Genomic DNA, 559,662 nt, shown 5'->3' on the forward strand with positions numbered 1-559,662 from the left:
CGACTCTTCTAGAATCCAGAATACAGAAAACTTTAAAATCTTCGGTAACGAATACTGGTGATAGCTTCTTTCTTTGATAAATCCCATAGAGACAGGACCATTATGTATCTAGGAACAATCTCCTATAGATGGACAATCTCTGAAATATTTCGTTATTAAAATGCACTAAAATTTTTTATTTGATATTTTAAAATTGTTTTTTATCTCTAAGGATTTCACTTTGGTTCCTTTGCGGCAATTGCCTGTAAAAAACAAATTGCTTGAAAAACATAAACAAATTACAACAAATTAATAAAGCTGTACGTCGGAGATTTAATGGGCCAGAGGCCAGGACCCGGAAAGGGGAATCATCAATATGTAAGGGATCAGAGTGGTGGCATGTAAACGATCATGTATTAGGGAGGGAAAATGCCATTTTCATTTGCCTCCGTGGGCCATGCGCTTTCCCCTTTTCCCTTTTGGCAGCCACTCGTCAAAATGGGTGTGAAGACATTCGGCGAGATTAGACAATTCGGCATGGTTCGTTAGGAGGTTTGTGCTTGCTTGGCCAAAACGAGGAAAAAAAAAATCAAAACAAAACATAATTTGGACGGGAGGGCAGAACGACCAGGGGGAGGGTTGGACGGGCGGAGAGATGGGGTGAGGATAAGGGCAGCAGCAGCAGTTCCTTTGTACCGTTACCGGTTCTTGAAGACGCAAAGACGGTGGTAAACTAGTTTACTGTATTCCATGGCCTTCCCTCTCGCTTCCCTTGCCAAAGCCAAACAATAGGAATTAGAAATCCAAAGAAAAAGAAAGGAGCAAAAGCAGAGGCCGAGGAATTTGAAGAACAAGAGGAGTGTGCAAGGCTAAAGGATCACAGCGATCACCGCACAAAGGTACAGCTGCGCCCTGAGCTTTTGAAATTAACCTCAATTTATGGTACTTATTCTTGAGATACTAGTCATAAAGTAAATCTATCTTTGAAATACATATAAATTCTTAAAAATATTTTCTCTAGTGTTAGAACTGTAAACAAAAGGGTTAAGCGGATAAGGGGTGGGGTAATCAATTGGCAATCGGCAGATGTTGTCCTGTGGCGCATCCTTTGTAATTAACAAAGGAGCACCAAGAAGGGAGACTGAGAGGGGTCGGGAGAGATTGAGACTGAAAAACCCTGGGGCACGGACTAAGCCCATTAAAAGTCTCCAACAACTTAGGCCTGTTTGTACAGTTGCTTTTTGGGATCGGATCGGACGGATACTCACTGAGTCTCTCACTCCTTCGGTTAGTCGGCGTTGTCAGTACGTCAGTCCGTCAGTCCGCCAGTTAGTCAACCTGTCTGCATCACCTGCCTGCTGTCTGTTAATGTGTTTAATGATGCCCTCTGCCATTGCCGCTTTAAGTGCCAAATTGTAGCCCCAACTCTGAGACAGTACTGCGCAAAAGGTATGAAAATGTGACGCTTGTACTTGATATAATATTTAGAAAGTTTCGAAAAAGAAGCCTTTTAATATAAATATCTGATAGATACATAAGATAATTCTTAAATGTCTGCTTTTTTAATTATTCTATACAGTATTTAGGTTTTTAAGAAGCTCTGAAACTGGGCTTTTAAGCCAGACCTTGAAATATTTAGCCAAACTAGCAGCACTGTTCAAGTCCCAGCTACTAGGACACTGAATATTCCAGATGCGGCTGCAGATGCCTCGTGCCTTATCGATGTCCGATATGCGGGTCGCGTCCCACCCCGGGTATTCTGGTTTTTCGAACTCTAGCCACGCGCCGCAACTTTCCTCGCGACTCTCGATCGAGGGCTTGCTGCTTCTGAAGCACCTGCTCTCCTACCGAATGTGGGCCGCCCTAATGGAGTTGTCCCCGGGCCCAAGGTTTGCAACTTTTACCGGGGCAGCCGCTCGGGGCGATCATTAGCTGACCCCACTCACTCCCTGGACATCGTTTTTTTCCAGCTTAATGTTTTATTTGAATTTTTATTTTTTGGAAATTCGGCGTGACTTTTACTTGTTTTATCGTCCTTGTTTTAGGGTAAAGTTTTAGCTTTAGGATACTTTGGCATTAAAGGTGTCTTCTTTAAAAGTTTTTAATTATACCCCTGGGTTAACACGAAGATCTTAACCCAATGGCTCTGGCAATAGCAAGCATTAATATTTTTAAACTAAATATATTTTACCCCGTTTGTATTTACAAATTGAAATATACCAAATGGCGAATTCAAAATTATGGTCATTAATTTTATCAATTTTACAGGAACGCCCATACCTTCCCTTAGTTTGTGACAATGCGAACATCCCTCAGTTTGTTCTATTAGATTCCGGAACATTCATTATTAGAAAAAAATTCCAGATACATGTTAGGATGTTTCCAGGCAGAGCATTATAAACTTCGGTGCTTGTACAGGCTGAGAGGGAAAACATATCTTCAGAATAGAATCTGTCCTAACCCAAGATTGAGCTACCTTTTTATCGACTAAGATAGTATATCTCATAAATAGTATATCTGAAGTTTTAAACAGTATATCTCAATCATAAAAATATATTTTTTGTATACTTATAGTACTAAACATTTTAAATCTTAAATGTTAGATCTTAAATCTTTTAAATCTTTTTCTTTATTTTTCTTTCTTTCAACGAGGCTCGATTCGAACTCCAGTGCTGAGAAATTTCGAAATTTCCATTTTTTGACGTTTTCAAACTTTTTGCTGCAAAAATTAAATCGCGAGCGACTTTTCTGCAGCAAATAGTTAAAAAACGTCAAAAAATTTAAAAAAAAAAGAAGTTCTTCGCGAAATTTCTCAACACTGCCGCTCGTCAAACAAAAATTTCGCACTCGAACCAAGTTTGAGTTCGTCTCGAACTCGCACCCTTATAAATTCGTATAAGTCCGGTTTTATGCGTATAATATAAGTTGGAATTTTCGGCTCGGAACTTTCATCCTGGTTTTCATCCCATCAGGAATCAATTGCGCGCAATCCATCGACGACGGCGGTCGTGGTGCTCTAAGCCCAGTTTATAGACAGTATAGTGGCCAAGTTTCTGTTCTGGGCCGATCGAGGAAGTTAAAGCCTTGAGCCCGGCACGACGATCTTTGAGCGATGATCGTGGTGTGTTAAAACATTTCAGTGTGTGCTCTGTTCTCTTTGTTTGCCTGTCGGTGAGTGCGCGCTATTTTTATTTGTTAACTGCAGAACCGTTAAACATCCACGCAATGTACAACAAAAACAACCTAAAAAGTATCTGTGTAAAAGTGCAAAGAGACAAGCGAAGAATGTGCCAAAAACAACATTTTGCTTTTGCTGGGTGCGGTGATCTTGAACCCGCGCTCAGCTTCGCGTAACGGTGCATCCATCGGCAAGTGCAGGAAGATGCACAAAGAACAGCAACCGAGCCAGACCCACTCCCAGACCAAGAGCCCAGAGATGAGGACGAGGACGAAGACGTGCAAGTCGGTGCATTTATTTTGATTGCTTGTGTATCATCGTCGGGGATCTTTCTGCGCCCACTCTTTAAGCGGGCATTTTCGTCGCCCAAATGGTTTTCCGCTCATTTTCGGGGCAGCCTCCCAAAAGGTAATCTTCAGCTTTAGCTTTCGTTATAAAACTGCCGTTAGTTTTTTATGTTTAGCCGTTTTAAGTTTTGGGTGCAGCAGCTCGGGTCCAGCGCAGTGGACTCTCCAACGCGGAGCTAGATGGAGATAATTACAGAAAATGTTCAAAGTGCGAGTGAAGAGAATTTATGTTGACCATCAAATGGTTCTTCTAAAAGCCTTTTTGCGCCAAATGACGCAATGAATCGGTTGGAAAAGCTCGGATGGAGAAGAGAAACGGGAAAATGGCGATAATATGCTGCTGCAACATTTACTTGTCGCCTTTTGATTTATTTACATGTGCTTTTGGGGGCCAGGCCAGCACAAAGAGACACATAAGAAGCGTTTCTTTGTGCAGCAAACAAACACTCTGACTCACAGCAGACGCGTCTTCTCCAGCAAGTCTTCAACCCCGGAGAGACGAACTTAACCCTTAACATGACAATATCGTAATATGCATATTCATCTCTTCTGGAATGTTTCAGATCTTTTAAAAATAGATTTGGATAATAAAACTAAAGAGTGGTAATTTCCCTTTTCAGTAGAATATTTTAATGACTCCAAAATTGTCTCTCCTTGGAGAACTGTGTAAGATTAAGAGGTTAAGATTACATGTTTTATTAATTATAATCAAGAAATGGTGGTGCAGGGTTAAAGTAACGGACAAGGAGCAACAGCATCGTCATCGCCATCATCACGTGTCGCCAGTTCTGTTTTCGCTCATGCTCTTTGCTCTGGCCATCACCCATCAGCCATCAGCCATGTCAGCGCCTTCATTATAATAATTTTTATTGCTTTTGCATAAATCAAAAATCACCCAGAGACTCGTAAAACTAAAAAATAACATAAAAGAGAAGAAACCAAAAGGTGCGCTTTTTTTTTGGCTGTCTGCACTAATTTCGCATAATGTTGCTGCTGAGCTGATCCTTCTTCTTCTTCTTTTTATTTTAAAGCTCGCATTTCCGTTACTGTTTCTTTTGTTTTTGTGCCAAATCATCGAAGACCGGGCTGCCTCTGCGGTTCGCATACAAATTCATTAGTGACGGCTCCTGCCCCAACTCCCCACCGCTCTCCCGTTCGGGCCTCCCAAACGCTCCTTCTTCTCCACCTTTGCCTCCCACACGCTCTCGTTTCTGGGAATCGGCGTTGTTGTTGTTGTTGTTGTTGCAACGGCAGTAGAGCGCACCTCTCTTGCAGCAGATTCTGCAGGAACTCACACGGCGCTGACCCCTCTACCACCCTCCGGTTTCTTCATTTTCCTTGGAATTATGGTGCAAAGCTTGGGGCGACTTTCTTTTTGTGTGTTTTTGGTTGCCAGTTGATAGGCAAAGGCAGATTGTTGCCACAAGTCCTAAACTGATATACATGCAGAGCTAGTAGAAATAGGAAAAGTCAACTCTAAAGATGCATTAGTCTTCAGAAGAACAGAGAATCCATGTACTTAACCTCAAAAACCTGTCCTGAAGGGCGCCTCCTGGTTCCATCAATTCCGTCTCGTTTCAAAACACTTTCCCCTGCTACAAAATTCTTCTTTTTTAATACTGGTCTGATTACTGTAACCAAAAATGTGAACCTCGTCCCCCAACCAACCTCAATACCCCATTTTCACGACAATTTGGTCACTAATTTTAGGGCCCTTACTCCTCTGGATTCTGGATTTTGGGCCGGAATACAGTTGTCGGTAAAATTTTATTGATCTTTTTTTTTTTTGCACAAAAATATAAAATTGTTGTCGAAATCGAAAACTCTTGGACGAGCAAACGGCAATCGGCAAATCGAATTCAAAACGCGTGTGTGTGAGTCCAAGTTGGAGGAGAGATCCCACTGGAAGATCTCTGAAGAGGGCCCAGACGCGCCACGACGATAACAACAAAGCAACCATCAGCAAATACTTGGTTTAGGTGGTTTTCTACACCTGAAAAAATTTATATTAAAATTTTAATGGTAGGGGAAACTAGGGTCCTTTAACATCTCATCAAAATAACCTTGATTAATAATATTCACTAGTAAAGACCGATCAATTTCTTTCAGTGCAGCCACTGTCCAAGATCAAAACAGAAAAGGGCCGGCCGAAAAATATTTTTATCTTGATATTTCTGTTTTTTCGCCGCTGTTTGTTGTTGCTGTTCTAAATACGCCAAAAGTTGCTTTCGGGGCATAAATATATGTCTTTAGTGTGGCATGTCTGGTTGCGTTTTTGGAACTTTGGTAAATGGGGCAAAGGCAGACGACGGACCGAAGCCACTCTTCGGAGTCGGGCTCTGGGTCTGGGCAGAATTCACGGAATTAGTTAACGATTAATGATTGGATATTGATTTCGCTTTGTTGCTCGGGCCGGCTCGGCTCGTCTCGGCTGGGCTCTCCTTGGAGGAGGGAGGCTTCCCTGGGCCCGTTTCGCTTTTACTACTCATTAATTTCTTTTAACTATCGGTAGGCATTAAAAACGCCGCTGAGGGAAATTAAGTTCCTGCCGCAACATCTTATTCGCTGGCATCTTTCTCCATTCAAGCCATTTTACATAGTTTATTTGCGTTGTTGCCAACTTTCTTTTTGAGAGATTCTCTTCCTTATAGCGCTGCTAACTGCTTTACGATCTGGCCAGACATAAAACTCCAAGCCGAGGAAGATAGCTGTGCCGTGCCTGCCACAAGACGATTGGATGGTCTTGTGGATGGGGACTCTTCTCAGTTCAGGTAGTATTCCTCAGATCTTTTTCTTCTTCTCGTTTTGTTAGCCGCTTCTGGGAAACTTAATTTGTGCTCCTGGCCGCCATATCAAATTGGCGCTATCGAATACCTAACACGGGCCATCCAAATACACAAAAGTATTCTTTATCTACACATATCCATACACATGGACAGACAGACAGTGCCCCATATAACTATGAAGCTTAAAATTTGCTTAGCTCTTTGGATTGAGGTCTGTTTCGGTTTCTTCTCTACGAAATCCGAGGCTAAATTCCTCTTAGAGAGATTCCATTTAAAGCCATCCAAACCCTTACACATTTGCGTAGAAACTCCCCAAAAAAAAAAACAATCTTCGGACCAGAAATTTTAATTTGTGTGAGAACTTTGTTTTATTGGGTTCGTTCGTTCGTTTTAAAGATACTGCTTGAGATGTCGAGGAGATGGGGGGATTAAAATGGCGAATATTTGCCGCCGATCATTAGCTATTAACTCGACTCCTTGGCAACAGCCTCGCGAAGTTTGCCAACCACTGAACCTGAGCAGTAATTGAGTTGGATCTTCTTGGAGCTTGGATCTCAGGGTCTAGTCTACAATCTGCCTGCCATGGGTAACGAGATACGCCAAACTATTTGGCAATTAGCAGATAATAACATTTGCTTACACATTTACGAAATAATGAGTGAAACGGGACAGAAGAACGTGCAAAAATGGAACTACATACATATATTATAAAAGTTTAATAGATTGGGTTTCGAAAATATATCCTCTTAAATGAACTCTAGCTTTCTGATTCAAAATTAACAATAATCTAGGCTTGTCCAGAGGAGACTCCTTTGGCACAAGAGCTGGATCAGATGAGGGCAATCAATCGGAGAGCCCCAATGATGCGCTGATGGCCAACCATTTGGACTGATGACTGGACCACGTCCAGGCAGACTGGCCTATATTATGTCATAACGATATAGACCACTAAAAAAAATTCAAGCCACTAAAGTGACTTTAAAAGAAACATAGAAGACAGGAAGGTTAGTCTTGAAAAGTCACTATTCTTCCATTAATTAACTTTAAAAACTTTTTAGCAATTTTTTACGGTGCAAAGATCTCCAGTAAAGGGGGTTGGCGGATCACCGGAGACATGCCCACTTGTGGTGCAATCGGTGTGGTGCTCTTTGTGCGCCAACTCATATTAAACCACCGTTATGCATATCAGGCGCACAATTCACAGAAAAATGGGGAGGGGAACGGAGAGAGATCGCCACATATCGAATGGAGATTGGCGTGGCCATGGCGTAACCCTTTAATTATGCCACATATATACAGGCCAGAATCTACAATCCGCCAAGATCGTTCTAAGCCCGGCTCACCTCTCGACGTCAACGCCTTTCGAATGGCACTCTCTGGGTCTGAATCTGAGTCTGGGTTTGGTCTTGGTGTTCTGGACCTGCACTCCTCTGCTACTTTCTAAAAATCTGTCCGGGAATATAAATTGCAGCCACGTTCGCTCCTCGGTGAGTGCGAGTCAAAAATGTTGCAGCACTCGGCCGCATCTTAATTGCATTTCGATTACGTTGCAGCTAAAAAACAAACTAACCAAAAAAAAAAGAAAGAATTTACAAACATAGAAGAAATGGAAGCAAATCAAATCTACGAGTATGCTTTTCTTGCAACAAATGTTGCGGGCAACATGTTGCAGCCGCGAACAGGCCCGCAGCAATATCAACAGGAACTTGGGAGCCTGCCAAATAGACAACAGATGAGACAGCCCGGCACGGCCCAATCCACAGCTCTGGAACGCCTTTCAGGCTCTCAAGCTATTTGCTAGGCCTCCAGTCTGGCCATGACTCTGGCGGGGACCCGCTTCAGAAAACAGGTTACTCCGAGCATGGCCAAAACACAGGCTATGGCTGGAGTCCAGAGCCTAGAAATTGTAACAGCCAGCAGAGAGTGTTGCCTCGGTTCGGCTTGGTTCTCAGGCGTCAGGGGCAGACCTTTTCTTTCTGCCAACTTGCCCCGTCCTGGGCCATTTAATACAGTTAGCTTTATTCGAGGCCCTCACACTCTGTCACAGTGGGCATGATTAGTTTTTCTTCCTAAATAAGTTAGTTAACGTTTTTATAAAGAGGTATTTTCTTTTCTTGTTTTAAGGCTTTTTGAAGATTTGTTATACTTTTTGAAGAATAATACATCCCACATATGGTTCCACTGTGCTTCAGTCTCTCGAAGGAGCAACATTACAAGTCCAGTGGATGTAGTAACGGCAGCAGCAGCAACAATAGGAGATGCAAACTGTTTTTGGCTGGAAGTCATGGCCATCCATGACCATTCCCGTTCACTTATCCCTCGCTGCCATCGTGCCACCCCCTCCATTTCCTTCGTCGACGTCGTCGATACTTTCTTTGGCGATGCTGCTGCTGTGGCAGCCTCTCTCGAGTCATTAAAAATGATTCTTCTCAAACTAGAACGGACCATTGGCCGACGAAAAAGAAGCCAGGAACGGAGCAAGCCGAGGGGAAATGGCCATCATAAATGTACAAAAGAAAGGCCTATAACCGAACACCAAATGCCCTTAATGAGCAAGTCTTTTGTAATTGATTCTAGGGAACTAGAACTTTACTATTAATATGCCACTAGGCCATTAGTAAACATTATTATTTACAACCCACTAAGGATTTTCAAACAATCGTTTTGCATTTTCCATTTATTTGAATTCCATATTTTATTCCAAGAGTGCCTTATCCTTTATCAGAACCTTTCAATTTCCACTCCCCGAGGCTTCACAGTCCACAGCCGACCGAGTGTGCTATTCGCGCGCTCCCAATTCCTGTGGGGGGATGGCCGATCGAGACGCCGATATCGGGAGTGTGTTATTGCTGACTTGTCAGCTGTTGGCTTATACAAATATTATTACATGATACTGTACACCGCCCAGCTCTCCACCCCACAACAAACCACTCCACATACCACTTGGAGTCGCCCCTGCCCTGCCACTTTTTTCAATGAATTATTAGTTATTTCAAATTTATGTGCCGTGCTGTTTTATATATATTTTTTTTGTGTTTCCTCGATGTTGCTGCTGTGCTGTACTCTCGTGTTCTTTTTTTTATCGTGCGTCTATTTGCGTTTCCGCTTTCCGTTCTCGAAGACTGGGACTTGGGGTCTTCTCAGGGCCTCCTTTCATTTGCTCAATGAAGAGTTAGCGACGGGCCCCAGAGCCCGAGGAGAGTCTTCGTGCCGTTGGGGGCGTATTTGCCTAACAAAAATAAATAAATACGAATTTATTGCAGCGTTTGTTCGCTCCTATATGGTATATATTTTTTTTATTGGGTTATGTTTGTGTCGCTGGCAACATTAATACCTAATGCCGTCTCGGGCCATGGAGAGCCCCCATCAAAGATCGAATAAACAAATAAGAGAAAAAGCTTTACTTAGCGTTCCCCCTTAGGACATTATTATTTTTCCGCCCGGTTTTCTTTTCGGAAGATAAGCAAAATACACTGCTGAGGCTGAAGCCCAGGAAGCGGCAGAATCTACTATATGCTTCGCTTTTCTCGACTGAGAATTACAGAAACAGTGGGTGGGAGGAGGACCTGGCACGCGGGGCTTGGCCATTTGATTCTGCTGCCCTGGCAATTCTTCTGCTTGGACGATCTTCTCGGTGCTCTCCCGGAGAGGTTCTGGTTTCTACGAATTTGTCACGCTTTGGATTTCAAATTTTGTTGATGTTAGCCAACTGTTAATGGCATCGGCAGCATACTTCCCTATATACATGAATTATGTATATGCAAACGATTGGGTCTGTGTGCTACCTCCTATGGAATTATGTGAGGCGTAAGTAAATGGAGTTTAACGCTTGATTTTGTCCAGAGTTTAGTCTTACCTGCTCTCGAGCCTGTTGATCCTATCCGCTCCGATACTCCCACTCCTGTTTCGGGGGTTCTTTCAACGACTATTGTTCCCTCCCCCCTTTGCTAAATCCTCCCGCACAAAGGACATTCAAGTAGGGCCGGAAATTTAATATGAACTCCTGCAGTTTTTTTTTTTGCTTGTCTGTTATTGAAATATGAGATTTTTGAGCTCTTGATCGGTGCTCCCATTGTTTGTCTACCTGTCTACCTGTTTAAGCAAAGAATTTTTTGGGAGGATTTTTAAATTTGATCAAGATGCTCCATGTACTTGTTGAAACTCTATATTCCCGATTTAAACTCGAACCATTTTCCAGCGAATATAATACGAATTTCCCGTAGGACGGGAAGGTGTCAAGGTTTTGAATTAAAATAAACATTGCACTTGTCCCGGCCTATGGGCGGTCTGTAACAAACAACGTTAAAATCTCTTTTTTTAGTCTTAAAATTTGGATTATTTTTATTCCACAACTAACAAGTTTTATTTCTCTTCCAGATCTCATTTATAAACACCTTTTATTGTCGGCTCTATCATTGGTAGGTACATTTAATAATGAATCTTGATAAAATGAATCTCGAACAAAGAGCAAATATTAAGTTCTGTGTCAAACTTGGTAAAACCTTTTCTGAAACTTGGCAAATGTTGAGACAAGCTTATGGTGACAGTTGCACATCCCGTAGTAATGTCCACCAGTGGTATAAACGATTTCAAGAAGGACGAGAAGACCTCCGTAATGACGCCAAATCGGGCCGTCCAAAATCAGTGATAACCGAAAGTAACATTGAAAAAGTGCGCGAATTTATCAAAAACGAGCCAAATTCTTCTTTGCGGCAAATGGAAATAAAATTAGGCATTCCCAAAGATTCCATTCATCGAATTTTAACTGAAAAATTAAGTATGCGGAAGGTTAATTCACAGTATGTGTTTAAAAAAAAACGGGCCAATCGAAAAAATGTATAATGGGTATGTCGCCATTTTTATTTAAAATTAAATAGCTATTACAAGATAAATAGATTGGTTAAATGTAAATAGAGATATAAATTGATAGAAATTGGTTTTTTGAATAATTTATTGTGACCCAAACCACAAGAAGTATAGCATTTCGCGCGCTAATTTCCGTTTTGAAAATGTCTGCCGGTAAATGGAGCTGCCACTTTTGCAGAGTTTGGGTAGGGCTGCCACCTAGTCGGAAGCCGTTAGCGATGTGCCTTGTGATTTGTATGTGTACTCTGAAAAATCTGTGATAAAAGGTGGTTTAAAACGCAACGGAAATAAAAAACTGGGCACAAAGAGCGCTTCAAGTATAAATAAAAACTTGATTTTTAAAAATTCACCCTGGGAGATGAAATTTAGGGAACCTTCGCTCTCACGACGCTCAGACGCTCACATCTCTACTACATGGGAAAGAGAGAGAGGGTGGGAATGCTGAGAGAGTCGGCTGGTTTCTTTACCGCTTTGCCTCGCACCCACGTTCGTAATTCTTAAAATATAAAAATAAAATATAAATTTTTTCATTTTAAAAAATATTCTCGCTGCGACTAGTTGTGCTCTGTGCGGCCGGAGTGGAGAGTGGAGAGAATCGGACAGAGGCTTTATTTTTTGTTTGCTACCCGCCGTTGTGTTGCGCAGGCAATCTTAATTAATTTATTTACGTCTATATTGATTTTTAAAGTAACAACTAGCTAGCTAGCAGCCAGCAGCAACCAGCGGGAGCCAAGAGCGCGCGCTTAATAGATATAAAAATACATATTTTTCGAGGTGAGTAAATCTATAAAAATAAATTAAGAAAATTATAATTAAAGCATGTGCCAAAAATAATATGCCGTTAGAAGATTTAGTTTTCTGTTATATTATGTTACTTTTTCTTATCCGCCCGCCATCATAAATAACTAGTTTTTGTTGCCGACGCTCCTGTTCAATTGTTTATTTTAAGTTTATAAACGGATTTAATTTATCTGTTCGCTTCCGAACTGGCGGGCTGTGCTAAAAATTAATATCTCCAGGGTCGAACGTTTCTGTACTTTTTTTTTTTATGTTTTATATAGCTTGGTACATTAATTTAATGTCTCCAGCGTCGAACGTTTCTGTACTTTTTTTTATGTTTTATGTTGCTTGATATAAGAGAGAAGACGCAGATAGGACACGCACACCTACGCAGGCGTGTATAGATGTAGTCGTGTTGCACATTAGGGATGGCCGTGAATATCGATGAATCGATAACATTAAGTAAACATTTGCGGATATTGGTACAAGGACTTTGTTATTTCAGGCAAAGTAATTTTTGTGGTTCAAGGATTAACGTATACAATTCTAAAGAAGATTAAACAGGTGTCAAAAGTCAGGATATTTGAATAAATCTTACTTTAAATATTTAATTCGAAAAAGTATGGTTTTGAAAACGGTTAGCCAGACTAATTTTTTGTTTTTTTGTTGCAATTGTTTTTTCTTTTGTACACACTCTTTTTACCGATATTATCGTATGAGGCATGTTTTTAAATTTTAAAACTTAATGAACAAACAATCCTGATCTACTTCAGTTTAATAAATCAAAATAATTTATTAAAGTTGAAAAAAAATCTAAAAATAAAATTTTGTTTTCAAAAACAACAAACAGATTTAAAAGGATTCACGAGGTAAAATGGAGCATCTATCGCACCTATACCCCCCGCAGTTGCCGAAAGTGCGTGGCCGACCACGGGCCACCTACGCCCAGACTGGGGAATTCGATTTGGGCCTGATCAGAGAATACCGATCCCGCCCAGTGCTCTACGATCGCTCCAACAAGCGTTTTAAAGACAAACTGTATGTGGCCCAACAGTGGGAACAAATGTCCCACAAGCTAGGCTACGACGGTGAGATTGTTGAATTTTAGAGTTATAGAATTTGGAGACCTAATGTTTATTTTCACATTAGCAACCAGTTTAAGGGACCGCATGATCACATTAAGGAATCGCTACAACATTGAGAAGCGACGCGTTGAGAACGGACTCCCCAGCCAAGGGTCTCAGTGGCCGCTGTTTGAGAGCCTTCAGTTTCTTGGAGACCACATACGCCCTCGGCGCAGCTTTAAGAACATGTCCCGAAATGATGATGACGACGAACACTATGGCATGGATGACCAGAGCGATAGCAACGGTCAAAATATGAGTGTTAAGGATGAAATGGAGGATGAAAGCGAGATTTTCGATTGCGAACAAACACTTCCCGTTACCACAGTATTGGGGTGAGTCCTGGCTCGAGTCGGCCGTCAATCCCAGCTAATGTCTGGCTTTATCTTCTTATAGTATTCCCCCGACTTCTGACGATGCAAACAAGAGCCAGCGGCAGAGCAACGGCAGCGACATGGCCAATGGCAAGGGCTACAATCACTTTGCAGAGAGTTACCAAAATCGTCATCAGCCGGAATATATCATCAGTAGTCCCATAGTTCCGAAGAGCATTAACAAGCGTTCAGCGGCGCTCGACGAGCCAGCTATCAAGCGCAGAGCTGTGCAAAATGTTGGAATGCCTTCCTTCTATAACACACCCGCTCTCCCACCTTTACCAGCGTCTTACGCAAAGTTCCACGGCTTTGGCGAATTCATGGTCCACTCCCTGTGCGATATGCCCATGACCACAGCTCTGCGTTTGGTTCAGAAATTCACCCGCGAGCTCGTCCAAACTTCCCTCAAACATGACGACAGTGGGAGCTCCACGAAGGCTGACCAGGCCGATGCCACCGACCCGGTCGATCCCGAAAACAGCAGCGAGTCTCAGGGGGAGGATTTCGAGTAGAGATTAAGTTGCAATTTTAAAATACGGGTAGGGATATTGAAACGCAAGTCCACAATTATAAATATAGCCGCACTATGACAGATACGATATTGATTACACAATAAGTTAATACTCTTCTTTTAAGTCGTCTGACCTCGAAAAACTGGAGGCAAAGATAATCGCATTTCATTTAATAACATAATGGAAAAATATACTCATAATTTGCTTTGTTTTAAAGGCATGGGGTGGTTTGATAGTTTAAAAGTTTTTAGGCCCTGCAATGTCTTCGATTTTATAATTCTGTAATGGTATTGAATCCTATAAAAGTATTATATAGAACCATATAGATTTTTAACAATAATATAAATTATAATTTTAACAATTCGTCGCAAGGCGTAATGCGTGTTTGTCTAAATGGAAAATGAATGCCACAAATAAATATGTAAATCGCAGCAACCCAGATACCTTGCAAATCCCATATATAGATTTCCTGTATCTTGAAGATGCACTTTATCTGAAAAGCTGATTCTTGCAACATGTCTTAATACCGAAGAAAAAGCTTAAAAAGCTCACGACTTGGTTTCGCCCTTTAATTTCAGCCGCCGCTATTCTGGAGCTTTACACCGGCATCCTTGCGATACAAGCACCTGAGTAAGCTGCCGAATCTTCAAACCAGTTGTCCTCGAGGCTGCGAAGAATGCGACAAAATGGGCGGCAACAAAACTAAAGTGCTGATATTATGACAACAAATTCTCTCCAATGTAGATCCATTTTTTATTACCAACCTAATGCCACCAAAGTACACTTCGAGTAGGATGTTGATCGATGTTGTGGGAAGTCCAGCGCATAATCGCACCAGTGATAACCCGAGAAATGTGTGCCGGGAAAACTGGAAACCGGCTGTGGAATGGCAAACGAAGTCTGGGTAGGCACATCTCCATTTGACCAAACTGGGTGGGGCCTTCGGGCTATCTCTAGGTGCGTTACCTCTTCTTATTTTCCCCTCTTGTTTTATTAATGCATCTATATTTCTTAATTAAATTACAGTCTCTCTCGCATGGTCGTGTGTGCGTATGTAATTACAGTGTTTATGTGGCACTTGGACATTCCTGGCTTTTTTTCCCAGCTGGTTGGCTTATTGATACTGCCATGGCCCAAGGAGGGAATAAAGAGGTGAGTATAGTGGCTCCAAGATGAGTGCAGTGAAGCATTAAAACGTCACCTGATGTAGGCCGTGCCCGGTGCTTATTTGTTACTTTTGGAAATACAAATTGCACTAGTCCCGGCCTGCAGTGAGTGTCAAAGGCAGCGATTCTCACTGAAAAAATAATTACCAAAAAATATAGTGATATTAAACAATTATTATTTGAAATAACATTTAGACTATTTTCAACTATTTATAAACTTTATACGTAGGTAAATTAATTAAATAAATTTTGACTTTTAAAACAAATATTTAAAATATCTAAAAATATTACTACTTCCATTTATAAAGCTTGATGAAAGCACACGGAGTAAATTCTGTAATAGTATAAAATATTTTTGTATATATATATAGAAAAACTAAATTTGTATCTAACTATTTGTGCTAAGTATCTTTACCTTCTAAACACTGCTTTATATTATGATAGAAAAAAATATATAACCAGTTTCAAAAAAAGAGAATCTAAAGTTCGTATTTTTATTTATTTATTCACTTCTGAGTGTTTCGGCGGAGCATCTTAATGATAATTTTAATGCTAACCTCGCCACAAAACCGTAGGCTTAATGTGGTGCGGCATTTTGCGTGCTGCTGTTCGTCAAAGTCAGTACCGTCTTCTCATCTTCTCATTTCGCCTGCCTGTCTGACTGGCCTGTAATTATATAATTTAATCAAATTACTTGCATATGTTGCCAAAAAAAAAAGGAAAAAGCCAAAACACTAAAACCCAAAAAGGAAAAAAACCGCCAAAAGAAGCACTTAAGAAGAAGCAAAGAAAAACTTGAGAAATTACCAAATGCGGGCTAACATAAGTGGTAACAAAAATAAAAATAAATGCCAACGACAGCCGCTCCTGGCGGCTCCAAAATGGTTTATAGCCTCATTTTGACAGTGAAAAGTGTCTGCGTGAGTATCTGCATCCGAGTGTGCGTGGCCCCAAAGATACGTATTTGCGTATTTTAGGATTCATCATCATTACTCTTTCCCGGCCGTTGCAGTGGCACTTTGGCTTTCTTCATTTGGACAGGTAAAAACGCCTTGATTTGTAATTTTTAATATCTATTACCTGTCAGTGCGTACTAAATATATTCTAGTCTTATTAATACTAATACTAGAGGGTTGAATTGAATATTCAAATATATATTTAAATAATAAATATGTAATATTATGGGAAAACCTGCTCTATTTCCACAGACCCCCAATATAAGCTAAGGTACCACAACAACAATGTGGCGGCTCATGGGGATGAAGCCGAGTGATTTTATAATATCCCTCTTCGGCACCAATATCCCTGCAATGGTTTCAAGGATCTGAATTGGTCCGTGTTTACCGAGTACAAAGAAAATATACTCTAAGGAGATTTAATCTCCTCAAAATAGTAAGCATTTTCGAGCAAAATTGAATACTAGTTGAGTTAATAACTTATGTGTGGTGTGGAAAAGTAAGTTTCATTATTTTAATTCTTAATTATGATTTTTTAATTCATTATTTTTCTGGTATTTTCGACTGGTATTTTTTGGTCACAATTCAAATTTGCCCGCTCAAGTTCTGTTAATTTTTAACAGAAATTTCCTCTGTTAAATTTTAAAAATTACCAGACCTTGAGCGGTCAAATTTGAATTGTGACTTAATAACTCAAATTTTACGAAATACGATAAGAAAAAAAACAACTATTTGCAAATTGACATTAAAATTGAGGTCCTAGAACTTTTCAAAGATAAAATAGAAATACCAACAGGACTGGAAATTTGTTTAAATCGAAATATTTCGAAAACGGTTCTGGAATATTTTCTAATGGGTGGAAACAATATAAAAACTATAAAATATCGATTCTATTCATTATACTTAAAAATAGGAGCCATTAGTTTCTTTTAACGCGAAATGGTTAATAAATCATTGACGGTTAGCTTTTACGGGTACTTGATTCAATTGCGTCATTCTCCTGCCATGCTCCACTACGGTCTTAGCCAGCTCCATTCATAAAAGCCATGTGGTGTAAGCTTTTAGCCATTTAAAAGGTTTGTGTCAAAACCACGCGTAAAAGTAGAGTGTTGGAAAACGACGAGCTGGTTGTTTTGGCCATGCCGGCAAACACGGCGTATGAAAATTGTTTGCTAGAAAACCGCGCTGTTAGTCTTTTGGAAAACCTGCCGGCGAGCGGTTGGGTGGATCAGTTGTCGTTAAGCGTCAACGAAGGAAACTTATAACGGTTTCTTCCAAATAAAATTCGCAACTTTTCCGGTATATGCCACAGTTACTCGATTTTCCATTTATATTTTCATTGTCTGAATGGCTGATTTCTGGCTGAATGCACTTTGTGGCCGCCATTAATGTCAACACGGCTGTCAGTTGATGTCGTGGTCCTCGGTGTCGGTGTTAATGCTTTTAATTACACGCAAAACATAAAAAAGTATTTCGTTAAGTGTTGCCGTGAAGTTTGACATCAGAAATAAATGCACTCGCCACCGCAACAATTGCGGGGGCCGACTCTGTAGTTCTGGCATCCCCACAGTGATCTGTCATTCTTGCCGATCTTGAGACTTCCGCCGGCTAGTCCCGGGTAAGTTACACCATCGAGAGTGTTTCTTGTGATTGATTGAGTCTCTAAAAAAGAGAATTTGGAGGGTAAATTGGGCTGATTATGGTGCAGTGTTTATAAGTGTTTTAAGGCCAAAAGTGTTACTTTTATAGCCCACCTCTGCTATACGATTCTGGGGAGACACGCAAACCAACGACTTGCCGGCATTTGCATACGCGTCCCAGTCCCAGTGGTTATGTTTATATCTCTCACCTTCAGTGAACTGTGCTCGAGCATCATTATAAGTAATGTTTATTTTGCTGATAATATTGATTTCAAAATATAAACATTGACAAATTAATGCCACTACTAAGCACACGCATGTGCCCCGTCATCGTCATTCAATCGAGTCGAGTTGCTCCACTTGAAAAGTATATCGGGGGATTCTTAAATCCTCTCTTCTGTTTATGGAGAAGACCCTGTAACGCACTCGAAATTGTCAGGCAATGTCGCAGAATTTTCAAACTCACGCATCACGTTTTCGCATCAGGCCCACTCCAGACCGGCCCGAGCAAAAAAGCGAATAAGTTGTATAAATATGGCTATTTATTTGCTTAAGAACACATACCACCCACCCATTGACGGCTCATTAAATAAATGCAACATCTGTTGGCGCTCTTCGTGGGCCTTTTGTTTACACTTTGGATTGCCGCGCAAATTTTATACCAAACATATTTAATACGCACCTTAGCCCGGCTCACTTCTGTTTTGTTTATAAATTTTGGCAACGTCGAATCAACGTCATACGTTGTCCGCTCCCAAAAATAACATCATAAAAAATCCCTCAATAAGCCCTCCCCCGCCTTATCTACCATTGTTAACCAGACCAGCGAACTGTGGGAAAATCGGATAAGAAAGCGCGAGCGGCATAAGAAATATGAAAATTTATTGCGCATACGCCACCGAGGCTGGCATATCATTTTAAGAATTTTCTGCCTGCATCTCAAGTCGTGATGGGGCTTTGCTATTTTGGTCAGCCATTGGACAGAGGCCCAGTTCCAAATCAAATCAAATGTCTTATTTATATGAATGGTGATTTATGCGCTCGTCTTTCATGTGGCGATTTTCTTTTGGCTTTTTTTTTTTGCTCTTCTGATGGAGCAGTCTCATTTTTTATGCCTTGCGCTGGCTGCTAATTACGATTGGCTGGAAAAAGCAAGCGAAACGGAGAAAAGCGGCCGAAAAGGAAAAGTATGCGGTCAAACACGTCGAGGCTGTCCATCGAAGAGATGCCGTTTACATTAACTTGGCCTAGTCGCTGGCCTGTCCGTTTGATTTGCCAGACGCGTGTGGTGGCGCCTTTCGATTTTTGGTTTCATTTAATTTATTTTTGTTGTTTTGGTTTTGTTTTTTGGGGCACTGACAATCGCGATCGCGTTTTTGCAATCGCCGGAACGCCGCCGGAATAAGAAATGTCCCCCCAACTGAGTCACTACGACATAATAAACAGCAGCAACACCATTCTCAGCGTGAATTTCTTTTCAAAATTTAACTCAACTGTCACCCACAATGCAAATAAAAGGCGGGTCATCAGAAGGGGTTGGGCTGTCTTTTTTATTATTGTTTTTTTAGAATGCATCGTATTTGTTTAACCCAAAAAAACTATCGATGATTGTCGGATATATGGCTCTAATGTGGCTCATATTTATTTTGCAGAAATTTGTTACTTTTACTTTTTAGTGTGAGCTAATTCTTTTTTATGACCAAAATTTTCGATTGAACTTTGGCGAGTGGGTTTCTTTATGGCTGGAAAAATAAACAAAGGAGCCATGGCCAGAATGGGCACAGCGATTAGGTTTAACGATTATGAATTGTTGAAAGCCACGTGCTGCTGCCACGGCAGAGGGGCCGTACTAATGCGTGTTTAATTTACTGTCAGCCCAGTTACTCTGCAAATATCCTTTGGATTGAAGTCCTGCAGTTGGGAGAGTGGGCAAGCTACGCCTGTTAATTGTCCGGTTCCTTGTCGCCGATTCAGCCTAATTCGATTAATCTAAAACACTTGCTCCGCGTCCGCCGCCGACGTCAAATGTAATTACCAACACCCCCTACCAAAAACCAAGCAGGCTAACAATAACAAATTATTGTATAATCATTATCGACAAGGAACTCTTCCCCGACAGCTAAATATTTCTCTGGTTCACACTCTAAGAAATGTACAAAGATTTTACTCAATTGGGATTTTAAATTATGAGAATAATACTTATATATTTAAGCTTAAAGCTCAATAAATTATATATCTATAGAACTATCTATTTTTCAGATTATAAAGATGGTAATCCCAACTAAAATATGATCTTAAAAGAGTATATAGTCTTCAAGTGTATATCGCAGGCTGTTTACATTTCAGCTTCTTGACTGCTGACTAAGACTGAGGGCCGTGGCTATCACTTTCGGCTTTTGGCTCTGGGGGAATAGGCTTGCGAATGAGTCTGAGTAATTCATTAGAGGTATATTGTGCCAGAGCATTTGCATAATTATGCAATCAGTTCTGGCACACTTACACATTAGGCGCAGACGACTGATAAACAAGCAAAAAGCCAGTCAGCCAGCCAGCCATCCAGCCAGCTAGTTCTGGGCCCGATCCTGGGCCAAAAATACTGGCGCACCGGGCCATAGACAGTTTCGCAGACAGGGACTAGACCCAATTTGATTAGCACGCGCATACGGAATGAAGGCCAAGTTAGGGGGTGGCCCTGGGACCACCCACCGCCGCCCCAGCGACCCTCTGTAGGCGTACGTGGGCGCTTAATCATCGCCTGGCTAAGAAGATTGCAAGTGTGTGGGAACTTTTGTTTTCTTGCCGCCGTGGCTTAATTAGAAGTCAAATGTTTGCCGGCTGGCAAGGTCGTTTCCGTGCGCTTTCCTAGCGTTTTTTTACGCGGTGCGGCATATGTCTCGCTTTTTGTGAGTGCGCCTGAGTGTGGCTGTGTGTGTGTGTGGCAGCTGGAGGGGCTGGTGTTTATGATAGGTCTTATTGGCCATTTGTATGCCTGGGAGTCATGCCCCTTAAGATCAGCCAACAAATGGGTTATTAAGTCTGTGCGCCCGCTCCTGATAAATGATACCGGGAAAACGTTGAATGGCAAAAGTTTATTTGGAGAGAAATGATGGGGAAGTTGACACTCGACCCGCCACCCTCATCACTACGTCTATATAGTGGTCCGAGATACTAGGGCTTAACCCATTCCTGGCTCTCTTGAGAAATAGCTGCCATTTGTAAGGAACGAGGGGGCCAAATCAAGAAGTGACTTCCACTCGATGAAAACGCCTCATTTGTCATGCAAAGTGCCATATGGCGACTTGGAGAACACGCTCCCCCCGCTCCCTCATTAGGTTCTATTTATATTCATCCACGCCTAACTAAACAATTAGTACCCAGTTTCCTGCCAGAGTCCGTGTTTTGGCCGTAATGGCAACTGTTGCCACTCAATTGGCCAATTAAAAGCCATTGTTCTGGTTGCTTTCTGAATACCTGATTCGCTTGTACCCACATACGTATCTAATTTGGATACACCGTTTATTTATTGTTCTTTTATTCATGTCTATTGATTAGGATAATTAACCCGATGAAGCTACTACCACTAGGAGGCACCATCGCCCATCAAAAATCAATCGATTCTAAAAATAATGCCGGCCGAACACTTGCCTGGAAAGAAAAACATCGAACCAACCGATTCCCAGAAGAAAGAAGTGAAAATCCAAAAGCAAACATCTTTGAATAAATCGCTTGTCAATTTTTCACGCCATTCCCCCGGACACCCACATACATACGAGTATAAATAAATAAATTTATGCATGCCTATTTTCTACGATTATAACCCGTTTGGCATCAGGCTCCAAGGTCCTTGGTCGCAGTCTGCTCTAATCCCAATCCCTGACAAATGAGCCACACGCCGAGTAACAACTTTCTTCGTCATTACTCTCAAATTGTTTCTGGGCGCATCAAAATTGAAAAACTGTGAGCACCCACGCAATTGTCGTGCTGATGGGGAGTCCGACCGGTTGATTCTACTCCTGCCCCCTTAAGAAATCCCCTCTGCCGCCCCACAAAAATGTCGGCCACTTGTTCGGCACTTTGGTGCCATTTCCGGATTTTCGTTTTTCGGCTTTGAGTACGGTTCGTCTTGGATCATCTTAGAATCCTTCTGATTCCCATTTCGGCTCAGCTGCTGGTCTAGTTGTTTTGGGTTGTATTTTAACATCTTGGCTAGAGGCTTCATTTGCAATTCTAATTGTCGACTGAATTCCCTTTAATTGAAAGCCAAACAGAATCTAAATTAAACGATATATTCGGGAAATATAAATATCCTTTGTTGCGAACAATTATCTTTCCCAAAATAATATTCTAACAATAGAATTCTTGATAATATTACTCCCATTATTGCTTTTTCGGGCTTATTGATTTATTTATTAAGGCCAAATGATATTTATCGCCTCGATCAGGTTGGCTTCTATATTAACCAGCTATTTTTGGTCATTCATTGACGAGTATATGAGAAAGCCGTAATGGAATATTGATGCATTCTCTTGTATATAAACTTAGATCTATTTTAGATACTTAGAAAATGAATGTTTCATCTACCAATATCATTATGTTAAAAGAGGACTCACTTTTATTATCCTTGTACTCTACAGCAGGCCTCTGGCCTTCTAAATTTAGTACTTCATCTGGCAATTCTGCAGTGAGACGCTGCTCCAGATAGATCCCGAGCCAGATCCAGACTGGCAGAACGTTTAATTTACTGATAAATATTTTTATTCCACAATAAATACATTTTTCATTACGCACTTGGCCAACTCGTGGCCGACAAAGTCGTAAAAACATGGCCAAAAACCGAAACATGGGGCGGGGCGCGGTGGCTGGCAGTACAGCATTCATTTCCATTTGTGTCCTGCGGTCATTATAATGTTGTGTTTGCATATTAACACCGAGCCACCGGATGGTTCATCCGAGTTTTTTGGCGGGTCCAAGTCCCGGTCCCTGTCCCGAAAGGTCATTGGCCCGGGTATCGTAAAAGCATTGGTCTTGGCCGAAAGTGAAAGTCAGAAATGCTGGCATGCGGTTAACTATGCGAGCAGATCATAAAAATTGCAGCCAATAAAAGGCGACAATTGCCGCGGTGGTCTTGGCCACTCCACTTAGCCACTTGGCTACTTGGCTACTTGGCCACTTGTCTGCTGGCTTATCGCCCATCAGCCAAAGTCAGTGCAGTTTTAAATCTCCTGGAGAAGTTAGACGCCCGCCCGCCCTCATTAGACGGTGACAGGTCGTAACTAAGTCACTTGACGCCCCATCCGTCATTCTTCGGTCCTTGGTCGCCAAGCTGAATTATCCTCCAAGCTGACGTCAGCAGAGCTGGCCACGCCCCCAGAGCCTTCAAAGTGCGGCAAAAGGGCGGCACAGTGTTCCAATGACAAATTAAGTGAAACACCACCAAGCAGGAGTGCAGCAGCGGGAAACGCCCCAAGTTTGTTTAACAGCCACTCGTAATGACAGGATGTGAGTTAGGGCCAAGTTAACGATGCCGGGCCACGCACTGCTCAATAATGTCAGCGGAAATGCGGCAAGCGCCATTTTTCAATATGCGCACCGGAAATGACAGGGGACAAACGCGCAATGCCGCAATGGTTTTAAAGGACCCAAGACCTGCAGCTCATTCCCATCGAATAACGAGCGAAGTATCCCACACATGCCAGCTTATTGCATTCTTGCCCCAAGGAATGAAAATATCGAATAAAGAGCTATTCCCATTGGACTTCAGAGCTTACTCGGGAACTCGTGGGTGGCGGGTTGAAATGCGATAACTTTCAAGGTCAGTCAAATGTTAAATACGCATTAGTGGTCCATATTCAAATGCCATATGATACAGTAAACACACAGAGATACAAAGAGCATACAATGGTAACCACAAACCGAAGCAATTAAAGTGTCTTTAGCACGAGGCATGATGTCGCCGGTGGTGTAGTTTTTTTAGAGAAAAAAGGAGAATATTTGATTAGAGACTAGGTTTTATTTTATTAAATAAAAGGATATACATATGACTTCAAGAACGGGTATATAAAAATGTGTATTTCTTGATATGGTTTGTTTAAGACTGTGATTCCTATTCTTCTATCCTAATATGATCATAATACGTTATGATACTCTATCCCATACCTATTTGTTTAGTTTCCATTTCCAAAAATACCACAAAGAGTATCTTTAAGTCTAGTTAAACCTTTATAAAATTTCCACTATTTACAAAATATCTGAAATCGTAAAACAATAGCTTGCGCTATCTGTGCTATATGGCCCTTCGACGGTTGTGTTCTGTATGAATTCCCATAGCTGGCAAATAGACAAACAAACTGTAGACGCTGTGAGTATACATACATATATGTACATACTTATCCATAGAGACAGCAGCTGCAGAGTTTCCCGGCTTGCGGCGATGCCAGAGTCCGTGGGCAGTCGCATCTTTCAGAGAACCGTCCCGGGTACCGTCCCGTTCGGCGATAAAACGCCTTCCCGGGCCAATGGCTTATCGATGCCACGACGGGTTCTCCCAAAACCAAAACCAAAAAAAAACTCTTGCAGCAACAAGCTCTTCAAGGAGAAATATAAAATTACATTCATCAGGCGTTAGAGAAGGCGAAGAAGGCTGGCCAACGGGGCGTATGAGCGTTTAAAACAGCGTCCACATTCTCGCTGCCAGATAAAGAATTCCAGCTTTTGGAAAAACATTAGTTGAACGACCAGCCCATCCAACTGTGTACATACATACATACCTACAGACAGGCAACTGCTGCTGAAATGTATGTGAAAGAGTACAGATCTCTGGCCATTGTTTGAACGTTGCCTTTCTTATTACGAGCAAACAAACAAAAACAAACCCAGAGACAGACAAACAGTGGCAGTTACTGTAACAAACAGGCGGAGTGGCTCGTCGCAGTCGCATAAATAAGTGTAACGGACGTCCAGGACAAAGGAGTTAAAGCTGCTGGCAGGGCAAACATCCTTGACTTCCACCAGGGAGGATTATTGGAGCCGAACGGTGGCTAAAACTTGCCCAGGAACTGGGCCTCAATGGAATCCGAGGCATGAAACTCTAATTGCAAAATAGAATGCCAGATCATTCAGGGTTTTTAATTTAAATTCTTTTCATTTAACTTTGAATTACAGGAAGAAGAAGCAAGTACTATTTCATTACATTTCTTATCCAAATATTTTCTTATTGATGTACTTACTATTAGAGCTCTTTCGAGGGCTTACAGAAGCCAAAGCCAATACTTACTCTTCTACTTAAACCCAAAAATAGCTGCGACTTTAGCCTTAATTGCCATTCAATGGTCAATTAAAGGGACATGACCGTGGGACATGACCATCGACATGTCAATTTGGATTTCGAGGGTTTCCCCACAAAAACGAAAGCAATTTTCCACCCTCACCGCCATCAGTGCCCTCGGCCGGCCACTGGGTTGGGAAACAATTGAAAAACAAGCTTTTGGTTTTATGGCGCCTTTGTTCGGTCGACTTTTCTGGGTGTTCGGGATGTTTTTGCCGCTATTGGTTCCACACGAGCGCTGCGACGGCATGCGAACTAGTTAGATTAATTTAGCCAGAGTCGCAAATACAATTACGAAGTCATTTCAATTTATTTAGCGAGTGGCACCCTCAGGCAAAACAGAAAAAACGGCCACAGGATGCGGTTGCTTTGGGGGGAAACAAATGTGTTCTTGGTGAAAGGATCTGAAACTGATGCTTTGCAAAATTCCTCTAGAAATCAATTTATCGGCTTGGGGCTTTAATTTTTTGTAGCAGCCATCCAGGGGTTTCATTTTTTCACGCTTAGCGATTTGTCAAAGTGGCTGCTAAGACACACACTCTACACACACATGTGGGTATTCTCTGGATATTCAGCCATTTGTATATACAATGTATCCAGTGCCCTGGACTATTATTGAACGATAAATTGATTAGATATGCGTGTGTGCCTCTGGGGTGTGACAACTTGCTCTGAAATTTCCCGCCGCTATTGCTGCTGCTGATTCTTATTGCCGCCTCAAATTGCCATTTCAATGTTAATTTTATTAGGGTGTCAGCAATAAATTCCGTTCAATCTTAAATACCATAAAAAGCGTTACACTAGCTCACACACGGCAAACAAGAAAATCCACTCGGCCCCCCGCACACTCACTCCCGCACACACACATCCCATATTTTTTGGGATGCAAGGATCTCAATTTCCATTACAGCCAGCAACTTTGAACCTTATTCAAATCTCGGCCGAAAAAATTATACCAAATTGTTGTGTACTTGTACGGTCAGAAAAATAGAACAGAACGTGACTCGAAGGACCATATAAGATGTTCCTTTTTATTTTCTTTATAATCTACAAGGGATTATAGGTGGGGTTTGCTTAAAGGTTAGTGGTCAGTTTATAAGATAAGCTTATAGCGAAAACATCCTATACATTCTTAACTTAAAGTTTGGTGAATACTTTACTTGGCTATATTATTTTGACCAGCACTGTATATGGGAAAGTAATATATCCGTTTCCGAGCTCACGCCCACGCCCACACACAGACAGGCCACAAGTTATCCGTCAAATAGCCGCAAAACACTCGAGCAGTTGGGATTCCGGCCGTAACCATAAACCGTTTTCAGATTTACATGCAGGCTTCGCATGTTTGTGGCGTCAGTTGTTGGCCGTACGAGTATGTTTCGGCCATGACCACAGCTCCCGACGACTAACCAAAGTTCGAAACGATTCATTTGTCCTTCTACACGACCAACTCAAAACTTTTGAAACAATTAGGCCCGGCAGGATGGCCAATAGACCAGTTCAGCATCGTTAAAATCGCATTTTTTGAGCCAAATGTGACACAAACTGCCTTGTTATGTCATTTTGGGGACATTGAACCCACAACCCCATCGGAAAACTTTCGAGCAGGACTTCGGGACAGCAAACAAAGTGCACAGCTTGCCAGGAGGAGGAAAAAAAGGAGGACGAAACAGAAGCATCCGGACAGGAACACACTCCAGGAACTGGCCAATATGGTGTGCGCATAATGAATTTATCAAATTAATCAAAATAGCGCTATACAAAGATCCTTCGCACCCGCTCCTCATCCTAAAGGCCATTTAGACACACAAATACACATAGGAGCCGTAACCATCGGAGTGTCCTGTATGAGCATAATATAATTAAGCTGCTCGAGCGCCGCAAAAGATGGGGATTTAATAAAGCCATTTGGCTGACAAGGATGGAGATGCGCAGCAGACGCCAGGACCTCCGTTCAGCAGGACTCAGCAGTGATAATCGCCGTCTGCCGGTCGACCGTCGACAGTGCCACCCGAGATTGAGACCAAACAACCGAAGTCAGAAGCGGCGTTTTTGGGGGTAAACACAAACATTTGGAGAAAGCACCATTGTCGACCGATGATGACAATGGCTTAAGGATTGCGCTCAAACGATTTTCGGTTAATAATAATAGAGCATCAGTTGGAAAAATGGCTTGAAAAGGACAGAAATAAGTGTAGTTCTTATAAGCTTAGACAGCATGTGCCAGTCAGAAGTCAAAAGACCTCATTTTGGAATTCAAAATAACAATGTTGGGGCTTATTAATTTAAATAATTTAATATATTTTGGATATATGTAGTTGCCAACTCACTAGTATATGTGATGATTTCTTTTAAAGAAAACCCTTAAGCACCCCGCTTGCTATTAAAACCCTGCCATGCCACTGTCCTTTCTGTTCCGGAAGGGTGGCCGCCTGGTCAAGTGGCCTCTGGGGTGGGATGATGAGCTTGTTTATGGCGGATTGGAGCCCTACTGGAGGGATGGCCGGATGCTCTAATGTTATGTAAATGACAGTACCTAATGAACTTTTCATTCATTATCGTTAGTTAGCCAGCCTGGTCAATGGCCGGTTATTTCCTGATCCTGATCCCGGGGCCGGACACTTAAATGCTAATCCCTTTGCCATTTCAGGCACTTGAGGCAGTGGAAGACGCCGACGCCAACGCCGACGAGGAGGACGACAACCGCAAAGCCCCACTGATTGATTTGTTTAATGCGGCCGGATCCCAGAGGCCAGACGCAGGACAACCTAATTTCATTAGCGCGTATTTAAGTGTTGCCGACGGGCAATTACAAAGGATTGGGTCTAAACACCTCACCCCCAAAACGAACATCCATCCTGCGTAACCCACTTAATTGAACAACGGGTGGTTGGTGGCGGCTGCAAATCCCTCAAACGGATTTCGGACGTGATGTGGCCCCTGTGATTGGCCATTGCGCGATATACATTCCGATTGCCGCAGGACGACGAGACCGAAATTGCCGAGGGGCAGCCACGGCGTCGCCGCTGTGGCCAGGATTGGGCAGCTCCGGCTCCAGCTCCAGTTCCAGCTCCCACGGCTGACCGACATTGGCGTAGGCCCAGGCTCCAGGATCTGGCTGCTGCTGCTGCTCCTGGTGCTGCCCGTGCTTCTACTGCGCGCCCAAGATGCCCTCCCCGCCGGTCCATCTGCAAACACGTCGTCGGAGCACGCTGGGCTATCCCGTGGCGCTCCTAGTGGCGGCCATGGCCCACACCACCCAGCTCATAGTGTTCCAGCCCACGGGAACTTCACAGCCGCAACAGCCGCAACATCACTCGTCACAGTCTCCACAGAAGTTGTCGCCGCATCTGCAGCAACAACAGAAACATCTACAGCCCAGGACAATGCCGATGATGCTGAGCAGATGCTGCCACAAATTCCGCCGTATATCCGCACAACCGCCATGTTCTTCTGCATAGTCATAATGCTGCTGGGAGTGGTGGGTAATGTAATGGTGAGTCGAACTAATCTATTCCTAAAGTATTTCAGTTAAAAAAGGGTACACCACTGCGTATGAGTGATAAGCTCCTAGAAGTGTAGTCTACTTTTCAGTTAAAAATGGCTACTTTCACCAGAAACGTTTAAAAAGAATAATCCAAACACAAAATAGAATCAATTGAAAAGATACTGGTACTGGTCCTTTTCCTCCAATAGTTGCCATTTCAAAAGCAACACTCTTGCAGGACTATTTGCTCTTTTGACAGTCATCAATTGAAATCGAGTCCTTTCGCAGGTGCCCATCGTGATTGTGAAGACGAAGGATATGCGCAACTCCACGAACATCTTCCTCACCAATCTGAGCATTGCCGACCTGCTGGTACTTCTCGTCTGCACGCCCACCGTCCTCGTGGAGGTTAACACCCGGCCAGAGACCTGGGTACTGGGCCATGAGATGTGTAAGTGGCGGGATGGCTACCATACTTCCCTTGCCAACCATCAGCACTCCGTCCAGAGAGTGCTCGTCTGTTTATTTTCCCCGACCTAATTAACTGATTTCTGGCTTCCAGGCAAGGCCGTGCCGTTCGTGGAGCTGACGGTGGCCCACGCCAGTGTCCTGACCATTCTGGCCATCTCGTTTGAGCGCTATTACGCAATCTGCGAGCCATTAAAGGCCGGCTACGTCTGCACCAAGGGGCGGGCCATCCTCATCTGCGTCCTGGCCTGGGGCATCGCTGCTCTCTTTACGAGGTAAGCATTCCGGTTCCATCTGGAGACAGTGCACTGACCCCCCAACAGTGCTACTTCCCCTCCTCCGTTTATTCTTTGTAGCGAATTTAATTAAATATTAGCATTATTATTTCTGAAACTGTACTTAGTCAAGTGATTTCATTGCATGCTTCCTGGTGTTGGTATCGCTGTATTATCCTGGTTAGATCTAGTTTATGGCCTATTTATTCATTTTGGGGCAGCCAAGCATTCAGTTCCTTGCTCATTAATTATAAGTGTCAATCGTCATTTTAATGATTTGTGTTTTGTTTTTGGGTTTCCCGCATTTTGTTTATATAATATTCATTTTTTTGTCCTTTCTGCTTACTTTCTATTATATTGGAGATTTCTCTGGTATCTGGTATTGGTGTTTGGTCTTTTGTTTAGCAGCGGCGTGTCCATTTACATGCTAAACTGCCACTGTCCCTATCTATTTCCATTTCTCCGCTTCCTTCACTCGCCTCATTCACATCCACATCCGTGTATCCCATTGACATCCTCCTGCCGGCTTTTGTCCATTGGCCGAGCTGGCCTTTTCCAGTTCCTGCTCCGTTATCAGCGCCCTGTCATCTTTAATAAGCACCGATGTCCGCTATCATGGATTTCGTTTCATTGACACTTTATTATTGTCTGTCCATGGCCATGTCGAAGGCCGACCGGCGACCGGCGACCGGCGACCCTTTTTAATTTTGCAAATCTTGCCGCGTCCATAACAATGAAATAAACAGCACATTGTTGAGCCGGACACTGACCTCTCATTTTGGGGGGTCCCTGGGTTCGTGACGGGTCCCGGCCAGAAGTATGCCTCCCGGCCCTAGACCCATTAATTACGCCTCGCAAGAAGTATGTAGTCCGAGGCCATCGGAGGCGGGCAAACATTTTAAAACACATTCACGACGCCCAAGGGCAAGCCACGGACCAGGGGGCGGGGCAAATCGCTGACGCACGTCCAACACGCTCGGATCAAAGGCGAAAACGCAAAAAATGGCCACCGCCTGTTGCCTGTCATATCTTTTTGTCTGGTCCTTGTTGTAAGCGAAATGTTTAATCAGCGTTTCGGGTTACTCACAATAAGCCAACATTTAAACTTGTTGACATACCACATTTTTTTTTTTTTTTTTGGAAATTGATACTCTTTCAATAACATGAACGGTTATCTAATAATCCACCACCATCATTAGTTCATTTATCAATTTAAATAAAAAAAAATTGTATAGAAGAGATGGACAATATTTTTGAAATTGTTTTTGGAGGACTCCTTAAATAAATCCACCTATACTATGTGGCATCTAACTATTGATATATGTATCTTTGGCAAAAACTATCCGATTCTTGAGCGGAATACCTTAAACGATTTGTAATTCGATTCTCCGTTAATCTGCATCAAAATCTGAGCACCTAATTTTTTTAATAATTTTTGTCCATTTTTCTGGAGGACCCCCTTAAAAAATTCTCAAAAACGCCTAGAGGCAGTATATGGCCTCTTGCGAATGCTATATCTTTGGCAAAAACTATCAGATTCTTGAGAGGAGTACCTTAAACGATTTGTAATTCGATTTTCCGCTAATCTGCATCAAAATCTGAGCACCTTATATTTTTTAGAATTTTTGTCCATTTTTCTGGAGGACCCCCTTCAAAAATTCTCAAAAACGCCTAGAGGCAGTATATGGCCTCTTGCGAATGCTATATCTTTGGCAAAAACTATCCGATTCTTGAGAGGAATACCTTAAACGATTTGTAATTCTATTCTCCGTTAATCTGCATCAAAATCTGAGCACCTAATTTTTTTTAGAAGTTTTGTCCATTTTTCTGGAGGACCCCCTTCAAAAATCTTCAAAAACGCGTAAAGGCAGTAAATGGCCTCTTGCAAATGCTATATCTTTGGCAAAAACCATCCGATTCTTGAGCGGAATACCTTAAACGATTTGTAATTCGATTCTCCGTTAATCTGCATCAAAATCTGAGCACATGATTTTTTTAGAATTTTTGTCCATTTTTCTGGAGGACCCCCTTCAAAAATCCTCAAAAACGCGTTGAGGCAATAAATGGCCTCTTGCAAATGCTATATCTTTGGCAAAAACCATCCGATTCTTGAGCGGAATACCTTAAACGATTTGTAATTCAATTCTCCGTTAATCTGCATCAAAATCTGAGCACATGATTTTTTTTAGAATTTTTGTCCATTTTTCTGGAGGACCCCCTTCAAAAATCCTCAAAAACGCGGTAAATGGCCTCTTGCGAATGCTATATCTTTGGCAAAAACTATCCGATTCTTGAGAGGAATACCTTAAATGATTTGTAATTCGATTCTCCGTTAATCTGCATCAAAATCTGAGCACATGATTTTTTTTAGAATTTTTGTCCATTTTTCTGGAGGACCCCATTCAAAAATCCACAAAAACGCACAAAAACGCGTTCATCGCCATTGCTTCACCGCCATTTTCTGCGCTTTCTCCTGTACCTCTATTCTACCTTCACTTTCTCTCTTCCTGCCCCTCTGGGCGCTTTCCACCACCCTCATCCAGTAATCAGTATCCAATATCCGATATCCATTATCCACTCCCCGCTGACCCCGCCACCTGATTACGTTCTCGTTTGCTCTTTCTCCCCACTTCGACCCCCGTGCAGCCCTATTCTGTGGGTGGCCGAGTACAAGCTGGCCGAGTACATTGACGGATCCTCGGTGGCCGTCTGCCTCACCCAGGCCATCACCGACTGGACGGTCGCCTTCTTCCTGATGACCATCTCCGTATTCTTCGTCCTGCCCTTTGTGACCCTGGTGGTGCTGTACGGCATCATAGCCAAGAACCTCGTCTCCAACCGGGGCGCCATGCTGCGGGCCCGGCCAACGAAGCCGGAGCTCAGTCTGAGGGCCCGCAAGCAGGTGGTCCTGATGCTCGGCGCCGTGGTGCTGTCCTTCTTCGTCTGCCTGCTGCCATTTAGGGTACTCACCCTCTGGATCATCCTGAGCTCGGACCAGACGCTCCATGACCTCGGTTTGGTGCGCTACTACAGCCTCCTGTACTTTTGCCGGATTATGTTATACCTCAACTCGGCCATGAACCCCATCCTCTACAACCTGATGTCGACGAAGTTTAGGCGGGGATTCGGAAGGCTTTGCCAGGATGCTGGAAGATTAATCCTTGAATTGGTTACCTTTGGACGCAAGGAGGTTTCCGTCCGCGGTCGGAGTGGCACGCTATCGCTGGGATTGGGAACGAATACTAACACCAATACCAATTCTTCCAATGCCACTGCAGCTACAAGTTCTAGCATCCTTTCGAGAAGCTCCAATCGACGCTGCAGCGAGGACATCAGTCGCACCCGCCTCAAGATCGAGATGCAAATGCCTTTTGGCAGCGATCTGGAGGCCATGGCCATGTTGCAGCACTCGGCGCTGGGAAAGAAGATGGCTCGAAGACAAAGCGATACACATCTAATGGGTCTAAGGAAACCACAACCGCGACGCCAGAAGCCGCAAATCAGTTTCGATGAGGAGGCGCTAGAGGGGAAATATATAGCCGTTGATGAAGAGAAACTAAAATCCTCAGGAGAAAATCCGGCCTGACGGGGAAAGCGTGAAAAATCGCCTGTAACCCGTTTACACACTCGCTTCACTTGGCTGGAATGTGTTGATGGTTGATCCTGGCATCCTGACAAATCCCCGCATCCTAAACGCAAGCATAATCGATTTCAGTCAACCGTTGACAGCTCACCAAGTCGGAGTTAGAGCCCGGACTCCGGATCCTTGGACATTTCCGAACAAAAAACAATCAATTTTTCGGGCTATTAAACTCGAATGAATGTGCCAAAGATAAATAACAGCAACGACAGCTGAATAGCACTACAACTACAACTAGACCCATAGATTGGTCAGAGTTTCGGATAAAAATTGATAGTGGGCTTGTGGGCCTGGAAGCCATTAAACGGCGTAGGAAACGGCACGGAGGCACGGCAAATGGAAATGGCTTAATATGCGTATGCGGCCGGGAACCCCATCAAAGAGGCGGATAAACATGATTTAGGTGTATTGAAATAGTTTCCTTAAGCCGGCGCCCTGGCCTATCAAAATGGCCGCCATTATTACACGAGCGGCCATCACCGGATGGTCCGGACTCCGGATAGAAAAAACTGTTGCCTACTTTGTGGCAGGTCGAATAAAAAGCTTAGCTCAATATGCACATGTAAACACAGTTGTACATACAATCCATGCACACACACACACACAAATACAAAGAACATACGTAAATATTTATATTAATATATTTATACATACCTACATATTTATATATATACATAAACGCAATGCTTATAAATACAAAATACAAACACACATCGCACACACTTACACGAAAGAAGAACAACCAGTTTGTAAGTAAATAAATTTTTTATGACAACTCATGACGGGTCAAAGAAGTCGGCTATTTTCAAACATTCCCCCCACCAACCAGCAGTACTATAATTTATATAATTCAAAGGAAATCGAACAACTGCCAAGCCCCTGTAAATATATACTTAGTCGTACCGTACATGCGTAGCTTTTTAATTTGTTTTCGTAGCCTTAGTAGTAGCAATATGACGTAGATTTTCTTACCCAGCTCCCCTTACCAAAAACATATATATAATAATAATAAAGTAGATAGAACCTCCCACACTAATGCGACTGCGATGATGTGTATGAGCAGACGCTGCCGTTTCCGTTTCCGCTCCCTGATTAAATTGAGTGCTTCGTCCCGAAAGTTTTCAGTACTTGAGTAGCTTTTAAATATTTGTTTGTTTCCCGCTCGAAGCGTGTTTCAAAACTTTGCAGACAACAATCAGCAGCCCCGAAGGCCAGACCCTTCGCCCAATTTAATCTAATATGAATTATATAACTCTTGCAGTCCCATCATCGCCATATCCAGCTACAGTGTGGAGCCCTATGGCGACGGAACCGACGCCCCCGTCTGCACCACCGCCGCCGATAGTTTCTGGACGATCCTGTATTTTGTGGGCAGCATAACAGTGTTTTTCTTCCTTCCCTTTGGGATACTGCTGCTCCTCTATGCAGCCATTGCCTACAAGCTGCTGCGTCCGAACAATGCCTTCCATCGCCCCACATCCCCGCAGCCGCAGACGAACGCCACCGCCCAGGCACCGAGCTCCAAGGGCAACAGTCACCAGCAGAGCAATGGGATGCGCAAGCACCGCAAGCAGGTCATCTTCATGCTGGTGGCGGTGGTGTCCAGCTTCTTCGTGTGCCTGTTGCCCTTCCGGGCCTTCACGCTTTGGGTGATCCTGGCCAGTGCTGACGACGTCGAGAGCCTGGGCATCGATGGCTACTACAATCTTTTGTACTTTTCTCGGTTTATGCTCTACCTAAACTCGGCTATGAATCCCATTCTCTACAACCTGATGTCCTCGAAGTTCAGGAGTGGCTTCTGGCGGCTGTTGCTCTCATGCCTGGGCCAGAGGCCTCACCACCACCACCGACATCATCACCACCAGAGGCAAAATCCCACAGCAGGAGGCAGTGGTCGCACTGCATCCCGCAGGCAAGAACAGGATGCCGAGGAGGGAGCCACTCTGGCGGGAACTACTGGCACCCGTCATCCTCGCCGCACTCTCCGGCGCGAGGCAACCTTCCTGATCAACTCCATATCCACGTCGTCGGGCACGGATCGCACCACCTCCTCGTCGGCATGGCGCAGCAACAGCCTGTCGGTATCCGGTCTGAGCGAGCGGGAGCGAGGCATCCTGGGAGCTGCCATCATTGGGACGACAGCTGCCACAGTGACCACCGCCTGCTTGCAGGAGCGACGCGCCAGCAAGATTTGAATCCATCCCGAGCCATCACTGCCACTGCTACCGTTCAAGTATTTAGTTAAATTCCAACAGCAAATAGTCATAGATTTAGAAGAAATTATGTTGTAAAGACTGAAGTACCTCAGAAGAAGTCAATAAAAGCTAGACAAAATGTTTTTGAAACCAATAAAAGTTAAACGATAAAGCAACTTAAACTGACCAAAATATAATACAACCAAAGCTGATAATTATGATGATGTTCTATCCTATAAATATGATATGACACGAGGAATATGCGAAATACTTGTTATAAGACCTAGGTATATGTTCTATTTTTGCCAAATTACAAATATCCCTCCGTTTAGTGTGTGCCAAAAGTGTTTTTTGGGTATGTGCAGATGTGTTCCGGCCTTCACTTTTGTCTTTGGATTCGGTCCAAAAAGGTAAGGAAATAAAACAAACCGTTTGGAGGCTTCGGTACAGATTGGATTTATTTAACTTAAGCGAATGGGATGGGGGGAGAGTCAAATTCGGGCGACAGTGAAAACCGAAACTAAATTGTATACTTGTGTCCATTGTTCCCAAATCGTTCAATTGATTTACGCTCACGCAATAATTTTTATTAAACTTCATCTCGCTATGTCGTCATTATTACACTAATTATGTGCCTAAACAAATCCCTTACGTCACACGAAAATACAAACACACAATCGGATTCTAAAAATGTTCGTTCGGTTTTGGTTTCCTTCGATTTACATAAAATTTCATATGACAGAGACAAGTGGCGAGCACATTCGCTAGAGATAATATGTTTAGAAAATTGTATTTGTAATTTAAACACATACATATGTATACATAGTTGTAAGTAGTAGCTGACACAGTACAATATAATTGCTCTCGCTAGCCGTTGCCATCGACTTCGACTCCGTTCAGTTAATGCGATGCAGTTTTGTATTAATAGTACATACATATCGTATTGTTTCGCGCTGCTGTGATAAGTAACTCTTACTGTAGGTTAGATTTAATATTAATTTAATTGCTACACCGTTTGTTTGCTTGCTTTGCACTACTTATGAACAGAACTGCTGAAATCAGAAAGACGGTTAGTATCAGTATCCTGCTAGTCATGCGGCTAGTGTGTACGATTTGTTTGGTTTGTGTGAATGTGTATTCTGGAGGTTATCTGGAGTCTGAATTTTGTCGGCCACATTGTCGGCTATTACATTTTTGCTTAATGTGTTAATCGAATCGGATCACGGTTAGGATCATACAAACGCACTACTCTTCATTCATTATTGTTATTACTGAATTAGGTATTATAATTACGATTTTGTGGTCTCGCCATTTTTTGTTTTTGTTTCACTATTATTGTGGTTTCCGTTTTAATTTATTATATTTAAATTTTGTTTAATTTTATAATAAAATAATGATTCACAATCAGAGTTATTCAGCAGCAACCGGATCTGGTGTTTTCCACTGGACGTCCTTGATCGATTTTCACTTTGCTAGCGTTGTCGGTGGCGCTGGACGGTGGCCCGACGCGATTCTTGATCTCGGCCGCCATCGTCATGAAGGCCTGCTCCACGTTTGTGGCACTCTTGGCCGAAGTTTCAAGGAATGGAATGCCTAACTGAGCAGCATACTCCTACAAATCCAAAAAACGAACCAAGTTATTTCAGTATATCCATCAAGGAATTAAAAATGAGCTTTGACTTACCGCAGCTGTGGTATGATCGACGACTTTCTTGGTGGTCAAATCGCTCTTGTTGCCCACAAGCAGCTTGTTGACGTTCTCGCAAGCGTACCTCTCGATTTCCTCCAGCCACTGCTTCACATTGTTGAAGGACTCCTGGTCCGTGCAGTCGTAGACGACGATGATGCCGTGAGCACCTCGATAGTATGAAGACGTGATGGTACGGAAGCGCTCCTGGCCAGCAGTATCCCACTATAAAAAGTACAATTAGCATACATAGATCCTAGATTGGCTCATGGGCTTTGTCTTACGATTTGCAGCTTAATGGTTTTCCCGTCCAGTTCTATAGTCCTAATTTTCTGCAAGATAAAAGTTTCCGTGAGTCACAGGTGAATGGTTTTCGCAACTTGTTGGCCAACTTACGAAGTCTACTCCGATTGTGCTGATATAGCTCTCTGTATATGTGTCATCGGCAAATCGCAGCAGCAGACAGGACTTTCCAACGCCCGAATCGCCAATCAGCAACAGTTTAAAGAGATAATCGCTGTGGAGCATAGAGAGAGAACACCACACATTTAGTATGTAAATATGCATGAGGGCTATACATAAAACCGGTTACTCTGGGGGTTTATCTTATCGGACTTGTCCGCACATCAACCCCCAATTTATTCTTTTTTATTTTGGTGGCTGATGGGGCGAAGTATTTGATAAAGTTGCGTGTGATGTGATCGAAGGAAAGTCTGGAGAATCAACGAATCAATTGCCTCAAGTTCAATTAAGGAAAACTAGGTTTTGATTACGTAGCAGTCGTTAAGAAACAACAACAAAGGGAAAGTACAGGGGGTGGGCGACAACGCTCCACGCAGGTGACTCATCCGCCCAGCTACATAGCACTCGCTCTGTTCTCAGGGGGCTGGGATCTAGTTAGATTGGATGTACTGGCCGAATCCAGAGTCCGACGCCAGCTAGAGCAGCAACAATTAAAATTTCAGCTCTGTACAAAGATTTATCAGCTAAGTATGAGTGGAGTGTGTATGTATGCCATCTTAGGAACATTAATGGCTCTTGAAATGCAAAAATCGTATTTTTAATTCTAGTTTAGGGCGGTTGTGTGTTCCTTTTTGAAGTTGCCAATGCCAGCGCTAAACAAAGCCAGCAGCTAGGTGTAGGGGAGTGGCGTGGGGGCTGGTGGCCGATGAATGGAATGGAAACGTAGCAAAAATGACGTCGCAGAAAAGAAAACTGATTATCGAACGAGAGATGTGATGTATTCCAATGCGAAATCCAGAAAAGGGCAAGATCCAAATTATGCGCAATTGCTGCAGATGACGACTTACTATTCCGGATTCACAGATGACATTTTCTGGCCTTTTCACAAGAATATGTAGTTGCCACGAACAAATATTCGATTTTTGCCCCTGGTTTTCACACTGACTGCTGTTGTCACCGTTTTTGCTCGACTTGCGCTTCAATCTGTCACGCACTGCGTTTGCACTTGTTTTGTGTTGTATTTTAATAACTCGCTTTTGTATTTATTGCAGCGAATTTTAAGGGAAATGTGATTATTTTCACAAATTCGACGGCCGAGAACGAGAACAATGGCGACTGAAAAAATGACGAAGTGGCATTAGAGCGCGGCAGTGTTGGAAAATGCTACAAGCAACCAGGGCTCCATTAACCACTGACCATCGACGGTGAGTGGGCGGAACCTATAAAAAAAATACTCTCTGACCCCCAACACCCCCAATAAAGCCAAATGAAAACATATTTTGCACTTGCATACAATCTCTTATGGTACATCATTTGTTTCTAAACACGGTATTTAACATTTGAGTTTTTGCTTGCATAAAGAACACATTATAGATAATAATAATAATACGCGTAATAGTATATGAAAGAAGATTCGATAAGCGGCTAGGGGAATGCATCTGGCGATCCTTGGGGCTTTGGCCCCCCCTTATTCCAGTGAATTTAGCGTCAGGAGCTGCTTGAGCACCTTTGTCTGAGAGGTTTCTCGTATCTCGCCTGCCAGGAACATCTCGTCCACTACACTGTACACCTTGTAGAAATTGAAGACGAGGTCCAGCTCACAAACGTTATGGAAGTATTCGTTTAGCACCTCGACGAAGTTGTGGATCGCCTCCAGATAGCACAGATTATTGTCGTTTACGTCCACACAGATGCAGAAATACAGGCCCGCATACCTTCGGTATACGATCTTGAAGTTTCGGAACTGTGGGTGGGGATAATGTTTAAATCGGGGCTCTACTGATTTCTAACGCTATACAACCTCTACGAAATTGGTGTGCTTGGCGTCCCTCACAGTGACCACAGCATGCACCTCCTCAATAAGTTTCTGTTTCTCGTCGTCATCGAAGTTCATGTACCATTTCGCCAGGCGAGTTTTGCCAGCGCGGTTTTGTATCAGTATAAATCGTATCTGGGGAATCAAATCATTTTACTTGGTTTCTCACAAAAAGTTTGGTACAAACCCACCATTTTTTTACTCTTTACTTGGGCAGCTTTCGGGCTATTTACAATTTTATCGTTCTGAAACGGAAGCGAAAAACTGATTATGAGCAAATTGTGTATCACTATTGCCAGGGATACCGCTGCAGCCAATCAGCTGTTCCACGACCAGTGTTGCAAGTTCCTTGACTAAAATAGAACAAGGTTGGCAGCTCGGCACTATGAAGTTTCACTTTTGTATTTGTTTTGGCCACATACGAAACTAGTCATTTACCAAAAATGCTGGCCCTGCGCTGTAACTGGAATCTCTCCACGCTCCGGAACACTTTCGCCCTTCGCAACTGCTCCACTACAGCGGTGGACCAGCAGCAGCAGCGCCAGGTGCCTGTGGAATCCGTGCACGATCCTCTCCAGGCTCACGCCCTCAAGGAGCAATGCATCCTAGTAGATAAGGACGATAAAGCCATCGGCTCGGCCTCCAAGGCCGACTGCCATCGAGTAGACCCAAAAACTAAGGATGTTAGATTACATCGGGCCTTCAGCGTCTTTCTGTTTAATTCTAAAGGCGAGATGCTGGTGCAAAAGCGGTCTTCGCACAAGGTGAGATGAACATTTATAATTGAATGTCCTATAGGTAGTAACCTATCTGATTGCCTAGATAACTTTCCCGAATACCTACACCAATGCCTGCTGCAGTCATCCGCTCCATGAGATTGAGCAAGAACGCGATGAAAACAATGCCATGGGAATCCGCCTGGCAGCACAGCGTCGTCTCAACTATGAACTGGGCATACCCACTGAGGAGCTTCGTCCCGAGGACTTCCGTTACCTCACCCGCATTCACTACGCCGACACGGGGGACGGCGTGTGGGGCGAACACGAGATCGACTACATACTCTTTTTGCAGAAGGACGTGACTCTGAATCCCAACAGCAACGAGGTGAGCGAGGTGCGTTTCCTGCGCCGCGATAAGATTGACGAGGCGGTGGCAAAGTTCAGCGCCCCCCTGACTCCGTGGTTTTCCCTCATACTGCATCACCGCCTCAAGCTGTGGTGGGACAATTTGAATAGGCTGGAGCAGTTTGAGGACTTGAAAAACATTCAACGCTTTTAAATGTGCTAACGAACCAAAAAACAAAAACCGAAACTGAAAATGAAAGAAATACATTTATGACGACCCGTTAAAGTTAAACACATCTGGTTTTTAAATTCGCTTTATTCAAATGGAAAATAGTAAGTGTCTGTGTGCGACAATGGGCACAAAGTGGATTTCATGGATTCATGCAACCTCCGTTAGGCGATCAGTTCAGTACAAAGCTTTTGTATAAGTAAATATAACAAAATGCGTTTATACGCGCACGATACTCAATATGTTTTCATAGCCTAACTAATGTGTTTGTATATGTTGAATATCATATAAATATTTAGATTTTAAAATGATCACATTACGTTTCCCATAATCATCATCATCATAATCGTATCATCATCAGAACAACAAGAATAAATATTTACAAAAATATGACTACAGGCTAACAAGAGACACAAACTAAAATTAAAGGGTATATCTTAAATATACATATAGAAGAAACAAACAGAAGACAAGCTGCAGCACTTAACATATATGTAGGCATCGCTTCGGAAGCGACTTCGAAGCGCGCGCTTCGAGGCGTGAAGTTCCGACCGAGTGCAAATTATTTGCTCCCCGGGTCCGTTCCTCACTTGGCACCGCCTTGGCACCGTTTCTCGTGGGAAATCGAGTAAATAAAGCAATTGCTTAGGAAATTCCAACAACTTAAATCTACGGCATGCAAATTTCGATCGATAATTTGCATATTTTTTGGGAGTGGGGGAGAATATAGGATATGGGTATACGTATACGTACGTTTCGCATGCAATAAGGTTCGTAATTATGTATGTATGAGTGTGTGTTGTGTGTGTGTGTATGGGTAATATCAGGACTTGCGCTTCATCCCGAATTCGATTATTGTTTAAGGCACATAGGTATGAGTCTATCGTGAATCTCAGGCTTATTTAGTTTTATATGTGTAAAGCTGCTGGTTGGCACACTTCGTTAATTAGTTCCTTTGGGGGCACCATCTATTTAGGACAAGCCAAAAAGCTTCAAAGCGTTAAAGGCAGTGGCCAGGGCTACTTCGTCGGGCGTTTTCTTCATAAAAGCTGCAATCATCTCCACAATTGCGGGAAGACTGCAAGGCTCGTTACGTTGGAAGGTACAATATCTGGAATGAAATCGATACTCAATAACATTCAACTTGCAAACGTTCCGGGGTTTTTTCTTCCCACCTGTGTAAGTACAACAATGAGCGTTCGGTGATGCCAGTTTTCACATGCTGGGGAAGCTTGGATGCCCTTGTATTGGGATACATAAACGGAGCATCGGTTTCAACTAAAAGTCTATCCAAGGGCAAAGTGCCATCCTCCAGCAAGCGGCGAACGCCCGTGTCCGATTTATCCTTGCACAGGTAGCCGGTCAGGCTGATGTAGAACCTGCGCTCCAGATACTTTAGTGCCTCTTCGGCAGTTCCCATGAATCCTCTGATGATCACAGGCGGTAGGTTCTCGAATCTGCAAGAGTTGTCGAGTTAGGAACTATAGAAATTGGATTACTCCACTTACTTATCCATTATTTCGAGAAGATCGTGTTGAGCCGAACGCTCGTGGATCAGCAAAGGCTTGTTGAGCCGGATGGCCAGCTGCAGCTGCTTGGCAAAGATCTGCTTCTGGGCCTCCGGTTCGGAGAAGTCGCGTTGGTAGTCAAGCCCGCAAGGGCCCACCGCCACGCATTCCTGGGCCTGGGCGATGTGCTCCAGGTCGTACCATGTGGCCGGCTCCTCCACAATGGACTTTGAGTCGTGCGGGTGTATGCCAGCAGTCGAGTAGATAATGTCGGGATAGATGCGCGATAGGCGCAGCGCTTCCTTGCTCGATTTGACCGAAGTGCCGTGAACCATTAGTTTTTGAACACCTGCGGCGGAGAAGAGATGAGAAGAGAAAGTTGGTGGTGAGTGCAACTTGCAGTGTGCCACATACACAGAGATGAAAGCAAGAAAGCAAGTTATCTTCATATGAAGGCGAAGCTTATATACCCTTTAATTGTCATTACAACTTTATGAGTCTATAATCCTATCTTATCAGCCTGAATATATATATTTAGGTAAAATGAGTAGCCAGTGTTTCTTTATAGAAGATTATTATAGTGAAAATGATTATAATGCGTGTCCATTTTGGCATTTCGGGTCTTCACAAATATAAGTTTATTCCAATCCGTTGCCAAATTTTGTAGGTAATTATAATGCTCCATGCTAGGGCATAACATAACACGAGCATAACAGCTGCACACTTGTTGCTCGTCGCAGGTCGCATGACCTTCTGTCTGAGTTTTCAGCCTCGCCCCAAAACAAAGACACTTGGAAATGTATTTCTCGAAGATAATAATTGATAATGGACCTACCTGCATCTCTGGCTCTCTGGACCACCGAATCGAGATCACGGCTATACTTTTTATTGGTCAAATTCGCACCCACGTCAATAACAATGAGATTTTCGAAGCAGTGCTTCATGCTGTCCATCAAGTCCGCCTGGTCCTCCAGCAAAGATGCTGTGGTGGCGGCCGCCTCGGTCTTCTGTAGTAGATCCATGTTTTGGTTTGGTTTTCCGTACAAAAATAGCTAATGACGCAGGCGATTGATGGGTGTTGTTGTTGGGTGTGTATGCGTAGATGGATAATTCAATTATCTTTTTTTGATGGCAAGGAAACGCGACGGCAATGATAACCGTGGAAAATGGATAATTCGTTTGTGTTGCGATTTGGAAAAGTTGACCAATTCAGCAATAGAGGTTTCAAAGTTATGAAATAATAAACTAAAAAACTATCCCGACACGAATCTACGAAACTGCTGGCAGGCCCAAGCAGTTATGCCAACTTAGCTATTTTTTCGTAACATTTAGCTTGGATTTCTGTTGAACCTATTTTGTTCTGTTAACGCTATGTTAACAGTATAGTCGATAACTTTATCGGTTTTATTCAAAATTTAAACACTCTTTTACTTGTATTTTGGAAATCCTATTTTTTATTTTCTACGAATTAAAAAAATAGTTATAAGCATGTTAGTTTAAAAACTTTGCATAAATATGCATACTAAACAATATTCATTAAAGAAAATTGTATTACTTTTAACTTTACTAAGCTATACAATGGCAGGTGTGCTTGCTCATTTTTTTTATTGGCAATATATATTTACTTGTTTACGAATTCCGCAAAAAACACCTGCTTCATTAGAATCGCTCTCCCACCGGCTTGATTGTAAGCTCCTGAATCTGAACGTTCGGTGGCGTTTGGATGCAATATGAAACCGCATCTGCCACATCCTCAGAGCGCAGCATTGGCATTCCAAATTGTATTTCCACAGACCCCTTATCAAAAATTTCTGTGTTCACAACTCCGGGACTAATACTCTGAAATGGAAAATTTACTAATTACTAATTAACAAGTTTAACAAATCCATTTTTTGTTAACCCACCGTCACCTTAGTTTTGGATCCTTGGTTCATGAACTCCTGGCGCAGGATCTCAGTCAAGGCTGTGATGGCATGTTTCGAGGGAGCATACATGTTTAGGCTGAATCCCTCCACCACAGGCACCTTGTGACCCACCACACTGTTGATCAGCACGACATGACCATCGTTCACCTTCCGGCGCTGCAGCGAAAGGAACATTTGACGGGTGCACCAGCTAACTCCAAGCACATTGGTGTCTATTATGGCCCGAAGATCGGCTGAGTTTCCCTCATCGGTGATATTTATTCGTCGAACAATGCCGGCATTGTTGATCAGAACATCGGCACCACCCAAAGTCTTGTCGATCCAGGCGAAGGCATCATTAATCTGTTGCTCCACGCTGACGTCACAGGAACGGGCGTGGAAACGAGCTCCCTGGTCGGAGGGCAGGGAAGACTTAAGCTCCTGGAGACGCTGCTCCCGACGAGCTAATCCCACGACGACCATTCCTTTGGACACTAGGTCTCGACAGCAGGCAGCTCCGATCCCAGAACTGGCACCAGTAACAACGGCCACACGATTTAACCAGCGATTCATGATGGGAGATCCAAGCAGAACTATTTCTAATTGGAAAATGATAAACTTTCCTGATCCAGCTGAGCTATAATTACTTCTTCGATGTGCAATCGAATATCGGTAGATCGATACAAAATTGGCGCCAAATTTAAAAGCTCTGGTCGTAAATAATGAACTGCCAATGCGATCAAGATCATAGTTGCTGCCTTAATCGATTACATACTACACTTTATAATAAAAACGACCTTAAATATATTAAATCATTATACTTGTATACGAAATGGCAGAACTATTCAAAGTCGTATATCGATAACTAACAACCGCTAAATTTAAACACCCAAAAACTACAAATTTGGTTTATTAGTTATTTATTTATTATTTCTGCTAACATGCATGTATTCTTGGTGTTATTTGTATGCGATAAATATACATATATGTATAGATAAACACATATATATTTACATATATAGATATTGTGTTTCCGTTAATGTCATGTTTTTGTTTTTGTTTAACTGGTTAACTTCCGATTTGTTTTTTATAATGCGTTTTCGGCATCGGTAAATAACGAACTTAATGCACATGTAATTATGTGTGTATGTGGGTATGCACTACGTTTTAAAACTTTAAAACCTAAAGTTCAATTTGCTTTATTTGATAAATATTACTTGTTGTTTTGATCCTCCGACTGCTCGTTACTTTCTAGTTCGTCTTAAAGGGGAATCGAAAGCGGGAAAGGACATTTCTATTGGGCGCTTTTACATACTTGCAGCATAAAATGTGTACTCGTATTTGGTATCTTTACTAGACGTTGTTGTTCTGGTTGCTCGACTTGTTTTCTGGCATATGAGTTAGCTTAAGCCTATATAAATATATGTATGTTATGTATATTTGAAATATATTATTGATATTCCTCATTGTAGATTCTTGTCTTGCCACTAAGCACTGGAGTTCTGAACAGGCCGATTTAGATCCTGGGAATGGGCTTAAAGCTCCCCCAAGTTCTGAAAGGAGACTAAGGGTTACGGCTAAAATGAAACATGGAGCCGATTTCGAGGACATCCATGCGAGACAAAACTCTACAAATCAGCGTCTAATGTCATCGAAGTATATAAAGTTATACATATAACATATGTTCCATACTTGATATATTCTGTATACATATAAATATTTACTTGTTCGTTACTTGACATTTATAAAATTTTGGCTAACAATAAAATTGCATAGTTAATCTTTATGTTTAGTTTCATAGTTTTACCATTGATTTCTCCTCCTGATTCGCCTCCTATTCTCCTTGATCCATCATCCATACGTTTACTTCATATAGTTTAAAGTTCATTGGTGTTTAGTGTTTAACGAATTTGAGTTCGATTATTGTTTGCTTCTTTGTTAGTTTGTAGTGATACGTTTAGTGCGAAATCTTTGACTGCTTTGTGCTCACATTACTCCTCTTCCTCCACCTAATCCTAATCCTATGTCCCTATATCCCTATTCTACGCCATTCCATCGTTCCCAGCCCTCGCTTAGCATTAGCATGGTCAAAAGTGCTGCCTTGTGCGCGTTCGATGCCTACACTACCACTGGCCATCGCTATCGGGATAGCTATCGACTATCGATCGACAATCGTCCATTGTATTGCATTGACCAGGCCATTTCCGCTGCTGTGCCATTTCCGCTGCCGCTGTCGCTGCCGCAACTCGGTTGTGTAAAATTCTAATAAAATTGATTATTGTTGTTTGATAGATACGCGGCGTACGAGCAGACATACGCTTGTATTGCATATTGCTTATTCCAAAATCAATATAAATATATATGTATAAATTGTAAGAATTTCCATACAAAAATTTAGTAGGTACGTTACTTTAGACCTCGGTGTTATCTCATTTTGTTTTGTTTCGTTTCCTCAACTATATGATACTGGACTTGCCCGTTTCACTCAATTTTTGACCATCGTACAAAAAGTTTAGCAAAGCTATTTTTAAACCCACCGCCTCCCACGACTTCCCATTCCATCTTCATCTTCGATATAGCAAATTGCGAGTACAAACAATCTTAAAACTGCGTAACGGTACATATATATTTTATATATAGGTATTATATAGCCATAGCCAAGGAGTAGTTTATATCTTGTGTAGTACCTCTGAAACACGTATAAAACATCTATTAACTATTAGGTCTGTGGGGCGTGTCTATGTGGTTTTGTGTTGTGTGGTGTGGGTAGTCCTGTTTCCCGTGTCCTTCTATGGCGTGTCTCTTTCTAGCTAAGCGATCTCTGATTATATATACCCACCCCATTTGGTCCAACCCGATGTCTATCCCAACTGGCACTGTCCCAACGACGATGACATGACGGATATGTGCGGCACTGTCTGAAGTTCTTAACCCACCAGCACTGCCGACTTGTATCACAATCGTAGGCCTATCACTCTCCCTTCATTTACGATCCTTTTTCTGTCTAGCCACTATAGAAATATATAATATATATGCACTTTTTTATGGTTCGGTAAGATTTTTTGGTATCGTTGCTGTTTTGTATGTTTTGGAATGGTTTGATTTTTAGATCGATTACATTTTTAAGGGGTTATGCATTCAAGGGGTTTTAGGTCATAAGCTTTAAAATAATTCATGAAATATATATGCCAATTTATCTTCCTAGTACAAAGAAAGGATGTCTAATAATCCTTCTGGGTATGAAAGTTTCATTTTTAAAAACAGAAACATAAACATATATTTATACCCCTAAGAATGCATGCCCTATCTATTACATTATCTTTGGATAGTTTTCGAAAATCAAACCATTTCTTAGTAGATCCTTCATTCAGGAGAATATTTATCAACCCATGGTTGTCTACTCGTATAAATCCGCATTCCTGCGGGGGGAAGCCGAAGCTCCGTAGCTGAGCTGCGAGTCCGTCTTCTTCAGAATGGAGACGTGGTGGGTGGGGGCGTCACCTGTCCGGTTGGCAATTAGCGAGTCCTGTTTGTGGAGGAGTCCACGTCGCTGGTCGGCGAAGGAAATTACCGAATCCTGTTTCACCAGTTGGTGGCGTCGTGGCTCCGGTCGCTGATCAACAAACGAGATAACCGAGTCCTGCTTCACGAATTTCTGCCGCTTGTCGAGCAAGGAGCTTGGCGTAGCTCCAGGTCGCCGGGACTCAATCGAGATGCTGTCCCTGTCCGTCACTGAATCATTCAGGCTGTGGCCCGCCGCTCGTCGAGCCTCCATATAGGATACAATTGAATCCTGCTTGGAGAGGGACACCTTGGAGCCATTGCTATCCTGCTGACAAAGGGGCCGTCGGATTCCAGAAGCATCGCTGCACGAACTCTCCTGCTTAATGAGGAACTGACGGGATCCGTGAGAGTCCTGCTTGAGTAGCATCTGCTGCGACAGGTTACTGTCCTGTTTGAGCATCATGTTGTGCCGTCGCAGCGAGTTGTGTTCGTAGATGTAGGACACTGCGTTGCCCTTGCTGCCAGGACTCTTTCGAGAACTGTTCTGGTGGTAGTGCGATGACTTGCGGGTGCTGGTGGTGCTGGAGGCGATGGCCACGTTGTCGTAGTACCTAAAAAATGGTAGACATAAAAAATTAGGTTCACGTAGTAAAAACATATCACAAGAAGGATATTCTGTACTAAACAGGACTTTTAGGTTTAAAGTCATTTGAAAATAAGCTGCATTTTGCTTTAAAATTCTTGACTTTCTACTTGGATAAGGACAAAAAAAATTAATTCAATGGGACAAGTATTTTTCAATCGATTCGAGAATCCAATTAAGCTTCTATTGTCTTGTCCGAACTCTGAAAAGTCCCTCACTCACCTGAGGCGTCCGCAGCAACTGCGAGACTTAATAATGGCCGCGAATCCTCGGCGGTACTTCTTGTTCACCGAGTACAAAATAGGGTTGATGCAGCTGTTGGAGGAACCGAGCCACTGGGCCAGCGGCATCACCTTTTTAAGAATCTCAAACTCCTCCTGCGATATGTCCGAGCCGAACTTAATACGCGCAAAGATGACGTAGAGTGGCAGCCAGGAAAGGACGAAGAGGATTACCACGGCCACGAGCATTTTGATAACTTTCACCTTGCTCTTCTGCTGCATTCGGTCCATCTGGGCGTCCTTCGACTCGCCGGGAATGGATCTCGTGGAGACCTTGATCCAGATGAGCACGTAGCAGAGCGTGATCAGCGACATAGGCAGGAGATAGCAGGCCACCAGGTGGGCCAGCAGGAAGTACAGGTTGCCGTCGGTGCCGGGTGGCCAGACCTCCTGGCAGAGGTACTGCGGCTGCGAGTAGGCCGATACGAGGGCGTCCGAGAAGACCTCCTCGGCGGGCACCAGGTCGAAGAAGAGCAGCCAAGGTATGGTGGTCACCAGCGCGATTACCCATATGCCGATTATCATGATGCGAGCACGTCGCTTTGTCATCTGCTTCAGGGGCCACCAGATGGCAATGAACCTGCAATGGTGGGAATGGAACAAAGGGTGTTTACCAAATTGTCGGTTGAAGGGAGTTCAGTTTGAGGAGCTCCAGATGCCGCTGACGGCGCTGAGCCGTCAAGGATAATGGCAATCATCAAGCTGTCGTGGCGACGATGACGACACCGTTTCAGCCGGCAGGAGACAGGAGACAGGAGCTCTCGACATGCAAATAGTACGAGTAGCATCTTCGCTGATTAATTTGCACACGCAGGATGCCGCCAGTCGACAGTCCTTTAAGCCTTTTTCTGCTGAGTGTTCGCTTTCCAATCTCGTCTATTGAACTCACCAGCTCACTCCCATTCTGTTCCTATCCCCACCCAAAAAACGTAGAATACCACCGGAGGGGAGCAGGAGTACCATTTTTTATTCTGCTTGCCATAATGAATTGTAATTTGAATAAGAGCTGAGGAGCAAAGGAGCTCTCCTAGGTGGGGGCTGGATGGAGGGTGGAGCCATCAACGAGTTCAGCATTTTTCATTTGGCTTAGTGCAGCCGGCTGATTGTGGCGCCCGCTGAATGGTCATAGACAAGTCTTGCTCTGGGGCGTCTGCTCCTGTCCTGTCCTGGTCTGGCCGGGCCTGGCCTGTCCAAAAAAGCATGTAATTACGTGCATTGTGCTCGTATTTTGGTCTTTTCGAGCGACTTGGGTCGTCGCCTGTGTCTGTCCGCCACAACATTGGGCAGATAACACAGCGGTAATTCCATTAGAGGGCATCCACAACTGAATCTCGTTTCTCCCAACTAAAAATAGCCAGCAGAACAAAGTGCTGCCGAGACCCTCATCTCGCAATAATGCGGGAGATGGGGCGAAACAAAGCTGTCCGCAGAACCAATATCAAATTGTCATAACGTTTATTTATATCAGCCGAGCAATTGCATTAACATAATTTGCCCATGCGGTATTCAATGCTCATAAATCAGGCGAGAGCTTAATTGAGTTCTTTGGGATAAGCTCGGTATTCTGTGTTCTGTATTCGAAAAAATTAATTTCAAGAATTGATGACATACAATTGAATGCGAAAAGTGGATAAAGCATATTTTCTGAGTCACTAATTGAACTATGATTTACTCAAGCTATCTGTTATGTCCTTAAATGCTTTAAATTCTTAACCAATTCAAACAATTAGTATCTTAAATTATGGTCGTTATACCCTTAATTTGGCTATTAAGGGAGACGTTTGTATTCGAAAAGGAAACGTTTTCAATTGTGCTTTATTGTGGCAATTAAGGAGAATTAATGAAGCTATTGTTGTTAAATATTCGCAGCAATTATTACGTAATTGAAACTCATTTACTTTGTCGAGATTGGTAAATCATTGAAAATATGATGATTTTAATTCCAACGCAGGATGAATGACTGTTTCGGAGTGGTTCTATATTCATATACACACGTTTACAGCTTTCAAGGAGCAGAAAATTTAATAATTGGCCTGACAATGGCACCTTTTTCCCGCTGCTCCTTCTAGGTTTTATGACACTTGCCGAGTTCCTTCTGCGGTTACCCATACGCACTGTTGACATTTACGAAGCCCACGAACGAAGTCACAAAACCTCAATGCCAGCGCCATAAAGCCACAACTATGTTTTTACGCCAGTTCGCTGATATATGTATGGATTTTATGATTATACATAAGAATTCTGGCTACAAGACGACACTAATTAAATAGCTTTGGCATAAGTATAACCATAGAATAAGAATAAGCGAGTGATAAGCTTAATCACGGAGGAGACTTAGTTGCCCAGCATCCGGAATCCCGATTCACCGAAGTCCTGGCATTCAGCCCTTAAGCCCGCTTCTAAGACAACGAGTAGCGATTTAAGTTTCATGTTACAGATAATAAATCTTAAATTTCTATTCGGTTTACGAGTGCTCGTAAAAATACAAAGCAACAGCGGGTGCTGGCAAACAACTGGATAAACAGGCATTGGTGGACTCGAACTCTGTCCAGGACCTGGGCTAGGATTTAGATGGTAGATGGGCGATGTGGCAAGGGGCGATGATGAGGCAATGGACTTGACCGTGGGCGGGCTCCGTCATGGGAGTATGCGGCTGACCAAACGATCAAATGATGTACTACATTATGTGACTGCTGTTGGCGTCTCTGTGGCCGCTGGCTGAAAAATGACACTGGCAGAAATAGAAACAGTCAGTGCCAGTAGCTAAGACTCCTCCTCTGATAACGCCCAGAAATTGATATAAATGGAAGTGCTCATAAAGCGACGGACACTTGGCAACTCGCATTGTCCTTGGGGTTATGACTGGCACACGTCAAAACGTTTTAGTGGCACTTGATAAATCAGTTGCCCGCGACATTTCCAACTTTATGGCCACCAAGAGCATCCCACATTATCGGTTTCTTTATGTATTTATGCTTTATGCTGCAGGAAGCAGAAGGACTGCTAACTTCGACTTTGATTTCTGGCGGTCAACTTGACGATTTAATGGATAACAAGGCAAATTAGCAAACAACATTCTAAGGCCTATTTAAAATTCAGAAAACGCGAGAAACATGAAATTGATTGTATGCGGCGCCAAATACGTACAAGGCAAGCGAACATATGATGAACTTGATCTTGAGACAACTGCTCCACTGGCTCTCCTACCGCCTTATGCTGTCTAATGTTTTTTCTATATCGTACTGCCTGCATGGCTGCCTTATGTCTGATTCTCGATCTGACCAGTTTTCCTAGCTGCTTGCATTGAGCCGCGTTCACTTTCGGCTCACTGGCCGGCTTAAATCCCCTATAAAAGCGCCAGTCTGGGCCCAGTTTGTCATCAGTTGACAATTACCAGTCATTAGCTTAGCTTTTTAACCAGCTTCCCGCCAAAAACCACCAACAAAATGTTCAAAGTTGTGAGTAAACTAAATCTTAAAATTAGTATCAAAAATAAAAGGCTTTAAGGTTTCGTAAAGTTCAGAAATCTAACATTTTAAGTAGAATAAATCTAAAGTAATTTGTTTTTTGTGTTCCTGTCACATGCCACCTCCTGCGGTTACCATCAAATCCCGCTAATCCGCGAACTTTGATCCTCTGCAGCTGTTCGTGCTAGCCGCCTTCGCCGCCGCCCAGGCTTACGCCTATCCCGGAGTGGTAGCCGTGGCCCCCGTGGTGGCGCACCCCGCCGTGGTGCACACTCCCATCATCCATCATGGCGCCCACTCGGTGCACTCGTAAGCCATTCATTCTCAATCTGCTTATCGCACTCGATTCACCACTTAACCCCTTATTTTTCTCGTCCCCAACAGCCACGTTGTGCATCATCCGGCAGCCGTCAAGGTCGTCACCCCTATTGTCCACCGTCCCGTGGTGGCAGTGCATGCCGTCAAGCCGATTGTGCCTTTGGTTCCAGTGCATCATGCTGCCCCAGCTGTGGTTGTGCATCATTAACCGGACTAGCCGCCGCACTGCTTTTCCCAACCCCAGTCCCCATCCCGATCCCTATCCAATCCAATTCCCAGTACCAGCCAGTACCCGACATGACCCCGACCTCGACCCCCATCCCGAAACCGATCCCACAATAAAAGTTCATAGACATGTAATTGGAGCGAGTGTTTTGTTTTTAAACTCACCTGTCCAGGGAAACGGCAATTAGGCTGTAGACGGAGGCCGCCACGGAGACACCCTGTATGTAGGGCACAAACTTGCACATCAGCCATCCGAGCATCCAGGCTGGTCATTGGTTTGATGAGTTGAGGGGCAGAGTTATAGGAGAAAGCAAGAGGGAAAGAGAAATTGGTAAATATTGGCCATAAACAATGCAAAAATTATGCTGAGTAACTTTCGGTCAGAAGGTCCACGTTGTGCTAGTCGTACACTCGAAAAAAGTTAGTCATTCAATTGATTTTTTCAAGAAAATGGTGAAAAGAAGTATTCTCTTATATCTTTTGAGATTAAATGATTTTTAGAAAAGCCGTATAATGAAAAACAATGATTAAACAATTGAACTTTAAAGTTGAAATTCGGTGGCGTATACTTAATGTTTTCATTGAAAAAAAAGGAACCTATCTCCCAGTGCAGTAGTTCTTCTAGTCACGGCCAGTTGGGTTCGAGTTGTTTTTAGGACCTGGTTAACGTTCAATGCTTCTTGTCAGCAACGTCCCAGCCGCCACGTCCCTGCCGTTGTTTGCTGACTGAGATTTATGTGCTGCATATCATTCATAATTTGGTGACAAGTCTCAGATTGCGCTCCCAGCCCAGCCACTGGGCACAGGGATCTTGGTGGAAGCCTAGGGGGAACGTATTGTTTGGCCAGACCAGGACCAAGACCACGACCAAAACCAAGACCAAGGCGAAGACCAGGGCAGACCGCAGTTGCCTAAGTTAATTTGTATTCCTTTTATTCCATTTGATGGAAGATGGAAGACACGGGCCGTAATTGCGCCAGCATAGCTCCTCGCATAGTTGTGCGTTATGAATTTTATGCTGGGAGAAATAACTCACTCAGACACAAAAGGTTATAAAACACATATGGCCGGAGGGCTGGGGACGGAGACTAGCCTCCGGCTGGCGAAGGCGGCTCGAACTTCCAAGACAAGGTTGATGACAGCCGAACCATCAACGCCCGGGGCATGACATATCGAATGGCAATTAAACAAGTACAGCTCGTACGTCACATCATTAGCACCAGGGCAGGGGGCTCGCGAAGTTCAATGTGCTGCGAAGGAGGTGCCAGCGTCTTGGACTCCGACTTCGCCTCCTCCTCTCCGCCGGGCTTCTAATTTCCTGTCTCGTTCGCCTGTCTTATCTCGATTTGTTGTCGCTTTTTATTATGCATACGCAGCCCAATAAAAGCTAACTTTAATATGATTTGGCACATAAAAATATAAATATTATTTGAGCTTGGTGCAAGTGAACTCTTTGGACAGGTTCTGGCCAGGATCATGGGTGTTTGTGTGTGGTCTGTGCGTGGGCAGGACACCAGACAGACAAACAATCAACTGTGTGTACACAGGACCTTACGCGAGGAGACAGCAGCTCAGATGGGTTTTTCGATTTTATTCCTTCGGTTTGAAATGTCAGGAGGGCTGGAGCAGGCAGACCTGCAAGTGCAACAGACTGAAACCGAACCAAAAGCCATTAATGCGAGTGTATCTGGCTACTTATTTCATATTATGCTGATAAGGGTGAACTTTGATATATGACTTTGTCTAGGACTTCAAGTGGATTAAAAACGAATTTAAATTCAAATTCCGTTCCGAGATGCTTCATCACTTCCCCACAAGAGAAATACAGCTCTAATTCGGTGAACTTATTTTTTTAAGACAAATATTTGTTCGACTCTTCTTCGGCAAATAAACTATCTAATTGGGTATGCACTTCCATTCCGAGGAGCGAACGTGACTTATGCTGTTTGTCTGGGATTAAAGTTTGCACCAATGCACTCAAAGGAGCCAACTGTCTGAGCCAAGTTTATATTATGCTAAGCTCAACGGGGTAAAGTGGTTTTTCAGAAGACACAAGTCAACAATAGTTGTGGGGGCGGTTGACTCTAAGTTAAGCCAAAAAGAGGGTTTTAAAATAACTCCCCTAAGATGGAAACCCTCTGAAAACATAACTTCTCTGAGGTTACCTTAACTGTTAAGTTTAATAAAAAGTGGGTTTACGTTTTTCACCAACAAGCCAAATATGGAAAAGCTTATTGATCCAGATGTAATTCATTTTTTTCTTGAAATTTATAAAAAGGCTTGGCATTTAATATGCCACAAAAAAAGATTAAAGGTTTATTTGTTTTAACATTAAAATAACAAAGTTTCAAGGTAAAGGTGAAAGGTTCGGGGCGATGCACTCCCTTAGCTATTTTTAGAAAAACATGACTGAAACAAAAAAATAATAATTAGCTTCTTCAGAAGTACATAATCAACAAAAATCCAATAACTGACTGGTCTTCTTAGAGTCTAGAATCCATAATGTGTTGTGTAAACATAATTGCAGGTACCGAAATAGCACTAATTGACTTGCGTGTCCTGACTGCGCGACCCTGGCAAACTCTTTCTGCTTTGTGGCATTACCAATTTGTGGCCACAAGTGAAACCAAATACTCGAACGTTGTTCTGGGTTTACTTGGCAAACATTCCAGCTTCTTGGTTTCCTAGCGTCAAGGTGGGATGAGTGCCTGACTTCGGGTTCGAGTGTGTTTTGACGTGGCAACATATGGCATACAGACGCCTCAATTTATAAGCGTAAGCTTGTGCTCAATTTTGATCAACTGCAGGAGATAACACCAATCGATTTACTGGCTTATCGGTGTAGCCTTCGATTGTGGGCTGAGCCCGGCTGAGAGCCCCCCACAAAATGTCAAGTGGGCTGGTTCTCTAAGCCTTTTATTTTTGCCCCAGGCACAGGACAGGGACTGGGCGTCCTGGGCAAACTTTTGTTTGTTCGTTCGGCAGGCAAAGTGGATTGGATTATTGTCGGCATTGTAAATTCGTTTCGGTGGCGGCATTGTCATGCACAGAGTTGGGTCGTAAAGTTAATGAAATAATCAGGCGTAACAAATTCGCCAAGGGTTTGGCGTGGGCGTGGACGTGGGTTGGGGATTCGATTGGATTGGAGGAGGAGGGAGCCGGTGGAGTGGCCATGGAAAAGGCATAACACTTCAGACAAATGCGTTATTGTTATGATTATCATCCAGGCGTCACGTCCTGCGGCGACTTCTGTGCCAGCTAGGCGGCAAATTGAATACCACAGACTTGCGCGAAGAAATGTCGGACTTGGCGAAGGGCGGGAGGGTACTGTGAGGTGAGATATGGTACTGCCAGTAGGATCCTGGAGCTGGGAGGCTCCAAGTTCGCCGCCGGCACGTAGCGACTAAATTAAAATACAATCGACAAGCAGAAAGTGCTGAAAAATGACTTCATCAGAGCCAGAAGCAGAGCAGAGTGCAAAGGGAGGTTTCGTATACGCCGCGTTGGCCCGGCACAAATCACGAGGCAATTCTAATCAGAAAAGCTGGCAACGTGACTCTGGATGCCCGATTTGAGACTTTCGATCCCCGGAATAACGGAAAACGTGTTACGGACTAGCATGGGCCGTAATGATAACGATTTCGCATTGATAACATGGCACAACAATGGCCATAAAGCGCCATTTGGAGCAATTGGTGTTGGGGCTGGCAAGGATAGCAAGGATATCCTTCGTCTCAAGGCGGCATCGTTGCTAGGAAATCAATTCATTTCGCATTTTATTGGATTTCGAAGCACACACATAAATAAGGGCCAGAGCCGCATTCCGAACCCAGACCCGCAAGAGCCACAAACCCAGCAGCACCACCACCCACTCTCCGTCAAACCAAAAGGCTACAAAAAACAAGAAAAAAAGAACACAGTACAGGCCCAACCCAGCTCAGGTACAAACACAACCACACACAAAAACACACACACGTGGGGAGTGAGGGTATAACCCTGACTATTAGGTTTGCCAAGCGAAATATTTAGGTCAATTCATCCAGCCGCAAAGAGCCTTGAATGCAAACAACCTTCCATTGCAATTCTGAGGCTTGAAGGTGTGCTTAGATAATGGCGCTGCCTGTGGCGATGGCCATTGCTCGCGTCGCTGCTAGCTGCGACTGCGGCAGCGACGACGGCACCAACGGCTACGGCTGCGGCGACAACGTCGAATTTGATTTCATATAAATTCAGTTTGAGGGCACAACATGGAGACCATCCCTTTGATATAAAAACTATCAGACAGCGAAGAGCCATGTTCGATTTTCAAATATGCCAGGCATTCCAACATCCCCCACATTCTCAAATTTGCAGAGAAAACTATTTCAACAAGTTATGCAAAATGTTTTTGAACTTATAGAGGATTTTTATGTTCATAAATTATGTATATTAAGGACTATAGATATTGGCTCTAATTTGAGGCACCTAAACGTAAGGTGAAAATATATAAAAATGTATATAAATTATATAAAATATATATCATTTTTAGCATCTTTATATTTTAAAAATATTTTTCAAATTATAAAAATTTGCTGATATTAAATATTATGTTTTCCGTGTACTGATTATTCCATTCTTTCTGGCTCGCTGAACTCGCTGCCTTCGATTTAAACTTCAGCAGCTTGTCGAAAGTGAATAGGAATGGAATGTGAATGGGGAAGAGGGGCTCTGTGGAGCTTGAGGGGAGGACACGGAGCCACCCAAATCACCTCCTACCAATGCCAGCAGAAGGGCTGCAATTTGTTGTGGCTGGCGTTTTTTCTTAGGCCTCCTCAGCAGCTGAGCCAGAGTCAAGACATGCCAGCGAAAAGCGATGGCGGCGAAAAGGGTTGGGGGCGAATGGGAGCGCAAAGCCACCCACCACCCCCAGTGACCCACTAAGAGTTGTCGGCCCCTTGGCATCGCCAGCCCTGCGCCTAGCTTGAATTTGTGAAATTAGGTCAGTTTTGTGTCGATGATCCTTTAGGCCACCCCGAAAGGCAGCAACAACTGCACACACACAGGCCCACACACTGAAAACCGAGAGTACGTAGAGAGTGAGAGCCTGGGAAGGGAGAGCCAGACAGAGAGAAAGAGAGTGCGCAGTGACACAGACACGGTGTCCCTACCAACACCTACACACAGCCCCACAATGCAGGCTGAGGTAAACTCATTCACTTTTTCGCCATTCGCTTCATTCGTTTCGTGCGATTTTCACTCGGTTGCCTTCGTTTACTACAGCCCCAACAGCACCCAAAACCCTTCAGCCCACCACAGTAAACCCATCCCGCCCACTTGTTTTGGGGCGCTGCCAAGGAAGGGAGGACAGCAGTGCTTATGAGCGCAGTGCCATGTACTGGAGTTAAGGAACACTGTGAAGTTTGTTTAATCAACTTGCATCTCTAATACTTTCAGCATTATTAATACAGTATATATTTGATTTTTCCAAAAAAAAAGGTATCTAAAATATAACAAAAGAGACCTTATTTAGGTGTATCCAATGCTATATGACTCTATGGAGCATTAAACTCCTTTAAGAATATACTTCCCTGGAGATTAGAGTTTGGAAAGCGGTTCAACCATTAAATTATTTTGTAAAATAAGCTCCATATTGACTTTATTATTTGTTAGCGATATTGTTGGTCTTATTAAATATCCCATCATATTTAAATATTTTCCGCAGTGTACGAATAATGCAACAAGAGAATGAGAGTTCTCACAGAACAGTGCCACTTAATTGGCAACACTTGGCCCGACCTGTGAGCCTACAAGCTGGCTTTGGGCCACCAGGCTCGGGTTTGGGGCTCCTGTAGCCATCACATCATGGCAAATTACAATGGAGGATGGCATGCTCCACAATCGGAATTTGATTTCCCAAGGATTTCGATCATTTTTCCATGTCGACGGCGATTTGCATAGACATTCGCTCACCTTCTCGCCCGCTTCTACGACTATAAATTTGGATGACAGGACACAAAGTCTAAGGATTGGAATTGTTCAGACTTGAGAGGGAGAGAGGCCAACAGACAGAGACAGATACATAGATGGATGGTTGGATAGGCATGTCAGGCAAAATTTATTTAAATTAAAGCATACAATTATGCGTAACCTCGTTTATCGGGTCGTTTGTGGGTCGTCGCTGGGATTTGGAATTGGCCTTTAATTAAATAGACACTCGTACCTTGGGAACTTGCGAATTGTCAATGCCAAGATGGTTTGGGGCTAGAGAAAAATTAATTTAATTGAGTGGGAATCTTGGCTGCGAGTATAAGCAGTTGTCACTTGGATACCGTGTTCACCCCTTTCAATAATTAAGTGGAATTTCTGGTATCTGTCACTTTATGGATTTATGTGTTTCCTTTATTTTTTCAAGACAAGAGCTCTTAAAACTCCTGTCTTAGCTCGACATTCACCAGAAGACTATCACCAGAATTCAAAGACTAAGCATGTGCTCTGACATTTAGTGTCCATTTTATGCAAGGCACTAAAGGCACCCATTGCTGTAATTTCGATGAGACCGAGTCGGAATTGGGAGAAAACGGAAGGAGTCTGGCAGTATGCATAGAGTTTTAACTGATATATAACCCGGTATAAGAATGCGGCGGTCTTAAAGTTTTTCCTCTTAGAAAAACGAAAGCAAAAAGTAAGTACTTCAGCTTGGACATTTATACCCACATTAGACTTAATGACGCGCCCATTACACTTCTGTTCGAGCGTATGTATCTGCGAAATTACGCATACGCAGCGTAAACACGCAGAAGCAACAAATTTTGGCCAAGTCATTTGGCAAGGCTTTATCTAAGCGGCGATTAATTGCAGGACATAAATCGGACTAATATGCACAGCCACACAAAAAAGAGCCTCAAGCATCACCCAACCATAGGTCCCAGGACCTTAATGGTCCCACACTCGGCCCTCGTGGCAAATAAATCTCGACGTCTTACTGATTTAAAGAGCTCATACTTACGCACAAAGATGTTGCTAATCAGAGTGGCTGGCAGGCAGAACACAATGACTAGGATGTCCGCTATGGCCTGGTGTCATAGTTGGCAGAGAAATGGAAATTTTATTTGAAATTAATGGGGTTCATCTGTATGATTTAGGGGTCCACCCACCAGATTCACAATGAAGTAGTTTGTCACCGTTCGCATGCGGGGTGCCCGCAGGACCACGGCAATCACGAAACTGTTGCCGACCAGGCCAACCAGGAACACCAGGATGTAGGCCACACAGTACACTATGGACATGGCCAGTGAGTGCCGGTAGAGAGGATCAAAGGTGAAGTCCACGCTTCCGTCCAGCTGCTCCCACCGCAGGACACTGTCGTTGTAGGATTTGGTGGCCGCTGCCGCCGAGATCAGGCTGGTGGTGGCGGGCGACATGTTCAGCAAGTTTGCATAATAGGTGGATGTGGTGGGATCGGCAACGGCCGTCCGAGATCCTCCGGCAGCTGCCGCTGCCACTGCCGCTGTGGCCGACGTCGTGGTGGCTCCCAACTTCGCCATCAGCGAGCTGGCCGCCGGCGCCACAGTGGCCGTAGCGGTGGTCAGGACAGTGCCTAGCAGAGTGTCCTTAATGGCTCCGTTACTCAGCTTAATGGCACTCGATGCGCTCGAGGTGCTATCTAAACTACTGCCACCACTACCAGCGGTTCCATTCTGGCTGCTGCTCAGCAATTCGTTGAAATTCAAGAGGTTCTGCAAATCGACGAAATTATGCGTGAAATTATTATAGTCCCCGGCCAAGGAGACTTCCTCCATGGTCTGATCCAGTCTGCCGAGGCCCGATGTGGCTGTTGGCGTTGCCGCTGTGGTTGCCAGGCTGGCTGGTGTGGCGGTTGGGCCTGGTGTTGCTGTTGTAAGTGTTGCTGCCGCAGTGTCGCCAGTGAGATGGCTTTTATGCTTGCGCTTGCGAATCCGCCCGCTGGCTGCCATCATCAGGCCGTCTTGATTAAACGGGCTGACACTTTTAGTGGCGCCTAGAGTCGCTATCTCCAATTCGAGTCTGGTTCGCCTCCCCAGTCGTCCCCAGTCGTTGCTTACAAAAAGTCTATAAAAATGGCATCGTCGCTTGGCATTTCGTTGGCGTTAAGAAACATTCGGTTGTTTTGTATGTAGGATATGCAGGAAGTTTCGTGGCTTCAGGATTAGAGAACAACTTTTAATTAACACTCACGCCCCACAATGTAATCTTCTCGCAGGATCTCTGCGTATCACTGTTTCCCCATCTGTGGGTGTGTGTGGGTAAGTATGCCCCGAAGTTGCACAACAAATGCAATTTCCACTAGCAGCTCACTGTCCCTCAAGGCTGAAAATCACCTAGCATAATTTGTTGCCGTTTCGGATGCGGATGCGAATCCGAATCCGAATGAAGTTCTGGGCACTGGGGTCGTTCGTCAGCTGGTTTGACGTTACCTTGGCTGGCATTACGAAAAAGTCGGCGGTCCAAGGACTCGTGTGCATATTTCAGATAAGGCCAAATGCTGGGCGGTACGGGTGTGGATAGCATTGAACGCCGAGCGGAGAGCGGAATGCTCAGGGACATGGTCACAGCCACGAAGAACACATGCGCGTCGCTAATTAATTTTAATGCCATTTCTCCCATTGTTTGGCCGCCGCTGTTTGCTGCTGTTTTTGGCACAATTGAAAAGCCAGCCACCGTGCACTTTGACCTCAAAAAAAGCGAAAAAAAAATGTAAGAAACCGTCGAACAAACATCGACAAAACGAGCAATTGAGCGACTCAATAGCAACGCATAAAAATTCCATTAAGTACAACTGCAAAGCACACGAAGCACTCTTCGATTGAGTGCCAAAAAATTGCCATTGAGGCATTGAAACAATTGCCACAGAGCCAAGTCGATTCGAGAATCTTTTGTGCGGTTCCATGGGAGTGTCTACATCAGACAAACTGGCGACTAAGGACCCCATGTCACACAATTCAGACTATCCATGCACAGGACGAAATTTTTTGAATTGGTATTGATAAGCCCACTTTAAATGGCCGTAATTTGGCCAAAAGAAGGAGTCTAAAAAGTTTTGGTTCTCTACTATCGAAAGATTAAGATTTGAAAGCTATAAATATAGGTTTTCTAATTTTAGCAAAAGCAATTTAAAATATATCTAAAAGATAAACTCGTTGAAGGCTTCTAACATTTGGAAAACGGCTTGTACTCCTTTCATTAAATTCATAAAAGTTTTAAACTAATTTGTACAAACATTCGAGAACATGTTTATGGATACTATTCAAAACTTTAAACTTTAAATTAATCCCATATTTGCTGTGTAGCTACACAGCTGGTGTGCCATGGCCATTGGGGCTCCATTTCGAGCGTGAAAGTGCTTGGGAACCTAATTGAGCTTACATGCCTGCTGGCCATCTGCAGGAGATGATGGTCCTGATAGTCTCTCGGACTTGGCCCATGGGCCCAATGGGGCGTATGACCAAGTGTCAACAGCAAGACACTGACAAATCAGTCGGAGGCGGTCGGAGTGGAACTAATTAAACTGTCAGGGATAAAAACTGCACTCCAGATGCAGCCAGAAAACTCCCACACACAACCCACAGATGCACAAACACTCCCCACTCATAAGGTAAACATAAACTGGGGAAAAAATCCGCAAAACATCCAAAAGGTTAACACTACGCGTGGTCGTTTCCGTGTTGCGGTATTGTTGTTTTTGTTACTATTGTTGTTGGCCAAATGAATGGCATTAATCCGCCCCTGGGGCGTCCGCGTTGTAAACGGATTCGCGTCTGAATGAGGACTGCTGCCATTGCGGCCACGGCAGCTCGTTTTTCAGGCTATCTGGCCATCCGCACGACAGACACGACCCGTTCCCGATAAGAGCCGACGGATCGGATACGACTGAATGTAGGTCCCTGTTGCCAAACCGCGCCCGCCGCAAGTCCTTGCTTCGGCAGTGCTCTTCGGCTTGGCATGGTTGGGTTTTTGGGCTCAATGTGGGCGGGTGGGCCACTCGGGTGGGCGGCAACGGTAGCTCGCTCAATCGTCCTTGTCGCCTATGTACTGGGCGCACTCGTGAACGCTGAACCAACGGCCCCCAAATGCAATGACAGAGCTCTCCTATATGTTTATACTTTTCCCCATTCCGTCCGGCCTCTCGGCCGTTTTCCCGTTTCGTCCTGTTACGGCCAGGCTTAGCGCACAACTTTGTAGGCTTAAAACTGAAGGACCACATTTGGCAATATCCAAGGTTGAGCAGCGTCGAAATGTCATGGCAAGCATGTGGGAGGCTGTGATCCCACAGCCGCCTACAGCCTCCTTCTCTCACTCCCACTCATACATACACTTACCCGCCCCCCATTCACACTTCCCGCCTGGGGCTTGAAACCCCAGCTAGAATCATATGCTCATTTTGATGCGGGCCCCTTTCATAAATACGTTTATTATGCCATTTGACTTTTGGGCCATTGTTTGTTGCGTGCCTGCCGCAGGAAATAAAACAGAAAACCGAAACACAAACGTAAACGTAAAGCAACAAGCCCCAATTGTTTGCCAGACATACACGAGCTCACACGGCGTATACGCAATTTCCGTGTTGCTTCCATTATGCTGCTGTGCCTCCTATTGTTATTCGTGTCAATTGCTGTCATTGTCGCTTTCACTTTTCTGTTTATGTTCATGTCGGGCTTCCTTCCAATGCAACTAAGTTTTTATTGTGGCGCTTCCTCGACGGCGAATAGAGCTCCTTCCGGCCCCACAGACATTTTTGGCTACCGGTTAAGCTGGGTCGGCAATTAAACCTCGGTCGGGCGAAGCAATAATCAAAAGTTTGGTCCATCACTTTGCATACTTTTTGTTTTTGAAGTTTAATGGCAGTTTTCAAGTTTCGCAACTCAGCTCGTTAGCATTTATTTGTACTCAAATTGGAGCATTCCACACTATTTGTCCAATGCTGTTGCTCAAGGATATTCCGGAACTCACTCAAGCCCATCACTCACTTCCCCTCTTGCTCTCTCTCTGTCTCTCCCTCTCTCTATGTCCTCTGCCTCTCACTGTGTCCTCTTAACCATCGGGAGGAGTTTGACCCACCCCTTGGGTCCTTCGATTTAACTGAGCACAGGATGCGCGTGCGTTTGCAACAGCTGGCTTTCCTGCTCAGCCAGTGGCCCAAAGGTTCAAAAACCTTGTGTTTGGTTCAGCACTCGCAAACATTTGGGCATCTGCCAACATACACTGAACCGATTCGGGGTGTTTTTCGTTGTAGTTAAAATGTGTAAATAGGGGTTGACCAAAACAGGTAGGTGAAGCATTGAAACCCAGATTAGGGTAGTCCAGGAATGTTTATAATCTTGGGTTTTAAGAGGTTTGAATAAATACTATGTACAAGGACGTTTCGTTAATTATCATAACCTTAGATCTTTAAAACCATTTTACAAGCAATTTTACAGAAAAAATATTTAATAATATATTTATGTTAAAGTAAAATAAAATTTATCTAATGCTTTCAAATAAAAGTATAACAAAAAGTAAATTTCTTGCGTATTTGACACTTTTAAATATGTGGCGCTCTTTACTACATAATACAGACGTGGTTGTTTTTGGTACCAGTTTTTTACGTGCCAACTGGACGTATACTTTACAAAATAAAACTAAATTCTATAATATAATGCTGCTTTCATAAGCTTCTTTTCTCTTGTTTTTAATTCATTTATTCCTTTTAATTATGTATAAGAAAATTAGGAAAAAGAATATAAGCATTGTACATAAACAAGTAGCGACAACCCTATGAATCAGTGGGGGCCAGTTGACGCACTCTGGAATTTTCCAACAGTTGGCTTCTCTTTCTAGAATCTTGATAGCCCCAAGTTACACTATTTAACAAGATAGTGAAATGCCCTTATAATAAAACTTTGTCCCTAATAGAAATATTTTAGATTATTTCTGTTATAATATAATGAAATGTTTTATTGAGAACAGCTATAAGGTATAATTAATAACGAAAATTTTCCAAATTACAAAGTTTATATTTTATTGTAGAAAACGTCGGTATTTAAGGAAGAAATTAGTCATTCTTTGAGCTACCTATGTTTAATTACAAACTATTGTATAAAACTATATATTCATGTACATTGCTGAATGAATTTACCTACATATATTTCAGTTTATTGTGAAACCAAAAACCATCTGCTTTCATCTGTTTTCCCTATTTTCCCATGATAAGAGGGTAGGTTTTGTTGGCCAGTGAGATCTCCACCGTTTTGAGAGCATGGGAAAAACGTCACGTAGCAGCCAAAGTATTGTGCACTCGCTCACCCCCGTTGATGTCAAATGTTCCGGAGACTGGCAGATGTTTCCCGAAGCAGGCGGGTAAACTCGCTTCAGGTATATATAGAGCTCGTTTTGCCACAGCACGTCACTCTCGAAAAATAAGTGTTCAAGTGCAGACGTAGTGTAGCTGAAAATAAGTCTAAATAGTACAAAAGTACAAATTTTCCATTCTTTCTGGCCAGTAAAAAGTTTTTAGTACCAAAAAATGTATCAAAAGTGTGATAATCGTGGTGCGGAAGCTGAGAAGCGGAAGCAGATTGGCACAGTGGCGGAGGGGCCCACGTAGTACTTCTCCACATTTGGGCAACGTTTGGAAACAAAGAAACCAGTCCCCAGTGGAAAAAATCAGGCGAATTAGTCATCGATTTTGCTCGTCAGCGTCGAGGAGTTTCACAATGTGAAAAAGGCAGTTTTGCAGTCTCTCGAGGTTGGCTAGGCAGATCCAGGATGTCCGGGACCACTACAATCTTCCCCCCCTAAGTCGTATGGCGATGGCCCTAACCTACAGTGTTCGAGGATTTGAAGTGTTGGGATAGGAAGGAAGCCAGGTACACACAGCAGCGAGTTCAGCGAGTTTTTTTCACTGCATCACTTAATTCGTAAGCACCCACTAACTTAAGACGTTTTTGTAGATTGTATGCAATGACCTCGTGGCCCAAATGGGTTTCTAAAACCTCGCCCAAGGTCTGAATACTTCTGCAGCAAATGTGAAAAGTTTGCCTGCAATTTCACCACGTTGCATAATACATGGGGTACTTTGAGCAGTATTCCCATTTCACATCGTCTAGAAATTTCTCGATTATTCACCCCCCGTAACGGGGCTTAAGCAATTGCTCTAAAAATAACCTTTACATCTGTACATTGTATGTACGTTCGCGTCACATCTCTCTCGCACTTGCGGGATGTAAAATACCTTTCACCTCGTATAATCCGACCCCCTACATGTGTGTGTATGTATTGTGATTTACAGCAACTGCGCAAAAATACAGTGCGCATGAGTTGCCTCGCCTTCAGATTTATTTTACTCTCTCCCGATCCAATGGAAATCTTTCCAGCCTGACGTCGCCTAATCAAGTCTCTGTCGCTTTTATTGGCATCTCCACTTAGCCATAAGTCTAGTAGCCGTCTTAACATTTACCTAGCTGTTAATTTTACTTGTAACCATCTCTATATGCAACTCTGCAATTTACCATTTACCACTTAACCAAGCAATATGTATTTCTTTCTCTAAACTTTATAGTTGGGCGTTGAATGTTGATACGCGAACGCGTACACGCGATCGATCCGCGATTACTCGATCTCAGTACCCTGCGCAAGCATGGCATATGGCAATATGGGTGCACTACAATGCACCCAGCCGGCAATGCAGCGTTTGGCGAAAGTTGTGCTCACGACCGTGACAGCGATATATATAGTGTACAAATATATTTCGATGGTCGTGGGTCGCATATCGGCCAGGGTCCCTCGATTAAGTGGGATTGATTGTGCGGATTGTGTTATATAGGAACACTGCTGTATCGACTTCTCTGCTCCACTAAGGGTGAACCGTAATGTCATCGATCGAGTACTAATAGCGGGCAGACAATCATATCTATATGATCCAACGACAATCGGTCTCGAACTTGGCAGCCTTTTGATCCTATTCAGTCACAGCGTCTCTGGAGTAGTCGCAACCGTCATAACCAAACTATCATTGTATTAGTTGGTTTCTATAAACTTATAAACTCTATTCTAATATTCTTTTGTAAAATGAAACATGGAATTTATTTCCACACCAAAAAAGTGTTCATATCTTAAAAGCAATTTTGTTTTGTTCTTTAATATTCTAAACTGTTTACAATTTTTTTTGGTTTTTTAAAATCTTAAGAAATGTACTTGTGTAAATTTGTTTAAACAAAGCAAAAAAAAAAATAATACCAAAAGAGCTTCTGAATAGAAAAAGCCACAGAAAAGTGAATAAAAAAAATTCAAAAAATTGAAACAAATAAATTTCGAAACATCTGCTCGTCAAATTTTTTTATTTCAAGCTCAGATTCGATTTCAGTTAGATCATCAATTTTTTAACAAGAGTTACCACATTAGCTCATGGAAGAAGATCCTTTATATGACCGAGTTTATGCATACACCTCAAATACATCGACGATCTCTATAAGAAAATGAATATTTCTACCAACGTCTACTTAACGAGGAAGGGCCTTTGATCTCAATCTCTATGCCGAATTATGAAAAGTTTGTATGGGATGATCCATTAAGAATTAATTTCTGCCAAAAAGTATGTATGTTTTTTATATTTAAATAACTTTTTTGAAAGAAAGGTTTCAAACACAAATCATATATATGAAAAGAAAATCAATATAAAGAAATAATGGTACCAAATATAACTACAAAATTCGAATAACAAGACCTCAAGATAAACTACCTATAACTACAAATCTAGTCTTAAGAATGGTAAATTATTAAAACAAAATATTAATTTCTCATCAAATGCTCTGGTTTCTTGAGACCTGAGTGAAACCTAGGTAGGTAGGTCTTACCCAAAAACAGTAACTTATTCTTCCATCACCTATTATAATGCCAACTTTAAATTCTTTACATATATTTTACATGTCTTTAGGTAGGGTATAATTAATCGGTATGGGTTTGGTATTCTACAAAATAAGTTTCTGAAAGATCGGTAGGATATAAATGTTGAACTTCTGCACTTATAAATGTCCCCAACGTATTCGTGTTCTATAAAATAATTTTCAAAAAAAATGGGTAGGATAACAATGGTGAAACTGCAATTACAAATGTCCACAACGTTTTTAGGTAGGCTTGAATTTAAACCACTACTTATAAGACGACGATGGTTAAATAGTATATGTATTTTGATATACCTACATACGTATGTAATTAGGTAGGATGGGAAACAAATATACCCTTCTTTCGCTATTTTTACAAATGTTTATATCTTATAGGTAGGTGTTCTCCAACAAAAGTACAATTCTTAAACGGGTCGTTTTTCCATGTCCCTGAATGAAATATTATTATATTATGGTAATTTTTAAAGCCGAAATGGCTAAATAAAACATTTTTGATACAATCTTAGGTAGGTGTCTATTTACTAGAGGTGTATATACATTTTAGTAAATGTGTTAGGTAGGAAACGTTTTTAAATTGTACGTCACCGTTTCAGGAAGGGTTGCAATTTTTTTCGATTATAAATTGTTGGGAAGAGGTTCTCCCTAATTATTAAGTTTTTAATGTGTGTTGATTAAAAAATTGTTAGGTAGGGTGTCTCATAAATATCCAATACAGCAATATTGTGCATTTAGGTAGTGGTACTTCAACAATTGCGAATATTTCATTGCGTTAATTTAAATCTCATCATTATAGTAACGGTTTTATTGGCATTATACTAAGGTATTTTTCTACAGCTATAAAAATTGTCTAAATAATGAATTTTGTCCCATTTTTAGGTAGGGTAGAATGGTTATTCTGTTTTTCTAAAACTTGTAGGTAGGGCTTCTCTACAAGTAAAAAAGCTCCAACAAAGTCATTTTCTTCACGATGATTTAAATCATTTTTAGGCAGTGTGTTAAAAATATAAATAATATTTCTAATAATAATAATAATAATATAATATAAAACATAAATAATCGCTGTTTTACAAATTTGTGAAGTGTTTGTATATGAATCTTGGAACTTCTACAGATACCAATGATGTAAACAGCGATGTTTCTAGGTAGGGTATAACAAATATTCTCAATTATCTCTATTTGCAAATTCTAGACAGGGTTTCCCTTTAAGCTCTATCATTTATGTTTAAGGTAGGGATTCTCTCCATTCTCTCCAAAAAATGTCCCAACAAATATTTTTTCCCGCGTTGTTCTTTTGAGAATGATTATTCTGTATTTCAACAAGTAACCTACGGGCTTAAGTAGGGTCTCGTACAAGTCAGAAAAAAGCTTAAAAAATTTCTACGTTTAACAACGATGATTTGAATCATATTGTCATAGGTAGTGCATTATGTATACTCTATGTTTCTACAAGTTGTAGCTTGGTTAAGCAATTTTAGGTAGGGTTTTCTCTAAAAGTATTTAAACTTCATTAACTTAAAATATTTACTTATGCATATTAAAGGGATACCCTTTAGGTAGGATGTAATGCTTCTGCACTTCAAGGTACTTTTTCTCCAGATCAATTATATTCTATTTTGCATTTTACATGCTTGAGGTAGGTTGGTAAATTACAAATATACTTAATTTTCGTTGATTTAAAAATGCTTAGGTAGGGTTTCCCTTTTGAAGTCTCGAACCTTTAACAAGGCCTTTTATTTCTTTGGGCTAAAACGGGGTAATATGGTATAACGTGTATAATTTTTTAATGGTATTACGTGTATTCTCTTGATCCCTCTTAACTTATGTTTAAGATAGGGTATCCCCAAAAGTAAATATTCTCACGTGTAATTAGGTCAGTTTCCTTTAGGTAGGATGGAATGATAATTATGTAATTCTACAAGTTTTAGGTAGGGTACCTCAAGTGAAAAATGTGTATCTACAAAGTCTCTTGCTCATCAATGATTGTATTATACTTATGATTGTATTATGATTGTATTATGTTTTTACTTTAAACACTAATATTTCTTTGCGATGAATAATTGTATGCAAATGCGTATGTCTCTTTTTAATGTTTAGGTAGGGGTTCTCTACAAGTCTACAAAATGTCTCTAAAAAAAAATTTTCTCTGCGATGGTTTGAATCGTCTTCTTTTTAGTTCAAATATTATGGTTATGCCTCATTTTTACAAATTTAAGTCCCTTTACTTAACAATGATTTGAAATTTTTCCTTCCTACTTAGTGTATTAAGTTGAAGTATTTTCTGCTTCATTTCGACAAGCTTTAGGTAGTTTCTATACTACTCGTCTACCATGATTTGGTTTGGTTGCACCCTTTATGCACCATTTTTTATATGTTTTCTTAAGTCTCTAACGGTTTACAAGATACGGTTTACAAGGAGCAAAATAATGAAAAGGGTATATATCTCTTTATACCCTTGCAGAGGGTATTATAATTTTGGTCAAAAGTGTGCAACGCAGTGAAGGAGACATCTCCGACCCTATAAAGTATATATATTCTTGATCAGGATCACCTCCTGAGTTGATATGAGCATGTCCGTCTGTCCGTCTGTCCGTCTGTCCGTCTGTCCGTCTGTCCGTCTGTCTGTCCGTCTGTCTGTCTGTTTCTACGCGAACTAGTCTCTCAGTTTTAAAGCTATCGTCTTGAAACTTTGCACACACCCTTCTTTCCTTTGCACGCAGTATATAAGTCGGAACGGCCCGGATCGGCCGACTATATCCTATAGCTGCCATATAACTGATTGATCGGAAATGGTATAACTTTGGTGTTTTTAGAGTTAGAGAGTTCAAATTTGACAAGAGAGCTACTTTTGGCAAAACATTACGTCATGCCAAATTTCATAAGGATCGGCCGACTATATCCTATAGCTGCCATATAACTGAACGATCGGAAATGACCCAACTTTCGTGTTTTTGAAGATAGAAAGCTGGAATTTAATACAGATTCTATTTTTGGTCAGTTGATCCAACCTATAAAATTTCATTAGGATCGGCCGACTATATCCCATAGCTGCCATATAACTGAACGATCGGAAATGGTATTTGGTAGAAATATCAACTTTCGTATTTTTGAAGATAGAAGTTTGGGACTTTTTTTAGATTTTGTATTGTAATAAATTCGATTATATATTCCTATTCCCATAAGGATCGGCCAACTATATCCGATGTTTGCGATATATATCCGGTTTTAACTGCAAGGGTATATAAACTTCGGCTCCGCCCGAAGTTAGCTTTCCTTTCTTGTTTTAATAAGCAATTGGTACTAAAATCTATTTATCAAATATCTCAACTAAAAAACATAAAATAAAAATTGAAAGAAGTTCATTGCGGAAAAAAATCCTAGTACAGAAAATCTAAACTTTCTTTCCAGTTGTGGCACCATTGTAATACGTATATATAATTGTGACTTAGTTCAAGTTTCACCACTAATCAACATTGTTTATTTAACATTAAATCTTAGTAATATTAGATTTTCAATACTTAATCCCAGGTCAGGTTTTCCTTCTTAGGTAGAATTTCTGCCCGTACCTACCCTAATTTTCTACAAAAAGGTAAAACATGATTAAAATGTTAATCTTGGGACTAACTAAATGTAGTTGTTCAAAAACAAAAAAAACACCTGTACAAAAATTGTAAATGGTTTATTTATAGAATAATATTTTTGTGTCAAAGGTTAAAATCTTTATGATCGACAAAAAATATTTGTTAAAAATACCATTTCCGTTTACAAAGCTTTTTTATATTAACTGCATAATGTCAGCATCAAAGCTTGTAAATATTGTATTTTTATATTGTTGGTTCAACTTGAAATCTGTTCAATTATCTTTGTATCTAATAGTTTTCCAATCAAAAATAGTTCTCATTTATTGTCTAGCATCTAAAGCTTGATTGATAAATTATTGTTTGCTTGAGACTAAATATTTCAATTTGGTTAAATAATCTTTTTCTAATCTAACCAATTAAAATTAATATGAATACTTTCTAATTCATTTTATGTTGAAAATTAACTTTTTTGACGGTTTTTGTTTAAAATTATATCCTTAAAGCCATTTAAAGCCTTAAAGGCACGAGCCTCTGGATGTTTTGTATTAATCGTGGTAGAATTATGCCTTTTATGCGTTTTCATGTGAGGAAGGACTTGAATTTCAAATTTTTTTCTTGCATTGCGGTTATAATTTTATCAATTAGCGATTTTATTTATTATCAAATTTTAACAATATGTGTATAATTTCCCCTTTTATGTTAATTGATGACCATTGTTTATTTCTTTCACCAAAAAAAACTAAATCCAAATCAAGAGTTTAAAAGTATTCTATTGAACGCAAATCAAGATTTTTATAGGTAGGGATGAAAAGGTATTTTTTTTTTAAATAAAGACTATTGAATTATTGGAATCAATGTTATTCTAAATTTCTTTTCAAAAACTTCAAGCACAAATCATTGCTGTTCAATATTTTAACTCGTCTCTAGGTAGGGTTTATATGCCTCTATTTGAATTTAGCTATGAATGCTTCTAGTTTCTAGTTATGCATATTCTTATCATCTAGTATACATGTTAATTTGTATTTGAATTCGTTAATTCGTAAACAAATTTTATCCACGGCGTTTTTAAATTTGAATTCGTTAATTGAACGTAATTCTTAATGAACTCTTGGTGTTAAAGAACTGAGGTTTATAAAATTCGTTTTGAATATTAAAGGTGTAAATAAGCTTCTTACATAAATAAGGTAATTTACGTTCTTGGTTTTTGTCAATCGTAACTATGGTTTAAATCAATTTATATTTATAACATCGATAAATTAAATTCGACAATCGAATAATTTCTATAATTTCTCTATAACACAAAACCTACGAAAACGGCTTTCTTCTATATATATTTCCACCTTACGTCGTAACTCTTAGGATTCATGACTACGTTGTTTTTGACTTCTTAAAACTTGTATAGGTAGGGTTTACGAAGAAATAAAAAATTGAAAGGGTTCTGTATTTAATCTTCTGTATTAAATTATTATTCGACGGTCGTTAAAAATATTTAAGGTTAAGTTTTAAAAATTATATATTTCCTATATGAGTAGGTAGGGTTTATAAATAATGATATTTATACGAGTATTATAAATACTGTGTTTTCAACGGTGTTTTAAGATTAGTTTTATGAACTGTGAAAAATGTTAATGCATTTGTTCTAGAACGAAATATTGAATGTGTACCAAGGTACAATCAGATATGCTTTCATAAAAAGTTCCTAACGAAAAATACTAAAAAAAAATACTTTCGCTGCCTTATCGTGCGTTACATGGTTAAAATTAAATTTTATTTTTTGTTTAGATTTCAAAAGCAGGGTTTGGCGTTTCTTCAATAAAACCTTTGTCTAAATATTGCAACGTGCTCTTCACCTTCTAACTTATCGTATTTTAAAGTCATTGCCTTTTGTACTCAAATTTTGAGAAACCAATTAAAATTATTTCTTTTAAGAAAATGGAGGTAATTCTCGGCACAGTTTTTAATAGAGGGCGAATAGTTAGGCAGAAACTCATACTTTTTCAGCATCGATTTTGTTTACCGTATCCATTAAGTAACATATATTCGCTACTGTTAAATTGTCTTGAGCTTAAAAATATTGTTCAATCGGTGCCAATATGCTTAGGACGTTGCCGCGATAAATAATCCTTAGGAATATCACAAAATTGATATTTACATTCTTTTGATATACATATGTATATGCCAAACTACGTCTTAATTTTTTTTTGGAAACTAATACATTTTTTTATTATAACGCAGCAAAAGGATTAAGATCTAAGACAGTATACTGAGTTTTTATTATGACAAATGTATGTGATCTTTAACAATCCTTAGATAAAACTATATATTTAAATCTTCTTAAAATCATTAGGTAGGGCTTTTGACTTCACTTCTTTCTTTATATCTACATATTAATGAATCTATTTTTCTATGATCCTTAAAAAATCTGTTTCGTTTCGGCTTAAATTTGCATCAATGAATCTGGAGCCAAATGTTTACATATGGTCATAATTATAATATAACTTCCTATTCCTTGTATATCAAGATTAATGTCCTAAAACTTTATTGTCTCTAGGAGGATTTTTTCTCTAATCCTTTCAAAGGTTTTATTCGCTTCGGTTTGAACTTTAAAGCTTTATCGAAGATGAATGTGGAGCCTTATGTTTGCTCATGGTCATAACACCTAAACAAATATGTATTTCTAAGCTGTTATTCCAAGTGGAATCTTTTGAAATGATCGTGTCTCTAGGTAGGATTTTCGGGGCCAAATACGAATTTATAAAAAACTTATCGTTAACTATAAAAAACTATAGTCGATATGAAATAAAACAAAAACGTTATCCTTACCAAAAAACCAACTACAACGTTCCGCCAATATGTAACCAAGAATTATTGAATATATTCAAATATACTTAACATGGATAAGTTTCGATATAAACTTAAACGACTTTGTATGTTTAAAACCATAAACCCCAAAATATTGTTAATTTAAATTATTTTTGGAACTTTTAAAACTATGTAGATGCTTCGGATTTGAAAATATATGCTCCGAATTGAAAATGTATGCTTCTGATTATTACGGATTATTCTAAAATGCTTATTTGTTCGCCTATGGTTTAAATTTTTATGCGCAACCAACGTCTTTTCTATTTACGGAAACAATATCTTTTAATATATAAATCTATAAAGCTTTGTCTCACCGGATAGTCACCTGATCTCCTCCAATTTCAATCAAACAAATGAACATATTATCTCTTTACGGTTATAATACATGATTTATGGTTATGAAAAGGCTTTCTAAAAATGATCTGTTAAAAACAAAGATACAACATACATAGATAGATGTATATCCTCTCCATCATCAATAAAATCTGAATATAAATATTGTAAGGGGAATATACAAAAGTGCCAATAAATATTCAATAATAAAGGCGCTTAAAGTATTTAAATATAATAATTTAATTGTTATTAAGCAATAGTTAATCAAATTCAAATGGCCTACTTGGCCATTAATCCTGGTTGATATTACGGATAAACGAGTCCTAGGCTTGATATAAATATTAAATCCTCAACTTTTCTTCTAAAAATAGTGTTGTTCATAACAAACGAATAGTTATATTTATGGAAAAATTATTTTATCGTAAACATTATTTTATTATAAACATTATTTATGACAACTAAAAAAAGAGGTCATCTGAGAAGGACCAGTCAATCAATATTCAAAATATTCAAATATTAGCACAAATATTGTTGTTAAATATAAACAGCTGAAATGATTCATGATTGCTAGCTTAATATGCGTACTGATTGAAAGTCTAAAATAGATTTCAACTAATGGATACAAATATATTACTTAAAATATCATCGATTTACACAAAATTTCTCAATTACTCTGCCTAGAATAGCAAACAACAATTAGCAAAGTTGGGTTGACTTGCTTAAACTTATGGTTAACTAATGAGCTTTGGTTGTGTTGATTACCCTGAATCCTCTACTCTGATACGATATTATTTTTTAAAACCGGCTTATAAAAAAAGGTTTTTTGTAAACAATATTCAACAAAAATATTGGATTTGGATTTATATTGTATTTTTAATTTGCGGACTATTATAGGCATACATATATATACTATTTCTCTTGAATTTCTCTACGTTTTAACCCTGAAATTATATTTGTGTCCTTGACTGAAAGTGGAAAAATATGTTATAAAAAAACTATTTATCGAAGCTATGTTCTATATTTATTAAATTTTATTCTGATTCTGTAGGATGTTTTACACTTTCATTGTATTTATGTTCTCTATAGATTGTCTTTTTTAAACATATTTCTTATGGTTGGTAGGAAAATGATGATTATTACTGATAAATGCTGCGTATGTTTTTAAAAAGAAAATTTAAAAATAATCGGACTCAAAAATATTTTATTTATTTAGGTAGAATTGAAAAAATTACATCTCCCCAGTTTGAATCTTCGAAAATCATTGTATGCTTGCAGGTAGGGTTTCTTCTTGATAACATTTATCTTAAACAAAAACTAAAAAACATAAAAAACTTTTTTAAAAGTTTATGAACTTGTCCATAAGTATATTACTTTTGAATAAACCTATATTGTAGGATATTTTGTATATTTTAGGTAGGATCTTATCGACCATGTATACATTCTAAATATATGTAATATACGGTGATGATGAATATATTCCGTATTTCTCAACATGAATAATATTTAAAAACTTTCAAGAACTGAATCTTCGTTACTAGGTAGGATTGGTATCACATACTTGCAAAACCGTTTCAAATGCTTTTCTAGGTAGGAAAGTTTCAACTTGTATTTATTTGTAGGAGGTCAATGCATTTCTAACATTTTCTTACTGTGAACTATATTAAAAATTATTCCGAAAGGACGTCCAACAAATCTCCTCTGCATTACAACTATTAAAACTAGACAAAACTATGGATTTTATGAAAATTCTTATAATAAGAAGCACTTCCAAACATTAAACGTTGTGCAAGTATCGTATTCACGATTATGTCTAATCAAATTGGTACACTTCTAATGAAATTTACAAAAAACCCTTGATTTATAGCTTGAGATACCCATCCATAACATCTTGTCTTTAATTTTGTCGGAATTTTTCACCAAGCATTATCACGAATGAGCCTATGAAACTCTACGTATGGTAAACAAATTCAATATCGAATCAAATTTATTACATCAGCAGCTCAATTCAACATTAATTAAGATGATAACCCATTTGGAAATTACGTGAAATATGTTTTCAATATTTTTACCTGTATGACAATTTTACAGAAGAGTAAAACCGTTCTATACGTTATTGGACACAAACCCATTAAATTAGGAAAACAAAAGATTTCCCGCTTTGATGGAATGGCTTTTACCCCAAAACGTTTTCAAAAACTTTTTTATTCTATGGAAATGCAACTGTATTTTAAAAATTGTGCCTATCTTCTATTGCACGGCTGTTTAACTTACCGATTAAGAATACTCCTTTCGTCGAATATCCACTCATCTAATGTTGTTGTTGTATCTTAGTTGTTTTCTAAATGTGTGCTTTTGGTTTTGGGAAACATCTGTCCATATCTGTAAAATTCATCCAAAACTATACGTATTATTTTACTTTGAGGAATACAGAACAAAATAGACAATTATCACCATATAACAAATGCTAAAATGGAACCGCCAATCAATCAATTAATCGATTGCAATTGCTTCAAAGAAATATACTAATTACTTTTATTAAAAATGTTATAAGAACTTTGGGCATTAGAGATTTATAAACTAATGAAAACTGAAGCAAAACCTAAGCGCTCGGCACATTATCAGAATGTATGTATTAACGTATGTATGCACCGATTGGAAATCACCAAAACACCACATCGTTAAAATGAATACACATCCAATTATAACCAATACTTTTGTTCATATATCTTCGTTGTCAAAATTTGTTGCTATTTTAATAGTTTTGAAGTGTTACCGCATGAAATGTATGCTCCAAAGTAAACATTTTATATTATTCTTTGGTCGGTTTGAGTATCATTTTTGTGTGTTTACGATTATTAAAATTGTTCTTTGGTGACTTTCTAAATTGAAACAATTTTAAATATTATTTAGAAACACAACAAATCAAATAGTTTGGCTAGGTCGGCATCCTCTATATCCTAAAATGGTTAATTAAAAAATGTTCAATAATAATGCAATATTTATTTGATTTGCTGAGTATAGGGAGTACTACATAAATTCTCACTCGGTCATCATATCTGTAATCTTCGCTATAGTTATGGATTATATTTATTCAACCAACGTTTTTAATTCATCTGTCTTAAGAATAAATTCTCAGGCTTATTGGTACCTCAAATTTTTACATCATTGTCCACTTGACGTCTGGAATCATTCTTTAAATAAAATAAACAAAAGCTTTACAATTCAACATCTTCTGTTAATCAAAAAAAAAGTATATGGAGTTTTTGCAAGAGTAAAGGAATTATTTCAAAAGCAGCGCTTAAGCAAGAAAATATTAATTGCTAAAATTAAAAAATATAGTAATAAATTTAGCTTGAGCTAATATTGCTTAAAAGAATATGCCTTTAGTAATGAAATTGGAAATCGCATAATTATCAACTATTTATCTACAAAAAAAAAAAAATATTTTTTCAATACCAACATTCCAACCAATTCAACGTTTTTTTTTGCCTAATTGTGTTAACCCCTCACGCCTGTATTTCTTTGTAAACAAAATTTTCCCAACGGGATTTTTGGTTATATTACTATTAAAAATTAATATTTAAAAACCGAAAATTTCTACTATTGAAAATTGGCAACCAACGTGGGAACTTGACGCTTAGTATTCAAAAGACTCTTAATTATATTCTTTTCAATATATACCTTTCACCCACATGAATGTATGGGGATTGCGGGAAGAATGTTATACCCAACATGCCTTTTTGAAATTATATCAGGAATAAACTGTGCATTAAACTTTACTAATTGTAAGCCAAAAGCTATTTTCCCCAAAACAATGTGATTTCACGAATGGAATAGAAGCATTAATTCTGCATTAACAAAATATACATACATATATTATTATGCGATTTGCAATACGAGACGTTTGAAAATGAATTTTGTGATATTTTGAAAAGTGTTGCACGGGACTGTTAATATGAATCTCTGATCATGATCTGCTTGAAAATTGACTTTTATTTTGTGAACGAAGTTGTGAAATACAATTTTCCAAATTATTAGATTTTATAGATGAAGATAGAATTCAGTAATCCGTAATTTTTCATAAATGAAGAAGCCAAATTCGTTTTTTACCTTATATGGAAAAAGGATCAATTAGATGTATACGAAAATACATTAAACATCAAGTAATAAAGTCACAATTAAGACACCTCCCCTATGCATGTTATGATCCAAAAATACGGCTTAACAAAAAATGTATGAACTTCGATACCTGACAAATAATTTAATACTGAATGAATGATATTTTATATAATTATATTTAGTAAAATTATCTCCTCAGGTTAATCCTTGATGACATCGTTAAAGATACGTTATATGGACAAACAAGATATATAGATATAAATGGCAAGATATATAGAAAAATGTATCAAGTGCCCAAATTGGTTCTTAATAAACCAAACTAAAAACTTAGGAATATAAAGAATGTTACTGTTTGAAAAATAACTGCAAATTATGATTTAAAAAAAGTACTTATATTCATCATTTTTGATGCTAATGACAGGGCTGACAGGGCTAATGATTTGATTTTTGATACTGATTTTTATTCGTTAGTTGCCAGTTTAAATTGGTTAACACTCATCTGCGGAATTTATGTTAAATAAAACCGTGGACTAAATAAACACTTTCTTACTTTACTTTCTTATAATTACAATAATTTTATAATAGATAAGCATCAGTTTTTTCGGGTGAGGTCAACTGTTGCGAAATCATTTCAATTGCCCAAAAACAATTGAATTTTAATTGGTATTTTTCAATGCCCAAAACTAACCTCACCCACCAAATATATGAAAAAAGAGATACAGATTTCAATAAAATCCAAACAACCCAGATGCCGACTGAAGGATGACTCGAAAGGATCTGTAACATTCAAAAGCTTACCTTTCAACTTGGAGTTTTCAGCAAATAAAATAAAATTTAAATGTACTTTTTTAATGGAATGGGACGTGGAATGGGGATTTCAATAAATAATAACTGTAAGGAAAACATAAAGTTTTAACAATAAATGTTCTATACAAAAATGATCTGTCTATTAAAAATGACTTCTTAAACTTGAAAGCTCGCTATTTATCCCCCAGCCAATATTTTTACCATACAGTTAAAAACTTTTTTTTTTCAATCACTTAAAATCCCAACCTTTTTTATAGACTTTTTGTCCATTTTTCGTGATGGGATCCCTTGAAAATGGAGTTTTCCCCTATAGGCCCCCCAGTGATGGCTATATCTTCCCCAATCCTGATTCGATTCTCAAACGGAGTACCTTAATCGATTTCTAGATCGATTCTCCACCATTCTGCATCAAAATCCTGGGACAAAATATTTTTCAGATTTTTTGTCCATTTTTATGAGGAGATCCCTTGAAAATGTAGTTTTCCCCTATAGGGTCCACAGTGAAAGCTATATCTTTCCCAATTCTTATCCGATTCCCAACCGGAGTACCTTAATCAATTTCTAGATCGATTCTCCACCATTCTGCATAAAAATCCAGAGACAAAATATTTTTTAGATTTTTTGTTCATTTTTCGTGGTGGGATCCATTGAAATTGTAGTTTTCCCCTATAGGGTCCACAGTGACGACTATATCTTCCTCAATTCTTATCCGATTCTCAAGTGGAGTACCTTAATCGATTTCAAAATCGATTCTCCACCATTCTGCATCAAAATCCTGAGACAAAATATTTTTTGGATTTTTTGTCCATTTTTATGAGGAGATCCCTTGAAAATGCAGTTTTCCCCTATAGGGTCCACAGTGAAAGCTATATCTTTCCCAATTCTTATCCGATTCCCAACCGGAGTACCTTAATCGATTTCTAGATCGATTCTCCACCATTCTGCATCAAAATCCAGAGACAAAATATTTTTTAGATTTTTTGTTCATTTTTCGTGGTGGGATCCCTTGAAATTGTAGTTTTCCCCTATAGGGTCCACAGTGACGACTATATCTTCCTCAATTCTTATCCGATTCTCAAGTGGAGTACCTTAATCGATTTCTAGATCGATTCTCCACCATTCTGCATCAAAATCCTGAGACAAAATATTTTTCAGATTTTTTGTCCATTTTTATGAGAAGATCCCTTGAAAATGTAGTTTTCCCCTATAGGGTCCACATTGACGACTATATCTTCCTCAATTCTTATCCGATTCTCAAGCGGAGTACCTTAAACGATTTCTAGATCGATTCTCCACCATTCTGCATCAAAATCCTGAGACAAAATATTTTTCAGATTTTTTGTCCATTTTTATGATGTGATCCCTTGAAAATATGGTTTTGCCTTATAGGGCCCACAGTGATTGCTATATCTTGCCCAATTCTCATCCGATTCTCAAGCGAAGCACCTTAAACGATTTCAAGATCGATTTGCCACTCTTCTGCATCAAAATCCTGAGACAAAATATTTTTTGGATTTTTTGTCCATTTTTCATGATGGGATCCCTTGAAAATGGGGTTTTCCCCTATAGGGCCCACACTGATTGCTATATCTTCCTCAATTCTTATCCGATTCTCAAGCGGAGTACCTTAAACGATTTCTAGATCGATTCTCCACCATTCTGCATCAAAATCCTGAGACAAAATATTTTTTAGATTTTTTGTCCGTTTTTATGAGGAGATCCCTTGATTGCTATATCTTGCCCAATTCTCATCCGATTCTCAAGCGGAGTACCTTAAACGATTTCTAGATCGATTTGCCACCATTCTGCATCAAAATCCTGAGACAAAATATTTTTTAGATTTTTTGTCCATTTTTATGAGGAGATCCCTTGAAAATGTAGTTTTCCCCTATAGGGTCCACAGTGACGACTATATCTTCCTCAATTCTTATCCGATTCTCAAGTGGAGTACCTTAATCGATTTCAAGATCGATTCTCCACCATTCTGCATCAAAATCCTGAGACAAAATATTTTTTAGATTTTTTGTCCATTTTTATGAGGAGATCCCTTGAAAATGTAGTTTTCCCCTATAGGGTCCACAGTGACGACTATATCTTCCTCAATTCTTATCCGATTCTCAAGCGGAGTACCTTAAACGATTTCTAGATCGATTTGCCACCCTTCTGCATCAAAATCCTGAGACAAAATATTTTTTAGATTTTTGTCCATTTTTCGTGGTGGGATCCCTTGAAATTGTAGTTTTCCCCTATAGGGTCCACAGTGACGACTATATCTTCCTCAATTCTTATCCGATTCTCAAGTGGAGTACCTTATTCGATTTCAAGATCGATTCTCCACCATTCTGCATCAAAATCCTGAGACAAAATATTTTTTAGATTTTTTGTCCATTTTTATGAGGAGATCCCTTGAAAATGTAGTTTTCCCCTATAGGGTCCACAGTGACGACTATATCTTCCTCAATTCTTATCCGATTCTCAAGCGGAGTACCTTAAACGATTTCTAGATCGATTTGCCACCCTTCTGCAACAAAATCCGGAGACAAAATATTTTTTGGATTTTTTGTCCATTTTACATGATAGGATCCCTTGAAAATGGGGTTTTCCCTTATAGGGCCCACAGTGATGGCTATATCTTCCCCAATTCTCATCCGATTCTCAAGCGGTGTACCTTAAACGATTTCTAGATCGATTTGCCACCATTCTGCATCAAAATCCTGAGAAAAAATATTTTTTGGATTTTTTGACCATTTTTCGTGATGGGTTCCCTTATAGGGCCCACCGTGATGGCCATATCTTAGCCAATTCTTACCCGATTTATGAGCGGAATACCTTAAAGGACTTCCAGATAAAATCTTCATTAATCTGCATCAAAATAAAATTTCCGGTTTGTAAAACACCTTCAGAATAAAACTCATTTTATACACATATATTTTTAATTAGTTTGTATTTGTATTTATATTAGCTTAAAAAACAAATCCAAACAAGGTTAGAACATAGTATTTGAAACATTCAATTATTGACGAAAATTGCATACATTTTTCTTCACACACATAAACTAAACTGACGGCATATTTTTTTCAGCTTGCTGCACATTTTAAAATAGACAATTAAAATGATTTATAAAATCGCTTTGAATATAAAAGTCACTTATCTCTAATGCTTAGCGTTCACACTCTGGCAAGGCAGCCACGCCCACAAGCTGAGCTCGGCCGCCCACTGCCCACCGCTCAAAAGTCGGTCGACTGCAATTGGCCATACACAAAAATTGGATAAAAATTCAAGCGTTGCTTCGTCTATTTACAAAAATATGTTTGCACATTTATGTTCGGTTTGGATTTATTATGTTTTCGTTTTCCTTTTTTTATTATATAGTTATCTTTTTTATTGTTAAATTATTTTTTTTTTGTTTTTAGCATTTTTTAGAAACATTCGAATACATTTGTGGAGACCGTTTGGAACATCAATAACACGCTAAGATTTTCACAATGACACAAGAAGACAACTAAGGCTGGAGTTGGATGTGGTTTTTGAGGATGGAGTTGAGTTATTCAGAAATTAAAACTTAAGTGGAAGTGGAGGGAGGAGGTCAGTAAAGTGTCTCAGTTTAACAATTGCAAAATAAACCAGCTAAGCGGTAGCCATACGGAATTTCAGTGCTGGCTGATGGAGGCAGGAGATTGGGACTGAAAACTTTCCCGGTTGGCTTGAAGTATTATACGATAATTTTTGTTTGATTTATGTGGCTTTCGGTTTTTTTTTCTTGTTTTTTAAAATGCTTTCGTTATTATTAAATATGCTCATATTTACGTTTTAAAAGCTGACAACAAATGGAAATGCTTATGTAGAGAGAGGTACACTCAAAAAAATGTTCAAGTTATTTTCTGCACGACTATCCACAACGCGGCTCTACATCATTGTACATTTTGTACATCAAGATTACTGATTTGTCTGGCCACACTTAACGGAGAGCTTCTGCCATGGCCGATGCCGTTTCCGGTTCCGGTTTCGGGGATTCATGGGTCCTGTGCCCGTTTTCCTAGTGTATTCCTATTGGATGTGTCTGCCGTTTATAATTCGTATATTTATAAGTGTTTGCTGAATGTATACATAGTACTTAGAAAGTAACCCTTATGTTCTGTGTACGCACGTTCGCATCCTACCCACCAAGTCATCGTTTCGTTTCTCCTGCCACAATCCTTTCATCCTTTAGCTAACTAGCAATTAGTTACATATGTATACAGACGCCGCGTACTGTTGCTCAATTCGCTTTCACATTCGCTATTTACATGGAACTCAGAGTTACGCATCATAATTTTGACTAGTTGCCTTGAAGGGGTACCATATCTCGCTCTCATAATCGGCTACTGATTAATGGGTAAATCGGTATATCGGTTCAATACTCGACAAACGATATTAAGATTTTGGAATTTTTCGGGCAAAACTGCTTTCTTACTTGCTTGCTTCTTTGTGTTCAACTACTATGAGAGAAAAATGCTAGTTTTTGAAATCCTTTGGATACACTTGATCATCATTATTTCCTCATTCTCATTCACACCCTGCTATAATTCAGCAACTGCTGTTTTTGTCGCTGTTGCTGTTGTGCTATCATAAGAGACTTACACAGTTGTTTATTTCTAGACCTATATCACCGCTTAATTGTCTTAAACACACTAATTATTTTAGCATCCTTAGCTCCTGATCCGACACCGTATGTCATTCATTCGTTTGGTTGAGTTGTGAGATGTATTCTTATTAATTCTTTCCCTCTCGTTAATTTCATTTTAATTTTCTGCATCTTACGAAGTTAGTTGATTGATTATGAAAGTGGTGTGGTTCTACTTATCAAATTTGCTCGAATTCCTCACGTTTTTTTTGCTTACAATCCTAGGTATGTTGTATGTTGTATGGTTGCCAGTATATGTATAACTATTAATAATGAATCATACAATATATGCGTACTTTGCAAGGTATTAATTATGTATTATGAAACCAATGCGATCCTATGCAAAACGTTATCCATTATATATACTCGTATGTATTGAATGTATGTACGATTTTGCCTTTTTTTGTACATAAAAATATATTGTATATGTATGCCATATATTTGCTGTTTTGAATGTAATCGCAATAGCATAACTTGCTCGTTTTGTACATTTTGAAGACATCGCGAAAACAGACTTTTTTCCAAATACATTTCGTTTACAGTATTTGTATATATGTAGTTTAAAATGCCCTCTTCGTCCTGTGTCCTTATAATATGTACTTTGTGTAGGAAACATTTTGGAAATGATATACAAAATACATGCCATTAAACACACTACAAGATGATTTTAAAAAACAAACAAAACGAAAAAGCTTTTAGCTTGTATTCGTATAGTACTGATGTCTTTTCTCTGCTTGGTTTTGTTCTTGTTTCTCTGCTTAATATGTAATCGCACTATAAATAAATAGCTTTTGATGCATATTTGCATAAATAGTTTCTAGTCAAATAGGCCTAAATACAAATAGCGCTGATCTAAGGCTGTATTGCAAACCGTTTTCCATATTCCGTGTCTGTGCTTTGTCTTAATCCATCGAAATTGTGTTTATTTAAAGCCCTTAGAACTAAACAAAAGTGTGTATCATTAATAAAGAAAAAACAATACATTATATACAGCCAAACCAGTGCGAATTGGTTCGTTTTCGCCTTAAACATACTACACGAAATATACAATAAGTCTTAGATGGTTGATGTATACATGTCGATCGTAATGGGATTTGGATTTGGTATTGGTATCGGGGAATTAGTGATGTATACGCTGCGCTTTGGCCAGTCATGCTTATTTGCCTATGGGGAGTTTTTATTTCAGCTTCGCAGGATTAGCCAAGTAGTCATCGCCATCAAAAGCAGCCAGTTGGCCAGATGAGTCGAACCGGAACTGAAGCCAGTTTCGCCGCATTTTCCTAAAAAATTAGTACCATTAGTTTTCATACTATATCACATCATAGGTGGTAGCACTCACCCAAAACTGACAGTTCGGCAACGAGGTGATGATCGGGTGGCTTCTGGGTTCCACGGTAACAGGCATCCCCCACAACCAGCTTGGCTGCAGTGCCCTCCGTCGGCTTGTAGGTCAGACAGACCCCGTGCTTGCTGCCCTTGTGCCGGGCGATGATGTAGAAGGTGCTGTTTTCGCTCCAAGACCCATGACAGGAGTACTCTGATGAAGAAGGCATAAATATAATGAAAACCACGTGATGGAAAATGCAAATGATTGACTTACCCTCTTCGCCCTCTACGCTGCACACTGGACTGACATCGATCAGATTTTCCGCCGTACAGCCCACCCAAAGCTGGCGCTGAGCATTGTAATTGGGCACACAGGCGGGCACATCCCGGCGATTCCGAGTGGCCACAAATCCCACACTAGTGTCGCTGCTGTTGACCTTCTGAAGGACCAAAGCCTGCTGCTGCTGCTGCTGTTGCTGATGATGATGCTCCAATACCTGCGGATCCTTGGGTGCGTTGCGGCGATTGCGGACCTGAAGTCCTCGGGTATTGCCATGCCATGAACCGCGCTCACTGCGCTCCAAATTCCGAAAACTCAGCGAACTGTGCCTGCAACCACGGAAATAGATTAAGAAATGCCAGAGGTGGCTGCACGACCATTTGAACCCTGACATACCCCCTATGACCGAAACCACCGGAGTCGGCGCTCTCATGATGATGGTGTCCGTGGCCCAGATGCGATTTCCCATTGTGATTGCGCTTGTGGCGCGTCGCCAGATACGGCGGCCCGATGGCGCCTCGCAAAGTGTAGATGCCCTCCATGGGACAAATTGCCAAATCCGGATTGCTGGCTAAAATGGGAGGACATTTTGGGGGATTAAATTGATTCAAGCACGAGGGTGAGACTTCGGAACTAAAGTATAAAGTTCAAGCCAATTCAATTTGTCAAAAAATCAATTGTAATGGCACTTGCCCTCTAACACAATAAATATAAATTTTATACTTCTGAAATACATTGTGTGTATGATTTTACGAGGCCAAATGAAATTTATTTCCTTTGCATATTGAACTTTAGAACCCTTTTGTTCAAAAGAGAATATACTGTACCTAACAAGGTGATGTAGGCCATTTTGTTGATGTCAAAGTGATCCGGTGCACAAGCATCCTCCAGGCGAATGGCCGGCTTGCCCGTCTGAATCTCGATGACGAACGTGTCCCGGCGGTAGAACATCATGCACATGAATCCCGATTGGCTGCAGGCGACGTAGCACAGCGCAGGAAAGGGGGAAATGAAAGGACATTTAGGACATTCGGCAAAAATAGAGTGACAACGCTTTCAATTTGGGGCCACTTACCACCCGGTTGTGTAGTGCACCACGGCCATCATTTCGGTTGAGGTCTGTTTATTTATCTGCTCGCAGAGCGCACGTGTCTCCATATAGCCGTTGGGCTTAATAATGTGCACGGATCCGTCGCTGCAAAGGCGGAGTACAGGAGCAGGGAAAGGAAGAGGTGGAGTTAAGTCCTGTTGACAACCTGGCCTAGCCTCAGGCCCATTTGCTACTCACTTGGAATGATAATTGTAGACGGCATTGCCCATGAGGGCATGCCAGTGACGCGGACCCTTGAACCAGGCCGGAAAGTCGCAGCGCTCGGCCACGGGCGGTTTTCGCAGCGACATAATACGGGAGCCGACCTGGGGAAACGGAGTTGGTTAGATTTTCAATTGGGTGTGGTGATTGAAGCACTCAAGGCACTCGACACATAGTTTAAGGTATCAAGTGTCCTTATTGAATATATTTGTATCATATTATTAAGTACTGAAAAATTCTGATTTATTTTTGTGTTTTAATTAAAATTCCACATCAATAAGCCAATAATTGAAGCTTTATTGTCCGAACAATTTAAACGTTGAGCAATTAATTCTTCACTATGTAAAATCTCACACCCAAGAAGACTACCTCCATCCTTAATTATATTTTCTTGTTTCTTGAAAATGATTTTCTGAGTGCACTTAAGTGGAAAGAACGAGGGGAGGGCTGGGCTTCCGAAAATGCTTACCTCGGCACTGTCTAAGCCATTGCAAGTGGCGTCGCCGGATTGGGCCAGCTTATATTCGGCATCCTTGGAGCTGAGCATACTGGGACCGCCTGTGAATGGTACGAATGCGAGTACGGATTGGGTATTAGGTCTCAAACAAAAGTTCATCCTGTTTGCCCGAGGGCTTCAGGGGACTGGAGGCCAAGGGTGGGGCGAGATGAGGAACAAGACTGTGTGCTGCTTACCCATCAGGGAGGAGATTTTCTCGTAGACAAAACAGCGGTAGCGCTCCTCGTTCGAAATGGCGTGATGGTGCGAGACCAGGCCCACCAAATAGCGTGAGTTGCCATCCTTCCAGGTCGCCAGGCACGTCAGCTCCTCCACTGCAGGATCGGGAACAAAAACATGCGAAGAAGAAAAACGGAAGGAAGGATGTTCGTCTTGAGCAGAACTGAATGGCGATGAGTCATTGTTGCTGGAGAGGGACTCACCCGTACTCTCGGTGCCCTGGACATCGGGACAGGCCTGGAAGCTCAACAGGAGGCGGCTCTCCTCGGTGCAGCTCTCAATGTTGGACACCGGCGACTTGCACTCCCCGTGGCCTCGATTGTACGTAAAGATGAAGGGGCCTGCGATGAATTAGAGGAATATGCCGGATGAGGAATAGCCTTAGTGAAGGTCCCTGAACTGTCGTCAAGTTCTACAAAGTACTCACCCTTGAGCGGACACTTGACCGGCTCGGCGCTCTCCCGGAAAAGCGAGTAGAGCAGGGCATCGCCCGGAATTTGGTCGCAGAGGTTCTGTAAAGTCTCACGGCCCTTGCAAAAGTCTGGGGGACATGATTATTTTAAAAGCACAAATAAAAATTCAATTAATGCAAATCGCAAATGATGTTGTCTTCAAACACAGAACACACAGAAATAGGAAAAATAAATAGTAGTAGTAGTAGTATAGTAGTGGTAGTGGTTAGTAGCAGTATTAGTAGTAGAAAGTAGTAAAGGTTTAGTGGGAGTAGAGTTAAGTAGTAGTTTGTATTAAGAAATAGCAACACATTAAAGTAAGGACAGTTTTAAAATCAAATCTACAAAGGTCTAAGAACTTGAGAAAAATATGTTTCTTGGTTTTTTTTAAAGAATTTTTTAGGATTTTTTTTTTTTTTGTGATGCCGAGTGCCGCACTGGAAGCTGGTCTGTTGGCTGGGATTTCTCCCCAGGGCCATGCCTTTTAAATTGCACAGAAATTTGTTTAATTAAGTGGCCGCTGATGCTGATGGCCCGGGAGAAAATTGCGCAAATAAATGACGAAATGAAGCTTTAAATCAGCAAATATGTCGCAAGTCGAGCGTTGCGTTGTGCTCCGTTCGGTTGCGTGTTGCATGTTGCCAGTAGTTGCCAGTAGTTGCCAGTAGTTGCCAGTTAAAAGTTGCGGTCATGGCCCCAGCTCCCAGCTCACAGATCTGAGCTTCAAGTGCGGCACCGAGTGGCAGAGAAACAACAACAATTTCTGTGGAAATGTGTAAAAAGCAGCGGTAAGTACAATACATAAGTAAGATAAGTATGTAAGTTCCAGATGAAAAAAAAAACCAACAAACAGAAACAAACTCAAGGCGGTACGGAAGAAGAACAAACCAAAGACTTATGACGTTCACAGAAATAACTTAAAGACAAGAGTTTTTCATATAATTTTTTTTTTTTCTTGTTCAGCTGCATTTCCCAGAGCTGTGGAATTGCACTGCCCAACTCCTTTTGGAGCACAGTAGTAAATTCAACTGAAAGGCACGACACGTTCAAAAAAAAAAATGTAACTAAAAACTGAATCGAAAAAACACACACTTGGTTCATCTTGGTCTTCCGGGTCTCGGAGCAGAAGTGAAACCAAAAGCACGGGGAGAATGGTGGGGATATCTGGGGTTGTGGGAAATCAGGTCGATAAACATACGAGTGGGTAGTTGTGGGTTTCGTATAGTATAAGGTATTTGTTGCTAGAGCAAGCATAACATTTGAATCAACTAAAAAATAATAACAAACATTTACTCATGATGAATAAATTGGAGTATTCTGTTTCAGGTTTTTTTATGGCAAACGCGAGAGATAATATATATATATATTTGTTGTTTTTGGTAAAGGGTCCTCTCTTTTTTCGGTTTCTTTTTTCTATATGTATGTATTTTTTTCTTGGCAGAGTTGTAGAGTTTTTTGTAAAAGTTAATTGTAACTAAAATCCGTTTCGTACAAGTATACACCAACAGATACAAATATGGTTTAATATATCGCATATGTATATATACATACTATAAAACACATTCAGTACAAAATGTTTACAGCTAAAAAGGCACACAACAAACGGGTTTGTATTGTTTTTGTTATTTGTCGAACTTTTCTCTTAACAAATTGAATTGTTTTCAGTTTGTTTCTTTAGAAATACACAGGCTACAGCAAACGTTACAGCAAAACTCAAAAGCAGGCGCACGCAGAATCGCAAAAAGAGAGAACAAATTATGGGAAAAATACCAATTATGTTGTGTGGTGTAAAAAAGCCAAAAGGATATGCAAGGATACATACGTGTGTGTACATATGACTTTGTTGTATTTATGGATGGATGTATTTGTGTCGGGGGTAATCGGGTGAGTGTTGTGTGGGGTGTGTGGGTGTGAGTTTTGGGACCGGCCTTGTGGCGTTTTTGAGTAATGATTGTAATTAAGTAGCAACTACACTTTATGAGTTATACAAGGCACAAAACAAAGGTGTAGGAGTGGGCGTGGTACACCACTGTGTATTGTACGAGTATCGTATGTCAGGATGTGTGGAGTGTGCGTGTAATGGTCAACTACTACAGAGAAGCGTTTTTGTGGCATAAAGGAGTATATCATGACAAGGCAAAAAACGACATCACAGACATGGAAAAAATAGAAAATAAAAACTGGAAAATAAATTAGAATACTTTTGCAGTTGTTTTCTTTTTTTCTTCAGTATTCTCATTATGATGTATCTTTTGGATTCATTTTTTTTTTGGTTTTTGGTTGGTCGGACAGACCGTTAAGCGCAGAGTTATATATTAGATAGCCGGGCTAAATTACAGTAGAGTATGTAGTAGTAGCCCAAAACATTCTAACACACACACACACGCACAACACTTAGAAGGAATGATAAATGAGAGACACACACAGCTAGAAAAAAGGATGGAACGAAGGATTCAACCAACGAACGAACGAACAAACGACACAATTGTAACTTATGAGTAACCGAGAGCAGAAATTGTTGAGTTTCATGTTAAAATTACATTAATTTAATTACACACATGTACGAACTGAAAATCGACGGGGGAACCCCAAACTGAATAATGAAACCGAAAAACTAATTAAAGAACGACTGAGAAGCAACTGAAGGAAACCAACGTCAAATACAAACAAAAGGACTTTTGGGGAACTCAAAAGGGACACAAACACGGACACAGAAATATACATAGTTAAACATATACAGATAGAAAGGAAACAACAACACAGAATAGTGAACCCATAGAGCAAATAGTAGTACGAATAGTAGTAGTAGGGTAGTAGTAAAGTAAAGTAGTAGTAGGTTGTTAGGTTAGGTAGAATGTAGTAAGAAGAAAGTACAATAAGTAATTGATAAATGAGACAATTATACTAGCGGTCACCGGGCAGCCCATCCCAACATTTCATCATCATATACAAAGCTGTATACAATATATATTTGTTGCTAAAAATATATATTTTCTTAAAATTTTTTTAATAGGTTTTTCTGTTTTTTTTTCTCATTGGCATGTGCAAAGGAGCACACAAAATTTAGCTGAAATCCTTTCTGGCTTTCGATATTCACGAAATTGAATTAGAAAAACAAAGTATGACAGAGAGTAAGTAAAATTAATGAGCGCATTGCTTTCTATACAGATGTGTCTCGAATTCGCTTTCATAGGCTCGATGGAAACAAATGAATTTTCCTGTTTTCAATCCTTTATGTATTTCCATAATTAATAAATATATTTTTTTTTGGTTTTTGAAGCAAAAAGATAAATCAAAAGCTGGGATTGTGGTAAGGGATTTGGGATGCGGTTGGGGAAATTTCATTTCATTTTTTGTAAAATTTTTTTGGGGATCGGACAACTGAAGGAAACTCAACAAACCGGTAAACGAAATTTGAAAGGCATTCGTTGAAATGGATTGGGCGTTGTGGGTTGTACGATTTCCAAGAGCTTGGCAGACTTGAATCTGATTAGGAGGAACAAGACATAAAATGATTAACCATAATAAGGAGATTTACAAACCGTTCGCTCGGATCACAGTCAAATTGGAAGTTTGTTTGTTAAGAGAACACAATGATAAACTTAGAGGTAATTATTTTGAATATATTACAAGTGTGTTTATTTACAGAATCTTCATGCGCTTGGGCTACCAATCTTGGAAATCCTACGTTTAGCATCGTCAAAAGCCGAAGCTTTGGGACTTGGATTTATTTATATTTATATTTTTTGTTTTTTTTTTTTTTGTTTTCTTTGCTCGCTCATGGTTTTACTGTACAAAGTTGATGATGATTTTTTTATTTTTGTTAGCAGTGGATTAATATAAACATTAATAATGATAATCATGTACAAATACAAAGAGTTATATAGAATATTCAAAAAACAAAATCAAAGCGTCTCAATGGGTGACAACAAACAGTATCTCAAAAGTAAACCGAAAATTAAATGAAATATTAGTAAATATGTATGTAAGTATGTATGTACCAACAAACAAACACAATTAAATATCTGTACAAGAGAATATAAGTATGAAAGGAGACCTTTATTTACAGCGTTTGTGTGTTATTGTCATTGTTCACATAATTCACATTCCTATAACTGTCGTTTGCGTTGAGGTTGTTGCTTCCGATTTTGATTTTGATTTTGATGATGATTATTTTATGTGGCTACGAGTATTTATTGTTCTCCCAGCAATTCTTCCAGCCGCAAAATCAAGTTTTGGGCCTTAATGCTATGCTAGGCTAGCCCCCACCTTCAGATAACTAGATGGATTGGATGTTGGGAGACACGCAATCGGAACAAAGGCAAAGTACTAAGTGAGCAGGGCATAAAAATAATAAATAAGTATCAACAAAACACAGGGCCTAGCCGTAACAAAACAAGGCATACAAATTAAGACGAATGAGGTTTATGGCACGACAGTTATGCGCATACCAAATGCACAATATATATATATATATATATCTATAGAACCATGGCGAATATCCACGGAATTGACAATGTAACTGTGGCATAGCGGATGGCAAATAACCGGGGCAAATAGACCAGGTCTGAATAGAATAGAAACCGGGAACGAAGCGACAACAAATTAATAGAACAAACTGGCACGTGAACGTAACCGACGAGGATGAGGACGAGGACGACGACAACCAAAACGGCCAAAAAATGAATGGCCACATAAAATATTGCATAAATAAATGAAATGAATTGAAATGAAAATGGCAATGTGGCAAATACATGTACACACCTCGGAGTGTGTGCGTCCAAACAAAAACAACAATTGGCAGCACACCGCTTTCCCAGCCAGTATAAAGGAAAACCAGCAGCGGTGTGGACTTTCTGTGGGCCAGGACCCAGGCCCGGGCCAGGACCAGCGAAACACTCGAAATTGGTTGACACCCCAAGCGCCTGAATCGCCTCCGAATCGCTGTTCCCCGGGTGTCCCTAGGTAAATAGGTTTTTATATTCCGCATTCGCAGTATATATACAGGCTGCGAAAACTGTACCGACTCACGCAGGGGCTGCCCCCAAAACCAAGCACAAAAAAAATATAAAAGTGGGCACATGAAAATGCCGAAAACTATATAAAATAAAATAAAACTCGGATGTCGGACTAGGTTGGGTCTCCTCCTGGCCTGGCTAACAAATTACCCAGTCAACGTACGGGAACACACAGGTTGAAATTTCCACCCACGCACACTCACACACACCTACTCTATACGGTGAACACCCACATATCACACTCACTCTGATATCCTTGGCAAGGACCCAGTGCCCGCACACACCCTCATCCAATGAAATGGCAATGGCCTGTTGTGTGTGCGTGTTGCTGGCTGTAGTTGTTATTGTTGATGATTTTTTCCTTCTTTTTCGTTGTTGTTTCATGGCATGGCAAACATTTTTACAGACATTTGATTAAATTTAAATATCCTTGTACCGAAATTGGCCAAAGCATGTCCCGTTATGTTATAACACCAAATAATATAAAGAAAATTATGAGGGGGACGCAAGCCAGGAATGCGAGGCCGCGCTGCTGACAGGATACGGCGGACGGGCTCCCTACAAAGGCCAACCGAAAGCCAAAAAATATAAAACGAGAGGAAAAAACAGAAACGCATAATAAAATGCCCGAAAACATGGCGAATCTGCAAAAAATTAACGTGGAAAATTCACCAAAAAAATGTACAAGGAAAAATATAAAACGTTAAGGGAGCTCAAGAATCGAGAAGGAGGCAGAGGCGGACATCAAGGAGGGGTATCGCAGGTCCTCAAAAGGTGAGTGCTTGGATGCCGTAGTTTTGCTTAATTATTTTAATTATTTTCATATACCGCCTACGCTTCGACACTGCAATTAAAACGCTGCGGCCCGGCCATCATTGAGTGCCCATCACCCAAACCCTATAGACTGTACATACTATAGCTATATATATGTATATGTATATATATTTTTTAGCTACCATTTTCTGGGGGTTTTTTGCAAGTGGAGGTAGAAATTGGTATGCAAATGCCTGGCTAAAAGCGCTCGCGAAAATAAAAAGCGCTAAACATAATTAAGGGGTTTGCTGTGCGGAGGGGGCGTGGTCGGGACCATGATAGCTGGGGTCAAGTGGCTAGTGATAGTGAGAGCGTGTGTGTGTCAGCAGAAGCAGTTGCAGTTGCAGTTGCAGTTTTGTACTCGAAAATGCAATTTAAATGGCAGTTAGCTAACGCCCCGAAGTATGCAATGGCTTTTGATGGCTCGCATTGGATTATCAATGATGGCAATGAATTGAAGGATTCCGATTACGATTCCGCTTTCCGATTCGAAAGTGGAAAGCAGACTTGTCCATTTGATTGGCAGTTCGTTTGCACGCACTCTCCCACATCCACATCCACATACAATATGTGTGTATATGTATGTGGCGGCAGCTTTGTATCCTTGCGCATATCCTTTGATGCCCGACACGAGTGAAAACGACACTACATTAGCCGTAGACCAATTAACAAGGCTTTGCCTGCTAATCCCATATGTACAAGTTTTCAGTAATTGAAACTGTCGACTGTCTAAGCCCAATTACAGTCTCTGCCAAGCCAACACACAATGTGCGGCTGTATCATTGTTTGGCTTACACACCTACACTTGAGTGTGTGCGTTTCAGGAGCAGGATACATTTGTATCTGTGTTGGCCATAAAAACTGCAAAACTGACTGCAAGTAACCAAATTGAAAGGAACTTTATTACTGCCTTGATGCTGCTGAAAATCTCAATTTAAGGCGCATTAAAATAGCTACATTGTGATGGATGAGCTCTTACAACATTTTCAGCGCCCGGAGGTTGCTCTTTTATATCCAAAACAAACACTCACACTGACACACACCCATAGCCCACCCACCACACACATGAATGTTAAAATTTAATCTTGGCCCAGTGCTTGGCAGTGTGTGTGCGGGATTGTGTGTGACAATCTAAACAAATAATGATTTAATAAAGAACGAGCACACATCCACACACGCAATCACAATGTTCTATTGATACCATTGTTTTACGGTCTGCTAATCAAAATGAACTGAAAACTCCGCCCCCGCTATAGGGTGTGCGGATTCGGAGCCTGCCGGGCTCTTGAATTATAAATGAGACCTAAAACTCTCGTTTAATATTTAAACAAAATCAAATCAAGGAAAAAAGGAAGGCAGGAAGGCACGAAGGGCAGGCAGGCAAGACAGCCAGTCAAACATTCAAACAGTCAGCCAGTCAGGCAGTCAGACAGTCGGACTCGAGCTGGAAATATCAAGTGGAAAATATCAAATTGTGAAGCCAGTTGGGGGGATGGGATGGGTGGTCGGATGGATGGATGGGTGGGTTGAAGTGGGCGTGGCCTGAGTTTGCGTTTTTCAAATGCGAGTCCAACTGTCTGACTGCGCTCTGGGCCAAAGGACATGAGCCAGGAGCCAAGAGCCAGGAGCCGGGAGCTGCCTCCGCCGGTGGGTCGCCACTTAAACTAATTTGATTTCTATTGAGGCAAACAAATAATAAATAATGAATTTACATTTCTATGCGTGTCCGTGTGGATTCCGTTGCCATGACTGAGCTTTAGCTTAACCAGGGGGAGAATAGCAGTGGGGGGGCTTGTGTGTTAAGCGAGTGTAGAATGTAAGAAGGTCGAAGGCCCTCTCGAGCCGTGCTACTTGCATTATGTGCAATGTGCCATCCATCCGAGACTACTTTTATGCCACAACTTAATTGCACTTGCCACGGAAGAAGCTAAATCTACAGAGCGCTCGCCTAGTTATTACATTTTTGTGGTAATTAGGTGCTCCGGACTGTAGACTCTAGACTCTAGAAGTAGCTAGAGAATGCTCGCCACCTGATTAAGAACTAAGCGGATTACACCAATTAACTGCGAATTATCGATGCGAATAAAATATGCAGCAACGATATACACAATATAGAGTCTCTCTAGTAGTGAGGAAGGCGGGGCATCTCTTAAGATAATTGTTAAGTTTCAAATTGAAGTTAAAACACTCTGCTTCTGACACTCGATTCGGTGGCAGTGGGGGTGTCAGTCTAGAGTTTCCAATTTCCATTTTCATTTACCGAGCTGTGAGCTAGCTCCCCCGACCTATAAATAAATCATGTGCCCTACAAGTAAAGTAAGTGGGTTGAACAGAACCGAATGCGATTTGAATGTGAAACCAGATAGACTGAACAAAAAATATAGAAAAAACTCGAAACTGAAAACAAAATATAATTTAAAAGGGAGGCAGAAACTTGGGCAATAATTCTTCGAAGGCTCTCAGGGGGTATTGGAGGAAATAGAACAGATCCACCCGTCAAAGCTGTATCATCTAAGATATTTGAACAAAAGGTAAACTGGTTAAAACATCTATACTCGTACCTTTATTTTATTTTGATAGTTATTTATTTTAGGTTTTTTTGCGTCAGTCTTGTAGTCCGGCGTTTGGGTATTGAAGTTCTTTGGAGGGGGCTCGGAAAGGTTTGTCATGATTGGAGGTGAGATTTATTTACAAATGAGTGGATGGGTCGCATCTCTGGGGTCTGGGGTCGCAACTAAATACAAGTTTGTTTGGTTTGTAAATACAATTGTGTGGGTGCTCATTTGGGGTTCGGTTTTTGCTTTGTTTGCTATACAGGAACTATACAAATTGGAACAAACGCGAAACGAACTGTACAAAAACTTTGCTGCTGCTGCTGCTGCGGCTGTTAAAAATGTACAAATTTCAAATATGCAAATTTCAAAACCAAAATCCAATCAAATTTCTCATGTGTGTGTGCACACCTCTGTTCTGTTTGTTATTATTCATCTCTCGATGTTTGAATCGAACTCCACAAGGCCCACACACACTCACACACGTATTTAAGCTTGGAATTGGTCTAAATTGATTTGTAGTTGTTGTTTTTAATTTTGGGTTTTGGTTTTCAGTTTTTTGGGGTTTTGGAGAGTTGCTGGTTTTTTGGAGTTTGTTTAAAAATGTTGAAGTAAGGAAAGTATACATATCATATAAATATTGAATAGAGTTTGCAAATATATATGGATATATATTTAGATATATGTAAATGTTTGGTAATAAAAAATATTTAGGATCAAACAATTCGGTTTTTTTTTTTCAGTCTCGTGTATCGGTTTTTTGGTTTTTTCTTTTTTTACTTTTTATATATTTACACAATTTGGTTTTTCGTTTGTAAATGTTAATTATTTACAGTAAAGGTGAAACTAAAAAATGCACAAAACCGAAAAGGAACAAAACTGAAAAGTATAGAAACGAAAGTTCTTAACTAAAACTGGTTATAGTTTTCCCTCAACGAGGAAGGGGGGCAGGGCATTTGCCTTTCAATTCGATTAGAATTAGAATTAGAACTTAGGACTGGCGCGGTGTTATCGTCTGGGCTGGGTTTCTATTTCAAATCTACTTTCTGTTCCTGGGCCCTTGGCTATGCATTTCGGTTTGGGTTACTGTTTCTGTTTCTGGTTCTGTATCGGTTTCGGTTTCGGTTTGAGTTTGGCTTTAATTGGTTGAGTTGCTCTGTTGGGACGGGTTAATCTGCTAATCCGCTAATACGCTTGAAAATCGCAACTAAGTAGCTTAATTGGATTGACACTAACGTTGGGTATTTAGTAGTTAATATTAATAGTGGTACGAGTAGTTTAGGTTGTTAGCTTTGCATGGATAAGATTGCAAGGTGTGTATATGTTTTTGGATAATATACAAATTATTGTTTTTATCATTTTTCTAGTGGATTATATATATATTTTTTGCTGTTACATATGTACTTCTTGTTGATTGATAGATTGATTGAGTGGTTATTCGGTTCATGATTGATCGATTGATTGCTTCAATTACAAGAGTTAGGTGAGTCCAGATATAATAGAGAGAGAGGTATAGAGAGGACCCTTGCCATGACAAACGTAAACAAAGTAGAGTTATTTTTATTCATTTCGTATGCAGAGTATTTGTTGTTTGAGACTATTTACAAGTTTGATTTTTGTTTGGTTTGGTTTCGTATCTTTTATAGATTTTTTTTGTTTTTGGTTTTTGTTTTTGTTTTGTATAATTAACCAAAGATTGCATCAAAAATCATACAGGAACTTAGGCCAAAATCATCAGAAACTTCGAATCGAAATAAAGATAAATCAAATCAAAGAAAGAACTAATCCGAAAGTAACGAAATTAATTCAAAATCCTGCATTTGTTTTGTGTGTGTTTTCGAAAATATTCTTAACTTAAAAAAGAATTGAGAACGTGTTTTCATCTTTGCTTTTCAGTTGATCATTGGACAGAACGAAAAACTTTTGTATTCTCGTTTTGAGGGAAATGAAAATAGCGCTTAAATGATAAGATCAGGTTAGTCATGTTGATTAACTAAGGCAGCACTTGGAAATATATATATGTTTAAGTAATAAGAGGTTTAAATGATGAAATGATAACAGATAACTGGTATAACTGAGATAGCGAGTTAGGAGATAGAGTCTTTGTATTTTCATTTAGTTTGCTTGCTTTTCATAAAACTTATTTTAGAGAGATAGAGGATAGAGAGATATAGAGAAAAATATAAAATTAATGCTTACAATCATTCATATCGTCATTGGATCTCATTATGTACTGATCCGATGAAGATAGTCTTGAATGCCCGTTCGTATTGGGATGAGCTCCCCCCCTATGATCACTTTGTTTATTAGAGCTACGCATCGCCAGTGCAGATGGGTTCGACTGATGCATATACATACTATCACCTTCGCACTCACTTTCTTTATATTGGAGCACATTTTTATGCTTCTCATAGATAACCAGGCAACGATGACATCCTTTCCTAAAAAAGTTTTTGGTTGCAACGAAAAGTTTTGTATTCGGTATTTGTTATTTGTTATATGTTATTGTAAATGGGTATAATGCTATGCAAAATATTGTTATGTTTCTTTTTTTGTAGAGTATTTTTAGTGGTTTAGTGGCTGGGTCTGGTTATGGGGCTGGGGCTGGAGCTGGGGATGTGTTGGCTTGTTATCGGCTTAAACAAATAAAGTTTTTATGGTAACTAAGGCCAAGACTTTGGCCGGGCATTCTGGCATTCGGAAAGTCCCTCCGTGTGTTTGTGTGTGTTGGATGGTAATGGAAACCAAATATCTTATGTGTATATATTGGGGGGTGCAAGGAAACAAGGAGAACCACACACTAAGGCGTCACCCCAGCGGCCCGCTTTCCAAAAACTTTTCTTTTAACTCTAGTCGGACTTTTTCAAAACAAAAATATGTTACGATCCCAAAGGTGTGGCTCAAAGTCGAAGCTTAGGGATTTGCTTTACCAGATTATCCTTGCAAAGTTCGACTTTGTCCGTTTTCCAGTGAGTTATTGTATATTCCATTCAAGAGTGATTACTATGCTTGATGTTATATTCGAGTAGATGTAATTAAATGATTATCGAAACGAACTCAAAGGACGTACACTTAATAACGCAAGAAACTCACAAAATATACATGTTGTTGAAAAGTGATGTAAAATATTAAAATACGTATTTATTCAGATAGATATATTGAGTGGATAACGATTCAAAATAAAAACGTTTCATTTTGAGGTTTGTTTTGATATATATTTCACTTTTAATTGTGGTTATGCAAAATGTAGGTTGTTTCTGTTAGTTTCCTAGTTGGTAAGATGGGACTCGGTTTCGATATGGTACGATTATTATTTATTATACGACAATCATTTATACAGAATAAAACGAATGGAAAACTGAAGAGGAGGAACATCAGGATCCTTCTCCAGCTGGATAGCAAAAAGGTCAAATAGTATTTATATGGAAAAGAAAAAGCAGCGGAAAAATCAAAAAACATTTTCACATTTCAGCTACAACGAAAAATCTTAGCTTACGGATAGGATTATTCATATGTTTATTAAATATTTATAAGCATAAACATGGCAAAACACAAAATTCAAAATTAACTCCACTTGGGTAAATCTTCTTTTTGCCTTTTTTCTGGTTGGTTTATACGTATATAGTACTGGGGGGTTTTTTTATTTGGTTCGCATTAAGGAAAGCAGCTTAAAAGGGTTTTAATTGTTTTCTCATTGCTCTTTACGACTAAAAAACATTCATACGAAAGAAAACAAAAGGGAAAATTCCGGAGTCCGGACCAAGGCAAACGGCATGGCATGGAAAGTCGTATTACAAAAAACAATTTTCCTTAAAATTTCTTTTTGGTAGTCGATTCGTTTTCGTATCGTTTGAAATGAAAAAAAGCATAGCCGGGAAAATGAAGAACAACAAACGCCAAGCCAAAGGCTGCTTAGTCGGTAGAGAAGTGGAAAAAGATACTCTTTAGGCAAAAAGGCAGTTCTCTAAATTAAAAACACAAGACGTGGGTACGTAAAAAGTTTGATTTAGTTTTTAGCTTTTGGCTCAGTAGCGTTTACAATAAAAGTGGGTACACAAACACAGACACGGATATATCTATTCGACTTATATACACATACAGATATAGATAGAGGTTCAAAGAAGGGGGGTTGGGTGATTTTTGTCTTGGTACATGACTGGCTCTTGTCAAACATCCGAATTACGAGCAACGCTTTGCCTCCCAGACAGCAAGACAACGAGACAGAGCCCTGCCACGCCGAGGCGAGGACATGGCGGCATGGTGCGGCAAACAAACTCAACAAACCCGTTTCAGAGGCAAAAGTTAAGAGTGGTAGGAGCAGCAGCTACATCAGCAGCAGCGGCATAAGGACGAGGTGCAGCAGGAGCGGCAGCAGCAGCTGGCAGGCAGCAGCAACAACGAGAACAACGCGGCGACAACGGCAACGACAACGACAGCGATAACGTTGACGACAGGTTTTGGTTGCCTGTGTGTGTTTAGTGATGCACTGAGAGAAATTCAATGACTTTTTTAATATTTCTAGACTAACTACGCTTCACAAAAGGAATTTAACTCGTATAAGATACAATAAAAAATATTTTCCCTTTAGTAATACAAACTATCACCTAATTAGAATGTTTCTTGAATCGATTTAAGTTACGTTAAGGACATTGCAAACTTTAGAACTCGAAGTATTGATTGTCATCTTTAAATGTCAATTTCCCAAATGGAAAACTTTTAATCGAAAAGGTGAGCCAACTTTGAGCCCTTAAGCCTGGCCATTTTCTTCCTGTGTACTCTATAGTTTATATGTCTTCGTGCCGCTGTCGATGTCGAAGTTGCTCACCCCTGCGAGCTGTTGTCTTTGTCCTCCGCTCCTTACCGCTTCGAACCGCGTGCCTCATCCCGCCGCCCGGTGCTGAGTTGGGTCCTTTTTAATGAGGTTAGTGCTGCATTTTCCCGCTCGCTGGGTGGGTCCTACGCCTTACCTTAACACAGTTTACCAAACACACATACACACCTTCTTCCCCAGTCAGAAATGAAAACTTATTCAATTATAGGCACTCTTCGACAAAGGAACCAACTCAAAAAAAGGATATATATATATGTAAGAGGGGGCATTGTACATATATATGTATAAAATGTAAGGAAAAGTAAACCAGAACATCTCATTTTCTTCGCGATGTGCCAAAAAAGTACGGGTACTTCGCCAGCCAATGGATCGAGTATCGGGTTGAGATGTTAGCGTATTGTTAGCATTACGGACTGGGGCCCACAGCCTCAGCCTCGATAAAAACAAAAATGTACAAGGAGACTGGGCGTGATGGGTCCCCGCCGGAGGTGATGGTACTTACTCGTCGACAATCAGATATTTGTTACCATCGGAGGCAGCACACCTGCCTCGATAGCTGAACTGGGAGCCTTTGATGTGTATGGATTGCTGATAGCCGGACAGGAACCAGGAGCCCTCCCATCGGGCCGGAAACGTGCAATTTGTGGGCGCTGAAAGCCAAAAAAAACAAAAAATATAGCAATCATTTATTAATAAAAGACTTTTCCATTAATGCATTAAGATATTATATTCCAATTGCCTCCCCGTGGACCAAGAAGATTACTGGTGTGACCTCAATTGCGTTCATTGTTCATTTAAGAGTCATGTTCGGTATGTCCGCAAACGAATAATTTTGTGTACTTGTATATATACGCAGTATGTAGAGTGTGTACAGGAATGAAAGAGCAACCACAAGCAGCAATCGGCAATCTTTATCAATGCATTTGCCTCGAAAGTTTATTCAAGCACAATAGCCCTCGTTTATTGATAAATTTAGATTTCGGTTGGCCACTTTCTTTTGCCTTCTCGGGCTGCTCTTCTAATTGTATTGTCAAGTTGGTGCCAAGATTTGTGGCTTTTTAATTTGTAAATTGTTTCAATTATTATTATGATTGTATTTAAGTGCGTGCGCATAAGGGGCCGCAAATTTACGACCCGCCATCTCAGTGGGATAGGGTATCCGTTTTAGGGGAGGGCCTGCACATAAATACTTATAAGTTGTACAAGCCAGGCAGCCGAAAACTGCTCGTAATAATAATAATGTCACACACAGACACATACATGCAGAGTGGAAAAACTACCGAAATGGCAATTGTGAATATTAAAAAAAAAAAAACAACAAAAAGGAAAAGGACTCACAAAAATGAACATGGCAGGACAGAACCGAACCAAACCGAATAGAAAATGGGCAGGAGTAGCAAAGCCAGGCCAAAGTATAGAGAAAGAAACGTAAACGGAAAGTTAGCTAACGGCATGCCGCACTCATACACACAGGCAATAAGTACTATATCCCATACAATGGGTATAGACCCGCTGGCACACACACACACACACTCACACAAAGGATACGGTATAGAAAATGGTAAAACCACCCTCTGAGCGAATACATATAGCTTAATGTTTGGGCACGATTGGCAGCAGCAGGGAGTTTGGGCAACGGGCGATGGGAGTTGGGCGTTTCGAGGAGTTGGGAGTTGTTCCAGTTGCCCGTCGGGATAAGGGTGGTGGGCAGGAACCCCGAACCCCAGCGGAGATGGAAATGGGAGGCGGTCGGTGAACGGTGGTCTATGAGCCATGGGAACTCAGAGACGGAGATGGAGTCGGAGACGAAGACTGGAGACCGGAGAATGGTCCGAGCTCAGGCTACGCATTCAAATACAGAAAACTTGCAAGGAGAGACGAATGTGCGCACCAGAGCCAGGAACAGAATCAGAAACAGAAATACAACCCAAGCTCAAGAGCCGGTGCAGAGTCAGAAAATATAGTTCAAAATCGATAGAGGAATGAGGTTTTTCCATACGAAACCATTAGCTAGTGATTAATACTTTCTACTAGTCAAAAGGTCCTTTAAGCGAAGCTTGAATTTCCAAAGAGAATTCTTAAATTTTTCAAGTCAATAATGACCTAATACAGTCCCTCAAATTAATATTAGTTATAAATACAAATTAATTTTTGCCCGTGTAACACCATCAGGACATCGACAATGGCAGGACCCCCTACACACATACAAGCGCACTCACAGCGATACACATTTTATTTTATTATTCCTTTGCCTTCTTTTATTTTACTTGTTCCTTTTTGATTCCATTTTTTCGCTTTTTGTTTTTACATTTGCGGCAAACAAAAGGTCCTCATGCGCAGGATCAGCACAGCGCTGTGAACTCTGAGCCTTTCTGAGCCGCAGCTCAGACCTCTGACTATGGCCAACAAACACACAGACAGACTCACACGCGAGCGTATATGTATGGGGCTATAGCTGGAACTGGAACTGTAAGTGTATGTTGTCCAATGACTTGTGCTTTTTACGAGCCAAGCTCGCTGGCTGTCATAATGCGGCCCATACGCACAGCGGGCTGCCTTGTGTGAAAAGTGTAGCATACTTTGCAGGGCGGCCACCGCCCCGAACGGAAAACGAAACCGTTTCCGAATCCGAATCGGAATCCAGGCGCGAACCCGAAACTCTGAAACTCTGAAAGTCCGGAACCGGGAACAGGGAACAGCATACAGAGAACAGAGAAGCCGGAACGCTACCAAGGAATAATTGTTTCGCCAATTTCAAGTACCGTGAATAATTTTCCAACATGATTCAATACTTTTTGCCTGAGTGCTGGGCTGTTGCTTTTGCATTTGCTGCGGGCAACACAATCATCGCACTCTCCCCTCGACTCCCCTCCACTCCACTCCTCACCGCCCTTAATTCGCCACCCCTGAAATGCTGTCCCTCGAATATCCCAGCGAAATATGCTGCAGGACAAGCATAAGTAAATACAAGCTAAAAGCAAATACACGACCACGACCGACCGACTGACTGTCAGGCAGGCAGTCATCCAGTCATCCAGTCAGGCAGGCAGGAATTCAGACAGACAAGCGTACAAATGCGTATAGACAGTTGAAATGACGGACGCGAATGCGGACACGGGGCACGGGGCTTTTGAGATATATTTTCGGTGTGTTTTTCGTATGGATTAGAGTGGCTCAGAAAAAAAAAACAAAACACAAGGAAAACACATGAAAACATGGTGGGTGGGTGATTTTGAGAAGCTTAGACAACAACAGAAACAAAACCCGGAGGTGGGCGGACAAAAATAAAATAAATATTCGGAAAGAGTTGCTCCTCACAATGGATCGGATCCCTATAAAGTGACAGTAATCAGGTGCATTAATCAAAATAAATCTCGCCAGCTTTGTCAGATATATGGAAATGCTAACTAAAATCACTTTTCCGATGCAGACATAAAGACACATACATATGTTTGACTAAATTTCGGGATTTCGAAAGGTAATATACAATATGTTTTCTTCAAAGATTATGTTCCACCGTCAAAGGGTTTTATGGAGAGCTTTTTGAAACATTTTCCGGCTCACCTGGCACGTGTGTGTTTTATTGTAAGATTCTTAAAACGAAATGGAAAATCAATACGCATTAAACAACTTTGAAATGTACAAATAATTAGCAGCTGCCATTTGCCAGATTAATTCGCTGTAATTGTTGCAAATTGAAAAAACCAATATGGTTTCAATGATTCCGCCCTTTAAATATTTCAAACAGAACTATTTAAAATATATGGTAACATATTTTATTTCCTAACAATGAAAATGCAAAAGCAATACGCCTTACAAGCCACCTTTTGTCAGATTAATTTCATATTAAACTGTAAGTACACCCAATGGGTTTTTATTGTTTCCGCAATTAAAAATTAACCACAGCCTTTTGACAGTTTTTTCCTAGATCTGTCCACAATTGAGATTGACGGCGAGAATATTCAACACGATATTAATTATGTACCTAGTACTCCGTCATTTGTGCGTCCCTGTTATGACAAGCAATTTCCTATCGCTCGCAACGTACACTTATCTTATCTAGAAACGATGATCTATAATGACAACTTCAACGCGCTAACAACTCCTTAACCCAATTATGTGGCCCACACTTATGGGTGTGCGCAATTTGAAGTGCTTCGTTAGGGGCATTTGGAGTGGCTGGAAGGGGGATGAGGAGCTATTGGCAGCATGGGTGTATTGGGCGTTACAGGAGCTCCCTTATAACACCATTACTGGCCCGACCGACCACCCTTATTGACTGACTATATACCCATACGCACCCCGGACGTCGAGACAAACACTTATGGCCTCGTACATCCACAAGCGGAGAACTCAAAAGGCATGACGCTTGCCGGCGACTCATTTGCTTTTTGGGTTTTTTGGACTTCGGGGCTCTGGATTTTGGGCTTTCGGTTTTATGCCGCCGGAGGGACAGCTGCGTAGGCGAGGCTAAAGAGGGGGAGGCGCAACCAAATGCTTTTGTCTAACTTGAGTGAATTATGGTCAGCGGTCGGCGGTTGCTGGCTGTTTGTTTCGGGCAATTTCCGTACAATTTGCCACTGCTATTGCCATTGCGGAGCGGCTGTTGCTGTTTGCTGCTCCTCGCTTGTTGTTTTCATTGTTTTTGTTTTTTTTACTTTATTGTTTTTGTTGTTGGTTTTTTTTGGGGTAAATTCGCTCATGGAGAAACAGTTGAAACGCATTATACGAACGCAGATCTGCGGTCACAAACTACTTATGGATTCAATTGAGCATGACCAGAGGAGCGTGGCAGGAGGAGGAGGAGAAGGAGGCAGAGGAGGCAGGGGCTGGGCTAGTGGCAGGGGGTGGTCTTGGTAGAGGGAGTTTTGGATTTAAATAGGAGGGATGAGTACGCCAGCTGACGCTATGTTGCCAGTCCAAATTATGCCACAAAAATTAAATGAAATTGTTGAGGAGTAGCGGGAGGACACGGGGGCGGTATTTTGGGTCCTTTTTCTTGGCGCGCCAAGTGAAATTATAAATTCTTATCATAACGCTACTTATCGGCGGGGGCGCCTCCACCCAATGCTATAGTACAGGACGATAGTACTCACCATCTTGCCGACCCCAGCCGCTGACGGACGTGGCCAGCAGGAGCATTAGCAACGGTCCCAGCCAACTTTTTGTCGACGTCATGCTGCTGTTGCTCCTTGCCGTTTTCCTTGCGAAGTGGGAGTTGTTTCCGTTGCCGTTGCCATTGCTGTTGCTGTTGCCCGGTAGAAGCAGCAGCAGATGCTGCCACAAGAACATCAGCCACGTAATGCCGGAAAGTCGCTCCGGACTAATATCACCGTTATAGTTAAAGCACCTACATTCATCATACTCCTTGTTCTCATCTTGCGGCAGGACTGCGCCAGTGGTGCCCCTTGCCGTTGTAGTTATGTTTGTATTTGTATCTGTAGTTGTCGTTGTCGTTGTTAGCGAGTTGTGCGCGGTTGTTCTTGATGCTGCTGTTGTTGCTGCCACCTCTATTGTTGCTGCGAAAGTGCTGATTGGATTTACCTGGGCCAGCGAAGCCGCAGACGCATGACTTGGTCGTTCGCCTCGCCGCATTCGCTCACGTCGCCAGCATCGCTTGCCGCATTCCAAGACGCCGCCACCCGCTTCTGCAACACTGGGCATAACTAATTGCGACGTCTGCCGGAGATCGGTGCAGGCATGCCCCGCTGCGGCCACGGGTAACTGAATACCCGGCTGCAGGAATTCACCAGCCCTGGAGGCCAACACGGAGGCGTCCATAGTGGAGGAGGAGGAGGAGCGCGAAGAGGAGGACATTGTGGCCGTTGCAGGTCCTGAATTGGCGACTGCAGCTGATGTTGCTGGTGTCAACGTCGCCGCTGAAGCATGTTTATCATAATTTTTGTGTTCCCAGCCAGGCCGAGAACAACAGCTGCTTCCTGCTCCTCTATAGCTCTCCTCCTGACTTCTGCTTTTGCTCCGACTCCTGCTCCTTGTAGTGCTGGCCGCAGGCACATGCTTACATGGATAGCAGAAAGGCGGTAAATAGATTAACGACGTTGTTCCTGCCCTCGTCTTGGTTGTGGACGTGTGGCTGAAGCTGGTCCTGGTGCTGGTGCTGGCGCTGGCGCTAGAGCCCGTTGTCCTGACGGCTGCCTGCATTTGTTGCTGCGTGTCCTGTGGGAGCAGAGACAAGAGTGGAATATTTTATTATTATAAAGCGCAAACATGACGGCAGTGCCAAGTAAATATGATATAAGGTGGCGGAAAATTTGAATTTAAAATAAAGCGCCACCGCAGTGACGCTACAGACACCCTCAACCCCCACCCCGGAATCACAATCGCACTCGCATATATAAATAATCCCACAAGATTCATTGTTCGGCAATCCACAATCCACACGCATCCAAAGCACATACGCAGTGCTGTTCGAAATTCGAATACCAAAAATAAAACTTCCTCGACGGCGCATTAAAAAGCAATAAAAATAAATATGGTCTCTGGGAAACCGACACTCCAATCGAAATAAAACCTCCCAACAATGCGTAAATCAAAAATCACGCGCTATAAAAAAATTAGACAAAAATTTATACGCATCGATTTTTTTTTTATGGAATGCGCATATCCACCGACCCACTTCCAGTCCCCTTCCAGCACTTCCTCCGCTCTAATCTTTTCCTGCATTTAGCGCCTCCAGCCATCTTGGGGGGGAAGTCATCATCAAGCACTTGGGAGATTTTCCAGAATTCTCCTCATGTGCGTGGAACGATCGCCGACCGTCATCAGTTTTGTAATTTTCGTATCGCATGTGAGCATAAATATTTCCCCAATTGATGGAAACTTAATTGGACACATTCGTGGAGCGGGGCGATGGCTGGAAACTATCCACATTGAATATAAATTAATTTCTTCTGGCTTGTCCCCCATTTCAAATGGAACCCTTTGACAAATTATAGAGGCTGATAGTCAATCCATCAATTTGCATGGGTGTGAAAGTATCTACTATGAGAATTCTTGTATTTCAGGCGGAAAATGCCACACAACGTATGTTTTTATGAATTTATTTATTAAAACTGATTGAACTCAAGTCCGTTTTAATTTAATTTAGTCTTTATGAAGAGGAATGACACAGAGAATTTGCAGTTATTTTTAGTAATTAAATAGCTGGAATATTTCAAAGCTTATTTCCAGAAAATAAATTCATGCTTTGGAATTGCAAATAAAAACATTGAAATGCAATTATCTATTATTATTTTTAACTCAACGGCAGCTCTTTGTATACATAATCGTACACAGTACACAGACGTTTTAAATTACTGAAATATAATCAAATTGTTGTCTTTTCGTATTTAGTCATCTCGACCTGATATTCGCACTAATTAATCTTCACTCCGTCAAATTTCTGAATTGATTACACAGCCCGTACAGCTCCCGAGTGTATGAAAGTAACATTGTGGCCCGGGAGAGTAGGTTGAAAATGCTGCTCCTCCACTCTATTCACTTCAAGTGCCGCCTGGCAATGTGTCATGTATTATGTCATGAAGGTTCTACTCAGAAATTCAGCATGCTCCAACGAATCTAAATCAAAATGGGGAGGAAGGATGGCATCTTTGGGGGATGGGCGGTGACTTTGCCGAAACGAAACGCTCGCCAAGTCAGCAGCAGAGCTAGGCGAGGTATAATGCAATTTTGATGTTGTATAAGCGCTGCTCTTAGCCCATCAGCTATGCTAATTAAGTTAATTAAAAAGTACCAGCAAAGTATTTGCACTTGGCCAACTTCACGTCATAATCAAAGTGGAGGCGGCGGCGCATCGAATGGAAAATGAAGCCCAAGTCATGTCAAATGCTCTTAAAAAGCCAAAGCTGCCCCATCCCATGGTGGATGCCATGCTGGAGATGGATATGACGAGGGAAATTGAGATGGAGCTGGAGCCGGAGGCGGACACGGACGCGGAGATGGACCTGGAACTGACTATGTTGCCGTCCACACAGTAGAGTGTCTTTATTTAAAATTGGAGAGCGGATGGAGACAACCAAAAAAAATGAAAAAAAAATATACCACGAAAACGAGGCCAATTATAAGCTTCATCATTAATTTGAATAAAATTAATTCTCCCCAAAAAAGACACAGAGCCACAGAGAGAATGAAAATGCCACAAAAAGAAATGTGCCACAGAAGCAGGAGGAGGAGAAATGTGTCCAAAGGACAAGAACGGGGGCGAAATGACAGCCGACGCAGACGGTGGCAAATAAAACATTTAGGCGGAATTATAATTTTACTTTGCTTATTTATAATTTACGTTTAAAATGTGAAACACCTGACAGCTAAAGAGAATTTATGTTTGCATGTTTTCCATTAATTTATTTTTCCGAGGCGCACCCCTCCACCAAGGAAACTGCCAAGAAACTGCTCCAACTCCCAACCCCAGCCCCCTCGAAACTGCACGAAAATGCACAGCGGGAGGGTTGTTCCGGGAGGGGGCAGCCGGGCTGGGTTGAAGCCATAGGACGAACTCAAAGACGGGCACATATTGCTATCACGTTTGGACTATAAAACAGGCCAGGCCAGACCAAACCCCATGCCATCCCCATCCCCATCCCTGAACCGTGCTGATGATGTTGTTGATGACGTGGAGCGCCGCTGCATAGCAGCCGCCAAAAATGGCAAACGGACGACCCAAGACACCAGTCCCAGCCAGAAAGGAGAAGCTCCTACATTCGCAAAAAAGTGTGGTTTAAACGGAAGGAATTCGCACATTATAAATCAGCCAAAAAACTCGCAATTATTCGCAATTGCCTTTCAGATTTGGTTTTTGTGTTTGGAGAAGAGTGTGATTGATAATTGGCCGGGAAAAGGTCCATCATTAATCAATAAAGATGGTCTATTGGTTGCACTAATGAAAATGAGTAAGTTAGGATGGTTTTCAGAAATTACTAATAGTATTTATGGTCTTAGCTGTTGATCTTTAGAGGTAAACTAGAGAAAGCCAAGACTGACTTTAAACCTATAATCTCTGAGTTCAAGAAAACCCATTAGTTTTATCTTTTGGACCATATAATTTTTCTTTAAGTGCAGCTCTGGTACAGACACAAAGGCAAAAGCAGACGGAGACGTGTCGACGCAGTGCAAAAACTTGTCAAGTAAATATAAACGAAATGTGTGGCACGGCACCCGGCCTGGGTATGGGGCAACGGGTCCGTTTCGTATCGCTCCGTATCGTTCCGCCTCTACTTGCTTTATTTTATTCCCATTTTATTATTATTTTCACCAGGCCAAAAGACGCAGACGCCAGAGCAGCCCAAGCAACGGAGGCAACAGCAGCAACACACATAAAAAATATTTTTATGCAACATTTTTATGATTTCCGTCTGGTAGCGACAGTGCGGCATGGTCACAAAGAATCTTCTAGCCGGGGCACACGGTCCGATTTCGATTGCCATTCCGCTGCTCTGCTCGAGCTGCTGCTTTTACTGTTTCCGAGTCCAAGACATCTCCTTCACCTGGTTTCAATTAAAAGACACTTTTCTTTTATGTGACGGCTTATTTCTCATTACGGCTCTGGCCCTGTCCCCGGTCTTTGTTTTCCTTTCCCATTTCATTGGCTAGGAACCACCGGATTCTCAGGCTCGTTTCGAATCGGAATCGGAATTGAAATTGAAAATTGCGACTGGGGTTGGCTGGTGTTGACGGCTGTCCTGAATTTTCTGGAGGGGACACAGACCATGCCGACCAGGACGGAATGGATTGAATGTGTTCGCGTTCGTTCTCGCGTTCGCTCCCTTGTCTCACTTCATCAATCATTAATTTCGTTTATTTTTAGTGAAAATAATCACTTTGGGCAACATATGTGACCAAGCAGCGTTTCGCATGTGTTTGCCGAATTCCTCTTTGGGTATTGGGATGATGGGGTGACGGGGTGGCTCGACGTTGGTCCTGGGAGGTTGGGTAAGAGGATGACAAAGAGTCTGGAAGATGAACGTGGTCCAAAAAACACCTCATGCAATTATCAAATGGCCGGGTTCCCCTTCATGGTTGCGTGTTTTGCCATTTCTTTTTCGGTTCGGTTAGGTTAATGTGTGTGAAATGACTTTATTGGTTTTTCAGGTGGTCTGGTCTGGCCGTGGTAACTGATAGCCTCCGTTCATGCCACACAGTCTATTATGGACACATGTGTCCCGCACGATAAGGGTAGTGGTGTCCGTTGGTTGTGGGGTGTGGGGGGAGGTTAAGTGCGACTTAGATGGGATAATAACGCTGGCAGTCGTCAGCAATTCTTAACCCTCTTTTTGTCTATACAAGCGGGCAGAACAATTAAGCTGAACTAATTTTGGTCAAATTGATCGATAAGTTGGATACCAAAATGATTAGACCCAAAGGGAACATAAAAGCCTTTCAACATAATTGTATTCTTTGAATAGAACTCCTACAATAGGACTTACTAGGTCTTACTAAAGATGGGGAGATTAGGAGATATATTAATACATATTATATTTCAAAAACTTTCCATTAGGTAATGAATCTTAAGCCCTCCCAAGACACGACCCGAGGCAGTTGGTCTGAATATTTTTACGACGCTGTTATCTTTCAGGTGACACATCTGTCTCACCGACTACCTGACTACTGCCTTTTATGACTCGCAGCGCATTTGTCAGGTTTTGCACATTTCTTAACCCCAAATGCGACAATCCTTATTCACTCCAAGTGACTAACCGGCGTATCTTATCGCATTCTTTGCAGAGCAACGAACTATGCAATAAATATAAATAGAGATTGTACACATTGGACAAACACACTTCCGATCCGAAACGCAAACTCAAACGCACACGCACCGCCCCGTACCGCCTCGAGGTAAATTAATCAACAGCTCCGTGTAGTCAGCTCCGGAGTCCGGACCCGGACCAATTCCCTTAATGCAATACATTTCCGCCGTGCTGCGGGCCGCACGGGATGGCTGTCTGCTATCGAGGAGAACGGGAACCCATGCATACATTGTACCAACATGATTTTTATCTATCCGTCGATAACATAAATATGACGGCTCGGTTGGTCAAAAAGCAGGGTGGTTGGGCTGGGTGCAATTGCATTGAGCAGCGCGCACCTCATTGAACTTTTCAGACAAACACAATTTGTCCGATAAGGAAACGGAAAAAGCATCGACTGGCACTGAGCGAAACCCGTATCTAAGTTACGGGCGTTTTCGAGAATTTTAAATATTTGTAGTTTACTATCGTACTGATAACTAAATAGCCACAAACCAATTTTGAGGGTCTTAATCCCTGAAAATCTTTATGTTCCAAACAGAAAAAGATTCTACCTCTGTAGGCATATTTGGGAAAATTAAATTTGAAACGTGAAGATTCAAGTAAAAACGTCCGGTTTTAAGAAGTCGTATACTAGTAAGATTTTTGTTATATAATTCTTTTAATTTTTAAGTAGTATTATACATAAGAAATATTTAAAATAATAATGTTTACAATTTTTCAGACGATAATAACGTTATTTTATTTGAAAAACATACTATAACCTTGGAGGGAGTTCCTTATTTATCTCAAATTTAAAATGTTTATTGTTTTCGTGGATATTCCTGATCTTATACCTTAAGACTGAAATCTTAAAACATCTTGAAATTCAAATCTTAAAACGCTTTTAAAACAAGTCGTTTCGTTGAAAAGTCTCGTTTCCGATTTCAAGACCAATATCTTGATTTCAGACGGTTTTTTCCTGTGAAGGAGTCCCGGGGAATAAGCCAGAGCGGGTGGGGCAGGGGCATGGTTAGGGGTCGTGGGCGAGGGCGGGGGCGCTCGAACGGCGCGCGCACTAATGGCCACCATTAATAATTGAAAAACTGAAACAGTTGAGCATGTGAGCAACTGAAGGATGATGGCGCTACGTGGGAGGTGGCAGAGAGAGAGGTAAGGTGATGGGTTCTTTTTGTCGTTGGGGCAATTGGGTTTGGTTTGGTTTGGGGCTTGGAATGGGGGATGGGGGTGGGGGGTGGAGCTCCCAGTTTTTGGGGGTGACAAAAATCTATAGCTATAGCTAAAAAAGTTATGAATAAGCGAACGGGCCAGCCAAGTTCGGAGTTAGAAGTTGGAGAGCAGCTATGGCGAGTGTACAAACCTGTTCTATGCTTTCGTTGTTGTTGTTGCTGCTGCTGGAGCTCCAGTTGTTTTTGTAGTTGTAGTTGTAGTTCATAGCTGGCTGATGATGCTGCGACGCTGCAGCAACGCTGGCGCTGACGCTAACGCTGGCGTCGGTGTCACAGCGACAATGTTGAAGTTGCTACTAGGGTTCTTCTTCTTCGTCGACTCCTGGTTATTCCCGTTCTTCTTGTTTTAGTTCTTGTTGTTTTAAATAAAAATTCAGCTACCAGCATTGGAAAATTTCGAAACTTTGTTGCCCACTATTTTTCTTTTTTTTTTTTCCTTTGTGGAAGCTTCTTGGGAGCTAGTGCTGGTGGTGCTCCATAGGTTCTTGGGATGGCTTTTCGAATTTTCCGCTGCAGGGCAGCAGAACGCGCACGAACCGAAACTGAGACTGAATCTGCTCGCCGTTCGCCGTTTGTGCCACTCGCAATCGCAAAATCGGGCAATAATCGGTCGGTGTCGGTGTCGTTGTCGGCGTCGGGGGGTGGTGGGTGGTGGGAAATATTGGAGCAAGGTGTTTCCAAACAGACAGTCACTGCTCACTGCTCACAGCTCACAGCTCCCTGCTCACTGCTGGCGGCGAAGTGGCGAATTCGCAGAGTTCGCAGCTTTCTGCGCAAGAGCCAAACTCTGAGAGACAGCCGAGCCGAGCCAAAGTCACTTCTGCTTCTGATGCTTTCTCAGCATTGTTGTTGTAGTTGTTGTCGTTGGGGGAGCAGCTCCACCACCGTTTGCACTCTTAGATTACGTCTGTCGCTCTCCACTCCCAGCCTCGCATCGCCCCTCTCGGCTCCTCAATCGAATTAAACCGAGCGTTTGCCGAATAATTGGGGTTTAGATACTTTTCACCCAGCTAGACAATGTTGTATTTCTTGCACTTTTTCTATATTTTAATATCAATTAAATTGAGTCAAGCGGGGCTCGGACCCTCGCAGATACACTTCGATTCACGCTTCACACACTCACATCGATTTTCAAGGTATATCGTACACCAAAATGTATGCAGTTTTCGTTCTTCGTTTTCCAAGGGAAAAGCCTTGAACTCGCTGGATGTAATTTGAATAGCGTACCTCGGACCGATTTTCACTGTTCTTTGTTTTATTGAATTTTCAATAAAATTCAATGCGTCGCTCTCACACGGACGGGATTGGGAATCAATGGGCAGCGGCAGAGGGCTCGGCGCAGCAGAGAAAACCTCCGCTTCTGCTGCAATACACACCACCTACGAGCTAGGGAAATTGTATCTTGTATCTATGGGATGTGTATCTACGCGGTACGCGGATACGTCCGCACGGTTCGGTGTTCGATGTTCGATTACCCAGAATGTTGTACTCTCGCGTTTGAACCATTCCATATCTGGTCACACTTTTCGCGAGCGAAAATATACAGATATAATTTGTAAATAAAACAAATATGTTAAAATATATTCTAGACAAAAATGTATCTTCTTCTTGTTCGATATTGTTTTTTATATAGTTTTTAATATCAATTTAAAAGTTTAACGTCCTGCCTTAAACAAAATTTACAATAAGACTTATCGATATTTAGCAGTATTGCCAACTGCCACAATTTTCAAAAATCGTTGGCGGGAAATTCCAATTACTAATTAGTAGATAACTTATTTGGCCTTTTCAATAAAGATCATAAAGCAAATATCCTTTTGGTGTTTATTTATATCAAAAATTAATCGTAAGCAAATATTTGTCACTTCAAGGTGCTTAGTCATATTTGTTTGCACTTCAAGCTAATGTAGGCTTGTAAGCATAATTACGTATACATGCAGATGAACTGATGCATACTGATTCGCACAGTGAGTGCTAAAAGTCTTGAGAAGTAAAGTTCGAAGGTTTCAATAAAAAGATTTCGACAGAAATCAACATAAAGAAAGATTTATATATTACAATTTGTAAAATAAAAGCCATAAACGGCATATAGATTTTATTATAATTGTAAACCTGACCACAATTATTTTGTGCTCGCTTTCTTAATGCAAACAAATGCATGCAATAGCAGATTAATATGCCACACTTAAGGAATTTATGAGACACACTTCAAGTGCCTGAAAGCTGAATCAGCTCCTCAATCACTCCCAGACTACCCTTCCTTCGGCTTTGGCATCCAATTTGTATAAACAAGAGCCGCAAAGTTTACTTAAGGAATTAGCAGAACCCGTCATTGTGTGTGGTATCAATTTACGAACTCACTGACCGTGCTTCAGAAACACAATAACAAAGGATTGTTGATATAAACGTTCGTTGACACACTACCCATCAATGTAAAATGTATATGAACAGTATCTGTTTATTATATCCATCTCGGCTCTTGGAAAAATTTCTATATTAAAATAAAAGTCAATATTTGCTTGGGTACAAAGGGCTCATAGTAATTTTAGACCAAACAGCTTCTCCCAGATGATAAAGAAATTTGAAAGTTCAATGACATTTAATAATATACCTCTATTTTGTAAGAAACTTACCCTGTAATATGGTTGAGAATTAAAGGAAATTAAGAATATCGCCAATATTAAACGATTTGAGATAAAAACAAAAAATTCAAAAATAAATCACAAAAAATTCAAAAAATATTTTGTCTTAGGATTTTAATGCAGAAGGGTGACAAATCGATCTAGAAATCGTTTAAGGTACTCCGCTTGAGAATCGGATGAGAATTGGGCAAGATATAGCCATCAATGTGGGCCCTATAGGGGAAATCCCCATTTTCAAGGGATCCCATCATGAAAAATGGACAAAAAGTCCAACAAATATTTTGTCTCAGGATTTTGATGCAGAATGGTGGCAAATCGATCTAGAAATCGTTTAAGGTACTCCGCTTGAGAATCGGATGAGAATTGGGGAAGATATAGCCATCACTGTGGACCCTATAGGGGAAAGCCCCATTTTCAAGGGATCCCATCATGAAAACTGGACAAAAAAATAAAAAAAATATTTTGTCTCAAGATTTTGATGCAGAATGGTGGCAAATCGATCTAGAAATCGTTAAAGGTACTCCGTTTGAGAATCGGATGAGAATTGGGTTAGATATAGCCATCACTGTGGGCCCTATGGGGCAAAACCCCATTTCCAAGGGATCCCATCATGAAAAATGGGAAAAAAATCCAAAAAATATTTTGTCTCAGGATTTTGATGCAGAATGATGGAAAATCGATCTAGTAATCGTTTAAGGTACTCCGCTTGAGAATCGGATGAGAATTGGGGAAAATATAGCCACCACTGTGGGCCCTATAGGGGAAAACCTCATTTTCAAGGGATCCCATCATGAAAAATGGACAAAAAATCCAAAAAATATTTTGTCTCAGGATTTTGATGCAGAATGATGGCAAATCGATCTAGTAATCGTTTAAGGTACTCCGCTTGAGAATCGGATGAGAATTGGGGAAGATATAGCCATCACTGTGGGCCCTATAGGGGAAATCCCCATTTTTAAGGGATCCCATCATGAAATCTACTATCTACCAAGTTTCATAAGAATCGGTCGTCTATATCCTACAGCTTTCATGTACCTGAAGAATTAGAAAAAAAAACTAGGTATTTGATAAAAATAAAAACATACAAATATAAAAATTAGTATTTTTAAAGATAGAAGCTTGGGACTTTTTGTTATAGTTTTGTATTCCATTAAATTGGTTTTATAACAAAATTCTTAAACGGATCGGCCTACTAAATGCGATATTGGCAAAAATATCCAATCTTATTCGCTGGGGTATAGTATATCACTTCGGCTCCGCCCGAAGTTATCTTTCTTTTCTTGTTTTGAAACTAAAATATACGTTTTTTTAATGTCCAGTGATGTTAATATTAAAAAAAACGAAAAATGTCCGAAAATGGAATGCTATATAAACTTTTGTATACACTAATTAAACTATTTGGGACTTGAGGTGCTGGGTTTTGGTTTGGCATCCGCCTTATCGACAGCGTCATGATTGTGCTGCTGGTTTTTGATGATCAGTTCTCCGGTGGCCGAGCAGGTGATGATTCGGGCGGCGCAGCGTAAATAACGATTCCGGGCACAGAGCCAATAAGTCTTTGTTCCCCGGGCATTGTTACGAAAATACTCGTAGCCTCCCATAAGTAGCTTTGGTTTACCTTTTGTTCCCCTGACAATCATGATACCCTTCTTGCGGATAGCATCTGGAAGTAGAAAAAAATGATATCGCTTAATTAGATTGCATCCTTATAATAGCAGCTAAAGTTTGTAAATATTTTTACATTCTTTTCCTAGTAACTACAATTTGATTTATATTTATTTTTATATTAAATCCTCATTTACAATTTGTCAAAATAATATAGCAACGGAAATGCTTTTTTTCTTTTATTATATTTGGGTCTGTATTGGTTTAATTAACTCTTTAAAAGTTTGATTTATTTTTTTCGCCAGGTCCCTTGCTTTACGTATGCGAGTGGGTCGCATATTTGATTTTGTACACCTCCTCGCCACTCTTCAACAAATGAGTAGTTACTCGCACTTTGCAGTTGGCACTTCTATATCTGGCACAGCGCCAATTAATGCTATTTTTCAGCTTCCGATCCATTACAAACTCATGGGAGTCAATGATCAATTTACGTCTTTTTTTGCGGGTGCAGGTAAATTGAGCCACTAGAGAAGTATCTGAAAGAAAAACAATTATATATTACATAGTGAAGAGATTATATTATACATAAATTTCAAATTAAAAATACTTAAACTTCAAACGAAAAACTCTTGTGTATTTTTTTTGTTTATTTTCCATAAAAATCGTTCGCCTTCTTCACATTTTTTTTATGTATTGGATATCCATAACTAAAAAATCTAAAATACTGTTCAAAATAAATGATAATTATATAATACAGGTCCATCCTGAACTGCAAGTTTACAATTCATTTAAAAATTTAAAACTAGAAAAATATCAAATAAGAAAATATATAAAGGATTTTCCTAAGAAACCTGTGATTTTGGCCCCAAAAATTCCAATTTTACAATCTCGACAACATTCTTGCGTTTCTTGGTTAAAGGATTATGGTTGTGCCTGCTGGAGTGTACGATTTTTCCATGGAGCGTGTGGACACGACCGTGACATTTGGCTTGGGTGGTGTACTGGGTGCAGCGCCAGTAGGTTTTATCGTTGATGCACTTCTCGCGGAGATAGTAGAAATGGCCATGGCGCAGTAGAACACGACCCTTTTGACTGATCACATAATCAAATTTATCTGTAATGAACAAAAGTAATAATAAATGGTTAGTAGATGTAAATGAATAGTATATAAAATATACATATCATTAAAATGGCAGAGATTATTCTTATTAAGTTATTTTCTACCCTTTTCAGACATCTTCCGGTATGGGTAACTACTGCTTAAAGAAAATTGAGAAATTATTAATAAAGTTTCGAAGCTTTTAACAAAAACTCCTTTATATTCAAAAGTCCTAAACAATGAATTTAGTTTCAATTTATTTTGAATGAATGATCAACGGTTCGTGTCTTTAATGTACACCTAAAGCTAAATATCAGATCCCTAGACGTCGTGGGTGAGTTCATTGAGCTCCTCTTCGTGGAGATCAAAGTTGACGCCACTGGCGCCGTCGATCTCACAGTCCATTTTGTGGGTGGCTATTTGGCGCGTCTCACGTAGCGTTTGCCCCTTGCTGGAACTATACTTATTACGCTTGAGTTCCGCGTGCAGGTGATCCGCCTTGTTGATAATAAACTTCGGAGGAGTTTCCTTCAACATGGTAATACGGGCGGGGCACTTAAGCTTCTTGGTAGCCATAGAGCTGCAGCGCCAGAGGATCTTTTTCTTGTTCTCGCTCATGATAAGGAAACGAATGCCATTGGCCATAATGGCGGGACGACCGCGCAGCGATTGGGTAAAGAATACAAGTACATCCTCCGGATTGGGCACCTCGTCATTAGCCAGAACCACTGTAAAAAAGATTGCGAAAATAGAAAAAGTATTAGTAATGGATAAAAGATATTTGAAATACATTTGCAAGCACTACTAACTAAAACAGCACAAAAACGGGTAATTATCTATAGTCAGATTATGTTTTATTTAAATTTAGTGAATATGGCCAGTCTTAAGCTAAAAGTTAAACAGATGCGCCATGCTCTGTGGCAGACTCCTAACACTAGAGACAACAGGAGTTTTTATTTTGGGAGAGCCTTTCGAAGGCGATGCCTTCGGCTTTCGCTTCGTTCGGACGTGGCAATGGTTGTGGATCTGCCGGAAATCATTGGAATTGTTCTTGTTCATGGAGATGAGAACTGGGCAGCGAGAGACGTAATACCAATGGCACCTCCAATAGTAGTTTCTGCGGTTCGTATTGTTCCGGAAGTACTTCATTCCGTCCAGCCACAAAAGTCGACCTCCGCGCTTTGAGGTTGAGAACTGGATGTGAGGATTGTTGCCACGGTACTGTCCATATCCGTAGTCGATTTCTAAAAGCAGACCAAAGTCAAAGGAATGTATTAGTAAAGAATTAAGAATTTTAATTAAATAAATAATTAAAAGAAAATAGGGATTTAGAAAAACGAATTGCATTGCTTATTTTTAATACACACAGTTTACAACCTTAGACACTAGGGTTTAATACTATCTTATCAAGGCTAGAATTCCATGTTTCCCGGCTTTGTTTTGAGTTCAACCAAGGGAGGAGGCTCTCGTGGAAGCGGCATTGGTTGTGGAGCATTCTCGGGACCTGCTACTACATCTTCTGCCTCATCTTCACGACCGTGCCACTCTACGCCTTCGGCCAACTTGGTATCCCCCGAAGAACCACCCGGCAATGGCTTTATCTCAATGTCATTGCTCTCCGTATGCTGGTGCTGGTGGCACAATCGCAAAATTAAAGTGGACTCGTCGTGGATGGCAATGGCGGGGCAGCGCTCTTTATAGTAGTTTCTACATTTCCAGTATTGCAAATGACCGCGCTTCTTATTCCGGAAGAAACGGAAGCCATTGATCACCAGCAGCTTTCCGCCGTTCTTTTTTGAGTCGGCAAAGTCAATGTGAAAGGCTGAAAATGATATAAAATGTTAGATTAGTATTAGGTTTAAACAAATTCATACACCAGCACCATTGGCCTAATGTAATGAGACACTGATATGCACTTTAAGATTAGCAAAATTGATTTATTTAGAAGTAAGTAACTAATGAAATGTTTGCAGCACTTTGGGTAAATTGCACTTAAATTTAATCCAAGGTATCCAGTGTTAAATATTTCTTGTCCTTTTTAATGAGCAAGTTTACATTGTTGTTTGGAAACTTCCTGCTGTGGTCGTGCTCGTAGCTACTTTTGATTATTCGCGTCTGTCCTTTACGATCTAAGCCAGTGACTACACGGGCTCGACACACTGTTACATCCTGTAAAAACAAAGTAATATAATTTTATTTAATTAAAATAGAAAGAATGAATAAGGACAATTTTTGATAAGCAAGCTAATATTGTATTACTACTGAACTTAAGTGTTTCTTCTATAAGTGCTTCTTTAAGCAAAACTTATAGAGAGTATAACACCAACATTATATAGTTTTTAACTTTGCAACTTAAAATCAAAATTATATAATGGAATAACATATTCTTTGAAACACTTACTTTTTTTGAGCAAATCCAATACGTGCGAGAGGCAGAGCAGCGATTTTTCACGAACTTTTCATTTTGGAGCAACAGGACGGTCCGTCCCCTCTGACCTACTCCAAAAACTGCTAGTTCTGAAATAATACAATTGCTAATTAGTTTAAAATGATTCAGTTAAAACATAAGGATTAATTAGACATTAAAAATAATAACGGGATTCAAGTATGAACCTAAGGGGTTTGTGTCAGTTTATTGGTTCTTTAACAGATATTAATCTATGGTTGTATAAATTGTGAGCGGTTTTTTCTGGTGAATTATGTACGTGGCAGGAAAATGACTTCTTGGTGACGGGTAGCCTAGATTATAACCTCTTTGAATTGTTGAGAAATATCTGTAAGCATTAATAGAACAAATGTATATCGATTGTTAATTTAATAAAACCTAGAACTACGCATAACTTACCTGAGTAAGATGAAAGATAAATGACTGATGTATTCTGATGTATTTGGATGAAGAGTTTGATTATGCGGAGATAAAGCTTGGATTCTTTTAAACATGATTATGGACTCCTGAAATGGCTACTTGAGTGGGCTTTGTCTTGTGGGTAATCATATAGACTTTGCAGTTCAACCTTTTCTTAGCACAGACCCAGTAAATGTTGTCTTCGTAGTTGGCCCGCCGCACATATCGTTGTCCGTCGTAAATAAGAACATCTCCGGTCACTGTCCGCTCATAACGAATTCGATCCCAATCATCAAGAGTTCGCATACATTTCTGATCTTCTGCCAATCCGGAACGAATCTTTTGACGCACCGTTCCTTGGGTCTTGGGAAGGAAGCTTTCGTTGCCAAAATCACCCAAGATACTAGGATCAACATCAGTTAGATCTAGAATTGAAGTTTGAAAATATGTTAATAAAATGCATATAAAAATTAAAAATAATATTAGTATAAAATATAAACTCATATAAATGTGCATAATAAAAATAAAAACACCAATGAAGATAAACAAAGCCATAAAGTATATTACAAAAAAATATAACAAAATAAAAATGTCATTTAAAATTAAATGAATAAACAAAAAGCCAAGCCATCCATAAACCAAATGATTCATTTCTATAAAAAATATTTTTTAAGATTAGAAATTATTTTGAATATTGAACAAAAAAAACTCACCTGATTAATCTGTTCGTTTCCTAGGTAATTTCTGGAATATTTTAAACGTAAATCTAAATTCTATATTCTAAATCTTATTCTATAAGAGAACATTTTTCTTATTTGGCATAAATATAATTTGACTTGAGCCACCTTTAATGTGTGTTATTGCTAAGTGGCTATATGTAAACAGCCATGTGTTTAACTAAATATTTAGTTATCATAAATTCTTAAGCCTTATCAAGTCTGACTGGCATCGTTCGACAGGTTATTTGATGTTAAATAAATTATCTATGAGTGATTAATGGTTGTGCACTCCACCAACAGAATAGCATGATTTTCCATCCGGCATAACTTGTGTGATGACGCGAGCTCGACACTGCTTCCGCCACTTGCTGCACTTCCAGTAGACCTTATCCTTGTAGGCAGAGTTCCTAAGGTATCGGTGCTCGCCGCAATGCAGAACGCTGTTTCCGGAGGCAGTGCGGTTGTATTTCAGTTCCTCCGATGTCTTTGGTAAACGAGCGCGTTTCATCAAGCTATAGGTTTTTACGACGGGTTCGGTTATCACTTCATATGTCACTGCAAATGGAATAAATGTGTATTGAATTAGTTTAAATTAATCACGAGTGATAGCTTGAGCAGAATACCTAAAATTAGTGGAAGTATTACGAAATATTATCCAAGACACAGTATTTATTATAATTACACAAATTAATCTATTCCTATATTGCAATCTATGGCTATAGTCTAAGTCTCGATTTATTGCAGATGCTGCAAGTCCTCCATACTCAAGTTGAGCGTTCGCAACTCTAGAGTAAGATCTTCGTCGGGTTTTGACTTAACGCTAGTTGGCATTGGATTTCCCGACTTAGTCCGCGCTTTCTCCTGCGTAGTGGAGGAGCCCATTCTCTTCTTGCGCTCCGTATTGAGGCAAGAATGGTGGCAGGATTCTAGGACGATTTTGTGGACACCCTCCACCACATTGGTGACAACCCGAGCATTGCATTTGGTGCTTCCCTGAAGAAAAAACGTTATGGGTTAAAAGGAAAAAAATACTCCTCTCTGGCTTACCTTCTTAGAACAAATCCAGTAGGTCTTCAAGCCACTGCGACGGTTCCTGACGTAGTTGTGTCCATTAAACGCCAGAAGTTTGCATCCTCGTTGTCCTTTGATAAATGTGAGGAGGCTGTGCTTGATGGATCCTTTCATATCATTAAAATCATCGAGGCATTCTGAAAGAAATTCTGAAAGAAGTTATCATTTAGAGAGATTCCTTAATTAAAATCTATCTCCTGAGTCTGGATTCACAAATGCCACAATAATTACAATTTATTTTTTCAAGCTTTATATTCTCTAAATAAATAAATATTAAAATTCTTCTATACAATTTTCCCAACATTTCTATGGCTGATGTTAGTAGGGGGGATGGTTGTGCTGGCCACACTTTATGGTCACATCGTGGTCCTGAACAGTCACCACTCGAGCCTTGCACTTGTGAGCCCCTGCCCGGGCACACGACCAGTACGTCTTTGATCCGGAGGCCTTGTTCCTGGTGAAAGTGAACTCGCCGATTTTTAGCTTCCGACTGCCCCGGAATCCGGTGATGTATGAATAGTACGATATCTCTGCGAATTATAAATACAGAATATAAGGTTAGTATTGCTTAATTGAAATTCGGATTTGTTTAATTAGAGAAACAGAGACAAAAACTAAAAACTTAGCTAACATGAGTTTTATTGAGTCAAAAAGGGGGTCTTTCTAATGTACATAGGGCTTAACTCTACAGTTTAATGTTTGGCTGCAAGGTGGGAGCAACGTCTTGGTGTTCTTCCGCAGTTCCGGCTACACTCTGGGTTCTCTCCGCTCGGGCTGCAGCCTCGGCCTCCGCCCGCTGGCGCTTCAAGGAACCGTACTTGCGCGCCTTCGAGATGACCTCGTGATTGTGTTCGCTGTTGAGAATGGTAAGCGTGTCCAGCTTGGTTTTGAGGCGCGCCCGACACCGCAACACGGCAAACTTAAAGCCAAAGAACAATAATTTAAATGAATCTTGTCAAAAATCATGGTTTATAGACTACTCACCTGGCTGCACCGCCAGTAGGTTACATCGTCTCGGCAGATGTGACGGTTGAAGGTGTGCTGCTTGAGCATTATTTGCTTGGTGCCATACTTGCTGACGATGAAGAAAGGCGAATTGCTGCCAATTACATCAGTTCCCGCGGAGACATTAGCCAGCTGCATGGTGGCTTCGCCCACATCCACACTGATCTGGTACTCGTATTTTACTACAATAGAATCAAAGAGAAAATTAGTTTTGAGTTAAAAGAAAGCCAATTCGATTCTCTCCAATGGCACGCAATGAGCCTGCCATGTAAATAAAACACTCGGGGGATATTTTATGATTTTAGATATATTGTACATTTTAATTTTGGTCTATTTTTATGATAAGAGGTTGTACATATCCTACTAGCACCGGAGGCAGTGAGGAGCGTGGTCGAAATGCTTAGTTAAACGCGGACGACGAGACAGCTCCACGAGGACATAGAAAGCCGGGCAGTTTCCAGTTAAACAGTGATAGTAGGTTCGATAGGACAGGGCGCGTGTCTTTTTGAATTTGACACCATCGACCAGCAGGAACTCGCCCCGAGCATCACGTTTGAGTCGCACTCCTTTCTGTTCATCTGATAACTCTGAAGAGGCTGAAGAAGCTGAAGATGAATGAGTTGATGATGAAATGAATGACTGACAAGTTTTATGAGAGATGAACTTAATAAATACATTAATTAGCTAACTTATCTTAACAACATTGCATGGTTCCTTTTCTACACTACTTTTTGTTTCTAATTTTAATAGGGGTATAGTTCTTGCTTGGACAAGAGTCTAACTGGCACCGTTGTACCAACGAATCGGGGCGGATGGTTGTGGGCATTCTTGCCGAGCTTTATCCCGCCATCGTACTTTGTGATGGCCCTCGCCGAGCACTTGTTTTCGGTCACTCGCTTGCCATTTCCTTCGGAACAAACCCAGTTGATCGTGGCCCGGAAGCAGGCCTCCTTTTTGTACATGTATCCGTTGAAGACAAGGTTGACGCCCTGCTTCTGGTTGCGCTGGAAATAGTAGTCCTGCTTCTCGATCCACACGCCCCGCGGCATGGCATGAACAAACTGACCTATGAAGCAAATAAGGACATTGGCAATGTAATTATGGGAACATACTGATACGGAAGGTAACTTGTGGTTTTTAATTACCATTTGTCTTAAAGCTAACCCAGAGAAAGACACACAGATTGGTAGTGCTGAGGAGCTATGTATTTATTTCAGCGGCTTGCTATTTTATCAAGCAATGCTCTTCACTATTTATAGAATAAATGGAATAACTCACCTGAACCGAGTGTGGAAATAACTTTGCATCTTGATATAGTGCCAAATATATTGTTAATTTAAAACAAAAAACACTTTATAACCGGTACTCCTAGAGCAGAAGGGGACAGATCTCCAACCCATATATAGAGACCCCTCATAGGAAAGAATTTTGGAAAAGTATTAATGAAATGAACAAAATTAAGGATGATTTTAAGAGGGGTTACTGACTGGATTGTGTCAGCTGTTAGATCAAACCATACAAAAGTATGCAGCAACAATTTATTCGAAAATATATACATTGAAAAGGTTAGTGATATTAAAAATAACTTTTGAAGAAAGAGTGTGTGTGGAAGAAATGAGTACCGGGTACAATATAGTGAGAATACTCGACTAAAACTGCTCTTGTTTAATTTTTAGACACCAATTTCTAACATTTTGCGGAAGTTCTCCCTAAAATGTAGAGGCAACAACACAAATGCGCACCCAATGCACACACGCACATAAAAACAGACGCACGCTTATACATAGTCAGAAGGGCCACAGGATAATTTACACATTGATTTTCACGTTAAACACATTTTCCTTAACTTTATTAGTATACGATTAAACCACTGCAACATTTAATAACATTCAACAAATATTTTGTTTGCCACAAATAACTGTTTTCTAGAAAAGCGAAGCGAACACGGCAAAAAATTAAACAACAAAAAAATGGCGTGCTAACTACAGAGGGTGAGAGCTGTTAAGCGCACTGTTAACGACTATCGTAATCGGTTATCGTTATCGTCATCATTTGCAAGTACAGTGTCTTCTTCTTTGAATCGTGTTTTTCAACAATTTATTTTAGATTTACATATTTTTCTTATGATTTTACAAAAATAAACATCTGCCTGACAAGCAAAAACACTCTTCAGTTGTTTTATTTTGATTTTGGCCAGAAAGGCTTGGTTTTAACACGATTTTTAACCTGTTGCATTTGCATTCTTATTTGACAGCCGCCACATCCGCATCAAAAGCAATTTCTGGAGTAAATCCACCACGTAAACGGGGTCGTCCAAAGCGCAACAATGTCGATGATACACCCAAGCCGAAACTACTTGACAAGCTACGTGCAGCCACCGAAAACGAGGCGGCAAGCGAACCAGCAGTGTATGCTTCAACCACAAAAGGTCAGTGGAATCTTGTGCGGCTTGTGGCGAGCATGAATAATTTTCAATTTACTTTGCAGGAGGTGTGAAACTCATTTTCAACGGACACCTGTTTAAGTTCTCCTTCCGGAAGGCCGACTACTCCGTTTTCCAATGCTGCTACCGCGAACATGGAGAGGAATGCAAAGTGCGCGTTGTGTGCGACCAAAAACGAGTCTTTCCTTATGACGGCGAGCATGCCCATTTCATGCAGGCTAGTGACAAGAGTTGCCTGGCCTCGCAGTTCATGCCAGGAGAATCGGGCGCTATTTCTTCTTTGGACACATCTATGAAGGATAGTAAAGTAGAGCAGCTACTTAAGAAAACGCCAAAACTTGAGGAGGACGTGGAGTTGGAGGAGGAAGAACACGAGGTGTTTGAGATTCAAGAAATAGACGAAGTCGATGTGGAGCCATCTTTGGAGGCTCCAGAATTGCCTGACGAACCACCACTGGTAGAGGCGCAGCAAGAAGTGGATCCCAACGATTTCCGCGAGAAAATCAAAAGACGTCTACAAAAGGCGTTGCAAAACAAAAAGAAGTGACCTTTATGAATCAATTTCCAGAGCTTCAGCAAATTTTTCTACAAATATATAAATATACACCTTTGGGTTTCCAATATAACTACAGAAAACATACTACAGATTTAAGTTTTTCCAAATAAAAATTGTCAATAAATCAAATGTTCAAGAAAATTAGCTAGTAGGTTGTCCAACCTGTTACTACTATCTATAAATGTATTACTCTTAAGGTTAAATTCATTGACTACTGAATAACCCTCATTATTTGTGTTTTTTAGTTACCCAACACGTGAGGAATTGTGGACCGCAATTGTTTCTGATCAGCCGCAAGGGAGGAACCCTTCTTACCATCAACAACTTTATTTACCGCTCCAATCTCAAGTTCTTTGGCAAGGAAAATAATATTTTGTACTGGGAGTGCGTCCAAAACCGATCCGTAAAGTGTCGGAGCCGTTTGAAGACCATAGGAGATGATCTCTATGTTACCAATGGTCCGTTAACTCCATAATATTGTCATTAAGATTAATTTTTATCTTTCCGCAGATGTGCACAACCACATGGGTGACAATCAGCGGATTGAGGCAGCTAGGGCTGCTGGAATGCTAATTCACAAGAAACTTAGCTCCCTAACACCCGCTGATCGAATCCATGGTACCTGGAGATTAGAGCCGGAGATCCAAATTGAACAATTGTAACCGATCTTAGACATTCCCCTTGCATCGAACTTTCGTTAAGGTTAAGCTTACTTTGTAATTGCCCCCCAAAAAAATGTATTTCTAACTTAGACTGAATGACCAGAGACTAGTTAGATTGGGTAAGTATTTTCGCGTTACTTGTGACTTCATGACAGGGGTTGTATGGTTTGCTGTGTCCATTATAATGTTCCATTACTGATCGCTTACATGCTTCTTGCCTGTACATTAAATAAGGCAAATATAGAATTTGAAATAAAGCACTTGACAAAGCAGAAGCTTAACTTAGAAGAAATATAAAAGAGAGCTTAAGTCCTATTAGTTTTCGCAAATATTTATTTTTCAGTAAAACATCAACGAAATTCAAACCACATTGATTTATTTCTTATGAATTGATTATGTTTCATTCTTTAATTTATATTTTATAAATATATTAAGGCTAACATATACTAAAATGGATTAAAAATGGGGAAACAACCTTCAACACTAAAGAATAAAAAATTCATTTTAGCCAGACCAGTCCACTATTCGTTATTCCAAGAAATATTGCTAGTCCAAGTCAATCTTGGCTAATCACGTGCTGCCCAGGGAATATTAAGTCTGGACATCTTATACTTTACGTTCTTATGATTATGAGAGGAGCAACTACTTCTATACTTTACGTCGTTGTCAACCATAAAGGTTGAGGCCCTCGCCTTGCATCCCTTGTGATGATACATGCAGCGCCAGGATCCGATCAAGTTGTCTTTTCCATATATCCTATGTACGATGAACTGATTATTGGCTATGATTAGCTTGGGGCGTCTATGAGGTGCCAGGTCAAAAGCTGCGGTACCATCATACTGCTTTGGCTTTTTGGCGTATCGACGGCGAGCTGGAAGAAAAAGGAAATGTGTTAGGTTGATATATAAAGCACATATGCTAAGCAATACAACTAATAATTATAAACTAGCTTAAAAAATTCTTCAGTTTTCATTTATTATTTATTTTATAATAATTAGATCTATCAGGCCATATAAAAGGTTTCACTTAGCTTAGGTTCAGGTTCAAGCTGGATTTTCGAAAAGTATCTAAACTTTTTACTGAAAAGTTTTGAGACTGAAATCCTTATTTTATTTGTTCTAGTCTTATTACTCTAAAATACGATGAATTTCCAGCTTGTTTCGTAGACATCACCATTGTGTAGGTCCTCTAGAAGCTAGTCCTTTTTAATGAACATCGAGTCGTGGGTCTGGTACTGCTGCATTAATGCCATCATCTGCGGTGTTTGTACGTTGGGCAGGGATAATGGCATCGCCAGGGACATTGTGCGAAACGGGACCGGAACGGGCACAGTCATGGGCATGGCCAAATGAGTCGCAGGGGCGGTTGGGTATGTGACCACAGGAGCCACCGTAGCGACGGTTTCCTGGACTGGATCTGTCACAGACGCCGCCGTCAGCGAAGTTGAGACAGGTACGGGATTCTTTGTGGCAGCCACAGAGCCATTGGACTTGGCCTGGCAGTAAAGTTGGCACAAAGGCAGCAGTTCCTTGTGACGTCTCTTGATATGGCTGAGGAAGTTTCCAGTGGACTTGGTCGTTCCCGAAATCAGAACGCAGCAACTTGTGCAAATGGCCTGGATGGCGCCTGGAGTCTTTAGGTTCGGCTGAATGTCCTTGTAGAACTTACCGTCAAGAATCTTTGGCAAGGTATATGGTTTTCTAAAGGATTCATCATCACTAAGAGAAGTTACCGCAGACATCGCCACTTTATCATCTGCTGGAGGCGGCTCCATTTTGATCTCCACTGTAAATTAAAATATCGATAGATTAGTTGGGAAATTAAATTAAGACTAGCTATGACTACACTAGCTACAGAACTAACACACATGGTTATATGATTTAATTTTAGATTTATTTAATTAAGCTAGAGGGAAGGTGGGGGATTATTGCAAATCGGGAAAGTCGTCGAAGACGTCTGTGGAGAAATCCATCGAATTCACTTCTGGGTCGTGGGTGTGAGGCGACCCAGCTAACCTCAGTGCCACATCCTGAACCTTAGAGGTCACCAGAGTGGCCCGACAACTGTGTTTCACGTACCGAGAGCACCGCCAGAACACGTTCTTGAGGCTCTGGCGGTTCACCACATACCGATATCCGGCATAGATGAGCATTACTCTCCCTCGCTGCGTGGTGGTGTATTGCACACTATTGCTGGAGGACTTGTCCTGGAAGAGTGCTTTTAGGGATTGCATAACACCTGGAACAAAGCATATACAAAATAGCAGATTAGTAAATGGATTTACCAACTTGAAATTTAAAGTTATTAGCTAGAGAGGATTGTTGAAACAGAATTTCGTTCCATGATTTTATTTCGTTTTCAAACGCAACAAAAATAACATTAATCTATTGTGCCGTTTTGGACACCAACGTTTTGAGGGTCCTTAGTTTGTGGTCGATGAACTCCTGGATCACCGAAGGAGTCAGCTGATCCCCTCGGATGGCAAAGACCTTGCACACGTGAGCTGCAAAAGAAGGCAATTATATATATTTACGAAAAGGCCATTTCAATCAAATATGTACTTATAATGGCCTGCATCAGGTCCTTGTCTGGCGACTCTTTTCCTTGGGCAATCCTGGCCAAGTTTTCCTTGCCAATCACCAGATCCGTTACCCTCGACGTGTATATGGCTGGCATTGGGATGTAAGCCTTGGCCAAAGCCATCTTGGAGACATAAACTTTGCTTCCATCGTACAGGGGAATCGCATCTGCATCACCTTGAGGCTTATCCACATTTGTAGCCACTACTTTCTGAGCCACCTTCCCTGGGTTTCCCACTTCAGCGCCAGCCGGTTCCTTGCATTTTTCCGTTGTGTCCTGTTCTTTGGCGTCCTTTCCATTCTTGTCTAGTTCCTTTTCCTTTCCTGCAATACAAATATATGTACATTAGGAAATCGTTTTTAAAATCACTGCTTCAAAGTAGCAACAATAAACATAAACAAAATAAAACACAGTTCATTCTGTTCAATAGGAGGATTTATTTCAGTTCATTTATTCAACAAAACTAACAACATGTATTTGAGAGGCAGCTGGAATATATATTTGCACTATTTATCACATAATCACAGAATAAAATGAAAATATTTAGCACGCCCACGAGACAAAAAATGGATGAAGTGAAATGGCTGAGTCAGGGTTGCCTAAAACATGTCGGTACAGTACGAAGGGGCTGTGCGTAAAAGTTATCGTTGTAGTTATTAAGATACAATTTAAAAATATTGTTGTAAAAATAAAAATATAATCTTATATTTTAAAAACTGCCAAATATTTATATATATTGTTTATAAATATATCTTTTCTCCGATACTCTTGTATCTCTATCTACTGCAGCCCTGGCAAAAATTGCAACGATCTGGTAGCCTTACCCAACAATGTCGCCACAGTTGTGAAAAAAAACGCAAGTGAACGAAATTTTTGCTAAATATCAAGTAATTGCAAAATGCTCTATTTAGAATAGCCGCTTGTGAAATATAACTAGTGCTAAGCCGCCCCTGTGCCCCACAATTATACCGGCGAGGAGAACCCTTGCGAATGTGCCTTAAAAAGACGCCGAAGCAGAACAAGTGACGCCTTCCCAAAATATTGTGTACAAACTTCGATATAGCCAAAACAATTGTCAACCCCATTTAAATAAAGTGTGTTGTTGCTACAACAGAAGCAGTAAAATGTACGCATATTATTTGGCGGATCCTGTTGGGCGCTTGGGCATCAATATCCTCCAACTAATCTAATCAATATGTATCCCTCCCACCCGAACGTGTATTTGTAGATTTGGAGAATGCCTACAAGACAACGCATATGGTGGGCAGGAGAAAGAGGAGCGGAAGCTTCAGGAAGCACAACTACCAGCACATGGATGTGTGCTTTACTCGAAGCAATCGTGGCAACAACCTGCTGACCATCGACGGAAAGCCATTCACCCTCAACCGTAGGATTAAGGACGCCTGCTACTGGGAATGCGTTAAGCTACGCTGCAAGTACACAAAGTGCTCCGCCCGCGTGGTGACCAAATCCAACATGATCTCGGCCCTGCGCGGCTTCCACAATCATCCCTAGACACCAATTCCATGTTCCACCTCTCTTAAGCCCAATAAAATTGTTTTGTATTCAAGAAAGTTATGGTCGCCCTTCCTCTGAAGACATATCATTAAATCCTTTATACGTATTATTGCTTTGTGAATAATCTCTCACCAAAATTACAGGAAGAAGCTACCAACTGGTGCTTAATCGCCGTGGTGGTCAGAACCTTATCTACAAGGGTCACATGTACACTCTGGAACGGAAGTATAGATTCAGCCTTAACTGGGTGTGCTCCAAGAACAGCAACACTACTCTTCGCTGCCCAGCTCGCTGTGTTACTGATACCAATAACTCCCGCAGGATCACGCTTGGCCACCGACCCCACAATCACCCAGTGACTACATTAAAGGCTCACAAATCCAGAAGAAGAACCAACGAAATGCGGTGACTGTGAAATCTGATTAAGTGTTCATATGTGTCATATTGCAAATGGGTGGCTTTTTGTGTAAACTAATCATAACTTTAATAAAAAACGGTGATAGTTAGCCTAAGAAAAGTATTATTTAAGGACTCGCTCTTCAAAATCATTTTTCATATCATGTAAATTGTTTGTGTGTTACTTTTATCGAATCTGCATCCTATCATTTATTAACGTGCATCCTCCTTTTTAGGAAAGAAAAGTCGAATCGTGGCAAAGCGCGTTGGTGGATTTACTATAATCGATGGCTTTCGCTTTGTCATTGGATCGCAGCACAACAATCGCAGCTACTTGAAGTGTGCCAGCTTCCGGAGCCATTGCCGTGCCCGGGCCATCCTGATAAACAGCACTGGCGTAGTTCGGATGCGAACCAGCCAGCATAATCATGCCCGGGTCGAACCCAAAAAACGTTACTATATGAAAGAGCTACCTCCAAAGTAAATTATGGAATAAACGGTGATCTAAATACAAACTCCTCGCTTGCCTTTCACTGTTCCGCCAAATTCATTACATTTTAACATTAAATGTACTTCATTTATGTCCAATATTTACAATAACATGCATTTCTTTGCAGGCACATCGAAACTAGCCCAATATGTGCGATCCAATCGCGGCACTGATCTTGTTTACTACGAAGGAAATACCTACACGCCGAATGAGAAGCTGAGAGAAGGTCAAAAGAGCCGCGACTGGAAGTGCTCCATGTACCACAAGGCCAAGTGCCGAGCTCGCTTGGTGACACGTTATTCCCCCAACGGGGATATCATTCATGTCACCTGCAACGTGCACACGCATCTCACCATGTACATGTCTCAAAATTCGAAAGTGGATACTCAGAAATTGCGGCTGGAAAGGAATCCCGGCTGTGTAGCGAAACGGCCGATCAAAAAGAAAATGAAGCCTCTTACTGAGTGAGTGTGTTTGGAGCCACATATTTACATCTAAAATTTTATAATGGATAATTTTTCAGCTAGAAATACTTGATTGAAGACTTCAGCCTTTATCCTAGAAGGTAATAGTGGCCTATGTACTTAATTAAATATAAAAATAATTGGACTCTAAATACAATAAATGCTAAAGTATTTGCGGGTTTTAGTACTTAATTCGAGAGTTTCTTTAAACTGTTTTTCAATAGCAAAGTATTAATCATATCTTTTTAATTTTTAATCTTTTTAAGATTCCCTGGTTTTTGGAAAAAAAATGATAGTCGAGTCATTCCATAATGGACGCGGGAAATTACTCGACATCGAACCCAGCTTTAAGTTTATTCAGGGGCCCCGCAAGTCAGTTCAAATTCTGTTCGAAAGCTACATCTTCGCCAAAAACAATACTCATGGAAACACCGTCTATTGGAACTGCAGGTCGCGAGGTAAAAGTCACGGGACATGCAACGCCAGACTCTCCACTACGAATCTTCCGAACGGAAGGTATAAAGTTTGTATCTCCCGCCCAACTCACAACCATGAGCCCCCAAAGCGATACACTAGAAAGTAGGATTAGACCTTAATTTAAAAGTGAAAATATATGTGTGCCTTAACTTGGCAAAAATAATCAAACTGACTATTTTATTGTAGATGTATTGACCCATTACATTCCTATTACTTTACTAATTCATTTTATTTTCTCTCTTCGCAGAAAGCAGCATTGCCATTTATTCGGCAACCTCGAGAGGAAGGATGCAACTCATCTATGGGGGCCAGCCGTTCATATTTGAAAAGACCCTGAAGTTGTCTTCCGGGGAAGAGAAACGTTTCTGGCGATGCAATCAGTGGTGGAACCAAAAATGCCGTTCACGAGTTTTCACCATCAACGATGTGGTCTGTCCCCTTAATCGCTTTCATACCCACGAGGAGATTGTGCGTCGGAAGAAGCGTGTGCGTCGAGTGCCGCCGGTAGAGACTATTTCAAAGGTAGCTCCCACAACTACCAGGCAGCAGCAACAGCAACAGCAGCACCAGCAACATCAACACCAACAGCCACAGCAACAAGAGATTCAACTGACCAGCGATGCCATGCTGACCACCGCGCTAGAAGACGAATCCCCGGCTACCATCGACGTCAGCGAACTGGGCATGCATCTGAAGTACGAGGAGATCGTCGCGGATGTCACCGGCATTGTGGGAGGGGCCACGAGAGTAGTTAGCCGCAGAAAGTGAGGGCCGTACTTCTTTATTGAATTGGGACGATTTTAATTGTGACAAGAAAGAGAATACCGCTTAAGTAAAATAAGTAGATCCTTAAATTTAAAATTCGAAACTTTAAAGTTCTATTTTTTTAGACTCGTGTTGAATCAGACTTTTTTATATTCAATCCTCCCCCTTAAATCGGTCTCCGAATTATTCGTATCCATAAGTGTAAGCTCGTGTTTGTTGCGACAGACAAGTTAGTAACTAGAATCCATTCTATAAAAACATTTTAATTTATGTAAATCAAATAAAATTAAGGCTTTAACATTGCAACTGAAGTGGTTAGACAAAACAAAATTCATTATAAGGGTCATCCTCTATTTGTATCTGTATACCTTACTAAAACATTGGGACAAACATTCTTTTACTTTCAGTTGAAGCTCCGTACTTCTTCACAAAAGGTCAGCGGGAATCCGTCAAGCTGAACTACGACGGCCATAGCTTCGTTAAGTTCATGGAGAATGGACGGGGCACCAAGTGGATCTGTGCCACGCGTTCCACCACCAAATGTCGGGCTCGTATCCGCACCACACGGAAAAATAAACTGGAAGTGCTACATGCCGCCCACAATCACGAGGTCATCGTGAAGGATGGACGTCGCCGGACACGGACGAAAGTGGAAATAAGTAGTCCTAAAAAAAAAGCATCTTCCCGTTGAAAGTCTATAAACTTTGGATGTGTTCTCTCTAATTAAAAAATTGTATATTTTCATAAAGATTTTAAAAGTACAAGCCTTTAATTAATTATACCTCGTCACTAATTCAAAAATGCACTCATTACAACCGCTATATTTTTATAATTTTATAAATAATAAATTTTAATTTAGAAATTTTATACTGTGTAAGTATGCGATTTAAAAGCAGGGTTAAAATACAATTTTTCAAAAAAAATAAATGTAGTGTGGGGATTAATTTAACTCAATGTTACCGAAATCTTTCCAGTTTTAGGATAATTTTCCTAGATTATGGTAATGTACTGCTTTATGGGTTTAAAAATAATACAGAAGCCTTGAAATAATAATAATACTTTGTAAAATATATTCTCTTACTATTTATTAAGCTGTATATATTTTATAATCAATTAGGATATTTTTTATTTCGTTCATGGGTGTAGTTCCTCGAAGCACTGTTCACACATCCAGTTTTTTCCAGGGCACTTATCGCACAAGGTGCCGACCCTCTTTATATCCAAAAATCCTTTTCTGAGACAATTGACGCACTTGCCCTTAAATCTTGGCGTTTGGACATTTACAAAGTTGTGATTATTGGACGAGGTTCGCACGCAGTTATTAAGGTTGACTTTCCTTGGCACAGACTTGGCGTTGGATGCCACGTCTATGCGTTGTCGAGACTTTAATCTTCCACCTAAAATTGTTGCCACAGTGCGAGTAGTTGCACCTGGTTTCAGTATTTTGACGTAAGTAACTGCAATAAAAATAAGTAGTTAATGGATTTGGAAATAAAGTTTAAAAATGGATTACTTTAAGAAAATGTAGATACACATATGAATAGAAAAATGCTTTTATTTTTAATCAGTCAGAATGTTTAATTATTGTTATATTGGATGTAATTCGACGAAGCAGGACTCGCACATCCAGTTCTTGCTCGGACAGGAATCGCATAAGGTATTGACTTTCTTCAGGCCCACCCATCCTTTCTTCAGGCAGTTGACGCAACGGCCTTTATTTCGGGGGGCTTCCAAGGATACAAATTTGTGGTCACTTAACGCAGATCGAATGTACTTGAAAGTCAGGGATTTGAAATCAGGTTTCTCTCTTGTATCACATTTCTTAACATTTGGGTTTAATGGTTCTGTCTGGCGCTTCAGCTTCAATCCTGGTCTTCCTGAAGAAGATACTTTTTCTGTAATGCAAAAAACGATAGTTAATATAAATTTGAAACAAAATATAAGAGTTCCAAACGGTTAAGTAAAATAAAATAAAAGGAATATGTTTATATTTTAAAAGTAATCTTTATTCTCTCACATTTTCAATTAACTTACTGATTAATTCTTATTAAAATCCAATCGCTCGCTTGCCTTTATAACTCTTGGCTTGAAAGCCTTTAAGCGTTCGGGAGGATCGTGATTGTGAAATCCTCGGGTCGCTGTGATCCTTTTTATGTGAGTGGTCAAGGCAGCAGTGCAACGCAACTTTTTGTACTTGGTGCAACGCCAGAAGCCCAATAACTTCTCATTGTTTCTCGTCTGGCAGGTGAAGGTATGACCACAGTAAACAAGGTTTCCACGTTCATTGTAGATGAGCTCTGAAATTATATAAAAACTATGAATTAGGAGGATAGGACATGGATACATATCACACTTACGGTCTGTGTATTTTCCTGTAAGAGATTCTAATTAAATTAGTATATTACTTTTAGATTGGCTCTTTATTAGATTTATATATCTATTGTACTTAGCAGTGATCACAAGTATCACAAGTATCTAAATAGTATTCAAAGTTAAGGTTGAGAGTTCAAAACTTGTTCGGTACCAGGAGAAAAAATTTGTATATAATTCAGCTAAGGTAAATAATTTGTTTGGAAAATAAAGTAAAATAAATTCAATGTATTCTTTTTTACAAATACTAAATAATCGATTCAATTCATAATAATTTCATTATTGTATAGTTTTCAAAAGAAAACCTCAAGGAACTTTAAAAGATTTGAAAATATTGAAAAATATTGCGGCAACCGAAAAATATTGCGAATTGGTACAACTCCTTGGATATGCACTCCCTATCACTGTTACTTAGTAACTACATTGCACTGCCGTGACCAGGTGGATGGCTCTATTTCGCCCGTTTGGAACACTAATCGTGTATGAGCATTAGAGAGGCGTTCATCAAATCATGTTCAGTCAGTTGTAACGCTGATCCTTCCGTCATCGGCTCGTCAATGAACTCCTCTTTCGGCTGTTGCGGAAATTCTGAGAGGTTCTGAGACCGGCCCATCTTCCGGCCAGTGCTGACAGCAGCTAACTTGTTCCGCTGCACTATTTTCTCGATCTTCTCCGAATGTGGTGGATGGTTGTGCAGGCCACCAGTTATACTCTTCAAACGTCCGTTCTCCAAAACACACCGAGATCGGCATCGCAACTCGTGGGCCTTTTTGGAGTAGTTGTGGCAGCGCCAATACTGTTTGTTGCTCTTCCTACTGTGGCAGTTGTACATGTATCCATTTAGCACCAAGCAAGGTGTCGCCCAGGGACTTTCGATGAATACCAGCTGGTTGCTACCTGCGAATTAAAATGATATAGTAATTAATATGTGTCGATATATAGCCACTGGAAGCTAGACCTATATTAGTACGGTATAGAGTCTTACGTAGACCTGAACAGGAACTTATTTTGTCTCATTTTATTGGAAAGTTAGATGCGAATATGTTTACAAAAAATCAGAAAAGCAGCTTAAACTATTTTTGAGTGGATGGGCCGATTAGTTCGACAATCATTCTACACTAAATATTAAAAACATTATTAAAAATGTTTATTCATTTCAATCATACTATATAAACCATGGTACTTTTAATAATTATACTCTCAATAATATTAAATTTGTAAATAATATTAATATTAATTATTAAAGTTAATATTTAATTTGTTTTCTATAGATCTTACTTGATATTAGACATATCTTTTAATATTCGTAATGCACTCTCTCAACTGAATCGACCCACTGCATTTTCATTACTAATCCGATCTTAGGTTCTAAGCGTAAACTTCTAATGAGGTTTGGGCTTGAGAATGGGACGCGCCTTGTTCTCTGTCTTCCATTTCACATCTCGCCCTCGCAAAACCTGTTCCACCACTTCCTCATCGTCCTGGTCGTGTACCAGCGCCTGCATCTCGATTTCTGTGGCTTCGGAGGCGGGCAGGAAGAGCTTACACTCCTTGCCATCCTTGGCGGTCATTATGCTAATGTTGCTGCTGCCCAGATACTGGGAAATTTTTGGGTTTGATGTGCAGATCTCGACGTATTCCTCCAGCTCCTCCTCGATTTTGTAGAGTTGCCTCATCCCGATTCGCATTGCATGGGACTCGTGGTTGTGCTGCCGTCGGGCGTCGACGAATTCTCCGTTTTTGGTGATGACCACCGCCTTGCAGCGAAGTTTCAGGACATCAGCACAACGCCAGGTGGTCTGCCCGTTCGCCTGGGTAAGCTTCTTGTTGTATATATAGTCCCTGTAGACCAATTGGGCGTTCTTTTTCTGGCTCCGAATGAACCTAATCTCATCGTCTGCAGATTATATACAAAAAGTAAGAAGGAAAACAATTCAATTTCATTATAAGCATCGTATGTTTAGAATCTATAGGTGTATTTAGTTCTAGTGCATGCGACTTAAGCGCTAAGTTAGGCTCGACGAAATAAAACACAAGTAATTTTGACTTTGGCTTTAAGCTGTTTATTTGCATTATCATGACCACAGGACCCATTAATTTGTTAAATACTTACAACAGCCTCCTAATGCTATATATTGTTACCCATTTTGGATACATAGCACATAAATGCCATTCGCCTTCACTCTTTTTTTGTTTTTTTTCACAAACACAAGCACAAAAAATTGGTTTCCCAAGATCTTGGCGCACTTTTCTTTCACTTTCATTAACCATATTAAATTCACTATCACGAGCACAAATAGGTGTTTATGTTATAGACGATATATTATTATTTGTTGTATAAAGCAGTAACAAACACAGCATAGGTTTATCAATTTTTAAGGGCGTTGCCACATTTCTTAATACACAGGGTAGCATTTATACCCAGGGCTACCAAATAATTCAGGCAAAAGGTGGCAACACCATACTCAAGAAAAAAATATATAGAATTGTATTTAAAATTTTTATTTGGCCATTTCAATTTGTATAAAAATATAGTTAATAAAATTACTAAAGCGGAATAATATGATCTATATCTATATTTTATCTATACCTAGATCCCTAGATTCATAATTTGTATTTATAAAACTTCTGTCAAGGTTCACATAAAAAATCTAGTTGTCCCTTACTGAATACAGATTGTAAAGAAAACCCTCAAATGTTATAAAAATCAAAAAATATATACTTAGATCCCTAAATTGTGAAAATCAAATAGTTGTTTTAACACTTATTGGACATTTATATCACATTTACTGCCGGTTTAAATTCACGTACAATAGATTTCTTGTATATAAAAGTTACTTTTAAAAGGCGACCTACTAAAGATTCGGCAATTAATGCCGTTGCCAGACAATTGCATTCGCAAGCTTTTACGTTGCTTCAACAAGTCTGAACAACATCTTCGTATTACAGATAATTAAACCCCAACCCCATAAACCAAAATCAAAATCATCAAAACAACAGGGAATTATTAAACGAGCCAAGTGGCCAACCCATTTAATAACCCCCTGTCGATTGAATATATTTAACATGGTGGCAACCCCAGTTCTGAAAACTGTACCTGAAACTTTAAAAACAAATACAATATTCAACATCTACAGAATTACCTCCAAACTCGCAGAATCCGTATGACTCCAGTAGCGCCTTCCTCTAGATTCACTCGTATCAGCAGTCCCAGTGGAAATAAATATCAACACTCTACTTACCTTTTTCACAAACGTTTTCAAGTAAATCGCGGGATCGGCTGTCTTGGCATTCTTAACTAATATTTTGATTAAATTGCCTCAGACAGCCGATCGGCCAGATGTTCTTTAGCGGTTTAAATAGAACACAGGCCAACTTAAATAGTTAAATACTAACGGCCAGAAGTATTGCTTACATTTGATTGCAGACAAATATAAACAGACTTAACCGGCCCGAAACAGATAAAAACCGGTTGCAAAACATAGTTTCTTAAAATTTTGATTTGAGGTCCACTGAACTTTTGAAATTAATTGAAAATTTTGCATCGGGTTCCATCTGTAAACTTAAGTACTTACGACTAAGTCTAGGATAGAAATTCAACCAACCTTGAGCCTCTGTCGTGCTCTGATCCGCGCCACCCTCGACGAACGACGAGTCACTGTAGCTCTGCTGTTTGACTACAGCCTTGGATGTGGTGGCAGAGACGGCACCGCCACTGGTGTTCGCCGCCTGGTTGCCCGCATCCTCGTTTTCGGTGAAGTAGCTGTCGTCATAGCGCATGTCGCCGTAGGTATCGTCTTCAACGTATGGGCCTTCCGCATCGCCAGCACCATCACCGTGGTCCTCAGTGTAGTCCGGTTCAGATTTCGTGGGTATTTCCATGGGGAGATCAATGTATTCAGCTTCCTCCTGCTGTTGCTGCTGGCGTACCTGCGATTGAGGTAGCTTTTCCGCCGCCGATACAACAGTGGTCTGAACGGTGATTTGCTGCGGCACTATCTGCTGCGTCGTGGTGGTCGCCGTAGTTCCAGTTTCAGATTCCAGTGGGTCCATTACCGTTTTCGTACGCTTGACACCGGCGCTACTGCTCTGGGCCAGATTGGAGCGCTGGGCGGATCGTTTGTTTGTCGTCACCAGGGTGGCCGTCGTCGTGGATCCTGTCTGCAGCTGCTGAGTCTGGATTTGGGTCGTTTGCTGCTGCTGCTGCGGTTGCTGTTGTACAATGGTGGCTTGGGGTGCTGACGTGGTCTGGATGACTATCTGGGTGGTGCCCTTGTCGTCGCCCAATCCCTCGTCCACGGTCTCAATCTTGTAGCGGGCGGCAGGACGCGGCTGCTGGCGCTGGACGCGCTGGGTAGCCACTTGCTGCTGTTGTACATGGGGTGCTGCTGGCGGGGGGCTGGGCTCATGCGGTGGCTGCGGCGCAGGGTCATTCTAAAAAAATGAATATTTCAAGTTATTAATAAGTTTTCCTCAACTTTTTATAACAAATTTTAGTCATAAAAAAAAAAAACAAACAAAAACCTATAAACATCCAAAAAGCATGAAGGGAAAATAACAAAAAAGCATTTAAGAAATAGATAAGGAATGTAATATTTTCCAATTTGATATTTATCATAAAAAAAAAAATATTTTTTCGTATGCTTGATTACATTCCCGACTAAGCAACATCCAATTATATTATTTTTTAATAATTTCAAAAATAATCTTCATCAAAACAAAAATATTAGCCAGGCATTTCATTTTCTTGCTTGGTACAGTCGGTCATTTTGCTCTTATACAAACACAACGCTGTGCTGTAAGCGAACGTTTGTGTGTATGAGTGCTTGGCGTTTTAGGGTTGCGAGAAATTTCTAGGTACAGTCGAGTCATCGGCTCTTATACCGAAGCGACGCGTCTGTACGCGCGCATGTTTGTTTGTATGTTTGGATGTGTGCATGTATAGCGCGCCAAAGACGACGCTTAGTTGTTGTTGTTTTGTTAAAAATTTGTTACACATATACTCACATCCGTTAGCCCCTTGATTTGCAGCGATTCCGCGGTGCTGATAAACGCGGGCAGGGCGTCCTGCTTTACGTTCACCTCCCCGCAATACATAAACTGGATCAGGTCCTTCAGAGCCGAGTGGCTGACGTTGTTCAAAAATACTAGAAAAACAAAGGGGGGCAATAAAAATCTAGTTGGGGAGGTTGTATGTAGTTGCGGAAACTTACCAATGGCGTGGGTGTTTGAGGGCATTTGGGTGAACATTTTGCGGAAGAAGGGCGAGCACACCGATAGAACCAACCGGTGGGCCTTCACGATTTGCCCCTCCGCCGCAAGGGAAACGTCCACCAAATCGCCGCGACATAGCGACTCGTGGAACCCAGCCGACAGATTTGTGTTGAAATTGTTCCAGCACAAACTGAATTGCTCGTCGTCCGCCATCTTGGACGAAAATCAATACTTTTTCTGTATCTATGCGTTAGTTTGCTGCAGGCAGAGAATGAACAAAAAACACTTAATACATTTTTTTAAATCTTAACAAGTATGTTTACAACCACCAAACAATAACCAAAGTAAAAAAAACCAAAAGCCAAAAATGCAACGCAGCCGAAAAAACGGGGAAATTTTCACTACCCATGTGTGTGTGTATGTGTTGGTGCGTGAATTTAAAGCCGATTTGGTTGCTTTTTCTTGTTGTTTGGAACGAAAATGGAAAAATAAAGCAATTACTTACCTCCTTATTTAATATTTTTTCAGTTAAAATAATTATTTAGAGCTCTTTTAAGGCTTAGAATATTCTCGCGCAGAGACGCGCTGCAATGCGTCCGACTTTTCCACGAGCTAAAATAATTGTGTGTATCCAGGGAATGTCGATATATCGGGACCGCGGTGCTGCCGGAATAGTGTCTATTTTCTGACGTTTTTTGTTTGGTCTCAGTAAGGTCACACTGATCTAAATTTGGCGCAACTACATAAATGCCATTTATTTTTCTATTTCCAAAGCTTTTGCAAAATAAGTTAAATTACTTTATTTCAAAAATCTTATGATATTGGATTAAAAGAAAAAGACACTTCAAATTTACGGGAAAAAACTTCACACGTAACTTTGCCGTCTTCTCTCAATAAGAAATTGTTTTCACTTAAGCGATGTTTTTATTGTTGTATAAAAATTAAAACTGTTTAAAAGTTATAGTTTCCTTTTAAACGCGTTGTAATTTTGAAATGTTAAATTAATTTTGTCTGAAAATCGCTTGAGCAGTGAAAGTTTTACAAAGATATGGCAGCTGTGATTAAAGAGCTGCCAGACTTATATAACAGACATAAATTGTTTTCTTTATTTAACAATTGTTTACAATGTAAGCTTTACATTTATGTGGCATGAAATCTACTTTTTTTTAATGTACTTCATGTATTTCTTGGCATTGAAGTTATCTTCTACTTCCTCCATGATTTTCACCTTCTTGCGGGGCTTTCGGGCTTCCAGCCTAGCTCTACGTTCTGCATCAGATAATGTGCTTAGATCCAATGGAAGCTGTTTAAAGCGAATTATTAGATAGATTTTCTATTTATATGTCATGTTTTTACCTTGATAATCTTACGCGGCTCGTGGTAACGAATATTTATCGTGGATCCATCGGGCTGAACAACTACGGTTGGATATAACCGGCAATAGACCGACCGGTGCAGTCTGGTTACAGCAGTGGTGGCTGAGGATAGGCAGCGCAATTGCTGCACTGTCTGTGGTAACTGTTTTAACAGCATTTCAGTTAAAAATCACGATGAAAATATTTATCTTAAATTAAATCCACATGCAATTTGTTTTCGTAAACCTGCTGATAGTGTGGCTGTCGATTGTGGGAGTGTTGCCACACCAGCTGTCAATAGTTTGCCATCCCTGGCCAGCAGTTATCGAGTATTTGTACTCAAAGTGTAAGTGTTGGTACTGGGGCTGAAATTTATTATTTTTCTGAAAAATAAGTAAGGATCTTGAAGACAAAGGTTAAAAAACGTAAAAGTAATTCACGGGACAGACTTGCACTTGTGTTCTGCAAAGCATAACAATTAAAAAGTCTGAAATCCAATACCTAGTGGAACTTAAGTCGCAGGAAAAATTACATAATTTTTGCAAGCATAACTTTTAATGTTTTGGTCCAAATCGGATATTTGTGGCACATCCAGTTATATATCCTCGGATCAAGAGGATTATAGCCAACGAAACATTATGGGCCATCGAACTACTTTGATTTTCCAATCAGTTGACCTAACCTCATATGTTGCTTTTGTTTTCTTCAGGTCTTGTGCTCCAGAATGGCCGCTCGCCGCATCGCCCAATCCTCGATCAACTGGTCCGCTCTAGCCGAGCGTGTGCCCGCCAACCAGAAGAGCAGCTTCGGCGCCTTCAAGACCAAGTCGGACATCTATGTCCGCGCCGTCTTGGCCAACCCTGAATGCCCTCCTCAGATCGACTGGGCCAACTACAAGAAGCTGGTCCCCGTCCAGGGACTGGTCGACAGCTTCCAGAAGCAGTACGAAGCCCTGAAGGTGCCCTACCCCAAGGACACCTACACCCCCCAGGTGGATGCCCAAGTCAAGGAGTCTCAGTCCGAGATCGACAGCTACAAGAAGGCTTCTGAGCAGCGCATCCAGAGCTACCAGAAGGAGATCGCTCACTTGAAGTCGCTGCTGCCATACGAGCAGATGACCATGGAGGACTACCGCGACGCATTCCCCGAAAGCGCCCTCGACCCCCTCAACAAGCCCACCTTCTGGCCCCACACCCCCGAGGAGCAGGTTGGCTACAAGTCCAAGGAGCAGCTGGAGGCTGAGGCCCAGGGACACCACTAAACGGACTAATCGAAGTCTAGGGGTTCTGGCAGTGGTTGTTGGACAGAGCCGAGTGTCGTTGGTCGATTGTCGATTCGAAATGTAACGTTGAAGTAAAAACCCAAATTAAAATCATTAAAAATGATAATTTTTGTCTTGGAATCTATAACGGTCATGAAATGCGGATTTTGATAAATCTTGAAATATTTTGTAAATATTATATATTTTTTTTATATAATATTAGCAATTGAGAAATTAATTTCTTATTCTTAGCAAATTTATTTAACAAGTGGGATATTTCAAATTTTAATAATTTTAATTTTTTTTTATTTTTTCCCCACACGTCAGAGCAGGCTTGCGTCTTGGCTAAGTAAAGAGGCTGCCAGATTTTTGAACTTCCGTTAAATTAAATTTTCTGTCGTTTGCAGAAATATTCACTCGCATTGAACTGGGCCATTTTAAAACCAAACTCAGTTTTACCCTAAAATTTTTTAAAATATTTAATTTGGAATATAAATGTATCGGGGCATATTACAAATTTTTTTGGTTTTTTTATATTTTTACTAGGAAGGCGATCTTTTCTTAGCGTATCAAACATGTATGAAGAAATGGTCGCGACGGCTTCGTGAAAACCCCGAACCCGACAGAAATCCGTTAAAAAAGCTCAAAAAATCTGGTTTTTGTATCTCACCTGCTTGAATCTCACCTTTTGGCAACAAGAGGGCCAAGTCGAAAGAGGGCCAAGTCGAAGCTTGTCTTGACCATCGGAGTTCGGCTTTTGCGTTTGACGTGAATGTTTGAAACGAACCGAATGTCTCGACTTCAGAAAAGTTTGCGTGTATCTGTAAAATGTATCTGTATCTGTAAGCCACGAACGTCTGTATCTTCGGGTCTGTGGCCGAAGGTGTGCTGAACCACCGGCCTGTACCAAAACGACCACGATCAATCGCGGGCGAAACGAGTTGAAGTGCAAACGTCTGCAGCGGAGTCTCAAGTTGTAAATGTGAAAAGTAGAGGGGATCCGTCCGTATCTCTCTATGTCTATCGCTGGAATACAAAGTTGAACCAAAGTTGGAATTTGCCGAAAAAATCGAAACACATGAATCTTGAATCGAATCTGAAATCTTGAATCACGCCGAAACACATCTGCAATTTGCATAAAGCGTTACTAAGACGCGCTCTGTCAGTTAACCCACTTTCTAAACGATCAAAACCAAAACCAAACAAGAAAAAGAAAAAAAATATTGAAAAGAATAATACTTCGACCGATATTTAGCAAACAACGAAACCAATTAACAAGCAAATAGTGCCGAGTAAATAACAGAAGGGTAGTGTCCAAGTGAATCACGGGAAAGTTTCATTTTTTAAAGTGAATATAGTGCCAGTATAGAGGAAATCGCGAACCCTGGCTAAAATCTAAATCATTCAAAAGCCGCAAAAAGCTGACTGGAAAACGCACTGATACCTGAAACGCCCCCAAACCGACGACTGTCAGTCAATTGAAACCGCAACAACAACAACTATAACAAAAACAGAAGAAACAGCAACTGCATCATCTACCAAGAAATACTAACAACAATACGGATTGCAAACAGCCCGGGTAAGTTACACCATCGTACATCATCATCCAAAACAGCAACAGTAACAACAGGCTGCATTAATGGGGTTCATAGCTCGGAGAGAGCCTTTTGCATTCCCTTTTTCTTTTCCACAAACTGCAAAACGAGTTAACAAGCTGCGGCTAATACCACGATCGATGATAGCCTGAAAAAATGCCAGGCCAGAGCCAGGCCAAAGCTGGTTAGAACGGCAGGAGTTTCAGTTTTTTCCAACTAAAAAATACCGATTACTGGTAGCTATTTATTGGAAATAATAAATGTTTGGGGGATTCTGGGTTTTTAAGAAAGGTAGGGTTTATTTGGAGTTTTTTCTGAAACTTTATAGGACTACTGTTTGTTTATTAAAGTATTACTTTTTTCGGAAAAAGAGAACTTTAATAAATATCGATTAGTTTCTGGATAAAATATTAAATTGAAAAGTTTGGGGGTGCAGCTTACAGAAATACTCTCTTCAGAAACTCCTTTAAAAAGTTAGGAGACAGGGTCCAAAATCGTATAATACCATTCCATAGTTTAAAAATGTTTAAACTTTGTTCCATAATTGGTTGTCTACTCAAAAATAGGTTCATCAAATATAGCAGTTTATGAAGAATTAATAATATTAGCTTCAAAATTACCAAATACCACAAGCTCACAGAAATACTCTCCCCAGAAATACCCTTGAAAGGCACAGATACAGGGTCCAAAATCCTCAATCTGTCCGCTGATACCCTACCTGTATTTGGGGGCAGGCATTCCATATTTCATAATCCGCTGTCTGGCAGCATAACTTTTAGCACCTTGGAGCACCTTGGCAGTTTCGCATTTCACCAATGCAATCACACACACTCGTACACTCGCAGGGGAGCTATAAGAGGGGGCTATAATTTCTTTGGATAATTATTACTCGTCTGGCATATTTTGGGTTTTTTTTTTAAGTTACCAGTTACCAGTGCTGACTCTGTGAAATTTTTGCGTTAAAGCCAGAGTTTCGGTTTCGGTTGCTGTTTCTCGCATTTGTTGTTTTTTGTGCGCCCGTTTGCGTAAACACCTCGCGGATAATTTGGAGTGTATTTGACTTTAAAAATTATGAATTTTAGGGAAAAACAGCGGATGTGTTTTTTTTCTGGCAATATTTAAGTTATTTGATCTCCTTTATAACTCTTTTTTTTCCAATAATTCTGTAACCTGGCTTAGTGGCAATTTTTTTGTTATAAATACGAGTGTCTTGGGAAGTCATAGGAATGCAGGTAAAAGTAATTCGAGCCACGTTAGGTAATAAAGGTTCGATCGATCTGGACAAAGCCAATGATTCCGAGTAAGATGATTCAAAATCTGCAACAGGGCGCCTATTGGAATTTCCCAATGACTCAAACTGCTGGCAGTTGTTCAGATTCTATTTAATTTTAGTTGCTTATTTTTAGAAAAAAATATTGTTCATCCCTGAAACAGAATGGGAATCCGACGTGTTGTGTTATTTTTACTTACAACGACTTGGTGCCATTGATGGTGTCCTGTATTGCAGTTTCTTAATTGCCCAGCCATAGAAAACCCCCCCTTCCTATGGGCCATAAGACGTAACTCATAACCAATTGCCATGAATGAAATTCGCATTTCATTATGCGACGCAGCCGGTGGCCGGTGGTTTGTAAACGTGTATTTATGGCCCTGTGCTCTGAGGTCTTCTAGTATGTGTATGCGGTTTGGTTTTCCACAATCAGCGACAATAGCTACGCACGTTCGCGAAAAAAAAAGAAATTGTCAATAAAGTGGCAAGAGGAGACAGCCATGGCAGAAAAAAAAAGGCGAAACAGAAATTGCCACAGAAAAACGTGTTCCAGCGCCAGGGGGCTTGCTGGCCCATCCCATACACACAGAAAAATATTGTTTTGTCTCTAATACTTTATTATTAACTATTAAGTTAAATAAATAAAATCTTTTTCGCCATAAACACGCCTTTTGGTCGAAATCGTGCCGGCAAGTTGGAAACGTGGACAGGGGGTGGCTGTAAAATTCGTATTAACTACGACTAGCTATCCACTAGATACTTTCACAAAAACTCGTTCGAACCAATGGCACAAATATGAGCATTTTATTTTCAACAATTTTCATTCGTTTTATGCAATTTTTTAAGCTATTTTTCAGTTTTCGTTAGCATAGTTGCTTTATTAGCAACGTGCCGAAAGCAAACAAGCCAAACAAAAGGCAAATCAAGTCAACAAACAAGAAGTTTGTAAATGGAAAACTGCATTTTGGCACGAACTTTGGGGGGTTTGTCAGGCGGGTAGGTGGCAGGTGGCAAGCGGCATGCGGCATGCGGCAGCTTGGGGTTACGCAGTATTGAATAAAACTGAAAAAAAAAGAAATAAACTACACTGAACTCTATAATTATGCACATAAAGCTCGAGCGGGCAACTTTCCACTTTTCCTCCAACTGTTGAGCATTTCCAAGGCACGCACTTGCTTGGGTTTTTTCTGTTTTTGTTTACTGAAATATAATTGTTATTTTTTGTGTCCACTGCTCATTGTTTCCCAAATATGTGTGTTTTTGAAATTGTTTCGGCTATTGCGAGCGTGCTTTCATTGCCGTTTTGCATAATAATCGAAATGGTGCTGATTAAACGGGGGCCGTAATGTCTGTCTGTGGTCATGGACTTGGCTCGAATGCCCTTTGTTTTCCATATTTTTGCCAGCTTCTTCATTTCTCCGTTTTTGTGTCATGCTGAGTGGGCGATAAGCGAGACGTGATTGATTGAATACAAGCTGGGAGCTCAGAGATACGACAGGTCTGGGTCTTGGGATTTGCAAGACTCTGGGTCGGAGTCTGGAGTCTCCCGGGGGTCTGGCCCTTATCTGCCGGCCATGTTTTAGGTGATTTATCATAACAGGTTGCCCAGTACCTTAGATAAAGAGCAGAGCAGTTGCAGATACAACTTAAAGATTTGGATAATTATATACTTTAATATGGGCTTAAGATATAGATAGAAACTATCAAGACTTACAGCTCTTATAAAGCTTATTTCCTATATTTATTATACAAGTATTATTAGCTACTTAGATACTTTTATATTAAGCCTAAAACTATCCGATTTTTAGCTATCCAATAACTTCATATAGATTTCTTAGAATTTCTATCAATACTTTGTTGGCATAACTCTTTAATAGATTTTCGCTTTTGGGAGGATGACACTGTGTTTTCTTTTTCGTATTCATTCCTATTTCCGAGTGTTAAAAGTTCAATTTCCGGCGACACCTTTGCTGATGCTTCTCTGGCCCCTCTCCGGCGAGATAAATAAATAAATAAATAACTCGGAATACCCAGCAATGATCGTTTCTTCTCCTTTGGCAGTAAATCATCAGCTTGTTGTTAATTTTTCGCCCGTCTCTTTCCCTCCACAGAGCCCGTCTCTGTCTGGGGGCTATCTTCTGCCTTTGTTGGCACGACAGGCGGCGGGAGAAAGTTTTCTCTTTCTTTCGCCAAACTCGAAAAATAAAGGCAAAAATTAACGCAGAAATATAAAGAAATAAAAAACGCAACAAAGCTGTAAAGTGTGCAATGCAAACATAGTATATGTATCTATGCACATATGCCAGCTTATATAAGCTGGAGTGTGGGGCTTTTGTTAGGCCGAAATGGGCATTAAAAACGCATAACAATTAATTGCTCGAAAAAACAATCAGCGACAGCGAATGAATCAAAAGTAGATGACAATCCGCCAGATACAGATTTGAATTAAGGGGGAAAACTGCAAACCACTTTGGCAACTGCCACCGACTATCGTTTTTTATCAACAGAGCCCGCCATGTAAACATTCCACGCATGGCCATCAAAGTAAATTACTTAATTTATGCCACAAAAGTGTCGTCGAGCGGTGCGGCGCGCTTTCTACGGCTGCCCCACCTAGGAGCGATTCTTGCGTAATCGCAAGCGACTTTAAACGCATGCAAAACGCGTGCAGCGGCGAAAGCAGAGCGCCCATCTGAATATAGTTGGAGTTACATCAGATCCCATTTGACCCCGGGTTCAGATGCCCGGACACTGTTATTAAGTGCTTCTACTGATAAAGCTCCCTTTTTGGACCTTGCCCCCTCGCCAGACAGCAAATCAATACGAAATTGTAAATAATTGAGGCAGCCCCAAAGACAAGGTCTGACCCTCATTATTGCTTTATCAGCTGAGAAGATGGGGAAGCAGACTGCACTTCTGACAGGGGGTCTAATGGGTGGAAAAATTCTCAAGTGCCTTGATTTCTAGAAGCCCAAAGACCCAAAAAACGAAAAAGAGCTGTGGGCTTTCTAGAAAGGGAGCTAATAAATAAATCTTTATCACACGGATACTCCAGATATCGATCTACAAGGGAATGCCATTAACCATTAATGCTAATTCAATTAAATTCAGTAAAAGTACTTCTGTTCGAGCCACCGAGGAAGAGAAAGAAAGAAATGCTGGAAATGAAAAATGAAAGCGTTCTTAATTGCCAGACGGCGACGACACGGCAGCCTGAAGCAATTTTCTGTTGGGATTGTTGTTTTCCAAACAATGTTGTTTTCTCCTACACTTGCTTAAAAAATATTTATGGACATGAAATGGAAATATCTGGGGGATCTGCGGATCTGGAGAGAGGGCAGCCTCGCAATCAAATTGAAAATTTATCCGCGCTTGCGCACGCCACAGTTAGCTATGCATCTGTATCTGTATCTGTATCTGGTGCTGGGTGAGAAATGTATCTGTGACTTCTTTCACATCGTAGACATACAATTTCTAATGCGCCTGCTCGGCTGCCTCACTGGCAAGTAATTGAAAAGCAAAGTGTGGCCACGGCACGGCGGCAGCAAATTGAATTATAATTTCAATTATGAACCGTTGAAAGCGGAAGAAAAGTCGGCAACAAAGAGCCTATTGAGCGGACAGCTTGGCCGCAACTGTAAATGAGGTTGCCCATCCACAGATACAGATGCACAGATACAGAATATCTCCGAGATACTATCTCAGCGCTTAGCATGTCAATCAACGCAGAACAGTAAAACGCTTCTGGCCCCGTGGGCCCAACGCGATCCCAATCTCGATCTTGGCCAGCTTTAATTGCTGTCTAATGCCTAATGGCCTGATGGCCTGATGGATGCGGCCCTAAAGCCCCATCCGCCATGTGGGTCAGGTCACGAAAAGCTTTTGACAAGCAAGCGGCGATTGTCATAAATATAAAAAATGATCTGTCAATAGCTGTGCTCCGGAGTGTTGCAACACCCTTTATGAATGCATCTTTGTGTGGCGGGAAGCGACTTGCATAATGTATCTGTACGGATGCTTGGGAAATCTGTATCTCGGCCTGTAGCTCACAACAGATGGACAATCCATCAGATATCCATCAGATACCAGTTGCCAAATCGCAAATGGCCTTGAAATGTGGTCAAGTTGGGCAGAGCTCTGAATGATTTCATCGCAAAGGTGCCAAAGCAAAAAAAGAAACCAAAAAACTTGTCAACGACTTTGTGGTTCATTATAATTTTCGCCACAAAGCCGATGACTAAACGCAATCAGGTTTGTGGCCCCGCCTCCCCAGCCCCGTCTTACCTCATTACCGTCGGAATGATTTCGTTAGAATTTCCAATCACCGATTGGTACGACAGTCCCGTCCAGAGCAGCTGCCACTATCAGTAAAGTTTATTAAAGTTTGGCCATTATTGGCTAATATCATGACTATGGGTTCTTGCCTCATCTTGCCGCATTGGGGGCTACTTGGCCGCTAATTGAGTTATTAAGTGTTGCACTTGTTGTGTTGCCGCCACAATGCAATTTTTATTCGCGTAATTATCCGACATCGATTATGAACTCATTGAGCCGTGTTGGCTACCATATTGCTCGGCCAGATTTCCTTGTTCACGGCCTGCTCCGAGCCAGGCCAGTTCCGGCTCCGCCAGTCCGGTGGTGAATGTGCAGCCACTGGTGTGCTGGGCTGTTTGGACTGAATGGTAATGGCTAATAATTGCAAGCCACGATTTCGCGAGGAGAGAGTGATGGTGACGGTGATGGACGTCGGCCTGGCAAACGTCAATAAAAAGCGCGCTTTGAAGAAATCAATAAGAAAGAAAAAGAGCTGCAATTGCCTACGCTCCAGATACGAAGATCAAAAACAATTTATGGTCCAGCGTGTGAGTAACTCCTAGCTAGTCACGTCTGCTATTCCCAAATCGCTCCAAATCGAACTTCAAATTCGTGATTTAGTGAATGGGCCTTTAAATCCCTCGACGGCTGGCCGCACGTGAGGCGCATTCCTCTGTGGCATAATTCCGGAACGCTACACTCCTCCGGTTGAAGCCTGACTTAAAGCTTGAGGCTTATGGCAGTACCAGCTGCAGATGTGGGCTGTTCTTGGTCTGGAATTTGGACTTTGGCCTGGCAAGCATTTTGGCTTTTCCTGCTGCTCTTAGCTGGTTTCAATTGTGGCTGCATAGAGAGAAATTTCTTTTAATATTTATTTATTTCAATCTACAAAGTTTCACTCCGGATAACCCATTACCTTAAGCTATAAAGGTTCTTATATCAAATATACAAACATTAAACATAGAATTCTCCACTTTTTCTCAGTGCATGTGGGCGGGTGCTCATTGTGGCAAGTGAAAAAATTTTGAAAGTCGTTTCAAGTGGCACATGGAAATGTTTTTCCATGTTCTCGTTGCAATCAAGCCAGTGTGTGTGAGTGCTTGGAAACTGGGAGTAATTTTCCATTTCTAAAGTGTGCAAAATGCGTCTGGTGTAAATAATTACCAAGCTTTTGTCCGGGTCGAGGTCGTAATGGTACCAACTTTTTCATTAAACTTCCAGCATGTTTAAAATTTAAATCGGCCATCGAATCTCTATTCCCCCCATCTATACATATTATTAAAGCCATTATCGTACTGCCAACGCTTTGAGGCCCGATACCGAATGGAACGCCCAAACATACTGACTCAGCCTGTTGCTCACTCTTGTTTACCCAACAATTAGCCACAATTACCAAGTTGGGCAATTAAATATTGAAAACTCGTTGCAGAGTATATTTCCTTCCTCGAGTAGATTTTCATCACAAAATCTTTGTCGAAACTCAAATTAGCTTCCGTTTTGTCTGCCCAGTGCCTGGAAAATCAAATTATCAATTTTATTATTTTAATTAATTAAATGTCTCAACTTTAAACCAATTTCGGATGATGTACTTTTTTTGTCATGACTAATTTGCAGCGTTTAAGTAATCAAAATTGATTTCTTGCAATTAGAGGGGTTTGGTAATTGAATGCGACAACTGGAAATTATGCAAGTGATACATGGGAGGAGAAAAAACCGCCCAGCTTGATTTTTAATTAACGCACCAAAAGTATCTTACAGATACTGCATTCATGGATCTCGATTTGGACACACATTCAGTGTGTGAGCAGCTCCCCCTCTGATATACATTTTTTTTTCATTACTGCTGCTCGCAAAACACTGACTTAAGCCGATTAGGGTGTTTTTCTTCCAACTTCCTGCTTATTATTATGACAACAGCAATCCATTAGACCCATAGACCCACATCAAGTCCCAGTCCGATGCAAAACTGAGCTGAGTGAGCGACTCGTTTATCTGTGTGTGACACTTTTGCAGCTGCAGGAGAGCCCAAGATTGCATTCAGCAAATGATTTTGCTGTGGTATGCTCCGGGAAGGGGCAACTGGAGTTCCACCTCCCTCCTGGCAGATGAACGACCTCAATGATGACTGACGGACGGCTACTGTTGCTGCGGCCTGCGTTCTCCCGGATTGAGTTGCACGGATCATCTCGGGCAGCGGCGGCACTTGAGTGTTTTCAATTGCCACTGTAGGAAATGCGACCCAGGCCCAGGCCCACCATTAGCAACATCATCTCTCCTTTTTCCCTTTTTTTTTGCCCCGCTCTTAATGCATTTGGCCCTTCGGTGGAGTCCATTCAGGCCATCGACTGCAATTATGCACTTGAATTGCCCCTTTGCACTCACTGTTTCATACACTAAGATTTTTTTCATGATCTTGACAATACTTAGAGTGTGTTGTACTGAAATATGGTAATGTTTTTCGAACAGTGTAATACTGCTCTCGATTGATTGGACCAGCTTGCATGCGTGCAGTTCGTTCGAGGCGCTTGTTTTCCACAAAAAGGCCCCACAATCAAAATATTTTTCACATTTTCATGCCCAAGGCAAAAATAATGGTAAACAATGGTTGGCAATATCAAGGGGAAGGCTTTTGGCCGCCACATCTAAAGGTCATTCATGGAATTTCACAACATCCCCTCCATGAATATGCATATTGTGGACGGGGTACATCCCATGTATTATGAAGATGATGATCAGCCAATGACCGAATACACTGGGAGCTCAGGTTCAGATTAGTAGAGATACACGTTGTTATACCCTTGCAGAGGGTATTATAATTTTGTCCAAAAGTGTGCAACGCAGTGAAGGAGACATCTCCGACCCTATAAAGTATATATATTCTTGATCAGGATCACCTCCTGAGTTGATATGAGCATGTCCGTCTGTCCGTCTGTCCGTCTGTCTGTTTCTACGCAAACTAGTCTCTCAGTTTTAAAGCTATCGACTTGAAACTTTGCACACACCCTTCTTTCCTTTGCACGCAGTATATAAGTCGGAACGGCCCGGATCGGCCGACTATATCCTATAGCTGCCATATAACTGATAGATCGGAAATGGTATAACTTTGGTGTTTTTAGAGTTAGAGGGCTAAAAATTGACATGAGAGCTATTTTTGGCAAAATAATATGACATGCCAAATTTCATATGGATCGGCCGACTAAATCTTATAGCTGCCATATAACTGAACGATCGGAAATGACCCAACTTTCGTGTTTTTGAAGATAGAAAGCTAGAACTTGGTACACATTCTATTTTTGGTCAGTTAATCCGACCTACAAAATTTCATTAGGATCGGCCGACTATATCCTATAGCTGCCATATAACTGAACGATCGGAAATGGTATTTGGTAGAAATATCAACTTTTGTATTTTTGAAGATAGAAGCTTGGGACTTTTTTTCGATTTTTTATTGTAATTGATTGGTTTTATTATGATGTAATCATAAGGATTGGCCAACTATATCCGATGTTTGCAATATATATCCGGTTTTAGCTGCAAGGGTATATCAACTTCGGCTCCGCCCGAAGTTAGCTTTGCTTTCTTGTTTTTTTTTGCAATCGCCTCGGACTTCATTATCGCCGCCAAGAGCTTTGAACAACGGCTTTTGTGCGCTTTTTTTTATGCTCGAAGCCGCAGCGGAGCGTTTTATGCTCCGCTCTTGACCGGTTTGTACAGCTATTGACTCAAAAAAAAGAAAGAAATACAAATAAAAAACCAGCTTAGAGGCAACAAGTTACCGGCTAGCCAAGATGCCAAAAGAGAACTCTAGCTGGAAGCTCTGAAAAAACGGAACATTTTGCAATGCGGTGAGGTCAAGGGGTGACCAGAGATAAAGTTGCAATCAAAAGTGCTCGGCTACTGGAAAAACTAAAACCAAAAAGACACAGATATTCGAGAGCTAGATATCATGATGGAGGCCCATTAACCTTAGCCTGTGGTAACAAAACAAAAAAATGGCCAATGCTTTGGGCCCTCTGGCCAACAATTAATATTCAAAATTGTATGAGCTTGGCCTGTGGTTGTGGCCAACTTGGCTTATTTGGCTTATTTACTTTGGACAATTACAATGAAGGCTAAGGCCATCCGCAGAGGGAGATGGCTTGCGTGGGCGCCTTTAAGTCAATGTTAAAGCGCATGTTGGCCCAATGTTAAGTGGTAACACTAAGTAAACACTGCAAAAAATATGTTTAGGTCATAGCCAGACTCAAAATGGCCAATACAGGTGGGTGAGAGGGTCTCTAACAAAAAAATACCCAAAAATAAGACAATAGCAAAGTCACAAAATAGTTTTATCCACGGTAATAAGCCAAGAAAAGACAGTGGTTTAAGATCTGGCTAAAAAACAAGAGTTTCATAACATAATTTAAATGTTTTTAAAATACCATATTTCATAAAATTTCATTTGGATTGCAATAAAATCCTATAAAACCGACATTAAGCTTATAAAGCCTGACAAACGCCTCGTATAACAAGGTATTTATGAGAACAATCCATTTGAAATTAGCAGCTAGAAAAAGCATTTCAATAAAGATCAGAATTTATTAAGACAGGCACTATTTGCAATCTAGATAGACTTGTTTTCCCGAGACAGAAACGCCAACTAGTCGGCTAATCGAAACGCTGTAACTTATGCACGCCGAGAAGGAAATCTGCAGGATGCTGTCAATTACTATTACGCGAATTACGTGAATTGCATAATGCCCCATAGTACACCAAGGTGACACCGCTTTCCTCACCAGAAAATAACCAGAAAAGATGCATAAAGGCTGCCTGCATCGCTTTGCTTTTATTAGACAATTGGATGCCGGCTTTAGATAGAATTTTTAAAGTGGAGGGGAACTTCGAGAGTCTAGAATAGGAAGAGGGATTTCCAGCGCAAGCGGAACTGATCACTTAAGGGTGCTGTGGAGGAGGGGGGCGGTGCCCGGTGCCTAATAATAGCCGCAAGGGGTACGCATATCTAATTATGTGTACATATATATATATATGTACGTAAAATGCAGTTCCAGCTCAGGCCCCATCTTCTGGTGTTTAGGAAGCGCATAAATGAGGAGCGATCATCGTCATCTAGGCATTGTGTTTTCTCCCCCAAGAATGCTGGCGATGGAAATGCATTTCCATGCAGGCGTTTTCTCACTCACCAGAACCACTGAGCACAAACATAAGAGCTTTAATTAGTCATAATATTTATTTTTCATAAGGGAGTATTTTATTAAACATTTTTATTATTTCAAGGGCTAGTGGGAAGTGGTCAACTTTGGAATTAAAACCCATAAGCCTTATAATAATATACCCAATTCTTCTATAAAAACTTTCTACCTTTAAGCATATTCTTTATCTTTACCATTTTTTCCTTCAGTGCATTTAATTCTATATATGGGCTAAGCAGCACGTGTGCACGATCATGTGATTTATAACTCCACTCCCCACAAAAGATGATAATATCTAAGGATTTTCATTAAGACAAAAAGAAAGCCAACCTTTAACCTCAGTCGGGTGTAATTTAAAAGTTTAAATCACATCTGCATATATGGAGGGGCATGGCTGGCTGGTCAACGAAACTGAAATAATATTTCGGTACTTTTGCTTTCCGACTTTAATTGAGTTGCGAAGATAGTGGCGGCAGTCAGTTGAGTGATTTTCACTAGCCACGCACAGTGAGCCTCGTAAATATACGTCCAAGCCAACCAGGCACACACACAGCTAGAAGCTGGCTCACACGAACCCGTTAATTAGGCTCTGCCTTCGGCGTGTAAGTTCTATTTTATTTATAAGCTCATAATTAAGTTCCCGACTCGATCGCGGATAGTCTTGGATCAGGCTGGGGTCGTTCAACTTTCGATCAATCACTCTGCTGGATCACTTCTTTTATTTGCAAGTCTCTGCTCACCTTTCTACGCATTCCGATATGCAAAGATACTGTATCTGTGTATCTGTGGGGTATATCTTTTAATGGCCATTATGCGCATTACGCTTCTCGTGGCTAATTAACAGCGAACGAAAATGCGAAGAGCTTTTCAATGCCTTTTTCGCAGTTGTCTTTGTCCAATTTGGCCAAGCTTAGAAATGCAAATTACCAAAAAGAAAAAAAACGGCTAACAAAAAACCAGACAAAGACTCTGATGGACAGTGAAGGGATGTTCTTTGTTTGGATCCGGTTCGGATTCTACAAACTCTACCATACAAACGTATAAAGCCAAGCATCTGCAAAATGTCTAATTAAATGTGCCAAATTTAATGATGATAACCTGGCTGAGACTGCGGCTGCAATTTAAGCTGGCTTGAATCTGAATTTGGTTTTTGGATTTTGGCCAACCGGTCAAGGTGAAAGTTGCGCCACCTGACACGATGCCTTGACAGACTACCGCCTCCCCAGCCTGTCCACTCTTGACTCTATTTTTTGACAAATTAATTGTGCGGCTAAGCGGCAATTAAATGTGGCCAACAAAACTGCAATTTGCAGGCTGCACTGGTTATCGGTCCGAAATATGTGTAGCACAGTGTGAATGCAACAATTTGCATGCGAAGCTTTCCCACTCAACGGGGCGCCAATGTTTGCACTCGAAAAACATTTAATATTTGTATCTTTAGCTCTTTAAGTAATAAAATGTATTTCTCTCTGTGCAGTTGCTGCTGCAATGTCAATGCTTGAGTAAATTGACTTCAACTTCATTTGCGACATCCACCGAAACTTTTCTGCTCCATTGAAGCATTCGATTGAGCTCTCCACTCGAACCTGCACTCTGTAGAAAGTTGCAGTTGCACTATAAGTTGCAGTGGCAATGACCTATCGATGGGTGGAGAAAGATCCAGACTCATCTGCATCTGAATCTCAATCGCATTGATGCCTTGGTCACTTAACAGTTAGAAGAGAACGGCAACGGGTTCGGACCTGGCCCACAACAAAAAGAGGTCTCATAAGCGCCAATAGGGAGAAAATCTTTATAAGTAAGCCCCTCATAAAGTAATCATTTGGGTTGAGGTGCCACAAACCTAATCGATGACACGGTTTGGTATCCCTCTCGGCCTAAGCCTCTGGCCGTCTAGGCCGACTTGCAGAGTGGCTTTTAGAACCGGTTAACTGCTTTCTGATGACACTCACAGTTATGGCCAAATAAAAGCCGGAAAGAATTCGTTGGATGCTGTGACTTATGCAAAGTATTGAGCTCAGAGGGCTAAAAGAATGTATAGAAATGGTTTAAATTTGAAAGAATTTGGTTGAGAATGTAGTTAAGAATTTCAGAAGCTATTTCTGCTCTACCAACCTTTCACAGTTTCTGGCCAAGTGGCTAGGGAGAACAAGTTATCAAGGCTCTCCGGCTTTAAAGTTGTTTGGATGGATGGTTTGTTGGTAGAAGCGTAAAAGTATTTTCAAGGAAAGTTCCTTTAAAATTTCTCAAGCAGAGTTAAGAGCTTCGTTTATTACAGCATTGCTTATTCCATTGCCAACCATTTGACCTTTAGGGGCAACTGCCAAAAGCCGTTAACCCGGCGTGGGCACATGGCCATGTCATCTCCATCTTCATCACTTCATCAGCACCTCCATTCTCATCATCGTCGCCGGAGATATCGCCGGTGGTTGTCATCCCAGCGATGAATGACAATTTGCAAATGGCTCTGGGTGCATAATTTATGCAGATGCAACTGCAACTCCAACTGCAGCGCGGCGGGAGAAAAACTGGAACTGAAAAACTGGCGGCATTTAGCGCGTTGACTATTAAGGCGAACTTGTTATGACAGTGGCCGAGGGGTCTGTGAAAGAGGGGGCACTGGAAGGGGTCTTTTTTCAGCCGCAGCCTCAGCTTCGGCTTCGCCCATGCATATTCAAACGCCATAATCCCAACGGTATTTTAATGCTAAATGCTTACTCACTTCATGCTGCAGAGTTGCTGTTGGCTCGGCTAGAAAAACCCGTTTTTCCAGTAATGACCTTCGGTGTTGTTTTATTATCACTCCCGCTTCCGCTCCAGGTGCTCCCAGGTGCCCTGCCCCCGCCATCCCACTCGGACTAGTGCCCCTTTTTGAGATATCTCGGAAATTCCGTTGAATCCCATAACAAAAGACCAAGTTTATGTGGTCCAAGTTAACAAAGTTCTGTTTCTGGTTCGGTTTGTTTACTGCAATTACCACTTTTCTGGCCATCTTACAAGCTCAATCTTTTAGAGTGTGTTTGTATACCTGTATCTGTGAGTGTGGTTTCGCCAATTTCATTTTAATTAGCCAACTGACAACTGCCAATTGCAAAAAGCCTGCAGCATTAGAACTTCTCTCACTAAATCAGTCTGGAATATCAATTCGCATTGAAACCTGCTAGGCGGCTAGGCAGTTAATTAAACGCCACTCTCGCATCAAAATCGATAAGCCATAATGATGTTTTATGCAATTTGCATTCAATGGTCGGAAACAAAACAACAAGTGCTCCCCTGGGTGCAGTTCAGATTGATTATCTGACATATTTATGGCACACAGTGGGGTGTTTATGAAAAAAAAAGGGGAAATCGAAATCATAATTCGATTAAATAGTAAAAGCAAGTGGAGTGTTTTATTCTGATAAGCAGTTTTTGCAAAAAGAATTATTAATTACCAGCTTTATATGCTAATAGATTCTGGTCTGAACTCTATTACATTCGGCCTTGCAGCGGTCACCTTTTTATCTGGCCCGGTTAATTGACAATAGAATTAGTTTGCCTCTGTTGGCCAGTCTCCCCCAGAAAGAACGGACAAGTGCGCCGTAAAAGCCAAGCCACTGGGCCACGTTAACCTTGATGGAATACTTCTCTTTTATCGTTTAAGCCACCACTTGGCTCGCTCCCCCCTTACTTGGGAGTGCTCAAATGCATTTAAAACTGGCTGCACAAGTCGAGTTCTGGCCAAGTCGAGTCAAGACAAGCGAGCCAAGCCAAACCCGGCCAAGACGGGCGAATGACAATAAATATTTTGTAGCTTATGCAGCTCGATTACAGTTTTTCAATGTGGGGGGAGGTGGAGCAGAGATGGTGGAGGCGGACGAGTCTTTGGGGCTTAAATGCCCCGAAATGCCAACGGATCTCCAGAGGGGTTGGGTGGTTTTTCGACTGATGGCAGTGCAGCTTATAAAATATGAGCTCGACGTGCATTGAATTCGGGTCATTACTTGGCCAAAAGCTTGGCGTCTTAACATTTTGTAATTCGATTTTGAGTTACGCGAAACAAAATTGGCAAGCTGTGCATGTGCGCCCTCAAGCGGTCATCGAACTGCTGCCAAATATTTATGAATTTTGCTGATTTATCATCATTACATGCTTTTTGATTTCTGGCTAATGAAAACCCTCTGTTTCTGTTGCAGATTGCACTAACCATCAATCGAGAAATCGAAGAAAACCCACGACAGAGGCAAAAGTTCAAGCAGGTAAGAGCCATAATCGAATCGAGTTCACACAGAAGGCAAAAATGCGTAACGAAAGCGTAACTTGGTAAGGCGGGTGGGGGCTCGTTTTCCATAATTTGCACTTTCGTTGCCAAGGCAATTGGCATGCCAATACCAATACCAGGAGTTGTTTGGGGCCCGCTCCCAGGCGGCTCAGAAACCTGGCTGGTAATCCGAGGCGGCTAACAATGTGTTGTCAGGTGTGCACGTTGGGGCTGGGGGTGGCGTTTCTCAGGCTTTCTGGCCAAAGACCAGGAAGACCAAAGGGGACCCGGCTGGTGGTGGCATGGAAGAGATTGCAAATGCAACTGGTATCTGGCAGCCTGTCGAACAATGGCAACCTAAACGGCAGCCAAAGAGTTCGAAGTGTTGCAATTGTTGGCAGGCGAGTCTCTGTAATTGGCCGCCTATTAAGATGTGTGTTAAATGACGCAGAAATTATGCGAATTCCGAATGCCAATGAACTCTTCTTTCTGGTTTTTTCGAGGCCCTGTGAGATTCAGAAAATCGCTTTCGCTTGGTTTTTGTTTCTTGAGAAACTTTCCATTGTGCTAGAAGTAGAGTTTCTTTCTGATGCGGCATTCCAACTGCGGTATACTATATATATCCTATATTCATTTAATGCGAAGATAAATCTAATTTCATAGTAAATTTATTGTACAACTCGCCCATAAAAGCGACAGAAACAGAAGTAAGTAGTGAGTTGAAAAAATTCCACTCCATTGTTGATGGAGATGTTTGGACGTTTCGTGGTCCGTAGACCGAGCTCTGCGGTCACAATTGAATAGATTTCCAGATTTACTTTTCCAGTTAGGAACATAAAACAAAAAGCCCAACAAAAACTAACAAAAAGAAGCGCCACAAGAAGAAAACGAAATGAAAACGAGAAGAAATGGCAGCTGCATTCGACAACGTTTAGTCCCAGCGATTTGCTTTCGAATGATGGCGAACAATAAACTTTCCATTTCAAACAAAATTACACTCGACTCGCGACTCGCAACAAGATGAAAACAAAGCAAGACAAATTTATCTAGTTATCTGATGGCTGCCCCCCCTTTGCACTCCTCCATCCAGCGCCACCACTTTAAGTTTAAAGGAGAATTCGGTCTATTTCGTGGCAACTCCCACTCGGCCAACTCCAACAGAAAAATCTTTTCAGCAACAACTGGGAATGTAAATGTTGCATGTCATGCCACAAAATTCCACTCCACTCCATGCATACCCCAGGTGACATGTTGCACACGTGTGTGGCAACAACGGGCTCCCAAAGCTAATGCTGCTATCTGGCGGAGTGCTCTCCGCCGGTGTCTGAGGTCTGAGGTCTGAGGTCTAATGCCCGCTGCCCGTTGATTTGTGGCATCGTTTATGTGGCGGAACTGTTTATTAATTAACGAGCGCATTTTGGCTTTATTCTGCTTTGAACGTGGCCAGCCAGCGATTAGGTGTTAACTGTTTTTTCCACCTTATGTTAATTAGGGTAAATGAGCAAGTGGCATGCAACGTTCTGGATTGGTATAAATGGGAAACTTGGGAGCTTTAGTGGGGACTTTAGTGGTAATACTCCCCAAATTCATTTAATAATTTCTCTCAGTGCCTCTGCCTCTGTTTAAATGGCTGTTGTCTGTCAAAATGATAATGGCTTTCGGTTGGCCACCGGTAGATGGCGCTCTGCGATAAGCCGAGTCCCCACTCGAATGCCTCAATTGAAACTGTCAATTGCAGTGACCACACTCGCCCCACCGCTCTTGGCCCGCTTTTGCTTACCAATTTTGGTGTAGGCGAAGCAGTGAAAGTTGTTGCCAAAGCGGACTCTGATGGCCCAAAGAGGGGGGAGCACTGTTACCGGGGGTAATTAATGCCAATTAAATGTCAAACAAGAAAACAAATAATTTTACGCTGGGCGTGTCGGGCTCAGCTCGATTCAAGTCATTTTCGCTGACCAAACTTTCGAAAGGCAGCACTGATTAATTAAGCCAAGTTCAAAGCCCACAGGCCCAGTCGCTTCAATTGATTTCATTTCCCAGGAGCCATGTTGCATGTTGCACTTTCTACATCACAGCAAAGTAAGCCCAACAAGAGGAAGAAAGAAAGGCCTGCCAAAGGCTCTAATAGGGTGTGAGTATGTGGTAAGAGGCCGCGAAAAAAAATAATTTATGATTATTTAATGCAATGCTCATGCTGCAGGTTGCATCTGCTAGCTGGGAGGTTGCCAGTTCATTGCCCAAAGACAAAACGGGACGCTGCAAAATGCAAATTGATTCGAGTACTTTTTGCCCTGCAGTTGAACTGCCTCAACCCCTTCAACCATCTCCCTTGGCTAATTGCTTGTCGCTGTCAACATGTTTTTTGCTGCGGCGACTGCTGTTGCAGTTGCATCTTCCTCTGCTGCCGCTGTCTCTTCCATTGAACTTTGAACTTGGCCAGCCTAGCAGTGGTTTACTGACTTTCTTTTGTTGCTCGTCCCGCCAGCTGACAACAGATGTGTTGCAGTTCCAACAGCAACTTGCAACTGGCAACTGCAACAAGAGCAATTGCCACAGCTGCCACTCATCTGGCGTGTGTGAGTTGTCCTCTCACATCCCAGCTCTTTTGTCTCTAGTCACTGCATTGTTTGGCCTTGCACACGGTGCGTATACGTAATCGGTGTGGGCCTTTGTTTGGCAAACGTTGCGTGCCATTTGCGTCCAATAACTGATGGTTGACATCATACTGTTGCACTTTGAGCATTCAAGAAATTTCTGTTGAAATTCTAGTATCAGTTGGGAAAGGCTTTTGTCAGAATTTGTTGGCTTTTAGCTTAAATAGACTCTTGAAATAACCCCAACTTCTACAAAAAACTTACTTTTTGCAAAAACTTTGACATATTGCAGTGTTGATTCTCCTGAACTTTGTGTGTGTTTTGGGTGCTAGCTGGTATAGTATTTGCCTTTTCAAAATCCAATACCGATGCTGACCTTTGGCATACAATTACAGTCAGCCTACTAGCCCTCCCGCAGACCCTTCACCGTCGGTTTCTCGGCTGAGACATTCGCCTCAGACCTCCACCAGACATCGACGATTGTGTGTTGCTCAACCGAATTCGGCAAGTTGTTCTCTTATTTGTTTTTATATCTGGTATTTCATATTCTAATTGTGCAATAAAAGTCAAACAAACAGGCATTCATATATAAAAGCCTGCTTCTGGAGGGGAAGTGAGTTCAGGTAGTGAAGCCATAGAAGAAACAATTGTTCTTCAGCGAGCTCTTGGGCGTTTATTGTTCTGGTCAAGATTCGGGCAGTAGACAAAGAAAACCGGATAAAATGGCAGTCACAGGCCCAAGGCAAAAAAACCCCCAAAAAAGGCTAAAAAACTAAAATGTTGCAGCTGTGTGGTGACCGCAAAAGGTATGTGTTCCTGTTGCATGAGTCATTGCCGGCACACTTAAAGCCAATGTTGCTGGTTGGCCAATACAAATTGGTCAGCAAATTGGTAGGAATGTGGCGCCAGGCTAGCCAGAGCATGTAGCCGCAAAAAAATTATCCCACGCAACAGGTTCTTAGTTCAAACACCATATGGGGTGTCCCCAAATGCAATCAACTGAAAAGTTCTCTTCCACTTGCCCGTACTCATTACGGCTTTGAACGCCTCGTAAAATATTTTAACGTCGCGTTATTAAAAATTAAGCAGAAGCCGCTTTAGTGGGGTTTGTCGTAAAATTCGTAAACTTCCACCAGAAACTCCAGCTGGGTTACAAAGCGACATACAAAGTTGAAATCGGACGCCAATTTCCAGAAAGCGGCACATTTTGCGGCAGAGGGCGAAGGAGGGGTTCCCAAAGGGGAGCTGTGGGGCAGTGGTACTCCTCCTTTTTTTTATTTAATTAGGCAACAAGCTGTTGTCAGAACACATGTGTGTAGAAAACAAAAAACAGGAAAACAACCTTACACAGAAATTACACTTGAGGTCTAAAAGAAGCTTGAAGATGTTAAACTTTTAGACTTTTCTTGAACCAGATATACTGTGGATTACTTCTTTTTTATCCATTATTTGCTGCTTTATTTATTTCCTTTAATTTTTCCAAGTGCATCCTTGTGCAACAGGCATCTTATGTGTTCTCCTGGCAACAGTTGCATCAATGGCTGCGTTTTCTTTTATTAATTTGCACTGTCTTGAGCTGCAAGTTGTTGCAATTTGTGCTGCTGCTAGTGCTGCTGGTTCCTTGGTCTTTTTTCCCCATCTTCTTTATTCTGCGTCACGCAACAGCAAATGAAAACGAAGACGACATGGGAACTTAACCTTGAAATACATGTTTCTTTCCGCAGAAGCCCCCGAGTTCGCATCCGCCTCTGCTATTCTGCGAGGAGGAAGATGTGGGTGCCGCATAAATTCGCCGGCTTTGCTTGATTAAAGAAACATCTCCCCGGGAATACCAGGGACTTTCGTTGGCGAAAATGAACATAAAACATTTCGCCGTAATAAACTGGAGCCTAAAAATAAACCCCAAACTTTGCAGGGCCTTGAGCCTTAAGTCTCTTAGGCCTTATCGGCTTAGCGGGTCGGGAATGGCAACTTCAATTAACCCGACATTATGTGCTCCCGGCCATTGAATGACAAGCAATATTGACAGCCAGACGCGCGGCACTGGGCACAGAGTCTTTTTGGTCGTTACTCAAGATAATTGACAGACGAACAAGTTTAGGTCCAAGACCTGCCAATTGGCAGAATATGTCAGGCCATCAAAAAATCAAGCTAACTGAGAGGGAAGTCTTGGGTGGTCTTGCATAACCCACTAAGCTGGAAAGCCAGCTAAAAGACGCTTTAAACGTGTTAAGCCAAAGGGTCCATTAACAGCTTCTCGCCTAACAAGAAACCAAACTCAATCTTTCCACTTTAATCAGTCACTTCGCCTAATACATAGCAGGTAGTAGTAGCTGGTAAGTCGTCGACTATGTTTATGCTCAAAAAGGCTTCAAAAGGCCGGCGGCACAATAGTAATCTACCTCCCCCTCTCCAAACAACTTCTTCACAATTTAATTGCTGCTGTGCTGGATGTTGCTGTTGACGCAGCAACATTTGCTGCTGATGTTGTTGCTGGTGATGGTGCTGCCATGTTTTCCTTTCTGTCGTTAGCTGTGGTCGCCCAAGTTTGTTGTATTACCTGTTGACAAAATTTCCCTGCTGCCTGCACCGACATCCGGCAAGTTCTCAAAACTCGTAGCCGGAATAGCTATATCCAAAGCTAATGGCAAGTTTGACTTGGCTTTAATTAAACAATCACCAGCCAGGTTGGGCGTGTGAACAAGGAAACGTATATATACAAATTTTTGGCTCATATCACGGGTGTTTAATGGCAATTTGGCATTGAAGGTTGCAAAAAAAAAAGAAATATAACTCAAGAAACTAAACCTAAACTGGATATTGATTCCAAATAAGTAATATTAATTTTTTTCTCTGTATAAAGTTTGAATTACAATCCGCACAAGTTTTCAATGCCAACAATCCCAAAGTTTCCCACATAAGCACCTGATTATATTTGTAAACGTAATTAGATACGATTGCAATGGGGAACAATGCATTGAAGGCAAGTGCAGGGCCCAAGATTGAACCTGAACTTTGAACTTCAGTTTAACCACTTGAGAGACTTGAGAAAGCCATAAGCTTATGTCGGATTATCCGTACCAGTTTTGACTTGAAATTCTGGCAGTCTTTGGCGGCGCCTAATTGGCAGTTTGCCTTTAAAGGCCCGGAGCAAATAGTTGACATTTGGCCAAGTCGCCCACAACATCCGCTCATGCTCGGAGCCCAACCCAGTCGGCCAGAATGCTTTCGGCCAGAATATGGCATACCCAAGCAAATGTAAACACCTCAAAGTCGGAGTGCTGTGCTCCTGCTTTGCATAATCTTGAGCATAACGCAGGTGGCTTTAGCTTCTGAATATATTTGTTCGTATGTATGTATATTTATCCAATAACACTCGCTCGTATACATAAAGATAAATGTATAAATAAACACCAGAAGGGGGCCAGCACCGCCACGCATAAATCTCACGTGCAAATGTGGAACAAAGCGTCCCCTCATCACTCCATTCCGAGTTCCAGTCGGACTGCCATACTATACTAGGTATATCTCTGCCCATCTCATCTCTCGCTTCATTTCATTTCAATTTTATGTTTGTGCTTTTCGCTTTCCACTTTATTTTTTGGTTTTTGTTTTTAATGGGAATCCGCACTCGATGATTAAATTTAAATTTCGGTTCTGGAATTTTTTTCTGCGGTTTTTGGGGTGAATCAGACAAAACAACGAACCGATTTTAACCTTCTTTCTGCGCACACATGAGCCCCTCCTTCTCACTTTTGGCCAAAAAAACGTGCACCTAGGCCAGAACTAACACAGAAATTCTAGGATATGATGAAAAAGAATGGCCAGCAGCATTTTAGCTGCTGCTTCTACTCTCGAACTTTTGCCATTGGCCAAAAACCTGCTGGCCTCGATTGGCAAGACGGCACGATGCGGTCAAGCTAACTGTTTTCCTGGCCTGCAGGCGGCATACAAAATATCCGGCCTCCCAATCCGATCCGATCAGATTAAAGCAAATACAGTCTGCCAGAATGCAAAATATCGAAATAGGCTGCCGTCAGAACGCAACAGAACGGGCTTCGATTTAACGGCCATTTGCGTGTGCGTCGAATTGGATTCACAGCAAAAAATGGACAAAAAATCTCAAAAATATTTTGTCTCGGGATTTTGATGCAAAATGGTAAAGAATCGATCCAGAAATCGTTTAAGGTACTCCGCTTGAGAATCGGATGAGAATTGGCGAAGATATAGCCATCCCTGTGGACCCTATAGGGGAAAACCCCATTTTCAAGGGATCCCATCATGAAAAATGGACAAAAAATCTCAAAAATATTTTGTCTCAGGATTTTGATGCAGAATGGTGGCAAATCGATCCAGAAATCGTTTAAGGTACTCCGCTTGAGAATCGGATGAGAATTGGCGAAGATATAGCCATCCCTGTGGACCCTATAGGGGAAAACCCCATTTTCAAGGGATGCCATCACAAAAAATGGACAAAAAATCTCAAAAATATTTTGTCTCAGGATTTTGATGCAGAATGGTGGCAAATCGATCCAGAAATCGTTTAAGGTACTCCGCTTGAGAATCGGATGAGAATTGGCAAGATATAGCCATCCCTGTGGACCCTATAGGGGAAAACCCCATTTTGAAGGGATCCCATCATGAAAAATGGACAAAAAATCTAAAAAATATTTTGTCTTAAGATTTTGATGCAGAATGGTGGCAAATCGATGTAGAAATCGTTTAAGGTACTCCGCTTGAGAATCGGATGAGAATTGGCGAAGATAAGCCATCCCTGTGGACCCTATAGGGGAAAACCCCATTTTCAAGGGATCCCATCATGAAAAATAGACAAAAAATTCAAAAAATATTTTGTCTCAGGATTTTGATGCAGAATGGTGGGGAATCGATCCAGAAATCGTTTAAGGTACTCCGCTTGAGAATCGGATGAGAATTGGGGAAGATATAGCCATCCCTGTGGACCCCATAGGGGAAAACCCGATTAAAAGGGATCCCATTTCGAAAAATGGACAAAAAACACTATTTTCGTGTCCAGCAGTGTACTTGCAATATGGAAATCGAGAGCAGATCAAGACGGCGCATCGACTAAACTGTGACGCCCACTGAGTGCCAAGAGACCAAAAGAAAATCCTGGTCTTTGAACGTCCAACTGAGTATTTCCCTCGTGATCCACTCGCCTTAGATAGCCAACTTGGCTAACGAGCTTTTGGCATCCTGGCCGGGACGAATAAATTAGCCATTTTGGTCAGGAGTTTAGCGCTCGTCTCGTGAAATTTATGTAGATTTATTTGTGTAACACTTTTGCTGCAGCAGCACCACCAGCACCAGCAACATCAACAACAAACAGAAAAAAAAAACAAATGAATAAAAACGACAAACACGCCTTGATATCTCTTTTCTTGGGGCCAAGTATCTTAGACGGTGAGATGGAAACAGCATTCCTGATGCCAACCCAACTGCCAACTGCCAAACTTGAAAAATAGCTTAAAGATGTTGTCTTCGATGTTGCTGCGGCATTCCATTTCGAGCTGCTACTACTGCCTTGCCACACCACCATCTTCATCTTGGGCAGACGAAGCATATATAAACGTATATCTAGTGTATATGGTCAAATGGGCCCCACAATTTGTTGGACATTTCCAGCATTTCTTTTTGCCTTTGACAGTTTTTCCAATGCAATTGGCTATTTCACTTTTTCGCTCAATATCGCAGCTCCACTTGCTTTCCATGAGAATGGGCACAACTCTCTCGGTGGTTTCGGCCTGGCCATAAATAAATGGCCAATCGATGCCGCAACCGAATGCAAATGAGTGAAAGAAAAAATGCAAACAATTAACAAACACAAAAACCAAGGCAAAAATAGTCTGGCTGGGGAGCAAAACAAACGGTAACAAAAACCGCACACTGAAGCTAAAATTTATGTGTAACAATGCGGGCAAAAAACAGCATTTAGCCGCCACAGTTATGCAATATGCGTCCCCTTCGCGTCTTCATTTGATACCAATTGTTTCGGCGACCGCATTGCACAAAGCCAAGATTTATGCATATTAACGTCAAGTCAAAACGCTGACCCAAAATTGCAGATTTACCAGCAGCATCAGAAGTAGCAGCAATCTCTGAGGCAGCAGCAACATCTGGGGCAGAAATCAAGCGTGCAACACTCAGAGAAACATCCAACTTTGGAGAGTAAAGAGGCTACAGTTTTTATTAAATAAAATCCAAAAACGTTTATTTTCTTTAAGTGCCAAGCCCAAAACAAAATACTCAACAATGGGTCAACTTTCTTGGCTCTGGCGTTGATAAATGTTATCCAAAAAAAGCCAGAAACTCTGCTGTCGGCTGCTGTTGTCATCTTCATTGTTAAAATAGTGGGTGTTGCTGTCGTGGCAATAGCAGTCGCAACATCACCAACACTTTCCCAATTAGAGGCCATAACTGCGGGTTCAAGTGACACACTTGCAGCAATGCCTACAGCTTTATATGATGGAAAAGTTAACGGCTTAAAGACCTCTAAATTGCTACATTGTTAGAGCTAGTTGGCAGTAGTGTGAAATGGTACAGAAGAAACGCCCGAAATCTTGCCAAGCGTTCTGACCAGATCACCAGACTAGATAAGCCGTCATAATTCAGTGGACTGGTAATTTGATCTGCCAGTGTTATGTCTTTCCAAAAAAAAAAAATAACAAAATTGTGAGCTACATTTAATGGCTTTAGCAGATAATTATAGACGATAAGGTGTCTGGAATACGTTCACAAAATTAGTAAGCATCAAAGTACCATTAGGTTCCGAGAATAAAACGTTCCCATAAAAGTTCTCTTAATTCACTCGTCGAATTAGGCTAATAAAGTTCTACAGGAAATTCTAACGAATTACAAATCATTCTCTGTTTGTTTGGAGAATTATCAAAATTTATGGCCAATTCCCTACAAGGAAACAAGTTTGCCTTTGAATCACTCCCAGAAGCTCTTGCCAAATAAAGCAGTTGATTTAAAAGCTTGTCTGTCTGATTTGCGGTACTTCCTAGGTTTTTGTTTAAGTTTTTTGTTTGCTCTGTCAACAACTCTATTGTGTGTTGCATATGCAACTTCATTTTATGTAGTTATCTTGTTTTTTAGAAAGTAATTTGCAGATGAGCGACGAAATTGCAACAAAAAGCAACAGTTAACCAAATGCGGCAGCAATTGTCGAACACGTAACAGCTCATTTGAAGGGCGGGGGAGATGTGACAATCAGAGTTAATTATGTGGCTGACATACCAATTCCCGAAATCCCGATTTCCAGCCAACTGATTTTCAACCGCAACGCACACTTCTGGCAGCCCATGAAGTCAGCAATAGCAGTAATCCCACATCATGGGCAGCATTTCAATAATTCCATTATCGAGATGAAGATTGATTGATAAGCTACAGGCCTGGCCAAATGGCAGTCTGTGGCCATAATTCGGGGGGTCATGTGGTTGGATGACCCAACTCAATCACTATTGAGTCATGCGGCAGAAGCCGAGAGTGAAAGTTAATTGGGATCTTGCGCAATTTTTGGCAAAGAAAGTTTAGGCTTTTAGGCTCAACAAACAATCGACTCACGACCATTAATATTTTTTTATCTTAAATTTTGTTTCTTGCAGAATATGGCCTAAGGTTGTTCAATTAGCAGCAACTAGCAACGAAAAGCCACCAAGATGTCGTCCTCGATATGTTCACACTTCACCCAGAATGCCTGGAAAAAGGACCTGTGCTCGAACTGTTTCAAGTCCAAGGACGAGCACAAGGCTGCCGCAGCAGCAGCAGCTGCCAAGTCTGGTAGCAGCAAAGCGGACATTCTGGCCAAGACGGATTACCCGAACAAGCACAAGACCCCGGCGAAGAGTATCATCAAAAAGGCCTTCGGGGTGAGGCTGACGAGCTCGAGTGGAAAATCTGGAAGCTCCAAGAGCGGAAAGGTGTGCTTCCCCAAGCAGCTGCACGAGATTATCGGCTATGGAGGCGAGTGGTCGGACGACGATGACGACGACGACGATCACGACTTTATGAACCTGGGCAACGAGCACGACGACATGGCCATCACGGAGACGGACGACGAGGAGACCATCGAGCTCAAAAGAATCACCAGAGCCAACACGGACTTTAACATGAACAATGGCAACTTGCTGGGCGATGCCCAGGAGAATATTAAAAAGTCCTTTGCCGCTTTGAAGCTGGGCGCCCCTCAGGTCGATAAGGAGGGCAAGAAGCAGACTCTGACCATCAATGTGATGCCCTTCGGTCAGCCTAACTCGAAGAGTGCCAAGCCGGAAAGTAAGGGCACAGCCCCAGCAGCCACGCCTGCCAAATCGAAATCTAAGCCAGCGACCACAAGCAGCACAGCCATTAAGAGTACAACTAGTAGTAGTAGCACGACCACAACCACTGCCAGTGTGGCCAAGAAGGTGACCACCACCCTGACACCCACTCTGATAATGACGAAGAGCACCACAGCCACGGCGGCCACCAGTGCCACTGTGACTTCATCTTCATCATCATCGTCCCGGGACGGCAAGGACAGTCCTCCTCTTGCCATGGCCATGGAGAAGTCCCTGCTGGACGAGATATCCGAGACGCTGGAGCAGAAACAGAAGCAGAGCGAACAGAACAGCTCATCGGCCAGCACAACCGGAACATCGTCTTCCGCCGGAAATAGCCAAACTACCAGTTCTAGTACTACTTCTTCCAGTAAGATTAAATTCGAGCTAAGTGCCCTCAGCGATTCCCCGAAGCCATTTCTCGACCTTAAGAAGCCGATTGCCCGGAATCCCCCAATCACCCGAGACCAGGCCAAGCCCAAAGTAAATGTGTGCCACAAGTTCTCGGACACGGACAGCAACTGCTCCGACACGGAGAACGGTGTGTCCGCCTACTACGACGTGGTGGAGACCCAGCTGAGCTACGAGAACCTGCCGGATGGCAAATACTCCGAGCAGATCGGAGTGGCCACCGCCACAGCCTCTCAGACGGATTCGGGTAACTCCCACTACTCCAGCTCGCAGTACATCACCGACATGCTGTTGAGCTCCAAGACCCGGGCCGCCAGCTACAATCTGCACGAGGGCAACTTCATGACCTCGAAGATCACCTCCGACGGCTTGATTGTAACCAAATGCAGTTCGGACGACGCCCTGGACTCCACAGGAAGCAGCTTCGACGGCAGCTCGGACGAGGAGAACGCCTACAACATGATTCGCAGCGAATCGGACTCGGGAATCGGCATTAGCCTGGGCAGCGAATACAAGAACCTGGGCGTGGCCAAGGGTCCGTCAGTGCCGCTCTTGGTGGAGAAGAAGCTAAGTGCCAGTACCAACAACTCGGACTACGAGGACATCCAGATCGGAGACCAGGCGGTAGCCAAGCCGGCGGTGAAGAGTCGGGAGCTGCACGGTGAGCCCGATGGCAGCGCAGATCCGGACAACAGTTTGGAGCAGAAACAGCAGCAGGCTCAGCAGAAGGAGACTGAACAGCAACTGCCAGCCCTGCCAAAGTCTCCGCCACCACCCATGAAAGTGGATGCCCGACCATCGTTCCTTCATGGCCTGAAAAAGCCAGAGCTGCCCGTGAAGCCCCTGGTGAACAATCCCAGCAGTGGCAGTAGTAACACTCCAATGAAGAGCTTCCTGGGTAAGCGACAGCCCAGTTGTGCGGAACAGCAGTTCATGAGCCAACTGCAGTCGGCCATTTCCAAGTCCAGTGAAAATCTGCTTCTGGCCAAAGAGAATCTAATGGCCGCTTCGGATGAGTCCAAGCTGAAAAAGGGCAAGGCTCCGAACCCGCCGCCGGAGCCGAAACAGCTCAGCGCTCCGCCCACGCCGGAACGAGATTACAGTCTGGTAGTTGAGTTCGAGCAGGCGGCGGAAAAGGTTGCGTCATCCGGCTCGGGCTGCTCAGGTGAGCAATCGTCATCGACGGCGGAAAACCAATCATCGCCACCAGTTGCAGGCGAGACACCAAAGGCAGCTGCCACAGTCGCCGCAGCCAACGAGAACAACAACAACATCAACAGCAATCTGTATACCCGCAAGCCGGCTCTTCCCCTCACCGGTGGAGCTCCCGTAATCCGAGAGAAAGACAAGCGCGAGCGCGCCGTGATTAATCCCAAGTTCCGGAGCTTAAACACCTTTGTGATGCAGCGAGCCAATGCCGCCAAGCAGATGCAATCCGCCGGCTCGGTTCTGAGCCTCAAACAGCCGATGACGCCGGAGCCGACGCCCCGGAACTCCAGGCACCTCTCCATGTCGGAGGAGTGTCTGGCCGCAGCCGGCTTGGACAAAAAATCCCCCTCGGCATCGCCGCCACAGAAACAGAAGTCCAAGTTCTCGATTAAGAAGTTCCTGCGCATGGGCAGCAACGGCGGCAGCACCAAGTCCAGTGACTCCGGTCTGGCCAAGAAGGAGGGCAGTATGTACACGGAGATCTGCACGGGCACCGAGGAGGGCAACGCATCCGGAAAACCCCGTCTGGTCATCATCCATCCCATTGACATTAATCCCACGGCCGTGGAAGTGGTGAAGGACATCACCAAGACGAGCGATTCGGTTTCGGCCCAGACGGTGGCGGTGGTTACGGCCAAGCCGCCAGCTCCCCCCCTCCGCTCCAGTGCCAGTGAGGGGCAGCGGGCCCACGAGGCGAACAAGCCGGCCCGCCCTCCGCCACCCAAGAGCGCCGAGCTGCGCCGGAAGCAGAAAACCGAGCTGACGGCCACCTTGAGCTCCAGCAGCGTGGACTCCAGTGCCCTGCCGGCCAGCCAGGTCTCCGGCACCGGATCCGTCAAGCTGAAGGCCGACAATGTCTACGCCAATTTGGGTAAGAGGTTTTATTTTATTAAATTATTCAATTAGTAAACGTTTTATTATCATAATCGGAAGATTGAGAACCATACTTGGGAGGTCATTTTAGAATCTAGATTCCTGACTGTTAGCTAGTTTCTTTTTAATTTAAAGCCTTTCAAAAATGTTAATTAGTTCTACTTTGGCTTAAATTTACAGTCTGCCAGAAAATTCGCATTCATTTTGGCCTGACATTTGCATTTGTGTAAACGGAATTCCGCCCCTCTTGAAATTCATTTCAGTCTCGTTCCCATTGACCCGGTTTCGAGAGGTGTAGGTGGTCATGGCCTGCTCCTCCTCCACCACCTCCTACTCCTCCATTTCTCCGAAAACTGTTTGCAAAGTGATCGCATTCCATTTCAAAAGAAAGCGTACGCCAATCACGTTCACTGACAGCACCCAGAAATCGGACGACCTTCAAAATAAGCGACTCATGCGTGTGGGCCTGAAGGGTTCGAGTTCCAGCGCCGGAATACCACAGCCACTTCACCCACTGGGGCAGACTCGTTGACTTCAATTGCAGCCACAAACACGAAACAAGAACACGAATAAAATCACCGTAAATGGTAAAAGCCAGTGCGGCAGCTATTCTACTCAAAAGTAGAACCCGAAACCCAAGGCAGAACAAGTTACGCATTTTAATCAATATAACGGGCAAACATACACAGGTACAACGCCACTTATGACCATATCCGCCGCATCCAAACGAGTGTGATGAGTCGATCCGAGCCGGCTCGAACTGGGTTAAGTGGCCAAAGCCGGAGAGCAAAATAGCTCACCAGATGAGCGGCAAAACAGCACACAAAAAATGGATAACCCAAAGCAGCATGAGGGGGAAAAAAATCGAAATGAAAATAAGCCAGGCCAGTCAAGACCGAGCTGGTCCAAGCCAGGCCAAAACCAATGAGGTAACCACATGTTGATGGTTAGCTGGAGAAACCGGTGGCCTTCTCTCTAGCCAAACCAGAGACCCATTTCTTTCGGCCTGACACTTTGCGGTCAACTCGAATGCGGCGAGAACTTGTTACACCTGCTGCTGCTTTTTCTAATGCTGCTGCACCTGGCCAACAACTATATAGGCTCGGATCCCGATCCAAAACCAAGAAATCCAAGAGCGGCCCCGAACGAGCCCCAGATCCAACCAGAAAGAGCTCCATGCGAATTGTAATTTGCCGCGAATTTAGGTCAAAATCGCAATTAGTACTCACAGGTTGTCTAACTACTTGGCCTGGCCTTTGGTTTGTGGACTTTTTTCAGCAGTTTCGGGTGCCAGCCACCATTTGGCATGGCTCCATGGCTCCGAGAAGGCCGGGCAATTGGGAGAACCTGCCTGGGAAATCTTTTGAATATATTATGGGTATGACAGGGAATAGAGTGGTTGAAAATGAGGGAGAGGTTAGGGAAAACTAGCTAGCTATTTATTGGAAAGTTTTGGGGAAAAGGAGGAGGAATTGTTTAAAATAATAGTTTTAAACTTTGAAAGTCTCTACTCGAAAGTTCATTTAATTGATTTGAATTGCTTGTTTAAAGTTTTGATAATAAAAAAGTAGTTGTCATTTGATTTAATTTACTCTTGATACAGGATAAACTATTTTGGATAGCTTTTATATATAATAGAAGCTTAAGAATCAAGGTTTTAAAAGTGATTCAGCTTAAGAACTTATATGATTAATATTATGCTAATTTAGTTTAGAGGCTGTCTTCCCCATGAATCACTCATGCGATTTGAGAATACTTTTCAATTCTTACCTCTTACTAATTGTTTATTTTTCAAATACTTTAACTCACGATTTTATTATGAAGGTCTAATTAAGGTTTATTTATTGGTTAGGCTAGGATATTCATTAAAAATCAGTAAAATAAGAAGCATACTTATACTTAGAGATCTAACTAGAGCTTACCTTCTTATACCTGTTCTATGCTTTCAAATGTCTATGTATCTCCAACAAAATTACTAATAAACCCTATTTATTCCTCCATCTACCATCAGGAGAAATCCGCTCCTCCATCGCACCAAGGAAACCAGAACGGACGGCCAGTATGCGGGAGCGGGAAGCGCAGCTGGAACTCGTAAGAAAGCGCGGCGTCCTCACCGACACTATCTCCATTTGCTCGTCAAACGGTGAGAATGGTGCGACGGATCAGGGCAAGACACTGGCCAAGTCCTCTGCCGGACAGGAGTCCTCCAGCAAGGCGGCCTCCACGGCCAACAGTCGGACCAGCACCTTTGAGCGCCAGCCCCAGAAGAAGAGTGAACCGAAGATGTCTATTTCCAGCAAGTTGGAAATTTTTGAGCAGCGCTCCACCAACGACGCCTCGGATGCTGCCCAGAGGAGCAGCCTGAAGGATTCGGTTCGAAAAATCAACAGCACTATCGATAGCTATCTGAAGGATAAACGCGACTACGAGAATATGTACGAGTTTGTCAAGATGGGCTCACCGCAGCCGGGTTCTGGAAGCACTGCCACGCCCACGGCATCCACAGCAACACCTCCGCCACCCCCGACAAGGACTAACATCGATCTGGCGGCGGTGGCTGGTCAGCGATTGACCCAGGTGGCCCGGAGGAACAATATCTACTCGGACACCGCCTCCATTGCCAGCTACACGCGCAGCGAGTACGGGCCGGTGCGAAACTACGGACTGAACAACAGCTTAGGTACGTTGACTATTCTATGAAATAAATTGATTTTTAATTATTGCAATCATTTATATTTTAGCCAACATTCCACGGATGATTTCCGCCTCGTATGCGGGTAGCGAGGTGGGAGAATTCGACATCTATGCTCCGTACAGCTACTATGGAAGCGAGGCTGGCGGCGATGTGGCCACGGACATCAATGACAGTGTTTGGGGCATGCCACAGGTGGGTTTTAATATACAATTCATAAATATTTAATTTAATTTAATATGTTAATCTATTTTCTAGGCCAACAAAAACCGCAGCAAGGCCACGAATCGTTTGCGCATGCGCAAAGGACGCAGTGTCGTGCACAAGACCATCGAGGACAACTACACCGCCGTGGTTGTGGCCAACCACGAGGCCCTGGCCCAGGTCCTTGATCAGGTGAGTGACATTGCACCCTCAACTTCAACCTTAATCCTAACCCCCTTGTCCTTGCAGCTTCAGCAAACTCCCGCAGTTCCGGCAGCACTGCGTCCTCTGGCCAATGCCATCAATTTGCGCTACGAGGACTTCACCATCCTGGAGGGTGCCCAGGCATTTGTTGTCGGCAAGAAGGCCTTCCATGCAGCGCTGTGGAGCTCGTCGCCCGTGACCCTTGCCCTTTCGGCCGACTGCAACCAGCTGGCGGGAGTGGGCGGAGAACTGAGCCAACTAACCGGCGGCGTGAGCGATGTCCTTAACCCGGTGACGGAGTTCTGCGACCTAGTGCCCAGCTACCAGCTGCCACTGATGCCCTCGACGGAGGTCACCCTGCTGCAGGCCACCATCTCGGTGCTGCCACGTCTGCAGCTGGAGACTCTTCAATCCATCGGGGCCATTCTTAAGGGAAAATCCCAGGTGCTGGACAAGAGCAACTTTAACTTCCGGGGATCTATTCCGAATCTGAGCGGTCTGAAGGAGGGCGGAAATTCGGCACTGGGCGGCGGTAATCTGAGGAATGTGGTCTCGGTGCAGAATCTGAGCACCCTAAACGAGGAATCCTCAAGCCCCACAACGAGTTCTGGAGAGGATGGTGCGACGAGTGCGAATGCCATGCCCGCATTTGATGATGTCATGACCCGGGAGGTGGCCTTCATCATGTTGCAACTGGTGAACGGAATGAAAAATTTGCAGGCCAAGGCGATTGAGGAGACGCCGCTCAGTCTTTCCAACGTGGTGCTGTCCAAGGACATGGACAATAAGGACGCCCAGGCGCGACTCTGCGTCCTGCAGGGGTAAGTTTAAGCTTTCCTGAAAATATTTATGATGTTAATAAAATTTAATTATTCTTGCAGCAACAACAACGACGACGAGGAGCCCATGGGCACCTTGTGCAAGTGCGCCCACTCCGCCCTTACCGACATGCTGCCTCCCACTAAAATCACCCCCATCCTGGCGGACATCCTGCAGCAGGAGCGCTCCGATTCCCTGTCCAAGGCAAAGGCCGTCTTGGAGTTTGTTCTGTGGGGCCCTTCGGATGTGGCGCTCACCGGATCGCTCAAGGAACGGGAACTGGCCCTCCAGCGCTGGTTGGATCTGGAGCGGGCCACCGTGCTCCATGGCCTGGTGCGAACCCGGGTGGAGTTGACCGTGTACGACGAGTGTCATCTAATGTTCCTCGTCCGATCCACGGCCAAGATGATGAACGATGCGGCCAAAATCGTGTGCAGTTTCCAGCAGGCTAATGGCACCGCTGGCCAGGACTAGTTCCAGCTGCTCTTCTAGTTACCCCTGCTCAATGCTTAAGGAATTTTCTCTATAACTACTATACGAAACTGTCATAGACACTTAATCCATAAAGTCAACGAAAGATATATCGAACCATATACATATATAAATAATACATAAATAATTACACTTTTTATGCCTTTGCCCAGCGTGCCAAATTGTTTCGCGCGGAAATTGTCATGTAAAAATAAACTTATCAAAACGATTTGTGCAACTTTAGTAAATTAATAATCTACCATTAAGTCATTAATCTATACGAATATTTATACTTTCCTGTACGCGTACGAAATATACATACAAATATACTCAATCAGATTGCAATTATTGTATGCCAGATAACTGGTTACTAAGACAAAACTCTTTGGTGTTTGAACAAATAAATACAATGTATGCTACATATTATATATAAATTATAAATACTGTCTAAATAAAGAAATCGAAACTTACGCAATTTTCCACGGTTTGTATTAAATGGGTTCTGTTTGGAGGAATCATAATATTAATTGTAGATAAAGCCAAGCAAACAGGTCCAAGGTTTGCCAGTCCAACAGGTGTGTGCTGATGCAATAATTGCTGATTTTCATGAAAAATGTTTAAATTATTGAATGAAAAGCTTATAGAGTTTCTTTTCTTGATTTGGAACTTTAACTGATTAGATTCCAAACAAGAAAGGAAAGCTAACTTCGGGCGGAGCCGAAGTTTATATACCCTTGCAGTTAAAACCGGATATATATCGCAAACATCGGATATAGTTGGCCGATCCTTATGGGAATAGGAATATATACTCCAATTTATTACAATACAAAATCTAAAAAAAGTCCCAAGCTTCTATCTTCAAAAATACGAAAGTTGATATTTCTATTAAATACCATTTCCGATCGTTCAGTTATATGGCAGCTATAGGATATAGTCGGCCGATCCTAATGAAATTTGGTAGGTTGGATCAACTGACCAAAAATGGAGTCTGTACTAAATTCCAGCTTTCTATCTTCAAAAACACGAAAGTTGGGTCATTTCCGATCGTTCAGTTATATGACAGCTATAGGATATAGTCGGCCGATCCTTATGAAATTTGGCATGTCGTATTATTTTGCCAAAAATAGCTCTCACCTAAAATTTAAACTCTCTAACTCTAAAAATACCAAAGTTATACCATTTCCGATAAATCAGTTATATGGCAGCTATAGGATATAGTCGGCCGATCCGGGCCGTTCCGACTTATATACTGCGTGCAAAGGAAAGAAGGGTGTGTGCAAAGTTTCAAGACGATAGCTTTAAAACTGAGAGACTAGTTTGCGTAGAAACAGACAGACGGACAGACAGACAGACGGACAGACGGACAGACGGACATGCTCATATCAACTCAGGAGGTGATCCTGATCAAGAATATATATACTTTATAGGGTCGGAGATGTCTCCTTCACTGCGTTGCACACTTTTGGACAAAATTATAATACCCTCTGCAAGGGTATAAAAATATTCTCTCTTTTCCTAGTCATATTTTTCGGCCTATGACAATAACTTCAACACCCAAACATATTGTAGTCTTTATTAATATACAATATTATAGGCACTATTATTCTTTATGAAATAGTGAAATAACTATTTTTTTATATATACAAATAATTTTGTTTTTTATAAAAATTAAAAAAGCACAAAAAAATATTTATTCGTAAACTTTTATTTGATAAAAGTACACATATTGCCATGTGTTTTTTGTTAATTTTCTCATGCTTTGGGTAGTTTTTTTTTACGTTCTCTGAGATACATTTTCAGAGAGTTTTTTTGGCGAAAGCTCTCTGGCCCCCAGAAATATAAAACTTGTAGAATTGTTTGAACAGTTTCACTTTGGCCGCGAGCGAGCAAACAGAGTTGATAAGCACGAAAAATGCTTAAGAGGCGGTTAGGTCTATATTTGTTACAGTCGCAAAAAGCGGCTCTCTCTTCCACTAAACAAAAAGTAAACAATAATAAAATTTCACAAAAACCTAATAGAATAATAGAGTGATGATTCCAGAGATGGCAGACCAATGTGGCAGCAACAAACGAGGCTAGAACCGATCCGGAATGGTTGAATGCCAAACCCTTTGAAGAGCTTCCCCGTGCCAATGCTCTCTCCCTATTCCCAAAGATTGCCTTCCCGGGTGGCAAGTACAAGAACATGGAATTTATGGAAATGATAGAGGCCATGCGGCAGGATTACGGAGATATATTCTATTTGCCTGGATTAATGGGAACCTCTGCCTTTCTGATGACGTACAATCCCGAGGATTTCGAGGTGGTATTCAGAAACGAGGGCGTGTGGCCTCTTAGGCCGGGCAGCGAGACATTGAGATATCATCGGACAGTGCACGGGAAGGATTTCTTTCAGGGAGTGGAGGGCATTATTCCCTCGCAGGGTAAGTCCTGGGCCGACTTCCGATCTGCCGTGAACCCAGTGCTCATGCAGCCCAAAACTGTGAGGCTATATTACAAGAAAATGTCTCAGGTCAATCAGCAGTTTATACAGCGGTTAGTAAATCCTATATCCAGTTTAATATTTGATATTTTATGTAAAATTTATAACTTAGAATTAAAGACATAAGGGATCCTACGACCCAGGAGGTTCCTGAAAACTTTCTCGAAACCATCAACAGATGGACTTTGGAGTCTGTCTCTGTGGTGGCCCTGGACAAACAGCTGGGATTGCTCAAGGACTCTGAAAAGGACAATGAAGCCCTTGAGCTTTTTAAAAACCTTGACGAGTTTTTCCAGCTGACTACTGAACTGGAGATGAAACCTTCTCTTTGGCGATACTTCAAGACCCCTAAACTGCAACGACTGATGAAGGCTTTGGATGGTCTCAGGGATATAACGCTGACCTATGTAGAGGAGGCCATCCAGCGTTTGGAGAGAGAGGCCAAGGAAGGAGTGGTGAAGCCGGAGAGCGAGCAGAGTGTCCTGGAGAAGCTGCTGAAAGTGGACAAGAAAGTGGCCACAATCATGGCAATGGATATGCTTGTAGCGGGCGTGGATACGGTAGACTCTCCAAATATTCCCTAAAGTCTTATCTTATCCTACAAATTATTTTGCAGACCTCTAGCACTTTTACTGCACTTTTATTGTGTCTTGCCAAAAATCCAGAAAAACAAGAAAAGCTGCGAGAGGAGGTGATGAAGGTGCTACCCAACAAGGACACCGAGTTCACCGAGGCTTCCATGAAGAATGTACCTTACCTGCGAGCCTGTATTAAGGAATCGCAGCGGATATATCCTCTCACTGTTGGAAATGCTCGTACTCTTGTTAGGGACACTGTGGTTGGAGGATATCGTGTACCAGCTGGAACCAATGTCTCCATGTGTCCTTTAAATTCCTATTCTAGCGATAAGTACTTCCCAAAAGCTACTGTTTTCATGCCAGAACGATGGCTACGACCTGCTAAGGACGAGCCTGGACAATGTCCTGCAAGTGACCTGAGGACTAAGAATCCGTTTGTATTCCTGCCCTTCGGCTTCGGAGCACGAATGTGCGTGGGTAAACGTATTGTGGACATGGAACTGGAGCTGGGAATCGCTCGACTGATTCGAAACTTCAACGTAGAGTTTAATTATTCCACAAAGAACGCCTTCCGATCGGCTTTGGTGAATCTACCGAACATACCTCTCAAGTTTAAGTTTTCAGACTTGCACAACTAATAATTATTTGGACCTGTTATCGGTGTTATCTGTTGATAGATAAGGCTTTTGATTTGTGTTTTAACTTATTATACAGTTCTCTAATATTATTGTAATATAAATGATATTTAAAACATGCTAAAAACAATATCTTTCTGAAGTCTACATTGGAAGTTTTATTTAATTACTAACCTACCTATGTCTTATTTAATTAAGAGGTGCCCATTATTAATTACATTCTCTCTGAGTAATTAAAATCTTTAGCTCTTATAAAATTGATAACGGGCTCATTCTCTCAACTTATCTATATAATATTTTGCGTAGTCGTTGAACTTGTTCAGTTTAATTTCAACAGTGAATGAAACAAGTTCCAATACAAGAAACAATACCGCGAAAATGTTGAAAGCTCTACAAACTTTATCTCTAAATCGTTCTAAAAACGCGATCTTTTCGCTTGGCGCTCAAAAAGTACATAAATGAAGCAAAAATATAAACAAAAATAAAATTATATTTTCTATAATGCGTTTTAGCGTTGGCAGACCAATGTAGCAGCCTCGGAGATCAGGGAGGATCCCGAGTGGCTGGAGGCCAAGCCCTTTGAAGAAATTCCGCGGGTCAATACGCTATCCTTAATTATGAAAACTGCTCTACCTGGTGGAAAATACAAGAATATCGATTTAATGGACATGTTCGAGGGCTTGCGACAGGACCATGGCGATATTTTCCTAATGCCAGGCGTAATGGGTTCTCCGACATTTGTCATGACCAGCAATCCAACGGACTTTGAGATTGTTTTCCGCAATGAGGGAATTTGGCCTCACCGTCCTGGCAGTGATTCCCTGAGGTACCACAGAGAAGAAAAAAGAAAGGATTTCTATCAGGGTGTTTCGGGGCTCATCCCCAGCCAAGGAAAGGCCTGGGGGGACTTTCGATCTGTGGTAAACCCCGTCCTAATGCAACCCAAAAACGTGCGGCTCTACTACAAGAAGATGTCGCAGGTCAATAGGGAGTTTGTAGAACGGTAAGTCAGGGATAGGAAATGTATTCGTCTTTAAAATACATCCTATTCTTTGAAAACAATATAGCATTAAAGAACTCAGAGACCCCGAAACATTGGAGGCTCCAGATGACTTTATAAACACCATCAACCGTTGGACTTTGGAGTCCGTTTCGGTTGTGGCTTTGGACAAACAACTAGGCTTGCTAAAGGATTCAAGAAGTAACGTAGAGGCCCTTAGGCTATTTGAATACCTCGAGGAATTTTTCGTGGTGGCGGCGGATCTTGAAATGAAGCCCTCTCCTTGGCGTTACATTACAACTCCCAAGCTAAAAAGAGTCATTAGAGCTCTGGATGGAATCCAGGAGGTAACGCTGGCCTACATTGAAGAAGCTATTGACCGTTTGGATAAGGAGGCGAAGCAAGGCATCGTGCGGCCAGAGAATGAGCAGAGTGTCCTGGAGAAACTCCTCAAAATGGATAAGAAGGTGGCCACTATCATGGCAATGGACATGCTTATGGCTGGCGTCGATACCGTGAGTGTTTTTGGAGACTCGTTAAGACTGTAATTTTAACATAGTTTACTTTCAGACTTCCAGCACCTTTACAGCTCTATTATTCTGCCTCACCGAGAATCCTGAAAAGCAAGAAAAGCTGCGGGAGGAGGTAATGAAGGTTCTGCCTGAAAAGGACTCTGAATTTACGGAGGCTTCCATGAAAAACACTCCCTATCTGCGAGCCTGCATCAAGGAGTCCATGCGAATTCGACCTCTGGTCTTCGGGAACGGACGTGCCCTCACCAAGGACACTGTCCTTAGTGGCTACAAAGTTCCAGCTGGAACTCTGGTAACCATCTTATCCCTGAACTCTTACACGAAAAATGAATACTTTCCACAAGCTTCCGAGTTTCTTCCTGAACGCTGGCTACGGAGCCCCAAGGATTCAGAGTCACAATGTCCAGCAAATAGCCTGAAAGCCACGCATCCTTTTGTCTTCCTTCCCTTTGGATTTGGTCCTAGAATGTGCGTAGGAAAACGCATTGTGGATATGGAACTGGAACTGGGACTGGCCAGAATCATACGAAACTTTAAGGTGGAATTTAATTATTCCACAGAGAACGCTTTTAAATCGGCATTGATTAAATTACCCAACATACCTTTGAAGTTTAAGTTTACAGATTTGCCTAATTAATTTAATAATTCCTTAAATAAAATGTCCAGCTGGGTTCTAGAATATTATTTTATGTTTTCAGGTTACGGGGTATCAAGAAGTCAGCACTAAATCGCTCTTGTTTTCAAAAAAAAGAATAAAACATTTATTAGTAATTGGCTCTCCCGAAACTTGTTTATGGTTCTCCGCACACAGCTACATACAGTATCTATCTATCTATCTGTGAGCTTGCGTCGTTATCGTCAATTTAAGCATTAAAGCTCTCACTGCTTTGGGTATATTAAGGCAATAGAACGAGCCCAGTGTGAGCAGTTTGTTTCGACGCTGAATGAGCAAAGTTTGCCGCGAAATTCCGCGAAAATGTTGAAAGTGCGCAGTGGAATATCTCTGATTCGTTCGCAACCAGCGACCCTCACGCTGGCCACTCAAACGGTGATTATTCCTATATGTTTTATAAAAAAACACGCAATTAATCTAACAAATATCTAACGACATTTAATCGTAACCGTGTTATCATTGAGGCCATGAACTTTTTTTTAATATCATCCAGAATATACATATTTTTAACTTTATCAAAAATATAATGGCAAACCTACTGATTATATTATTTCCTGCAGCGATGGCAAACAAATGCAGCTGTAGCTGAGCCTAGAGAGGATTCCGAGTGGCAGAATGCCAAGCCCTTTAAGGATATACCTCGCGTCAATATGGTCGCTTTGATAGCGAAAATGTCGCTCCCCGGTGGAAAGTACAAGAACATGGATTTCCTGCAAATGTTCGAGGCTATGCGTAAGGACTATGGAAACCTATACTTTATGCCAGGCGTTATGGGCAATCCGTCGTTCCTCTCCACCCACAACCCGAAGGACTTTGAGACGGTCTTCCGGAATGAAGGCGTCTGGCCCCATCGTCCTGGCAACGAGTCACTTCTGTATCATCGGGAGGAAGTCAGGAAGGATTTCTACCAGGGTGTCATGGGTGTCCTTCCCACACACGGCAAAGCCTGGGGGGACTTTCGATCTATCGTTAACCCCGTCCTAATGCAACCCAAGAATGTGAGGCTGTACTACAAAAAGATGTCTCAGGTCAACAGGGAGTTCGTGCAACGGTAGGATAAAAGATACACATTTTGTTCATCTTTATTATACCTCCTTGTTTCCCGCTCATCATGTAGTATCAAAGAACTCAGAGATCCTGAAACCTTGGAGGCTCCAGACGATTTCATAGACACCATTAACCGTTGGACCTTGGAGTCTGTTTCTGTGGTGGCGTTGGACAAGCAGCTGGGATTGCTCAAGAACTCTGGAAGCGAAAATAACAGCCAAGCTGTCAAGCTCTTCGAGTATCTGGATGACTTTTTCGTCTACGCCGCAGATCTGGAGATGAAGCCCACTCCATGGAGGTACTTTACCACTCCCACTCTGAAGAAAGTATTGAATGCCCTGGATGGTATCCAGGATATTACGTTGGCCTATGTAGGGGAGGCTATCCTTCGATTGGAGCAGGAGGCTAATGAGGGAATCGTGCGACCGGAGAGCGAGCAGAGTGTTCTCGAAAAACTTTTGAAGAAGGACAAGAAGGTGGCCACTGTTATGGCTATGGATATGCTCATGGCTGGTGTGGATACGGTGAGTCTTACAAAATATCCTTTTAGACTAAAACTAATAAACTTTTTTGCAGACTTCGAGTACGTTTACAGCCCTGATGTTGTGTCTGGCAAAGAATCCGGAAAAGCAGGAAAAGCTACGCGAGGAAATAATGAAGATTCTGCCCGAAAAGGACTCCGAGTTTACCGAGGCTTCTATGAAGAACATGCCCTACCTGCGAGCCTGCATCAAGGAATCCCAGCGTGTTAGTCCCCTGATTGTGGGAAATGCCCGTGTCCTTGAAAAAGATGCCGTTCTCAGTGGCTATCAAGTTCCAGCCGGAACGTATGTAACTATTTCCCCGATCAGCTCCCTCTCCAGCGACGAGTACTTCCCCCAGGCTTCCGAGTTCCTGCCCGAGCGCTGGCTGCGAAGTTCTGCGATGGATTCGGAGTCCAAGTGCCCAGCCAATGACCTGAAGTCGAAAAATCCCTTTGTATTCCTGCCCTTCGGCTTTGGCCCAAGGATGTGCGTCGGCAGACGTATTGTGGACATGGAACTGGAGTTGGGAACGGCTCGCCTCATCCGCAACTTCCAGATAGAGTTCAATTATTCCACCGAGAACGCCTTCCGTCCGGCACTGATTAACTTGCCCAACATACCGCTTAAATTTAAGTTCACCGACTTGCCCAAGTAAACTATTTTCCGATGGGTGTGATTTGTAAATAAATGTTCGTGTTACAGCAATTGATTTTATTTTTCCCCATTGCTACTGCAAATCAGGATTCAATTAGTCCCAATGAAGTTTTAATTAACTGCAATGCCCATCCCATCCGAGGAAAATAAAACAAGTCCGTTTTTGTTTATACATTTAAAGCTATTTCATTTCCTGTTTAATACACACTCAAATATATATGTATCTTTATGTTTGTAGATGTATATGTATACGGTTACTAGACGTTAGTACAATCAATACGGTATATGGTACATTTGTGGTAAACATTTTACAACAGTTTTACAGTTAAACAGCTCATGGATTTCAGTTAGAAAGAGGGCAGGTGCAGTGACCGAACTGCATCGCATTCGATTGAATTCGGATATTCATTTTTCTTTTAATATTTTTTTTTTCTTTACCAATTTCAACAATAAAATAGTTATCTAGCTTAACTGGCAAAATGCTTTGTAGAGAGTAAATATTCAATGGAAATTCCTTTGTTTCTTTTTTTTTACGATATACATAGAGATATATTTTTTTGTTTGCAATTCTATAGCTTCTTTGCTTTTCTTTGTTAAGTTTTTGGGTTTCTTCTAAGTACGGATTGGTCCAAATTGGATATTGAAACTTTAACAAATTGGTTCACTTGGTTTTTTATTCGCTTTTTATGTTATGGGTACACATAGTTTGTATTTAAATGACTTGAAAAGTATTTCTTTTGGTTTTGATTTCCCGTTCAATGATCTGATTATAGAAGTCCACTAAGTATCGTTTGTATGCTTTATTCAATGTATTTTATGATTATAAAATCAATTCAAATTCAGTCCTAAATTATGGATATGAGAACGTTTTCCTTGAAAACCCATCATACATAGTTAAAGAGTATTTATTTATTGTTGGCATGTTGAATATTTCCTTATGTTTTTTGGCCAATTAAGGTGAATATCATCGGCTTCGTCCATCCAAAGAATTCCCATCTTGTTAGGGCCCACATACGCACACTTGGCTAGTTATACACATTTTATTGTACGCATCTCTGGTCGGCAAACAGAATGAATATGTTTATACTTTAATGTACAATCGATACGGCCGAAGAATACACATAACGTGAGGGGGTCTGATATGTGCCAGGGTGTGTATTGCAGATGTGTGCCAATAAATGCCGAGCAACAAGAAAATGAAAATGAAAATGGAAACAAAGGCGGAGGCGGAAACGGAAGTTGAATGGAGCCAGGCTTAAATCCTAAGCCAGATGTGTGATTGTGTTCCCACGCCTCTGTTTGCGGTGCGTGCGAGCGCAATAAAATTTAATTTGATGCAGGCACAAACCAAACACAGCCAGCATAAAACACAAAAAAGTTGAATTTTTTTGTTCCTCGATTGAAAAAATAAAACAGCAAAGCACAAAAAACGTTGCATAGTTCTGGGCTGGGCAAAACAAAACCGCAAATGCGGGCGGGACGGAAGTGGTTACAACTCCATGAAAGGAGGATACAAAAAGCGACACCCACCCCCACTTGCCAGCTTAGGGCCAGGAGGCGTGCCAACAACACAACATGCAATAAAAGTGTGCAAAAGGCGGGTGCCTGGCAAAGGACCCTGAGGATTTCAAAACCGCCCTATCTGCTCCCTTGAAAAATAACTCACAATGTGGTATGCAGTAGTATGGTCTGTGTGCCAGCGTATATCTGTGTGTGGGATGTTAATTAGGTTTTGTTACAACGCTTTGAAACTCAATTTGAGGTGCTTTAAGCTGACCTTTGCTCGGTGGCACTTGACCTGCTTTGGATAGACAAGCGCCAAGGCTCGTACCGCCATAAATTTAAACAGACAAGGACATTAGACAGGCGTTTCTTTTCCATATGCAAGCAGGCGAATCAATTGTCGCGTCGCCTGCTGCCACTGACAGCGTGCCCGGGGACTCGCCGTCCTGCAAATTGCGATTGCATGCTGGCCGGTTTTTGGGACTTTAAACACACACCTCTCGCACAGGGATTTAACTGCCGACTGCTGACTGCCGACTGACGGCGATCGATGCTTCATTAAATATTTGTATATAAGAACATTATATATATATGCAATGCACATGCGAAATCATAAGCCATCAGCTTGGCGCTCTGGCACACATAAATCAAAATCACTTATTGATGTCTGCGCCATACACTGCGTATACTCGATGACATAGACGGGCGGGCAAACAAAGGATAACAAGAAAAGGAGCCACAGAGGACGGCGTATACATACACGTGACATCATTTTTCATGACAATCGTATTAATGAAATACATTAACTAATGCGAAACTAACAATAACAGACTAAACGAAGCGGGGCCACATCAATCACGAGGCGTGACCATAAATAGATACACCAATTGCGGCGGGAACTCAACTTCCGAAACAGGAATGAGGAATATGCAAATCCAAAATGCCTTCCACCATTCTCCAACTCCGTGTATAAACAGTGCCGTATGGACTACAACCTGCTCAATATTTGCGGCCGAAACTTGGCGTGCCGGGATTGAGCACGCGACAATAATGTGAGCTGGTCACGCCATAAGGATCCTGATCCCCATCGTCCTCATCCTCCTCGTCGTCGCCGGCATCCACTCTGTGTGGCTGTTGTTGTTGCTGATGGTGGTAGTGGTGTTGCTGCGCCAGATGTTGCTGCGGCGGCTGTTGCGGATGCCGGCGGCGCATCGACAACGGTCATTGGCGCTGTTGGGCGTTGCTGATATACTCGCCGTGCTTTTGCACCTGAAAGATACAGATATAAAACATATTTCATCAAAACCATATTCAACAAGCTTTAAACTGTATTGGGTTTTTCAAAAACCTTGACTTAAACTTACCACATCGGCCACTATAGGCTCCTCAATCTCGAGACCCTGCAACGTCTGCTCGCGGGTCAAATGCAGCTCGTAGGAATCTGTGGGCGTGACGAACACCACGCGATGCTTGCGTGTTTGCAGCACATTGGCAATGACCAGCTGACGCGGAAGAAATTAAAATTAGGCGGTTCTAGCTCCCCACATCCGGGCCACAACTTCTTCATCCTTTTTTGTATTTTTTTTTTGGCAACTCACCTTGTGCTTGTATTTGTTGAGACTGTCACGTGCCTTCACAATCAATAGGCTCTCGTCCGTTTCCAGCTTAAAGGACACCACAAAGGCGTGCGGCACCCACAAACTGGCGAGGGGGGCCAGCATTTTTGGCACCAGCTGCAGCGAAATCGTTGGCGCCCCGTCTCCCGATTGCATTTTGTGGGTGGGCTGCAAAATCGGATTCGTTGACAGCGGTTAGTGTTTTAATGGAATGACAGTCGACAGCCGACAGCCCACGTTGCGTATACGCCGTGTGATGGGATTGCTTGGTGGGCTGTTTGGCTGGTTCGTTGCCCACAAAAGCCACCGCAGCTACATCCTCTTAAAATGGAAAGGACGCACATACAATGCCCACACAAACACAATCACACACACCATCCCACTGGCAGCAAAGTGTCCTTGCAAAATAAGCAGACTGACGGAAAAAATGAAAGGCCAGGGCTGCCTTTCTGTTTCTGTTTCAGATTCTGTTATTTTTTTCTTTCCTTTGCAGCCACGTGGCATATGAATTACAACTAATTGAAAGCATAACTCAGCCGTAATGAGCTAACAGCAACGCCTGGCTGGTCGTCCTCTTTAAAAGTGGAGGCTGCCTTTCAACGAAAAGAATATTGCTCATACGCCGTGAGGGACGCAGTGGAAATAAACCAGCAACTTGTTGAGCGCCTCTGTCCATTCTCATTAACTGAGCAACGCCGTAAGCGGCTCTAAGCTCCTGACCAGTCGTCTCATTTATCCGGCCCAACTGGACAATACAGTCCGTCCGGGCACAGCCAGATAAACGGACACGCGGACAACCGGACGGACACGGCTAAGTAGCCGGGGACATTGTGCGAGGAGAAATGAAAAATTTAGCTCAAGGCACACTAAGTCGACAACGAAAAGCGAAAGGGAACCCGACGACGAAAGAAAAGGGCCTTAGAACTTAAAGCTTCTGGGGAGGAAAAGTGTCCTGCTCCGGTTTGCTGGGAAATGCTAGCAGCTGTTGACATTGAATTCGCTTTTCAGTTTAAGTTTGTTGGTGCGTTGATGCGTGCTCTTGTAAAATCTTTTGATTTGATTTGCGGATTTCGGCACGTCGTCCTTTGTCTTTTGTCCTGCCTGGCTTCGTTTGAGGCCTCTGCTTAGTTTACTCTTTTAATTTTCTATTTGTTTTTACTTATTACAATTTGCTTTTCCTTCCAACGCCTTCCCGCCACCCCCTAAATTAATTCAAATTGTATGGCAAGTTGCCTTCGCCGCTGCCTGTGCATAAATTTGTAAGGGCTTTTAGGCCATGTTTTTCTGGGGGCGTGTGCGATTCACAAATTGAATTTTTAGTATCGTCTTTCAGTGTACTGTATACAGTACATATATATACATATACTATATATGTGCCCAGAGCAGGGGACAAACTTTCAAAAGTGGCTCAGAAACGGGAGTGTCCTGGCTGTGGTATGACTTGTTGAAATTCAGTATGGGATATGACCTTGGTGGAGAGGCTAAGGCGATGGCAGCCAGATCTTTGGGAATGACTTTTCAATTTGCCAAGAATTTCTGCGTCGGGCTGGCTAATGCTGGAATTGCGACCTTTTGTTGCCTACTTTTCCGTGCCCCGAGAAATCCTTGAGATACTCAAACGGAAAAATATAAATATGGTTTTCTATACATTCCATTGACTGCTTCTATTTGTGCCATGCCCGTGAACGGTCTTTATGCAAATCTAAATCGATTTGCAAACAAATCGTGTAGCCGTCGGGAAAAGGCTGGGAACAGCTCTTAAAGACGATGCCAAATATGCGCATATATTTGCTAGACGCGCGAATAAACATCAACAGGCCATTTTCGCCATTTTCCTCGATTTTTGCTGAAAAGGAGCAGGAGCTCCGACTATCTCCAGCTAGGGGCTGCTGTGGGGGAAACGAGCCGTGAGGGTATCAAACAATTTAATCAAGTGAGCGGGCGATTTGTGGCTAACACCCATGAACACGAAAACACGGAGGAGCACAAGTTCCTAGGCACGTCCGCAGACAAAACAGGTCTTAGCCAGAATGTCTTCCATGGAGAGGAAATGCACGAGTTGAGCGGAAACAAGTCGTGGGAAATGGCTCGACAATGCTCAGATCTGAATCAAAATCAGGCAAGCAAGAAACTGTCGTGCTTACCAACCATATAAAGAATACTTTTATACGAAAAATAAGAAAAAATATATATATTGAAGGCCATTTTAATAAAAATGGAGGAGGTCCTTTAAAGTGAAAACATTTTAGTTGAAAATTTAATTACAACAACTTTTCAATAACCCAGTTACTGAGCTAAAAAGTAGAGAGCACTAAAGGATGTGAAACTTTCTACTCAACTTTAAAATGAATTTAGTGAGATAGTTTTAGAGCTTAAATCAACATTTTTAACTAAACCAGAGACTGGTTAGAGACTGCTACCTTGAATTCGCTGAACTATTATTTTGATAGTCACTGTGTGTTTGTGGAATATGCACATGACATGCAAATTCAAGTGGGCAGGTGGACCTGGGGACTTGGGGAGGACGGAGTGGCAGAGTGGCAGGCAGGCAAAGCCATTCACGCCCCACCAATGGACATTTGATGCACTTGAAAGCCTTTTGCTGCTGCCACCGCTGCTGCTGCTGAATATGCGCCAACAAGTCAGCTGACAGACAACGTGAGGGAGGTTGTTGGGGTGATACAGGGAAGGGTAGCGAACAAGGACATTAGTAGTGTGGGATTTGACAAGTAAACACGCCCATCCCGCCCACTCAAACCCAAGCGAAAGGTGAAAAGATACTAGAAAAACGTCAGGGAGCGGGTGGCATTTAGATGGTGTGGGTGGTGGTGGGGTGGCAGGAATCAAGTGAAGCGTAGAACAGAAACATGGTAACAAGCAAAATTATGCAAATCAAATTATACGACGACAATGTTAAGGCTGCTGGCGGACAAGGCCATTGTGAGTGACACTGACAGGCTGTGATAAGGCTCCAGCGGCCGGCAGAAGGAGCCGCAGCGGAGGAGGAACAGCAGCTGGAAACGAATCAGGAACAGGAACTCGAGAAGCAGTAGATGCCATAGTTGACTTAGCCCAGTCGAACGTCAATAATGTGGAGAGGAAATGTGTCAGAGGCAGTCTGGGGACTTGGCCTGCGACCGGGAATCGGATGAAGAGCAACGGAACCGGAGATGCACAGAGAAAAACGTTTATCCTGTAGGGAGTGCAGTTTCCTGTCATTAAAGCTAAGAGGGTTATTGGAAACTTTAAGGTGAAATAAGTTTATTCTCTCCTTTTATCCTTTTTCTTTCGCTTTTTTCCTGTCACTCCTTTATTATGTGAGAAAACTATTTTTCTCTGTGCCACTTTGGAAATCGATAAAAACCAATTTCCACTCACTCAACCCCACACCCGAGTGTGCACCCACACCCACTGACGAGCGCAATCAATTACGAGATTTCCCACACGACCACCTCTCGCATTTCCCACTTTAGGGCGCCCCATCCACTCAACCGGGCTCTCATCTTACCATCATGTCCTCGGGTATGTAGAAATCGGATACGGCAGCAGCCAGGTAGAGCACCGCTCGCTCCTCGAAAGCCGCCAGGCACTCGCAGGCGGCGCGCAGCAGCCACATGTAGTCGACCACGCTGGTGAAGTTCACGTACAGGATCATCTGCGTCTCGCGGGCAATCTTGTACTTGGCCAACACCGGAGCAAACACGTCCACCGAGTCCGCCTTGATGGCTATCGTCGAGCTCTGGCTGTTATCGGCAATGTCCAGCATGTCGAAGAACTGCTGGCCGGTGAAGTGGCGTGTGAAGGGCTCCAGCGACTTGTGGCGATGCATGAAGATCACGGCGTAATCATTATCGAGAAAGTATTCCGCCGACGCAGAGCCGCGAGTTCCGGCACTAAAGTTGTCCACAAACCGGACGGTGTTGTGTTCCAAAGGAACTGTAGTGCCGCCGGACTGAAATAGGAGAAACGAGACAAAAAATTCAACAAAATTATTCAAGAGGAATACAGGTCGTATGCGTGATATGACTTTACTGGCGAAATTTAAAGCTTTAACTTTTAACTTAAAAGGATGTTATGACCAAAAAATGTAACATTCCAATTTCTCATTAGTTCGGTTTTTTTTCTAGTGGGTTTAAAGATATTAAGTATACGCCATGGCTTGAAGTCTTTACAGTCTGCTTAAGAAATACATACGTACTTATATATTTTAAGCTATTATTCTCCATTAAAATGGAAAATATCACATGTATAGAATGCTCACATTAAAGAGAATCAAGAGCCACTAACAATTTTATCGTCGCTATACTTTTAAAGGCTATAAAATGCTTTAAAATAATGTGGTAATTTGAAGAACCCCCATCAAGTGTAAGATTGAGCTTTTTATTGGCGCAGCCTTAAATTTATTCGCGTATATGCTAATGACCTGAGCCCCTGGTTTCTTACTTAAGCTTTCACCAATATTCGCAGTGGGTCAGCTTAACCCCAGAGGTCATGCTAATTAACGGAGTCTCGTCTCAGCTTTGCTGTCGTGGTTTTCAAATAGAATTCTTTACACTGAAAATATATATTCTTAGAGTATTTAAAAAGGGGAACTTTACTTAAAAAATCCTTTAACCACACCCGGATAAGTTAATAAATTAAATTTAAAAAAAAACTTGGGAATACAGGTCGTATGAGTGATATGAAACAAGACTTTAGGAAACCTCTTTTTTCCTCAACATTAACATTTTTTTTGTCTTTTTGCTAAATTCCCTAAGCTTTATAAAAAATAAATAAAATTAATCAAAATGTCAGCTTTCCACAAGCCCTTTAATGGGATATACAATACTGATTTATCATTCCCAGTACCAGTACACTCACCGTGACAAGGACAATGCGGTTTTGGAGCTTGTTGTGGCGCTCACAGAACTCCTTGAGCAACGAGCGATTATCCTCAAAGTCCGCAGGCGGCAGGTGCGTGTTGTAGAAGTCCTCCCAGTGCGTCATATTTGGGCCGGGAAATCCTTGTCTCAATGGTCTTGCTGGACTTGACTTAAACTTTATCCGCTACTAATTGGCCACGAAACGGAAGCACGGAAATAACGGAAAACTACCGCCGGAAACTATGCACTGAAAATTAATAAACAATGGAGATTGCGAGCGCGAATTTTGCACCGAAAGAGAAACTGGATTGGATTAATTACCACCACGCACTGCAGCACGTTGTCGTACTATTTTAATTGATTGATTTGCACTTTTGAGGGGGGGCGTGCTGGGGAGCGCTAGCGGGCGGATGGGCAGGCGGTGCTGCTTATCAATGGAATTGTAGTGGGGAGATGGCGGAGAGCGACGCGCGGAGCGGAACGAAACGGAGCTCTCTTTCCGGAGAGGAAACGGCGAGCAAACGAAAGCGATGCGATGTGCTCGGCTGCGAGTACCGCGGTTGTCTGAAACTTCAACTGCTGCGATATATCCTTCGGAACGCGGACAGGCGCACTCAAACTCGTAGTCTAATTCACGAAACGAGGCTGCTGTCGCAGGTTCAAAGTTCAGGCCAAAAAACGCGAGGCACCTAGTCAGCTGATGAGGTAGTGTTGAGAAGCATTTAAAAAATATACTTTAGGAACTGGTTCCAACTGCTCTAACAAACTTGTTGCTTGTTGAAATTTTTTAACTAGGTAAATAAAACAATAGAGCTTTTAAACCGTATAAGAAAATGTTGTCAAAATATATCTAAGACATACATAAATTTTTAATTCATCTTCTCAATAATTTAATACATTTTTTCTTTTATAAACCAAAATAAAGGGAGTCGCCAAAACAAAGTTTTTGGCAATAGTGTTGGAAAAACAGAAAAAGCGCTTCATTTGAATTTAAACTTTGATTTTTTCGTTCTTTATTATTAGCTAACTTAATATTATAGATGAAATAATTATTTACTGAATAGGAATATTTACTCTTTAAGACCTAAATAATGTTTAATAATCTGCGAATTTGGAAGATTTGGTAAATGCTTTTTTCAATATCTCTTTAAAATTATTGGTGTTATTTTATTATCAATTACGTTGGTTCTATGCATATTGTTAGTGAAAGGACGTACAAAAGAATCTCTAGAACAATATCACAGAAACTTAATAACTAATTGGCGTTGTCAAGTGCGCTATTTGAAAGTCTAGACGACCTTTAGCACCACCATTAGAGGGTAATTGGGAAGCGGAATGCTTTTCAGCTTGTCGTGGAAATTTATGGCATTCATTATAGACAATTGCTCGAGTTCTGTCTATTTCCATCCTCGTTGTCACCGTCTTTGTCATTTGGATTTGGATTGGACCGCTCTCTCAACCGCTAACTAAAACCAGGCCCAATTCTCGCGCGCTGCATCGGTTTTAATCGGACCAGATCGAACTGACTACGCCCGGGGCGTGGCCGTCGTCGTGGTCGGAGCGTAGACTTGATAATCAGCGTCGTCGATGCCGGCCTCCTCCTCCAGATCCCGGTTCACCAGTCGCTCTCGCATTCCATACCGCTGCCTAAACAAACAAAAAACAATATTAGCACTCTGCAAATTAAGCCAATTAGCCAAAAACTTACTCCAGATGCGAACGCCATATGACCAGGCCGGCATACAGGCAGATGGAAACCAAGGCCAGTGCCACCACCACGATACCGAGCAGCACATGACCCTCGCTGACGGCATCCGCTTGCACATCGACGGGCGTCACCTCGATGTTCTCCGAGGCGAAGGTGTCGCTGTCCGAGCTGAAGACCACTCCCCTGCCCTTGAATCGCTCCTCCAGCTCCTCGCTCTCCGCCGAGTGACTCTCGTCACCGGACTCGAGGATCTCCACATCGTACTTGTAGTTTCCGGCTAGGACAACATTGGTGGCCGAGTTAAGTTGGTCTTCATCGCGGTGGGGATAGGACTGACGCGGTTCTAATTTCTCTTCGGACTCTACCGAAGAATTCATATCTGCGTCAGAATCCTGAAATAAATTAGATTTGATATTTAAATTAACTTATTTTGTAAATATAACCGTGTTTTAAAAATTTCATGATTGTATAAATAGAACTTGGTCCATAAGTATACCGTTAGCAATAGTAATGGTTATTTAATTTCAAGAAAATATGAACTTCGCCCCGTCAGAAGTTAGCTTTTCTTTCTGGTTTTATAAAGTGTATTTAAAATGATAAATCGTTTTGTTATAAATGTAGAAACGTATTTAATAGACAATTTTTTATTTGCCCACACTTAATCAATACAAAAAGCGGGTCATCAAAGATACTTTCGCCGGCGCCATTTATTATTAATTTCACTTTGCACGTGATGCTATGCAAGTTCTATTAACAATTAGAAAACTAACAACTTCCAGTGGGTGCTTTAAAATGGTTTAAATTAGGTGGAGGCGTATTTTTCAATGGATCGTCACTGAGATCATCCCATAATATTGACAAAATATTACTTTTTTTACTTATTACATGAACTTGGCATTAACAAGTTTTTTTCAAAACGCGTTTAAAATTCCTAATGCAAATAATTTTGTTTTATAATGCATAAATTTTTTTTAATATTTCAAGTGTCAACTGTTGGCTTAGCAACGAGCAGTAATGCATTCAAAATTGTACTGAAAGGAAATCGGAGCTTATACTGACTCACATGCTAAAAATTTCAACAGTTTTTTGCGCGCCAAACTTTTCTGGACCTATTAATCATCGCTTAAGCCCCGTCTCATTTTACTTGCGTCTCTATTAGCCAGTCTAAGGTGATAATTTTTCACTCTTTATTACCAAACACCTAGGAAATTGTACCTCAACTTGGGTTCCATGCCACTTACAGCTGTTTAAATTAGCCACGTTATCAGAAAGGTCACCAAAACTTATCTTTCATAATTTGTTTATCCATTTTTTCATATCGCATGGTAATTAGTGGCTAAGCTTTGTTGTTTTGAAGAAACTACCAACAGCCAGAGATCACTCTCACTGCAAATTATTTAAACAAGCCCTCTTTAGATCTCTGACCTTGATGACCGAAGGGGTCGGGATGTGAACTCTCTGTAATTGGGCAGAAACAATATTTTACGACTACGTGACTCGTTTCCGACTCAAATCCGAGACAGTCACTTTATTTCGAGTAATTGGTCGAATTGTTTACAACTAACGACAATTGCATTGACAATAAGCAAAAAAACTAAACAAAAAGGTGACAAGCACGAGATGTGGATATGATCATTTGGAATAGTTTAGTTTTTGAGATAGACAATCATGAAATCTCAGGTAATCCCCGGGCAAGATACAGGGGGGATCGGCATTCAAACGTCACGAGTCGAGGAATTACCCAGAACATCCAGTCCGATTTGTTTCGGTGACTCATCAAACTAAGCTCTCTGATAGGGGAAGTTGGAGTATTGTCTTTACAAATTTTAAGACCCTGTTTTGATGGAACTTCGTGACTAAGCCGTTGGAAAAGCTCGATACGCCTGGTAGCCGGGGTTTCTTTAATTTTATGCAAACGCCCGGGCCACTGAAAGTTTTATTGCGTATGCATATTTTTTGTATTTTTTTTTTTTTTAAAGCCCCCTTAAAAGGCAAACGCCGCGCGTGTCTTCTTGTGGTTATGCATTTAATCAAAGTGAAAATAAATAAACGTACGTAAAGCGTAAATTTCCGGTTCTGGATAAAAATAAACCAAAAATGCATCGGATCGTATTTCGTGCGTCAGTCAAACCCGAGTGGTTTGTCTGGGGCTTTGTCCCGTTCTTAAAACTTTTTAGCCCAGTTACCCCAACATTTTCGGCTTTTAAGGTTTATTCCCTTCGACTCACTCACCTTTACGACATGTGTCTGATTTTGGGAGACCAGATCACTTAGCTCCGTCGGGGCACTTGGCAAATCCTGCGAGGGCTTGGCATGGGCTAAAAGAGAAAACAATTAAGCCGAAGTGAGTTATTCAGTTCGCTTGAATTGGCCGGGTGTTTGGTTACAGCTTATCGTACTACCTGAAATCTTCCTACTTACGGAGAAGCGCAAATATTTGTGACGAGATTTCGTGGCTAGCACCTTCGCAATATTGCGGCCCATTAAAATACACGCGCAGATATGTTTGCTTATCTTTAAACTCTGATTTTATTCAGAAGTAACCAGACCCAGACAATAAGGAATGTTTTATCAGTTGACACGGATTCTTGGCCAACTCTTTTTTTGGCAAACCATACTACGGGCACAGCAGCTCATGAATAACTAGTACCTCCAATTAAAAACCAAACCATATAATTGATAAGATTAGTCTAGATTCTAGAACTATGCTGAGACCCTTTATTAAATTATTATTCCACCATATTATCTTAATTATTAAAACGCGCTTATATCTTTGACCGCGGCTGTATGCGAATAAAGTTTGCCTTCCAAACCAGTCCATATATACTATATGGCACAAAACAAACAATAAACACATTTCTAATGCCACAAACGACTGGCACAAGTTGATTACCATTCGATTCGCATAAACCGCTCGCAAAACGCGTCCAAATCGCCAACAACTTGATAGGTCCCCCGAAAAATTCCACAAAAAACACCTGATATAGCAATGAAGTCTTGCATTTCATTGCATTTGACATTCGTAATTCACCCACTTTAAATACCACCACCCATACGTGACGGTGACAAAAGCCTTGTCTTCTCCCAATGATAACATGATCCACTTTTGAAATGTGTCAATGGGTTCCAGAACTTCTTATCAAAAAAACCCCATCTGTTGGGAAACTTATTTCGCCCCAGACCCATAAACTCAATGCATAAACATCTGACACCTCATAATCTTCCAGTATAAACTGAGTATCTTTTGGCAAAGTCCTTATAAAGGTGTATATCAGGCAATAAAGTAAAATATTGCCACCGTTTATGAAATACACGTGCTGGTTTTCTATTTTAAATGTTTTTAAAAGTTAAACTTTAATGATTTTTCTTTGAAATATACTCTTAGACCCAGTACTCTATACCAGTTTGGGGGAAAAAGTTTTCTATATGAAGCTCTTTGTTTAAAAGTAGCAAGAATTATTTTTAAAATATCCTTGTTGATGGCGAGAGGTATCCTTCTTTCTTTTTTTTTTCAAGAAATATATATGTAAATGACTATAATTTGTTTCCACAATTGTTCTGGTAACTGCGTATCAATCATGTAACCACAAACCAACAAAGCTATGGAAATATCTTATCTGCACGGCGCGCCAGCTGGAGTCCCCTGGAATTAAAGTCTTGCCATTTTAATTTCGCGGCCTGATGGGACCTTGATGGACGATTCATGGCTCTGGGACTGCAGGCGGTCGTCCACCATAATAAAAACCCCATATTTATACGCTGTAAGCCAGGTTTACAAAACAGCGCAATCAAACCCGAACCCGAACCGGACCTGGGTCTTGACTCTTGGCAGGCACTTAAGAAGAAAAGGGTGAACCGTAAACTGTTTAACTGTCTGGCCAAGTGGCGGCTCCATCTATAGCACATCTCTTCCAGCTGCGCTCGAAACTAGTTTCCCTGCAGAAGAAGTGGAATTATCGAGAGCTGTGCGTCTGTTTGCCTTGGGTCTTGGGTCTGGTTATCTATCTTTTATGGCCCGCTTGTGTCATTGGTAGCTACATACATATATCTATTTCTGTGGTACTTACAATCCGCCAACAGCAGCACCAGAAGACCAATGCTAAAGAGAACTAATTTTTTGGGCAGTGCCATTTTTTGCGATATTTTGCTTATGCGGGTAGGAGCGTCACTTCCTTTATCAATTAACTCCTTATCACACACGCACGAATTAGTCGCCACTCGATCGGTGGATATGTATATTACGCCGGATGAATAAGCCTTATAGGTTCTGTTCTGGGTCTTTATATTCCGCTGCCGATTGTCGTGTGAACGCGGCGAGCTTTCCGACTCAAATGAGATTGAATGAAAGGCGAACGAGGTTTTCTCGTCGGCCGAAGCTCGCTTAAATGTTACCTGATCAAGGTGTCGGTTGGTAACAGAGCTGTTAACTTGTTTGGGGGTATTCGCAATGGACTTTAAGTTTTTATAATAAACATCTTACATATAGATATTCAGAATATTTATCGCAAATATATAGTATAGTAATCCGTATAAGATATTATTATAAAACCAATCTATTGGAACACAGAACTTACAAAAAGTCCAAAAGTCCAGTTCTATCTTCAAAATACTGTTCAGTTATATGGCAACTAGAGGACAATATAGAGGATATGATGGGATCTGCATTAAAATTCAGAGACAAAATATTTTTTAGATTTTTTGTCCATTTTTCGTGATGGGATCCCTTGAAATGGGGTTTTCCCCTATAGGGTCCACAGTGATGGCTATATCTTCCCCAATTCTCATCCGATTCTCAAGCGGAGTACCTTAAACGATTTCTGGATCGATTCGCCACCGTTCTACATCAAAATCCTGAGACAAAATATTTTTTAGATTTTTTGACCATTTTTCGTGATGGGATCCCTTGAATGGGGTTTTCCCCTATAGGGTCCACAGTGATGGCTATATCTTCCTCAATTCTCATCCGATTCTCAAGCGGAGTACCTTAAACGATTTCTGGATCGATTCGCCACCGTTCTACATAAAAATCCTGAGACAAAATATTTTTTAGATTTTTTGTCTATTTTTCGTGATGGGATCCCTTGAAATGGGGTTTTCCCCTATAGGGTCCACAGTGATGGCTATATCTTCCCCAATTCTCATCCGATTCTCAAGCGGAGTACCTTAAACGATTTCTGGATCGATTCGCCACCGTTCTACATCAAAATCCTGAGACAAAATATTTTTTAAATTTTTTGACCATTTTTCGTGATGGGATCCCTTGAAATGGGGTTTTCCCCTATAGGGTCCACAGTGATGGCTATATCTTCCCCAATTCTCATCCGATTCTCAAGCGGAGTACCTTAAACGATTTCTGGATCGATTCGCCACCGTTCTACATAAAAATCCTGAGACAAAATATTTTTTAGATTTTTTGTCTATTTTTCGTGATGGGATCCCTTGAAATGGGGTTTTCCCCTATAGGGTCCACAGTGATGGCTATATCTTCCCCAATTCTCATCCGATTCTCAAGCGGAGTACCTTAAACGATTTCTGGTTCGATTCGCCACCGTTCTACATCAAAATCCTGAGACAAAATATTTTTTAGATTTTTTGTCCATTTTTCATGATGGGATCCCATGAAATGGGGTTTTCCCCTATAGGGTCCACAGTGATGGCTATATCTTCCCCAATTCTCATCCGATTCTCAAGCGGAGTACCTTAAACGATTTCTGGATCGATTCGCCACCGTTCTACATCAAAATCCTGAGACAAAATATTTTTTAGATTTTTTGTCCATTTTTCGTGATGGGATCCCTTGAAATGGGGTTTTCCCCTATAGGGTCCACAGTGATGGCTATATCTTCCCTAATTCTCATCCGATTCTCAAGCGGAGTACCTTAAACGATTTCTGGTTCGATTCGCCACCGTTCTAAATCAAAATCCTGAGAAAAAATATTTTTTAGATTTTTTGTCCATTTTTCGTGATGGGATCCCTTGAAATGGGGTTTTCCCCTATAGGGTCCACAGTGATGGCTATATCTTCCCCAATTCTCATCCGATTCTCAAGCGGAGTACCTTAAACGATTTCTGGAGCGATTCGCCACCGTTCTACATCAAAATCCTGAGACAAAATATTTTTTAGATTTTTTGCCCATTTTTCATGATGGGATCCCTTGAAATGGGGTTTTCACCAATAGGGTCCACAGTAATGGCTATATCTTCCCCAATTCTCATCCGATTCTCAAGCGGAGTACCTTAAACGATTTCTGGTTCGATTCGCCACCGTTCTACATCAAAATCCTGAGACAAAATATTTTTTAGATTTTTTGTCCATTTTTCGTGATGGGATCCCTTGAAATGGGGTTTTCCCCTATAGGGTCCACAGTGATGGCTATATCTTCCTCAATTCTCATCCGATTCTCAAGCGGAGTACCTTAAACGATTTCTGGTTCGATTCGCCACCGTTCTACATCAAAATCCTGAGACAAAATATTTTTTAGATTTTTTGTCCATTTTTTGTGATGGGATCCCTTGAAATGGGGTTTTCCCCTATAGGGTCCACAGTGATGGCTATATCTTCCTCAATTCTCATCCGATTCTCAAGCGGAGTACCTTAAACGATTTCTGGTTCGATTCGCCACCGTTCTACATTAAAAACTTGAGACAAAATATTTTTTAGATTTTTTTTCCATTTTTCGTGATGGGATCCCTTGAAAATGGGGGTTTTCCCAATAGGGCCCACAGTGATGGCTATATCTTCCCCAATTCTCATCCGATTCTCAAGCGGAATACCTTAATCGATTTCTGGATCGAATCTCCACCATTCTGCACCAAAATCCAGAGACAAAATATTTTTTAGATTTTTTCTCCATTTTTCGTGATGGGATCCCTTGAAAATGGGGTTTTTTCCAATAGGGCCCACAGTGATGGCTATATCTTCCCCAATTCTCATCCGATTCTCAATCGGAATACCTCAAACGATTTCTGGATCGAATCTCCACCATTCTGCATCAAAATCCAGAGACAAAATATTTTTTAAATTTTTTGTCCATTTTTCGTGATGGGATCCCTTGAAAATGGGGTTTTTTTCCAATAGGGCCCACAGTGATGGCTATATCTTCCCCAATTCTCATCCGATTCTCAATCGGAATACCTTAAACGATTTCTGGATCGAATCTCCACCAATCTGCATCAAAATCCAGAGACAAAATATTTTTTAGATTTTTTCTCCATTTTTCGTGATGGGATCCCTTGAAAATGGGGTTTTTTTCCAATAGGGCCCACAGTGATGGCTATATCTTCCCCAATTCTCATCCTATTCTCAATCGGAATACCTTAAACGATTTCTGGATCGAATCTCCACCATTCTGCATCAAAATCCAGAGACAAAATATTTTTTAAATTTTTTGTCCATTTTTCGTGATGGCATCCCTTGAAAATGGGGTTTTCCCCTATAGGGTCCACAGTGATGGCTATCTCTTCCCCAATTCTCATCCGATTCTCAATCGGAATACCTTAAACGATTTCTGGATCGAATCTCCACCATTCTGCATCAAAATCCAGAGACAAAATATTTTTTAGTTTTTTTCTCCATTTTTCGTGATGGGATCCCTTGAAAATGGGGTTTTTTCCAATAGGGCCCACAGTGATGGCTCTATCTTCCCCAATTCTCATTCGATTCTCAAGCGGAGTACCTTAAACGATTTCTGGATCTATTTGCCACCATTCTGCATCAAAATCCTGAGACAAAATATTTTGTAGATTTTTTGATCATTTTTCGTCCCTTGATCCCTTGAAAATGGGGTTTTCCCCTTCCCTTCATAGAATCCCTAGGAAAGATGGTAATGTCGTATTAATTTATCAAGAATAATAGCCTCTGCAAGTGTATAAAGCTTCATGACTTTAGTCAAGAAAAAAATACAATATTTCATAATATTTTTAGAAAAGGTACTGAGCGTTTTATATCCAGAAACATTTATTTACTCAATACAGAAACTAAAGTTGAACAAAGCTGGACACAGAAATTCAATTCTTTCAATCTTTTAAACAAAGTAATAAAATTCACACAAAATTTGATTTTTTCGTAAAAGTATTGGGGGTTTTTATTTTCTACACGTGCTAGGAGCCTTTGAGGATGTTCGAATACAAAGGATTGGAAACTTAACACTTATTTCTTAAGAATTCACCAGGAGCTTTAATGGTAGATCCAAAAATATGAAAATTTTATTTTTTTTTAGACATTCTGAGTGCGTTCTGCCTTGCGTACAACTCATTGGATTCCGTGTGTACAGTCAATTTTTCGTTGCCCAGGCTGCGCCGGGCGAATTCCGTATTTACACGAGATGCGATCTCTATCTTTATAATATGGTTGATGTGGGGGAGGCCTTAAAATACCTAAAGAACTCTATACTCAACAATTTGCCTTAATGTCTCTACTGTTGCGTCTATGCCGCCAGGCATAGTGCGCTTGCACTTTAAGCTTCAACGTTCTAGATTTAGTCAGTTTAGTTAGGACACTAGCGGAGGAACCACGATCCCGACGGCCAATCCCCGCACCGACATCCCTCTCCTTACCGGGCAGTTCGGTAGGGGGCGTGGCCGCAAGGAACGAAAGGTGCGTCGCCAGCCGGAGGACTGCTGCGGTCCGGAGATTGAAGGGGCGGAAGTGTTTCAGGACCGACCAGCAGCCCATGGCGGACAAAACTTTCAAAGCAATCGAAAGCGAAACTTTTGTACACACTGGTGGAGTCCTGCAGGTCGAGTTCGTGGTCAGTTCGTCGTCTATGCTCAGTGTCCAGTGATCTGTTCGTTTTGCGGTTTGAGAAATTATGGAAACTTAAACTGCTCTGTAAAAAATAATGGCGGGTGACAGCGCGCTAAACAAATTGTTCCTGGCTGTTGGCGGATAACTCCATCAGCCGCCAAGCAGCTTTGGGATTGAGTTCGTTGCGGTCCCGGCACAGTACCCAGACGTAGTGCACCCGCATCACCTTCTCCGGATCACCTTCGACCACCTGGGCTTTTTGGTCTCGCACGCACATGATCTGTTGCGCCTGGAACGTGATGATCAGCACGGGTCCTTGCTCCATTACTTTGCCCATAGCTAATTCGATGTTCTCGATATCCAGAATTTTGGAGTCCAGGTAAAGGCCAGCCTTTTTCGCTTGCGTTATGGGGGTGGCGATAATATTGTACGTGCTCTCAAAGCACCAGTCCTTTAATATCTCCAAATCTCCCCGGACAATCGCCTCTAAAATGTTAGGAATAATGTCCGTCTCGCAATCGTGTAAGAACTCCTTCTGGTCAAAGCTCGGGTCGATCTTGACAAGCTCCGTCATCGTTTCGGAAAGTTCCGTCTTCGAGAAGAGACCTCCCATTACATCGGATACCTTGTCGGTTAGGAGGCGGGATGCTCGAATCATAGGGTTCTCAGACTCATCATACTTCATCTTCCAGTCAATTACTTTATTTACATAAGAATTGTTGTTCTTAAAGTTCTCCCATGACTGGTAGAACTTCGAGTCCTTGTGCAGCTCCACACCTGCAGATCGGGCAAAATAACATTATTATTATAATACTTTAAGGGTTGACCTTTGATCAAGTCTCCAAAATAGATCACTAACCAGTTGCCTCGGTGTTGGGCTCGACAACGCGATCGCTATCGCTCAGGTCTACCTGGACACGCTTGCGCAACTGAATCGGAGATCGATACACCCTGTTGTCTATACTCGTGCTGTCCATCTCCTTTTTGATAGCCGTCGTCGTGCTGGAGATGGCTTGGAACGCGCCAGACTGTCCCAGCTTGCCGCTGGTGTCCGTTATCGTGTCACTGACACCCTTCGCCGTCTTTGAGAGCTCCTCGCTAACCTTTTTGGCCAAGTCCGACTTGGTAGCGTCATCCAGGACATCGCCCACCTTCTCCTTGATGGCACCCAGCTGTTCTTTGAGCTTGCTGGACGACTTCTGAGCTTCGGATTCGACGATGTTGAACTTTTGGCGGGCCGACTTCAAAGCATCCGACTCTTCCAGCTTCTGAGCCTCTTCCCGAAACTTTCGAATGTTGTCCTTGATCTCCTTATTCTTGTCCATCTCGGAACGCATGTTGTCAATGAACTGAGAGAAGAAGCCGGCCCTCCTTCCTGGAGCGCTATAAAACCGTGGCTACAATAAAAGCGGAATCTTGAATTAACCTTGGGTTTGATTTGGAGCTCAATAATAAGGACTCACCTGCTGCTGCTGAAGGTTCTGCGTCGCCTGCTGGCACGTGAAATAGCAGGCACGCTCCCGTGCAAGGGCAGCTATTCTGTACTGTAATGGAAAAGTTTGAATAAATCTTTTGAATAACCTCGAAATTCGCACATGTACAGGTGTTTCTGAGGACCTATTGGAAACCAGAAATCTGAGTGAACCTACCATGGCGATGGGCTGATGGTTGTTCGCGGGGCTTTTTAGCTGAAGCGAATCTTCTCGAGTATCGCGTCAGAGACTCTAAACTTTATGTAATTCCTGCCGCGAACCACGCACGTATCAGCGGTCAGCTGTTCTCTTCGCTTTCGTTAAACGCGGCCGTGTTGCAAAGCGACCGTCGTTTGCCGATAGTTCGATTACTTTCGTCAGGTGGTCTGGGCCTATGCGGGACGCGCGAATATTTGAATTGTGTTGTGCAATGGCAGTAGATAGATGTGACGGTGAAGCGTGTTTGTTGCCGCAGCAACGGGGGCGTGATCTGTTATGGAGATCGTTTTTGTTTTTTTTTTGATAGGTAAGACAAACATGCTAGGTTTTTTTTTTATGTTTGCTCTGCGATTTTTTGAATAGTTTGCTGCCAGTTTGGCCACCATGAAATGTCTCACAATCTTGCATATAAAACAAAATAATAATAAAGACCGATCAAAGAAAAAAAAAAATAATCTACAAATAATTATCAAGCCAATCCTTCGCAAAAAAAGCTAAGACCTATCGATAACATACTTCACTTATCGGCCCATCACAGCGACTGCTTCTTAGGCTTTTGCCATCGCTTACCAAGTACCGTTACTTGGCGCCAATTTGGACATAATACCAAGAAGCGGCTTCACTTCATTTTGTGCTTGTGTAGCTGGCGCCTGTTGTCTCAGTAATTGCGATTTGCAACATTACGCTGCTTAAACCTAGTTTTTTTTTTTTTTGTTTCAAGTAAATTTTAACCGCGAAGAAGTAGCGCAACAAATACTTCATAAATACACCTAAGCTAGGATTTTGTAGTGTAAAGTTCGCAGGATAACAGTTACTTGGCCGCCATGTTCCGGAGCAACCTGGAGGGCAGTGCAGCAGCCGTAAGTAGCAACAGAATCCTTCGCGAACAATTGGTTAATCCGCCAACGCAGGAGAATTACTCGGCCTTCCATGGAAGGGGCGGGATCAACTTGCTGGGCATCCAGGATATGTATTTGGACACTAGCGGCACAACTGGGAGCCTACCTCCCACTCCTTCCGTTTCGTCTGCTACGCTAAGTCCCCCCAGCACACCGCTGACGCCCCTTACTCCGGAACCAACTGCGCAGGCGTCGCATTTTCCCCTTTTGGCTGATAGCGCAGTCGCAGCCAATACGCTGCTCCTGCAACGCCAATACCATTACCAATTGTTGCTCCAGCAGCAACAACATCAATTGGCCTTGGCGCAACATCAGTTGGCGTTGGCTGCTTCGGCGGCTGCGGCAAATATAAATCATCAGCAGAAGGATGAGATTGCGCGATCCCTAAAGAACTTTGCGCAGCTTACCACTGGCGCATCAGGTAAGTGGGGGCATTAAGGCCATCCTAAATAAAAAAAAAAACACTAACAAATATGGGGCACTAACGAAATGGCGTCGCAGAAATAGAACGCAAAAAAAAAAATAACAAAAGTGAGGGAAAACGAGATGACTGCTGTCCGAAATACAGTTGCACCATGGGCGTCGTGAAACAAGGAAAAGAATTTTTAAAAACAATTAAATTATAAAATTTTAAAACAGTATAATCCCTTAAACTAATATTCCTAAACTTAATCGTTTGAAATTTTTAAGCTTTATGCTTTTAATACTGGGTCATTGACCTTGTACAACACTTCCTTTTACCAATACTCTCAATACTTCTTTCCGTTCTTCACTGTTTACTGATCTTCGCTTTCGCTCATTTTTGACCGTTTTTCGAGCAAAACGGAGCACGGGAAATTTACGTCTTAAAAATTAACTTGTGAAATTCGAACCAAACCACCACAAAATTTCGTTCTTAACGTCTTCAAAATTAATTAGTGGGATTTAGGCTATAATGGAGCTGAAGATCGACGTAGAATCTATTTTAAAAAGCTATCAACTTTCAGAAAACGCTCATGGATCCATGCAGGATGTGATGCAGGAGTTTGCGGCTAATGGCTACGTGAGCGACGACATCAATCGCTTCCACTATGGCAGTGCTCCGCCACAAGCCTTGACGCCGCCGCCGCCGCCGCCTCCTCTCCTGGCGCCATTGGGACAGACTTCAGCGGCTCAGGCCAGTGCTAATGTTAACTTGGCGCCTGTTTCAGTACCGGCGCCACTGTCGGCTCACTGGCTAAACAATTATCGCGAGCAGCTCAACAACGTTTGGCGGCAAATGTCCTACATGCCCGCCGCCAATGCTGCAAACCTTCAGGCCCAAGCGGCTGTGCCTGTAGCCCCCCTACCGGGCATGGGGGTCAGTCTGGGATTCCCTATTCAACCTGATCATTTGCGCAGTGGAAGCATCTCCAACAACGCCAATAAATATAAGCGTTTCAACAACAAGTCAAAAGATGTGAGTAAAGATCATAGTTCTAAGCTTCCTGGAATTGTATTGCGCACTTTTTAAATGTTTGAAAAAGGTGGCAACTCCGCCACTAAAATGTTATTTCTTTTCCGAGAAATCGTAAATCTGATACTGAAGCATATTTAGATGCTAAATGAATTATTTTATATATTTATTCCAATATTTTACGTTTTATGTATTCTATCTCTTGCAGGTCAATCGTCATTGCGTATTTTGCGAGAACAACAACGAACCGGAGGCAGTGGTGAACAGCCACACGGTTCGCGACAGCTTCAATCGTGTTCTCTGCCCCAAGCTACGCACTTATGTGTGCCCCATTTGTGGAGCGTCTGGGGACTCGGCGCACACCATTAAATACTGCCCCAAGAAGCCGATCATCACCATGGAGGATGCCATCAAGGCGGAGTCGTTCCGCCTTGCCAAGAGCAGCTATTACAAGCCACAAATGAAAGTTTAAACTCTAGAAATCTCCGCCAAAGTCAAAGCTCTGGCAGCTTCTTAAGCGTTTATATAGTCAGAAATATATATGCGCGATCATTTATAGGCTGAGATTACTAGAAGATAAAGATCCATTAACAGGTAGCGCCTGGCGCGTTCGATTTTATAAAGTTTCCAAACTTGTCTAATGGCTATATTACGTACAGTATAGTCTACGACTAATCAATCAACTCAAAACAAATTTATTTAAAAAAATTCATGTTTGTTTCTGTGAAAAGAAAGCCAAATTTGTAATTGAAGAGTACTTACAATATCGTAATATTTGTTCAATCGTCGTGGCCGATAGAAACATCTCGCTATCCGAAATTTAAATGAAGGAACTGGTCTGCATAATTTAGGTGCGAACATGTTTTCAAGTGTTGTTCGTCTCAGGCTGAGGAAATTTCGATATATCTGTAATTGATGTACAGTATGTACTAAAATTTTGAGAAAAAAAAAATTGAGGAAATTGACTTTCGAAATGCCAGATCTTACATATTAGAATTTAATTTGAAACTTGCTAAAGGAAATAGCAAGGAACACTTTCGTTACAATCGGCTACGTTTTCATTTTTATTGTGAGTTTTTAAATTTTGACATTCCGTAGTAGATGGTAAACGAACATTTATTATTTTTTTATTACATGTATCGCGTATATATTTCATTACGCTAATCTATTTCAAATCAAACTATCAATTGTTTTTGAGTATATTATTTTTTTATTTTTTTAACATGTACAAGCTGAAGTGGAAAATTCAATGGCAAAAGAATCAAAATAAAGGTGTATTTCATATTAAAAGAGGTGGTTTTTATTGCTAGAGAAGCTAGTCTGCTTCGCCGTCGCGGCGCTTCTCGAAGAGCGCTAGGAAGATTCCATCGGTCAAGTCGCTATCCGGTAAGCAGTACAGAACGTTTTTGCCAATTTTGGCGTATTCGGTGTCCCCCACATTGTGCCACTTGTTGCGAAGCGCCTTCTTGCAACTCAGCAGCTTGAAGGAGGGATTCACCTGCAGGCAACGCTTCACCACCTCCTCGTTCTCCTCCTTATACAGTGAGCAGGTGCAATAGGCGATGCGTTTCACATTTGGAAAAGCGGTCATGGCGTGGGAAAGGATCTTAACCTGCAGACCAGCCAACTTGAAAAGGCGCTGGTCGTCCTTTTCCTCGTCGCACACATTCATTCGGCTTTGCATTCCGTTGCCGGAACAACTGGGATCAACCAGGATGTACTCCACATCAGGGCAGTTCTCGGCATCTAAAGTAGATTTGGCGATAAGTAAATTAGCTTGTAACGAATTCCTTCTTGACCACTTACTCATCCTCAAAGCATCCCCCAGGATGGGAGTTACTATGTCACAGCCAGCCTCAGAAGTGATATTACACAGTACCCGGTAGCGTTCCATGGACTGCTCCACTGCGTAAATTCGACCTTTGTTTTTCATGAAGTTGCACAAGTGCAGAGTCTTCATCCCTGGAGCAGCGCACATGTCCAGCACCGTAGACCCGGACGGAGGAGCCAGCAGTTCAGCGGCCAGGCAAGTGCCCTTGTTTTGAAGAATAAACTTCTTTTGTTTTACAAACTCGTGGGAAGACCAATAGGAAGACCACTTGTGATGGAAAACCAGTACACCCTCCACCTGCAAGTCAGTCATAAATTCGTCCTCCTCAAGGGCCTTAACGGCGGCCAGAAAGTCCGCATAAGAGGCATCGGCGGGCAACTCCTTACGTCGCCAGTCTTCGCTGGCAAGGTACTCCAAAGCCTGCGAAAGGCTATACAGGTTCGTGTTGATGCGGACATAGCGGGGATTGGGTTCTGTTTAAAGTAAAGACAAATAAAAGAAGCATTTAGAATTGTGTCCAGAATGATTTATTCAGTAAGCTCTACGACTTGGATGTCTTTTTACGGATTAACAGTCTGCCACTCCTTCAAGTGAGTGAAGTCACTACGCAGAGTTCCAAATGATATAATTATTGATACTTTTTGGGTTCTGATGATTCCAGCTCGTCTTCGGCTTCTTCCACTGGCTCCAATGGTGGTGGGGCCTTTTCGCGAAAAGCCTTAAGCACATACATTGCTACCACCAAGTTTACAATAACAACAGCCGTCAGAACTGACCAGCAATTGACCGTAAACCTGTCCAGGTCTGGAAAAGATTCCAGCAGCCAGCTTCGCACGCCATAGAAGCCCAAGAAGGGCAGCGTGAACATAAGAACACTGTAGGCAAGCAGCCACAAGAACACCTCAGCGCTGGTGTCCTCTTGGGGACTACGCTGAACTGGAAGAGCTTGAGGAGCATCCTCCTCTGCCACAACCTCCTTAGCCTGTTGCTTCTTTCCGCGCTTGCCCATATCAGCTGGCTAATACTGCTAATAATTTGTTGGTAAACCTGCCTTTTTTCTCAAATCCTGCACCGCTGATCGCCTCTTTCAGTTTCTCCTCGTAGCTGAGGACCTTTTGTACGGGTTTACTCTCGCCGTTCAACTTCTTCCGTACGAAAATAAGTTCTGTAACAAGAACCTTTGCAAGGCTCGGGTCCAAGTTGGGGTTATCCTTTAGCAGGCCGGTTGTTTCAATGGCACTATCGACGGCACCACGATTTTCGCTATAAGCCTTCAGCACTGCATGCATGGAGCGAACACGCTGCAAGAGCGACAGAGATAAAGGAGTTCTGTACAAGTTTCTTGCGAATATTGGGGCTTGGGGACTTACCGCATGCTTTTCCTCGAATATTAGGGTCTTAATAGACTTCTGCTTTTCCACTGCTGCTTTTAGGATCTTGGCAGTTGCCCTGTATTGGGTGGGAACTTTTACGGAATGCGGTTTTTTACTCATTGTTGTCACGTGTGTGTGTTGTTTGCGTTAGAGTGACCATGCCAACATCCTTAGTTGCACAGTGGGTCACAAAATATTTAATAGATATTTTAATTCACTTTTCTTGCCGATTTTTTATGGAGTTTTAACGATTAGATTAAAGGCTGATTAATATACCTTGAAATAGTTAGTTACTTTCAGCTTTAGGAGCTTAAGGAGCAGAGTACATGGGGGATACAAATATATCCTACGAAAAACAGTGCTATTCGCAGGTGTATATAAGTAGAGTAAAATAAGTTATGAGCGGAAACAAGAGTTGGGTGAGAATTATCTGAAATAAGGCTTTTTAAACATTAAAATTATTAAAAATAAAGTTATCGATAATTACGAAATAAAATACCAAAAAGGATTTAGTGTGACTGTTGCTGAATAGATAATTTAGCTTCATTCATCTGGCAACACCGACTATACCTAGAGGTTTGAGAGGTAAACTCCCATAAAAAATCGAGAAACTGCTGCCAGCCAAGTGGAACTTTTATTGATTAGAAATTATTATTTGCGTCAACGTGTACTGTAAATTGTGATTGTAACCAAAACGTATGTACGTAGTGGAATTACATAAAACGCAGTTGTTTAAGGCCAGCACTTTTGTCTGCCTGATGACGAGTGGTTGTCATTGTAGTTCCCGTCTGTGTGAGGCGTGTAAGCACGTATGTGTGAACTTGTGTTGATTTTCCGTGCGGTGGAGCAGGATGGGGCTATTGGAGAGCAGAGCAGAGTTTCGATTTTCCATCCATATCTACACTGGCAGCGGAAAAAGAGAGCGTGCAGAGCAGAGCTGCCCCGTCTGGGTACATTTACCACACTGCCATACTGCGTCTTTGTCTTTGTCTGTCGTCGTCGAGTTGGGGAGCTCTCGCGTCCGTCTGGTGTGTAATACTATTCACTAATTGTATCCAAAAAGTAGTTTTGAAACGCGCCGTGGTGGTGTGCGATCGTGTGAAGTGCATTTGGGTGCCACAATACCCATTGACCTGGCCTGTGTATACCAAAATCGAAAACCACGGGCGTAACTCGCCCCATCATCATTGTGTTTTGAAACGCCAGTCAGCGTAATTGCCAAAAACCAGCCAGCCAGCCAACAACACAGCGCCCCTAGTATACATATTCATATAACCAAGTGCAAAACGAAACGAAACGGGGAAAAAAAAGAGCAGTCGTCGATGAAGTTGATTGCCATGACTACGCAATAGCAACAACAAGGGGCTAGGTGGGTCCTCTCTCGCGCTCTCTCTCTCTGCTTGTTTGTGTGTATATGCGTGTTTTTGTATACCCTTTCCGGGTACTACAACTTTGTCCAGATGTTTGTAACGTACGGAAATCTATATATTTTGTTGACCTGGGATACTATCCCATTAACCGTTATCAGATAGACCCAAGTTTGTATTGATTTTATCAGATAAAAAAAAATAACCAGAAAGGGTATATAAAAATCGAACCGCTTTTAGTTTGCTTTCTATTCGCAGTATAATTTATTGTTTTAATTTTGAGAGGCGGCCACTGTCGTGTGGAGCGACCCCAACTTTGGCCCCCTGCTCTGCCCAAGCACTTCAGTAGCTGTAGTTCCGCTCCAGCCCCACTGGAATCCACTCGCACGCAGAAACTCTTTCGGAGTTTTCCTGCTCGTGCATACACACACAGTTGTGGTCAGAATAATAGCATAAATTACAAAGTATCATAGGGCCTGTATCTCAAAGTGTCGAGTCAAGAATAGCATATAAATAGGCAATGAATTATCTCTCTGAACTTTGGCCTCGATTCAAGAAAAACACATATTTTCTTTTGTTTGTTTAATATATTAGGCCACCATTGCACTTATCTTATCAGTTGGTGTGTACGCTTTCCATTTATTCAATAATATGTCTTCAACATTCCTCTTATCACTGCGGGCGTTATCGTCCCGATAAAACTATATAATTCCTAAATTTACTATAACTTTTACGATGACAAGATAACCCAGTGGACTTGCTATTTGACTTTGTTTGGTAACTTTCTTTATTTGTAAATAATTAAGTATTTTTTTTTTTTCATAACTTATTCACTAACTTATCCATTTGTTCTTTGATGATATTTGGACCCTCTTGGACAAATAATGTTGACACCACTGAACAGTGGTGTTTACGGCACCATTATTTTAACCGCAACTGTATATTGAACCACGATTACAACCATATAGTCGTTATGATAGCGAAGCATTTGTATATTGTACTGCCTGCCTATTTTTTACATCTAATTTGCATAACATTGGCATTACTACTCATTGGCCGCAATTAAAACCAGGCTTTATATTATATACCTATATACTTGAATATTATCCCACATATACATACATATATTGCTAACCAAACTAAACTAAAATCCAAGTAATTAGTTTCTCAACTGAATGTAATAGCAATGTTTTCTTTTACTTTTATTTTCTTTGTTTTAGCATACATACAATATTTTATTGCTGGTTTTGGTGGTAAATTTGCATTGTTAACGGCCGTGGCCAGACGTGCCCTGCTTCTTTAACACACACGTCTCTCAAACGAATACCGATCATCAAGTGTTTCCCCCCTATTGACTTTCGTATATAGCCACATGTAAAATATAGAAAATAAAAATAAAACCCGAAACAATAAATACTGATACTGATACCGAAGCAACTAAAACGAAAACGAAAATGTATTCCATATACAATATGTACCACATAAGACTGCCATCTGCCATTTGCCGTTGCCGTTGACACTGTGTTGTATCTGGCTGTATCCGTATCTGTATCTCAAACTCACTGACCAACTACCGCAATCGCAAATGCAAAATGCAAATTGCAAACTGCACACACCTCAACCTCAGCTCAACTCAAGCTCAGCTCAACTCTTAAACGTATAATCCTCGAACTGCCTACAATACCAACCAACCTATATCAACCAACCTCAACCAATGAACCAACCAACCAACCTATCAACGGTCTACCGCAACTGGCAACTGAACGGCTTTAGTTTGTAAGCTTTGTTATCTATTTTTTTGTGTTTTTTTTTTTTTGTTAAAACTTTAAACCTGTTAAACATATTATAGAAGACTGATAAAAAAAAAAAAAAGAAGAGTACAAAGTGCGATTAGACAATTTGTAATTATTTGTATTTGTCCTATGTTCTTTTAATGGTTCCAATACGATCTAACCCATCCATATATGCTATATACTATATACGAAAACACGACTTTGTCACACTGTTTGTTTTTACTTTGCACATGTTCGTTTTCTACTTTACGCCTAGTATTTATATTACCTACTTATAGAGCACACACAACAACAACAATCCAATCCAAATCCACAAAACAACACAACACATGTACGTTAAGTGTAACCCTCTTTATCTGTCGCTCTCCTGATCTGGAATCTTTCGATTGTACTAACGGCCCATGGGGCGATAAGCGATAAGTTTGTAATCAGTCATCCGCCCCTCAACCTCGATCCATTACATCCATCCATCCAACCAACCATCTACCCAAAACCTAAAACACATAAACAGAGCCACTAATATTGTTTTTGTTCAGTTTACACACAGTCTCATGTAAAAGCAACACCGAAACGAATCTAGAGATAAATATGTATGTATGTATATATGCGAGGGCAGCTTAACGATGGGTTATCGTGTTTAACAACTTAAACTGGAATTGCTGGAAGTGTAAAATTTGTCGTTCCCCACTTATCATTGTCGGACGGAGTCCGGGCAGGCCCGGGGGGAATAAGCTCACATATACACATACATATACATACTACTACAATTTTGTATCCGTAATTTAACTTAATATCGTATTCTGTATCCGTATTGGCAGCTTTTCCATAAATACCCTATAAACATGAATTTATATACATTTATATACCTACTATATATATATATCGTACTTATATCCTATAGTTGAAAAACTAACCACGCACGTATCTCATCTCAGTTCCATATAATTGACAAACCTATTAAAGCTACACCGTTAAAACAAACTGAAAAATTGTTGCTGTTTTATTTATTACGATTACAACCAAACAAACATATATCAACAACAACAACACACATAAACACACCCACACGTATATATACATTTCAATATATACTACCTATACTATATATTTTATTATCCTTGCCTAAGTAAGTATTTTGCCTACCACCTACTATATAGAACCATAAATGTTTTGTTATTGAGCATGTTGGCTTGTTGGTTGTTTGCTTTCTGTTCTGGAGCGCGGGTCCGGCTTAGAGTACTTCCCCAAATAATCACATATTAAAAGACACTAAAAGAAAATATGAGTATTTAAGCCATCTTGACATCTTGAGCATACAATCCCTATTCCGTTTTCGATAATCGATATATGACGCGACCTTCCAAAGTTGATAAAATGTCACAATTTTCAAAAATTCAATTGAAGTCTTTTTGAAATTGTTGTTTTGTTCGATTTTGAGTCCGTCAGAGGTTCTGAGGATTGCAAACGTGGAATAGGGCCTGCTGGTGCCTAGTTAAGTGTAAAAGCGGTCACTTTATAAGCCAAACGTTTCGTTTACTCTCTTCTACTCCCGCCTCCCACCCACAGCTGCGTAAATAAAAGATTGACCCAAAGATAGCTCTCGCCCTCGCCCAGTCGCAAGTCGAACAGGAACAGCAATAACAACGTTACGAGTTATAGCCACCACCATCTGCCGCGCAGCAACATCCTCGCAGCAGAGCAAGCTCCCGGAGCAGCCGCAGCATGCTCAACTCAAATGCCAGCAGCAGCACCATGAGCAACCATGGGGGCAGCAGTCGCCGGCCCTTCTCCCGCAACTCCTCCTCGGCTCGATCGCATCGCGGAGGAGGCGGCCGCATGCTGTACTCCCCACACCCCCATCCTCATGCCCAGCAACAGCAGGCACAGCAACAACGCTCCAACAACAACAACAACAGCCTTCTCCCTGGCCATAGTCCCTGGTGCAATGTGAACAACAATAGCAACAACAACAACAATGCCAATAAAGACGCAATCGATGGCCGAAATTCAAATTGGTAAGAGCCGAGAGCTGCTTGCGTTTTAGATACAATCCTTGCCCCGATCCGCAGCGATCGGGCTTATGTTAGTTATATAAGTGACATGACATGAAAAAAAAGCGAATTTGAAAATAACCCTGGATCCAAACCGAAATCCCAGCCCCAACTTCCGACTCCTTCCATATAATTAACCAAACATATTCTTGATACTCGCTCCCACGCCCAGCCCTTCCTCCCACCGACTAGAAATGTTTGTCAACTTTCTATCTCTAATATATATCTTCTTCGTAACCAACCAACCAACTAAATACCACCCGAACTGAAATCCAAAATCGCTTTTAGGCTAAAGGGAGAATTTTGTAATTAATGTCGCGTGTAGTAGTGCAACATTTAAACAAAAAAAAAAAAACATTTGAATTGGTCCTAACCGTTGAATTTTCGAAGCACTAAAAAGCTTGCATCGTCCAACTTAATGGCGACACATAATGAATATAATACTGTTACCGTTTACTTCTCGATCATTTGTAACTATCTTGCGTTCTCTTACGTAACATTACGTACATTTTGTGTTTTGTTCCCCGTCGAAATTGGCACACATAACAACCACCTCCATCCCAAATATATACTAATTACCGTTGTATCTATCTCCGCATTCGCATAAAACACCAACATCCAACAACAAACATAACGACTTTAAAACACCAACATACATACTCGATACACCCCACACATCAAGTTTTGATTTATCTAATGTTTGACGTATGATGTACATTTCTAACCGCTTTTATTATACCATAACGAATATTTTTGAAGCAGTGTCGAGTTGCGTAGAAGAAATCGTAATAACCGAACTATCAGAACTATTAATTTTCATTGTAACAACTTAAAGAACGTTCAATGTTTCAATATACGTATTACGTAAGACCAACAAAACAGTTCCCAAAGAAAATGCATGAAGAGCACTCGAAAATGGCGAACCAACTTATTACGTAGAAATTTCTCTTTAGTTACGTAGTCGTTCTTTTGTCCCCAAACGCTTCTTCTTGATTTTGAATAAAAAGCGCGCCTAAAGGACTTAAGTACTTACAGCATGTTATCTCTATCCCCCCACAATATTCCTCTCTCTCTTGCTCCGACTCATGAAGAACATCCATTCCCAGGGTATTATCCTAATCCATACGGACATCCTTTCTTTTCCCTTCTTTTCTATGGTACGAGCATAATCTTGTGTTGGTAGTTTGTAAATTACTTGGATACCTGAATAAGCTTTTAGGTAGTTTGGTGCAGCAGGAAGCGGCAGAGGATTTTAAGTGATTTTTATTGATTGGTCACGGAAATTGCAAGACTGGCTTTGCCGGTGGATTCACCTGCCTAGGAGCCCAACGACAATCGACAATTAAGTAATTACAGAGCGACAAGGGAGGGTAAGTGCTTTTCATGCATCGACAAATAGATGGAGTTGCTAAAAGACTACTGGACAGCAATTAACCTTTTCAATTGGTTTTAAAACAAGATGTTTGAGTTACCTCATTTTGTCAGTCTAGCAGACATAGATTTTAAAGAATGGTCGTTCTTCGAACCCCCTGATTAAAGTCCTCGCCCCGCACCCACAATGTTTTTATTTGACCTTTGTTCTATTTTTTTTTTTTTTTTGGTTAAATTCCCTCATTTTGCGCATAGTGTCGCTTCACGTTATACGCTATTTGTTAAATTAAAACTAAAACAAAACCAAAAACAAGAACAAACATAAATGCGATGATAAATACATATGTGAAATGCAACCGTGAAGAGTGCAAGCCAAGTATGAATTTAGTTACAAAATTTCCTCTTTATCCAAACCGTACCGTAACTAGTTGTAATTTTCTTTCGATTTCAACATTTTATGAATGATGCATTTTAGTTGAGTTTCTTGATTGATAGCTAAGTATATTGGTGAATTGATGTATTTTGCTTAACTTTGCGTAGGTCGAGGAGCCGAACCGAGACGAGTTTTGCAAATGATCAACAAACTCAGCTTAATGTTTTACTTATTTATTTGCATTTTGCACACTGCGGCTTAGAATGTTTGATAAACAAACCAATTTTAATGTACCTCTTAGTAATTCCAAAACCAACAAAACCAAAAACCAAACCAAAAAACCAAATATTAATAATTGTATGGAACAATAAAAAAAAAAAACGTCCAATTATCGAAATAACAGATAATTCAACTCAATTCATAGTTTGAGCATTTCCTTATCTTACGTTATCTTATCATTTAGTCCTTGCTCTTTCTATCTCTATCTCTCTCTCTCTCTTGCTCTATTTATAATCTAATGATTGTACGTGCGTGTGTGTGTGTAACTTTAACAATAAGCCAGCCCACAATAACAATTGTCACACTCTGTTTATCAAGTATGTTCTCTTCTATAATTTGTCGTCTACCTATTATAGTTGTTCTTTAATTTCTAGCCAGTTGCTATCGCAGCTTTTGCATCTAGTCCGTAAGAGTTGCATACTGCATAAATACATACATATGTTACGCTGACACCGGCTTACGTTACGATAACCGATTACGTTCGGCGCTTAGACACGCCCCCGTCCTCCAACTATGTTCCCCCCGCCCCCTTTTACACTCTCTTGCTGTGTGTGTGTATATAAAAAAACAAATAAAATCCATACATAGGTCTAAGTACAAATTTTAAAATGTGTTCCCGGCTCGATCACGATCTTCTGGATCTCTAGGTACATCGTTATGGTGTACCGTTAACGTTTCCGTTCTCACCCCGCTAATAAAATAAGACAAAGTATCTCGTAAAAGCATTCTCACAGGCTGAATAAAGCTCAAGCTTACAAATAACTTAAGTACGAATTGTTTTTGTACCAATTTATTTAAGTTTTCGGTTTATGTTCTCTTTTGTATAGTTTTGGAGCATGACCAGCACTCTCTCTCTATCTATATCTCTCTCTTTCAATATATATATATATACGTATCCAATGTATTTCTCTCGTGTTTAGCTAGTGAGAACGGCCTTACGTTGTATTACGTTCCAGTTGCCTTTTTGCCGTTACATTAAATTTGAATAGTGTGGAAAGCAGTGTGCGATTGGCATTTCGTGTTTTCATTTCCGTTTCCGTTCCGTTTCCATTTCGATTTTTGGTAAGCGTAGTGTGCATAAAAACAAAGCGAGCAACAAATAAATAAATAAAATAGAAAACTAACCAAATTTTTCACCTAAAATGCATTCAAAACTCAAAAGACATGATCTAAAAAGATAAAAAAAAATATATCTATAAAAAAAAAGCTGCAAATGATGTGAAAAAATTAGTCCGTACGTATTTGTTTTATACTAAATGCATATGTGTGTACATGTGTGCATATGTAGGTGTCCCGATCGGAAATGTAATACATATGCACGCATTACCGTTATACCATTATATGTGTGTACATATCGATATTATATATATATATCTATATTAAACTAATATCTAATTATTGCATTTTGCCATTTACATATATATTATTTTTATCTTTTTCGTTTTTCTTTCTTCTTCATAAAAAAAAAACCTGAAAACTACTGCAAAATAAAAAAAAACAATATAAATAACGTATATGTGTGTGGCTACCACTCTGCATATATACACCACTACTACTACTACTACCTACTACCTGTACATGTATTATGCATACAAATAACTATATATGGGTTGTGTTTAATACTACCACACACTGCTACTGCATTGATTTGATTGAACAATTTTCAACTGTATCTCGTACAACCGAATATTATACTCTCTATATATACGTATATATGTTTAAATATTATCTAAAACAAACTGCAACTGCAAACCTAAATCGAAAATCCAGCGATGTACAAACAAGTAATTCTAGCGGAACTTGTATTTATAACAATAGCAAAGCGCATCATCATCACAACAACAGCAACAACAATGGTCACACTCAGAGCCACAGTCACACTAATCACCCCCATTCCCCCCAGTTGCACCACCAACACACCCACTCGCATTTAAACCCACCACAGTACAACAGCTACCGCCAGCCCCCATGCTCACCGAACTCCCCATCTCACAGCAACAGCCATCATTCCATCAGTAACTCTAGTAGTAATCTCAGTAGTATTCGCCAACAAGAACATCCTTTAAATCATCCCTCCTCACACCATCCCAATTACTATGATACGTGCGGCTCTCAGGCCCCCCGTACCTATGGTTCCATGTCCGTTTCGTTGGTGAGACTGAATCCAGCCCGACTATGCCTGACCCTCAGCCCAGCCACTACGCCTTCCCCGCCCACCAATCGCCACCACCCGAACCTGCCACGACGCCCCCTAGTAGTGTCCTTTGCTCCCAGCTCCAGCTGCAATTCGAGTGGCAGTGATCAGCAGAGTCACTTCCATCAGCAGATGCCACGTAGTCATAACCATTATCCCAACAATCCGAATCAGTACCATGTTCATCCTCAACACCATTACCACCCATTGCATAACCCGCAGACTAATCGCCAATCCCTCCCGCTAACACGAACGAATTCAAATTCAACCAACGCAACAACTCTCAATCAAATCTCAACCAATCCAACAACAAATAGTAATCCTACTGATGTTGTGAATGTAAATTCTTGTACCGATATAATTCCTCATGGGTCTTCTTCGCCTTTGTCTGCGTCATCGATGCTGTCCCAACCACAACAACGTCGTCAAATTAATATTGCATCTGCATCACTCAATAGCCACAGCCAGGGACAGGGTCCTGGGAACTCCTCCAACATGGGCCACAACCACCAGCGTGGCTACAATCGGAACGGCATTGGTAACGGTGGTAATGGTAACCTGAACGGATCCCCCGATTATATGAACTACCGGCGAGGCGTATGTCCGGCATTGTCGCGGGATTATTCCGGCCACAACCGTCGCCACATGGGCGAGATCCATTTGAATAATCCCTCATCGTCCATGAACGGGCATTCTGGTCATCACCAGCGTAACTACAACGACAGAATTGTGAACGTAAGTTAGATAGTCTTTCCAGTTGCAACCTTTTTAACGCTGAAAAGTATGCTACCATTTAGGCAAATAAAATTAGTTTCCTTATAAATGTGTGTGTGGGTACTTCCAGGATGCCTACTAACTGCAAGGATCTATCCTTGCTATAGAAGGATCTATGGAGATGCCCATATTTGACTATTTTTCTTTTGCTCTTTGAAAATTCAATTATTTATTCTATTTCTTCGTATCTTTAGCACTTTGGGGGCTCAGATCAGGGTGGACCTGATCACCGAGATCGCGGCGATGGCTCCTCGTACAACTTTATGCGAAATGGTGGAGGAGGATACGGACGCAATGGTTCTCACTACCAGCACATGGGATATGGTAACAACAACAATAGTGCCTCCACATCCTCGGGCGGTCCAAGTGGACTGATGGGTGAGCTACCCTCAGGTTCGGGCCTGTCCGGATCCTCGCTGTCGCTCAACAACGGACCCGGCGGTCTAAACTCGGACAGCCCATCGCGAAAGCGGCGCCGCATCTCTGGAAGGCCACAAAATGGACCCCAGTCGCAACACCGGTGCCTTCTGGCTCAGGTAAGCACTTGTCCCATAATTCCCAGCCAACAGAGTATAATAATTCCTTGCCCGCCAGATGCAACAGGGAAGCCCCCCGTTACGACGCCCGCGATTGCGGGATGTGGCGACCTCTACTCAGCAGCAACCTCAGCCGCCGTACGGCCAGCCCCCGCATCACCCCCAGCAGCAGCAGCCACCAACAAACTACCATCCGTTGCACCACCACCAGCAACAACCACCACCAACCCACTATGCTCCACAGCAACAACAACAGCCGCCACCACCTCACCCCCAACGGGCGCCCTGGGATTTGGGCGGCAACGGAGGTAGCGCCGGTGCTGGTGGAGCCCCCTCCAGCAGCACTGTGGGTCCCATTCTGCAACAAGTTCCGGCACCACCTCAGCCGCCGAGCCACCAGCAGACTGTGGGCTACCCACCGGCGCCCCCGCCGCCTGCTTCACTAATGGTGGACCTCAATCTGAACCAGGTGCCGGCGGTCAGCTTGCAGCTACGCCCCTCGGAGCCCATTTGGGCCTCCTTCTGCACGTATCCGATTCCGGCTCAGGCGCGTCTGGCTCCCTGCCTGCATGGTGTCTATACGCAACCCTTCCCAACTGCCCCGCCTCCTGGTCTGGCAGCGCCCCCTCCGCTGCAAGTGGCCCCCGTGCCATCGCAGGCTCAAATGGCCGCCGCCGCGGCTGCTGCCCAGCAGATGATCGCTCAGGCTACGTTGACCGCTCAACAACAGCAGCGCGACGTGATTGCAGTGGCTAACCTGGGTCCTATAGAGGCACCGGGTGCCCACCACTTGGATGGACACCATGGCCCTGGAGCCGGACCGGCTGCTGGGCCACATGGCCATCCCCACGCCCACCCCCACGCCCATCCGCATCCCCATCAGCTTCCGCACGGCATCCATATTACGCCTCTGAGCGGAGCGGCGGCTGCGGCCGCTTCTCACCACCTACATTCCACGGCGGCAGCTGCGGCCGCTGTCGCTGCCCAGGCTACAGCTCAAATGTCCGCCGGGCCGCAGCAGATTATCATCTCGTCGGACCGCCGAACATTCCCACCCCACCGCCGCATCCAGCGGTTCTGGCCGGCAAATCATGGACACCGCCACGTACTGCCGCCACAGTCTCTGGCAGCCCACCAGGCGCCCGTGCAGATCCAGACCACGTCAGGCATCATTAATCCTGGATTCCTGCTTAACTTTTTGTAAGTAGATTGTAGTTTGTTGTTTGGTTTACATTTTCGCAGAGTTTCTAATGTTACTCTTTTTTTATAATTAGGGCCATGTTCCCGCTTTCGCCTTATAATCAACATGACCTCAACTCTGGTGACACCAACGAGACGGAGAACTATGAGGCGCTTCTCAGCCTGGCCGAGCGTCTGGGTGAAGCTAAGCCAAGAGGTTTAACCCGCAATGAGATTGACCAGCTGCCTAGCTATAAATACAACCCGGATGTGCACAACGGTGAGTTGAATGGCCTAAATATTCTTAAAGAATTGGACAAAATGCAAGGGCATAATAGGGATCTAATTATTAACATTTATCGATTATTAGATTTAATCTCTATTAAAATGGATTACCATCTTAATTGGTTAATTGGTTATTAGGTTCTTGTTACTTGAGTTTCTAAAGTTGGATGACAAATTTACTGAAGTATATGAAAGATTCTTTATTTAATAAATATTTATCTCAATAGTCATTTTCGGCAACACTGCGTATACGTAATACAACTTTTTGCCCGCAAAAGTAGGCAACCCTTTTTGTATTTTCTGCAATGGTAAAATCCAGTCAGAAATAAATATGTTAAATTCATTAAAAAAAATCAATACTTATTTAATTTTAAATTAAAATAAATATTTCCTTTCTAGGAGACCAATCCTCCTGCGTGGTGTGCATGTGCGACTTTGAGCTGCGCCAGCTACTCCGTGTCCTGCCCTGCTCCCACGAGTTCCACGCCAAGTGTGTTGACAAATGGCTGCGGGTGAGTTGTGAAAATGGACTTCTTGGTCTTAAAATCATTTCAATGACTTAATCTTCCAATGAATAGTCCAATCGTACATGTCCCATTTGCCGAGGAAACGCTTCGGACTTCTTCGACGGTGCTGATCAACAACAAGCGGCACAGGCCACCGCCAGCGGAACAACTGCGATCAGCGGCACAACCCCCAGCAATTCCGTAGCCACGGGAACCTCCACTGCAGCTGCCGCTGCCCCAGCCAATCCTCAGCAGAGCCAAGCAGCCTAGACACGTAATCGCAATCGTATATTAAGCAACTCTTGCTGCACCGGCTTTTCCGGGCGATGAGTGGACGAGGAAAAGAGTCCGGGGGTAGGGGTTGCCATCACTTGGTGTAACGCGCAACGAATCCAACTGCCAAACCGTCGTCGCTTCCTCCTCAGCTATTAAACCTCCGCCCACCTGGCCAACCTCCCTGCGACTTTTGCTCCTCGGCCACGCCCTCGCACATCTCGCCGCCTCTTCAATAGCTTGTCGTAGACATTAGTTTGTATGTGAGTAATGGTAATCGTAATTAGGGTTTCGACCCTATATATACACCATCAGGAAATGGACTATATATATAGACATATATATATTAAAAGAAAATATTATTGTATGTATAGGGGAGACAAGGCCGTATAAAATGTGTCAAGCTTTGCACAACGTTCAATGTAGATTTTCTTTGTCTTTTCAACATTCGAGGATACTCTATAATCCATTATAACCACTTGGTATGGTCAGAAATACATATATAGATGCATATGCTTGGAAATGGTGTATTAATGTCCTTTGCCAAACCAGAGCGATTAGGAATTATTAATCATTGGAAAGTTAAAGAAGAAATCGCACTTTGAGGGACTCGGAGGTTCCGATCATTTAAAACTGTTGCTGTCCACACGCATACATAAATACATATAACTCTATATTATATACAAAACAACATATTTAAAGTAAATGGAATATATATGCCTATATTTGTATTTGTAATTTAGATTTTTGTTTACGGCTTTTGAGTTAGGCCTGCATATTTGCTGCTTCCTCCTCGTACTTTATATTTAATACAATTGCGTTTAGATATTTTTTATCTTCAACTTACTATATTAACTTAACCCTTAGACGAGTATCGACACAAACATACAAAATGAAAAAAAAAACAAAAAAAATTAATATACTGCATTGCATTTTATACTAATTGTACGAACTGAACCCACTGAAGAAGTTCTTCTTCTTGCACTAAGCAAAAACCAAAAAACAAGAAAATAAATCCACATATTGGTAATATGGAATGGAAAAAAAGAACAAAAACAAAAATCATATATATATATATTTTTTGTTTCTACTGTTTGAGAATTAGTAACTATAAACAACAAAAAACGGAAGCAACTAACTTTGAAACATATAAGCAATCTTTAAAATCGACTAAACCAGATGAACGGAGGACGATTAGCGTTTCAGCAAATTTACTATATATAGTATAGATGCATATATATACACTCACACACACACACTTTTACAGTAACCAAGAAGGAAACCAACGGTAATAAGAATTTAGCATGCAGGCATAGAAGCATATGTATATTGGTGGGCTTATTAATATGTATTTGTAGTAGATGTGTGCGTAATTAAATCTAATGCAATCGCTATGAGAACGCAAATATCGTATCGTAACCAGACTTTTTCAGGGTCGATTGGGATCGGTGACCGCCCGCCGACCCACTTGCCCGCCCACTTCCGTAGTATTTTGCCTTTTGAACTGTAACGTCTGTAGCTCTACACAGAAGCATTAACATATATCTAAAATCTAAAACCTCCTTGAATCAATGTGACTTGTCTATTATAAAATTATAATTGAGGAATACCTATAGTTAAAATTAACTAACCGCGCATCAGATGCGAGCATTACGAGTATCATATAAACATATACACCAAAAGTTATATAGTGAGAGTTTCCTTCTGATACGCGATTCAAGCCAACTACGTGCACTAGCCTTTTTGAAGACGGAGTCGGAGACGGATGACAGCCATAAAAATTTTTACCAATATATGTACATGTACAAGTACCATACAATAATTATCTATATCTATCTATCGATCGATATACACCAAACATAACCAATTAACGTGGAACTAAACCAAACCAAGCGAGAGATGCAAATGAGATAAATATGATGAACAAGTAAATTGAAATGATTCCTGCCCTCCATTCGTATTAAAAACCATTGAAACTAACTCAACAACTTTTTATAGCATATATATACATATGGATAGCATTGATTTTTTGTGAGAATGGATATACATAACGTTAGTTTAGCCTTTTCAGGTATGCAGCAGCAATAGTGTGGGATGCGCGTTGCTTATAGCGAGAGTTGCCAGCACGCCCCCCCTCTCCCCATCAATTACCCTCAGTCCCCGTGGTCCCATCCTTCTATAACAAAGAGTTCTCAAATCCTTAATACGCTATGCATTACTGAAATCTTGATACCTAGTATATATGTAAAACGTGTGTGTATTTATTTTTAATCTATATGAATGGTATTTCCAAAAGACCATTGTAAAGGTGTTGTGCTTTTCTAGAATTTTATTAGTAGGAACATCAACTGAACAATTAACGAAAACCCAAAATAAAAGTTTATTTTTTGTCACAATAACAAAACGTTATGATAAAAGCAAATAATTATATATAGAATATATATTATATACATGAATTGATTACCTTTTATACGTGCACTGACATACATACTTATGAGTATATGTAAACCAATATATGTATACTTGCAAAATAACAATTCAATCAACAAGCTATGCGAAAAAAGCTCTTTACTCAATAATTTTTTATCCGGTTTCGATATTTTGTGTTCGTTCTATATCTATCCTTCTATATCCTGAACTGACAGCACTAATAATAGGTGTTTCCATCGAATAGTTTTTCTCTAACTCCTCTCCTTCAGGTTTATTATTTTTTAAAACAACAGAAATCAAAAGCTTATCATAAAAATATATTTATAGTAAAAAAAAAAATACAAATAAAAAATACAAAAAAAAAAACAATTAACACAAATAAAAATTATAAAGTTTTGCTGTGATGTACGTTATATATATTTAATTACATAAAATGCAATAAAATTTAAAACATATAATGCATAATTCCAAATTATTACAACAAAACAAAGTAAAAGAAAACAAAAAATGCAAAAGAATGATTATGAAATACAAAAACCTTTTATGCATGAGAATTTCTCCAAAAAAAACGATGCAAAAACCAACATGTACGACATACTAAAACATCTTACACTTGTCTAGAATTTATGCAATTTTAAACGTGACTATTATTTTACATTTTTGTAGACAAGAACCGAGACACTCTCTTCTAGTAATTGTAAAATCAGTTAACCATAGTATTAAACCAACGTTTTTCAGTGGCATTGTAACGGTGAGCGGGCGTTTTAAATGTTAATTGCATTAATTTAAATTTTCGGTTTTGTATTAACTCGCAAGATTTCAATAAAATTCAATGAACGTCAATAAAATAAAGTTTGTTTTTATTGAATGGGGAAAATGAAATGGGTTAGTAAAATTTAAAGTTATAAGAGGACTTGTATCCTATTATTTATTCTTTTTAGAAATCCATAAAGAATATATCTATAATCAAATATTTATCTGAGAGGTAACGAAAGTTCTGCGTTGATTTGAGCTTTGTTAGTATTTTAGTATGTTATGGATTGTACTCTTCGAAGTAGGCAGCCACACTTTTCGCGGTCAATACCGCCATATTTTAATTTCGCCATATTTAAAATATTAATGAATAATTATTTATCGAGAATCTTTTATCAACAATTTATTCGATTTATAATAGAATTTTGGAATTACAAAATGAATTAAAGCTTAGACGCAATTATTTACGTTTTGTTATCCACAGAAATAAATCTATGTTAAATGAAGAAATACGTTAATATTTAGTTTGACTTTTTATTAAATCATCTGAACAAGTAGTTATTCGTAATTTATCCATTAAAGAAGTCCCTGGAGGTCTGTAAGGCAGCTTACGAAACCTGATTGAGATTTAAACAAAATCTTGACGCGACTTTCAAGTGGGTATCAAAACGATCACGTGATTTAGTCATTTGAATCAATTAAATCGAATGCCTGTCTTTCACGCCCGAAAACCACACTCAAAATGTCGTTAACCATCTTTACGATGCCATTCCAGCCTTTAACAAACATTAGATGGACGCATGGGTGTGCAATCTGAGGTTGTCCCAGCATATGCTATGTATGATTGGCAAAAAATTTAACAACAGATGTCGGCTGCTAAAAAAACAAAAAAAGGTAAACGAGTTGCCAACTAGGGATCCAACTAAGGCCAATAAAAAAAAATGGTTTCGAGTGAGAGCGGGACGGTATACTGTAAAAAAGATATAAATCAGATAAAGAGCAATAAATCATTCAAAAAATTAATTTTTATAACCCATTGTGATCATAACTGCAGATTAGAATAAAATTAATTTTTATTACATTTTACAGCACAAGGAATGTACACTTTTTCTCTGTGTATAGGTCACAGCAAAGAGAATAGCGCAACGCAGAGAGAGAAAGAGAGAACATGTTTATTTACCACCCACAACTGGATGCTGGAGAAGATCACCCTGCCTGTTTGGCAGCAACTTTGGCATTGGCACTGCATTTTTGCCATTTTTTCCAACGAATATCTTTGCCGCTTTTGAGTTGTTAGCCTTTTGTTTTTTGTTTTTTTTTTTTATTGCCCTACTGTCGTCACATTGTAGTTAGTGCTCTGGCATTATTGTTGTGTGGTTATTGTTACTGTTGCCCACCACGACACTTTCTACAAGAAAATGTTGAGAAATCAAAAAAGATGCGACAGCTTCTTCTCTATGTATGTAATGTCAGTGTGTATGCTCTTGAGTCGGTTGGCTGTTTGTGTGTAGGTACATATATAAATACACATGTATCTGTAATAGCCGCAAAAGTTCATTGGAAAGTGCAACCTGAACCTGCTGGGAAAATAGACCGCAATTTATTGATAAGAGTTTCCATTTAAAAGCAAGACGATCAATCGATCGATCGGTCTGTTCTGCTGTACTCCCCCGAAAACAAATGCAACTCATTCAGAACTTATGTGGCTGCAGATGCAGTTTAATTGATGAAAACCCGAAGAGGAATGCGATCGGGGAACGTGCCCGCGGTCACAGTGGGTGCAATTGGCGGATTGCCCCTTTAAATGCCCCAATTGGCGGCGAAAAAGTGCCAGAGAGAGCCAGCGAGGAAGAAGAGGGACAGAGACGGAATCCCACTCCCACACACAGCTGTTATCAATTGGACACCAATCCGATCACTGCACAACGCAGACGCTCTGGCACGCATGCTAGCTTTTTATTCGAACTGCAATATGCGGGTTCTTTGATTGAAATCGACGTTCAATTCATCCATCCGACTCTGTTCGACTCTAATCTGTATTGCTTGTTTTGATTAGCTCGTTCGGTTCGATCGTACGTCGTGTGTATTCGTAAATATGTGGGGATGACATCACCGTCGCCTCTTTCGCAGACTGCTCCACACTCTCTCTCTAGCTCTCTCTCTCACCTAAAGATCGCTCTCTTGCTTTCTTGGCATCCAACACCTTTGCACCATGTGTATATATATTGGAGCTACAGTGGGCGTATGGGAAATGAAACATTTTGTTTTTCTATTTTAAAATATGTTTTAGTTTCGCAATAATATGACAGTTCTGATTGAAGCAAATTTTTTGTGAATTTAATCAAACTAATTTTTGTATTAAAATTAAAAATATATTAAAAAATTTGGATTTATTTATAAGTAATACTATTATATTGTTTAAATTATAAGCACAAAATTATTAAAATTACCGGATTTTTTACCAGATCTCAATTAAACTCTCAGAAACCAAATCTGTATTACCCACTAGGCGTATGAGTAATTACTAGTCGTATACGTAATTTTTTGTTGGTTGGTGTCATAAATCTACTGAATTAAAATTAGTTGCTGGAATTTTAAAATACATAGTTAGAAACATAAAAAAAGACGAAAAGCATTTCTAAAAACGCTGAATCTCTTGTATTCCAAGCTAGAATTGTTTTAAATAAGTTTAAATAAGCCTATAAAACTTCTATATTTTCTATACTAGTGCCCACTAGTCGTATAAGCAATTTATTTGAATAAACCTCACTGTAGGCCTAAAAGCTATTATTTCAGTCATCGCTTCACTGTGGCCAGTGCGGAGGTTGATTTTTAGTTTGTTGGCCAACAAATGCCGAGAGCGAGATACATGGAAGCAGTGAGATGGGAGAGCGAACGCCAACGCTGACTTGGGGCTTCGGTTGTATTTGTATCTTCTAGGTTGCTCGTCGAATTTCCAATCAGTCTTTTGGAATTCGCGTAACAATGCGGTCGCCGTACGAAGATAGCGCTACTGCCGCTGACCACAAACACCAATACCAGTACCAATACCAGCAAACCAGCGGCGCCAATAATAACAATAATTACTATAAAAACTATAATGTGAATGGCAATGGGCAGGCGAATGGAAATGGTAATGGAAATGGAAATGGAAATGGCAGTTTGAATGGCCAGGGAAATGGAAACGGTATTCCTTATCACGCGCGCGAGAACTCGCTGCCATTCAGCTATGGAATTGCCAAAACGTCGACGCCGCTGCGCAAAACCTCGACGCCGACGCGGGCGGATAGTTTTCTAGACTTTGATTTCGGTGCCCCGACCAGCTCCGCTGCCACCTCTCCATCCACTAATGGCAATGGTATCGGAGTTGGATCCAGTGATATGATAAAGCCCCAACCTCGGCTGACGAGCCCTTTGCTTGTGCGCAAAACACTGGGCAACGGAGTGTCTCCCACGGGCTCCACCAACACCAACACCATTGCCAATACGTACCACTACAGGTCGAACAGTGCGACGCCGACACCGCTTCGAGATGATTTCGAGCAACTGCTGCGGGAGCGACGCGAAAAGGTCTACAACGAGTACAAGGAGCGGGATGGGGAGCGGGAGAGCCGGCAGAGGGACCGAGTACCGCCCACACCGCCCCAACGGCAGTACTATCCTAGCAATGGATATGGAAGCAGTTTGAAAAACGGAAGCTCTCCGGGTAATGGTTACAGGAACACTCTCTCCAACGGTCAGGGGAGCAAGTACAACTACGATTTCGAGTTCAATCTCAACCTGGACGATGTGGAGCGCAGTTCCCTGCCAGCACCGGGTCCGACGCCGTACACCACACGGAATATACATTTCGAGGACTTGCGGCTGGAGCAGGATGTGCCAGATGGCGTGGTCAACAGACGGCTGGCCTCCTCGAGCTTGGAACGCAATTATCACACAATTAACAGCTTGGAAGCGACCACAACGACCCACAAACGCGAGCTGGAGCCGCAACTGGGCGCCGTTTATGGCCAAAACAACCTGGAGACGCTCACGCGCACTCGCCGCGATCTCTCCTTGTCCACCTCCCCGTTGCCGTCGTTGCCGCCGGTCCCAGCATCGCCCATCTATGCCACCAGCACAAAACGAGCGACCAACCCAAATACCAATGGCCAGCAGATGACGCCTAGTCCCACCAGCAGGCCAGAAACGCCCGCCTTTCCGGTCACACCGCGCACGCCTTTTGGGGCGTCATCGGGCGGACTACCTTCCCAGTTGCCAGCTGAATCCATCTACCAAACGGGGCCACGTCGCGGCGTGGGGGCTCTGACCCCCATGGAAGTTTCCCCGGACTCGGTGCGATTCGCCAAGAGCTCGGCCAAGTACTGGTACAAGCCAAATATTTCGCGGGAGGATGCTATTGCTCAGTTGGCCGGAGCACCGCCGGGTACTTTCCTGGTTCGGGACTCGACGACCTACAAGAACTCCTACGGTCTGGTCGTGAGGGTGGCCCAGCCACCGGCAGGATCCCAGGAGCTGGTACGTCACTTCCTCATCGAGCCCACGCCGGGAGGTGTGCATCTGAAGGGCTGCGACAACGAGCCGGTGTTCACCTCGCTCTCCGCGCTGGTCTTCGAGCATTCCATCAGCCAGCTGGCGCTACCCTGCCTCCTGCTGCTGCCCGACCGGGACATAGTGCCTCCACTGCGGGCCACAACCCCGGCCCAGCAGCACCTGCTCGCCCACGGAGCCGCCACCAATGTGCTGTGGCTATTTTCCTGCGACACCGAGTCTCTGACCGGAAACGAGGCCATTCGGAAGGCCATTCGCCAGATGTACGCCCAGAAACCGGCGCCGCAGCCCACCGAGGTCCACTTCAAGGTATCATCGCAGGGCATCACGCTCACGGACAATACGCGCAAAAAGTTCTTCCGGAAACATTACACGGCGGATGTGATCTCTCACTGCGCCATCGACCCGGAGAGCCGGATGTGGACGAGCGAAGGGGACACCGAGAAGAAGACCATCTTCGCGTTTGTGGCCCGAAGGTCGCACAGCTCCACGGACAACCAGTGCCACGTCTTCTGCGACCTGTCCGTCAGCCAGCCCGCTGCGGCGATTGTGTCCTTCGCCAATCGCACCCTGCCCACTGAGAAGTTGCGCAACTACGTCCTGTAATTATGGCGGCCAGAAGGAGTCCTGTGGAGCGGAGCAAACGAGCAGGTGAGGTGCAGTTATGGCTAGAGCAATATGGCATTGTGGGTGCGGAGCGGCCTTGCAAAGCCAATCCTACAGATTACAGAGGTCACTCGATGGGAGGAACAAGTTTTTTAAAAGAAAACACTTTGGAGTTAAGTCCCCAGCAGTTAGGACTTCGTAACTTTCTGGAGAACTTGATCAGTTTTTGTTTGCTGATATAAGTAGGTTCTTCGCATACTTCCCGCAGCACATTTCTAGTTATCCAATGGTCTGAAGTGTTTGCTTTACCAGGCAATCACCGTGAATACATCATTCTTCGCCCCAAATGGGAAAACTATTAAAAAACGCTACAGTTTCTTTGGCCCAGGCCCAGGCCCTTCCGTTCCTGCCTGGGTTCGTCTTCAAAATTTGTTTACTTTACATAACGCCCGGCTGGGGCTGTTTGTTTGTTTGTTTAACGGTTTCCATATACTGCCGAGCACACATTGAGGGGCACGTAAGCATATATACATATAATATATAGAAGCATTTGGCTATACTTTTCGCAACGGAAGTTTCTGTCATGAGTCAGTTGCCTATAACCGATGATTGGGATCCGAAATAGAAGGGCGGCCCACTCCGCATCCCCATCATCATTGACAGGTCGGGAGTAGAGTTCTGGAAGACCACACCTACTGGGTGCCAATTTTGGTGTTTCTTTCGATTTCGATTTGATTAATTTCCCCATTCACGGTCATGTGTTGAGGTCGCTCGATAAGGCCATAACGCTTAACTGTGCATTGCCATGCTAGCGTATGGGCCACTTTTTACCAGATATTCGCTATCAGCCAGAGTCAGAGTGATCCATTTGGCTAATTTGAAAATTTTTTCGGGCGGAAATTATCTAAAAATATGTTTAGGTTTATAGCTAAGGGGTGGGATGACTATTTATTTTTTTCGACTCGTTCGATAAGGAACAAGTTAGTTGTTCATCTCATAGAGAAGGAGAAACATTCTAAAATTATCGCTTGATTCCACCTTGAATTTTTTGTGTGGAATTTTTCCCATGGACTATAAAGCTAAAATATGCAAATAAACAGCCGTTCATAGAAATCGATTGTAGCCCAATCGTATATAGCGCAAAAGTTTAAATAAATTCATTCGAACGGCCGGCGGGCGGCAATTGCGCATTTTAGAAAAACCGCACACCACCACCACCCACCCAACAACACACACAAAAATTAATTCCAGACGCGTTTGGGTTTATTTTTTTGCTTTTCGTACCCCCGGGGACTGTGGATAAAAGTTAGAGTAAATAAAATACTGTAAGGTCTAAAAATAAAGGGAAATTAATATTTAAAAGCAAGTCGTTATTCAGCCACAGGCCCCCAGCCCCAGTTCCAGGCATTGTCTGTTCGATCGAGTGATCTATTTGATCTGTAATTAAGCAATTATTCGAGTACGTTCGGAATTTATAACCTTGTTGTGGCGGATCAATATACATATATCTTTTTTTTCATCTCTCTTCCAGGCAAATGGAATTTGTCCGGCTATGCAGCTATGTAAGATGTACTAACTAATCACTACGAACTTTTGTTTTTCGATACAATAATGAGTTTAACTACGAATATGTTAACGGAAAATGATGTCAGCCATCAGGCACACACTCTCAGACGGCAATATTTATGGCAAAAGCTAAAACATATGTACACATACTACACATAGTATGTATTATCAACTCGAATCGACTAAACGCACAGTGGGACGAGTGGACTCTGAGGACCGATAACGCTTTCGGCTAACGCCAAGTCATACTTGTTTATAGGCTCTAGGTATAAACAAATCTATGGATACTCCAAAAATGATTCCGAATTTCGGACCGAAAGTCCTGGGTCAGTGTACACAGGTTGAAGTTGATCACCGAATGTTGACGTTTATTAGAGGAACAAAAATAGGTGTGTATATATTTTTAAATCGAGAGTGTGTGCTTTTACTCGGCTACAGGGTGCGCTTGTCAGACAAACGGAATTAAATTAATCTACATAATGATAATTTTAAACGAATTAATGCTAAATAAGAGAGTTGTTGAATAATCCCCCCAGGCAGATTGTCCTCTAATTTATACCAGTAATATCTATATATGTACATGTATTTTTGTAATAGCCGTAAGATGTACTAATGCAGAGTCAATATCAATAAAGTGCAATGTTGTTAAACAGACTTCTAAATTGGTTTACTCTGTCGGGAGTCATGCCACCCCCATACTTGAAAAGAGAATCAGCTTATAGAAATTTTTAATCTAAGCAAAAGTGTAGATAGGGGCCTTAAAAAAATTCAGGGCTGTAAATGTCATATATCAACAGATGTGTACTGAGTCGGTTGCTTTTGTTGAAGAATTAATTGTTTATATACCTAGGGGCAATATATGTATACTCGCCCATATGCATATGTGGGGAACAACTGTCTGCCCCATAATTGTTTTGTAATTTAATCTTATCGTTTGACGACGCAAAGATCTCCATGTCGCACGGTCGGCCAACAATAGGATATTGTGGAATACGTTTTTTTTTAGTGGAATACTTGTGGCGGCGAGCAGTCAGTCACCCTTGCTTCAATTGGATTCGCAATTCCCAGATCCCCAGAATAGTATTGTTGTGCCTTCTGGGCAAATGCAATTTATTTAAAGAGAGACCACGATACCCCACGACCAGGAGGAGATACAGAACACAAAACAGCGTCTACGGCGGCGGCCCACAGTCAAGTGTGCCAAGTGAAATGAAAACGCGTCCGTCGACACGACCTTGAGATCAATTTGTGGCAGAATGACGTCATCGCCTTCCAATAGCAAAAACAGCTCACAGCTCAGAGCAGCCAAACGACAGCTGCCTTTTGCTTTTTAAAATGTTCTTACAAAAGTTTACAAAACTGATTCCTAATGATCGCTAGGCTAATGCTCCCGCACGATCTGATCTGCACACCCACTAATAAAATGATTTCAGCATTCGATGTTTATTCTATTTTGGACGGGACTGCTAATTTCCTACTTGTGAGTGAGTGTTTGCCAGCAGCAAGCAGACTGAGACCCCAAACGAAACCGAAACCTGTTTGTCATGTTCTTTGCCTAAATTTGATAATTAATTGAACGTCGGAGAAACGGCATTCGGTGCGGCAAAAACAGCGACAAACTCCGGTTGTGCGACGCCTAATCGGGAGGGAGCTCCACGACTGGTGCTGCTGCTGCTGCTGATGGCAATGGTGACGAAAGCAAATCCATCGAGATTCCAAGCCTCCAAGCGAAAATCAGTGCTTGTTTTCGTATCTTACATTTAATACATTTGGATTTGGTTGTGTGTACAAAAGTGAACATAAAATCAACGTTCGGTGTGTGTGTTTATATATCTACATAGCTACATACAATATCGTTCGTTTCCATCATATTCAGTTAAACATAATAAATACAATTTAATAATATATACTCGCATATGTATATATAACAAATAATACATCCAGTTTCTGCACCCGCACATGGACCTCCAGCAGGCAGCATCGATTCAACATTGCGAATGAAAAACAGAATACAAAAATATCTAATAGACCCTCCTATGCCTATGCCTCAATTTCAATTTAGAGAAACTATCGGAATCAATGAAATTCCCAACAAGAAAATAAAATAAATAATTTTGAATTTATATAAAAAGGCTGAACTGTGAAGATTTAACGATTCTATGCTGAATCAGTATATGAATCGATAAACTTTCACTTTCCACAATAACTCTTGCAATTATTCTAAAATGCACTTTCAAAATATCATCGGACATTAAAATCCTCAGAGCAAATTCAGAAACATCTACTTATCCTGTGCCTAATTATTACGGTGTGGGTGTATAGTGTTTATCTCATATTTAAGCATAGATACAAAAATTTCTCTAGGTTTTCACGAGCCTATTGCCATATTGCCATTTTCCGTTCATGTTTCTGTTTCTGTTTTCACAAGCTGTCTTTTAAATGTATAGCTACTTAATTTGACTTTGCCGAATACGGACTAGTGGATCCCACCGACGGAGGCGTAGGCGTTGCTCCACTGCGAATACCATCGCCTTCGCACACATATTTTCCTAAAATGAAAAGTTTTGTTAATCCCGTAGATACATTAAATCATTGTTTGTGTTAGCATACCGGAAACGAAGCGTCGTTTCACCAGCGACAAGCGGTAGCCGCTGCCCTGCAGCTCGAACTCAATGCCCGAGAGCGTGGTGCCCTCGCAGTTGAACTGGGTGGCCAGAAGGGCTGGTGTAGAAGGACCATCGTTAAGCTCTAGACGGGCACGCAAGGTGCCCACGCCTCCATCCTGTGAGTTTTGCGATATGTCGGTAAAGTTCCATACCAAACGATTGGATTCACCCAACCTAGACAAACGAAAAATACGGGTTAGAAGGTCATCTATTTAGATTACCCTTAATATCTTACCATGCGGAATGGGGTTTCGACTGTACATTCCGAACAGATCCATTAACCGGCACCGAGAGCGTAACATTCAACAAAGGCGAGGCGTTGGCCATAGCATGGTTGTTGTACTTGTAGTCCACTTTGAGGGCTGTGTAGCTCTGCTCGCACTTCCAATAGCTGACCAACTGGAAGGGGCACGAACTGGCACCCGGCTTGGTGCGAACCTGGTACTTGAGTATGTCCACGTTGAAGTAGGAGGCTGTCGGATTGTTTTCCGCCTGTCTTCGCAGAAGGGCTGTCAAAGCTCCCATGTTGAACTCGAGCATGGTGCTCAAGGAACTCGATTGCTGTCGATCTCTGATGGGTTTCAAGGAATAATTAAAGTTAACCAATAACGCATTTTGCGCATTTTACTCACATTTGCACCAGTTTCCCATTGGGCACCAGGTTCTCCAGATTCTGAACGTTCTTAATGCGAAAACCCAGCTTGGCTGGATTGGGATTATTGGCTAATAGGCCGGCAATGCCGGCTGGGAATGATAACATCATATCACCAGACACCTTCACCTGGCAGCGCGACTCGTCACTGCCCCGGAAATAGGCGTGGATAATCTCGTGGAAGGCCACTGCCAGCGGTATGGTGTCCGAAATACCAATCGTTAACGGTGAAGGTCCCCGCGAGGAGCCAACCCCCCCGATGGCGGTGCGGAATTCGAGACTGCCGATACTCTCTGCTCGATTCATGGCCGTTGTCACCGGGGCCGGAGACATGCGACCGCGTCCCGGCGCCGTCCCAGTTGCCGCCGGTCCAATGGCGATCATATCGGAGCGTCGCGATGGCGGCCGTGGAATGGCTATGCTGCCCCCTGTGGACGCCGATGTAGGAGTGGGTATCTGTCTACCCGGCGGTTTGCCCAGCGTGGCCGATGCCGGCGCAGACATGCTCATATCCCCCAACTCCGAGAAGATGTCCCCCAGATCCGCATAACGGTTGTTGCTCGTGTTGTTCGCGTTGTTGTTATTGGACAGTGTGGGACTCTGCAGCGGGGCATACGGATGCACGCTGGCCGTGGGCGTGGAGGCGTTAGATATCTCCGGGGACTGTTGTCGGGACGCTGGTGCTCCTCGCGCTCCCTGCAGTTGTTGACTGTGATGCTATTGGATGGAATAATTATTAAATAAAGTTTATAAAAAGTGCTGATTAATAATCTCACCGAAAACGCCGCTGTTGGTGACAGGGAAATGTTTTCCACGGTAGCGCGAAGCTCATCAACGCTGGCGGACATGGGTGCCTGGCCATTTTTCAGCGGTTTTATGCTCACATGAATCCGGCGCTCCTGCTTGTCGTTGTCGGAGTCCGTATCCGAGTCGGAATAAAAACTGCCAGCTAAAAAATCTACTCTTAAGACCATTCCTTCCAGTAAGATATATTAAATGAAAGCTTACATTTGTCCTGGTTCTCTTCCCAAGCTATTTCCTTGGCTGGCTGAATACTAAAGCCTTCTTCATCCACCTCGTAGCCTGTTCCGGTGGCATTAGCACCTCCCGGCGCAGTAGTGGATGCAGAAGTCGTGAGGACACCGGCATTCGGCAGACTGCCTCCAGCACCAGCGGCTCCTCCACTGCCGCCCATGCTGCTGGCCCCCGCCGAATCCACGCTGCCCTGCGCCGAGGTGGCCGACAAGGCTGCCAGGCCACCGCCTGCACTGCTGCCGCTGGAGTTCTGCGTCTTCATGCTGCGTCCATGGTCATCGTAGTCCAGCAGTGTGTTGTTGGCCCTCTCCACGCTGAAACAAGGTTTAATGAGCCTTAGATAGGAGGAAATAAAACCCAGTGGCTAACGTTACCTAGTAAGACGCTCTTCCTGTATGTGCTCGGCCGCTTCGTTGTCCTTCTTTTTCTTAGCCTTTTTGGTTTTTGTCTTATCGCGACGGCTTCGTAAAATGCCAGAGACTGCCGGCGAGATATAAATCACATGAATATTAGCAAAATGTTACCTTTTAAAGACAATGACTAAGTAGCAAGCTGAAGACTTTTATATTACACACAGGAAATGGAGGTTTCACCTTAACACTGATGGCTAGGGTGGCGCGGTATAGAGAGAGATTGTGGTATAAATAGAACAGTTGACAGTGGAAACTTAAATGTAACTCCTTCCTCAGAACTCAAACACCGCCGTAAAGTGCTTTAAAATGGTTCAATGTTAGTTGGGAATGAGAGAACAGTCAGCTGTGCACACAAGAAGCCTTTAACTTTACATATTAAACCTAAATTCATGCAGTTTATGGGATTATACAGGTGGTTCTTTGATTAGTAGGAGTCCCCGGGTGAAACTGGGTCTGGGATGTTGGGGGGAAATCACTTTCGGTTACATTCTTGAATCATTTACCCTGAGAGTTTGATGAGAATATATTTAAAAGTGACGTTGCACGTCTGGACGTTGTCGTTGTGACGGTGGCTGCTGCTGCCGATGCTGTGGCTCCTGCTGCTGCATTCTGCTGGAGATGGTCTTGATCATTTAATGATTTCGACAGCTGCTGCTCGCTGGTCGTTGCATTTAATTGCTTTTTGCCAGAAGTCGCTATCGATGCTAAGGCCTCTGCCGGCTGTTGCTGTGCCTGGTCTAAAGTTTTGGTTTCGATTAGTTGATCGGTGCACGGATGATGGGTATGACATGGTATTGGGATGATGGATGTTGGATGATGGATGATGAGCGATGGAGTGGAGACAAGACGGAGAGAAGCATAGAGAGAAAATTGCAGTAGTTAGTGCGGTTAGATATACAAATTATTGACTTTTGTGTGCTTGTGAGAGTGTGCGGTGTTTTTGTGAGTAAGTTCCAGAGTAAGGTCGGATTGTTTGGCTGGTGTTTGAGTGTACAATCTGAGACATTAAAATAAAATTAAAAATAACTTTAAATAAAAAATAAAAATAAAAACATGAAACACATAAATATTTACAAAATAACCAAACATTCAAGGCAATAGTTCTCTTTTAAGACGAAGTACTATTGGCATTGAAGTTTGAAGCCAGGAAGTATTTCACAATAGCATCAGATGGAGTTAAAAGACAGTAACTAATAGTTTGGCACAAATACAGTGAAGAACCAATAACCATAAATATAAGAAAGACCCATAAATAAATAAATCAAAGACAGAAACCGAAAAAATCAAAGAGAATGAACCTTGACTGGTATTATCCTCAGAGTTAGGGGAATTTTTGGTGATATTGGTGGTGAGATTATTCGTGCCAGCTGTTGTTGTAGTTGTTGCTGTTGCTGTGGTGTTGTTGGTGTTTGAATTGTTGCTACTGCTGATTGCTGTAGTTGTCGTGGTGGAAGAGGTGTTGTTCCCGGAGCTTCCGGTCATACCGAAATTTCCGGCGGCAGTCTGTTGCTGCTGCTGCTTTGCGGTTGGCAAGAACCAAGAGCGCAGGCTTTTCACCGTGGAGGTGGTGCCACCGCCCGCTGCCTGCCCCGAAATCGCATTGGCGCCCAGCATGTCCGGAGACGTGGGACGCGGCGAGCCCAAAGCTCCAAGAATCGGGTCCTCCACATAGGGAATACTGCCGCTGGCTGCACTGCCGCTGCCCACCGAGATGCCGCCCAGAGCATCTCCCCGCTGATCCATGGACACCATGCTGCCCGAGGGTGGTCCGGGGGCGGTACGCAGGGCGGCCTGGATGCTCGTGGCCGAGTTCGAGTTAGAAGCGGTGGCCGAGGCCTGGGGCTGCTGGAGACGCGACCCACTTGACAAGGTAATGTACTCCAATTCCGGCATTTCTTAAAAAATAATCAAAGTTATAAGAGTTTCAAATATATTGTATAGTGTTACCCATACCTGGTTTCTCCAGACCCGTATACTTGTTGAGCACAAACTGTTCCAAGAGCTTGTCCACCGACATGTCCACAAATTGCCGTTTGAAGTCAGAGTGCACCTGACCCACCATATCGTGGTTGTTTTGCAGCATCTCCAGGTAGGTGGACAGAAACTCCTTCATTTGTCGCAGATGCACTTCCTCGATTTCTTGGAAGCGCTGATTGGTGGAAGTATACAGGATTAACTTAATATTTAAATCTAAAATCTTATAGGAATCCTTACCTTGCAGGTCTGAGTCATGCGCCTCTCAAACTCGTTCTTAATGGGATTGTGTTTGTCCATCAGAGCCTTGTACTCCTCCTGCAGCTTCTTGAGCTTAGCCTCCAACTTCTCGGCATCCTTGTGCGAGCCGTTGTCCTTGCGCAGCTTCTCCAGCTCCTGAACCTTGCTGGCGTACAGATCCCGCAACTTCTGCACTGCTACCGTTGACGTTTGGATCGCCTGGACGCACTCCAGCGTTTGTGACTCCTCCTCCTTGACGGACTTGTGCTTTTTGTGCAGCTCGTCCGCATACTTGGCCACGTCCTTGACCAGCTCGGTCAGCTTCTGTACCATTTGCAGGTGCAGCGTGGACAGCTTCTCCGCGGAGGTTCGCAGAATGGTCCACACGGGAGCAAACGTGCTGTTCAACGTGCCAGCCTTGTGGGCCAGCTTGGACATCATCTTTGAGTTCTGCTCCTCGATGTTAGACTTTTCGCGCAGAAACTCGGACAACTCCTTGCTGGCCACCAGACCGAACTTCATGTTGTGATACAAGACATCGTAGCCGTTGTTCTTCTCGCCCTGCAATAGAAGGATGAGTATGGACTTCTACGTTGTGTAGTTCTCCATAAATACCCAAAAATAGTCGTTGAAATCCACCGTCATGATGCTAATCTTCGGATAATTCCGATATCTGTGTTGCGTTCCTATAAATCGTACAATTCCTCTCCTACACTCACAATAAACGTAAAAGGCTTTCTGGCGTTGTAATTGACTTGACTTGTTGGCAGGACCTTAGAGGATCATGTGTAGCACAGGTGTACGATGCGTACGATGCTACTGCCTGTCTGGGCTGGACTCTTCATCATCAGTTTCAGTTCCGTCCTCAGCATGCATGTGCACTTCTGTAAGGATAAGGCGAAAGCCAAACAAGGATGAATATTTACTCGCCCAAATTAATCAAAGTAATCCACTAAGCACACCACAATAATTACACTATGGAGTTACTTTATTTAATAGGAGAACTGGTATATTTTAATGAAATGAGTATAATATTAAACTTTTCTTCTTAATCTAGTAATCATTTTCGAAGATGGGACATTTTAAAAGCCTAAATACAAGAACATTTAAGTAAACACGACTGAGAAAAAAATAAAAAATGAACACAAACTTAAAGGGTAAAAAAAATGTAGGCTTAGTCGGCTTTTAGCTTGGCCATCTCCTCATCGATGCGCTCGTCCAGAGCTCTGGTGAGGATGGTGCAGCAATCCTTGATGGCGTGGTAGATGATGTTCTTGATCTGCAGCTTGTCCTCGTGGTTGGTGTGGGAGTGCGAGAGTCGGCGGAACTCGTGGGTGAGATGGTAGCAGTGGGTAATGTTCTCGGGCGAGACAAAGTCCTCGGCCACCTTGATGCAGTTGTGCAGGTTCTGGACCTGGTGCGGAGCTCCGGCGGGTATAAATACGGCATCTCCCAGACACTGGACAATGGGATGCCCCTCCACTCCATACTCTTTGAACAACCTGGCCCGCAACTTATCATCTAGGTACCAGTTCTGGTCGTGAATGGGATCGTGGTCGGGCTCCAGGCGGAATCCCTTCTCCAGGGTCACCCGGTTAAGCAAGTCCCTAATCTTGTCGGCATCGCGCGCCGGGAATATGTGCCAGAGAGCTCCCGGCAGGACATCGGGTGACTGGCACCTGGCCCTGGTTATGTAGTCACATCCGCCCAGAGCAATGGCCTTCTGGGTGGCCGCCATCTGCGGCTTGTTGTCCTCGTCCTGCGGAATCCCCACATACACCATTATGTTGACCGCATCCGAGATGTCCAGATGGAGGTTAGTTGTGCCCTTATCCGGGTGCAACGCCGAGCCGTAGGCGTTGTACATCTTGGGTCCCAGGTCCGGCGGCACGAACATCTTGGGCAGACTGCTGGCGATGTTGAGATTGCCAGTTCGCAGCGTATACTCGGGCATCGGCAGACCCTTCATCAGATCCGCGAATCTGGTGGGCAGTATCTCGGCAAAGTCGTCGCCAGGCGGCCAGTCCTTCAGTTTGAGGAGCATGGGCTTCCCGTTGGCGTCCAACAGCCGCTTCTTAATGCACTGGAAGCCCTCCCAGAAGTGCCGCATGGGCTGGTTGGGCACCAGGTTGCCATTTAGGCAGTTTATCAAATCGTTTGGCTTGTCGCCGAAGTCGCGACAGAAGGCCTGCGGGTGCCACAGGTCCAGGTTGAGGGAGCGAGCCACCTCAGAAATCATAACCGGTTGGCCACACTTCCAGACCTCCTGGTAGAGCACCCGGTTGTCGGGATGCAGGGGATCGGTGAGCCGGAGCAGCTTGCCATCGCAGAGCCACTCGTGCGGCACGCCAGGTGCCAGCTGGGTGGAATGCGCCAGCGTCATGGCCCTGGGAGGCAGAAACCGTCTCAGACCTGCTAGTCCCTTCCTCAAAAAATTAATGTGCTTGAAGTTATCGAAAGCCGTGGTGATCGGGTCCTTGCCCAGGGTCTCCTTGGTCCACACTCGTCCTGGGACGTAGTCTATGCCCCGCTCCCTGGCAAACTCCAGTTTCTTGGCGTGCAGCTGCTCCAGGCGCTGCTGTTGGTGGAGCTTCTGCTCGGTGGCCAGCGAGGAGAGGCTGGTGTGCTGCTTCAGTTGCGACTCCTTGATCATGTCCTGGATAAGCTCATCCAGATGCTCGTCCTGCACGGCCTGCTTGCTCAACAGGCAGCCACACACCTGCGGCACTTGCCACAGAGTACGGACCTCGTGCAGCAGCCTTCCCAGCACGTTTAGGGCATCCCCGGCTATGATCTGAGTTAGCATCAGCTCGGTAAGGGCGTGCTCTTGGGGACCACCTGGATCGGTGCAGAGCAACCAGTGGTACTCGTCACACCCCTTCTGCAATGCCGTTTCCACGCGCCGCAACCGCTGTCCCTCCTTCCGATCTTTGAAGCAGTCCAGGCACACTCCGAAGCCGCACTTTCGACAGGTCCAGTGATAGTTAAAGAGAGTGGTGTCGCAGACATCGCAGATCTCACGGATGCCCTGCACGGCCTTCTTCCAGGCGATGGTGTCGTCGGGGTTCTGGTGGAGACGCAGTGCCTCCGCTTCCTGACGCCACAGATAGCAGAACTGGTCGCCAGCGTGGAGCAGGATGTACCGGCAGACCTGAATGTCCATGTAGCCACTGGTGGGGGCAGTCTTTCCGTCCGGCTGCCAAATGGCGTAGTCCTCCGGGGTGGGCTCGCTGTAGGGATTCGGGAATCCAGCCACGTTCAACTCTCCCTTGTCGTTGTACTGCAATCGCCTAAATTCATAAAACCGACAGTAGACGTCGTTGCCGGAGCTAGTATCGGCATCCTCCGCGGAGGACGCACTCCTCTTGCGACACTCCCGGCACTTGGGAATCGGAGCAGACCCAGCCTCGGCAGTGGTTTGACGCAACTTGAAGCAGGGCAAGTCCTGCAGAAAGATGGAGCAGTTGGACCGGAACTCATTGTGACGCTGCTCCTCCTCCTCGGTCAGCTGGACCACCGGGCATGGCTCCTCGTTTTCTTCCACCTCTGGAGCTGTCTTTTCCACTTCTCCACTCGCGTTTCCCGCTTCACTGCATGTTCTCTTGGGTGCAGGGTCGTTGGATATGTGTATCTCAATGATGGATTTCGGTTCGGAGCGAACGGAAGGACTCGAATTGGTGGAAGGGACAGTGCGCTTACGGCTGGTTCTGGTGGAGACCAGGGCCGCTAGTTCTTTTTGTGACATGTTCGGCGGTGTGGTCTTCAGAGAGGACGAGAGAAAAGAAAACAGAGATGTGGTTTACGTCAGAGGAGGATACGTCAACGGCCGGCCTGGTAATGCTTCCCATGAGGAGGTGCCTGCTGCTGCTCCATGCTCCCGCTCTTGATGCTGAATCGCCATAACAGATTATATAGTTTTGCACTTTACGACCGGGTTCTCTTAAGTTACCGGATTGTTTTGTTTACTATTTTTTTTATTTTTTTTTTAGACACTCGGATAGCCTGTAATGTGGCGAACAACTTTCATTGGCTTTCTTCTTCAATCCACATGCACATTTTGGGGGATAGAGCAGAGCTTCAAGAGAATACAGCGCAACTACTCACTGCCTCCACATTACCAGGCACAGAAGTACTTAAGAGCTAACTTAAAAGATAGGTTCTTTGCACCAAAAGAAGATAAATTATAAAAGAAAGCTATTTTTGGATAAATCCTAAGTTATTTTTGTTTTAATCTGAGGTTTCCATAAATAGAAACTTGAAAAAAATTTTTATGACAAATTTATGAATAATCGTTTTATTAAATGAATTTTAAAGCTAAAGAAAGCATTGCTTATTTAAGAAGTATATTAACCCCCATAAGAAGATATTGGGATGATGTAGTTGCTGTTGAATCCAAACTAAGATAAAAATGTAGTCAGAACAAGTACATGTTGAGAGCCTAATATGGGCGTATTGTTCCAAAAACTGATAGCATGACGGAGAATACATACTTTTGAAGAGCGCGCTAAGTGCTGTCGGTAATTTTTGTTGCCAAAGTGATAATCTAATGGCAGCAGCCTAGATAAACGACTTTAAAGCCTTATCTGCTGCGATAGCCCGCGTTTCTGGTTCAGGCCCGAAGATCTGGGGCAACAAGTGTCATCAGCCTCGTGCTGGCCCGTCCGGCGGTTTGGGCCAAAACACGAACCGCAGGAAAATGCAAAGGCTGGATAATTGAAGCGACACCGAGAATTAACCCCTGACTGGCTCGGCTGGCTTGGAAAAGCAAAAGCAACAACGGCTGCACACAGAAACCCACAAACAGGCAGACTTGTTTGTGTTTTTGGGCGTTCACCGCTCAGCCGCCAGAGGTCTTACGAAATGCGGGACGAGAGAGAACTGAGAAAAACACACGAAAAGATACTGAGGAAAAACCCTACAAGCGACCGACCAGGGCAGTAGTGGCCCCACCGTGCCCCACCCCACCCCCTGGGTTAAATTGATCAATCAATTCACTGGCTTTCGCGACCTTTTAATTTAGTGAAGACCTGTGCTTTATATAACAGTAGTACAGCCAATAAACAGTGTAATTTAACGAACGAAGACTTGTGCTTCAAATCGAGCCAAAAACCCTCTGATAACGCCGACGCCGAAAGCTGGCACTGCGCTGCTGCAGCACGGCAACACTGCCCTGTTACTACATCGCTCCACAAAATTCTTGTTTTTTGTTTCTTCTTTTCAATGGGTTTGTTTTCGCCTGCCTGCTGAAAATATTATCTTCTGTATTCCTCTGTGATAAATGCATAGTTATTAAGCGCTGGGCGGTGCAGGGAATGCACTCTGTGGCTGCAATTCGGAACGATGCCTTTGTCGCGATTTTTATCAATTTAAATTTGTGTACTGAATGCCACAAACACCACTGCAACACTCACAGAGGCCCATGCACACACCCACACAAAAACTTGGCGTTCCTGCATAGATAGAACCAGCAGGAAACTTTTTAGCTGCCACTTTTAACACTTTTTTGGCCATTAGCGACTTACATTTTCTTATTGCATGTTGTGTAATCGCTCGGTAGTCACTTTTCTTATTCTCGACCCGTGAAATTTTAAATAGTTTTACGAAAAATTCGATTTTTCATTAGCACGAAGCGCACAACTCTCACACTAGCACCAGTGTGACCATTCCTCGAAGTGGTTGGAAAACCATTAAACATTTTAAAATGTTCTCGTTTTTTAACGATAATTTTAAAAATTTTTAAATTTTCCTCAACCCGACCATTATTTAAAAAATTATACATTTATTTATTTTATTATTTTACCAATAATAATATTAGGTAATTTTAATAATTACTCCCAATCACCACTTCCCCCAAAAGTCCAAATATGATAAATGTTTGTAGATTCAAAAAGATGCTTTTCATTTAAGAAGTAGACTTAATGTTTTGTGGCTTTAAAGTATTTTAAAAAAGGCTGCTTAAAATTTAAATAAAATATTTAACAGAAAGATTTCAAATTCCACAATATAATTATAAGACCATACCTATTATTTATGGAAATTGGTCACACTTCCATCCAGCTGCTGTGTCGAAAAAATGTCTTCGACTTTAATAAAATGCCTTAATTTGGCAAAATCTGTGAGAACAGCGACGGTAAAGAGCTTCCTGGCAGCCCCGAAGCCACAATGGCAGGTGTGGAGGTAGGTCTTCACAAGCAAAACCGTCTTCTTCCGCTTCCTTTCTTAACTTTACCATTTTGTTTTTATATAATGAGTAGTGCGGCCGCTCTTCAAACGCCGCATGCTCAAATGCACACATCTCCCCCACGAATGGATCTTATGGAGTTCTTTGATGACAAGAAGCACTGGAGCGAAAACGAGGTGAAGGTGGGACGCGCCTGGCGGGCCGAAGAGCTCCGAATCAAGTCTAACAAGGAGCTCCACCAGCTATGGTTCGTCCTACTGAAGGAGCGCAACATGCTGCTAACCATGGAACATGAGTGCAACGAGCAAATGGAGATCTTTCCCAGTCCGGAGCGCATCGATAAGGTTGCATTAAACTAAATCTTTAAAAGTCTCTTGCTAATCCTTTGACTTATAGGTAAAAATCTCCATGAAAAACCTCGAGACAGTTGTGCGAGAGCGCAACAAGGCGTACCACCTGCTGGAGACGGGTGAGACAGGTGAGCGGCCCCAGCGGCCAGTCCAGAATGCATTTGGCCTTCAGGTCAATTACAAAAGCTGTGAGCATGTGCTGCCTCCTTTTATGAACCTGAAATGGATCAAGTCCCGCAACATCGGCTTTGGCGGTAGGGCAGTGAACCGGTTCCTATTGAAGTACAGGGAGCAACTTTACAACGCCAAGCGCAAGGCGAAGAAGTGAGATTAGAATACTTTTTTAAAACTCATAACACCAATTAATACCATTTTCCATTTTAGTCGCTCCCGCAACGAGGTCATGATGATCCTGCGTCGGAATCCCAACTTTGACCTGGAGGTGCTTCGTCGCAAGTTTCCCGATGTCAACATCGACAAGCTGCGTAACGATGATAAGACCCGAGGCCACTTTGTGCCAAAGGTTGACAGTTAGGCCAGTTATTTAGTTATTAAAACCTTAAAATTGAATCCAATTCTTTATTCGTCAAACTTAATCTTAGTGCCCTGGAAAGCAGCTATTTTAGGCTTCCACTTTTGCTTAGCAACCCAGGAAGGATGCATGCCTTCTGTGGAAGCTGGGGTGGGAGCTCCTTGAATGGGAGCGGGAGCACTCGTTTCGGCCGTTTCTCCATTCTCGCTGAACTTGATCTTTTTACCTTTGAAATCTCCGATAACTGGTTTTTTCTGTTGCTTAGCTAGCCAGGAAGGATGACGATCGTCCGTTTTCTTTGGCCTGAACTCAGTATGGCTTTCAGAATATCTTTTTTGGTAGGTAGATCTGTTATCTTCGTTCCTAAACTTGTTAATGGAAGGCGCAGGCTTATCGTCAGCTTCAGTGTCATTGTTCTCATCAAGAACCACCGCGGTGGACATATACGGCTGACCAGATTCCGTGATGAAAAATGGATCCACTACGTGAGTGGGTCGATCCTTCTGAGGCTTTGGTTCGTCTTCTTCGCTTCGGTTAGTTTCTCGTCGAGGACGCTTTTCAGCATTGTAATCCCGAGGACGCTTTTCGTCATTGTGATCTCGATCATTGTGTTTTTTATCGGCTGGATTTTTCTGGGGCTTCTCTGCAAGATTTCTTTCTTTCTTTTCCTTTATCGGTTTTCTTTCCTTCTTGTCCTTTATCTGTTTTCTTTCTATCTTTTCCTTCCTCTGTTTTATTTCTTTCGGTTCTTTCTTCGGTATAACTTTAGATTTTTCCGGTTCTACTTCTGTTGTTAAGGCTGGTTCTGGCTTGACTTCAGGAGCCACAGGTACGTCTACCTCTAAGCTGGCTCCATTTTGCGCTTTATTTTGCTCTAGCCACTCCAGTCTGTTTTTGGTCTGAGCTTTCTGCTCCTTCAGCTCTTTTCGCTTGCGCTTTTTCTCTTCAGTGCGTTCTTGCTTTACCCTCCGCTTGCTAGACTCTAGGATTTCCTCTCGCCACTTCGCATCCTTGTCACTCTTTAGCTCAAGAGCATCCATAAACTTATCCACCAGACCGTGCATGAGTTTGTTTAGCCGCAGCATGGCGATTCCAAGCTCGTCTGGAGTTGACCGCTCGCTGGCAATGACCGTATTAGGATTGGTTCCTTCCTGAAGCAGAGATTGTCGGACAATATCAAGGCACTTGAGTGCTTTCAGCTGGGCCAGGCACTCTGTGTTTTTTCGTAGACGAGTTTTTTCCTTTTCGCCATCTGGATGTTTAGCCAAAGCATCTTTTGCCTTTCTTAACTTTTGAATGAGCTTGGCAATGGTTTGTGCCCGCGCTTTCTGAATCACCTTTTTGTTGGTTATTACCTGAAAAACGTATATGTTAGCAATGATGAGCAATCAGTGTTTATTTTGAATTATTTACCAAATTATTGAATTTCAATCGGTCCAGCATGTTTTTCAAAGTTTGTGTTGGAAAACGATTAAAATTAGTCTATCAGTGTTGAAAATCACTTTAAAATAAAATACCAAAAAATTGAGACATAGGCGGTTCAAAATCAAAGTTTTAAATTTTTAATGAGTATACAAAGATAATAATTTACATAATAATTCATTTATATTGTTAGCAAGTAATAATTTGTTATAGTTTTATGAAAATATTTTAAGAAGGTCCTTTTGTATTTACTTGTCTACAACATTTGTAAATTCTGTGGAGCACTTAACAAATTTTTAACACATTTTTATATCTGTTCTGAGGATTAAACAGTATCAATATTATTTAACCATGCCAATGCTAAAATTAATTTTTTTAATATTCAAACTTATCTAATGATAAGACCTGCCAACTATATTTCTTGAGTAATGCTACCAGACATTAGTCCAGATATCTGGCAACTACTCCCGCGAAGCCAAAATGGCGACACCACAGTGATGAAGAAGAAGCAGCAGCAGAAATATTATTCACGAATTTATTGTTTTTCTTAGGTGGCAATTAATATTGCAAACTATTAACTTGGCGCCGCGTACCTGCTCGCTGTCACAGCCGTTTAATCGAAAATCGCGAACGCTAAACGTGCCGTTACTGTGCTGCACAGAGAGCGCAGAAAAATAGGAGCGGTGCGGAAAAACAAGGAGGAGCTAGCTGAGAGGCAGCAACAAAGAAGGTCCGGCGACAAAAAAAAAGTTGTAAATAATGCTTGCAAATCGACAGAACTAAACTAAATCAATAACTAAAGTGCCGACAGTTCATAAGGGAGTGGTGATTAAGCTAAGACCCCGCAAAACATTTAATACTTTAGTTTGAGTCATTGATCTCTTTTTGTGTGCGTATGTGCGTGTGCATACCATGTGTGTGTGTGACTATGCATCCGAAGTGACTCAGTGACGTGCATTTATTCCTGCATAATTATGCCTTTAATTCATTTTAATCAATCTTAATTAATAATTTACTTCACTTGCAGCCCAGACACACGCACGCTCACTCACAAGCCCCAACACAGATACAGATACAGACCCGGAGAGAGGCTGCAGCTGCGGGCGCTCGTATAAGAGAAGAACCGATCTCATACCGCGGAATAACGATCCGAGAGACAACGACTACGGCCAATCGAAAACGGACGCCAAATGACGGAATACAAACTGGTTGTGGTTGGTGCCGGCGGTGTGGGCAAATCGGCACTAACCATCCAGCTAATTCAGAACCATTTCGTGGACGAGTACGACCCCACCATCGAGGATTCATATCGCAAGCAAGTGGTTATAGGTGGGTAATCTTGATTACTTACTCCAAATGGCCGTTTTAATCAAATGTTTTTTGAAGATGGAGAGACATGTCTGCTGGATATCCTGGACACCGCTGGCCAAGAAGAGTACTCGGCTATGCGGGATCAGTACATGCGCACCGGTGAGGGCTTCCTACTCGTATTCGCCGTGAACAGTGCCAAGTCCTTTGAGGACATTGGTACCTATCGCGAGCAGATAAAGAGGGTTAAGGATGCTGAGGAGGTGCCCATGGTGCTGGTGGGCAACAAATGTGATCTGGCCTCTTGGAACGTAAACAACGAACAGGCAAGAGAGGTAAAGTTCAAACCTAAGACAATTTCTCCGGTTTTGTTTTATAACAATTTTGAATCCTAGGTGGCCAAACAATATGGCATTCCATATATTGAGACATCAGCGAAGACGCGCATGGGCGTGGACGACGCATTTTACACATTGGTGCGCGAAATCCGCAAGGATAAGGACAACAAGGGTCGGAGGGGCCGGAAAATGAACAAGCCGAATCGTAGATTTAAATGTAAAATGCTCTAAACAGGCGCGCGTTGGTTTTTATTCACTTTTTATTTCTTCAAATGTCGCCGGTTTGTCTGTATGTGTGACGGTGGAGTGACGGATCCAAGGATCGCGTCGTCATATAGTTTACCCACTATTGGACACTCTTGTCCAAGAACACATGGATGGCGAGGCACACACACAACACACACACATGTGGACGCGCGTTAGTTGGTGCAATTGTCAGATAAAAAGAAGGAAATTGTAATTAATTTAAGTAACTAGAGTTTTATGTACGTCAAAATGATTTTGTGAAGTGTGTTTTGTGTCGTTTGGAAGGCTGCGTGGCGCCCTTTTAAGAGTATTAACAATAGCAAACAAAAAACAAAAACAAAAAAAAGAACGAAGAAGGAAAAGTTGAAAGAGATATGTACCTCTACATATGAACTATGTATGAATACTGTTGTAACTGCCTTGATTCAGCTGCTATAACCATTTGTTTTCAACCGGCACAACTCGATTCAATGATGATTGTATATTAAAGGATAATTTAATCTATGCTTAACCCCGATATACGATGAAAATGTAAAACCAATGTAAAACTCGTTTTGTGAATTTCTAGGCATCTATCATCGAATGGTTTTAGCGCGTTTTATGTTCCCCATCATTCAAATTATTTCCCCTATACCCCCGCACAGACACGAGCATAATTAGTATTCACCCTTAAAAGAAAAACAAAGCCGATAAGCATTCAAAATTGTCGCACAAAATCGCAAACTTTGTTTGCCCAGTTTAGATTTATGTATATTCGGCTAGACACAATTACGGGGTGCTATAAAAAGTTTAATTCGCATGATTTTTCGAGTCATGCTTATCTTTCTACTCATCATTACTGACAGATCAATCAGAAAGAAACCAGCAGCCAATTAAATTTACATTATAGTTTGCTTTAAGCTTTTTATACATACATACATTTAATATTTAATTTTTTGTATTAATTTTTTGCCATACAAAAAGGAATGAAATAAATCGATTGTGTGTACTATTTAATTAATAGAGTTTTTGCTTTTGTGGAGCTTCATTTTTTAAAGGCTGGTAAATTTTAGTGGGATTATTTAATTAATCTTATCTGAATCTTAATCAATAAGTTCTCTCTAGAGAATAGACTCTACTCTTATATAGCGAAATAATAGAATTTCAAAATGATTATTTTTTTGAGTGAAGGAATATTATTTTATTCCAAATCCCGATAAAAACGAAAATATTTTAATAACGAGTCGACTATCGTAAAAATGGCTGCTGAGCGTGCCCTGTTATCGAAAAAAGCCGTGAACGATAGGTAGTTTTTCTCCCACCTCTAGACTGCCCAAGCTGTGCGAAAAATCTCCTTCATTCTAGTAATTGATTGTCGGTTTTGTGTTTTAATAAAAAGGTTTTTCTATTGAAAATTACATAATATCTACAGCGCACGTAGAGAAAAACCACTTGCATTTAGCCTACCCATCAGATTAAAGGTAAGTTTTGACAATAAAGAACTAAAAGCGCAGAAATGAGAACGGGCGGTGCTGCATGCAGTCGCCATTTTGTTTTCGCGGAAAAATGTGTACTAGTCTCCCAATTTTCTTTGTTTTGTAGCCGGCTTTAAGCATGGATGCGGGTAACGCTGTTGAAATCCGTGAGAAGGAGCGTGACCGCCGCGGGCGTGGTGCTCGTGGGTCCCGCTTCTCGGACGCCGATGGAAATGGAAGCAATGCCGGCAACAATGGAGGTGGTGGTGCAGGGGGCAACATCCGAGACCGAAGCCGGGAGCGTCGCAACTGCCGGGTGTACATCTCCAACATCCCGTACGACTACCGCTGGCAGGATTTGAAGGACCTGTTCCGACGCATCGTCGGCTCCATCGAGTATGTGCAGCTCTTCCATGACGAAAGTGGCAAGGCACGCGGCTGCGGCATCGTCGAGTTCAAAGACCCCGAGAACGTTCAGAAGGCCATGGAGAAGATGAACCGCTACGAGGTCAATGGCCGTGAGCTGGTGGTGAAGGAGGATCATGGAGAGCAACGCGATCAATATGGACGAATTGTACGCGATGGTGCCGGCGGCGGCGGTGGTGGCGGAAATGGAGGCGGTGGTGGCGGAAATGGAGGTGGTGGTGGCGGCGGCGGCGGTGGTGGTGGCGGTGGCCGCGACCACTTGGATGACCGTGACCGAGGATTCTCTCGTCGCGACGACGACAGAATGTGAGTATCCTTGTTTGTTACACCTACATACATGAACTATGTATTTTTCTTGGTATTCTTGAGCGGAAAAGCAGAGTCGTAGCAGGTAGAGCTTTATACAACTTCAGTCCACAAATACAATCTACAGAAGCATCTCGCATTTATTTAAATTTATTAGCTTTCTTGGCTTGTAGTCCTATTTCTTTGTATCGTCGCCAACAATTTGAATTTTGAATTTTATCTGATTATTTACCGATGCGGTTGTATGTATATATTATGAAGAGTTAGTTTTTCCAAAAGTTCTCTTTTTTTTTTGTTTGGAGGTTCTACTACTTTTTAGGAATATCTACATAGGTATTTTTGCTGAAAGCTATACTATTTATTGAGAGGGTTCTTGAAAGATTTAGGAAATTATCTCTACGTTCGCTACTGTTTTTACTAAAGGGGCCCATCCACAGGCGAGCATGTTCGTCAACATGCTCGCCTACTTGAATTTCATTTTCCCCACTAACTAGAGCCAAAATTCGTGCGAACATCATTTTTCGATCAATTTTTTCGAACATCATCGGCACTCTAATTGCACTTATGGCAATAAGTATTTGCCATAAATAATATTGCAAAATAATATTGCACTTTTTATTCATTTTTCTCTACCAAAACGTTTTTTCAAACTGACGTTCGTGCCAACATTGCCATCCATTGGCGAGCATGTTGTTGCAAACGTTGTCAAAATAGAACGATTTCAATTCCATTCGAACATTTTGACAAACACAAAATTTGACAACGAACACTACCATCCACAGGAAAAAGTTCGTCGAGCACAACATGTTCGCCGAACATGTTCGCCTGTGGATGGGCCCCTTAAATAGGATACTATATATCTTTTGTTATCAGAGAATGTTAATAGTGTTGCTATTCAGGAAATATTAGATTCTTTTAAGAGCGTTTTCAACTCATCACTTTTGAGCGAAAGAATTGGGCCTCGATTTTTGTAGAGCTTGGTTTTTGTGCAGCTGATGGATGTATAACTATAATTGTTATCTAAAATATGAAACATAAAAAGGGCTGTCGGCGAATTTGGTGGAACTCATGCTTCGACTGAGATAGCTTGGTAGTGTTTTGGAACGAGGATATTAGCTGAGTGCATACTTGCGAGGTGCTGTGAGGTGCAAGGAGGCTACGAACATAACGTCAAACTCGATCCTAGGTTGACATCTCGTATCGAATTTCGGAGCTAAAGTTACAGGAAAAGAAAAACAGACTATAAAGTTTTTAAAAGCCGTTTGGAAGCAGTTTTTAACAAAAGGTATCCAACAGAAACACGAATGTATGTAGGTCCTGCGGCTCACGAGACATCTCCCTCTGTCGTAGATGATGATTACCAGCTCTGCTTTTTGTTATCTCTTTTTGGATGTTTGGCTTCTCTTTTTCTAGATCTGGGCGTAATAATTTTAACATGATGTCAAATGATTATAATAATTCGTCGAATTACAATTTGTATGGGCTTTCTGCTTCGTTTTTGGAGAGTCTTGGCATAAGTGGACCTTTGCATAATAAGGTTTTTGTTGCTAATGTGAGTATATTGCTTTTTAAAACTCCAATTATTCTATGTATAGTATTCAAATGGACTGGACTCTGGAGCTAACAAAACTATAATGCGTCAACTGCTGTGAATTTGTTGATAAACCTTTACTAAGGGGCCTCTGTTTCGTATTTATAACCCAAACAGATCATCACACCTTCTTTGAATATCTGTACTTCTTATGGAATTTTATAGGCAAACATCGTTTACTGAGACATAACACCGATTCCAGTTCTACAACAAGCTAAATGTCACTTAATAACTGAAGATTTTATTTGGTTTTTTATTGAAATTGTCCCGCCATTTTAAGGACAACGATTTTGGGTCTGCTTTACTTCCTCCAAGTGACTTGTGTTTGGCTGCTTCTTCAAATTCAAGACAGGGCCAAACTAAATATGATTTCTTGATTCAAAACCTTTATTTGTGTGGAACCGAGCCAACCGATGTCGTCTGCATGAGCAATGCCTGGGACCCATTCTCCAGATGGTTTGGTTGTCGTCTCTTAATCCCCTACACTCCTCGAAAAATGGGTTATAAATATGAAGCAGTCGCGGCTTTGGGCCACTCGATCCAAGCGTCGGCGTCGTCTTGGGCTAATTGCAATTGGTTTTTGGTCTCCTAAGATTCTCCATCGATCCATCGCCATTATAGCTTAGCAGCATGGTTTTGTCAAAGACAGCGGTCCGAATCAGCATGGTCACCTTTGCCAACCATTTCAGTGGCTCAGCTCAGTCCTTTATATTTCGTTTTTCTAACTGCTTCTGATTTGGCACTCCCTTCAGCTGGACTACAAGGTGGACAACAAGAAGCTCAAGCAGGTGTTCAAGCTGGCCGGCAAGGTTCAGAGCGTAGACCTATCGTTGGACAAGGAAGGAAACAGCCGTGGCTTCGCCGTGATCGAGTACGATCATCCCGTGGAGGCCGTGCAGGCCATATCCATGCTGGATCGACAGATGCTCTTTGACCGTCGCATGACCGTGCGTCTGGATCGCATCCCGGACAAGGGCGAGGGCGTCAAGCTGCCGGAAGGCTTGGGAGGAGTCGGCATCGGCCTGGGACCCAACGGTGAGCCGCTGAAGGACGTGGCCCACAACCTGCCGAATGGCGGCCAGAACCAAAACCAGCTGCTGGGCAACGTGCAGCAGAGCGGCCAGCTCGGAGCAGTACCTTCTGGCCAGGGAGGCGGCGTCGGTGTTGCAACTGCCAGCAACCTTCTGAACAATCTGACCGGAGTGATGTTTGGTAACCACGCAGCTGTCCAGCCATCGCCAGTAGCTCCAGTGCAGAAGCCCAACAACTCCGGCACCGGCGGACTCAACTTGAACAACCTTAACCCAAGTCTGCTGGCCGCTGTGGTCGGCAATCTTGGCAGCCAGGGAGCCAACTTGTCCAACCCGTTGCTCACCTCGTCGCTCAACAACCTTGGCCTCAACTTGGGCAACTCGGGCGGCAACGATGACGCCCTGACCGCCAGCAATGTCGGCTTATCCAACAACTACAGCAGCGGCGGCAGCGGTGGTGGCAACAACTACAGCTCCGGAGGCAACAACTACAGTGGTGGCGGCGTCTCTGGCGGAAATGTGGGATACAATGCCTACAGCAGCTCCGGTGGTGTCGGCGGCGGCAACGGCGGTGGGGATGGCAACGACTACAATTCTGGCAACCAATTGGACATGTTTGGAGGCAACAACGTTGGCAACGCAAATGTCGGAGCTGGAAACTCGGGAGGAGGAGTTCGCAAGTCGGACACCATCATCATTAAGAACGTCCCGATGAGCTGCACCTGGCAGACATTGCGCGACAAGTTCCGTGAGATCGGAGACGTGAAGTTCGCTGAGATTCGCGGCAACGACGTGGGAGTGGTCCGTTTCTTCAAGGAGCGAGATGCAGAGCTGGCCATAGGTGGGTACTCTCTGACAAGTTATCATTATTAGCTTACTAATTGTCCTTTTTTTCGCAGCTATTATGGATGGCTCTCGACTGGACGGTCGCAACATTAAAGTAACATATTTTTAAGTTATACAATTAGACACCAACATCATTATTATCATCATCATCATCGGTGGGGTCCAATGGAGATGAAAAAATGACATCAATCCTTACTTCCTGTCAGTGTCATACTTGGCATCCCACCAACGCGAACTCATTTTACCAAAAGCGCCACACGATTGTAATATTTTTATAATTAAACCCCATATTAATATATGTAATATGATTGACTTTCAAAAGAATCCAACCGAACCCAACCAATCCCCAGACGCAATTCATGTTATTTTTAAGTCATTGAATTAAAGCCGATCTAAGAAATATATAGAATCCAAAATACACCAGGGCTTTAATGGTGAAATGTGGTTTATTGGGTTTGTTCTTAATTACTTGTTCTTAATTGGTAAATGTATAAATGTGTTTATAAATGTGCACAATCCAATCCTAAGCAGATAAAATTTTACAATCCAGTGTTATGAAGGTAGGGATCCTTCCATACAATCCTACGAAGATACAATATTACAATCCAATCAAATTTTCAAATGTGGGTGATCTTATTTGGTGGCGGCTGCAGGGGCTTCCGGCGTAGTCTTGAACCTTTCCAGGCGAGCGCGAGCCTTTTCGGACCATACGTCCTTCGAGTCGGCCGGCTTATTTTTCTCGGTTGCCGGATCGGCCGGCGCAGCTTTGCCTGCGGCTTCAAAGCGCTCTTTTCGCTTTTGCAAGCGCTCCTCGGCCAGCGTTTTGGGTGCCTTTTCCGGCACAACGTTTCCGAAGCGTTCGGCGCGCCTCTTTAGAGCTTCTTTTTGCTGTTCGTCCGTCTCCTTGTTGCCCTTGTTGTCGGTAATGGAGGCGCTGGAGGATTTGTTAACTGCAGTTGCAGCTGCAGCAGGCGATGCTGCGGCAGTTGGGGTAATCCCAAACTTCTTGGCGCGCAGTTCCAGACGTTCCTGGGGGGTCAGTTCACTGAGTTTCTTGTCAACCGAGGGTTTAACGCCCTCGGGTCTGTTGCCCACAACGATGGGCTTATGCTTCTTGACAGGAGTCGCCTCAGTTGAATCACTGGCAGCAGAAGCATCACTGGAAGGTACTGCATTCTCCTTGGCTGTGGTGCTCCCCGCGGTGGCAACGACACCCACAGACTGTTGCGAGTTGTTTCGCTTGAGCACCACCTTCTTCGCCGAAAGACACGCAGCCACGGGAGCTGCCGCAGAATCCGTCGGCTTATCGTCTGCCAACAAATCTGGCACCGCAACAGTCGTGGGCGTGGTAACCGGACTCTTTAGTAGCTCTTCCTCCTCGTTCTCGTCTGCCAGAAGCTTGTGCTCATCCTCGTCAGTTAGGGACACATCGTCATCTATGGCGTCCGCTATTGCACTGTCCTCCAGTGAAATGTCGCCTTCTAATAGCGCGGTCTGCAGGCGGTCTTGGAGCTCGTTCTTGTTTCCGTTGAGGGGCAACCCCCGAAGTTTTAGCTCTCGCTTTAGATCGGCCACCTACGGAAGGGAACGCGTGGCTTAATCGTACCATCGACTTCTTATTGTTTTTGAGACCCACCTTCATTTTAGTTACGTCGCTTTCAGGCATTTTTTCAGAGAATGTTTTGTATTTTCTAGCAACGAGCGACTTTAGTTCAGAGTGGACTAGATTAGAGGTGATGAGACGTCTATGGCAACATTGATTAATCGATATTTTTTGTCTTCAACGCATAACACATCTTTGGAACCAGTTGACTCAAAATCATCGATATCAATCAATTTGAGTACTTCGATACGATTAGTCTGTCAGCTATCGATAGTATGCTACCCAAACTAAATCTAAACCTTTTTGTAGCTGGAAATTATGAATGAAACATAAAGTAAAACAGAAGCACTATATAGATTTAAGTAAAAAAAGATGTTAATAAGGACAACAGAAAAGGCGTTGAAAATATCTCAAAAAGAAATGTACAAAATGGACGAAAATTAAAAAAAAAATTAAATGTTTCATTAGGAAACCAAGTACTGTTATTGGTGTATAATTCAAAATTTTTTAGTATCCAGATAGAAATTTTCTTATATCACATATCTATACTGAAAAATATATAGAAGTTAATGATTCATACATATATTTCTTGAGCCCATAGAAAAAGAAGACACGGTAAATCAATAAATCTACAGTGAGGTTTTAAAATTTTTCGGATTTTTTTTAAGAAACTTTTTTGTAATACATTCATACATATATACTCACTAGTAAATTGTACCATGATACAATTATATTATTAATTGTATCATGAATTGTACAAAATAATTGAAAAGGACTTGTTCAAGAATGAAAAAATGATAAGGTATAAAAATGGTGAGGTTGTGAAAGAAAATCTGATATATCTAAATAGGGGAAAGAAATTACACACTAGCACAGCAATTACAAACCATAAAACATATTTGAACTGGGTCCCCGTCTAGCTCTGCTTGATTGTTATTGGATCTAGCCATATTTGTTTTTGTCACTCCAGCTCTCACCCTTATAATAGCCGTTGCAGACCCCGTACACCAGATAAGATATAATATATGAGTGCTGTTCAGAAATAGCACCCGTTCATTCCGCACCCCCGCCCAAACCGGAAACGGGAAATGGAAACGCAATGCAATATTATCTTTTGTCGCCTGCTCCTTGTGCTATTCTTATTCGCCTCTCCTCTCGGCAAATTTGATTCTTTATCGTCTTTAAAGAGCACTACGCCCCCGACCTTGGGAGCAGCGCAATTTTCTCAACCGGATTGGATTTATTTCAAGTACTCCTTGCGTTCTGCACCTGCTTCAACGTACTTAAGGCGTCTCTTTCGTGGGCCCACAATCTCTTTCCATATAGACACACATGTTGCTCATCTGCTGTGATGAGCCAGTAGCTGTCCCTAATTGGAACGGCTGCATACTCATATTTATTAATAATTTTCTTTCATTTCCCTTTGCTCTGACCGCCCGTCAGGGAGGTCGAAGCCTTTATCACTTGACCTTTCTTCCTTTTAAAGAGCGCCATGCCCAGTGCATGGCTGGTTCTAATTAATGTAATGCTCCATCAACGTGTCGTCTAATTGAACTCATTTACAGCTGTGCCACATACTCGCAACATTTTTGGACATAGCTTTTTGCCCCATAAGGCGGTATAAGGTTTAATTACCGTTACAATGGCAAAACGTAAGCTCGGGCTTGAAAACACGCACTGGCTAATGTCGTTGATTAATTGCCCTTGGTTCAGATATTATTTTGGAGTTAAAGTGTGGGGAAGTGTGGATTTAAAAACTACAATAGATTTAACGCAGTAGTTTTTGGTAAATTTAAATATTTTTCGAAATATTTTAAATACAAGATTATATTAAACTTGTCAAGTAAATAAATCTCATTCGACTGTTGTAACCACAAATTACTTATTAAATTAGCTATAGAAAATTCTCAATATATTTATTTTATTGTGGTTTAGAGATATTAACAGTCATTAAACAAGAAATGGGAATTTCATAATCTTTGTTTAAATTTTTTACGTTACTTAATAAGGGAAAAGCCACAAATGTATTTTTAAAAAAGTATCTCATCATTAATGCATAATAAACGGTACAACTTATCTTTTTTCATATTAATTATGAGTTTGTTTTAACTCTTAAGTAAAAAATAGAATATTTCCGAGAAAAGTAAATTTAAAATATAAACGTATGGTCTTTTCGCCTAATCTATTACTTAGTATCTTTTTATTGCAACCAATTTCGCTGTAGGTGAGCATTAAAGTTCCATGTAGAAAAAATGCTTATGAAAGTTACTCCTTATCAAAAGGCAATCCAATCTTGGAGCAGCTGATAAAACGAAAGCCCAATCGGGGATTCAGAGAGAGAGTATCTCTCGGATACTCTCGCCCAACTACTCTCAGATACACGAACGGCTCGGGCTCGTCGGCGCTGGTGCAGCTGTTTGAGGTTGTTTAGTTGCCTGACGACATCCAAAACGATCGGTTCGTTTAAGCCAACCGGGTTTTTAACGTGTAATCTCTGCCACTCAGCGATCAATTCGCACGTCATCGGCCAGACGTGTCGTTCGATTGGCTATTGCGAAAACCAGGAGTACGGGAGTATCTATAAGTACGTGCCAGTGCAAAGTTAAACCGCATACGAAACTACACAAGTTTGCCCCAAAATGCAGCTACAATAGATTAATAAATAAACCGATATAATAGAATTAACACCCAATGACCTTGCGCTCTCCGCCGTGCGTCGGTGTTGGGGGCTTACTGAGTGTGTGTGCGCCACCGAGTGATTATAATAACAAATACAAAAGAATTATCTTTGGTGTAAACATTGTTAGCATAGATCAGTGGAAAATGGCCAAGAAGACAGGGTAAACCCTTCAACCTGCCAGCCTGGTGGTGGTGAGGCTTCAAGATCGTTCTTTATCACCTGAGTCACTTTTGTATGGGACTCACGTCACCGCCCCCGCCCCCGCCCCCGCCCCCACCTCAGCCCCCCCTCGTCCAATGCCTGTGGCTCTGGAATGCCAAACAGCTACACTCTCTCTTTTGTTGTTCTCTCGTCTGCTGCTGCTGGCCAGGTCTCCTCTCGTCTGGCTGGTCTGTACTCCTTTATGGATCCGTTACCATGTTTGGTTGATCAACAATTATATGGTGGCAGGCCCATTTGGAGGTTGCCACAGGAAGCAGAGTACGTGAATTCCCAGCCAATCAGACATCCAATCACTAATCAATTCATTTTGACCTATAGGCTATATAGCATCATAAATATTACGCATTAACCTCAATTAATTTAGCTAATTGGGAGCGCGTGCCCTTGCAATCTATGTATTTCGATCCAATTGATTCTGGATTCGCTTTTTTCCCCTTTGTCCAGGTACTCATAGATTGCCATAGTTCTCCTTATCGCCGTTGCTCTTTCAAGTCCAATTCCCTATGTACATCGCCCTCACCGACATCTATCTTATCTAATCAGTTTATTAAATACGAAAACCCATGTGAGAAACCATAAAAACAACCCACACATTTAACCAAATTGTATGTGTATAATTTATTTTTGCAAAAAAGAAGAGGAATTGAATTAAACTTTTTTTTTTCTGGTGTGTTGGTTATATAGAAACTTGCCTATATACCTGTTTTAGAGTTCCATTCCAGTCTGGTTATTTCAGAAAGGTGTAGATTAGTTTTATTGATCTCGGACACTTTAGATCCATTCGATAGAATTGTTTCATAAATGCTATTTTCACTATCGTCTTGATAAAGGGAAAGTTTAGCCAACCGAAAGCTACAAAGTTTCTGGACTTACGCAAGATGCAAATAATCTCTTTCCTTGTCCCAGTTATCTGCAAAGTTTCAAGAAAAGTCTTAGGAACCACTGACGTCAATTAGGAATAAGTTTTACTTCGGTTTATTGTGTCATGCTACTTTTTTTTTATAGGCCTCTGGTTTTTTTTTGTCGTAAGCCAGGAATATTCATATACTATTTAACATATTGACTAATCGACAATACTCAGCTTACAACAGATTTATTTATGGACGATAATAAATGTAAATTATGTACACATATATGTACATATGTACATATGACGGAGGAGAACGCCTATGGAATTGATATTAAATAAGGCGCTGGCTGATAAGGCTACACAAAGACGGGATCTGAACTGAAGTAACCCAACCGAATTGCACATGAATCTCGTCTTTAGTGCCGATTAAGTCAAATAAAGCTCGAGACCTTTTCATCTTGGGAAATCGACGAGTGGAGTGTGAAATGTTGCAAGTCTTCCAAGAACGACGAGACCGTAATTTGATATGAAAAGTTTACAAGAGGCCAAGCCCCGCAACGAAAACAGCAGCACCAGATAACAAAGAGCTGGCCTGGGGGCTATGCATACAAGTAGTGCATGCGGACTTCATATTTCATAGCGAGTGCATTGAAAATAAGAGCAGCAATTATGTTTAAATAATTTATTGTGTGTATTAATTACAATGCTTATGTTTAGCCTAAGCCTTTGGGCTTTCTCCGCCTGATAAAGCGTTTCCGTTGCTATTTCCACTTCATGGATGAAAGAACCATATAAAATACAGGGTAACACCGGGGAGATTCGTACCAAAGGTCTATGGCTAATAGGTATTCCATCAAGAACACCTGTTCTCCAACCATCAAGTTTACATGTTGAAGTTTCCACTCATTCATGAGTTAATTCCAGGGAATTGCTTAATCAGCTGGTTATATAAATAGCCGATTTCGGTAGCAATGGGACTTAATGATTTGCACTCTTCTGTAGTCACTAAAACAGTTCCCAAAGCTGTTTGTTTATAATAATTTAAATTCAAGTCCAAAGAGGCCAAAACAAAAGGCAAATGTGCTGTTTATTTAGTTTTGTTGTTGCTCCTGGCCAAGTCTGTTGGTTCTGCTGTTTTTGGCGGTGGCTGTGGCTACCTAATAGCCGATTGTTCACTTTGTTTACCAATTTGGCCAAAAAAAAAAAACTCTATTTGTGGATATAAGTTGCCACTTTTCAGGCACGAACGAATCCGATTCAGTGATAGCGTCATTGTAGCAAAATTATCCAAAAATTTCATTGTACTTTTAGCTTTTATTTCATCAATCAAATGCGTACCAAAGATATCTGCAAAAAAGATTCCATCTTAATGGAAAATTCAGAATCACTTTAAAAGGCAATAGTGGGAGAACGTCACTTAACCCCATGTGAAGACCCTCGCATCAATGATTATACTTTATTGTGTCGACTTGTGGCATCAAAGTGCTTCCAGTCAAAGTTCAACATGTGTAGATCGCGTGCCAATAAAGCATTTTATGTTAATTACCCAACCAGGCGCTGTCTTAAACTGTCATATGTACATCTAAAATGTTTAGGGTTATTAGTAATAATATATATTGTTCTGCAAATCATAGGACTTAGTCCTGGTTCAAAGTGGTACAGGGTCATTGCCACCAAAATTTTAAACTTTTATGAATGCAACATCGAAACCGGTTTGGTTTTTCATATGAATTTTCACCTTTTTGTAAAGCTTAGATGCACTTTCTCGTTTCATGTAAACAAATCATGTGTGGGTCGGGTCTTAAGCCCTTCCCTGGACCCCGAGTATGAGTCATCCATTTAAATATGGTCTAGGTCTTCTATTAGAAGCTTCCACAACTCTTATTTGTAATTAAATAAGTTTTGCTTGTCTTTGTGCGAGATTCCATCAAGTGACAGCAATGAGTCATAAACCTCAAGCAAAAATTTCCTGGAATTGGTATGAGTTTTCTGCGTAAGGCACACCACAAGAATCTCCACTGATGACGGTGATACGTAACGGTGATCTCCTATATGTATGTAAATCGGGCAAAAGTCTTTTGATTTTGGTTATTGTGTTTTGTTTTGGTTGATTTGGAGGCTGGTTAATTTTGAGGGAAATCTAGTTTATGTTTTGGGTCAACTGGAAACCGACGAAACCAGTTTTAATTAAAAAGAAAAATTTATAACACGAATGCGGTTTTGTTTGTTAGCTTTTTTTGTCGCCGGACAGATGGTGAAAGTCTATTAGTTGGAGTCTGGCTTTTATTTAATTGTTATGTAAGCGTGGCCATAAAATCACTTGTGTTTCCATTAAAAGCCTCGAAGAATCAATTCCACCGAGGCTAACCTCGTAAAAGTTAAAAAATGTACTTGATTTTTTTCGTTAGAAGGCCAATTTGTTGGCTTCGATTAGATTAGACGGTTTGGAAGTTCAAGTCCAATATGTTGGTATTGTGACTTTTCTAAACAAATAAAAGGGGAAGTTTTGTCCTTATATAGCGATAGAAATAACTCTGCAAATTTGAAACAGAAATTATTGAACTTGTGGATAAATAAGCGAAAGGGGCAAGGCGCTGAGGTTTCCGGTTGCCACAGCCTCAGGATGAACGTGTGGGTGCGCCAAGATAAACACAGAGCAGCAACATCTGCCGCCAAATGGTGCAATCTCGGGACCGGGATAAAAAAAAAAACTGTCAAGCCAACAGCCAAAGTGACGCCTTTATTTTGCCCTCATTGCAGTTCCATAACAAAGACCTAATCGAAATGACGACGATGGCGAAGAGCAGTCCCCGCCCACTAAAAATAACAATTGTGGGCGATGGCATGGTCGGTAAGACCTGCCTCCTGATAACGTACACACAGAACGAGTTTCCACTGGAGTACATACCCACCGTTTTCGACAATCATGCCTGCAACATCTCCGTGGACGATAGGGAATACAATCTTACCCTGTGGGACACGGCCGGGCAAGAGGACTACGAAAGGCTACGACCATTAAGCTATCCAAATGTGAGTAAATTTAATAAAATCGAATCTATTTTATCAAGTCTAATGAAATCCGTTCTGTTGCCAGACAAACTGTTTCCTGTTGTGCTATTCCATCAGTAGTCGTACATCATTCGAGAATATCAAAAGCAAGTGGTGGCCGGAGATTCGTCACTTCTCCAACAATGTCCCGGTGGTCCTGGTGGGAACCAAACTAGATCTTCGCATCCCCAATTCCGAAAAGTTCGTGACCACGCAGGAGGGCAAACGGTTGCGCAAGGAGATCCACGCTTCCAGCCTGGTCGAGTGCTCCGCCAAGAAGAAAGAGAACCTCCAACATGTCTTTGAGGAGGCGGTGCGCGCTGTGGACAGGAAACCAAAACCGTCGCCATCGTGCACATTACTGTGAACTAAGTGTATCCCTATTGTTTAATATTGTTATTATGCGTAATGTATTATGTAACTAATTCTTCAGACTCTTTGTACTTTGTTTTCGCAAAACAAACACAATGTGTAAAAATTTACGATTAAGTTCTTATGATTTAAGTGCTCGTTGTGTGCAATTATTTTAACTTCCATGCAACCAAAGTGCACATCTATGTAAAAAGAAGAAAACAAAACAAATATAAAATGCAAAAATACATATTCAGAAAATATTACTTCATTGGGACTTGAATTACAGTGCATTTGAACAAACAAATATGTTTTGAAAGTATATTTTTATTAAAACTCTATTCGACACCGCTGTTCGTGTTTAAATTTGAATGAGACGTTAAATTTGAAGCGTTATACAGCACTACGGTCATTATCGATAAAATTTTAAATCGATAAATGGTACTGTCAGCTTAGAAAGAAAATTATTAAATAATAAGTTTTTAATGGTTAGAACAACAAAATAGTTTTAACAAATAAATATTCAAATTTATAGCTTGATAAATACAGAAAGTTAATTTTATTTATATCTGGCTATAAAAAAGCTGAATCCACAAACTGGTCATACCAAAACGAAGAACTAGGGATGCAGAAACATTGAATTTTGCAGACATCGATGATTTCGATATTTTCGGAAATAATAGGCAACCCTGTTCCAGCTGTCATTAAACCATTTGTTTGCGTGTTCAAACCGTAGAATTAAATCTCTTTTAGTGGCTTCAATTGGCAAATAAAAGCTCACCGAGCACGAAACATAGACTCGGACAGGACAAAATGATGCACACACTACTGCTCGTCGCTCTTGCGCTTGTCAGCTGCCTCTCCAGCGGAGCCGGTAAGTTTCGGCACAACGCGATAGACGCCGCGGCGGGATTATGTGGCCTTCTGTGATTGGCGACGCCGCTCCGGTTGTCCGCCCCCTTGGGGCCACTTATTGTAATCTGGCTTTAACGTTCCACTCTGTTTCTTATCTTCCAATCTCGTCCTGCAGCCAACCAGGCGAACGTGGTAACCTGTGGTTCCATTTTGAAGCTCCTTAACTCAGATTACGCCTTCCGGCTTCATTCGCACGATGTAAAGTACGGCTCCGGATCTGGACAGCAGTCGGTGACGGGCGTGGAGCAGAAAGAAGATGTGAACAGCCACTGGGTGGTGAAGGCGCAGACAGGGGAGCTGTGTGAACGTGGGGAGCCCATTAGTTGCGGCTCTACTATAAGACTCGAGCACCTGACCACCAAAAAGAACCTTCACTCGCACCACTTCTCATCGCCTCTGTCCGGCGAGCAGGAGGTGTCCGCATACGGTACCGATGGTCTCGGAGACACTGGCGACCACTGGGAGGTTGTGTGCTCAAATGACAAGTGGATGCGGGACGCCCATGTGCGACTGCGCCACATAGACACCAGCATGTACTTAGCTATGTCAGGCCGCTCCTACGGTCGTCCGATCTCCGGCCAAATGGAAATCGTAGGCGTTTACAAGCAACAACACGGCACGCGCTGGACCACGGCGGAGGGACTGTTCATCGTGCCAAAGGAAAAGAGTTCCACGCACGAAGAGTACAGCCACTCTGAGCTGTAGTTGGCAGGGCCCTAGGCTCTACGACTGCACCATTTCCGCCGCATCCTATTTTTAGTCCTTTAATATCTAATTTAGTTGAATTTTGTATGTGAAGCCAAAACACCGCGAGTTTATTTTGTATTAGACCAACAAAAAACAAATTAAAACTATTTAACTTCGATCAGGAAGGGATTATGTTTTTAAATCGTTGAGCTTAAATTTTCGTTTCAGATACTCCGCTTTAGAATCGGATGAGAATTGGGGAAGATAGAGCCACCACTGTGGGCCATATAAGGGAAAACTCCATTTTCAAGGGATCCCATCACGAAAAATGGACAAAAAATTGAAAAAATATTTTGTGTCAGGATTTTGATGCAGAATGGTGGAGAATCGATCCAGAAATCGTTTAAGATACTCCGCTTGGGAATCGGATGAGAATTGGGGAAGATAGAGCCACCACTGTGGGCCATATAAGGGGAAACTCCATTTTCAAGGGATCCCATCACGAAAAATGGACAAAAAATTGAAAAAATATTTTGTGTCAGGATTTTGATGCAGAATGGTGGAGAATCGATCCAGAAATCGTTTAAGATACTCCGCTTGGGAATCGGATGAGAATTGGGGAAGATAGAGTCACCACTGTGGGCCATATAAGGGAAAACTCCATTTTCAAGGGATCCCATCACGAAAAATGGACAAAAAATTGAAAAAATATTTTGTGTCAGGATTTTGATGCAGAATGGTGGAGAATCGATCCAGAAATCGTTTAAGATACTCCGCTTGGGAATCGGATGAGAATTGGGGAAGATATAGCCATCACTGTGGGCCATATAGGGAAAAACCCCATTTTCAAGGGATCCCATCACAAAAAATGGACAAAAAATCCAAAAAATATTTTGTGTCAGGATTTTGATGCAGAATGGTGGAGAATCGATCCAGAAATCGTTTAAGATACTCCGCTTGGGAATCGGATGAGAATTGGGACAGATATAGCCATCACTGTGGGCCATATAGGGAAAAACCCCATTTTCAAGGGATCCCATCACAAAAAATGGACAAAAAATTGAAAAAATATTTTGTGCCAGGACTTTGATGCAGAATGGTGGAGAATCGATCCAGAAATCGTTTAAGATACTCCACTTGGGAATCGCATGAGAATTGGGGAAGATATAGCCATCACTGTGGGCCATATAGGGAAAAACCCCATTTTCAAGGGATCCCATCACAAAAAATGGACAAAAAATTGAAAAAATATTTTGTGTCAGGATTTTGATGCAGAATGGTGGAGAATCGATCCAGAAATCGTTTAAGATACTCCGCTTGGGAATCGGATGAGAATTGGGACAGATATAGCCATCACTATGGGCCATATAGGGAAAAACCCCATTTTCAAGGGATCCCATCGCAAAAAATGGACAAAAAATTGAAAAAATATTTTGTGTCAGGATTTTGATGCAGAATGGTGGAGAATCGATCCAGAAATCGTTTAAGATACTCCGCTTGGGAATCGGATGAGAATTGGGGAAGATATAGCCACCAGTGTGGGCCATAAAAGGGGAAACTCCATTTTCAAGGGATCCCATCACGAAAAATGGACAAAAAATTGAAAAAATATTTTGTGTCAGGATTTTGATGCAGAATGGTGGAGAATCGATCCAGAAATCGTTTAAGATACTCCGCTTGAGAATCGGATGAGAATTGGGGAAGATATAGCCACCACTGTGGGCCATATAAAGGGAAACTCCATTTTCAAGGGATCCCATCACGAAAAATGGACAAAAAATTGAAAAAATATTTTGTGTCAGGATTTTGATGCAGAATGGTGGAGAATCGATCCAGAAATCGTTTAAGATACTCCGCTTGGGAATCGGATGAGAATTGGGACAGATATAGCCATCACTGTGGGCCATATAGGGAAAAACCCCATTTTCAAGGGATCCCATCACAAAAAATGGACAAAAAATTGAAAAAATATTTTGTGTCAGGATTTTGATGCAGAATGGTGGAGAATCGATCCAGAAATCGTTTAAGATACTCCGCTTGAGAATCGGATGAGAATTGGGGAATATATAGCCACCACTGTGGGCCATATAAGGAGAAACTCCATTTTCAAGATATCCCATCACAAAAAATGGACAAAAAATTGAAAAAATATTTTGTGTCAGGATTTTGATGCAGAATGGTGGAGAATCGATCCAGAAATCGTTTAAGATACTCCGCTTGGCAATCGCATGAGAATTGGGGAAGATATAGCCATCACTGTGGGCCATATAGGGAAAAAACCCCATTTTCAAGGGATCCCATCTCGGAAGGGTTTCTGATGTTTTCAGATTGGTAAAAAAAATTAAAAGGGTTTCGGGCATCTATTGGTAACGATCTGCCTTCATTTTAAATGTTTCAATATTTAATTTCAACTGCAATTACCTGCGACATTAATGTTATTTGGAATCCCAGCTAACTATTCAAATGCTAGCCCCACTACCGCTTCACGAAAGCATCCCGACCTAGTCCTGTTGTTTGTTTTCGTTCGCATGAATAAAACAATGGAGCTTATCCAGACCATATAAGCTATGTAAATACATTTTTGCATTGCCCGCGGTGCCCCTGCTATACCACTATCGTCACGTCCATTATCCGCTCGTCTGTTTTCTGTTCTTTTGTTTAGGGTATTGTCAACGCTTTGCCTGCTCATCCTCCGGACCCTCATCCCGCCTCATCCTTCCAACTAGAACTGATTGTGAGCCCAGTAAGGTCAAATGTTAGCAGACCCAGCTCAACCAGTACAGTCATTTATAGATTCTCATAATCGGGTTGTCCTTGTAACCATTTTGCTTAAATAAGAAACCGTAGTAAGGATTCATGGTCTTTTCTTTTGCAAAATGTTGCATCTTTGGTGGCTACAAGAAGATCTTTTCCTATTAGGTCCTGAAAGCTATAAGCTCTAAGAGTCGGTCTTTTTCTCAGGATCTGTCTTATCATCAAAATCTATTATATTATAAATATTTAAAGTTTTAAACAAAAGTTTCGGTACCGACCACGTGAAAGTGGTATTTATATTAACTGCCTTTGGTTAAGTAACTTGAATTTAAATAAAGTCAACATTATTGCCACATGCTGTGGCAACATATAATTTAATTTCACGTCAATTATCTTTTACAGGTGTTGATAATTTCCGTTCTGGGCGTTTATTGATTTACGTTTATCGCATTCGCGCCGCACACACTCTTCACGTATCAGATACGTGTGTGTTTGTAGAAATATCCTACCACGCTTTTCCTTTGTTGAGCCGCGGCACATCCTCATCGCCATTGTGTCCTTTTTGTATTGTATTTCCTATGTGACCGTTGATAAGCGAAATTCATCGCCAGGATATAGGCGGGTAGCCTACATTTAAAAAAAAATTCATTTAAATGAATAAAAAGATTATGAATTTTATATTAGAAATTGATAAATAATCGATAGTGGTAATATAATTTTTGCTATATTATTTTAAGTCCTGATTGGTTAAAGGATTCGTATTATTTTTTTCATTGTAAAAATAACAAGTATGTATACAAAACAAACCACGAGCGCCTTCGCTGGCATTATCGATTCCTGGTTATTGGCGGCGGGCAACGCAACCTTTAAAAGCCTTCCCAAACTGAGTGAAGGACTCGCCGCCTGAGTAACTGACAGATTGACACCAAATGTTTGAATGTTTGTTTGTTTGCTCGCTGGTGTGTGTAATGCGGGTGTGCGTGAGCCGCTTTTCCTGGCCCTTTTTAAAATAAGTGAACAGTATACGCACGAATGGCTTGGAAGGACGAAGGCTTCACAACAAATTTGCAGCATATTTATTAGCGCACCCTGACCTATGATATAAAACCGTCATAAAATAGTTATTTTCTATAGACTATATTACTAAAGCATTTTCTGATTCCGGGATTTAAATCTTAAACTTTTAAGAAGTGTATTCAGTTAAGCATATTTATTGGATTATGACTTTGAATTCCTCGAAAAACAAAACATCTTTCAATTAACGAGGCCACAAAGCTGCCACGTGCCGAATAAGAAACAACAACATGGTTGGGAAAAATAATAGGCAAACACAAGGATGCTGAAACAAGCGTGAAACTCACTTAGAAAAGCCGACAAAATAGTTGCATAACAACCCGCTCCTTATGGGTTCGAGTGTCCTGGCAGTCTCGGCAGTTCGCCTGCAGCTTGCTACCCACGCACTCGAACGAAAGGGAAATTGAAACCGCAGGCTAGGGTTGGGGATAATGGGATGAGGCATCGAGAATGTTGATAGCAAGGAACAGATGTTTAAAATTTACTACGATTGAAGGGCAAAGGAAAGTACTACTGGATTCTTTTACATAAATTCGTGAAGTTTATCATCTGTATAAATAAGATTAGAAATGTAAATCTTTCAAAATGGAGAACAGGAGGGTTTTGATAAAAAATAGGCTATAAAAATAAAACAAATAATATTAAGTATATGCCGTGCTCATGTTATAGCAAGATTATATAGAAGCCAGATATAGTATATACCATCTCCTTGATTAAAAAGTTTTATTAAATTTCCAGATAGCCAGATTTTAGACCGTTAAAATGGCTAAAATGACACCGCTTTATCACGCCCCTCCGAGCCTCCGTTCACGGTCTATCCATCCGTCTGTTTTTGCCTGTCTCTCTGTTGTCTCCAGTTGTCGTTATCGCTGTCGTTGCGCATTCGCCCCGTTGCACCCTCTTGGCCAGCCCCCTCACTCACTGCCTCTCGCTCACACTGGCTTGTGGCGCCTCCCACGCACTTAACATTGAAAACCGAAAACAAGCCCCCAAGTGGCCAAAAAGGCCTGCCATCGGCCGAGGAATGGAGCAGACTTCCACTCTCTAGGCTTGCGCATTTGGGCGGAGAGCTTAAAATTTATTTTACCCACCTATATGTATATATGTGTGTGTGTGAACCGCGATAGTGAAAGTTTGATGGCAAAACCAACAAAGGCAACAATAATTTGTTATATTTTGAAGTTTACAGAGCTCTGTTAGATAACATGCTGCTGCAATGTAGGCAATACTTTTTAGCTAAGCAATTCCATGCTGTACTTTATAAATGCAATTAAAAAAGCTTATTATAAATTTATAGAAAATGTATTTGTATTAAATTTTAAAAGTAAAAAGAATTTATATCTTTATTTATATTAGGGGACGCATTTTCTTGGCACTGTTGTTGGCCAGAAATTGTTCTAAAAAACGTACAGATAGAGAGAGTTTCTCTGAGCCATGTTCTTCGCTCTCTGATGGCTGAAACGACGTAAATACCGTTAGCGCAGTACATCGTGGACAGTTGAGCGTGCAAGTTTGGTCAAAAATAAACTCGTAACGAATATCAGAAGGCCAGCATATACATATATAGCCAAACAGAGAATCAAAACTATAGAAAATAAATAAAAAACCAAAACAGAAAACTGAACAAACAGAGGCTCAAACAAAACCTCTGTTTCTCAAACAAAAAATCAAAATGGCTGCTCCTAACGCATAGAAACATATCGTAAAAGCGGTTTTGTATTTTTGGCCGATTCGTTGAGGTCTCCCAGCTGTGTGTTACATAAATCTCGGTGAATGTGTGCGTGTGCCTGAGAGGGTGCTCATCAGTGTGTGTGTGTGCGAATGTGTGAGTGTGCGACTAACAGCAACAGCAGCTAAGAAAAACAACTCCCCGATTTCGATATATCTTTAGTGTGCTTAGTCAATTGGGTTAAAACCCAAAAGCTGTTTCGGTGTCAATTACGAGAAAGTTACTACAAAAACATTACTCATACGCAGCGTTGTCCGAAGCCAAGAAATCGGTCCAAGAAGGCGCAGAAAGCACAAGCTACTATTTTAAGATCTTCTGGACAACACTCAGTGGAAGCAATGTAAGTGAAAATATTACCAATATTAAAAAAAAAAAGGCGCTGGGAATAATATCCATCCTGACCTCGGTCATTAGTTTAACGGGCATTTGAAATCGGAGGCGCTGAAGCGTCTGTTTCACTTTTAGTTCCAGTTCAAGTTTCGTTTTCATTTTCAGTCTCGGTTTCAATTTCGTTTAATTTCGCCCCATCAGCTGCAACATGTGTAGCAATTTCCCAGCGTTACATTTTCCACAACATTTATCGATTATCGGGCCCCGCCCACCTCTTCTGGCCCCCTCTTCCGTTCTTCCGTTTTCTTCTTCTGGTCAAGTCAATTGCTTGCAAAATTTAATAACCGCACACTTGGCATTTTGCGTTTTGTTTTGTGCCCCAACTTTGTTAATTTCTTTTCGGCCCTCCCATCCGCTGTCCTTCCACTTTTATTGCTCTTTCCTTTGTACGGGCGCCCACGCAGTTGGTCGTTATTTTCACTTTTTTGCCGCCTCTGCCTGCCACTTCCATTTCTCCACGAGGCTCCTCCTTTGGATGTCTCCTGCGTCTTTTTTTGCGTCCTGGTCGGGCCTGTCTTTTTTTTTTGGTACCACCTTTTGTGACCTGAAATGGGCAATATCATCTGTAACTGTTGAGGGCCCCGGATTGAATATCTTATTGTTAAGAGGGAAATTGTACCCCAAAAGAGTTTGATTGATTTGTTGAAGGCTCTAAGGGTCCTGCGCCTGGGACGAATTTATTAGGGGCAACTGCATGGGAACAAAGCCGCTTTGGGTCCTCAGACATTTTTACCGATTATCATCTATCAATGTTTCGAATTGACTTTGGTCCTGACATGGTAATTGGCCAGAAATTATGTAAAAAGGTCCTTGAAGCAAGAAAAAGAGTTCAATGACTCAATTACTTTAAAATACTATCTAGAAAATATCCTTTTTTATACTTTTCTTTATATAAGTTTTAAAATGTTTGAAAAAAAGACTATCGAATAGTGAGAACACTATAATACCACACAAAAATGTTATAAACTTGGTTCCTTAAAAATATTCTTGTCCTGTTCACTGAATCCTTTTGCATATTTTTTTTCATGTATGATTAGACAAGCAGATGCTTTTTACTTGTGTTTCAAAAATGTAGTTTCTGGGACTGTGTCTGGCTTTGTTTGTCCTCCAAACATTTTCCCGTTTTTTTTCTTTTTTGTATACATCCTTTTTTTCCTTAAAGGGTATGATGAATTTCACAAAATATTTTTCGCAATGAACCAATAAATAATTTAACTATTTTATTTATTAATAAGTCCTATTCTCTGAGTAGCCCAAGTTATAGCTTACATTTTTTATGATCCTTCTTTGTCTTCCCGTTGAGAACTACCGGGGTATCCTGTATTCGGTGCACTCATTCGATTCCCTCTTTTTCCTGCTGCACAGTTGTCGTCTCCCATTGTTATTACGTATATTGTTTCTTGGCTCTTCGTCCCCAGTGGCTGAGAGTGTGTGCGTCTTGGCGTGCTTTTTGTGAGCCTGTGTGTGCGTCTGTGTTGACTGCCCACGATGAAGACAAAGTCGCCGTCATTTCCAGGACACATTTTCGCTGCCTGCGTTCGCCGCCGTTTCATTTGTTTCTCTGTTTATTGCTTTTGGTTTCGCCCCTGCTTTCTTGCTGTCCATTGTTCTTGCTGGTCTTACCGCAGCAGGACTCGAGCCGAGCATGAAGTATTTTAGCCATTTGCTGGTCAGCCATCATCACTCAGCCGGATAGGTTGAGGTTGGGAGGAAGGACTTTCGCTCGAGGTTTCTTTTTGTGGGGGCCATTGCCATTGCATTGCCCATCCTTCGGCTTACCTTGTGGCACTTTGACAAAAACTGAGATTTATAACTGCTGCCACTAGTCGGTGGGTGGCCCTCTTAATAGTAGTAGCATATCCTAAAATGTATGGCTTAGAGTTTTTTTTTGTACCACTTTTCGTGCCCTTGGTTATGCGTTAAAAATGTTTAACGTTTTATTTTTAAAATGAAACATTGAAAATAATGGACAGGACTGCAGCTATCATGTTTAAAAGAATTTGGAATGTAGCCATATCATAACTTTATTCATTAACAGTTCCCAAAAAGTCCTCAATGCTTTTTCCTGAATCTTTAATTTTAATGAAACGCTTCAACCAAAGTTGTTCTAGCTTGAAAATGTGGCATTTTTATGTCCCACAATAGTTTTCCCAACTCATATGGCCCGAACCCTCTATTTGATTTTCTCCGCTTGAAGTTTCTCCTTCGGTTCGAAGGCCTAGACCCAAAAGTTTTCAACGCACTCATAAAAACAACCAGCAGGAGTATACTATATATGGAAAAATTAGCCTTAGCCGGGTATAAGCAGGCTGGTAGGAGGCTGGCACGGGCCGCCATTAAACTTGGCCAAAATGCCAAAGCTAATAAAAAGTTTGTTGACATTGTGTGTAGAGAAAATATGCCTCTGACACAAGGATACACGAACGGTCTTTAATGCCAGTCTCGCTCTAAAATTCAATTATAATGCGGATGTTCGAGGGCGAAAAATAAAAATATATTAAGATGTAAAAACGTATTTATGTGATTTATTTATTATTTTTTTTCTATATTCTAAAGTGCTGCCACTTAATTTTATGATCAGTAACTTTTACTTTTTATTTGTTTGTTTAGAAAATAAATTTTTATACATGTCTGAGCTTCTTATGAGAAACCATAATAGTAGTCCTTAATTAAGGACTATCCCTTCCTTTTCTGTAATTTTTTTTAATTTTTTGCTGGACTGGGTGCTGGAATTTTGAATGCACTCTGTTTGCTAATGAAAGTCAATAAGCAATTCCCAGCGTCAAAGTTGGCTAACAGCAACCATTTTGGATAACCCTAAGCGTGCTAACAGGCAAAGGACTACAGCTGTTAAGCTCACAGAGTACGCGCCCCCACCAAATTTTAGATCACCCATGCGAGAGAGGGATTATAAGTCAGAGAGAGTGTCGAAAGTGTGAGAAACGCGAAAAGTGAACAACAACAAACATCAGCTCAGCTGTTTTCTGGCCGTGTCGCGTGCTTTGTCCTTGACAAGGTTTTGTTTTTTCATCATTTTTCATATTTTCCCAACCAAAGCGAGAGAGACAGTCAGGGAGAGCGTGGGAGAGGATACAGCTTTTGCTTGGCTGCGTCGTTTTCATTCAGTAAAAAAAAGAGAAGGAAAAACTTTTTCCAAAGCGGAAACGCTCCTCCTAGGCGTGCGTCTGTGTGTGCTCTGCAGGTGTGTGAGAGAGCCTTGTTTTCTTGGCCATCTTGTGTCTTCTATTCGCGTGCCAATTGCGCATAATTTCTGGGAATTTCTGAAATTGCTTAATAGTTTTTCGAAAAGATAGGAAACTTTTACCGCGAAACCCGCAGGACTTTCACTTCTTCTTTGGTTTCCTGGCCTCAATGGGCCAGCCTCAATGGCCCCACCCACTCTTAAACACATTCGCCTAATACCATTCATTTGAAATTAAGGAATATTTATTTAGCTTTTTAGATACTTTTTGTCAGTGTATCCTTGTCTGCAAAAAGCCATAACTTTGGGGTCACTTTTGTCTTATGACTTTTCCGCGGACCTTAACTGAACCCATTCTTCTGAGATCCCACCTTTAATTGTCCTCATTCGCATTTTAATTGTGCCGCACGTGTCCTTTCCCATCCTTGCAAAAAGAAGTCCACCCACCACACCTTTTTATAGTACCTGCCGCGTATGTTAATTAAAACGTTGATAAATTGTTGGCCCAGCAGGAGCATGCCAAGGACTTGGCTAAAATTGTCCTAGTTCAGGTTAACCTATCATGATTGCCAATGCTAACCATTTACTCAGAACATCTCTATTCGCAAGTGGTAGTTTCTGTTGCACATACCTTCAAGTTTCATGTTGAAATGTCTCCTATATAATTAAATTCCTATTGCCCCTAAGAATTGCCCTGAAACCTAAACTGGATGTTGTTCCTGTGGCTTATGCCTTGAGATACAAATACATAACTAACTAACCTACTCGGTTCTTCGGCAAACACTTGCCCACGCAGGCAGCCAGGCAGGCACACACATAACCGCAGGGCAAACACTGCGTATACGTAATTTGCTGAGCAGGGCTGCAATTAAATCCACTTGTAATGCTCTTTTGTTATTGCTTAATCCGTTTGTGTACGGACCTGACTGTGGCTACAAATTGCAATTACAGATGCAGGGAATAATTGACAAGCCCGAAGATGCAAATAGAAATGCAAATGCGAAGGCAAACTGCAAACTGCAAAGCCTCTGTGGGAAAGAGCCATGTCAATGCCAGAGAATTATTTCTTTTGTTTAGAATTGATGGTGGCATTAGTGCAAGTGAAGTGGCCACAATAGGATCTTTTCTAGAATTTTCATCTTGTCAGGTATCTCAGGGATTTCTGTCGTAAGAGCCAGCCAGGCTTTACCTTATCCCTCTAAGGTTAATCCAGCGAAGGCCATCTATTGACCCAGTTACCATGCAAATACTGCTTGAATATTTGAAGTCCATCTCTCTCCAAATGGTAACCACTTAATTAAGCAGAATTTCTCTTGTGTGTTTTCCCTTTGCCGTCGGTCAATTGATTTTGTCATGAAAACCAAAACCAAAACATTTTCTGCTCGTGTCGACGTAATTTCTGTCATATTTCAGCCCCACACTGATGGAAGCCATAGCAATATATTTGTTTCTGCCATGCTTTTCATGAAGCATTTTGATGAGCTTCAAGGTTGAAGGTTATATAGTAATACACACTACAGTTGGTGCTTATCCGAAAAGAATAGTTTTCATTTAAATATTCAAATTTAAAAACTAAGCCATATAACTTAATGCAAGCACCAGGATATTAAATGCTTCGTTGACCATGAACACTAGTCATTGGGCCATTTTTCCATATTTTTTTTCAAGTTGGAAGAGAACTGTGGGAACAAAGGCCAGATGACATTAAAATGGACTCTATCATAGGCATAAATTACATTTGCCAATGACCAGAGCCACTTGACCATTTCGGTTTATGCAGTAGAGCTCTCCGGCACTAGAATTTCCGATTTTCCGCCCTGTCAATTCCATTACGTATACGACCCCATGGCCCAAAAGGACGTGTAAAATATGCGAATGCAATTTGCGTTCACTGGACGCACTTAAACACACACACGCTTACTGCAGTCAGAGTGGCTAAGTTTAATGCCCCGTCCCGTCCACATCCTGCTCGCGAGGACAATTGCAGCAAATGAGAGTTGAAAATTTCAGTGGTGGGAAAATTTCCCTTTGCAAGGGACGCCAAGTGCAAAAAAATACCGGGCTGTGGGTTGGGGTTGCAAGGGAACTGAGCAAATGCAAATATTTTTTCAGTGTCAACTCAAGGATATCCTTGCTGTTTGCCCAGCCAGAAAGGGAGAGTCCTTTAGCCGAGAGGACTAAAACAAAATGCGTCCTGCAATTATGAATGAATGCAAGAAAAGGCAGCGAAAGAGCTAAAAAAGGAAGTCAGCCAGGCGCCAACGGATGCGTTTGCGGAAGCTGAACGCGGTCCACTATGCAAATGGCCTTTGTGGAGATCCAGTTAGAGAAAATGTATTAAATATTTAAAAGATAAAAATGATAATTTTCTCTATATATTATCTATAAGATGTATTTCTTCTTAAAGAATGTTCTTTTTTTTTTTTTAAATTTAAATCTAGTCCTTAACGGCTTTTTCTTTGAAGCTTGCTAAAACCCTTTATATAATATTTCAGCACCCACCCTCTATTTTGTTTCTGCGTCGTATAGCTGTGACCTCGCCTAAGTGCATAGCCTTCAAAATGAGCGAACAAATTTCTGTGTAAGGACATTGGGAATGCTAGAGCTGAAGCCAGTCGGCAGTCATTACTCATCCCGCCCACACATCCACACTCACACATTACTGACACAGTGGGCCACCAATGTAATTTTTATGAATATCCTTAAAGTCAATAAATGTGCCTATCCATTTAAGCATTAAGTGGAAGCTTCAAGAAATACTTCGTTTTCATTATAAAATGTAGTAAATCCAACTACTCATTGTAACCCACGGTGCAGCCTTTAAAATTCGCTTCAAGTGCGAGTATTAAATGTGCCTGGATGCTCATTCCATGTTCGCTTTGCAACTGCAGCATCCAACTAAATGCAACGGCAGCAGCACAGCAACATTGTGGCAAATGGGAGAGGATGAAACGAGAGACAATCTGGGGCAGAATGGCCATTACCTAGAAGGGCAGAGCAACAGAAATGGCTTGAATGTCGTGCTGGCAAGAAACTACTCATAATAATCATAATGTATGTGGGTGTGTCTCTGGCTAAATGCTAACAGATGAAATCCTTTTATGTTCAGACCAGCTCAGCTCTTGGCCAAAGCATTGGCCTGACGTGTTGGCGTTAGCGCTGCCTTAATTGCAACATAAAAGCCATCAAGCCAAAAATTGCAATTTTCCAGATAGTAAATTAAATATTGGAGGAGTGTAAACTTTGTACTGAAAAGTGGCAGAAAATTGTTTTTGTGCGGTGCTCTTACTTGCGACAACAAGTTTATGAGGACATGAAAGGCGGAACCATTAACCTCAAGATCTTAACCTAAAATATGTAGCATACTTTTGAGCGGCTTGTGTTTACGATAGAGCACCACGCCCCTAACAAATAATTGAAGCATAAAAACAAACGGTATAAAAATGTCTGTTGTTGCAGGATAATAAAGAATTGATTTATGACTAGTTCTCAATTAATAATTTTTTAAAGGTATCCTCTTTCAACTTGGGGAACATTTTTCAAAGGAACGCTGATATTCTGATTTACAAAGATATAGACTTTTGCTGGAAGTCGTATTGTGCACTATCACCATTTTGAATCGGTAAAGGTATTTTCTTTAAGAATCTGATAAAAATTAGAATAACAACAATTGACGAAGACATTCTCTCGAAAAGCCTTGAAAGAAAATCTAGGAAATGCTCTGATGGTCTTATTCTGACATGACATAAATGCTATCCATTCAATCTTTCGGAACTCCAAATTCTGGCCTCCCCACTCACATAAACATCGTTACAGCGTTGAATCCGTTTAATATTTACCAATGCATAATGTGACAGGCAGGGCAGGCCTTTCCCTTCAGCCCGCCCCATGCTTTCCGTATCCTGGGCCCCGCATCCTGCATCCTGCTTTATGCATAATTCATTTAGCGGCTTCTGCATATTTCAAGGGCCGACACACTCTAATGCAACTTGACATTGGGCCAAGAGCGGACTGGGAATGTTTCAAGGTTGTGTTTCGTTGGCATTCTTCTCTCTTTCGGCACCGCATATCCTGTTGCAACTCATTCGCAATGTAAACGAAAAGTGGTGGAAATCATCGAAAGGATTTTTTTTGAACCTGCACAATTTTGAATGGCATTGAGTGCGTTTATTTTGCGGAATTTGATGGTTCAAAACGCATTTACTTACAAAAGAAAGAGCGAACGTTTACGGGAAATAGCTGTATGTCCTTGCTTGGATTTCAGGTTTGAAAAAAAACGTTTCGCAATCCACTCAACACTTTTCGTAAGTGAGGATACTTTTGCATAATAGTCTGAATCTGAAAAGAAACCGTTTATTAGATTAAGGTTAACTTATCATAACATGTTTGGTTTCAGATATTCTGGCCTCGTAATATTTGGTTTCTTGTTTTTTTTTTTGACGGCGTTGAGAAGTGGAAAGTTTGACGCTTTTTACGCTTTTATAACAAACTGACGAAAAAAGCCAGCAACAAAAAAGAATCTGAAAATTGGCTTTGAATGTTGGTTAAAAAGTTTGCAGGACTTTCTTGTTGTTCCTTGTTTTTAGGGTCGCTTAAGCCAAGTTCTTGTCAACGTGGTTAAGTAGACGGCTGGAACTTTTTAGTTGAGTTACACTTTGAAAATAAAATTGTTGGAAAACTTTTGTAAAAAGTCTTGAAAATACGAATAACTAATAGTACATATTTTAATCTCATTTCTTTGCAGGTTCGTTGCCCATCAGATATCCAATATCTAATCTGCATATATAAAAATTATAATAAAACTAAAAATTAAACTGTCTAGCATTCAAGAACTAACTAGAACACGCCACAAAGACCCAACACTGGACCCAGTACTACAAACAAACAAAAAACCAATTGCAGCACCAAACAAATACGAATACTATACAGAACACAGAAACACACTGAACAAATATCAAATAGAAAGATTATGCATACTGCTAATTAAATTATAAATAGCTAAAGCCAATTAAGCAACAATGCTCGTATAACAGACACCTAACTAGCCCATATCCAATATACTATCCGTAATCTATAGTCGCCTATAATACAATATATTTGCGCCACAGAAACTACAGCAAAAGTCCCCAACACTGAAACGAACAAATTAAAACCAAAAACAAGAGGATTAAATAAGCAAATACTGAATATATAGATTGCCTTGATACCCCATATAAATGTCTACCTAAATGTATCCAAAAAGTTTGCTCTTTGATCGTTTCAAATTGTTATAAAACAACAAACAATGAACACCCACTCGTATTCTGTATGTGCCTTCGAATGTGCAGCATATACTGCTGCTGCTGCATCGGCTGATCATGCTACTATGCCCCATATCTGCTATGCCACCTATAGCTAACCCGACTGCTGCTACTACTTTGTGTCTATATCCAGTCAACAACTCTATCCATATAGCCAAACAAAAAACAAATATACTAAATACATATATGTAAATACAGACTCTACCCACAAAGTACTACCAACCGAATAGTTTTCAGTTGAAATGCCCAAATTTAATGATTTTTTGTTGCCAACTGAGACATTGGATTACTCCTAACCGACAACACTCAGATTGCTGAATTCCAGAATTCCAGACTTTCCGGCCACACACGATCTGGAAATGTGCGTTTACGTTTCTTCCTGTGAATGATCCAAACATTAAACCACACCACTTTTCCAAACTTGTCAGAACTTTCCTCATTTCCTATTCTAGCTATACAGAAACTATTATCTTCCTAAATCCTCTTTGCAAAACTATAATAAACCATAGCTATAGAAGGCATGCCTGCTTGTGATCGCTTAAAACTCTTATTCGGCTCTAATACCTCTTAAACCTCTACCACTTATATATACAGAACTCTACTTTCCTACACTTTTATATACATATAATACTCTTTTAACAACTACTATATACTATCTCTGCCTTTGTTCTGATTTAATTATTTTAAAGTCAATAAACTGGAAGGAAAATTATTCTTTCTGGAAAAAAATATATATATTTTTGCTATACAATTTGTATAATATTCACAATCATTCTACATTTTTCGGCTACACCATATCTATACACTAAACGAAAATCCCAACGATTCTTTTGCCTCTATGTGTCGCGTATGCCAAATCAGTAATTTATTTTAAAAACTATTAAAAATGCGAACGCCTTATGGGAATCCCCTTTTCTATACCGTTTTTTCAACTTTTCTCCTTTTTTTAATATTTTTTCTTTGGTACATGCCTAACCCCTCCGAATAGCCAACTTTTACACACCGTTTACTACTTTTTGGCTCTATGTGCAATTTAAATATCAATAAACTCACCACCTAAGCAACAAAGTTAATCTTTATAAAAAAAAAAACCAAAAAATATATCAAAAGCAAGTTCAACTCGCTCGCTCGTTTTCTTCATCTAAACCCAAAACAAAAATCAAATAAAAAAAAAAAAAAAAAAGAAATTTAAGAGAAATCTTCAGATAATTGGCTTCAATTGAACTAATTGTTTTATGCTTCTGATTGTTTTATGCGAAATTTCTATCAATAACCAATAACCGCCAAACCAAATCAAATTCAAATTGATCCGCAATGTCGCGCGAAAACTCGCCCCGGCACGGTTCGTTCCGGCGTAATCTGAACAGCAGAGATCAGGCGACAGGATCGCCCGGCTCGCCGCACCACCACCAGTACCACCACCAACAGCCGCCGATCATGGAGCATGCCGGGGCTCCCATCTCCACGTCCGCCTCGAACATAGCCACCGTGATGGAGGATGGGGAGTCTCCCATCCTGCCGCCGATCACGGGCTCCGGACCCAGTCGACAGCGATCTTTGCGGGATCGCCTCAAAGACGGCATCACCGGCAGCTTCTCCTGGCAGTAAGTCATTTGTGCAACGTTTGATTTTCTTCAATTTTTGACGCTTTTTCTAAGACTTTAGTTTTGAAATTGTTTATCACTTTTCTCCCACAACCCTCAAAATTTGAAATCGTTTGAAATTCTTTTGTGTAGATTTACTTTCCAGTAGTCTCAGTTATCGAGTGTATGTTAAAGCTTTACCTCCTAGTCTTGGAATCAATTTAGTTATTATCCACACGAGTCTCAAATGCACAATGTAGACAGCAAGCCTGACAAACCCACGAACCCTTTTTAAGGATCGCACTTAGATTGCACAGCACTTTCTGTAAACAAAAATTCATAAAATAAATTCCTTTCCCAAAATAAAACTCAAAAATGTAGGCTCTAATATGCAACAAAAACATATTTGGTAAGTGTGGAAAATAACTACTTATTTATTTATTATTATATGGGATAACAATGTATTTGGGTTTAAAATATAACAAAGTTTCATAAAAAATAATATTTTCTGAAAAGAACAAAAGTTATAAAGCTTAATCATCACGTCGAGTAGTTAAGCTAAAAAGGTAACTCGTGTTATTTGAATACATTTTTCTGAAAAAATATAAAATTGAAAGCGAAAGCAAATGAAACCACAACAATAAACAAAACAAGACACAGAATAAACAAAATGCAAACAAAGCAATTGTGAAACTTAAACAGACAATATGAATCACTGGCCATAAATCAATTGAATTTGGCATTTTAATTTTCCAGGCTTTCTTGCCCTGGCAATAAGGCAAAACGAGAAACAGAAATATATTTAATGTAATACAAATATTAAGGGGAACAAAGTCGCAAACAAAAAGAAAAAGGGAGGCAGGTGCCTCTCCGGTAATTGCATTGTCAGGAATTACATAATAACTTAATTTACTTCCCAGTTAAGGGGCGTCAAAACAAGGATACATGACAGAGCGGAACAGGAAACATTTTCAACATTTATTCATACAATTAACTCATCTATAGGTATATTTAAATGGAATATTTGGGTTTCTATTATTTGTAAACAAAAAATATGAAAAACTTAACAAACACTCTTTTTCTTAACAAAACTCTGTAGACTTGGTAAATTATTTCCAAAAGTCAAACATTGCGATTTATTTGCAAAACAATTGAAGCACGTGCAACACGACTTGAGGTCATCAAAAAAAGCTGTTCTCCCGGACCCAGGCCTCTACCTGCACCCGTGTTGTTCACCCAAAAAAGTTGTTCTAAAGCCAGTTCGAAAGTTTTTGGCCAAATCCAACAACAACAACTGGGTTAACTTTTTGGACATTTAATTTAGAAGTCAAGGCAGTCAGGATGGAGGGTCCACCAAAAACTTCCCATTTTTCCTTTACCCCACCAAAGAAAGGAAAAAGTTTGCATTGGTCTGAGTTATTTTCCACTTGGCGTATGCGTAATATTTCTTGTTCCAGAAACTTTCACTTCTTGTTGGCAAAGTGCTGGCAATTCTACCCCACCTTCCATCGAAACACAGGCTGGTTGTGCCATTTTCATTATATAGAATTTTTATATAGACACTCCTGTCAGAGTAGTTATCGTTGTCATCGTCGCTCAAGCCATTTGACCTTCAAAGTTGGCCGGAGAAGACGAGGTCATTTTTTGCTGGCACTTCTACACAAAGAAAAAAGGTTTTTTCTAAACTTTAAATGGATCTTGCAAAAAAAGAATTTAAAACTATTTAAAAAAAAAATCTTAATAAAAGCTTTAAAGGGATATTGTAAATATTATTCTCTTCAAAACATATCAGGAAAAATAGTTCCCATATTTTTTCATGTATTCCACACTTGTATCTTGTATCTGAGAACTCTTAAAACTTGTTCTGTGAGTGGACAGCTGCATCCGAAGATTGCATCTGTGTGGGGCACTTCCTTTAAACACTTTAAGCTGGTAATTTATAACCTTGAAACCCTTTCGAGGTGGCCTTGATCGCAGATTTCGTTGTTGCCTTTGTTTACGTGGTGCGGTTACCATCCTTTTCACCCGCCGGCCAGGTAAAGGCTGTTCGGCCTTTTTTCAGGTTGTTGTTTGGCCACTTTTTGTTATTTAAGCCAACTCGTCCAGACCCAGACTCTGGCTCAGACACTTGACAGCCAGTTGAGTTGCGGAATTTATTTGCATTTTGCCTTATGGGGAAAAAGTGTGTTACATAAAATGATGTACGCTTAATGCGATTTAGATATACGAGATTTTAAGAGTCTTTTAAATGTCATAAAGATGAAGTTCTTTAAAATTTGTAAGTATTCTTTCAAAGTCAGCCTTGACCTGGCTTTTAGGTTCAAATCAAACACTTATTTCGACACCCACATACGATCCCCCACGATCACTCAACCGCTAATTGAAATTTCAGGAGCGATTCTCAAATCTGGCTTTTGTTTTGCAATGAAAACAATCGCAATAAAATCATAAAAAATCAAAAAACATTTATTGGTTCCCGACAGGCCTCTTAAGATCAGCAAATAATATAGCAAAAAATAATCTCACCCCACACCATGGCAGTTCAAATTTAAATTAAATATCGTTTGTGTGAATATTTTGTGTTTTGTTTTTATGGGGCAGCATTAAAACCTATGGCGATGCCAGGCACGTCGCAAAAAGCAGCGTTGGTGGCTGATAATAACGATAATGGCCACAATGATGGTGGTAATGGATGGGTGGGCGTTTCCGCCACAAGCTATTGACAAAGCCCGGCGCAACTAAATCCTTTGCTCAGCCAAACGATTTAAAATATATCATTCACTTGCAAAAAATCTTGACTTGTTTATTATTTTCTCTTGACAGTCTAGTTTTGAGAAAATAGTTCTAATTAAATTGTCAGTACATTTTTTATGCAGTGTTACTTGCACTGACATTGACCAAATGTAGCAGTTGACCCTGAAACGATATATTCGAGAATGCCACTCTCTCTACCGCTAAATAGCTGCTAAATTGTTAACTCATGTGTGTATGAGAGCTCCTGGTTGTGGTGTGGAGATGTGTGTGTCTAAAAGCATTTCATGTTTGACTTTCACTTGCAGCTGTGACGAGCTGCAACGCTCATTGCTGCCTGCTCGCTGCGCCTGTCAACGCCAGAAACACTATGACAACAGCAACACGCTCGTTTTGTGTTCCCCATGTTGTTGTAGGCCCGACATTGTTTTTGGCCATAATTTGCATCGATTGCATAGTGGTGCAATGGGTGAGCTCACACAAGCATAAATAGAATGTGTGATTTTAACATCAAATGACAAGACAGGGCTTAGACCTTCGGTTTGATGCTGCAACATGGCATTCACTAATTATAAATGATTTTTGTATATTTAGGATATATTTTTAAGAAAATATTAAAAATTAAATTTGTGGAAACATAAGTTTTCTATTTTTTTAATTTTATTGACTAAATTGATATTTTAGATCTGCATCCTTCACCACAGTGCCTGCCAAAAGCGCACTCATCCGATGGGCGTTTTCGGCCTGCCCGTGTTTGCGACTGTTGCTGCGGTCGTGTCTCCAGCCGAGGATAAAATGCAACGTCAATGTTGTCCACTGTTGTACCCCTTACAGCCCCCTCCTCGTGTATGTACTTCTCACAAATTTTCATTAGTGTTATGTCCTGTCGCCGACAGCTGACTGCTTCTCATCCTGCCCCTGCCATCCGGGCTTGGAAATGGGCGTGGCCTTAGTTGGGACACGTTTGGTTATTGTGTTTGCGTTTTGCATAACGATTATGAAATACAGTTTAAAAGAAATGACTGTCAAAATTACTATTACCAGCTAAAGTGTTGAAAGTTAAGTTCCTTTATAGGATATCTCTTTTTAAACGGATTTGAAAAGTTTGGTTTAGAAAACTTGTATGTAATTTTCTATTTTTCAATCTAACAGATTCTATTCTTATCGATTTTCAACATTCTCAACTTTTGTGTGACAGAACTCTCATATCATAAATCAAATCCATCACTTGGCTGCGTGACGCTCGTGGCATTATAATCGCTTCGTATAGCTAGCAATCCCCTAGTGACAATCTTAATATACAACGTGTAATAACTATGCAGCGCATCCATTAGTTCATTTATTATCAAAGTACCATATAGGCTTGCCGAGCCTCAAGCCCCCAATTATAGCGATCCAATACTATAAATGCTATTTTGATAATTGCCCATTTCACAATTTAATGTCATCTGAATTTAATTTCTCTGTGAATCGTCTTATGAAAAATGCAGTGAACGATGAGGTGGGGACTCGGCTAACATTTTGGGCTCTTCTCAGAAAGTATATGGCATTCAGAGAGACGTATATATGACGTTTAGACACCATAATATATCTATATTCTATAAATATGTATATAAGCCACGATGTCTGGCATTGTTGGTGGCTCGGCCGCCGACATTTTGCGCCTGACACTTTGTAAACAAACAACAATTTTCGTATTTCTTTTCATAAATTGCGACGAATTATATTTTGTTATCTAAGCACAAGATATCCATACAAACAATTGCATACGAGTGTATGGGTATTTAATGGAAATGCCCGGCGAATGAAAATAAAATGCACTTAGCCAAATTGTCCGTATCCATTATTAATAAAAAGCTGTAATGTCTCATGTTGCTCTTTTCTTGGGACTTTAATGCTCGGCTGGATTCGAAGGAATTATTTATTTCTCCAGAGTGATGTTTGTTCGTCTTAAATTTGAAATGAGGATATAAAAGATTAACACTTACTAAGTGTAACATTTGCATTTCGTTTTGAAGTGAAATGGGGATGGGGGGATACGTATTTAATCGATTTTCACACCCTTTCCAATGGCCATTTCAATGCCACACGAGCCGCCATGCCAATCATCAATTTGGCATTCAATCTACGAGATTGCTCATATATATCAATATAATTATCTGTCATTATTGTTCGGGCGAACACATTACGCGAACATTGTTTGCTTCGCTATCGATTGTCTCGGATCGGTGTTCACTGTTCAGGTCTGTAGTCACTAGTAGCGCTGTTGTTGTCCTTGCTAATCGAATTCAGCATTATGATTTGCTTTACAAATTTATTGCTTTTGAAATTGGCCTAAACGCGTGGAATTAGGCATACAGCAAGGCAGTTAAATATAAACAAGGATATGAGAGCGAGCCAACCCCGGGGACTGACACGTGAGCCCCAGATCAAGGGAACCAAATAAGGCTAAACAGCTCAATTAGTTTCCCGGCAGAATGATTTATTGACAGGTTACCTCAAATCTATAACATCCATAGCTATATTCTTTTAGTGGGTTTATCGGTCAGTTTAGATATCTCACAAGGTCTTGCCACACCCCAAAAAATATACGCATTTATTAATCAAAACTAATTTAATTATAAAAAATCTGCTTATCGGTTCAGCTACCTGATATTTTTCAACAAATTTGGCCAAAGAAGCCGCCGATAAGGCAGCCCACAAAGCCAACCCTCCCAGAAATGTCCCTTCTGGGTTGGTGAGGGTGGAATTTTCCATAAATCCATTATACGAGTGCTAAGCTGACCTCCTCAAAATTCCAAGGAGATAATCAGGTAGAAAGTTTCTTTGTTTTGCTTGCGTTCTACACAAATATTTATTTGAATTGCCCATCAGAAATGGAAAATTAACAAGATTGTAGTCGTAGCGTTGAGGCGACTTGATTTGCATCACGTATACCGCCTAGTAAACCTTCAAAAGTAATTTTTTCCATAGTGATAAGGCGAAAATGGTTAGCCAAATATTAGAAGTTTCAATAATGGAAAAACAGAGGTTACATATTTGAATATTAATTTGTAAATTGATTAGTTCTAAGCCTTAAAATTTGCAGCTTATAAATTAGTCTTCATTAAACTTAAAGTTTCTATTATAAAATGCCCCTTTTTTGGACACAATTTTGGTGATAAATCATCGTTTAAGTCTTGTGATTCCATGATGGGCCATTTATAATAATTCGATTGCGTGCTTGTTGGAGTAATTGATGTTTCGCTTTAGATCATAAATAAAATATTTGTCTATTGTTAAAAAAAAACATTATTTGCTTTAGCCTTTGCCATGTCAAGTTATTGAAATACTATAAAAAAAAAAAGATAAAATAAAAAGTCTATATGCCACAAATGACATTGACCCGTTTAAAGGCGCCTTCAACGGTGGCAAGAACATCGGCAAAATACAATACATTTTGATAAGAGTCGAAGAACACTCCTACCATTTTTATTTACCCTGTAAATAAATTATAATTCATGGGGCCCCCAATGGGGAAAAACAACAGTTTCTGATTTTTTGCTTGAGTTTTTTGTTTACAAATTTCATGTTGCAATACAAATTGATTGACTGAATAATTGGAATTGAAATTGGATTTTCCAGCAAACGGACAATAATGCATGAATATTTAAATGTGCTATGACAAATGTTTTAGCACGGCTTCTCCTCCTGCCACCGCCTTTCAGTCCCGGCAAGGCAAATGTCAGTGGGCCTGTCAGTTCCTTTGGCAACTCGTTTCCAATATCGGATTCCGAATAAAATTTATGTTCTTGACAGCAACCTTTGACAGCAGTCTTTTTGACTAAAACAAATTCATTAATTAATTTTGCTTTTTGCTATTGAAAAATTGAATAAAAAATAGAACACAATTCTTGCTGAGTTATGGGCTTGGTGACAGAAATAGTTTAAAAATACTCTACGTGAAGTTTATTGAATGAACTTGTAAAAAATGAACACTGGCTGATATTCAAATTTCAATTTAAAAGCCATTATGCATATCAATCCGAAATTTCAATTTAATTCCCATTACAAAATTTATATCTGCCGGAATATAAATATTTTGCGCCACTTCAGATGCAGAGCATTTGTACATTTAGTTAAATTCTGGCACGTTTTCGCAATTGCTTTGCAAATTTGTGACACATTTTATTGCATGAAAAATCGAATGGCGCGCCAAACGCGACCAGGATTGATTGAAAAAAGCCGAAGTGCAAAAACAAAGCTCAGCTGAAAAGCAATAAACTAATAAAAATTTCATTCACAGCAGCCGAAGAGTCTTTAGTGCATCCAAATAAATTTGATTTTTATGCAGCAACTTAATTAAATAGCCAAATGAAAAGAAAACAAAGTCGGAAACAAAAACATCTATTCAGTCTATACACACACCCGAATATCTAGTCCAGACAAACACCATTTCTTGGGTTAGTAGGTGGGGGTGCTCGAAAACTCTGCCAAAAAACTACACAAAAAAATGCATTTTTCAACTGCTCTGCAGCTACAACGGAATTGTTTGAATTTTTTCCTTATTTAAACGAAATTTGTATTTTCCTGTCAAGCCGGTTTTACTTCGTTTTTCTTTTTCTTTGCCATTATTGGACCACACCAGCCATGTGCCACCAGCTACACAGAAAAATTATTTTATAAAAACATTTTTAAATTTTTGCTGATTAATTTTTATAACTTATTAAGTAATAAAGTTTGGTTTAAATTTGAATTTATTTATTTTTTTTTTAACTGTTTTTATTCATGTTAAAAATATTAAGTTTTCGGTGTAGCATGGCTGTTATCCTCGTCATTTGCCAAACCAAACAACTTGCAGCCAATGCTGTGTTGATGCTGCTGTGGCGACTTTTGCTATTTTTAGCAGCTGCAACAAAAAGTTGGGGAAACATTGCTGGCCAGATACTCGGCTTCGTTGTACCTTCCGTCATATGACGGAGGAGAAGGAAAAACAAAAATTAAAAAGTAAATCTTTTTTGCTTTCGTCGGGCTTTGCATATTCAACAGCAGCTCTGGGAACTTTGTCAGTTGGAGGCCATGGGTATGGCGAGCAATTTTTAAGCTGCAATCGGTTCGTAAAACTGAGCAGCTAAAATGCCATTTGTTATTTAAATGAAGCTCCTTAAATGGGAATATTTTTCGCAACCGCTTTTTAGTTTGACAGTTCCCTAAAAGTTTGCGATGAATTGATGTATTATGATAATGAAGTGAGGCAGGTCGGGAAGCTCTATAGTTGTGGAGCATCTCCCTTAAAATTATAGGAAAAAATTATGAGTTTTTAAGGGGTTTTCCAATAAACATTTCTTAGATTTTCAAGTGAACAACGAACTTTTAAAGACCCTGGATTTGTCATTATCCATAACCATAGCCATGCCCATAAATATAGTCATAGATTTAGTCATAGCTTAAGCTATACATGCTATTGCGTTTGCTTGTGGCCCCCAAGGCGCATTCGAAAACATTTACATTTTAGTTCAGACAATTTATGATTGTGTAATAATATTGAAGGCTGCAAATTATAGTCGTAGAGCCCGAAAATGTGGCTATGTCCCAGAGTGGGTGCAAAGGAGGGGGAGAACCGCCGCCAGAAATGATGTTGCACTTTTTGATTCCGTCGGGTTGGGTTATTTGAAATTTGCATAATTTGCAATTTAAGCCAAGTCATGCGTTTTAAATGAGCCAAAGAAAAATGTGGGCTGTGGCGGCTAGCTGGGGAAAGGGGAGAAAATCAACCGTTACTGCTTAAGCGAAAGAAATTCTCAAGGTTGAATTGAAAATTCTATCAGTCTCTCACTCTTTCACCGGCGATGAAATGCTGTTCACCTTAGGGTAAATACTCTGGGCAAATGCTGCAACCTTGGCTATAATTTCCTTGTTGGGGGAGGGGAGGCGGAGGCAGTCGTAATTGCAGCACTTTCACCCCCTTACCAATGACCTACATTAAAGTTGAGGAAATGCATTTGCCGTCGAGAAGCTTCAGGCGAAATCAAATAATTATAGTGCTGTTTGTAGAGTGACAACAGCAACAAAAAACTACGGCAACCACAGTGGCAGCGGCGTCACATGGCGTATGAGTAATTTAAATGAAATTACAAAGTCGCCGCAACTGAATAACCTCCAAAAAATAGCAACAATAAGTGTATCGCGATTGCAATTGAAAACAAGTTCATTGCACATGCGCAGCACATTAGAAGCCAAGCTTTAAGTGGCAGCAACATGTATCTAGCATACTATGTATACCTCGCGCTGGCAACATGTATCGCAACATGGAACCACACACACTTGGAAACGGAAATAAGCCAATAAGCAGGTTTTTGGCCTGCAACAAACGAGTTTATTGCAGCACATGCCGCCAGGTGAGAGAGAAAAAGAGATTGAGGAGTTGAGAGGGTGGCGGGTAGGTAGACAGCACTGAGAGTATGGTGAGAAACCAGGTGCGACTGCGCCTCGATCACAAAAATCCAATGTTGCCAGATGATCATTGAAGAAAACTCCAGAAATGGCCAAAACATAAGATGTTAGGAAGTGTTTTATGGTTTTTGTTATTATTTAGAAGCATTTTGAAGCATGGGGAATTATTTATATCTTAAATAATAAGGTTGGATTATCAAAGTTGATTGTTTCAGTTTCATTCTTCATAAAAATGTTTGTAATAAACAATTTGGATTAGTGGATTAAAGATAATTTTATAGTCATAAAATCCGGGACTCAAAAATGTTGCTTGAATACTTCTAAGGCACAATTAAAAAAAATATATTATTCAGAAATCTTCAAAAAGTATGCCGATGATAACTATAGTCCTCAAGCTTCACCCAATGATGTATCTAACATTTTATTTTGAACCACTATTAAAAGGTATAACTCCCCATATACCCTTATCAGAATTTTTACCATATTGAACCGCCATAAACCACCAGATCTGACGGGAACATAGTTAAACTGGCAACACTGCCGCCGCCACCGTCGTCGGCGATCGTTGAAATCGTTCGGCTGGCTGGTTTTCGGCTCTCGACTTTCTGAGACACTCACCGCTCGTCGTACAAATTTCAAATTTCGTTCGATCACTTTAATTTTTCCATTTGCAACGATCGCATCGCCAAGTAGCTCCGCTCCCCAAGAAACCACAGAGTAGAAAATCCCGCGCCAAACGAAAACGAAACACAAATTTATAAATCAAAAATAAAACAAAAATAAAAATCGCGCGCGCGCTTCAAAAGTCTGTGCTAAATAATGAGATAAATGTGCAGCCGCAGCGAGAAATATTGTAAAGATTATTTTTAAAAATATGATCGGGTTTTGTTGGGCCATGTGTGCGTGGTGGTGGCTCTGACAATTGCAGTCTGTTGATTATTTTTCTGTGCTCATTTTTAGGCCGTCTGTTGCATTTCAGTTGCACATTAATGTCTGCTGGTCCGGCCTCAGCCGTAAAATGCAATTATTAAATTTCATAAAATATTTAAGATAGCCAATGGCATTTCTGGCAGTTCCTTAACCCCAACAGAAATCTGTATCTTTGAGGCGACGAAAATCATCAACAGAATGCAGTTGGAGTAAATAATTTTAATTTATTCAAAATTCAAAATACCCACAGAATTCGGCAACTTCTCTGCTCTTCGTAAAGTGATAAAGAGTGTGAAAATAAAGCCAAACTAAGAAAAAATTCAATAAATTTGGAAAAAGTGCTGTTTTTAAATCCAACCAAAGTGGCAATAAAGTGCAAATTAATACCAATGAGAAATGTGACTAATCAAGCTAAACCATTTGACAAATTCAAATAAATAAGAAAAAGTGTCGAGCCTTAACGAAAAAACATAAACTAAAGGTACATAAATAAATTTTGGATATTTTTGTGTTGTAATGGTTAATAGCTGCGCTTTTTTCGAAATCTTAGTTCAGGCCTCTCTCTTTCTTATCTATTTCTTGGCGATTGTTTTAGGCGCGGCTTGCGGTTTCTTTTTTTTTGCCAGTTTTTCAGTTTCTCTGTGCAGTGAACGGTTTTAATTTTAGTCGGTTGTTTTATTCTACCGTTAGAGTGGTTCGAGCTATTTCTCCCAATCTTAGCTCTGGGTTTTTTGAGGGAAATTCTGTGAAGCAAAAAATGAGTTCCGAAAAGATCAATGCCTGCTTCACATTCACTTTTATGTGCAAGGCAAAATTATTGTTATTACATTCTGAGGCATTTCGCTCGCCTGCAGGTCATGACATCCATGTAATATCTTATTGTTAGTTATTACAATGAGACCCCCCTGTGGCAAAAGCAGCAAACAAAAAAACGAAAAAACAGCTGACCGACAGAAAAAACAAATGAAAAAACTTGGCCAACAATGACGAATACGACCGACAGAAAAAAAAAATAATAAAAACCAAAGACCTACGCCTAATTTAAGGTCATCAGCACAATAAAACAACAACAATGACAATGGCAACCGACGATGAAGAAGAGGCAGGCAGCTTGGCTACAAAAAGTTCAAGTCGCCAGTTTCTCTGGCTTGTCGCCTCGTCATTTTTGATATTCGGATTTTCTGATTTTGTCTATGGCTTGGACTGGCATAGCTTGGCATGGCATGGCCCTTCTTCCATGCCATTTGTGTGGAGAATTAAAAGGCAACGGTATACCAAAAAGTAATGGACATAAACCCACACGTACATATTCGTAGTTACGGGCCAAATACAGTTTGTTTTTTCCCTCCCAAAATCTCATTTGCCTTTACGACTTGACCCGCAAAAAGTTGCCATACTCATAAATTAAATCCAAAACTTTACTGGCAAACAATAATTATATAAACAACTTTTAAATTCAAATTAAACAAATATTCTCATCTTATATACAAAAAAAAACTAACCAAAAACTAGTTTAAAACATAAAATATTTCGCAGACAGTTTGGCGACTTTCGGAAATCTCTTTGATTTTTGAGAAAAAAGAGAATTCTCAGTTCAAGTCTCTTTCCAATTTGTTTTTAGTATAGGTCTCGTGTTCTTTTATTTATGTTTTTTTAAAAATAGCCCCAAAAAATGCGTAAAATGAGCAGACAAAAACAAATTAAAATTAGAATGTTAAAGCAAAAAAATGACATACTTAAGCACTCGAAAGTGAAATGTTTGTATCTGTTGTTTGAGTTTTTTTTCAATAAAAATATATATACATTTAGTGCGATGCAATCGATCAAAATTTGATAGCATAATAAATACGGATTAACTTTTCAGTTTCCATTTTGACGCAATTCAGCTAAATGCCGCACAAAGCGCTGATATAATTTTTATTGACAAAGCCATTTATCACGATGTCCCGCTAGGTGTGCATAAATTTTAGGCCACGTGATGGCGTCCCACTTGCCGATAGAGAATATTAATAATTATTAGGTTCTATACTGATATTTTTTAGTCTGTTCTATACGTGTTTGTTCTCGATTCTACTGAAAACTGGGCGTGGTTCACGTAAGCCTGCAATCCAGTCAGCAATTAAAGTTGTCAGGAAACAGTTGAAAGAAATATAAGAAGAAATATAATATGGACTACGCCGGCACATAAACAGAATTAATAAATTGCAAAAGCAACACGGAAATGCAATTTCCCAGCAAGTATCTACGCGTAGCTTTTGCATCTGGTTTTTAATACTTTTTATTGATTTTAAGTGACAACCAGAGACCGTAGCCGGCACAAGGAAGTACATTCCTGAGTCACTTGGTGGCCAAAAGGAGGCTTGTCACAAAACACAGAATATTTAAATCAATAATTAACATACACATATATGTTTTAACATTTTTTATGCGTTGTTCTCTTTTATGTGATTTATTTATGGGCTTTTGTTTGCCGCTGTTCACTTTACTTACCTGCCTGATATTTACTTGGTCTCAGACAAAGAGGCTTACTGATATTTGTTTGGTCAGGTTGGCGTGAAAAAATTGTCATAATTGCACAAATAAATATGAATCTATACAAACATATTTTTATAAATACCCACGAAATTCAAACAAAGGCACTTTACACGTCCGGCCAAGTGTTTCGAAGATTGTTTGGGCAGCCCAGTCTCCCCAGCCTCTCTCCACACACAAGTTTTTGATTTATTGTCGAGAATCAATGATTTAATAAACAAAATTTTTAAATATCTTGAAGAGTGGTCGTAAAATGTTTATTACAATCTGGGCCAAAGTGTGCCAAAGCTTCCGAATGCAGCTGCCAAAAAAAGATGGTTGGCCGAAATGCTCAATAAATTTTATATATATTTTTCTGCTTCTGCCGATAGGATCAATTTAATAAAATGCGCATCAGGAATTGGACCGTAAACTGAACATTATATTATAGTTGGCATTAAAAATAAGACAGACAGATCTCTAGGAAATTAAATTATTTATTAGCGGAGTGTTCCCGATTTTCCACTTCCACTTCCTAGAGACGCCCACGCTCACGCAAAATATTGACTCCCCGAACTGTTTGGATCATTAATCAAATAGCCGGGTGCACTTATAACTTATAACCAATTCCAATCATCGAGTTTATGAATGTTGTTTTATTAGAACCGTTTCCGTTTTGCATATTGATTGCCTCACACACTTGTCTAAAAAACAGCCACGAGGCAGGCGATTCTACGAGTGTGTGGATAGCTTTTCCCATTCCGGGGACTATCGGGGAGCCCCGCCGACCGACCGACCCACCCATGTGATACGCATTTGGTTCCGTCTTTGGTCTTGTTTCGGGGCACTTGTAATTTGTTTATATATATTTGCCGTTTCCTAAGCTGTTCACAATTTGCGGAACACAAAGTTGACGATTGATTGGGTTTGATTGAGCGAATAGTTGCGAGGGAGACAGTTGATCTCGGGCGGTGAGTTCCGAACTGGTTTCACTAAACAAAGGCGGCGCGAAACGGATCGACTTCCGCCATGGTAAGATACTTTTGTTTTTGTTTGGCACTACAGTAAATAATTATCGAGACTCGCGAAAACCACAGCCCCAGCCGGCAGAACACTTTAATTGTTGACCGGCCTGAGAGCTTAAAAGATACAGATACTTACAGGTAGAGATACATGTTCTGGGCTCTCACGGGGGGGACGTCCAAGCCAGCATTCTTTTTGCGGCCTGCACAGGTTCTCACACAAATCGGCTCAAGTGTCACGGTTATGGATTATGTCATTTCATGTCGCCATGTCGGCCAGGCAATGTCCGCTCTCCAGTTACCAATAATCCCCCAGTAGCCCCCCATCATCACTTTTGACACTAGTGTCCCCCCAATACCTCCCTATCAGGTCGTTTGTCAGTCTGTCGTCAGCGGCTTTTGAGTATCATGAGTTCTAGCCGGATTTATATCGCCATTTATTCACAAATTTATTAATACTCTCGACCATAGAACAGGTGTTGTTGGAAGTTTGAGACTTTTTACTCAAAAGTCATACAATGTAATCGGATTTATTTAAAAGTCTGGAAATAATACTTAGAAGTCACTGATTAAATAATATTTAAATATAAAATGGCTCATTTCAAAGTATTAAACATTAATCATCATTAGTAATTTTTTTGCCATCTTTCAAATTCAAAAAGTCTCTACAGTTCTGAAGTGTATCGTATTCTCTTGGGTATACGAATCTGGAATTTTTGTGGTAAAAACTTCCTACGTGTTTTGAATACCAAAGAACCTGGCCTTTGTTCTAAGCATTCCAGATGATTATAAGATTATTGTGTCATCGAACGGAGAGCTTCGTTCATATTTGTTTGCAAACAAAATGATTTCCCTTCGATATTCCAAGGGTGTTTGTTATTAATTGTGTGGCCCCACCGCACCCACAGATACAGGTGCTGTGTCTGTAACCCAAAAACGAATCTCAAATTTCGGAGAACGCTATCTGGAGACGAATTTTCGGGAATTGTGTTACCATTTTATCTTCCAGATAAAATATGCAACTTAATTGGTAAAAGGAAAGAGATACCTTGTTTATGAGTAGTAGTAGTCTGGTTGGGAATATGGGAATATAATCCAGTTTTGCGGTTGAAATTCCTGTATCAGTTGCAAGTCTGATGAATGAGAATGAAATGAGACTTCTCAGTGGAGCCCTCCTTTTATCACTAAATACCCTTAAAGGAGTGTCGTTAATGAACTAAAGAAATAAACAAATAGGGCGGCTTTGCCAAGAATCCACTCGACTCGAATCGACGACCAACGGGCACCTGATCCAATCACCCCACCCATATTTCCCCCAGCTTAGATTATACTTTTTTTCATCGCAGAAAGGAACACTCCCACGTTCACGCCCACGCCCACTTTATGGACCCCACCTAACGCATTAGGTGTGCAAGCCAGGCCGAGTGTAAACTGGTTGGTTAGGTGATTGAATGGACAGGCAGCAGGCAGGCAGGAATTCGCCAGTGAGCAAACACGCTGTATCTGAGGTCTATTAATAAAGCCAAAGCCAAAGTCGCAGCCGTCGTCTTGTTATGCGAAACTGGGCCTAAACAAACCGGCGCCGAGCTGCTGATGCAATTGTGGCCGCTGTCTGGGTGGCTATTTGGTTGGTTGCCGGTGTCAGTGATTCCGAAAAGGAAATGCAACCGACTGGATAAACAGAACTGTATGTTACAGATATGTAAACTCGAGTAATTCGCAGAACAAACGCCAATTGAGAGGCAGGCATGTTGTTTTACGCGCGAATGTGGCTGAGACACTGCCGCCGACCACTTGACACTTTTGCTAATGACAACGCCCGCTAAAACGGTAGCCGGCACATGTAGATACATTTGTATCTTGCGCCTGCACTCTTCCCGTCTCCCTTGCACACGCACAAAGGCATCGGCTTGGCACGGTTCAACGACACTGTGGCCGACCAGTTTTGTTTTCAGATCGAAAAGATCATGGGGCTCACAATCACAATCGGTTGTAATAGGGAAACCGAGTCGAACAGTTCACCAATTAATTATTCCAATTTTGTGATTTATGGTCGTCAATTGGCGACAGGTGACAACCCTAGGAGTACTACTTACTGGATGGTGGGCGACAAATGGCTTGGAATTTCGTTGTGTTTGCTCCCGGGTGTCGCACATGATATCGAAATTTATGAATTTAAGACGATTATTAGCAAATTGTTTGTTCAACCGGTTTGCCATGCCTTATGGCAGGGGGTGGAGGGAGGAGCCAGCCTTATAAACAATTGGCAGCTGCTTACGCAGATTATAGGGGGGCAGCAGCGTCAGATGAAAGCCATAAAATGTTAAATTAAATGTCTCTCTCAGTTGGAATATTTTCAAATTAGATTTCCCTTTCATCTGGGGCAGCCACGCCCCCTCTCCCCTTACCGCCCACCCGGTCAACTGTTTAGGGCATTAATGTAGCAAATTACTTCAACACAACGTCAGACATATCGTTTACATGCCAGGCACACGCGATGTATCCGCCAATTGTCGTGTATAGATACATTTGTATCTCTTGGCCTGCGCTCTCTGCGGTGCGGCCTGGCCCATTGTTGTGCCGTCTGAGTGGGTTTATTTATATCGTGTTGCGCTTGTTTCTGCTTCTGTGTCTGTTGCATGTTGTCTCCTCTGCTTGTTCGCATTTTCAATTCATTTGGCCCCATAACGTGCTGACGGTGTGTGTGTATCTGCGAGATACATTTGCAGTAAACCAGAAAACGAAAGTGCAATTTTGCGTGTTTGATCTCCGGGCGAATGCAGTTCGTTTTGGGCGTGTGCTCGCCGCAATCAATAATCCCATATTATCAAGGCCATATTTCTTGGATTTCCCTCAATCGTAAAACTAAATCTCCCAGATTAGCCGGCCAAGTGGGCCCATAAATCAATTCCACCGGACAGTTTAACCATTCCGATTGGCAGAGTGGCTGGCCAAAGTTTATTTCGCCAATTCCGATTCCCTGGCGCTGGTAACTTCCTGCTCTGGTGCTGGGATGATGCTCTGTGGCTTGTTTTGTTTGCCATTTGCCAGCAATCATACACTATGGAAAGTTTTTACACTCTCGAGCCCATTGAAGTTTATCAGCATTTCCATTGGACCTTGCCATGCACAGCAAATTGCAGCTGCAGGCACCAGATCGCCGGATCGCCAGACCCCGGAGCCCCATGTGACCTCGTCGTCATCAGCATCATAATACTTTATGGGCGCTCGTTTGGCGCTTCTCCATACGAGTCACGGATAACCGATCCGATCCAGTCCGAAGACCTATTTATAACTCGCGGCTCTCGTGCCACTGGCTGCGCTGACCTTATCAGCCCTTATCACGTGCTGTAGTTTTCCGTTCTCGTGGAAAATTTTATGCCTCCCAGATTGCAGTCTATTTTCTAGGCCCACCACACCCATTGAAGCATCTTCAGCAATTAACAAGAACAAATTGATTTATTTACATTCTCTGCAACCAATAGATTCAATGAAAACATGTTTTCAAAAAACTATAAAGAGTTTTCTTTCTTTGTAATTTGGATCGCAATTGAATCCCGATTCATGACCAGCTTACTCGCCCAACTTGCCCTGACATTGACACAGTAAGTCTCTGAATTCGGACTTTGGCTATGGGGGCTTTTATCTATTTATTTATTTATGCGCGTATTGCACAATTGATCAGGCCACCGCCAAATAAAAGACTCTTCAATGGGTTATTAATATGGGCAATAAATTATGGCCAGATCCCACCTTCGCGCTCAACTGGAGTCCGTGTAAAAAAGCCAAGACCTAGACCCAGACCTAGACCCGTGACTTATGTACGTGCCGCCTGGCCATCAAGCGTGAACTCCATTTGATTCCATTCCAATCCCCAATCCGCAATCCCCTCAAGCCGGCACTCGATTCACTTTGGATGCGAGTTGGGTTTACGCGGTGTAAGCGCCTTGAGCTCGACCGGTTGTGGTCGGTTTCTCACTCAGTTTCGAGTTCCAGCTGCTCACTTATCGAGCGGACAAGGTTGGCTTTTTTCCATTATATAGCCGTATTCAAATGGCACTCTTCCTATATGCTCGGCCCGATAAGGCGTCGCCTACTTACGGCCTCCCCGTTTCGAGTGTTTGTGCACAAACTCTACAAAACTGAAATCTGCAAGTTGCTCCTCCATAGATAATGCCAGGGACACATGCAGCCAGGTGTGTGGAAGTGGCCCATTTAAGTGATCTAATAATCTGGGATCCGGTATACTTCACTCTCTGTCCACTAGTTACGTGTATTATAGGTTTATCTGGCCAAAGCATTAGGCTTTACATCAAGAGCTTTTTGAATAAAATTTATAGATAATTCCCAACAGGTTTCAAGAAGGTGTTTCCTGTAGAAAACTCTATCTTAATGGAAAACCTAAAATACCTAATAGCCCGAACTCATTAGAAGATCATGTCTGAGAGAACCCAACCCAATTCCCAGTCTAATCGTTTCTCGCGTGGGGTCTAATGACCCATTCCAATTAGTCGCCCCCTATCCGATGGCAACATTAACTATAATTTGACCGGAGCCGGGGGGACTGGGTGAGAATTGAATGGATACACAGGCACACACGACTCGATCTGGCGTTAAATTGTAACGTCTGGTAGTCAGTTTACAAAAACATATGCGAATCGGCCCGCCCCTAAAATTGCTGTCAGCCGATTCTATTGTTCCAGCCAGAATCGTGTGATAGCGACAGTTGCTGTCGAGTTGTAAGCCAAGTCGAGCTAAAAGTTTAAGCACTTTCGATTTCGCGGCCAAGTGGCGTATCTTGGAGCCCCCGAAACGGGGTGCCTCCCGCCCAGAGATTCTACTCCGTCATCGTCGTCATCATCGCAGTTTGTTGTTCATTGAGTTTCTGTGCCGGTTTCTGTAATAACCGATGCTGCTGTATAGGCTGGTTGTTTTGTTGTCGTAGGTTGTTGCCCATTGTTATTGGGCCATGATGTCATGAAGTTTTTCAGTTAATTTACATTATTAACTGCTTTTGTTGTTTGCTGCCAACTCGGTTCGGCTTCGGGCAATGAAGTGGCTAAGTGCGGATATTATTTAGAGCCAAGAGGTTTAAAAGTGAGAGGGTTTTTGACTTTACTATGAAGTCTGAGGCGGTTATTAATAGGTTTTGGCCATAAAGGGGCTTAGTTGTGGCTCGTAGCTTAGAGAACTTGTAGGGTCCAATAAACTTCATTCATAATTAATCTATTTGGTGATATTCCAGGGATATTACTAGACGTAATACAGTACTACTTAGTGTTACATGTATCATTGTCAATGATTTCCGGTTTATCCCTTGAATTAGTTAATATATCAACAAATCTGATTACTCAATTGGTGATCCAATATGTGAATATTCATTAATTGGCAGCAGTTCGATTTTGTTGGCGATAATATCTCCAGTGACTTCGTCTCTAACGTCTCCCTGGGCATTGGGTGCAACTCATTCCCCTAATGATCCCAGCCCTGATCTCCCCCTTTGGGAAATCCAGCCCCTTTAATGATGGATAGTGCTTTGTACTCGAACCCGATGCACTCAGATATTCCATTGCGATACCGCGATACTGGGTGCTGAATTATTTGTTGTTTTTTTTTTGTTTTTGTTTTATTTTTGTTGTGTCGCAACGACAACGTTCCGCTCGACCGACAACGGCCTGCTAATTACCACGCTAATGCCGGTTCAATGGAGTTCATTGAAAGTAAAAGTTTTGCAACCGCACAGAAAGAGAGAGAGAGGAATAGGGCGGAGAGAGAGAGATGGGGAGAATATAGGAGGTGGGGGGCAGCAATTGGAGCGCAGCAATTAACAAAGCTCTGGGCATTTTTGGACGATAATTAATCGGATGGAATATTTACAGCACAAAACGATTAACGGTAACGGTAACGGTAAGCCACGTACAACAAACCGCCTATATCAAAGAAGTGCACTGAACCGAAAATCGAGAATAAAGAACCGATCCCCAAAATGAGCATCATCGACAGCGGCAAGTACCGGCTGCGCAAGGATTGGGCCAGCGCCTCCATACCGTCATTGGTCAATATCGACGAGCACGACGGCGACTGCGGGGACACCGAATCCAGTATGAATGTTACCGCGCCCCTGCCGCCACAGAAGCCCCCGCGACGCAGCTCCCTGGCTCTGGGACTCTTCTCCAGCAAATCCTCGGACAAGAGCCAGAAACGCCGCAGCTCCATAGCCGTGTCCTTCCTGCGGCGCGATAGTAATAAGGTGAGTCTTATCCTATCCTTTTTCTATAAATTTAGCTCCATGGAAAACATATATATGTATCTATAGTAGGATCTATTAAATAAAGTATTTAACTTTAGATTTTAACTAGGCTTTAAATGTCAGAAGCTTGTAATGATCTCCAAAAGACTATCAAGTTAAATTAATATTATTACCAAGAAGTCGTTAAAAAGATCTATAAATTATCTTTACAGTTGGAGCTTAACCCTAAAGTAGGGACTTAGATTAGGCTTTATTTTAAAAAATGAATTACAACTTAAACACTTCATTATTTAAATGATTTAAAGAAGAAGTTTTAGAATGACATTTTAAACAAACATATATTTTTTCCAAGGAATAATTTGAGGGTTTAGGCCATAAAATGTAACTTGTTTTATAATAATATGTATTAAACTATCTCCTTTCCTTCCTTGTTATCCTTACAGAACTCCACCAAAGACTCATATGAATCCGCTGTCCGTAGCGAAAAGTCCGATGGCTCTGGAACTCCCACCAGCCCGGAAATAGTATACAGCTCTGAGGAGAATATCCGGGCCAGCTCCCCGAATGAGCCCGGCAAACAGACATACTTTGAAGACGGCAGTCAGTCGCCCAGACCTGTGCTCCAAGGACTTAACTCCTATGAGGGTCCAACCAACGACCGACAGCGTCGCAGACGCAGCTCGCTGCAGACCAAGCTGGACAGGCACCGACGCAAGAAGATGGAGTACGTCAACCAGAGGAGCCTCGACTCCGGAATGCTGTGCAGCGAATCGCAGAGCGACTTGACCAATGACAGTATGGTGGAGCGGTCCAATAGCTATGCGAATGGAAACGACGATGACGACGACATCACCGATCCCAGCCACGGGGAGTACTTTCCGCGCGAGAAGCGCCACTCCTGGTGGAACATATTCGTGCCCGATAATTTCAAGAACAGGTTCGTTGCCGGCCAAACGGATACTCCATCACCATATATCCGCCAGCTGCCGTATCTTATGAATACAAACATATAACTCTGCGTGTCTGCGTGTTTAACAAGCGCCTTGCCAAGTGACTAAAATGCATCGATTGCGTAAGAGATCCTTTGTGCCCAACCTCACCCATCATCCTTTGCTCCCTCAGCTCCCCGAACCCCCTGCGAATGTTGAACTAACACCCGTCAAAGATGTGATTAATTGCCGGCATGCAGCACTCCCACACTCTCAGATACACACACTTTCAGATACATTTCGAACCGTTTGCGTTTCCGGCTCCCTTGAGCTTAATTTATACGGTGCGTCTCGAGACATTTTCTCTGCTGGTTTATTACCAATCGACTGACTGCCAATTAAGCATAACGATTCACGCACTCGCCAAAAATCATTCATCAGGCCCGACCTCTGATTGGTTTTCGATTTCCATCTAACTAGAACATGCTTCATTTTTGATTAAAGGCTTTTGAATGGAGAATGAAGCAGAGAAACAAACAATGTTTAATCTAATCCACATAGTTTAGAAGGGAAACTACAATTTAAAAACAATCTGTACTGTCAGGTGTATAACCTGTTCTTAAAGGTATGTTGGAATATAAAAACTATTTAAAAACTATCAATTAGACCCTCATTTAGATTCATTAAGCAAGATAACCCCTTCAACTGCAAAACAGTAGTCTCAAGCCTTGTGTTTTTAGTTGATTGGCAAAGAAATAAAATAACTGCCGAGTGCCAAAAATGTTGATCCTCCCACCTGCCATTATTGCGAAAAAGACCTTCGTCGTGTGGGAGCTCGGGGTTCATTCACTACTGACCCCGACCTGGGAATCTGGTCAAGTCATTGCCTCAGACGCCCAGCTGCGGAGTTGCGGATCTTGGATCTGTTTCAGCCTTCGGGCCCACCTCTCTGGCCATTAGCCAGCTGGCTGGCTGTCAGGCGAGGCGGAATAAGCCTCATTATGCTGCTGGCCACAATAATAATAATTATTTCTTAATGCCCGCACAAATCTTAGCCCCCGGCCAAGGCAATTATCGTCAGACTCTCTCCAAAGGAAAGTCTGTCAAAATTCAGCTGATTATCGGACCTTTATGCTCCTGAATAATACATATGTCTCGGTTTATAAATATTGCTAACTGATATCGATATTTTTGGTATAATTGTGCTTCCTCAAAAAAAATAAACAAGGAATTTTTTGTTTGTTCTCGTCATATAATATCTTACTTTTAATTACCAGCATTTTGTTTTGTTTTTTTTTCTTTCTCTTGTCACACTTTACTCGTGTGTTTTTTGTATTTTGTGTCTTGCTTCGCATTTTAATTATTCTTGATTATTTGTGATTGTTTTGTTGTTGCTTTTCTTTAATTTAAAACGAGAAACAATGAAAATTATCGACTGAAAGGCTTTATAAACAAAAACCCTTGTGGGTGAAAACATATTATATATTGATGAGCAAATAATCCAAGGCTGGCGCTTTTCATTAATTGTCCGAGCTTAGTTATTAAACATTTTTTCCTTTCTCAAATAAACATATTGACCTATGAAATCCAGATATGTAAATTATTAATTGATAACTTCCAGTCCATAAAGGTCTCTTATGGGCTTTTTATGTAAGAGGTACGGGAACAATTCCCAATGTCAATTAAACTTGTAAAAAGTTAATAGAGCGCACAATATCGCGAATTGTCCAACTGAATGTAAACAAAGGCAATAAAAATAATTGGCCATATATAGGCTATATCGTTCCTTTTTACCACGCCAGTCGGTTCGTTCAAGTAGCTCAATTTTTCAACTGTTCGAACAGCACGTTTTTATGGCACGCGATATAAATATGATTGATATAAAGTCAGAAGATTATTGGATATATCTGAATTAATGTTGAGTTCAAGCTTTAAGAAGTATGGTGTATTTTTTCCCATCCAAAAAATCCAGCTAAGCCCCCACAAGTCTGCCACTTAAGATTGTTAATTGAGCTCGGTTAGAAACGAAACCAAACAACCTCCAGTCTCCACTCACGTGCCTATTTGCTCACTCCCCCTCTATGGCTTTGGGATTCCAATTTAGCTTCTGTTTCTATCTGCTATCCAACTTTGTTGTCATATATCATCAGTCACCCAATCAGCCAGTCAGTCAGTCAGTCGGTCATTCAGTCAGTTAGTTGAGGTCTTGAGCCAATGGATAATGCCCACACAGTAGTTAGCTAAATACCACAACGAGTTGGGTAAATATTTGAGCAGCTTATATGCATGTGCGCGACTGTATGCAAATGTCATAAATTGTCAGAGGTTCTGACTCTGTCTATAGAGTTCAGTGTGTTGCCTAAGCACTCGAGCAAATTCTCAGATAGATAGATGGAAGGAACACCCTGACTCAGTTTGCGAATTTTATCAAAGACCTATTATCTCTAAGATCCCATCATAATTCGTGTATTCCATTCTGAATCATTAGGCTAAATGAGAACCCCCCCATAGAGGGATCAAAGAGCTAAAGTGACTCACCTATGTGGTGTGAGTACAGCGATCCAAGTTCGAATCGATCGAACCCACACTCGAAAATGTCTGCGTATCTGATGGGAAAGAAGAAAACACACATCTCGGTTAGTGCCGAGTATTCCTTTTGAGTTCCTAGCCACTTGAGCTTATCAAATTAGCACACAAAAATGGACAACAATTCTTTCCGTACAATATACTTAACTTTTTTTTTACTCGTAACGCTCCTTGAGGGCGGTTGGGCATAGTTTAGTGGGGGAAACACAAACAATAAATATATACTGTATAGCAAACGAAAATAAGGCAACAAAAGTTTGTGACAGGTACTCGACGAATGCGTATACTTTATAATATTGTTTATAATCGGGCGATTTATGGGCGCCAGTGGTGAGGGACTGACCAAAGACCCCATTTGGGTTCCACTGGCCTGACATTTCGGTATCAAAATCTATCTCTGTTTATGATCGGCCACTCCATATAACCCGAATAGAGCCGTATTTCACTTCTAGACCTGCCTCCCCATAAAGCTCTATATATATTCTTACTTATTTGTTTATAATTTGTAATGTCTTGTTTTTGCCTCTCACTAAACGAGTATTGAGTGAAATTAATTACCCCAGCCCGGACTTGACAAATTCTTCGAGATAATTAATGCTTCGACTAGGTAATACATTTAAATTTGAATGTGACTTTCAGGTGGTAGGACAGGTCACTAACGATCAGGTGTGATGTGATGATTGATCAGGAAGGAATTGGCTGGAAACCAGATATGTAGTTATGTAAATAGAAGAAATTGGTTAGAAAGTGTTACATATTTGTTTTTCAAATGTTTCCTGCTACCTTTTCTGACTTTGTGAAATGAAGTTCCCTTCACACTTTTTATTTGTTTAGCAAATTTAGTGAGCTTGCTTAATTACTTGAGCAAATATGATAAGATTCCAGGGGAGACGTAACTTAATTGTACGCGTAACTGAAAGTTAGGTTGGATATATACGGATCTGGGAGAACTTGGGTTCCACAACACTCCGGAGACCGGATCAAGACTGTGGATCGGTTGAGCCCGGCTGATTACGTGCCAGAGCGCACAAAGTCCAGAGAGACCTTTTATTGTACCCGGCTGGCTGCTGATTTGATAAATGTACTATATTAATGCCACTCTGGCACGCACTCTGCCTGGGGCCAGTCTACATATGTGTGTACATATGTATGTATATCCCTGATGATAACAATGACATCCACCAGTCATCCATCCATGGGATAACTTTTATTTTTCCTCTGTCTGTCAGTTGCGAATGAAACTGACGCGTAGCGAGACATTTGATCCGCGATCTCCATCGAATCGAATTTCAAATATCCCGAGTCCGGCGAAAAAATTGTGATTTTATGCAAATGCAAAGTGCCGAAGTGCTCAACTCGATTCTCAGTGTGTGCCCAGTCAATTATATTTCATAATTTATCTGAAATACAAATTACTTGTGAATTTATTACGAAATGTGCAAAGCAATTAGGGCTTTATGGCATTAAATATATTCATTACAGTAAACGAAACTCTTTAAAACCAATTAAATGCAATTTTTGAAACACCAAGCCATGACATTGAGTAAATTCCTATCAGTCATCAGTCACATTTCACTCTGTTCTCTGTCGATTGGAGAAATTCGTTTGATATCCAAATTAATTTCGCATTCGCATTCGCCACAATTAGAAGTCTTGCTTTGTTCTTTTGTTTATTTAGAGTGTGTTTTTTTCCCAGACCCAGTGTGATAAGGTGTTCTTATCTTAATTTACGTAAAGCAAGTTTCAATTTAAATGAAAGATAACAGTTTCTCATCGCTGCTGTTGCTGCGTCAGTTTGTGTAAATATTTTGAATTTTGGCCAAAAACTGGTTATTGAAATACAGCCGCTGCCACTGCCACTGTCAGTGCCTTTGCCTTTCTTTTGTTTTTTGTTTTTTATTTGGCTTGTGGAATTTACTAAAGTGAAGGTCAATAGGAAAAATACACCCCAATATTTTTGGCCAAGCTCTGAAGGGGCTCGTCTGTCCGGATCTAGCGGATTCTTGGGCCAGGTGTTTGGCCAGGCCGCCCCTAGGAATTATCTCAATCAGCCGCTAATGAAGTCAGGCTGGCAACTTCCCACAGATCGGGCTTAGAGACTCACGCACTCACACCAAAAATTATAGCCCCCTTGCTAAATGCCTGCCAAACACCCCACACAACCCAACTAGATTTTTATGAATACCAATCAGGTGGCAAGAAAAAATAAGCAATAAAATATCAAACGAGTTGGTGATGTTTTCATTTACAACTGCCGCCGGCGCCGAGAAATTAAAGGCAACTGACCACAATCAGTCGTGCTCACACCCGGCAGGCATTACAAAAAATAATATAAAATGCAATTAATTGTTTCAATTAAGGCCAGTCCAAAAAATGTTGGCCGACAATATAAATGTGCGACGATTATTTGCGGATTTGCGAATCTGCGAATGACTAAGAAGGCTGTCCGGCCAATTTAAATATTTACAAAATACTTTCATAAACAAATATACCCACAAATAAGATAATACGTTGATAGCAGCAGTAGCCCCACTGCCGTTGACTTTCTTCGGGCTCCGGTGCGGGTGAAGGCCAACCTTAACCCAAATTTTTTGTTTGTGTGGTGCCGAGGAGGATTAATTTCAAGTGCAGATTGAATAAGCCATGGCCTTGCATGGGGTTCATGAGTGATCATATTTCTGAGCTTGTGGGAATCAATTGAGTGGCAAAAAGATGGCAAAATCGTGGCCTCATCCCTGAAGACAAAATTCAATGATAGAACATTTAATGCCCAACCTCACGTGCTTGCACAAAAATGGCACACTAAGCAGCCAAAATGTGTCCGAAAATCCAATTAACCTTTTTCTTGGTCGTTAACTTGGTAGCAGCGGACGAGAAAAAGCAAACAGCATTCCCTGCGTTTTATTTGAGTCAGTTTTTTTTAGCTAACCGAAAGCCAGGCCAAATAGAGATAACAATGCGGCATAAAAATTCTAATTATGAAGTGGAGAGAAGGCACTACCTTAGGGGGGAGTTTAAACACGATTATCAGTGGGCGGCCAGCTCAGGCACATGCCCTGGCCCGAAAGCTAAATAAAGTTATATCAAAATCAGTAAAAATAAATGAATACGGAAAAACACGTGACAGTGGGAGACAACTGCTGCAGTTTGCTGCCTGTTGTGTTCGGTTTGTTTGTATTTATTTCGCTTCCCAGCTGATAAGGCCCGACTTTGGCCGTCTTTTATTTGTATTTCCCAGCTCGCCTGGCTCCTCCGACAAGCCAATTAATTTTGTCATCAATATTTTCCACAAACTACAGCTATGACAGCAAAATTGAATCATTAAAAGTCAACAGAGTGTCAAATAAATTTATCTTTTGCTTGTTTTAGTTTCATTCCATTCATTTTCCCCGCTCTCTCATCTGTCACCTCTGTGGGCTAACACGGCGTATGATTGATCGACTGAGGAATCGTTATCCGATATACGGCCTAAACTAAACTATGCATTATGGCGAAAATTGCATTCAGCTTAAATTTTAATTGGTTTCTTGTGTTTAGGTTAACTAAGTAATGAAAAGATTCTCTATAAAAGGTTTTAAAATAAATACACCATGCAGAACGTGTTAATTACTTCTCACTATTACTGGTAAGAAACAATCATTTAGGTAACCTGCTGCTAAGCAATATCTGGTAGAATTTCTATTTTATTCCCATCCGTATCTTTATGATCGTCGTAATGTATTTTCGATAAGATGCCGAACGTTTTTGTCAGCCGACTTGGGAAGTACTTTTTGGCTAACACTCTTGAGATCATGGATAAGATATGAGTCAAGAAACAAACTTGTGTGTAATATGAGTAAGAATATACATATTATGATAAATCTTACTTCCTCGATTAAAACGATTCTTTTGTGTTTGAATCCAACTTCCGGGTGACTGGAAGCCGAAGAGCGTTTTAATTCAAACCATCCAAAACATGATCTTAAGCACGTACGCATAATACCTCCTATTCCCTCTTTCCTCGTAATGGATTTCCTTTGTTTGCCCACCGGGGCTTGCCTTTCGGCGTTTTGGGTCAATGTTAAGCGAAAACATCCAAACTTTTAATGTAAATAAAAACAAACAAACACCAAGGGGACTTTCATTGGACAGTATACCAAAGATCTGACTACTTTGAGTAAAATAATGGCCTGACGATTAGTTCGTTTGCATAAATTCAAAGTAAAAATTTAATTTTGAATTATCTCATTCAATTAATTCCCATAAATTTTTTCAACACCTATTGAATTAAATGATGGTGTCATTTAGGCAATCGTGTATGATTGCCCCAAATTAAGATAAACTGTCTGTGCCAAATGATTTCGACCATGGACTATTTCGCTGAAATTGCGGGAGTTTTGTTTGTGTTTAACCTTGGGTTCTGGCAATCTTAACAGAAAGAGTCGCCAAGTGCGGGATTTTTTCTTTTGCACTCATATCATATCGGTTAAATAAACTCTTTTCACCTCACCCTTGACAGCTGAAGTACGAATATTTCGGCAACCGATTTTAAACATGCTATTAGCAAGTGTTCAAGTGCTTTCCACAAAAATCAAAGGTCTTCCACACCGATACCATCGCCTGATTAGAAATAATGTTAATTTTTCAAGTACGCTTTTCAGACGAATTCTGCAAAGACCCTCAAGATGCTTAAAGAGAATTGTTTTGACAAAGAGTACCTTTTCCAAGTTTAGGAATATTTTTGAAAAATTCCATGTAATTTATAGATATACCCCGATCGGGACGTGACAATTCCCCAGAATTAGCGATATGTACTATATACAATCTCTCTTGTTTTTCGCACTTAAGGATAGCAAAGGGGTTGACCATTAGACGGGATGGGTTCCAGGGTTAGGAATTCCTCTTGCTACGTGTGCATTCTACAAAATTGGCGTTTGTTAAACCCGCTCGATCCGGACGATCCGGGCCAGATACATTTATTTCTCAGCATTTTGTCTGTATTTGAACATTTTTGTATTGCGTAATTTATATATTATATTTTTTATTTACTGTATGATTTTCTCCCTTTTTGCTTTTTTCGATTTACTATATTTTGTTTTGGCACAATTTGCTCATTTAATTGGTTTTGATCGCCTGCCCCGATGTGCTCCTTATGATTTGCGAACGTGCCAGGTCACGTAGGGCTAGTCAAGATGTTTCCAGTTTGTCACGCAGCGTTGACAATTTGGCGATACCAGTGCGCAGGTAAGTTGCAACTAACAATTCCACCTGCTCACAGAAACCCACTGCTCCACCACCCACACACCCACACCCACAACAATCAACACAACACTCTCGCGCACACACCAACACACACCAAATTCAAATGAGCCAGTGACATATCAAAGAAATGAATAAGCTCCAAACTGCACCTGCATGACTTATCTATCCCCTTAAGATATACATATAATATCCAATATCTATGTATTATTGTTGAATGTTGCATGGCCTGACTATTTGTAACTTAGATGCATGAACATGTATTTAACCATTTACATTCCTAGACCTAAGAAACTTTCAGCGAATTGTGATCTTAACCAGGAAAAGTAACTTTACAATTTATTAATAATATTTATAAATTATTTTTGTTCCGCGTAGTCAAAAATCGAATCAGCAAATAATGATAATTTATGAAAAGCCAGTCGGCAAATCGGAGGCAGATTATTTAAAGATAATCTTAATGTTAGCCGTTCGCAGATTAACAAAATTTGATAATTTATAAGTACTTGACAAGTATAAATAAAACGCAAAAATTTAATCGTTGTTTATAGATCATTCTGCCATTTAAACAATAAAATAAAATAATATATGGGAATGAATGAAAAAGATGATCCGTATAAAAACAATTAATGAGATTTGCAGATTTAAAAATGCTTGACCTACCTCAAGAAAAACACAGATCCAGAAATGAGTCACGGGAATATATACAATCGGTCTCTCATTATCAATTTCACAATTGCAATAATCGCCAATTAAGGGGTCACGCCACCCTGAAATTTTCAAAAAATCGTTTTTTTTTTTTTTACTTAATTTAAAAGACTATATTCTTACGCGTATTTTAAGACGTCCCCGAAGACAATATCTTAATAATTATAGAAGTTATGTTTATTTGAAGGCGGCACTGCAGGAGGGCACCTAAGACACTTCTTTTTCTTCTTTTGCGTTTTTCTCGAAACCACTTTTTTCAAGACGGTGGGCATGATAACTCAAAAACTGTTCAACCGATTGACTTGAAAATTGAAACACATCTTCTTACATAGATTTTCCACAGAGTGACGTAGGATTTTTTTGATCCAATGGATAGAAATTTTTTTATGCAATTTTTAGTACGAAATTTTTTGCCCAAAACATTGAGTCAAGTTTTGAAGTGCTCTCATTTGCGTAATTTTTCTTCTTTTCTAAAACGGCTACGTCACTCTGTTCGAAATTTATCACTTTTTAAAAAAAAATTTTGTTTACTTTTTTCTGATGAAAATTGACACGTGAATCATGCCCACCATCAAGGAGCACTCCGGAAAAACCCATGATCGCCGATGTTCATATCTCCGCCATTTTGAATTGAAAACAAATTTTTTTTTAGAATTTATAAAGCTCATTAGTTGTATTAAATAGAAATAAAAGGGGAAAAATCCTATCTCAACTAGTTTAGTCACAAGAAATTCCTGAAAAACCGTCCCGTTTCCACGCGGTCAGGGTGGCGTAACCCCTTAATGATGTTTTTGTGCGACGCACATTACGTATACGCACCGAGGCACTGAGTCATTGGCTTGAGTTCAACTTGGCCTGTCTGTAAGCCAAGTCATGGCAAAAATAAAATAAAAATATAAAGTGCACCTCTGGGAAATCGAATGGGGCTGAAAGCCCACCTGGGTTGTTGACATTTGGCTTCGGACTCGAATGGTGGAATTGTGTCAGCCAGACGGCTACCGTGTGGTTTCTGAGATCACAGCCCAGGGCCAAATAATCGAAGGTAAACAATGCACAAGAGCGATAAGATATATATGCTACTTGTAACCAAAAGTCAATTGAATTGAAAGCTGCATAAAATAACGAACTATTTATTCGATTCCCCCCGGCCAAATATGACACCTCGCATTCCACGTCTGTCCGGGCCTCATATTATTCCACTCGATCCACGCTTTATTAAATTAATGGGAATTACCCAAAACTCAACTATAAATTTAAAAGGCATTTTTTATAGACAGTGTGTCCAACTGGTTTATGCGGAAGCATGTTAAAAACTCAGTTTAACTATTGATTAGTTGCAGAGATTAGTTCTAGTGATTATAGGAAAATATTGGTGCAACGAAATGTACTCACACCATGAAAATCATTTCACATATTCAATTGAAAATTATTTTTCGAAGAAAAAAATTAAATACAAGTTCTTAGAAGTACTGTTTACTTAGCCTTCTCTTGTATGTTTATTTAGAAAATCACGTGAGACCTTAACACATTTTTGTTGGCTTGTTTCTGGCGACCTCCCGCCGTCAGCCTCCGAAGGAATGTTCGGCCTCCGAAAACAATATTCATGTCAAATACAATTATTTATGTTTACCTGAGGAACAAAAGCAAAATACTTTTCCATATTAAACGCAAAAAGCAACTGTGCAAATGAAATTCCATTGCCCGCTGTCTGAACTCAATTTAATTTATAAACTTAAGTAACTCTAGACATGGTCGCCTCAAATGTTGCCTGCCAACTTAAGGGGTTATATACCTTTTTTATTTTCAAAAAAACGAAAATTTTTTTAGTGGTTTATCTTGAAGAACCACTCCTTGAGAACATTCTCCCAAATTTTCATTGAGATTGGAGCAGTAGAAAAAAAGTTACAGCGCTCCTAAACGCGCGCCTTGTGGCGGCCTTGCACTGAACTTGAAACTTTAAACGCGAATATCTCGAAATGGTGTTTCTTGAAAAATGACTTTGCGGTGACATGGATTGGCGGAAAACTACTGAACCGATTTACTTCAAATTTTTTTTAAAATGTTCGTAATGAAATTCTCTTGTGCTTGAACGATCGACTTTTCACGCGCAAACTTTTTTTTCGGCGAAATAAATTTTTTAGTGAAATTTCTAGAGACCAAAACGTTCATTTTTAGCATAAAACGCTGCCATATCCAAACAAAAACAAAAAATTTTAAAATCGATCGTTCAAGCACAAGAGATTACTCTAAACTAATGAAATATTTTTACTTTTATGGTTTAAGTTGACCTGTTTGACCTGGGGAACTGTCACCGCAAGGCTCTAAAAAAAAAAAGGCCTCTAAGGGAAACAGCCACCCCTTAAAAACTATTTAATATTTTTCCACCAAATTTTGCACAAACATTGTTAATAAAGTGTACTATCAAAAAATTAAAACATCCGTGTAATTAAATAATTGCTACATACCTAAAAAAAAAATCCGAACTTTGCTCATTTTCTTCGACAAAGAAGGTATATAACCCCTTAAGATCAAACACAGTTGTTCGTTCGCATACAGAAATTGTTTTCGCAAAAGGGTTTCCACTCGCATAGCCCGGCCCGGGCCGGGACGAGAAAGGTTTTTTCAGCTGCGCAATTGGCAACGAATTAAAAGACTTTCCTACATTTCCATGGAAAATTGTCAATGCCAGGCGGCGGGCGGTAAACACAAGTAGGAATTAAAAGTAAAAAAAAACGGGGGAAAACAAATATCGAATGTGCGACAAATATGCGTTAAATAATTATTTATTTTTTATTGTTTATCTTAGAAACAAAACGCTTTGCATGCGCCTCCTGCTGCCAGCTGCAAATAATTATTTTAAACGCACACATATTTCTGAATATTTATTTTTTATCATTGGCATTCAATTATGGTTATCGCCGTTTGCTCGCTAATTGGCAGCCCAGCAAAAAGACACGCGCAAATAAAATTTTATTATTTTTAAATATTTTGATACCGCCTGGGGGAGAAGGGCTGAAACTTTATCAGAAGATGCCACAGTACACCCTTCTCTGAATATTGGCCATTGTAGTTTGTTATTTGATTTGATGTCATCGGTTTTGGGCTGAGGGAAACCTATTTTCCTGCCCAAAATCATAACGGAAATTAGTTTTCCTTCGAAAATAATAAGAAAAGTATCAAAGGCAGCAGATAGGGGAAATATTGCACAATAACATGAAAATAGAGAAGAGCTTTGTGGAATTTAAGAATATTTTGAATAGCTCTTAGAAAAGTTGGAAATATTTGGAAAAACCCAGAAATAACACTAAACCTAGTCAGATAGAAATAGTATTTACTGCTGATAATTCTTATATGCCAAGTTTGAGGCAGACTTCTGAATTTGGAATTAAAGTTATGGAGCTAGGAAGCACACGCGCCTCTCCCAAATCGCCACAACGCCCCGACTTCAGACTGGGGCCATAAAAATGCCGAACCAAACTAAACAAGAAACGAAAACGACAATATATTAACAATTCTAAAACTTGCAATGTACGACAAATGAATTTTAATTAAAATCGGATTGCCGCCAGTCGCCGATTTGGAGGCGTTGTCGTTGAACAATCAAAAGAATCTGGGTATCAAATTTGTATGCATTCGTCGAATCCATGGATCGCGGATGGATAGCCGACTGATCGATGACGCAGCATATAATTTTACATCGATGATGGATTCGCCTGGAATCGTAAATAAATACATAAAAAACTATCCATTCTAAACATTTGATTTAAATATTAAAAGGATTACACGAACCTCTGGAAAATCGCTGCAGAAGGAGGTGAATCCTGATGACTTCTGATTTTGTTGGAGCTGGAATTGTTGTTGTTTGAAAATTTCATAACGCTCTACCGGTGACATCTGGCGATAGGTGTCCGCCGAGTACCTGGCCACGGCAATGCCCACGCCCTCAATCAGAGCCAAGATAATACCACCCACTAAGGCACTGCTCATCATGGAGTACAAGCCTGTCCTGGCTGCCAGGACGCCTCCAGTAGCCGCTCCGCTTATAATCGAGTTCCATGGATCCTCCCTCTGACGGATAAATACCAGAGTGCAATCGATGGCGCTGAATGTGGCGCCCCACACCGCAAAGTTGCCACCCACGCGGGCCGATTTGGCCCTCACTGCAGCCACACTTCCGGCAATGCGGTGCCCGAAACCCGAGGGGGCGTTGCGAAATCCCTTGATGGCCTGGAAGACTCCTCCGCACACAGCGCCCATGGCGAAGGCTCCCCCGCAGTCCTCGATGACGCGAAAGGGACACGGTTCCCGGTTGTACTCCTCCATTTCGGAATTGATAATAAGTAGGAATGTCAGGTCGGAGCAATGATTTGATGACAGTCGGTTCTCGACTGCCCAGGGAATAGGTGACTCAAGGCCTTCCCTGACGAAATCTGTAGCCCACATTACACTCACAAGTCTATTAAATATTTTAAGGACAAGCTTTGTTAACAAATCGTGACTCTACATCTAATCATTTAAAGGCTAGAATCGAGAAACGTTTAGAAAAACATTTAAAATGCGTTGTTTTGCCATATATGGACACTTGCCGATTGTCAAGATAATCTTTACAAAACGATAGCAAATAGCAAATAGAAAACAAAAATGTTGAATAAAAAAGGTAAACGAGAAGCCAATAAATAAATTGTTATTACCCCGGTTATGGTCACAATTCGGTCTGGAAATTTGTAAGTGATAAGAATCGCAACAGATTGCGTTCCGATCGCTTCGAATCACCCAAACATAATATCCCAAACGATTCTATATCCATTTGTATCCGACATTTCAGGAGCAAATCGCGCAGCGTGGATCACGGCCTGGCGGCTCCATTTGACTTGGACTCGCTCCGCTCGAAAGTCGAGCAGCGCTTCGAGAGTGTTGACAAGCTGTCAAGTGAGTATTTCCCAGATGTAACAAAACCCATAAGTACCTTCCACTTGGCCAGCCACGCAGTTCTTCAAGAAACTTACTAGAACTGCAAAAAAAAAACACAAAATCTCATGTATCGTTTGAGTATTTTCATGGAATACAATATAAATTATTGAAAAAGTTAAAATTAATAACTTATAAATGAATATATAAATACTTAAAACGCTACATGCTCTAGAATTATTATTAAATGTCGCCATGAAACCTTTTAAATTGCGCCTTAAAAGACACGAAAAACAACAATAACTAAAACAACAATAGTTTAAAATAACCTTTTTTTTGTAAAAAAACATATTCTTTTTGTAAAATAAATTATAGATTGATATTGAAATCGAAATCAATCTACGTTTAAAATTTAAAAATTGTAACGTGAATTCGTAAAAAAAGCTTTCCAAAGCTTTCAAATGTAGAAAAGTCAAATTCCATGTAAAATGTCACTTTCAATGTTGGTTTCTATACTCTGCCAAAGGGTTTTATAATTATGGTCAAAAAAGTGCAACGCAGTGAAGGTGACATCTCCGATAAAGTATACCATATATATTCTTGATCAGGATCACCTCCGGAGTCCAAGTAAGCCGGACTTTCCGTCTGTTGTTCATACGCAAATATTAGATAGTTATTATATTTTACTAAAATAATTTTAGTAAGCTTGAATAGTTAATATTTAACCCAAAAAAATTAATTTGATTATAAAAATCGATTTTATAAATTTTTTTAAGTTTGTTAATGAAAATTGTTGCTTTTTCTCAGGATTGCGAAAGTGATTGAGTCATTCGGGGAAATGTTGGGGAAACATTGGGGTTACCTATAAATTTCTTGTTATCAGTGTTATTCCTATCAACCTGGATAGGGAACTTGATAAAAACAGTTGACTTGTGTTATTACTTTGCTTACAGCAGTAGCGTTTGGTTATTTGGCGAATCGGTTCAATCGGTTTAAGTTTGTTTAAGAAAATTGTAGCTTTTTCTCAGAATTTCGAAAGCAAGTCATTCGGGGAAATGTTGGGGAAACATTGGGGTTACCTATAAATTTCTTGTTATCAGTGTTATTCCTATCAACCTGGATAGGGAACTTGATAAAAACAGTTGACTAGTGTTATTACTTTGTTTACGGCAGTAGCGTTTGGTTATTTGGCGAATCGGTTCAATCGGTTTAAGTTTGTTTAAGAAAATTGTAGCTTTTTCTCAGAATTTCGAAAGTAAGTCATTCGGGGAAATGTTGGGGAAACATTGGGGTTACCTATAAATTTCTTGTTATCAGTGTTATTCCTATCAACCTGGATAGGGAACTTGATAAAAACAGTTGACTAGTGTTATTACTTTGCTTACGGCAGTAGCGTTTGGTTATTTGGCGAATCGGTTCAATCGGCGCTAGAATGTTAGCATTTTAAACTTCGCGCCGTCGTTAACAGATCTAGAGGAATGAATAGTGCAGCTGTTTAAGCTGACAGAGATGGGCAGCATTTAGAAAGATCTTAGCTGAACAGTGTTGTGGTCAAAATGCTGGAAGTGGTTCAGATTTACTGGCATCTGCCGACAAACGAATTCTCTGTTATCTACCTGTGCCGGCATCAGGCGCCGCCGTCAGGTGTGATCTATTCACACCTGCGCCCCGATAACGATTTGTTTGTCGTCTTCGAGCAGCAGCCGCGTCCCCCAGCATCGACACCGGTGGCTTTGGCAATTCCGAGTAACCAGAAGCGAACACGTGCTATTATTTGGATTATACTGATTTTGTATTCTTTATTTATTTTCGCAGGGCAAAAGTCTTCATTGCCCACCATACCCACCATTTCCTACACCGTGGGCAATCGCGACACCCTGACCTCAGTGGCAGCTAGATTCGACACCACGCCCTCGGAGCTGACACACCTGAACCGGCTGAACAGCTCCTTCATCTATCCGGGCCAGCAGCTGCTGGTGCCCGACAAGAGTGCCAAAGATGATGCATCCAGCAGCTGCACCAACGACCAGGATGGAGGCAGCCTCTCCGGCAAGTCGAGTCCGGTTGAGCGCAAATTGTCCGGCGACGAGAGCCGGGAGAAAGGTAAGCGACGTCGCCTCGCCTAGCGGGAAATGGTGCAATTGGTGCGACGATAGTGAAGCCTTGCCAGCATTCTCGCATTTTCAGTTGCATCTGCACATCCTGCTTATACTTTGCATGCAAGTAGTCCTAAAAAAGTATAACATTTGCTTACCATATTAATTATATTTTGCATAGCAATTTGTATAGTTTAATTAGAACCATCAGATAAGAACATTATAGGGGATTCACAGAAACTAAAATTTGTAAATCGAAAAATTCTCATGAAACAGTTTTTTAATCCTACACCTGGATCCTTTGAAGCCAAAATTTATTTATTTTTTATATAGAATTTTGTTTTTAATATATAAAATCATTTAAAATTAAATTGAAGTCTAAAATTAATTTAAAGTTTGCGCTTTGATGGGTAGCACTTTTTAGTGTGACCACCTCCTTCAAAGAACGTGATAGCTCGCCACCCCCTGCTTCGGTCACACTTGTTGGCCAATGTTTTTTTTAGGCTATTGAACGGTTTTGGTTGTTTTGCACTTGAAAACGAAAGATAATAATCAGCAGACACGTTGGAACAGTGGCGTAAAATCCACCAAGACGAAAGTGCAGCCGGGAGTACTTAAATTGCAGTATCAGCATGCACACCGCCGTCTTCTGGCGCAATGGAGGTAGCTTTCGGACATACACTTCCTGCTTTGTTTGCGTTCGGCTCCCATTGTTGTGGATTTGGTGGATATGTGCTAATTGCGGTTGACAGAACTCTGGCCTTGAATGGCCACCAACTGCTCCAGCGGCTGCTGCCGGGTTGCCGACCGTTTCGGTCACATTACCGCCCACTATCTCCTAGCGTCGAAAACGCAGTTCATCAAATTCGGTCGCCGAGGAGCTCGGCAAACAATGAAGGGGGTCACAAGGCCCAGATTTAGTTTAAACTATCCCATATATCAATTTTGCTTTCCCTATCTTATCGTTGCCACCGGGCAGGGTTGATAAAAATCACAGCACAGCCGCAACCACAGCCCACCGAAGCCCTCTGCAAGCCACTAGGCTTGGCACCTCGCATTATATTCTTATAACCATTAACTTATTAAATGCCACTTCTTGCAGACATCCTTGAGGGCCTGCGCCCTGGATCCCCCAAACCGGGCCACATCGAGCGCGTGGGCAGCAGCAGCCAGCAGCAAGCCGAGGAGGAGGCCAACAAGAGCGATGACCCGGTGATCACGCAGCGCTTCCTTAAGATTAATGTACGCCATATCACCGATGGCCAGGGAGTGGTGGGAGGTGTGCTCCTGGTGACGCCCAATGCCGTCATGTTCGATCCCAATGTCAGTGATCCGCTGGTCATCGAACATGGCCCAGAAAGCTATGGTGTTATCGCACCCATGGAGCTGGTGGTCAATGCAGCCATCTTTCACGACATTGCACACATGAGAGTGGCCGGTGGAGCGGGTCAGGGCTTGGCCTCCGGCAGCGGCGGGTCCGGCGATGCTGACAAGCCGGAAATCTACTACCCCAAACCAGTATTAGTCGAGGAGGACTCCAAGGAGTTGTCGGAGCAGGACGGCGAGGCCAACAAAGAGCGCTTGGAGGGTGAGTTTGGAAAACTTTATAAAAGTATTTATTTTTTCATGTACATTTTATTACTTTTAGCTGAAATTGGATCCCTGGAGATAGCCGACGACCAGGAGTCGCTCTGCTCCAGCACTGGACGCGATGGCGATGCCTTCCCCAAGGCCTTCGACCGCGAACGTGTGGACGTGAGTCACTCGATAGTCTCTTATCCAACATGCACTTATCGTTCTTATCTGTAGGACTCATCTACGGAAGCCAAAGATAGCGCTAAGACTGACGCTCAAGAGGATGAGGATAAGAAGGTCGGCCTGGGCATCACAGACACCCGCACCACATTGGAGGAGCGACGCAAGAGTCTGCTGGACCACCACTGGGCTATTCCGAGCAAAGACCGGTTAGTGTTTGCCCAGCTGCCCCATGTACTGTGTGAACAACTGATGAGCTCAGACCCCTTTTGTTTGTCGCTCCATTTTTAAACGTATTTTATATTTAGTTATCCGTTGCAAATAATTATCCGTTAAATTTTGACGGATTAACGGATTATCGACACCCATTTGCTTCTTAAAAGTCTATTTGTTTTCTTTCATTATGAGTTATTGCCCTCGTTAAGTTCCCAGCTGTTTACGATTGTTTTTTGTCCTAAAAAATGTATTTGTATATAGTATTTAACTTTCCGCTTCACTAGAAGATAAAATTAATTGAATTTTTTTGGAATATAAGGAGCTAAGTAATTAACTTTGATTAGGAATGAGATTCCTTAATCTGATAATGGAGATAGTAGAGCCTTATGCGCTGTACATATTCTTTGGCTGGCCAAAGACGACCTTTTATTTGCGTTAATAATTTTGTTTGTATTTTTGTGTTTTTATTTTCATATTTCGAACCACGCCACGCCAAACACCCTTACCATAACTGCAATCTGTGTTATATAAAACCAACCGCTTTATCCGAAACAAATAAACACCAAACCCATTCACACCCACAAACACAAAAACTACTCATCACCCCCACAAACCAAAAACCACTTGTACATAATTGTGTTCGTGACACACCCGAATGTTACTCAGCTATTGTTTGTCTAATTCCCGAAGATCATCGGAAGACGAGGGCGACAACGAGTCCAACATCACCGTGGACAGCGGATCGCGTGTCCAGGATCCCCACTCGGCCGCCAGCTCCGTCAGCGGAGTGCCGCTTAGCCAGCCGACTGCAGCCGGAGCCTCGGGAGCCGTCGCCCCGGCAGCTGCCGCCTCGGCCGTTGGCCCCCTACCCCCCTCAGCCGTCGATTTGGAGCATTTGGAACAGCTCTCGAAGCAGTCGTGCTACGACTCCGGCATCGACATCCGCGAACCCATTCCCAACGTGCAGCCTATACCAAAGAAAACTGTTTACAGTGACGCAGACATAGTCCTCAGCTCCGAATGGGTACCACCGAAGACCATTGTGCCGACGCACTTCAGCGAGTCCCCGCCGCGCAGCACCATCCTGGGCCAGAGCCTGGACGCCGGCACCGCCGGAGGGGCACGCAAAAAGACATCCAGTGTCAGCTTCAGCGTAGATGACGAGGCTGCCCAGCAGGCTCAGGCCCAAGCGGCTGCAGCGGCGGTCACCGACAAGCAGGCGGACAAGAAAAACAAGGTAGATCTCACAGATGACTTGTGATTCCGTAAATTGGAAACTAATTCTTTGTTTCTATTCCTCCGAAGATGCTGAAACGTCTCTCGTATCCCCTGACCTGGGTGGAGGGTCTGACCGGCGAGGGCGGAGCTGTGCCGCCCGCGGGGCTGGGCAGTGGCAGCCTAAACAAGTCGGCGGACACGGACTCAGCGCCCAACACTGGTGACTCCAACCAGAGTGTCTTTTCGAAAGTATTCTCGAGGTGAGTTAGTAAAGCCAACGAGCTATCTCTGAATATAATTGGTGCCAACAAAAAATTTGTTTATTTCGTTTCGAAAACCGAACAAAAAATATGAATCAAATGCTTACCTTCGTTTTGTGCGGATCGGCTGCTTTGCTAAACATACATACTCCACTTTTTCCCGCTCATATCTCGAACACTCCACAATTATACGATACACACACTGCACAACACAACTCATCACACGACATCCCTATATCTAACACAATATCTTAATATAACACACTGTACACCCACTAGCTCGCCCATCACTCTGGTTTCAGAGCTGGGCGGGAATCTATTTTCGAAAACACCGTCCGAGGACTCTGGTGGCTCACCTGTGCCGCCATTGACTCCGCACTCCACTCATTCCGAGGGTCACATGACCTATGGGTAAGGACGGATCTATCCGGATCTTGATGTGTTCCACCATTCGTTGACGTTGACGTTGTTGTTGCTCTTGTTGTTGTTGCTAGTGTTGTTGATGTTGTAGAGTTGAAAAGCAAAGAAGAACTTAAAGCCACATTCTCTCATGAGCACATCTCTCATTTTTTGGTTTCCGCGATTATCCCATCAACCGCATTCTTGAGTTCTGAGTGTAAATTGTCATCACCGTGTTTCAGTCCTTATCCGGAGCAGTTAATACATTGATTTCATACCTCCCCAGGCGTTCCTCAATCGGTACCTTTATACGGCCGCACTCGTCGGAGGGCACATCGTCCAGCACCAAACTGAAGGAGGCCAAGCAGGCGCCGAAGCTGGACTACCGCTCCATGGTCTCCATGGACGACAAGCCGGAACTCTTTATCAGCGTGGACAGTAAGATAAGATTCATGGAAGATAAGCAGCTTAAGGTCTAATCATTCATATTTTCCCGCAGAACTCATTCCACGCCCGGCACGCGCCTGCCTTGACCCTCCATTGTATCTGCGCCTGCGCATGGGCAAGCCCATTGGCAAGGCTATTCCGCTGCCAACCTCTGTCATGTCCTACGGCAAGAACAAGTTGCGCGCTGAATACTGGTTCAGTGTGCCCAAGAATCGGTGAGTAGGGAGTCTACTCAGGAGGGGAATCTCCAAGCAGTCTTTCAATTTTAACCTGGAAACTAATAATCTCCTCCAATTGCAGCGTTGATGAGCTCTATCGCTTCATAAACACCTGGGTGAAACACCTGTACGGTGAACTGGACGAAGAGCAGATCAAGTCGCGTGGCTTTGAGTTGATCCAGGAGGACACCGAGTGGACCAAGAGCGGCACCACCAAGGCCATACTCGGCGGCGGCAGCCAGGATGGCGAGGAGATTAGCGACCTGACCCGCGAGTCCTGGGAGGTGAGTGCTCAGCCATCCATTGGCGGCAGGACCCAATGTCCTGCCTCTGTAGGCGCGACTGTCTCTTTATCTGTCTTTCCATACCGTTTAACTCTTTGCTCTGAGTTTTCTCCTCAAATTGTTTCGTATTTTTCAACGAATCTCTCTCGAGCTCTTTTTTCCACGACATTTTCGAGTTTTCAAGAAACAAAAAAAAAAAAGACAAACCATAAAATTTGCTTTTTTAGGTTATGCCTCAGATATCAATTTAATTAATCTACTAATTAATGAAATTTTTACTCAAAATTCTTCTATACAAATTTATATAATCGAAAATCTTGTTTACATTTTTTCCCACGTGTATTGTACATGCGTTTTCTTCTTCTTTTCTTGTTTTTCTTACTATTTCATTTGCATTTATTTTCCAATCTAAAAAAAAATATATAAACTAAATCAAAAACAAACAAAATATGCTATAATGTGTACAACAAAAAACCCCACCCAATATCAAACTATGTAATAATGTGTGATTATATTAAACTCCTGTGACGAGGACAGCTTATAAAGGCGCCGTTCGCCAAGACCTACAAGATCATTAAAACGGCTTCGCATGCCGCATCGCATGAGGTGGAGTTGTTGGGTGGCGAGGTTAGGAACTAAAAACCTTTAATACGAATTCTTCACCTAAAGCTAAATGTGTTGTCCGCACCAAACTTGAACCCAAAACCAAAAAAAAAGTCTAACAATTTTTTGGGAATTGTGTGAAATATTTGAATTTTTGCATATTTCTATTTAGTTATTTTGTTATTGTTGATTTGAAATACTTTATGCTCGCTGGTATTTTAGTTTTTGTTTCAGTAGTTTTTAAAAGAAATCTAAGCACTACCGCACTACCGTTTTTCTTAGTTGTGTTTTCTCCACAAAAAATCAAAAAATTAAAACCAGAAATTATTATATACACCCTCCCTTTTATCGGCACTTCAAACCGCACTTGTTTGCAACACTCGGCACTCAAGTCCTTTGTCTATTTTTTGGCACCACTTTTGTCCTTTCCCCATCATTGGTTTATGATCCACAAATATTTTAGATCTACTCCCCAAGCGAGCATTTCCAAAATCATATTATGACTTTTGAAAGGAAATTGAAAACTTAATTTAAGATTGGCAAATGTTTATTATGGTCTTTTTCATAGAACACCTTAAATTCAAACATTTTCATTGCATTGATCAAACTCATTCGAACTTTTAATCAAAAGCGTCAAGGACAACAACATATAGGGGTAAAGAATAATTACCTAATTGGGTGTTAATAGGTAATCCACACCTTTTAACTCAAATTGAGTTCATGCACCTTTTTCCAACGTTTCTGGGGCTTCAGTCATCCATTTCGAAACCAACCACATGCATTATCAGTAAAGAAACATGGCCGTATTACCCAACCTAGCCCAAAAGCCATCTTAACCCATTTACATGCGTAATGTACACGACCACAAATAAGTCCAACCTTGCTGCGATCGGCTTATATCACCCGAGAGCCAATCTAGAGGCGGCCCCTTGATGTTCTGCCCCCTTTTTTCGAGTTAACCGCAAACTTCGGGTATCGATATAGACGCCTAATTGATATGCTAATTAGATTGAATGCTACTTTGACGCGGCTGCATTTCGCAACAATGATACATTTTAAAAACTCATCAACATTTTTACAACAATTAGCACAGAGTTTTATCAACTCCCTGCAAATTAGTTTGCACAATATTGGGGGGCACGTTTTCACATTTCCCCCCATAAGCGTGCCAGTTCCAAATTTAGGCTCACGATCGATGAATAATTTTTAAATGGCAGCTTAACTTTTGGAAGGCACTGTGCCAGGCAACGATTTCCACGCCTTATCAGCTATCAGCCTGCGTAGCGGGGCGTCAGCAAATTGTTTCCTCATTAGCTTCGCATCAAAACATCCTTATAATCGTTAATCGGAAAACACACTCTAATGGGGGTGCCTCGGGCTATCAACTGGAATCTTTGCACTTTCAAACGCAGAACAAGGGTTATCATGGGGAAGCTCATGTGTTAGGAAAACGTACAACTGGCAGGTGAAGCCTCATCTGAAGATTTGCTTCCGTTGTGGACTATTAACTGCCAAGACTTCCGCGGCGCTATAATGGTTTGAAGGCATCGGTGGTAACGAACAAAAAAAAATCCAAACAATGGAGTACGACAGCTCTTGATCACTTCTTTGTGTTTATTTTGATGAACCCCAGATGGCCAACCAGATAATGCCCATTAATTGCGTAATGCTTGAGATTAACTCGAGTTCGATTGCTGAGCCGAAAATAGACCAGATCGACAAGATCATCTTGAGGGTACTACTGTCTGTAGCTCTCGTTGGAGCTTAAAAAGGTCTACTAAAGGGCAGAGATACTATCAAGTTTAAGTATGAATGAGCAACAATGTCTTGGGATTATTATTGTCATCAACCGGTTGGTTGGGTTACTGCTTTTGGTGGACTATTTATGCCAAGAGGAGCGCGTGCCGATCATAAATTGTTAATGAGCCATGCCAGCGCCTGATGTCTGAATTACAAATCTCTTTATTTGAGTTCTAATTAAAACACATGTCCTATTAGTCAAAGATGAGGAATACAGCCAACTACGATTAACTATATTCTAATTAAAACCAAATTAAATACGTATTTCAATCCATCCACAGCGGTTGTCATTTAGCCGGTTTCAGTTAGCTGCCGTTTTTTGTCTTTCAATTTGTTGTTGTTTTGTTTGCTTTGTCAGTTGATTGGTGGGGTCGCATCACCATCTATTTTTTCGATGCTAAATCCGGTTCAGTTGAATATAAAAATAGCAGAATAAAATAAAAATAAAAGCGAGTGATGCGCTTTACTTTAAAGCTTCGCCTCGATTGTGTTTTGCTTAAATGTTTAATTAGCGGATGAAGATCGGTCACTACTAGTATCCCCGCCCGGGTGGGGGGCTTGAAAGGCTCTGATGAGCCACTGACGCCAGCGAATCAGCATTTTCTTCCACAATTGCCAAGCATTGTACTTGCACGATCAATTGGCTTCAATGAATGTCTACGAACGAAGCTGGGAGGACAATTGGAATTGGATTGCCCAAAGGCCTGTTCGCATCTTCAGGCCCCCATCCTCCCCATCGAAAGTATCTCTTCAATTTGCATATCGCCCTGGCAGCCCCCCTGCTTCTGGGACTATCAAAGAGCTACCCGCTACATTGTAAATGCACTTTTATATTAAATTGCGCACTTTATTATTGCAGTCCCATAAACACTTGTTTAATTTGTGCGATGATATGCGTGCGAGGAGAGTAAAAGCTTTTAGTATTCCTCCAGAACGTGGGTGCGGCTTTGAATAATTAAGAATTGCTGGGGTGTTCATAAACGATCTTGTTAAAAGTGTATTTTTAGCCAGGAACCATAAATTCGTTAAGACTGCCCCTTAACGGGGCATAATTTTTATTAAATGCACTCAGATTAAATCACTCAAGATTATTGTATGAAATTACCATACCTTGACTTGTAATAATTGTAATGCAACTTAACACTTCTATAATACCAATATATCATCTTGTTGAATAACTGTTTCAACCTGGCTATAATAATTCTATTTATAAGTTGAACTTGTTTAGAAAATGACTAGATTTAACCCTGCTTTCTCATCAATCTTACAAAGGATCGTTAACATGTTCTTGATCTTGATTGTTGCGATAAGAGGGGGTCTATCTGCGAGTTCATCTAGAATTTTCCAATATAATGAAAAACTAAGTACAATTCACTACAAAGGCTTTGATTGCCTTTCAAGGAATAAGTACACATAAATATTGAATGTGGACACACAGTCGGTTAGCCGTCGAATTGCTTCGCTTTAAACGGGCAGAGTAAACAAATGGCACACCGGTGCAATAAATATAGACGGTGTGCAATCAATTGATTAGCATGGCAGTTAATATGTTTGCTTACCTGTAAACCAAAGCACAGGCAAACACCTGAACGGTAATTACCAAGAATAGAGCTTGGAGAGCGGCTCTGGGGTATGTTTTGTAGAGAAAAAGATACAAATACTTGTGGGTATAAAATCTGAAAAACATATAACATTTTTAAAATATTTTTTGAACCTCCTTTTAAGGATTTATGAGGGCTAGTTCTAATTTTTGAAACATTTTTTAATAAGAATAAAAACAGTTGAGAGTACTTTCTCCTATTATAACTTGACATTTGGAATATTACTGTTTTTATTATTCTATACATCCTATTATGTTTTTGAAGCCAAAGCCGAGAGACATAGAATTCAATAAAGCCCCACAGCATCCCACTAACAGTCGCTTCCCAAATTAAAGGCACACCCCAGTTATCAGTAGCAGCGACTGAAGAGCAGCACCGTCGCCCGCGACCAGCTGAGCCACGTTTTTTACTGTTGATATTGTTATTGTTTTTACTTGTTTTTAGTTTTGTTGTTGTTATTGCTATAGCTGGTGTTGCTGCTGTTGCTGCTTTGCGGCGACGACGGTGACGGTGACTTCGACTGAGCCAGCGATTGCCGAGTGTTTTAGTTTTCGCAACACAACCAAGCCCCACAGTCGCCGCCAGAGCTCCGCGTCTTAAAAACTCATTATTTTTCGTATTTTTCAACGAATCTAGAGTTCAGACCGATTATTAAAAATAGTCTTCCAAAAATGTGACTTCAGTTCTGCCATTCCATAAACGGCATACATTTTAAATAGTGCACTTGTGCAAACAACTTCGGGTTTTTTGGGGACTTTTCGACGTCCCAAGAAGAGCAGCGTGTCCAAAATTAGATACGCCCCTTAGCAGGAAAGCGGAAAAAACAGAAAACGTCAAGAGCGCAAAGAAAGTGCGTCTTGCTCTCTCGGTCTTCGGTCTGCGGTCTCCGTTCTTCGTGTCTTAATTCTTCTGATTCTTCTGCCGATGCCGTCGCCTGAAAATCCCACCAAAATGAGCGCCAAAGCAATGAAAATCTCAAAAATAGCCAAATACATCAAGAAAAGGGTAAATATTTATGAACCATGCCAAAACCATGCGAGAAAACCAAAATTATTAGTCTGCTCCCAGACGCGCGAGACATTTCTACCCGGGGTGAAAGTCTTTACCAAAAATAAAAATATATATAAATAGCAAAACCTGAAGCGAAAACCATAAACGAAATCGAAAAACCGAGAAAATTGTGTTTCAAAATGCAGTAGTCGGATTTGTAGTCCACCCGCGTTTCAGCCGAAAGCCAAAAAGTATTCAATGCCTCGGCCATAAACGCTGGCCATATCGATCGACAAAAAATCGGCAATTGGCCCATAAGGTCGGGCCACTCTCGAAATGTCCAGCCCCGACAATAATGATCGTGTAAATGCTTTTGCAACGAAGATGGAATGTGAATGGATGCTATAAGCTATACGCATACCATATATACTCATAAACTCTTATTTAAACGCTCTGTGCAATCCTTGTGTGTGCTCGTAATTTGTCTGAGAATTAAATATGAATTAGTTAGTGAAATGGTTGAAATTACCCTGGAATTCGTTGCAGCGATAAAGCGAGGATTTCTTGGCAGGCAAATCTAAATTTAGTTGAAAACTTTTCCACTCCTCTTATCGCCTCAGCAAACATATATAGCTTAGAACGATTTCTTTTTTGACCTCGAGTACTGACATTACATTCCAAGCTGGAGGGAAGTTCTTCAACTTCAACTCCACTTGAACAAACATAACCCAGTTATCAGTTGGTCTCAGATCTCCGCTATCAATCATCTATTTCTCGTTTCAGCGTATCGCCCACTTTCAATCAAGTCAAGTGGCTTCATTTGAATGTTTTTCTTTTTATTTGTGTTTTGAGAGAAATTAATTGAAAGTTGCAGGGCGGGTATGATGGACCGGAGAATACTCTGGAACTCTAGGAGTAACATTCCAATCAAGCCAATTCTTTCCATCTGCATAAACCCATATTTTATGGGATTCTGCGAGCGAATAGGAATTTCCAATATCCTATCTTTGAGACCTGTCCGGCCGGTCTGCTCGCTTTAAATTTGCATTACAAGCTCTCCGCTTTTCGACTGATATTTCAGACCTATTTGACATTTCTTTCACCTTCTGGCATTGGGGCGTGGCATAGCCTTCCTCTAATTAGGTGTATTTCGAGTGTAATTAAATTTAAAATGCATTACCCAGGTCGACCCCACAATTTCTATAGGACTTTTACGAAAGACAATACCAGCGAAATATATAAACACTTTTTGTGTTTGCTCAGAAGCGAAATTCAATGCGACAACGGGATCGGTTTGGGGAAAGAAATCAGCCAGTTGTGAAGAGCTATATATATAAAATATATATATACTTGTATAGCCGAATGCGCTTTGTGTATATCTGACTTGGATTTCCAACGGTTGACTGACATTCTAGTGACCATATCGAATTTAATTTTTCAGAGGTATTAGTTAGCTCAAGTGATTTTATATCAAGGTCCTTGGATGAACCACATGATCGGGTTAAAGATACTCAAATCAAACTCAAATAGAGTTGAGTAATATCTCATGTATCTTTACTAGGAAGTCTGGATTTCTGATCCCGTCACTTGGGATATTGAATTACCAGCATCTAGTCGTAGTTGTTACCTCATTATGAACATGCTTTTGGTAACACAATACACACTGCCTGGTGATTGTTAGGAGAGTACTGCCTGGCCTGGTACCACGAACATTTGACAAATGGCCACACACCGTGCACAGATAAACAAACAAATCAAATCCCACATGTCTACGGATTCAATGCAAAGTTACCAGCCAAACACACGTGATAGTTTCATCATTGGGGTCGCCGAGAAATAATTGCGTGCAGTCCAATTTCATTGAATTATCTATCAAAAACACCATAAAAGAGGTCAAAATACTTGTCAACAAAAATATAGTTTATGGATTTAATTTTGGGTTGCTTTTAACTGCTTTGGTTAGAAAACTACATTTCTGTCATGTGATCGCAAACATCAGAAACAAAGATGTATCCATTTTTTAACCGGTTCGCGGTTAATTGATTTTTTTTTCGCAAATACAAATATACATACGCATTCCAATGTAGAGCAATGTTTTGAAAATGCGATTCCGGTTTCAATAAAATTTTAAGTACGCTGGGGAGGCTGGCTGGCCGCTGGGTTGTTGTCGCGATTTAAAATAACATATTTTAACCGGTTTGCTGCGTAACTAATTAGAATACGAATTGCATGTGGAGTAGTGTGGCTCATAATGTTGTTGATTTCAACTGACCTGCTGGTGTTGACGCCATTTTTTAACACGCCCACAAATCCGTTTAGTTACGGTCGTCGTCGGAGTGGCTTACCACCTGCCTTCTCCACCTGCTAGCCTGATCATCATCCTCCTACGGTTTTGAGAAGGCATTTACAGTGCAACCTTATAAAGTGGTATCTTCTATATACACACGTCTATATATCTCATGAGGTCTAAAGTATGTTCCAGATTTCCATATTTTAACATAAAATATATAAATATTTATATTTTGGAAGTAAAGCCATTCCTAAAACCTTAAACCATATTTTTAACTTCACGCCTGACTGTAGTTTACTTAACAAAAACCTGTTGGCGAAAAACGCACAGTTAACCCAAAAAAAATTAATATATTTTTGAAGCCTTGGCCAAATGCAACGGCTAAATATAAAAATAAAAACAAAATGAATAAATTATTGGCACGTGAAGTTTCCCAACTCTACCCATAGCTCTACCGTTAGTAATCGACCATTAATTATCACAAATAAATATTACGTATACGCAATTTTGAATCAGAATGCTGCTGGCAACATGCTGCCAGCAACATGTTGGCCAGTTAGTAGACCTGTTGTTTAAACTACATAGGAAAAGAAGTATCGACAAGTATTGGCTTTTAAGAGAGCGGTGTTAGTACTCTCTCACTGGGAGCAAGCAGAGCTTGCTCTCTGCCCCCATAGCTCTTTGGAACTTCTTTCGCCGTTCTGTGTGTTTTCGTCATTCGTTCAGTTCGCAGTTGGACCAGTTAGAAATTGGAAGCAGCACCGAGAATCCAATAAGAATTTAATTGCAGTGGGAATAAAAATAAAATAAAACAATTTAAGCTAAACGAAATCGGATGTAAACAAGTTGGGTGGCAAGTGTTTACGTGTTACGGGAATAGAAACAGAAGAAAAAGTATTGGAAAAGAAAGGCGTCGAAGGCGTGGAGCGTGATAAAAGCGGTGGCAACAACAGAAACGCAAATAAACGGAGAAAAACGTTGGCCGCAAATCTCGTGGGTCACAAGACCCACCATTCAGCCCCAGCTGTGTGAGAGCAAAAGAGACAGCCAAAGCCCTCGAAGCGAGAGAGCAATGAGCGTCAAAGCTCCACTACAGTGCTAGCCGTAAAAGTGGCCCACCACAAAGCTTTGGTCAGCTGTTTCTGTTTCACATTTAAGGCCGCCACTGTCCAGCAACATGTGGTTCGTGATTTCCGTATTCGCCCTTGTGGCCCTTTTTGGGCTGGCGGGACGTCGTTGGGGCAGGTACCTGTACCTGCACTACGGCCGCCACCTGCTGCCCCGCTCCATGCTCACCGCCAAGAACCGTTCGCCCACGCCTCCCCTCTCGCCCACCAAGGACGACCAGAGCCTGGAGGCGCTGCTCGATGAGAGCGGCGAAATGCACGAAACGGTGAGTCAGTCGATCGACAGGTGGGTGCGGAAAATAGGTCATATCCAGACGCAGACCTACTCAGAAAACTTAATTTCTAGAATTCTAGAAACTATAATAAAACAGTTGTGTTTATTGGAATGGTCTTTTATTAAAAATATTCAAATATTTAGCTAGTTTGTTGTTCTAGGAAGACAAAATAATAAACAAATTATATTAGATAAGAACCGGAACCGATCTTATTATTATTTCCACTTGTTAGGAATTTGTTGAGAATTTTTATGTAATATCATTAGGTATTACATATTAAAGCGTAAATAATTAATAGAGCCCATTTTGTAATAATCTTTCAATAACTTCACATGCTTGTGGAAAAAGTTATACATGGCATAAATTGGATTCACATAATAATTAGAAACATGTTCCGCACCCTCTCAGGCCTTTGTTGTTCAGTGCAGATAGTAATTAGTGTTGAGAATATATAGATCCTATGACTATTCTTATGACTATAAGAAGCTATTATCGCACACGTTTCTGCTATTAGAAGCAGCTGTAGCTGTATCTCAACTAAAGCCAAGTTAATTGCTTGCACTGATTTGCAACTATTACGGAATCATCATTAGACACGTATGTGGGTATCCGCTGAAGGGTTCGTCACCTTATAACAGTGAGGCCCCAGCTCAGTGTCAGAGTGTGAGGTGCCGTGAACTTTGGCGCCACTTTCGGGTCAACGATCTACTGGGCTACGGATCACCATTAATAAAGCTGACACAGATGCGAGATTCTCTAGAAACATTGCTATTTGTTGTTTGACTTTGACAAATACTTGTCTTGTTTGGTGTGATGGGGTGACCCCACTAAAAACTAGCACTAACCTACGCTACCCCACGGTCGAATAGCAAAAAGCAGCCATCTAGCTTTTTAAATATTTACGTAGACATTTAAACAACACAACGTGGAGAAATAATGGAGCTGTTAAGAAAAAGTACTATATACTTGGAAAATTGCGCACCGTAGCAAAAAGTTAGCTTCACGCTCTTTTAAGCGTTCAAGCAAAACTAAAAGAACCATTTTCTGATAAAAATATAAAAACAGGAAAAGAACATCAAAAAAGCCAGAAAGAAAGCAAAAAGTAAAGATAAAAAACAGGAAGTTCTAAAAGCAATGGGTTATATTTTAAGCCCGTCTTCCTGCGGCTGATTGTGTCTAAAATTGATTGAGAGTTTTTGGACTCTTCCGCCGGAAGATTGGAAGAACTTGAAAATAATATCATAACACATATAAGACCATGCTAATTTCTAATCAGTTATTTGTAAGAGTATTACTTTAATTAGCAACTTCTTATGTAAATTAACAACAAAAAGCTCTTCCTAAGAATGAAGAAAATTGTCAAAATTATTATCATGGGCTAGATTGTTAGAACTCTTCCGGCTAAATATTATTTAGAACTCAATAAAAAAAAAAACAAAAATAGGTGTTCCTGTTTTTGGTGTTCCTGTAACAAACTAGTTAGCCGTTGACTTTGTATCTAGTAGTTAAATCCCAGTAAACACAGTTTAACATTCGTTTTACTACAAGTTTCAATACAGTACAGTTCAATACAACGAGTTCAATCTTCGTATTTTTTATTCAGTATTTAGTAAAATAAGTAGTGTTTTGGTTAAATTAATAAAATTAAAATTTTAAGTTCAAGAATAAATCAGGTAAATATCTGCAACGTCGATAGAGAAGCAGTATTGGCCAAGCCCCTGTCACGCTTTAATTACCAAGCCCCTGGCGCAGTCCCAGCCCACCCCCTTAACCCTTTGTGGCGTTGTTTTGGTGGCAAAGCAATGCTTAACCCGCATGCAATGAGGCAATAATTGTTTTGCATACTTTCGCATACCTCTCGCTCGTCTGCCGCGTCTGCTGTTCTTTGTTTTCCCGTCTTTGTTTTGTTGGCTCTTTCGCAGGTATCAGGTATTAGGTCTCGAGTCTCAATACCCGTTTGCCCGGTAAGCGCTTTTCTACTGGCTCTTTCGGATTCTTCCCACCGACTCTTCTGCCCCTGCCAGCCAAGGGGCCGGTTCTTTGGTTTTGACTTTCTGTCATTTACGTTGAACTTTTCGGGCCTGGCCAACGCTGTTTTAAACCAGTTGCTGCAGAACCGTTGCGGAACATGTTCGCCGCCGTGCCACAAACCAAAGTACGTGTCCTCTCCCACACAAGTCCCCAAACCAAAGGAATCCATAGTGAAAATAGTGAATAGATTCAAAGAGACCTATCCATCCTTTCAACCTTCACAAGTTCCGATGAACTCGAAAGATTTAGTGGGAAATTGATTTTTAAAGCTGCTGTCGTTCTATTATTAAGTGCTTTAAATTAATTATTTAAAATAGATAACCGATACTGGGCATGCAATCTTATCTGCATCGCGCGAGAACGAAAACAAATTGCGAATCTTGTTGTGGCAATACTTCTGGTAGAACGAGAAATTATTTTGCTTCGTGACTGAGGAGTGGTGTTCCCCTTGGGAATTTTTTTCCCCCCTACAACTCGATTGTTTGTACTTCTAGAGGTAGTAAGACTTAATTGCGGCTTTACGGCGGCCATATAGATCTTATCCATGGCGCTACTGGCACCGAGATTCCCTCAAAGTGTCAGGCACACAGGGGTAGAGATAAGAATTGTTGGATTTATGTTTAAAAAGTTTACAAAAAATATTGACCAATGTGGGAAGTAAAACCAGAGAGCTAGAATACCTTAAACTCTATCAATCATATTTAGGTATGTGAGCTAGTTAGTCATATATTATAGCCATATAACTATATTTTATTTTATTTATTATCTATTTCCAACTCTCTCTTTGCACTCAAACGCGCTGCTCTTTCTCACCGAGCCACCAGTTCACGACTTGAGTCGAGTTGAGTTGATTTGAGCGAGCGGGCCCATATGAATAAATTTTCGCTGGCGGCCAATAAAAACGGTTGGCCCGAAACCGCCAGCAGTTGATTTTTAAACGTGCTACGCCAAAGTCGGTCAGAACCACACAGCATCTCGTCTGCCGGGTGCTCGAGAGTAACGGACGATAAAGATTCGATCAACAACGGTCCCGAGCACGTGCCCAAGTGGCGTATACTTAATATTGCGCATACGCCACCGCTCCCTTAAAGTGTGCGAGAAAATTTAAAAAAACTGTGCGTCCATAGGACTTAAAATTAATTTGTTGAAACTTTGAATAAGACTAGTGTCCAAACTAAATGAAGATGTGCGAATTGATTGTCAGTCATGGACTCGACCGCGAGGTAAACAAAAAAAACAACACATGATTCATGTGATTTTCCAGCTGTTCGAAATGGTTTTTTTCATTAATTGTTTGAAAGTATATTTGGTTATTAACTTTACGCTCAGGCACGTTGAACACAGCTCGGTGTGAGCACTCAGCAAATATATAAAAACGAGGCAATATTTAACCCAGACTTGGCCCAGAGACGAGAGACAGTCAACTGCCATTGACGTTTGACTTTGGCTGCCCCTCCACACGCCACTTCTCCGATCTGCGATTCGATCTCAACCTGCCTTAAGTGCGTTCAAAAATCGCATATTATTTTGTTTATATCTGGCGAAATTGCGTTTTGTTTTTAATTGTTGCGATTACCCCCCGCCGATGTGGTTCCGCTTCACTTACCAGGTTCTTTTGTTGTCATTTCGGTTCTCTAAACCAAATTGGGGATGTCTGTCTGTCAAAATGGCTTTCCGATCTATTTCACTGACCCATTTCAAAGCCCCTCGCATGCTGCCTCCCATAATTTTCGCTCACATCTCTCGACCTTGCATGCAGCTCAACTAATGTGGAATATCTACAAAGTCGTCGCACTTTATCGCTGCTTTATATCGGACTAATTGCAGGCGAGGTCATCTCGCTGCCTCTGACTATCTATGCAGCGCACATTCATGTTTACTTTGGGGGCTCATTCATAATTGATTTACGGCCCACTCGATGGCGAATCAAAGTCAAGGCATGGACAGCCCCACTCGGCGGTTCTTCAACTCGAGGGCTAATCAATCGAGATTTAATCAAGCCCCCTTCTGCGACGCTACGAATATATCTAGTAGTAGTTGCATATTCTTCGAGTAACCCTCATGATATAAGGCGCTAATGCGGCGGAGGAGTGGGTTTTGTTTTTGGCCTTATCACGACTCGCTAATAGTTGAATCACGACCTTCACAACCGAAGAATCGAGCCAGGCGCTGCCTTGGCTTTTGCTGCGTCTTCTCAACATATGATCTCACATCTTAACAATCCAAAGCCGCATCTGTTAGCTGAAATGTGGGTGCTGGTCGATCCAAACTAAGCTGATTTCCGATTTATGCAAATTCTTCTGCCAATCTCCAGGGTGAGAGCAAGAGTTTATTTTGGTAATTCGGGGACAATTAGCACAACCATTGACGTCACTGGCGAAATGTTCACACGCTGTCAGTGCCAACACAATAAAACACGTTTTCCTCGAAACACAAAAATATGAAATATTGCACAGAATATAATGTGTTATAAAGTCCAAGCTGGGCGAGGAGCACCCAGAACATTAGTCAGAGGCCGAAATGAATTTCACATTGAAGTTGGAGCTTTTCTGGTATCAGTCGAAGGGGACAGAATTAACAGGCAGCAGCTTTGTTTTGGCCGAAACTGAGATTTTTGCGAGATAAGATTGTATTAAAATTAAATACGATTGACACAAATACCCCCGGCTAGCAGTGATAATGGTTAGTTCTTGTACGCTGCTTCATTTGAAAGGTTGTCCATCATGGGGTTCCACGAAAAACTAAAAAAATTACACCACCCTAGGCACCAAGGAAGGGGTCTTCATAGGAACTTGAGGGTAAGACCTTGAGAAAGATAGTATCAAGAAAGACTAGTGTTGGTGTTTAGTTATGAGTCACTTTCCCAGAGGATCGCTTTTTTACTATTAGTCAATTATTTAAGAACGAGGTAGGCTTTGATTGAAATTTGAAATTTTTTCATAAAATCCAAAACATAGTAGCCATGACTTTATATTTTCATCTGTGACCTGGACCTTAGGAATACAGCCCCTGAATTCTCACAGTCGCTTTCCATAACTCAGTACGAGTAGATCTCTCCAGTGCAAATAAAATTAGTTGTTTATTTTTTAATTCGGAATATTTTCAATTTGGTAATAATTTTAATTCGTCCAATTTAGTCCCGAAAAAAAAATCAAATCATTGTCGTAGTAAAAGTTGTTCGTAGCTGTAGTCTAAATTGTTGGTGATTTTTGAGTTGAAGCTGATCCAGTCAAGCCATCATGAGCGGTAAGCAGTACACGAGCGCTTGCAAGCTGGCCCAGAGAGGCGCAAACCTGCCGCTCCTGCCTTCTGGCGGTTCGATGCGCAGTTTGTACCACACGGGATCCCAGATTGGCACCAACATGGGCAAGAGCCTGCGGCAGGCGGGCCGCCGCCATTCCGTCACCAGCGACTTGATGCAGCGGACTAATGCGTCGTCGCCCAGCGGACCATCCACCAGTGGTGCGTACATCCAGCTTGGTAGGAACAAGGTGCGGAAGGTCATCGGCGTGAAGAAGACACTAGTCAACCAGATGCAGGGCATGGTGCGCCACCCCGAGCCGGCGAAGAAGGTCGGACCCTACAAGATCTATGGCAAGACACGTCTGTTCTCTGCGGCGAGCAGCCTGCAGAGCAACTCTCCCGGACCGATCGCCCGGCGCTGGATGAGCAGTGAGCAGCAGGTGAAGCGCAAGCAGCTGCGCAATGTGGAGGACGACGAAGACAGCGAATCCCATACCTACAAAACGAGTCATCGGTACTCGGCTTCGCTTTCAGCCACTCAGCAACGATACCAGAGGTCCACCTACAACCAAACGGCTCTGAAAGCGGCCCTCGACATCAGCAGATCCATTCAAGATGAACTGATGGTCGTTGACTCCCAAGTCAAGGACATGCTCAACAGCAACCCGACCAGGCATAATGTGCCCGACAACTACAACGATCAGCCACGGCCGGCTAATACCGATCCCCTGCGCGGCTGGAACCGGCCCGGAAACCTTAAGCACTTGTCCGACATTGCAGTGGTTACAGAACCAGAGAAAGAAGATCGGAAACCGGCAGTCTCCGCCCGAACTCCTATGGATGAGCGTCTGGTGAAGCCACTTCGCCGCCGGATGTGTGTTGTGGGACGAGCCGTTCCCCTCCAGTTGGCTGAAGCCTCTGGCAGCAGTAAAGGAGACGAAAATCAATCCCTGGCCAAGACCAGTGTAGGTCTGAACCCAAACCTGGCGTTTGCCCAGTTGGGCGGAATGTACGACAAAACCAGAATGTCCAAATTGCGCAACGAGGCGCGTCCCACGATGCACAGGCAGGTGAAACCCCAGCCGTCAGACAACGACTTCGGTCTTATGGACGTGGCCCTGGCCAGGGCTGTTACGCCAGACATCACGGTGGCCAGTAGCCTCAAGGAGCCTCAAGTGAAGGAGGAGGTGCCCCCACCGCGGTCAGAGGCCACTGAGACCTACTCGCCCTACCGTCAGCCCAAGGCTGAAAAGGACTTTCTCCAGAAGATCATGTTCAGCGGACCGCGCACTAAACGTGAGGGAATGCCCCGCCTAGACGAACTGCACTACGAGCCTTCTATCGACCTGGATCCCATCCTGGGATCAGGTCAAATCAGCGCTTCACAACAGGTGATAAACAAGAAGTTTGCTGGCTACAGGCAGAGTCTGGGGGGGTTTAGGGATGCCGTCAAATTCCACCGGGCGTCTCGACAAGTGGTGGATCCAGTGGATCCAATTCCCCAACTATATTCAAAAGCCCTCACGGAGAAGCGCGAGCCGATATCCTCTGCGATGAGACGTGCTGGAGACGTTCCTAAACGCACTGAAAACGTTCGTGTTGCCACTCCCACGTTTGCTGGGCGTTGTCGTAGGCTGGAGAGGACCAAGGTAGAAGCGAAGCCGGAGAAGCAAGGTGACCAGGATCCGAAAAGTTTGCGAGCCTCCAAGTCGTACATGTCGGCCCCTCGAGGCGAAGGTTCCACCTCTAAACGAGTTGCGAAGCATACCTCTTTGGTATCGGTCCCCAGGGAGCAGTTGGCCCGAACGAAGCCGGTTGTAAGCTCTGGCATGCTCATTGGCGAGAGGCGGGGAGTAAAGCGTGCGGAAGGTCATTCGGTTGATGCCCAGGAAGACGACATAAAAATGCCTCGAACCTACTCCAAGGAGTCAGCGGTACAGCGCCTTGGCAAGCCCTATTCACGGTCGGATCGTGCCAACAACAGCTACTAGATTTGATAGTTCAGCTCAGCTCATTCCCAATTTTAGTCCAGTTTCGTTCAACAAAATTCTAATGGCCTAGCCCCGACTAATGGTATCGACGTTTATCACCACGTTGTACTACCCGGGTTTCAATGGGCGCCTCAAAATCGTTTCAAGTCATCCAAATTCCTACCTGATGTACAAGCTAATCCTGCCTCTACCGCAAGTCTCTGATACGAGCGGCGTTTATCAATCACAGCTAGAATCAGTGTAGTAATCAAGTACCTCATGCTTTGTATAATGTTTCGGACCTTGTGAGGCTACTAAATTGAAATTCACATAAAAACCCACTGTAGTTTTAAATGGTTATCGGGGGATTGGGTTTCTGTTGATGGAAAGTGCTGCCAAGTGTTGAAATCTCATGCCGAGTACTCTCATGCTACCAGCATTGTAAAATAAACATCGTTTTTTTGATCCTCTGAGTGTCACTTTTTAAATTGTGTTTTAGTGTCAGCGCCAAGCGAGCCATTTTCATTTGTAGTTTCAATTCAAAACAGACCAGAGACACAAACTAGCACAATCAACAATATAATGCACACAAACTTTGAAGCTAAACTCCCTCAAAAATAGTCACTCAATATATTTTTGAAATAAAAATTTTAGTTTGATTTGGAATTGATATTTTTAAAAATTATTATCTAGCCACTGTTATATGGTTTCTAATTTAAATCAAGAATACCCAAACTAACATACTCGAATCTCGTCAATCGTTCTCCAGGTGCTGTCCATGAGCACAGATGAATATCGCAAGACTTCACTCTTTGCCACCGGCTCCTTCGAGCTTGACTTCCCCATACCAGATCTGATTGGCAAGACAGAAATTCTCACAGAAGAGCATCGGTAAGTTGAATCTACTTAGTGCTCAATCACTTGGTTTTTAATAAACTTATTCTATTTGTAGCGAGAAGCTCTGCTCACATCTGCCAGCTAGGGCCGAGGGCTACTCCTGGTCGCTGATCTTCAGTACCTCACAACATGGTTTCGCACTGAACTCTCTGTACCGCAAAATGGCGCGTCTGGAGAGTCCAGTTCTAATTGTCATCGAGGACACAGAGCACAATGTAAGTTATCTTATATCTTGCAAAAAGTTAGCATAAAATAAAATATTTTTATTTTCTTCAGGTATTTGGTGCTCTGACCTCTTGCTCGCTGCACGTTTCCGACCACTTTTACGGAACCGGCGAGTCCCTGCTCTACAAATTCAACCCCAGCTTCAAAGTGTTCCATTGGACTGGCGAGAACATGTACTTCATCAAGGGCAACATGGAGTCCCTTTCGATTGGCGCTGGAGAGTAAGTGCAAATTTGCTATTAATATCATTGGCCAATATCTAACTTGTTTTGATTTTTCCAGTGGTCGCTTTGGCCTGTGGCTGGATGGTGATCTGAACCAGGGACGATCGCAACATTGCAGCACATACGGCAATGAGCCACTGGCGCCACAAGAAGACTTTGTTATCAAAACACTCGAATGCTGGGCATTTGTTTAAGTGAATTTCTGTTGTCAACAACAAGCATATTTAATGGGGGGAGCGCAGGCCTCCCGCCCAACTACCTATTTAATTAATTATATGTACTTGTACTAAAAACCAACAACCTGAGAAGATGTCAAAAGCTGATGTGTGTCTAAAGCGCCATCCCCATCCCCACACCCACACGCCGATACACTGCATGGCGGACGCCCCGCGGAAGGAGGAATGGCCTACACTGATCTGAGGAGGAATGCTTAAGCGTTGGAACGTATTCATTATTTAGTTTTTATATTATATATTATTAAAAATGAGTAACTAAATTATGTGTTAGGTTAAAGCCACAGCAGCGAAAAAAAATGTATGAGAAAACGACACGGAAATTAAAGCGAAAACAATTGGAGATAGCATTAGGTGCACACGCCCACCCATTCAGAGGTCATCACACATCAACATGCATTGTAGAACACACCCACTCACACACACAAACAAACACACACACATACATACACATATTAGTTAAGTTCTTATCGAGAAAAGAAAAAATATAACCATCAAATTGTGAGAAATAACATATAGAAGAAAAGAATGCGAGTTTGAAATTTTTGATAATTTTGATGTGCCTAGTTCCCTCGATTGACTAAAGTTTGAATTTAATTTGATTTTTTTTTTAGTTTCTCTGTCAAGAGGGGCACTGTGCAAATAGGCCAAGGAAACGATCTGAAAAGTTGAGATGAAAATATAAAAAGAATGTCGATATAATTTTTAGTGCAAAAGTGTAAACATTTCAATGCTGATTGCAAGTGAAACTGAAAGCGATAACTCTTACGATTTGACTTTTATATAAATATAGAGAATGAGAAGCAGATAGCGAGCGATAGCGATTTATTTTTTAGTTGTACACGAAATACATAATTATGATTACTTTAATGCTAATGATGTTGATTTTTATGCAATTATACTAAAACGAAAAACAGAAGCAACACCAGATTGAAATACACAATAATATTATACAACAAAACTGGCCAAAAACAGAGGTTTTACTTCACATCCGAAACATCCGATGCGGTCGCCCCCATAGGTGTGCTATACTTTTATAAATGCCCCCGAGCAGGACCCAAGCGGGATTTGTAGTTGTAAGTTTTCCCCCCCAACAGATCTATCAGTGACACACCCTAGTGAATTATTATTATGGCAGCCGGATCCAGTAGAGAGCTGCTGTTGGTTGAACAGGTTTTGAGAAACCAACAAACTTAAATGGCTTTATATCCCTTTTGAGATACAATTTCAGTATAATTATAAATAAATATGTATACACGTACGCTATATTATATAAATGTACAATGGTAACAAAACAAAAAAACGAATATAGGTAAAAGTAAGTGTAATTTTTGTAGTGTATTTGCGGCCCCAAAACCGAACCTAAGCCCCTAATCCTAAAACCCAGTCGATGTGAACTGTTAACGTTGTGTATCAACCTCCCAACAAAATCTAATTGCGAATGGAGCCAAGACAGAAACATATTCTAAATATTCAGACACACAAGATTCTGGAAGACATATTTGAGAAAACAAACGAAACAAAATTGCTGATATTTTACACTGAACGAAGTTCGAAAACCACTAACAAAAGGGTTAATATATATAGACATTTCATTTCATCAGAGTTGAAAATTTTACTTAAATATTAAAAGAAATCACGAGCAACGCACACAAGAGAATCCGAAACCAAACAAAATTGTGAATCCAAAGAGGGAGGAGAAGTTGTATTGATAATCCAAATGCAAATCCAAGAACCTAAACCTAAACCGAAACCGAAACCGAAACCCAATCCTTTTTAGTACGCAACTATTTAGAGAAATTTAGCTGACTATTTGCACGCACCCCTCCCCACAGCTCCTAAAATATGGAAATATACACTTAGAGAAAAATTACGGTGACTAAAGCTAGTGAAGATGTTTTTGATGTTATTTAAAAAAAAAAAGAATCTTGTCGGATTTTTGTGCAGTTGTGTGTAAGTTGATATGCATGCCTAACCGATTATAAATCCGCTTTTCCCACTCAATGATCCCAGTGGAATGAGAATCATATTGAAATAATCCTGTTGTATCGCGGAAACGGAAGACTTTCTTTTTAGGATTTTAGAGAAACCAAACCGGAAATTGGACGACAGGCTTGTTTACTGAGCAAATTATTAAAACTATTATAGCCAATAACTGATAGAACGATTAGCTTAAAACTCACTCCAACTTTGCGCGAACTTCATTTAAACAAAATCTTGAGACCAAAATGCGTTTACTAAGAAATATAAACTACATACCAGATAACTCCCCTATGTGGCTATCGTTCTGGCCGATGAGAGTACCATTAAATATTAATATTTATACCAAATATTAGTTCGTTGACAAGAAGTCAATTACGTCTCCACACGTTCACACACCCATTACACACAATCCAAAAGGTATAATGGATTATAAGAAAAATTCAAGAAGTATTCGTTTTGGTAGCTTATGGAACTATGTTGTTAAATTCGTAGACATTTTGTTGTGCGTTGAACAAATAAAAAAAAAGTAATACAAAAAATTACAAAAAAAAAGGCATAAGAAAAGGAAATTAATGAAGATAATTTTAAATTGTAACTTCTGTCAATTAAATTGTAGACTGGTGCATATACCAAGCGAAAACTGAATAACAAATGCCGCATATAATGTTGTTGCAGCAGAATATTGTTACAGCCAAGATACTGATTTGTTAGGAAAATCAGGTTGAAGCCGATAGTTCTGCTCTTATTGAGTTTTTGTTGTGCGTTAAATCAAGTGCTTAGTATTTGTGTAATAGCCATATGTATATCATAGCTAAAGCGGCCAGTTAATTAGTGTGAAATTATCCCCAACCTAGTGCGAGTACTTTTTCCACTCAGTGTCTGCATTTCCAGCCAGTGCTTTGCCCATTTATCGTGTTGAGTAGTTTGCAAATGTTTCTAGTTGTCGTGCACCGAATATTAAGCAAATGTAAATCGCACAATTCGAGGCAGATATTCAGGATATTAGGGGACTACGCCAGATATTCAACAAATACCACACATAGGGATATATGTAGGTTGGCGATTGTCGGGAGTCGAATGAGCAACTCCCACGAATAACTCACTTGCCGTTTATTCAGTTACCCCTTATAGAATGCAGATTGTATTGTAGATCCGAACGATTGTATAAAATCCACTTAGAACAGAGCATACAACATAGCTATACAAAAAGGGATTTGATGATGGGGCAGAAAGGGGTTATACAAAGTGGTTATAGAAAGATCGAGCAGAGATTCTGACAAGAAGGTAGCAAGGAGTTTATTTTTCTACCAACAGATTGCAAGCAATGAAAAAAGTTGAATATTCAGATACAGATACCCTAAGTCGTGTGTAAATACGAAATATATATCAACCTACATGCATACACATATATATATATATTTTTGGAAAGCAAATCAAGTGTATCTAAATGAGCCATGGTTGTTTGGTTTTAACGGAATGCATTCGCTGTTTTCACATATTTTAAATAAATACATATAGAGATATCGTCTAATTCATATGTGCAACTTGTATCGTACCTACAATATTGCATTCCAACAAAAGCGAAACAACTAAACCATTCTAAAACACATCGCATGAGCAGAGCAGCATGAGAATATATATATACACACATATATATATAAATATATACTATATGTAAATGTAAAGTCATTAAAAAATGAACAACTTTTCTGAAAAATAAAATGTATATTCAAATATGAAAAAAATATCTTCTATTGTGGGAGGTATATTGGGACTTTGTATATGAATGCCTAAAAGCAGGCAACAAAAATTGCTTCTCATAATGTAAAAACTTTTTTACTTTTTTTTTACTACCAACAAGAACTGGTAAAAGTTAACACCGAGATCTCCCAGAAATTGATGGAGATTGCAGATTGGTGAAGAATCTATCTAGAAATCGTTGAAGGTACTCTGCTTAAGGATTGAACAACTGTAGCCAGAGATATGAGCTTCGCAGTGGCACAAAATGACTCTCCAAAGCAAACTCCCCATTTTGAAAGGGACCCTCCAGGAAATTTTACAAAAAATCTTACAAATATTTTGTTTCTAGATTTTGATGCAGATTGGTGGAGAATCTATCTAGAAATCGTTTAAGGTACTCCGCTTAAGGATCGGACAACTGTAGCCAGAGATATGAGCTCCGCGGTAGGACAAAATGGCCCTCCAAAGAAAACTCCCCATTTTGAAGGGGATCCTCCAGAAAATTTCACAAAAAATCTAAAAAATATTTTCCTTTTAGATTTTGATGCAGATTGATGGAGAATCTATCTAGAAATCGTTTATGGTACTCCGCTTAAGGATCGGACAACTGTAGCCAGAGATATGAGCTTCGCAATGGGACAAAATGACTCTCCAAAGCAAACTCCCCATTTTGAAGGGGACCCTCCAGAAAATTTCACAAAAAATCTAAAAAATATTTTGTTTCTAGATTTTGATGCAGATTGGTGGAGAATCTATCTAGAAATCGTTTAAGGTACTCCGCTTAAGGATCGGACAACTGTAGCCAGAGATATGAGCTTCGAGGTGGGACATATTGTCCTTCCCAAGCCATCTCCCCCTTTTGAAGGGGACCCTCCAGAAAATTTCACAAAAAATCTTACAAATATTTTGTTTCTAGATTTTGATGCAAATTGGTGGAGAATCTATCTAGAAATCGTTTAAAGTACTCCGCTTAAGAATCGGACAAATGTAGCCAGAGATATGAGCTCCACGGTAGGACAAAATGGCCCTCCAAAGAAAACTCCCCATTTTGAAGGGGATCCTCCAGAAAATTTCACAAAAAATCTAAAAAATATTTTCCTTTTAGATTTTGATGCAGATTGATGGAGAATCTATCTAGAAATCGTTTATGGTACTCCGCTTAAGGATCGGACAACTGTAGCCAGAGATATGAGCTTCGCAATGGGACAAAATGACTCTCCAAAGCAAACTCCCCATTTTGAAGGGGACCCTCCAGAAAATTTCACAAAAAATCTAAAAAATATTTTGTTTCTAGATTTTGATGCAGATTGGTGGAGAATCTATCTAGAAATCGTTTAAGGTACTCCGCTTAAGGATCGGACAACTACAGCCAGAGATATGGGCTTCGCGGTGGGACATATTGACCTTCCCAAGCCATCTCTCCATTTTGAAGGGGATCCTCCAGAAAATTTCACAAAAAATCTTACAAATATTTTGTTTCTAGATTTTGATGCAGATTGGTGGAGAATCTATCTAGAAATCGTTTAAGGTAATCCACTTAAGGATCGGACAACTACAGCCAGGGATATGGGCTTCGCGGTGGGACATATAGACCTTCCCAAGCCATCTCTCCATTTTGAAGGGGACCCTCCAGAAAATTTCACTAAAAATCTTAAAAATATTTTGTCTTTAGATTTTGATGCAGATTGGTGGAGAATCAATCTAGAAATCGTTTAAGGTAATCCACTTAAGGATCGGACAACTACAGCCAGGGATATGGGCTTCGCGGTGGGACATATAGATCTTCCCAAGCCATCTCTCCATTTTGAAGGGGACCCTCCAGAAAATTTCACTAAAAATCTTAAAAATATTTTGTCTTTAGATTTTGATGCAGATTGGTGGAGAATCAATCTAGAAATCGTTTAAGGTACTCCGCTTAAGGATCGGACAACTACAGCCAGAGATATGGGCTTCGAGGTGGGACATATTGACCTTCCCAAGCCATCTCTCCACTTTGAAGGGGACCCTCCAGAAAATTTCACTAAAAATCTTAAAAATATTTTGTCTTTAGATTTTGATGCAGATTGGTGGAGAATCAATCTAGAAATCGTTTAAGGTAATCCGCTTAAGGATCGGACAACTACAGCCAGAGATATGGGCTTCTCGGTGGGACATATTGACCTTCCCAAGCCATCTCTCCACTTTGAAAAATTATTTTGTTTTTAGATTTTGATGCAGATTGGTGGAGAATCAATCTAGAAATCGTTTATGGTACTCCGCTCAAGGATCGGACAACTGTAGGCAGAGATATGAGCTTCGCAATGGGACATATTGACCTTCCCAAGCCATTACCCCATTTCGAAGGGTATCCTCCAGAAAATTTTACAAAAAATCTACAAAATATTTTGCTTTTAGATTTTAATTCAGATTGGTGGAGATTCATTGTAGAAATCTTTAAGGGGGGTAGCGACATATGTATCTCCGCCGAACTAAAAACGAAGAGATACATATGTCGTACGTCGTATCTTGGCCGTTTTATTGGCGACGCAATTTAATTACATTTAAATTAAATTAAAATAAAATACTGATATACGTTCTGTTTTCGCCTCTTGTTGTTTATTACTCTATGATATTAATTCTTAATATGGTCACAACAGTTGGCAGCACTGATGACTACCCACGAGTGGGAAAGCTCCAAAATTGCAAAATTCTTTGTTTCCCATCATTCGCAAGTATGTTAAGTACACTTTTAAAAAATTTGGGGAATTAAAAATGATATATATACATATATGTACACATGTATATATGAATATATATATATATATATATATATATATGTATACCCATTTGGACTGTATTATGTTCATAATTTAAAATAATAGAATGTGTTAAAATATATTTTAAAATTTTTTGTATTTCAGTGTAAGAGAAATAACTATTAATCTTGTTAATGCAATCACTTGATTTCGAAAGTTTAATAAGCACACTTGTCGGTAATTTAAAATTCGAGTAAAATGAATTTGGACGATATTGAATTTGAGTTTAGGGAAGGTAGCCGTGCAGGTTGCTCTTAAGTTTTATATACACCCAGTGACCAACAAATTTATTTAAAAAATAAACAATTAAAATCGAATGCCATCGCATATACGTGCCGGGTAAAAGATTGTAAAGCACGTGTTTATTTAAGTGCAGATAAGGCTCGCGTTTTTTCCAAGCCTGAGAATATAAGGCATATTCATGGACCACAAGGGCAGGAAATGGAAAGAATCAATATGCTTTCGGAAATAAAAAAGAAGTGTCAAACTAGTTCCGACGCCACCAAAAAAATATTTAATGATGTTCTCGCGAGGTAAGTACTCATACATGTACGCATCATCCATGAATTGTATATATATATATATGATTATATATAATCAAAAACATGACGGTGTGTATGTTAACTGTGTGTATTATGCAGAAATTGATAAAAATATTTGAATTTAATTTTTATACCCTTGTAGAGGGTATTATAATTTTGTTCAAAAGTGTGCAACGCAGTGAACGAGACGTCTTTCATTTCTTTTTTTTTGTTTCGTTTTATAATAATTTAGACAAACAAATGGAGAAGAGGTAATTGATATCAGTTATGATAAGGTCAAACGCACTCTTCAAAGAAAAAGACATCCCATTCTTCCAAAATCGCCAATTACTCCAGAGGATATGCGCGATGCATTTAATGATGAAAATGTCATAAGTCGTTTTGGAATGACAAAAGGAAACCTGCCCAAAGTGTTTTTCAAAAAATTATATGCATCAAGTTTATTTTCCTACTGTATATTCGCGTCTGACAAGATCATCACATTGCTGCAGGCCAATATTGAGGAGCAGAATAGGCCACATTTAAAGTTTGCCCTTTCGGGGACTTTAGGCAACTGCTTATTATTTATATTAAACACATGCATAAGGTGATTATTTTATTGTTTACTTCAATTCATATTTTATTTGAACTTATTTTTTTATTTTTTAGATAACACCTTTTCTATTTGTTTTGATGACGCGTAAAACGGAGCTCTGCTTCCAACACCTATTTACGTATGTTGACTCTAGCATTTGCTGTCTTAATGGTGCATCGTTCATTTCCGACTGTGAGAAGGCGTTGCGGAACGCTTTAAAAAATGTTTCTCCAAATGGGAATTTCTATTCTTGCTGGTTCCATTTTACCCAAGCGTGTAAAATATATGCAAGCAAAATTATCGGCTTGGAGGAAATGCTATTGTCTAATAAACATGCGTATATACTGTTTATGAAGATTTTACATTTACCTCTGCTACCGGAAAACAAGATTGTAGAAGCGTTTAATCTTCTTGATCTTCTTCTCGTGTTTTCGCCCTTTTTAAAATATTTCAGGAAGCAGTGGCTTAAAAAGGTACCTATTTCATCATTTCAAATGTATGCTCTAATTTATTAATCTTTTAATTTCAATAGGAGGGACCTGAAAACATATCGTTATAAAAACGATCAACAAGAACCACGATCGCTTTTGAAGCGTTTAATTTAAATCTGGGAAAGAAGATTCGAACAAATGCACACTTTTTTAAATTTGTTGAATGCATAATTGATGTAGAGTTTGAAAAAAGTCAAGAATTTGCTATTCTTTTTCAAAATGGTGAAGTAGCTAATTCAACACAACTCAAACGTGTAAGTATATACGAAATTTAATTAAAGCCATTAAAATATAATAACAGTACGTTTTAATTTCAGGATCGCGCTCAAAAAATTATGAAGGCAACGGATCTATTTGAGAAGGGAGAAATCGACATTCAGGGTTTTCTGACACGTACGGTTTCCCTAAATGACCGCTTTAAAAAACAGGACCTATTCGACAGTGTAAATTTAGATTGTAGCTTATCGGAAATGTCATCTGATCTATCGGGATCAGCATCTTCGCTTTCGTCGAGTGACTCTAGCACAAGTCAAGTATCTGATTCGACTAAAATTCAAATGAATCCCTGCAATGTGTGTCGGATACAACCAAAATCGGTTTTGTTGCGCCCATGTAACCACGTAAATATTTGTGAAACATGTTGGGATCAAATTCTGGCAATTAATCAAGAACAGAACAACATCCATGAACCAAAATGTCCAACGTGTCAACAAAATGTTAATGAAGCAATTCGTAATGTTTATATATATAGTTAAAAAATAAATAAATAAAAAATACACACATATGTGTGTAATTTGTTATTTTTTATATTATACATAATAAAAATTAAACTTGGGGGAAACTGCGTTTTTGAAAGGATTGATTATATTATCGTTAATATCGTTTGAAAACGACATAGCTTCGCCAAAAAAACTTTTGAATAAAAATTTTGTTTATAGAAATTTTGTTTGGCTGTTGGACTCTCCACAGGCGGTCCTCCAACTCAACGCTACAAGCTTTCTAAAAAGAATCCTCCCGAGCCGCTCCAATAGTCCTCCTTTTATACCCTCTGGAGCGCCCGTTAATCCTCCTGGATTCTGCTCCACATATCTCGCCACTTTCCCGTTGTCGGGCTGCCGTTACTCCTGCTTCCAATCTCACGCCACTTTCCCGCTGGCAGGTGGCCGTTCGTGTGGCCGTCAGTGTTGCCAGGTATTAAGCTCGCGAGATTTTGGGTAAAAATAGGCTAGAATAGGCTAAAATTCAGAAAAATATCTGAAAAATAAGCTATATATTCAAATCTAATAATATCTACCACATTAAAGTAATTTTCATGTTTTTATTATATTAAACACGTTAACAAACTTTCAATATCGTCGTTCTCCCCGTCATTCAAAAAGCCTCCCCGTCAGGCTATTTACAAATTTTATAGGCCTGAGGCCTGATGTCGCCTGAAATAGGCTAAAATGGCAACACTGGCTGTATGGTTAGGGGTTCCACGTTGACTCCATCTTCCCACTCGATGATGGAGCTCTGCCCCTCACCGCCCTCACTGCTTTTCCATTCGTCCACTGGGGCTCCGGGAACCGTTACGTTCCACGTTGATTCCGTCTTCCCACTGGGCGATGAAACCTTGCCTTTCCATTCGTCTGCTGCTGCTCCGGGCACCGTTCTGTTCCACGTTGATTCCGTCTTTGCACTCGATGGTGGAACCCTGCCCCTCCTCGGCCCTTTTTGGGAAACATGTTGGGATAAAATTCTGGAAATTAATCAAGAACAGAACAACATCCATGATCCAAAATATCCAACGGATCCATGATCCAATAAATACCAAATACCCAAGAAAAGAATGTATTTCGGTTGCTCAGGCTTTCATTTAATAGAAAAATATACATACATAAATATGTATAAATATGTAGATATGCCATTAATGTATAAATTTAATAATTTATAAATAACAAGAGAACAGATTTCTGATAGACATGTATTTCGCTTGTTATAAGATGTAAACGATATCAAAAAGAGTTCTAACTAGATGCATGAGAGTCGACTAATTGAGTGGGCACCCCAACGATCGCACGATTGCGTTGGGGCATTAATTTTGAGATAGGATGTGTTTGGCGTCGCGACTGTTGCTGTTCTTATTGAAGCTGGGTGACTGCTCTTCCGGCAGCCGGATAATACTTTGGCAGCCAAAACTATGAATGAACTAGGAAACGTTTCTTTCCTGACAAAGTTGCAACAAACTAAAATTAATAAACAATCAACTTGGACGCTGACAAGGCAGTAAGCTAACGGTTAATGCGAGAATAACTAAGGATACGACTTAGAGACTACAACTAGAAGGCTTAGCGACTAAAGGAGCTTTGATTCACTTTTGCGATTCGGGCCGGAACCCCTCGGTTATAAATAGTTTTTAACTAGATTTTTACATTGTGTGTGTTTGGTTGGGAATAATTTACACATTTTTGGTTGCCGTTCGCTGTCTTCCCAGCACGGGTTACGTGCATATCTCACTGTTTGCGGCGCAGGATTGGCTCGACACGTTTGCATTCATGGCTCCCGTGCCCGTGGACATGCTGGCCGGCAAGCTGGAGGAAGGCGGCGCTGAGGCAGCTGCTGGGGGCGCGGGTGGTGTGGTTGTGGAGTCGGGCTCGGCTTGCTGGGCCTGGCTCTGGGCTGCCACATTGTTCGTCTTGCTGTTCTCCAGCTTCGCCCGGTTGAGGGCCTCCTCGCGCTCCTTGGCGTCGAAGTACCAAACAGTGATGGCGTAGCGGGTGCGGTGAGCGGGCTGTACTTCGTGCGGGTTGCGTTTGTCCGACCAGAAGAATATCAGCCGGTCGAATTTCGGTTCAATATCCGCCACAGTTGTTCCAGGCGTGGGACGAATTCTGTTGGGAGTTAATTTCACATTTAGTTTTTTTTTCAAGTGTTTTGTTTATGTAAACCTACCGCAGGATGCCGCCGCTCTCCCGCGCGTCCCAGTTTATGTTCAGGTAATAGATGGCCGTTATGACGCGGCCATCTTTGTTGGGATTGTCCACGTGCATGACGTAATGAGTGCCGGAGCCGGGATAGCAAGCCACCATCGCCTGGGGAGTTGGGAACATCTGTTAGGACAATTCTAATGGGATATATCTTAGCTGTGCTTACCCTCGTGCGCTCCCTGATGTGGTACTGGCCGAGAATGCCATTGTCCTTCATTGTGTTCACCCGATACACCACAGAGTCGATCTGAAAACGAAAGAATCTTAGAGTCTGTCCTTGCTGAGGATGTCCAGTCCCTTACCTGATTGGTGAGATACCAGATGTTGCTGCAGCCCGGCTCATTGCCGCCGACCCACTTTATTTTGTCGCCTCGAATCTTGTCCCCGCGCACCGCTATGGAGGGAGCATCGGGCTTTTGGTTGTGCACCAGCCCGTCCTGAAAGGCCCCGGCGTTGTACATGCTGCCGACCTCGTTGAGGATCTTCAGGCCCGTCTCCATGCCCAGGAAGTCGTCCACCACCGACAGGCCGTACTGGTTCATGTCGCTGATGATGTTTCGGCAGAGGTCCTCATAGCGTCGTTCACTGCGGAGAAGAAACAAAACACAATCTTTGATTACAAGAGGCAGTGGCGATTCACTTATATTTAGGAGACCTTTCAAGGCCGTAGATCTCTAATCGATATGAAGATGCCTATGTGTGTGAGGTCACCTTGGGGGAACCCCTGCGGTCTGGTCTGTGCATCTAGACAGCGGACCGGCTACTTAGCACCTCCCCTCGCTATTTTTAGTGCAAAATATTCATTACATTTAAGCGCTTTTTATGGGCCTTAGAACAAACAGTATTGCGATGCATACAAGTTTTACGACTTTTTTATGATGCGCCCATAAAACCAATATTTTCATACAAGTCGTCGGATCTCAGTCACGTAGGCCACCCAGAATAGAACAGAACTGGCCCACTCAGACGATCGCGAGTTTCTGGATAAGCAAAGTCGCAAATAAAGCAAGAATGTGCATTTTCCCACCACAGTTCAGCGACAATATAATAAACGTGAATTTATTGCCGCAAAATTAAAAAATATATTTCAAAAACGTGTGCCACGGCCGGGACGACAGGCACAGCTACTGCCAATATCGTACAGCTTATAGACCATTGGCGGAAAGTCCAGTTTTGTTTTACCAATTAATTACTATAGAGATTCAAATTCGCGAACTAGCCGGAGATCGACACCACCAGAGACCGCGCCATTGAAGACCGCAAACCATAACTTTCAACCGGTTTTAATATTTTGGCATTCATAACCCACGAAAACTGATAATTATCACTGAATAATCAGTGCAGAAATTGATAGGGAGAAAATAGTTGAGGTTCTTTGTGAAATTTGTAAATAGTATCCTCTTATAATCCTTTAGTTTTGTTTTATTTACCGATGATCCAATAGTTCCCGGAAGTACTGCTCGGCATTGGCAGGATGTGCCGAGTGCTTGAAGAAGTTCTTGTAATCCGTGGTAGTGGAGGTTATCATTTTGCCTTGAAGGTTCAGTTTAAGATCGAGTACTTCACTATCACTATCCTTATAATAAGGGTTATAAACTGTTTTTCTTTTTTTTTTAGCTTAGAAGAGTTCTCAGAGCTACTTCCCGAACAATTCACGCACTAATGAAGAAAGTTGGAAAAGGTCTGCGAGTTTTATTCGATCGTTAGAGGTAGGGAGAGCGAGAGAGGAGGCAGCGGCAGAGCACCGGTTTGTGTACGTGTGTAGGGCGCCAAGGGGTTGTCTGTGTGTGTGTGGGCAGGTAGGGCAGGTATGAATAATTGCCGATTGCATTTACACTTCACTGGCCAGCTGTTGGAATTGCTTTTGTTTTTCTTTGCTTGTTTTGGCTTCAACCGTTACACTGGCAGATGTTTGTTTTGATTTGCGTTTTGTTTTTGTCACAACCGTTAGTCACGTTTGTTTATCGTTCTGGCTGCTTTTGAGTAAATAGAGGCAGCGCTGCTGCAGTCACGAACCGCACTCGTCAAAGTCAGTTTGCCGAATGGTTGGAGGGCAGGCCCAGTCAGTCCCATAGAGGCCCATCACTGATAGCGCAGAGAGAGAGAGCGAGAGAGAGGTGTTTGAGAGCGGGCCAGAGAGGAGCTAGCTGGTTTGGAGCTAAATAAACTAACTTGGCTAACACGGTTAATATTAATATTAAATGTTAATATAAACTTTTAGTTTAGTTAATAACTAAATTTCCAATAAAAACCAAACAAGCTAAATCTAGCCATTTTCTAAACAAAGAGAGAGAGAGTCGGATAGTTTGGAGGCCTGGAAAGCGGCAGAAGAAGACAAGGAATTAGCCTGATAAGCAGCCCCCGTAAGTGTGAGTAAATAATCAAAAAAAAAAAAGAAAAAAGAAAAGGTAAAAGGAAATATAAGACGCAACAAGCTGATAAGAAGAAACCGCGCTGGACGTGCAAATTGGGGGGACGACAGCAATCGCAGACTTGAATACTGACAGGCGTCGCGTTTCGGCTTATCAGCTGACATTCTGCGACGAGCCAGAAGCGGCAGATCCTTCCGATTGCCCTTCAGGGGAGTTTAAACACACGCCCAGCGCAAACACACGCCAAACACAAAGCAAAGGCAAACACAAAGCCAGGCAAAGACAGAAAAGACAGGCGCAACAATCGTCACGTAGCCCAGCACACACACACAGCCACACTTGGTCGCTCTCGCACTTACACGCACACGCACCGAGGGGTGTTAGATGGAGACTGAAGGGAGACCGATGGGTAGATGGGGAAGGAGGAGGAGGGTCTGCAGTATTTTTGTAGAATTGTTTGAAAGAATTGCCAAGAACGAAGAACGAAGACCGAAGATGGGGCATGTGGAACGTCAAACACACGCGGAAGCAGAGCGAGCGAGTGGACGGCCTGGGAAACTGGGTCAACGTCCTAGTTCAAAGTCGGTTCGAGACAGTCATGCCCACACGAAAGCACTTAGATACACTGAGGATATTATTTTAATAATATTGTTTCAAATATATATGAAGAGAATATTAAAATATATATCTTTTAATATCTGATATTTTATTTAAAGAAATTACATCTTAAAACCTTAATAGGCTTAATATTTTAGCAGGTTTTGCTAGTTTTATAATAATGTACAATAGTTCTCTCAGTGTATGTCAGTTAAACCCTAAAAGCAGGATCTTAGTCATGTTGGTTTGTCTTTAATAACCTTTCTTTCTAATACTTGCACTAACTTAAAATAATTTAATATTTATAATTAAATAATCTAAATAACTTCTCTCAGTGTACTGAATATAGTGATCAATTTTGGCCATTTTCTGGTGATTTAGGTTCTAAAAAGTGTATTACGTGCGGCAATAGCAACTGCGGCACGTGTACCACACGAAACCCCCAGCCCTCCAGCCGGTTCAAGGGAGTTTGAGGGCCCGAAAGGGAGGCGTGGCAGCGCACACGCACTGAGGCAGCGCCAGACGACCTTGATGACGTGCGTCTGCCTACGTAGCTGGTATATGGTATGGGTATGGGTATGGTTTGCTGTGGGGTTCGAGATCTATCGTGGGATACAACCATGCTACCGGCATCTAAAATAATCCAAAAGAGGAATTTAGGTTCTTGGAATCTATTTTAAAGAAACTATTAACTAAAAATATGTATTAACTATTGCTAATACTAACTAGTTCTTCTAACTAGTGGTACTATTTCTTACGAAATTCAAATGGAAAATAGTTCCTATTTCCGCTCGTCACTTGAATTAATGACTTCCAGCAAGTTCTGCATAAATAGACATTCCTCAGGGCGACTAAAGCCACACTTCCAAGAGCTATTCCAATGCATTTCCAAGCAAACTAGAACTGGAATATTGACCTTTCTTATCAGAAGCGACCTTGGCCATCGCCGGATAAATGCGGCTTTTAAGCCAACAGTTTTTTGCGCAATGATATTTATTTGTTTAAGCCGCTTAGTTTCTGGCTAATATGACAGTCTAGCAAATATGCCTATTTAGCACATTTATGAACAAAGTCGGGAATTTGCAAGCCTTTTGGAGAAATGAGATCACGTCGGACACGCCGCTAATTGTTTAATAAAGACAAACACACATCTCCCAGATAGAAGCCAGCGCTCCTCCTGATAACACCACGCGAGTCAAACCACTCGCTTACGTACTCCGAGCACGTACGCAAAACGCTCCGGACCACCCAGGGTAGTGGAACACCCACCCTCGGACCGATAAGAACCATTGGTGGAGAATCGAATCGAATAGTGTCGATGATTCAGCCGAGGAATCAGTTGCGAAAGAGCCACCTCCATACATACCTACATGGTGTGTGTATTTTTGCAAGCCAACAGATTGTATATTGTATCTGTTAGTAAGGCAACAAAAAAAAATATAAATAAATAAGCGAGTATCAACAATTCGGACGGCAGTGAACTGCGCAACAGAATAATTACAAAGTCAGCGCCATCCGAACCGAATGCAGGTGCTATATGGCTCGCGCCGCCATATGCATTGGCTTGCCGGGCACGTAATGCCAAAGGTAGGCATCTCTCTCCCAGGAGTGCTGGTCCGATCCGGAGCAATCTAATCGGAGGCAAGCCCACACGTACGTGCAATCAGCTGGCAAGGCAGCAGGTAAAGATACAAGATACAAATCTCAGAGATGGCTAGAAAGTCACTAATCCTAACCCTAAGAATACCCTCAAGGTCTTTACCCAAATACCAACTATAGTTAGTTCTTTAGATCGAATCAATCATAAACTTTAATCTTGATTCTATATGACACTTCTATGGCTGGTGGAGTCATCATCGCTTCGTGCCGTTTCAGCCAAGTGGGCACGTAACCGCTTATCGGTAATTGGCTCGCCATGCAAGTGGGGCCTACGGCTGAGGGAATGCACAAGAAGAGGCCTAATCTGAGCCGACTCACTAGTGCTTACTCGCCAGATGTTGGCGTGAAATGAAATATTATCTCAGCAGAGTAGGAGGGGGCCTTTGTTTAGGAATCTCGTAAACGGAATAGAGACAAATGTCAGTTGCCAATATCCAAATTATGTTCGATAGAAAGGAGATCCTGAAAACAAAAGCAACAGAACACACAGAACGTCTCCCCGCCAAGCGACCAAGGTGGCCAAAGGATCCTGTACCTCAGGATCGTTCTAGAGTAGCGGACTAAAGTGATTATGGAATACAATCGCCAGCCATGTCCGATCAGGATTGTTGAGGATTGCGGTTGTGCCTTTATGATGGGATCGATTGGAGGGTCGTTGTTCCAGTACCTCAAGGGCTTCCGGAACTCCCCGTCCGGCTTGGTGCGCGGCCTCTACGGCGGCCTCGATTCGGTCAAGATGCGAACCCCCGCCATCGCCGGCAGCTTCGCCGTCTGGGGCGCCACCTTCAGCAGTGTAGACTGCGCCATGGTCCACTACCGCCAGCGCGAGGACTCCTGGAACTCGATTGTAAGTGGCGCGGCCACGGGCGGCATTTTGGCGGCCCGCAATGGGGTCCGGGCCATGGCCAATAGTGCCTTTGTGGGGTGCCTAGTTCTGGCCATGATCGAGGGAGCTGGAGCCGCAGTGGCCACCATCTATGCCGCCGATGGGCAAGCACAGGCCACGGTGGAAAGCGAGTCCCAGCCACAGCGACCGCAGTGGGAGGTGGCCACCATTTCGGCCGTGGATCAGATCAAGGGGCCGGAAGAGGCCGTGGCGGAGTTCGAACGGGTGCTGGACAAGTGTCGGGCTTATAGGGACCGGAGTATCAACCTGCAGAGCCTCAAGCCGAAGGGCAGGAAGCGGGCGAGGATGGAGCAGCCATCGCACTCGCTGGTCGAACTCGTCCGACTGGCCGATGCCTTCTGACCCTGATCTTGAGCCTCATCTTTTGTTGGCGTGGTGTGCTCCCTTTTCCAAATTCAGGGAATGTGTTTTGGTGTTGAGCCGCGATCCTCACCGTTCAACTGTTGAAGGTATCTTAACCATTCCGTTGTTACCAATCGTTTAGGATGAAATGTAGTATAAAATTTTAATTTAAAAATAACGAAAATCTTAAGAGTAATAGCCCGATCTCTAACTCACCTTCCCGATCCCATGAAGCTGGAATCCGCCAGCCCGATTTGGTAGCTGGAACTCTTCTCTCCATGGTGGCTATGGTGCTGGTGCTGCTGCTGCTTGTGGCCATCGCCTGCCTGGGCCTGACTCGGTTGGCCCAGTAGATTCAGGATATTGTCCACCTCCGCCGGCCAGCTCTGGGCCTGATGGGCGGGTGTCATCATCTGAGCAGTGGAGCAATTGGCGCCAGCGCCACTCACACTGCCACTGCCCTCCAAGGTGGTTGCCGCCACGGCTTGTTGCAGTTGCTGGAGCTGCTGTTGCTGTTGCTGCATCGGTGGCTTGTTGTTGTTGCTGGCGGCCCGCTGCCGGGCCAGCAGGCGGCAGTCCTGGCGATGAGATGGCCAGTCGAGCAGCTGGTGGGCGGGCGAGCAGTAGTAGACGGTCTTGCACTTGGCGCAGCGTAGCAGCTGTTGCTGAGTACCGCAGATCGAGCACCGGGCTATGTCCATGTCCGATTCACTGTTCTTGACCTTTCCGCGACCCCTGCTCATCGCATTTTAAACGAGCCGAATGGAAATACACTATTCCGTGCCGTCAAACGTATGCGGAGCGGGTTTTGATGTTCTTAGGGACTTTCTCCGGCTATACAAGACCACATTGCAGAAATGACCAATCCCTGCGACAATCCCCGAACAAGACAGTGCAATTTTTAACCTTGACTGCTCAGTTTTCCACCTTCGCCCCCGTCACCAACACACACGATAGCGGACGCACTTGCACACCCACACCGCCACCCTTTCGAGATTATGGCTATCAATTGCTCCGCGGCCGTCGCTTGTTTTAGCCAAGGGTGCTCTTCACCATTTCACTGTTATTCGCTCGGGCTTATTTTAATCACGTAGGCCACAGCCGAAATTGCCAAATAAACAAAAAAAACAACGCACTCACACAGACACACGGGCAGCTATGAACGCGTTGTTATTGCTTTTGCAGGCGCTTGTTCTTCGATGAGCAATATTCCGGCTATTGGTTGCACGCCTCGCACCCGACGCTTGCCCACTCTAGTGGGGCTTATCGTTTCTTCACCGCGAATTAGCGAAAAATTGCAAAAAATTATTTTAAAATCTCCCTAGGCTTTTTTGCTTGCTAGAGATGGGCGTCAACCGATAACATGCAACCGATTACGATAGTCAACCGCACTTAGAGAGTGCAGTATTTTTTTTACTTTTCTGCTTCTTCAGCAATTAATTTACTATTAATATTTAAAATATATAAAGGGCTATAAAATAAAAAGACAGTACAAAATTTATTAATAAATTATCCAATATAATATCAACAGGCTTAGTATTTTATTTTTATCATCCTCGATAGCCGGTGGCCCACAAGTGCCACCTCTACTATCAGAACAATAAACAGATGCTGCTCCCTTTGAAATCTTTGAATCCCGCGTGATAGCTCGTTTCCATTGATAAGCGCGATGTCGACTGCGAAACGTGAGGCCAAAGTGGTGCTGGTGGACATTGAGGGTACTACCACCTCCATCAGCTTCGTACATGAAGTGCTCTTTCCCTACGCCAAGGAGAATGTGGAAATGTTCCTGAAACAGAACTGGGCAAAAGAAGAAACCAAGCAGATCGTCAAGGATTTGCAACAGGTGCCCCAGTTCGCCGACTACAAGGTCACACTAAGTGCCCCTGCGGCGGTGTTGGATGTGGAGCTCATTGCCGGCTTTGTGCGCTATCTGATAGACAAAGATCTGAAGGTTACTCCCATGAAGACGCTCCAGGGTCCCATTTGGGCCCGTGGCTATGCCCTTGGAGAGCTCAAAGGGCAGTAAGTATGATTTTTTTAAAAATTAAACAATTTGTTTAAAAGTTCCATGTATGTTAGTGTCTACGATGATGTTCCCGATGCCTTTCGAGCCTGGAAAGATGCTGGCCTTCGGATTGCCGTTTACTCCAGTGGAAGCGTTGCTGCCCAAAAGTTAATCTTTGGATACAGCGTGGCAGGCGATCTGCTTCCCTATCTTAGTGCCCACTTCGACACCCATGTGGGTCACAAACAAGAGCAGCAATCCTATGTCAATATTGCAGGTTCTTTGGGCGAAGAACCTGAGCATATTCTATTCCTCACGGATATTCCAGGGGGTTAGTAACTGGCTCGCATATTTATAGCAAATTTTCTTTAAAATTTTACTTCTACTCCTTTTAGAAGCTTCTGCTGCCCGCTCTGCTGGACTTCAAACCATAATTCTGCAACGCCCGGGTAATGGGGCTTTGACTGACGACCAGAAAAGCATCTACGAGGTGATACCGGACTTCAAATCTCTTTACAACCTCCAACTGCCACAAAAATAAAACACTCGGGTGATAAATCCAAAAATTATACTGGTATTGTGGCTAGGTGATTGGGAATAAGGTGATTCTCTAAAGGAAGGCCCTGTCCACGCTGCATAGGTCGTCGCCGCTGTCATGGGTGGGAGTTTCGGTTACTTGCTCTCGAGGTCTTCTTCCGGAGCGCTTGCTTCTCTGGGACTGCCTCGAACAGGATTTTTCCGATCCGTAGATCTTTCTCAGCTGCTGCAGCTTGGCTTCAGAATCTCCCACAGGACACTCGGACTTCTTTTTCCTGCGCTGCCTGCTCCCTTCGCACGTGTGGCGCATGCCCTCGCTGCGACAATTATGGCTCAGCTTACCTACTTCAGGGCCCCAAAAAGTGGGTCCCTCAAGGAGCAGTGGAGCAGATTTGACGCGCTGCCGCATCATCTCCATGTGCAGTTCGTATTGGCGTTCCTGCAGTGCCTGCTCCGCTTTCCTAGTGGCTAGCCGAATGGACAGCAAAGCCTTGTGGGGTTCACTAGCGGATTAAACCGGATGATTAGATAAGTTCTCATAATGAAATGGAATACTAACTTTAGAGACAGCGACTTCCAAGCCGGTGTCTTGCGCACCTCCCAGTCGAAAGGTGGCCGTGGATCATGAAACGTACAGTTGTTCTTCAGCTCCTTAACTTTCTTCCGCGACACTTCGGCTCTCAAAGTGGCTGCCAGGTTGGGTCGAGCCACCGGATGCAAGGGGGAGACACTAGGAGTCCTTCGCGGCATCGGTTCCTCCGGCAAGTCGAAAATTCTCAAAGGTGGCATAGCTTTTTCATCCTTCGGCATGGCCATTGGATTGGATTTGCGACCTCTTCCGCGTCTTGTCCTGCCCCGGCACACTGTGGAGGCACTGCTGCTGCGCTTGGAGGAAGCGGTGGGCGATAATATCTCGATCTTGGGCACCTGTTCCTCAGACACCTTCTTCCCACTCGGAAAATAGTTGCTGAGCGTGGCCTGAGCGCACTTGGGGGGCGGTAAGGGGGTCTCTGCGACATGTCCTCCCAGATCATTGACACTGAAACATCGTCGCAGCATCTCCCTCCGGCATTTCGCCCGCTGCGCCGTGTGCTGTCCAGGATTAGCAGTCGGTTGCGGACGGATTTTGGGCTGTGTCTGGCTCTGGCACTGTGTTTGAGTCGCATTACTACTAGTGGACTTGGGCCGTCGAAACTCTGCCTCGAAACTCTTTAGGGATCTCTTGAAATCCGCCACTTCAACGGCAAAGTCCTCCTTGAAACTCTTTAGGCGACTCAAGTCCTTCAGACATTTGTCGTACTCCTCGCTCAGGCAACTGGAATGGGGCGTGTGAACCGCTACAGGTGGTGTAATACATTGATCTAGGTGGATGGGGCTTGCTGTCATGGTTGGCGGAGCAACTGCATCCAGCACAATAGGAGGCTTCTTAGACTTTTTCCCCTTGATAGCCCTTTTTTTGGACTTTCCATGAGCATGGCCCAGGGAACTGCTGCTAGCACTGGCACAGCGCTGTCGAGGTGGATTTGGAACTCCATTGGGAGCAGGAGCTTGCTGGGATCTAAGCTCACGGCTGGTGCTGCGTAGACTCTCCAAAGTAGAGTAGAACTCCGCCTGGTGTAAGTGCTTCACATCACAGTAGTCTACAAGAAAGAGACTCCTTATTTATATTTAAAAATTTATTAATTTTAAAGGCCCAACCCACCAGGTATACTATCGTAGAACTTGGCCAGGGACCTTATCCCCATTTGGTTATTCCAGGCAGGTGTTTCCGCCTCTGTCGATTCTGCTGGAGCCGTTCCCGTTTGTTTCTTTCCGCCCAGCGAGCAGAGCTTGGGGCGATTGTAGACCGGAGCTGGACAATTGTTGCACGGATCTATGGGCACTTTGACGCAGGAGTTGAGATAGTGCGAGCTCATACTGCGAGGAGCTTCAGCTTTTTGGAAAATTGTTGCAAACGCGCTTTATCAATACTGAGCCATACATCGAATTGTTGCCAGCGGTAACCTCGGCGGTGTTTGTTTTTGTGCACTTCCGTTTTGGGCACACCATTCGCCAGGTCACGCACTGTGCTGCGCTGTCCTGGTTTCGGATGCACTTCCTCCGCGCAGCCGCAGAAACTTTGAGGAAGGGTTGAAAGAATTAACATACCGGAGAAGTGAATACCGGAACAGAGTGGGGTTTTCAATAGTTATAGACTGTTTCGTTAAAAAGCATAGGGCTGATATTATTTAATATTACTAAGTAAAGATTAGTACTCAATATACGATTCTTTTTCAAATTTCCCGCCTAACTAAAAACACAGGGTGATTCGATTTAACCAACACTGAAAATTTGTGTGGCCATCTATCGTTCGCCCAAAAACCTTCAATTCAGAATCGCCCAGCTTGGTCAGTCTAAAAATACCCCACCTGAACCCACCTGAGTCCCTGAGCACTGAACACTCGTTGTCTTGTGTGCGTGGACTGGTCGCGGAACAACAACTATCTAAAAACAGAAAACAAAGACTAGAGGCCAAAAAGCGGCTTATTCCGCCAGCCAAAACAACACTCTTGATTTCTCCCGTCAGAGGGGGGTGCGCGATTTGTGGAAGCGGAGGGAAGACCCGTACCGCCGTACCGAATATTCCGGGCCAGAAACACACGAGGCAGTGACCCAATCGAACATGAATATATACGCGGCAGCAACAGTTGCGCTCATCCTGCTCCTGGGCCAAGCAGCTGGCGACGTGTCGCACCTGGCCGAGGAGGGGGACCGAGAGGCTGAGGCCGAGGTGAGTGCTTGTTTGTGTTGTTTTGTTATGATTCAGCGCGGCCGTTTCGACATCTAACGCTTTTTCCGAGGCACAAAAATAACAAAATCCCCCTCCGTTAAGTCACTAAAGCTTGGGGGCATGGGTTATCGGGTCTGCGGATGGGATAACGGTTTATACCATTAAGCGAAATATGCAATTTTACAGTTTACTTACCACCCCGCTTGCCTCACACACATATGAACTCTATCTCTATCACACACACACGCACAACATACCCCCCTACATACATATACTAGCACACATCCGGACATACATGTATTTGCGCCATATTGGCTGATGGCTGATGGCCGATGGCCTATTGTTTGTTCGTCGTTTTAGTACCTCTGATTAGCTTTATTCTCCAGGTCTCGCTTTCAGTTTTCTTCTTCGGCTTGGCGCTTCTCTTATCAACCAGGTCTTCTGTGGACTCTGTTTATTTTGCGTCGCAGTCAGCTGTTTGCTTATCTCTTTGACCCAATGAAGCTAATCATTTTAGCCCGACGCTCTGTTTTGTGCTCGGTTCTTATCAGGATTTTTTAATTGATCTACTCCTTTGTTTATAATTTCTCTGTGTGCGCAGCAGACTTTCTTCAGCAATTGCGTCTTAGTTTTCGCTTAACCCTTAGGTGCCCATGGGGCTATAATTAAAGTTTAAATAAAAAATAAAAATAAAGAAAGCTAATAAATCAGTTTCCAATATCGATTTGTCGCCCCAAGACTAATAATGCGAGTTTAAAGAGGGTGTAGGCTTTTAAGGGTGAACTGGTTTCTTGGGCCATTTCCTTAGTTTTCCACCCTTAATGAAAAATGTACTATATTCACCCTGACTTTTATATTTTAAGGCTCTAATATTCAGTAAAAAATGTAATAAATAAAGCTTAAAACTAAAATAAGTGTTAATTTTATATGGAAATAATGCCAGGCAATGCCAGAGCTTAACTTTTATTCAGAAAATTGTTTATGACAGCTTATCTTTCTAGAAAGCGATGAGACACAACAATGCATTGTTTATTTAAGCTCTATTTAAGCTTTAAGTTCTAGAGTATTCATGGAAATAGACTCTAAAAAAAATAGTTCCGTAAAAAAACACTTGATACTCTGCTATTCAATCCTATAACCAATTTGATGGATAAATATTCAGGCATTTCATTCACAAGTGGTTTTAAAACCAGAAATCTATAGAAACGTTTGCCAAATATGACGATATCAGTCAGTTTAGATTTAATTGATGATTTCAACTTGAATAAATATATTTCTGAGAAATCTGGGCAAAATTTATGGGCACACCAGTGCAAAAACCTGTACAGATTTCAAATTGTGATTAACTGTTCAATGATTCAGAAGGGGAACAGATTCCCATTTAAATAAATTAAATTTTCTGTTTGTGATGCTCAGTCTCCCAGGCCTCCCAACCCCCCAACCCCCCTATTTTGGCCACAAAGTAATGTGCCAGATTAATGACTGAGAGGGCACACCAGCCGGCTGTTGCCTCCGTCATCAGGGCAGCCTCCCGCCAAGCCCCTCTTAGAGGAAACCTGGTCGGACTTTGGGAGGCTGCCATTTGGAGCGGCGTCATCAATATCAATTAAATTGCCGGTAGGCATAGGGGTAGGGGAAGCTAACAAAAAAAAAAAAAAGCCATGTTATTCATCATACTCGTACTCGTACTCAAACGAAAATATTTATATATGCATATAATTAAATATAACGTGAAAAGGGTTAAAGCCACATAGACGAGGGCTGGGGGAATGGGTTAAAAAAAAAAAAAACAGAATGAAAGCAAAAAGTAGAGAGCTGTTTGAATTATTTACCGCAGCGCATTCCAAATGCTGAATTTTAATTTTACGCATGCCTCAATGGAAATGAAAATAATTCTAAATTGAGTTAAAAAATATACATTTAGACTCGACTGTTTCAACACTCTTTAAATTTAAGAAATTAAGAACCTAAAAAAGTACTCTCTGGTTTCTTTAATTCTATTCTTTAGCATATCTTAGATACAATCCTATTTTTTATTAAAAATAAAAGGGCAAGGAGTTGAATAGAAAAACACCGCACAGAGACTAGGAAGGAATGCATGGAAAAAATTTGCATAAATGAATATTATTGCGGAACTATGTGCGCGGATATAGCCCCCACACTACCACAAACATATTCGCGCAAATATTTATGGGTACACACGAGTATAATATATATATATATCTATATACATACATATTCATTCAGTCAAGTCAGCGGAGGAGAACTGGCTGCCGGATAGAGGAGCACTATTGTCTCGGAGATATATCTGTCAGCAGGCGGTCTGAAGCAGTCGGAGGGGCTTGTGACTGTCATTTAGGAAATCAAATCGGATGACTCACAAGCCCACAAAAACAAAGACAGCCGGATGAATCTATCGATGTCTTTGCCAGCAAATTGTCAGCGACTTCTACTTTCTGGTTTTTGGTTTTTGGCTTTATGCAAATCAGCTAGTGGATTTGCTGACTCCGCCAGACCGCCCATCGAACATCAGTCTCCATCGATCCAGCTGCCCATATCCTTTGTACAATTTTGTGGATGATTTGCCGCCTAATAGAAATGCCACTAAACGCCTTAACCGACCAGCCCAAGACAACGAGATCCCATCTCCATTCCAAATTAGCACCCAGGGGAGCTGTGAGGGCAAAGTTTATAATGAGCTTGGCCAGAAGGGGGGTCACTCGGTGGGCTAAATGCCAGTGGGTGTCGGATGTGTGCGAGTGTGTCTCCATTGTCTGATTGGAAATTTAAGCAGGCAACTCGAGAGCTGATAACTTAGCCAGATTATGGCTAGAGTACTAATATAAATAGGTTTAATTCTGGCTTTAAATTCCCAAAAGAAACCCCAATGCAGCAATGGAGTTGGTGGAGAAGCTGCAGGTGTCCTCCCAGATGCCAGATAAAAGATAGCAGCCCAAGCACCACAAAGCCAATATAATTTCAAAGATGTTTGCGTGAGGCGTGGCTGGAATTTAAAATGTTTGAGCTTGTTATTAGCCAGTGCAAGATATGGAATTCCTGGAATCAGCACTTGAATGCACGCTTGGCAAGAATTTGGCAAACGTGCCAGTATAGATGGAAACAATTGAAACCCCAAAAATGTCAAAATCTGACTGATGTTGAATAAAAATCAAAGAATAAATGAATTTCTGATGGTGGGAAATACCATGCAAAGTTCACAGATACCTATGGTATTGATGGACCCCTGGAGATCCATTTGATAAAAACTACTATTATATAGTTGTCTATATTTATAAACAAAGAATACTTTGTAAAAATGCAAATATTTTTTATTAAACGACTTGAATCTTCTCATCAGACTTGTGGGGATTCAGGTGCCACAGCAGGTGCGTTTTGGAGAAAGCCCTTGCCAAGGTTAATGTCTTTATTAACACAAAAACACGCCCCAAAAAAAAAAAAAACGTGCCCATCCCATAAAAGCCCTAAAGTGCGGCATCTTGACCTTGGACTCGAGACCATCTTGCATAACCAAATGGGGCTCCAACACACATGGTTTTAAGTTTTAAATACTATACCGGTTATGGGGCTCTTGAATGGGGTGGCAATGGGCTGGCCAGAAGCGCCGAACAGGTCGTGCGTAAGTGGATTTCAAAATGTTAATGGGATGCGAGGGAAAGAAATTAAGTCACCAGTGACAGAATTTTACCACATCCTGATGCTGATGATGATGTGGAGGATGATGTTTTTGTTGCATTTATTTGCACGCCAAGCGGGCCAATCGCTTTAATTAAACTTTAATTAAAAACAACACAAGCCAAATTGCCAATTTACGCGGCGACAGCGCTGCCACTGGGAGCTGCCAACTGCGACGCCGCATTTGCTCGATGATGTTTGCGTTGATTCAATTAAAGTTTTTCAACACTGGCCCATCAAGGCACGGCTTAATGCGCATCGTTCAACACTTGCCGGGCGTATTTTTACATCCCGTTTACACTGGACGGATTTTGTGTTTACCCAGGGAGTTCAGTAAGCCACCGATTGCAACAGGGGCTTATGAAAGCCTACGATGGGTGGAAAATCTGCTGGAAAATACACATGCTAAAATAAGCATATTAAATACTGACTGAATTGCCATTTAAAGCCATTTAACGGCCATTAGTTCTCATTTATTATTTACATTGTTAAAAATGAAACATATTTAAGAGTTGCAATTATCAATCTTGAATATTATACTCCCACGTAAGCTGCTTCCACTTAAATTCAGTCTAAGCCTTCTTATTATCTGGAAATGCCAGGAGAGCCTGTATCAATTACATTGCAAAGTGCAGAGCGCATTAAATTATGGTAACAGGCTTACCAACGGCTGGGTATCGCTTGGAATTGGATGCTCTTTCGACTGGGGTGTAGGGTGTTGCCAGGACAACCGACAAGTGAAGGGCGAATCACTCGCAGTACTTACCATCCGGAGCTGAGGAAGGATGGAAGCACCGATGGAACTTAAAAACTCATCATCGTGTTTTGGTATGGCTTGCGATGTTGTTTAAAATGCCATAAAGTTTAATTGAAAAACAAGCTCCGGCAGCGCATCACCAAACTGAACCACCCACATCCACAACCCACTACCCACACCCCACTACCCCACTCCCACACAACATAATCAGCTTGGGCATCAGGCCGGCATCAACGTCGACTGCAGTGACGCAACCGTTGTCAAAAGTTTTTTATGCATTTTTCGGCTTTTTTGTCAGCGATGTCAGCGGCAATGAGGATGAACGACCAAAACGTCAACAAGACGCCAAGTATCCCCATCCCTAAGCCTTTTCCCCACTGACCCTGTCTACAGTCTGCTGTCTGCTGTTGCTGTCAGCGGCAATGCATCAGCAGCTAAAGGGGAATACACTTGAAAATAAATCGGTTTGGAAAGGTTTTTCAAACTAATCATCTACTAGTCAGACTAACTACTAGACTACTAGAGTAAGAAATCAAAATACTTTGGTTAATCATGCTAGATTTATAAAAATAGAACTCTATTTTATTTCTCTAAGTGTCACCACAGAAGCCAGTCTTTTTGTGATTTCGATTTTTTAAATTATTCAGCAAAATCCGTCTGCGGCTGTCCGTCGATCCATCTCCCTCCGACCAACTGTCCAACTGTCCCACTGTCCGAGCTGTGGAGCGTCTGTCAACGGGTTTTCGCATTTGTGTCTCATCATTTATCGATGGAGTTTGCTGCAATGCCCCACAAACCGGTCCGATTCAGTCTCAGTTTCGTTGCGGCGGTTAATTAGTTTTTGTGGCCTGCCAAGGCCCAGTCGAGCGTTGGACCAGTGATTGACTTGCTTGGTCATCCGATGTCCCATTCCCGTCCCATACCCATTGCCGTTACCACAGTGCCGACCGCAATAGCAGTGCAATTATGCCGAGTTCATTAGGCTTTAGGAGCGGGTGGGCCATTTCCAGGTGGGAGGCCTCTGCACCAGGCCACCTGCAATGCGTTCATTTATAATTAACCCTAAACCTGCCCCAGTGCCGTCGTAATGCCTTTCTGAATTTTAAATCATGAAGGATTTGCACACATGCCCGGCCCCCTGTGGGGATAGAGGGTGGTGGACCTGTCCTATATCCCTAGCTTAAGTGCTTAATATTAAGTGTTGGGTTTAATATTTGATATAGTCATTGCTTGAAATCGTTTTATGAACCTGTTGCTTGGTGTTAGATGGTAGGTGCTTTAAATATAATGCTTTAAGGAGCTTGTCAGGTCATTAGTCATTAGGTTTGATGAACGATTAACAGCCTGGATATTAATTAATCAGTAGGAATTAATGAATTATTACTCGCAACATAATTAATTAAAAATTACAAACAAATATTTAATGAAAGTTACAGGGGATTAGCCTTCAATTCAATAATCGAATTAAATGTATTTGTTTTTAATAATCCAAAGAGCTTTGGCCATAAAGGTCGCTAAAGGATTAACCTGCTGGTTCTGGGTCAACACGGTGGGTGGCACTACTGCATCACATAATCACACAGATACCACACGGCCTTGCTTGCCTTGCTCCACTTTAATGTACACTCTCATCTCCCCCAACACGCATCCGTCCAGCTCTAACCCTAACCCGTATGCTCATCAGCCATGTCTGCCACAAATCCGACCGAAATCCGAAATCTCTTTGTGTGTATCCTTATATGTGTTTTGCTTTCTGTTTCGTCCTTCCCCACCCACCACACTCGTCCCACCACCACCACACACTTGAAATATCCTCCCAACCGCCCGATCCCTGAACCCGAAAACAGAGCACGGTTACGGAGAGCACCACTTCGGAGGCGCCCACGGACCAGACGCCCGTCAGTGAGCCGGCCGTGAAGCTGGTCCACGTCCTGAATCCCGGCGAGCGGGAGTACCTGTCCCCCAACCTGATCGGAGTCCAGAACATAGCCATGACCTTCCTGCCGCTGTCGATGAACTTTGTGAACATCATCGACGCCTTCAGGGAGATCACCAGCGGGGTGCGCTACGAGATCCTCCTGAACGCCGTGGACACCAAGGTGAAGCAGCCGGAGGAGGCGGACACCATCTGCCGGCTGGTGATTCTGGAGAAGCCCTGGCTGAGGACCCAGTGGGGGGACAAGCACCGCGAGCTGGTCACCTCCAACTGCAGCGACTCGTCGGAGAACTCGCTCACCGGCGGCGAAGATCCGGCGGAGAGGGCGAGGCTCCTAAACGAGAAATACGTGAGTAACAGCATCTTCAATGGCGGGAAGAGGAACGAGCTAACCGACGCGGAGATGGCTAACCTGGAATCCCAGATTATCACGGGTCTGGGCCCAATGAAGCGAAAGGTCAGCCCGAACAAATCCGCTCCTACTCCTGCTCCTGCTCCTGCTCCTGCTGCCGCTGCTGAAGCTCCGGCCATTCTCACCTCCATCACGGTCTCCAAGTGGACACCGACACCGGAGTCCGCTAATGAGCCTACCTCCACCCCCGCCGCGGCAATTAGCATTGATGAGGCGAAAAAAAAGAATGACGAGGAAGAAGGCCTAGCAGCCACCACCACAGTCGCCACGGAGCTGAACGATAATGAGAAGCGGTGGCTCGATGATTTCCTATCCGTGGGTGCGTATAATTTCGAGCAGCAGCAGCAGCAGGCGGAGGAGAAGCAGCCGGCGGAGAGGCAGGAGGAGACCACGCCGGAATCGGTGAACCCAGAGGTGGAGGCTACTACAACCATACCAACAGCATCATCATGAACATCCCTATTATCATCATCATCCCAGTACCAAAACCAAACCAAACCACCCATCACATCACAATCTCAATCCTCCTCGCCCCCCCTGTCAGTGTCAGTGTCTTCCACCCACAAATACTCTTTATACACACACACTCACCTAAATGCGAACAATAAAGGAGGAAAATGTTATTTAATTGAATTTATTTAAGCTTGCCTTTTCACCTGGAGACTGTTGGGCCTGGGCCAGGGGTTGGAGTGCCACGCCAGAAGGCCGCTTTAGAGCCCTCCCAGCCTCCCTCCGAAAACACTTATTTCACCTTAATAATCAAATGAGTTTCCGCTCCTAAATTACGGCCGCAATCTGTTTAACCCGGCCATGTCTTGGGCCATCCACTCGCTACCCCCACCTCGATGGTAGGCCCATCTGCACCTGTCCATATTTCTTCATGGCCGGGCGACCTACCAAGAGGGCTGGCAAGGAGGTGGCAAGATGCCCATGCTCGTGTCGGTGCTGTGAATGTGTGAGAGGTTAAGTGGTTGGGAGTGGAATCCTCTGTTCCACACCTGGCCCCCACCTGCGAGGCCAGTGGTGTCGACACAGAGTGCGAAGCAAGTGTTCTCATTATCCTTGTGCTCTACTTTTTACAGCGGTTGAATCTGTGGTGGCCTGCACAGTGGGCTCTGAAAAGGGTGTCTTTAGAAGCGAGCTTTCCACATGATGTCCTCAAAGAGGGTTCTTCATTAGGAGATTCATTAAAAATCCTAGATAGATTGGTTACATTTTCCAGAGGGCTGTTAGAGCAAGTCTATGAACTGCTACTATATAAATCAATCTGATTTCAACGTGCACTTGGTCGTACATCATTTCCAATCCATATGAGTCGGCTAATGAGCTCTTCAAAAAATACATAATCGTTGAATAAATTAATTAAGTGCTTTGGAAATGGAAACGCGCACTACACACTATGTGGGGCCAACTGTCAGAGACTATAGAACTGCGCTCGGCACTCAACTGTCAATATATCCAAATGGATTTTACAGCCCATTGCACAGAAAACCACCCAATGCACCCACAAGAGCCACCCACTTAGGCCACCAGCACTGCCAGCACTACCAGTAGTGTTCCACTGTGCCAGTGCCTCCAGGGTCGTTGAAACATCATTTACGTTATAATTCTTATTGAAATACACATTTGAATTAACAGCTCTCGGTCGGGTGTTTGGGGTGTCAGGCTAGTGGAGGTCCAGGACACTGCGGTTGGGGTTTCTGCCGGAAGTGAGGAGACCAGGCGGGTGGATGCGGAACCGAAGAGGGAGGATGCTTAATGAATTCATGTTCGGACGCAGGCAGGCAGGCTGGCTGGCAGGCTGGCAGGCTGCACACATCGAAAAGGATGGCCTGGGACTGGCATCGAAACACGGCTCGGCTGCTCTTTCTTTTTGGATTGCTGTATTTTTAATTATACACACGTCGTAGCCATTACATTTCATTCAGTATTGTTGTCCCATCTAGATGGTCAGCACTCGGAAAATAAAGTTTTGGTAACTGGGCTGGGGATGTCATAAAGTAAAGGTATAGATCATGTGGGTATAGGACCCATAGTTGCCCTCAATTAGGGCCATCTTTCAGTTTCTATCAAATTATACTCTTTAGGAAGAGTACTCTGAAAGTCCTTTCCATTTTCAAAAAAACAAATAAAAATTGTCGAGTGTAACATCCGCATCCATGGCCACGGCAAAATCATAACCATCCCCGTCAGTTACCTGGCTACGACATCAGGAGCCGACATTTGGCCCCTGGCCATGACTGCGACTCCGGGCAGTCGTCGGCAGAAGGGATCCACGGAACGCCTGGAACCAAACACCATCAATGGCAATACAATCCGACATATCACCGTCATCGATGCCAGCCGGCAAACGAATTTCGAACCAAAATGTTTGCTTTAATTGGTTTTGTGTTCGGCATTGAATGGTTTATGGTCGTCCTGGTCGCATATGTCTGTCGTCAGTCCCCAGTCGGGGTTATTGTTGCTCCTCCATTCTATTCTCCAGCGATAAGGATAATCCTACCCTGCGCCTATTCAGGACTTGTGTTTTTCTTGCCGCAACTCTTCCAGCCACGTGTCCTTTCTGTCAATTTTGGGTAATGTAAATTCAGGCATGTCCTTGTTTCATTTGCATTCGTATTCGTAATTTATGCGCCACTTCCACAGCTTTTCGCAGCATTCGCACACAAACATATATCGAGGTCGGAGGTTACTGATGTGGTGACAGCTGCGTGTCTGTTTGTAATGGATAAGTGTATCCTTGTTATGTAATTAGCACAAGATTAACGAACTGCCGCACTGCCGACATCAGAACAATTTCATTTGACTTTTGTGTTGCTGCCAGGTATGGAATGAAATGTAAGGGATATCATCTAAATTTATTTATAAATGTTTTTTTGCGGGGTTACAAGGTTGATACAAGGTTGAAAGGCAATTTATTAAAGGTATTTCGCTTTAAAAACAGATAAAGATCCCCAATATTGTGTTAATAAAGACGTTTTTGAATTATTTTGAAGTGGTTTTTGAAGAAAAATATAAGACATATTTGACATACATAAATATATTCCCCATCTAAAAGTTGCTGTAGACACATATAACCCTTAAGATGTATATTAAAGAAGATAAAGCCTTCACTTCGTTCCACTATATAATATTCTAGGGCCTAAAGTCTAGGCATTCTCTTATTTTCAATTTTTTAAAGAAGGTTCTAAAAGAATGGGCGATACCTTGGAGGAGGTCTTTCCAAAATCTTATAAAATATAGAAAACAAATTGATTATAGAGGGTTTTGATGGGAACTCTACCTAAATTCTAGAAACACATTTCTCCCGTTGTAGTAGCCCACAAATTCAAATTTCAAATTACCTGTCATTAGTGTTCAGTTCGAAACAAAATCCAAAACTCACTCACATCACTCGCTTAGCTTGGCGTGAACACCGGCAACAATATACTTTTCTACTAACTTTTCTACGGTTCGTCAATAATGTTAAAAATTTCCATAATAATATCCTTATAAGTGACTGATGCCTTCCACAGAGCATCTTTTCACGATGAAGCCATCTTCGCTGACGTGCCGCATTCGCCAGATTTGGATCTTGTCCAGCTGGCTGCGTCAGGAAGCGGCGGCGGCGGCTGCCATGTTGGTGGTGCGGCGCCACCAGGTGCAGCTGAAGGCGGAGGAGGACGAGCGGCGGGCGGCAGCCGAGGTAGCGGACGGTAGCCAGTATGGCGTCGACTCCCAGGGAAGAATGCGGGCCGTCCGCATGCTCGACGACTACATCGTGCCCTTCGAGTGCACCCTCTGATGGTTCAGTTTCAAGTCTGATCTCTAGCTGGTCGTACATGATGTGCCTTATTGCTGAGTTACATGTTCCCGTTCCCGAAGCACGCAGATCTGTCTGTTGGTCAGGTGCATCCGTAATGGGGTTTTTTCCAAATTTTGGTTCGCAGCCAGGAATTCCATAAATATTAATTACATTCTATCATTACAAGGACATCAAGACCAAGCTCGATAATTGAGTTTAATAAATTGAGTTCGTTTCAAATGGTTTTTGACTTTGGGGGGGAAGTCCACGAATATTTTACTCGCTTTCTGTTTAAATTTAAAATCTAATAAGTTTGTATATTAATCTTCCTTTAAAATATTTTATTCATATAATTTATTTCCTGCAGATCTCTCGCAGCAGACGAAGCATCAACGACGTCCTCGTGGGTGACCACAAGCCCTACGATGAAAAGCAGGCCAGAGAACAGTTGCAGCGATCCCTGAACAAGCTAACCGAGGGCGAGGGTCCTCACTACAAGTAAGCTTCCCTTATAGTTCAAAGTAGACCCAACCTTAACCTTTATCTTCCCTCTTCCAGGATCCTAAAAGTTTACTCGGCTTCCCGCCAAGTGGTTTCCGGCACACTGACCCGCATCGATGCCGACTTGCTCGACAGCTCGGCCACGCAGCATCGCTGCATTGTGGAGATCTGGGCCCAGCCCTGGTTGACGCAGCACGAGGTCATCTTCAAGTGCCGCAATCAGCCAGTGGTCCATGCCAGACACAGCCGATCGGCCGAGTGGGCCGAGAAGAAGACGCACAAGAAGCACAACCATCACTCTCTGGACAAAGTCGAGCACCTTTTCCACAAGTTCCAGGTGCGCTTCGGACGCCGCTACGTGAGCTCCGCCGAGCGGCAAATGCGCCTGCGGATCTTCCGCCAGAATCTGAAGACCATTGAGGAGCTGAATGCCAACGAGATGGGCAGTGCCAAGTACGGCATCACCGAGTTCGCCGACATGACCAGCACCGAGTACAAGGAACGCACAGGGCTCTGGCAGCGGGATGAGGCCAAGGCCACTGGCGGATCACCGGCGGTGGTGCCTGCCTATTCCGGCGAGCTGCCCAAGGAGTTCGATTGGCGGTCCAAGAAGGCCGTCACCGGGGTGAAGAACCAGGGACAGTGCGGCTCGTGCTGGGCCTTCAGTGTGACGGGCAACATCGAGGGCCTGTACGCCTTGAAGTACGGCGAGCTGAAGGAGTTCTCCGAGCAGGAGCTCCTCGACTGTGATACCACGGACAGCGCCTGCAACGGCGGCCTCATGGACAACGCCTACAAGTGAGTAAAGGGTGTCCATTTTGGAATCCTTTCTAATATTTCTGCCTCCTCAGAGCCATCAAGGACATTGGCGGGCTGGAGTACGAAGGCGAGTACCCTTACGAGGCCAAGAAGAAGCAGTGCCACTTCAACAAGACCTTGTCTCACGTCCAGGTTAAGGACTTTGTCGACCTTCCCAAAGGCAACGAGACCGCCATGCAGGAGTGGCTGGTCAGCAACGGTCCCATCTCCATTGGTAACCAACCAAATCCGATTTCAGAATGAAATCCGCTCACGTGTCTGTGTATTTCAGGAATTAATGCCAACGCCATGCAGTTCTATCGCGGCGGCGTCTCGCATCCCTGGAAGGCACTCTGCTCCAAGAAGAACCTGGACCACGGTGTTCTGGTCGTCGGCTATGGCGTCTCCGACTATCCCAACTACCACAAAACCCTTCCCTACTGGATTGTAAAGAACTCGTGGGGTCCACGCTGGGGCGAGCAGGGCTACTATCGGGTCTACCGCGGCGACAACACCTGCGGCGTCAGCGAAATGGCCACCTCGGCTGTCCTGGCCTAGACCCGGGTGGGAGCCACCTTATAAACAAAGCATATGACTATATCTAGGTTTAATATTCGTGGCCGTAACTTTGTGTACAATCTCCTTCTATGTTCTTCAACTGACGTGATTGAAAAATTTAATTAAGTTCCAAAGCTTTCGCATGTAGCTCACCCTGTAATCATTTTGGACATCTGTAATCTCATGAAAAATCCGCATACTACCATATTCCGCTTTTAAACAAAAATATACATCAATTGTACAAGAATTAAGTCAGTGATGGTGGCTTTTAAATGGTTTAAGGAGGGGAAATGAGTAGTTCATGGCCTGAATCGGTGACAGACTTGGTGTCAGCAACAGTTGGTCATGAAACAATGGGTCTTAACCATCGGAATTTTAAAATTTATATAATATTAAACAAGATAATCCTCTTCTTTAATATTAAACAAGAGAGGAAAACTCACTTTGGGCTAAGCCCAAGTTATAAACCCTGATGGCTATATCTTCCCCAATTCTCATCCGATTCTCAAGAGGAGTACCTTAAACGATTTGTGGATCGATTCTCCACCATTCTGCATCAAAATCCTGAGACAACATATTTTTTAGATTTTTTGTCCATTTTTCATGATAGGATCCCTTGAAAATGGGGTTTTTCCCTGTAGGGCCCACTGTGATGGGTATATCTTTCCCAATTTTCATCCGATTCTCAAGAGGAGTACCTTAAACGATTTGTGGATCGATTCTCCATCATTCTGCATCAAAATCCTGAGAAAAAATATTTTTTAGATTTTTTGTCCATTTTTCATGATAGGATCCCTTGAAAATGGGGTTTTTCCCTGTAGGGCCCATTGTGATGGCTATATCTTTCCCAATTCTCATCCGATTCTCAAGAGGAGTACCTTAAACGATTTGTGGATCGATTCTCCATCATTCTGCATCAAAATCCTGAGACAACATATTTTTTAGATTTTTTGTCCATTTTTCATGATAGGATCCCTTGAAAATGGGGTTTTTCCCTGTAGGGCCCACTGTGATAGCTATATCTTTCCCAATTCTCATCCGATTCTCAAGAGGAGTACCTTAAACGATTTGTGGATCGATTCTCCACCATTCTGGATCAAAATCCTGAGACAAAATATTTTTTAGATTTTTTGTCCATTTTTCATGAAAGGGTTTTTCCCTATAGGGCCCACTGTGATGGCTATATCTTATATACGGATATGTCTCATTTACCTTTATGTTGCACACTTTTGACCAAAATTATAACACCATTTGCAAGGGTATAACAAGTCTTTATAAATTATATTCCTAAGTTGAAAAATGATTGCCCAAAAAATATAAAAAATCTTTATTTTTCTTGCATTCCATGCAGAGTGCGCAGAATTGCAGTATGCTAATTAGATTTAGACCAGGGACGACGCCCCAGCGGAAGCCACACAACTCGCTGGCATCTGGTGCGGAATAAGCAAAGCTCAGTTGCAGCTGAAAGCGCATCGCGGCCGGAGACCAGAGCCATGGCCATGGACGACTACGACGATGACGGTAAGTGGACGCCCCCGCAAAGGACGCAAAGGATATCTATCACATCCATTCGCAGTGAGCAGTGTGGGCGTGACCACGGCCCGTATTGAGAACCAACACCAGCAGCAGTACCACCAACAGGGCCAGCATGGACACCACCAGCAGGGACAGCACCAGGGTCAGGGTCAGTACAGCGCCGGAGCGGTCAAGGTGGGTGGCTGGCGGTACGAGGATGCTAGTCGGTACATTGGCGAGTGGAATCAGCGAGGCCAGAAGCACGGAATTGGGCATCTGCAGTTCGCCGACGGCACCCGCTACGACGGCCAGTTCCAGGAGGGACTCAGCCAGGGAGTGGGCTGCCTGTGGTTTCCGGATGGGGCCAAGTCAGTATCGAAATCAGTACGCCTGCGGATACATTGACGATTAACCCTTTTCCAAGGTAGATACGAGGGCGAGTTCCATCAGGGATGGTTCCACGGCAATGGGATATTCTGGCGCGCCGACGGCATGAAGTACGAGGGAGAGTTTCGCGGCGGAAAGATCTGGGGCCTTGGACTGTTGACCTTCCAGGACTTTACTCACGGCTTTCCGAGGAACGAGGGCTTCTTCCAGGACTGCCGCTTCATGCGCCGCCGACGCTGTCCAGAGGTGGTCCAGCGCGCCCAAAAGTGCGCCCTCATGGCGCGCTCCCAGTGCGAGCATCCCTACTAAAGCATATACCCTATGGATCACAAAAATAAAGAAATGCCATTAATGGTGTCATCCAAGAGTCGTGGCTACCAAAGAGAAACCACTATTATGTAATGTATGTAAATCCTAGAATTTGTGCGTTCGCTTATTTGCTTTAAAGAAGTAACAAAAATTTTATTGTTTCTCGACTAATTCTCACTGGCCGCCCCCACCATGTACCAGGCGTTTCTGGCCTTAACCGCCGTGTTGCGCACCAGCCGCTTGGGATCATCCAAAGCCGCGGCCAGGGCCAGGGTCACATCGACTTTGTGCGGCAGCAGTACGAATGTTGGGTACTTGGTAATGTCGTAGAGCAACTGCAGCGCAGCAATCCGAACTTGCTGTAAGATTCAAAGATTTGTTACTATCCCTAGAGATTCTGTTTGAAAAGATTCCTTACCATTGTGTGCTGGGCTTTGTATTTTGACAGCTCCAAGCAGCTGGGTATCAGGTGGGCCAGTTGACCCTGGAAGTACTCGTCTTGCTGCTGCACAAACCTCTCACAGATCCCCAGAGCAATGCACAGTGACTGCGCCTCGTTGTGCTCCTCCAGACTCTTGAAGAGCAGCGGTCCCAGTTGTTCGATGTTCATTTTGATGACAGCCTGCGGCGTGGCCTTCAGCACATAGACGAAGGCCTTCAGGTGATGCACACAGTAGTTGGCCAGTTTTCCGCCCATCTTTCCCATAATAGTGTGGAAGAGCTTTTGCTTGTAGAGGAACTTGACCACCGGCAGATCCAACTCTGGGTACTCGGCCGCAATGATGTCGAAACCCAGCGCAGCAGCTGTGCTCAGAGTGGGATGCTTTAGCAGATCAGAGAGCTACAAAGGGGAGTAATTGTATTAATTGGCCAAGTGGAGTAGCTTTATATTCACTTACATCCCCAACGATATCGGCGGCCTCGTCAAAGCCAGCTACTACCAGGCCCTTGGCAACCCACGCCAGAATTTCGACCGCCCGTACGTCGCCCTTCTTGATCGCCTCCTTCAGCTGGTGCGTGATCTTCTTAACCTTCGACCGGTTCTCCGGACTGCTTTCCATCTTGTTAACCAGGCTGCAGAGCAGGTGGTGAGCGATCACACGCAGCTGCTCGTTGTCTGTGCTGAGCGAGAGCTGGGTGAGATCGCTCAGCAGCCGCTCAAAGTGGTCGTCCAGGCTGATGTCCTTGTGCAAGTAGCCGAGTAGGCCCTTGGCAACATAAAGATCGGCGGAAACACTTAGGTTCAGTCCAGGGAGGTACTCGCTAACGATGGCGCTCTGCTCCGAAAGGGGCAGCTGCTGGGTTATTCTACTCAGAGCTCCAGCTATCTGTTCTAGGGACTGCAGAGAAAGCTTCTCCGTCCGCTGGCCCAGATCGATGAGCTTGTGCAGCAGGTTCGACTCCTGCTGCAGGTCTACGATGAAGCGCTGATCCTCCTGGGAGAGCACCTTGTTCAAAGCCTCCAGAGCCAGCAGTCGCACATCCTCGGGAGTATCGTTCTTGAATAACTGCGTCATGATAAGCTCCAGAATTCGTTGGGTAAATGCCATCTGAGGAAGCAGGGGCAACAGGTTCACGTAGATCTTTCGCTTAATGAAGTTGGAAAAGATCTCAAAGTTGCGAACGCAGGGATCGATAAAGTTCGACTGCAGTTCCACCGGCTGCAGAGCCCCCAAGCTGACTGTCAGTGGGGTGAAGTCCAGATCGATGGAAGGGTGGCTAACCAGCTGGACCAATGCCTTGTAAACAAGCGCTCGCTGTTTCTCGCTGAGCACAGGAGCACTCTCGTTCAGCAGGGAGAGTGCCGCCTTTTGCAGCTCTAGGTCTTCCTGCTTGGCGTCGAAATCCTCTCTTTCAATCTGCCGCAATGAGGCGATCGCGTCGTCCTGCAGAGATTCCCGTATCGTTGTATCCAGCTTTTGCAGAGAATCCCTCGCGGCGGATAGTTTATAAATTTGGCTGATGATGTGATAGATCTTGACCTTCTGTTCGCTGGCCACATCCGCGGCTTGGAGCTTGAGCAAAAAACTGTTGAGGATCTTGTCAGCTGCGTACTGCGGATCACCCGCCACGCAAACCAGCGCAATTCCGGTGGCTGGGTGGAACAAGCGCTGGTTCACATCACTGAGATGGGGCAGGATCACGCCTAAAATGGAGCTCTGATAGCTGTGACTGATGTCGGGCACGTGCGAGGCGCGCTCCAGCAGAGCCGCAATAGCCTTGAGTGAAGCCCGAAGCACCTCCTCGTTGTCGTTTCCAGGGAATGTCTCCGCTTTCAGAGCCTGCCAAATCTGATCGAAGTGCGGTTCTATAACAGAGGGGGGAAACTTCAAGGCAGCTTGGTGCTGTTTGGATGAAGAAAATAAATCAATTAGCGAGAGTAGCAGGTTGGGAATCACACGGTTCTTACCAGTAGTTCTATAGAGTCCAGTTTCGCTACCAACAGCTCGCTTTCTAGCTTCTCCACAGCCAGCACCACTGTCCACTCCGCAAAGTCGTTGTTGGCCACCAGGCAATTGGTCAGCTTGGCCGCCAGCGCGTCTCGAGTTATCGCCTCCGGATCCTGTTTGCTGGGATTAAAATCGATGGGGAAGTAACAGGCAAAGATCTCGAACATCTCCTCCGCCAAGTGCAATAGTTCATATGTGGACATGAACTCTGGCATGAAGCTGAAGATTATGTCCAGGTTTCGGGGATCCCTCTCGCCGTCAATTGAGTTGATCAGGCCGTACACAAAATCGCCAGCCATCGTCTGGAGCTCTGAAGAAACAAATTCAGGTTGATTTTGGTTTTGAAATTAAAAAGACTCTGCATCCGTAGTACCTTTCTTAAAGTTGAGCGTCAGGTACTTGAAAATGTTGAACAACTTGGTGCGATCGCCCCGAGTCTGCGACTGGCAGGTGGTATGCTCGAAAAAGGACTTCAAAATTCTCGGGACAAGCGAAGGCGACAGAGCCTTCATATGGACCAGGGCCCCAATGCCATCGATAATGGCTGGCATCACATTATGGTGATCGCGTAGTCGGTCTATGTAGAAGGTGGCTAGGAACTCAAGTTGCTGCTCCTGGAGCAGATCCTCAGGCAGGGCGACCAGCACAGTGGACAACAGATTGGTGCCAGCCACCCGCTCATCCGTGTCCTGTGACGTCAGGGCAAAGCCCAACTGCTCCGCCAGCACCGATATGTCATAGGCGCCATCCGTCAGATCTAAGGGAAACAAAGGAATCCCATTTCAGATGAGTGTTCCCTGAGATGCGTCAGATAGTTACCCTTGACTATATGGACGGCGGCCTTCTGGAGCTTTCCGTCACTCTTCAGGGCCTTCTCGAGGGTGGCACGAGTGGGCGTTGTCATTGCGGGCGCCGTCACTTGCGTGGGTGTCTAATTTTAATATATGAATTAAGCACGTTAAGCCGAAATGTTAAGAAACTTGCCGTACGGGGGCCTTATCTATGCAGGGCTGCCAGATCGGGAAATTTCTTTTGTTTTTGTCTAATCAGTGCTGACAGCGGTGTTGTTTTTTAAAACACTTTAAAATTTTTCGAAAACTTTTAACAAAGTTACAAAAATTAAATAATACATAAGAAATAAATTAATTAGCCTGGCACAAAAAAGCAACAAATTTAGATGAATAAAAAGGACTTGCACTATTCAGTAAAAAGATTTATCAAAACAAACTACAAAAGCTTTTTTTTATAACTTCGTTTGTACTCCAGTATTAAGTATTTAAGAAATCCTTTTTTAAAATTTTCAAAATATTAAGTTTAATACAGTTTTTAAGTACACTATCGATATTTTAAATTCTTAACGCTTTTAACGAATTTCTGATCAGCTTGGCAACCATAGCAAAGTCCCATCACTAGAATTAAAAACACAGGCAGCAGCAGTTTAGTTTAGCTCGCTAAGCGCTTTAATCTTTAATCAGAATAAGTTATCCACCTACTTTAAGCTTGGAGCGCCGCGTAACAAAGCCAATACACTAATGTCCATAACCGTAAGTCGCCCTTCCACCCGCCGGCCGCGTATTTTCCTCAGCGGCTCTGGGAGTCGTCAACGTTGTTGTTGTTGTTGGCTCTGCGGACGCAGACGCCCCCACGTAGCTCGGCGAATTGAATCGAAACTTGGAAACTAAGTGCAGAATGCGAAATGCATTATCCAAAGGCTTGCAATTATCTCGAAATCTATTTAAATCGCACTTACTTGGAGCATATGTGCCGTTGTGTTGGTGTGCCGCTGAAACCTGAGCCTCCGCGCCAGTGTGCGCGGTCTGTGTGTGTGTGTGTGTGTGTGTGCGAGTTGTGATTTTTTTTCTTCACTATTTGTGTTTTTTTTTTTTTTTTTGCATACGACGATTCGAGTTGAAAGAATTATTCAAAGCCAGCGACGACGAGTCAACAAGGTCAGGCGCCTTATTTGGAGGGCCGCTTCCAATGCGGGCTCGCAGCTCATAATAATTTTATGACATTTTCCAATCGGCATTCGGAATTCGGCGGTTTTTGGCCCACGTCCCGCCTTAGGATTGGAAATAAAAAATGGGAGCGCGCCGTGGACAGTGCGTTTAAATTTGGTGACAACTGTTCGGGGTTGTGTGCTTTATAATTAGCGCACTTCGGTCGTTGCCATTGCTATCTTTTATTTGTCGCCTGGTTTGCGAGGCTCACTTTCCATTTTTACCTGCAAGGCGCTCTCTATCCAAGTGGCAGCTGTCGGTGTGTTAGTTAGTGACGCAGTCGAAGCCAAGTCGCTTCCGTTCTATTGTTCCCACCAGTGATGACTCCCCAGATTCGATCGTGGAGAGAGCCACGAAATCATCTCACTCTTAGTGGGTTTTATGAGTCGATCTATTCCTATAGGAACCATGTTCTTGTTGGACATCCCAGTTAGTGGTCCAGATAATGGGAGTATAGCTGAGTCATACAGCCAACTAGCCAGATGATCAGCACTGGTTCCCACTTGCACCAACACCTTCAAACATGAACAGAGAAACTTACGCACTCGAACGCTTTAATTGGAACTAATCTTTGTTTCGTTTTTGGTTACAATGACAACAACCTGTTCCGATCTTCTACACACGATCAGTTACTGCGAGGTGGCAAGCAAAAGACAACCACTTGCGTAGGAATGACCGTAATGGCCAAGACTACGATAGAAGAAATATGCGAGAATGCCAAATTAGCGAGGGACATGGCTCTGACGGGGAACTATGACTCGGCCTGCATCTACTATGAGGGCCTTCAGGGGCTCCTGGCTCGCCAGCTCAAGGCCACAGCGGACCCCCTGCGAAAGGGCAAGTGGAACATGGTAAGTAGCTACTGCTAGAAAGAGTATCTCTTATTGGTAATCCATATTTTTGGCTTGTAGATCAATCAACAAATCAGCCAAGAGCATGCCAAGGTCAAGGCCATCCAGCGCACCCTGCAGGACATCTCGCTGGACTTGCAAGCCACCAAGTTCGCCCACAAGCTGCGACACCAACTCAGCGAAGACAGTTCTGCGAATAATGATCCCTCCGCCTGGTTTAAGCCCGATCCCGACATTTGGACACCGCCTCCGAAGGACCCAGACGTCTGGGGACCACCGAAACCACCACCCACACAGACTGTTGGTCGCAGAGCCGCCCCCAACAACCGCCGGACGACAACCGGCGCCCAGGGCAGCCGACCCAACAGCACAATACCACAGAGCACATCCCGGAATGGTCCTACCACTGCTCGAAACTCGCGGCAAACGACGTCGGCGGCATCGAGCAACGGAGCCCGCCCCACCAATGGCCGGGCTGGAGGTCGCAAACTATCCACGTCCAACAACAACAACAATGAGCCCAAGGATGACGACTCCGGTGCTGCCAGCAACAATGGGGCGGGAGGAGGCGGCGAGGGCGAGGGCGACCAGCAGGCTGCCCAGGAGGAAGAGAAGAAGTTCCAGCCCAATAACCACATCGAAGCTGAACTTGTCGACACACTCGGTAAGCTGAGAGATCTTTTCCTCGTAGACTATAATTGTAGCTGTCTGTTTTCTATTTAAGAACGTGATATTCTGCAAAAGGATCCTAAAGTGCGCTGGAGCGACATAGCCGACCTGCACGATGCCAAGCGGTTGCTAGAGGAAGCGGTCGTACTGCCCATGCTCATGCCGGACTACTTCAAGGTGCGTCATAGGCTCTGAATCATTTATTACGAGAGGGCGGTTATCTAGGCTCTAGGGTCAACAAACGCGGTAATTCATGGAGAGTTTGTTTTCCCCCCGAGAGTATATTTTTATTTTCGTATTTGATCAACTGGTATTCGACTCTGATACTCTTTGTGATGAGCAAGTTGCTCCAATTTCCCATATTTAGTCCAGGAAATTTCCATTTCATAGTCTGCCTAAGAAAGTTCTATGCTTGCTCTATCTTATCTACGAAATGGGTGGCCAGTTTTAAGATTCTCGGGTTCAATCTATAATAAACTGTCAAAACATGTTTGTGGCTGACAAGATTAATTACCTTTCTTGCGATCGGCCAAGTGGCTACTTAATATTACTAATAATGTTTATTTTATATGCATCTGTAGGGCATCCGGCGACCCTGGAAGGGAGTGCTGATGGTGGGCCCTCCTGGCACCGGCAAAACAATGCTGGCCAAGGCAGTGGCCACGGAATGCGGCACAACCTTCTTCAACGTCAGCTCCGCCACTCTCACATCCAAGTACCGCGGCGAGTCCGAGAAAATGGTGCGACTTCTGTTCGAGATGGCACGATTCTATGCCCCGAGCACCATCTTCATCGACGAGATCGACTCCCTGTGCTCGCGACGAGGATCGGAATCGGAGCACGAGGCGTCGCGACGCGTCAAGTCGGAGCTGCTGGTACAAATGGACGGCGTGGGGGGAGGCGAGGAGCAGGCCAAGGTGGTGATGGTGCTGGCCGCCACAAACTTTCCTTGGGACATCGACGAAGCGTTGCGTCGGCGTCTGGAGAAGCGCATATACATCCCGCTGCCGTCCGACGAGGGGCGCGAGGCGCTCCTCAAGATCAATCTGCGCGAGGTCAAAGTGGACGACAGTGTGGATCTCACGTATGTGGCCAATGAGCTGAAGGGCTACTCGGGAGCGGACATCACAAACGTGTGCAGGTGGGTTTGATACATCTCATTAACTATTCAGAATCTCAAGATTAATATGACCTTTCAGGGAGGCCAGCATGATGTCCATGCGGCGAAAGATCGCCGGTCTCACGCCAGAACAAATCCGACAGCTTGCCACCGAGGAAGTGGACTTGCCCGTATCGAACAAGGACTTTAACGAGGCCATGAGTCGCTGTAATAAGAGCGTGTCCAGGGCGGACCTGGACAAGTACGAGAAGTGGATGAAGGAGTTCGGCTCGTCATGATGGCGCTGCCATAGGAGACATGGCTAGCAATTGTAGGAATATATTTTTGAATACCCTTTAATTCCGCGCTTAAGTCTGTAAGCTTTTAAAGTGAGAACCGAACCGAACCGATCCGATCCGGAAGAATTGAACATATTTTATATACAACATTTTGCATATACATACGGATACAATCAATATATATTTACATTGTATACAGTGAAGCGGTCGCCGTGGAATTAAAAAAAAAAAAAGACTAACCGTTCTCTAAGAGGAAACAACCACACAAGCAAACAGAAATTGAATCCAAGTCGATGATGAAGTCAAGGTCGTGAGATAGGCACTATGTTTATATATATATACACACACCAGCACACCCGCACACCCACACACTCCATTATGCACAATCCTTCCAACTAATCGCGTTAACCAGTAATCGCACCTAAGGAAGCAATAAGGAATCGCTGCCCAGCCTTAACCCCGGATGCCCGTTCTAACCGGATAGCTACACTCCATATTGTTTCATTTTTTTTATCGAAAAGTTTATTTTTAACAAGCAATGTTCACTGTCTAATATTAATGTTAATTTTCGCTTAATTTATACATATACATATTAAATTATAGTTTAGTGCAGGCAGAGAAGTAGGGCAACTCAAGTGTTAACTTTAAAAACCAAGGCAGAATGTTCCATCTGATCTGCAATTAACCCATTGCCGACAGAACAAGAACCCGAAGCAATATGTACTTAAACTGAAGATTCTGAAATTTTAAACAATAAACGCAGTTTTTAACTTGATAACGATGCGCTTTATACCGATATTCTGGAGTGGGTGCATGACTCATCGAGCGGGTGCACCACGAGGGCACTTGCAATGTCTGGAATTACGCAGTTCTCCAATTATATAGAAAAAAAAACACGCCTGCAGTTGGCTTGTTGCGTCACATCATACCACCCTTTCCCCCATGGCAGTTACCAGGACTAGATCCAAGTCTCAGTAGGGTCGGGATGGTGGGGGCATTGGCATCATGGGGCCCATAATCGGATATGGAGCAGAACCCGTGGCTGATGGATAGAATCCGCTGGATGACACGTTGCCGTAGGCTGGCAGAGAAGCTGCTGGTGGTGGTCCCTGGCGCTGCTTGCGCATCAAATCCTGCATCTTCTCCGCTTTAAGGCGCCGTAGGTGCATAGTCCGCCGGCTGGCAAGGAACTCCTCCAGGAAAGCCTCCACCCCCAGATCATTGTCGTTGAACTTTTTGATCATTTCCTCGGTCTGTTCCTCACTCTCTGAGGCGGCAGTTTGGAGCAAGGCTAACGCCGTTTCCGGGCCCGTTCCTCCAGTCTTCTCCTTCACCAGGCCGAGCTTTTCCTGAACGGCGGCGCACCTGGTGCGACCTTCCTCCGAGAGCTCTGCCACACGACCGCGCAGTTCTATGATTTGTGGCTCCCGCTCAATGTTGCGCTCTGCCCGACTCCTGTTGTCCTCAAAGACGCTAGTCTTTTCCGTCCGCAGCACCTCCAGCACCTCGTCCACTTTCTCGTCCAGCTTATCGTCGTCGTTCAGCAGCTCCTTCAGCTCATCGGAGCCCAGTGGCGCGATGGAGGTCCGAAGCTGGTTGAGGTATTCCTGGTACATTTTCGTTGTTTACTTGCTATTCCTTCGAAATACTTTACAATATCAATTTTGCGACTTTAATTTCTATGACTATTATGGTGTGGCTGTGAATTCGGGTTGTGATTTAAGTGTGACCATAGCTTGTGTACTAAAAATACTCCGATGTTCTAAAAAAGGGGAAATGCTTAGACCCACATTTGATAACATAAAAATTATTATTTTATTTTTATTTTTTATGTCTAACAAAGAAATTTAATAGACCAATTATTTTTCAATAATTTACAATTTCATATATACTTTTCATATTGCAACTGGTATGGCAGGCCATCATTTGATCAAGAGATTGAAGGTCTGATTTGGAGCGTAGATCTGGAGAGGATTGGCCGCGTAGACAGTCACCGGAAGGTTCCACACCATGGTCTCGACTGGCAGCTCGGCTGGCGCCTTCAGCTCGCCTTGTTCCGGATTAGGGACGCCAAAGTCCATCAAGGTTGTGGTTACGAATTCAAAATGTAACCGCCATCGGACATCCACCAGATCTGTGCGGAATGTGGGTGTCACATGCAGAGGAATGGGCACTACCACCTGCGTCTGGAGCGTGGCGTAGCATACTTGGTGCGATGTGGAAATGGTTGTGAGTTTTCCCGAGGGCGCCGGAGCATCCTTGTCTCGCGCACTGCCTGAGGTGGCCGACTTGTGCAGATTATCAGCCACTACTCCACTTGCTATGCTGGCCATATCAAAGGAGTTGATTGAGGAGACGTCGTCCCCTATCGAAGTTTGCGACTGCAGAGGTTGGTTCTGTACTACCTGCGGTCGGATCGGGAGCTCCTGCTGCTGCAACTTCACTGAAAACTGCACACATCGCACCTGGCATTGGCCGAAATCCAAGCTGCCAACGATGTCCTCGCCCAACTTGTAGGCGGGCTTAAACAAGCAAAAGCGTCCTACGAATCCGCGCTTGTTCGAAATGCGGTAGAACTTTGGCGCCCGCCTGGCTGTCACGTTCTGAAATCCAAAGCCAGCTTAATTAGCTTGGACTATCATAGATATTAAGAAGCACTTGCCTTCAAATGGTGCCAGGAAATCTCAAGCTCGCTAATCTCACGCTTCTCCAAGAACGGATTTGTTGGGGCCAGCTCTTCGTTGGTCTCCACCGTAACTGGCAGCTCGTCCGGCCGGGCAATGATCGGAATTGGTAGGACGCGGATAGGCACAGTCAGAGTCTGGACCTTCGATTTGACCCGCTGAGTGGCGATGGTGATTTTATAGAAGTAGCGAATATCGTGACCCCTGTAGGTTGGTGGACCATCCCGCGGAACGAATTCATTGAAGAAATCTAGAATAAAAGTGTATTTATTGATGGTTTGTCATATTGAAGGGGAAAATGTTTCACTTACACATCTTGGTCTCTCCCGGCTGCAATCTCAAGTCACAGAAAAGAATCTTGGGCTTGGTGGCCACAATCACTTCTCCAGGGGCCTGGGTCACCGCATCCAAGGCAGTTCTCCCGATCATTTCCGTAAGTTCGGCTGTTCTGTCAGCGTTGGGGTTTGAATAGCTGGTCTTCCGATAGCAATGCAACTGAGCCGAGGCCCAGGCCAGGTTCTCTTGGCTAAAATCACAAACATCATTAAATGGATTACCATTCATTGATGGAAATAATCCGATCCACCCACCTTGCATCGTTGGCATTTCGGGTACCTCCTGCGTTTTCCTCCTGGAACACTTTATGGGTAAACTCAATGAGGCACTCGACTCTTTCGCCAGTGGCGTAGATGGCAGAGTCTGCCCTTAGTAGCTTTGCTTTGATCTCAATCATTTATTTGTGTTTTTATTGTTTTTTTTTTTTTATTTTTTTTTTTTTTGTGTTTTCAATAAAAACATCAGGTCGAGAATAGTGTGACCGCATGCAGAGTCTAAAACTTGGCGGAGCCCGGGATGTGTAGCGGGAATTTTGAGTTACTTTTCTTAAAATATTTAAATTATTTTCATTTACGTAGGCTTGTCGATAAGGATCAAAGAAAATAGAAATAAATGTTAATATTGGCATGTAAACAAGATTCAAGAACAAACAAGTCTCCAAAGAATCCAAAACAAACTAGGGTAATCTAATAGAAAACTTTACTTATTTTTCACAAATTTGTTCTCAGGAAAAAAAAAAATAAATAAATGAAACAAAATAGAGGAAAAATACACAAGTACGCAAAAAAAAAAAAATACATAATGTAAGCCATTCGAAAATTTGTACGGATCCATCATCTTCAGAATCCCTACATTGACAGTATATTTTTCGGTTAAAAAATATATTTAACAACATAAAATACAACTTAAAAACCAAGTGAAGAAGCATAAGGAAGAATCTACAAGAATGCAAATCACAGAACAAAAAATGAATAGTTTAAACAATTAAAAAATTTGTACGGATAAAAAAATATATTGAATAAAATAGAACTTCAATTATAATAAAATTGAAAAAAATTAATAAAAGCACGATGAGGCCCACAAAAATTTTAAAATCCATGGTAATTGGGTTTCATTACTAAAATATTTCCAGTGAAAATTAAAATAAAAAAAAGAAAATTTAAAAAAAAATAAAACCAAAATAAAGCCAACGTAAGGAGAAAATATCAAGAAAAATGAAAACCCCAACAGAAAAAAATCCATCGTATAAACAATTAGAAAATTTGTACGGTTCCGTCATCTGCATCGACGGTATAATTTTCGGATAAAAAAAAATTATTTGAATAAAATAGGGCTTAAAATATAATAAAATAATTGAAAAGATAAATAAAACCAAAACAAGGCGAACTTAAGGTGGAACAATCCATGAAAACGAAATTGAAAACGAATTCGAAACGCATGGTATATGGGATTCATTCATAAAAAATGTATGATATAAACAATTAGAACATTTGTACGGATCCATCATCTTCAGAAACTATATATCGACAGAATATTTTTCGGATAAAAAAATATATTTAACAACATAAAATACAGCTTAAAACCCAAGTGAAGAAGCATAAGGAAGAATCTACAAGAATGCAAATCAGAGAACAAAAAATTCATATTTTAAACAATTAAAAAATTTGTACGGATAAAAAAATATATTGAATAAAATAGGGCTTCAATTATAATAAAATTGAAAAAAATAAATAAAAGCACGATGAGGCCCACAAAAATTTCAAAATCCATGGTAATTGGGTTTTATAACTAAAATATTTCCAGTGAAAATTAAAATAAAAAAAGGAAAAGAAAAATAAAACCAAAATAAGGCCAACTTAAGGAGGAAAAATAAACGGAAATAAAATAGCTGAGAAATAAAATCCATAGTATTAACAATTAGAAAATTTGTGCGGATAAAAAATATATTATAAAAAAAAAACAGGGCTTAAAATATAATAAAATTGAAAAGATAAATAAAACCAAAACAAGGCCAACATAGGAAGGAGCCTTTGTACAAGTACTTTGACAGTCTTTTTTCGGAAAAACAATATATTAAATAAAATAGGGCTTAAAATATAATATAAGAGAAACAAATAAAAATAATAAAAATAAAATAAATAAAATCCCGGTTAAATAAAGAACAAACAGGGCGAGAACTCAAACAAGAAAAATATCTTTTAAATCTTTTAATAACAAAATAACATCAGAATAAAATAAAAATAATAAATAAATCGTATATAAAAAAATGTATGAAAAAATAAAAAAAGTATAAATTAAAATGAATAAATAGGAGAATACCAGTTTATTCCCAACCCGGTTGGCGAAAGACTGAGGGAAATAAATTCATAGTGTGGCTGTTGAGAGTTATGTGTGACCAGCTACGATTTCTGACAAAATCGCGCCAGAAGAATGCCCGTCTGTTACTGGGGCCCCTTCAGTTCAATTCGATTCAGGTAAATTCAGGTAGTTCGGAGAAGAGTTCGTGGTTCGGTCGTTGGACGATTGTTTCGAATCTATTGATTCAAATGTGAAATAATGTAGAAGATTCTTCGTCGTCGACCTGTTTAAAATATTCGTTTGTGATAACGCTTTTCATCGGCCAACCCGACTTTGCTGTGCGTTTCGTGATTCGTGTTTTTATTTTTGGAGGCTCATAAGAAAAAATTATGTTGAGGGCGCGCGTCGTTCGCGGATGCTCGTCTATTTGAGTTTCAGCTGCCTGGAAAAAAGCTATATTGGAACGCAACAAGTGCGATTTGGAGTTATAATTCGATCGCGATCGTTATTGTTTTTTCGCAATCTCCATTTTCCGTCGCGTTTCGGCGCCGACGTCGACTGCGCAGCCGCCGCGACGCGAAATGTGCAACAACAAGTTTAACAGAAAATACCAATACAACGACCAAGTTAACAAATATATTTGATAGCTGCCTTAATTTGATTAGCAGGCCGAAAGTGAAGTGCAAAAATAAAAATCAAAAAAGCTATTGTTTTTCATCTGAAAGCTGAAAGTGTGGAGCTACATACATACACACACACATACATTGGATTAGCAGAGCGCCGAGGCGGGCTGAGAAGAAGGTAGAGAGTCCCTAACTTGCGATCGGGGGAGGAATATGTGTGTACCCCCATGTCCGCAGTAGACTTTTATTTTTAATTGCTTTGAATTGGCTGCATTTGGTGCACTTATATTCTTGCCACCCCCTCGGCGATACAATTGCCATGTCCGGCTTAGGAACAACAACAACAACATCAACGGCATTCCAACGCCGTTGGCTTTGTTTTCACACACACATACCAGCGCCAGTACAGTGACGGGCCGGAATGTGAGATCAACAAGCTTTAGTATTATAACATAAATAAGCCAGACAATATACAGTTACTTTGGAATGTAATTCTTTAATATTTTTGCATAAAAAAAGAGTGTTTACTAAATACAAGCTTCCTTGGGGTGTCTTTTATTTAATAAAATAAGGTATTCCCTATTGTCTCGTCCCCGATTGTAGAGCTCCACCCGCTCCTCTTTCTTACTTTAATTCGTCTTCCAAGCGGGATGTGGTTTTGCGCTTCTTCTCTGCGTTCGAATGCCCAAGAAAGAAAAGGGTGCGTCGACATTCCATTGTTGTTGTTTGGAGTTGTGCCTTTTCTTTTGGTTTTTATTTTGTTGCTCACCTTCATACGTTATCAGAGTGTACATTTTGATCGTTTATTTCGTTTTCATTTTCGAGAGGTGAAGAAGAAAGAGTTGGTCCAAAGCGTTGCCATTCCGGCGAAACCTTGGGGATATCATCTGGCAGCGCTCTTCGTGGAAAGTTCATCCACTATTTGGGGGATACCTTTTTAATTAGCAATTGGAAAGCAAAAAATAGCATTTTGTAATTCTAGATAGCAGTCTTTTACTCTTGTTTGTATACAAAAATGTGGCATTTTTACGTCACAGAAAGCTGTAATATTTCCCATGGTGCTGTGGAGCCGAGAAAGCGGGAATAAACTGGAAGATCGGAATTTTTAATGCCTTGCTCTAACAGGTTTTAGTAGTAGTAGCTTTACATGCTTGCTTTTCTACTACGATTTTTTTTTTGCAGCTTACATTCTGTTTTTCCACTCCTGCTCCAACAGGTTTTAGTAGTAGTAGTAGTAGCAGCAGTAGCTTACATGCCTATTTTTCTACTACGATTTTTTTGCGGCTGTTCCACTCCCTCTCATTTGGCCGCTTCTTCTTCTTCTTGGGCTTCTAAGTCTGTTTGCATGGAAAACTTTCGGTCATTGTACTGTTGTCTTGCCACCACCAATAACAACAACAACAACAAAGCTGATAGCAAGTACAGTGGGGTATGGAGAATAGTAGATACCTTAAAGGATTTTTTAAAAATAAATCTTATTTAATTGAAGAATGGTTCGTTTTTGTACTATATCTTTTATTATTTTTAATTATTAGGTAATTAGATCCTCCCCACTGTAGCCCCAATTGCCTGTTTCATATTCCGTCATTCTCGCCTAGCTCCACTTGGAGCACTCCGTTTTTTTTCGCACACCTCACTGCCTGCGAGTGCAATTTTGTGCAGCTGAACTTTGTACTTTGTTGCTGTGGCATGATGACTCATGAGTTTGCCGTATTTTATTTCAGTTTTTTTTTTTTGTATCACGACCCAAAGCATAGTTTCAGCCGTGAATGAGTAAGAACTAGGAGAGAGGTAATGTGTTTACCGTGGAACCTGCAATGGCCAGGTTATCAATGGGCACGCTCCGCATTCCACTTACCTTATCGCCAGTTATGTTGGCCCAAAAAACACAAAAAATTATATTGCCCCACAAACAATATCAGAATGCAGTTGCATTGACAGCCGGCGATAAGGAAAGGTAGTGTGGAATATACAAATATGATAAAATAAATACTCTTCCCAGAAAGTCACAAATAAACAAAAAGGTGAACAAATAGAAGAATCGAAAACAAGTGCAGAGCCATAGTATGTAGGGCGGCGATCCACAAAACGCCCCAGAGAGAGAGAGAGAGAAACTGGCACACAAACAAAGACCGAGAGCATGGATGTGGGTGTGGGTGTGGGTGGGTGCACAGGTGCTTGATAATCTAATTACGCCACGGCGTCTAGGCCTCAATTCAAACAGGGCTATTCGAAGTCAAATATTGGCTGATTGATAAGCTTGTGGTTGGGGATCGAATGGGGAACGGGGTTGGAAGGGTCCCCCCTTTGTGAGTCTGGGCTCTCCTGAAATCTAGGTCTTGTTGAACTTTGCCATTTTTGACCTTAATAAATACTTCATTTTATTGCCTCATAAAATGGTAAAATTTCTTTATCGGAAACTACGTAATCGTTGAAAGCCAGAACAGCAGATAAGCCCTTTTTCTGATAACTTGGTCAACCGGTAACCGGGCATTTAGCTTTGTATTTGTGTGAGGCAACTATTATATTTACTATTCCTATCAGAAATAGGTAATTTTTTTTATTAGAAGGGTTTGTTAAGAAAGGTATTGCATAAATATTTATAATAAAAAGACACCTATACCTATTTTTAACTATTTATCTTTATTTTAAGGCATTTTTGTATAGAAAATCACTTTTAAGACGTTTAAAAATTCACTTTTCATTGGTGAAGTGGCAGGTTTCTAGCCCAAGTTCATAGGTGCGATCCATTATAAGGTAGAAAATACCTCATACCTCATACCTATAAGGTATTAAAATAACCTCATCTTAAAATACCACATATCTCATTAAAGGAATGTGGAAATTATGTATTGAGGTACTTTAGGTATTAAATGAGAGGTACATAGATACATAAATTTGTAGATCTAATAACTACATACATTTTTTACAATGTTTAAATACCCTAAAAAACATCTTAAACAGCCACATCTTAAAAAACACTCTCCTCTAAGGAATATTGAAAGCTAATCAACTTCCTTTTATTTGGTTTACAGTTAACAGTGGTTTGCAGTGGTTTACAGCCTGGTTTACAGTCTCTTCTGGCTATATTGCCTTTACAGCTTCATGGCGCGATTTCTACCCAGCTGCAGAATTTAACGCCACAGCAGCCAGATCCCCCCAATCCCCTCCAATCCTCCTATATTTGCGCCTATTTTGCAATTCTTTATTCGACGCTTGGCGCGTAATTGGAGTCTTTTGCGCTGCTTGCTTTGCTTCTCAAATGCAGAAATGTTTATTTTTGGCTTTGGCTTTTTGTTTGCATGTTTGTCTCTCCACCTCCTCCTGCTCCACCTCCTTCTGCTCCTCCTCCTCCTGCCTCCACGCCTTTTGTTTACTTTTGCTTTCAGCGTTCCAGCGATACTTTTGTTGTTCTGCCCAACGATCTTGTTTTCCGCAAAATTATAGTTTATTTTCCGTCTCTGTCTCTGTTAGGGGAGGGGGCGGGGGGAGTTGTTGGCTGGAAACCCGAGCTTTTATTCATGCAGCTGTTTTTTTTATGTTCCTGTAGGTGAAGCCATCCACGAATAATATTTTTCATAATTCAGAGGAACTCATAAATATCTTTCTTGATATTTTTGGCCAATTTTTGATATTCACAGAATCCGAGAGAGGCCTGTGGATTAGATGGATTTTTTTTTGTGGGGTGATCGGGTTGTGTGCGGTCAGTGCCACGCCCCACGCCTCGATCGGGCCATCGTGGGCCATTTTGCCGCCCCTCGAGAGTCGGAGCTTGTGGCGGAAACCCGTTTCGCAAAGCAAATGGAATGGTGCGCCAGTCGCTCCACTCACCGAAACCCGTTTTCTGACGCGGCCTGACCGTGATTTTATTTGTGTTTTGTGCGCTTTTAGCTGCTGCTGCCTTGTGAGCTTCAAAATATGCTCATTTTTGTGTTTTTTGCGAGCGAGTTATTGTCCTAAACCGATCGTACTTGACTGCCAAGGTGTGTGTATGGTCCACTTTGTTTGAAAATCACCAAAAAATGGACAAACTTTCATAATAATTTTAAATTAAATTGCAGAGGGAGAAGGCTTCTGAACAAGTGCGTTTCGCAGGCTGCGGGTAGCTTCCCGCACATTCCATTCCACAGCTCACATTTCACAAGTCTATCAAGAAACCCTACACTCCACTTGTGGGGAGGTATAGGGGCCGGGCAGAGGTAAATGAATGGAGCAAAGTATTCCCAGGGATTGGGTCTGAAATTCCTGCGAAATCGATTACATCTCGGATTTCCCTTTGATGGAGTGTCTAAAATCAATTAATCATACATCTAGGAACTAGATTTGAATCTCTGGGAAGGGGTTACAAATGGGTGCTAAAAGGCACTAGACACTAGAACTAATGGAAACATCTCTCTTCAAAATAATCTGCATTTTCGGCTGAAGTCAAGCACTCTGCTGGCACAATAGCCCTGACACGGGAACATGATTGAAACAAAGATGACGCCTCATCTATGGTCCGAGGACCCTCCTCCGATTGACAAGCGGCCCTTGCAATTGATGGAGAGAAGCGTGACACAGGGAAGTGGTGGCCCAACAAAGGTGCAACAATAGTCCTCATTCCTCCGGTAGGTGACTGTACTTTTTCCACTACTCTACCATGGAGGACCGAACTGTTGAATAAACACACACACACAGAGAGAACCCCGAACCTCGAGGCTTGCCCTGGAATTGTCAATTGGTATAATTCATAAGAGAAAAACTGAAACTGAATTGTTTTTCCAACCACGTTCTGGGCCAGTGCACAACTCTCCCCTGGTGCATGCCACATACTCGTACCTTCCCTGATCCTTTTTTACCATTCGAGCGTGTGCGTGTACTGCCCTCCGCTAGCTACCTGCTTTGCATGATCTTGATTTTGGTCTTACCTGGCCTTGCCTCTATGGGAATGCTTGCCGGGCTCGAGATTGCTTTCCACCCCTAACACCGAACAGTAGGAATGCCATAAAAGCAGAATCCCGCTTGGCAACAAACTCGGCATAGTTCTAGGGCTGGAAAGGGTCTTTAGGCGATTACTAGACTAAAGTACAACAAGTCAAGTTAAGTTTTAGAGACTTTTTAGAGAGAAAGCTTGGTTATTTCATTGTTTTTTAAAAGAGAGTTCCACGAATTAGGTAGCTCTTCCTTCTTTTTAAGATTATTGGGTATTTCTACTGATGTTTCAGTCCTTTGTTCTCCGAGTCCTCCGAGCTCCGACATTAGACCTCAATGGCCACACAAATGAATGCATAATGGAATCCTAATGCCTCTGCGGCTGTCTGCCTGTCAGAGGATGTATCTTTGAGTGTCTGAAAATGCATCTTGAAACTAATTATTTCGTCTGTCTGTCTCGAAAGTCGCGACAGCTGATTACCTCTCGGCTATTTGTTTTGGTTTTTGCACCTCGAGGCGAGGTGGTCGGATGGCTCAAACAGCTGCCAATTTAACGCCCTACTGGCCGTAATTACAAAGATGTTAGATCTTGTCGGCAGATGTTCCATCCACAACCCAGTTGACTTGCATCATCTTGGATCTTGGGTCTTATGGAAAGTTAACATGGAATTCGGTGTTCCAAGTTGGGGAGAGATATGTAGATCCAATCTCAAAGCTAACAACACTGATTAGGTCAGACATTCAATTGAATTTTAATTGATTTAAAGCTAATACCCATTACCATCCAAAAAATTTAATGTCAAAGGTCGTCAAAGACACAGATAGTGGGATGGGATGGGAAAGGGGCGTTACTCCGATAAGTGAATCGCCATGAGAGGGTCTGGCAGTTGACAGCCGCGACTGCGCAATGGACAGCCCAGCCATTGGACGAATAATGAATAAACAAGCCGGCATTCCACAGAGGCAGGCAACCGGTTGTGATTAGAATTGAACACACATCGGAGCTCCCCCGACCTGGATCGGAGCGGAGCTGGCTGACATGACGGCGTGCGTCTGTTGGCCATTTGCCAGGCGACTGGCAAGCCAATTGGTTATAGCATTTCATTAAGATTGCCAGGCATTGGTGAGGATGTTGGCCAACATCGTGGACAGCTTGGGAATTGTTTGTGATGCAAATACGATAGGATATTACGAGAAAGACTGCCATGAAATCACTTGAAAAGCTACCAGAGAGTAGTCTATGAAAGTATGACTTTAAATGGCTATAGTAGTTCCCCAATAATAGCCCATTTCTTGTAGAAATTTCACTTGCTTTCCACTCTTTTCAGTCTTTCCTCGTTAATTGAAATTTTATTGGCGATTGTCAATTGTCGCCGACTGTCTCCGAGTGAAAGTACGCCCTAAGAGATGACTTTCTTTCGCTCAGATACAGTATCTGCCATTAGAACTAAGTACTTGGTCATTAAAGAGCCTCAAACAACGACTTCAAAGCACCGCCCCTCCATAACATTCCCACATTAAAAATGCACCCACAGACCAAGCAAACAGTGGCAGTTGAAAGTATACAACAGTCTATTATATTTTACGACTTTGAAGGCAATAATAATCATACTTTAAGATGGAAATTTTCTAAACTTTTCTTGAAATATCTAGTTGGTAGTAACACTTGGTCCTATAATCCTAGCCACCACTGTAGATATCTTTGTAGTTGCAGTTAACAAAGCGCAGTGAGGCAGCTAGTCAGGTCTATTAACCGGTTAATCTCTTCCTGGCCTAATTAGGCACCAGGCCACCAGTCATCAGTCACAACAAGCCTGGCCAGCCTGGCATGCAAAATGGCAACATCTCGGGGCCAGTTAGTGGCTCGAGTGCGTCATCTTAACTGTTTGTGGTGAGCTTGTTGGTGCAATTATGTTTGGGTTTCTTTAAGCCATTACATGAGCGGTGCTGCAAAGAAACCGGATGGTATCGGACCACACCTGAACCAGCAATAGCACCAGCTCCAGCTCCAGCTCCCATGAAGCAAAATTTCACACTTTTTAATTGCAAAGGGAGAGAGATTTCTCTTTTGTTTTGTTTGTCTGGCACTTTGGATAATCATAAAATCTATATTACTTCACATTACTAGGGGGGAGAGTTGCATAAGTATATAAAAGAGAGAAAGCTTTCCTTAATTATGTCATAAGGCTACCATAATGAGAGTTTCCCAGCTACTCTAGAACCTTTATCGTCTCATAATTATGCATCCAAGACACCGCACCCCCCAAGACGACATCTGCATACTTGATTACTTAATTTCCCAGCCAGTTTTCGGGGAGTGGTGGCCTAAAAGTATCTACAGAATAATCATAAATATTAATCGGCGAATAAATTATTTCGAGTACATGCAAAAATGCACAAATACGGAGGAAGAACCCCCATCCCTCTCCGCCTGAATGAAATTTCTATTTGCATGCATTACTCATAGTGCTAGATGGCTATATTTTTAAATATTTTTTTATTTTTTAGGTTACGTGCCTGCTGTGCTAATTATGAGAAACAAATATTTGCGATACTTGGGGCTGTGGAGTCTGAAAATGTGGAAAAGAAAACGTTTTGCCATAAACGGAAACTATTAATCAACTTTCACTTGTTGTGGTTTATTTGTCGCTTCCTTTTTTTTTATCTATCTATCTATCTATCTATCTATCTATGTATCTATGTATCTTTTGTTGTTGTGGCTGTCATTAGGCCTCCGCTCTGTCTGACTGGCTGGGCTAATTAATGGAGCTTGCCCATATTGGGTTGAATATTTGTTTTGATTTTGTCCCACGTTTTGGTTTCTGGCTCAGCAGGTTGTTGACTGATTAAATTCACATATTAATAGCTTTATCTGTATCTGAGGTTGATAAGCTCTTTAAATTCTATTAATAGCCAAACAAAATATATATTTTTAAAATCAAATTCAATTGAAATCTAGACCAACAATTAGTCATGCCATTGAACTCTGGCTTTGTCTCCACCTACGCTGACTCACTAAGCCCTTCTTCACCTGCCTCTGACTGGAGTTCTCGGCTCATTAAAAGTATCTTTCAACCCAATTCCATTACCCAATTAAGCGTGCCCTCAACAATGAGAAGAAAACTTGACTCATCTATAGTTTCTATATATTTTGAATGACTTTATGTTTTTTTTTTTTTGAAAGGCCCCTCCGCTTCCAAAGCCCAAAGGCGGACGTGCAAAAAAGCGTTAAACAAATAACAAAAAAAAAATAAAAAAAAAAAGAGTCAACAACCACGCTGGTATGCCTTTTGAAGCCGTTTGCCGGTTTATTGTTTTCTTTTTGGCTCTCGGAGGGGAAATTGTTTTCATATTTTATTTTCAAGCCAGGCCAACAATAAAGTGCCAACCAGAGTTACTGACTAAGCCACCAAAAAGGCAAAAATTAATTAAAATAATTAACAAAATACTAAAGCAAAGGTTATAAGGTTAACTAACGCCCAGAAAGTCCATAGACTCTGCCCCCTTCAAGCCCTAATATTTACACTTTACAGACTTGTCTCTGACTGGCAAGTGTTACAGGCTTTAAGCCAATAGCCCTAAGCCCACATTAGTACAAGAAGCCACAGAAAAGCACATCAAAGCAGACAGGGCCATGAAGGAAAACCCAATCGACCAAAAGAACTAGGAATTAAATAAAAAAAATATTTAAAAATTTGCATTCATCTCACCTTGTTTTAGGGCTTTGTTCTCTGATCTGCTAATTAACTTAATTTGCAATAATTGTAATTACACTGAAACAAAACTCCACAATACTATGACTATTTTTCAAATCAAATTTTCCGGTTCAGGGGCTTCCGTCTGAGGAACTCCAGATTAGCAATTTCCCCTTTTGGATATATTTTCAAATATTAGAGGAGCAGCCTCTGGCGCTTCCGTTTGTTTTACAAACCCACTGACCCCGAAACGAAATGAATTGAGAAAAATATAGAGACCCCCAGCCTCACTTCCCCTCACACACTCCCAACAACAACAAAAACAACAAGCAGAAACTGCAACCGGCAACAAGTTTTGCCAACATGACTGGCTATCCGATCCGGGTGTCCGAAGGGGAGGTGCCATGTACGCGAGGTGGGCAGCTATTACCGCGCTGCAGGTGCCAAAGCGACAGCTGCACCACCGAGAATTTCTGTTTTGCCTAGGCTGGCAGCAACTTAACATGTCCCAGACCCACTTTGGAAGGTGGGGAGCTTCTCACAAGCTCACTATCTGTATCTCAGTAGATGTATCTGTATCTGTATTTGTATCTGTATCTCTGTGTCTGTGTGTTTTTTGTGGTTTCTTGTTGTCTTCGTACATTCACCTCTCCTCCACCAGGGCCTTTTGTTTTTGCTTGGGTCTCTCTTTCGTTGCGGTACTCCTCTGTTTCTTTTAGCCATCTTTCAGAGCGACACTTTTCTTTTACGTTGCGGTTTTCCGGCTGGTTTTCATTATCGCCTCTCTCGCGATCTTTTCGGCCAACAATCGCAGTGACGAAGGCGGCACTTATGTCTTTTTAATCGGAGGCTTCTAGCACCTGTTTGTGGAAGCTATCTAAATGTTGTTCCTCTGTGTCATCATTTTGTATAATTTGTTTATTAATCTTGACATTCTGCAGCAAAGCCATGGGAATGCCAGTGACGAGATAACTCACTTCTGATGGCCTGAAGAGATAACCACCTTGATGTGGGAAAATGCGGCATTAAAGAATAAATAGTTTGAGTTGAAAGACCATTTGGTGTTATGGTTGTATCTCTTGGTTACAGGTTAGCAGATACCAACCCTAAAACTAACTACGTGCTTTGGCAACCATTGAAATGCAATTTTGGGAAACCAGAAACGAGAAATACCCAAGCACTTAAATAAACCCCTTTTTTTCATGGCCGACATGCTTGACTAAAGCCAGGACTCTTGCAAGTCAGCTGCTGACTGCAGAAGGGATAGTATTTCGAAATGCAATTTCCACTGACAACGCACACGCCCACGCGGAAATTGTGGAAATAGCTTCACTTAAACGGTTACCAGCCATTCCCCTCGCTTCTGGAGCTTCCTTATGCGAGCGAATGCCCTGGAAATCGACAAGTTCCAGTGCGCAGACAGACGAGTGCCTCCAAGCGGAACCGTTGACGGTTATTAAACTATGTACCTCCATAAGACAGAACCAGCCACACAGGAAGGGGAACAGAGACGAACCGAAGGGGGGACCGAGGGTTGAAATAGTTTAGTTCGGGCATAGTTCCGCTGCTTGACATCACTCGGCTGAACTCTGTCCGGAAAGAGAGTCTACAAGTAGTGCCAAGCCCTGAAAAACATCTTCATGATATTTGTACAAATGCCCTGAAATTTTCTGCTTTGATGAAGTTATTTGTTTGGGGTCGCTGGGTCTAGTCTTTGGAGGGGAAATTCTGGTTAGATATGATCGTGTAATGGAACTTTTAATTGGCTGGCAGGGGACTAACCAGGGGACTTCTTTCACCATCTTATGGAGGAGGAATCTCTCTATACTTTCTATGAAATATAGTCTTATATGCATTCTTGAAAGATTTCTCTGACATTCCTTTCTATGTGAACAAACTCTCTCTCTATTTACATAGTCTTCCCGCCCCCCACACATCCATCAGTGTTTACATTTGGCAACGGAAACTTAATGTTTGCCACATCTGCGCCAACTTTTTACTTTTTCGCCTCCGATTCCGTTTCCATGGAAGTTGTAAACCCAGAATCTAATTTTATCAAATTGTGTTCCTTTATTGTTTACAGATAGCCGGAGACTCTACCAAAATTAGAAACAATAACGTCACACTGGAGTCACAATACGATACGAGACACTTCCAAAGCTAAGAGACACCGTCCCTTCCTTCCTTCCGACTTCAACCTGTACAGTATGTCACATGATAAGAAGATGCTGGACCGCGAGGCAGTTCGTTCAGTGATACAGCAATGGAATGCCAATCGATTGGATCTCTTTGCGCTCTCCGAGCCAGACGAGGTGGGTTTTTTTAAACTATTTTATAAGGTAATTATGTTTAAATCTCCCATTTCTGATTCCAGAACCTGCTCTTCCATGGCGTTATGCGCTTCTACTTCCAAGACGCTGGCCAGAAAGTGGCCACCAAATGCATTCGCGTGGCCTCCGATGCCACAGTCACAGATGTCATAGGTAAGGGTCTTCTAAAACCTCTCCCTTAGAAACCGATAGCTTAAATGAGCATCTCCCACAGACACACTGATTGAGAAATTCCGTCCCGATATGCGGATGCTATCCGTTCCCAACTACGCCCTCTACGAGGTGCATGCCAATGGCGAGGAGCGGCGACTGAACGCCGATGAGAAGCCACTGTTGGTGCAACTCAACTGGCACATCGACGATCGTGAGGGTCGCTTCCTGCTGAAGAACATTGACCAGAAAACCACAGTAAGTGACCACCAAAGGGTCAAAGGTTGCTCTGTTTCTCACGGCTTCATCTCTTCCCCTCAGCCCATCGAACAGACAGATCTGAACTTCAAGCGGAAGCTCTCCAAGCGCGAGAAGAAGGAGCAGAAGAAGAAGGAGAAGATGGCCAAGCTCAGCTCTGATCCTCCCACCGCCAATGGCAACCAGCTGGGCATTGGCAACGGCATCGGCGGATCCGCGGGGTCGGCTCACATGAACGGCAACGCCGGCGGCAGCGGAGGAGATGGTGGCGATGCCGTGGCAGGGAAGCTGTACACCGAACTGCCGGAAACCTCGTTCACACGATCGATCTCAAACCCGGAGGCCGTTATGCGAAGACGCCGCCAGCAGAAGCTGGAGAAGAAGCTGCAACAGTTTCGATCGCGTGACGGCGGCCCCGACACGGGAGGAACGCTCAAGATTTATGGCGAGAGTCTATGCCAGGACGTGCCATACAAGACCCTGCTGCTCTCCATCCGGGACTGTGCCCAGGCAGTGGTCCGGGAAATGCTCACCAAATACGGACTAGAGAAAGCCGATCCTCTTCACTACTGCCTAGTTCAGGTGGGTACTACATTCTAGTCCTTAGAGTCCTTGTAACATCAAATCCTTATCATGTTTTCAGGTCAACAGCGACGGAACGGAGTACATACTTGACGACGATGAGTGCCCGCTATCGATACTCATGAATCACCCAACGTCACGAGGTGAGTGCTTCCTCCTTTCGCCTCAATGGCCGCCATTTGAAATCAATTTTCCTTTGTGGGGGAACCGACACTTCATTCATGAAAATCCCATGCATATCCTTGGCATAAAATTAGTCTTGTTTTATCAATAATTATGCTCCACCCCACCCACTCACCCACCCACTCGTTAAATAACTGGATGGACTGACTGACAGGGAACTTCCTATCAACAGAACCAAACAAGGCGACTGTTGCTATTTTGTAATTTCATATTTTTGGTAAAGTTGTGAGGACCTCGAGCTGAGTCAGTTGTCGGTTGGCATTTCTGAGCTTCGCGACGGAATTTCTTCGACTTTTAGTGAAAGTTTGACTTAAAATTTGTCAAAAATTGATATAAAAGAACTATTACATACTTGAGAAATATTTTAAAGAATTTATTAAATATTTATTAAGTTAAAACAATATAATTCGAAAACTTTAAGTCCAAACAAGTGCCTCTTATAATTTCGACAAAATGAAAATGAAAGATACTTGTTGTGAGAAACTACGTAAGTTTGTTCTTAAAAATAATTTTATAAATTATTTTATAAAATACTTACTTTTTTTTATACAATCCTTGTCGATTTAATAACTAAAATTAAGGTTTAGTTTCAAAGAATTTTTACCGCGAAGCCTTCTGTAAATCAAAGACAGCAACCCGAATAGCAAATACAAGAACCATTTTGGGACTAGTGTGTTGGGGGAAATATTTTTTAGAACAAATTATATCCATTGCTGGGAAATTATATTTCTGATAAAAATGCTGAGCAATAATAGTTGATAAAAACTAAAAATATATTTTTAAAATTAATATTATTAGAAATTTTTGTATAATATTAATAATATTTTAAGGCAAGAGTATATACATTTATTAGAAGGCAGGTGCAGGAAAGTCTAAAAATATTACCCCTAAGACAAAATCCATTATTTAAATTTACAAATAAAACTTAAAAGATAATTTAAGATTCCTTAGTTTTTTCTACTATCCTGCACTCTGGCTAATGCCACAACAAGCCTGTAGTACCCTCCAATAAAGACCCAACACCGGAGGAGCAATAAACTAAAGGAATGATCATGAATGTCATTTAACTAAAGCAGCCCACAAAGAAAAATAAACACAAATGTGTGCTGGGCATATGTAAATACAACTTGCTGCGGAAATGTTTGCCGCAATCATCCAACTCAGCATTCCAGCTCCCGGGACGAAGGTCCTGCTGAGTTGCCAAAAAGACACTGAAAATAAGAACGATGTTGTTAACCTTTCTAGTTTTAATTCTTATTAGATTATAGTTGAAAAAAAAAGGAAGAAATAAACCCTTGATTATGACTTACCTTAATGCCCCACCTTTGAAAAGTAATCCAGTTTTTTTCAGTGTAGGGTCGTCCCTCAATTCAACTCGAACCGCTCGTAATAATGACATTGGCAGCGGTTTCCTTTTTTTGGGGTCCCTGTTGCTTTGGAGTTGTTTGGATGCCCGCCGTGTCCTTTGTTGCCACACGCTGCCTCTCTCTCTATCTCTCTCGATGATGTTCATTCCGTCTCTTTCTTCTGTCTGTCTATCTGTTTTTGTCGTCCCCCCCGGGGCATTCGAAAGGTGTAAAATGTAAATTGCCACCGCACTTTGTCCCTACAGTCTGTCCGTGCTTTTCTGCTGGCTTTGCTAATTGCTCAGCGTTTTTGTGTTGCCTACTTTTCAGCGTGTCCTGGACGGGTGACCTGCGAAAATGTTTACTCACAAAAATGGGTTGACTTGTGGCTTTGTTGTTCATGCATTTTTGTTTAAACATTGCAGGGGGAATGTGACAGGCAATTTGGGTCAAAATTTCCCAAGGCGAGGGCTAACTAACAATGTGGGTTATCGCAGAATTAAGTAATCTTTAGAGTGAGGATTAATCATGTGTTTTTGGAGAAGAAACTTTAATTTGGAAAAGTGTTGTCGTTTGCTTATCTTAGCAACCACTTTCCCCATTACTCACTACTCCACTTACTGCACTTGTATCTCTCAGATAAACCATCTCGAAGCTGACACGTAACACCAGCGACTGATTGCTAGAAATACTTTGTTCTCTTTCTTACTCGCTCTGTCCTCCTCTGGCCGATTGGAATGTTTGTTGTTACCGTGAATTGTTTATTTTGGCTTTTATTATCAGCGCGGTTTAATGTGTCTGTTGATGCTGATGCTGGTTTTCTCTCTTCTCCCGAAAGTCGGGCATTGGGCTCTTCTCTTAATATATTTTCAATATTTATGGCCGAGAGAACAGCTTTTGGCTGTCACAGCTGGCTCTCTCTCCGGCGTCCTGGCGTTTGCCTGTCCTTGTCCCTCTTATGGATCCTTTGTGTTTCGGTTACGTCGTTTGGGCTTCGTTTTCGGTTTAATTTCCTTTTTGTTTGTCTGGGTCTCTATTGCACAGTGGTTTCTAAATATTAAAAAAACTAACAATAAAAAAAAATATCTTTTTAGAAACTTTATCAAGATCAAGGTGATATATTTGTCCCTTTAAAAGGATAGTGTTTTTATTGCCTTTTTTAAGTACCTTTGGGATTATAACTTCAGAAACCATGGCGTGCCTATCGAGAGCTTTTTGCCTAAAGGGTCTTAGTCTTGACCCCTTCCACTGAATTCGATTTGTTTTCATATCTGTAGCGTGCTTAAGGTTCTCTTTCCTCGGCTCGTCCTGTCAAGGATAATGGACGTGCTTCTACCGGCAACGGGTCAGCAACAGGAATATCACCTCCGACTTATCAACTCCCACTTTTGGTCACTTTACCAATAAGAAGAGTGAATGTTTTTCCTTATAATTTATGGCATTGGAAGTAGCTTTGTATCTTTAATATTAAAGATATTATTTTTGTAACCTTTAAGGTAGCCTTTTTATTTTGCAATTATTTGTGGCAACAGTTCGACTGTAGCTTTTGTTGTTTGTCTTTGTTATTGTTGTTGTTCAGAGTCCTTAGCAATGTCGACGCACCGCCGGCTCAAGTGGTAAGGTGATGGGGGCCGGGGAAGGACCATAGAAGGGGAGTCGATGGGCGGGCATACCATCACACATCCTCTATTGTCCTTTATCTACGCCGTGCACTTCGTTGCCGTCACAGTCACATACACATCCAAGGGACGATGGACGACTGAGTTTCCCGACGAAAACCCGAATTCCGTATTTTCCGCATTGTATTTGCTGCTGCCACTGCTGCTGGTGGCCAGAGACATTAGGTTCATGTTCAGGTTCAGGTTCAGTCGTGAAGTAGTGCCGCTCGGGAAAGCACGACGCCACGCTTTCCTCGCCGGAAAACGGGAAACGGCAAGTCGGAAAAAAGTCGGGAAAACGCGCCTCCGAAGCCAGGCAGTATCTGTAAGGTTCACCCGGCAAACAGCGACGGCGGCAACAGTTTTCTCCCCAAAAGTGGAAGAATGGCTGGGCACCCATCATCGGGAGCTGTCGCGCCTCCGCCTGCGTCGCCCTCGTCCTCGACGCCACTTGAAAAGCCCCTCAAGCATACAGAAAATTGTCAAAATTAGAAGCCGTTCAATCGAATTTGTTCCTTAAGTGATTTTCATCATAAAGAGGATGTCTTTCCTCTAAAACAAAAAATTTAAGAAAAATATAAAAATAATAAACCGATTGTTGATTATCTGGATTCTATGGTGGCCATCTAGTAACTCAAGTACCGGCAGCAAAATGATGGATTGGGGCATAAGACGTAAGTCACTTTACACTTTCGAGCTCTACCTCCAGGGGCGTTAATGAGCGGTTAGGCCGCCAAGTGCCGAAGTGCCCTGGAAAGTGGGCTTCACAAACCACCCATCCAATCAACGGAAGTTTCTGCATTTTTCAAATACTTTTGTCGCAACTTTTTCGATTTTCGTCCTGGTGGAGGTCCTCGTCATGGTCCTGGTGGTAACTTATTAAGCGGTTGCGGTTTGTGGATTTTTCTATGTAATTGAGTTGGCAATTTTGCGTCGTTGATTGTCATGTTGGTTCAAGGATTTAATGGGCTGTGCTTTTCAACAGATTTTTAAAGAATATTGATTGGTTTTCTGTTATTAACTTAGTTCTTAAATGACCTCTGATGTTGTCTCAACACATTTAAGTTCCATTTGTCTGTCGTTAATACAATCTTGTTTGTTTAATCTAATTACACATATTTCGTTATTATTGGATATCTCTCCATGAGTTACCCCACAATTAGCTCCACAAACAAACCTTGGTAGTACTATCACAGCCGTTTAATATTTTTAGCAATCAATTAATTGGACATAATTACACTCCAGTGGAAAATCCAGTGTCAGCAAGGACAAACCAGGACAAACCAGTTGACCCTAACGAGTTAGGATCCCTAAAGGGCCAAGTTACTCGTGTCGGAACATCTGTTTGCCGTCTAAACCAATTCCCTCGACGCCCCCAAATCGAATAATGTCCTGGCATAATGACGTGTTCGGGATACCCTCCCGTTATTAATTTGAGAATATCTAATGGATCGCTTTCGGCTAAATGGGCCGAAATTTTCGTGCGAAGCCATATATATATTATTCATTGACACAGGACACTAACCAGGACTACTTTGATTGCCTTGATGACATTTCCTTTCCAAGCAGGACGAGCGAAAATTAACGCTACGTTTGTTTTTCCAATAAAAAAAAAGGAATCGTTTGGACTCCCAAGGACCTTCTCGTGGCAGAGGAAAAGGTCAGACCTAATGAAGCTAGAAAGGCTTTGGCTTCGGCGTAGACTTTGCTCCGTGGCTGCTCATAAATAATTGTGTTCCACCCACCTAGTACTACAGATTTCCTCAGGTCCTCAGGACCTTAGATGGTCCATAAAGTTGGCAAAATGCAGCGCATAATTCCCAGCCAGATTTTTTCTCGGGAAATTGGGAGCTGTCGACTTTTTACCGTGTCGGTCTGAAGCCCGTGAAGTGCAGTTTATTTTTAAGGCACAAGCCGCCAGATACTGTGGCCTGAAGGTCATCCATGGTCCTGGTTGTTGTCCTCCCCCCACCACAGCGCTTACACATTGGGGAAACGTCACTCGGAATTGGGTTAACATTCTTGAAGCTTTTTGTTTCTGTTTTGCAATGTCAGTGTATATTTTTTTCTGCTTTTTTGTTGAAACACAAAAGTGGAAACTCAATTTCATTGGGGAATTCAGTTAGGAATGCAATTTAGGGCATGAAGGATATTTTGGAGCTCTATCAAGGCTCTCAGAGACCCAACTTGCGTAATGAAACCCAATCTTGATGAACAAATCAGATCTGTTTGTTTGGATATTATGCCATCCTGTTGACATTTTTACCCAAAAGACCTCATGGCCCAAGAACGGAATCAATCATCACCAAGTCCAAGTCTCGGCAGCCAACAGCAGTAATCATCATCATTTACATGATGTTGTTCCTCAATTGGCGTGCCAGACTTTTCATTTTCCGATTGGCAAGTTGGCAGCTAGTCGACTTCAGAGATGACTAAACGAAAGATGGATGCCAGCTAGTGAGGAGCTGGGCTTTAAATGCCAAAGACAATGGCAGGCTGGCTGGGAGGCAGTCAGGGCCAGGACACATGTCACATTGCTCGGAGGAGAGTGGGGGGCATGGGCATGGAAATGTTGGCTCCTTGCCAGGACCTAAGTATCTGATAAATATGTACGTATTGCGTATTTCAGACTCAAATTGAATTATTCAGTCTCGTGATTTCACTTTAGCCCCTCTCCTCCTGGCCTCCTCTCTGAGGTTTCTCACTAAAAGGAAATTGCCTATTTATTTATGAGAGCAATCGGATTAGGTTCCCAAAACGATACCAGAGCGGAAATTAATAATATTAATTTAGTGCCGTGTGCATCATTATTCAGCGAGGAAGAGGTCCTTGAATAAATCCTTATGTCCTTAGGAGATAGGGGTTGCTCCCCATCTCCTCTAGGATCATTGCAGGAACCGGAAAAGCTCACCTAACTGGTTATTGCAATTGCAGTCCTTTAGGATCTAACGATCGTGGCACTGCAGATATTTTGCATTCCGAGTCCCTATAATTCGCAAGTGGTTTAAGCTCAATTTTCATAAGGTGGGCTGGAGTGCCGACACTCTACCTTCCTTGTCTTGGGGAGCAGAAATGTCCAATGAACGTCTAGTGAGGGCATTGCTGCTGACACCAATGATATTACCCCCGCTCCCAGGTCGCTTGCGATCAGGGTTCGGAATTTTTGGACCAGGCTCCCTTACTTTATAGGGGGCCGTCTTATAAATACATTCGATATTATATAGTAGTACTAATAGTTTTATGGGCTTTAAGCTGCCTGTTCTTTACGGTCTTGGATGTGGGTTGGAGTTACTCCTCCTTTCTTGGCCAAATATCCTTGCTGACCCAAAAAGCAAAAAGCTCCAGAAATCGCAAGTCGGGCAACAATAAAGACGTTGACTGTGGGATGCTCGTTAGCCGAAAAGTAGCTCCAAGTATATCTTATGTTTTTATGCGCACACACACACAGATACTTACCCACACTCTCTCAAAGGATATATCCTTTGTTTTATGCTTTTTTTGTTTTTATTTGTTCGCGGTAGGAGTTGGTCGGGCATATTGATTGCCTCAATAAGAAAAAATATTCAGAGAAAGGATAGAAGCATGAGATGATGCTGTTACCCACTGATGGAGTGGATTTGCACGGTAATGCCTCTGCAAATGGAAGGGAAGATGATTGACAGGCGTTTGTGGTTTTTTTTCGCTAAAAAGCTCATTATTTCACTTCTTTTCCTTCGTAACTTGATAGGCAATAGTGTCAATATATATGGTTTCTTTAGAGTCTTATAACTTTTAGTAGTCACTCTCCTTATAAACACAATCACTAATCGATTAACCTTTTTGGAAGCAAAAGGGAATCTGCATTTAAATTATCTTTTGCCGCTTGCGGTTAGCCGATTCTTTTTAAATTGTAATTTAATTTGCACATTTCATCCATACATGGACATCCGTATCCATGACCCAAAGCACTCTCGAGCGCTGCTCTGCCATTTAAATCAGCTTATCGCACCCAACTGAATCGCATCCAGACCGCGACCGCCACCGCCGATGCCGACCTTGGCCGGCATTTGTGTCCACATCACGTGTCCGTCAGCGTATTTCTTTGGTTGTCCTGGCCGCATCCTCTACCATGCCAGGGATTTCCATGCCAGCAAATGGCGGATGTAGGATGCCATGCCACTGCCACTGCTACTGTGTATTTTTCTGCTATGGCTGTATGGCAGTGTGTCAGGCAAAAGGGCCAAAAGCAAACGCACTTGAGCACACACTACCACTAACACCATCATCGCCCTTACGCAAACACCAACACATCCTCGCATTTCCCACGAAACAGTGCCCGCCCCCTTCGTTGAAAACATTGTAAACTAAATGTTGTTTTATACATCACCCACTCACCCACACAGTCATAATTCACTGTGCTTGCTTTATGGACGCCTTGGGGAGTGTGTGTGTGTTTGTAGTTGTACCTCTTAGTAGAAGGATATGCACGAATCTGGATAGAAGGGGTCTTGAGGTCTTGAAATCCTTACAAAATAATATCCTTTCAAGTTCAATTTTCAAGAAGAGTTCTCACCTTTTTCTATTTTAAAATTAATTATTAAACTGAGTATCAGTAATGAGTACCTCCTGGTCTACCCTTCCGATTATCGAGCTCTCACTGGCTTTTCGTGTCTTATTCATTCATTCATTCATTCACGCACCCAGTCCGGCAGTGAGTTAGTCAGCGGAGGACCTGCCTTTGCCGCATTGCTCATACGCTCAGTGTGCTCTCAGTTATCCTTGCGCGCTGTCAACGTTAGCTGTTGTGGCCGCCCGGCGCCAGGCCTCCGCCGCCGAGACTGATATTCTCTCCATACGGTTAGTTAGTTTAAAAAAATATAAAAGAAATATTAAATAAAAAATAAAATTAATCACAAACCACGCGTCGCGCTTGCGGTTGCCCCAAAGTGTCAATATTTTCTGTGTTTCTGTTTTTTGTGTCTGTGTCTGTGAGTTTTTCTTTTCAATTTGTTGGAAATTCATTTAATTTCACTTTTTACCTTGTCTACCGTACTTTGATTTCAATTTATACCTCGTCACTGCATTCCCATGCGCGTAAATTGAATTTTCACACGTTGCCGGCTTTTACTTTTTTGGCCCAATCTGCTTTCGGCCCTCGTGCCATTAATTCACCAAAGTCATATAAAAAATGTAATTTTTTAGGAACCTTCCACTGCCTAAAAAATGCTGGCATATACGTCTGTAAGGGGAACCTCACCGGCTCGGTGGCTTGGTGGTTCGGCGGTTGCTCAGTTCCTGGGAGCCCGGCCAAAACAAACAGACAAAAATCGATAAATTTCAGGAGTTATTTACGAAAGCTAAACGCTTTTTTCCCTCTGGTGTGTGTTGTGTATATGACCAGGCAGGGCTGGTGTGTGTGCTGGCCATTGTGGCCTTTCAATGGCCAGGACAAGGACGCCACTGCACAGGACACAGTGACCTGACATGTCTGTCGTCATCAATGCTGCAAACGAGAAAGGGGTTTCATTTCAAGAGTAGGGATGGTATAGGTTTTCTTAAAGACCTTTTACCAAAAAAGGGGTAATTAGTTCGGAGGTGGTTGAAAGTCATACCTTTTAAAGGGCATCCAGTTCTCTTGTGGCTATCGAATCAAGCTATCAGCTCCGCTCACTTTTCCACATCCATTTCCATCTCCAGCCACCTCTTCCATCTCCCATCGCCCACTCGGGAATGTGATTTCGTTCTGGTCCTGCCTTTCACCCTCACACTTTGTGTTCCTTCTTGGATTTTCAGAAAAAAAGAGGGGATCCAGCCTCCATCCATCCCCTGCATCTTCTGGCTGAGTGTGGCAATTATATTTTTATTGTTTCTGTTGCCAAATTGTCTAGCAAAAATGTTGATAGCCGCCTGGGGCAGCTCTTGACTTAAATGGCGCTGGCGAAGATTGGTTGAGTCTACGGGGGAGAGAGGGAATTCTACTTTCTGGCAGATAATTGGATTTGAGCATTGATGGCGATTATCTTTTGGTTCAATTGATTGGAAGAGTCCACGAGAGATACTTGATAAATATTTATCCATAAGAGCAGTTGATTAAACAGTCAGTTTAGTCTTAATCTTAGTCAGAGTATCTTTCAGAGTATCTTTGTTCAACTTAGAACTCCCCCATCTCATATAATGTTTCTTGGCTTAAACTCAAGGCTTAAACTTGTCGCTGTCTCCTGTCCAGATTTCCTGGTCAAAGGAGGTGAACTTCTTGTATGAGAGGCCAACTTGGCTCATTAAATTTTCATTGTTTTAATTTGCGCAACGCAGAGAGACCACCCCACCCCACTCCCAACTGTGTGGAAAGACAAACCCAGGGCGGTGTGGCTGCCAGTGCGGTTCAGTGGTTAGAGTTTCCCATGTGCCTGGACGTGCCTGGGCGGAGTGTGGGCCGCACTCGGTTTGGTTTCTTTGGTTGGCAGAGTCTCAAAGTCGCCACGTTTTACGACTAATTTGGCTAATTTAAGGGCCCGGCCAGCTTCTGCTAAAATCAATCTCAGTCAATTAGACTAAACAAAGGGCGCCCCTTGCCATTCACAGCATTAGTTTACGAGGTTGGTTCTCTCTTCTAAAATATTTTCACTTTTTTTTTTTTTATAAATTATACTTTTAATTAAATTCTTCGGGCTTTTCCGTTCTAACAGCCATGTGCTGCTGCTGCTTCTCCTGCTGACAAGTTTGATGCAAAACTTTTCTCCTCTGCCTTTGGGTCGACTAATTAAAAACAGCCAAATGAAATTACCAACATTTTCCAAACTGCACTTTGGATACTCTTCTGGAGGCTTTTAATATTTTTAATTTAAGATGAAAGGTTTGAAAGTGCTTCCTTGAGGAAATCTCTGATGACCAGGTCCTTCTTAAAAACCTGAATACCCAGGGCTCTGAAGACCCTTTTCTGATTTATGCCTGCAAGTGCCGTTCTGACCAACTCGTCTGGACCTCCTCTTCAAATCGCTTGGGCCATTAGAACACGAGCTGGGCTAATAAAAATTAATGTGCCCAGCGCTTGGTGGCTCCACTGTCCAGGACACATCCACACATTGATGGTCAGATGGGGCCGGACAGGGCAGGCGCACCTCTGGCCGCATGACTGTGGCTTACCTGGGGTGGGGGGGAGGTGGTGGATCCATTCGGTCAACTCGTTATGCAATTTTCCTGCATTGTTTTTTTTTTTCTGAAAAATGTTCCCCCTACCTTCCTGCTGCCCTTTGTTGTGGGACGCCATTTTATTCGCACTTATGCACGTGCTGGTAGAATGGAATAAACTCACAGACACCCAGAGCTGCCCAGTTGCCCAGTTGGAGGTTGGAGTCTCCACACATGATCCTGGCAGTGAATCCTACTCACCTCCCTTTTGTCTTTGATGCCTTTTGCAATTTGCTCGTTTTCTTGTGTCAACAATGGCACTGGCAGTAGTACTGGGAGTGAGTGGGTAGTCCTACCTTTGCCCTGCCTCTGGCCAAGCTGTTGACCAAGTTGGAACAATTAAAATGATTTTTCTGTTCTCCGCCTGGCATTGCACTTTATCAATGTCGTCCCCCTCGTTTCAGCTTTTCAAATGTCAACTGCCAAGGACACAGTGTTTACTTTCGTCCTCCTGCCTGCACAGGAAAAAACCCACGAGTATCTATCATTTCGGAAGAGTAGTTTTAATAAAGTTTTCAACGAATGACTTGGTACAGTTTTTTCTTTCCCTCCCTCCCCACTCTGGTAGAGTTCCGGGGCGAAACCGTGTCCTGTTTCCGTATGCATGAGTGATTCTGGTCGAACAACCTGTCGTCTGCTGGTGTCAAACTTGTCCATTTGCTGATTGATTTACAATTGTGCCTCCATTGGGCTGGTGCTACCATAAATTACCGGCTGGGGAACTCAATTATTGGCAACTGTCATTGGCAGTTGGCCTAAACTAGTTAGAGGGCTTGAGAGTGAGTTACTCTCTTAATAAATTTATGGAAGTCCCTACTCATAAGCCCTGTATTATCCGACAAATATCTGTAGCCTTTCAAAGCCCAAAGCTAGCCCAAAGTTGAACAAGTTGCAATCCAAACAAGGAGATTATTCAGTCATCCCCATCGAAAGCCTCAATCGACATCAAGTATACGCAGTGTGTTCTCTGCTACTGCCTTGTGCCTTGGGCTTTATGTTCCTTTTTTTTTTTTTTGAGTTGATTATTTTGTGCGCTTGGAGAAAAGTTTTCGGTAAAGTTTTCGACATCAAAACAGAACAGAACAGAGAGCAAACACGGCATGTGTGTAGGGCATACATATATTAATAATAATTCTGTTCAAACAACGCCAACAATAAACACAGATGTGGTTCTTTTGGTTTCGCAAAAGAGGTATTATACAATAGAAATACAATTCATTTGGTGTGTGTGTGTACTACTGTATAGCTTCTGTTGTTCTTGGATATCCATTGTTGTTATTACTTTTTGTTGAAGTTCTTCAAATTGAGAGCATGGCCAAAATTTCCCTGGAGGGGCACTTTTCTTTTCTTGCTTGGCTCCCTGCTGGCTTAATAAGTTGCACATACCACGCCCCCAACTAGCTGCAGCAGCAGTGGCACCCCCATGTCACGCCTTATTTAGCTTGCATTGCCCAAAAGCATTTGGCACATGCCAGAGCTGCTCTTCTCCAGCTCCGTCTTGTCATCCTCCTCATCTGCTGCTGCTGCAATTTGCCCCAAAAACGAGGCAAGTTCGGGAGCGGGGAAGGGAGCTGTTACTGCCATCACATTTTGCACGCTTCGTTAAACATTCTGTACAATACACAACAGCACTTGGATGGGGGTTGTGATGAGGCATATGGGGCATCCTCCCAGCCACAGTGCCTTTGGATGGAGCTGACTAGAGGTAGTTTAATAAGACATGGCATTTATAAAAGGGTTAGGAATTAAATTATTGCCCATAAAGTCTGTTGGTATACTACAAGATACTTTAACCATACCATATAGACCCTCTACCTAACCTCTGTAGAATATACGTAGATTTTATTAGAAAAGAACTAGCAAACAGAAACTTGGCCCTCAACTGTCTGCTCCGCCAGTCACTCAGCTATTCAGTCTGTCAAGCCGGGGGTCTGACCTCAAGGCAGAGTCACTGGATCCTACTCCCACCCCCCAGGTCCACCCCTACCCAGCCAAGTTGAACGTTCATCCAATACCGGGACTGAAACTGATGATGCAGCCCGAATTTGATTTCGTTTTTTGGAATTTCTATTTCGCCTTTGTCTCCGCCGACGAGCTGCGATGTGATTGCCTCCAACACTGATGGTCGTCTATATTGGGTATAGATTCTACAATAACTATGGTTTCCATCTCCATACTATCATTCTCTGTACCATATCCCAATATTCATTGCCTCCACTGTGCTGTCAATCATCCGTGTTTGTATCTGAGATTTAATATTCCGCCCCACTCAGCTTAAACTGCACTTCCCATCGAGACACAAAAGACAAAAGGCGACTAAAAGCTGCATCTGCGTTTATTTTTAAGCAAGATTTTAAGAATGAACATAGCCAGTACTACCTAAGAAAGCCTATAATTTTATTAAATAATCATATTCCACCTTTTCCCCTTCTAGGTTCCATTATGTTTCACGTGCGGCGCCGGCCGGCGGACTCCCAGCCGCGGAGACGCAAAAAGAAGCCACTGGGAGCGTCCAATGGGGCCAACCACATGTCCGGCGATCGCGAGGGACCTGTCCTGGTGGAGGTGACCCACAGCGGCGATGGCGGCCGGCGCATCAAGCTGGGCAGCGATCCAGTGGAGGTGGGATCTGCAAACACCAACTGCCTGCAGCTGTTTGGACCCTCGATCCAGCCGAGGCACTGCCTCATCTCGCTGCTGGAGGGCGTCTGCACGGTGACCCCGCTGCACACCGACGCCCTGACCTTTGTCAATGGCCACCACATCAGCCAGCCGACCATTTTGCATGTGAGTACCAACTACACTTCCTTCGAAAGAATTACATAACTGGTGGTGCAGTCGTTGGAGCGACCTTTCGGCTATCTCTTCCATTAGCTAATTGCGAATAATTCAGCTTAATTAGTTGAAATTCTGTCGCGTCACCCCAGGCGTATGCTTAATGTGATGCCGACTGTTTACTGCCAGCCGTCAGGCCATTCTGCAAGGGGAAAGTTTTCAGCTGCGACCTTGACCCGCGCCAACTTTAAACTGCTTAAGATCCGGGCCAAAGTTCTGGGTTGTCCCTTTGAATTCTGTGGGCTTTTCGTGGCTCGCCTGTCTGAGATGTTCCAATCCAATAATCGTCCCGGCTTACTGGGTGCGTTTATAGGAGCAACTTTGGAATCGGTTCATGGAACGAACTGAAAGATAAATGAGCTCAGAAATTGATTTACACTCAAGGGTTGAGAGAAGTCGCAAGTGATTTAAGGGCGAAGGTCATTAATATTTCTAGAGAAGTTTAATGTTTTTCAAAGACCGATAAACAGTACATACCCTGACAGTTATCGACAGAATTCCGAACTTGTGTCGACTTTTCAATTCCCATTCATTTGCACTTCAAGTTCATTATCAGGTCCCGGCCCGAGTTGGAAAAGCAATAAAACCACAAGTATTGCACCAGTGCGGGGTGGCTGGCTGGCTGGCTGGCACATCCCACAAGCTTTTGACTTGCCGCTGATTTATCTTTTGTTTTGACAACTTTTCGACACACAACGGAAACACAAACAAAACTGGCAACTGGCAACTGGGAACTGTGAGCTGGTATCTGGTAACCGGGAACTGGGGAAATTAATCAAATTGGCTCTCGACGTTCTCACGCATTACCAGAAAAGTCAGAGGGGAAAACGCCAATGAAAACAAGACAAAAAAATTTGCTGGCGTTGTGTAAGCTTTTTGTGTTTTTGTTTGGTTACTTTTGACTTTCCGCTTGATAAATTTGAAGCCAAATAAACAGAGAAAACTTCAACATTTCCCCCGAATTTCAGTTCCAATCCAAAGCAGTGATAAGCTCGCAGCTCGACAATAACCTCAAACTGTCTCCAGAGAGTTTTTTTGCAGTAAAGGAGCAGGGATTAGCAGGGGGATGGAATAAGTATATATATATAAGATATAAGGCTTCTCGAAAAATAACCGACTAGTAGCGGGTATCGTATAGTCGAAGCCCTAAGCCCCGTTCTTGTTTAATTCAGCGAGCAACTTTTGTTGTTTAACATTTTTTTTTGTTATCATTGGCTTTGTTTGCTCCTTGTGTGCTTCTGTTTGGAACTAATTTTGTTTCCAATTGCCAAATTGAGGTTGGCTGCGGCTCGATGAACCCAAACAAAAAAAAAGTGCAAAATTAAAATCCCTTTTTCGGCACCGAGTGTGTGTCAAAGAAGCGTCCAATCCGCTGAGCTAATCAGCATTAGAGAGGGGGGGAGCTTAAACAAACAAACGCTTCAGAGATAGTCGGTTGTAAAAACACACAAAAAAATTAACACAGATCTCGTTGAATCTCCCCCTAGAGAGGGGCGTCTCTAGCTAGGCAGTTTCGAAACGCCCCGAAAATTTTCCAATCGCACTCCACCGCACTCTGCAGTGCCACCGAAACTGTCAGTCAGTGCGCTTCGAACGGCTCTTCCCCCCAACGGCAGTGTAAATATTTGAACAATGGCCCGCAATTAATTACAATTATTAAATCACTTAACTGCTTTTTAAACACATTAACCCTCGTCTGGATAATTAATTAATTCATACTCGTATGTGTACCGCCATCTGGTAATTACAGAACGGCTCGGTTGTGATGTTTGGACGCGTGGCCTCCTACCGATTCCTCGACTCCCCCACGGACGGACGCTACAATCTGGCCCTGTCCCAGTCCCAGTTGGACTCGGCATGTCTCTACGAGAGGTAAGTGATCCTGATTTTTGTTAAAAAATTCCCAAAAATATGCCACGCTTGCGCTTCATCCGCCAAAGGCTTTGCCAGCAAATGTCGAGTCTTTAAATATTTTACAAACTTTAATTAAACTAATGAAAGGCACTTAGTGCCTCTTAAAGTTATGCAATGCATTTATGTATCAAAGGACTCTGCTGAGGACCTGGTTCACATATTCTGTTTATGAATAGCCGAGCCAATCTACGACTTTGGAGTCTTCCTAGAATGCATGAAAATGTAAATTTAATTTAATTCAGTCGAGGAAGCATTTGTGGAATATTTTTCATATTTATTTGAGAATGCTATGCTGCGCTATTATTCATATATGTATATTTATATTTATGCGTGTGTTTGTTGTTTTATTTTTATTTTATTCACACGCCTTATTTTGATGTTCGTTCTGTTTCGTTACGTGTTGTTTGTTTTTATTGTTTGTGTAAAACATTAATCTCATGCACTCACCAAACCGACAAAAATTACACAAAAATATGCAAAACAATTTGCACAACCACCCATCCACCCACCACTCATACATGAACACAACCACCCGAAATTCAAAAACGATGCGAACATCCAACCACCACCACGTCGACCTGGCAGTCGCTCACCCACATCCCCCGGTTCCTGGAACGACGAGGATGGAGCCCTGAGCTCGGTGAGTATACTCAGGTCTTCAACAGAAAAGCAGCTTTAATATTAAACCTCTCTCCTGTTGTTCTTGAAGACCCACAAAAGCGACTACGACCATCATCAGCAGTCGAACCAGTCGAGTGCCTATCACAACAACAACAACTCCAGTGACCATCCCCTCAGCAGCACCCTGAGAGACACGGTGGACAGCAAGGCGGGACAGGATCAGGTGGGCGGCGGCTACGATGGCCAAAGCCTGGAGGGCAACCTGGAGAACGAGACCAAGTCGATTTCCAGCATGAAGTCAGGTGGTTCCACCAGCCAGGATCGGTAAGGGCTATGACCTGGATATACCCTAAACTTTAATATTAAATATCTTCTCTAAGGAACATTAATAATCCTCCCGAAACAGGAAATCAGACACTAGTTCCACACACATAACCATAAAGACATACATTCGTGTGCCTCACTGTCTTATTAAAGTTTAATTTTTATTATTGTGTGCGCTTTAAAGTTTGCAAACTATTATTTAACTTTTGCAATGTCCTAACTGCTTTAAACCCTCACCTTGACCGTTGTGTTGTGACTTACTAATCGATTAACCCCATATAGGTCACCCAAGATGCCAGGGTCTGGTCTTATGGCCGGCGGCGGCAGCGGCTCCGGAGACGGGCAGGGACAAGAGCCCATTCTGCCGGCGGTCCTTGAGTTTCCAGAGACGCACCAGGAGCTTTTTCTGCGTCACATCATCAGTGAGCTGGATGTAAATGTTCCGCACTTTAAGCTGGCGCCCGTCTACTCGCTCTACCTGTGCGCCAGGTGAGTACTCGAATCTGTGTCTCTTGGGCATGGAGCTGGGCTGGCTCGGCTTTGATTGTTGTCTTGCTGCCTGGATTAATAATATTAAAATACTAATATTGGGAGATATATGATATCCTTTAGTTGAAGGATTTAATTTTAAATTTAAATCAACTTTAAATGGGTTTATAATTGTAATCCCCACAAGTCTATTTGATGCAGATAATTGATACAAATTGCCTTTAATTCAGAGTTCAGAGCTTAATCATTCAGAGTTCATCCATGTACTGGTTGTCCAAGGACCTTGACTATCAGTAGAGCGTCTAATGGTTGTCCGAAGTAATCTGTTTTGGAATAAATCCATTTATATTTCAATTCGAAAACCAAAGCACCATTTAACAAGGCCCCAAGGACATGGACTGAGGGCAGGGCAGCTAACACCATCTGACAAATGTTCGGTCATAAAGTGGACAGACTTGACGCACATGCTCCTCATCCTCCCCCTCCCCCATCGACGCCAGCAGTCCAGTTTCAACAATTCATTATCAATTATGATGATTTATCTTGGCTGCTGACCCAATTTGTGAGCTATTAATATTAATGTGTCCTGGCAGGGGGAAGTGGGAGGGTCTGGCAGGAACAGACAGCAGCAAGAAACCCGTATGCGGGGGGCCAGAGGGAACTTTGACATTTGACAGGCGTGAAAATCAATAGACACGAATGGGGTTACACGGGCGGATCTACGAATATGGATCATCTCATTAAACAACATGTTCTGCTTTAATTATCCAGATACCGGGCCTCCACGCACTACCGCCCGGAGCTGCAGCCCACGGAGCGCGCCCACAAGCTGACCATCTTCCTGCACCACGTGGCCAACTTGGTCTACAGCGTGGTCCAGGAACAGTACACCGACCCCCGGATCCTGGCCTTTTGGATGGCCAACAGCTCGGAGTTTCTGCACTTCCTGAAGTCGGACCGCCACATCAGCGCCTTCAGCGTCCAGGCCCAGGAGGTGCTGGCCGAGGCGGTCCAGACGGCGTTCCGCAACCTGGTCAACTGCTTCCGCCTGGAGCTCTCACAGACTCTCAACCAGTTTCTCTCGGAGACCATCGACCACGACTCGGCGGCGGGACTAGTGCTCACCGTCCTGGGCTCCGCCATGGCCTTGCTGAGGAGGTGCCGCGTGAATGCCGCCCTCACCATCCAGCTCTTCTCCCAGCTGTTCCACTACATCAATGTCATATGTTTCAATACGGTGAGCGGCCTGGAAGGGCCAGAATCCTTAACGGGTTTCCAACCTTCCCTCCAACAGGCTTTCTAATTCTTGTGACCTTCATCCCTTCTAGATTGTGGCGAACTCCCACATGTGCACGGCGGACTGGGGCAAGGTGATGACTGAGCGACTCCAGCTATTGGAGCTGTGGGCCGAGCGGCAGGGTCTGGAGTTGGCCGCCGACTGCCACCTGGCTAAGATCAACCAGTGCGCCCAGTTCCTGCAGGCGCCCAAGTCCTCCGTGGAGGAGATCCAGCAGCTGGCGTGCTCTTGCTTCCGTCTCAACTCTCTTCAAATGGCCGCCCTGCTGCAGCAGGAGAAGCTGCCCCGCAACCTGGTGGACACAGCCATCCGGATGGCCGAGTCCGTGGCCGACGAACTGACCCGCGCCGATGGACGCGAGGTCCGCCTGGAGGAGTCGCCAGAGCTTCACTTGGCGCTGCTACTGCCCGATGACGGATTCAGCTGCGACGTGGTCCGAAGCATACCCACCGGCCTGGTCGACTTCCTCAATCCTCTGCAGCAGCAAGGCATGTGCCGGCTGGCAGCCCAACCCACGTCGATTGGGCTCTGGACGGTCTACATGCACCAGTTCAATGTGAGTACTGCTACTGAACTGCTTAGACCACATCGTCTCTAACATGTCTATATAATCTCCATTGCAGGCCCGCAGCTCCAGTGCAATGTCCAACAAGCTGCCGCAGCCCGAACTCCAGCTGATCAAGCTCCACAAAAACAGCAACGGCATGGGCCTGTCCATAGTGGCGGCCAAGGGGGCCGGTCAGGAGAAGCTGGGGATCTACATCAAGAGCGTGGTGCCCGGAGGAGCGGCCGATGCGGATGGCCGCCTGCAGGCTGGAGATCAGCTGCTCCGCGTAGATGGACAAAGCCTTATTGGCATCACCCAGGAAAGGTATGTATTCCGAAAGAGCCCTTTGGATGAAATGTTAATACTCTTCCGTTCAGGGCTGCGGATTACTTGGTGCGAACAGGCCCGGTGGTCAGCCTGGAGGTAGCCAAGCAGGGAGCCATCTACCACGGACTGGCGACACTGCTACAGCAACCTAGTCCGGTCATCCAGCGTGGTGAGTAACCGTCCCATCCTCACGTCAGACGTCCAGCTAGATAACATAACCCGTACACACATATGCCAAGAAACACACACACACAAACACACATTAGAGCGACTCCAGGTGATGGGTAGGACGCTTAGACACTCCACACACTCTCTCCACATCCAAGACACTCACTAATACCCGTCTACTCCACTGTACTGTAAGCTAACCAAGTAACAACCCATTACCCATGCTGCTCCGCTCGAATCGATCTGAATCGCTAGACGCCCCTGCCAGCAACTTCCTCCAGCATCCGCATCTTAGCTCCGGCCAGCAGCGGCGCCACTCCTCGTTCCAGCAGCAGGCTCGCTACTACAGCAACTCCATTTCGGACGACAGTCTGAACCGGAGTCGCCGCGAGTCCTTCGCCTGCATGAGGGCCTCGTCGCCGCCGGTGAGGCGTCTGAGTGCCTCCTGTCTGCAGGAGGAGCTCTGCGCCCTGGGCCACCAGCTGCACATTGATCCGCGGTACCGGGACACGAGGCCCATCGCCCGCTCCGCCAGCAGTCTGTATCTGGCCAACGAGCAGGCCGGATACTACCATCCGCCCCCCATGGCCCCGTCGGTGACTCACTTCAGCCCCATGCGACCGCTGAGGAGGACTCCGCCACCGTCCATCTACATCGAGGAGTACCAGGACGAGCCGGCCAAGGAGGCTGGCACCTCGCAGGAGTCCTTTGGCAACTTTGCGGCCTACAGTGACGCCCACCAGCCGTTGAACGAGGAGGGCATTGCTTCCGTGGCGCACTCGGATGAGATTCCCTTCATAGACGACGAGGAGGAGGAGAAGCAACAGCAGCAGCGTCCCTGCATGGCCAGCTGCAGTGCGTCCTCCTCCTCCACGGTTAAGAGAAACCCAGCAGCAGGCTATCGGAAAACGGTCAGCTTCGATCTGGAACAAACGGAGCCGCCAGAGGTGGGGGCCACTGGAATCGACAGAAAGTACCACACCCACGACGCCATCAGCCATTACGCGGCCAGGGACTCGTCCACTGAGTCCCTGATGGCCGAGCAGTCGGAGCGGATGCCCCTGATCCAGAAGATACGCCGCGAGTTGAACAGCAAGCGGGCCACCAACTGCACGGCGGATGGCTTCAGTTCCGGGGGCTCGGGCTCGAACAGCCAGCGCTCCTCCAGCGAGTCCATCGAGCGGATGCCCCTGCTGCGGCAGAGTCAGTCGCCCTGCCACCGCCAGCTGAACACCCAGCGGTCGCACAAAAGGTCAGGAGTCGCCCCAATGGCGACAGCCCCCATAATCAGCATCCAAGTTCCTAGTGTCTGTGAAATCGAAAGTTCCTGCACCCGTCCTCCTTCTGTAAATACAAGCAATCGATATTGTGCCCGCACCACCAACACCACCACAACAACAACCCCCAGCACCACCTGCCGCCGGGCTAGTAGCCAGGCGAACCTCAGTCCCCGCTTTCTGTTGCCCCTGGGTCAGGGCAAGGTGCGTGAGATGGCCGCCTACTTCAACACCCACAAGGACTTTCCGCTCGGCATCAACAAGTCGCGATCAACCTCGGCACTGGACGATCCCGGTGGCAAGCCCAAGCCCAAGCTGTCGCAGGCGGAGCAGGGACACATCCTAAAGCAGCTGAAAGAGTGGAGCCTGCACGGCAGTGCCGGCAAGGACTACGACGCGGAACCGGACAAGTCGGAAGGCAAGACAGGTTGCGAGTGCCCCTGCTGCGGACATTGTCGGGGAAAAGCATCCTCTTCCGAGAAGGAGCAACACCAAGCGGAAAGGCAACAAACAGTTTCCACCTTCAAGTGCTACGACAGTTGCCAGGAGGACGAGGTCAAAGCAGAGGCCAGGCCGAAGCCGGAACCAGTGCCGGAAATGTCCCGTTATGCAAGCTGCCGCCGGAGTGTCATGTGCAGCAACCGGCAGGCGCACAGTGTGCGGCAACTGAAGCGCAACAAACAGCAGAAGCAGCTAAACAAGGCTAAGCAGAGCCCCCATCCTTGCCACCACCAGAGGCGCCGCCACCACCATCATCATCATCACCCGCCTCCGCACCATTGCCCACCAGCTGTACCCTCCTCGCCGCCCTCCACGGCCAAATTGCTACTCTCGCTGGCCAGCAGTGGCAGTGCCAGTGGCAACACTCCCAGCAGCAATAAGATGAGCTCAAAGAGCTGTCCCAATTGCGGGGATACCACTGAGGATTGCTACTCCTGCAGCTGCAGCGAGGCCGAGTCGTGCTCTTCTGGCGGGGAGTCATCCTCCAGCTGCTATGCCGCCCACTGCGATTCGCACAAAGCTCGAGCAGGTGGGGCTGCTGATGATGGGGATAATGCCGATGGTGTGGCCGGAGGGGGGCGCTGTGTCGACACCAAGCCACTGGGACCACCAAGCTCATCGAAAACCATGTGTCCGACACACAGATGACAACCCAGCCAAGCAGCACCGAGGTTCATGTTGTTCTCCCGTTGTTGTATTATTATTAGCCTTTGGTTCTGCCTGCCTAGAGCCTAGTCCTAGTCCTAGTCCTAGAACTAGATAGATTATTCATTTCGATTGTAGGATTATCCTCGTAATCATAGCTATTTTGTGATTCAACGCTGCCGTTATCCTTTCCTCTGTAAATATTATTTATTTGCATTGTTTTTGTAGGAAATATGTTCGCTTTTGTGTTTTTGGCATTTTAATATTCAGTTTTTCCGCCGGCACTTCAAATTTAATTGCATTTTATTGCAGCCGTGCTGGCTATTCAGTTTTTGAGCTTTCCGTTGGCTTTGTAATTAAAATTGAATTAAAATTTTATGAGTTCGCCGTAATGCCATCGAATGGATACAAAAACAGGACATATCCGACCTTTATTCCCTGGCTTTGTTGCTTTGTTGTATATTTCGTATGTGTTGTAGTTGTGTAATTAGATTTATATTAATTTATAATCCTTAACTAACCAGAGTTTTCAAAAAAATATATATTTTACTAATATATCCAACTACTTCTATATCCTTTCCGCTCCTCCATGCGCACCAACCAACCACAATTCCATCACGAACTCTAATCCCCCGATCTATGCACTCTCGTTGATGATGTTGCTGGGAATCTGGAACACCAAACACCAGGTAATCGACGTATGTCCGAGCGCGACCTGACGCGAATGGGCGGCGCCGAGTCGACCAAGTCCCTGGGGCCACTGCTGGCCAACAGTCACCCGAATCACAGCCTCAGTCTCAGCCAGCACCTGAACAGCAGCCATAGCAACACCCTCGGCAATAGCAACAATAGTAGCATCATCAATCCATTAGCTGCACACCTTCCGAACAGCAAGTCGGTGCCGGCCTTGCATCACCACACGGGATCGGGTACCATATGTAAGTGAAATGCACTCTCCCTCCATCCTTCTAACCGACCAGCTGTGTGCACCTCCTCTGAGAGCGGAATCCAATCGACTTTTAAGCCAGTAACTAATTCATTTTTCTCCTCCACAATCTCTCTCCCAACAGCCCTGGCCAATTCAAAGTCACGCAGCACGCACAGTTTGCATAACAATACATCGGGCATGGGCATAGGAGGAGGAGTAGGAGGAGGAGTCGGTAGTGGAGCCGGAATGCTGGGTCACCCAAATGGCAGCCACAGCAATGCAAATGGAAATGGAAATGGCAACGGCAATGGGAACGGCAACGAGCAGGGATTCTATCAGAATCTCAGTGTATATCGGGCACAGAATCAGAGTCAGCCGATACTGAATGAAAGGTAATGTATATAGGGAGGATAAAGCTATAGCTATAATCTAGGATAGATATAGACTATAGGATATAGTTAGAGAGAAGCTTTTATGGCAAGTTAGAGAGATACTTACTAGAATAATACCAACTAAGACCAGTTTTAAATTTATTATAGTTCTTTAAAGTTTAAAATATTCAGACATATTAAGATGGACCCTGCTGTACCCATATAGATGCATATATAGCCTCTGTAAACTGACATTTAGAATTTCGGTTATGTCCAGCTGACCACTAAAATCGTTTTGGACGGAATTGTTTGGTTTGCTTTGATTTTGGTTGCCGGGTTTGTGATGGGTTTTGGGGAGAAAATATTTTCGAAAAGTGACCAGCAGGGTCTTTTGTGATTAGTGCGGTTGGTAGGAACTAATTTAAATTACGAAATTTATTGAGGAAATTAGATTGTTGGGTTTTCCAACACAAACTGCACCAAGAACTTGATTAGAAAAGGTCAAGAGAGGTATACTTTGTTATTCATTTTGATTTAAATTCCGACTCTAAGGAGCTAGGACCATGTTGTGTGGCTTTAAAGTCTGCTGGTGACTTTCAGCATAGCCACAAAAAATCAGACCAAACACATCATAAAGGAAACAAAACCAGAGGGTAAAATTAATAATTTACAGTGAACTTGTTATTGTGGACGTGTTTTTGAGGGTGTTGTTCTGGGGCGTGTCAGCCGCTCTTGAAAAGCGTGTTGTTTGCGGTTGCAGGAGGTTTCAATGTCAGCTTAAACTGTTGCTAACTCTCGTGTGTGTAATTCTAGGATGACATTGCGTTTAAAGAAATTACTTTATGGCTTCATACCCATTAAGAAAGACTATCAACTTGTAGAAATGTTCCAAGTACGTGAGTAATTAGCGATGTTCTGTTTAATGTTGCTGCTGTACAGAAGCACGCACCTTTGCAATAAACACACGCCACTTGTTGAGGATGAGAATAAGAGGGATTGTACCTCGACGCACTCGACACGTTTCGGTTAATTAGTCCAAATGATTATGTTTGTGTTACCCCACCAAGAGCAACACCACCTTGCCCCTTTGCCACCTCTGGGAGCGCCTACTGACCCACTGCTTTGATTGGTTCTCTTCCGCAGACCGCCGATGCCCGCACATGCCGCCATGAGCGGGTACAATGGCAGTTCCCCGCTTGCAGCCGCCACTCTGCCACAGCAGCAGCAACAACCGTCGCCCTACCAGCAGCAGCAGCACCTGCAGGCCAACGCTAACCTGCCGCCCACTCGTCCCGTTTCCGCCTACTACCACAGCCAGCAGACGGCGCAGCAGCAGCTCCAGCAGCAACAGCAACAGCAGCAACAACAGCAGCAGCAGCACACCCTGCAGCAGCAGCAGTTCGCCCACAGCAGCAGCAATCTCAATGGCCAGCAGCAGCCACAGCACCAGCTCACCCTCAACAACCGCGCCAAGAGCCAGCAGAACTTCCAGCACACCCTGCGCATGCAGCACATGATGGCTCCATCGATGCCCAACATCAGCAACATGTACCACCAGCAGCAGCAGCAGCAGCAACAACAGCAGCAGCCACAGTTGCCCCTGCAACAGCAGCAGCAGCACCAGCAGCAACCCCTGATGAGCAGCAGCCAGAGCATGCAGAATGTGAACGAGTTCGGAGGAGGCTATCAGAACGGTGGCCTGGAGTACCGACGCAGCCAGCTCCATGAACCCCCCACGCTCTACGAGCTCCAGCAGCAACAGCCGTCGCCCAACTTCATAGCCCTGCCACCAAAGCCCTTGGGCAGCCTGCAATCCCCCAATAAGCCAGCAGCTCCACCGAGCACGGCGCCCAAGCCACAGCAGCAACAACAGCGAATGGCCCAGGGCGCCTACCTGGGGCAACCATTGATGGCGGAGGACAAGCCGCCGCTGCCACCCACAGCAACGCATCCGCTGTACAAGGCCTCGCAGCAACTGGCTCCGGGCATGAACTATGTGGCCAGCACTTTGGATCCCCCCAAGGGCAGCTATGTGCCGGCCAACCAGGCGGCCAATCGGGCGCTTCACAGCGGCGGCAATCCCTGGGAGCGGGAAGAGCGCGAAAAGGATCTGGAGATGCGACGCGAGCACATCCGTCAGTGGCGGGAGCAACAGATATCGGAGCTCTCGCAGATTGTATCCCGCTCGCCCATGCAGGAGGAGCAGCTGAAGACGCTGATCCTGGAGCGGGACTTTGAGCGACGAGCGCAGGAGTTGCAGGAGCAGGAGGATCAGGATCACGAGCAGCAATACGACAAGGAGAATGTACAGGAGCTGTTCCGACTGGCTGGAGGTGGCCAGGTCAGTGCCATACAAACCCCCATCACCAGCTTCCGTCAGACAGAGATCAAGCTGGCGGAGATCACGGACAGCAGCAGCCAGATTGATGCGGCGCCTGCACCAGCTCCCCCGGCTCCAGCTGCCCCATCCGTGGGCAGCACCCAGCAGCCGAAGAGCATTCTCAAGCATAACAGATACTCGGAAGGTGGAGCCGGAAGCAGTGGCGCCCCTTCGTCGCCGTCCAAGTCCCAAAAGTCGGCTAGTTTTGCTGACGAAAGGCACCTGCAGACCGAGCACCCGATATCCAGCCTGGCCAAGGAGCTCAACCAGCTCACCATGCTGGACAAAGACAACAACAACGAGGCCGTTGATGCTGTAGTGCCCCCGCCACCGCCGCCAGAGAGGAATAGCTCCTACCTGATAATGTCGCAGCAGAAACTGCGTGCCAGCACTGGAAGCTCCACCAGCTCCATGGGTCTGCTGAAGACTGCCACCAGCAATCAGGCAGCTGTGGCTGTGGAGATCAAGAAGGCGTCCCTCCTGAACACCCAATCCAACAACAACAATAATAACAACAATCTGGCGGGAAGCCTGAACAACAACACCATGCAGGCGTCACCCTTGAGCGCCATGGAACTGAATGCTGCCTATGTTTCGGCCACGGGGACGGGAATGATGGGCAGCTTGGGCACGCCTCCTCCACCACCGCCTTTGATGCAGCGGGACAACAAGCGGGTTAGCTTCCATGACGAGGAGAACAACTTTGTTGGCGGCACCAATCCCCAACAGCAGCAGTACATCATGGACAACTATGGCATGGAGCACCAGGACTTGGATACCATCAGAGAAGACACCAGTGTAAGTGTAACCTACAATATGTTATTATTTTGAATTACAAACTAAAACTTTTAAACCTTTACAGTTTCTGCAGCAAAGTCTGGATGCCTCCATGTTGCCCTCGATGCCAGCCACTCCCGATGCCGCCCTCTGGAACACCACAGTGCAGTCTACGCCCGGCGTTATAGGAGCGCAAGAAGTGTACAGGTAGGATAATCAATGATAATCCCTTCGTATGAATTCTAAACTAAAAGATATAATTTTTCAAAACAGAGATCCGCGCCAGCGTCGCCTGGCGGAAAAGCAACAGCAGCAACAACAACAGCGAGCTGGAGACGCGGTGCCGGAGAAGCTCTCCTTCAAGGAGAAGATGAAGATGTTCGCCCTGGAGTCGGGAGAGGATAACACGCCCAAGGACAAGCTGAAGATATCACGGGCCCAGCGGGACATCGATGCGGTGCACTAGAAAGGATTAGGAGGAATCATTGCTATCTGCTATGTACATACACACCCGAACCCACAAAGCTTACACTTCAATATTTTGGGGCCAAGTTGCTACGTTAGCCTCCATAGGACGCGTACATACCTAGACCGAGTTATATACATAGTTATCCAGTAACGATAGAAACAAACCTAACGAATTTGCTTAGCAAGGCAATAGAAATCCACGGCTATAGCGCTTCAGAGTTAATTACCACACAAACGAAATGTTAACTGAATTCAATTAGTGAGAATTGTCAGTGTATATCGCTATAGTCTATATATACGATTATATATACAAAACTGTAACGAGCCTGAGCCTGGCAACGAAAGGGGGGCGAGCCACATTTGTAAAGCGTTTTGAACATTTTAAATTAAACTTAACGATTAACCCTACGATTAACAATTTGTTACATCAGATTACCGAATACAATTTATGGTTAGACAAGAGTGTAAATGAGCCGAGTTAGACTAGATATACATTACATATACATATACTTACCTGGGAACCGAGCGGAACAAGAAACGTTTATATATATTATACTCTAAGCCACAACAACGTTAAAACAAATGGTCCAATTATTCAATTACAAATGCTATATTTACAAAACCACGAACCACAAATGAATAATTCAAATGTTCAAAAATAATATATATATTTTTAATTAAAGCCTCTTTTTTAAACCATTTTGGATGCGAATAGGCATACTAATGAACAACTATAAATTGTTAAATATTATGCGTACCAATTTAAAAACAAAAGGAATAGAATTTCATTAAACCTAAAGGCTTTAAAAAAATAAAAGATAAAAGTCACGTCCAAACACCTAATGGATGGCGTGGGAAATTAATGCTGTAGCATAAAATTTATTCAAAAAACCGACCACAAAGCAAATTATTTTTGTGCATTCCAAGTATTTCAAATATAGTACCAAGCAAAACTTAAAATTTAAAATATACCATATATCTATCGAAACTAAATTGTAATTAATAAGACGCGATTTATTTTTAATAAGCGAACCTATTTTTTAAAGAAATATTGAAAGATAGTAAAACAATAATTTGCAATCGACATATGAATATCTTCTGTAAAAAGAAATGCGAGAAATTGTTGTTTAGTCTCACATTAAGCGCGTTTAGGTTTAAATATTACAAATATATATTGCATTAAAAAGCTAAAAGAAATTCAATATTGTGCATATTTATGCAAAATAAAAAGTTAATTAAAAGAACAAACAATGGTTTTATATTTATCCAATGGGTTATATTTTCCTTGGGATTTTTTTTCTAGAAATATTTGATAAATAATAGAAAGTTTTGCTGTTTTCCATTTTAAACGCTTAAAATTTTTAAATAAACGTTCCGTAGCAGCGGGCCTTGGTCACGATGCTGATTTTAACAGTCTGTTATTTACAGCCAGCGGCGTAGCACTCATCTTTTGTCATCACACAATGCTAGCAAGGTAGCGGGAATACTTGAAAATTCCTTAAAATTTAATATTTAATCTTTCAATTTTAAAGAGTTGTTTTGTTTTTATAATTAAATCAAAATTATTATAATTTTTATACTATTTAGTGTACATTTACTTTATTCTTCCTTACCTTTCATATCTGAATTAGAAAATATATTTTTATGAGCTCAAAACTGTGTTCTTTACAACGTTTTTTTAAATTTCATTTTAATGTACAAATTTACCTACACGATTCCCTGTAGCTTTGATGGCTTCCATAAATATTTAAAGGAAACTAAGTCAAATTCGAAATATAACTTTGTTAAAGAATTCCTGTGTAATTTATGATCGCAACTGAGGTGGGTCGTCTGGCAAAATAACTTTTTGAAACTCTTTCAAAGAGCAAATATCTGAGCCAATTAGTTGAGTGGAACTGACTGAGATGACATGCCGAGACTAAGCCAACGAAAAGTTATTGAGTATTTTTTGAAGTATTTTGTTTTTAATATTTATTAGTTTTTCAAAATAATTTTGATGTATGATTAGTTGGCTTATCAAACTAACTAGAGGCGATGTAACTAAAGCTCTTTTAATCTGGATTATATTGCCCAACTCCCTTCAGAGTTTCATGATGGAAATCTGTTGCTCTTGATGTCGCCAAGCCTTGGATGCTGGTTTCCTGCCACCTTTGCACGGATTTTCTTTAAAGGAATCGCGGCCGGAAAGTTGCAGGCCAAGTTATTGCCTCCTAACCGGCAGACGCCCACAACATAATTTAAAAGTCAAGCGGTGAACTTTAACCAATTTCTGCAAACAAGAATCGTTGGCACCAGAGAGCCGGGAGTCGGGATGCAGGACTCGGGGGTGGGGAGCCGGTAGCCTGCGGCAGGACCCTCCTGGTGGCAAGGTAAATTGCCGATATAGAGGCGTGGGTGTCCTTAAAGCGCTGTCGCGTGGAATGTCTTTCGGTATCGCATGCGCGAGCCAAATGTATTTTTCAGCAGTTTGCCATGTAAATTATTAAAATGCGCCAATCTCTTTGATATGCCCACAGCCCCCACATTGGGATGGGGGGGATTCGGCCATAATCAGTTGGCGGAGCGGTCGGCACAAACTTTAAGAAATTGTTGACAGTTGCCTGCAAGGCATTCGGATTGCAGGCCGTGGTCGCGGAATTTTTCAATATTCTCGAAGGCTAATCCCCCGCCGTACGCTGTCAATATCCTGCAGTATCCCGCCGGTGGAAACGACAACAGCAGACCGCAAAGGCAAACGCAAAAGCAACAGGGAAAACTGCGGAAAAGCCGCAGAGCGAAAAGAAAAATATGAACTGTGGGCAAAAGTTTCAGGACGCGGCTATGGGAAATAAATCAAAAAGTGATTAGCCCGGTCGGTGGTCCTTTCTCCACCACCCACCCACGCCGGAGCCCGCTCTCTATCTCCATCGCACGCCAGCTGTCCAGTTGTAAATTGTCTGTTGAGTGGCCACCGGAGAAAGTTGTGGGAAAGTCGGACCAAGGTGTGCCGCCAAGATGCGAAAGGAAATTCAAACTTGGCCATAAAACTTTTACCACATCTTGGCCACGCCGGTTGCTATGGCTCACGGTCCGGCTCTCGGCTTGATAAATGAGCAGCGTAAAGTGCGGGGGCAATCAAAAAATCGCACAAAATTATAGTTGGCCAGGCCATAAAACAATGCCTTTCGGCCGGAGAAACACAATGGCCAGGACAAAGGAGTCAGCAATTGTAGTTTTTCCCTTTCTTGGTGGTTTTTGCATTTTTTATTCGAATCCTGGCTGGCTTAGCGGCAGCTATCCTCCACAGAAATCCGCAAAATATGACAGGTTTCTTTATTTGCATTTTAAAATATACTGATAATTTGCTCGACGAGATGAGAGCCGGGCTGGAGATGCCTTCGCTTTTATTTAAATAACTGCGGATTGGGGTTAAGATGCTACAGTTGGACTTTACGATGGCTAAGAGCATTAGGCCAGAACTTGGAGCCGCTGAAGCTGATTTCTCTAAGCTGGCACAGTAGGGGGCTCATGCAAATTATGGAGCTAATGACCCAAGGTGTTAGTAATTTGGCGACCATTATAGGGCGATACAGCCTTATCTCCTACAAACACAAAGTGAATTTGAAATTGATTTTGGTCCTCAAACATTAAAGATGAAATTTGCATTGAAGCCCAGTCTGGAATTAATTTCAAGCCAAATCATACTCCAGATTACTTAAGACGCCTTAGGCTTTATTTACGCAAATAACAAATTAATTTTCGTTACTCGGAATCAGATGCTTAGCTTAATGCTTAGTACACTAGACCTAATCTTATGCAAAAGGAAAACATATTAATTATGTCTAGAATCTGTAGAAAAATCTTCATTAATATTCGGAAAGTTGAGCTTAGACTTTAAAAAGTGTCAGCGGAATAAACATGTCCATGTGTTGTGAGAGCTTCGTGTGCTATTTTTACCTAAAAATTAAACTAATGTCTTAGACAAAACACCCCGTCGGATTGTTATTTCAGTGATTTCCTTCAAACGCTTATTGGGACTACCCCTCATGTCTTGTTCAAAGCCACCAGTAGGAAGATAAGCCACTGGTGGAGGCTTCTGTATCCGTGTCCGAGTCTGAAGAGGCCAGCCGCTGTTGACTTGATGGCCGAGGCGGAGTACTCCCCTATTATTTGAAGAAATATATTAAAATAAGAATGAATTTAAAGTCATTAAAAGGATAGTTCTTACCGCTCAGGACATGCAGTTGCATGGACACGGCCGCACTGTTCTCCGGCTCACACGTATAATTGCCGGAGTGTATTTTCCGCACCAGAGGAATAACCAGAGAACCAATCTGCAAACTCAATTTTAATATAAAAATTTCTTTCATAACTTCGTCCGCCTCACCGTATTCCTGTTATGCTCAGTGCTGCCGAAGATATTTCTATCGATTTGCGTATACCATCCGTTCTGGGACCCACTGGCCTCGTTTTTGGCAGTCACCTGTTGGTCGCCCCGATACCAGAATATGTACTTGGGCGCCTCCAGGGTGCCACGCACGATGCAGTGCATCTCTACTTTGCTCCCAGCCTTCACAAAGCGCTGTCGATCCCCAATTAGCTCGGTACGTGGTGCTTTTCGATAATGGAAGAAATGAGGGATTATAATTTGCATAACCGATAATCCAGTATGGGTTGAAATATAACTTTGAAATATAAATTGGAGAGGGAACCATGGTTCTTGGAGAGAGGAACACAAGGATTAACCGACTTTTGAATTGAACTATCATGATTCAAAGTTTATATAAGAATTTAAAATAAATCAAGTAATAAATACTTGAAATAGGGACCTCCTCGACTTGGCCAATTTGCCTGTTATTTGTAGGTTCACTTACTTATCACAAACAGTTGCACCTTGGCGCTCATTTTGGGCTCAGTTGCCAATTGGCACTCGTACCATCCGGCGTCATCCAGCTTCACGTACTTGATTTGCAGTGTCCAGCTCAGGCTACTGCCGTTGCCCCGCTCCCCAGCCATGACGTCGTGGCTGGAGCCATTCAAGTGGGCAGGGGCCTCCGCGGTGACGCGTTGACTCGGAGGTGGAGCTCCGACTGCGGTGGTCGCCGATGTTGCCGTTGCCGCTGATTGGAGCAGGGACGAGAAGCGGGCGTCGTTGATGAAGGTTGTGTGATCCACCGCAATGATATGTTCATCCCGCAAACGCACCCATGAGAGGGGCTTGCCCGAGTGCTGGTTGAGCTGCAGGAACGATAACGGAAGGCATATGGTTAGATGCACTGGCAGAAAGGCCACAGAATTAGGATGAATGGAATCAGGAATCAAGGGATCTAATTTTTCTCTAAAGGACCACTCAAGAGTAAATTCGCTATAGAGTTGCAAACTTGTTTACAGTGTCGGATAGCTAGAAAGCTTCAATTACGTCCCACAACTGGATGGCTCTCCATTGTCCTGTCCTCATGGCCAGGACTTCGCTTACCTTGCAGGGCAGATAGGCATGCTGGCCAGCTTGGACGGTGGCATTCAGCGGGGGCAGGCTGAGGAGGCGCCGTGGCAGCAACTCCCGCTCCTTGGCCAGCTCCTTTTCGCGTCGCAGCTGCAGCTTCTTTTGTTCGCTGTCGTAGGCGTGTAATCTGGGCTGCGACTGGGATGGCGATTGGGTTTGGAATTGCTGCTCGTTAGTCTGCTTGGGACTGGCATCCGCCGGACTTGGACTGGCAGGTGCGTTCCGCTGCAGGTGCGGCAAATCGGCGGGAATGAAGTCCGGAAAAGGTGGCAAATAGGTAGGAATCGAGAATCCCTTTGTCAGTGTCGCCGTATCGGGTCTTTCACTCCAGGACTCCCCCATTACGGTTGTCTCCTCCCCCTGTTGAAAACTGTTGCCAGTTCCCATCAAGAGGACACTGTGTGATCCCGTCGCCAGCGGCGTTGTGGTTGTCCTCGTCGTTGGTGGCGTAATTAGCGATGCGTTTTCACCCATCGGTGCTGCATAGGCGGCCAGCGCTGCAAAATAGGTCAAGAATGAAACGGAGGACATCAGTATGTGGATCTACTCGAGGATGTTCCCGCACAAACACTGATTTAAGACTTTGCAACAATGACAAGCAGAGCCAAAGCTGTCAAAACTACTCCAGAGTATTACCAAAGATTATAAAGTACATAGATGGGACATCAGGGCCCAAAATGGTCAACTTTTTGCGTCGAGCTTGTTGGTGAGGGGGGAACGCACATGCATACGATTCTATTTTTAGAACTCTTTACATGTACCCGTCAACAAAAATGTGAACCTATGTGTGTATGTGTGACTGCTCGCACGACGGCGTAAAAAGGTTTTGGCTTCCAAATTTCAATTTCAATTTCTTGTTTCTGTTTTCGATGCGCCGATGTGGTAGTTGGTAAAACAAATAGTATTTTTGATCGCCGCAGATCGAGACAGGATGGTAGCGTAATGCATAGAGTAGTTACTCTATGTGTAATTTTTCTGTGTTCAAATCCTCGTAAGGACTTTGAACTTTTTCGTTCTTTTATAATTATTATTTTTCCTTAATTATATTTTTCTTTAATTTTACAATTGTAAAATTGTTTTGTTCTTCATTATGTCCGGATAATAAAATTTCAAGGGAGTCCTTCCGGCATTTTGTCATCCGACACGTCCGTCACTTATTTTTACTTTAATTTTTATAGAATGCAATTAAAAATAATAATAATACCGTAAAAATTAAAAGTAAAAAAAAAAAAATAAAAAAATAAAAGTAAATATTAAAAGAATCATAAAACTAAAACTTTATCAAAATCGAAACAACCGCCCGCTAATGAAGTCGAACCCAGGACCCCATGAATAAGGATCGCGCACTATCCATCTAGGCTACCCTCGAAGTCGATTTTATGATACTTAAAATTGGTGTTAAAGGAGGCGCTAGAATCTATACCAAAAACAGAGTTGACGAGTAAGGATAGTAAAAGATATTTCTGATCTCTTTACTCTTACATTGGTTCGATTACAACGTTTCAAACTTTCATCGTTCCAAAGATGTTACGATCTAAAAATAGAATTCTCTCTCTCCCTATCTCATCTGGCAGGCGTTTGTCGTGGAACCCGCTCTCAAATGTTTTCATTATACAGCGGGTTCCACGACGGAAAAAATGAAAACATTTGAGAGCGGGTTCCACGACGCGGCCTGCCAAAATGCCGTAGAACCCGCACTTATAGACATTTTTACAGCGGGTTCCACTACGAACTGAGACGATGTTAAGGTGATTTTACAATTTTGTATTTTTTTTTTATTGGATAATAAATTTAGGAAAACACATTAAAATAATAAAACAATAATATAAATAGATTTAAAATTAAAAAAAAATAGATGTCCCGAGCCTGGTTTGAACTCATTTTACTTTGCACACCAGCCAAGCACTCTACCACTCGGCTATTCCTCATTCGTTGTCTCGCGAAAAATTTCTCAAACTTAACTTGTCGCGCAATGGAACCCGCTCGTTCCAGCGGGTTCCACGGCTGGAACCCGCCATAGAAAATTTTTCTTTGTATGAGATGTCCCATCTATGTACTGTATAATCTTTGGTATTACCAACATTAACAGACCTATTTAATAGTGTTGTAAGGGTTTATTTATGGAAACAAATATTAAAAATAAAATAAAAGTATTTTATATTGCTGAGTTATTTCACATTCTTGGTTGGTTTCATGGCCCATCAAAGGGGATACTATTTTGCATTAAAATAGTTTGTTTATCTGCCCCACAAAACGGTGCAGCTTTTTGCAAATTAATTGACAAATTGCGAAATATTTTAGAATACATCTACATTCATATATGTATTCTCCCATAGCAAATGGCAATTCATCATGGAAAATGCAAATATATTGGCCTAGGGCGCTTGGTTCGATTGTATTTCGTTTCAAGCGGTTTGTTTTGTTTTTGCCAATTTCTCCCAAACTGAAGGATAATTTTGTGGGAATTATTATTTGTCAAACCATCTGTTATTGGCGTTCAATTGGTAATTACCAAAGTGGAATTATAAAAAATAATATTCATTTGATGATTATGAGAGAGATGAAGAATATTATAAATAGAAACTGGAGCACATTTTCTCTAGCGGGTTTTTGGTTTTATGGTGGTTTTAACCTTAATGGTTTTTTGTAAGGATGTAATAGCTGAAGAAATGTATCCTTGTATGCTGAGCTGAAAATTAAATATGAAATGAAATATTTTCCATTTAAAAACGACAGCTGTGCCCGGAAAGCGCCGCTGTAACGTAGCAATCTTTTCAAGATGTGCCACAGACCCGGAACAGACCGGAACGATTACTCAGAGTGGCAGTCGCTGTTTGTTACTGCCGCCGCAACTGACACGCCCGTAGAGAGAAATCGCTTTGCTCCTGGCCACAAGCTCCAGACATGGTGACCCAATGGCTCCGTCGGGTGGAGGACCTGGGCGAGGAGGTCATCCGCCGGTGCCGCCCTTCTCTGCCCGCGGTGGCTCGCTTCTGCCTCGTGGCCACTTTCTTCGAGGATGCCTTGCGCTTGTTTTTTCAGTGGATGGTGCATGTTAACTTCCTGCAAGACCAACTTAAATGCTCCGGCGACCTGGCCATGGCTCTTGCCTTGTATCTTCTGGTGGGCCAGCTGGTCGGCTGTGTGCTGGTGTGGTTGCATCTGTTTATTAATTTTGCGGTTACCCTCCTGGCCGGCATCGTCCTTCTGCAGGTAAGCGCACATTTACTTGCCACACCCCACCCAAGAGGGCGCATTAACTATAATTAACTCTGATCCAGGCCCATGTTTATGCGGTGCCATTAGATCTCCATCTGATTTTGAGGAATTTCGCGCTGCTGGGAGGACTACTGCTGCTGCATGTAGAGGAAAAGCAGGCCTCCTGCTACAGGATATACGCAGCAAGAGCCGGAGTCCCGCTTTTGGTTAACCGGAGGTCCCAGCAACTGATGCAACTCACTGGCCGCATTCTGTTGGCGCTCATGTATCTGACCCTGTTCCAGCAATACTTCACCGTCGTCTCCATTGTCCTGAATTCATTCGGCCTGATCCTGATGGCGTTTGTCGTGATGGGATATCGCACCCGCTCGGCTGCATTGTGGCTCTCCCTGATGCTGACTGGGTGGAATGTGTGCACCAACGCCTGGTGGTTCGCCGACGGCGACTCGAGGGACCTGCTGAAATACAATTGCTTCCACACTCTGTCTGTGGTGGGGGGCCTGCTCATGGTTGTTGTCTTGGGTCCCGGCGATGTATCCCTCGAGCGGTACAAAAAGCAGTGGTAGTCGGACCATCTTTATTCTACAGTTGGCTCTGCCACAGTTTTTCAAACTTAAAATCCAAATGGTTCAATTATTAGTAAACTGTACAGTAACTAATTTTGAAACAATTTCTAGCAAAGATAAACCCAATTAAAAAATTCCACACCATTAATTGTTACAAAGAAATAAACGTATATGATTTAAATGCAAATAAAATAGGTTTTAGCTTTAGAAATGAAATCCGTTTAAGCGTTAAATAATCGGTGATTTCTGCAGCTTTGTTGTGAATTTCAAGCCCTTAAAATACCAATAATTGTAGAATTATATAATAATACATGACAGTGAGGAAAATTATAATTAAATTATGATAAGGTTTTGGAGACTGAAGGATTATTAAGATAAATAATATTAATTATGACTGCGTTACTCTACGATAAATTACTGTATCTCATTGACTGTATCTGGATGTAATGAGAAAAGTGGCCACTGTTTCTTATTTCTTATCCTGATCCAATCAAGTCCTAAGCTCGCGGCCACATTGCAATTTTATTAGAGCATAAAATCCCGCAGATGGGCCTGAAAGTACAGAGTCATCATGCCGCCCACATTATACATTCAGTGTGGCCAAAGGACATGCACCCCGCCTCCTATTTCTCGCTGCTATCACCTCCCACTACAACCCACTCCACCCATCTAGTTATGGAAGTGCCTACTTTTAGGGGCGCCTTCCGCCTGTTCTGCTGTCTCGCCTCGGGCGGCAAATTTACGCGCAGCACAACAAATAACAACTAAGTATTTATTATGTAAATAATATTATGCCAAATGCTCACACAGAGGGAGAACATAAAGTGAGAACGGAAGTTCAGAGAAGGAGGTCAGCTCAGCAGCAGGGTTTCCGCTTAAGTTTACATTTTTATTAAATTTCTCGCTTGAGAACCATTCTCAGAAATAGTTTCCCACTTTCCTCGCTTCGTATTGCTGCGGGCACTTCTTTCGACTAAGTAGCTGTTCTGCCAGACTTTAAATTACCTAAACTTTCAACATTCCGCACAATGAAACACTGAATAAATCATTTTTGTCTGTAGTTGCAATCCGATTAAAGATGTATAGTTCTCACTTCTCGCAAAGAATGCCAAACGAATTTATTTATTGCATTTAGGACTATAAAAGGATGTCACGGTTCTGTAATTTAATCTGTAAATCTTTAAAAATATTAAATGTATGAGGATTTTAGTGTAAATGATGCAAAATCAAACCATTTCCCCATTCAAGCATTTTCCCCATTCTTGGAGTGCCCCAGAAAAATTGTCGAAAAATCTAAAAAATATTTTGTTCACAGGTTTTGATGCAGATTGATGGAGAATATATCCACAAATCGTTAAAAAGGTAAATCGTTAAAGGTATTCCGTTTTGGAATCGGACCACTATTGGCAAAGATATGCCTTTCGCTGGGGTTAGTATTGTCGATCCATGCATTTTCCCCATTCTGGAAGGGCCCCAGAAAAATTGACGAAAAATCTAAAAAATATTTTGTCCACAGGTTTTGATGCAGATTGATGGAGAATCTATCGACAAATCGTTTAAGGTATTCCGTTTGGGAATCGGACAACTATTGTCAAAGATATGGCCTTCGCTGGGGGTAGTATTGTCGATCCATGCATTTTCGCCATTCTTGAAGGGAGTGCCCCAGAAAAATTGACGAAAAATCTAAAAAATATTTTGTTCACAGGTTTTGATGCAGATTGATGGAGAATCTATCCACGAATCGTTTAAGGTATTCCGTTTGGGAATCGGACAACTATTGGCAAAGATATGGACTTCGCGGGGGGTAGTATTGTCGATCCATGCATTTTCGCCATTCTTGAAGGGAGTGCCCCAGAAAAATTGACGAAAAATCTAAAAAATATTTTGTTCACAGGTTTTGATGCAGATTGATGGAGAATCTATCCACGAATCGTTTAAGGTATTCCGTTTGAGAATCGGACAACTATTGGCAAAGATATTTGCTTCGCTGGGGTTAGTATTGTCGGTCCTTGCATTTTCCCTATTCTGGAAGGAAGTGCCCCAGAAAAATTGACGAAAAATCTAAAAAATATTTTGTTCATAGATTTTGATGCAGATTGATGGAGAATCTATCCACAAATCGTTTAAGGTATTCCGTTTTGGAATCGGACAACTATTGGCAAAGATATGCCTTTCGCTGGGGTTAGTATTGTCGATCCTTGCATTTTCCCCATTCTAGAAGGGAGTCCCCTAGAAAAATTAACGAAAAATCTAAAAAATATTTTGTTTACAGATTTTGATGCAGATTGATGGAGAATCTATCCACAAATCGTTTAAGGTATTCCGTTTGGGAATCGGACAACTATTGGCAAAGATATGCGCTTCGCTGGGGTTAGTATTGTCGGTTCTTGGTATTCCATTTTCCCCATTCTGGAAGGGAGTGCCCCAGAAAAATTGACGAAAAATCTAAAAAATATTTTGTTCACAGGTTTTGATGCAGATTGATGGAGAATCTATCCACGAATCGTTTAAGGTATTCCGTTTGAGAATCGGACAACTATTGGCAAAGATATTTGCTTCGCTGGGGTTAGTATTGTCGGTCCTTGCATTTTCCCTATTCTGGAAGGAAGTGCCCCAGAAAAATTGACGAAAAATCTAAAAAATATTTTGTTCATAGATTTTGATGCAGATTGATGGAGAATCTATCCACAAATCGTTTAAGGTATTCCGTTTTGGAATCGGACAACTATTGGCAAAGATATGCCTTTCGCTGGGGTTAGTATTGTCGATCCTTGCATTTTCCCCATTCTAGAAGGGAGTCCCCTAGAAAAATTAACGAAAAATCTAAAAAATATTTTGTTTACAGATTTTGATGCAGATTGATGGAGAATCTATCCACAAATCGTTTAAGGTATTCCGTTTGGGAATCGGACAACTATTGGCAAAGATATTTGCTTCGCTGGGGTTAGTATTGTCGCTCCATGCATTTTCCCCATTCTTAAAGGGAGTGCCCCAGAAAAATTGACGAAAAATTTAAAAAATATGTTGTTCACAGGTTTTGATTCAGATTGATGGAGAATCTATCCACGAATCGTTTAAGGTATTCCGTTTGGGAATCGGATAACTATTGGAAAAGATATGGCCTTCGCTGAGGGCAGTATTGTCAAAGTTTTTCTTCATTCTTGAAGAGAGTGCCCCAGAAAACTTAACGAAAAATCGAATAATGTCCAAGATGTGCATTTGAATTTGTAGCTTTCGAATGATTGTTAAAATTCACTCTTGCCAAAAGTTATCCTCTGCTGAGCATCAAGGATTTCATGGCTTCCAGTGCCATGGGATTCCAATTACTTTAGACTTGTGTTTCTCGTTAGATTTGCTATTGTTTTATATGCTGCCACCATATCTGTGTAATTAAAAACTATTTGCACACAAAGTTTATAAAAGCAAAAACCAGAAACAACTAACTGCACAACAAACAAACGGCAAGAACAACAACGACCACACGAGAGCTACAATAGTTTTGTTGTGCGGTAATTAGTGTAACTGTTCATTTAACCACATAAACTGATTTTGGTTTTGGGTTTCAGCCATGGCCAGAGCCTGTGGCAGTGGCCAGACCTCGTCCTCGCCCTTGCCCTTCCGGCACTCGTCACACATTTGGCCAAATGCTATAATTGAAATCATTTAAAGTCTTGAATTATTACTTTGTTAATGCTATTGTTTGCTGTCGCATTGGCAGCGCAATAAATTTAAAATTTCTACTCAAATGGTTGAGCAATGATTGGCGCAAAGTTTGGGCATCCATGGAGCACGGACACAGCCCCGTTCCCCCGATCCCCAACCCGAAAGCAGCACAATAACATAATAATTCAAGTCGGGGGATTTTCGGCATGGGACGGCACGGCTGAAACTTTATCTTTGTCGTGGGTACTGTCATGGAATTTCGCGTGAATTTCGTATTCATTCGAGTGCAAAGTTGAAAAAGGCCAAACCCAGTCCGAGGGGGTTCGGCTCTAATCGGACTGCCGCCATGAGATGATGCATGGATTATATCGTTTGGAAACTGAACATCCATTCCGACATTGTAGGAATTAAAACCAAATGTTCAGGGCTTAAAATTTCAGGGATTATGTTTGAGCGTTTATAACAATTTTGTTTAATTTTATTATATATTTTCTCTATCTCAAAGTTGTGGAAATTATTTAAATAAAATTTACATATATGATAGATATTTTTATGCACTTTAACAAATTATAAAAACCAAAATGGAGTTACATATTTAACGAACATTTATAAGGAATCTTTTCCTTTTCACCAAAATAACAAACATTTTTACTTAAAGATCCATGTAGTTAATCCCTCCTGCCACTCAATCCCCGGTTAACTGAATTTACGATCTTTGCTTTCCGCCTTCGCAATTCCACCAGCTCCGTCTCCCATCCACTGACCAGCATAGGTAACACCCAATTACACCTGTTTAGCATTGCTTTTGGGATTGGGTTAACCCGATTAGCCGGAGCTGTGCTGGCCGTGCAGGACCCCATTAAGTTGGCTCAAACATAAAGTTCGGGGAAAACGGTTGGGCATAAGCGGCATGAGGAGGCATGGCAACCATATGGGTAGGTGGTCGGAGTTGGCCTAATTAAGCGCCGTTCTGGACAAGCTAACAGGCAAGTTAAACACACACTGAACCATTTAATTTGTTTGCGCGATTTCTTTTATTATTAATTACATGCGGTACACATAAATTTCATTCCCTCTTGTTGTTTTTGGCAACTTTTTCGTTATTTATGTTCTCTCTGATAAACAGAAATTTACCCAACTGGAAAAATGGCGATCCTAAATTAAGGACCAGATGCCAAAAGCTTTTCAGGGTTAGATTTGATTTGTTTTATATGTAGGGAGCCTCTTGAGGAACATGAAAGCATCTGTCGAGTCAAGGTGTAGAGCATGCTTCTCTTTTTTTTGTTAATTTATGAGTTTAAGTATGGTGTTAATTTCGAAAAATTGGATAAGATGGTAGGTATTTTAATTTAAAACTTTTTCATTTAATTTTAAAGTTACCAAGTAACATAATAAGATTTTGTTTGGTTTATTTTCAAAATATTTAATAAAAGCTTCTTATTTTTCTCATCATATTTATTGTATAAATTTATCCAAAATACAAAAAAAAAATAAACAATAATTGTTTATAAATGATTAGAAAAATGTAAGAATTTTTAAAATAATTAAAACCAAATTGTTTGGAAAAAAAACTTATGACTCAAAGTTTAGATCGCGAACTATTTCTGCAGCAGTGGGATCACCCTCCACCAGAATTGGAATTTCGGGAACATAATTTACAGGCATGCCAAAAGTCATGGAGATCATGCCGATCTCATTCTCCCAGGGCTGCACCTGGTAGGGCTGAATCTCCTTTACTTGAAGAAACGGCTTGGCTTCGACCAGGTCCTCTTTCTTCCACTTCTTGTACTCCGATCGCAGCTTCGCAGACTGACAAAACGTGACTTTGAGTGGTTCCTTCGATGGCTGGTACTTCCTCATTGTAAGGAGGCGTTTCAGGACAGGGACATTCCACTGCACCTGGGTATTGATAATCTGCAAATCGCGTACCAGGGGATTAAACTTAAGGAGCGAATTTAATCTGCGCACGGTGCAGCCGCGTAAGATGATGGTCTTGCAGCAGAGAGGCAAGGCTGGCACGATCACATCCTTGAGCATACAGTTGCTGAATCGGACCTCAACCAGCGCAGTGCAATTGAGCAGTCGGAGCCGCGAAAAATCTAGGGGGCATACCAGCCAGGAGCCGTCAAAGGTGAGACGAGTAAGCTGGTAGCGCTTGGCGTGGATGACGGCAAGCACGGTGGGCAGCCAGTCCATTCCTGGCCACATACTCGGGCGCACCATCGATATATCAGTGAGATTTTTCAGATGATGAATGGTCAGGGGCGAGCGCAGCTGCAGGGGCAGGATAACCTTCATCAGTCGCCGGCTCCTTCGAATTGTATTAATGTCCGGGTAACCTTGCTTCATAGTAAACTTAACCAGCGCGGGCGAGTTGCTGAACAAGTCATCGAGACCAACTTGGCCTATTTTTTCCACATAAACAGCCTCAAGGTGTCGCAGGATTGGGAAGTGACTATTGATGGTAGCGCCGACGAAAAGCGTCTTGACATAGGGAACCAGCCTGCCCAGCATTACGATCGCCGACCTGTTTCGCTCCTCTCGTCCTGGTAAAATAGTGCATTTTTCCACTCCGGCCAGGCAGCGAACTCTGAAAGCCCGACAGATGTTGGCGAGGATCCCGATGTCATCCAACTGAATACGCAGATGCTTCAATCGCTGACCTAGCATCGGAAGAAGGCGGGCCAGCTCCGGCTCGCTCAGGCGGTTGTCGCGAAGAAGGAATATGAAGTTAATCTCGTCGAGGGAGCAGATCACATGTGAGAATGCGTTGCAACCATCCTCCACATATTTAAGGCACACCTTTAGGGTCCGGTACAATTCCGGGATATTTGGCTGTCTAGCGTTCATTCCCACCGGAACTGGTGGAATTCCGCAAATTGGTAGATTTGGTGCCATGCTGTCTGTTAAATCGGATAACTTGTTATTTTTTTTTTACGCGGTATCTTTTGTTTCTTACTTGTTGTACATACATTTGTATATTTAAAATTTTTAATGTTAAAATACTTACTTGATATATTTTAAAAAATAACACAAAATATAAACCTCGCAAAAATAAACGAAAAGTTTTCTACAGCCTCCAAACACGAAAAGAATAGGATCCACAAGCTTCCCAAAGTATGGCAGTATTGCAAAATGCTTAAAAATCAGTGATGAATTATCTATCGATAAAATCTTACATCTCTAAGTGATGTTCTTAAAAGTTCGGATGACACTCCCGATCTACAAATGTGCTTTATTTTTTTTTTGGTAAGAAAAACATGTAAGCCTAATTATAATTTTGTTACTTGTCACTTCTCAGAATTCATTCCGATGCTTATCGCCTTTGATTTATTATGAAGCTTAAAGGTTCCTCAGTGATGCCCCGGAGCCAGTGTTCGTTAAAGATAAAACAGAATTCTGTACCCAATTTCTTTGTGAAATGAAAAAGAGTAAAGCCAAAAAAAGCTATGGCTTTTTACGCCCGCCTGACCTAATGTCATTTTAATTTCCATGTATGTATGTATGTATGTATTCACGCCCAAGGCGCCACCAGATAACCCCTTCTTCCGGCGAGGGAGTCCAGAAAGTGTCACTGGCTTTGTGGGTAGTCTGACAGTTGAAAAATGAAACGCTGGTCCGTCCGGCCATGATGTGGCCACAAAAAGTGAGTCCATGTGAGATTCCAGCCCTTTGGCCTTTGGCGTCGGCGGTTGCTGGGAATCAGTATTTATGTCGTGAAATTAAGCCGAAAGGAAATGTCCACCCCAGCAGCTTTCGGCCAGAAAACGTACATGCATGCTTTTCGCATGTTTAAGCGCATTAATTAGAGGGCATAACTTGTCATGTATGTATGTATTGGCTCCCAGCATTCAGTGAATATTAGATTCCCCTCCCGTAGAAGGAATCCTCCATCAACACGACAAACTCCATACATGCATAATCGAACAGCTCAAATGGTAATGTCGCACACCCAAAGGATGAAAGGAATAAGTTGCACTGACAGAATGTTTGCCAACGTTTGCAGAAAATTCAGATGATATGGATAATAATTCAAACAATATTTAAAGCGGTTAAAACATTTAAATTCCGTGTACGAAACATGTACTCTTGTTTTTTAGTAGAATGAATTTGAATAGCTTATTATAAATAAAATTTTTAAAAGTGTATGTTTTTTCAGGACTTTAGACAGGCCGTTTAAGGAATGGCTTAGGCCAATGACGCCCAGCTCCGCCAGGTTCCGGCCACGTTAAAACATTTTTCATTGTTGCGAGAGAAATTCAGCAGCCGCAGCCATTTGCATTTCCCCTTGCACCGCACAGTTGGCATTTCCCAAAAGAAACTCCTCACATGACCGGGAGGCTGTTTGGAAAAACGGAGAAGAAAAGTAAAAATGGAATCATAAATTCCAGATCCTGCACTTGCCCCACCGATGCCCACCTCCTGTTGGGGCATTCACATACCCGACCTACATCAGCAGCCGTCGCACATTTTATCAATGGTAGCACGTTTTGTTATGGTTACCCTTTAGCCACGTGTGGTAACATTGATTCGACCACGATCTTGGCATCCCAGATAACCCACGATTCCTGACGAGGGTTGAGGCCCTTGATGGATTGATGACAGTATACTGATTAGTCAGTGGTCCGGTAAATATGCTGCCAAACCATAGTGGATCAAAATAAACGGCATTGGTCATTTTTTACACTGCCAGTAGTACTATGTTTTGTGAAAATGGTCAGAAAATTAAAGGTAGGGCTAGTGAGGTTTGTATATTCTGCAAGATCATACCATACATATCATCTACATATTTTATATATATCATATACCTACACCTTTAACAATTCATGTTCAAAAACTCTTTTAAAAGCTTACTATAGTTTATACATTTTAGAGAAGCATTATTAATATGCATGTGATTAAAATTAGCATATTTCTAAACCGTAATTATTTAACCTTATTGAAATTGTATTTCCACCACAAATGAGGAGTTTTCTTTTATAGAAACACAAACAGCCAGTTAATGAAACATCAGGGTCCTTTAAATAAATAAAGCTCGTTAATATCGCAGTAGGTGGCCAACGCAGTAGGTTAAAAGTTAATGAATTCCCTAGGCATTCCCGAGGGCATTCGATTGTCGCATATCGATCCTTTTGTTTGCCGAGTCCTGACTTATTTTTTTCTTTGTTGTGCAAATGGCGACGCGTCGTGTCGCTCAATTCGACGACAGTGTGCCGACTTCGACTTTTTGCGGCATTTTGCTCTCGCACACAGCAATTACACGGCTTAAGTGCGGGCGCGTGGGAAAGTGGCAGTAGTGTGGGGTCTGTGAAGTGGGCCTAGAATGGGCGGTGTGCTGGGGGAGGGGGCGTGGTAGGTAGACGCGCCCATTTAGCACTCGACTGGCTTCGATTTAAAGCGCTCCCATCCTCCCTGCTACAATTTTTGCCTGCCTTTCTGGCTCCAGCTTTTGCCTTTGCTTTTGGTTTCGTGCCGCCTGATTGACGATTGTTGTCTTTCGCATTGATGTGACTGTTGTTGTTGTTATTGTCCATAATTTACACACATGAATAAACAAATACATAACCATCCGGCAAAAGGCGTTGGTGTTAGGCCCTTGCCTGGATGCTGGTTGCTCATTACGGATGTGATGTGAAAACGTGGCTTAAACAGCCGCGTGTGTGTCCATTAAGAGACAAATAGTTACACCACTTGGCCAAGAGCCCTATTTATTGACAAAATAAACATGGGAATTAATTATATAGGACCAAGACAGGTCCTTACACAAATGGCTCTTATCTAAGCATTTTTAAAAGTAAGTTCTTTGAGGGTTCTTCAATAAGAAGTGGAGTTTATTAATTTTAATTCCTATAATCGTAAACAATTTTTACGCTATAAATAGACATATTGCCTGCATATGAGAATCCTGATAGGATATTGAGACAATCCAAAGTTAATTAATTACGTCTGCTAGTCATTTATTAGTCTCAAGCATCGTCTTCCTTTCGAAGTGAGTAAGTGGAAATTTATTCAGGGTAATACAGTACAGAGTTCGGAAATTATTTGGCGATTCCTGGGCTGGAACTGCAAATTTATGGCCTCTCGACGAATTGGGCTAATGGCTGTATTAGCGACGCCAACTCTTTGGCTCCACTTAGAGCAGTTATTTAATTAAAGCACTGCCCTCGTGCCCTGCTACCACGCCCACCGCCCTCACTTTTGGTTTTCGCCGACTTTTTGTAGCTGCTCCAACATTTATGTGTTTTGGCCATAAATAAATTAAACGTGACATTTGACCGCCATTTGTCTTGGGAGCCATTCTATGGTAAATACTTGTATCTCTTATATAAAACATAGTTGGGTGTCCTTCAGTCCTCCAGTCCCCTTGTCCAGGCTTGAATCCCTTTGGTCCTTCACCAGAATTGACTCCTGTTCCGTTTCGCTGCTGCTTTGTATGCGGTCCATTGTCCTGGCGTAATTAACGGAGCCGGACTGCAGATGGACATGGTCTTGGGCGTGGTCCTGGCTCTGACCTTGGCCAGGGCGCTGATTGATGGCTTAAGTGTTATTTGAGTGTCTTCGTATTTGGCATGGAACTGGGTGCCATTGTTTTTCCAGTCTGTCTGTGGTTTTACGCGTTTTTGCTGGTGCCCAATTTAATTATATCACATATGAGTGCGGACTGCAGAGTGGGGTGTCCTGCTAGTGGAAGGGGGTGTCGTGTTGTTAATGATATTGCCTTGGCACTGCCGGCAGTTCAACTGAGATTGATTAGATCTGACGGCAGCAGGCGAGAGATTAGCAAGAAAACAAGATGATAAATATTATTTCGCAATTATTCAGCCGCAAGAGCTGCAAATGAACTTTAAGTGGCTTTAAAGAGCCGCAAGACAAAGTTTCGTCAACAAATATTTGCAGAAGAGCTGGTACACAGCACATAAATAAATAAGAGCCTCAAAACATATCTGAAGGATTAGCATGAAAGCGAAATGAATTCCAGTCTCAGCACCAGAGGCCGAACAAAAGTTTATTTCTTGGGGAAAATACGAAACGGTCTGCTATAATTTATTCAATCCTCGCTTAGAGCCAATAGCTTATGTATTACGGGGAAAAATCAGACAATACCTTCAACTATCAATTAGGCAACTTCATGAAAGCAATATGTAGAGCAGACTTGAATTGATTGTAATCTCGAAGAAGGGGAAAAATCACATCACGCATCCGACCTGTTGAACAGGCATACCTACCACTCGCAGTCTTCCACAACCGAGCACTCCTGGAGGAAATTTAATCAAGTCGAGTTTCAGAAACAAAAGTCGGTTGCCCGGACCACGTTCCAATTAGGCGGAGCTAGAAAATATGCCAAGTATTTTCATAAACTACTCCAGGAGCGAAGGCAAATATCAAGTCGGGCTGGAGCTGCGTATGCGTAATGAGTTTTTGGCACTGAAATGCCAACATTTTCGTGTGACAGGTGCCCGAGTGTCATATGTAACATATTTGGCCTAAGGTGGGGGCTGGGGGCGTCTTTATGCTCGACTAAATGAAAATTTGCAGTGCCCGATTAAATTAACTCGACAAGCTTATAAAAATCGTGCCAACGAGTTGCCAACGACAATGCAGCCAAGCAAATCTCATCATGTAAATTAAATTTGGCAAACGCTTCACTCGACACTTGCACAGAAATGTGCGAAATTGAATTAACTATGCATGTAAAAACAAAAGCTTAGCAGCACAACACGTAGCCAAAAAAGTTGGACAGGGGTGCTGGGATTTCACATACAGCGCACACAGGATTCAGGATATGTAGGACTCGCAGCAGGGTATGGTAAACACAAGGTCTCCAGGGCGTTCCTGGAAGCGATTTTCCTGCGCACTCGTTTGCCAAGGGGATCAAAAGATTGCCAGGGCAGTTGGTTACGCGATTGGCTGACTTTTCCGGCTTACGGCGGTCAGTTGGCCATTGAAACACCGCTAGGGATTCGTTAAAGGGTTAACTGGACTTGGCTACAAGTGATATGATAAAAACTATAGCTACATTATAACCGAAACATGTTTGAGTTTTTTGTTCATTTCATTTATAATCTGGTTATGTTTCGGTTTTTTATTAAATCAGTGTGGTGTGATTTATTCATTAAATCGTTTAAATACTTAGTTTGGTTTTACAATATCATTCCCAAACCTACATACATTAAATTATTTAAATTTGAAATTCTAGACAAGCATGTGTTGATATGCTTGATTCTCCATGATATTTGCTATTTAAATACCTCATTACAAATTCAAACGTCTGTGAAATGATTTTGAAATGAAATATTTGAAATAATTGAATGACTTAAGAACTATTAACAGGTACAGGGAAAATAATCATAAACCAAAACCTGAAACTAAATAACTTTATATTGTAAAGCTTGGTGTACAATTTAATAGAATACTTTGAATCGTTTCTTAGCCTAAATTATGAAATTTGTGAATCCAAGGCGAAATTCGAGTGCGGAATCGCATACCGGATACTCGTTTCAACCAAAGTAAAAGAAGTTTACACTTACGCGCTCGCATGCCACGAAAGCTGACAGCTGCCAGAAATGCCAACAGTATGCTGGCAGTGCCCGCCTTGCCGGCAAAGATGCCTCCACCAGCGCCAGCGCCTCCGACTCCTCCTTGGCGTGTTCGGCCCTTTCCTCGTCCTTGTCCGCGCTCCTGTACCCGCCCCCTCCAGGACATTTTATTGGGTGTGGGAATCTGTCGGATATCGCACCTTGGCAGAGTCTCCTCCCGGGCTTGGGAATTACTTTTGCTTCTGCAACGTATTGCTTCTCGCGCAGCTAGTTAATCCAAGTTCCGCCAGCTCAAGCGGCATGTCATTTTGTCTGGTTGATATTTGCTGTTTCGTGTTCTATGTTCTCGGTTCTCAGTGTTCTGTTCTGTGTTCTTTTATTTAATTATTTGCATTGCTTTTATGAAGTCCTCCTGGCTGGATTTGCATACCCCTGGAAGTGGGGCACACGGACGTGACTGTCTTTCTTTGCTTTTGCCGGTAGTCTGGGAGTGCGGGATTTTTTGCTCTTATTTCACAAAGTCAAACCACAGCCCGGAGAACGTATGTTTTAACTTATTTGGTGCTTTATTTGGCAAAGCCAACCGCAACAGCCAGCCAGGCTAGAGAAAGGCGGAAATATAACTTTGGTCCGAGGATAACCGAACTACAACCACCAACTACCAACGACCTAGGAGGATTCGCTGCTGTTAGCATCCTATTTATGTGATAAATGGATATTTATCTGGCTCTGCCTCTGGGCATAAGTTTTTGGCTGGCTTGATTGTAAGTCAATAAATTAATGAATTGCATAGCCTCCATTGCCTCCACAGGCCCCATAGCCTCCAAAGCCCCCAAAGCCTCCACTATTTCTTTTGCTTTTCCACTCTCCATTAGCTAGACTTCCACTACTTCTGCTGACTGCCGTGCTGAGTTTGGCAAATTTTTAATGGCTGCCGGATGGGGCGCTTTGGCTCGTTATTTTTTGTTGGCCAATAGGTCGAAGCGACTGGCATGGCCCAAATGAATGCCAGCCGTTCGATTTATGCGGCTCTAAGCTGGCAAATCGAAGTCCCCAAAAGCCAACACAAAAAAATATCGAAAACCAAATGCATTATTGCACTCTAATCTGGGGCGATTAGAAAGATGTCTGCTGGTGTGGACTGGTGCGTAATTAGGGAAGCTAAGCTGCAAATTGATATTTATTTTGTGAGGGAGAAGCTCGGTCCATTAGTCTGGTGGATTTTCTTAAATTACTCACAGACACAGTCGGAGCTAACTTTGGAAGAAGACTAATTAGGTGCCTAAATCGAAACTGTAATTAACTATTAAGCTTGTTTACTTTTACTTGTAATAGTTGTATGGCAACGAAGTCTTAAATACTTCTAAACTAAAGCATTCTACCATTATGAATTGGTGACAGATTTAAAATGGTATTATTAAGAGATTTTCCGATTTTTCTGTGAAACAGTTCTCATTTTTCAATATTTCTGATAACATTTTTTTCCACGCCCCCGACAACTAAATCCTCCGTAAAATTGCCGACAGTCTCCGATACTTTACTTCTGCCGAATTCCTCTCAATTAATCAACGTTTTTCCTGACAGGATATATGATATTTTTGTTGAATTACTTGGCGTTGCCAAGCATGAAATCCTTTTTCGCTTTTGTTGAATGATTCTTTTTTAGAACTGCCATTCAATATCCTGGCCAACTTCTTGCACCTGTTTCAACACCTTTATTGATTCTAGAGTATCGTTGTCAGCTTTTCTGTCTTTGTGTCTATTTCGAGGCTGCCAGCTTGCCAGCTTACCAGCTTGCTTCTTGTCTAATGACAACACCCCAAGACATCAAGGACTTGACAGGATTGGCGTCTTTGCACATTAATGAGTTTTAAAATCTATGGGCGAACACGCTCTGCAAGTTATGAGGTACCTAGGTGTGTGGATGAGTCTCGAGGAGCGGGTGACTTTAATCAGCTTATCTGCACATATTACATCATATGCTCATCAATATAATAAAATTGAAATACGTGGAGGCTAAACAATGGCACGTGCCACCTGATCAGTGGGTGGCCTGGGGGGCTCTGAGAATGGGCTGAGACGAGGCTTGAAGGGATTGGGCTAGGTCACATCTCTCACTCTATTCACATCAGTCAAATCCTTCACGTTCTTTGTCATTCTTTTTTCATTTTTTACGTTTTGTGGATAGACGGCGGAGGCGACACCGACGACGAGAACGGCAACGACAACGACGACGACGAAGCAATCAGCGTTTGACGCCGTTTGACTTTCGATCCTGCCTGGCAGCCTCCTTTTGGCCCTGCCTTTGTATCTGTATCCGTTCTAATGCGCAGCAATTTAAAATGTGATTTTCCCTTGATTTATAAAAGACACATTGCACTCGCAATCACGGCTCACAGCATCTCACACATCTGGCACTCCACTCCACTTCACTGGGGTTCACTTGGGGCGGTGGGGGCGATGGTGTCGACGGACACGCCCACATCCTGTTTGGCACACATTCGCGTCAACACAGACCGACCGGTAACCGATGAATCAGGATCTGCTGGGTGCATTCGGCAAGCGCCCTTTTTGGCCAACAACTCTGCCCGCGTATGATTTAAACCGAATCGTTAGACCGTTATTGACAAAATCCAAATGTTTGGTAATTTTTCCCGCTCGACGTCCGCCACTGGGCCATGCAAATTTCCAACTGATTCCTGAATCGCGGCATCCAACTGCACGCCATGCCTGGAGTTCGGACTACTTCGCGTTCTTCGGTTCGCATCCCTTCGTCGGAGGAACTCGCTTCCCAGCATCCCTTGGTGTTTCAACTCCATTGTCCTAAGACATCCCCTCCAATTTTACAACCATTCCGTCCTCGTTACGTGTTTCTAAAGCCGTGTTCCGCGCTTTTTCCCCTGAGTTCCGAGTTTCCACTTCAGTGTTCCATGTTTCTACCCCTGTGTTCCGAGATTCATTCCGCTTAGCAACCCCTCCGGGGGTTTCGTTTCCGTTTCATGTCCATTCAGTTCTTTCAGAGGGGTAGAATTCGTGTCCATTGTTTCACTGACGCATGACTGTTCTCACTGGGAAGTTAAATGGAACTGTTAACCGTTTCGAATCAACAGGCAGTTAAAACCAGTATTTGGCCGTGCTTAGTATTTGGGGTGGGCTAAGAAAAACAGGCATTGCAAGCTAAAGGTCCAGGAGCCTAATGTTTTGATTTTAAGGATTCAGACTAAAGATTCTCCTTTTCAGCCGGCATTAAATTTAGGATCATTTATTTCCAAACATAAACCAAAAGTTTCGTTATAAATATTGGAAGGTAGGATACTCCCTACCTAAGGAAAATATGTCCATTCTCTTACCTTTTTATCTAAAAATAGGCTACCTTTTTGATATTCGATTGTTTAAAATGAATGGCAATTGCTATATTTATCTTTATGTCTTATTAGTTCCTTCAAACGCAATTCCCTTCCATTTTTCCTGATGTGAATATCCTTTGTGCAATCTTGGCCTTCATCTGATTCCTTTGCATATTAAATTCGCATTTATTTCCGTCATTTCGCAAACTCGATTGTATTGCCGGCCGGGCAAACAAAGCCCCACTTCACCGCCGCGCAGAAGTTATTATGTACTGGCAGTGTCGGTAGGCAAAAGGTAATAAGAAGCAAGTAACGACCAAATAATTGAGTGCACACTGCACAAAGGATCCTCGCGTTGCGATGGCGAAGGATGTTTTTGTAATACGCCCCCCTACCTCCGTCCATCCACGTTGACTATTGTTTGCCAACGGTTGAGTTGAAAGTGAAATGCATGTTTTATTGGCAGCACAAAACAAAAACAGAAATGGCAGAGGAGAATCTTAAGCCGAACAAGAAGATTCAAACATACACTGACAAGAAGCAATCAGGTTGGTAGAGTCCCTATTTTGTACCAAAATTTTGGTTTGAATCACTATTTTCTATGACTTGTCGCTGAACAGAAATTAAGTATACTGTAGATACTTTATCCTCTACTGGCATACAAAATTATGCAAAGTCAAATCATTATTTTGTCAAAAAGGAAGCAAAGTTAATCCTAAGATTATTTTTCAGCGCAGTCAGTTTCGAAAGGTAACCGACCGGAAAATGGTCAGAGTATAAAGTGCAAGCAACAATCAAGTAGTTTTGCCAAAGCGATTTTCATATTACAAGGTAGATACAATGACTCAATGGATTCTTAAAACCAAGCGCACTAGCGCACGCCATTAAAAAATAAAGCCCTCAAAGGAGGCAGAAAATTGAAAAGAGCAAGTGCTCGGCTCCAATTGCCACCTCCTCTTGAAACCCCCGTTCTCTGCCTTGGAAACCAATTGTGCAATATGTCTGGCTCAGGTTCTGTTTGATTGTCGAAGGATACTTATTTACCCAGCCAGTGACTCACTTTTCAGCAGCACGCTCATGCTCCGCCATTAAAAACAGTTTAAATAGGGCGCGTTGCACACTGCGTATACGCAATGTTCAGAATCATTGCCTTTTATGACAGCCATACGATGGAGCTGATCCTTCCGCCTCTGCAGGCTGCCGTCTGGCCCACTATTACCTGGCCAGGTGGGTTCAGTGGCAGAGCGGAAGAGAACCCCTATTAAATTTAAAAAATGAAGCTGTGCCATAACTTTTGATGAGGCTGCTGCAGAAATTTTGTATGCAAATTTAATTAAGACCCTTGCTTTTCTCATTGTTTATCGCAATTGCAGCAGAGCCAAAGCTCTCGGCAATTTGCATTGCATTGTGAATTTACTTGAAAATTCGTATCAATGATTGCCTGAAACCGAAACACAAAAGAGGCCCATTTCGATTGCCACTTCTGTTCTTGACCGCAAAGGAATTATCCAGAGACAAAGGCTCAACCCCAAAACTGTGACTTTCGGGGTAAACTTGCTTTTTCATTTCTTAGAGACCTCTCTGTTTTTAAAATTTCAGAATATTCCAAACAGTGGTCTTTCCATATTTTTATTTTAATTCAATGTCGTCTGGGAAAGTCTCTTGGTTTTTATTCTACTGACATGTACTTTGTTTCTGATTGAACTTTGTTTCCATTTTTTGGCTAGACGCATGAAAATATATTTACATATATTGTTGTGGGATGTAAAGAATACAAAGAGGGTTTTCAATATGCACCATAAGATTATGGAAAATATAATAATGTTTTTTCGAAATTTTACCATACTTTTCCATAATTATAAAAGAGCCAAAAACGTTGGCTTTCGTGAAAAAGTTTTGAATGAATTATAAATACCCCTTTTTTATAAGCCCCTTTTTTTTTATAAAACATTTACTTTGGACCTGGCTGTGCTTGGCGCTTCATGCCAAGCCGGAGACGCCATTAAATGCTTGCTTTAAGCAACCCCTTTGCATTTCAAATTTTCGGCATGCCATTTTGTTTTATTTTGAGGTTTGTTTTTGGCTGCAACGCAAAACGCCGGAGCCAGAGCCGAAGCTGGAGCTGGTGCTAGTGCCGGAGTCGCGGCGACGGTCGCTGGAATGTTGTGCAAACACAATCAAGTGGCAAAATGAGTAGACAATGGCTGGGAAAAGGAGATGCCAGCGCCATGAGGAGCGTGGAGTGCCAAGGACCAGACCGAATATCCAAGTAGCTCGGGTCTACCAGGAACTGTCGATACAGCCGGGCCTCTTGAAACTGTATCCCGGATTCAGCATCCTTTCTTGGGTGGCTTTTGGTTTTGGTAAGGATTCTGGTGCTGGTACTAGACCTTCGGGTTGTGCTGCGGGCATATAAATTGAATTGTGTGAAAATTTATATTTGTTTTGGCATTTTATGACACACTCCAGTGTTTTTGCGGGTGGCCAGATTTACGCCAGCCAGCCGTCCCCTCTCCTTTTTTTCGTTGTGGGCCTCTCCGCCTGTTTCTGATGCCGACTGTATCTGATTTCAAGTGCCCTTTGCTTTGAGAATTTCCATTTGCAGAGTGGATCCCGAAAATTGATTAAAGGTGTGAAGCTTGATTTGGAATTTAAAATAGAATCTCTCACTCTTTTAGGTTCTAGCCACATTGCACATTGGCTGAGAAGCTTGATTTTATGGGCAGTGTTTTGGACTAGATTTTAAAATATATAATATTTATTAAAAATTCTTTTCTTTATTCTTTAGCTTTAAAAATCATAATGAAAACTCTACAAAACTGCCAGAAAATCAGAACGTGTAAAGTAAACATTTCAGTTTTAATCTTTTTTTTGTTACCAAGTTCTTCTTACCATTTCCTGTGGATTGAAGCCAATGTGCACTGCCCGCATGCCAATCAAATGTTGCGGAAATTGTGGCAAACTCTTAAAGTGAGTTGATTGGGTTGGTCTGTGTCAGGTTTGTTTCAACACAAAAGCCCTTCGACCCCTGACACCGAGCTCGGTTCTTGGATTGGCTTAGGGCAGGAGTCGGCGTTGGCAATGGCGATGGCGATGCAATAAATTCGGTTTTGGCCCCCACCATCTAGAGCTCGCACCCATCTGCTTTTGCCTGCTGATGCTTGAATATTATGGCCATTTGTGGCAGGGCCAGGCACTAAGTGAGTTGTGGCCAAGTGCCGAGCAGCGTTGAGCTGCTAAATCATACACGAAGCAGCTGAACAGCCAGCAAGTTACATATAGTACTACATGTGTGGCTGAGTAGGTGAAAGTGTGTATAAAATATACAACATGCATAATGCCCAGTTACCGACTTGTTGTGTTATTGTCGGTGGGCAGGAGTATTTGTTTAAAGCCCTGGCTCGTGTTCAGTTTAGAGGCTTAAACATTAATGAGCTGACTATATGTGGAAAACACAGCCCTTTCAAGGACCATAATTAGGGGAAGGAGAGCTCCTGGGCTGGCATGCGTATGAAATCCCCAAATTCGGGCGAATCTGTTTGTGGGCCCCGCTGGGAATGGGCGGTTCAAAGGGCTTTCAATGATTCTGTTTGTGTGTCCCTCTCGAATAGTTCCGACAGCAATTCGTGCTAATTGTATGCAAACCATTGAAGTCAGATGAGGGAATCAGTTCTTTGGCAATGCCGATATACTTAATTGGTACCTGTTTCGGGTGGCACAAAGGTGTCATTAGAACAAAAGTCCAAATTCCAAAAATGGAATTTTAATACCAAAACTTTGAACACTTGTAAATTAATATAAATCATTTTTGTTTTATTTTAATGGGTGCCCGCATGGGCATACGTGGATTTAATAAATAAATTACAAATCGGGTCAATTGCAATTAATTGTTTTTGAAAATTATTTTAGTCTTGATTTCACCAACAACACCCAGCCGGGTGACTTCTGGGTTCTTTTTCCGAATCTGCACTGCAGTGGCTTGTCCAGCTGAAAATTTGCATAAATAAATTATAAACAACAACATGAGAATTGTCCATTATAAATAACGCGAATTGTCCAAATGAGGGCACGCAGGGCCAAAGGCGAGCCATGACAATTTGCATATATGTTTTTATAAACAAACTCCGACCCGAACCGACCCGACCCACATGTGTACTATGTATATGTTAAATATGTTTACCTACTTTGGATCCGTATGGGGCTGCTGGTGTCCGATCGGCCCTTGTCAGATGTGGTCGGTCGGCCCTCTTTGCTATTTGCCCGCCGCATAAATAGCAGGCAAATTTGTCTCTGTGTCATTGCTTTTTTTCGGCAGCTCGCTAAATGATATATTGGCCGAAAGGACAAATGGGCGGCGGAAACAGCACAAGTGAATTTTAAATAAAATGCTACACAGGTCAACAGATAAGCAGTGTCGAGCTATTTGTTGCCCCAAAAGCATACAATTTTACAAAGTTTTAAAAACTATTTACCTCGGTTTTCAATAGGTTACAATAAGATTACAAAATAAAACCCATATTTTTGGGTTTTTATCTAAAAAAAATAATAAATATATATTATTTCAAAACATATCTTATATTTTTTTTATGTGTTATTATATTTGTTTACATTTTACGTTTCTTTTTGTCAACATTTAATTGAGCATATTGCGGATGCTTTCATATTTAAATTATCTATAAAAAACTAAAAATATGAATATTTATGTTATGCTTTGTAAATATTTATGGTTATTTATTTAAGCTTAGTTTATTTATTTCATTGCTGGGCAATGTTATTTTCAGTAAAACCCAATTTAAGATAAGAAAACTTTGTGATACCTTCAGGTATTTTCAGTGTTTGCTTTATGAAAAAGTACCTTTGATTTCTCAGATCTCTCAGGAATCTTGTATGCCATTACACGACCTTTGACCTCACCTGGTTCGTCCGCCAACGAAAATCTTAACTACGTGTACAATTAACCGTTTCAGTAATTACTGCATTGCCTCTGGGTTAATAAGGGACTACGCCCCCACTTAAACGGATAAGTCGTTGTGGAAATACACCTATTATTTTTCATTTATTTTTATTTTTATGGAAATGATTCCTTGCTGGAGCTTGAGACCGTCCAATAACGCGCCCTTTCGAATTACGAAAAATATTCCCTCAGATATCTGCGCTTTTGGGTCAACCAGCGTCGCGATAAAAATGGGTGGTGGACGAAAATTAAAAGAAAATTAAACAATTAAATAAAGAAGACAGAAAATGATTATAATTGGATACCGAATGGTTGAGTTCGTTGGAAATTGTTGATTAAATATTGCATGCCAAAGGATTAAAACTGTGAATCGCCGAACGAAGAATGGAAGGAGTTGCAATAAGTGCCTCGATATGGCATTAAAATGAATCATAATTTATTGATTGCATAATGAAAGCATCGCATTAATGGGACCCCGGCGAGACGCCAAAAAGCGCAGTGCTGTCGCCAACAGAAGCCCAGTAATAATAATAATCTGTGTATTTTAATATTCGGCCACGAAAAAGAAAACAACAAATATTTTACTGGCGTTACTCTGTTATTACAATGGTTTAAGACAAACGATGTAAGCTGGCATTAAAATCTTTAAAAATTGAAATTTAACTTTAACTTTAACATGAAAAACAAATTGTAGGCTTGTAGTATAAATACGAAAGATGACCTTTAAAATACCTAAAGACTTCCTTACTGGTAGCATATCAAATTAGGCCAAAATGTAAAATTTTGTAATGGAATATTTGGTGTGCATGACACACCTGGTTGCTCGCAAAGTAATAATACGGTTGCCTAATGATGTCCTCCAGCTTTGTTACCTGGCTTGCCTTTCTCGGTGAGCTCATTATCATTCTCTTCGGTCGCTGGCATCTCATTGTTTATGCCCAACCAATTTTCTTCGCCCATTAAGAATTTTCCCATTACTCATACGCACCGTGCGCACAGCTTCCGCCGCTCCAGCTTGCAACCAGTTTTTTGTTGTTATTTGTATGAGGGAAAATCAATGGGACTCGTTAGCGTTGCAGCGCTGGGTTTGCAGTTTTCCGGGCTTCCACACTCTGAAGAGTTTCCCTCAGTTTCCGAGGGACTCAGCTGCTCGACAGCCGCTTGTCAGCCCCATCACGTCAACGAGCCCGCGAATTGCAGAAATGTTTTTAATGCGCTTATTGACAGCCGCCGATAATGGCGAACAATTTAAAACACTTCAATGTGAAGACGCTGTCGAAGGCGCGTCCTTGGAGCGAATGAGGAGGCATTGTCCCGCGCAGTTCAATCAATCGTTTTTTGCACTTTGCACCTGTCTGCCCTCGAAAATCAGCGACCCTTGACGGTGTTTGCTCTTTGGCCAGTTTGCTCGGACTCGTTCTCGTCGTCCTCGGACCTGAAAATCGTCGCTTAATGCTGGTGTTTGCCTAGCAGGAAACTGAAACGATTCATTATTTAACTAGAATTCGATTTGAGTAACTATTAATGGTATATTGAAGTGATTGGATGCAAACGATGTTCTCTTGCAACTAGCTCCGAAATTTATTGAAGTATTCAAGGTTGGCCACAATTTCGTTGCTACAGATACCACAACAAAGACACCGGAAAATGAAAACTAATATCATTACATTTGAAAACCGCAAAAAAGATTATTTTGTGGAAAGGCTTTATCGTAACACCACATGCCATCAGAATTTCAGTCCAAGGACATTGTTTTGGTAGAACAATGTTGTGATTGCTGTGGTGTATCTTAACCTCAATGAGTGGTTGACTTGATTAATAAATCTATTTTTCCTCATTTTCAACCTAAAGTTTTCGAATTTTTCAACCAATTTGAATCAACAGAAGAGAAAACCACAACATAAGCCGATCATAGAGTATTCTGCATGTCGGCCACTCGATCTGAATGGGTGCTTGACTTGCTTTGGGTATATTGTGGCAGTCCTTACAACTTGCACCACACTTGACATTCCCAGCATCTGACTCCGCCATGTTGACAGTGGTTTTCATGTCGTGTATCTTTATGTCTATTTACTTGTACTTGTCTCGCTACATACAGCCACAATCCCAGTATCTCTCCGTGCGGGTTGTTACATTACGGTTACGGTTTACAGTTTACTGCTGCTTCTGCTGCTTGACCCACTAAGGCCAGATTACGTGATTTGTCCTCTGCACGCCGGAAGCGAAGCCTCAGACGGAGCCAGAGATCGGGAAGGAGACAGATACGGGAGGTGGAGCTGGAACCGGAGACAGAGATGGCAGCATCAACGCAAGCGATAAGCTGGGCGACGAAAATTTCAAAGGGCATAAAAGTTTAAATCACGTCACTTAGGAAGGACGAGGAGCAGGGGAGCAGAGAGGTAGAGTCAAAAGCATCACAAAAGACGCAGCTACAAGTCCGGACATAATGGGGTGCCATGTAAATAGTTGGCCCAGACGGAGGCGCACGGTTTAGTGTCCGTGTCCGGGAGCTGGTTCCTCCTGCCCATGTCTGTACGGATTTGGTTTCGGATGTGGAGCAATGCACTTAAAAAAATGTGTATTATACTACAATATAAGAATATGGACAGTTTTTATACCCTTGCAGAGGGTATTATAATTTTGGTCAAAAGTGAAGCACGTGAAGGAGACATCTCCGACCCTATAAAGTATATATATTCTTGATCAGGATCACCTCCTGAGTTGATATGAGCATGTCCGTCTGTCCGTCTGTCCGTCTGTCTGTCCGTCTGTCTGTCTGTTTCTACGCAAACTAGTCTCTCAGTTTTAAAGCTATCGTCTTGAAACTTTGCACACACCCTTCTTTCCTTTGCACGCAGTATATAAGTCGGAACGGCCCGGATCGGCCGACTATATCCTATAGCTGCCATATAACTGATTGATCGGAAATGGTATAACTTTGGTGTTTTTAAAGTTAGAGAGTTCAAATTTTAGGTGAGAGCTATTTTTGGCAAAATAATACGACATGCCAAATTTCGTAAGGATCGGCCGACTATATCCTATAGCTGCCATACAACTGAACGATCGGAAATGACCCAACTTTAACCCAACTCGTGTTTTTGAAGATAGAAAGCTGGAACTTGGTACAGATTATATATTTGGTCAGTTGATCCGACCTACCAAATTTCATTAGGATCGGCCGACTATATCCTATAGCTGCCATATAACTGAACGATCGGAAATGGTACTTGGTAGAAATATCAACTTTCGTATTTTTGAAGATAGAAGTTTGGGACTTTTTTTAGATTTTGTATTGTAAAAAATTGGATTACATATTCCTATTGCCATAAGGATCGGCCAACTATATCCGATGTTTGCGATATATATCCGGTTTTAACTGCAAGGGTATATAAACTTCGGCTCCGCCCGAAGTTAGCTTTCCTTTCTTGTTTAATTGTAAAAATATAAAGGAAATATTTTCCCGCGAAAGCTCATTGTAAAGAGTTAAAGAAATTTCCTTACAGGAGCACCTTCCATACCCATTTCCTCTCAATTGAACAATGCTATTACAATATTCCTCCTTTTTTTGCTTTTATTGTTCACTATTTTTTTTTTTGAGTGCCTGGAGCTCTTTGTATGTACGTTTGTTAAGCCGCTTTTGAGGCAGGCACTCAGGCCCAGGCAGGGGGACAGGCACAGGCACACATTCGCAATGGCAATCCTCGTCCCAGTCACAGGACCCATTCACGTGTGTGTTTGTCTTTGCATCTTTGTAAACGTGTATGAGTGCCTGCCTGGCAGTATAGCAGTGTGAGCCTGCCATGTTGCTGAGGCGCGGCCGAATGCTTGTTACGCTTTTGAGCCACCGCCTGCGGTTGACGGAGCACGTTGAACCACCCAGCTCACTCGTACGGCCAGGACGCTGCCACGCACCACCCCGTCAACCACCAATCCCGCCCACTCCCGGCCACCCACACCCACACCCACACGGAGGCAAAACACTCTGCGGCCTGATGCACATTAAAACGCAATTAAAGTTGCAGGCGTTAATTGTGGCGTCTGTGTTCTTCATTTACACTTTTTTGCGCCTTTTGACATTTCGAGTTAGTTGCCAAAAATTAATTACTTTCGGCTGTGTCAAAGTTGCAAACGTCAATGCCGAAAAAAGAGAGAAAAACACAACGACTCGGTTCGTAAAATCTTCAAGAAAAACGAAATAATTGGCAAATATATAGGTGTGTTCTTGAAATTAATTTCAACTGGTGATTGCCGTGGTGGAAAGTAGAAAGTCTTATTCAATTAAATTGCTTCTTTTTAGCAAAAAATATCTTTTTTAGACCCAATCCTTTAAGATTGTGAAATAATAAAAGCTCGTATTATTACGCTTTGTCAAAGAATATCTTTTCGATGGGCTCCAAAATATTATTTTTATTTAAAAGGTAAAAATTTTGAACAGTAGATAAGACTCTTTTATAGCTTATAGTTAAGAAAAGATTGAAAACGTTTCAGAAATGTTTTTCTGAAACATTATGGAAAGTATTCTGTACAAAAAAACCCCTTGAAAAAGTGTCTATGAACAAACTATCTCTCCATTTGCATTCTTGAGGGACATTTCAGAATGTATTCCCTATTTTTTCAGGCAACCTCTGCTGCAAGCAAATTCCGGTTGCGGGAACACTCACTTCTGAATGTCGACTAATGAATCATGTCCATGAATAAAGCCGCAGGACTGTTACTTTTTTGGACGATTTTTTCTGGGATATCGCCCTCCGCGGGCTCCAAATATGTGGGCGTGGTTGGTGCTAATGGGGTCACACACACACACACATATAGAACCCCGAACCCCACCAAAGGCTTTAGTCTTCGCGCACTTTTGCTGGAAGTGTTTCTTTTGGCTGCGTGAAATGAAATCCGTTTGCCAGGCAACTTTATCTTTCAGCACAGATTCCCACTGCCAGCTGCTATTGCTGTGGCTGTTGTTGCCCCAACTGACGTTGCATGCTGCAAGCGTTGTTTATTTCGCAAGCTCTTCCTTGCCACTCGCTCGCTCTTTTTATTTACGCTCTTTATCCAGACAGCTGGGAGGTTTGGCTTAAGCACCAGTCGCTGGCGACGTGCCGCTGAAATAATTAAGTTGCCAATTCCGGCAAACAGAATATCAACTGCGAGACAAAGACAACGGTGCGGATGTGTGGGGTGGAGTGGGCTTACATTTAGTGGCATAGATTTCCAATTAGGCTGTCAGTAGGAGCAGCTGGCGTTGTTTTAAAAGTTTATCCTTTCGTTTCCTATCAACTAGTTCGGAATATCAGCAGCACTCCAGCTCAAAAGTCAAAGGTTGAAGGTAAGAATGGTCTGATTTGATATCCTGCTAGATATAATTTCCATCAGAAGGAGCTTTTTGAGAGCTCCACCCACTTTAAAATTCAACTGGCTGTGTGTCCTTGGTAACACGGTTTGTGCGTAATAATCGAAAAATTGCCTCAAGTGTTTGGACCACAAATAGAAAGCAAACAGACACGAAAAAAACCAGCCACCCGCACACACAAACACTCTGGCAGCTTGTCGAACATTTAGCCTGGAAGGAAATGCGCAAATTTGTCGAATATTACGCATACGCACGGTTGGCAGCCACAATACCGCAACTGAGGCGTTCTCACTGCATTAGGAGTCGCCTCAGTTGGTCTGCTTTGCACATTGGTGGGCCGGAAGAAACGAAAAGTGAAAGCTAGTGCCGCCCGCCACGCCCCCAGAGTTGACATTCTTTGATGAAGTCTTTGGCCTTGTCTCAATGGGGGGTAGAAGGATCATTAGCATCTCAGTCAATTCGGAGTTTGGGAAATTGCATTTCAAACATGAAGACACTGGATAAAAAATAGTTAAACAAGTAATTTTTAATGATTTAAATTTTAAGAAATTAAGGATTAATGAGTTTTAAGTATTACGTGTATACTATGGAAGAAGCATTACTCCTTATATACATACGAGCATAAGAAATAATACGTTTTTTAAATCGCACATTGAACTCTTCATTTTAATACAAATTTAAAAATCCGTAATATATCTAATATATAAGTAAATAAAATTTTATGTACTGTTAAAAATTACTCCAAACTATTAAGTGTAAAAAATTGAAAATCGCTTTCGTTCTTGCCCCAAAGTCTTCCAAAGAAGCAACCGAAATACGATGGAGGCGCCTGCTGCAACGCAATTTGGGAAGAGAAAACAAAGTTGCGGCGACATGTTAGTGCAGCTAGCTATTTAAAGTTGTGGCAAGAAAACGAAAAGGAATGAATGCCAAATCAATCGATAGTTGAAAATCGAACTTTGCTGCCAGCAGCATCCGAGCAGGGCAGACATTTTTCTGCTTGGCTGACCTACAGAGCGGAAAAGCAATTTCGGTCTATCCCACCTCAAGGAGCGAGGAAATGCGGGTGCCCCTGTCCCTTCGACACATCCCCATCCCCTTCCAATTTCCACTAGGCCAAACGATTTGCAAATTTTGCCAACGCATCACTGAGTATTGCGCACAACCATCCGAGGTATTAGCTGAGCAGAAAAAAAAACCAAAATACATCTTAACCAAATACGTTGAAAATGTTCAATTTTTAAGTCAATCAGCCAGAAAAAGAGGTGAACTTTCTCGCTCCACAAATCCACTGGGTACTATATACATATCTTGGATGCCTCTCTGGCCAAAGTTTTTCTCAACACGGAATTAAGCGATTAGATTCCAGTTTGCCACCCAGTTGGTACGCATAAATTATTACAAGTTCTCGCCTCTGTGTCTCCAACAGATTTGTGCACTGAAAACAAATATTTAGTGGAAAGAGTTCTAGGGAAATAACTTAAAAGATTTCTACAAAAAAAATCTTCTTAAACACTCATTTACTTTGTCTTTACCTAGTTTTTTAATGGTTTTTAATATTTTATAAATATTCTAAAATATATGTTTCCGTGCAGGACTCGCAGAAGTCACAGTCTTTGGGGCATGGATGTGCATTCAACAGTCGTCGACCTGGAAGACGTGGAGCTGGGATTGGATTGGAGTGTCGATTCGGTTAGGGGCCGGGATGGCCACGTTTGGGCCAAGTTACGGCAGCTGCAGAGTAATCATGTGTGGATTCGGCAGCAGCTGACGCACCTGCAACGCCGCCTGGTTACCCAGGAGTTGGAGAAGCAGCGGAGCGCCTACGCGGCAAAGGACAAGTTGCAAGGGACTTTGCGCCAGCTGCAGCTTAAATACGGTCGCAACTGGAGTCTCTAGAATGGGAGTTTGAAAGCTGTTTAAAATGAGAAATTATTCATATCATTATTTGAAGATTTAAATTTATTAACAATGCCTTAAAGCCATAACAATAAGTCATTTCTTTCAGCAATGCTTCAATTACGAAATCAATATTTCGCATAAATTGAATAAACACTTTAAATAGAACATTTTTCACTAATCCCTCAAACGATTTTAGAACAATTAATTTATGACTAATCTCGTTTTGTATTTATTTCCTTTTTAAGCCTGGCTTACTAATTCATTAATTAGACACCCAATGATTTTAGTTAATCAAATATTTGCCGTTTACTGGTCAACACCATCATAATTGCTAAACACTCTCGTGCATTATAAATGCCTGACCAGCGAGAGGAGTGTGTGGGGATCCCCTCGGGCCCTTGCATAAGTCATGTGACTAATGCACACTGCATAAAAGGACCCACTAAGCCCATGCCCGAGGGCAATCAAAGTTTACCACGAGTTTACGCGCCAGGCTGCGTAACTCAATTAATCAGACACCAGCGGAGGTCGAGGGCATCACTTTACTCGAGATTAACCCGTGCCCCTGATCCTGTGTCGTTCCTCGCGACCCTGCAGCTCTGGCAGGGACACGGACAACTGGAGCACTTTCACATTGGCCACTTACATTGGCCCATTGCTGTTTAGCAACTATTTATGGAGACAAGTAGTTGCCACTTGCCACCTACAACGTTTCAGATGCACAGTAAGAAACAAAAAAGGGAAAGGAGTTTACAATTTAAGTCTAAACAATAATTATAGCTATTATACAATAAATATTTCCCCAGGAATACATGGCGTATGAGTAATTTATGCTAATTGTACCTGCATTTTTTTCTTGTGTCTTTCAGTTGAACAACTGCATGTGAAACGGCTCACATACACTGTAATGGCTTTGTAATGATATGTATGCCTTCCGGGCCGTGTCTACAGCGGCTGCTTCTGTTCGGACTCCGGACTGGGGTTTCAAGTGTCCTTGTCTGTGGATGACACCTAGCGTGTTATCATTAAACATTCGCACGGGGCGATGAATGGAGCGGAGAACGGGATCCGACAACACTTGAGTGGACCATAAACGGCAACAAATGCAAATGCAAATGAAATTATTGCAGCCACAGCTCCATTGCTCTGAATGACCGAAAGGCCCGACCGAGAGAAAACTGTTTGCATATGCAGGGGCACATGAAAACCGTAAACCGCCAGATAGACCCCACCCACTGGCCCTCCTCCTCCATTGGGCCGCAAAGAGCTACGACCCATAAAGCCATTGGCGACCGACTGCATTTCAGCGATATAAATATTTATATAAGTTAATCGGTTTATGGTGCACGAGTAATTGAATTTCGCGACGGCGCCAGGTAAATGCAACCAGGTAGCATGTAACATGTATCCTCGGCCCCGCTACCATTACCCCACCATTCCCCCGGCCCAACAAAATGTGTTACGCGGTCAGAGCGGCCATGTTACGAAACGGGACATTTTAAACTTGATTTCTTATTTGGTTCATTCGTTTCCGCCTGGACAGCAAATAGTATCCATGGAGAGGTGGCAGAGTGGTGGCTTTTAAATTTGGTTCTATTGGGGCTTGTTCCGAATGTGGTGTAGCTCTTGGTGAGATGTTCATGGGAGGGAATGTGCAAATTTCAACTGAAAAGTGAGCTTCTCTTTACATAATTTTTGGAAAGTTTGTCCAAATATATTCACAAATGAGGTGTGTATGTGTTTCAATGTCTTGCTGAACTCATAATCCATATCAAATTTAAATTCCATTAGTGCATCCTCTCAGGGTTAATCCAAGAAAAGCATGTTGAGCTCCACTGGGTATCAGGTTAACCCACTCACATCCCCCTCTGACCCACCCACCTCCTTTCTGCATGCAAAGTAAGTTCCAACATGGCGCCAACCGGAAGCTGCCGTCCGTCCAGCAATGGCCGACACGTAACCCGTTTCTATGGCACTTCCGCTTTACTGCACATTAATTGCAATTAAATTTGGCATTACTTCCCGCCCGACAACCACCCGCTTGCATTCCACTCTATTTCCACATCTCTCCGCCCGTCCACGCAAATTTAATGATGGCTGCAATTTTTGCTGGTTGCATTTTCCTATTCTTTGCATAATTTAAAGTAGTTGGCGTTGGATGCTCTTGCTGTGGCTCCTGCTCCTGCATTCTGGCCAAAAGGACGAGGCAGAGTATGGGGAGTTGGGTTAGGTGGGCGTCACAAAAGAGCTTTTGCTGCACTGCCTCGGATATTGTTGTTTTCAATTAACTGCGCTTCTTGCTAAATGGCAAGCAAATTAATGTTTATGGTGTATAAATATGCAATTTATATGCGACACAGCCCCCTTTTCATCCCCTTTTGGGTTTCAGACTTTGATGGCGCCATGTTTTGGTTGAATTGAGCGAATACATAAACAAGTTATTTGAGTAAAGAGCACAAACCACCATGTTTAAGCTCGAAGCTTCTTAAATTAATAGAATTCCGTGTCGAATCGCGGATGCTAAATTCTTGGCCTAAACATTTATGGCCCGGACCGGCAACAACTGGCGGAACAAAAGTCAAATGTCTTTGCCGCAGTGAAGTATCCTGCCAGGACATGGTGTCACCATCTTGCGGAGGGTCTGCTCCATCTACCATGCACACTCAAATAAATATAAGGCTTTCTTATGGTATACATGTGATTATTTAAGTTTCTTGAAAAAGAGTTTAATTAAAAATTAAAAGACATTTTTCATTCTCCGTTTAATGCATTAATTTTAAATATAAATCTTAAGAGTTGAACTTTATCTTGCTGTGTTCTTCTTTTGTTGGTGTTGTTTCGGTGCCAAAACTTTAATTGCCTTTCGGGCCGAAAAACTTTGCAGAATCTGTGCTGCTATGCATTTTGTTAACATTTCCGGTGACTTCTCGCTGGTGACGTCCTGCCCCTCGGGTGCCACCCCCTCCTGCACCCGAGTGGGATGTGGCGTTGTTGTCCCCGGTTTGTATGCCCTTTTAATTGCCCATTGAAAGTTGTTCACTTGTTAAAGTGAACTTTTGCCCTGCCAAGTTGCCGGAATGAAGTGAAGCGTAAGCAAGAAGCGTGAAACTATGTGTTATGCAATTAAAAGTGCACGAGAGGAGGCGCCTCTCGCCTCCCCAGTAACCCAATCGATGCGGATATTCAATTGCTCGACACCAGGGCAATTTAGCGCAACTTACTTAAGGATCAGATGGTGTATTGGAAAACTTTGTGCCCGAGGAGCCGGGAGTTTGTGGTCAGGACAACAAATGAACCTTCTATGTTCGCCATGTAATGAGCTTTTCATGCACCAGGGACACAATGCGAGACGAATCCTTCAAGTTAACATTATGTGACAGCCGCAGACAGAAATCATTCCACGTCCTGTCAGACAGAGTGAAAATTATGTTGCATATGGCGATGGGGTACTACGATACGTATATTGCAGTACTCCAGGGGGATCTCCGCCTTCTCTCCACCCGAGGCTTCTTTGTTTTCCCTCTGCTGGTGACTGGCAGGACTAGCAGGACGAGCAGGACACAAAGTATATATTTTTCTGATTTTCCACTTGCATTATCACGTCTAAAAACTGTCTACCATTGAAACATGTGTATTGTGTGCATTGTCTGGACTAACGGGCACTCTCCGGCCCGGACTTGTCTAGGCCAGGGGTGGCTGTATATTCATGCAATATATAAACATAATTTAAGGCCAAAACACCCCACCATAGTTGCCATGGCAGAGCATATAAATAACGGCCGTTGGGGCAGAAGCGAGAGATTCATATGACTTATTCCGAGATATGTGGCCGAATTCGGCATAGCTGGTTAGACAATGCAAACACCGAAGTGGGCTAAGCAAATACAATTTTCGAGTCAATTTCAGGTGGGCAAAGGTGTGTTATTAGAGTGCGGCGAAGCCTGAACGCCTCTGGAAAGAAATGCACATATTCCGGATATTGATTCGGCCCTGGCACTGGTCTACTGGTCCGTATAAAATTGCAATTTTGTCTAAAAACAAATGGAGGTCGAACAAAGGATTCCTTATTCTGCTCCTCATCAAGTTGTTATTTATTTTATGCCAAAATATCCAGCACATTGATCGGTATCACGTCTCCATGTGTGGTCAAATTGAAAGTGTAATAATTTCAGGATGAATCTACAACAGGATGTGTGTTTACACAATTCGGGTACAAACAAAAGAAATTCTCGGGGCATCTGACAAAAATTAGGTTGCTCAAAATAGCTTGTTGTTTCCTCAAAAATAAAGGAAAATTTAAGAGCATTAAAGGTATATATGTCGATATAATTAAAACCCTTTCCTTTTATTTAGTATCTTATATGTCTTCTATATTGTGAGTATATAGGAAACCACATTTCCATGTCATCCGGCCGCGTCATCTGTCTATTAACCCCAAAACCACCGTCAGCTTGTTTCCGCCCGCGTCCTCCATTGACTTTGCTCGTTAATTAAGTTTGTGGCTCTGTGCCCGGAGATAAGAAGCCCTCCTCCCCGCCCATTTGTGCAATTGACTTAATAATTGGCCCCAAACATTTTAATGAGCGGCAGCTTGTCAGCGTCACGTTTTCCGGAACGAAATGCATCTCCCAGCCCGAGATCCAGAGAGTAAACTCAAAATATTTGCAAGAAATGGCATTGGCATAATTAAGATTATGTGGGGATAGGCGGGTGGCCGGAAGGGGCGTGCCATAGGATGCAGTGTCAGCTGACTGAGGCGGAAATTTGAATGCCAAGGCGTTTGCTAATGTTAATATGATATGCAGCAGGATATACGGCTCCACCCAAGCTCCATTAAATTCCCATGCACAAACATTGCGCATACGACATGTGTGTCGGTGTGGCATGCCAGGTGACAGATGCACCCCAACCACTCACCCAACCTGCTTCTGGGCTACCTCCTTTGTGCGAGTGTGTTTGTGCGTGTATTAACACCTCGTTGGGAATGCCATCTCCTAGGAGCTCCTCTCCAGGCACGTCTGGCGGCCTTTCACACGCCTGTCAAACGATGCTCCACCTTGGCGATCCATTCGCCTCATCCCACTCACCTAGCCCCCTTAGACACTGGGAAAATGGAACAATAGCTGATACATCTTTCATCGTATTGTGGCAAAGGGCGAATTGTTATGCCTCCAATATTGGAACCATTAGGAGAAGGCAGCCTTCCTAGTTTATGGTTTTATTTTCTATTCAAAAGTGACATTTTTCTGAGAGTGTATCACACTTCGTGTGGCTTCAGCACGTAATGACATGCGGCTGCCAATGTTGTGGACGCGCATTGAGCGCCTGGCATCGCCATCGCCATCGCTGAGCATCTCCAGGGCCGTGCATAATTTATACAACCGCTGGAGCCGCCAAAAAACCGCAAATCTCGCAGCGCCTCGATGCACACACACAGAAGGCGACAGCGGTGGCAACAGCATCACCAACAGCAACACCACGATTGCAACACAGTGACAGCAGTCGGAGGACGAAGGACCAGGATAAGCTGCGACATCGGTGGATGCCTCAGGAATGTGGCAGCTTGAGGGACCGCTTAAAGTAGCTATTGGTTGCATATTGGTGGCATGGAAACGACATATCGACGGTCTGCCCATTTGTAACGAAAAGCATTCGATAATGGATGGGCTGCGGGTTGTCATTGGTTTCGGCCCTTTTACTTTGCTTTGAGCCATTCCATTTGCAAAGGAATTCAATTCAAATATTTGTGGATCATCGTCGCATTTAATGTTGCAGTGCATACGCATTCAGCATATGAATTTATTTTTAAGCGTAATACAAGATGTACAAAATATATATACAAAACATAAAAATATGTGTATAAATAGGAATAGTGGCTAAATTGAATGTGTGTTTTAGCTTCTTGAAGCTTAAATCCTTTACCCTCTTACAGTTCAAGGTCCCCAAAACTCTTGGGCAACCTTTCTCCCAGTTCCTCTCTAAGCTTTGGTGGCAGTTTCAGCTCATCGGCAATGATGAGATACTGTCCCAACGGCAGCGATGCCAGAGACTTCTCCTCCGCCAGTTCAAACTTTATGGGAAAGTCTGCAGCCTGCGGCCACTTGGCCAGCTCGGATTCCAGCACCCAACGGGCTGCCAGATCCTTATAGTATCCCTCCCGCAAAGCATCAACCTTCTCCAGTTTAGCCAAGTGAGTGAGACTCTGGTCGTGATTGGCGGAGACGTCGATGGCGCGCATTAGCAGAGCACTCGTCAGTAAAGTCCACTTGCTGTCGGGTTCGTATTCCAGGAGATCTAGACAGGATTGCAGTTGGGTCTTCAGCTCTGCCAGCAGTTCTTTGCTGCAACTGGCGGTGGCGTGGGGTGGCACAAAGTAGTAGAAACCATCGGAGTTGGGAATAGGGGATAGATTTACTTCCTGATCAGCTAGCTTTAGGGTAAAAGATTTGGTATTTTGGAAGTCGAGTAGCTGCTGCAGCTTCCAGGCAGTATTTCCACTATCCACAGACTGCCAGTCTTGCAGCTGCCACCTTTGATCCCCGCTGGCCAACTCAATTGGAAGTTTATTCAAGTCGGGGTAGGGTTTGTCTAAGGCCAACGCTGCTCCCTTGGCACCCAAGCGGAAGGCAGCCACTTTGGGAACCCTGTCCAGCTCAGCGCCGCTTCCCAGCAACCAGCGCTGATAAAACCAGGCGCTGCTGTCGTTAGGATCCGTGAAGGCGGCTGTGAGAACCATGTCCAGCTCCTGCTGCAGCTTCTCCTCGCTCATAGGTCTGTCCCGCCGCTCGTTGGGATAGAGTTCCGGCAGCAACAGGCTGCGGTGATGCCAGCTGGAATAGTTCGAGAAGTTCACCTTGATCTTTTCGGTGCAAAAGTCAAGTTCCTGGGCAGCGGAAACAGCCGCCTTTGCGGTCACATAGCGCCTGTAGTCCCAGGTGTGGAAGTTTCGCTCGTCGAACTTGAGGTACTTGTTGCACAGGTGGAGCTCCCGCTGCCAGTCAGCTCGGGGGTTCTGCTCCAGTGTCCAGCACCGGTGATGCCAGGCGTTGTAGGACTTGGGATTGACCATCAGGCACTGCTCGGTGAGATCCAGTTCGGTGGTAAACACAGCCTGGGTCTTGTCCTCAGGCTGGGAGTCTTTCTTTTCGGTAGTTTCCTCGGCGTTCTCCTTATTTTCCGGGGCCTGCTCTTTTTCTGTGGCCTCCGCCTTAAGTTTGGCCAGCTTATCCAGAACGCATTCTCGTCGAATGTTCCACAGGGTGCTCACGTCCGGATTGCGCTGCAGGATCTGAACCGTGAGGGTCAGCATTTCCGAGTCCAGCTCGCCGGCCTCCCTTTTCTTCTGGATCCTGCCCATAGCGGCGCGGTAGGCCCGGACTTTCAGCGCCTGCTCCTTCTTCTTTCGCTCCCGCTCCTCCTCGGTGGTGCGTACTTTCACTCGCCCGTGCATTGGATAGCCTTACAAATAATTAAATTGAAGATAATCTCGAAAAAAGGAAATTAGTCAGCGAAAAACAGCTGAGTCTTGTTTTTGTTTACCAACACTGAAATTTTAACCTTCGACTTTCAACACTGGAAGCAATGAAGCTGCCAGACTTGTTAACTCCCAGATGGCGACACTTCATCCATTCAAATGGGCAGCACTCGTTCCAAAATTAGTCATAACACGAACCAATATTTTAAAATCAGGATTTGAATAACCGGTTTTCAAAATATACAAAGTAAGATAAGAAAAACCATATTATTAAAAACTAAAGTGAATAATTTTTAAGAAACTTATAATTTATTTAAATTTCTGTACTAAAAATAAAATTTTCAATCTTCAATAAATTGATTTTCAATTATTATTTTTTTAAAGAATTTGTCCTCTGCTTTATAAATCAGCGGTTAATATAGGATAAGAATATCCAGTTTACAAAAATTGGGTCTTGTTCTCCCTTTCCATCAAAACGATGCCCGTCACTAGGCATTAAAAATTCTGAATTTGGCTGCCTAAGTCGAGGCACTAATCCAATTTGGAAATGCCCAGCACAAATGAAAAAAGCCTGAATTTTAATATCTAATATGTACTTAAAAATTCGGAATGAATCGGCGGCTTTTGTTTGCTGGCCCGGTTCATCTATGACCCCTGCCCGGGATGCCTGAAATGGCTCAAACCAATCAACCCTGCTTGCCGAGAACCCCGACCCCGACCTTCACTTTAAATCGCCGCTTTTGTCTGGTGTTTGTCATAAAAATAGAAATCCCGCATCGCTGCTTCATTGCCAGGCCTTTGTTGTTCTCGATGCTGCTACTTCAATTTACAGAAGTGAGTCGTGTGAGTGATGTGAGTATTTTCCACCTAAGCACCAGACAACCGACCCTCCCCACACCGCTCCGGCTGATGGCTGCTGACCTGTTGGCCAGATTAGGCCCGACCCGCAACCACGAGGCTGCGAGGGTGAATCCGAGCCGGAGATCCCAAAGCAACCCAGAGGAACCCACATAACAGCCGCATTTGAGACGCGCAAAATCAGTCATAATATTTCAAATTTCATAAATTGATGCGTATCGCATTAGGAGCGACAGCAGGAGCCGCCGCAGACTAACGGCAACGACGCCAGGACCTGTCCTGTCCACCCCGCCCTCCCAGGATGTTAAGCCACCCCCGGGGAATTGACTTTGATAAACGCGTTTCGGTCGGGGGGAGTGGCGGCACGCCCAGATTTCAACGCCCTGTGAAAATTTGGTGTTAAATAAAAAATGCGCTGAATAGAGGAAAATAAAAAATTGTATTGTATGTGTAGTTACATGGGGAGAAATAATGTTTTTTGGATTGTTTTATTATTTTTTTTTTGGACCTTAATAGGTTTCTTTTTGTCAGCACGATTAAATCAAATTTTGAATAATTATAGCTTATGTTATATAGTAATATGTAATCATGCCTTCAAAAAACTAAATACATAGTTTTAAAAATACCTACCGCCTTTCTCACAGTACTTCCCCGTATTAGTGGGTGGGCATATACATTTTCTTTGATTTTTCTGCCCGATTGATTTTCCCGCACCAGGACACCGCCTGGTTTCCTTGCCGGCCGAGTCCTTTTCATTCGCACCTGCTGCTGTTCCTGCCGCCGCTCAAATTGTTCCCCGACGAGTTGGGCCGGCTCTTGTCTATCCCTTGAAGTCGAGCGTTTTGGCCATTTATGTTATATCCCTCCTTGGGCCCAGCCGCTGCCATCGCCATCGCTCCTTTTATTTTATTTCCTTTTTGCAGGGCCATAAAACAATAAAGGCGATTCTTGTATTTGTATTCCAGCTTCGAGTCACTCTCGCTGGTGAAATGCTTTTCTAATTAAATTTTATGACTTGCCTGATGAAGTTGGTCCGCTCTTCGTGATTGCGATTGAACTATTGATTGGTCACGAACTGGTGATTGTCCCGCGGCGGCAGGATAAGGTCGGGCTTCCGGGGGATGATCCTGCAGTTGAGTTACCCAAAGAAACTAACGGCTGCCCTTTAAATTACACATTATACATGGATATTGAAATCTGAGTTTAAAGTTTAAATTTATGTGCGGAGCAAATCGATTTCTTAAGAGATTTAAAATAAATCCATACCGCCTAGCGAAGAATTTCTAGTTTAATTTATTATTGAATAAAAACATTTATAAAAAAACTCTAATGGTTGAACTAATTTAAAGACTTTATATAAGGACTCTGAGAAATTTGAGTAATTAGAACACATTCCTTAGATAACAACTTTGTTCGTTAATTGTTAATTTGGATACTGTGTCTCATCCTTATTGATACAGCATCCCTAATATCCTTGTAATTACGCATTTAATAAATAAACAGAGACCAGAGAAATCGAAACCTCATATTTTGGGGGGAATAGAAAGTCGTTCTTGAATTTCCTTGAATTAATTTGCGTTTCTTGGAATGCCATTAACTCTGGCACTTTCATTTCCACGTGATGGCAAATTGCAAGTGTTGCCAACGAGTAGGTAATCCAAGGAAATCGTAGAGAAATCCAGATCCAGTGGTTTCCCCAGCCAGCTTCTCGTCTTGATTTCCCCTTTAACTCACACTTGAAATATTACTTGTTGGGTAAACATTTTAACAAAAATGTTTATAATGTTTGTACGTTATTCAAAATGTGTAAATACCTTATTAGATGGGGATATCTTTTTTTAATTATTAAAAAATGTTTGTTAAAAAATTCCGTACATTTTTTTGGAGTGCCTGTCATTGGTCTTGGCATTCAGGGAAATTTCAGCGATTCCCTGAGCATTTCGCTGGAGCGCTGAAAATTGACACCTAATGCCCACGCAGGAGGAAAACTCCCGCATTCAGTGGCCCATCCTCTTGGAGTTTTTCCCACCAACCACCTCCTGCTCCCGCCGCCTCGATAGCTAGCTGGGATGGTGGCTAAGCGAATGCGCAAGCAATTGACGTAAATAAGAGGCAGCCTGGGCAACGTCAGCGCCACGATGACTACGCCTGTAACCGGAGATGGTGGAAGGATGAGTGGCGGCGGATGCTAGTGCGGGGTACAAGGGCATTTACATATATATATTATATGTATATACATAACGTGCATATGCCTTGGCCACAGCTTGAGCTTTGAAATTGGAAAAAGTTATGCAAATCTGCTGACGACAGGACAGGAAACGAGCGCAATGCGAAGCACAAGAAGTGAATTAGTTTTTATTTTCTTGCTCCCTTTGCTACCCGGCTCCTTTCTGCGAGCAATTTATGTGTGACCGTGAGTACGTCAGCGTGTGTGTCTGGGTGTGGGCAGGACCTGGGCAGGATCCTGTCTAACTGTCGATGCCAGTGTGTGCGCAATTATAATAATTGCAATAATAACAACAGCAGCAGCATCTAGCCAACTCTGGTGGCATGCAACGTGACAGCCGCCGCCGGGGGGCAGTGTCAGAAAATGGACCAGGCTACACTGAGAAAAATCGATTATCCCTCGTATATATATTAGACCTCAGTGATTAGATACTACTTTTCCTTACAACCTTTTAAACAATCATTTTTCATTTAAAATTCTTGATAAAAAGGATCAAATATTACTCGCAGTGCCACAGGAAGGAAAGTCTCTGCCCAGCATCTGTGTGCGTAAATCGCTCCGTTGTTTACCGAGGGCATTAAAGGCTTTGCTGCCACACGGATCACGTGCCTAAATAAATACCCAGGACGAGAAAGGACCGCCCAAAAGAATATCCAGCCCGAGTCTCTCCGGGCCAGGGCCCGGGCCTGGCTTTAAATTCATCGTTCGGCGTTGTCCTAATTACAATTGCCAACGCCTGGCTGGCTCTGACAGCACTTACCACCCCACAGGACGGCTCTTCTTAGCGTCCTTAATGCCAATTAAGCGTTTGCCAAACACCCTGCCGCTCCCCTCGTCCTGCTTCGCCCCTTGCCTCCTTCGCCACCCTTTGCCAGGCGTGTCACCCTCCGGTATTTACATTTCGCTTTTGATATTTCGCATTTCATTGATTTTATTTTTAATATTTTTGATTCCCGCCGGATTACTGTTTGCCAAACTTCCACTTCTCCGGTTCGTGTGCGGATGGCCTTTAATCTGCAATCTGTGTCTATCCTCCCAGGGCTTCCCATTTCCGTTTCTAGCATAAATAGTTCTTCTTAATTAGATTTTCCCAGCTTGTTTGGGTCAGTGGAGATGTGTTGCCTTGGCGATTCCATTGTGGGATGACAGTTGCGAGTCCTTATTTTGTCAAAAAGGATGCATGTAATTGGGACACAGATTGGGTAACTGGGCAGAATGATGCCTCAGCACGTGAATGGTCTTAACTCTAATTAAAATAGAGATTACGACCTATATGAGGAGGTATTATTGCCAAAAGGGGGCTATCGGTGACAGTATAGTAGATGGGAAAAATTTCTACATTAAAAACCTTTTTTTTAATCAAAAAACTTCACACAAGTGGCAAGTAGCATCTGTTGCCTTCCAGTCTGAAATTCAGGATCGTTAGTTACCTCAACGTCCTGCTAATTGATAGGGGCATCGAATTAATCGCAGTCTGGAGCTCCTGCTACTTAATTCCCGTACTTTATCTCGCATCCTCCCTAACTTTCAGCTGCATCCATTGACTGATTAAACTCCTCGACAATGCCCTCCTGCCATCTGCAACGCGACTCAAACCCGGGGCGGCATATGCTGGAAACCCGAGACAAAAGCCCAGCCAAGTCAGCAGGCTCATGAAAAATATCGAAAAATAAAACAAAAAACAAAAAAATTGCACAAAACTGGAAGAGAGAGGGAAAAAAGAAGAGATGCCATGCCGCCAACCAAAGATCAAATGGCGCAAATCTCGTAGATACAAAGATACTTTTCGACTGCGGTTTTGTGGATTGCTGCGCTGGGCTTCAGCTGGATGGGATGCCTGATGCTCGAGTGCCTCGAATGGTCTCTGATGAGGTGCAGGGTACAGGGATCGGGGTTCAGGGTGCGGGGTAACTAACCGCAGCAAGGGGTCGGGCCAGCGGCAGCCAAGTTCAAATTTTTAACCGCACTGCGAACGGTATACGGCACATAATTTGAACTTAAAAGCTGGCCAACGACTGTCTCGAGGGCTGGACGGGTTGAGGCAAGGGGTTGGCCTTTTGTATCTGCAATTTCTTTAACGCAAAGACGTAAAGAATAATAATAGTATGAAATTATAAATGGTTCGCTCTGGGTCGGGGTTTCTGATCCCCAGTCTTTTTTGCCACATTCTGGAAACTGTCCCTGATGGCCAGCTCTCTCCTTGCCTGTTTTATTTCTCTTTGTTTGCTTTATGATATGGCTTTTCTGGCAACACGTTTGGGGTTTTCACTAACTTTGCACTGAGATACTTTTTTTGGGAACTTACTTAGAAATACAGGTTGGGCCAGCCATCCCTCAAAGAAGTTGGAGATGAGGAACTCCAAACATAACTCTGAATAGAGGCAAGGGGTTTGGGTGTTTTGAATGCAAATAAAGGTGTCTGCTGAGCATTCTTTTTTGAAGTGTAGTATCCAGACGGGTATGTTCTCCCCCCTGCTTGGGAATGCCGATGATTATTATGTATGCTTAAATTCTATGCACGTACCGGCACTGAAGCTTATCTGTATCGAATATGATTAAGTGCGCTGCGCTGCCTCTCGACTCAAACTCGTCTAGGCAGGGACCGAAAACAGAAAACCGAAAGCCAGAAAAAAATCCCAACGTAAAACCAGGCCCACCCTGGCCAGAGGAGAGGCGGCCGGGACTCCGGCCAAGGCCCGGACCGGCCAGCCAGACCTGAACGTGCAACATTGAAAAGGGCACAAAGGAGCGAGACAAGCGCTTAAGTAAACACAAACGGCGCAACAACAATTGCAACAGGGGCAACAGGGGCATCGTCATCGGCATCGGCACCAGCATTCAACATCCAACATCCAGTGTATTCAGCTCCGGAATCAGAATCCGAATCGGAATCAGCCTGGCAGGCATCCAGCAGCCTGGCTAAGTCCTTGCAGTCATCCGGCGGTCCATTTGGCATTTGCATTTTCTGGATAATTCATTAAATGCAGAGCCGCTTCTTGGCTGCCTGTTTTTTCCTCTGATTCTTTTAATAAATTGAATAACACACAAAGCGAAATTTGCATTTCTTTCGAATCAAATGGAAACGAGACTTCCTAGTATGGTAAATATTTCTGAGGAATTTCCCCCATTGCCTTTCATTCATTCATTTCATTAAAAGCGACGGACACCTTTGTGTTTGCATTTAAATATTCACATTTAATTTATTGATTTTCTGGCGGAGCATGGGAAAAATCAAAATTGGATTAGGGCTGGTCGGAATTATGAATATTAAAATAGGATTAAAATGAAAGCAAAATGCTTTGATGGATTATGCTTTATATGCTCTTTTCTAGGACTTTTGCTAGAGGAATGGCTAAGAGATTCAACTTCCACCAGTTATATTTGAATCCCAAATTAAATCTGAGCCACCATTTAGTTATGTTATTGTCATGTTTATTCATTACAGAACTCACTCACCATCAGCATCCGGCGCAAGTGGAAATTAGCATTTTGAGAGATGCCCTGGAACATTTTACGACAATTTGTAATCGAACTAATTAGTATGCAGGTATCGCAGCGTCAAACCATAAATCTGATTGCCCGGGACTGCCAGATAAATATGAACGAAACATGTTTTTAAATCCCCCCCATTTTAATGGCGCAATATTCCATTTAATTATATTAATGTGATCTCTAAATTTATGCGATCCGTTGTGAGCTGCATTCGATTTGAAATGTTTTTCGATGCGGCTGGGGGGATGCGGGGAACGGGGCTCCAAAGCTGATATCGACCTGGTCGGGGGGAGTTCTCGGCGATCTTGGCCCTCGAGAAGTCGAGAAGTCTTGAAGTCATTCCCAGCATGTGCAAATACGTTTCACTCTTATGGCGAAGCTTCCCATGATTTATTTGATTTATAGCAATTGCTTTTTATATTGCTTGTTGTTCAGATTTTTTTTTTTCAATTCAGATGCCGATTCCGATTCCAATTCCTTTGGCACTTGAGCTTCTTTTTTTCCAGATTTTTTTTGTGCGCCTCTTGAGAAGGCCGCATTAAAATTCAACTCGTACTCAAGTCGTGAAATGCTTAATACTTGAGATACTTTTGAGTTTCTTGTATTTGCATTTACATTTTGGGGACGCTCGAGCAATTTCCTAAAGGGTTCCCGTCTTTCCATTAGGGGTTGTTCCTCTAGATCGGGAGTGCATATATTAAATTGCTTTCGGAGGGCGCATTAATGACGCCAGGGGACGCCGTCGTGTTTGTCCGTCTGTCTGTCAGTTGGTCCGTCAACCTGTCATTAAGCAACCAGATACGGTTACAGATACACAGATGCACAGGCACAAAGATACATCCACGACAGCCATCCGTCCATTCGTTTATCCTAACTGTGAAAAGGTGCAAGCATCCTGCAGCGGCTGGGGATGAATGCAAAAAATTGCAAATAAACGGGAACTCTCGGGACCTCTTGGGATCCTAAGAAATTTCACACGATACCGGGAGTCCTTGCGCACAAACAATGGCAGGAACGGTAAATGTGTGCCGAGCCAGATAAAAACCAGAGCCCTCGGAATCTCTGGCTGCTGTGCAAACAATTAAAGTGAGGACGACGTTCGGGCTCAGGGGTGAGGGCGGGGTCTGAGGGGCGGACATTATTGCAAGGTGCAGGCCGTACCATCTCGACGCCCAGGCACTTCCGCTGGAAACCCGACAGACACAGATACAGATACAGCTACAGGTTCTGTGGAAGAACTAAAAGATACAGAGGCGGGCGCTCAAGTGCCGAAAATAAAACGCAGGCCGAGATTCCTTCTTTGATGTGCGCACTGGAATATTATTATGATTGATGGGCGAGAAAGGAAAATGAAACCAGAACAGCAGGCGCACAAAAAAACCAAAAAAGAACGAAGCCAAGTTGGAAAACGAACAGATAGAACAACTTGGGCATCACATGTTATAAATTACGTTAACTCGAAATGAGGCTTCGAAATTAGTGGGGATGGATTTCAACTGTCGCCCGTTGTGCATCCACATACACTCCTTTTCCTCAGCATTCCTCCACTTTTTGTTCTCTGTTCGACCCGTCATGCGTATAGAATTTCGTTTGATTGAGCGCTTAATCAAGCAAACATTAATGTGCACTTATTAATAATAAGTGTTCGGGCAGCATTTTTCGTTTATCTGCTCAGTCGTGGCTGAATGAAGCCCGTGAATAAAGCCGATGGCTCGGTCACGGCCATAATGACTGGACGATGAAGGTCCCAGGATCGATCGACATGGGAAAAGTGCAGGGAACATGGCCAAAAAGTTTAGCGATTAGAAGGGTAGCGGTATAGAATAAAATAAAAAATGTATAACCAATGGAAAACAATCAATCACAGGACAATAAAGAACTACGTTTTTTAGCTCTATTAAATCTTAGATACTTTCAATCTCCTCCTACTTAAGGGACCTTCCATTGATATTTCCCTGTAATCCCCATCACAGAAGTCGCCTCGGATCATCCGTGATGAAAGCCGAGTTATGTCCAACAGAAACCAACAATGGATTCTATATATACATATATCTAGAGATATGCATACCTACCCCCAACCCTTTGACATTTTTTTTCTAAAAACCTCCATTGTGTGGCCCAAAGTTGATTGTTTCTTTCGCATTGTTGTTACTGCACTGGCAGCTTTTTTATTACTCGCATTATTATTTTTCGTATTATTAAAGCGCATGCATTCATTACCGATACAGAAGAATGTATCTGAATGATTTTGTTGTTTGGGCCTTAAAAACAGACCGGCGGATGTCTGAATAAGAGGGGGGGACTTTAAGCTTCTTTCTGTCTGAGCGAATCGAGCGGCCTTTTTGCATTGCTGAACTGTATCTTTTTTTTGCGTATCTTTCTGCAGGCCTACAAAAGACACAGAGTCCCCTCTCAGACATTGCGCTCATAGAATTTGTATGAAATTTAAATACCTATTCAGCATTCAAAATGCGAAGCGACAGCGCAAAGACCTAAATACTTAAGTAGTTTCCGAGGGACTGACAAAGAGACTTGCTCAGATACAGATACTCGTGCATGGGAGCGCCTTCGGATACAAAGATGCACAGATACTTAGATGGCCGGGAGCACAAGGCGGCGCTTTCATATGCAGACACACGATTTCGTTAGTTACAGCAACAAAGTGGAGGAGGCCCCAGATACAGATACAGCTGCAGATATGACCAGACAGATACGGATACGGCCACAGATACAAAGATACACGAGTCTGAGTCGCTTGGCAGACAAAGCAAGCTGGATTATGCCTCCAAAGTACGAGTATGGGCCCAGAGTGCGTGTGTGAGTGCGCCTCACGTAAGATTTAATCTTTATTGATTTATTTTGTTAGATTTTAATTTATGACACCGAAGTAGGCAATCATTTTTCTCTTTTTTTCTCCTCGTCTATCCCTGGGTGGAGGGGATCGGACTGCCGGATTGGAGGACCCAGCGGTGGCCCAGCTGTGCCAGATTTTCCGAGATAGTAGCATGTCTGTGTAATTTGCATTGTGGGTGGATTAATTAATCAAGACATTGTTGCCAGTGCCATGCGGCAGCTAATCAATTATGGATTTGTGTGATGGCAATAGAAAACGAGAGGATACCGCCTAGGTAATCTATTTTCTACAAGACTGCTTTTGAAGCTAAAGTAACTTGTTTATTTCTACTTGGGGTTGAGTTCCTATTCTTTCAGACTCCTTTATGACATTTTAAGCTTCATCAAGGATTAAAAGATTGTCCTTACATGTCTAGAAAGTATTTTGGGTTTTATTTAGAATTCTAATAAAGCACATGTTTCAATTTCCTGCCTAATGAGAACGCATCCACTTAGTCGGTCTGGAAAGTTTCCGCGTCGACTTCCTGCAGTTGGTTATACCAGTTGGCGTACCTTTAACTTTGCCAAGTTGTCGGCTCATCCCCCGTCGTCATGGCTGACAACCCTTATGGGTAACCTTTCATTATCCACCAAATCCCAGCAGAGAACTATTAATTCCCCCTCCCGGACCGGTCCCTCATGCTGGTTCCTTCGGCCAAAGTTTAGACGGGCCAAAAAAAGGAAAATGAAACGCACACAGAAACGTTCGTGTAATTTACTTTCCAGTTAAGTTAAAAGTTTTCGCCGGAGCAGAAACCGTTAATCAAAATTAATTACACATAACCTCGCGCCAGTCTACACCCCTGCACCCCCCTCCAAGCCCCTGGAAAAACTCATGCCACGCCCACATGCGACATGCAAACGAAGACAAGAAAGGCCGAAACAGCAATTGTAATTTACTTTAATGAGCAGCATTTAGTCAGCCCACAAGTCCAGATGGCCAGGGTTGGAATCAGTGGAGAGGGCGGAGGGGCAGGAATATATAGTACCATGATTGGATAGGATTGGAGTAAGAGGACCACGGGCAGTGGACATATTGTAGATGGTCACTGCCCAGTTGTGTAATTAAAGTTCGCATGACCGGCAATTGCATTTTGAATTCGAAACGGGCCGATGGACGCGCAACGCACTACACCGCCCACTGCCACATGCCCCTTGCCACATGCCGCATTCCCCCCCTCCACCCCTACCCTCATGAAGACATCAAGCAATCTCCCCTTCCCGGCGTGTCTTAAAATCTGCAGGCATATTGTTCGCCGCCAGCCAAGTTCCCGTCCCAGTTGCTCCGTGTCTGTGTCGTCGTCTGTTCTTGGCAAATTAATGACTGCCCCACGGAAAAATTGCAAGACCAGTATTGATTTTGTCTTTCCTATTGTTGGATCTTATTAGATTTTGTCATTTTCTTTGGGGACGCACTTAAAAGTTGGGAATGGTCTTATATTTAAGCAACAATTATTGCATTCAGAGCAAATATCGTTGTAACTTCATCATCCTTGATAGAATTAGTCCCAAGCTATACGATTATACAAATAATATAAGTACAATATAATTTCCCTTTATTTTCGATTTTCTTCAGTGCAGTCTTAATTTCTTTACGGAGCTCTGCTGCGGATTCAATCCTATTGATGTTTGGCTTCTGTCTAACAAAATAAGTCCGATTCCCCACGTCTGGCGGTTTTAAGTTTGTGTCTCGTCCGACTGCCATTTTCGTATGCATTGCGGGTATTTAAGTAGGCTGCTGGTAAGTGGACATTAGGGGCATTCTGCGGATGCTATGTAGGCATATGTGTTACCTTATATAGAGCAGCGACTTGACAGCCACTTGCCATTCTCCTCAAGTGGCAATCGAAGAGAAATCACCGAGAATTCTGCGGGCATGCTGAAAATAGCCATTGACGGATATCTGTTTGGGATTGGTCTTCACATAAAACTGTTCAGCTTGTCTTTTTTATGGATAACAAGAAATAGGCAGAAGATGTAGAACGTTCCGGTCTATCTAAAGATGATTTACGTGACGGCACCGATAGCATTAGCATGAGTTCGATTGAGATTCATTATGAGAAACACTTGTTTTTACGCAGTAGGCTGTGCTTTCAATTGAATATTATTATTTGAATAGTAGGCTTTGACTTTGCTAGGGGCAAGAAATTTCGACTAGAGTCCTCATTCCCATTCGGAGTCTCCATAGACTTGGACATTCGGGGAATCCAATAGTAATAGAATATTATTTTTATTTTTTCTTTTTTATTTTTTGTGTTATTTATTTTTATTTCTATTTTGAATGTGAGCACCTTGGTTTTCATTTGAAAATTTATTAACAAGGCAACGCTCATTAAATTTTATTTTTTTCAAACGACGTGTTGGGCTTTGTTTATCTTTTTTATTATTAATTTAATTTAGTATATTATTAATTTAGTATTCCTATAACAGATGGCTTCTAGGATGGTACTTCAGCGCAAGCTTCCGATTTCTGATGGAGACATTTTTCTTTTGTTTTGTTTTAAATTCATTTAAAAGTAAACTTTGACTTAATTTTTCGAGTTCCGATGGCTTGTTGGATGGTACTTCAGTGCTAGCTTCTGATTACTGATATATATTTAATTTCAATTTGTTATCTCATTTTTTATTCAATTTGATAATTTATATAGATTAGATAATTTTAATAATAATTAACATTTGGGAATAATTCTAATATTCCCTAAGAGATTAGGATTTGTACTATTTGAGGTACTATATAACCCCAATGGGTTTATGACTGATTTCCACGGCCCTTGAAAAACCGTGCCGTACGGAAGAATGGGTATTATTCTATAATTCTCAATAATCGGCATTATTGATGGTGGCTGATTTTATTTTATTTTTTAATTCGTATTTTTACAATTTTATTTTTTTGTTAGAACAACATTTTTTAATTGATTTAAAGGTAAACTTTGACTTAGTTTTGCGATACCAGCTGGTAGGATGGTACTTCAGTGCAAGCTTCTGATTTCTGATAGACATTTTTCTTTTGTTTTGTTTTTAAATAATTTAAAATTAAAATTTAACTTAATTTTCTGAAAGCAGATGGCTTCTTGGATGGTACTTCAGCGCGAGCTTCTGATTACTGATGGATATTTAAATTCAATTTTTTTTCTCATTTTTAATTCAATTTGATAATTAATATAGATTAGATAATTTTAATAATAATTAACATTTGGGAATAATTCTACTATTCCCTAAGAGATTAGGATTTGTACTACTTGAGGTACTATATAACCCCAATGGGTTTATGACTGAGATTCACGGCCCTTGAAAAACCATGCCGTACGGGCCTGGACTGGTCCAAAGCCTCCGTTGGACCGTAATCAATACTGTTGTTACGAAGAATGGGAATTATTCTACAATTCTCAATAATCGGCATTATTGATGGTGGCTGATTTTATTTTATTTTTTAATTTGTATTATTACAATTTTATTTTTTTGTTAGAACAACATTTTTTAATTGATTTAAAAGTAAACTTTGACTTAGTTTTGCGATACCAGCTGGTAGGATGGTACTTCAGTGCAAGCTTCTGATTTCTGATAGACATTTTTCTTTTGTTTTGTTTTTAAATAATTTAAAATTAAAATTTAACTTAATTTTCTGAAAGCAGATGGCTTCTTGGATGGTACTTCAGCGCGAGCTTCTGATTACTGATGGATATTTAAATTCAATTTGTTTTCTCAACTTTTATTCAATTTAATAATTAATATAGATTAGATAATTTTAATATAATTAACATTTGGGAATAATTCTACAATTCCCTAAGAGAGTAGGATTTGTACTATTTGAGGTACTATATAACCCCAATGGGATTATGACTGAGATCCACGGCCCTTGAAAATCCGTGCCGTACGGGAAAATTAAAGTGGCATATTTTATTTAGAACATTTTTATTTTGTTTTTTTTTTTAATTAATTTAAAAGTAAACTTTTAATTAATTTTCCGAGAACAGATGGCGTGTCGGATGGTACTTCAGCGCAAGCCTCCGAATATTGGTGGCAGATTTTATTTTATTTTTAAATTTGTATTTTTAAAATTTCATATTTTTCTTAGAACAACATTTTTCTTTTGTTGTGTTTTTAATTAATTTAAAATTAAAATTTGACTTAATGTTCCGAAAGCAGATGGTTTCTCGGATGGTACTTCAGCGCGAGCCTCCGATTCGGAATGGGCATTATTCTACAATTTTTAATAATCGCCATTATTGATGGTGGCTGATTTTATTTTATTATTTAATTTGTATCTTTTTTTTAATCAAACTGGGGACTCAAAAATACAATTTGGTAATATGTTGTTCAATAAAAATCTTTTTCGTAAGACCATCCAACTGGGCTCTCCATTTATTTTTATTTTCTCATCACAAGACATATAATTTTTATATAAAATGGCATGGTTTTTGTTTTTTAAGTTAATTGTTTATATGGAATGGAAGCTCGTTTTATTTAGAATTACTTCTGCCCATGTATGGGTTGTATGAAAGCTAAAGAGATGGCAGCCAGCAGAACCTAGTCCCGCATTGGATAAACAATGCCAGTTTCTGGTGCTGCTTTTGCTTTTTTTTGGTTTTGATGTTTCTGCCACGATGGGGATGGCTACGGCGACTACATGCATTCATAAGTGGTAATAATAATTCCGCTCAAGAGGCGTCGCCCGGCGTTTCATTTCAATGACACACAAACCAACAACTGGTGCTTCTGCTGCTGATGATGACGGTGTGCCAGGAAGGGGTAAGGGAAATGGCTAAGGGGCTGGGGCTGGGGTAGACGTACAATGTAGACGATGACGCTGAGACTGCCGCCTGATGATGCCGCTGACGTGAATGGCAAAATGCTAAATGTGAGGTGCAGCCACAGCTTCAGCCAGCCAGCAGGGCTAAATCCGTGTTTTTGTCATCGGACGACCCGCATCGTCAAAGCCGCACATTGTATGTGTGATCCGATATGAGCTGCTTTCCGAGGAGATAGCAGCACAATAGAAATGTAATCTAAATCCAACATGGAACTCGGAGTGCTCTTTTGCATATTTACATAGGTGCCTAATCAAAATAAAAATGTGCCTTTAATGGGAAATGCTTAAGTAGATAATATATTAGAGAATCATTCAAAACACAGGTTGTCACAAACCAGAATAAGAGATATTAAAATATATAACATATAGAATAGAATTATAGAATTCCCTAAACCCTCGTTACTCTAATTTAATGAGAACTCTGCTCAGTGTATCCTGCGCAAGGACAAAAAACAGGATACTCTTCCACATCTCGTTGCGATGGCTTAATATTGCGTATGCTCTGCTCGTCATTCATTCATTGCCCCAACCGACTGTCTATCGGGGCAACCCCTTGGCCCCGCCCATGTGGCCCCCCTTGAAATCGCAGTGTCTGCTGGTGGCTCCTTTGATTGCATTGACTCGTCATGGTCTCGAGTTCGAGTGGTTCCTGGCATCGTGTTTTTTTTTATGCCCCACCCGTTCCTTGGGCTTTTTATAGTTCTCACTCACTCCATTGTGCAGGCATCCTCCTCGTGCATCGTGCCCCACCTCGGCGTTTTTCTCGCTGCCGCTCACTTGACATACAATTATGTTGATGACATTGTTGTTTATATGCCGCTGATGCTTCTTCTCGTCGTTGCTGTTTATTTCCTTCAACTGCAGCACCAGCACCAGCAACAGCCCCAGCCCCAACAGCCACAACAACTACAATGCCGACAATTTTTATGGCCATTCTGAGGCTGCGGTATTCGAATAGGCCCATATATCTGCCGCTCTCTCTGGCGTATCTGGCATATCTCTATGGCCATAGCTGCATTATTGTTGCACCCGGTAAGGGGCAACTACCAGGGTATATTATACGAACCTATCTTAAAGGGTACAATATTCTAGCTTAGTAGGTTAGAATTATACAAAAATTAAATTAGAAAAAGTATAGTTTAGTAAAGAGCATTTATCTTTTGATAACGTTCTAGTAACTATTCTAATGTCGTGCTAAAGATTCTCGGTATGGATATATATAGATTGGGGAAAAATTGTATCTGAAAGACAGAAAGAGATCCCCGCCAATTAACTGCCTTCTCTGCTCACCACAGATGACCCGCAGCAGCCACAGATTAGGCTTAATGAAGAAAAATGAATTGCATCGATGAGTCGACAGATTCAAGTTTCAGCTGGGGAAAGTTTCCTTTGCCGGCAAAAGCTTTATCTAATAAATTTCCACCCAGCACGTAACACAAAATATGCGTGTAAATTTTATATATTGATTTATGGTGAGGCACGTTCATGTGTGTTTGTGGGGTGAGGTGGGTGTGCGAGTGTGCATGTGGAGGGAAAGCATTTGTATAAATACGCAAAATAATGGCATCTCCAATGTGCGAACTTCCTCTGACCATAAATCAAGATGAGCCCGGCCAAACAAAACGATTTTCGTGCCTCGTTCTGCCCTTCGCGAATATACATAGGAAGTAGGTACGTTCGTATATATATTTCAGATAGCCCACCACCCTTTTGGCGAGAAAAGTTCTATTTGATTTCGTATTAGACGCAAAACTGCTGAGCTCACATAAATTCCGCTTTTAAACAAAAATTAGTGTGGGCGGAGGCGGGTGGAACGAAATCAGCCCGAGAGATTAAAGTTGGCAACGTGCCGAAGTACGTGGCTGGGAAATCATTTTCCGGCGAACGTTTTCTGCCATCTCAGCTCGGCTCTGGAGCTCTGAAGCTCGGAAGCTCTGGAACCGAAGCAAGAACGTGAAAAGTTTCTTGAACCGAAAATTACTTGGGCAAATATTGCTTTGTTCAATCGCCGCCGCAGCTTGGAAATTATGAAGGAAAACTTGCAGGCGGAGCAATTAGAAAAGTTTCCTTGGACAACTGTCTCAGATGGTTCAGGAAAAACTTCGTTGGCCGTACAATGCGAGCAGGTCTTGGGCAAGTCCAAGTGAAATGAGTAGTCGGAAAATTTTCAGAAATCTATTGTTCAATTGAGTGAGTTACAATTTTATTGAATATTTTCAAAGTTTTGTTTTTCAGGTAGTGCTCTGTTGCACAGAATCGATTAAGATTCTTGGTCTCTTCCATTAGTTTTGTTATCTAATTTCACACTAAGCTCGAGATATTTCAACTCCCTTGAGTGTAAAATCAAAGAAATGTGTCGGAATTGAAAAATCAATAGCGCACTCAAAGACAAAGAGTCAGCTTTATGGCCAGCGAATCAAATCTAAATTTCCCTGGAAGACAACCCTTCGTTGAGGGCCTTCTGGGGACCTGAGAGCTCTTCTGTTGACTTAACTGCTTAATGAGATTCCCTGTCAAGGTTGAGCGCATGCCCAACGCCCTTCCCGAAATCGTTTAATTGCACACGCGGCCCGTGAAGGCAAAAGTACGGGTCCTATAGTATTCCAGGCAGGGCAACCATACCTGCCTGCCGGCCTATTCCCTATCCCAAACATATGGCGTTCGAACTTCGAATTCATGGCAGCCCGGCGAGTGGCTCGTAAAAAATTATCTCTTGCATTGTTCCATGGCACGGCCGGGGGTGCCCATAAAATCCCAGACCCGAACGCCGAATGCCGTTCACCAAACACCAAACAACGATCCCCGAACCAACCCAACCCAAGTAACAACCAAAAAAACAACCCAAGCGAACCGGCGACGTCGGCATAAATCACTAGGAACTTGTTAATTGTGAGCCTATTTATTAGATGCATTTGGTTTTTCGGGAAAATTGAGGTGGTAAGTGATAGGCAGACACATGCCGCTAAAAGGGGGAACACAGACATCGAACAGGTGACTTTGTGTGTGCCAGACTCTGGCTCGATAAGATACGTGTGTATAAGGGACTCCGGGAAATCAAAGATGCCGTTTCAGAGAATTCATTTTCATTGGACCCGTCCCCATTGAATACGAAAGCTGGCCCCACTCCCACTCAACACTTTCGGGCTGTCAAAATAATTCATTTCATTTGTGGCGGTTCCTGATTGGAAAATGCAATTCATTAATATTATAAATATACAACAATTTAGTTTTCAATTTAGTCACGTTGTTTCTACTGTTCTGAATAAAAATATATCATACAGGTATGTACAAAAAATGTCCAGAAAACGCTGTTGCAATTTTTCACTTTTTGTTGTAGAAATTGGGTAATACTTGACAAATAAATGGGAATTTTTTGAAAATGAAAAGGTATTTGAAAATATTGTTTATATTTTTTTTCATGATAAAACAATGTTTATAACTTGGGTAATACTCGTCAGATCCACATATGTTATACATTCCTAATCTTAGATCTTCGAAAAGCATAATACTCAATAAATTCTCCGAATTCTGACCTCCAAAAGTATTATATCTGACTTTTTCCTGTCTCCGCTTGAACAATTGCTGAGCACATATGATACGTTATTAAATATTAAATGCCGACTCAGTGCAAACAACTTCAATGTTGTTCTGCGACTTGTGATCTCACTTAATCACTCATTTGCAACCGAAACTTGTTTAGCTCAGCTTTATTCTAACGAAATAATCAAATTATTTTGATGCTTCTCGGGTAGTTGCAATTGGGAGACGATATACACAACACCATGTCTTCCAAGACAATCGCAGTGGTGAGTTCTAATGTTGTTATTGGATTTGTGGGTAACTTGCCAATTCCCAGTGGATTTTGGTTCTTTGGATAAACTCCTTTGGGACGAAACCTGCCATTGGAGAAGGACACCAGCTAGAAATCACTCATCCCGATGGATTGGCCTCGCGAAGGGAATCGACGTCAGAGGATGATGAGGGAAATCCACAGGTCGAAGGTGAAATCCAACAAAGGTTTCAGAGCCCGCATGCAGGCACATTGGTTTTAATCTACAAAACTGGATCAAATGGGTACCGAATCAGGTATACCTACGAGGCAGATAGTCAAAAACCTAAAAACGAGACGTTTTCAATAAAAAGAATCGGAGTTAACGCTCTGAAATCGACGGTGGGATGAGTGTAAGTCAATAAATTATCGAAATAATTAGCCCAACCTTGAAGATTGTTTTTGATTATGGGGCGCTGATGTTGTTGATCGAAAACCGGATCTACCAAAGTAATTTGAGGCTTTGGTGAATCAGAATTATAACCATTATATGTACATCTTACTTTCTACTAAAGCTTTGAATAAATTCATTATCTTCGTGACTGAATGCATACCCACAAAAAAAAGACGAATTTCCACAAAACACGATAACACCGTTCCTTCTCATCTATTCATGGAACAATCTATCAGAAAACAATCCAAACCATTTGAATCAACATAAGCGGTAACAAATATTTATGGGCAATGGAGCGAATGTTTCCATTTCGAAGCGCTTATTTATTTGTGAAACAACTTTTCCAGGCAAATACAGACCCCACATATCAAATAGTAAATGTATGTGCTTGCAAATACACAAAATTTCTGTTTCTGTTCAGTTCAGTTTTGTGTATTTCACATGAATGTGTTTTTCTGCCATGCCAGCTAGCATTTAATGTTTTTATTTGGTTTCATTAATGACAATGCTCTCTCGACACCAATATTGACATGTTTTCTATCTGTCTCGTTGTTAGTGGCAAGTTGGGGGATGAAAGGCGTTGGGGTTTTGGGGAAACTATGGCAATGCCATACAAGTTTATAGTACACCAGGCCTTCTTCTGCTTCACAAGGTTTTATGTTTCTAAGAAGGTCTGTTAAGTATCATGTCATGTATAAGGTAATTGGCTTTTTTGAATATAAGGATTAAAAAATGAAAATTATCGCTTAAAGCTATATATTTCAAAAAAGATTTTTCGAAAATATTTTCATAATGAAGAGAGTATTGCAATCTTCGATGTGTTCGACTGCCTCTGCTCCTGGTTCTTTTTATGTTTGCTTAGTTGGTTGACGATGATGATTGCCAACTGTCGACAAGGGCCGCTGTTGTTGTCTATTTATAAGAATTATATTTGCACTCTGCGGGCCCTGCTGTGCTCATTTGTGATGTGTTTTCAGCACACACAGATAGATACGCACGCACGGGGCCCCAGACTTTCAGACCTCCAGACCCCCCCACACACATGTGCTGAGGGTCTTCAATTACTTTCATAAATTATCGATAATTGCCTAATGGGGTTATCACAAAACAAAGGCGCGGAACTATCTCCCAAGACAGACACATCACACACACTCGAACACTAATGGTAGTGGGGATACCTTTTAGCTCAGGTGCAGTGAGTGGGCAAACATCCATTTGAAATTCATAAGCTCATTAAATTTTCAGCAGCCAGCTCAGCATCGAGTAAGACGGCAATCAGCCAGCAGTCAGCATTTTCCCAGACCGGGCAAATACAATTAAAATGCCATAAAGCAAATTAGCCAAGACAAACTTTTCATATTCCGCCGCGAGCTGTGCAAATTAGATGCGACAAGATGGGAGGATGGCCGAAAGCGGGGTGGCTCAAACGAGAGGGCGAAACGGGGCGGTAGCAGGCGGTTTTGGGGGGGCTGGGCAACACTAAAACACATCCTGCGCCTTTCGTAATTGCCAGGCGGCGCACTCGTGCTGGCAACTTTAGCAAATTGTTGGCAATTATGTGGCACAAAGTAAAGTAAAACACAGCGACGGCAACAGAATGCGAAGAGCAGAAATCCGGGCAAAAATAAGCATTCAAAACGGGGGACAGGGGGAATCTCTTTGATGGCCAGATTATCGCAGATTCTTGGGAGTCGACGGTGGGAATACTCGGCATAGAAATGTTTAATCATATCTGATCCCTCCTCCGAAACTAAGGACTTTGAAGTTGCTTCATTAAATTGGAGAAATTAAAAAGAGAAAGGAAAAGAGGTTTTCAGATAAATCGAATTAATTATGCTTCATAAAGTATCGAGTTTTAATGGTTGATGTATGTTGACTTAAACTAATAATATACCCCATGAAACCTAAGCCTTAATACACTATTTTTATCAACCATCTAAGCACTTTGTGAGAATTTCTGCCAACTGGCTCTATTTTTTATTGCTGTCCTTAGAAAACTGTCTACAACTGAGGGGTATTACCAAAAAAATCATACACAAAAATCTAAACTGTGGGGTGATGTCCGTTTCACCAACTCAGTGCACCCTCCCCGGACAGCGCAGTCCCCTCTAGTGGTTCGACAACCTGCTGGCAAGTGTATTAAATTATAATTATTTGTGCATGACAAAGGGTCATGAAACATGCCTAATGACACATTTGCCACAGACTCGTACAAAACGCGGGGCCGCCGACATTATGGTAACAGGACGGCTGCCGGGACGGCAGGGTGGGGTCGTGACTTGCTGGCCCAGGGGGCAGCCTTTACGTGTCCCCCGGTTGCGAGGATAGCGACATGGCTCGTATGTACAATGTCTACGGTTACAATTAACCACGCTCGTTATGTTCGAGGCGTGCGGCAGTCGAAAAGAAATTAAACAAAATTGCTGCAAAACTGAAAATTTCCACTTGTAATGCAACACCACAAACAAATCAGCGGTGGCATGAGGACCAGGCTATTTATGGGGTGTCGAGTCCTTGAATACTCTGGAAATGGCGAAAGCAAACACATTTTTCAAACTGCTGCGACAGACTTCTGATATATATACTCTCTTTTAAATTCATGCCAAGGCTATGTATATTTTGAAGTTAGAGTATCTGGAAAGGTACAAGAATAGGCAAATCGAAACCAAGGATAAAGGCCGACCATGCAATACCATTCCACTCGCCATTCAACCCAGATCCCAAACCCAGAGACCCGCCATGTCAGCAGGTTTTGGACTAATGTCTATTAGGCATTTGCCTTCGCTAAAAGTTGGCTGTTTCCATGGGCCACCACCGGCTCTCCTGTCCGCCCCTTTGACGGGGAAACTTTTTGGTTGCGGCGCAGTGGAATGACCAAAGTTGAGGAGCCAAGGAGCGCGATAAGAGCTCTCGGGAATGTTTCATGTTTTTGCTAAGGCCCTGCAGATAAGATCCTTAATGGTGCTTGCCACATTTAGTTGGCTGCGCTGCTGGTGGAAACTGTTTGGCCTTAGTTTACTGACCATTTAAGAAGTGTTTAAGGAATGTTTCTGTCTGAAAATGCGCATATTTCAGTTTAAAGATTGCCATAATAATGGTATTTCACGAGAAATTATTTAAAAAGCTGTATTGTCTTAAGGCTAACAAATGTTTAGGGTGTTATATCATACTTGTTTTTATGTTTTAGTTTAAACAAGTGATTTTATGGAGCATATGTATTTGATTTGTTGGGTTTTTTTAGACGCGGCGATTTTCAAAAATCTGTTTTATTTTTGCTGTCTAAATGAGTAGGGTGTTGACATTCCACTTCCATAGTTGCCATAGGGATATTTAATTATTCTCATTATATCCTTATATTTCAAATTATTCTTTTGATGATCCCTGATTGGAAAAGCAATTTAGGAACCTGTTTATCCGCCCGCAGCTGTCGTCCCGGCGACTCACTTTCCCTTTTAGGCCTTCAGCTGCAATCAAACACCGAGGCCCAGGCAGTGGCAATATATCTTTTTCCCGCCAGGAGGATTACTATATCGTGTTCAATATTCCGTTCCATTTCAAGCTCATCGCTGGGGGATCTTCCACCACCGTGATTGTCTAAGGAAATTTGAGTCGTGGTCGTGTCGCATTTGGGTTTTCAACCGACTTGAGCTCAGCTTGACTTCATCCTCTGCCACTCTGCCACTTTTGGGCTCTTCTCCATTGAGCTCAACGTGTTGCAGGCAAACAAAACTTGGAAAAATAAAGAACGAACCAAAAAATAAAACAACAAAAACACGGCACATAAACTAGACAAACATCGATAAGAGCCAACGAAGGTCCATTCAAGTGGATAAGATGGGAGTTGGGGTGTACGACGTGCCTAGGAAAATAGAATTTACTAAACAAATACGTGCGTATGGAAATGTATTGGATGAGCACACGGGTAGGTAGACGGACTTCGGTCTACGGTCTACAGTCTATGGGCTATGGACTTCGGACTTCAGGCTTGGGTGTCTGCCCCGGTGACCCTTCCCGCATTTATTTTGATTCCAGAGCAAAATTCGTAATTAAACGGAAACGCTTCAAAATTAGGCAAAAGGAGGAAGTGCCTCAATGTAAATGAGCGTGAGAGAGACGCCAGGGGGCAGGAAGCGAATGATTCCCCGGAGATTATTCATTATTTTTTTACCAATAACACATATGTCTGCGTACCGTTGGCAATAACAGTGCTATACAGTGAACTCTCCATGGAGAAAACTGCAAGGGACAACATTTTGTTGAAAACACAGGGACAATGGCCAGAACGAGGTCCTATTGCATGCATGCTGATTTCTTTCAATGTCACATTCACACACCCCTAAGTTAGACTCTCGGGGCATGGCTTCACTGTCCTGAATTATAGGCATAATATGCTTGGAGGATGATAGCCCATCCATATGCGTCAGGTTGTCGCTCTGGCGGCAATTGCTGCCAGCTGTGTTCATAATTTGATATGCGCCAAATTTGATTCGAGTTTTGCTCTCGACTCGCCCAGACGTCGCTTTAATTAGCTACAGTTGCTGACTTTTTAATGGACAGGCCGAGGAAGAGGGATGGCCCAAACAGGAAAGTAGCCTCGGGGAGTAGGAGGGGGAGCTCGGATGGCAATGGGATTGGGAATGGGCTCTTAGCTACGTTTTATGGCCAGCGTCTCCGATTCAGGTTCGGACTCGGACGCGGACTCGGACTCGGGCTGCTTATCAATTGCGCTTAAATCGCGCACATCAATTACGCGTCTGGCACGTTGCCCCGGCAGGCCTATCAATAAAATGTGCCGCGTTTCAGGTTACGTTTCTCTGTTTTCGAAGCGATTTAATTGAAATACAAGCCATCGGCGGGACGGCCAGCGGCCATCGGACATGGACATGCCGCACTGGCGGAGGTGCAACAGAAACTGGAAGGGACAGGTCCGACGCATTCGAATTAAGCCTAAGCCGTAGGAGTAGAGATCGCCAGCATGGAAATTAATACGACGACTATAATGCCCTTTCGCAAGAGATTAAAGTCACATCGATTTCGATGGCCGATCCCCTTGTGTCAGTGGAATTGGAGCTCAACCTGCGGAGATTATGTTTTGGCCTAGACGAGGCTTACCCTGGTTTCCTTTTCAGCCTCTTTGGAAAACTTAAAAGTGGGTTTGTGGCAATACATTTTAAGGGCTTAACGTCTCATAGACTGTTACTTATTCAACGGCCAAGTGGGTGTAACATTTTTTATGAACAACTGAATAACTTACTTGATTTAGTGCCTCGTGCACTGAATGCTATTTCAATTCATTTCTGTTGGATTAAGAATGTTTAAGGTATTTGAAATTGAAATTGTGTCCTTGGAATTCCTGGGATAAGTCCATGCCCGAAAAATAATCTATAAATACTCGCATTCACCCAGAAACTAAGTACTGAATATTGATGTCGCTGGCACGTACACACTTCCCTACCCTCCCATTTTCCATTTCTCATTTTCCGGCTCTTAGCCCCTCCCACCTTTGCCGCCCTCCGAATATTTCATTTTCCCCTCAATTTTAGAGAGCTCTCACTCATTATTCGTTTTGTTATCGGCTGCAGAAACGACGTGAAAGATTTACGCTTCAATTGGTTTTATTTAAGCGCAAAATGCAGGCCGCCCGACTGAACCAGTGAAAGAGACGGGAACAGGGCCCGGGAAAGAGACGGGTGAGAGCTTATGGAAATGAATTTTGGAAGCGATGCGCGCCAGTTGCATTGATTTACATGACAATTGCGAGGGTGAGGACCTGAGAAAATGCACAAGAGACTGTTGAAAATCTTGGGCATGGGGGATTCCTTATCGCCGTCACTTCCACTTCCACATCCACGGGCAACCAACCCCTTTGCATGATTTATAAAGCAGGGCTCCGCGGGGCCCAGGAAACCGGCCCGATATCTTTATCTTGAACGTTGCTAAAAGCAAATCATAAGCGACTACATACGGAAGTCAAAGTTGTTTCACTTCGACCCCCGGCACTTTTTGCCCCGGCTCACCCCTCTCTCACACGTGGAAAGTTGGCCCAAAAAGTTGGCAGCAACCCTTCGGACGGGCAACGGAACTTCTGCCAGCCTGGCGGAATTTCCGCCTCCACTGAAGTAAATAATTTTCCGACTCCCCCTCGCGGTAAGGGAATCAAAAACGAAAAAAAAAATAATGTTAAAGTAAAGTAAGTTGTAATAATTTGCATTTGGCTGCCAAATGAATTTAGCCACTCAGCCGTACTGGAGGGTGGTGCTTTTGCTTTGGCTTTGGCAGACAGATAACTTTTAGCTTCTCCTCAATTTCGGATAACTTTGGCCCAAGGGGAGAGCTCTCCAGTCAGCCCAACCAGTGAGGCAGTCAGTTTGTTAGTCTGTCAGCCACCTGCTGTTAACTCAAGTCGATTTTCCCATTTATTTCCAAGCCACTTCAGGCAAGGGGTGGCTTTAGCTTCGATTTTTATTCCGGAACAGTCTTTTCGAGGGTTTCCAGACCCCGAAACTTGACTGGTTTGCAATTTTTGCCAAAAATTACAACTTGTCAGACTGAACTCATTTAATTAGAGACTATGAGGGCTTTGCCAAGAAGTATTACATATGCATGAAAGATCTGAAGACTCGAGGAGTCTGAAACATAAACTTTCATGCAATTAAAATAGCAATAAGAGCCTTTCGGGGAGGAAAAATTTCAGAGCCAAGTATCATTATGAATTTTATAGTGTTAGATTTCAGAAACTTTTAATTTAAAGACTTGAATGGTTTTACAAACCTTTCAAGGGTCGCCATCCATTCACTTGTTAACGAAAGGCGCCCAAATAAGCCTCGCTCGTGCATTTTGCAGTTTACGTGGCGACTGTTTTCGGCAACTGTTGCCTGACACCCTCAAACGTGGCCAACTAGGAAGGAGCCTTTCAGCCACAGGCATGGCTGGAAGAAGAAGGTAAGAGGCAAAAGGTAAAAGGCTGCTGCCACACGTAAATATTCTATAAATTTTTATGCGCTGCCTGACTGGCCTGCTGTTCCCATAGTTGTAGCTGCGTGTTTTCCACCTGCCCCCTGCTGCCGGGCTGCCGGGCCGCCGTCTGTCTGTCCGCCTGCCCTGTCCGTGAGTGTCCGTCGGTGTCCGTATGTTGTACGGGCCATGTTCAATTGTCTACCGTCTGTTCAAATATTTTAAACGCCTGCCAATGGCCGGGTTCGTGCCTCGGAAGGAAGGGGGTGCTGGGACTTTAGCCAACTTTCGTTCACGTAATTGCCATTCTCATTCGGTTTCAGTTGGGAGAGTAGTTTTTGCGGCAAACAAAAAATACTACAGAATGGGGATGGGGTGAGGCATTCGTGTGGTGTAAACACCTTGTCTGGGCTCTGCCTTGGGGCAAACATTTCGTAATTCGGCTCTTCTGGGCTCCCGTTGCCGTGCCCGAAAACTATAGATCCCGATGCTCAGGGTGCGCCCAGAATGCCATGGCAATTAGGCACAAGAGCACGGCAATTTTGATACCACTTCTGCACTAATAAAAAAGTTAGAGCACTATTTGAGTTATCTATGGGATTTTTGGTTTTAGGAAAACGAAGCATTGTTTGGTATATGATTTCTCTACTAGAAAAAGCATAGCCATCCATTAAAGTACCTATTTTTTCTCTCTGTGCATCATATCTTGATAGCACATGGGCATGGCCAAGTCGCTGGCGCTGCTGTTCTTACCAAACTGCCAGGAGATGAAAGGCAACATGACTCGGGGCCAAATCGGGCTGAAATTTCTTAGGTGCGTCTAATGAAAGATTCAAACAAATCGCAATGAACGACGATAGGCCGGCCGGGTGGAGGAAGGTCGGGAAGAGAGGACGACGCGGGTGCAGCCCCAGATCAAAGACCTATCGATTGAAATTCTTGTAGGGAATTTTTGAAAATCAAATATTTTCAATTTCCTGTCCGCATCGGCAAAGAGGCGATGCCCAAGCCTAATTCACTTTGATTAGGGAAGGCATGGTCTTGGAGTTTCGTTGGTTTCCGATGGTGATTCTTAATTAAAACGCGGAACCCTGAGGTAAATTGGCGAAAGATAATAATGAACGTGTTTTTTTACTCTTTTATCATATTTTTCAATTTATTTGATGACCAAGAACGGTTTTCTTTATGGAAATATTTTGAGCTAAGCATCAAAGCTGGGAATTAATTGAAATAACCTAATGTAGGCTGGAAGCCAACTTCTTGGTAAACTTTTAGCTACTAATTATAAATGCCCGTTGCCAAAAAACAGCTTTGAACTTAGAGCCATTATTGCTGCCCCACCACCACCCCTCCCAGCTTGGCTTCCGCTTTATGTAAGTCCCGAAATTGCAGCAGTCGAAATGCATACTGCCAATGGCAACAGAAAGGCAAAGCCAGAAATTTAATTACTTTTTATTGCCAAGGGGCGGAGGCAGGCCGAAGCCAACCGACTTAACCAGAAAATGGGGATGAAGACAGTCTGTCAGGCAATTCAGGTTTGCCTCCGCCTCCGCCCCTGCCTCGGAAGCCCAACCGCCTTTCACTAAAAACTTTTGATTTGGCTTCGTGCATATTTAATAAGACGTCAGGACGTCCATGTCAAAGTTTCGTTTGGCCCTGCTGCCGTGTAATATAATAATACACACTCCAAATTAATATTAATTTTTGGGAGGACGGGAAAGCTTGCCGGCGAGGCGAGGTGATGGGGGTGGGTTCCTGCCCACAAAACTAAGACAGCAATTTATTGTAAGATAACGCCAAAGCCAGCCTGGATACAGGATACAGTTCTGGGCATGCTCCATTTACACCCGAATTTATGGCACGTGCCAGGACCGCCCAGAAAACGCCTGAAGGGGCGTCGGCCGAGGCTTTAATGAACAGCTAGTGACGGGCGTGGAATTAGGTCTGGAGGCAATGATTTTTCGAGCCTCTACTATATCAAACACGCTCGTTTTTCGACTTCATAGATGCCATTAAAAAAATTAGCTTTACCTGCACACTGGATGAGAAAAACCTTCAATCCCAGAATGATGTAAGTCGCTCTGGTGATGTTCTTGGGAATTTGCAACTTTTCACTTTTATTTTTGCATCCCTTGGAAGTCTACCTTCTATAGATATGTACCTTCAGCCTGCATTTGTTTGAAATTCCACGACTCCCTGCACTTCTTTGGCATGGCTTTGTGGTTTTTGTCTAGAAAACGGCGACGTTTGTTTGTGACATGTTTGCCATTTCTTAGGCTTCCGCCGCTGCGGGTTCTTTATTCTTTATATGTTACGACTGCCCCTTTTAGTAGTTGCCCCTGGCATATTCTGTCCACTCCGACACAGTCACACAGATACTTGCAGCAAAGAGGCCAAGGCAGTGGGGCAGGGACTCAGAGACACAGCGAGAAACAGGAGCACTCTAGGCTTCACATTAGAGACAGACAATATACACACTTTTTTGCAATTGCAATTTTTTGTCTGTGCAGAGTGGAAAGAGAGGGAAACCCACATGTGACCCAAGCGTACAATAGAACTTAAGTAGTGCCGGGATCGAATAGATATGGTAATACAATACACGAGCGCAATAACAATAACAGCCAAAGCATTAGAAACGACACAAACAACAAGGCAACGCAGCTTGCCGAATGGTGGGAAAAGACAACAATGGTAGTGCGGGACAACGAGGTGATAAACGCTCATAATGGGACAGATAGTTGTTGTGCGGATGGCATGGAGAACTTCTCACATATTTTTATGGCATCGTGACAATATCGCAAGCTGGCTTTCACAAAAAAACAAGCGACAGGCGACAGCACAGCACATAGAGGATTATAAAACGAATTCTAAAATTGTCCTTTTATTTGGCCAAGCATCTAAGAGTGTAACCTTGTTTTCGAAAAACCAGTCGTTACTCAAAACGTCAATATTCGTTAGAAGTGCACTTTGAAAGTTTCATAACATACATCAAGGGGGTTGGTGGTTCGATTGAGTAACCCCACGTTTCTGTGACAGCTCTGGCTTCGAACCATCCATCTGTAAACTAAGGAATATCCAGCTCTGAATTCGAATTCAAAAACTTTGGCTGCAAACACATTTCATTTACATAGTTTACAGACACACACTGTTTGTCTGTCTGACGCCGGGCTTTCGGTAGTAACCCTCTGGGCCCATTTTTTGGCACTTTCCATTAGCAAGTTTTGCGTGTTATCAAACGATTTACAACCCACAAGTGCGACTGCATAAATTATCAATAAAAAAAAGGAGAAACGAAGGAAAAACATGCATATAATAAAAGCCAGCAACCGCCAGCAAAAAATGCTAATGAGTCTTGCAAACTCCCCTCGCTGCCCGGGGCAACTGCTTGAGCACTCCTCGCCCTGTTCCTGCCCCTGCCCATGCCGATGTCGGCTTGCGGTCTGCAGCCCGGAGATCTGAAAGTGGCAGGAAGAGCAGTGGGGTGGGTAGGGGGACAGTCGGCCCTGGCCAAGTCATTTCGTTTCGCTTGATTTTCAACAACTTCCTGGCAACAATATTTAACCTCCTCCGCTCCCGCATCCCACACTGCCCGCCCTCTAACCCCGCAGACATCAGTCCTCAGACCGGCAATTAGCGACAGTTGCAGCAGCCACATTTGGCAGCACAGTTGTGACCAAATAAATAGCATTTGTTTCTCAATTGATAAAAGGGGAGATACACTTTTTAATTCCCACTTTTTCTTACAGTCTGGTTCAACAAAAAACCTTTTAGAGTTATTATTTCAATAGCAGGTGTAGCTTGTGTATCTGTACCTACTCCTTGGCTGGCTGATTGTATCTTTGCGGTTGTTTTTCGCTTCAATGCGTTGGCCACGGCCATCTCCAACTTGTTCTCCTGCCATTTCTTTTTATGACAATTTGTGTTTGATAGTTTGTCGATTTCTGTCCGCCTTCCCCCTTCCGTTTGTCATTGCATCGGTTAATTTGAAAACTGTCGATTTTCATTTATTCGCTTCCGGTCTGTCCTTGGCCCGGCTATTTTCGCTTTTTTTCCCTTTTTCATTGGAGCGTGTCAGCTGGTCTGCCATGGTAGGGCCGGTCCGGTCCCTGGTAATAGTTGATCTAGTTTCGGGTACCGCCCAGAAATTATCCATGGAGGACGCATAATCAAGCGGTAAACCAGCTCAAATGGATCGGTGTGCCTGGATGTCCTGGCGTACACATCCTTTGGGAACCCTGCGCAATAATAAAAATGAAAATAATTCACAACCCACCCCGGGCGCATCCGTTCGATTCGATTTCTGCTTTTTATGCTGAAAAAGCGTAATTAATGCGTTTTTCCCTTTCAACAATTCCCGTTCGGCTTTGTTTTTTTGCTGTAGTATTTCGTTTTGGCCTTTGTTGTTCATTCCTGTTTTGCGCTGAGCGTGCAAAAACGCAAAAACCAGCGCCTAAGGGGCAATAGAATCCAAGGGCGGCTAAGGGAGGGGCGTGGCCGCACCGAACAATGCCAAGAACACACTCAAGCGCACAAAAAACGGGCCAGGGGGGGTGCCGGAACGATGGTGGCGGGGAGGAAACTTTATCATTAAACATCCAAGAGTTACTTTTATGTTTTATTTCCGCTCGCAAAATGAAAAGCTTAAGGCCTCCCTGCTTTCGCACTTGAGCCGCAATATCGCACTCAAGGGCTTAATACGTAAATACACGCCGAGAAAAAGCATAGGGGAAATGGCCGCTGAGAGGGGCGAGGGCGGGGGGCGGAAGGCAGAAGGATTGGAGGTTAACCGGGCCTGAGAAAGGGTAGAAAGATAAATAGATGCAGGACAGCGGCAGCAGCTGCGTGTGGAAATTATCGCTGCCATCGATTTGTTATTGGATCAGAGCAGGAAGTGGAGGGAGAGGGCTGAGCTACACATGAAACAATTTTCTCACAAAAGATTGGTTAAAAACCATTGCACGTAATTCAATATTTCATAAAAAAGAACCACGGTATCTCTCTTTTTTTCAGTGTAAAATGGCACTTCATGGCAGCGCAGCTGACGCCGTCAAAGGCGATTCAAGGCGTCTCAAGTGGCCGTGCAATGAGTTTTATTCCCATTTTCATTCGATTTCCATTCGTTTCGTTTCCACTCGATGCGATTGAATTCGATTTGGTTCACTTGGGATTGGGGTCTCAGTAACCGGAGGCCTCGGCCCGCTCCTCCGCCTCCCGAAATCTCACCCTCCCTGTGACCGCTTCAATGTGCACCGGGAATGCGAGTGAACTGAGCGCCAAATTATGTCCGATACGTTGGCTGCCCCAAAAAAAAAACATAATGGAAACCGCCACTGATATTACTTTCCCTATCATCAGGCCTAGCTATGAAAAGACTTGAATCTCAAGTCATCCATTCTTGAAGATATGGCCTAATCCAACTAACATGCATCTGGTATTACTCCTCCCAGTTGGTCATTAAAAAACCCTTAATCACCTGCCAGTAACTTCCCTCACATCAGGCAGTTAGACACCAATCGAATATGAAATTCCCATTTGAGATCCGACGAACTGGAAGAACCAAAGCCTTTCGGCCTAACCCGTCATTAGACCAGAAATCCCTAAAAGTAAAGCTTGGCCATCAACGACTAGAAAAAGAAACGCTATTGGGCCGCATGATTAATGGCAGCAAATTCATTTCCGCAGGAGGGACGGTGCGGTGTGCTCCTTAGATACATGGATTTGGCTTCTCGGATTCAGATACGGATGCGGGACGACCGACAAGCGATTCGTGGCCGTATCTTTCGTGTATCTGCGGAGCTCACACTTCCTGGAAAACGGCTGCCAAACAAAATGTATCTGCAGGTACCAGGCAGCGCAGCCATGTGTGTGTCTGGGTGTGATTTTGCAATTCTCCAGGCGCGCCATAAGCTGGAAATTACTGTAAATCAGCAAATCAGGTCATTAGATACATTAATCTCGACAGCATGGACAATTTATGCTAAATTATAGCGTGCCAGACGAAACACGGGCCCGGGCCTGGGCGCTGCCACCAGACACATTTCATGCACGGCCTTAATCCCTTGGATACTTTGGCGAAACGAGCACACCATCTGCGGGGGAACTTTGGGTCGGGTGTTCACTGAGCTTCTCCCCAGGGGCAGGTGCGACCCTTATAACGAGTGTAGCAACAAGCTACTACAAAATAAGAACGAAAACAATTTGTTTAAATATATTTCGCCCGCATTAGCGGCAACTAAATATGGATGTGTAACACGAGGTCGGCAGAAACAACCCCCATATGTCACCTGGAGTGACAGTCTTACCTCTGATCCGCTCCACCTCCTCGGCAGCCACTCCATCACCGCCGAGCCCTGTCACTATTAAATGCAATTTGAAACTGCAATCAAAATTAAGTGCAACGCAGTCGGGAAACTTTGGGCCCAGCCCGGAGTATTAAATGTCTCCAAAATATGTCGCCCAGGTGAAAGAAGAAAGGAAGCAAAGTCTGGCACAGGAAAGGAGAAGGTGGAATTGCAAATACTCTGGAGAAATGCGATATCTTAAATGCATGTGTGCTACTTTCATGAATTCTTTTTACGAATATTGTGATTGTGGCATATATTAATTTTACATATTCCTTGTTTGAGTCTATGAGCTATAAGTTTGCTGTTCAGGACTATGTTTCTTTTTAATCCTCATTGAAGGCTTGTTAAACATTTTACATAGAAAGACAGCCCTTAAATACCTTCTACCCGTTTTTAAAATTTTTAACGCATTTAGCTTAGCCATCTGTCCCAAATCCCGAAACCAGATTAATCCAAAGAACACGAAATTTTTTAGATTTTTTGTCCATTTTTCGTGATGGGATCCCTTGAAAATGAAGTTTTCCCCTATGTGGCCCACAGTGATGGCCATATCTTTCTCAATTCTCATCCGATTCTCAAGCGGAGTACCTTAAACGATTTCTGGAACGATTCTCCACCATTCTGCATCAAAATCCTGAGACGAAATATTTTTTAGATTTTTTGTCCATTTTTCGGATCCCTTCAAAATGGCGTTTTCCACTTTGGGGTCCACAGTGATGGCTATATCTTCCCCAATATTCATCCGATTCTCAAGCGGAGTACCTTAAACGATTTCTGGATCGATTCTCCACCATTCTGCATCAAAATCCTGAGACGAAATATTTTTTAGATTTTTTCTCCATTTTTCGTGATGGGATCCCTTGAAAATGGGGTTTTCCCCTATAGGGTCCACAGTGATGGCTATATCTTCCCCAATTCTCATTCGATTCACAAGCGGAGTACCTTAAACGATTTCTGGATCGATTCTCCACCATTCTGCATCAAAATCCTGAGACGAAATATTTTTTAGATTTTTTCTCCATTTTTCGTGATGGGATCCCTTGAAAATGGGGTTTTCCCCTATAGGGTCCACAGTGATGGCTATATCTTCCCCAATTCTCATCCGATTCACAAGCGGAGTACCTTAAACGATTTCTGGATCGATTCTCCACCATTCTGCATCAAAATCCTGAGACGAAATATTTTTTAAATTTTTTGTCCATTTTTCGTGATGGGATCCCTTCAAAATGGCGTTTTCCCCTTTGGGGTCCACACTGATGGCTATATCTTCCCAAATATTCATCCGATTCTCAAGCGGAGTACCTTAAACGATTTCTGGATCGATTCTTCACCATTCTGCATCAAAATCCTGAGACGAAATATTTTTTAGATTTTTTCTCCATTTTTCGTGATGGGATCCCTTGAAAATGGGGTTTTCCCCTATAGGGTCCACAGTGATGGCTATATCTTCCCCAATTCTCATCCGATTCACAAGCGGAGTACCTTAAACGATTTCTGGATCGATTCTCCACCATTCTGCATCAAAATCCTGAGACGAAATATTTTTTAGATTTTTTGTCCATTTTTCGTGATGGGATCCCTTGAAAATGGGGTTTTCCCCTATAGAGTCCTTAGTGATGGCTATATCTTCCCCAATTCTCATCCGATTCACAAGCGAAGTACCTTAAACGATTTCTGGATCGATTCTCCACCATTCACCTTATAATACCTTATGCAAGAGTATAAAAAGGTTCTGGATTGATTAACTGTTTTCTTGTTTTTAAAGAAAATATCTTATATTTTTTTAATAAATTCTTCAACCACTATCCAATATTAAAGCTAGCACTTACACAACCCCACGTACAATGTCCATTCTTCAAGCTTATCCAGATCAAACCACCCTCATTCTTTTATATCAGAACTAAAATACAAGCCCGGACGCCATACCCTCACCTCGAACGAAGTGCATATAAATTGTTTACTAATTGGATCCGTGGAGTGCCTTTATAAGGCAATGTCTGATATATAGTTTGTGCTTTTTTTTGCAATTTGCCGCCGCCAGCATATCCAAGTGGCTTCTCCCTCTACCTTTATTTTTTCGTTTTTTTATCGCCTCGCCGTATAGAATATCGTAATTGTTGTAAAATGCTGGCAAGATTATAAGAGACTTTCTGGCTTTCTGGGGAGCCCAGTCGAGAGGATCTGTTATTATTTGGAAATTATTTTAAATATATGCGATGTGAGTGGCCCTAACTCACGGGGAATCGGCGCTTGGGGCATCCGGTGCGTGAATTGTGGATTTTGAGGTGTGGCTAGGAACTGTAAGAACCGCAATCTCTATCACGGCCAGCACGAACAATTGGGGCAATTTAACTACCAAATAAAAAGGAAAAGTAATCTGAAGATGATTCACGCATCTCGAAAAATAAAGTATCATCAGGACTATATTATTACACTATACCTATACCAAATACGAACCTGAACGAACAGTTATGAGACACTAAAATATGCGAATATAATCTACAATTATTTCCCTGCCGACAAATTTGGGATCATTTTTTTTAATAACAAAAAACAAAACCGAAATGGATCAAATGTATGATACTTAAGTATGGAATTCCAGAAATTTCAAAGACATGGCCATAATTGCTTGCCAAAGTGGATGTGTTGCTATTGGTTTCTTATTGCGAAGCTTTTCGTTTTTGTGAACAACATTCCGTGATCCCAGTTCTCTGAAAGTATTTTTAGCGGAATTCGTTTAATAGGATTTCCAATAAAAAAAAAAGGAAACATAAAAAACATTAACGGGAGACGTAGACAACCCTTCAAAACAATAAATAAAAACAGGAATGAAGTATTTCGAGTCGTATAACTGCAATTTCTCTACCCCTGTTCCCAAACCCTTTCCGTTCTTTATGTTTTTTGGTCGTCCCTTCCGGCGACTGGGCCGGCAAATGAAGGTCAGCTTAATTATGCATTTGCCAGCTGACAGACAGGCCGAGATGAGGAAGGAGATGCGTTTCGTTTTGGGAGCCAAATGCCCGGCATTCCTGGCAATTAGTTGCATAATTTTCTACGTCAAGAAAAGGAGACGAGAAAAATAATTGAAATTGTTTATAACTCGATGGGCAATCGAAATTGAACGAGAGCGAAACAATGGAAATGAATAATTCCCAAAGGGCTATTAAAAACATGCCAAAGGAGCGAGAGCGACTACCAAAAGTGGCAACAGCGCTCGATGAATCAGTATGAGAAGGCCAGTTTCAGGGAAAATCAAAATGTATACAATACATTATGAAGCAACTATGGATCGCTTCTGCGAAAGCCAGCCAGCGATACAAAGATACATTTTAAAATGTTAAATTGAAGAATCGAGCGGCCAAGGCGGCGGGACCAGCGGTACAGTGGAGACTGGCAGTAACCATAAAAAGGTATTTAGCAATTTAGATTCACTCGACGTGCACGCCGTCCATGTCCGACCATGGGCAACGTGCCCGCGATTCAAGACACTACGTTCAGCTTTGGGCTCCCTCTCCTGCTTTGGCTCCTGCTCCTGCTGACACGGCGGTTGTTGTTGCAGATGAGGCTGTTGTATCTGCTCCCAGATGTTGTTGTAGTCGGCAGTGTATCGCACGCTCCGATCAAGCCGCTGATTGCAGCCGAAGGGGATGGGATCAGTGATGCCCACTGTGATCTAGGAAACATTCTATAAATCAGGCAATTACAAAAAATGTCTTGGAGATGTCCATTTCAGTGATGACTTGATGGTTTTAGCAATACCAGCCCCTAAGGACTTTCCTAAAAGTGGTAGTTGTACCTAAATAAATAAATAAGTTTAAAATCTTTGAAACCCTTTTATTCAATTCAACCCCTGTATTAAAATTAAACCAAAATTCAGCTGAAAAATGGCCAAGATACCTGCACTAAGCCAAAGCAAAGTGTAGAGGGGGCAACAAGGACTGCTTTGCTGGAAAAAAAATGAATTGCTTAGCGCTTGCCCAAAATGGTCCATGGCATAAATTCCGAATGGGAAACGCATCAATCAACGGGCCAGGCACTCGCACTGGGAAGCCAGGGACTTTGGCTGCAGAGCCCGACAGTGTTCGTGATGATATTGCCGGGGAGATTAGACGACGACAGCAGCTACAGCAACAGCAACAGAAAGAACAACAACCAGCAACTCTGGCAATGGCAGCCAAAAATTAAATAAGAAAAGATAACAACTAGGCATGGCCCGAGAATACGTGGAACCGCAAACAGAATGGAAAGCGGAGCCATGCAGAGCGGAGCGGAGAGGCATGAGATTCGAGCCAAGAACAAATAGTCATCGTTGTCATGGGCAAGCGGATTAGCTTACCTTGCCTCTCCTTATGGCCTGCCCCGTACCTTGCCACGTCTTACCTGCGCGAATGGACGACAACTGGACGTGGCAGCCGCTCCCCTGAGCCGGGCTAAAAATTTACGATTTTAGCACAGATTGTAAAGTAAATTTTCCTGTTTTTATTTCGAATTAACAAGCGGCCCAGACAAACAGACAAGCCAACTGCAACAGCAACAGCCCAAGAGGAGACAAAAAAGCGAAGATTATTTGGTATCACGATCTCTATGTACTCTGTATTAAATATAGGGCTTGGAATATTGATACAAGGAATAAGTGTGTTGATGGAAACAATTTACACAGATTCTATTGGGATGGATTTAGCTGAAATAATTTATTTCCTCTTTTATAAAACTGTGCTATTCTAGGCAGAACTAAAAACTTCTTAAGAAAGAAGGACATTGAACGATTTTTTTTTAATCAACCATCCAACCAAGTAAAAAATGAATATACCCCTTAAGCCTGTGGAAGAGCCTGACATTAAAAACGAAAGTTTCGTGCGGACATCGAGGAATAGAAGCAGCATAAAAAATCTTCTTAAGTAGAGGAAGCAGCAGAAGCCATGCAACGCAACCGGTTCTCCCTCTCGCTCGCACAAGCACCACCACTACTACACTAAAACTCACACACACACACCCCTCACACCAGGCACATCGGTTACTTAATAATGCAAACAGGTTTCCTTTCCTCCCGGCTTCACTGTACCAAGCAGAACCAGAGGACTGTGACTTTAACAGGAGAAAGGCAGTTGAGTTATGAATTCGATATGCCAGGGCCAAAGAAAGGAGCTGAGAAGGAAAAAAACGATGACAGAGATTAGAGGAACAGGAAATGTGGGCTGGTTCGATTTAATGAGTGAATGCCAGAAATCCGAAAACTGCAGATCAAAGGAATGGCCTAAGGGATCACAAAAGAATAAAGGCGACTGTTATCGGAAACTGCGTTTAAATGGAAATTGTACAAAATTATAGATTTCTTCTCATCCGAAATTTGATATTCAAATCCGTTTTAAGCTGGGGTGTTTTAGGTCCTTGCCTAAAAAAGAAAATTATTGTTTCTCAAATTCTTTTTAGTCCTTAGGTTAGTTTTAAACTCTCGTAGTAGTCATATTTTGCTAAAAAGTAATAGGGATCAAGTTTTCCTCAATAAACTGCCTTGTTTGAAGAAATATGCCCCGTAAAGTAGGCAATGGTTTTTTTTTTTATTGCTAATTAGCAACTACCATTGTCCTTGTTTCTAAAAAAGGTTAATTCTTTCGTTTCGGAGCATCTATTTTACAACTTTTAATAGTAGTACTAGTACTTTTACTAATACCATTAACTAAATTAATTAGTATTGGTACATATTTCATTGGAAATATAAAGACTGACAGGAAATAAACTACCTAGCCAAAAGTTTAAAACAAGCCTTTCTATCTAGAATATTTAATTTGCCAATTTACTTCCACAATTACTACTTGGGAACCCAACGTAGTTGGAGCTGCTCTTGGAAAATTTTCTGTAGCCTCTTTTGGTGATTTTTTTTTGCCTGTTCGTTCGAGCCATGGGTAAAGCGGCTGTTTTTCTAATTCGAGCAGTTTGGTAATTTCCAAATTGGAGGCCCGTAATCAAACTGTAATGCGGCCGACTCGTCATTAAGCACGCAAACACTAGCAGCAACAACTACAACATCAGTTGCAAACAAACATATGCTTGGAAACAAAAAAAAAGTGGAAAAGCTTTGGAAGAGAGGCAGCCAGACAGTCGTCTCTCACACACCCACACAACCGCATGTTGCAAGACATACGGACAAGAGCCCCCAAAACAGCTGATTCGTTATCAGCACTCCGCTGAATAGCCCCAAAGAGAGCGAGAGAGCACGAGCAAGGCCCCCAGCAGCAACAACAATGAGGTGAGAGAAAAGACGCGGCGGCTGCTGCTATGGCAACGACCTTCCTTGTTTATTACAATGTGTGTAATTCTGTCTGCCTCGCGCTTTCTCGCTCGCACCTCCTCTGGCCGTGTGTGTGGAGGCGAGACGACTGCGAGTGCCCTTTCCCGACTTAAATTGCCAACTTTTTAGTGCAGAAATGTCTGCAATTTAATGTTGCTGTCTGTTTGCTTTTGTGTTTATTATGCTTTTTTTGGCTGCAGAAGAGGCTCTCATTGCGCAGTTTTGTGTTCGAAACTAGGGATGTTCAGGGCGTTGTATTTAAATAGAACCGTTAAGGTGTTTTATTTACCTATTCACCTTTTGCCGAACCATCTTCAGTGTCGACTTTCCCTCGTATCAATAAATAGCCGTTCTCTGCAGATACTGCTTGATAGATTTAGTACCTTTTGATTTTAGTGCAACTCAATTAGATCCCAACTCGCTGTTAACCCCTTTCGGCCCCATCTGCCTTTTACGAGCCCATAAAGCTGCTCCATAAAAAATTAAAGCAGGGCAGCATACAATAAAATCGTATTACAAAATAATGCTCTCTCGCCTGCCCACCAGCAGCTCTCTCTTGCTCTGCCGCTGTGGTTGTAAAGATGGCCGCCGTAAGCACGCACACCGACACACATTTTCATGCAGTGAGAGCAAGTAGGAGAGCGGCCATATGCTTCCATTGAATGCAATTGGCTCTGCCGGCAGCAAGACAACAATAACAAAGCGGCCTGGCCTGTGTGTGTGTGTGCGTGAGGCTCATCAGCTGTGCGGAACAGGGTTATTTGCGGTAGTATTGGTGAGAGCGGCAGCGAGAGCGTTAAACGTCGGCAGAGGGTTCCAAGTGTCGTTTGAAACCATCAACAACATTCACTTCTCAGAGCTCGACTTGAGCAGACGGAGCCTGAAGATATCGCGAAAAAATATTAAATAATCACCAAGAACAAGAAGTGAAACTGACAGAAGTGCGTTTTGCTCATAAAATCGCATAAGTTGTTGAAATTTTTTTGTGATACAAACTGTCTAACTGAAAAATAAAATAGATTGAGCCGAAAAAGCCAAAGAACGCGACCGACAGAAACAAAAATAAAACGCGTCTAGCCGAACAGCTGTTCCGCGTCTGCAACTCGCTCTCCAACGCCCACTCGCGCGCGCACTCTCCACATTCAGCGGAGCTCGCTCTCGCCCCACCAGCACGAACCAGCGCCAGCACTCAGCCCCAGCAGCGGAGCAGCATTAACAGTTTTGAAATTTGAAATTTTGTTATCGCGCAAAACTGAAATCGCTGGTCACCGCGGACGGACGTGTGCGGAACTCTCTGCTCTTGTCGTGCGAAGAACGGAATAGAAGGAACCGACCTAGTACCGATCGAAATCGAAAGGCAGACCAAGGAGTAGAAGAAAGTTACATAGCTGTTGGCCAGCCAGCGAAAGCGATTGCGATTACGGATCGAATGCGAATTAAACGGATCGCGGCTTAAAGACTGAAAAACACACGTGGATTGTTCGTTCACACACCCTCTCACACCCCCAAAACACTTAGCCACTCACACACAAAAAACGGAAACGGCAGCTATAACTACTGTTCGCTGCATTTATAAAAACAAAGACTGATTAAAACGCTAAATATTTACAATAAACGAAACAAAGTTAAACACGCGAACAGCAAGCTAAAATACAATACGGGTTTAAAGCGAATTCCAAAGCAAAAACATATGGATTAAGGTTCCTCCTCTCAAGCAGAAAAGTAAAATCGAAAAAAGTTATAAAACTCACACACACTCACGGATTACCTGCAGCAGCAATTTACCGTTAGCCGCTCTTTTTGGATTACCAGTGCCAAAAATAAAAATATAAAATAAATTATAAAAAACAAAACACAAGCAAAAAAAAAGTGAATTTGAAAATTTGTATTTTTTCGAAAGTGAGAAAAGAAGCTAAACAGCAAAAGCAAACCCTACAAAATGCAAAAATTCTAAACGAAGCGACAAAGCAACCAAAAGCGATTTCTGTGTTACATCGACAAGAAGCTTAAAAGCAGCTACTAGCACTCAGCAATGACGATGGCCGCTTGCTACGCCAACTACGACATGTCGTCCCTATCGCACGGCATGTCCGCCCTTTCGGCCCTGCAGCAGCAGCAGCAACAGCAGCAGCAGCAGCAGCACAGCCAGGCGCAACAGCAACAGCAGCAGCAGCAGCAACAACACCATCATCAGCAACAACAGCAGCAGCACATGTACCACGCTGCAGTGGCTGCCCACCAGCAGCAGTTGTTGCAACAGCAGCAGCAGCAGCAACAACAGCAACAGCAGCAGCACCACCGCCAGCAGCAACATCACCAGCAGCAACAACAGCCCGCCTCCAACTCTCGCCACAGCCATGCGGCGGCGGCCCAAACGCAGGTCGCCGCCGCGGTTGCCAGCAGCAGACAACAACAACAACAGCAGCAGCAGAGCGCCAATGCCAACAGCAGCAACAGCGGCAACACGGCGCCCGCCGCCTCGCCACAGAAGGACTACAGCATCCCGTTGCACGTTGACTGCAGCGTGGAGTACGAGCTGCCCAACCAGCCAAAGCCGCCGGCGGGACAGCGCGTGGAGCCACTGCTGATGATCCACCCGTGCTACTTCCGCAAGATGGAGTCACAGCGGCGCAGTCCATTTGTGAACAACATGCAGGCGACGGCCAGGGCGGTCAGCAGCAGTGCCCTGAGCAGCGGCGCCGCCCTGGGAGGAGGTGGCAGTGGAGCGGCGGTGGCCTCGGCCCCCAGCAGCAGCGCGGCAAGACGCGGCGCCCGCCAGACCGTCGCCCAGCAGCAGCAGCAGCACAGCCAGGCGCAACAGCGACAGGTGTACCAGCAGCAGCAGCAGCAAATGCGGCAGCAGCATCAGCAAATGTCGCAGATGTCGCAGCAGGCACACTATCCTGTGCAGCAGCAGCAGTCTAGTCTGGAGCACGTGCGCCGTCAGCACAGCCACAGCCAGGCGCAGCAGCAGCATCAGCAGCAGCGCGCCAGCAGCAACCAAAGTCGCCAAAGCCAAAGCCAAAGTCAGAGCCATGCAGCCACCTCAGCGGCGGCAGCGGCCGCGGTCCAAGCCCAAGCCCAGGCCTCGATAGCCGCCGCGGCCGCCGGCCAATGGGACCAGCTAGCCGCGGCGCTGGCCGCCCGCACCGCCCTCACACCGCACCACATGTTGGCCGCCCACCCGCACCATCCTCCGGCCCAGTCGCTGTACGCCGCCAAGGGCAGCGGGGGCAACAGCAGCAGCAGTGCCGCCGCCTCCGGCAAACGGGACGCCATGATCTCCGGCAGCAACTACGGACAGACGGCGGCCTCCGGCGGCAAGCTGCAAGCACAGCAGCAGGCCCAGCAGCAGCAGCAACAGCAGCAGCACTGCCTGCCGCCACCCTGGGAGGCGACGTCCATGCTGATGGATCGGTCGCCAATGGCCACAGTTCCTAGTAATTATCAGGCCGGCCCTGACACCAATCCGATGCGCCTGTACTCTGCCACGCCCGCGACAGGGGCGGCAACAGGAGCGGCGGGTTCGTCGGCGGGCGGCGGCGGCGGTGGAAGCAGCGGTGGAGCGTCAACGGCTACGGACAAGCTGAGCGGCAAGTACCGGCAGTACTTGCGGTCGCAGCGGATGCATCCATATGCTTCGCTCAATCTGGCAGCCGCCGCCGCTGCCGCCGGCAACTTGGGTCAGACATCGTTTGTGCCCTTCAGCTCGGCGGCCACGGCGGTGGCGGCCACGCCCACATTCCAGCATCTGCCGCAGATCTCCTGCTACAACGTGTGATCATCAGGACAGGAGAGATCCGCAGGACAAAGGCAACAGCAACATAAGCAGCAGCCGAAGCAGAAGCAGAAGCAGTCGCACCAGCAGCAGCAGCAACATTAGCAACAGCAACGTGCAACATGCAACATGCAACATGCAACTGAGACAGGCGCCTACAAAGTACGCGTCGATGAAATAGCCGCCTCAAGGAATAACCAATAGATCCTCCCCGTAAACAGTAATCCCCAAAAAATATATACGCCCCCTCAAAGCTTTTAGAATCAAAAAGATCAAGAAGAATAATTAACTCTAAAAATATTAAGAACGAAAATTGAATTCTGTTTAGCTGCTACGAGTAATTGTTGTCACGATGAGAGAAGAGAAAACGAGCGATCCTTTTTTCTTTTTAGTAATGGTAGTAATTGATAAACGAAACAAAAACAAACAACAAAAAAATGCAAACTATTGTAGTGATATTTGTTATAAAATAATTTTAGTAATTAATTTAATTTAAATTAAACAACAACAAAAGAAGCAAGAAAATGCAGAAAACAAGAAGCTCTGTGTAACCAACCAACAGAAACAAGGCAAACAGTAAACAGTAAACAGTAAACAGCAAACAAACAACATAAACATGATCAGTAAAAAATAACATCCAAACAAAAACAACAAACAACTGCTAAAAATTACACTTACGCATATTCAAATTGAAATTCAGCAAAATGTTATAACGAACCATTATTGAAAGAATACCACAAATATGAAAAGTAAAAATTATTACCGAATGAATGAGAGAGAAAATAGAAATCAACATAAAACCAACACAAAAAAAACAAAAACAAATATGAATAAAATTATTCAAAATTATGCAACGTAATTTGAAGCGAGATATGCAAAAAATTAAGTAAATTGTGTTTTCAATTCGAACTATAGAAAGAGTCAGTCCAGGGAGCCAGGGAGCCAAGAGTACTAGTTAAAGTGATTTGGTTGCCGTCGGCTTTTGTAGATTACTTTTCACACTTCCTTTCCTCTGCCTCTGCCTTTGGCTGTCTTCTTGTCCGCCGTAATTTGATTTTCAGCTTTGCTCTCTGCCCCCATCCCGCCATTTCTTCCGTCTGCGGTGAGCTGTGATTGATTATTGTCATTGATGGAAGACCCGGACGGGGATGAAGAAATGTCCGCACTTCATAGTGGTCCCTCGCTAATTGGAAACCACGGTTCGAAATCCGTTTTGGGGGAAATCACAAAATTTCCACTGAAAAGGGGTTGATTCTTCAGTTACCCAACACCCTCTGATATAATCAGATACAAACCCTTGTAGACATTTAGCATTTTTATTACGTATACGCACTGGTGGTTGAAATACTTATCAGTGGCATTCCTTTTCAAAGCAATTTTTTTATAATGGGCCCGCTGTTTTCAGGTTTTTCACATTAGAAACATTTCTCAAACAAACAGAAACTGTAATACATTCATGTCGGGTCCCCTTCTTTCTGGCGAATAGCTCAATAGCTTGGGATTCTCTTTCTCCAGCGACCACTATAGCTAGGTAGATACCACAGGCAGGCCCATTCATTCCAACGGTATAATTCATTTGTTTTATCCATATGGCTCTAGTTGGATGGCTGATTCCCCTGTTTACGGCTTCACATAATGCTTTGTTTGGAGGCCATCTCACAGAATTGTCTAATGGCTTAGAGCCGAAGCCGGAGCTGGCAGGAAACGCGAGATGTTATCGCTAGAAATTGTTTAGCCCGGCCTCAAGGTCCCTTGGGGAAATGTGTGTTTTCCATTATTGATTACAGACCGGGGCGATAGAAGGCGGTTGGTTTCATGGGAACTGCGATTCCGGGAAGTAAATAAGCGATTAATTTATGCATAGGCCAGAGAGCCCCGCTGAGGATTCATCCCGGCAACCGGCCAATTAATTAAACCAAAAAACAGGCAAAACTTTCGGAATCGAAATTAGCGACATCCGCTCGACACAGACCATAAACTGAGTCATCCGCAAGCGAATACCCGCATGGGTCTGTCCTAAATCAAAACTAGTCCGTGTCTGCAACCGCGATAAGTCCATAAAACAAGGAATGGCGAAGAGACCTAACTAGAGCAAAAATAAGACCATTGACAGGAACTGGTCCAGACCAGAGCTGACGTTTGGCGATAACGCTAAAAAAAAACATTTCTTAAAAAACACAAACATAAATAAGCATTTGGAAGCTAAATATAGAATAGGAATGGAAAGCTTTATTGGACAATTATTAATTTAAATTTCGGTGATTGATGAAGATAGGTTTTAAGAATGCTCATAATTTATCTCAAAATAAATATAGCCCTGACAGATTTTGTAGTATTTTTAACAAGTTTTTAACCAGCATGCTCTAGATTTTGATTTAGAAAATGTCCCGACCTGTTGGAAAAATAGCCAATCGATCATCGCTTTCTGTAGAAAGCCGTCGAATCTCGTTCGGGCTATAAACAAGGCAGCTTCGCTCGTTTCCTGAATAGTGCCCCTGATTCCTCCCCTTGTCTGAATCACGGACTCCCTCCTGTTCCGTACACGTTCCGTTTTAAGATACGATTGCCATCTATTCATTTATTCAATTCATATTAAATTGGCCGTAGATTACGGACGGAAAAATATTTCAATTGCCGCCGGCGGCGTTCACACAAGTGTAATTAAAATATACTACAGATCGCTTCTACAGCTGACAGCAGCGGTTGTTTGTTTTCATTTCGTTTGAGCAATCAACTATCAGCTGCTGGGCCCATTTGCATGCTAGTGAGTGATTGAGTGAGAGCTACGTCTGCCCCCCATTGCTGCCCCAACCGGCACGACGAGGTCATCGCCATTGTCGTCACTCATACGCCCCGTACGCCCCGCATGGGCAGGTGGCGGTGGTGCTCGTCTGGCATTAGTAAGCTCAATTGAGGCTGCACTTTGGATTCACATTCGCATTTGATTTGATTACTGTTCCATGTGTGGGCATCTGAGATAATGTCCCTCAAGTGGCGTACTTGAATGCTTTCGCTTATTCGACATTTTTCGCCCCGACTGGAATGAGCTCAGTGATGTTCGAGTGCTTAGTTTGAGGGCTGTGGCCCGTGTGATTATATTATTTTTCTGAGAGTTTATCACAAAAGCAGGATGAATGAAAATTTTAATGAAGGCCTATCGCAACTCAAATGAGTAATTGTTAGTTTGCCTTTTGAGTAAACATTTTACTTAAGTTCGGGAATGGAGATGTATCATTTTCAATTATCTGAAAATAAATTGCAATAAAACCTGCCAGATCCTGAAAGCCAGTTGAATGCCAGTTTCCATAGACATATCCGATTAATAGCTCTGCTTTTAGTTTGGGTCGACTTTAGTGGAAGCCATTTAGAGCGGGAGAGGTCAACTAAAAGGTTTTCTTCTCTAATTGACTTTATTTAGACGTGTTTTTTTTCTGTTGTGTGCCTTTGAGCGGAGAACAGCTGCCATTTAAAAGTCATCAACAGATAAATAAACCCAATAATGGCCAGCAAAGGCAAACAGAAAGCCAAGTAAAACAAAAACTGAACCAGCAACGGAAAAACATGCAAATAAAAGGCTTGAACAGAAAAAACAGAAACACTCAAATGAAAGAGTGGGCACGGGCACCGGGCAACCGACCCGGGCCCCCTACTCGGGCCCCAGTCCCCAGCACCCAGGGGCGCTGAGTGGAACAGTTAGTTATTTTTACATTCAAGTCGGGAATGCACACACAAAAATAACGAAAATTGTTCAAAATGAAATGACGCAAAGCGCATTAAACAAAGTCCGCACTGGAGATAAAAAAGAGTAATACAAAGCCAAGTGGAAACGGCGACGGCAGTTGTCAAGCGCCAACCAAAAAAAATACAATTCAGGGCAAAAAAAACACACACACAGCGTCGGAAGCTGTCTAACCAAACATTGTCTGTGTGGGCGGCTAGTGGGCGTGGCAGGAGCAGGAGCAGGGGCCGGGGCCGAGGCCGAGGCTAACTTACCCAGTGCGGGCGGTGGTAGGGGCAGGGGTGTGAGCGAGGACTTTCGCGTTGAGGCTGGTCATAAAGTTGATATTTACGAGACGGAGGGGACTCCACTCCCAGCTCCCAGACATCGGAGACACAAGCTCCGATGTAGACCGAGACTTTGGGCCTAGGCAACCGGTTTTGTTGTTGTCGGCGTCGTCATCGTTTTTTGCTTCTTCGTTTTTTTTTTTTGGGTCAACTTCAATCTGCTGCCAAGCGCGCTACATCATTTCTGACATAATTAAAACATTTTTAGCATGCAAAAAAAAGATATAAACTTAAAAAAGAAGCAAGGAGAAAAGAAATAGGAAAAAAAAAACTAATTTAAATATTTTCTAGGCTTTCGGAAATTATTATGCCACTCTTCCAGCCCCTCTTCGGCACTCGGCCGATGATTGTTAAGAGCCATAAATTAAGTGCGAATAAAAGTAAATAATTATTTATGCCAAATGATAAGACAGAGCGAGAGGGGCCGAGTGAGAGAGTGAGCGACAGATTTAATAAGCTTTAATTAAAAAATATAACAGATCAGATAAAAACGAATGCAAATATATGTATTATATTGTCGGGCAGTAGCTGTAACTAATTAGCATAATTTATATGCATGAATGCACAGCTTGGCTTGGGTTAGAGGGAGATGGCTTGCTCAGCGATTTAAACAGCGGCTTTAAATAAATTACAAAATAAATTATTAATTAAAAAGGCAAATTGACGGCGCTTAATTGACCCTCTCATTCCCACACCGCGTGCGGAAGATCAACCCAAATTATAAATATAACCTATTATTGTGTTCAACGATATGCAAAAGCCAAGCCCAAAAACAGCTCGCCAACTATAAATAATTAAGCTCGAATATAGATGGGGATTTCGCTTTTAGACCGGGCTTAGTGAGTAGATTTTGGCCAAATTGCGCTGACTCAGCCACGTAGATGATGTCAAAAGCTATTTGTCATTGATTTCTAAATTCTCACTTGTACTTGGTGTTGGTGGGAACTACCATACATTAATTCGAGTTTCGGATTCGAATGGCACTATAATTGTAAAACTACTCTAGCCACTCTTTTGCGTAATTGTGAAAACTTTTGGCTGGCCCAGAAGTAGTTAACAGAGTCATTGCACAGCCAAAGTCAAATCACTTAAACCGCCTTTCAATGGAGCAAGACTTGCCTTTGCTGCCTAGAGACAGCTAGCTAGCGAGAGGGAAGGTCAAAATGCTTTCAAAAGGCCTATGAAAACGATAAAAACTCAACTTGAACTACAAACTTTAGACTTGGCCAGGCAACAAACATGACAACGTGTAAAACTAGTTAGCAAGCGCAAAAATATGTACACAAGCTAAATATACTCACACGAAAAAAAAAACAATTAAAAGCCTTATCGCTTACAGCTGCCTAAGTGCATATGAGGGTACAGTGCGGTTCGAGGCTATAACTCATGGCTATAAAACCTCCATAAGAATTCTTAACCGAGCTTAAAGTTAGCACACACTTAAATTAACTTGCATCTTATTTACAACCAAACTTATTTCCTATTAACCTATAGTTTTGAATAGCACTGTATGGGCATTAACTATGCCCCGAATACATAAGCATAAACATAAGGTAAATCATAAACATTAGGTAGAAACCACTAAAAAATAACAAAGAAACAAGTAAAATTTCGTGTCAGATGTTTTGAGGGGGAAATGAAATAGTTACCGATATGGAAACAGATACTGTATATAAAGTAAGGGACGGTGAAGTTCAGATGAAGCAGTAATTTGGACGAGAGTGTGAGCTTGTCTAGGCTAAGCAATTAAACTCCACTCGAAACTGGGCCGCGACTTGGCCGTAGACACGAACATGCCAAGATAGATGATAAACGTGTATATCTATCGTATGAATACATATAGTTACAGTCTAGTACATAAACTTGCATTAGCCAACCGTATTGTGACTTACTAACAACAAACAAAACAGCCAGCAAAATGTAGCCAGCTAAACAAATTAATATAGACGATCCATATAGAGAACATACCAACTACGCCTGTGCCGCAACATAATCACTTCTTAGGCCATCAGTAAAATATATACATACCTACTGTATGTGTACCAATTATATATACATATATATTCAATTCATCCGGTTAGCTGCATACGAGAAACAAAATAATAAAATCGAATTACTTATGAATGCGAAGCGGAAAAAATTCCAACAATTTAAACGCTGCATTAACAAAACTTATCGAGCGTGAAAAATGCTAGGCAGATATGAATCTCCATATGAGCGTTACTATAAAATCGTATCAATTCTGCTGTGAACAAAATTAAATAATTAAATATTTCTCAAATAGAAATTCCATTTTCCTGCTTTCCAAACTATCCGTTGCTTTGCTCTGGAATGCCATTAATGAGGTGAGGATAAGCCTAAAAATCAACTGCCAAGGCAAATGAAACTGTTTTGATTTTAGAACAGCCTCAGTCAGGTGAAATCAGAGAATTTGTTAAATTAGAGAACAATGTTGTGGCATTATGACCGGAATAATATTTTCGATTTTCGCTTTGCGTGTGTAGATATTTAATGAGGAATTATATTATCATTTCCCCAATGTGTGCTGGTGTCCACCAACGCCCACACAAAAACTTAAACAATACATATATGTATTTCAATGTGATAGTAGTTTTATTCATAATTATTGTGCACCGACTTTGAATTATGTATGAATATGAAACTACATAAACGACTAAACTACTTTTTTTGTACTATTTTAGCTGGATACTTGCATTAATTATAACATTTTTTATATGCAACCACTACCATACAAAGTCTCTAATGGACATTGATATTTCTGTTCCGATTGAAGCCAAAAAAATATCCTGTAAATTATTTATAGCCCCAAAAAAAATCAAAGTATCAAAAAAAAAAATTAATTTAATATTTATGACGATGTAAAGTGGTAGAAATGGAATAAATTTGTAGCATATTATGGATATAAAGGAATTACAAATACTATTGGGCTGCATGCGTAAGAAAAAAACCCTAAGAAACACTGAACCGAACACAATAAAAATGCAAATTAATTGAATATTAATTTGAGCAACTTGAATAAAGTCAAATGAGTTTTGCTTTCAAAGGGGGTTATAATTGTAATCAGGAGGTTGTGTCCAGGTATTCCCCTCAGCGAGTTTCATTTGCAGGCATTGTCTCCGGCAACTGCCGTCCCACTGCATGAAATATCAGCTCACGTATTTGTCATTGTTCCCTCACAGCCCTCAAGCCTCCTGCCGCCTGCCCCTTTCCGGGGGTATTTGTGCCACACTATCAGCACTCACGAGGCTCATGTTTCAAATGTGGATTTCCAGAGCTCATAATTCAAGCGGAGCAAACTGAACTCAACGGTAGAGTGAAGTGCTTTTCGCAATCGACCAGCAAGGGGGCCCTGCGATGTGGAAAGCTATGATCCTCCTCCAAAAGTCTCCCCAGATAATCTACAAGTCCCACCCCCATAACAGACGTCAATTGGTCTCTGGTGAGGCAATTAAAAACGCTTCAAAAAAAAAAAAAATAACCTGCAACGCCCAAAAAATCAAATCAAATTCATCGAAATATATGTACGAGTGGAAAATAATTAAAATATTTGAAATAGTTGTGCGTGGCGCGTATTTTAATGAGCCCCGAGAAATGAAAATGATTTTCCTTGGATTTTTCATTGAATTTCCGCCGAATAAAATGAGTCCGACCGAAACCAAAGCAAACAAAAATAATAAACAAATGAATCCCAATCTGAATTGGAAACGAGCATTGAAAATTAAATGAAACAAAGTGCAAAAGTTAAATAAATTATAATTTATGTTTATTGAGCGATGTGTCAGTCGATTTTTGTTTCTCTTTATGGCTGCGCGGCGGTGGCACCAACAACAAAAGTATCTGTATCTGTAGCTGCGCCTATTTCGACCGATGTTGCTTTTGCTGTAAATGTGTCCATGAGGCCGAGGCATTTATGACTTGTAATATACATATTTGCTTTTTTTTTGGGGCCACGCTGTGTCTGTGTAGGAAGCCATAAATTGTGGCATATACTTAGAGATACTTTCTCACATGTGTTTAGTTTAGTTTTCATCTGTATCTGTCCCTGTATCCGTATCTGCTGGATGCGCAGCTAGCGGGGGGCAGTGCTATGTAGCTGCAGTGCATTCGCTGGCAGCGTTGTTTGCTCATTGTTTTGCAATTGACAATAGCCGAATGCGAAGGAAGCCCTAGAGCCACAGATGAGTAATGATTGCAGGCTAGGCATTCCACTTAATAGCCGGCTCCTCTGCACCTTTTGCTGCCGCCTGCAGGCAGCTTAGAGATTCGAGACTATCCGATCTGAGCCTCACCAATCCTCGCAGTCCCAAAACGCAGTCCCATCCCCAGCTAAGCCGCCTGTTGTGCGGGGCGAGGCATTAATATCCGAAAACGAATACGTGTATACCACATAGCTTATACAAAAAGTGCACCCAGTGCTCAGGCAATCTGTTGTATCTACGAGATACATTCACCGTGCGTTACACACGTTACACACACCAAATTATACACATCGAAAGATTTATTACATCTCGACTGAATGGGCGACCCGTCAAATGAGTTTTTCAGCGTAATTACCGCGCGTCACAAAAATGTTTATATGGCCAAATTCGAATAGTAAAAAAAATGGGAAAACGAAATAAAATTAAGCGCTCTCGCACTACTCACACAGCCGACCATGTGGGCCCAGGCATTATTATTATTATTATTATTTGGCTTTTATGGCTGCATGAAGTTTCAGTTTGGTGTTGTTGTTTTTGATTATCATGCGATAAGGCCGAGGGAGCGGAGGGAAATGGTAAAAGTATCTGTGGGGTCTGGGCCCAGACCTTCTTCCTTTGGCCGGCTATGCCCTTGTTTGCAATGTTAATTGCACTTTGGCAACGTTAATCATTTATGAATGGTTTTCCCGGCCAACAAAACAGAGGGAAAAGAAATATAATAACGACTGCAGACGGAGACCGAAGAAATTAAGCCACCTTAATGACTACAAAAGGTGAGGAGAGACAGCCAGAAGTTAGATGGATTGCCAGGGACACCAACAAACAGAACATAATGAGACCGCGTAAATTGTTTATGCGTTAATTAAGATTTCTTTCAGCTCACCGGACAGACAAATGCGTAACGCTTCAGAGCCCCACAGCGCCGGATTTTGGTAATTAAGGCGCGGGGGTGGAGCACCGAATCGATTGCTGATTGACCGGACAAAGACCCCCAGATGGTGTCGAGCTATAGTACGTCTATAACCTGACTGAGTGTGCCAGATCCCTGGTTCATCTTAGATATTAGGCAACTTTGCGTTTCTCGTGCTCCCTTTCGGTCTTTTCTTTCCAGAAACTTTCCCATCCTAAGCCGATAATCCGCTTTTAATGAATTTAATTTATTGCAGACAGCTATTATAAGATGATTTATATGTATAGCCAATGCCCGGGCATAAATTCAGATCTAAGAAATTCCACGTCAACAATTTTTATGGCAATTCTCAGTCATTGACTGCCGCTTTTTATTGTAGTTGCCTTCGGGTTCGGGTTGTTGGTTTCTGCGCTAAAACTCTCATAGGTAAAATTTCAGATTTTATGTCTTCATAAGTAGTCGAGGCAAATCCCATTAAATTTAAGTAGGAAACTTTATTTTTCCTTGAATAAACTTTTCATCTAGAACCCGTCTAATTGCTTAAATACATAGAACAAATTTTAAGAGGCTCTCCTTAATTCCCCAGTTGATGGAATGGGTACACAAGTCCGTGCCATGCATACTCATATAATTCCAAATAATCATCACCTATCTATCTGTGCTATTCTATAACTTGATATTCCGGTCAATAGATCTAGCCAACTCGGATTTCCAGCATCCGACGGTGGAAAAAATAAGAAGAAACGTTAATCAAATCAAGTTCGTTCGGCGTCAACAATTACAACACGATCCGGAGAACGATTCCGATCGCTATCGGATTAGCATCATCTTGTCACGATTCCCGGACCGGGGATCGCTTCGCTCGAATGCAAAACTCACACTTTCGAGTCGAATTCGAATTCCAAAATCGAGTCCAAAGCCAATTTCGTGTCAAACTCCGGCCATGTGTCATTATTCGTGTGTGCTTGCGCTGGCTTTAATGGAACGTGTTTTTCTTGTAATCGTTAATCTGGCATTTGCACTTAATTAAAAACATTTTAGCTATTATTAACGGGGTTTGTTTTTATTATTTCTTGGCATAGCGCAGCGTCTCGTCGCTTGAATCTGTATTTGCTTATAGTTATGACTATGGACTTGCGTGACTTTGCACCCCCAGGCTCTGTTTACGATATCCCGTCCCGTCTCGTGTTTTTCCAGTTTCGATATGGCGGCTGCAATTCGTTTGGATTTTTTATTTCAGTTGTTATTTCGAGAACTCGTTAATATCAATTTGCCTGAAATTGTTAATTGATTTTGCAATGAACAAATATTACGCCATTCCCCACTCCACGGCCCATTGATGCGATCGCGATGTGTTTCGTATCGCCTAAGTTCAGATCTTTGATGGAATTTCTGTATAAATATGCAAATATCCTTCGGTTCGGTTTGGGCCAATTAATTCGGCTTACTTAATTGTTTACAGTCTTGCAAACACGGCCCAGTAAAAATTTTATCGCCTCCGTTGACTTTCACGAAATCAACGAAATTGCGCACGTCTCTGGATCACTTGGAATCGCTTAAGTGCGTTAATAAAATCGCGTGACGTTCGATCAGCACTCCCCGAGATATTGGAGCTTTGTCTAATGAATTTTACCAATACCTGGTAACCAAAAAAGAAGAAAAAAAACCTAATAAATAACTTGGCATTAGCACACACGTCACACGTCTCCCCCCAAAACACACACAGAAAATGTGCCGAGTGAATGAATTTATAAATAAATATTTACCTGGCCCACAAGAGACCTCTTCAAAAGCTGGGTTTAGCTTATCTGGACGATAGCCGGAGGGCACGTGAAATAATATCGAGTGGGGCCTTGACGTGACTTGATGGGTTCACAAATGCCGAGCGGAGATGGTGTGCGAAAGAATTCGTAAATCGCGATAGGGGAACCTTGTGACACGATTGCAGAACGATTTGTTCTCTGTTCGCTGGAAGACCAGATAAAGATACACGAACTCGCGAACTCTGTCCCCCAGTCACGTACGATCACAGGGGTAGGGGATAGTTTTAAATTAATTGTGAAGGATAGGCCCTAGGACTTTTAATTTCTTTTCTAAGAATACTAAGATGCATCTCTCTAGCTTCGAAACTTGGTTTTGGCACCTTAACAAGCCCATTGTTAGCAAAGATATAATAAAAGATTGCCGACTCTATAGAAAGAGGGCTCCTCATTGTTTCATCCACTTTGTTTGGTTTCGATATTTTTTATACACCAGCCAGCCATATACACCACTTCAAACTTATTACATCAAATTAAGACTGCGATTTTCTAAAGAATTAGCCCCTTTGTATCAGCGTCTATGCCGGTGTGTGGGGTCTATATAATTAAATTATGAATGCTTTATGTGGCAAGTTTATTGTCTGGCTTTATCGCAGTGCCCCGCATAAAAAAGAGGCTTTTGTTTTGTTGTGTTCTTGAACGGATTGGCCCCCCGCGAGCCACTCCCCCGGCCATTACTCGGCTGGAACTTGTTCGGTAAAATACACAAATTTTAGACTTAATTTCGAAATGAATGAATCCAATCTATACTCATACGAAAACACAACAATAAACCTCTAATGAATTCCAATGAACAGAAAACAAAAATATTTTTAGGAATTGCATTATACATATCTCTCTCTAAAAAACAACAATATAATAAAATCGTAAAAATAATACGTTGAACTGAGGCCAAGCAGGCAAATGAATCGAGTAGGTACATAAATAATTTATTAAATTACAAAAACGTTTTCAGAATTACTCGTTTCGGTCCGGGCCCAGTCGGATTTCGGCCATAATGCCTTAAATTATGGCTTCATTGTTTGGTCCGTCGACTGCCCACAGTTGTACAAACCCCCACTGTCGGTTGTGTGTATTTTGTGTATAGGTTTGATCATAAAAGTATATACGTATTTATACAATTACAAGTTGTATGTTTTGGCTGGCAGGCGATAATCGGGCGACGAGGCAAAGTTTCCGTCGCATTTCGTTTGGTAATCTAATTTATGGCATTTTTCTAACGACTAATTGCGATTTCCGCCCAGCTTCTGATTCAGTCGAAGCTCCAGAAGTTCGTGCAATCAAATTACGCATGCCGAGCGTAAAGAAATCTATATATAATGCAAATGCCTAAGAACCAAAACGGCGTAAAATCATCAAGAGTCCAAGCAACCTTTTCCTGACTGACTCCGACTCCGCTCCGACTCTGGCTGAGTGGATGACTTGACTGACTTGGCTGACTTGGGCCTTTTGTTATGCTAATTTGGCAGGCGAGCGTTTGTTTTAATTAAGTTTTCCAGTTGTCGCCGGCGTGCCCAGGCATACAAAGCGCTCCACTCAGACTTTGAGTCGCATTTGAAGTTGAAGTCAAAGACTGAGACGGAGTCGCATCGATTTGAATTTCAAAAATGAATTTTCGTCATTTATTTGGGTATTGTTGCTTGTTTTTGCCAGCCAGTGAGCCCGCCAGTTAGCCAGCCAGCTCACCAGTGGCTTTACTACCTTTTGGCCTAATCATTATGCGCGCGCCAGTTTCACATTGTGGGCCAATGGTTACATTTCGGGCCCAAAAAGCGGCCCAAAGTCAGTGAGTTTAATGTATGCATAATCATAATCACTAATAAAAACCATTTAATGTGGTCTGCCGCGAAGCCGGGACTGCAAAGTTTTTTTTGGCAGTGGGCAACTTTGTGTTGGCCATAATAACTGCGTAATGGCTTTTGCGTTTTGGGGCTGGGACTCGAAAAAGATGTTAAAGGATTGTCGCAACTTTAATTATCTGCAAAGATTTGATACTGATTTTTGCATAATTAAAATATTTAAGGGTATATTTAAGGGCCTTGAAAATGGGGTTTTCCCCCATTGGGTCCACAGTGATAGGTATATCTTCCCCAATTTTCATCCGATTCTTAAGCGGAGTACCTTAAACGGTTTCTGGAACGATTCTCCACCATTCTGCATCAAAATCCTGAGCCGAAATATTTTTTAGATTTTTTGTCCATTTTTCGTGATGAGATCCCTTGAAAATGGGGTTTTCCCCTATAGGGTCCACAGTGATGGCTATATCTTCCCCAATTCTCATCCGATTCTCAAGCGGAGTACCTTAAACGATTTGTAGATCGATTCCCCACCATTCTGCATCAAAACCCTGAGACGAAATATTTTTTAGATTTTTTGTCCATTTTTCGTGATGGGATCCCTTGAAAATGGGCTTTTCCCCTATAGGGTCCACAGTGATGGCTATATCTTCCCCAATTCTCATCCGATTCTCAAGCGGAGTACCTTAAACGATTTGTAGATCGATTCCCCACCATTCTGCATCAAAACCCTGAGACGAAATATTTTTTAGATTTTTTGTCCATTTTTCGTGATGGGATCCCTTGAAAATGGGCTTTTCCCCTATAGGGTCCACAGTGATGGCTATATCTTCCCCAATTCTCATCCGATTCTCAAGCGGAGTACCTTAAACGATTTGTAGATCGATTCCCCACCATTCTGCATCAAAATCCTGAGACGAAATATTTTTTAGATTTTTTGTCCTTGTTTCGTGATGGGATCCCTTGAAAATGGGGTTTTCCCCTATAGGGTCCACAGTGATGGCTATATCTTCCCCAATTCTCATCCGATGCTCAAGCGGTGTACCTTAAACGATTTGTAGATCGATTCCCCACCATTCTGCATCAAAATCCTGAGACGAAATATTTTTTAGATTTTTTGTCCTTGTTTCGTGATGGGATCCCTTGAAAATGGGGTTTTCCCCTATAGGGTGATAGGTATATCTTCCCCAATTTTCATCCGATTCTCAAGCGGATTACCTTTAACGATTTGTAGATCGATTCCCCACCATTCTGCATCAAAATCCTGAGACGAAATATTTTTTAGATTTTTTGTCCTTGTTTCGTGATGGGATCCCTTGAAAATGGGGTTTTCCCCTATAGGGTCCACAGTGATGGCTATATCTTCCCCAATTCTCATCCGATGCTCAAGCGGTGTTAAACGATTTGTAGATCGATTCCCCACCATTCTGCATAAAAACCCTGAGACGAAAATTTTTTTAGATTTTTTGTCCATTTTTTGTGATGCGATCCCTTGAAAATGGGGTTTTCCCCTATAGGGTCCACAATGATGGCTATATCTTTCCCCTATTCTCATTCTCATCTCATTCTGAGATGAATTATTTTTTCGAATTTTTCTCCATATTTCGTCTCTTTGAAAATGGGATTTTCACTATGTACAGTGATAGCTGAGACTAAATATTCAAAAAGAAAAAAGTTTAAAAGAAAAGCTGACCCAGAAACCACTTTAAAGGTTATTTTCATGTTTATGTTTTATGATCCACCGGGTTATTATCACCTGTTTTCACTGTGTTTTGAATTTAAAACAAGTGCCCATGGTGTTAAATGGGGTTTAGGGAGTTGAGGAGCCACCTGCTGGATCCAGGTACTTGAGTTATTCCAGGAACAAGGTTTCGCCGCCAAACAGCATGGTCAGACTTACGTTGCGTTGTTATTGCGATCGGTTGTTGTGGTTCTTTAATTGATTTGCCACCCAATGAGCGGCTCGCAATTAACCCATGGCGGCCCCAACGGCCACTTCAAAGGTCTACCACCATCGTCTACTGGGTGATTAAGCACAAAGGCCGGTCGATTTGGGAATTGAGCATTATGGATGGAGACAATGACAGAGAGGGGATTGGCTGGGGACTGGGGGACGAGGACTTTGACTTCGGGCGGTACTGGCGCTGATATCGATAGCAAAAGCCCCGATTGTAGCCACGATCAGACGATGGCTGGAGGCTACTTTGTTGCAGTTGCAGTTGCGGACCGGACTGGACAGATTGAGATCTCGTTTTATAAGCGATTATATATATTCCTGACTAATTAAAAGCAATGGAGGAATATTGAGATCATAAATTAAGCGACGCATTCATGGTTGCCCCCGTACCCAGTACCCACTACCCAGCACCCAGCTCCGCTCCGATTAGATAGACCCTGCCCACACGGGGAATTTACAATCTGATCATGAGCTGGCCGCTCATTCAGCGCCACAGTTTGGCCCATAAATCTAGGCATTACCAGGCCAGCCAGTCAGCCAAGTCGGCCCAGTCTGCCAGTCCACCAGTCCGCCAGCGAAAAGTTAGGCAGTAAAAACCCAAATCCGTCTGACGTGGGACAAGCAAATACAATTAAGTCGGCCCCGTCAGCTCGTAAATCTGATACACCCCCAAAACGACCACACCCCTCCGACACAGCCAACCCGCTCAGCCTCCCGCCTGTCGAAATTATCAAATGAAAAGTATCTTAATTAATTACTGATTACTTGGGGAAAATATAAATAAAAAATAACAAGAATCAAGATTGAAAAGTCGGCTGCGAGCTGGTGTCTTGACAGGTGAAATACCCTTGAAGGGGAATATTTTTTGAATTCAGAATAAGTTTCATCATCCTTAAGTAATGACACAAATAACTTTATTGAACTATAATACCAATATTAATAAATACTGGGAATCAGAGTTTATTAAATAGAACGGACTTATTTATTAAGCGAATAAAACGTGAGTGATTCTACGAATTTAATCTAAAAATAATTGATTAAAAGGAATTTTATTTTAATTTATAGTTCTTGAAAGTGTCTGTGAGTAATCTAATTTTGAAATAAAGCTGGTTTTACAACTTTAGTAAGAAACTATAAAGACAAAGCGAAATACCCCATCGGGGGTATCAACGTTTCCACTATCTCGACCTGCTGACGCAGTCGTCTAAGTGAATGGCGACTTAGTCGAGTGGTTCGTAATATCGGTCAAAAGCCGCAATTGCGCTTAAGTGTGATTAAGCAGAGGAACTTGCCCCCGTCTCAGTGCCCCGCCCCCTTTACTCATTTATTATGCCTAGTAAAAGCGAGTATTTCCAGTCGCTTATCGGCTTCGTTTTTTGGGCTTTTTAACTCATTTATTTTACTTAGGAACGACAGCATTTCGGTTTCAATTTGGTGGCGTTCTGTTTGGGGCATTTCAATTTCAAGTGGATTGTTTAGGGATTTATGACGCTGATAACTGGTCAAGTGTTGCCGCCCCATCGACTTCCCCTCATCGCCGGGCCTGGGAGTGGTAACTGGGACTGAGGCTTTTCAACTTTTAACTGGGACTGTGGCATGTCACGGCTTGGATTGATTTGAAGGCGTGGGCTTGGAAAAATGAGCTTGGGCTGGGTGAGCCGTGGCCCAATACCACTCATTGTTTCTCCTGAAGAGACACCACAATAGAAAGGAAATTCCCACACATATTTCCAAATGAACCTAATAAGGGCTTTCAGAAAGTTCTGCCATAAATTCTGACTTTACAAGAGAAATCGAATGCTTCTCCTCACAGATGTTCCTTATTTGGAAGTCAGGCTAAGAAGATTACATTATTTATGCATTTCTTATTTTAGACTTCAAAAGTAGTGCCAAACAATACCATTGAATCATTGTGATGGGCACTTCCCAAAATGGATTTTATAATTTTCGGGCTGCAATCAAAGTCTAAGAATTGCCAGCCAAAGTGTGTAGGTTTCGTATGGAGAGAACTCTTCAGCTAGAGTACTACTTGAATTGGAGTGCTCCACTTTTAGCACTTCTCCGGGAACTGCCCAACAACCGCCTGTTCGGAACTCAAAAGAGTTTGTATACCTTCCAGTTCTGGATCATAGGGGAACAAGTGTCCGGCCCCAATAAAATGATTCGGGAGAAGTTTTGACACTCCGCAGTCTCATGGCTATAATCGTAATGTTTACGGCCCCACAGATGCCAGTTGGACCTGATTATGTTCGAGCTGCCATGAATTGTGGCAAGAGTAAAGAGAATACCCGTACATGGATTCGAAAGAACCGGCTGGAACGGAGTGGAACCCTAGTGCCAGCGATTACGCATCGGATTTGGAGGGAGGAAATCTATAAATGTTTTTTCTGTATCGTCTGTCATATTTTGCGCCATGACTGATGATTTTACCAGACACTTGAGCGGCTATAATTGTTGGTGCTTTTTTCTACCACTTGAACACTTTTGTCAATATCATTTAGTGGGCATCGTAAAGATTGCAAAAGCCCACTTCAGACTGTGGAGAGCTATTGTGCCCTCATCTTGAGGTTTTTTTCGACGCTTTTTTTCTTGTTTTTGGCCTTTTTTAAGGCCTTAATTTTTGTTGTGGTTGTTGGTGCCTTAGCTTATTTCTGTGTTGCTGCCAGTCAAGTAGTCAATTTGTTTTGTGTTGAGTGTTTTATTAATTAAAGTGCTTAACTTACTATAGCCGTATCTTTGGGCTGTAGTTGTATCGCCGGTTGGTGCCTTTCATAAATCATGATTCCCGCCGCTGCTGCTAATTAAAAAATAAAACAAGCAAGTAACTTTGGCGCGACATTTAAGCCCTTTTAATGAAAATTAATGCGGCTTAGTTTCAGGCCCCTGCAGTCGGTCTTATGGGCGCCCCTTTCCTTCCGCCCTCTCCTGCTCCGTCTCTGTCTTTCCAGCTGAAGGTCGCTCTCCATAAATAAAAGTTTCTCGGCCGACGGCGACTTTGGCGAGCTTGGGGTCACGTCACGACGAACCGTAGACGAGCTGGCCTAATGATTTATGCAGGAACACAGCTCCCTGCAGGCTCAAATGCCACGCTCCCGCCCTGTAACCGTTGCACCCCCTTCGCCGACCATTGACCACTTGAGCTATTTGCATTAAAATTTCATTCGAACTGCGCCTTGCTGCTGGCGCTTATCAGCCAGCGCCAGTTTTATTTTCCACTTTTATGACACACTTTCCCAAGAGGCTGATAAGGGGTTTATAGTTACTTCCCCCCCAGGGGGCTGGATATTTGGCAATGTTTATTTAAAGTCATAAACCGAAAGCTCGACTGAAAGCCTTAAATATTTTAATTACTTTTAATTTATGGCAGAACGTTTCCCCTGCCGGTTGAGTGACTCAATGGGCACACCTCTTACCTTCGCCCACCTTGGCCCTGGCCACCTTGGCCTCTTCCCCATTTCGACGCAAAATCGAGGCTACTCTATACTTTTCCTTTGTTTCCTGGCGGCACCGAAAACCATTAAGCCACTCGGCTGGAAATTGGCAACGAATCTCTTGGAAGTTGGTATTTTTTTTAGCTGGCGGCGCAAGTTGGGGCACTCTTTTAATTTTATTTTTTTTAATCAATAGTTTGCCGGTTCGGGCGAACATGAATATTTATTAGGCTTCCTCGCTTATTTTTTCGGGGCGTTGTTCATTTTTATAAATCAAACGAATTGGAATTTATGAGATGCGCTAGAAATCACCGGGGAATAGCCCAGGTCCGAGGTCCGCTGTTTGAGTCCCTCCTTCGACCGTATCTCTCCTTTTCAATCCAGTTTAGTTCAGTTCGACTCGATTGTGGCCAGGAAATGCTTGTTAGCAGGTAAAATTGAATGTCAAATGGAATTACACAGCCAGGCAGTTGAAAACAGAGAGAAGGAATTGCTAGGGAGTCCAAGTTTCAATCTGGCCGAGGGTTTAGGCCGTTCCGTTGCTATCGCTTCGAATAATGTATTTCTGGGCAGCTGCAAAAAATGATTGGATTATCTTGAAATACGGAAAGGTGCTCTGATAATTAAAGGAGAATTTTGATATTTCGCACGATATAACAAGGTTGCTTTTGAGTTTTAATTTGGCCTAAATGAATAGGGTTTGAGGACCCCAGGAATATCCGATACTTTTTAAGGAAGACTAAAACTACTAATATTGAAAACTTGTTGTGAAAGCTTTTGATGGAAAGTACCTTGTTTTTTCCAGTGGATTTTAAGATGTCTGTGGAGTATGTACTGCTGCTCATTAGAGAGATAAGATGGGGCAAACTTTGCGTCAAGGGTTGCTTGAAGTCTTAGTCTCGGTCTCAGTAGGTTTAAGGTTTCGTTAAATGCAAAATAGTGTGACACATGCGGGCTGGCAAACTTTTCAGTTCCCAGAGGTGTGGGGGTGGGGCTGATGCCGGGTGGCAGATGCCGTGGGGTGATGGCAAACAATGTGACCGCATTTTAGTCACAGTCACACTCGGGCAGGCAGACGTTACATTTAATTCAGAGATTTCCGAGCCGCGTGCTTCCACGTGAAGTGCAAACTGAAACCGAAAAGAAGGGGCGCCAGGAGGAGGCAGAAGACTCCTCCGTAGTTGGATGCTGAATGTCGGTTGTTGGCTGTTGGTTGTGTGCACTGCACCGGGCATAATTGAGTTTGTTTCAAATGCTTTTTACGAAGCACGACCATCCAGAAGAAACAACAACAAAGGCAAACACACTTATAGATGTTGCTGTTGCTGTCGTAGAGATTGCTGCTGTTGTTGCTGCTGGCATCTCTGGTCTTGTGGGTCGTTTGGTTGCCGCTTGTTGGCTCTGCTCTTGGCACTTTTCGACATCAGCAACGTTGTCGTTGTTGCCAGTCGCTGGTTGGCATCGGCAACGGAATCTTAATGAATTTTACGAATTTAACATGCTGTGCACTTCAAAAGGAACAAACACACACACACATGTGAACATCCGTTCGCTCACGAGGGGCTGCCAGGGGAGGAAGTCGGCTGGCGGGCAGGGAAGCGGTGGGAGACACGCATGTCGCCGATAAGTGTGTTTGTCGTGCCATATATAAAATTATTACTTTCGACATGCAACTGCAACAACAGAAACCACCACGTCTTGGGCCTCTATTTTTCCAACTCACGTCTCGCAAACTCACAGCTCGCATCTCACATTTCTGGGCAGGAAGCCTAGAGCGGCTCTGCAACCAATGGATGCTATGCTGCTTGGTTGAGTGACAAATCCACAGATCATTTACAAGGGATCCCACAGATATGGGATGGTCCACATTATTGAATGGATGCACTTGGAAAATATTTATGAGAAGACAGCAGTGAACTGGTATAATAAATGGGCTTAAAGAAAAAAGGTTAATTGACTTTTATGTCCATTTTCTTGGCATTCATGAAGCCTAAAATATGATTGCCTGTAACCTATATTATGGAAATCATTTGCATTTCCAACAAACAATCACTGCCAAAGCTACTTTGATCAGTGCTCTGTTTGATGTCTCAGAGCAACGCCCCAAGGCAAAAGTCGTTTGCGATTCCCTGGCCGAGCTAACCCCTCCAAACGCCCCGGAACGTTGAAGGATGAAAATAGAAATAGAAAGGTCTGGCTAGCAATCACCTAAAATGTTGCTCAATATGCATTTGACAGTTGATTGATTCTAATTGAAGGCGGCAATTGAAGCCCGGTGAAGGTTGCTACCCGAGCAGCTCTTGTCATTTTATGCTATCGGAAAGGCCTTTTGTGGCATTCAAAGTCCAAGAAATGGAAAGTAGTTCACTTTGATTCCGATATGCTTTTGTTTCTTGTGGAGTGATGACTTCAGTGCTGTTGACACCATTCGTTTATTTTGGCTTCAGTGAGTAAGGCCAACTCTCTACTTGAAATTCTGGACACTTGGGCCCAAAGTGCTTGAACAGTCAACTTGGTTTTGGCCAGTCGGGCTTATCAATCATGCGATAGACACTGGGGGCATAACAATCGCATTAGTCGGTGGCATCTGGACAGTGGCGGACAGCAGCGGGAAACCGACCTTAGGCCGCAGGAAATACAATGCCGCATTACTAATAAAATAAACAGCAAATAAAGTTAATAGCATTAAAGAAAACCCGCTAATGAGCAAAGCCAATTAACGCTTGAATACAAATTTCAAAATCAACACACAAACACAAATACGGCTGCAGAAAAAAAAAACTTTTGCCAGACATACTCGTAAATATATTGGAGAAGTCCACTTCCAACGGACCCGTCCATTTCCAACTCAGAGTCCGAGTTTTCTTTATTCATATCCGACCGCAAATATTTGTGCCGCTAAACGTTAAATGGTATTATGATTCCCATACTCTATAAGAAAGTGCTGTGATCTTCCCAGAAGACCAAACGGTTGACTATCATAAAAACTATCATTAGTTCCGTATTATTCAGCCAGGGTATTATGAACTTCGGTATCTTTGGCTACTCGTTTTGTAAATTTTTTTGTGTTTCTGTATTTTTGTAAATTGTTTGAGCATGACGAAGGTAATTGCTGAGGAAAACTAATGAAACGAACTCGCCTGAACTGGAATCATTATTATATATTTTTTTGCCCGCTGTGTTTCATTAATTTTCAGGCGTGTGCGACATTCCGAGGAGGAAAGAAGGTCGGAGGGGAACTGGGATATCTCCTCGGAGCAGCCATAATTTGTTGGGCATGCATATGTGACGGGGCTTTTATTATTTCATTTATATTTATTTTTAATGCACGCTAAATGAAATTAACAACTGCACTGCACTCTGTTGATAATTTTTATTAGCTACGCAGCACAAAGACCTTCCTAATTATAACATGAAAATGTTTTATAATTGAGCTTCAGAAATAAAAAATTAAAATGGAAAAAAAAAAAGGTGCAAAATATAAAAAAAAAAAAACGCTGAAAAGGCAAAATTATTTAATTTTATGCTGAGCATAAATTTTCTGCAACGTCGCTTAATATGCTTTTTGTTTTTATATTTTCTGCTAATTGCTTGGCGGTTTTGTTTTTCCCTTAGTTTCTTTTCTTGATAATCATAAAATATTTAATTATAAATCATTTGCGTTCGATTTTTTGCCTTGCCGCCGTTTTGGAAGGTCTCGCACGCATGCCGAAGGTGAAACCCAATTCCGAATCCCAATCGGAATCCAATCCCCGATTTCAGCCCCAAACTCGAACCCGAATCCGAATCGGAATCTGAATCGAAAGCTTACATTTCATTAAAAGCTGGCTTAAGCGCATTTAAATGTAAAATTATACAATTTTTTGTTTTACGATATGTATGCATATATGCAAATATTTTAAAAGTATTTTATTATTATCATATTATTATTTTTTTTCGTAAATCCACATGACCAAAGCTTAATTCAACTGATTGCTTTGGCTTTTCAGCACGAATTGAAATTCCCGGACATTGGACATTGGTGCATATTATATGCGTTTTATTTAATTTTCATGGACACACATTTTGAGCAATTTTTATTGATCACAAATTGGATTGCTGATTTCAATAAAATGCTAACTGATTGAATATATTCCGTTACGCATCATTTAACTAAATAGTCTGGACTTGTTAATAATTTCTTCTGCCAAGCAATTATTTCAGTTATGGTATATAAATTGAAATATTTCCTGTTTTTTCAGAACATAAACTACATATTTTGTTCTTTCATAGTTCGCAATAACTTTTTAAGGGGCATAACCCCAGATATAATATTATTTTTCAGACACAACATTTGCCAGCCATTCTAATGCTCGCTGGGGGGTTTTGGCCTGGCTTTCTGGTATCCGCTGGCCGTGCTTTGTTTTTGTCTCTTGGCACTTGAAAATGATTTGTGGCGGCGGCGAATGGTGCTGCCTGTCCGAAATGTTGCGACTGCCGCCGTAGTCCTCTGTCCGTTGCCGCGGGCCAAACCGACGGACAAAGAAAGCGGGCTGCGTGTGGGCGGGATCCTATGCACGACTATAGCCGTATCTGTATCTGTATCCCCAATCGGTATCTGTATCTGCAGCTACATACATATACATGCTGCCGTGGCTATGGCCAAGCTGCGGATGGCAGCAGCCCACACGGACAGATCTCTTTTGTAGTTTAGCACAATTTCATTTCATCTTCGCTGCTGATAACTAAGCAGCCAAGTATTCGACGAGACAGGAACGTGGGCCGTGGTTTCTGTCTCTCTGTCTGTCGGATGTCGGATGTCGAATGCCGGAGCCCCTCCCTCGGCATCTGTGACAAATGCGTGCGAAAATAAATTCTCTTAAAGAATTGCCTTGTATTCGAAGCGGACACACCCAGACATAGTCGCAGATGCAGATAAACACTGAGGAAAAGTAAATTATTTTAAATCGGGAGCGATATAATTGATTTATGGGAGAATTGTTCTTGAAATATACGACACAAAATAGTATCCAAATAGTTAATTCGGTTTCGTCTCTACCGGAATATTAAGGAATTTTTCACTGTGCAGATACAGATACAGATGGAAACCACTTTGCAGCAGGGTTAGTGGTTACTTTCTTGGGCTCCGGCTATTTTAATTGCACTGCGCTTAATTTGTCATTAGCCTTTGACTTTGGTCTTGGACTCCACTCCAACAGGCAAAAAACAAAAAAGATGTCGAGTAAGGCAGCATAGCTGGAGTCATTCATCTTTCTCCATTTATGTGTCCGAGGGTCGGCGGTCTCTTCTATTGTATCTGGCAGGCACTTTATCCAGCGGCGTTTTTGCAGCAGTTCCTCTCCAGTTCAGTATCTTGGCATTGTTCGATTTTAGCAGAGCAATTAGTCACGCCAAGTAAATGATTTCGCCAAGAAAAGTTATCCATTTCGGGTCGGCAGTTTCTGGCAGTTCCTGTTCAGCTGAGCCGAGAGAGCTAAAAGAAAAAAGCCCCCCCGCCAGACTGTATTGCAACTTTCACAAAACACTAAGTTCCCGGGTACCGTGGGGCTGCTTAGTTCTGCATGTGTATCTGGCAGATTCTTACTTGTAATGCGGATGTATTTATCACACGTCTGCTTGCTCAGCGGCAGCGTACGAGTGGCAGAGTATCTGCAAGATACTTTAATCGCTAGCCGCCGTTGCCGGCTCGCCATGAAAAACAATTTCAAACATTTTCGACAGTTGTTTTATTCCTTCTGCTTTCCGTGGCCGTGTGTATTTTGGTCAAAAGTTTTTCATGAGTAATTTTCAAAAGCCATAAAAATGCCGCAGACAAAGTCATTCCAAGATACGACGGGGAAGCGGAACCGACCAACAAAAAACCAAAAACAAAAAACAACGCCAGTAGCTGCGGCAGATTTACCACAAAAGGCAGCAGGGACGGAAAGGAATGAAATAAAATGCCATGCATCATTCCCGGCATCGCTCCGGTCCCAGTTTCAGTTCCAGCATCAGCATCAGCTTCAGCCTCAGTTTGAGTTTCAGTTTCTGTTTCAGCTGCGGCTACCTAGCGGAGGAGACACAGGTGATTGATAATGCATCGTGGTTGTGAATCCGATGCGGCCTAAGCTCGAGACAAAGCCACTATCGCATCTGCGTATCTTTGTATCTGCGACACACACACTCTCTTTTCTCTAAGCAGTTGTTGTTGTCTGCCAGCCTACCTGGGTTGCGGAAAAATGGTTCGTGTGAAAACTACCTGATTTTCCGGCTCACTTGAGCATAGAGCACCCATTAGCCAGCATTCGGCATTCAATCAGCCGTGACCTATCTGCAGACTTCCTCAACAATTGCGGCCATTGTGCAAGAGTCCTTGTCCGCAATTGCTTGCCGGCTGTCGCAGTTATTCAAAGTTGCGGCCCTTTGTGCTGCCATCATATTTAAATTACTTTATTTCCACTTGGCATGCCCGAGAGCCCAGAGCCCAGAGACCCAGACCCATGCTCATAACAAAACCTTCCACTCCACTTCAGACGGTTCCATGTTTCCACTTCAGGCCCCTCAGTCTTCTTTTGGTTGAGTTCAGTTCATAAGCTCCGGGGCTCAAAATCAGGCCCAGCAGCACATTCGTTATGCACACACAATGAAGATATTTAAAACATAAAGCAGCTGATATATACGATCTTCGGCTGTGTCTGTGGATGCCAGTATGGCCCATTTTAGTTACACGCATAATTTTGTTAAATTCACATTTATTATAATGGCCTCATATCCGACCAAAGTCGTGCCATACTATATATGTATGTTGGGAAGCAACAATCAGCTACAGTAGAATAAATTCCGAAGGAACCAAAGGATTATAAAAACACCTTGCATGACTAGCAGTGGCTTTTGGGAAAAGGGATTTACAACCCAACCCGCTAAAGGCCTCGCAAATTCCTTTTATTAACAGGAAATGAAAAATCCAATCAATTATTTAAAGTGCTGCGATTTGTGCCACATTTTGACTATTTGTTAAGATAATAAAAATGCAAAATTCGTTCATAATTTATTCTGTTACTATTCATTTGCTTGGCACTGTCCATACTTTATACATGGATATCCCACAAAACGCCCCAGTTGGGATGTGATGAGCTTTTCGCATGAACCATTAAATTCTGTGTTTTGCGCTCTTCCTTTGGTTTTGCCATTTCCCCCCCTTATTTTGTTTATTTTTATTTTATTTTTTTCAGATTTTCATTTGCCTGCGGAGAGCTGATGAATGACAAGCCATTGAGCGGCCTCCCCGCCACCCCTGGGCCCGATATTATGGCATATTTAATGTGCGAAATTAAGTGTTGTTATATCTATACGAATTATTTCATCAAAATTAAGTAGCACATAAATTATTTGTGCATGGCGTTGCTTAAGCGCTCTTCATTCTGACCGTATCACGGAGTGTTTGTGTGTTCCACAGACGGGCGAGTATGGTGTGTGGGCGGTCAAGGTCACAGTGTGGCAACAATCGACCGGCGGCGGAAAATCTGGTCGGGATTTAGGGGCGGAGGTCACATTTCTCAGCTTCCCTCTAACGAACGAAAATTAAACCGCTAAGCCAGAGGAAACCGAGTCACGTGTTCGTGCTGCCCCGCACCACGATAATTGATAGCCTTAAGATGGCCCACAGCTTAGCGTCACTCCAATGAGAAATGGCCCAGAGCGACCAACGCTCAACAAAACGTTCAGAAAATATACACCTCGGCTCCAAAGGCAGAACCGAGAACTGAAAAATTTGCGAGATACTTACAAAGCAACATGCAGATGGAAAAGTATTTTCACGTAGCGGCCATGGGGAATGAGATTATGTTCAGGTCGTCTGGAGTGGCAAGCAATTTCATGAATTAAATAGATAGTCATGGTTTCCTTGGCCGAACGTGTCTCCAAAGAAGTATTTAATAATAGATGCCAAGAAGAGTCTGATGCCTTGTCCCATTTTAATTACACCAAAACAATACTTCCAAGAAGTCTTTTGGGAGATATCATTTGTGGGCTCTGTCCCTTTGAAATGGAAATTAGATGCTGCTGAATGAAACAAGAGATGAAATTCCTAAGATCCAAGCGATTATAATCGCCTGCCCAAGGGTCAAAGAGTTGTACAATGGCAGAGATCCGAAGATTTAAAGGCAACCCGACCCGGCCCGGTCATTGGGCAGCCTTGCTCCGCGGATTCATGGGTTAATAATAACAGAGCCGGCAGATTGCATGTTCCGAACCCATAATCCCCTTCACGGGGAAATATATGACGTGAGCGATAAGAACGAAATAATTTCGAGTGTTTTGTTGCTAAATCTATCAGAGAACGCCTAGGGCAGTGGCCATAAACTATAAATAAATAAAACATAGCCGCTGCCGGGGGGAAGGGGTTGAGGACGAGGACGGTGCTGGGGCCCGGCCGGACCGGCGAGCCCATTTTCTTTATCTACAACGACACACAAACGGACGGGAATTATCAATTAAATGTGGCAAGCAAAGCCAAGCGCCGAGTGCAATGTCAATAAGCGTAATCGCTCGGAAATAAAAATAAATAAAAACACAAGCAAAAGGAAACCCCATGAAAGATGAAGGAAATTCTTGGGGTAATCTGGGAGAGCTGGGTGCAGACTAATTGCCGTACAAAACACTTAATTGACCTTTGGCACCGGGACCGGAATTTTAGCCGGAGTTGGCTGTAAAGTGAAATAAATTAATTATGCAGACGGAGATGCACAGAGTGCAGTCAGCTTTAATGGATTTCACTTGGTCATTGCGTGCTTTTAATACTCTCTTTTTATGATGATTATTTTTCTAGGGCTTACTGGCGCTATCCATCTATAGTACGGACGTATATGGTGTAGCTATGGGGTGGGGGGAGTGGAGTATGTCATAAAGAAATTGCAAACGCTGACTGCGGCAACTGGAGCAATGTCGTGACAGATAAGAAACCGCAAGCCGCAACTGAAGTGTCGTCTCTGGCTGTCTGCTCAGCCCCCTTTGGGCCGTCCCCCATCCGTAAATCGTCCGGACTATCCATCTGGATAACGTGACCAACATGTGCGTGCCAAAGAAGCGGAGAAGCAGCTCCAGTCGCAGACTGGCTCCAAATAAAGTGACTGCATTTGTGTCTATCGGAGTGCATGTACATATGCGGCAGGCTGTGGGTATGCCAACACTGGAAAGAAAACCTGGACAAAAATTCAGAAAAGATAAAATAAATATAACCTAACCTTGGGGGAAGTCGAAAAGTATACACCCTTGCAGTTATTTATTTATTGGGTTCACTTACTTGTGGGTTATTTAAATATTACGTATACGCTCCGGATGTCTTCCTTGTGGACCTTTATGTCACCGATCACCGATAGTTGAAATTTTTAAAAATAAAAAATATTAAAAACGCTGTTTCAATTTTTCACTTTTTTTAATGGAAAAATATTCATAGCTCGATTAAAACTTGGAAGATCTACAAATGTGTTACATTCCCGAACAGAGAACTTCTAGTAGCATCATTTTCAATCAAAACCTGACAGCGTAAATTTTCACCCAATTTTAGCATTTTTACTAAGGGGTAACATCATACAATTTTTGAAAAATTTCGTAAAAATTTTATTGTTTGATTTTAAACATCTTTTGGTACAGATTAAACGGGATTAGAGTCCTGAATCCCAAATGGTATTTTCTTTTCGAATTTGTTGCGAAATAGTTTAAATATCCTCTGAAAACTGTCTCAACAGCTTAGATTTTAGCAAATATAGAAAACAGGGTTTTAAAGGAACTTTAAATTGGGCTAATAAGCGAAAGTCCAATGATAATTTTGACCATCCTGTTTGCCAAAATATATCATTTTATTCTGCCAAGTGTAGAAAGAGTGTTCCAATATCGGATTTTTCTGGAAAACAATCAAGTGTATCTTTACCATACGGCTCCAACTGAATACTCAGGGTATGGAATATGCCATTCGTGCCTGTTTCGCACTGAAACTCAAATTCAAACTGAAAACCAGACTCACACCCAGACCCAGACTGTGAATTTGACTCGGAGAGTCCCCTCCTGGCTGAATTGACGGCTGCTGCACGCTCTTGTATAACCTTTTAATCCGTTTTGTAAGCAGAACGTAACGCACGTTCGCATAAAATGCAACAGCAACAAAGGCAGGCAACAGCCATTTGGGGGGCAGGCAACGGAAACAAGCTGCACACAATGCATTCACAACCAAACTCAAAACCCAAACCAACTCTCGTGCACATGGCTATCCCCATTCAACAGTGATGGCATATAGGATATTAGCTTTTAGTTACAAACCAAAAAATACTTCATAAATTTAAAACATTAGGTGCATTTATTTGAGGTGCTTTTAGAATTATTTCCAATATTTATTTTTTGGAGCTTAAATCGTTAGGCATACGCACCACTTAGCCATTTGAATAAAAATGTAAGCCGAACCAGCCAACTCTTTCAACTGCATTCACGACCAGAGGCATTCAGTGGCGATTTTCGAAACAATCCCAGATCAGACACTGACCATTGTTATTCCCGGCCGCTTCATTTCTGCAAACGGTTTGCGGATAAATGGGCGGAATTGGTATAAATGATGGAATTACATTGTTTGAGGTCGCCACACCAGACTGAAAAGCAATAAGAATAGCGTTGTCCATCCCAGCATGCAGTTGAATTTTCACCCGAAAATTGGTTTCACTGCCGGGGCTCTTGGCTAATTAATGTAACCCAGTTGAGTCGCTAAGCCAGCCCAGCTCATAACTGCTCTATCAGCAGCACAATCTGCCGACGTTTTTCCCCGATTCTTTCCAGTTATTTGCTCCACTTCTTTGCGGTGTGAGCCACAGGAAAAAGAGCCATAAAAACTGGAGCAAAACGACCGAGAATCGGAGACAATCGGAGAATCGGCATCGGAATCGGAGCTGCCGTTCAGTTTCCCCACCATCCGTTATGGCCAAGTGTAATCTCGTGGAAATGCGGGCCCTCTCAAGGGCAGCGGAAAATACTTAAAATGAGCCAAACAATGGATCGATTTAGGGGCAATCGGCTGTAGATTGAGTTTGATTTAAGCAGCGGCAGAAGTGGAAATACCAATGGTCTTGGCCAACAAAAGATCGCTGATGAGGTCTTTCTATAAAAGTAATTCCCGTTCCCAAAGCGATAAATGGATAGAAATGGTGGATAGTACTGGGTTTTTGATTTCTTTCTTTATATAGACTGAGATATTGGTAAAATCCGAGTTATTATTTCATTAATTTTCAATCACGTTGCAATGTTATCATCGCATATGAGTTTTAGCCCCGACAGACAGCATCAATATTTAATTTATGCCGCCAATATTAATCAATTAGTGTGTGGACAGCAAACAGCACTTATGGTCGTCTGATTGGCAGTCCTTTGCGTGGGCAGGGGTGCAGGAATATGGGGAACCCACCCCCAGAACGTCAGGCTTCGACGCCCACTAAAGACCAAAGGGTCTGGCCCAATGAGTCCTGACCAAATGTCGCCCTCCATCTCGTTGACGTCGTTGTCGAGGCACAAAAGGCAACAAGCAAATCCAATAATACAATTTATTATCAATGCCAGGCCACGGAACCACCCCTGCAACAGGGGATGGGAGGGGACGGGCGGGTGGCCGTGGGGGTGGCAGTGGCGTCATAAATAACGCCACAAAGCGGCAGCACCGGAGGATGAAAACGGCTGGAAAGGATCGTTCTTATACAACACACAGCACTCTCGTGCCGAAAGGAGGTCGGGGGAGGACTAGGCGGAATGTGCTTGGCACATGCAACATGGATGCCAAAACACAATACAATTAAAAGCTAATTAGGTTTTAATTAAGGCTTATTAATTAAATTATAACGCCAGGCGTAAATAATATGCTATTCGTTTTAATTAAAACGCTAGCCGGGCTGGCTGGGGCTTGGGGTCTGGGGAAGAAACGAAAATACGGAAAGCAAGATACCAAATACGAAAGCACCCAACGAATTGTATTTCTTGGATTAGTCGCAGTCAGCTGCATCTGACGGATGCAGATACGAATCGCAAGGCGGATTGTGCAAGCCGCCAAAAAAGTGGCACAAATGTCACGCAGCCAGGCCAGATACGGATACGCAGCCGCGGATACAAATTCAGATAGTGCCACGGATATACTCGGAGCAGAGGCGAATGCAAATGCAAATACAAATACAGATACAAATAACGCAACTTATGGGCTGCCTTCTGGGACGTATCTGTATCTAGAGAAGATTACGTTAGCACAGTTGCCGGCCCAGCCAGTTGCGGTTTTGGCGCAGTGCAAACAGAAATAAAATCCGACACGAGAAGGAAAAGCAAATAAAAAATAAATAACTTGTGCTAAAAAACAAACAGCGGCCACTCACAGCTACACAGATACGGTTACCGTGATCCCCAGGCCCCCTGCTCTTCGGATTCCGTGGCGACGGGATGCCGTGTCCCGTGTCCGTGTATCTGTATCTGAGTATATCTGTATATCTGTGTATCTGTATCCGAAAGATACGCATAAGGCCGGCCGGCCGGCTGACTCGCTGACTGGCGGCCAGAGACGCAGCAGAGACGACGGCTATTAAGGGGCGTTTCATTTTATGTTTCATTTGCGCCGACGTCGCTGATGACGACAAAATGATAATGACTACACCAACAGCAACAACAACAAAAGCCACGATGACGGAGACGTAGCTTTATAAAAATATCTACAAGCATACGAACGTACATATATATCCACGGCTACCTGTATGAATGAGTTGCACGAATGTGGGGCCGAGAGACGTCCGGGGCGGGATTTTGCTGCAATGAATGGCTGGTCTTCTGACTCCCCTTCTGGCCAACATATGTCTGTGTGAGCCAAGTTAGGCGCATGACTAACAGCGTTGGCTCGCTACAAAAGCAGCAGCAACAACAACGGGGGCAGCAATAGCAACAACTATGACATCGTCAGCGCAGCTTGTCGTGTCATCGTTGTCGTTGTCGTGCAACTGTAAGCTAAAAAAAAAATACACAAAGCTGAAAAAAAGTTAAAAATAGTCACTCAGTATATTGACTTTGAGACACACTTATAAGATGACTCCAATAAATTCTTGAAAAATAATAAAATTATGTGGAAATAAGTCAAAGGAAAGTAATGTTGCTGAGAGTATGATGCTAAGAGGTTGCAATATTTTAGCCAAAACTCTTTCAATTTCTTACTTCTTAAGATTACTTGAAACTAATATTGAACCGTTTTTAGAAAATATTAATTTATGTTTTACTGAAATACTTACATTGCTATATCCTAAGTACATTGGCAGCTGCATTTTCTTCTCCGGGAAAAAAAGAGTATCTAAAAAACATTAGATCCCCTATATGTATAAATAATCTGATAAGACAAACGAGTTTGACGCTTCAAATAAATGTTTGCCAGCTCTTCAGTGCCTTCCGCTGCCCGTGCCCCTCCGCACCCCTCTCGTCAACCGTTTTGGCCTTTGTGCTCATGTTCGGATCCATCTCCATTTATGGTGGCACGCTCAATGCCCCGGCTTCCCATGTTGAACGGGCAGCTTTATCTAGTCGGTGGCATCTTGCGGATACGCTGCGGCGGTCGAAAGAGTATCTGTAGTTGCCAAATGGGAGCATGACTAAGGGAGGTGCCCTCGCATTTATTTGCAATTAATTTTATCTGAACGTCGGCAAAAAAGCCACCATCCCCAGACGGCAGCGAAAACGCCTCCACATTGACACGTGCTGTGGATGCCAATAGTCGACCAATAGTCGCAACCGATGCCGATGCCGTTGATGATGATGACGATGGAAAAATGCCTAATGCCAGAGATAGTTGTCCGATTCTGATTCTGGCAGGCCCATTAAACCAATAGAGCCAAAGCAGCCTCAAACTACATGGCTAAGCCGATGGCTGGTGGATGTAGCTAATTTCATTTGACAATCGCTCAGTTTCGCTCGGTATGGGGGAAATATACTTGTATGTAAGTGCAAAAACATGTTTCCCAGAACTTCAAAAGGGATGGAGGGAAGTGCCAGCTCCGAGTGGCATGGTGGCGATGATGTCGTTTTGTGGCTCTGATTATACGAGCCTGATAATCTAACGAATGCATTCAATGGACTCTGTCGGAGGTCGTTCTACCCCAAATGTGGTTTCCCCCAGCCACTCTCCCTGTCTCGAACATTAATGGACAGCAGGCGGGTAAACGCCCAACGGGGACTGAAAACTGGGGGCCGACATGGCAGGGGCATGGGTCGGAGATGGGCGGACTCAGCAGTGGGGAGTTTCAAATTAATAAAACTCAGGCCGGAGAAATAAATGGGGTGGGAAAACGGTCTTATCCCAGATAATTATTGAAGCAATGCAGATACAGCATGGTTTTCATAGATTTAATTTAAGTTTTCTACGCCAAAGGAGTGCTTGAACATTTATACTACTAGACTCGTCCATACATAGATTACCTTGTACAATAAAATCCCAACAGCAAAATATTAAATACTCCAACAATAATCATTAAAAATGATGGTAAATAATCGAATGAGCAGTTCAAAGCCAAGAGCTGTAGTTCAAACAAGAAATATTTGATTGTGTTTGCTTCTCGGTATTTGTTGTGGCATTTAAAATGCGGAAAATCTTGAAATTACAAGCTGAGCAATTAACAAACACAGCATATACGTGTTTCCTTAATTTCAGAAAACAGAAACCGAAAACAGAGAAATAAAGCCTTCGACTAAAAAGCCAGCAATAAACAAACAAAATTATGTTTTGTGAGCGTAGATACAAATGGCAAGCCAGAACTAAATGAGGCTCGACTGGGCCGTAGACAACAAAAGCACTGAATGACTTGATATTTGGGGCCGAAAGCAAAATAACAACATAAAGTGAAACAAAGGCAGAGGAGCGGGGCCAAGAAGTTGGCATAATAATGGCATAAATAAGGCTCAGAGCTAATGATTGTTATAAAGCGATAAGGCCAGAAACGTGGAAAAGCCAAGGAGCCAAAACCAGGCCGAAACCGGCAGAGGAAAAAAACCGAAAATCAGTGAGCAAACAAAAATCGCACGGAAAAACTTGCCAATGATTGCCAGTGGGTGGGCGAAATGTCATGCCTGGCGATGGCCTGCCTGTCCCTCCTCCACCCGCCTGCGAATCAATAGAAATGGCCAACAATTCGGCGGCCCAATCATTTGCCATGGCCCGGCTCCTGGCGGCAGTGCCGCAGTTTTGATTAATGAACTTCAATTAAATGCCAAAAAATTCGTTGATGAGGCTGCCACTCACGGCGACCCTCCAGCACTCGTGGTGCTGGATTTGGGGAGTGGGCGGCTGGCTGGGGGTTCGAGTGGGTTCGTCAGTTAGATAGACGAGTGGAGCCGCTCTGTAAATGTTTGTTTAATTATGCCCATAAATAATCACGCCTGAGTATGTGCACGGGCATTAATTGGAACTGACTCCGACTCCAGCTCTGACTCTGGCTGTGAATCTATATCCGTCTTTGTCCGCCCCCTGTCTGGTGTTTGCCAGTGTACTCATAATAATCCGATTTTTTCGTTGTCTGCAGAGTGCAAGTCATTAAAATTGGTTGGAAATCGACCGATTCATTCCCCCTGGGTTCGGTTGTGGTCCGGAAATGAATTGAACTTAATTTTTCAGGGGTATACGATTATTTTGTAACTGGAATAATCCCAATAAGCGTTCTTAATTCAATAATAAATATGGGTTAGCTAATAAATACAAGGCCTTGCCTCCAGACTGCAATTAATTATGCTGCATTAGCCAGGAAAATCACAAGTAAACTTCATAATTTTGGTAATCAACTATTCATAGATTGCAAAACATTTTCGTAAGTCATTGAAACTTTTCCCCCTAGTTTACGGGCTTACAGGTTTTGACTTTAATCCAGATATAGAGCACCTTTTCAGTCATTACTCGGAGCATTACTAATGCAATTCGCGGCAACATATGACGCCTCTAATTATACGATTTTGGCGCCTTATCTGAAAGCAAACACGACAAATGGGCGGCAATGTGACGCGGTTGTACCATGAACAACATACCATATAGCCATATAGACAGGCAAACCAGACAATTTTCACCTTAACTTCACGACCAAATCGGGAGACAATTATCCGAAAGACGTTTTTGGCATGGCCCAGACTGAAACGTCAGTTTCCATACGCCACCACTTGCAATGGCCAAAAATAATACGAAACAGTTGAAACTATAAGACCCATATAAAACGAAATAAAACTGCTGCCAACGAGCAATTAGAGAGCCTGTCTCAGAGCCAAATATGAGGTTTGCTTAGCCGGCTTTTCGGCGGGGGCGGATCATTATAAAGCTGCAATTTGCGCCTGTGACTATAGTCGGCAGATAAGGCTGATGAGGGCAGCCAAGCAAATAAAGAAATACACTATACAAAAGTACATTTTTGGCTTAATCTTGGAGGTAAGAGTCTTTAAATTTTATAAGACTTTCCATAGTTTATTTAGCAGTTTAAATATTTAATATTCAGACTTATTCAGCTAAGATAATCTATGCTAAAACTATGACTAGAATTTCTTTCTCTGTAGGAGCCATCGAGGAAGAGAGAAGAAGTATAGCATGGATAGAGACAGAGACAGTTGTTGGTTTTTAGTGCCTTGGGCTTGGCTATGCTTACCTACTGCCAGGGGGCATTAAAGCCGTATAATATTTAATCCGTGTAATTAAGTCCAAGGAGAAAAAAGTATCAAGAGAGAACGGAGCAAATGCGAATGGGTGGTGCCTTCGTGTGAGTGCGTCTGTGCGTGTCCCGCCCCGGCTTTAGTCTTGGAACATAAAAATAAAAACACAGGTTGACTGGGCCTGCTGTTAATGCTGTTGTTGTTTTTAATTACCCTCACAAGCTGGCGTACACAGGTACTGACACTTGCATACATGCACACATGTTGTATTGCCATTACTATATGTTGTTTGCTGTCCGTTTGTCCGTCAGTCCTCTCGGTTGTCCGCCACGTCCAATGCTGTCCATCCGTGGGTTTTCTGGGTCTTGTGAGTGACAAACTTTTTGAGGTCACAGTGTGGCATTGCAATGGAAATGGCAAGAGGAAATGGGAAACGTCCAGCAGGGGTAAACAAACAGAACGAAAGACCCTCGTTGTAGTCCAGGTAACTGCGGTGCTTTGAAGGTCCTTTCCGCCAGATGGAATCTGGTAGATTGCGCAGCGAAGAACTCAAGACTAGGTCTGTGCCTAATGAGCTGATTAGGGTTTGATCTTATTGTCCTGGCGAGCGGCTGCGAAAGGCGAGAGATCCTGCCGATAGCTTGAGAACGTCTCTGATAAATCCCTCTTGAAAACAATGACACGGAAAGCTGAAGAGTGATGGATCTGCATAGAGTCTTTTCCCAAGAACTGTGAATTATAGGTGTCTTTTTCTACCCAGGATAACAACTGCTAGTTTCGGATTTCCTTGCGTCATATTATACAAGGTTTCATTGTGTGTTATTGCAGGCTCATGTTCAAATCCAAAGATTAAATATGATTCATTGTTGTGGATTGGACATTCTTTACTGTGCCTTACTTTAATAACCACTCTTTATTTTGAATATTTTATAGTGTTGCAAGTGTCTGGTTGAGCTGCACTCACCTGAACACGGTAATCATATTCCAACCACCGTGCATGAAACCGAAGCCCATGTTAAAAGACATCTCAGCATCATCGGGCTCCGCCGGGGCTGGAAGTGGAGCTGTTGCTGGGCCTGGCACATTTAGCCAAGTGTATATGACTTTGCTATTTGGTGCGTGTAAGATTACACCACTCCCCCGGCCCCGACAACACCACTCTGCCAGCCCCCGCCCCTCTCAGCAAACGCCCCTGGCAAAAACAGAGACGTGTCACTAAGCCGCACTTGTACGTCTGTACGTCGCTACATTTGTCGTCTAGTTGTGGTTGCGAGCGTTGTCAGCTTTCTACTCCGTGTTTGCAGCTTAATACCCATTACACCTTAATATTTCGTGCAAATGTCATAAAAAATTCACTTTAACTCTGAGCGCTTCGTGCTACCGAGCGCGTAATCCAATCCCCCACTTTCAGAGTACACCTGAGGAAAAAGCAGCCCCTGCTCTGTCTGACTATTGAATATTTAAGTTGGAAAGGCTTAAGTTTTTGACCCTAAAATTATAGCTGAATTATTCGTTTGAATAAATAATTTTTCCCACTGTATAACTAACCACAAAGTTCCCAAAAGCAAACGCAAAAGTGCTCAGGTGATACAAAATCCAAAAAAAAAAAAGAAGAGGAAGGCCAAAAGCTGACAACGGCCTACCTGAACTGGGTCCACTTTTCTGTGGTGCGGTTCGATTATTATCAGTTTCTTAAAATATTAAATTGCTTAATGACCTCGTTTGGGTATTTGTGCCCCTGGCCAAATGGACACGTAAGCGCTAATCCAACCCCAACCCCAATGCCAAAAACAAGAATGAAAATGAACCCCCAGAGCCTGGGAATCGGGACGGCTGGCCATCCTCGTCGGTCGGTGGTATCACCCTCGATAGGTCGATTGAATGACTGGATGACTGGCTGATTGACGTGTCCTGGACGGAATGACGCTTAATTACAAGCTCCTGGCGGTCCTTGTAATTTTCATGCGCCGTTAAAATAGAAACTCATTTAACTTTTATACACGGACGACCAAGGGCATCGACGAAGTTTCCCCCAAATGATTGTGCAAATTATAACAAATATAAAAGTCAGCCGGGCCGATCTGATAAATAATGCAAAAATAGCCAAATGGGGGGCGGTGGACGGTGGGCCGCCATGGGCTCTGGCCTGGGGGGTTTATAATTGAAAGGCATTGCGGCTTTGTTGGGTTTCAGTGTAATTATATACATGACAGGGCTTGGATAATAAATGGCCTGATTACCTGTGACTAAGCCGCAGAACATTCTACCTTATAGTTATTATTTGTTTTTTAGTTGTGGGGGCCTTTGATAGAGATGGCTTTGTTTTAATGGGGCTTCGAAGGGGCCAATTAAGGGGGAGACCGCTGAGGTCAGAAATTGCTATTACGAGCCAATCATATACTTTTTAATACAAAGTGTAACAAGCGAACATGTTAATAATGAATAGAGTGACCCAGATATCGGGAGCTTAAAATGTATGAGGCGTTTAAAGCATAAATGGGAATACAACCCTCGTTTTTTTGTATTCTAGTCATTTAAGTATTCCCTAACAAGCTTGATTGACTTTTTGTTAATCAGGGGTTTTTATTTGGCCAAAAGGAGTCACTCAGCTATGGCCTAATGCCCCCCCTTATGAGCGATTTTCTTTGCCATCAAACAAAAAAACGAAACTCCCTATGGTCGCCGGGTCATTATGCTTATCCTATACAATCTGCTTTTCTTTCGCTTCGATTCACAATCAACCCCGGCCAAGTGTCCCGGGAGGCATTCATAAGTAATCCATCAACTTCATGCATAAAATTGAATAGCAAAAATCGAACAAAACGCCCGCATGTGTGACTCTGCGTCTGCGAGTCTGTGTCGCTCTGTGTTTGCATACAATTAGATACAAATCAGAATCAGCTGCCTCTGTCTGGCCACGCCCACCTTCCGTCGCCGCCCACTGCCTTGTCCCCCCGGCCGGAGCCCGGAACCCAGAAACAAATCGAACTCCGGGCCGCTTATCGTTTGTCAAACGCTCCACTGACAAAAGACAAGAAAAGGGCTGAGCTGAAATCTTGTTCGCTTCCCAGCCCCGTGGCTTACCCTTGTCTCTCCACTTCACCCATATTGTTTGCCTTGATACCGTGAGCAAATAAAATTCCATTCTGCCATAACGGTAAAGTTAAAGTTCCTGTTTGCCAAAACCGCAAAAAAAAGTTTTAAATTTCGAATTTTTGTTTGCATTTGGCACACAGTTTGAACCCGATGCAGACCCCAATCTGAATGGGAATCCGTATCCGAATCTGAAAACCGCCAACTTCATTGCGTTTTTGTATCTTTATCTGCCGCTGCCCTCGCTGGCTGTGCATCGCATCCGCTTTTCGGCACAAGTCCCCTCTCTGCAACCACCCAGTCCACATCCCCACTCCACGCCACCCACCGCCCAGTGGCATTGGCGCTTTAAAAAGTAAACAGAGGGTGGGGCTATTCCTTTTTTTTTTTTTTTTGGATTGTGTGTGGGGCAACTGGCGAATTGTTTGCTCTGCACAGTGCCGTCGTTTTGTTTAAATAATGAGAAAGAAAAAAAAAAATGGGAAAATATGCGAATGTTTTGCGCCGCCTTTAATGTAAAATTCAAATGTTTACTCAACGCGCGGGCTTCCTCAATGGAATGGGTTCCTGGGGCAGGGAACCACTAGCGGGGCACTGCTGCGGAGGCGCGGAGGTGGGGGGTGGATGGGGCCAAACTTATACAAGCGAGCGGCATTTGCATGGCTTTCCTTGTTGCTGCTTGCCATAAGAAAGAAATTTAAATAAACCAAAAACATTGTTTGAGTAACGTGTTGAAAATAAACGAAGCCATTCATGGGCACCACCGAGAATTGCAAACAGAAGCGCAAACACACACAGTGCCACTCGTACAGTCCGACGTCCCTAATGCGGTCTGCCCAAAGTCATTCTTTTTTTTGGGAAGAATAAATTGGTTTTCACATCTCTAAACTATTTCAAAGTCTAAGGCTCCTAGCCGATAATTGCCTAGAATTTCCAGGGAGCGTAAAATGGAGTGACAAAATGACAGACCCTAGGGGCTTCACAAAATTGTATTTCTGGCTTAAACATTATGGTTGTGGGTTCCAGCTAGAGAGGTCTACCTGCATATATGCAGATGTACCCCAAGCATGGCTCTAGATTTGTGCATACATGTGCTCCGTCAGTTGGGCAATTCGCAGACTAAAAGCGAGACCCCTCAATCATGCTCAATCATCCATTGTGGCGCCTCTTTCGGGCCAAGTTGAAGTTGAAGTTGCGTTTCCTGTCGCGCAGAACTCATACGGCACTCCGTGCTCTAAGCTCGGTGCTCCATGCTCCACGGCGACATGGAGTACTCCACTATGTTCAACACAGCTCAAACGATATGAAATGAAACGAAATGAATGGCGACAAACTCGTAAGTGGCATGCATTCATTTCTGGGCACGAAACACGACCAGCCAACCATCCAAACAACCAACCAACCCGGGCCAGATCCCCATTCCCGTTCGATTCGCACCGGAATGGCGGTTTCTGGGGAAATCATTTTTGCCAAAAGACTGGGGCCGCGGCACGTTTACTTTTTATTTCTTTGTACTTATGCGAATATTTGCTCGGGACCAACGAAAATATTTATTGAGCACGATTTTGAAATATGAACGTTTTTTACTCTCGAACCCGAGACACAACCCGAGACCCCGAGACCAGCAAACACCGAAAAGCGCCTCAGGTTACGCAAGCAATTAGAAGGGACTTATTTGGGATCGGGGAAGCGGTCGGAAGGGGTTGTGTCACTCACTCATGGAAATAAAAATGAAAAGGGCAACCGCAGTTCTCCAAAAATCGGGCTGTGTGCACCGGAGAGGAAGTAAGCCGGACTACTTTTTAAGGCGGGCTCAGGGGCGAGGGGCAGAGGAGCAGTGGCAGGAATACTCGATGCTATCAATGCAATCAACTGAACAAAGGACAAGGCCTCCGGCGACAGGATCAAGAGCCTGTAAGGGGGCTAACGACCCCGCTGGGGTAACATGACCCGGCTCAAAAGATGCCAGAAATTAAGCTCAAAGAGACTCATTTCGTATTTTGCTAATGATGAGGGCGGGAGTCCTTCCTTGGTCCTTAAAAACTTGAATAATACTAAAAGATTTTTAATTATTTATAGGTATTGATATTCCCTTAGTTTTCTAGCAATTATCTGGCGGATGGTAATTGCTTTCGTCCAAATGCCAAGACCCTTTAATAACACTGGCACTGAAAGTTCTTAGGTAGCATTTTTTATGGCTATATCTTCTTTGAAACAAAATAAGGCTCCACCCTCTCTCGGGTCCAACCCTCTCGGCTCGCCATGGGGCCTTTACATGCAAACTGCACATAAAGCTCCGCCCCGGTCCGAGCCTGTCTATCTCCCAAGAACACGAGTCTATATAGAGTTGCGTGCGTGTCTCGGGCCATCAGCAAAGATATAGTCAGGCCCGACATTGTTGCATATGAGTGGAGTATGTACATGCGGTACCTGCGGCAAGAGGTATTCAACAACTCGTATGGGGCGCGGCCGCTGCCTCTCCAAATTCATTAAAAAAGACTGATAATCAACAAATTTATAGGCGTATGCCAACACATCAATGTCTCGGGAAAGGCGGGGAGACTGGTGTAGGGGCCCCCGGGCCCCGGGCCACGGGGCAGGTCTCTCGTGTAATTTGCGCACGCTTATCAAATTGTAAAATCAACTTTCAATTCGAGACAAGAGACTTGCCGCAACCCAAGACGTGAGCAATAACAAGCCAATATTGGCTTGTGATCACTTGTTATAAAATATAACAAGTGATATTTTATGTTCACCATAATAATTCTGATTATGGGAAATCGATAAAAATCAATTTGCAATTTGTAGACAGCGCCCTGACGTTGGTCACACCCAGTCTCCGAGAGTCTCTAAGTCCCCGAGCTGCACACATTTTCCTCAGTGGCATTTAATCGAATCGATCAATGAAAAAGTCGTTTATTATTGAAGAAACTTTTAATTACACGCGCTTCGAATTAGATGCAATTATTTTGTAAATGAAAAATGTCCGATGATTATGCCAATTTAACTAGTACCTCCGAACTAGCAACCCCGCTCGCCCACCTGGCGGAAAAACTAATTAGTTGGCGTGTGAACGGATACACCTGAGCTGATGTGGCTTTTGTCGATGGAGCCAGCGGCGAAAAAATCAATTTAAAAATGTCAAAGACGAACGCGCTCGGGACAGCACCACATCCACGTTTACCACCAACCCTGTGGGGCACCACCCTCTCGTCCTGTGCAACAGACCGTGTGAAGTGACAAGGGCGACAAGAGGCAACGCCCTCCGCCCCACGCCCCCGCGCCACCTTCAGCACACAGCTCCCCCCTTTTCCACTCACCTAAAGCAATTTGTATATTTTAATAGATGAAAGCCAGTTCGCCTTTGAGGGCGGTACACCGCCAAAGAGGCGATTCGATTCCCTGGCATTCTGGCAGGCGACCAACGAAAATCATTTTGGGTTCTGGGTTTTCGGTTCTGGGCGAAAAGCTCTTAAAATGCTTTGAATTTAATT

General features: G+C 42.3%; 63 protein-coding genes, 6 long non-coding RNA genes and 1 other non-coding gene across 156 annotated transcripts; 41 read left to right on the forward strand and 29 right to left on the reverse strand.

The window, feature by feature from the left end:
- Nucleotides 1-10,667: 10,667 nt before the first annotated feature.
- jigr1 (jing interacting gene regulatory 1) lies at nt 10,668-14,398 on the forward strand. Its single transcript, XM_043211916.2, has 5 exons — nt 10,668-10,708; nt 11,845-11,930; nt 12,787-13,024; nt 13,086-13,395; nt 13,457-14,398. Exons 3-5 carry the CDS (start codon nt 12,811-12,813, stop codon nt 13,944-13,946), a joined length of 1,014 nt encoding a protein of 337 aa, XP_043067851.1. The 5' UTR covers nt 10,668-10,708; nt 11,845-11,930; nt 12,787-12,810; the 3' UTR covers nt 13,947-14,398.
- LOC138926622 (uncharacterized) lies at nt 14,379-15,294 on the reverse strand. The gene is made up of 3 exons (XR_011443204.1): nt 15,148-15,294; nt 14,711-15,069; nt 14,379-14,648 (listed from the first exon to the last, which is right to left on the reverse strand). It is a non-coding gene; the product is annotated as an uncharacterized lncRNA (long non-coding RNA).
- A 1,985-nt stretch (nt 15,295-17,279) lies between these two features.
- ETHR (ecdysis triggering hormone receptor) lies at nt 17,280-35,364 on the forward strand. Of its 5 annotated transcripts, XR_011443376.1 has the most exons (6): nt 17,280-17,686; nt 27,683-28,528; nt 28,808-28,970; nt 29,082-29,262; nt 31,909-33,783; nt 34,164-34,254. XR_011443376.1 is itself a non-coding variant. In XM_017235772.3 (5 exons), exons 2-5 carry the CDS (start codon nt 28,439-28,441, stop codon nt 35,095-35,097), a joined length of 1,368 nt encoding a protein of 455 aa, XP_017091261.2. In that variant the 5' UTR covers nt 17,280-17,686; nt 27,683-28,438; the 3' UTR covers nt 35,098-35,364. The 5 variants fall into 5 exon arrangements, 4 of the variants coding, with proteins under 4 accessions (XP_017091261.2, XP_017091262.2, XP_070138055.1 ...); XM_017235772.3 differs by lacking the exon at nt 31,909-33,783 and having other exon boundaries at nt 34,164-35,364; XM_017235773.3 differs by having other exon boundaries at nt 31,909-34,258.
- A 298-nt stretch (nt 35,365-35,662) lies between these two features.
- Rab1 (RAS oncogene family member Rab1) lies at nt 35,663-38,390 on the reverse strand. The gene is made up of 5 exons (XM_017235779.3): nt 38,095-38,390; nt 37,181-37,301; nt 37,069-37,116; nt 36,782-37,009; nt 35,663-36,709 (listed from the first exon to the last, which is right to left on the reverse strand). Exons 1-5 carry the CDS (start codon nt 38,115-38,117, stop codon nt 36,512-36,514), a joined length of 618 nt encoding a protein of 205 aa, XP_017091268.1. The 5' UTR covers nt 38,118-38,390; the 3' UTR covers nt 35,663-36,511.
- Nucleotides 38,391-38,522: 132 nt separating this feature from the next.
- Nucleotides 38,523-39,408, reverse strand: AP-2sigma (adaptor protein complex 2, sigma subunit). Its single transcript, XM_017235780.3, has 3 exons — nt 39,254-39,408; nt 39,048-39,197; nt 38,523-38,990 (listed from the first exon to the last, which is right to left on the reverse strand). Exons 1-3 carry the CDS (start codon nt 39,254-39,256, stop codon nt 38,715-38,717), a joined length of 429 nt encoding a protein of 142 aa, XP_017091269.1. The 5' UTR covers nt 39,257-39,408; the 3' UTR covers nt 38,523-38,714.
- Nucleotides 39,409-39,419: 11 nt separating this feature from the next.
- On the forward strand, nt 39,420-40,420 carry Idi (Isopentenyl-diphosphate delta isomerase). Its single transcript, XM_017235776.3, has 2 exons — nt 39,420-39,826; nt 39,885-40,420. The coding sequence occupies exons 1-2, from the start codon at nt 39,506-39,508 to the stop codon at nt 40,338-40,340; spliced, it is 777 nt and encodes a 258-aa protein (XP_017091265.2). The 5' UTR covers nt 39,420-39,505; the 3' UTR covers nt 40,341-40,420.
- Nucleotides 40,421-40,424: 4 nt separating this feature from the next.
- LOC108121571 (3'-5' ssDNA/RNA exonuclease TatD) lies at nt 40,425-43,171 on the reverse strand. Its single transcript, XM_017235775.3, has 4 exons — nt 42,699-43,171; nt 41,864-42,212; nt 41,531-41,812; nt 40,425-41,466 (listed from the first exon to the last, which is right to left on the reverse strand). The coding sequence occupies exons 1-4, from the start codon at nt 42,883-42,885 to the stop codon at nt 41,328-41,330; spliced, it is 957 nt and encodes a 318-aa protein (XP_017091264.1). The 5' UTR covers nt 42,886-43,171; the 3' UTR covers nt 40,425-41,327.
- A 280-nt stretch (nt 43,172-43,451) lies between these two features.
- Nucleotides 43,452-44,405, reverse strand: LOC108121573 (farnesol dehydrogenase). Of its 2 annotated transcripts, none has more exons than XM_070281955.1 (2): nt 43,774-44,405; nt 43,452-43,702 (listed from the first exon to the last, which is right to left on the reverse strand). In XM_070281955.1, exons 1-2 carry the CDS (start codon nt 44,338-44,340, stop codon nt 43,523-43,525), a joined length of 747 nt encoding a protein of 248 aa, XP_070138056.1. In that variant the 5' UTR covers nt 44,341-44,405; the 3' UTR covers nt 43,452-43,522. The 2 variants fall into 2 exon arrangements, with proteins under 2 accessions (XP_070138056.1, XP_017091266.2); XM_017235777.3 differs by having other exon boundaries at nt 43,768-44,399.
- A 291-nt stretch (nt 44,406-44,696) lies between these two features.
- Nucleotides 44,697-62,062, reverse strand: SIFaR (SIFamide receptor). Of its 3 annotated transcripts, none has more exons than XM_017235769.3 (6): nt 61,910-62,062; nt 59,339-60,361; nt 59,191-59,257; nt 52,371-52,470; nt 48,137-48,775; nt 44,697-47,882 (listed from the first exon to the last, which is right to left on the reverse strand). In XM_017235769.3, the coding sequence occupies exons 2-6, from the start codon at nt 60,158-60,160 to the stop codon at nt 47,165-47,167; spliced, it is 2,346 nt and encodes a 781-aa protein (XP_017091258.2). In that variant the 5' UTR covers nt 60,161-60,361; nt 61,910-62,062; the 3' UTR covers nt 44,697-47,164. The 3 variants fall into 3 exon arrangements, with proteins under 3 accessions (XP_017091258.2, XP_017091260.2, XP_017091259.2); XM_017235771.3 differs by having other exon boundaries at nt 61,869-62,062; XM_017235770.3 differs by lacking the exon at nt 61,910-62,062 and having other exon boundaries at nt 59,339-61,205.
- LOC108121576 (uncharacterized) lies at nt 51,590-52,266 on the forward strand. The gene is made up of 3 exons (XM_017235781.3): nt 51,590-51,653; nt 51,838-51,971; nt 52,047-52,266. The coding sequence occupies exons 1-3, from the start codon at nt 51,642-51,644 to the stop codon at nt 52,186-52,188; spliced, it is 288 nt and encodes a 95-aa protein (XP_017091270.1). The 5' UTR covers nt 51,590-51,641; the 3' UTR covers nt 52,189-52,266.
- A 2,522-nt stretch (nt 62,063-64,584) lies between the features above and the next one.
- On the forward strand, nt 64,585-66,529 carry LOC138926547 (uncharacterized). 2 transcript variants are annotated; one of them, XR_011443100.1, is made up of 2 exons: nt 64,585-65,116; nt 65,758-66,529. It is a non-coding gene; the product is annotated as an uncharacterized lncRNA (long non-coding RNA). The 2 variants fall into 2 exon arrangements; XR_011443101.1 differs by having other exon boundaries at nt 64,585-65,065.
- A 15,194-nt stretch (nt 66,530-81,723) lies between these two features.
- aus (argus) lies at nt 81,724-114,237 on the reverse strand. 3 transcript variants are annotated; one of them, XM_017235759.3, is made up of 15 exons: nt 112,905-114,237; nt 105,878-106,958; nt 101,284-101,431; nt 98,327-98,391; nt 87,543-87,656; nt 87,319-87,456; nt 87,073-87,210; nt 86,849-86,937; nt 86,356-86,483; nt 86,143-86,262; nt 85,895-86,040; nt 85,464-85,638; nt 85,062-85,396; nt 84,801-84,998; nt 81,724-84,741 (listed from the first exon to the last, which is right to left on the reverse strand). In XM_017235759.3, the coding sequence occupies exons 1-15, from the start codon at nt 112,977-112,979 to the stop codon at nt 84,644-84,646; spliced, it is 3,048 nt and encodes a 1,015-aa protein (XP_017091248.2). In that variant the 5' UTR covers nt 112,980-114,237; the 3' UTR covers nt 81,724-84,643. The 3 variants fall into 3 exon arrangements, with proteins under 3 accessions (XP_017091248.2, XP_017091247.2, XP_070138025.1); XM_017235758.3 differs by having other exon boundaries at nt 98,150-98,391; XM_070281924.1 differs by having other exon boundaries at nt 87,543-87,663; nt 98,148-98,391.
- Nucleotides 114,238-116,794: 2,557 nt separating this feature from the next.
- On the reverse strand, nt 116,795-142,337 carry LOC108121548 (modifier of mdg4-like). Of its 28 annotated transcripts, XM_017235716.3 has the most exons (7): nt 142,200-142,336; nt 141,694-141,952; nt 141,488-141,627; nt 140,086-140,914; nt 129,982-130,323; nt 129,830-129,923; nt 129,592-129,658 (listed from the first exon to the last, which is right to left on the reverse strand). In XM_017235716.3, the coding sequence occupies exons 2-7, from the start codon at nt 141,905-141,907 to the stop codon at nt 129,607-129,609; spliced, it is 1,671 nt and encodes a 556-aa protein (XP_017091205.2). In that variant the 5' UTR covers nt 141,908-141,952; nt 142,200-142,336; the 3' UTR covers nt 129,592-129,606. The 28 variants fall into 28 exon arrangements, 27 of the variants coding, with proteins under 27 accessions (XP_017091223.2, XP_017091228.2, XP_017091222.3 ...); XM_017235731.3 differs by lacking the exons at nt 129,592-129,658; nt 129,830-129,923; nt 129,982-130,323 and adding exons at nt 120,103-120,288; nt 120,521-120,636 and having other exon boundaries at nt 142,200-142,335; XR_011443131.1 differs by lacking the exons at nt 129,592-129,658; nt 129,830-129,923; nt 129,982-130,323 and adding exons at nt 120,728-120,893; nt 120,965-121,389 and having other exon boundaries at nt 142,200-142,335.
- Nucleotides 125,947-126,899, forward strand: pre-mod(mdg4)-T (the record flags this gene model as incomplete). Its single annotated transcript, XM_070281168.1, has 2 exons — nt 125,947-126,187; nt 126,247-126,899. Coding segments are annotated over 2 exons (744 nt in total), but the record flags the coding sequence as incomplete, so codon positions are not given.
- Nucleotides 126,755-127,695, forward strand: pre-mod(mdg4)-Z. Its single transcript, XM_070281667.1, has 3 exons — nt 126,755-126,815; nt 127,004-127,216; nt 127,269-127,695. Exons 1-3 carry the CDS (start codon nt 126,755-126,757, stop codon nt 127,418-127,420), a joined length of 426 nt encoding a protein of 141 aa, XP_070137768.1. The 3' UTR covers nt 127,421-127,695.
- On the forward strand, nt 127,406-131,574 carry pre-mod(mdg4)-Y. Of its 3 annotated transcripts, none has more exons than XM_017235745.3 (3): nt 127,406-127,539; nt 130,790-131,126; nt 131,229-131,574. In XM_017235745.3, exon 3 carries the CDS (start codon nt 131,258-131,260, stop codon nt 131,513-131,515), a length of 258 nt encoding a protein of 85 aa, XP_017091234.1. In that variant the 5' UTR covers nt 127,406-127,539; nt 130,790-131,126; nt 131,229-131,257; the 3' UTR covers nt 131,516-131,574. The 3 variants fall into 3 exon arrangements, with proteins under 3 accessions (XP_017091234.1, XP_070137268.1, XP_070137267.1); XM_070281167.1 differs by having other exon boundaries at nt 130,790-130,887; XM_070281166.1 differs by having other exon boundaries at nt 130,790-131,574.
- pre-mod(mdg4)-X lies at nt 131,648-132,666 on the forward strand. The gene is made up of 3 exons (XM_017235747.3): nt 131,648-131,923; nt 132,151-132,394; nt 132,532-132,666. Exons 1-2 carry the CDS (start codon nt 131,724-131,726, stop codon nt 132,338-132,340), a joined length of 390 nt encoding a protein of 129 aa, XP_017091236.2. The 5' UTR covers nt 131,648-131,723; the 3' UTR covers nt 132,341-132,394; nt 132,532-132,666.
- On the forward strand, nt 132,516-133,232 carry pre-mod(mdg4)-AD. Its single transcript, XM_070281668.1, has 3 exons — nt 132,516-132,868; nt 132,928-132,969; nt 133,135-133,232. The coding sequence occupies exons 1-2, from the start codon at nt 132,516-132,518 to the stop codon at nt 132,929-132,931; spliced, it is 357 nt and encodes a 118-aa protein (XP_070137769.1). The 3' UTR covers nt 132,932-132,969; nt 133,135-133,232.
- On the forward strand, nt 133,158-134,416 carry pre-mod(mdg4)-V. The gene is made up of 2 exons (XM_070281163.1): nt 133,158-133,326; nt 133,593-134,416. Exons 1-2 carry the CDS (start codon nt 133,158-133,160, stop codon nt 134,111-134,113), a joined length of 690 nt encoding a protein of 229 aa, XP_070137264.1. The 3' UTR covers nt 134,114-134,416.
- pre-mod(mdg4)-U lies at nt 134,490-134,966 on the forward strand (the record flags this gene model as incomplete). Its single annotated transcript, XM_070281670.1, has 1 exon — nt 134,490-134,966. A coding segment is annotated over one exon (312 nt), but the record flags the coding sequence as incomplete, so codon positions are not given.
- A 435-nt stretch (nt 142,338-142,772) lies between the features above and the next one.
- mRpL55 (mitochondrial ribosomal protein L55) lies at nt 142,773-143,227 on the reverse strand. Its single transcript, XM_017235671.3, has 2 exons — nt 143,051-143,227; nt 142,773-142,997 (listed from the first exon to the last, which is right to left on the reverse strand). Exons 1-2 carry the CDS (start codon nt 143,225-143,227, stop codon nt 142,851-142,853), a joined length of 324 nt encoding a protein of 107 aa, XP_017091160.2. The 3' UTR covers nt 142,773-142,850.
- Nucleotides 143,228-143,296: 69 nt separating this feature from the next.
- ATPsynD (ATP synthase, subunit D) lies at nt 143,297-144,437 on the forward strand. 2 transcript variants are annotated; one of them, XM_017235669.3, is made up of 2 exons: nt 143,297-143,395; nt 143,759-144,437. In XM_017235669.3, exon 2 carries the CDS (start codon nt 143,774-143,776, stop codon nt 144,308-144,310), a length of 537 nt encoding a protein of 178 aa, XP_017091158.1. In that variant the 5' UTR covers nt 143,297-143,395; nt 143,759-143,773; the 3' UTR covers nt 144,311-144,437. The 2 variants fall into 2 exon arrangements, with proteins under 2 accessions (XP_017091158.1, XP_070137266.1); XM_070281165.1 differs by lacking the exon at nt 143,297-143,395 and adding an exon at nt 143,426-143,443.
- A 739-nt stretch (nt 144,438-145,176) lies between these two features.
- Nucleotides 145,177-179,209, forward strand: LOC108121610 (pneumococcal serine-rich repeat protein). Its single transcript, XM_017235842.3, has 8 exons — nt 145,177-145,889; nt 160,854-160,916; nt 171,138-174,342; nt 176,356-177,024; nt 177,086-177,231; nt 177,295-177,432; nt 177,490-178,265; nt 178,326-179,209. The coding sequence occupies exons 3-8, from the start codon at nt 171,192-171,194 to the stop codon at nt 178,735-178,737; spliced, it is 5,292 nt and encodes a 1,763-aa protein (XP_017091331.2). The 5' UTR covers nt 145,177-145,889; nt 160,854-160,916; nt 171,138-171,191; the 3' UTR covers nt 178,738-179,209.
- A 1,160-nt stretch (nt 179,210-180,369) lies between these two features.
- On the forward strand, nt 180,370-182,549 carry Cyp12a5 (Cytochrome P450 12a5). The gene is made up of 4 exons (XM_017235676.3): nt 180,370-180,718; nt 180,776-181,269; nt 181,329-181,776; nt 181,833-182,549. Exons 1-4 carry the CDS (start codon nt 180,647-180,649, stop codon nt 182,430-182,432), a joined length of 1,614 nt encoding a protein of 537 aa, XP_017091165.2. The 5' UTR covers nt 180,370-180,646; the 3' UTR covers nt 182,433-182,549.
- Nucleotides 182,550-182,795: 246 nt separating this feature from the next.
- LOC108121523 (probable cytochrome P450 12a4, mitochondrial) lies at nt 182,796-184,622 on the forward strand. Its single transcript, XM_017235665.3, has 4 exons — nt 182,796-182,879; nt 182,942-183,432; nt 183,497-183,944; nt 184,000-184,622. Exons 1-4 carry the CDS (start codon nt 182,808-182,810, stop codon nt 184,597-184,599), a joined length of 1,611 nt encoding a protein of 536 aa, XP_017091154.2. The 5' UTR covers nt 182,796-182,807; the 3' UTR covers nt 184,600-184,622.
- A 259-nt stretch (nt 184,623-184,881) lies between these two features.
- On the forward strand, nt 184,882-186,911 carry LOC108121635 (probable cytochrome P450 12a4, mitochondrial). Its single transcript, XM_017235884.3, has 4 exons — nt 184,882-185,010; nt 185,196-185,686; nt 185,753-186,206; nt 186,259-186,911. The coding sequence occupies exons 1-4, from the start codon at nt 184,939-184,941 to the stop codon at nt 186,859-186,861; spliced, it is 1,620 nt and encodes a 539-aa protein (XP_017091373.2). The 5' UTR covers nt 184,882-184,938; the 3' UTR covers nt 186,862-186,911.
- Nucleotides 186,912-189,116: 2,205 nt separating this feature from the next.
- Nucleotides 189,117-195,543, reverse strand: Ppcs (phosphopantothenoylcysteine synthetase). The gene is made up of 5 exons (XM_017235874.3): nt 194,840-195,543; nt 193,488-193,931; nt 189,962-190,147; nt 189,728-189,865; nt 189,117-189,632 (listed from the first exon to the last, which is right to left on the reverse strand). Exons 1-5 carry the CDS (start codon nt 194,963-194,965, stop codon nt 189,585-189,587), a joined length of 942 nt encoding a protein of 313 aa, XP_017091363.2. The 5' UTR covers nt 194,966-195,543; the 3' UTR covers nt 189,117-189,584.
- A 281-nt stretch (nt 195,544-195,824) lies between these two features.
- On the reverse strand, nt 195,825-200,891 carry LOC108121603 (uncharacterized). Its single transcript, XM_017235836.3, has 4 exons — nt 200,617-200,891; nt 198,782-198,867; nt 196,550-196,941; nt 195,825-196,488 (listed from the first exon to the last, which is right to left on the reverse strand). Exons 1-4 carry the CDS (start codon nt 200,678-200,680, stop codon nt 196,368-196,370), a joined length of 663 nt encoding a protein of 220 aa, XP_017091325.2. The 5' UTR covers nt 200,681-200,891; the 3' UTR covers nt 195,825-196,367.
- Nucleotides 200,892-204,611: 3,720 nt separating this feature from the next.
- Nucleotides 204,612-210,218, reverse strand: LOC108121600 (mitochondrial import inner membrane translocase subunit TIM44). Of its 3 annotated transcripts, none has more exons than XM_017235833.3 (4): nt 206,945-206,995; nt 206,759-206,839; nt 206,155-206,692; nt 204,612-206,072 (listed from the first exon to the last, which is right to left on the reverse strand). In XM_017235833.3, the coding sequence occupies exons 1-4, from the start codon at nt 206,945-206,947 to the stop codon at nt 205,408-205,410; spliced, it is 1,287 nt and encodes a 428-aa protein (XP_017091322.2). In that variant the 5' UTR covers nt 206,948-206,995; the 3' UTR covers nt 204,612-205,407. The 3 variants fall into 3 exon arrangements, with proteins under 3 accessions (XP_017091322.2, XP_017091320.2, XP_070137175.1); XM_017235831.3 differs by lacking the exon at nt 206,945-206,995 and adding an exon at nt 210,083-210,218 and having other exon boundaries at nt 204,613-206,072; XM_070281074.1 differs by lacking the exon at nt 206,945-206,995 and having other exon boundaries at nt 204,613-206,072; nt 206,155-206,710.
- On the forward strand, nt 207,559-210,610 carry nanos. Its single transcript, XM_017235835.3, has 4 exons — nt 207,559-207,846; nt 207,898-208,306; nt 208,872-209,323; nt 209,529-210,610. Exons 1-4 carry the CDS (start codon nt 207,811-207,813, stop codon nt 209,790-209,792), a joined length of 1,161 nt encoding a protein of 386 aa, XP_017091324.2. The 5' UTR covers nt 207,559-207,810; the 3' UTR covers nt 209,793-210,610.
- Nucleotides 210,611-210,635: 25 nt separating this feature from the next.
- On the reverse strand, nt 210,636-212,686 carry Nsun5 (Nop2/Sun-like domain containing protein 5). Its single transcript, XM_017235834.3, has 4 exons — nt 212,522-212,686; nt 212,203-212,452; nt 211,127-211,624; nt 210,636-211,066 (listed from the first exon to the last, which is right to left on the reverse strand). The coding sequence occupies exons 1-4, from the start codon at nt 212,642-212,644 to the stop codon at nt 210,636-210,638; spliced, it is 1,302 nt and encodes a 433-aa protein (XP_017091323.2). The 5' UTR covers nt 212,645-212,686.
- On the reverse strand, nt 211,656-212,209 carry LOC108121604 (uncharacterized). Its single transcript, XM_017235837.3, has one exon. It carries the CDS (start codon nt 212,158-212,160, stop codon nt 211,780-211,782), a length of 381 nt encoding a protein of 126 aa, XP_017091326.2. The 5' UTR covers nt 212,161-212,209; the 3' UTR covers nt 211,656-211,779.
- A 374-nt stretch (nt 212,687-213,060) lies between the features above and the next one.
- On the forward strand, nt 213,061-228,787 carry mura (murashka). 9 transcript variants are annotated; one of them, XM_017235813.3, is made up of 9 exons: nt 213,083-213,220; nt 215,112-215,667; nt 217,251-217,699; nt 221,529-222,687; nt 222,921-223,262; nt 223,321-224,462; nt 224,537-224,721; nt 225,126-225,238; nt 225,305-228,787. In XM_017235813.3, exons 3-9 carry the CDS (start codon nt 217,407-217,409, stop codon nt 225,500-225,502), a joined length of 3,432 nt encoding a protein of 1,143 aa, XP_017091302.2. In that variant the 5' UTR covers nt 213,083-213,220; nt 215,112-215,667; nt 217,251-217,406; the 3' UTR covers nt 225,503-228,787. The 9 variants fall into 9 exon arrangements, with proteins under 9 accessions (XP_070137173.1, XP_017091302.2, XP_017091307.2 ...); XM_070281072.1 differs by lacking the exon at nt 215,112-215,667 and having other exon boundaries at nt 213,061-213,109; XM_017235818.3 differs by lacking the exon at nt 215,112-215,667.
- A 2,869-nt stretch (nt 228,788-231,656) lies between these two features.
- Nucleotides 231,657-236,065, forward strand: by (focal adhesion protein tensin). Its single transcript, XM_017235787.3, has 2 exons — nt 231,657-233,890; nt 235,377-236,065. The coding sequence occupies exon 1, from the start codon at nt 231,674-231,676 to the stop codon at nt 233,843-233,845; it is 2,172 nt and encodes a 723-aa protein (XP_017091276.2). The 5' UTR covers nt 231,657-231,673; the 3' UTR covers nt 233,846-233,890; nt 235,377-236,065.
- A 1,089-nt stretch (nt 236,066-237,154) lies between these two features.
- LOC108121577 (F-BAR domain only protein 2) lies at nt 237,155-248,052 on the reverse strand. 3 transcript variants are annotated; one of them, XM_017235783.3, is made up of 13 exons: nt 247,914-248,052; nt 243,007-243,275; nt 242,392-242,952; nt 242,131-242,326; nt 241,662-242,072; nt 240,681-240,914; nt 240,139-240,244; nt 239,738-240,078; nt 239,506-239,678; nt 238,710-239,446; nt 238,313-238,648; nt 238,022-238,251; nt 237,155-237,960 (listed from the first exon to the last, which is right to left on the reverse strand). In XM_017235783.3, exons 2-13 carry the CDS (start codon nt 243,034-243,036, stop codon nt 237,863-237,865), a joined length of 3,453 nt encoding a protein of 1,150 aa, XP_017091272.2. In that variant the 5' UTR covers nt 243,037-243,275; nt 247,914-248,052; the 3' UTR covers nt 237,155-237,862. The 3 variants fall into 3 exon arrangements, with proteins under 3 accessions (XP_017091272.2, XP_017091271.2, XP_017091273.2); XM_017235782.3 differs by having other exon boundaries at nt 241,476-242,072; XM_017235784.3 differs by lacking the exon at nt 240,681-240,914 and having other exon boundaries at nt 241,476-242,072.
- On the reverse strand, nt 243,379-248,052 carry Kdm3 (Lysine demethylase 3). The gene is made up of 2 exons (XM_017235785.3): nt 247,914-248,052; nt 243,379-246,151 (listed from the first exon to the last, which is right to left on the reverse strand). Exon 2 carries the CDS (start codon nt 246,134-246,136, stop codon nt 243,566-243,568), a length of 2,571 nt encoding a protein of 856 aa, XP_017091274.2. The 5' UTR covers nt 246,137-246,151; nt 247,914-248,052; the 3' UTR covers nt 243,379-243,565.
- Nucleotides 248,053-248,408: 356 nt separating this feature from the next.
- Nucleotides 248,409-249,492, forward strand: mRpL47 (mitochondrial ribosomal protein L47). The gene is made up of 4 exons (XM_017235790.3): nt 248,409-248,568; nt 248,646-248,916; nt 248,969-249,246; nt 249,307-249,492. Exons 1-4 carry the CDS (start codon nt 248,465-248,467, stop codon nt 249,455-249,457), a joined length of 804 nt encoding a protein of 267 aa, XP_017091279.2. The 5' UTR covers nt 248,409-248,464; the 3' UTR covers nt 249,458-249,492.
- On the reverse strand, nt 249,451-250,964 carry Rlb1. Its single transcript, XM_017235788.3, has 2 exons — nt 250,868-250,964; nt 249,451-250,809 (listed from the first exon to the last, which is right to left on the reverse strand). The coding sequence occupies exons 1-2, from the start codon at nt 250,895-250,897 to the stop codon at nt 249,502-249,504; spliced, it is 1,338 nt and encodes a 445-aa protein (XP_017091277.2). The 5' UTR covers nt 250,898-250,964; the 3' UTR covers nt 249,451-249,501.
- Nucleotides 250,965-251,347: 383 nt separating this feature from the next.
- On the forward strand, nt 251,348-253,764 carry Ras85D (ras-like protein 1). Its single transcript, XM_017235881.2, has 4 exons — nt 251,348-251,606; nt 251,904-252,205; nt 252,263-252,519; nt 252,580-253,764. Exons 2-4 carry the CDS (start codon nt 252,067-252,069, stop codon nt 252,751-252,753), a joined length of 570 nt encoding a protein of 189 aa, XP_017091370.1. The 5' UTR covers nt 251,348-251,606; nt 251,904-252,066; the 3' UTR covers nt 252,754-253,764.
- A 286-nt stretch (nt 253,765-254,050) lies between these two features.
- Nucleotides 254,051-258,840, forward strand: rump (heterogeneous nuclear ribonucleoprotein rumpelstiltskin). 2 transcript variants are annotated; one of them, XM_017235845.3, is made up of 5 exons: nt 254,057-254,228; nt 254,350-254,954; nt 256,368-256,506; nt 257,298-258,417; nt 258,476-258,840. In XM_017235845.3, exons 2-5 carry the CDS (start codon nt 254,362-254,364, stop codon nt 258,529-258,531), a joined length of 1,908 nt encoding a protein of 635 aa, XP_017091334.2. In that variant the 5' UTR covers nt 254,057-254,228; nt 254,350-254,361; the 3' UTR covers nt 258,532-258,840. The 2 variants fall into 2 exon arrangements, with proteins under 2 accessions (XP_070137059.1, XP_017091334.2); XM_070280958.1 differs by lacking the exons at nt 256,368-256,506; nt 258,476-258,840 and having other exon boundaries at nt 254,051-254,228; nt 257,298-257,507.
- Nucleotides 258,841-258,849: 9 nt separating this feature from the next.
- On the reverse strand, nt 258,850-260,205 carry LOC108121613 (SAP domain-containing ribonucleoprotein). Its single transcript, XM_017235847.3, has 2 exons — nt 260,059-260,205; nt 258,850-259,997 (listed from the first exon to the last, which is right to left on the reverse strand). Exons 1-2 carry the CDS (start codon nt 260,086-260,088, stop codon nt 259,056-259,058), a joined length of 972 nt encoding a protein of 323 aa, XP_017091336.2. The 5' UTR covers nt 260,089-260,205; the 3' UTR covers nt 258,850-259,055.
- A 2,241-nt stretch (nt 260,206-262,446) lies between these two features.
- RhoL (Ras-like GTP-binding protein RhoL) lies at nt 262,447-267,424 on the forward strand. Of its 3 annotated transcripts, none has more exons than XM_017235877.3 (3): nt 262,447-262,609; nt 266,538-266,807; nt 266,872-267,424. In XM_017235877.3, exons 2-3 carry the CDS (start codon nt 266,562-266,564, stop codon nt 267,190-267,192), a joined length of 567 nt encoding a protein of 188 aa, XP_017091366.1. In that variant the 5' UTR covers nt 262,447-262,609; nt 266,538-266,561; the 3' UTR covers nt 267,193-267,424. The 3 variants fall into 3 exon arrangements, with proteins under 3 accessions (XP_017091366.1, XP_070138334.1, XP_070138333.1); XM_070282233.1 differs by lacking the exon at nt 262,447-262,609 and adding an exon at nt 265,784-265,831; XM_070282232.1 differs by lacking the exon at nt 262,447-262,609 and having other exon boundaries at nt 266,269-266,807.
- Nucleotides 263,539-282,402, reverse strand: LOC138926791 (uncharacterized). Of its 2 annotated transcripts, none has more exons than XR_011443447.1 (3): nt 282,136-282,402; nt 281,767-282,064; nt 263,539-263,837 (listed from the first exon to the last, which is right to left on the reverse strand). It is a non-coding gene; the product is annotated as an uncharacterized lncRNA (long non-coding RNA). The 2 variants fall into 2 exon arrangements; XR_011443446.1 differs by lacking the exon at nt 263,539-263,837 and adding an exon at nt 271,866-272,159 and having other exon boundaries at nt 282,136-282,400.
- Nucleotides 267,852-268,956, forward strand: LOC108121533 (stromal cell-derived factor 2). Its single transcript, XM_017235677.3, has 2 exons — nt 267,852-268,050; nt 268,207-268,956. The coding sequence occupies exons 1-2, from the start codon at nt 267,990-267,992 to the stop codon at nt 268,794-268,796; spliced, it is 651 nt and encodes a 216-aa protein (XP_017091166.2). The 5' UTR covers nt 267,852-267,989; the 3' UTR covers nt 268,797-268,956.
- mtd (TLD domain-containing protein mustard) lies at nt 274,254-344,438 on the forward strand. 24 transcript variants are annotated; one of them, XM_070282218.1, is made up of 21 exons: nt 294,643-294,846; nt 295,174-295,404; nt 304,336-304,706; nt 305,150-305,643; nt 313,373-313,444; nt 318,993-319,096; nt 320,891-321,178; nt 322,274-322,759; nt 322,820-322,926; nt 322,981-323,135; nt 323,809-324,379; nt 324,448-324,620; nt 324,900-325,031; nt 325,306-325,457; nt 325,519-325,681; nt 325,767-325,968; nt 326,506-326,595; nt 342,668-342,789; nt 342,851-343,010; nt 343,072-343,241; nt 343,303-344,438. In XM_070282218.1, the coding sequence occupies exons 3-21, from the start codon at nt 304,443-304,445 to the stop codon at nt 343,436-343,438; spliced, it is 4,041 nt and encodes a 1,346-aa protein (XP_070138319.1). In that variant the 5' UTR covers nt 294,643-294,846; nt 295,174-295,404; nt 304,336-304,442; the 3' UTR covers nt 343,439-344,438. The 24 variants fall into 24 exon arrangements, with proteins under 24 accessions (XP_070138325.1, XP_070138326.1, XP_070138329.1 ...); XM_017235687.3 differs by having other exon boundaries at nt 323,833-324,379; XM_043211577.2 differs by lacking the exon at nt 326,506-326,595 and having other exon boundaries at nt 294,644-294,846.
- Nucleotides 317,646-318,574, reverse strand: Tim17b1. Its single transcript, XM_017235713.3, has 2 exons — nt 317,957-318,574; nt 317,646-317,880 (listed from the first exon to the last, which is right to left on the reverse strand). The coding sequence occupies exons 1-2, from the start codon at nt 318,488-318,490 to the stop codon at nt 317,860-317,862; spliced, it is 555 nt and encodes a 184-aa protein (XP_017091202.2). The 5' UTR covers nt 318,491-318,574; the 3' UTR covers nt 317,646-317,859.
- On the forward strand, nt 339,691-342,230 carry LOC138926790 (uncharacterized). Its single transcript, XM_070282231.1, has one exon. It carries the CDS (start codon nt 339,925-339,927, stop codon nt 341,917-341,919), a length of 1,995 nt encoding a protein of 664 aa, XP_070138332.1. The 5' UTR covers nt 339,691-339,924; the 3' UTR covers nt 341,920-342,230.
- Nucleotides 344,439-353,435: 8,997 nt separating the features above from the next.
- On the reverse strand, nt 353,436-361,800 carry Hph (HIF prolyl hydroxylase). 2 transcript variants are annotated; one of them, XM_017235763.3, is made up of 5 exons: nt 360,662-361,800; nt 354,871-355,153; nt 354,735-354,815; nt 354,534-354,673; nt 353,436-354,472 (listed from the first exon to the last, which is right to left on the reverse strand). In XM_017235763.3, the coding sequence occupies exons 1-5, from the start codon at nt 361,186-361,188 to the stop codon at nt 354,082-354,084; spliced, it is 1,422 nt and encodes a 473-aa protein (XP_017091252.2). In that variant the 5' UTR covers nt 361,189-361,800; the 3' UTR covers nt 353,436-354,081. The 2 variants fall into 2 exon arrangements, with proteins under 2 accessions (XP_017091252.2, XP_017091253.2); XM_017235764.3 differs by lacking the exon at nt 360,662-361,800 and adding an exon at nt 355,999-356,614.
- Nucleotides 359,085-363,009, forward strand: Enoph (enolase-phosphatase E1). The gene is made up of 4 exons (XM_017235765.3): nt 359,085-359,219; nt 362,009-362,470; nt 362,528-362,784; nt 362,849-363,009. The coding sequence occupies exons 2-4, from the start codon at nt 362,115-362,117 to the stop codon at nt 362,992-362,994; spliced, it is 759 nt and encodes a 252-aa protein (XP_017091254.2). The 5' UTR covers nt 359,085-359,219; nt 362,009-362,114; the 3' UTR covers nt 362,995-363,009.
- Tim17a2 lies at nt 359,597-360,641 on the forward strand. The gene has a single exon (XM_017235767.3). It carries the CDS (start codon nt 359,768-359,770, stop codon nt 360,443-360,445), a length of 678 nt encoding a protein of 225 aa, XP_017091256.2. The 5' UTR covers nt 359,597-359,767; the 3' UTR covers nt 360,446-360,641.
- On the reverse strand, nt 363,008-365,373 carry LOC108121563 (uncharacterized). The gene is made up of 3 exons (XM_017235762.3): nt 364,693-365,373; nt 363,550-364,630; nt 363,008-363,493 (listed from the first exon to the last, which is right to left on the reverse strand). The coding sequence occupies exons 1-3, from the start codon at nt 364,904-364,906 to the stop codon at nt 363,064-363,066; spliced, it is 1,725 nt and encodes a 574-aa protein (XP_017091251.2). The 5' UTR covers nt 364,907-365,373; the 3' UTR covers nt 363,008-363,063.
- A 42-nt stretch (nt 365,374-365,415) lies between these two features.
- On the forward strand, nt 365,416-378,446 carry CtsF (Cathepsin F). 2 transcript variants are annotated; one of them, XM_043211748.2, is made up of 6 exons: nt 365,416-365,760; nt 372,058-372,495; nt 376,710-376,840; nt 376,901-377,641; nt 377,695-377,876; nt 377,934-378,446. In XM_043211748.2, exons 1-6 carry the CDS (start codon nt 365,653-365,655, stop codon nt 378,197-378,199), a joined length of 1,866 nt encoding a protein of 621 aa, XP_043067683.2. In that variant the 5' UTR covers nt 365,416-365,652; the 3' UTR covers nt 378,200-378,446. The 2 variants fall into 2 exon arrangements, with proteins under 2 accessions (XP_043067683.2, XP_070137536.1); XM_070281435.1 differs by lacking the exon at nt 372,058-372,495 and having other exon boundaries at nt 365,422-365,760.
- On the forward strand, nt 375,850-376,582 carry LOC108121567 (uncharacterized). The gene is made up of 2 exons (XM_017235768.3): nt 375,850-376,009; nt 376,074-376,582. Exon 2 carries the CDS (start codon nt 376,088-376,090, stop codon nt 376,340-376,342), a length of 255 nt encoding a protein of 84 aa, XP_017091257.2. The 5' UTR covers nt 375,850-376,009; nt 376,074-376,087; the 3' UTR covers nt 376,343-376,582.
- A 1,167-nt stretch (nt 378,447-379,613) lies between the features above and the next one.
- On the forward strand, nt 379,614-380,566 carry rtp (MORN repeat-containing protein retinophilin). The gene is made up of 3 exons (XM_017235861.3): nt 379,614-379,720; nt 379,776-380,082; nt 380,143-380,566. Exons 1-3 carry the CDS (start codon nt 379,693-379,695, stop codon nt 380,408-380,410), a joined length of 603 nt encoding a protein of 200 aa, XP_017091350.1. The 5' UTR covers nt 379,614-379,692; the 3' UTR covers nt 380,411-380,566.
- On the reverse strand, nt 380,478-383,982 carry Mms19 (MMS19 nucleotide excision repair protein). Of its 2 annotated transcripts, none has more exons than XM_070280911.1 (7): nt 383,845-383,982; nt 383,680-383,791; nt 383,234-383,617; nt 382,821-383,170; nt 381,310-382,755; nt 380,829-381,251; nt 380,478-380,769 (listed from the first exon to the last, which is right to left on the reverse strand). In XM_070280911.1, exons 2-7 carry the CDS (start codon nt 383,762-383,764, stop codon nt 380,578-380,580), a joined length of 2,880 nt encoding a protein of 959 aa, XP_070137012.1. In that variant the 5' UTR covers nt 383,765-383,791; nt 383,845-383,982; the 3' UTR covers nt 380,478-380,577. The 2 variants fall into 2 exon arrangements, with proteins under 2 accessions (XP_070137012.1, XP_070137013.1); XM_070280912.1 differs by having other exon boundaries at nt 383,850-383,871.
- Nucleotides 383,983-384,246: 264 nt separating this feature from the next.
- Kat60 (Katanin 60) lies at nt 384,247-388,556 on the forward strand. Its single transcript, XM_017235850.3, has 6 exons — nt 384,247-384,404; nt 385,490-385,711; nt 385,772-386,375; nt 386,436-386,557; nt 386,962-387,521; nt 387,580-388,556. The coding sequence occupies exons 1-6, from the start codon at nt 384,393-384,395 to the stop codon at nt 387,776-387,778; spliced, it is 1,719 nt and encodes a 572-aa protein (XP_017091339.2). The 5' UTR covers nt 384,247-384,392; the 3' UTR covers nt 387,779-388,556.
- Nucleotides 388,557-388,706: 150 nt separating this feature from the next.
- Vps37B (vacuolar protein sorting 37B) lies at nt 388,707-389,493 on the reverse strand. Its single transcript, XM_017235851.3, has one exon. The coding sequence runs from the start codon at nt 389,392-389,394 to the stop codon at nt 388,750-388,752; it is 645 nt and encodes a 214-aa protein (XP_017091340.2). The 5' UTR covers nt 389,395-389,493; the 3' UTR covers nt 388,707-388,749.
- Nucleotides 389,494-389,636: 143 nt separating this feature from the next.
- Nucleotides 389,637-393,132, reverse strand: LOC108121530 (RAB6A-GEF complex partner protein 2). Its single transcript, XM_017235674.3, has 5 exons — nt 393,118-393,132; nt 391,053-391,377; nt 390,774-390,988; nt 390,441-390,712; nt 389,637-390,381 (listed from the first exon to the last, which is right to left on the reverse strand). Exons 2-5 carry the CDS (start codon nt 391,193-391,195, stop codon nt 389,701-389,703), a joined length of 1,311 nt encoding a protein of 436 aa, XP_017091163.2. The 5' UTR covers nt 391,196-391,377; nt 393,118-393,132; the 3' UTR covers nt 389,637-389,700.
- Nucleotides 393,133-393,246: 114 nt separating this feature from the next.
- Nucleotides 393,247-432,189, forward strand: cno (adherens junction formation factor afadin). 3 transcript variants are annotated; one of them, XM_043212338.2, is made up of 20 exons: nt 393,259-393,897; nt 404,409-404,637; nt 404,700-404,808; nt 404,870-405,063; nt 405,127-405,645; nt 405,707-405,788; nt 418,434-418,786; nt 420,585-420,706; nt 421,334-421,388; nt 421,458-421,693; nt 421,976-422,182; nt 422,954-423,419; nt 423,511-424,035; nt 424,103-424,350; nt 424,404-424,522; nt 427,634-427,882; nt 428,015-428,264; nt 429,387-431,421; nt 431,486-431,607; nt 431,674-432,189. In XM_043212338.2, the coding sequence occupies exons 2-20, from the start codon at nt 404,533-404,535 to the stop codon at nt 431,864-431,866; spliced, it is 6,189 nt and encodes a 2,062-aa protein (XP_043068273.1). In that variant the 5' UTR covers nt 393,259-393,897; nt 404,409-404,532; the 3' UTR covers nt 431,867-432,189. The 3 variants fall into 3 exon arrangements, with proteins under 3 accessions (XP_070137011.1, XP_043068273.1, XP_070137010.1); XM_070280909.1 differs by lacking the exons at nt 421,334-421,388; nt 421,458-421,693; XM_070280910.1 differs by lacking the exons at nt 428,015-428,264; nt 429,387-431,421; nt 431,486-431,607; nt 431,674-432,189 and adding an exon at nt 424,777-426,970 and having other exon boundaries at nt 393,247-393,897; nt 427,634-427,771.
- Nucleotides 394,196-395,153, reverse strand: LOC138926513 (uncharacterized). Its single transcript, XR_011443063.1, has 2 exons — nt 394,907-395,153; nt 394,196-394,807 (listed from the first exon to the last, which is right to left on the reverse strand). It is a non-coding gene; the product is annotated as an uncharacterized lncRNA (long non-coding RNA).
- On the forward strand, nt 411,880-412,003 carry LOC122321678 (U4atac minor spliceosomal RNA). The gene has a single exon (XR_006246208.1). It is a non-coding gene; the product is annotated as a U4atac minor spliceosomal RNA (small nuclear RNA).
- A 3,373-nt stretch (nt 432,190-435,562) lies between the features above and the next one.
- dpr16 (defective proboscis extension response 16) lies at nt 435,563-439,457 on the reverse strand. Of its 2 annotated transcripts, XM_070281867.1 has the most exons (6): nt 439,442-439,457; nt 437,324-437,847; nt 436,722-437,085; nt 436,235-436,461; nt 436,076-436,181; nt 435,563-436,010 (listed from the first exon to the last, which is right to left on the reverse strand). In XM_070281867.1, exons 2-6 carry the CDS (start codon nt 437,822-437,824, stop codon nt 435,892-435,894), a joined length of 1,317 nt encoding a protein of 438 aa, XP_070137968.1. In that variant the 5' UTR covers nt 437,825-437,847; nt 439,442-439,457; the 3' UTR covers nt 435,563-435,891. The 2 variants fall into 2 exon arrangements, with proteins under 2 accessions (XP_070137968.1, XP_043067608.2); XM_043211673.2 differs by lacking the exon at nt 439,442-439,457 and having other exon boundaries at nt 437,324-437,966.
- A 668-nt stretch (nt 439,458-440,125) lies between these two features.
- LOC108121626 (surfeit locus protein 4 homolog) lies at nt 440,126-441,289 on the forward strand. The gene is made up of 2 exons (XM_017235872.3): nt 440,126-440,563; nt 440,632-441,289. The coding sequence occupies exons 1-2, from the start codon at nt 440,255-440,257 to the stop codon at nt 441,133-441,135; spliced, it is 813 nt and encodes a 270-aa protein (XP_017091361.2). The 5' UTR covers nt 440,126-440,254; the 3' UTR covers nt 441,136-441,289.
- Nucleotides 441,290-446,320: 5,031 nt separating this feature from the next.
- On the reverse strand, nt 446,321-448,041 carry LOC108121625 (uncharacterized). Its single transcript, XM_017235871.3, has 2 exons — nt 447,809-448,041; nt 446,321-447,701 (listed from the first exon to the last, which is right to left on the reverse strand). The coding sequence occupies exon 2, from the start codon at nt 447,694-447,696 to the stop codon at nt 446,371-446,373; it is 1,326 nt and encodes a 441-aa protein (XP_017091360.2). The 5' UTR covers nt 447,697-447,701; nt 447,809-448,041; the 3' UTR covers nt 446,321-446,370.
- A 45-nt stretch (nt 448,042-448,086) lies between these two features.
- LOC138926721 (uncharacterized) lies at nt 448,087-449,467 on the forward strand. 2 transcript variants are annotated; one of them, XR_011443336.1, is made up of 3 exons: nt 448,087-448,624; nt 448,679-448,870; nt 448,943-449,467. It is a non-coding gene; the product is annotated as an uncharacterized lncRNA (long non-coding RNA). The 2 variants fall into 2 exon arrangements; XR_011443337.1 differs by having other exon boundaries at nt 448,088-448,624; nt 448,958-449,467.
- A 17,375-nt stretch (nt 449,468-466,842) lies between these two features.
- Nucleotides 466,843-469,006, forward strand: LOC108121539 (uncharacterized). Its single transcript, XM_017235684.3, has 2 exons — nt 466,843-466,959; nt 468,579-469,006. The coding sequence occupies exon 2, from the start codon at nt 468,607-468,609 to the stop codon at nt 468,880-468,882; it is 276 nt and encodes a 91-aa protein (XP_017091173.2). The 5' UTR covers nt 466,843-466,959; nt 468,579-468,606; the 3' UTR covers nt 468,883-469,006.
- Nucleotides 469,007-474,647: 5,641 nt separating this feature from the next.
- On the reverse strand, nt 474,648-476,439 carry RabGGTa (Rab geranylgeranyltransferase subunit alpha). Its single transcript, XM_017235667.3, has one exon. It carries the CDS (start codon nt 476,333-476,335, stop codon nt 474,812-474,814), a length of 1,524 nt encoding a protein of 507 aa, XP_017091156.2. The 5' UTR covers nt 476,336-476,439; the 3' UTR covers nt 474,648-474,811.
- An 11,332-nt stretch (nt 476,440-487,771) lies between these two features.
- Nucleotides 487,772-488,369, forward strand: LOC138926712 (uncharacterized). Its single transcript, XR_011443328.1, has 2 exons — nt 487,772-488,041; nt 488,259-488,369. It is a non-coding gene; the product is annotated as an uncharacterized lncRNA (long non-coding RNA).
- A 5,860-nt stretch (nt 488,370-494,229) lies between these two features.
- LOC108121540 (uncharacterized) lies at nt 494,230-494,844 on the forward strand. Its single transcript, XM_017235685.3, has 2 exons — nt 494,230-494,444; nt 494,495-494,844. The coding sequence occupies exons 1-2, from the start codon at nt 494,421-494,423 to the stop codon at nt 494,816-494,818; spliced, it is 348 nt and encodes a 115-aa protein (XP_017091174.2). The 5' UTR covers nt 494,230-494,420; the 3' UTR covers nt 494,819-494,844.
- A 20,443-nt stretch (nt 494,845-515,287) lies between these two features.
- corto (centrosomal and chromosomal factor corto) lies at nt 515,288-519,117 on the forward strand. Its single transcript, XM_017235839.3, has one exon. It carries the CDS (start codon nt 516,481-516,483, stop codon nt 518,227-518,229), a length of 1,749 nt encoding a protein of 582 aa, XP_017091328.2. The 5' UTR covers nt 515,288-516,480; the 3' UTR covers nt 518,230-519,117.
- Nucleotides 519,118-559,662: the final 40,545 nt, after the last annotated feature.

Source organism: Drosophila bipectinata, chromosome 3R (genome assembly GCF_030179905.1).
Source record: "Drosophila bipectinata strain 14024-0381.07 chromosome 3R, DbipHiC1v2, whole genome shotgun sequence".
NCBI lineage: Eukaryota > Metazoa > Arthropoda > Insecta > Diptera > Drosophilidae > Drosophila > Drosophila bipectinata.

Excerpts from the sequence above, each read along its gene's own strand:
- jigr1 (XM_043211916.2), top strand. The coding sequence starts at position 12,811 with ATGGAGCATCTATCGCACCTATACCCCCCGCAGTTGCCGAAAGTGCGT. Across the intron at positions 13,025-13,085 it reads CCACAAGCTAGGCTACGACG|CAACCAGTTTAAGGGACCGC; the intron begins GTGAGATTGTTG and ends TTTTCACATTAG. Across the intron at positions 13,396-13,456 it reads CCCGTTACCACAGTATTGGG|TATTCCCCCGACTTCTGACG; the intron begins GTGAGTCCTGGC and ends ATCTTCTTATAG.
- ETHR (XM_017235773.3), top strand. The coding sequence starts at position 28,439 with ATGCTGCCACAAATTCCGCCGTATATCCGCACAACCGCCATGTTCTTC. Across the intron at positions 28,529-28,807 it reads GAGTGGTGGGTAATGTAATG|GTGCCCATCGTGATTGTGAA; the intron begins GTGAGTCGAACT and ends GTCCTTTCGCAG. Across the intron at positions 29,263-31,908 it reads ATCGCTGCTCTCTTTACGAG|CCCTATTCTGTGGGTGGCCG; the intron begins GTAAGCATTCCG and ends ACCCCCGTGCAG.
- Rab1 (XM_017235779.3), bottom strand. The coding sequence starts at position 38,117 with ATGTCATCTGTGAATCCGGAATA. Across the intron at positions 37,302-38,094 it reads TCATCTGTGAATCCGGAATA|CGATTATCTCTTTAAACTGT; the intron begins GTAAGTCGTCAT and ends TATGCTCCACAG. Across the intron at positions 37,010-37,068 it reads AAACCATTAAGCTGCAAATC|TGGGATACTGCTGGCCAGGA; the intron begins GTAAGACAAAGC and ends TACTTTTTATAG.
- AP-2sigma (XM_017235780.3), bottom strand. Across the intron at positions 38,991-39,047 it reads AGCACACCAATTTCGTAGAG|TTCCGAAACTTCAAGATCGT; the intron begins GTTGTATAGCGT and ends CCCCACCCACAG.
- Idi (XM_017235776.3), top strand. The coding sequence starts at position 39,506 with ATGCTGGCCCTGCGCTGTAACTGGAATCTCTCCACGCTCCGGAACACT. Across the intron at positions 39,827-39,884 it reads AAAAGCGGTCTTCGCACAAG|ATAACTTTCCCGAATACCTA; the intron begins GTGAGATGAACA and ends CTGATTGCCTAG.
- LOC108121571 (XM_017235775.3), bottom strand. The coding sequence starts at position 42,885 with ATGGATCTACTACAGAAGACCGAGGCGGCCGCCACCACAGCATCTTTG. Across the intron at positions 41,813-41,863 it reads CTTCTCGAAATAATGGATAA|ATTCGAGAACCTACCGCCTG; the intron begins GTAAGTGGAGTA and ends CAACTCTTGCAG. Across the intron at positions 41,467-41,530 it reads TCATTGTTGTACTTACACAG|ATATTGTACCTTCCAACGTA; the intron begins GTGGGAAGAAAA and ends ATTTCATTCCAG.
- LOC108121573 (XM_017235777.3), bottom strand. The coding sequence starts at position 44,340 with ATGAATCGCTGGTTAAATCGTGTGGCCGTTGTTACTGGTGCCAGTTCT. Across the intron at positions 43,703-43,767 it reads GATCCAAAACTAAGGTGACG|AGTATTAGTCCCGGAGTTGT; the intron begins GTGGGTTAACAA and ends TTTCCATTTCAG.
- LOC108121576 (XM_017235781.3), top strand. Across the intron at positions 51,972-52,046 it reads GGCGCCCACTCGGTGCACTC|CCACGTTGTGCATCATCCGG; the intron begins GTAAGCCATTCA and ends CGTCCCCAACAG.
- SIFaR (XM_017235769.3), bottom strand. The coding sequence starts at position 60,160 with ATGATGGCAGCCAGCGGGCGGATTCGCAAGCGCAAGCATAAAAGCCAT. Across the intron at positions 59,258-59,338 it reads ACTACTTCATTGTGAATCTG|GCCATAGCGGACATCCTAGT; the intron begins GTGGGTGGACCC and ends CTATGACACCAG. Across the intron at positions 48,776-52,370 it reads ATTGCCGTTTCCCTGGACAG|GTTCATTGCCATCTGGTGGC; the intron begins GTGAGTTTAAAA and ends CCACCATTGCAG.
- aus (XM_070281924.1), bottom strand. The coding sequence starts at position 112,979 with ATGAACTACAACTACAACTACAAAAACAACTGGAGCTCCAGCAGCAGC. Across the intron at positions 101,432-105,877 it reads CGGCTGGGGTCGGCAAGATG|CGCCCACAAATTGCACGTTT; the intron begins GTGAGTACTATC and ends TTTGGCTTTCAG. Across the intron at positions 87,664-98,147 it reads ATGACGATATGAATGATTGT|CCCCCAGACTTTTGCAAGGG; the intron begins AAGCATTAATTT and ends AAATAATCATGT.
- LOC108121548 (XM_070281162.1), bottom strand. The coding sequence starts at position 141,907 with ATGGCGGACGACGAGCAATTCAGTTTGTGCTGGAACAATTTCAACACA. Across the intron at positions 140,915-141,487 it reads AAATCAAGGGGCTAACGGAT|AATGACCCTGCGCCGCAGCC; the intron begins GTGAGTATATGT and ends TCATTTTTTTAG. Across the intron at positions 138,378-140,085 it reads GAGCACGACAGAGGCTCAAG|ACGATGAGATTAGGTTCATT; the intron begins GTTGGTTGAATT and ends TATAATCTGCAG.
- mRpL55 (XM_017235671.3), bottom strand. The coding sequence starts at position 143,227 with ATGCTGTTAAAACAGTTACCACAGACAGTGCAGCAATTGCGCTGCCTA. Across the intron at positions 142,998-143,050 it reads AGCCGCGTAAGATTATCAAG|CTTCCATTGGATCTAAGCAC; the intron begins GTAAAAACATGA and ends CGCTTTAAACAG.
- ATPsynD (XM_017235669.3), top strand. The coding sequence starts at position 143,774 with ATGGCCGCTCGCCGCATCGCCCAATCCTCGATCAACTGGTCCGCTCTA.
- LOC108121610 (XM_017235842.3), top strand. The coding sequence starts at position 171,192 with ATGTCGTCCTCGATATGTTCACACTTCACCCAGAATGCCTGGAAAAAG. Across the intron at positions 177,232-177,294 it reads GTGTTTGGGGCATGCCACAG|GCCAACAAAAACCGCAGCAA; the intron begins GTGGGTTTTAAT and ends TCTATTTTCTAG. Across the intron at positions 178,266-178,325 it reads CGACTCTGCGTCCTGCAGGG|CAACAACAACGACGACGAGG; the intron begins GTAAGTTTAAGC and ends TTATTCTTGCAG.
- Cyp12a5 (XM_017235676.3), top strand. The coding sequence starts at position 180,647 with ATGCTTAAGAGGCGGTTAGGTCTATATTTGTTACAGTCGCAAAAAGCG. Across the intron at positions 180,719-180,775 it reads TCTCTTCCACTAAACAAAAA|AGATGGCAGACCAATGTGGC; the intron begins GTAAACAATAAT and ends TGATGATTCCAG. Across the intron at positions 181,270-181,328 it reads AATCAGCAGTTTATACAGCG|AATTAAAGACATAAGGGATC; the intron begins GTTAGTAAATCC and ends TTTATAACTTAG.
- LOC108121523 (XM_017235665.3), top strand. The coding sequence starts at position 182,808 with ATGTTGAAAGCTCTACAAACTTTATCTCTAAATCGTTCTAAAAACGCG. Across the intron at positions 183,433-183,496 it reads AATAGGGAGTTTGTAGAACG|CATTAAAGAACTCAGAGACC; the intron begins GTAAGTCAGGGA and ends AAAACAATATAG. Across the intron at positions 183,945-183,999 it reads TTATGGCTGGCGTCGATACC|ACTTCCAGCACCTTTACAGC; the intron begins GTGAGTGTTTTT and ends GTTTACTTTCAG.
- LOC108121635 (XM_017235884.3), top strand. The coding sequence starts at position 184,939 with ATGTTGAAAGTGCGCAGTGGAATATCTCTGATTCGTTCGCAACCAGCG. Across the intron at positions 185,687-185,752 it reads AACAGGGAGTTCGTGCAACG|TATCAAAGAACTCAGAGATC; the intron begins GTAGGATAAAAG and ends CTCATCATGTAG. Across the intron at positions 186,207-186,258 it reads TCATGGCTGGTGTGGATACG|ACTTCGAGTACGTTTACAGC; the intron begins GTGAGTCTTACA and ends ACTTTTTTGCAG.
- Ppcs (XM_017235874.3), bottom strand. The coding sequence starts at position 194,965 with ATGACGCACTGGGAGGACTTCTACAACACGCACCTGCCGCCTGCGGAC. Across the intron at positions 189,866-189,961 it reads TCAACAAATACAAGCACAAG|CTGGTCATTGCCAATGTGCT; the intron begins GTGAGTTGCCAA and ends CTTCCGCGTCAG. Across the intron at positions 189,633-189,727 it reads AGCCTATAGTGGCCGATGTG|GTGCAAAAGCACGGCGAGTA; the intron begins GTAAGTTTAAGT and ends TGTATCTTTCAG.
- LOC108121603 (XM_017235836.3), bottom strand. The coding sequence starts at position 200,680 with ATGGCACTGCCCAAAAAATTAGTTCTCTTTAGCATTGGTCTTCTGGTG. Across the intron at positions 198,868-200,616 it reads GGTGCTGCTGTTGGCGGATT|CCCATGCCAAGCCCTCGCAG; the intron begins GTAAGTACCACA and ends TTTCTCTTTTAG. Across the intron at positions 196,489-196,549 it reads ATATGGCGTTCGCATCTGGA|GCAGCGGTATGGAATGCGAG; the intron begins GTAAGTTTTTGG and ends TTGTTTGTTTAG.
- nanos (XM_017235835.3), top strand. The coding sequence starts at position 207,811 with ATGTTCCGGAGCAACCTGGAGGGCAGTGCAGCAGCC. Across the intron at positions 208,307-208,871 it reads GCTTACCACTGGCGCATCAG|AAAACGCTCATGGATCCATG; the intron begins GTAAGTGGGGGC and ends ATCAACTTTCAG. Across the intron at positions 209,324-209,528 it reads TCAACAACAAGTCAAAAGAT|GTCAATCGTCATTGCGTATT; the intron begins GTGAGTAAAGAT and ends TATCTCTTGCAG.
- LOC108121600 (XM_017235831.3), bottom strand. The coding sequence starts at position 210,181 with ATGTTCGCACCTAAATTATGCAGACCAGTTCCTTCATTTAAATTTCGG. Across the intron at positions 206,840-210,082 it reads TGAACAAATATTACGATATT|TACAGAATAGCTGCCCTTGC; the intron begins GTAAGTACTCTT and ends TTTCCATTACAG. Across the intron at positions 206,693-206,758 it reads AGAACCTTCAGCAGCAGCAG|CCACGGTTTTATAGCGCTCC; the intron begins GTGAGTCCTTAT and ends CTTTTATTGTAG.
- LOC108121604 (XM_017235837.3), bottom strand. The coding sequence starts at position 212,160 with ATGGGCAAGCGCGGAAAGAAGCAACAGGCTAAGGAGGTTGTGGCAGAG.
- Nsun5 (XM_017235834.3), bottom strand. The coding sequence starts at position 212,644 with ATGAGTAAAAAACCGCATTCCGTAAAAGTTCCCACCCAATACAGGGCA. Across the intron at positions 211,625-212,202 it reads TGCAGGATTTGAGAAAAAAG|AACCCAATCCCCGCTATGTC; the intron begins GCAGGTTTACCA and ends TACTTTAAACAG. Across the intron at positions 211,067-211,126 it reads GGGGGATGCTTTGAGGATGA|ATGCCGAGAACTGCCCTGAT; the intron begins GTAAGTGGTCAA and ends AATCTACTTTAG.
- mura (XM_070281072.1), top strand. The coding sequence starts at position 217,407 with ATGCTCAACTCAAATGCCAGCAGCAGCACCATGAGCAACCATGGGGGC. Across the intron at positions 217,700-221,528 it reads GATGGCCGAAATTCAAATTG|CGATGTACAAACAAGTAATT; the intron begins GTAAGAGCCGAG and ends TCGAAAATCCAG. Across the intron at positions 224,463-224,536 it reads GGATTCCTGCTTAACTTTTT|GGCCATGTTCCCGCTTTCGC; the intron begins GTAAGTAGATTG and ends TTTTATAATTAG.
- by (XM_017235787.3), top strand. The coding sequence starts at position 231,674 with ATGCGGTCGCCGTACGAAGATAGCGCTACTGCCGCTGACCACAAACAC.
- LOC108121577 (XM_017235782.3), bottom strand. The coding sequence starts at position 243,036 with ATGACGGTGGATTTCAACGACTATTTTTGG. Across the intron at positions 240,079-240,138 it reads CAGGAAGAGCGTCTTACTAG|CGTGGAGAGGGCCAACAACA; the intron begins GTAACGTTAGCC and ends ACCTTGTTTCAG. Across the intron at positions 239,447-239,505 it reads CACCAACAGCGGCGTTTTCG|CATCACAGTCAACAACTGCA; the intron begins GTGAGATTATTA and ends TCCATCCAATAG.
- Kdm3 (XM_017235785.3), bottom strand. The coding sequence starts at position 246,136 with ATGTCACAAAAAGAACTAGCGGCCCTGGTCTCCACCAGAACCAGCCGT.
- mRpL47 (XM_017235790.3), top strand. The coding sequence starts at position 248,465 with ATGTCTTCGACTTTAATAAAATGCCTTAATTTGGCAAAATCTGTGAGA. Across the intron at positions 248,917-248,968 it reads GTCCGGAGCGCATCGATAAG|GTAAAAATCTCCATGAAAAA; the intron begins GTTGCATTAAAC and ends TTTGACTTATAG. Across the intron at positions 249,247-249,306 it reads GCCAAGCGCAAGGCGAAGAA|TCGCTCCCGCAACGAGGTCA; the intron begins GTGAGATTAGAA and ends TTTCCATTTTAG.
- Rlb1 (XM_017235788.3), bottom strand. The coding sequence starts at position 250,897 with ATGCTGGACCGATTGAAATTCAATAATTTG. Across the intron at positions 250,810-250,867 it reads GATTGAAATTCAATAATTTG|GTAATAACCAACAAAAAGGT; the intron begins GTAAATAATTCA and ends TACGTTTTTCAG.
- Ras85D (XM_017235881.2), top strand. The coding sequence starts at position 252,067 with ATGACGGAATACAAACTGGTTGTGGTTGGTGCCGGCGGTGTGGGCAAA. Across the intron at positions 252,206-252,262 it reads TCGCAAGCAAGTGGTTATAG|ATGGAGAGACATGTCTGCTG; the intron begins GTGGGTAATCTT and ends TGTTTTTTGAAG. Across the intron at positions 252,520-252,579 it reads ACAACGAACAGGCAAGAGAG|GTGGCCAAACAATATGGCAT; the intron begins GTAAAGTTCAAA and ends TTTGAATCCTAG.
- rump (XM_017235845.3), top strand. The coding sequence starts at position 254,362 with ATGGATGCGGGTAACGCTGTTGAAATCCGTGAGAAGGAGCGTGACCGC. Across the intron at positions 256,507-257,297 it reads ATAAGGTTTTTGTTGCTAAT|CTGGACTACAAGGTGGACAA; the intron begins GTGAGTATATTG and ends CACTCCCTTCAG. Across the intron at positions 258,418-258,475 it reads AGATGCAGAGCTGGCCATAG|CTATTATGGATGGCTCTCGA; the intron begins GTGGGTACTCTC and ends TTTTTTTCGCAG.
- LOC108121613 (XM_017235847.3), bottom strand. The coding sequence starts at position 260,088 with ATGCCTGAAAGCGACGTAACTAAAATGAAG. Across the intron at positions 259,998-260,058 it reads GCGACGTAACTAAAATGAAG|GTGGCCGATCTAAAGCGAGA; the intron begins GTGGGTCTCAAA and ends TCCCTTCCGTAG.
- RhoL (XM_070282232.1), top strand. The coding sequence starts at position 266,454 with ATGGTGCAATCTCGGGACCGGGATAAAAAAAAAAACTGTCAAGCCAAC. Across the intron at positions 266,808-266,871 it reads GACCATTAAGCTATCCAAAT|ACAAACTGTTTCCTGTTGTG; the intron begins GTGAGTAAATTT and ends TTCTGTTGCCAG.
- LOC108121533 (XM_017235677.3), top strand. The coding sequence starts at position 267,990 with ATGATGCACACACTACTGCTCGTCGCTCTTGCGCTTGTCAGCTGCCTC. Across the intron at positions 268,051-268,206 it reads CTGCCTCTCCAGCGGAGCCG|CCAACCAGGCGAACGTGGTA; the intron begins GTAAGTTTCGGC and ends CTCGTCCTGCAG.
- mtd (XM_070282218.1), top strand. The coding sequence starts at position 304,443 with ATGAGCATCATCGACAGCGGCAAGTACCGGCTGCGCAAGGATTGGGCC. Across the intron at positions 304,707-305,149 it reads TGCGGCGCGATAGTAATAAG|AACTCCACCAAAGACTCATA; the intron begins GTGAGTCTTATC and ends TTATCCTTACAG. Across the intron at positions 343,011-343,071 it reads TCGAGGACACAGAGCACAAT|GTATTTGGTGCTCTGACCTC; the intron begins GTAAGTTATCTT and ends TATTTTCTTCAG.
- Tim17b1 (XM_017235713.3), bottom strand. The coding sequence starts at position 318,490 with ATGGAGGAGTACAACCGGGAACCGTGTCCCTTTCGCGTCATCGAGGAC. Across the intron at positions 317,881-317,956 it reads TCTGCAGCGATTTTCCAGAG|GCGAATCCATCATCGATGTA; the intron begins GTTCGTGTAATC and ends TTACGATTCCAG.
- LOC138926790 (XM_070282231.1), top strand. The coding sequence starts at position 339,925 with ATGAGCGGTAAGCAGTACACGAGCGCTTGCAAGCTGGCCCAGAGAGGC.
- Tim17a2 (XM_017235767.3), top strand. The coding sequence starts at position 359,768 with ATGGAATACAATCGCCAGCCATGTCCGATCAGGATTGTTGAGGATTGC.
- Hph (XM_017235763.3), bottom strand. The coding sequence starts at position 361,188 with ATGAGCAGGGGTCGCGGAAAGGTCAAGAACAGTGAATCGGACATGGAC. Across the intron at positions 355,154-360,661 it reads AGCTTCATGGGATCGGGAAG|TGAACGACGCTATGAGGACC; the intron begins GTGAGTTAGAGA and ends TCTTCTCCGCAG. Across the intron at positions 354,816-354,870 it reads TCTGGTATCTCACCAATCAG|ATCGACTCTGTGGTGTATCG; the intron begins GTAAGGGACTGG and ends TTTCGTTTTCAG.
- Enoph (XM_017235765.3), top strand. The coding sequence starts at position 362,115 with ATGTCGACTGCGAAACGTGAGGCCAAAGTGGTGCTGGTGGACATTGAG. Across the intron at positions 362,471-362,527 it reads CTTGGAGAGCTCAAAGGGCA|TGTCTACGATGATGTTCCCG; the intron begins GTAAGTATGATT and ends CATGTATGTTAG. Across the intron at positions 362,785-362,848 it reads CCTCACGGATATTCCAGGGG|AAGCTTCTGCTGCCCGCTCT; the intron begins GTTAGTAACTGG and ends TACTCCTTTTAG.
- LOC108121563 (XM_017235762.3), bottom strand. The coding sequence starts at position 364,906 with ATGAGCTCGCACTATCTCAACTCCTGCGTCAAAGTGCCCATAGATCCG. Across the intron at positions 364,631-364,692 it reads GTTCTACGATAGTATACCTG|ACTACTGTGATGTGAAGCAC; the intron begins GTGGGTTGGGCC and ends TCTTTCTTGTAG. Across the intron at positions 363,494-363,549 it reads TGGAAGTCGCTGTCTCTAAA|TGAACCCCACAAGGCTTTGC; the intron begins GTTAGTATTCCA and ends TTAATCCGCTAG.
- CtsF (XM_043211748.2), top strand. The coding sequence starts at position 365,653 with ATGAATATATACGCGGCAGCAACAGTTGCGCTCATCCTGCTCCTGGGC. Across the intron at positions 372,496-376,709 it reads GGCTCCTAAACGAGAAATAC|ATCTCTCGCAGCAGACGAAG; the intron begins GTGAGTAACAGC and ends TATTTCCTGCAG. Across the intron at positions 377,642-377,694 it reads CTCATGGACAACGCCTACAA|AGCCATCAAGGACATTGGCG; the intron begins GTGAGTAAAGGG and ends CTGCCTCCTCAG.
- LOC108121567 (XM_017235768.3), top strand. The coding sequence starts at position 376,088 with ATGAAGCCATCTTCGCTGACGTGCCGCATTCGCCAGATTTGGATCTTG.
- rtp (XM_017235861.3), top strand. The coding sequence starts at position 379,693 with ATGGCCATGGACGACTACGACGATGACG. Across the intron at positions 379,721-379,775 it reads GGACGACTACGACGATGACG|TGAGCAGTGTGGGCGTGACC; the intron begins GTAAGTGGACGC and ends ATCCATTCGCAG. Across the intron at positions 380,083-380,142 it reads TGGTTTCCGGATGGGGCCAA|ATACGAGGGCGAGTTCCATC; the intron begins GTCAGTATCGAA and ends TTTCCAAGGTAG.
- Mms19 (XM_070280911.1), bottom strand. The coding sequence starts at position 383,764 with ATGACAACGCCCACTCGTGCCACCCTCGAGAAGGCCCTGAAGAGTGAC. Across the intron at positions 383,618-383,679 it reads CGCCGTCCATATAGTCAAGG|ATCTGACGGATGGCGCCTAT; the intron begins GTAACTATCTGA and ends TGTTTCCCTTAG. Across the intron at positions 383,171-383,233 it reads GACGCTCAACTTTAAGAAAG|AGCTCCAGACGATGGCTGGC; the intron begins GTACTACGGATG and ends TTGTTTCTTCAG.
- Kat60 (XM_017235850.3), top strand. Across the intron at positions 385,712-385,771 it reads GAAAGGGCAAGTGGAACATG|ATCAATCAACAAATCAGCCA; the intron begins GTAAGTAGCTAC and ends TTTGGCTTGTAG. Across the intron at positions 386,376-386,435 it reads TGAACTTGTCGACACACTCG|AACGTGATATTCTGCAAAAG; the intron begins GTAAGCTGAGAG and ends TTTCTATTTAAG.
- Vps37B (XM_017235851.3), bottom strand. The coding sequence starts at position 389,394 with ATGTACCAGGAATACCTCAACCAGCTTCGGACCTCCATCGCGCCACTG.
- LOC108121530 (XM_017235674.3), bottom strand. The coding sequence starts at position 391,195 with ATGATTGAGATCAAAGCAAAGCTACTAAGGGCAGACTCTGCCATCTAC. Across the intron at positions 390,713-390,773 it reads GCCGGGAGAGACCAAGATGT|ATTTCTTCAATGAATTCGTT; the intron begins GTAAGTGAAACA and ends CTTTTATTCTAG. Across the intron at positions 390,382-390,440 it reads TTTCCTGGCACCATTTGAAG|AACGTGACAGCCAGGCGGGC; the intron begins GCAAGTGCTTCT and ends TTTGGATTTCAG.
- cno (XM_043212338.2), top strand. The coding sequence starts at position 404,533 with ATGTCACATGATAAGAAGATGCTGGACCGCGAGGCAGTTCGTTCAGTG. Across the intron at positions 405,646-405,706 it reads TTCACTACTGCCTAGTTCAG|GTCAACAGCGACGGAACGGA; the intron begins GTGGGTACTACA and ends TCATGTTTTCAG. Across the intron at positions 418,787-420,584 it reads GCCAGCCGACCATTTTGCAT|AACGGCTCGGTTGTGATGTT; the intron begins GTGAGTACCAAC and ends TGGTAATTACAG.
- dpr16 (XM_043211673.2), bottom strand. The coding sequence starts at position 437,881 with ATGTCCTCCGTTTCATTCTTGACCTATTTTGCAGCGCTGGCCGCCTAT. Across the intron at positions 436,462-436,721 it reads GGTGCAACTGTTTGTGATAA|CACCACGTACCGAGCTAATT; the intron begins GTAAGTGAACCT and ends ATTATCGAAAAG. Across the intron at positions 436,011-436,075 it reads GCAACTGCATGTCCTGAGCG|GGGAGTACTCCGCCTCGGCC; the intron begins GTAAGAACTATC and ends TTCAAATAATAG.
- LOC108121626 (XM_017235872.3), top strand. The coding sequence starts at position 440,255 with ATGGTGACCCAATGGCTCCGTCGGGTGGAGGACCTGGGCGAGGAGGTC. Across the intron at positions 440,564-440,631 it reads CCGGCATCGTCCTTCTGCAG|GCCCATGTTTATGCGGTGCC; the intron begins GTAAGCGCACAT and ends ACTCTGATCCAG.
- LOC108121625 (XM_017235871.3), bottom strand. The coding sequence starts at position 447,696 with ATGGCACCAAATCTACCAATTTGCGGAATTCCACCAGTTCCGGTGGGA.
- LOC108121539 (XM_017235684.3), top strand. The coding sequence starts at position 468,607 with ATGGATGTGCATTCAACAGTCGTCGACCTGGAAGACGTGGAGCTGGGA.
- RabGGTa (XM_017235667.3), bottom strand. The coding sequence starts at position 476,335 with ATGCACGGGCGAGTGAAAGTACGCACCACCGAGGAGGAGCGGGAGCGA.
- LOC108121540 (XM_017235685.3), top strand. The coding sequence starts at position 494,421 with ATGTCTTCCAAGACAATCGCAGTG. Across the intron at positions 494,445-494,494 it reads CTTCCAAGACAATCGCAGTG|TGGATTTTGGTTCTTTGGAT; the intron begins GTGAGTTCTAAT and ends GCCAATTCCCAG.
- corto (XM_017235839.3), top strand. The coding sequence starts at position 516,481 with ATGACGATGGCCGCTTGCTACGCCAACTACGACATGTCGTCCCTATCG.